This window comes from Mauremys reevesii, linkage group 7, assembly GCF_016161935.1.
Source record: "Mauremys reevesii isolate NIE-2019 linkage group 7, ASM1616193v1, whole genome shotgun sequence".
In the NCBI taxonomy this organism is placed as follows: Eukaryota; Metazoa; Chordata; order Testudines; family Geoemydidae; genus Mauremys; species Mauremys reevesii.
In genome coordinates, this window is record NC_052629.1 from 31,572,002 (window position 1) to 32,148,717 (window position 576,716).

At 42.4% G+C, this 576,716-nt stretch overlaps 5 protein-coding genes and 3 long non-coding RNA genes across 25 annotated transcripts; 3 read left to right on the forward strand and 5 right to left on the reverse strand.

Moving 5' to 3' along the window:
* Positions 1–1,249: 1,249 nt before the first annotated feature.
* On the forward strand, positions 1,250–313,342 carry PLCE1 (phospholipase C epsilon 1). Of its 9 annotated transcripts, XM_039546694.1 has the most exons (35): positions 1,753–1,941; positions 7,082–7,243; positions 42,378–43,962; positions 150,805–151,090; positions 186,738–187,054; positions 220,310–220,455; positions 223,222–223,480; positions 229,079–229,287; positions 234,869–235,544; positions 236,163–236,345; positions 237,134–237,251; positions 243,898–244,060; positions 257,905–258,027; positions 258,126–258,262; positions 259,132–259,370; positions 260,301–260,362; positions 260,457–260,622; positions 265,350–265,457; positions 266,207–266,323; positions 266,409–266,567; positions 268,000–268,129; positions 269,985–270,026; positions 271,252–271,376; positions 275,564–275,681; positions 279,718–279,849; positions 280,841–281,134; positions 282,604–282,767; positions 293,172–293,433; positions 294,191–294,309; positions 297,087–297,215; positions 299,700–299,909; positions 301,323–301,484; positions 301,706–301,921; positions 309,138–309,350; positions 310,676–313,342. In XM_039546694.1, the coding sequence occupies exons 3-34, from the start codon at positions 42,760–42,762 to the stop codon at positions 309,315–309,317; spliced, it is 6,954 nt and encodes a 2,317-aa protein (XP_039402628.1). In that variant the 5' UTR covers positions 1,753–1,941; positions 7,082–7,243; positions 42,378–42,759; the 3' UTR covers positions 309,318–309,350; positions 310,676–313,342. The 9 variants fall into 9 exon arrangements, with proteins under 9 accessions (XP_039402626.1, XP_039402628.1, XP_039402624.1 ...); XM_039546692.1 differs by lacking the exons at positions 1,753–1,941; positions 7,082–7,243 and adding an exon at positions 1,250–1,448; XM_039546690.1 differs by lacking the exon at positions 7,082–7,243.
* LOC120409152 lies at positions 203,159–209,304 on the reverse strand. The gene is made up of 2 exons (XR_005601158.1): positions 209,261–209,304; positions 203,159–203,463 (listed from the first exon to the last, which is right to left on the reverse strand). It is a non-coding gene; the product is annotated as an uncharacterized LOC120409152 (long non-coding RNA).
* Positions 297,576–339,169, reverse strand: NOC3L (NOC3 like DNA replication regulator). 3 transcript variants are annotated; one of them, XM_039546700.1, is made up of 22 exons: positions 339,161–339,169; positions 337,548–337,755; positions 336,245–336,362; positions 333,094–333,251; positions 332,925–332,984; positions 329,596–329,726; positions 329,159–329,320; positions 326,141–326,234; positions 325,628–325,803; positions 325,213–325,341; positions 324,304–324,435; positions 323,812–323,892; positions 322,782–322,882; positions 322,235–322,307; positions 322,074–322,137; positions 321,909–321,980; positions 320,519–320,700; positions 320,070–320,198; positions 318,498–318,595; positions 317,689–317,773; positions 316,612–316,743; positions 297,576–297,995 (listed from the first exon to the last, which is right to left on the reverse strand). In XM_039546700.1, the coding sequence occupies exons 1-21, from the start codon at positions 339,167–339,169 to the stop codon at positions 316,612–316,614; spliced, it is 2,394 nt and encodes a 797-aa protein (XP_039402634.1). In that variant the 3' UTR covers positions 297,576–297,995. The 3 variants fall into 3 exon arrangements, with proteins under 3 accessions (XP_039402634.1, XP_039402636.1, XP_039402633.1); XM_039546702.1 differs by lacking the exon at positions 297,576–297,995 and adding an exon at positions 313,366–313,991; XM_039546699.1 differs by lacking the exon at positions 297,576–297,995 and having other exon boundaries at positions 316,272–316,743.
* Positions 339,170–343,359: 4,190 nt separating this feature from the next.
* Positions 343,360–448,666, reverse strand: TBC1D12 (TBC1 domain family member 12). Of its 4 annotated transcripts, none has more exons than XM_039547909.1 (14): positions 448,584–448,666; positions 422,047–422,170; positions 402,328–402,384; positions 372,591–372,706; positions 369,745–369,827; positions 362,837–362,954; positions 362,338–362,444; positions 359,673–359,753; positions 356,575–356,669; positions 355,218–355,289; positions 354,106–354,234; positions 353,732–353,841; positions 351,814–352,072; positions 343,360–344,667 (listed from the first exon to the last, which is right to left on the reverse strand). In XM_039547909.1, the coding sequence occupies exons 1-14, from the start codon at positions 448,640–448,642 to the stop codon at positions 344,599–344,601; spliced, it is 1,479 nt and encodes a 492-aa protein (XP_039403843.1). In that variant the 5' UTR covers positions 448,643–448,666; the 3' UTR covers positions 343,360–344,598. The 4 variants fall into 4 exon arrangements, with proteins under 4 accessions (XP_039403843.1, XP_039403844.1, XP_039403841.1 ...); XM_039547910.1 differs by lacking the exon at positions 448,584–448,666 and adding an exon at positions 441,266–441,309; XM_039547907.1 differs by lacking the exon at positions 448,584–448,666 and adding an exon at positions 440,197–441,258.
* Positions 446,748–471,736, forward strand: LOC120409572. Of its 2 annotated transcripts, XR_005601346.1 has the most exons (5): positions 446,748–447,129; positions 462,620–462,771; positions 469,552–469,806; positions 470,503–470,680; positions 471,449–471,736. It is a non-coding gene; the product is annotated as an uncharacterized LOC120409572 (long non-coding RNA). The 2 variants fall into 2 exon arrangements; XR_005601347.1 differs by lacking the exon at positions 469,552–469,806.
* On the reverse strand, positions 461,469–479,686 carry LOC120409571. Of its 2 annotated transcripts, none has more exons than XR_005601345.1 (3): positions 479,582–479,686; positions 463,474–463,770; positions 461,469–461,766 (listed from the first exon to the last, which is right to left on the reverse strand). It is a non-coding gene; the product is annotated as an uncharacterized LOC120409571 (long non-coding RNA). The 2 variants fall into 2 exon arrangements; XR_005601344.1 differs by lacking the exon at positions 479,582–479,686 and adding an exon at positions 475,810–475,924.
* Positions 477,711–479,648, forward strand: FGFBP3 (fibroblast growth factor binding protein 3). Its single transcript, XM_039547911.1, has 2 exons — positions 477,711–477,806; positions 478,766–479,648. The coding sequence occupies exon 2, from the start codon at positions 478,871–478,873 to the stop codon at positions 479,636–479,638; it is 768 nt and encodes a 255-aa protein (XP_039403845.1). The 5' UTR covers positions 477,711–477,806; positions 478,766–478,870; the 3' UTR covers positions 479,639–479,648.
* Positions 479,687–506,042: 26,356 nt separating the features above from the next.
* TNKS2 (tankyrase 2) lies at positions 506,043–562,416 on the reverse strand. Of its 3 annotated transcripts, none has more exons than XM_039480878.1 (27): positions 562,011–562,416; positions 554,258–554,482; positions 553,319–553,414; positions 552,956–552,992; positions 552,129–552,204; positions 550,565–550,659; positions 547,846–547,912; positions 543,556–543,742; positions 542,663–542,784; positions 538,651–538,742; positions 538,487–538,565; positions 535,131–535,302; positions 534,396–534,475; positions 533,751–533,893; positions 531,197–531,362; positions 530,591–530,810; positions 526,077–526,186; positions 525,225–525,413; positions 524,127–524,379; positions 523,095–523,177; positions 522,228–522,348; positions 518,889–518,986; positions 517,539–517,613; positions 515,713–515,818; positions 510,833–511,019; positions 508,608–508,764; positions 506,043–508,294 (listed from the first exon to the last, which is right to left on the reverse strand). In XM_039480878.1, the coding sequence occupies exons 1-27, from the start codon at positions 562,210–562,212 to the stop codon at positions 508,232–508,234; spliced, it is 3,501 nt and encodes a 1,166-aa protein (XP_039336812.1). In that variant the 5' UTR covers positions 562,213–562,416; the 3' UTR covers positions 506,043–508,231. The 3 variants fall into 3 exon arrangements, with proteins under 3 accessions (XP_039336812.1, XP_039336811.1, XP_039336813.1); XM_039480877.1 differs by having other exon boundaries at positions 533,751–533,896; positions 562,011–562,415; XM_039480879.1 differs by lacking the exon at positions 525,225–525,413 and having other exon boundaries at positions 533,751–533,896.
* Positions 562,417–576,716: the final 14,300 nt, after the last annotated feature.

A 576,716-nucleotide genomic window follows, 5' to 3' on the forward strand; every position in this document is an offset into this window, starting at 1 on the left:
ACCAACCTATGCTTTCAGAAAATATATATCTTTCCTAGGTTTTACTTCACTAGACAGCTGTTTACTGGTTTTAAAAGTCTGTTATAACACGTCTCATAGTAGACTTATTACACTTTGATTCCCAACTATGCTACACTCAGTGTAGGTGCCCACACAATCATAGTGTCACCATTTTATAAAAAGCAACAAAGAGTCCTGTGGAATCTTATAGACTAACAGACATATTGGAGCATAAGCTTTTGTGGGTGAATACCCACTTCATCAGAGGAATGTCATTCATCTGACAAAGTGGGTATACACCCACGAAAGCTTATACTAACAGACGTATTGGAGCATATCTGACGAAGTGGGTATTCACCCATGAAAGCTTATGCTCCAATACATCTGTTAGTCTATAAGGTGCCATAGGATTCTTTGTTGCTTTTTACAGATACAGACTAACAAGGCTACCCCTCTAATACTTGTCATTTTATAATACTTGTCCTCTAAGCATGGTATAAAGAGACATAATATATTTTCTGAAGTAAAGTAGGTGTTTAATATACAATAGTAAATACCTAACCCTCACGTGTTAGATACTTTTCCCTTAGAAAACAGTGTGAATTCCTTATATTAGAAGGGAATGAAGTAAATTAAGTGTTTTACAACCCAAACACTGGGACATTATCTCCACCCACCAGTTATGAGAATTTGTATTCTTTATATAGAAAAGTCTCAAAATAAAATTGCATGTTGTCTACAGCCAACTTTTGCTTTTTTCAAAATTAGAATACTACTTTTAAAATTAAGTTCTAAAAAGATCAACTCTCTTTCTCCTTGTTTGACTCTGCACACAAAGACCAGAAAGTCTTGCATGCAAAGATGCACAGCTGAGTTAATTTAAATTGTATTTTTCCATAAAGTACTTGGAAAGTGTACAATATTTCCCCCTTTCACAGACTTTAGCTAAGTCTTTCTTCCCATAGATAATGGTTGGCAGCAGTGCACAGTGCAGAGGTTGTGTGCTGCACTTCTGAACAAAGTCCTGAATTGAGTCATTGTTTTCACTGAGATAGCCTGCATTTTTCGCTGGACAGAGAGCAGGGTGTAAAAAAGGCACCTTGTGTGCAACTGTTGGCAAGGCTTGGAAGTGAATTAAAATCTCCACAAGGTCTGGGCAGTACAGCTCTGCTCGGTATTGAGCTCTTTGGAAGCACAGTTAGCTCAGACATTCCAATGCAATGAGGCAGCAGGAGGGACACAACTCGACTCTACAGTCGAACGGGGGAAAAAAGCCAACTCTTTCACAGAGATTAGTCTCTAGACTGAACTTTCATTCACAACGTGTGAGACACACAATGGCTCTGGACCAGCTTCTGCTTTACAAAGATTTGGAGAAGGCTCCGTTATCCAGTGATCTTGAGTCACTGGGTATTACCACTTAAAACAGAACGAGTTGCCTGCCAGAGGTAAGCAAAACTAACAGGAAAGGCTGAAAACAAATCAACTGAAGATGCACAACAGAGGTGGTGTAGGAAATTTTTGTAACTCTCTCCTTTTGAGTTTGGTCTTTACCCAGGTCCTTTCCTCTTTCCAAGCTCCGGTGTCATTTGAGCTTTACAAACCAAATCAAATGTAAAAATAGCAGTTGAATGTATTTAGCAGTTTGGAAATCCCAGGCCCCAAATAGTTTGCTGTAGTGTCCTTGACACTCTAAGATCAACATCTTAATTGATTTCAGCACCGAAATTCTGAGCTTGAGCCTTTGAAGATGCACCATAATTCCAGAGCAGGCTGCAGCTCTAAAAGCGATGACAGGCACCACCGGGATACTGTCCTATTGCTTAAAAAGCAAATGCGTTACAGCTGGGAGGAGGTGAATGCAGAGGTGTTTCTAACAATGTAAACTCTCGCTCCGGGCACGTAGCACTACACACAATGGCGCAAACTCTTTGGATGGGGGTATGTATTTAATATTGCATGTAACCGTTTTAACCTGGATGGAAGGGCAATGTACCTAACGCCTCACAGCGGTACATATAACCGGGGAGACCGGTCTGTGTGGAAGGTTCAGTCTCATCTTGCCCTGTTGGTTCTGCGGGCGCCCCCCTCTTGTGCTGTTGGGTCGGTGCAAAAACCTTCTTCCCTGCAGCTTGTGGGAGGGGAGGATCAGGAGCCCGCTGGTGGAGGCACAGACATCCTGGCCCTGCACTGTGCCGGCGGGGGAGGCTGCGGACCCTTTGGCGTTGTGACGCGCTGCCCTGCACGGTGTGTGCCCCTGAGGCGATTCCTCTGGGGCTGGAGGCGGTGTAATGCAACCCCCCTGCGCGCTACAGGGGGCAGCGCCAGTTCCCGGGGCAGAGCGCGCAGGAGCAGGGGCAGCAGCACCCAGCGCTGGGCTGTTTGCCCTGGTGCTAAGGACCCAAGGTGCTTCCCTGCTCTGGCCCTACCACGCTCACCTCAGGGTGCCTGTGGCTGGGCAGGGGGGAGAGGGCTGGGCGCGTTTCCCCCCCCCCCCCCCCGGGAACCCGGCCGTACGCCTCCTCTCCCCCCCCCCCAGCCCCCGCGCTGAGCGAGCCCCCAGTTCTCCCGCTGCGCCTCCTTCCGCCCAGCTGGGCGTTGCGAGCCCGGCAGGCCACCTCCCCCTCGGTCAGCGCGCGCTCCTCCCGCCGGGCCGCTCAGCGGAGCCGTTGAGTTCGGGGGCTGCCCTGACCCGGAGCCTGCCCTGCGCAGCCCGCCGGGGCCAGAGCCCTCGGGGCTGCTGCAGTGACCCGCCGCCCGGCCTCGGCTGCGGCAGCAGGAGGAAGAGGCTGGGGAGACGCTGAAAGTTGCCGTCTCCTACTTATCCCCGGCAGCGGGTGAGGCGCTTCCACAGGCTCCTTGCCTGCGTTCGTGGGGCTCGGGTGGGTGGGTCTCCTGGCTGCCCGGAATCACTTCCAGAGGCTGTTTTGGGGGTTCGGGTGGTGAGAGAGCGTCCCCCTCCCCAGTCACCGAGATATGGGTCCATGGGGCCACACCTGCACTACGGCAGCCTCATGGACTTCAGGGGGGTTGTATTAGGTCTGACATCCTTGCATTGGCTACACTTGCACTCTCTTTGCTCCCCAAGAGTCCCCATATATCAGTTCTCCATTAGGCGTGTGAAGTTGATGATCCACAGTAACATGCAATTTCTATGTATTCGCATTGCAATATTTAGTTGTAAAATATCCTCTTTTCTCTGGAGAGGGTTTGAGGAAATGCAGAGAGTGTGTATTTTTTGGGTGCGGATTGTAACAAACTTGTTATAAATTACAACTGGGCATAAAGTCCTCACTATCTTCCCCCTGAAGTTCTCACTTTATAGCCTGGTTTATATCAGTAATAAGTTTCATGTTTCATATTTCATTGCTTTAAACATTCTGGCTAATCACATCTCAGTGGATTGTTCTAGGTGAGGTGCAGCATCTGATAAACTACAAAGTTTTAGGTTACTGGAGTGAAGTGGTCTCTCACCAGCATTTCGGTGATTTACGATAATAAGCATTCTCAGATGTTTATAAAAATTCGTTCTAAGATGAAACCTGGCAATCAAAGCAGCAAAGTGTATAAATATATTATTTTCCCCCACTGGTTCTGGCCTTGCCTTTGATATGTTTGAAAAAGTTTAGCTTTGTGAGTAACTTTGCATTCCTTACTAGTCCCATTGAAGTGTTTGCAGGATTGGGGCCAAACTGTGCAAGATTTGCTAGTCTCATTCCCCAGAGTGTACAGTATACCTGAGAACCAGCAGGGAACCCTAGAGAGGAGCTATAGGAGTATCAGCAGGCTGAGCTGATGCGTTCTCAGGGTAGTAGGATGATAACTGAAATGATACAGAAACTCATGAAAGGGTTGGCTGTGGTTCAAGGAGCAGACAAATGTTCAGACTGGTTCTTATTTTGGTGTGCGGTTTGCCCATCCCTAATTGTAATGCACATTTGCGAGGGAGTAGAATTAAAATTGGTATTTTATGTTTATATCAAGATTTTGTTGAATGAATAAAAACATAAATTTTATAAGTATTTCAGAAGTGGGGATGAAGTTTTGCCCCACTATAAACTTTTTTCCTCAACATCTGAGAATGATTAAAGAATTTAAATTCCAGAATTTATAATTACCTAATAATCATCTTAAATCAGAAGCCTTCCTTTTTATTTTTGAATCATCTTATGAGAAATAGAGCTAACTACAAACAGTATATGTATATTTCCAATTAGATGAAAACAGTGACAAGATGAGCAACACCTAGACAAACGGGAGGAAGAAAAAATAAACAAAATCAAACTACAAATAATTTTATCACAGGAAACTGATTATATTGTAGATCACCAATAGAAAGCTGTTGAGAGAAACAAACTGGACTGCGTAAGTCATGAGAAACTATGCCCAGTTTGCATAGAAATTAACAGGGGATTGCTAAATTCTTCCATTCTCCTCTTAGTCATCTGAGTAAAAGGAAACTTCTCATATTTTGCCATGTTAAGACATTGATCCAATACATTATTATGAGTTCATTTTCACTTTCCTGTGTGTTGAGACAGGTTTCTTTGTAGCTAGATTTGCTCTTAGAACCCTCCCCTTTTTGGGCCCAGTTCTACAAAGTGCCAGCTACCCTCAACTCTGTACACTTTTATGTGGTATGTGTTGGGCAATGTATTTTTGTTAAATTAAGCAAAATTTAATACTAAATACAGTTTAACCAATATATTTTCTATATTTTTGCATAATTTTGTTGATACATGAGAAAAGACAGAAAAAACTCTATCAGTAAAGTAAGGATAAGAAAAACAATAAATCATCAAATAAAGTATTTCTAATAGATGTATCCATTGAGAGTCATGGAAAGGGTTCAGAAAAGGGCTACAAGAATGATTTAACAGTTGGAAACACAGACTAGAAATAAGGCACAATTTTTTAACAGTGTGGGAAATTAACTATTGGAATAGTTTACTAAGGGTTGTGGTGGAGTCTCTATCACCAGTAATTTTAAAATCAGGATTGGATACGTTTCTAAAAGATATGCTCTAGTTCAACCATAGCTATTGGACCTGAAACAGGAATTAATTCAGGGAAGTCCGAGTCTAACTTCCTGCATAACACAGGACATAAGTCACAATGGTCCCTTCTGGTCTTAAAATCCATATATATATGAATAACTGCATTAAAATTCTAATTCTTGCTGAGCATTTTTCATTAATCAAAATAAAATATTTACTTTCTATTGATCTTTGAAATAATCTTCCAGTAGAAAAAGTATTTCCATGTTGGTTGCTTTTCATTTTGAAAGAATCTTATTAGGAACCAGGCTCTTCAGGCAGGAACTGTCTTTTTGTTCTGCTTTTGTACAGCATCTAGCATAATGAGGTTCTGGTCAATGAATAGGGCTCCTTGGCACTATACTAATACAACTAATTAATCATAATGTCTGCTATATTTTTATATACTCTTTTAAAAAATCCATAAATTAAACATAGTGCTTAATCATTTAACTCCAACATGAATAGAACTTATCCTCATAACTAGTCCCCTTGCAGTCATTTGGTATTAGTTGTGTGAATAAGGGATGTGGCATTAGGTCCACTGTCTTTAACTATGAAATATAATTAATTTTGTTTGTAAGAGATTGCACTTTTAATTGTTTTTTTATTATAAAAAAACAATTAGTATGCAAAAGCATGAGCCATGTTTGTCAGTGGTCAAATTCTGCCCTCAATTGTGTTTTTAATCCCCTTTAAATTAGCATTATTGTACATGAGTTCCTGAGGCCATAAGTGACTGAATACACAAATAAGAGCAGTACGATTTACATTGCATACTGCTTTGTTTGTCTTGGCAGACCTGTGTGGAGATCTGACTGTGGGTGGGGTTTCCAGAATCATGCTTCTGCCAAACGTGGATCATATTGCACTCTTGATTTCTGAGCAAAATTCCTATTTACTTTGAGAGTTGCATGTTGTAGAAGTGGGTCATTGTGTTAGCACTACCTATATATGGGTCTCTTTTCTTTCTTTAGTGACAGAATTCTGATCTCCCTTGAAGTAAGTGGAGTTTCTTCAGACTCACACCAGCGTGAGATCAAACTCTGGCCATTAATGGTCTGTTATGTTCCAACGCTCTAGCATTTGGGTGAATGACATAATTGAATGCAACTAGATACTAAATCAAACCATCCCCAGTATTCCTTCCTGAACTACCCTAACCAGTCATAAATAATCCACCATAGTCAAACAAATGCTTAACCTAAAAGGTGTCTTGTACTTGTTCCTGAAAACCTGTAAAGGTGACCTGTAACAGATTGCTCAGGGGACTGAGCTTCAAAACTAAACTTTGTCCTCCAGAATCATCCAGTTTCCAAGTCCCCAAGACTGCACACCTACCAACTATCAGCAACGGTGTCTCAGGTGATCTTAGCTGTTGTGGTGATTCATTGGGTCATAAGCGAGCTAGGCATCAAACCTCGGGGCATATATGAATATATCTCAAGGAAAATCTGTCTGCATCCAAATCTCCTATTCAGTCTAGGGAAGTTTTGGGTGTGCGAGAAATGCAGGATTGAGCCTTACATGAAGATTGGCATTCTGAAGGCTAGTGTTTCAGCTGTGACATTTTACTCACAGTAGTCTGCGGCACGCCTTACTAGACTAAATGGGTTCTGGGCTCTGGAATGTCTTTCGCTGTATATTGCAATCAACAGAAAAGTAATCTTAAGTAGTTTGGTAAGACAATTGCAATGGAGATCTTTTTTAAAAAAGGTAAAAATGATCCACTTAATTTTTCAATTGACCTGTAAAGTTTTTTAATAAATACTTAAAAAAGATATTGAAATGGTATTTAAATATTTAAAGGTATTCTGATGTACACTTACAGTTAACTTCTTTGTGTTTCTTTCTGTTAATTCTTAATAACATTTAAATCTGATTAAGCAGAAAGGTGAAAATGTTTGTGTACCAAAGTAAAGTTACATGAAAGGTATATGTGAAAGGTATTTTTAAATATTTATTTTGGGATAATATTTTAATTCTGTTAGTATGCACAAGTGCTGTATAACTTGCGTCTAATAATAGTATGTTTTGTTAAACAGATGACTCTCCAGTTGCATGTGACCTTGCCTAGTGTTGTAGGATTTTGCTGTCTGTTTTAGACAATGCTCTGATGTGGGACTTTTCCTCCCACAATATTTTTCTCCATCTGTGCTACAGTGTACAGCAAGAATGCCTCTGAAGTGAACTCTGGTATTTCTGAGGTTTGTGCTACAATACATCTTTATTCTAACATTTTTATAATGCATTCCTTTATTTCAAATACAAAACTCAGTTGTTGATTAAAATCAGCCACTTAGTTTGCCGATTTCCCCTCAAAGCAGTGCAGGTAGTTTCAAGCAGCATTAACACCTGATTGAATTTCCACTTGGAAATCAGTGGGGTGTGAGGGTATCATGCTGTGTAGAGTAACTGCTCTGTGGATCTACTTCATCTACAGTGCCCCCAAATTTGCATGAAGGAACAAGCTTGTGGAGCTCCAGTTGAGAAACTTCCATGGTGTCAGCTCTCACTCTTTAATTTCTCTGGCTTGATTCTGCTTGTTTTGGATCCTGCCTGCTTATGAAAATGAAGGGAAATTTTTTTTCATGTTTTTAATATCCAAACTAAAATGTTTTAAGAGCATATTTTGCTTCTTTGCTTTCTTTTGCTAGTTTTCAATTTTCTCATTTTTTCTCAGATATATTTATAACTAGATTAAGATAATGAATTGTTTAATTCATGTGAGTATATTAAGATAAATGTATTCGATAAGATGCTTCATTTAGTGGACAGTGATATTTTAATATTTGTACTTCTAAAACTGTTTAATATTTATACATTTTACTAATAAGGTTCATGTCTGAATTTTCAAATAAACTAGACACCTGCTGTATGTCTATATATCTCCCTTCTGCTCAAAATTATGTGGGTGGGAACTAACTAATACAAACATTCCCTGGCCCTGTAAAAGTTGCAGGTCCGTGTAATCTCATCTCTGTTAGTGTATGGAACCAAAAGAGGTGCAAGTGTAAGGTAAGCAATAAAAGCAGGGAATCTGCATGTATCCAAGACTCCAATTCTGCAGATTATTGGCCAGCTGAACCCCTCTGCATTTCCCTCTGGCTCTTGCCAGTCATACCTATTACTTGATCAGGCCAGTAGGTTCACAGGTTGCTCATCCAAGGTGGTTCTGTGACATCTTGGGTAGTAAAGGGTTAAAGAGCAAACAAGATTGTTTGAAGTCCTTTTTTTCCCCCCAGTGGTTCTTCCATAATTCTTGGAGCAAATACTGCTTAATGTGGCTCCTTCGGAATTCTGGGAGAGAATCTACTGTGTAGTGCAGCTTCCATCCAAGTCCGTCCCCCCCACCCCCAATGCAGTCTGTTGGTTGCACAGTTCTTTTGTAGTGGGGGAGTACCCTGCATAGCTACCTTCCCTCTGCATGTGGTCATGTCATATCAGTGTCTGTAGTCTTGCTTCCCTTCACATGAAGCAGCTGGAAGAGGAGGTGAAAATAGGAGCTTTAGAAACTATTGTGTATAATTTTTATTAAAATGTACATACAATGTAGAACCCCAATGAAGCCAACTAATCACATATTAAGGGAAAAGCTTTTGGATACACACAATTAATCCATAACATGAGTGGGAAATCTCTCAATTTCCTTGATGATGGTTGTACTCTCAGGCAAGGTTTCTGGCAGATGCTTATACCAGGATTGTTTTAGATTTAATGACCTCTCAAAATGTAGGTATTGTAATGGGTTTTGATTGGAGGTCTGTTTCACTTCTAGTTTCATGTAATAGTGTACTCTGCAATAATTAGGTGATGTCTAAACAAAAAATTCTACTGAAATCTTGTTGGCCATTCAGTACACATACAGCCTGGATCTAGAGAAACTTGATCTCTTTCTGGGATCTATGGTCTCACTTGTATAATAAAACCAGTATCTCAGGGCTATGGCTTTTAAAAGATATTTTCACTCTAATTAGTGTGTCTCATTTAAATATTCAAGGAAGGCTTATAGGGCCTTTTTTGTTGTATACATTTATAAAGCACCTGTCACCATATTAGTGTCTGTCACTGAACAATATGTATTTCAAGTTATACAACTCAGACTTAAGTATCTTGTTCCTTCTTTATTATTGCTATACAGCCTCACACTATACAATCAGTCATGTACATCTTGTTTTCTTAATAGTTTTTAAAAGGCAATTAATCATGTGTTAGTAAGTGAGACTTCATCATACCATATGAGTGTATGTGCTTACAAAATATAATTTCTAATATGTGGAAATAACGCTCATAAAATTAATTGTAGTGTTGGGTATAGCTCTTTTGTCTGGCAGAACATTTGGCAGAGTTCCAAAATTTGAATGCATTTCTGTATGCACTGGGTGGCAAAACATTTTTTCCAGTTCTTTCCTTCCACAGTCATCTATTCGCACTATGCAGATCTGGCTGTAGGAGGGATTTGCTAATATACATTGCTCAAAAACAAGGTCACTATGCAACCAATAACTAGTTCAGTATCTGATTCCTCTCTTGTGTTTTTGCTTTGGATTTTTCCCAGTTTCCCTCTTCTGCCCATAATGTCAAATCCTGTTTGTTACATAGAGGTTAGATTCTAAAAAAAGAGCAACTGATGTTGTTGTATTTTGTGGCACATATTGCCTGCTACAACAGAAAATCAGTTGTGTGATTGTACTTTCATTACCGTGTAGGGTGACTGAATGACCTTGAAAACCAGTAATGGCTCTGTTTTCAGGGCCTGTTTCAATGTCCCTGTCAGTACCACAAAAAGTCTTTTGTTCTAATTTTTGAACCCCTACAGACCAGTGAGCCACCTGAAGAAGCTGCCTATCCGCTGAGCTGGTGAAATCAACAAAAGGCTGGCTGAATACATATGCAAACCAAAGACTACTTATCCACCAGGCACATCGCATACTAACACCTTGCCCTTCCCCTCCATAAGGCCTCTTCATGAGCCAATGTCTTGCACAATCCTCAAGCTAGCCCTTCCCCAACATAAAGAAATCTATAGGGGGTTTGGGCAGGAGAGGGAAGGGGTGACTTTGCTCAGGAGATGAAGGAAGAATGAGCAAAAGTCTGTTCTGTCTTCCCCAGTTGCCAAAACCCATCCTATGTCCACATCCCTGACCCCAACTACAACAGACCCTGCATCTCCCCACTTTAAACATTAGAGCAATTCACTGCCATGCCAGCTATGTTACAAAAACACCATCCCACATTTTACTTAAGTAATTTGGGTCAGATGTTCAATTACAGATTGTATTACTAAATAGTTAACGGAAAGATGTATCCCTTTTACTCATTGCACGCTTTTAAAAACATTAGTTTCCATATGTACTATATTAATTCATTCATGCTGGGGGGCTACCTAAATTTTGCTATTTCACAATATTGATCTGAAGTAAATGTATAAACTTGTCTTTTAAATAGCATTAAACACAGGGTGAATTATAGCTGTCAAACTATCTAAATAGATATTTTCTATATCTGCTGCAAATTGTATTGACATTATCCAAGTACTATAACATTGGGTGGTGATGTTTGTAGTGTAATATTTTTTTCACAGTAGCAGAGACATGGTGCATATAAAAACTCAGCTTTCCATCCAGCTGGCTCTTGGTTCTACATCAGAACAGATTTCAGAGAGGATTCCATTAAAGGGTTGGATAACTTGTTCTCTGAGACAGATCTAACTGATTGTTAAATGAGAGTGCCCCTTTTTGTCCAAACCGTCCCTCCTTTGGTGCTTTGTCATCAGAATTTGATAGACATTAGGACCTGGAGTTTAAGACATATGGGAATATGGATGAACCCCAAGATGTATTATTTAATCATGTCAGCCCATGTGACAAATGAAGGTGGGGGGGACTCCCTTTTATGGACAACCAGCCAGCCAGTTAGCTACAAAATCCCTCTTCCTAGCTGTTCTCTACTTGCCTTACCTGTAAAGGGTTAAAAAGTCTGACTGCATACATAGATAAAGGGAAGTGAGTGGGCACCTGACCAAAAGAGCTAATGGAAAGGTTAGAACTCTTTAAAATTGAAACAAGACTCCCCTTTTGTCTGTCTGTAGTTGTTCTCTTGGAGAGCAGGGACAGAGCTGGAACTATGCTGTAAAAAGCTTTGTCAGGTATGAAAAATCATCAAATCATACCTAGAAACTACTTATTTAAAACCCCAGATATGTAAGTAGATCAGGAAATGTCTAGAAAAATGCAATTAGGTTTATCTCTTTTATTTTTGTATGGCATGTGGACTTCTCTGTGCTAACCTCCAAATGCTTTTTGTTTTGCTTGTAACCATTAAGCTGGACCTCAGGAAAACCATTCCTGAGGCCTAATTATTATATTTGCTCTTTTTAAATCTAGCAATAGCCTAAATTCCAGATGTATTTTCTTTCTTTTTGTTTTTAATAAAATTTACCTTTTTTTAAGAACAGGATTGTTTTGTTGTTGTTTTTGTCCTAAGAGGTTGTGCATATGTTGTTTAATTAGCTGGTGGCAACAGTTGTTTTCCTTTGTTTTCTTTCTCAGCTCTTCCACGGGGGGAAAGAGGAGAGATGAAAGGGCTTGAGGGTACACCACAGGGAGGAATTCACAAGTGCGCCTTCCTGGGCCCAAAGGGGTTTTTTTTGCACTTGGGTGGTGGTAGCATCTACCCATCCCAGGTTAGAGAGAAGTTGTAAGCTTGGGAGTTTAATACAAGCCTGGAGTGGCCAGTATTATTTTTAGAATCCTTGCGGGCTCCCACCTTCTGCACTCGAAGTGCCAGAATGGGGAATCAGCCTTGACAGCCCACAACTTTACTTACACCATCTGAGAGTAAAGTATGTACAGATTTCATGGCAGAATGCTAACACCACCTAAAATCCTGATTTGCCACATAGTGACTCTAGCTTGGGTATTTGTTAGTTAATGAATGTAAAATATTTGGTTACTTAGATTAAATTTGCTGTTGCTTATTTGTGGTTAAGTGTATTGATTTTTTTTAAATTGTTTTGGTTTTTTTCAGAGAGTGAACATTTTTATGGATCCTGAAATTATTTGCACTGACCTGGCAACATTTTTCTAGCAGTGGCAGTTCTATTGGACTTTAAAGGCACTTTAAAAAAATTTAAAAAAAAAATTAAATCACAAATATTTAAAAATTTAAACTATGTACATTTTAAAAATAGTACTTTCCCCTCTGTGGTTCCCTTTCCTGGCAAAACTGGAAGGCCCTTAGAGACTCAAGCTGCTGCTGTCTTAAGGACTTCCTTTTTCTGTGCTCGGAAGGAACTATAGTAGCCCAAGGAAGTTAGAGGAAAATATTGGGTTAAGGAAAAGATAAAATCTATTTACACTACTTCAGTAGGCTCTTGTGAGTCGTCTTGGGTATGGAATCAGGAACTGCTTAGATGTCCATAGCAGTGTAGGATGCAAATAGCTTTTTGTACTTTTCTGTGGGAAAGATTTAACATTTTAAAATGATTGTGAAAAATATTTTTTTTGCGAATTTAAACAATTTCCCTCATCATGGTACCTAAGAGCCCCAGTCATGGACCAGGGCCCTGTTGTGCTTGGTGTTATACAAACCTAGAACAAAAAGACAGTCTTTGCCCCAAAGAGCTCACAATCGAAGTATAAGGCTAGAGACAACAGATGGGGGAGTACAAGGAAGCAATGAGACAATATTGCCTAAAATAAATAGACAAGACAGAGAGAGAGGGGGAAGAAGTACAGCACACAAGCAGAGTGAACAATATGATGGCAGCAAATGTCTTGTTAGTTCCACATTTTATTTTGGAATGTGTGCAGCAGCGGCTCCAGGCACCAGCGGTCCAAGCGCATGCCTAGGGTGGCAAGCCGCAGGGGGCGGCTGTCCGGTTCCTGCGAGGGCGCCAGTCAGGCTGTCTTCGGTGGCTTGCCTGCGGGAGGTCCCTGGTCCCGCGGATTCGGCAGCAATTTGTCTTGATTAATGTATGACTCCCCCTCTCAACTTCAGTTCTAACATGTCATCAGGCAATTTCTTTTACAATGAAAACAGTGTTACTAGCCCTTCAGGGTTCAAAAGTCACTTGATATGCCATCCAACATCATTAGATGGGGTTAAAAATAATAATTTTGGGGTCTTTATCCTAAGGTTCCTGAATCTTTATAGGTTACCACAACTATGAACATATTTTAAAAAATAAGTTGAAATTCTCAGCAATGACATGACTCCAGGTGCTGGGGCTTTAAGAAAAAACACAAAATTTTGTAAAAGCAGCAAAGAGTCTTGTGGCATCTTATAGACTAACAGACGTTTTGGAGCATGAGCTTTCATGGGTGAATACCCACTTCGTTGGATGCATGTAGTCACCCACGAAAGCTCATGCTCCAAAACGTCTGTTAGTCTATAAGGTGCCACAAGACTCTTTGCTGCTTTTACAGATCCAGACTAACACGGCTACCCCTCTGATACTTGACAAAATTTTGTGAGACTGGCAATATGATGAGAGTTTTCAGGGTGTTGCCAACCTGGTTAGAGATGAACACTATATACCGTTTAAGAACTGGGATTCTGAACTTGAAGTTCATGTTCTGCATTGATTGTAATCCTGATAGTTCTCAAGACAGCAGCTACTAAAAACAAGTCTGAAATGAGGTGGGCAATTCCCAACTTTCCAATGGTTGTATAGCATTAGACTCCTGGATGGATTCAGTTTCAAAATGAGGTACATAATTTCTAGTTTTGGTAGTTGGTAGATAAGGGATATTAAAACAGCTTCTGGTCTCTCAGCTCAGTAGTGCCTTTTTTATCTTTTAAGCCAAATTATTCAGACTGAAAAAAATTGGTTTTCCAGAGGGAAAACCACAGTCTATGTAGGAATAATGTTTTAATTGATCCCCAGCACGCTATTAGGAGGTACTCGAGGGAGTGGTATTAACTGATATTGGGGGCCAGATTCTCCTTAGGGGAAAAAGGATAATGCTAGCTGGAAAAACCTTCTCTTTTTGAGTCCATTTAAAAAAAACAAAAAAACCTTTGCCTGAACAAGTGTCCCTTGTTTTGTTCATTTGTCCAAGTTCATTTAAAAACCAAGCTGAAGGAAACTAATTGAACTTGAGTTTTGAAGTATTGTCTGTGCAGAGACTTTCTTTTGACCAGGTTCCAAAAATCCTGAATACACCAGGAAAATGGAAGTCAAAGCCTTCAGTTGTTGGTACAGACTGAAATGTTCCAGTGACCATCTATTGTGAACCTTATAATGAAAATGAAATCTAATAAAATCTTTGCTTCCATCCTTATGCTCTATACATTTGCACAATCCTACTCTTTACCCTCCAGCCCTCATTCATACACACCCTTAAAAAGCTCATTTAGGTTATTGTCAGTTGTCCTCCTCATTTTCAAGCAAGCACCTTCATGCTTCCCCTCATGTTTGGGAGAAACTCCCTGTAAATATCCCTATAACTAACTCATTATCACCCTTCCTCTCCCTAAAACTCTCATTTGCTGTGACACCTACACATACCGAACAATGGTTAGGCTATCAGTGTACTGAGACCACATTCTATCCTGCTGACCAATATGTTCTCAATGTTTCCTTCTACTCCCTCATCTATATATAGCCATAGTCTCTTGTCTTTTACTTAGTTCCTGACCCAAAGAGCCAATCTGTCTTTTTTTTTTTTCCCCCTGTATTTCTACAGTGCCAAGCACAATGGGAGCCTGGTCTACAACTGGGTCTCCTAGGTGCTACGATAGTAATAATAATAATGTAGACTTGCAGCATTTCCTTGGAGGGCTCTGGGTTGAAAGACAAAATAATAGATTTTACTGCTCCATTAGCAATTACATCTGTTTTAAAGTTCTAAATACTCTTTATTTTGACATAACACTCCTCAATTAATGTTTATGTACAATGTAATACATTTCTAATGTAAACTAAGTTCTTTTTATCATAATATTTGTACTTTTATTGTTCAGTACCATTTGTCTGAGCAAACAAATAACTATTTGTTAAGGCTCATAACATTCAGTAAAGTTTTATTCTTCCCAGATTTGGAGAAGAAAATTGAAGTACAGAGAGGTTAAGGTGTCTTAAGTTGGGCACTCAAGAACTGAGAGACAGAGAATTAGAGGGCACTTCTAAAAGTATTGAGCCAAAATGCCTGCATACTGCACTGGACATCTATGGAATTTTCTTTGAAATTGGGGCCCAATTGACTTATCTAAAGTCACCCACTAAATCAGCAGCACCATGGGAATGGTCTCCTGACTACCAGTCTTGCATTCTAACCATCTGATAGTGCTCACTGCATTTAGTTAAGAAGACCTATGGCATTATATGATGTAAGGAGGAAACAACGGAATGGTCAAGTATATTCATCAACTCTGTATTTTATGATGAACACTTACTATTAGCTTTGCAGTCAATAGCATATGGCAAGTCACATCAGGATCATAAGCGAAGGATGACGGTTTCTGGCAAGGGGAGTTTGGGCTGGGATTCCCTGGACTGAGAAGTTACTTCCCTACCCTATTTATCAACTGTCATAAATCCTCTCTCATCCTCTTGCTAGTTTCTAAGAGTTAACTTTAAGGTCTTAATACTTATCCTCAGTTTTTTTTAAATAATAAAATGTAAGTATTTTAGTCATTTTAGCATCCTCATTAGTTTGGTTTTCCTTCCTTATTATGTAGTGTTCGTTACTTTTCCCCCTTTAGATTCCTCATACCCTTTGTGCACTGCATTGATACATTGTCTTCTTGTTTCTTTAACCATTATCCAACACTATTTAAGTTTACAATTCAATTTTATTCTTGCAACTTTTCAATGACACTATATGCCACTAATCGTGTTGCTTCACCCTTTTTTCATTTAATTTAGTTTTTTGGGTTTTTTTAGAAAATTAAAAGTCTTCCTTGTCACAATGGGTTACTTTTGTTGTTTCTTTTACGTTAAACTGCAATGGAGTCAGTTTCTTTTGTAGGTGGTATAGATTCCACTAATTTCAGAGGGATGGAGTGGAACAATAGAAGAGTAACTTCTTAACTGTAAATTTGTTCTGTGTGGCTCAGATCCATCTTTCTGGAGCCTATCCTAACTTCCTGAAGTCTGCTTGTCATTTTTGCCTTATAAAGGAAGGAAAGTTTTGTGTGTATATATAATAAGAATGAATGAGAGAGCGAAAGCTATAGGCAATATAATGGTTGGAAAAAACCTGAAATTGTTGTGGTCATCTTCCTAGCTGGATTGTACATGGATATCCAGCTATTCCTGAGGGTATATCTGATTAATTGTAGCAAGTGTCATTTTATAGATGAGTTATCTTTTCATTTAAATGACCATTCTTTAAATAATTACACACAAATTACATTAAACTAACGTTATTAATATTATAAAGACAAGCACTTAGAAGTTAGGGCATTTCAGAATGAAGGGTGCCTGTTCAATTTTAATTTTGCATGCTCTGCTGCCCACCACATATGTATTGTGGTACAGTCTCATTCATTGCTCACAGCGGATGATGCCCACTGCATGAGCAGCTATTCCATATTTTGTTTCCTCTTCAGTACTCAATGTGTGGCTCTCACTTATTTACTACACAAAATTCTATGCTAAAGACAGAATTATTAATTTTCTCATGGGCTTTTCTATGGCACTTATCACTTTAGAATCAGAGTGCTTCATGAACATTAATCAGTTAATCTTCACAATACCCTTGTGAGGTAAGGACATGCTGCTATTCTCATTTTATAAATAAGGAGCAGAGGCATAGAGAGAGTAAGGTCAAAAGTATCAACTAATTTAGAGTGCCTAATTTGAGATGACTAGAACTTGATTTTCAGAGTATTTAGCATTCTATAGCACTTTGTGTTCAATGCACAGCTCCTATTGACTTAAGTTGGAGCTGTGACCACTCAGCACTTCTGCAAATCAGACCCCCAGGGTCTCAAGTCAGGCACTCAGACCAGCTGTGAAAAGTTTGGCTTAAGTGACTTGCCTCTACCATAGAGTTCCTGTGTGATGCTGGTTAAGGATAGAATCCAATTTTCCAGGATGGTATTCAGCTGCCTTAACCATAAGACCATCATTTTTCTTGCTATAGTCTTCTGCCTCGTTCACACACGTTCCAGCTTCTGCAACAAATGAAGCAGGGGGCCTACAAACTACAATCTCCTTCATTACATAACTATGACTCCTCTCTAGGGCAGGTTAATCTGAATGATGCAGGGATGGGGTGGAAAAATTAGTATGTGATTATGTAATTAAAGACTATCTTAATCCATGCACGCAAAGGGGCTAAATTAAGGTTGCACAAGCAACCTTAACTCTGATATGTCTTAGGGTATGTCTACACTACAAGACTATTTCGAATCAACTTAAGTCAAATTTGTGGAATCGACCTTATGAAGTCGAATTTGTGTATCCACACTAAAAACACTAATTCGACTGTGTGAGTCCACAGTAATGGGGCCAGCGTCGAATTTGGAAGCGGTGCACTGTGGGAAGCTATCCCACAGTTCCCGCACTCCCCGCTGCCCATTGGAATTCTGGGATTTCCCCCAATGCATGCTGGGGGGAAAAATGTGTCGAGGGTGGTTTTGGGTAACTGTCATCATTGAACCATCAATCACGCCCTCCCTCCCTCCCCGAAAGCGCCTGCGGGCAATCTGTTCGTGCACTTTTCTGCTCAGTGACCGCGCGGGCGCCACAGCACTGCGAGCACGGAGCCCACGGCAGTTATGGCCGTTGTCAACTCCTCGCACTTTATCGTCCACCTCTTCCACAGTCAGCTGCTGAGAAATCGGGCTAATTTTCAATGGTGCTGCGAGCACTGGTGGACCATGGGGGACGTTTTACCAACATCAACGTCGGGTGGCCGGACAAGGTTCATGACGCGCGTGTTTTCAGGAAATCTCGTCTGTTTAGACGCCTGCAGGAAGGTAGTTTCTTCCCGGACCACAAAATAACTCTTGGGGATGTGCAGATGCCTATAGTGATCCTCGGGGACCCAGCCTACCCGCTAATGCTCTGGCTCGTGAAGCTCTGTGCAGGCGCCTTGCACAGTGACAAGCAACTCTTCAAGTACCAGCGAGCAGCGTGACCTGTGACTGTTCAGTTTCTTTACAGAGAAGCTGAACCTGCCCCTGTTTCTTTACCAAGTTACTGTTGACTAGCATCTGCAGTTACATACCCCGTCCACCCCGCTTCCCCCACTTCCAACACACGTTTAAAAATAAAACAGATGGTCCACTGTGACTTTACAAAGGTTTCTTTATTGATGACTTTGTGTTAAAGGGTTGAAACTGGCACGCAGACTGTGCTGGGTAGGGTGTGCGGTGATGTAAAGACCGCCTCTAAACTTGAGGAATGACAGGCTCCTGCTCCCAGAGCGGTCCGCAGTGCCGGACTGGTTGTTTCAACGGAGCCTGCCATCCCTCCTTTTTGGGACTCTGTGTCCGGGGGCTATGTGGCCTTGCGGCGGGGGAGGACGGATACAGATTCCTCTGCTACGTGGCTCTGTGGTCCAGGACAGGGACCGTTGCATGAGATCTGTAACCCCCCCTCCCCCGCTACAAAGTCACGTACCCCCCCACACACCCACACAGAAGCTGCAAACCACCTCCCATACCGACCAGGGTGCCTACTGACTGCACTGTGTGTGTGACCTGCTGCTGATCCTGCCCCCGTCTCTGTACCCTGCTAAAAGTGACTGTCCTATGCAATACCCTACCCCCTTCCCCACCCACCCCTTCAAACGCAGCGTTGTGTAAAAAAGCATGAGGGAAACAGTAATTAACAGCAAAGTATTTTTAATAATTAACCAGACAATCAGGGGATGAAACTGGGATTGGGGCTACGGTGAGTCAGGAAGGGAAGGAATTCTCAAAAATTAGGGTATGAGAGCTTTGGGTACTTGAGCACTCTGCTGGGGTGCAGTGACAGTTTTCACAGCCCCTGGCGCCACTCCTTCTGGTTACTTTGGGTGACGGGAGGTATGGGACTTTGTGGCGGGGGAGGGCGGTTGCAGATACACTGCGGGGGTGCTCTGTCCTCCTGGCTGTGGTCCTGCAGAACATCCACAAGGCACCGGAGCGTGTCCGTTTGCTCCCTCATTAGTCCAAGCAGCGTTTGAGTCACCTGCTTGTCTTCCTCACGCCACCTCTCCTCCCGTTCGCTGTGTGAGCGCTGCTGCTGAGAGAGGGTCTCCCTCCACTGGCTCTGCTGGTCCTCCTCGGCTCGGGAGCACCCCATAACTTCAGCGATCATCTCGTCCCATGTCTTTCTCTTTTGCCGCCTAATCTTTGCCAGCCTCTGTGAGGGGGATGCTGTGGCAGGTCTGGAGAAGTCGAAGCTGTGTGATGGGAAAGAGGGAGTGAATTCCTTGCAAAGATACATTTCTGCGAACAATGAACACAGTCTAGTCTGTGTCTGTGAACAACACCATGCACAGCACCTATCTCGTCCGCACTCCTGCAGCAGGCAATCCGGAAAGCATAAACTCTGCCCCTGTTCTACCCCATCGCAGTGTCCCCCGACCCTTGCACTTCTGGGTTGAGATCCCAGTGCCTGATGGTGCAAATTTCATTGTCGCGGGTGGTTCTGGGTAAATGTAGTCAGTCATTCCTTCCTCCGGGAAAGCAACGGCAGACAATCATTTCGAGCCCGTTTTCCCTGGATTGCCCTGGCATACGCCATAGCGTGGCAACCATGGAGCCTGTTTTGCCTTTTGTCACTGTCACCGTATGTGTACTAGATGCCGCGGACAGAGGCGATTCAGCAGCGCTACACAGCAGCATTCATTTGCTTTTGCATGACAGCAGAGATGGTTGTCAGCCATACTGCACCATCAACCACGCCAATGTAAATTGGCAAGGTGATGACGGGTAGCTGTCCTATTGCACTACACCTTCTGCTGCTGTCATAAGTGCCCCTGGCTGAGATCGGCCGGGGGCGCAAAAGACAAAACTGGGAATGACTCCCCGAGTCAATCCCTCCTGTATGGTATCTAAAAATAGAAACAGTCCCGCCTAGAATATGGGGCAACTGTACTAGGGTTTTAGTGTATCAGAGAACTACAGAGCACAGCCGCTCTGTGTCAGATCCCACAGGAATGACGAGCTGTGTGCCATTCACAGGGGGCGCCCCTGCAACAACCCTACCTCTTGCTTCCCTCCTCCTCCAGCCTTCCTGGGCTACCGTTGTAGTGTCCCCCCATTTGTATGCTGAAGTAATAAGGAATGCAGGAATAAGAAACAGTGACTTGTTAGGGAAATGAAATGAGGGTAAGGCAGCCTCCAGCTGCTATGATAGTCCAGGCATTACAGAATCTTTTCTTTACACATGAAGGGCGAGGGCTGATGGAGATCAGCCCCCTGTTGCTATGATGAAGACGGTTAGCAGGCCGTCTACTTATGGGCTGATGATGAGGACAGGTAGCAGTCCTATTGCACTACATCATCTACCGCAAGGCTGATGATGAGGACGGGTACCAGTCATTTTGCACCATCAGTCACCCATGAGGCGGGGGAGGGGGGGCGAGGATGCTACCGTAGCGTGCCGCAGCATCGCGTCTACCAGCAGCATTCAGTACACATAGGGTGACATTTACAAGAGTCAAGAGACGATTTCTTTCCCTTTTCCTTCTGGGGGTGGGGGGTGGCTGTACATTGACGAGCTATGCCCTGAACCACTGCGGACCCTGTGTTTGACCCTAGAAGCATTTGAAGCTCAGCCAAGAATGCAAATGATTTTCGGACACAGCGGGAACTGTGGGATAGCTTGCGTCCTCAGTCCCCCCCCTCCTTCCCTCCATGAGCGTCCATTTGATTCTTTGGCTTCCCGTTACGCTTGTCACGCAGCAGCGTGCTGACTCTCTGCTACGCCGTCTGTCTGCAGATTTTTTTAAAATACTTTGGACCAGGCGTAACATTACGGTAATTTTCCTAATTAGATGCAGGAGTCGCCAAGCGAGATCGCCCTGAGGAGGGTCACTGAAGGAGATAGAGAGTGCATGCTGCGTGAAAGCCAGCACAAACCAGGGGCCTATGCAGCCGTGCTCGGGGAGGCAATGCTCCCTGAGTACCTCATGAAAGCCTGGCACGGAAAGGTGTGCTACCACGGAGCACCCAATAAGGCAGCTCTCCCCAGGAACCTCCTGCGGAGGCTTTTCGATTACCTCTAGGAGAGCTTCGTGGAGATCTCCCAGGAGGATTTCTGATTTATCCCCATATATATAGAGAACCCCTTTTCACATACTTCAGATTCCTGTTATAGTAAGAATAAAAGTTTACATGTTTAAAGCACTTACCGAGTGATCCTTCCCCTGATTCAGGGTCCGGGTTAATGGCCGAAGAGGGTTGGTAGGGGCTCTCCGTGAGGGTGATGAAGAGATCCTGGCTGTCAGGGAAACCAGCGTTGTAAGCGCTGTCGCCTGCCTCGTCCTCCACAAACCCTTCCTCATCTTCCCCGTCCGCGAACATCGCCGAGGAACTGCCGTCGACACTGTCCCATCATCAGAGTCCATGGTCACTGGTGGGGCAGTGGTGGCAGGCTCCATAGCGTCCGTTTGCCGCTTTGATTTTTTGGTAGCCTTGTCTGGGGTCCTTGATTTTCACGCGGTGCTGCGTTGCATCCCGGCTGTATCCTCTGTCTCTCATGGCTTTGGAGACCTTCTCGTAGGTCTTTGCATTCCGTTTTTTGGAGCGCAGCTCCGAAAGCACAGACTCCTCGCCCCACACACCGATCAGATCCAAGAGTTCCCGGTCAGTCTATGCTGGGGCCCTCTTTCTATTCAGAGATTACATGAACTCCTCTGCTGGAGAGCTCTGCATTGCTGCCGGTGCTGCTGAGCTCGCCCCGATGTCCAACCAGGAAATGAGATTCTAACTGTCCAGACAGGAAAAGGAATTCAAATTTTCCCGGGACTTTTCCTGTGTGGCTGGTCAGAGCATCCGAGCTCGGACTGCTGTCCAGAGCGTCAACAGAGTGGTGCAGTGTGGGATAGCTCCCGGAGCTACTAAGTTCGATTTGCATCCACACCTAGCCTAATTCGACATAGCCATGTCGAATTTAGCGCTACTCCCCTGGTCGGGGTGGAGTACCGAATTCGAACTAAAGAGCCCTCTAGGTCGAATTAAATGGCTTCCTGGTGTGGACGGGTGCGCGGTTAATTCGAATTAACGCTGCTAAATTCGAATTAAGTCCTAGTGTAGACCAGGCCTTAGGTTTTGAGTGACTGACTTTGTTACCTTAATGTTTTTTAGTGTAGTTATGTTTGTGTGTAAAAATAAAAAGCTCCACAAATTCCATCATGTAGCATCATTTTGATACCCACATGGGTCATCTGTAGGGTTGGAACCTTTAGGTCCAGTGCATAGACCTCTCCTTTCTGAGCTAATGGAGTAGTGCTAGCAGTAGATTGTCATATTCTATGTGGACTGATAGTAGAGGAGAAGGACACACACTTTGCTACTGGGGTTCAGTGATAATGGGTGGCAGCAGGAGTCTGACACTCACGAATTTTGGGTCCCATATCATGCTCTGTATTTGAATGTACTCTGATAGGCCCAGACTCTTCTGCTTGTTTCACCAAAAATTGATCCCTTCTGCCCGAATCCTGTCTCTTACCCACCCCTGGCTCTTTGTACTTGTCTTAGTCTCCTTTCCTGCCTAGTCTCAGTCCCCACTCCTGAGGCTTTTTGACCAGCTAGTCCTCGTCTCCCCCTTTGGGCTTGATGTCCGAGTATAATAACCCTAGTTTCTCTCCCTCTCTGCACTCGGTTCTAGTCTCCCGACATTCCATCTAGCTCCTCTTCTGTGCCAGCTGCCCCAGCCTCTCCTTCCCCCACCTCCCTTGGCTTCCAGTCTCTTTTCTTCCTCCTCCCCCCAGCTTTCTGTCCCAGGCTTGTCCCCCAGCTTCCAGTCACAGTTTCTCTCACCCCACCTCCAGTCCTAGTCTCACTTGATTTCTTGTCCCAATCTACTCCTTTCCCTCCCTCTTAGGATGGCTTTTGTCCCATCTGCATTTGAATCATATTGCTTTCTCCTCCATGCTGTCTGGGCGCCAACCAGGGGACCACTGGAAGGACAAGTTCCCTGTTCTCATTTCTGATGCATGGCCTGGCCTGGAGCAGCCATTACAAGAAAAGTCTGGCTTTGTTGCTGTTGTCCTGGGCTGGAGCCTTCTGGTTCGCTCTATAGGGATGGTGCATCTAAAGTTTGGTCAGCACTAGGAGCTGAGAGAGGCTCAAGCATGCTCAGTGAAGGGCTCTCTGGAGATTTACTGCTAATATTGAAGAACTCTGATTGTCTTGTTTGGTACTCTTTCATATTTTTATTAATGACTTGGATGGTGCAGTAGAGAGTACACTTAAAATTTGCAGATGACACAGCTGGGAGGGATTGTAGGCACTTTGGACAACAGGATTAGAATTCAAAATGATTTTGATAGTTTAGAGAATTGGTCTGAAATCAACAAGGTGAAAATAAAGACAAATGCAAATGACTACACTTAGGAGGGAAAAATGAAATGCACAAATACAAAATTGGGAATAACTGGTTGGAAAACAATACTGCAGAAAAGGATCTGAACCTTATAATAGGTCATAGAATCATAGAATATCAGGGTTGGAAGGGACCTCAGGCGGTCATCTAGTCTAACCCCCTGTACAAAGCAGGACCAGTCCCCAGCTAAATCATCCCAGCCAGGGCTTCGTCAAACATGACCTTAAAAACCTCTAAGGAAGGAGATTCCACCACCTCCCTAAGTAGCCCATTCCAGTGCTTCACCACCCTCTTAGTGAAAAAGTTTTTTCCCAATATCCAACCTAAACCTTCCCTACTGCAACTTGAGACCATTACTCCTTGTTCTGTCATCTGGTACCACTGAGAACAGTCTAGATCCATCCTCTTTGGAACCCCCTTTCAGGTAGTTGAAAGCAGCTATCAATGCCCCCTTCCCCATTCTTCTGCAGACTAAACTGCAATACGCTGAAAGCGAACGAACGAGTGAGAGTGCCACTGTCAACCCCTCCGTGTTGTGGAACTCCCACTCTTCCCTCAGGATACCTCACAGGGCCAGCTCCAGGCACCAGCGCAGGAAGCACATGCCTGGGATGGCATTCTGGCCAATCTTAGGGCGGTGCTCCTCTGGCCTTCCTCCCTCCCACCTCCGGTGGTGCTCCTCCTGCCACGCCGCCCTTTTGCTCCAGTGGCACTCCTCCTGCCATGCCCCCCAATGGATCGTCTTGTGCACCCCACTTTGCACTAGAACAGGTTACCTAGGGCGGTTGTAGAATCCTTGTTTATTGGAGATCTTTAGGAATGGATTAAACAAAGATCTGTCAGGGGTAGTCTAGGTATGCTGAATCCTGCCTCATTGTGTTGGGGTGGGGGGCAAGAAATAGTCTAGATTTCTTCAGGTCCCTCCAGCCCTACATTTCTATGATTCTACAGCTCTCTACTGACCATGGATGAACTTCAATTTTTTAGAGGTTTATAACTTGGGTGGATTTTCTCTGGGATGTGAGAAGGGCTATCCCTGACACAAAGGCCAACCTCCTGCAAAATTTCAAGTCCCCACTCAAAAGCATGAGGGTGCTAAGGCTGTTCAGGTCTCAAGAATTTTTTCACACTGACAAAACAGTATATTTTTCTCTACCCTCATTCTTGGAAATAGCTGAACCGTTTTGGCTGAAAAGTTCCAAAAATTATTCACCCAAGACAGATACAGTCAATTTCAGTCTAAATAGTTGAAGTATGCCAAAGATATAAGCATCTGAATATAGGGTCATAGAATGGGAAGTGTCAGGCAACCTTAGTAATAGGTGGTGCTGCCAGCTCTGCCTATAATACTTTTGTAAACTGATAATTTTCACACATACTTAAAATATATCAGGATTTTGATTTTGATCTGTAAAAGTGACCTTGTGGTACTTTTGTGAAACGCTTTACATGGGCTAGTAAAGAAATACTGTAATTTACAAAACTTGTTTCACTGACATTTTTACCGCTTCTATTCATTCTTGTTTCCAATTAAGAAAATGATTGATCATTTCAGCCCAGCTGGTAAGGCATTGAGTATAAAATGCCATAGCATCATTCTCTCTACCCTTTTATAACTCTTTTGGTAGAAATGGGAGGTAATTATTAATAGAACATATAACAAATGTAGTTGCAAAATAAAAAATGACTAACATACAACAGGAATTTAATCCATTCTACTTCTGATGAAATAACATATGTAGATCATACTAGTACAAATTTAAGTATAGTCCTAGTTTCCCCTGCATACATACAACACACCATATACAGGTCTCATTTTGGAAAAATATTCCCAGCCTTCAAAATCTACTGCAGCAATGCTATTTGGATAGTGGAACAGATTCTACCTTTCCCAACCCCTTACTTCAAAACAAGATATTTGAAAGGGGACACTTCCCTCTCTGGAACTGTGTGGTGTGTGTCTGATTGTCCTATCTGATATCATCCCTTTTTTAATATACTCTTGGGTGCTGCCTACTCCTGCTAGCACTCACCTCCCTACAGATTTTTGTCTATTAATTTCTCTGCCATCTTCATTGTTCAAAGGTTAATACAACTGCATTCTTCCTATTCAGCTAAAATGACAAAATATCTTAAGTTCAAAGTTATTACATTTTAATATTAGATAAGTGCACAGGTAGCTTTTGCAACACATTATTTATTAATTAATACAACTTGCCCAAGTTAGATATACTATGAAGGCTAAAGTAGGAAAAAAAGAATCTTAAATTCTCTTGGGTAAATTCCTATTCACAGATCCAACAGTGAATGGTTCCTGTCTTGTCAAGGTAGCGGCTCTCCATTTTTATAGTTCTGCATTTTTATTTGTGAAGCAGTTAGCTCAATCATATTCCCCAGGACTGGGTTGTCTGTCAATTACTGCAGTCAGGCACACCTAATGAAGGTATTGTGCTACTTTGCCAAGTATAGGGTGGGGTTAATGGATGCAGCCATAACCTATTAACTGGAGAACTGAATGCAGTGAGGAATGCACTTATTAGATAGTCTCTCCCCCCCCCCCCCCCCCGCAAAATGGGTAGCAAGTAAATATTTCATGCTCTTTGTGGTTTAGCTGCTGCTGCAGTACTGAAATGCCTTTGGATAGGATCATTTTTAATACAGAATGCCACAAGAGCTGCAAGGGCAGAAGAGAAGTGCTCATAAGCGTCCAAAGATACCTAACAGCAGTGGTGGGCTGATAAGAGCCCTTGTGGTCCTCACAAAATCTGTGGCTAGCTGTTGATGCTGAACGGTGTATGAAGTTCAACCTATGTAATGGTCTTTTGATGCCATTCTCATTCAGTTCCTGGCTTCTTGTTTTCCTCTACCAATGCCTACATTGGGTTCAGGCAAGAAAACAGTAGAGGAATTCCATATCCGCCTGTTAGGTTCTTCCTTTCAAGAGCATGGATTAGGCAAAACTCAGCTTTTTTTCTTCTTCCTAGGAGCATAATAGAACTGTTAGATAAGTTGAGGTGTCCCCCTCAGGAATGGGAAGTTAATGGTGATGGGAGACTGCCATGATGTCAGCTGCCAAAGGGAATGGTTTTCTCCTTGCAACCATGGAAGAAAGAGGGGGGAAAAGATGATGATGATGATGAGCAAACTAAATGTAATTTTAAATAATTTTGGAAGGCCTTTTACACTTTGAGATTGTGTGGGTTTTTTTTGTTTTTGTTTTTAAAAAGCTCAGTATGACCTTCATTTTAAAATGTAAGATCATGGAGTAAAAGCTGTATACCCATGCTTTAAAGAGAAAGGGTGTCAACCCACTTAGACTTCTTTTAGAAGATGGTTGATTTTATGTTAAGCATATCAAAGTCCTGAGCAGATACACAGACACATGAACTATGTAGTCAAATTTAGAAACATCCTGCTCTGTTCTTCAGTAATTGATAGTCTCCTTCAATTAGGCTAACAAATAAAAACAAAATAAACCCTTAAGCAAAATGGGGAGTGCTGCAAAGGCATTCTTTTTTCTGTTTGAGTTCTGTTTATCTTCGATTGAAAGATATTATTGCACACTAAGAAATCTACTAAGAGACTCTTGGATTTTGTCAATATTTCTATAGCTCATGGATTCATTCAATCAATTTGAATTACATATGTTTATAATGTGAATTTACTTTAGAGTTTACAGTGATTCCCATGACAGTTGTACATGTTAAAGCCTTGTTTTTGTTTTCCATTTGATCAATTAAAGAATATTTGGTTAATCAACTCTTAAGTTAAACTAGAAAACACCTTGCAACACAACTAAAATATGCATTTTCATTTTTGCATAGTTTTGCTCCTTCAGTATTTTAGTTCTAGCAACAGTAGATCTCTCAGAGATGAATTCACTGCCTGAATGACTCAGATGTCAGGGTGGGCTTCCTCTCAGAGACTGATGTAATTGACAAGGTCTCCATAAACAAAAAGCGAGCATGGTTTTGGCTTGCTGACCAAATATTATTGGTGGTAATTTTAAGTGGTGCTGCTGTTAATACCACAGTTTTTGAAAACACTTTGAAATTTCATAACGGAAGTGTTATGTGACTGATTGTTTTAAATATGTTAAGGAATGCTTGAAGTTGCAGACATGCACATGCTCTTCAATTTTTGGGTTATTAATTTTCCTCTAGGCAAAAATTAGTTTGACCTCTTGTGGGTTTGTTTTTTTTTTTTTTATACAGGAATGATAAAATGCAGTCTGGATGGCAGATGTTCATAAAAGGGGAAGAAAACAGGTTTCAGAGAATGAATTGTTCCATTTAATGTAATTAAGTCAAGATCAGGTTACAAAAAAGATGTATTCTGAGAATGGTAGTGTAGTGGAACAGTTGATGTTAGCTTTTTCTATTCAGAAGCATTAATTTTTCATCATGTCTTTCCAAAGTACTAAAAATATGCTGGCATTGGTTGAGGAATAGCCTATGCAACGCCTTTTCTCAAAATTGAACAATAAATGTTGTTTGAAACATACCAGCTAAAGGCCCAATATCGGCAGTCTTACTCATGTTTATTAGTACTTGGCTGCTCAAGTAGTACTGTTTATTTTAACGGGACTTAACTTTTAGAGCAAGGTACTGCACAATGTGAATAACTGTTGCGGATTGGGCCCTGTATTATTTTGAACTATTATGTTGTGTATTCCTTTTATGCTTTCTGCTATACCATCAGATTATATTTGCTTTAGTAATTAGGGATTTTAGATCTGGGCATAAAGGGCCACTTCCTGTTAACAGAGACTCATTGTGTCTTTGGGTTTGTTTTATTTTGTGAGGGCCTCCTGCTTATTTTGCTGCCCCCTAAGAATTCAACTATCTTCCAAAGCATGCAGACTTTTCATTTCTGGTGCTGGCTTCCTTTGTGGTGCTGATTCTTTTGAGAAGAGATGTGTTTTGATGATAGAAAAAGAAATGGAATGGATGCAGTAGTCATGTCAGTTTTCCAATATTTACTCTTTGAATTTTGACAATTAGGATTCTAATTCACAATTCTTAATAGAAACACCATATTTTGGAGTGATAAACAATATCCAGCTTTTCCATGCACATAGACCCTTAGCTATAAAAATAGAAATCTCTGACATTTAAAAACCTCTGATAGTCTTTTATCACCACATCTAGCTAGATCTCCCAGAGCTATCCTTCCCTCCACTACATGATTTGAGAGTGATTGTTTCCTCTAATTTCCATTCTAAGTTCTTGAGTTTCTCTCTTGACCCATCCTTTGAATCATTTGCTCTCTGGAATTTCTGGTAAATCTCTGGTAAATGTGTTCATTTTCATTTAAGAGTTTGTGGTCTTGTATGCAGGACTTTCAGAACTATGATAGGTGAAAAAGCCTTCCATTATTTACTAGCATGCTTCATTCTTGGCTCATAAGTTTTCAGGTGTTGAACTGCCCAGAGTCTCAGGTGCTGTTCAGTTCCTTGACCTCTCATTTGACTTTAAGGCAAATGTTTCAGCAGACTCTTTGGAAATTAAATAACAGTAGCCTGTTAAGACCATGACTTTTAACTCTGCTGGATACAAAAGATCACAAACAATGGTAAAGTGTTTGACTAATGCTTTTTTGAACAACTGTCTCTTTTGTTGGCTAAATAAAAATGCAAGGCAATGAGGGAGGTCAGACATGACTTTCCCTTGGTGAATCTATGTTGACTGTTCCTGATCACCTTTCTCTCCTCCAGGTGCTTCAAAATGGATTCCTTGAGGACCTGCTCCATGATTTTTGCCGGGGACTGAAGTGAGGCTGACCGGTCTATAGTTCCCCGGGTTCTCTTTCTTTCTTTTTTTAAAATATGTCATGTAAGAGATGCCAGTAATAACTGGGGGGAAAACAGCATATCTTTTGGTAAACTTCTTTCTTCTGTGTAGCTCCTGCAGAAATGGGAGAGGCTTAATAGGATTCCATGACAAAAAAATGCCTGGTAGCCCAAAATCTTACCCAGTTTAAGGTGTTGGCTCCGTATGGGTTCACACAATTACTGTCTCTTACAGAAGGAGATTATCTCAAATTCAACTGCTGTTTTTTTACATTATGGTTAATAAAAGTTCAGATGAACATTCTCTGGTGTTTGGTGTGCTCTTTCAAATTAAATCCATCACAGAGTTAATGACAGCAGTTACAAAGTGTGTATTCATGTGTCCATTTTCTCTTCATAAGTAACAGATCAGTGTTGAGCTGTTGCAATTAAGGCCAACAGAAAGATTTATGACTGAAAGTTATGAATTCATAGCTGAGGGACAGACATCTGGTCTGACCTAATATTCCTTATACTTTCTACATTGCAACTGCCTTCACAGCATTTACAGTGGCTCAATAGCCATCAAGGCCTAATATGGCCTCATTAGCATGTACTATATAACCCTATCTTCTTCTAGGCTTTAAATTTAAAAAAAAAAAGTGTGTGAACTTAGGCTCAAAGTACGTCGGGCAAAAGATGCCAAGAAGTTGAACTTTAAGGGAACAGATATTGGAAGTAATAAAATTAAGAGAACACATTCGTAGAATCATAGAATATTAGGGTTGGAAGAGACCTCAGGAGGTCATCTAGTCCAACCCCCTGCTCAAAGCAGGACCAACACCAACTAAATCATCCCAGCCAGGGCTTTGGAGATTCCACCACCTCCCTAGGTAATCTATTCCAGTGCTTCAACACCCTCCTAGTGAAATAGTGTTTCCTAATATCCAACCAAGACCTTCCCCATGCAACCTGAGACCACTGCTTCTTGTTCTGTCATCTCCCACCATTGAGAACAGCCTAGCTCCATCCTCTTTGGAAAACCCCTTCAGGTAGTTGAAGGCTGCTATCAAATACCCCCTCACTCTTCTCTTCTGCAGACAAAATTCCCAGTTCCCTCAGCCTCTCCTCATAAGTCATGTGCCCTAATCATTTTCGTTGCCCTCTGCTGGACTCTCTCCAATTTGTCCACATCCCTTCTGTAGTGGGGGGACCAAAACTGGACACAATACTCCAGGTGTGGCCTCACCAGTGCCAAATAGAGGGGAATAATCACTTCCCTCAATCTGCTGGCAATGCTCCTACTAATACAGCCCAATATGCCGTTGACCTTGGCAACAAGGGCACACTGCTGACTCATATCCAGCTTCTCATCCACTGTAATCCCCAGGTCCTGTTCTGCAGAACTGCTGCTTAGCCAGTCAGTCCCCAGTCTATAGTGGTGCATGGGATTCTTCCTGCCTAAGCGCAGGACTCTGCACTTGTCCTTGTTGGACCTCATCAGATTTCTTTGGGCCCAATCCTCCAATTTGTCTAGGTCGCTTTGGATCCTATCCCTACCCTTCAGCGTATCTACCTCTCCCCCCAGCTTAGTGTCATCTGCGGACTTGCTGAGGGTGTAATTCATCCCATCATCCAGATCATTAATAAAGATGTTGAACAAAAACTGTGAAGGCAGTTGCAATGTAGAAAATATAAGGAATATTAGGTCAGACCAGATGTCTGTCTCTCAGCTATGAATTCATAACTTTCAGTCATAAATCTTTCTGTTGGCCTTAATTGCAACAGCTCAACACTGATCTGTTACTTAAGAAGAGAAAATGGACACATGAATACACACTTTGTAACTGCTGTCATTAACTCTGTGATGGATTTAATTTGAAAGAGCACACCAAACATCAGAGAACGTTCATCTGAACTTTTATTAACCATAATGTAAAAAACAAATGGAAGTAAACAGCAGTTGAATTTGAGATAATCTCCTTCTGTAAGAGACAGTAATTGTGTGAACCCATATGGAGCCAACACCTTAAACTGGGTAAGACTTTGGGCTACCAGGCATCTTTTTGTCATGTAAGAGATGCCAGTAATAACTGGGGGGAAAACAGCATATCTTTTGGTAAACTTCTTTCTTCTGTGTAGTTACTGCAGAAATGGGAGAGGCTTAACAGGATTCCATACAGTAGGCCAATAAGTGACCATTTCCAACCATCTACAACAGGTCAGTTAGGTTTCGGAGTTTTCTGGTTGGGAGCAGACAAAATGGATGAGTCAGGAATTCCATCCGGGCAAAGAAGAGATGATTCATCAGGTGATGTAGGGGGAAAATGCGGGAGATGAATAATAATAAATTCAGGCAATCTAAATCCATTCCTCATGCATCTATACAGTAGATGCCAAAAAAAAACACCCAACCAACTCAGGATTCATCCTCCATTCCAGGTAGTGTATTTGAAGCAACCAGGGGATCTTCAGAACTACAGAAACTCTGAATAAGCAATGGAAGCAATGGTACAACTACATGTCTGTCTTCAATGCTATTGTTGCTTTTCTCTATAAAATATTGAAAAGTGTAGATAGTAACTGTAGGTAGATATGTTCTTTTAGAAGTCTAGAGTATTTTTAGGAATTCATTTTGATCCTCAGAAAATAAGACTTGGGTGAGATAAAGCATAAGCACATTGCAGTCTATGAGTATGGAGATAATGATGCACTATAAAAAAGCATTAGGGTTTATGGTGTCATGTGTAGATCTGGGGTCAAAATTCAAATGCTCACTGCAAAGTTTGATGCAGTTGGAATGGAAGAAGGATCCATAAGCCTGCATTGCACAAGTTCATCTGTTACTACTCTGACTTTAGTTGCTACATTATGTTGGTGATTCCAGTGAAGCAAAGGGAGATCTCTAGATTCTGCAAAATCTTTGAACACTGTTGACGTTCCTGTTAGTCAAGATTGTAGTGGTGATTGGCAGGTTAAGTGTTTGGCAATGTAATTAGCACGTCCCATAAATCTTCAGACCCGGGCAGTTTCCCTAGCTATGATGAAATGACAGTGTCCAGTGAAAGGGAAGACCATCTACAATATATAATGCAATACAATTTTTTGTCATGGTTTCATTATGAAAAATCAGAGAAAATGTTCAGTATAACCCCTTTGAAGCTCTCTTCCTTTTTGGGTGGAGAGTCATCTGAAAAAAAAAATCAAGTGTCTCACTTAGCTGGACTTCTTGATATGAAGTTGGACTGGTTATCTTCACCAACTTAAATCCAAGGGAATTAACAGTACATCCAATGATCTTTACTCAGTTGTGGGAGAAGTTGGAATTTCACGACTGGATTTATTTACATAAAGTCAACACTGCCAGTTCTTTCAGCATCTGGGAAAAGGAGTGCAATAGTGAAAAATGTTTGGTCAGCCGTGAAACTGCTGTTGGCACGTGCATTTTCCTGGGTCTGTGATTCACAACAGCCATAGAGAATGGAGAGGGAGATTAGTAATCTTGGTGGATTTGACTGAGATGGCGGATGATAGAAGGACTTTGTTCATTTAATCAAACTAGATTGGGGTGGGCAAACTTTTTTTGGCCCGAGGGCCACATCAGAGTTGCGCAACTGTGTGGAGGGCTGGGTAGGGAAGGCTGTGCCTCCCCAAACAGCCTGGTCCCCGCCACCATCCACCCCCTCCCACTTCCCGCCCCCTGACTTCCCCCCTCAGAACCCCCAACCCATCCAACCTCCTTGCTCTTTGTCCCCTGACCACCTCCTCCCGGGACCCCCGCCCCCTATCCAATCCCCCTGTCCCATGACTGCCCTGACCCCTAATCAACACACCCGCCCCTGACAGCCCCCGGGACTCCTACCTCTATCCAACCGCCCTCTGCTCCTCATCCCCTGACCACCCTCCCGGGACCCCGCCCCTAACTGCCCCCCGGGATCCTACTCCCTTATCCAACCCCACCCCTTACTCCCTGTCCCCTGACTGCCCTCCTGACACCTATCCACATCCCCACTCCCTGACAGGCTCCCCGGGACTCCCATTCCAACCGTCCCTGTTCTCCATCCCCTGACCGCCCTCCTCTACCGGACCGCCTTGCCAACCAATACGTAAAGCGCAAGGGGTACTTTTCAGTGGTGCTGCAGGCACTGGTGGATCACAAGGGACGTTTCACCGACATCAATGTGGGATGGCTGGGAAAGGTGCATGATGCTTGCATCGCGTTCTCCTCCTCCTCTTCCTCATCTGCAAAATCCTCCTTCCTTTTGTGTGAGGTGTCCACAGACAAGGGTGGGGTAATGGTAGGGTCCCCCCGTACAATGTCATGCAGCTCATCATAGAAGCGGCATGTATGGGGCTCTGACCCGGAGCAACCATTTGCCTCCTTTGTCTTTTGGTAGGCTTGCCTGAGCTCCTTAACTTTCATGTGGCACTGTTGTGTGTCCCTGTTGTAGCTTCTCTTCACTATGCCCTGTGTAATCTTGGCATATATATTAGCATTTCTTCTTTTTGATCGGAGTTCGGCCTGCACAGATTCTTCTCCCCATACAGCAATCAGATCCAGTGTCTCCCTTTTGGTCCATGCTGGAGCTCATTTGCGATTCTGGGGGGACTGCATGGTCACCTGTGCTGCTGAGCTCGCCACACTGACCAAACAGGAAATGAAATTCAAAATTTCCCGGGGCTTTTCCTGTGTACCTGGCTAGTGCATCGGAGTTCAAAGTGCTGTCCAGAGCGGTCACATTGGAGCACTCTGGAATAGCTCCCAGAAGCCAATACCATTGAATTGCGTCTGTACTACCCCAAATTTGACCCAGCAAGGTCGATTTTTAGTGCTTCTCCTTTTGCCGAGGAGGAGTACAGAAGTCGATTTTAAGAGCCCTTTAGGTCGATGGAATGCGGTTGATTGTGTAGACGCATTCATTTTAAAATCAACGTAACGCAGCTAAATTCGACCTAACCCCGTAGTTTAGACCAGAGCTTAGGTTGGTAGGGGTGTAAACGCATTTTTACCTAGCTTCTTTTTATAACCTATTTCTAGGTTTTTTATTTATTTATTTATTTAAATATGAAGTTACTAAATAATAGTCAGTACTAGCTGGCACTTTAAATCTTAAAACACTGTACCAGTTATTAAGCTAAGTGAATATAGATGAAAAATGTCCTTTATTAAATTGGTTTCAGAGTCTTATGGTTTACAACCTAAAACATTTTGTGGATGTGAGTGCTGAAATGTTGCCATGTTATCTTTTAATTATTCACTTGTTTTGTTGGCTGACCTTTGAATCCAGGGTGATTCACCTTTTGGATCTAGTTTTCCACATTTTTACTTTTCTGTACTGATAGAGGGAATATATTTCATTTGAGGCTTAAATGATGTCAGAAAGGTACCAGTGTAGTTATTAGTGGATTTCTTTAGCTATTTAGTGGCTTTAGAAAATCTCCGTGTGAGGCTATAACCAAGGTGCAGGCTTTTGTAGGTTGTCCCATGTGCTTTTATATTCACAATTATTTATACATCATAATGTTTTGAGTGCTTTTTGGCAAAATAATATTAATTGGGATAATTTAAACATTGTTTGCATATTTGGGTGTGTGTGTGTGTGTGTGTGTGTGTGTGTATGTATGTGTGTGTATGTATATATATATATATATATATATATATATATATATATATATATATATATATATATATATATGTATAATATATATTTTTTTTTTTTAAGTTTTCTATACTCCCCAGATTTTGACTGCTCATGTGCAAGTATGCAGAAAGGGGGACTTCCCATGCCATCCTTATTTGCATATCTCTGCAGAGGTGATAACTAGCATCCTGGTGCTAGTTTTCCATAGGTGGAGGAATGCAAGCTATACTTTAAAAAAGGCAGTTGCTGCCTCATTGTGCTCTCCTAGTATCCCTGGAGACATTCTACCCACCTCTGTGTTCCTCAGACATATGCCCTTGGACAGCTGCAGTCTGTGAAGCACTCTCCCATGTGCCTGTGGCTTCAAAAGCTACATGTAATGCCCATGTTCCTGGGTGCGTCGTCAGCAGCAGGGATCAAACCTGGGGCCTATGGATCTTAATGCATGAGTCTCCAATGCTTGAGATAAAAAATCCCAGCTTTTAGCTAGGGTTGTAGCAGACTTGTCAATCTCTAGGCCTAGCAACTACCAGAGGGGGACAGAATGCCCAACTAAGTGAGCATGGATTAACTACAATATATAACCCTAGCCACAGAAAAGTTTACCATTGAAAATGCCCATAGGCTTCCAGAATGTTTCAAAATATTATTTTATTTTAGTAGCTTCTTACGCTGGTGCACAGGTACTATGTTAACATCAATGTTTTTACATGTTGAATGGTGTAAATTACCATTTACTGAATCAGTTTTCTGGTCTTGAGTGAATGCTGTAAAATTAAGTTGCATACCAATGTTGTAAGCTTTTTCTGCCTTAAATAAATTAGTTGCTTTGAAAGAATCAGTTACTGAAGCAATAAATACATTATTCTCAGTGACCATTCATAGCATTTTCTCTTTATTTCTGGTTTAGCAGCATTACAGGAAATATATTTATGAATATGATATAGTAAATTTACTTTTTTTAGGTTGGCTGGAATTTTCTTGTGCAGACAGGAAAGGTGAATTGGTAGTCTGAGGTTTATTGATAGATGAAAGAAATCCTCCAAAAATAGTACAGAATTTATGTATATATTTTGATCTCTACAACCTCATTCTTATATTAGAAGAGATCTAGTGCAGTACGGCACAGAAGTTGGAAGAATATAAACAAGGTATCTAGAGAAAGCAAAACTAAAAAGATGTTTTTTACCCCTATACTTTAAAATTGATTTTAAACACAGGGTGTTTAAAATAATAAACCAATCGTGTCCTCCACATTAAAAGCCACAGGAGGCCAAAATGTAAGTAGAAAAGTCTATTGACTTGAATCTGAGGGGTTTCAGCTGCATCATCCCTTAAAACGAGGGTTTGGCAGCTCATGAAGTTGGGACTGCAGATCCCCATGCCAGTGGCTCCTTGCCTGTGCCTGACCAGAAGCCACAGCAGTGGGAGGGTTGGATTTGAAGGCACAGGGTAGTAATCCATAGAGATTAATGCAGAAAGGTTCAGTGGAAACTTCTGTGGGCATTTTCCCAGAGTGTGATGTGGGAAAAGTTGCAAAGAAAAGTTTTCATGTCTGTTTAGGGTGATGGGTCAGGGTAGATAAAAATCAGTGATTTTAAAAAAAAAACAGATTTTTCTGTTTTTAAATTGGAATTTTTTAAATTAAATGGAATACAGTTTTTTTTAAAATAAACCTGTTTAAAATTAAATTTGAAAATATAACTACCTATGTTCAGGCCTAAATGCACCACTTATTAATATTTAAGTTAATTAAAAATACATGTTTGTTGCCAGGTTTTCAAGAACTTAAGTCACTGAACTGGTAGAAGTCACCAGATAGGCACCTTGCACTAGAGTTGTTTAAAGCACCTTTTGATAACAGTAACCTCTGTTGCATGTGGAGAGGAGAATATTTTTTTAAATTTCAGCTTAGTCAATTAGCTCCATTGAATGACTAGTTCATTCAGAGTTAAGAAAAAGATTAGGAGTTGAAAAAGGAAAGCTTGTTGTCCTCTTCTAATCTATGAATAAAAACTAGGTATGAGAGAATGAGACCACATAATTCTAAAATCTGGAAGGACATGGTGACCAGAAACAATCAGTTTGATTCACTAACTACAAGTCTTCCTTTGTTTAGTAAATCAGTTAGTTTTAAAAGCAAAACATTTTGATAAACCTTTTGGATTTTTTATTATGTATCTAGCACATTTAAGGTTGTTTAATTTTAAAAAAAAGATGTTATTTGTGCACAATTCACTATTTTCTAAGATTAAAAATATAAACATTAAGAATCTGAATAAATATAACATAAGCTATATAATAGCTGAAATAGATGTGTATAGCTATAGTGTATTCTCCTAGTTAGCAAAAAAAAGTGCCAAATTTAGTGTAAAGGCTTATATTTAGTTGCAAATCAACATGTTTTACCAACCATTGAGGTTCAACCTTCCTTTTGGTAAATAAGTAAATACCAAGGTAAAACAAGATTGAAACTGATTTATATCAGTTTCCCCCTTGCTGAATTAAATCATAATTAAAATAGTGTGGTTTAAATCAATCCACCTTGAGGGCAGAGGTGTGGCATGTAACATTATTGCTGAGGAACCCCCAACCCCTGGACAGAGTTTTGGGCATTGACGTGTGCTTTTTCTGATCCATTCATTCCCCAACTGGCTAAAATTGAGGGATGTGATCTAAGCAGAAGTAACTAGTTTTATTTAAAATATTTCATTTGGGGAAGATTCTCTCATGGTAAGCAGATTTTCAGAATTAAATGAAAGCTTGATTTTACTAAAATGCTGTAACCGCAGGTGGTAATTTTAAAAAAATGATTAGTTTTAATAGAGTTAGGTGACAAGAAACAGCTGTTTATTTTAGAATGCTTTTTTTTCCTTTTTTTTTTTTTTTTAATGCTTTATCCTCTTTGGACTGGCCTCTCTCGGTTCTGCTTCTATCTCTCTGGCCGTTCCTTAAACGTCTCTTTTTTTGTCCGGTCATCCTCTGTTCCGCTTGCCATAGTGATTCCACAGGAATCTATCCTTTGGCCCTTTTATTTTCTTTGTCATTTCCTTAGATCAGTGGTGCCCAGCCTTATTACACAGGAGGGATTCATAAACCTAAGCACAACCTTGTGTGGGCCAAAGAGATTTAAAGTCACCTGTATTGATTTATATTTTAAGTTCTGCTTGTTTGGTACATTTTTAGGTTGTGTCTAGGTACAGTATTGTCTTTTTACACACTTGTGTAAACTAAAATCATGTAAACACGACGAAAAAACTAATGAATCAGCTGTTAGTATATTGCATTGAAGCAGGCTGCCGGCCTTAGGAAATGCTCTGCTGGGTCATAGGTTGGGAAATGCTCTGGTGGGTCATAGGTTGAGCACCCCTGCTTTAGCTGATCTTATCTGCTCCACATGGCTTTAGTTAATATCTCTATGCTGATGACTCTTTAATTTGTTTGCTCCTGAGGTTTTTTTTTTTCATCCATTCATTTCCACATCTCAGCCTGTCATTCTGACATCTCCTGCTGGATTGCCATTCAAATTCAGCATTGTCAAAAGTTAACTCCTTAGTTTTCCTCACAAACCCTCCCAATTTTTTGTCATTTTGACAAAGACCAACAACCTCCCTGGCGCTCAAGCTTGTTGTTAATTATTTGTATTACACTATAATACCTAGGAGTCCAACTCCTGGTTTTAAAGGTGTTGGTTTTGTGGATGTTTATGTGGAGCTCCTTCTAAACATGAGGTCCAGCATGAGAGAGAGAGAAGTAAGGAGCTTGTTTGAAAATGTAATAAATGGGGATAGAGTCTGACTTCATGGGGTGATCACAGGTGAGAGTTGACATCGCAGTGGTGAATGAGAGATGATAGATAAGATGGCAATAACTTGGGAGGGGTTTAAAGTGAAGACCAATAGCTTATGTTTGATGTGATAGAAAAGGGGGATGCAAAGAGAGTGGAGATGTGGTCAGAGACTGGCTAGGAAATTGATCTTTGCAGCCACATTCTGCATTGATATGAGTATACAAGTTTGCATTTGTCAAGCCCTGAGAGAAGGATATTACAATAGTAGATATGTGAGATGAGTTTTCGCTATGTGGCTGGATAGGAAAGGACATATTTTAGAGATGTTTTGTGGAAGCAAGGAGGTTTGAGTTGATTCAGAACAGAGAGCATATGCTTGTCTAGCTAAGCATGGGAGGGTTGTATGATATATGTTGCACCAAGTAGAAACTGTGCAACTTGTGCTAGAGATCCTTACCTGGGTTTACTCCTGGTGTTGCCTCACCACAATAAGTATTTTATTGCTTAATATAGAACTTGTTCCAGGTGTTTAACTCTTTCCCTCCTTCCAGGGGAAAGGGTTGGGACTTGGGCAGAGGCAAGTGGCTGGTGACCCTGGGATCCCCTTCCTCAACTCAGGGAACTTCCCACCTCACACATTTTCTTTCAGCCCCTATTGCAAAAACTGTCATCCAGGCTCTCATAATTTCCCCTTTTGATACCTCCTCTTTGGCCTCCTTGATACTCACATTAACCCTTCCAATCTGTACAAAATGTACATACAGTAACTCCTCACTTAACGTTGTAGTTATGTTCCTGAAAAATGTGACTTTAAGTGGAACGATATTAACTGACTCCAATTTCCCCATAAGAATTAATGTAAATGAGGGGGTGGGGGTTAAGGTTCCAGAGCAGCTTCCCCTACTCTGCAAACACCAGGGACAGGGGGCTCAAGCCTCAGACTGCCCACTCCACCCTGCCCCCAAGCCCCCACCCTTGACCTGCCTCTTCTCCCCCCATCACCTCCTCCCCTTACTTCGCACGCTGCATCCTGGCCCCTCTCCCCTCCTGCCCCTCCCTTCTAAAGGCCACAAGCCAGCTGATTGCCACGTTCGGGAGGCAGGGGAGGGAGAAGGAACCTGCACGCCGAGTGCTCGCTACTCCCCCCTCCCTCCTGCCTGGGGCAATCAGCTGGCTTGTGGCATTCAGGAGACAGGGGAGGAAGGGGGAGCCTGCGTGCCAAGTCCTCGCTCCTCCCTCCTGCCTCCAAAATGCCACAAGCCAGCTAATTGCCGCGGCCAGGAGGGAGGAGGAGGGAGGGGGAAGACGCTGATCCGCGGGGTCTGCTGGTGGGTGGCAAGCGCTGGGGAGGGAGAGGGCATAGGGAGACTGCCAGCTGTGGAGAAAGCAGGCACCCAAACAACGTAAGAGTGGAGCATTGCACAACTTTAAATGAGTATGTTCCCTAATTGATCAGCAACGAAACAACGTTATGCGGGATGACTTTAAGTGAGGAGTTACTGTACTAAAATGCTTGTTCTGACTGTGACAGGTTGGACTCCCCCTCCTGTCTAGGATGACACCTGATGTACTGGGGTTTAACTGAGCCTCTCCTGCTCAACCAACCTGGGTTCCCCCTCCCTGCTTTCCTGAATTAGGCTCTCTGGCCTCTTGTAGTGTGCACACACAGAGATAGGGCCCCACCCCGCTGCAGACACAGACTGAAGTCAGCTCTGTGTGAGAGGGCTACCCCAGCACTCACGTGCCCACCCCTTTTGGGAGACAAACCCAAAATAATACTGTCTTGCACTGTATAGAAATATCTGTACAGTGCAAGCTCATAAAATGTTCCCTCTTCCTCAACATGAAGAGAGAGATGCACGACTTCTCCCCCCCCATTAGAAATTGCATAAACTGGGTTTAATAATAAACAAAACAAATTTTATGAACTATAAAAGGCAGTTTTTAAGTGGTTCAAGAGATAGCGAACAGAACAAAGCAGTTTACTAAGCAAATGAAACAAAACATGCAAACTAAGCTTGACACACTAGGTAGGTAGGATATAAATTAGAAAAATTTCACCCTGAATGATAAACAGGTTGGCAGATTCTTAAGATTGCCTTGGTTTTTCCAGGTTTTCATACACAGGCTACAGATCTTAGCCTGGGACTATCACTTCTGACAGTTCAGTCTTTGTTCCTCAGGTGTGTTGTTGTAGGGAGAGTGAGGACCCCCACATGTTGTCATTGTCCCTCTTTTATATCTCCCCCCCAACCCCCACTTACTGTTCTTCTACAAACTTAATGGAAAGCTTTTTTTGCTTTGACCTGGGTCAAACAGTTCCCATTGTGTAGAGCTATCTCTGAGAGGTTTCTATTGCACACTGTTCCTGGGGTAATCTTTATGCTTGTGTTCATTTCTTCAATAAGCCACTAACATTGTTTGGCCTCATCTAATGTAGCACATTTGAAACACAGAGACCTGGTCAATATTCCCAGCTTCAGATACAAAAATAATACATGCATACAAGTTGGATAAACACATTCAGTATATCATAACCTTTAATGATACCTTACACGAGTCATCTTGCATAAAGTACATCTCAGTTATGTCATGTCCATACTATAAGCATATTTACATAACGACTATGAAGCATAATGTCATACTGACCATGTCATGTTCCGTTAGCTCTCTTCTCTGGCTTTTCCTCCTTCATACCAAGTTCAATCCTCTGTCCTTGCCCTCAAGTCCCTGCACAACTGTCTTTTTACTTTTCTCTCACATCTCCTCTGCTGTACCGGTGGTAGCAGCCTTGACACAAGACACTTGACTAGAAGAAATGAGTTACCTCATAGTGGCAAGGTTTAAGGGCAATTAAGGATAGTCATGTAATCTTAAAAAAAAAAAAAACCTTGTTAAGGCATGACTATTCCATGTGTGTTGTAACTTCCCCCCTACTGTGTGTCTATCTCTTTAATTTTGATGAAAAGAATCAATTATTTTTCAAAGGACATCAATAATTGAACTTTTCTGAAAATATTTTACCAACTTTAGTGATAAGTAACCCCTAAAATAATTCTGAAAGATATCTCATAAAACCAAGTATTTTTCACTCTGTTTATATTATGCATGTTCAATTTCACAGTTTCACCCCATACAGTCAAATTTTCCTGTTCGGGTTTTTTTTTTTCATACAATAGTATGGAGAACATTTTTTAAAATAAGAAAATGTGGTTGTAAAACCGTAAATATTGATGGAGGGAGTTTAAGGGAATGTCTATACAGCAAAAAGGCCTGTGGCAGTGAGTCTTCAAGCCCGATCAACTGATTTGGGCTTGCAGGGCTCGTACTACAGGGCTGGAGCCCTGGTTCTGAAACCCAAGCCCAGACATCCACACTATTGTGTTTAGCCCTGCAACGTGAGCCCTGCAAGCCCAAGTTAGTTGACCTGGCTCTGAGAATTGCTGCTGCTCGTTGTGTAGATGTTCCCTAAGACAGATACTTCCTGAAACTATTTTCAACTTATTTTTTTTCAGTTCATTAGATCTCAAGTTGACTGTGTCCTCTTAACATTCTATGAACAGCTTTTACATACTATTTCTGGTTGTTGTTATGACTATGCATTTCATACCATGGAATTTAACACATTGTCTTTTTCTTGCAGGAAACTAATGAACATTGGATGTTATATGGTGAGATACATCTTTGTGATGGATTATATGTTCAAATATGCTCTTTTTCTACAAACTGTAGCAACAAACAGTACCCTGCATATGACAGAAATGCTGACAGTGGAAAGAAAATTGTCAACTGGCAATATCACATTTAAAAACTGCTTTAAGAAAATCTGTAGTTCACATCAGTAATCCACAGCTGGTAAAGCTTTGTAGTTCGTAATGCATATGCTTTTAAAAGTAATAAAGGATTCAATGTGTTTTTACACAGTGTGTCTACACTGATAATTTAACACTGAATTTTCGTACACTGAAATCATGGTATGATTATCAGTGAGGAAAAATAGAATATTATCTAAAAACTTTGTCAAAATGACCTCTGAGGAAATGGCAGCTTCTGTACTTGTGTCTGTGACACAGGGTAAAGTGATACCTGCTCAGTCAGCTGGAGATGAAAATAGTGAAAATGCTTTGGACACCAATGTTATAAAAAGACATATTGCTAATCAAGGAAGGCAGACTACACGTACTTTCTCGTACTTACACAGACTTAAAGAAGAACATCTTCAGGGCTCGCTGCCCAAAATTTTCTCTTTGGCAAATGGAGAAGAAATGACTGATAACAGGAGTAATGAAAACTTCTGGGAGAAAAACACATGCATCCCTGGTTCAGTGGAGTTTCTTAACATGAATTGCAACATTATAAAGAAAAAATGCAAGAGCAGTGTTCCGCATAACCAGTTACATAAATCATGTGATTTTTTAGCAGAAGAACACACATGCTTGGAAACTGGAATTTCTACTTCACAGGAAAGGACCATGTTTGCTGAAATTCAGTTGAAGATGGATAGACCTTCAGTAGAGATGAAGTCATTAAGAAACCAGTCAGTGGTAAATAAAAGTGGCACCGATGATGTTGATAATGTAGCAGTGTTTCACTTTCGCTATGCTAGTGAAAGAAATATATCAAAAGCTTTGTGCACACTACACAACAGCTTCATTTTGGGTGATTGTTTACAGCATGTAAATGTTGGTAATGATCGCACCAGCGATTCAACAGCCTGCACTTGTAAATTAATGGAATTGACAAATAATTGTGACAATAAAAATGGACAACAGTTGTGTGATAACTGTGACACTTTAAGGGACAAGTTTTTATGTGTGGAAAGAGCAGCACGAAAGGTTAGAGTGGCATGCCCAAGTCACAGCTTCTATGGTGGTAATTTTACTGGAAAAATGCCCTCGAAGCCTTTTCTGAGTCATTTTGAAGATTGCAGTGATAACTGTGAAGAAGGGATGGAGGAATTTTATAGAAACAAAAAGGAACGTTCCACTTTACTAATCAGACGTTTTTGTAAAAATGATAAGGAGGTTAAAAAATCAGTTTATACTGGAACCAGGGCAATTGTTAGGACTTTACCTTCAGGGCATATTGGAGATGTTGCTTGGGATTATGTGGAGCAGAGGAGAAACAAGAGTGACTTAAAGCATTGTAGGATTATCGCAAAACATGTAACTATTCAAGCCTTAAGTCAGGAATTAAATTCTGATCTTGTGAAATCCATAGGGTGTGAGGTAAGCTTTTAATATTTTTTTTCATGTAAACATGTACTGAACTGATGTTTTGATTTAACAAAATTATTACATAGTTTATTGGTTAAGCTCTTGAAGAGGGTGTCAAACTACATGATTTAACTAACACAACCTTGTAGATATGACATAATATAGCCACAACCACTATGCAAAAACAAGCTTTTATTATGAATAACATTTAAGATGCATTTTATGATTATGTCTGTTGATACCAACTAGCATAGCAATATGTTAATTAAGTCTTCCATTTTCTATGTTGAACACTCCTTTTTAGAAGGGTTTGTCTCATCCTTAAACTCATTTTGTCTAAAAATTGGCACAAGAGTTTCTAATCAGAGGTGGAATAAAAATAAATCATCCATTTTTATGGACTTTCTAAAAATGAAACAGAGACATTCTTAATGTTTCTAAATTAGATTTATTTTTATTTTTTTTATTTTATTTTTTTAAAATTTTCACACTAATACTATAATGTTCCATGATATGGATTGATATAGAACGATTGTAGTGAAAAAATATAGGTTGCAGTAATAAGTATTTAAAAAAAATACCTAGATATTTCATCTGAATTTCATGTTTGAACATTACTTCTGCACATATAAATAACTATATCTTTATAATGTATATTATGATAGTTGCATACTGTGTATTGATATATATGGTGTCTTAACTTATATTCTGTTGACTAAATATCATTCTAAGCCTTCATCCACAATTTATTATGAACTCTCAAAAAGTTGTAGAAATGATATGGCACTTCCAAAACAAATAATATTAATTGTGAAGCACTTTTACATCATGCTGTTCAGAGTTCTGCAGTTCCATCACTATAGAACTGGAAGCAGAAACTACACTTGGCAATGGAATTTATAAAAAGCTTTTTTCACAATATTGCTAACAAAATGCCATTTTAGAATGGAAGATTAAAGTTCTTTTCTTTGGCATCAGGTTCAGCCAGCATCTAATGTCAGTGTTGTTGGGTATTTGACTTCACTTTTGCCAACCATATGCTGCCATGACATTTAAAATAATTTAAAAGTCAGTTGTAATAAGTTTATATAAAATGAACTCTGATTTTATTAATCATAGCATTACTCTTTAGTCGTGTTGACATCTGTTATTTTCATAACACTAATATGTGTAAGTGATGTAGTATTTTGTGATTGGACAATCATCTCAAGAGTATAAATACTGATATCAAATCCATTCTCCATTTTTGAGGTGGTTCTTGATTTTACAGTTTGACTAGTCAGCTGTCATTTTAACATTCACTTTGGATACCTGTGATTCGGGCAGAATCTTAGTAAACAATATGTCCGAAGAACAGCAAGTGTATCTAGTTCTTGGAATGCAGCAACTAGTCACATATGGAGTAGTGGTGGAATCATTGCTACTCCAAAGGATATTGTTGCTATTGTCAGATCACAAGACTGACAAAAAGGCCATGTGACTGCCTGTTTAAAGAAAGAGTTTTAATTTCATCTTTAAAAAAAAAACCCTCTATTCATTTCCAGAAAAAGTGGAAGAAGTTTTCAAAGGCAACTACCTGGCATTTGTGACTTTGAAAATCTTCTTCAGTGTGTGTGAGTAATTCTCCTGTAGTAGTCCATATTACATTTAAATATTATTTATTCTCATTCATTATTCAGTTGTATTTTCCTGGTATAATTTACACTTCCTATATATTTTCATTTTACTTTTTTTCTAAATTATTTAAAGTGTTGAAGAAAAAATAAACTTGAAATACATCTATAGGGACTTCTAATTTTGTTTCACATATCATATGGGAGAGGGTGAGCACTTTCTTTTGGTCCCTGATTTAAGTACTTACGCATGTGAGTACTCCATAGGATTTAAGTGCTTTGCTGAATTGGGGGTGTGGAGCAAGCTGTTCCAATTCACTACTGTGTAGAGAAATTTTCCTCAATTTCCTGAAGAAGGTTTTTAAAGGAAAGCCAAAAATAAAATGAAATACCTAGAGTTTTTTACCTTGTTTGTCTCTGCCTGACTTTTTGTTGGATCTCCAAAGTTACTGATTTGTTACAGTTGAGTTGAGCAATATTCCTGTTATGCTTGTATCTTCTTTAATGAATTCTCCTATTCCTATGTTCATGAAGACTCTAAAAAGCAAATAAGATAAAGAAATCAAGAAAATGTATAAGTAGAACTTTCTACATAAGCTACTGCTTCTTTTTATGTTTGGCTCAAGTTATGAGAGAGAGAGAAAGAAAATGGTATTTCTCAAAGCATAATTATTTATGCAGTACCTGAATGCTTTGGTCAGTGAAATTGGAACAATTAAAACAAAACAGCTTCTCGTATCTCAGAGCTCTCTTGCTAATGTTTCTGATTGTTTTAGAAAAATATATTTGTTTTGGGTTTATTTCTTTATTTTTGGAAGGATAAATTTGAGATTAAAAATGTCAAAATTAATTCCTGATATTAGTGAATACAGCTCCACTGACTTGGAGTAAAATCTGCCTGCACAAGGTGTGAATTTGACCCAAAGTCCAATCTAACTAGGATAGAATACAACAAAACTGGAGTAGTGAATATGGAACCATGGAAGCACAATTTCTGTGACATAGTATTCCCCAGACCTTGGAACCTTGCAGAAGCTTCTCTACTAGAGTTATATGGTGTTGCTCCTCCCACAGTACTTAGTTAGTTTTGGCAAAACTGCTAACTTAGATATAGTCTCCTGTGCCTGGTGGCACATGAAGTGAACCATTTTTTGCACTGCTGCCTGTCTGGATCAAGATGTTTGACTCCATCTTAAGTTGTATTCATGGTGGTAGAATCCTTTTCAATCATCATATAATAGATCATTCTTTGTCCTTCATGCCGCCTTTTCCCTCCAGGTGGAATCCTATCTAAGACATACCTTGTGCTTCTGTCATAGGGTATCCTAATTACCTGACTAGATCGCCAGAACTGTGTCTGTATAATTTGAGTCCGCAGTCTGCTGACCCATGCAGCACAATACTTCCACATTGGTTACATAATCTCCTTGGTAAATTCCCAAGATTCTTTTCAATGCTGGTGGAATTCATTGAGCTTTCTCCTGTGTACATCCACTATCTGCCATGTTTCTGAGGCATACAGAAGTCCTGGGAGAACAATGTCATTTTACTGTATATATGTATCTTCTTCCAGATGTTTGACAAATGAGAAAATGATCCTTTGGCTTCACTGATTCTTGCCTTTGCTATTTTAGTGAGTTGGCCATGAACAGATATTGTACATACAAAGTGGAGGAAGTCATCAACTCTTCCACATTCTTCTTCATCAATCACATATGTGCCTGTATTGACAGCATTCTCTCCTGCCTCCATAGTCTTGGTCTTCTGTGTACTGACACACAATCCCACTGTAGTTGTTTCTGCTTTTATGCTCATAAAGAGTCTTTTTTCATTTTGTCCAAGTTGGTGTCTAGTATGACAATATCATCTGCAAAACCTAAGTCTGACAGTTTTTCTTGCCGAAACAATACCATTGTCGTTGGCAGCAGCTGTCACTCTACTCATCACAGTCTGTGACAGTGCAGAAGAGAAGTGGGGATAATTATGCAATAGCAATTTTTAAGCATTCCATGTCTACGCTTTCTGTCCAAATGCAGCCTGCAGACTAGCCATACAAGGCTTTTATCATATTCACATCTTTGCTGGAATTCCAGAGTGCCTCAGGATCTTCCAGCAGGCTTCTGTAGACACTATATTAAACACTTCCATAAAAATCAAGGAAGTTAAAAACCATCTTCTGCTGGTATTCTAGGTTTTTCTCAAGTCTTGTTGTGAAAATCTGGTCTGGATACGACCTACTGGATTGACATCCAGTCTGATCTTCCCGGAGTATTTAATCAACAGCAGTTTTCACCATATTCAAAATGATAATGCAAAACGCTTCACCAGGTACAGATAATGTTATCTCTCCAGTTATCACAAATAAGCTGGCTTGCCCCCCCCCCCACCTTGGGAATTTTGCAGATACACCTTTTGGCTTATCTTTAGGACAGGTCTAGGATTCCTAAACCATTCTATACAATCTGCAGGTGCAGTTAATCATCACTTCCTCTCTATCTTTTAATGTTTTGGAATCTATCTTATCATAGTCTGGTGTTTTACCTCTCTCTTCAATTGGTTTATGACTTTAGTTACTTCCTCAAAGGCAATTACTTTTAGTGATATAAGTTGTCTGCTATTTCTTCACATTTCTCTGTGTTAGTGTTCTGGCTGATTAAGGGCAGCTGGAAATGTTCCGTCTAATGGGTTCTCTACCTTTCCTTTGTGGTTAAAATTATACCATCTCAAGTCTTCACAAGGCCACAATGGTTTGAGAATTAAGTCAGTTTTACAGATACTAGTAAAACCTTTTTAGAATCCCCTCTCTCGTATGCCACCTCAGCTTCTCTTGCTTTATTTTCCATACATTCTCTCATCTCTTTTTTTTTTTGCTGATCTTTTAACTTTCTTGTCTTTTGTCTGCATATTTTTGTTGCGAAATAGCTCTTTTACTGCCGTTTCCTTCTTTAATACTGGTCTTCATCAAGCCTCCGTATATTTGGTTGGAGCCATTATTTTTTCTTAGGTCTTTGCATCCACACTTGCTTCTTTGAGAAACTGCCATTGTTTGGTTACATCATCCATCAGTGTTTTTAACTTTTCAAATCGATTTCTAAGTTGCGGTTTTAAATGTGCCTTCATTTCTGGATATACTAACTTTCTAATATCATAGATGCCATTTGCCTTGCATGGCCTTATTAGGATAATAACAATAAAACTAAATAAAGTTTCCTTTATTTAGTTTTATTGTTATTATCCTAATAAGAAGATGGTGGTTACTTCCAACATTAGCACTCTATACACTTTAGTGTCCTACAGTAGTGTTCTCCAGCTTCTTCTAATGGTAACACACTCAAGCTGTTTCTGGGAGAAGCCATCATTAGATTTCCATATCAATTTGCTTTTCCTTGCATGGAAATAATGTACCCACAATGCAAAGATTGCATGGACCATAGAATTTAACTAAATGTTCTCCATTGTCTATCTGCCCTGGCATGCCATGTCTGCCCATAATGTGTTCATATTCAGTATTATCATCACCAGCCTGTGTTATCCTCATCGGGATATTTAAAAACAATGTCATCTTTATTGGTCTGACTAAGGACATGCTGCAGTTTTTCATGGAAACTGTTTTTGACCTGTTCATCATTGTCACTTGTTAGCATATAACACTGAACAGCTGTGACTTTTCTGCATAGTTCATCACAAAGCAAGCAGTCAGTATTCTTGAGTTTACAGGTTCCCATTCCTTCAGTGTTTTAGCTTCCTTGCTGAATAATATATCTAAGCCTTCCCAGTGTTTTTTGTCATCCTGTCTTCCAGAATATAAAACATTCATGCCTTTCAATGATGATTTGCCTTGTCCAGTCCACCTCATCTCATTCAGTCCAAGTATACTCAAGCAAATATTTTCATTTCTCTGTAACTTAAGTCCTACCTGTGCTCCAAAGTGATCTAATATTCCAATATCCAATTCTTGTGTTAACCTTAGCTGTGAAGATACCTTGTTTCACTTTCAGAAATTCCTTGCAGCTTTGATTCTCCATCATCATAGTATTGGCTGGTTGGCCAGTACTATCTTGGCTTATATCCAGCAGACTGTGGTTCTCCATAGTTGATTTGTATTAGCAAGTTTGTGACAGACTCATCTTGTCTCTGGGCTGATTCCATAATAACAGAAAGTATTTTTGTGTGGTCAGGTTGTTAGCCTGACTCTCAACCCCCTACCAGAAAGATTGGTGGACTGCCTTTAGTCTGGCTTCTACCCTTCGACCCATCTGGCTTTGGTAACCCTACCAGGAGTTTTGCTTGAAGCAGCATTTAACATCTTCTGGAAACTTCATACTGTGCAGCTATGGAAGGACTCTGCTATTGGCAGCAGAATTCCTGCCTCCGCTTGGTACCCAAAGCCCCCCTCTCAAGGGGAATATTGAAGGAAAACTCCACAGCAATGATCTCGTGGAGTTCCTCTACCTCTCCTGCAGGTGTCTTTTTATAGGAGGGTACACTTGGCCCCCAATTTGGTATTTTATTGTGAAGAGATTTTAAAAAGTGCTATAATTCCGAGAAATCTCATTTCCCCACACCTTAAAACAGTATTTTATTTCACAAACCAATATATGCCTTAAAATAAAAATGTTTTTTCTTCTGAAGATTGTATCCATTTGACTTCATAAAAATATCTGAGATTCCTTGTAGTTAAGGATAGAGTGATTTTTACCTATTTAGAAATCAGAGATCAGTCTTCTCTACTAAAACTTCTCACCTGCTGGATGTTAGTACTTTTCCAATTTAAAATATGTAAAATTACCTCACTGTACCATACAGTGTTGCTCTGTGGTAAGGTTCGCTAATGTGATGCCCCCCGTCATAAATAGTGAAAGTATGCAGATGTCTGTACTTGTGTATGACTTGGTAGATGGGCCACATTCCAATGAGGGAATGAGTCTGAACCACATATTTACACAAATCTAGTGAGTGAATGTCAAGTTATGTATCTTTTCACTTAACAGACATTAGCTGAGATTAGATCACATTGTCAATTGCTCAATTAAGGAATGGATGTATTTTAAGTTTCTTGTAGGCATTTCTACCTTCAGTTATTAGAGTCCATCTGCTTTTACATGCACACTGTTTTCCCTGACCTTTCCACCACTGCCACTATCAGTGCATATAGTGCAAGATGTTGAACATTTTGGTTGTGCAGATTTAATTTTAATTTATGGTCACACATCTACAAATTCAAGAAAAGTATCAGCAGTACATAAAATTGTCATACAGAAGTAGTTTAAAAACAGACAAAAGAAGAAAATGTTCAGTAAAATTGCCAGAAGAATTATTGCAAAGTGAGTACCTTTTTTGCCCTAGGACTGAAGACCAGACACAGCAGTGATGTAAATCTGCAAATTTCACTGTTTCCCAACCTGTCACCTTCCACATGATGGTTTCTGGAATTTCCTTTACTTATCCTATTCTATAATTGACCTATTGCACATAATATTCATCAAGCATTCCTAGTATCTTTTTTTATAAAAATGTAGTAAAAAGTTGTTCTGTAATATTGCTCATGTTTTTTTATTATAGTGTCCTTAATAGATGTTTTCATATACCTGCAAATGAACTGTGTACTAGCCAAGTGTTTAATACATTTACTGAGTTTAAAAAAAAATTAAAATCAATCTTAGAGGGAAATGATAGCCAATAAATTAATCTGATTTTTTTTTCATACATTTTTCCCCTTGGTGCACTCTGAGTATGCATGTTTTGTTGGAACAATTGAGTGAACATTAGTACGGTCTTTTGAATAAGAAAATCAGAGCACGTGTCCACACCAGTGAGATTGCCTTGTCACGGTAGAATAGCTGTACCACTCAGCATAGTGCTGTCTGTGGTCTGTGGAACATGTGGGTACCATTGATTAAGTATCTCTTTGCATGATTGTTTCAGTGTTGGTTTGGAAAAGGCACTGGATTGTTGTCTTGCTAAAAATGTTCCTGTTTGCTTGGACTACTGTAGTGTTAATAAGGGATGTAAGAAGGTGAGTTGAGGCTTCAGATGTATAGATAAAATGGAAATTATTAATGTCTTTGTATAGTGTATGGCTGCTCTTTGTATATATTCCATATACAGGTCTGCTTGTCCAACAGATACCTACATATAAATAGGGGATATCAATGTTCAGTCACCACATATGTTTAGTTCTCCCTTTTTATTTAGTGCATAATCTCTGTAGTGATGAGTAAAATGGAAAGAGGCTCCATTCAGTTATAGTCTACCTATCACAGCATCTTGGATATGAAATATGAAGTCCTGTTGTTGTAGACCAGTGGTTTTCAGACTGCAGGTCGCGACTCAGTACTGGGTCACGGAATGTAAGGCACTGGGTTGCAGCCGCTCTGATCAGCACTGCCGACTGGGCCATTAAAAGTCCCATTGGGGGTGCTGGCTGGCTAAGGCAGGCTAGTTCCTACCTGTTCTGACACGGCGCTGCGCCTCAGAAGCAGCCAGCAGCAGGTCTGGCTCCAGCAGCAGGTCTGGGGCCCGGCCAATGGGAGCTGGGGGGACGGTGCCTGCGGGCGAGAGCCGCACAAAGCCGCTTGCGTGCCTCAGCCTATGAGCCAGACCTGCTGCTGGTCGCTTCCGGGTTGCAGCATGGTCCACAGAGTCAGGACAGGCAGGAAGCCTGCCTTAGCACTCCCATTGCACTGCTGACCGGGAGCTGCCTGAGGTAAGCCCATGCCCCTATCCCCTGCCCCAGCTCGGGGCTCCTTCCTGCAACCCAAACTCCTTCTCCCCCGCCCCACCCCAGAGCTTGCATCCCCAGCCCAGAGCCTTGAACCCTCCCGCACCCCTGCCCCAGCCCAGAGTCCCCTCCCACATACTGAACCCCTAATTCCTGGCCCCATCCCACAGCCCTCATCCCTGCACCCCAACCCTCTGCCCCAGCCCTGAGAACCTCCCACACCCCAAACCCCTCATCTCCAGCTCCATTGGGTCACAGGCATCAACAATTTTCTTCAACTGGGTTGCTGGAAAAAAAGGTTTGAAAATCACTGTTCTAGACAACACATTTCATAACTTTTGGATGGTGAAATATTGTCAATGAATTTTGTAAAATAAATAGTTCTCTTCCCACACATTTTCTGTGATGTTTGAGCCTACAAAATGCTGAGCCTACAAGATGCTTTGCATCCTAGCCCCAAGGCAGCAAAGTACATACAGCATTTACTGAACTTTTAAGTGCACAAGTACTCCAATTGACTTTCAAGTTAAGCATGGACTTACATGATTTGCTGGTTTGGGGACAGAATGCTCATCTCTTTTGGAGGAGCAATTCTTTAAACAACTAGGCACAATGCAGTTCCTGAACACAAAACCTAAAAGTTCCAAAGAGGAAAAGCTAGTGAAAACAGGACGCAAAAATGGCCATTGTAATACCAGCTTGTATGTAAAGGTCTTGCACCTAACTCTGAAGACAGCAAGAGAGGGACATTGATTCAGTATTGCCAACTCCAAGTGTTCAAAAATCCTGAATCAGGCCCCAGAAATCTTTAAATTGGTTTAAAGATGATGGGGCTTAAAAATAACCTCTTTTTTATTTTACTTTTACTTATTAAAAAAACCTTCAAGATACACTCTGTACAAGTCTTTAAGCTTTTCTTCACAGCCATGAGGGCCAAAAATTTTTTAAATGAAGCCTGAGATTCTCACATATCACATAACTCCAGGACATGGGGCTTTAAGAAATACATCAAATATTTGTGAGCGTTGGCAACATTGCCTGTGGTTATGCTTGGGAAAGGAGTTCTAAAGTTTTCTTGAATCAAGAAAACACTATCCCTGGCTTGATTCAAGAATAGCACTGTGATGGTGCTTAATTCCCATCACCTGTAAGGCAAGGGGGATGAGCTATGCTCTGCACCTAGGAATGTTTAACTGATTGTCTCCTGGCCAGAGGAGGAGGAGCTAGGTGGTATAAGGAGCAGAGAGAGCTCCCTTGGAAGTGGAAGACCCAGGAAAGAGAAGCTAGGTGGAAGAGTTCCCTTCCAGGGTAGAGGTTTGGAGGAAAGGCCAGTAGTTGTGATTGGTTTCTGAGTTTCAGGCGTTAACCTCTGAACCCCCTTAAACCACCTTCTTAAAAGACAAGGTCTGGCTGCGTCTTCACCCAGCTTTTTTGTCCGAAGTGGGGTCGCAATTTCACATCAGACAGGATATCTTTCTACCAGTCTTCTGCCCGAAACTGCACAAGTCAGAAGAGGAACAGCGTCTGCATTCTCTGGATGTAAGATGGGTCCTAGTCATTTATATTGACAGGACAAGACCCTTTCACAAATTGATGCAGTTTTTTTGTTGTGATAACGGATAGGATGAAGGGCATTCTGCTGTCAGCCCAGAGGATCTCCTCCTGGATCATGGACTGTATCTGAGCCTGCTACGAGCAAGCAGGGATCCCTCCACTGGCCATTGTAAAGGCTCATTCCACAAGAGCGTAGGCACCCTCAGCGGCCTTCCTGGCTCATATTCCTATGCAGGCCCATGACTTGGTCATTGGTGCATACGTTTGCATCGAACTACACCATCACCCAATAGGCCAGAGATGATGACAGCTTTGGCAGAGCTGTGTTGCAAGCCGCATGTCCGTGAACTTTGAGCCCACTTCCAGGGATGCTGCTTGTGAGACACCTAATATGGAATTGACATAAGCAAGCACTTGAAGAAAAAAGTTACCTGCCTTTCATAACTGTTTTCTCTGAGATATGTTGCTCGTGTCCATTCCATTACCCACTCTCCGTCCCTGCCCTCGGAGTTGGCGGCAAGAAGGAACTGAGAGGGTGCGAGGCCGGCAGCACCTCATACACTGGTGCATGAGCGTGGCACTCCAGAGTGCACCGGAGCCGGGCCTACAGATCCCATTGAGGGCGGGGGGGGGACAATCTGAGATCTTCAAGCACATGTCTTAAAACATAGGTTCATGAGCAAACATAATTTAACTGTTGGGGGGGCGAAGGGAAAGGAAGTAAAGCTCCAGCAGCAGCAACAACAGTGAAGCCAAAGGGACACAGAATGAGGTTTCCGCTTTGGCAAATGCTGTAAAAATTAAATTGAACTGGTTTAAATGAAACCCTATACTTCTATTTGCTTTGGTTAGGGTTATTCCATTTTTATGGCTTTGCTTTAGATGTAGAAACTGTATACTGTTAGCATGAAATAGTCAATGCTACCACTATCATATTTGATAGGTTTATCGATAAATTTATTTGCACTTATATGTGGTAGTAGCTTAATGGCCTTCTGCTTCAAAAAGATTTTGGGACAAATTTTTAACAAAAAGTTCTAGCTCTGAGCACATTCTGAGCCAATAGTGTGGGAGTCTTGGCAGGAGTAATAAAATATGCCTTCAGTTTTTCCAGCTTTTCCGTCCTTCCTTCTAGTGGTTATTTCTTAACTATAAAGAAGTACAGAGCTCTGTTTTAGAGAATGTCACCTCTCAATATATTAAAAAGTTCATCTTAGGTCTTCATAAATCAGATTTCTATGAATTATTTGTCAAACTTTTTAAAATTTAAAAACTTCACCTGCTTGTCAAAAGGACAGGATCTGATAAGCTATCCACTCTTTAATATTGGTGGATAAAATCTGCTCACGAGTCAAGAAAAAATTGGATATTGAAAACTGGAGTCACATATGTGAGTTTAGCAAGATCATAATATTTTGAATTTATCTAACACACTTAATTCCAAGGCATCTCAGAAGGCTGAAGAAATTATACACCCACAAGCCTACTGAAATATTTGGGGTAGATAGCAGTCAGTGGGCACAAAGCATACTGTTAGGAAATTTAAGGCAAGGACATGTAGGAAAATCCCTATTCTTAAAAAGTGCCATGCTATCATCAGTGTCATTACAGAAAAGAATGGAGGACACCTTGAAAACAGTCTTTCCTAACATTCCATGGTGCTCCATTTCTTTACCTGTGAAAGAGTGTATTTATCTTATTAGAATATGAACATGTGGCTCCAGAGAGTCTAGTTAATGCAAATATAGACCATTCTGTTTCACATTCATCCATGCACATCCATTCTCTTCAACAAGGTGGTACTCGGCATCAAGATATCAGGGTCACAGGCACAGCAGGCTCTCAGTGAGCACCTTCCAAATGGTTGTGCTTGTTGATTGGGCAAGGGAACCAACAGTCTGCTACTTGAGCCTTGCAGCAGTCATACGGTAGCTGCTTAGTGTATACAATGTCTGTAGCTGTGCTTTCCCTGCTCTCACTTCCAGTCCTAGCTCCAAGCCCTACTGCTCTAGCTCTAGCACCAGCCTGTACCTGCTCCATTCTGGTTTGACTCCTGGTTCTGACTCTGACTAAATCCCTGACTATGACTTCAGTTTACCCTTTGGCTTAGACTAGACTTTTGATTTCTGGTTCTGACCCCCTGGCTACATCTGACTATGATTCCTGCTTAGGCTTTGGCTTCTGACCTTTGGCTTAGCTCCTTAATCCTGAATCCGGCTTCAGCCTTGAACTAGTGCCTGATCCCTGGATCTTCACTTGCCATTACCTGAACTGTCACTTCAGCCACCAGGCAAGGTCCTGCTTCACCCACTAGGTAGGCCACCCATAACCCAACAACTTATACGAGCTCCAGGAGGACAGAACTGACATTGGACAAACAAGTAATAACAGCATAGTCCAGCAGTTAGGAACAATCAGGATTAATCACAGTAGTGGTGTGCAATACTGTATAAGAGATTAGGAAAGACAGAGTATTAACACAGAGTAAAGCTGAACACATGAATACAGCAGTCAGACACAATCATGATGACTCAGGATGGCATGGCAGCACAGAGCATTCATCAAGAATACCGGCGATAAGACAGGCCTGGAAATATAAAAATTCAGTCTGTGGGACTCATAGCTTATTGTTTTCTTAATCTGTATACACCTAATAACTTCACCAGCAACTTGTCTGATTTTAGAAGTCATTCTCTCTCTATACAAAACATTTACCATACAGTTGTTAAATTTTGCATAAAATATTGTGCAAGTAGTCAGTTTCATAATACACCTCTAACCCAATATAACGCGACCCGATATAACACGAATTCGGATATAACGTGGTAAAGCAGTACTTGGGGGGGGGGGGGGGCGGGGCTGCACGCTCCAGCGGATCAAAGCAAGTTTGATGTAACGCGGTAAGATTTTTTTTTTTTGGCTCCCCAGGACAGCGTTATATCAGGATAGAGGTGTATTTAAAAAGCACAACAGGACACGATTTTTAAAATTTAAGTCGAAAGTCAACATCTCTCATCTTTTTGATCCTCTCCTAATCCTGCAATTTTAGTAGTCACAGTCATTCTAGCATTAGTAGAAGGGTCTGGTTGGCTGGTACCTGATAAACCTATGTATGGATGATAGTCTCATTGTCATTCAAATTCACACAAATATTGATAAATCCACTAGATTCTTTTCCTCTATGGCAGAGGGAATGACTAATTGATTCAGAGTGATGACAGGATGTCCAACCCATAGTCATGTAGGTTATGATAGGTAATAAACACTTTAAGAAACTATTTTATATCTGTTAAAGATTTCCTTACTGTTTATGCTCAGTCTCCATCTTCACTTGCTCTGGATCTAATTGAGCAAACTGACTTTTTTCACAGCAGTAAGTTTTGAAGACCTTGCTTTATTTTTCAATGAGTGTGTTGATTGTTTATTGACAACTGAGGAAAAACCTAGTCTATTGGCCTCTATGCCAGGCCCTGGGGCTAGTCATTCTTGACATCTTTCATTCTGAAGCCTCTTTCATGCTTCCCCTCTTTGGTGTAAGAGAGAGGTAGGAGAACCCAGGCCTGCGTCTACTCTTCTCGGTTCCAGGCAAGTAATCCTGTATGAAATGGTCGGCAGCAATCTCTCCCAACCCCTTACAGTTTCCGTGGCATGCTTTCCTACCATGCCTCACCTGCAGACCATTCCTCAGAATCATACCCTGTGGTTGTCTTCTCCAGAAGATCTGGTTTCCCAGGCTGCTTCTTACCTGTCCGTTGCTTTAGACCTTTGCTTTTGGTGGTTCCTCAGCCACTGTTGCAACTGCTCAACTCTGTTATGAACAGGCCTTCTGAGCTACTTCCATATGACAGGAGCTCTCCCCCCAGCCTTCTTCCTGAAGCTGAGGATGTGGTTCAGATGATTAATAACTCACTCTTTCAGATAGCAGTCTCCCTAGCTCTCTCAATCATTCTTTATTCCCAAGATTGTTTCCTCTCTCCCAATTTTGACTAGGTCCTTGTATCTCAGGGCTGCCAAAATTTTAAAGGGTCCTGTCACGTGATGGTGGGCTGACCCCTAGCCACCACTATCCTTAATGGGACAGATCACCCCAGATGATTAATTAGTAAAACATTGTTGCATTACCAGTTGTATATAAGAGAATGTTCTTCAGTTGCATATATTCATTATTTCTTATTTTTATTTATTTGTTTTACCAGAGCACCTGGAAGCCCTGGTCAAGGACTAGGACCAAACTGTATGCATTGTACACAAACAGAACAAAAAGATGGTCCCTGCCGCAGAGAGCTTACAATCTGAGTTTATCAGTGAAATAATAATGGTGTCTCACTCCAGCACCTATATTTAACAGCTCTAGGTGATTTTGGAAATATTTAAAAACAAACCCCAAAGTACAAGGATAAAAATCCAAAAATATATAAAGACCTTCCCCCACAAACCAATCGAGACTAAAATAGTATTAGCCCAAATAAGGGTCATAATGTGAACCCCCTACAGCACAGTTCTCAACTTCTTGCCATTAATAAAAGCTTGAGAAAATAGATGAGTTTTGCAGCATATCCTAAACATATTGGTTCTATTGGATCTATTGGGATCCTGTAGTAGAAAATGTATCACCAGCCTTCTCTATTTTAAATCAAAAGATTTAGTTTGAGTGCCTCTGTTGGTTACAGTTGTTAGTGTCACAAAACAAAATATAGGCAATTATAGTTTTGATCTGTTGCACATATGTAGTGTGTTCATTACTCTATGTAACAACATTAAATATACATATGCTATGTAAGCAATTACTGTTGGTGTTGAAACCATAACTTTGAATTTCCTGGCTTTTATAGGTATACAGTTTCAATTTTAACATTTCAGTAAAAGTTTCTGCATATCATTATCTTTTTTTTTAAAGGAACAGGCAAACCAGTTGCACATTTACATAAACACATTCAGTATATTTGCTTCAATGTACACTTGAATATGGGCACAACTCCACATTCACTTGAAACTCATATTACATTAAAATAAACCCAGTTGTGTATTTCAGTAATCATGGATCCAGAAATGAAGTATTTCCATATGCAGATGTTCCATTTAGTAGGATCAGGCCCTCTATGTATGAATCTCTCCAGAACAGTATGTTTTTTTTAAAGTAAAAAGTGATGTACTGTGAATATGCAATATGAGACTTTCAAATCCAGTTTTTAAAAACTGAATATGTGAAGTCAGTATTTCTCATTGAGGCCTTGCTACATGCTGAGTTTGAACTGAGTACAGAACTGCTTTTGTTATGTGGTGGGAAGGGGATAATCCAACAACCTAACTTTTTTTTTTTTTTAAAAAGGTGAAGCTATTTTACTTGTTTAATTTGGATAACAAAAATTACCGGAAGAAAATCTTTTTAAAAATTCACTTTTAAACATGACTGTACTACCATATGGCAACAATGGTACTGTAAAACAGCAAATATTTACTCTTTCATAATTGATTTTTACAGAAGCACTAGAAAAAAAAATCAAGTACTGCTGGTAGGTAGATGGCATTCTGCAGCAATCTGTCACAATAATTAACCTTTAATGTATTTACTGTAAGGGTATCTTACAGTTTCATTCATATAAAAATACTGCATGTGTAAAACGACACACAATTTCCATATTTATTTCAAATTAAAAACAGTTACTTTGGTGGTAGGGCTGAAAACCATGATCAGTTTCCCTCTGTATCAATGCAGGACTCACCCGTGTGGTGCCTCCTGCTGGTTGTCTCTGGGAATTAGCTCATCCAGCCTCCGGCGCGCCCTCTGCAGGCCGGTGTCCCGCTGCCGCTTGGCCCCTGTGTCCCTCCCGGACCCGGTGCCCCGTTATCTGGGGTGCTGCCCCTTGGCAGTAACCCCTTTGTCTCCGGGTCTCCCCTTCCTGGGGAGCCCCCACCCACTATCCCCACCTTGCCTCAATATAAGGTTACTGTCAGTCATTGTCTAGCCCCCACGCCCTGGGGCAGACTGCAGTATCAGCCTGCTCATCACCGGCAAGGTTGGGTTTGGATCTGCTGCCTTTGCCTACCCTGGGCTGCCCTCTGCAACTCCCAGTACCCGTTGGCCTTCTGCTAGGCTGCAGCCTGGGGCTTTCCAGGCTGGAGCTCCCCAGCTCCTCTGCCTTTCCCCAGCCCTGCTTCGCTATACTCTCTCTAACATAGGGAGTATGTGCTGCATTTCTATTGTATAACTATTTAACACTTGAGTGCAAATAGTGTCACCCCAGTATTTAACTCAAAATCATTTAGAAAGAAAAACTAAGTTTAATATTGCACAAGATTAATACCTAAATGTAGCAATATGTGACTTTTCTTGGTCGTTAACTGTCCAGAATTATATCCTGGTTTATCAGCAGATTGGAGACAGAATTTAACAATATGATTGCTTCCCTTGAGCAAAGTAAATTAAGCTTTCATGTTTAGCAGGCCATTCTGGAGCCTTTCAGATTTACTTCAGTTTGTCCAGTGTATTTCTGATTCTGGTTTGGAAAGATTGTGAATCCAGCCATTGCAGGTGATTCCTTCATTTCTGAATTTTAAAAACATTTATTTCTCTCAGCACTTTTGCTGTAACCAGCTGTTTCCTGTTTTTTCTCTCCGAGGCCCAGCTGCAGTGGAGATAAAGGCAATGATGGTATGTTGCAGAATGAATATTGCTCACCTTTATAAAAGGATGGAAAGATGAAAGAACAAAAAAGATGGACTTGATACAAGTTAGCTTATGGAGAAATTCAGGAGACAATGCTGTCATTGTTGCACCTGTGAGGTCTTGGTACTGTTGTTCTCTTGGCTTTCACCCAGTGTTAGATGACAAGGCTACTTCTACTAAAATAGGATTTCTTCCCATGAGGTGAAATTCAACACTCATCACAAAACCTCAAGCAATGCATCTTTGTGTAGAGAATTCCACAGGGTTTGGGGGAACTGAATCCTCCAACCTCCAGAGATTTTTCAGGGCTACATCACAACACCTTGGTGTGCCCAAGATGAGGGGTTTTGGGTTGCCTGATCTGCAGAAGGGGGTCTTCAATGGGAGTACTCACAATGCATGAAGTTAAGCACGTGCATGAGTTTTTGCAGGATTGGGGCCTAAATTTGTATCCATTACCCTTCTTGGTCTGCCACTCAGTGGTCCCCTTCACAGTGACCTATTCAGCACCAAGGTGGAGCCCCCTTTGCAGTGCACAAGAAGCACTGTGATTTCCATCTGCTAGATATTCTGTCTCCATCACAAGAGTGAATTGGTGTGGAAACCTTGCATAAACCCTATTTTGTATATGAAATTCCTCAATAAAGGCTAAAGTCTTCACTGACCATTCCTTAGAACTCTTGACTCCCTAAAATAATTTCAAGAGAGGAAAATGAGTACATAGACACAAAACCTAAGAGATTATTGTGTGTTATTTCTATCATAAGTGCAGGCTGTGTATTGAGTGCTGCACAATGCACAAAAATAAAGACTCTTCCTACCATAAGTCGCTTATAGCTTAAAAGTTAGATGCAGAGAAAACAAGATACTGGGAAGTCTAGAATATCAGTTTACTATAAACATGTTGGCAAACTTCTTTGGATTTTGTAGATTTTGTTTGTTTGTTTGTTTTTTGGACCACCCGAGCTATATTTGAAGTTTGCAAACTCCAATTAGTTTTCAAACTTTTTATCCTTCACTTAACCAATTTTTTCTTAAGATGCTTCACTAATTAATATTTTTAAAAGTTCTTTACTAGCTTAAAGGAAGCCTCTATTTCCTATTAAGTAGTACTTTTAGTAGTTCTTTTCCCCCTTCAACCTCAAATGTGAGGCTACCACAAATGAGAGTCCCACCAATATGTATGATGTATTATATTTTTATTAGAATTTGCTCTCTTCCTTTCCATTCCTTTTAAGCAGAACCTAATATGAACTTGATAAGTGACTCCAGTAGTGTTAGTAGAATGTGTTTAGGGTTACGGGAGGCAATGTGGCCTACCGGATAGAGCACTGGACAGGGAGTCAGGAGACCTGAATTCTGCTCATGGCTCTGTCAGTGGACTGCTGGGTGACCTTGGCAAGTCACGTCAACAGCCTGTGCCTCAGTTTCCCCATCTATAAAGGGGGATCATGATACTGAACACCTTTGTAATGCTTTTTCAGATCTAATGATGAAAAGTGCTATAAAAGAGGTAGATATTACTATTATTAGCAGTGATCAGTTGAAAGGTACACTATTCTCAGAAACACAGTTTTAGACTGTGAAACTATTGTTTTCCAGGAACAAGCAGGTGTTTCGACTGAGTTTGAATATCCTTTTCATCATATTGAATAGCTACTGTATGTTACATTTTGTAGTGCTGTTTGGTTTTAGCTGTATACATTAGATGAAGACGCCGGTGTGCTTACGTCTACAATGATTTTATGTTTTCTTCCAGGTCATTGATAAAAATGTTAAATAGCATAGGGCCAAGAACTGATTCCTGTTGGACCCCACTAGAAACACATCTGCTGAATGATGGTTGTCCATTTACAATTATATTTTAAAACTATCATCTAGCTGTCTTCTAATCCATTTAATGTGCCATGTTAATTTTATATTCTAGTTTTTAATCCAAATGTTGTATGATACCATGTCAAATGCCTTACAAAGTCTAAGTATATTATTACATCAATGCTATAATCTTTATCAACCAAACTTGTAATCTCATCAAAAAGTTATTAGTTTGATGAGATCTATTTCCTGTAAACACATGTTGACTAGAATTAATTATATTTTCCCTCCTTTATTTCTTTATTAATCAAGTCCTGTATCAGCCACTCCATTATCTTGCCCAAGATTGATGTAAGACTGACATCTGTAATCACCTGGGTCATCCCATTTACCCTTTTTTCAATATTGGTACAACATTAATTTTCTTCCAGTCTTCAGAAACTTCACCAGTGTTCCAAGACTTATTAAAAATGAACATTAATGAGCCAGCAAGCTCCTCAGCCTGCTCTTTTAAAACTCTTGTATACACGTTATCTGGACTTGCTGATTTTAAAATGTTTAACTTTAGTAGCTGCTGTTTTTAATATTTTCCTGAGATACCAGTGGAAGTGTTATATGATTAAATCATTTGTGTCCGTCCCTCCCCCCTCCCCCCGCAATATAGAACAGAAATTTATGCAACACTTCTGCCTTTTCTGCATCATTATTGATAATTCTACCATTTCCATCCAGTAATGGACTAATACTGTTAGGGTTCTTTTTGTTCCTAACATATTTAAAAATCTCATTGTCCTTAGCTCTTCTGCCCATACATTTCTCCTTTGTCCCTTATATTTTTTTCTACAATTCCTAGCTTCTGATTTATATTCATTATTATCAACTTTCCCTTTCTTCCATTGGTGTTTATAGATAATAGCTGCCTTCACTTCCTCTATATACCAGGTCTTTAAAAAAACAAAACAAAAAACACTACGACCTTCCTTGATGGTGGGTTTTTGGGCATATAGTAAAGCATTCTTCCACAATTGTCATTCATGTTTTTTCTGATGAAATTCTTTTTCCCAGCTGATGTGGCTCATAATTGCTTTCAGCTTTGTGAAATTGGCCCTTTTAAAGCACCAAGTATATATATCACTGGTACGGACTTGATTTGCTTTGCATATTATAAATGTGATGGAGTCATGAACACTTGTACCTAAGCTACTGTAATATTTTTAGTCCTATGATCAGTTCCTCTTTTATCTGTCAACATAAGGTCTAATATAGAATTCCCTCATGTTTGATGCAACACTTTTCAGTTAAAAATTATTTATAATATTTTGAAATGTCAGAGATCTTTTAGGACAGGCAGCATGAAACCTCCAGCATATGTCACTCAAACGGAAGCCCCCCATAATCACACAGCTTTCCCCCTGCACATTACAGATAGGTGCATACAGAACTGGTCATCCTGTTCCCTAATATGGTTTTGGTGGTCTGTAGCAGATACTAACTGATACCCCATCTTATGCTTTATGTTGATCCATAAGCATTTAAGATGATTTTCTTCTAAAGTTATCAGTGACTAAGAAACAGATGCCATTTTTGACATTGTGCCACTCCCTCCCTCTTCCTAAATAGGTTATTACCATTGATTTTTAACAGTCCAGTTGTGTCAATGAGTGGTTCTCAACAACAGGTACGTGTACCTCTGGGGGTATGCAGAGGTCTTCCAGGGGATACATCAACTCATATTTGCCTAGTTTTACAATAGGCTATAGAAGAAGCATTAGCAACAATTTCATACAGATAATGACTTATTTATATTGCTCTATATACTATGTGCTGAAATGTAAGTACACTGTTTATATTTCAGTTGATTTATAATTATATGATAAAAATGAGCAAGTAAGCATTTTTCAATAATAGTGTGCTGACACTTTTGTAATTTTGTTTGATTCTGTAAGCATGTAGTTTTTAAGTGAGGTGAAACTTAGGGATATGCAAGACTAATCAGACTCCTGAAAGGGGTACAGTAGTCTGGAAAGATTGAGAGCCACTGGTGTGAATCATTTCACTAGGTTTTAGTAATACCAACTAGATTAGATTAAATTTATGTTAATAAATGAGCAATTCAAATTCTTGGTTTGTTACTCAGGGTCTGAGTATTGGTATATTAGGCAATTTAAATGTTTCAGTTCACTTCTAGAATCTTCTGCCTTCTGTCTTCCTTTGCTTGTGGGACAGGAAGGATCTCAGGGAAGATTGTTGCACACACTTCTTCTTCTTTATAATGCTTGAGTTCCCTGAAGTAATCTATTATCTAGACTGTAAGATATCTTGCAGTGCAGTGCCAATATGCATCATTACCAATAGTTCCTTGTCCATCAACTTAAGAAGTCTGTCCAGTCTTAGTGACATCCCGTGTCTTGGCTCTGAGAAGGGAGCACACCATGCTGTTGTCGTCCTGCCCCTTGCAGAATGTTCTTTCTGTTCTTCTAGTACTGAATCCTTAATGAGGCTAGTCTATTTTCATTGGATGGTTGGAGAACTTTTTTATAGGCAAGCTTGATTTTTCTTACAGGTTGGGCTGTGCTGCCATCCACAGGTGTGTCCTCCTGTTCCCTTGGACTAGCTGGATCTTGAGAGGCCTCTTCCAGTTTCCACATTGAGAACATGACATTAATTGGAAACTTCTAGCTGTGTAGAATTCCTCCTGGTCCTCTTCTCTGTGGTGGCCACAGCCTGCCCATCTTTGTATGTCTCTCTAGCCAATTAGATTGCTACTGTGACCTCTTGTATCTGGTGGTTATGAATTGCCAGGTGTCCTTTCTGACTTTCTCTGATTTGCTTGGTGACCAGCTGCTTTCTTCCTTGAACCTGAGTTACTGATGTTTCCCAGATCTGGTTGTCTAGGCGCTCCTCAGTTTCTCTGATTCTCCATAGCATCTCTACTTCAATTCAAGAATCTTTTCCTTTAGCACAGCCACCAACTTGCACTTCATGCATAGGAAGTCCCTTTTGGCTTCAGGTAGGAAAGAGAACATGGCACATCCGAAGCAAGTCACCACCACTATACACTTGCTGGCTTTCTTGAAATTGTATGTATAGCTAACCCTGGAAAGAGAGCTCTCTCACTCGCTCTCTCTGCCTTTGTTTGCAGCTCTCAAGTTTGCCTAGCTAGCAAGTGGTTTTTATTTTATAAAGCTCTGCCTCTCACCACAAGAGCGCGATTAACCACTCAGACTTCAAACAGTAGGGCTGATCAAAGTTCCAAGGGCCAGAGCCTTGCAGCCTTTAGTAAGCCCTTGGCTTCTTACTCAGGGGCCCACGTACCAGCTATGCAGCTACAACACAGAGAACACTCAAACAACCAAATGCACCACTCAGAGTTCTGCTACCTCCAAGCACAGAGTCCACAGCTGTGCCCGCTGAAATTGTTAGATACCTATGTTTGCGGCCATGTTCTGCCCTCCATTAAACTTATGCAATCTTATGGCATAAATAGGTTTCCCTGAAGGCAGAATCTTGCTTATTGTTTTTAATTGAATCAAAGTAGTTATTTACATATGCATGCTATAATTTGCACTGCTATGGAGCTCAGTTTTTTTTCACAGAAGAGCTCTAAAAAGTAACTAAATAGGATCCATCCCAAAAGTTATTCTTAACATGAAAATTTGAAAAGTTGTTCTGTCATCTTCTTTCATTTGGCTTGGATAAGTAGCAACATTTACCAATTTTTATCTAGATTTTATAGCCAGCACATTGTTGCAGCAGTGAGCTGGTGAATGTCCTTCAGGCCTCTGGGAAAAGAACGAAGGGGATGCTCAGATATGATGTGCTTCATTGTTTGTGCCTGGTGACCTCAGGTGACCATTTAAAGAGGGTTTTCCACATCTCCCATGAGATGTCCTGATGCGATTGAATCTGCACCAGTCTTTCTGACATAAGTCAAAACCCGGTGGTTCCTTGGCAGGATCAAGGATGAGCTGTTTGTTTTGAGCAGTCGAAATGCTCCATGTGGCTCTCCATTGAGCCTCAGCGTCGAAGTTGAATGTAAAGGTTTTGATGTGGTTCCATAGAGGGGTGTGGGATTTTAATCTTCTTTAGCAGGTTCTGCAGGTCATTGTGTAACGGGATCCTTGTGTTTGCATTGACATGGTTGAGACAGTGAGATGTCTGGGCAGCTTTTCTAATTTGTGAAGGCTGTATGTGTGATAGACTCCAGTTGACTGTTTCCCAGTCCTATCTTAGAGCATCCCTGATGCTATGCGCATGGCGTTTTTGAGCTGAGTATCAACAACATTAGTGTGACTGCTATGGGGCCACACTGGCACACAGTATTCAGTCACGGAATATCCCAAGGCAATTGTTGTGGTTTGTAGGGTATGTGGACTGGAGCCCCGTGATGTTCCGGCCAGTTTTCTGATAAGTGTGACATGAGACCTGACCTTGTTTTGTCTCTTAGTAATATAGGTTTTAAAGTTGTTGGGTTTTTTTAAGATTTTTTTTTTAATTGTTTGGCTTACCGTACAGGGTCCCATGCTTATTTTTCTGAGCTACCTATTTGAAGATTCCATGTCCAATGAGCCACCTCCTCTCAGGGGTAGAGGTGCCCTATATTTATGGGTGTAGGGGCGAGGGGAGGGTAGAAGATGGCAAGTACTCATGAAGGCCAAGGGTGGGGTGGCGAAGAGAGAGGTGCCCAGTACTCATGGAGGATAGGGCTGGTACGAGGGGTGCCTGGTATTTGTAGGGGGGGAGGGGTACCTAGTACCTATGGGAGGTGAGAGGTTACTCATAGGGTTGCCAACTTTCTAATAGCACACCTAGGCAGAGTGGATGTGTCTGTGCAAACAAAGTCAGCTCCTGAAGTCCTCTTCCCCAGCTCACCACTAGATGTCAGGGGAGAGCTCATTCAGACCCTGCTTACATATACAATGGCAGGGGATTTGTGTTCTAATGTTGAGTCCTGTATACTTCTTGTTTCCTCTAGATATTGTTTCTATTTGAAATTCTTCAGCTTTCTCACTTAAGTAATTGCAGGAAAGAAAGTCCAATATGGAAATTGATTCAGACTCGAAGCATTTTCTGATTGGAGATTGAATCGACATTTCCATTTTGTGGTGGGGTATTGCCACAGGAGATCTCACAATTTGTGTGTGACAAGTAAAATAAAATTAGAAAATTGGAAGATAACCAAATTACTGAAACTAATTTATATTTGCTGTGAAGCACACTAAATCTGTTCCTCTACCTTCTGGCCTTTCAAAACATGGAAGCTCACTTTAGTAATACGTCCATTAACAGATGTGGTTAGCTGTTGGCCTTCCATACTTATTCATTAGCGACATAAATAAGGATGGGGGGTATAAAAATAATTTTCTTTGATTTTTTTCCTACCTGGCTCAAGTTAAATCTCTGATCTGGTATGGGCCAGATGGCACTATAGATTGGTAATGGGCCACAGAACCTTGTAGATCACTGGTTCAAATCCTGGCCAGCTTGCTAATAAATGCAAGTTGCTGCCCTGTGAACAGCTGTTGATGCCATACCTGAAAAATGGTTAGAGGTTTCAGTCTACTTATGGACAGATACCAAAGCTCTGGTTGGCAGCCTCAGTAGAAAGGACAACAGTCAAAGAGGAATGGAACTTCAATGGCACTTTTATCAAGAGTTGATCCTTCAAGAACAGGAAGGAGATTGAAGAAGCTTGCACTTTGGGTAGTTGCTCATACTGTGACTGTTCTGCAATAAAAGTGGCCTGACCTCAAAGTTGACTAACCATAGCTTCCATTAATGTCTGTGGGAGACCTAAATGCCTAGCACTTCTGACAGGCCTCTTATAGTCAGGTGCCTAAATACAGATTTATGTGCCTAATTTTAGGCTTACAGATTTGAAAACTAGGACTTAACTTCCCTTGAAACGTTGCCCTAAAAAACCACATCATCTGTATGAGCAACAAAGAATCCTGTGGCACCTTATAGACTAACAGACGTTTTGCAGCATGAGCTTTCGTGGGTGAATACCCACTTCTTCGGATGCAAGCTACAGCTACCCCTCTGATACTTGACATCATCTGTATGAATAGACAAGCTTTTACCAGCTATCCACATTCGTATCCACTCAGGCATGATCTATATTAAGTTTTCTTGACATAGTTATATCGGTTCAGAGTGTGGAAAACACCACATCCCTAACTGACAGCTGTGCTGGCAAAAAGTCTGATGTAGACAGTTATGTCAGCAAAAATGCCTTTAACCAATGTAACTTATTTTGTTTGAGGAACTGTATGAGCTGTACCTAGCGAAAGAACTGCACCTGCATATCCACTCGAAGGGTTTGCCAGTAAGGCTGTAGTGATAACCACTTTTTAGTGCAGACAAGGCCTAAATTTCAAGTCTGCTTACAGGTTGTTATGTGGCTTCTACACTTAGGAGAGTTTTGTGGTCTTAGTTACACTGGCAAAACTTTCTACTATGGATGCGGTTATACTCGTATGCTTGTTCTGTCAACCAGGATAAGGCCTTGTCTATACTTAAAGGGGTTTATCGGTATCTATATCAATAAGACTCCATAGTGGACCCACAGCCCATCCTAACAAAAGAACTTTTTGCTAATACCAGTTTCATGCTTTTAACTGACATAGTTACGCCACTTAAGTGTAGACCAAGCCTAAGCTATTTTGGTATAAGCACAGTTATACCAGTATAATTGTGTGTAAACTAGAGCTTTTGCTGGTATAGATATGTTTTACGCCCCTAACCACTTTAGCTATGCCAGTAAAACTTTCAAATGTAGATGGCCTAAGTGTTAAAATACATGTATTTATTCTAAATCTTAATCACAGCATGTATCTCCATCTCATGCATTGTGTTAACACAGTATTGTAATAGCTAATCTGTCTGCAAATCTTGTAAATTACAAGAAGAAACAGGCAGCTATCTGAAATTAGGTAGCCCAAGCTTAAGTATATTTTTATTGAAACTGAGATGCATGTGCCATCTAGTGGATAAAGTTGTTAATGCAATTTTATTGCAAATTTTGCTGTAGTTAATGAATAATTAATACAGGGAAACCCTGCTATAACGCGCCCCACAATAACGCAAATTCGTATATAAGGCAATCATAAGGTGGCTCCGGCCATCCTAAGCAAAAAAAAAAAAATAGCAGCCAGAGTGCCGCCGAAGCGCAAAAAAGGAAAAAAGAGGCTGGAGCACCGCCGAAGGAAAAAACAAAAACAAAAAATGGAATGTGCCTTCCCCACTGCCTCTTCCCACCCCTACCCCCGCTTCTTCTTTTCGCGAGAAGAGCCATTCTCCTCCCCAGCTGCTCCTCGCTCTTCCTCTGCCCCTTGCACGTCTACCCTGCTCTCCCCAAGTGTTTCCATCTCCCGCTGCATGGCTGTGAGCCCCTGCTGCTGGAGCTGGACCCTTTCAGTTACTGTTATGGGCAGTTCGCAAATGCAAGTCCTTTTCTGCCCAAGAGAAATTGACCACCTTGAAACTGACCAGCTTGAAATGATAAACCTCCCTATACTGCGACCTCGCATTTATCGCGATCCAATTTTTTGGACCCCAATCATCGTGTTATAGTGGGGTTTCACTGTATTCACATTTTGGACAACTTGGGTTTCAATGTATCTGTTTTAGGTAGAACTTTGTTTATATTTTTGTAAAAAGATGTGAAAAGCATTCTGGAAAGGGTGTTCCCGTGTTTGTTCATAGGCAGAGGGTCAGGCCTCTGCTACCAGCTGTACTGTATATCCTGATGATATAATAACTTTGGAAATGAGTTCATTTTCCAGCTTCTGTTGTGATCTTTGACTTTTCTTACATATACAAACTTAACAATTCTATTATGCTGTGTAGTTTTGTGATACAAAACAGCAAATTACTATTGGAATTTATGAGAATTGCATGATATGCTCAACATGATACCAGAAGTTTAAATATAGTGATTCATTTAATAAATTCCTTAGCTTAACACTTTTTAAATATCAAGTTAGAAAAAATTAATTCTAACATTAATTGTTAACAGGACAGAATCGAACAGTGTAAATGCATAATGTCAAAGCATAAGGACTAACTACTGAATCACTTACACCTATAAGGTAGAACCTCAGTTTTGAACACTTCAGGAATGGAGGTTGTTTGTAACTCAGAAATGTTCATAACTCTGAACAAAATGTTATGATCTTTCAAAAGTTTACAAGTGAATGCTGACTTAATACAGCTTTGAAACTTCACTATGCAGATGAAAAATGTTGTTGTTGGTTTTTTTAATAGTTTATGTTTAACACTGTGCTACTCTGTATTTGCCTTTTGGGGGGGTCTCTGCTGCTGCCTGGTTGTATACTTCCGGTTCCAAAAGAGGGGAGTGGTTGACTAGTCAGTTTGTAACTCTGGGGTTCGTAACTCTGAGGTCCTACTGTAAATCACAGAAGTCACTAAGATATGTGGGTGTAGCTGAGCATAGAATTTGGCCTTACATTTCCTTTTTTCACATCTTTCAGGAAGGTGCACCATGCTGTTTATTCTATCATTGCAAAAAATGTTCTATTACTGTACACTGTAATATTGAGGTTCAGACTGGAACATAGGAACAGTCTTTGAATGGAATGCTGCAACTACAGTCAAACATGAACAGCAGGTTACATTTATCCTTTTCACCCTTTCATTTGTGTTTAGGCAGTGCATTAGAAGAGTGGTTTTTGACCTGTGCTTCGTGGAACCCTGGAGGTCTGCAGACTGTCTAAGATTTCCAAAGGGGGGGTCTGCACCTCCATTTGAAAATTTTTAGGGGTCCACAAATGAAAAAAGGTTGAAAACCACTGTATTAGAAACGGAAAGGATTTATTTAGAAGATATTACTACTCAGCTGCTTTTTAGAATTAGAGGATGCAGACACACAAGCAGTCCAGATATTATTAGTATATAAAATCAGAAAGCAAAGTGGCTGAATGGCTTTATCTGAGTAGCTGAATTGTGAATAATTAACTTCAAAGATACTTATAAATTGTTTCTAGAAGTAATTTGTCTAAAATTGAATTAGAAAATCAGTTTTCCCCACTGTCTCCTAGTCATACCATACAGTCTGTTGCTAGGGTTATCATTTTACTATGTGTGAAGCATTATGGTAATCAGGAGCGCCAGCAGACTTTTTGGCGCCATAGATGGTGGAAGGTCCTGCCCCCAAAATACCGCTGATGACCACGGCGGCTGAATGTTCAGCCGCCGCGGTCGCCACCCCCCAAATGTTAGCGCCCTAGGTGACCGCCTAGGTCGCCTAATGGGTTGCGCCGGCTCTGATGGTAATTCTTTGGTCTATGTGAAATGAGTTGATGGTGCCAGTTGAGTTATGGTGGACAGGTATTCACCTCATAACACCCATCACCACAATTGGCACTAGTTGTATTTGTTTGTTTTTGAGTTGTACTAATAAAAAAAACCAACACAGCCCAAAAGTCGGTGTGCCTTTGGCAATCTTTATATACAGGCAAGTCGCATCTTAGGCGCGTTTAACTGTGTGAATTCAGCTTTGCGCAGTCGGCACAAACAGGAAAAAAAGAAAAAGAAAAATAACAATATAAAAACTGCATCTGTAGTGCGGGCGATTCCGCCCGCCATTCAACTCAATGAGCGTTTCACTATTCACGGTTTTCGCTTTACGTGCTAACCGTGGAATGGAACCCCTACGTAAGATGAGACTTGCCTGTACTCAACAATACCTTTTAATAAATCTCTCTCAATACATGAGAGAGGCCAAGAATTGATTGGGCATAGACAATGAACTAGCCTATGACACATATAGTCCCAATTCCAGGAGGCACCCCTATTCAGGACAGTACTTAAGCATAGGCTGAATTGGGGCTACATTTAGATTTATAAGGTGCCAGTCAGAAGTGCTAAATGCATCTACATGCACATTTAGAATTTTAACTCTTTGATACAGGGACTGTATATGTTTTGCTAATTTTACTCATAGTATAGCACTGTGTATACATACAGTGCTATGTAAATAATAAATAGTTAACAAAGATGTAAACATTCTGGTAAGTCTATGGGGAAACTTCCACTAGTGCCGTCTATGATGCATCTGCACTGAGGACTTCAGTCTCCTGAGATGTCAACGTGGTCTGACTGATCATAGCAATACATCTGTGTAGATAACTAATATAATCCCCTATTTACAAAGGAGAATGTTGAGACACAGGGGTCAAATTCACCCTGGTAACTAACTTGTTGAACTCAGTGGTGTTACATCAGGGATGAATTTGGGCTAGAGTGCGAACCCCTTAATCAGACTGGTGAGCAGTTACTCATACAAGTAATTTAATTGAAATCAGTGGGATAACTCATGGGATAACTCAGTCTCTGTGTGATTTGCCCAGAGATGATTCAGTGTTACAAATGGAATAAAAACTTGAGATGCTTTGGCTCCTACCCCCTATGTTTGGTGAACTAGACCACAGTTTGTCTGAAAAAGAAAAGTCAATTTTATTTAAAAGTATAAGATCAATAATAACATAAAAAGTCAAGCAATATAATTGACTGAACACAATTTTGTGCTTCATAAGTATTCACAAAACAGACGCAGCACCGGCACCAGTAGTGCACCTACTTCCACTCACTGACCTGCCAATCCACTTCTTGGATTAGTGTGTAGTTTATCCTGATTGTCCTTGGCCTATGTGCTGAGACTGCCAAAACAGATGCCAGATGCAGTGCTGATTTTAATGATATGGCAATTTCCCCACTAAAATTACACAGGGACCACTATCTCATTTTACAGTGGTCATTAGACAGCGGTCAGGGGAAAATTTATTTAGTACTAAGCTAGATGTGTGAAAAGGTGACTGCCAACAAGTCTTTCAGCCATCCAGCCTTCTAAACTTGGGGTGTTTTTTTCTTCTAGTATTGGGAATTCGGATGAAGAAATTCAGGGGATGAATATCTCTTTTCTCAAATGATAAATATATCTTAATTATGTAAAGGTCAGAAATTATCATATTGTGATATAGTACTGTTAACATATTTTATCAAATTAAATTAGGTTTGTAGTTGTTACTTCAAAAGAAAAGATTTTGGATCTCGGTGTAACAGAGGCAAAAAAATCTTTCAGCTTATTTCTGAACTAAGCTGCTTTATGTACTTCATGCTTCAACTATTTCAAGATGGAATAGCACGTACGGGTTTTCTTTAACTATTTTGATGCCCTGTTCAAAAAAGTATCACTCAAGGGGTTCTATGCATATGATTCATGTGGTCCTGTATCTTTTTTAAATGAACACTGCTGCTTTAAAAGGACTTGGTCCTTTGGTGCACTATGCGACTTATTGAGCCCAAAATAGCTTCAATGGTTGTTTACCCTTGGAAGCTCAGAGCTTCAAAGGTCAAAACCATTGAGATGTATTGCCTATTCAGAAAAAGAGCTTCCCCTTCAGTAGTGGTCATTGACTATTGGTTCAGACATGATAGTCTGACACCTATTGCTGTCCTCTTCCCAGGCAAGGGTCAATAAGTCATTCAGGGTTGTAATACGGGGAGCAGGATTTTCCCAACATGACTAAATATTGGTCACTGAAAGGAAAAATATAAAGAGGGGTCCCGCATGAAGCAGGATGGGTTCCATAATGAGATCCAGGGAAATGAAATGGGCCACTGTAATTCTCAGACATTAACACACTCATGGAAAATAGTGTGATCAGGATTAATTAGAAGGCACTCATGTCAATGGACAGATGATAGATGGAACCCCCCCCCCCTCGCCCAACTTCCATTGGCGGACTGGAATAGAAGATTCTCCCTACCCTCACTCCCAGTTAAGGAGGTAAGGGGAGGGAGGCTGGTCCTTTTCAACCATAGGGAGCCATGCAGAAGAGTTAGTTCAGCCCTGTTTATTTATGTACAGGCTATTTGTGGCCTGTAAGTTAGTTACTTCACATCTAGAGCTGCAGCAAATCCCCCAGGCTGTAAAATCCAATGGGTTAAGAAGAGCAGATCTAGTAGAGGGAGTTTCATAGAGTAGAAGATGCACAGCTAATTTTTATGAGCCCCTTTCGCCTGCCTGTGCTTCTGTACAGAATGGTGAAGAGTTATTTGGTTTGTTGTGTGTGGTTTTTGTCTGTGTGTGTGTGGGGGAGTGGGGGTGGAGGTGAGCGGGGTGTATGTGTGTTGTTGATGCCCTTCTTTTACAAACCTGAAAAAACAGTCATTCCCTGGGTTGTTTGCCAGTTATTGAGCCAACATCTATGGCTGTCCATTGCTTACTTGGGGGAAGACTTTTTGCTGGATAGAACCCTATATCATGACTGTTATATTAATCTTAACTGAAAAGAAAGATTTACTGCATTCACATCGTTTTGTCATTAAAAATTTTGCCTGTTTTCATCTATATGAAATATATTGTATGAAAATGTTGCTAATGGCTAAACTGCAAAGATTATATTTTGCATAGTATGGAAAAGTCTTAATTAGTAGGATAATAAAAACACTGAGAGCTACATTACATTCGTACAAAGTTTTTTGTTTTTTTCACTATGCAATATTATGTATTTCAAGCAAGTTTAATTTTGGATGCAGTAGCCCTTAAAAAGACATAATCAAGTTCTGATGGGACCAATATCTAATATATTTAAAATTTTAAATTCTGAGAGACATTTTTGTCTTATTTTATACCCTGTTGGGTTTTTTTAATACAATGATTCTTCAAGCACTGACCAAGTCCTTCAAACCTAAACATGGCACTTATAGTTCTATATGTGAATAAATCACTGAATATGAGATATAATGGTGAATGGTATGACTTGAAAAACTTAAAGTATATAGTGAGATAGCTAGATATTCTGGGGTGATGGATCTACATCTTTATTATGAGTATCAAATTAATTTCCCCCAAAATGTAAAAATAGGCAACGACAATCGGGCTAAATAAGATCAAATAAAATCTGAGACTGCTACCCTCAGTGCACTTATTGGGATGAAATAAGGATCCTATATTTTGACCTTCAAGTAAATGATACTGTACAGTTCTTTCAATAAACGTAATTTGGCACTCACCCATTAGCTTCTCACATTGTTTGTTTATTTTTTTTCTTGTTTTACTTCTGTATGAATGATAGTGAGGACAAATGTGTTTTCTGCACTATTCTCAGGTCTATAGAAGTCATTTTCCTACCAGCAGATAGAAACAGAATAAAAGCTTAAATTTTAAGCACTTATTCTGTATTTGAACTTCTTGGACTTGGGCAAGGGAAACCATCTCAGAGCACCTCCAAGTTTGCAGTTCTTAAATAGTGGCAGTTATCTTAATGCCAGTCTGCTCAGAAGAACAGCAGTCAGATATACGTAAAGTCAAGATTTCTGCTTAAAAAGGAGACAACTTTGACACTCTGTGCCTTTGTGTTATGATCACAGTGTGCACTCAGCTGGGCTAAATTTGTTTTGTAATCGTGTGATCCTCACCATTGTAGGACTATAAAACATCCTCACAGACAACTGGCATGTTACAGTTTTCATATATTTTTGGAGGATTTACTTGAGTGAAAGAAAATCCTGCAGTCCAGTGGCAAATCCAGATCTGCCCGGTAGGTAGCTGCTTCTTCCCGGGTTTGTTTTTTCTCCAAAGAAGGTTAAAACTGAAATCATTACAGCTGCAGTTGTTGACCTGCATGATCCAATAACAAAATCCCAAAAGACCTGGGAAAGGAAAGAACTTCTGTAAACAATATTTTAGAAGATAAACATCATTCTAATTCTTTAAAATTAAATTTACCTTTGGTGATTTTAGGAAGAATGCTGGCACGCTAATCGCTCTGCTCTAAGATAGTCATAAGATATTAATAAAATACAAACTGTGAATAATGGAAACTGCGATTTCCTGGTTGTATTATGATACTCTTTATATAGTGTAAAACTATGGTTAATGATAATTCTTGTATAAATGTTATATAAAAACAATATTGTCCTGTTTGGAAACAAATCTCTCAGCTATGAGAAAATACACATTTGATATAATTTTTTACCCTATGAAGTGGTAGGTTCTCTAGAATATATATTATAGGTGAGATTGATTATTATTAAGGTTGCCTGACTCTCTTCCTATTAGCATTCCTGACATTTCCATCTGTTTTCAGTTGCTTATAACTTTGCTAGACTTCAGTTGTTTGGGCTGAAATTTTCCATGCTGGGTATCTGCTTCAGGCTGATTTTTTTTGGGCAGTGGGGGTGCACAGCCATTTCTGGGAATGAGGTTAGTGCACACGTTTACAGCCCACTATGCTGTCAACCAATAGGCCAGAGATGATGCGGCGGTTGGCAGAGCTGTCCTTCAATCAATTGCTCATACCCACCTCCGATGGTAAGCTTGGAAGTCACCTAATTGGAATGGACGTGAACAATCACTAGAAGAAGAAAAGATGGTTATTTACCTCTTGTAACTGTTGTTCTTCGAGTTGTGGTGTTCACATCCATTACAATACCCACCCCCCTTCCCCTCTGCTGGAGTCAATGGCAAGAAGAAACTGAAGGGGGGTACTATATACTCTGCCATAAGGGCGCCACTCTAGGGGGTTCCCCTGCCATCCTGATGGGAGCTGCTAAGAGAAAAAGTTTCCGACGTCTGTGCACGCGACATGCGCACACCTAATTGTAATGGACGTGAACAACACGTCTTGAAGAACAACAGTTATGAGAGGTAAGTAATGGTCTTGTCTCATGGTTAAGATAGCTGGATTCTGTCAGAGTTCATATGTGATGCTGGTAAAGACATTTGAACCAAACTTTTCACAGTTAAGAACATAAGAACATAAGAAAGGCCGTACCGGGTCAGACCAAAGGTCCATCTAGCCCAGTATCTGTCTACCGACAGTGGCCAATGCCAGGTGCCCCTGAGGGAGTGAACCTAACAGGCAATGATCAAATGATCTCTCTCCTGCCATCCATCTCCATCCTCTGACGAACAGAGGCTAGGGACACCATTCTTACCCATCCTGGCTAATAGCCATTTATGGACTTAGCCACCATGAATTTATCCAGTCCCCTTTTAAACATTGTTATAGTCCTAGCCTTCACAACCTCCTCAGGTAAGGAGTTCCACAAGTTGACTGTGCGCTGCGTGAAGAAGAACTTCCTTTTATTTGTTTTAAACCTGCTGCCTATTAATTTCATTTGGTGACCCCTAGTTCTTGTATTATGTGAATAAGTAAATAACTTTTCCTTATCCACTTTCTCAACATCACTCATGATTTTATATACCTCTATCATGTCCCCCCTTAGTCTTCTCTTTTCCAAACTGAAGAGTCCTAGCCTCTTTAATCTTTCCTCATATGGGACCTTCTCTAAACCCCTAATCATTTTAGTTGCTCTTTTCTGAACCTTTTCTAGTGCTAGAATATCTTTTTTGAGGTGAGGAGACCACATCTGTACACAGTATTCAAGATGCGGGCGTACCATGGATTTATATAAGGGCAATAATATATTCTCAGTCTTATTCTCTATCCCCTTTTTAATGATTCCTAACATCCTGTTTGCTTTTTTGACCGCCTCTGCACACTGCGTGGACATCTTCAGAGAACTATCCACGATAACTCCAAGATCTTTTTCCTGACTCGTTGTAGCTAAATTAGCCCCCATCATGTTGTATGTATAGTTGGGGTTATTTTTTCCAACGTGCATTACTTTACATTTATCCACATTAAATTTCATTTGCCATTTTGTTGCCCAATCACTTAGTTTTGTGATATCTTTTTGAAGTTCTTCACAATCTGCTTTGGTCTTAACTATCTTGAGTAGTTTAGTATCATCTGCAAACTTTGCCACCTCACTGTTTACCCCTTTCTCCAGATCATTTATGAATAAATTGAATAGGATTGGTCCTAGGACTGACCCTTGGGGAACACCACTAGTTACCCCTCTCCATTCTGAGAATTTACCATTAATTCCTACCCTTTGTTCCCTGTCCTTTAACCAGTTCTCAATCCATGAAAGGACCTTTCCTTTTATCCCATGACAGCTTAATTTACGTAAGAGCCTTTGGTGAGGGACCTTGTCAAAGGCTTTCTGGAAATCTAAGTACACTATGTCCACCGGATCCCCCTTGTCCACATGTTTGTTGACCCCTTCAAAGAACTCTAATAGATTAGTAAGACACGATTTCCCTTTACAGAAACCATGTTGACTATTGCTCAAGAGTTTATGTTTTTCTATGTGTCTGACAATTTTATTCTTTACTATTGTTTCAACTAATTTGCCCGGTACCGACGTTAGACTTACCGGTCTGTAATTGCCGGGATCACCCCTAGAGCCCTTTTTAAATATTAGTTCACACTAATTATGTGTTCATTTTCTGGGTGCTTGAATTGAGGCTGTTTGGTCTGATTTGCAGAAGAGCTGAGCACTCACAGCTGTAAGAGAAGTCAGTAGGAACTGTGTTTGAAAAAATTAAGTGCTGTATAATGCTATGTACTCTGAAAAAATCAGGTCCTGGTTGTCCGAAATTGGGCACCCAAAATTAGTGGATATGATTACCCTAATCTTTGAGTCTGTTCCCCATCTGTAAAATTGGGATATATCCATTCATCTTACAAGAGTGTTGTGAAAATTTGTTTGTGAAGCACTGTGTTATAATAATGAACACCATAGAGAAGTCCATGAGGAAATTAATAATTCCGTATTTAGAGCAGGGTTTAAATGATGGTGCTGTAAATAAGCTCTATGGCCATATATTGAACACAGAGAAGAAAATGAAAACAAAACATTGAATAGCCATTTATTAGTTGAACACCATCCATTTTGTGCACTGAGATAGGCAGGATCCTGGGGACAAAATTAGTACGGGATTTGTAATTAAAGACTATCAGAATGCATGCTTGTACTACATATGCACAAGCAATTTTAATTCTGGTAATTCCTAACTTTTGAATGCTTGACTTTGTTCTTTTAATATAGTTTTTTTGCATGTGTGTAATATATAGTATCTTGGGTCAAATATGTTTTTGCATGATACTACATACAATATATAGAAAAGCTTTATCAATGTGAACCATCAAATATACATCTCTACCCCAATATAATGCTGTCCTCGGGAGCCAAAAATCCCTACCACATTATAGGTGAAACCCTGTTATATTGGGGTAGCAGCGGCAGGGCTCCAGTGGTGATTTAAAGGGCCCGGGGCTCCCTGCAGCAGCCAGAGCCCCAGGCCCTTTAAATCACCGGCTGACCCCCACTGTTGCAGCCCCGGGGTAGCAGCGGCAGGGCTCCAGCAGTGATTTAAAGAACCCCGGGCTCTGGCCGCTGTGGGGAGCCCGGACCCTTTAAATTGCCGGCTGAGCCCCACTGCCGCAGCCCCCTAGTAGCAGCGGCAGGGCTCCAATGGTGATTTAAAGGGCCCTGGGCTCCCTGCAGCAGCCGGAGCCCTGGACCCTTTAACGCACCAGCTGAGCCCCACTGCCGCAGCCCCAGGGTTACCGCGTTATATGTGAACCCGTGTTATATTGGGTCGTGTTATATCGGGGTAGAGGTGTATTTATTTTACTTGTTCAATATATGAATGCATAGAAAAAGAACAGATAAATATGTTGTTCTTACACATCTCTGGAATTCAACTCAAATACTGAAATTTTAGAACAGAAACAAATCCGTTATTATACACACTTAGCCCGTCCTTCTCCAATCCTGGGGCAGTGCTGAACAGAGACAACTAACAGCCAGATTAGGTGGTAATGTTAATATGTTGACAACTGTAAAGAGGGATTAAACTTTCAAATTTATTTCCAGTTGTGATGGGCAGAATTTGAAAGCCAAGTCTCTACTCAGACGTTTTTTGAATGCCATGGAACATCTTTCCTGCTTGAGATTTTCCATATAATTCAGATTTATTGTGAACGATCTATTCTAGAAGTTTCCTCTCCAGGTTTTCATTATTTTAAGAGAAGTACAATTCGAAATTATATAGAAACAGAAGACATTGGGGCCAGTTTGTAGTACTGAGATAATTATTATATAGTAGGGCTGTCGATTACTCGCAGCTAACTCACACGATTAACTCAAAAATTAATCACGATTAATTACAGTTTTAATCGCACTGTTAAACAATAGACTACCAATTGAATATTTTTTGATGTTTTTCTACCTTTTCAAATATATTGATTTCTATTGCAACACAGAATACAAAGTGTACACGGTTCACTTTATATTATTTTTTATTTCAAATATTTGCACTGTAAAATAAACAAAAGAAATAGTATTTTTCAGTTCACCTCATACAAGTGAACCCTTTGCCAGTAGGCATGTGAGGGGCTCGTAGTGTCACACCATGACAATCAAAGAAGAGACAGTTTAGTGGTTAGAAAAGGGATTGGAAGTTATGTGATCTGGATTCTATGCCAGACTCTCTGCCATTTACTATTTCTGATTTTTGGAGTGTATTTTAACTTCTATATGCTTCACTTTTTCCACATTAGCAAAATAGAGATATTTACTAGCTTTTGGACCCAATTTCTCCTTTCCCTTGGCCCCCTCTGCAACTAAACACACCTAGTGGGAGGTAAGAGAAATAATTGGCAAACTTTAGAAATGATAGAATGGAGAAGAATAAATATAAAAATATTAGTGACAGATATTTTCTGCAAGGAATTAGGCCAGGGCTCTGGCCAGCCCAAGCCTTCATCTGGCCAGAAGCAGGCCTTTTGAAGGTGTGAACAAGGACGGCACACCAATACGTGAACTGGATCCAACCTGCTTTACCTTCTCATCCCAACTATCCCCTTTCTACCATGTGTGGGCCTGTATCACATTGGACTGATGGGTGCACTCCACGGTAGAAAGGGGATACTCACTTCAATTCTCAGCCCTCCCGCCCTTCCACCCCCACTTCCTGTTCCTCTTCAGGGACCCTTCTCACAAGCAACTCGTCATACAGGAGGTGCACTCGCTCCTGTTGCTGGGGGCAATACGTCATCCCTCTATCCTCCCTTGCCTGGATTCAGGAGGCAGGTACAGATGTTTCCGTACCTTGACGATTGGCTGATTAAGGGCCATCCAGGGCTCAAGTAGAGGCACAAGTAGACTTCATAAGACTGGCATTTGACGAACTAGGCCTTCTCCTGAATTTGGGGAAATCTATGCTGTCCCCAGTTCAGCAGATAGAATTTATAGGGGCGGTAGTGGACTTGACACCAGCCAGGGCATAGCTCCCACAAGTGAGGTTCTGGACCCTGGCCGATATCATTCGAAGTCTTAGGTAGTTCCCCACTACCACAGCAAGGAATTGCCTGAAACTCCTGGGACACATGGCTGCCCGTATCTACATGTGCAACACGCCAGGGTCAGACTCTGGCTGCTCCAATCATGGTTGGCCTCAGTGTATCGGCCAGCTCGGGACAGTTTGGACAGGGTCATAAGTCTTCCTCACCCGGTCCTTGACTCCCACCTGTGATGGCTCGACCTGCAGGTAGTGTGTGCAGGGGTCCCCTTCACTAGCCCTCAGCCATCCCTCTCACTAGTGACAGACGCGTAAGCCTTGGGCTGGGGAGTACATTTGGGAGACCGCAGGACACAAGGCCTCTGGTCTCAGGTGGAACTCGCTTTCCATATCATCGTCAGAGAGCTGAGAGTGGTCCACCTAGCATGCCAGACTTTCCAAGCCCACTTGGCAGGCAGATGCATATCAGTTATGACAGACAGCACCACAGCGATGTTTTATATCAACAAACGGGGATGCATGCTCCTCTCCCCTGTGCCAGGAAGCCCTCAGACTCTGGGATTTTTGTGTGGAGCATTCGGTACACCTGCAAGCATCGTACCTCCCTAGAGTACAGAACGAGTTGGGGGATCATCTTAGCAGGTCATTCTGCAGGGACAAGTGGTCCCTACACCCTGATGTTGCAAACTCCATATTCCAACGGTGGGGCTTTCCCCAAATAGACCTGTTCGCCACATGATGCAATAGGAAGTACCCGCAGTTTTACTCCTTCCGGAATCACAGCCCGGATTCCATCGTGGACACGTTCCTCCTCCTGTGAGGAGGCCATCTCCTATATGCATTCCTGCCCACCCCCCTCATTCACAAGGTGCTCCTCAAGATATGGAGGGAAGAAGCTTCAGTGGTATTGATAGCTCCAGCCTGGGCCTGCCAACACTGGTACGCATCTCTCCTGGAGATGTCCATGGAAGCCCCAATCACCTTGCTGCTCTTCCCAGACTTGATGACTCAGGATCTTGGCCATCTCCGGACCTTGAGTTGTTGCACCTCACGGCATGAAAACTCCACGACTGAACTCGAGGGAGCTCTCCTGCTCGGACCCAGTTTGCCAAGTCCTTCTTGGCAGCAGGAAACCCTTCACGAGGGCTACCTACCTGGCCAAATGGAAGAGATTTTCAATCTGGTTAGTGCAACACTGTACATCTCCGATGCTCATCTCCATACCACTTATATTAGACTACCTTCTCCATCTTAAGTAGCAGGGGCTGACCATGTCAATAAAGGTTCACTTGACCGCCATTTTGGCCTTCCATCCAGGCGCAGAGGGCCAGTCGGTCTTTGTCAACCCTATGGTCAGCTGTTTCCTGAAAGGTCTTGACAGACTATACCCACATGTCTGACAACCGGTCCCGGCCTGGGACCTTAATCTGGTCCTTTCCAAACTGGTGGGGCTGCCCTTCGAACCGCTGGCAACTTGCTCCCTGCTCTACCTCTCGTACAAGGTGGCGTTTCTGGTAGCGATAACTTCAGCCAGGAGGGTGTCTGAGCTCAAGGTCCTAACATCCGAGCCTCCATACACGGTGTTCTTTAAGGACAAAGTTTAGCTCAGGCCACACTCAGCTTACCTCCAGAAGGTTATCTCCCAATTTCTCATCAACCAGGACATGTTCTTCCCAGTGTTCTATCCTAAGCTGCTCCTAAGCAGCAGGAAGCAGAGGCTTCACTCACTGGACGTCCGCAGAGTGCTAGCCTTTTACATCAAAGAACAAAACCATTCCGGAAGTCCAATTAACTGTTTGTGGCCATGGCAAACAGGATGAAAGGTCTTCCAGTCTCCTCTCAATGAATTTCATCATGGATCACGTCCTGCATCTGAGAGTGCTACAGCCTGGCAGAGATGCCTGCATCTCCACTCACAGCACACTCCATCAGGGAGCAGCTCCTTCAGTAGCATTCCTGGTGCAGGTTCCCATCCAGGAAGTATGCAGAGCTGCGATGTAGTCCTCAATACATACTTTTATGTTGCATTATGCTATCACTCAGCAGGCTAGAGACGATGTGGCCTTTGGCAGAGCAGTGCTCCAGTCAATGGACATCTGAACTCGGACCTCGCCTCTAGAGCTTAGGTTGGAATTGACATGAATAAGCACTTGAAGAAGAAAAAACGGTTACCCACCATCTCATAACTGTTCTTCTAGATGTGTTCATGTCCATTCCAATACCCACCCACCTACCCCTCTGTCAGAGTAGCTGGCAACAAGGAACTGAGAGGGTGGCAGGGCTCTATATTGAGTGCCATGAAGATGCGACTCTAGGGGGTGCCCAGGCCAACCTGACGGATGCTGCTAGGGGAAAAAATCTTCTGGCTGCAATGCAAGTGCAAACCTGATTGGAATGGACATGAGCAACACATCTCTAAGAATAACTCTTATGAGAAGGTGAGTAACCGTTTTTTTATTGGTCCAAGCAGCAGATTAACCATCTGATGCATCATGCACTGAAGCAGGAGACCCCAAATCACAGAGATGCAAAAGCAGTCCTTCACTTTTTTCTGGTTATCAAGAAGTCCTTGGAATGGTGGAAAGAAGTGACCTCTCTTCCAAGAATTGGAATAACAGCAAATGCCAGCCTCAGGGGTTGAGGTGGAAGGAACAACCCTGCATGTCCATTAGACACCAATGAGAGTGGTCCCTCTGCATAAATCTGTTGGAACTTCATCCAGAGGCAGTCACGTTTTAGTCTTGAAAGAGCAAGTTCAGTCCAGAGCGGGGGTTGATATGAACTGACAGTACAGCAGTGATGTCCTGCATGAAGAAGCAGAGACGTATGAGGAGCACAGTGGAACACAATTTGCTAACCTTCAGAGTAGCTCATTTGGTTGGATCTCCCAGCACACAGGCAGACAGGCTGAGCTGCTGAAGACTCCATTGCAGTCCCTGATTTCAGAGGTCTTCTAGTAAATCTGCCCAAGCTGGGACATCTATTTGATCGAGTTGAGCAAATTCTGTATCTGGTTAAAATAGGCCTTCACATCAAGTGCTTTCTTCATCACTTGGACCGGTCCACTACTGTATTCTTATCTTCCCTTCCCTCTCAGCCATCAAGACCTCCACAAATCTAAGACAGATCAGGCAGAAATATCCAGTTATTTCTGGAAGAGCCACTGAGCTTGAGTTCAATATGTTTAGATTCAGGGCTCAGTGTGCCTTTGTTTTCCAGAAACGTTTCAGCTGAAGGTCTGCTGTAGGAGAGGAGATCCCTGAAAAGTCAGAGCTTAACCAGAAAAGTAATTAGCTCTCTCTCTAGGCCTTGGAAACCCTTTATGTCCATGATTTACAATCTTTACTTAGTATGGTAGTATCACTGGTATGCTATCGGGAGGTAAAGTCTGTAGCTGTCTAGAGACTTTCCAGGAAAAGCTGCAGAAAGAGAGGAAGCCTTCATGCCTTGAAAAGATAGGAGTCATATTTACAAGCAAGAAGGGATTTCTATTTAATTTCTATCCTGTAATATCAAGACTTGTGAGGGTGGTGAACAATCTGACAGCATCACCATGTAGCTGCTGTGTATAGAGTTAATCTGAAGAATCAGACTGTTTTCCTCCCTTTGAGCCCTCAGACATGGTCTTTCCTTTCTTGTTTTCCATTAAAGTAGCCTTTTGGATGGTTATTATCTCTGCCAGAAAAGTTGAAGAAATTCGCTGCTTTGCTTTTTTTATGATCCTTTTCTGATTTTGCATAAAGATTAGGTGGCCCTTAAGATATTGCTCCATTTTGTTCCCAAAGTTAATTTGGAATTTCAAAGGGAACAGACATTTAACTTCCCATCTTTCTGCGCCAACCCTTTCTTACCCAGAGAGGCCTTTTGGCACATTCTGAGTTGAGTTAAAATGACAAACAAGTTCACTGAAAGAAGAGTATGTTCATGTCCATAGAGACGCAATGATCCCGAATACAACTGATGAGGTCATTCCCAAACCAAACACAAAATTTCACAGGACTATGAACATTGTTTTGTCCTCCTTCTGCCCAAACTGAGTCCCCAAAGAGGAAAGGGAATTTCATTGTTTATATGCCAGAAGAGCAATTTAAATTGTGTTTGAACAAATCTGATAGACTTTTTGTTTTGTTGGGACTGCCAAGAACAGATTGGCTGCCTTGAAATCTTTCATTGCAAGGTGGTTCATACTGCACATTAAAGAAGCTTATAAGAATAAAGCAGTTTCTGTACTAGATGGTATCAGGGTTCATTCTACCAGGACAATGGTGTGGTCATAGGCATTTAGAATGAAGCTTTTATTACTGATCTCTGCAAGTCTGCACTATGGCGCTCACACCATACCTTCAGTTTAGATGCTTTAGTCTAAATTTCAAAGAATTCATGTTACTTCAACTGTTAATATACTGCATTATAATGATGTAGCATCTTGAAGAATACACAGTATCTTTCCTAAATTTACATCACATAAATCTGGGTAAAGTTTGAATTTTCTGAGGATATTCAACAAAATATGATACTTAATGTATGAGTTTAAATTAATTAAAAATAGGACCTTTTGAATTTATTTTTTTTCTTTCTCACTTTGTGCAAAGCTATTTTGCTAATAAATGGCTAGTTTGTATCCTTCCAATGTTCTATGTAGTTAAAACTCATTTAAAACCAATGTCAGATGCATAGTTGAAGAAATTGCAAGTAAGCACACTTATTAACTGTTGTATTCTAACTTTCATAGAATCATAGAATATCAGGGTTGGAAGGGACCTCAGGAGGTCATCTAGTCCAACCCCCTGCTCAAAGCAGGACCAATCCCAACTAAATCATCCCAGCCAGGGCTTTGTCAAGCCTGACCTTAAAAACCTCTAAGGAAGGAGATTCCACCACCTCCCTAGGTAACCCATTCCAGTTCTTCACCACCCTACTAGTGAAAAAGTTTTTCCTAATGTCCAACCTAAACCTCCCCCTCTGCAACTTGAGACCATTACTCCTTGTTCTGTCATCTTCTACCACTGAGAACAGTCTAGATCCATCCTCTTTGGAACCCCCTTTCAGGTAGTTGAAAGCAGCTATCAAATCCCCCCTCGTTCTTCTCTTCTGCAGGCTAAACAATCCCAGTTCCCTCAGCCTCTCCTAAGTCATGTGCTCCAGCCCTCTAATCATTTTTGTTGCCCTCCGCTGGACTCTCTCCAATTTATCCACATCCTTCTTGTAGCGTGGGGCCCAAAACTGGACACAGTACTCCAAATGAGGCCTCACCAGTGCTGAATAGAGGAGAATGATCACATCCCTCGATCTGCTGGAAAAGCCCCTACTTATACAACCCAAAATGCCATTAGCCTTCTTGGCAACAAGGACACACTGTTGACTCATATTCAGCTTTTTGTCCACTGTAACCCCTAGCTCCTTTTCTGCAGAACTGCTGCCCAGCCATTCGGTCCCTAGTCTGTAGCAGTGCATGGGATTCTTCCGTCCTAAGTGCAGGACTCTGCACGTGTCCTTGTTGAACCTCATCATATTTCTTTTGGCCCAATCCTCTAATTTGTCTAGGTCCCTCTGTATCCTATCCCTACCCTCCAGTGTATCAACCACTCCTCCCAGTTTAGTGTCATCTGCAAACTTGCTAAGGGTGCAGTCCACACCATCCTCCAGATCGTTAATGAAGATATTGAAAAAAACCGGCCCCAGCACCGACCCTTGGGGCACTCCCCTTGATACCGGATGCCAACTAGACATGGAGCCATTGATCACTACCCACTGAGCCCGATGATCTAGCCAGCTTTCTGTTCACCTTATAGTCCATTCATCCAGACCATACTTCTTTAACTTGCCGGCAAGAATGCTGTGGGAGACCGTATCAAAAGCTTTGTTAAAGTCAAGGAATAACACGTCCACTGCTTTCCCCTCATCCACAGAGCCAATTATTTCATCAAAGAAGGCAATTACGTTAGTCAGGCATGACTTGCCCTTGATGAATCCATGCTGACTGTTCTTGATCACTTTCCTCTCCTCTAAGTGCTTCAGAATTGATTCCTTGAGGACCTGCTCCATGATTTTTCCAGGGTCTGAGGTGAGGCTGATTGACCAGTATGTTCACCAGTTTCTTTATTCAAAATGGCTGCTGTTCCTTAATTTGCAATGGGATGGGAGGGAAGCTCCTCATGCCTTCAATAAAGATGGCCACCATTTCACTAAAGCCATCTGTGTGAAAGTGGGGCTTGCTCTTCTGATACCTATTTCTGTAATTTTGTGTCATTTTTGATCAATGTCTTGCAAGCCAGTTTTTCATGTATGGTACTGGGTTGAAAGAATGAATAGAAGGTCCAAGCAAGCTAATGAATACCAACAGTGCAAGCCAAAGTATTTTGGCATTGTTGCATAAGGGGGAGCAGATACTGTCGTTGTACTGAACCCTCTTTCTGTGTCAGCTGACATGGGATTCACTTCAATAGCAAAGACCAGAGGTTTGAGATCCCCCTGAACATCTTTGTCTTCACAGTTGATATAATCACAAAAGTGTTCTTTAACTGGTTCTAAACTCAGATGTAACTTTTTACATACTCCTTAGTAATGATGGCCAATGTTTCCCCATTGTTTTCAATAAAATGTAGTTACAGGCTATCCCCATAGAATATGGCTGCCATCTAAATGCTTGGCATGTGCAAGTGAGGGTGTCCTAGCCATGTCCTATTGTTTCCAATGGGACTGAAGCCACACTGCCAAAGGAGAGAACGCCACCCTCTGTGATTTGTGGTTACAAAACTGGACAGCCAATTGAGAAACTAATCAATGCTCTAAACCCCATCTTGGTTAGAGGGAGAGTAGCTCTGAGCTCCCATGCTGGGGTTTGTCCAGCCTCTTTCAAATATCTGTGTCTTAACAGATGCTCCTCCACTCTGAAGCAAGGCAGAGTGGTTTCACCACATGTCTGGGTCTCCTGGCCATGAATGCAGGCTCCATTGTACTTGAATTAGACATGGTAGAAACAGGCCAGTCATCCTCTCCCTCAGAAATAAGCTCCATGATCCTCCCTTCAACCTGCTGTCTGCTCTGTCCCTTTCTTCAGACATCATTAATTCCATCCTGATTCCCACACACTACATAGGAAATTGTATGTGTGTGTGAGAAAGGGAAGACGTGCTTTCCAACACTTCCATGCCCTTCCAATGCTCTTGTATACTTGCCATATTAGAAGTCTTGGAAATTCCACTGTAAATTCCACATTTAATTGAAGTTTTTTGAGCCGTTTATAATGACTGTTTCACAACAAATATAATGGACATTAGACTAGTTTAAAGCTATAAAAGGAAAGTTTCACTGAACAAAATATACAGCAACATTTACCAATGCAGCTGGGGTGTTTTTTTTCTGTCCACTTGTTATCAGAGAAGCATTACCTTATAGGCAGGTGGTATGGTGTAGAACAGGGGTTCTCAAACTGGGGGTCAGGAACCCCCCAGGGAGTCACAAGGTTCTTACATGGGGGGGTCACAAACTGTCAGCCTCCACCCCAAAACCCATTTTTCCTCCAGCATTTATAATGGTGTTAAATATGTAAAAAGTGTTTTTAATTTATAAGAAGGGGTCGCACTCAGAGGCTTGCTATGTGAAAGGGGTCACCAGTACAAAAGTTTGAGAACCACTGGTGTAGAGGAAGTAAAATAAAATCAATGATCAGAAAGAGAGAAATTATTTTTCTTAAAGAGCTTTTTTCTTAAAATACAGTTATTGTGTAACAGCTATTTTCCATTGATGTTTGTGAAATCAAGGACTTTATATCAGAAGGGGCAAAAATGGATCCAAATAGCTTGTACAGTAGAACCTCAGAATTACGAATGCCTCGGGAATGGAGGTTGTTTGTAACTCTGAAATGTTCTGTTTTTTTCCCCAAAAGTTTACAACTGAAAATTGACTTAGTACAGCTTTGAAACTTTACTATGCAGGAAAAAATGGTGCTTTTAACCTCTTATTTTAAATGAAACAAGCACAGAAAAAATTTCCTTACCTTGTCAAATCTTTTTTTAAACTTTCTCTTTATTTTTATATTAGTTTGAATTTAACACAGTACTTCATCGTATTTGCCTTTGTTGTTGTTGTTTTTGGGGGGTCTCTGCTGCTGCCTGATTGCATATTTCCGGTTCCAAATGAGGTGGGTGGTTAACCAGTCAGTTTGTAGCTCTGGTGTGTGTAACGCTGAAGTTCTACTGCACAAAAAAAACATGAACATCGTGTTATTTTTGTTTCTATTTTGGAATAGTGAGAGATTTTATAGTAATATAAATTGTAATGCAACATCCGCCTACTGTATTTTAAATGGCTATTAGCTACTGTATCACTGAAGTATCTGATGACACATCCCCACTGCTTGAAGGAGGAAAAAGTGATGTTGAATGGGTTGTAGAAAAGCACTGTTAAAGTTAGTTAAAATATCTGTATATATTCCTTTCTTCAACACACACTTTATTATCTTCATGTCATTATCTATAATGGATAAAACAAGGGTATATTATGCAAGCATTGAAATATAAAGAGAGGTTTAAGACTTATCTTCATATGGAGAGGGAGACTGAGAGAGAAAAGAATATTCTAACTATACTAACAAATTTGTTCTAAAGTAATAAAGCACACATACTTCTGTAGAATTTATTCTTTAATTTTTTCCTCTTGTTCATAGGTTGTCTGACATAGTGTCAGGAATAAATATTTTTCATTTGGTTAGTAAATAATGGACTGTTTACTTTGTTCTAAGTCTGAGTATTCCAAAGAGAAAAATATAAGTAATGCTTGATATGTGAATGCATTTGAACTGTACTTAAATTGCACAAAAATGCATAGTTCTATTCATCCTGTGCCATCCCTTTGCAAAAGACAAGGTGTACATTTGAGTAGTCTATGTAATAGATTTTTTTCAACAGCATTTCCTGACTGTAATGGGTCAGAATCTCTATAGAGCAGGGGTTCTCAAACTGGGGGTCGCGACCCCTCAGGGGGTTGTCCGATTATTACATGGCGGGGGGGGGGGGGGTCGTGAGCTGTCAGCCTCCACCCTAAACGCTGCTTTTCCTCCAGCATTTATAATGGTGTTAAATATATTTAAAAGTTTTTTTAATTTATAAGGGGGGCGGGTCGCACTCAGAGGCTTGCTATGTGAAAGGGGTCACTAGTACAAAAGTTTGAGAACCACTGTTTTAGAGCATTCAGAGAGATTTGTAAGGCCACATTGTTATTGATCAATATGTCTGTCAGTACTGAGAGTAGATTTACAAGCTTTCATGAATGTGACATTTGACACAAGTGCTGCAAGCTGTATTATTTTTGCAGATGAGATAAAATAAGAATGGGAACTGTATATGTAAACATAAAACATAATGCCTCCCTCCCTCAAAAAAAGTTCTGTTAATGCTCCTAACCTATTGCCAGTAACTGACATCTGTCTGTATATGTAGTCTGCAAAAAGGCTGAAGATTCAATGTTAGGATCTGTGAGCCTTGTTACCTGAAGAAAATACATTTCTCTAATCTTAAGCTTTGTAGAAGAATTCCCTCTGATTCTCAAAAACTTTCAGAATGTTCTCCCTAACAAATCTCTGAGAGGAATCAACATCCTGAGTGGAGAAAGAGAAGATGTATAGAGCTCTTGCTTTTTGTTCATCTGTGGAGGACATACGTGACTGACCTCAAGTGCCAAGTATTTTCTACCTAGCTACTTAAATATATTTTTTAACCTTTGAACAGGGAAACCGGTTTATTTGTTGAAAAAGATTAAAATCTTAATGCCACCATTGTATGTAAATTAGGTTTAAAGATTCTAGATCCCCCTAAATTTAATCCCTCTATTTACTGAAAAGCTCCTTAGTTGCAGAAAAAAAGAAAATCCTGTAAAGTGAACTTAGTTATGAATTGCTCTAATTGCAAAAGCATATCCATCCTCCTTGCTTTGTGTACCAGTTATTCTGACCTCTTTAAAATAAGTCTTTTATTTCAGTGACAAAACATCCCATTAAAGTTGATGGTTGGGCATTAAGACAGAGACTGAGTTCTATGTTTCTTCCTTTTATATTTAACTTTTAGTATAACTCCTTGTCAAGGTTCCTTCCCCACTCTGGACTTTAGAGTACAGATATGAGGACCTGCATGTGAACTCCTAACTGAATTACCAGCTTAGATCTGGTTTTGCTGCCACCACTCCCAAATACTAGCTCCCTTCCCTGGATAATCTTGAAAGACTTCTTCACCAAGTTCCTGGTGAACACCGATCCAACCCCTTGGATCTTAACACAAGGAGAATTTAACCATCCCCCCTCCTTTCCCCCACCAATTCCTGGTGAGTCCAGATCCAATCCCCTTGGATCTTAAAACAAGGAAAAATCAATCAGGTTCTTAAAAATAAGACTTTTAATTAAAGAAAGAAAGGTAAAAATCATCTCTGTAAAATTCGGATGGAAAATAACTTTACAGGGTAATCAGATTCATAGAGCCCAGAGGAACTCCCTCTAGCCTTAGGTTCAAAGTTACAGCAAACAGAGGTAAATCCTCTTAGCAAAAAGGAACATTTACAAGTTGAGAAAATAAAGATAAAACTAACACGCCTTGCCTGGCTGTTACTTACAAGTTTGAAATATAAGAGAGTGGTTTAGAAAGATTTGGAGAGCATGGATTGATGTCTGGTCCCTCTTAGTCCCAAGAGCGAACAACCCCAAAACAAAGAGCACACAAACAAAAGCCTTCCCCTCACCAAGATTTGAAAGTATCTTGTCCCCTTATTGGGCCTTTGGGTCAGGTGTCAGCCAGGTTACCTGAGCTTCTTAACCCTTTACAGGTAAAAGGATTTTGGTGTCTCTGGCCAGGAGGGATTTTATAGTATTGTACACAGGAGGGCTGTTCCCTTCCCTTTATAGTTATGACACTCCTTTATATGAAAGTGTAAATATTTTGCAAGATATAAACATTTATTTCAACCAAAACAACATATCTAAAGAGTATTATATCAAGTTTTTAGTGTTTTAGGTATGACTAAACAGAATTCATTCAAATCAGTATTTTCTACCAGGTGTAAGAAAGTGCTGTACTTTACATAAGAAGAATAATTTCACATCTTCTGAGGGGGCAATCAGTTTTGTATTTTACAGGCGCGTATGTCTCTTTTAGCAAAGCAATGGGTTCACAGAGATAGAGGATTAATAAATTATTCTAGTTTACTTGTAATGATAATGTTGCACTCTTCCTCTTAGAATTTTAGCTCACTTAGGAAAAAATAGCATGGCTTAGGCTTTTGTACTCTTAAACTGAAACAATGTCTTATCAGGAAAAGATTTCTGTATTTCCCAACTAACACACAGTTCATCGATCCTGTTCAGCTCCAATATATTTAACTCCTTCTGTTGAGACACTCTACTCACAAGAACTCTGAGTGTGAAATAGAAGAGGAAGAAATCATGGCAGAGTGAGGGCTTTAAAATGGTCAACTCTCCTCCCACTGACAGATGTTGCTGCTCCTGGATTTGGGCATTGGGCTGAGGTGGAAAGTGACTGTATTCTGGAATAGTCCTGGAAAGCATCATTCAAACCTATCTAGGTAATTTTTTGCTGTAAAGTTTGGTGTTCCTTATGCTATTTCTTAGGGAAAGTTTTTTTATCTTTTTTTAAAAACTGTCTCCCTTTTTACGGTAATTGCTAATATAATGAGCCGTGATTTTTCACCTTCTGAGAAAGATTAGATCCTGGGGTGTAAATGATTTCCATTACTCTGTAGCTATAACTTAATGCATTGAGCTTTTCTGGTGTTTCCCACTCCCTTTACTATGCTTTCAAGATAAGAAAGTATGTGTTATAAATATGACTTTTGACCATGTTGTCTCTCCCCACTATTGAGAGGACAAATCATGAATAAGGCTATGTTTTTTCATGGGTATTTTTAGTAAAAGTCATGGACAAGTCACTGGCAGTAAACAAAAATTCACAGTCCATGACCTGTCCATGACTTGTACTATATATCCCTAACTAAAACTTGGGCTGCGTGTGCCTGGGGGCGGAGGGCAGGTTGGCAGGGCAGGCAGGCTCCCTACCTAGCTCCACATAGCTCCCCTGAAGAGGCTGTCATGTTCCTGCAGTTCCTAGGGGGAAGGAAGGCCAGGGGGACTCTGTGTGCTGCCCCCACCATGAGCGTTGGCTCCGCAGTTCCCATTGGCCAGGAACCGCAGCCCGAGGTGGTGCCTACAGGCAGAAGCTGCAGGAACATGCTGGCCATTTCCAGGGAGCCCCCTCCCCCCGAGATAAGTGCCGCCCTTCACTCCAACTTCCTGCTCCAACCCTGAGCCCCCTCCCACACTAAAACTACTCGGGCTCGGGAAGCCCCAGATCTAGCCACACCGGTCGCTGCAGAAGTCATGGAGGTCGTGTAAAGTCACAAAATCCATGACCTCCATGCAAGACGTTCAGCCTTAATCATGAACAATGGTGCTTGCATCCATATACCTTTTTTCTGTACTGTTGCTTGTTATTCTGATAGCAGCCTGGTAGTTTGCGACTAGTAATGACTTATCAATCCTCAGCCTTTCTTCTATTTTTTGAAATATTTTATAATAATAATTAATGATGCCTAGGTTGAGGGACTGCCATGGATAACTGAATACTTATTTAAAAAAATAGCTTCAAACAATTTGGAACCATTAGAACCATGAGAATTTGAAAGTGGAAGGCAGCTTGGATGAAAGGGATCATGAAATTATAGAAAAAAAAATGGAGTCCTTCTGGCACCTTAGAGACTAACAAATGTATTTGGGCATAAGCTTTCGTGGTCTAAAACCCACTTTATCAGATGCATGGAGTGGAAAATACAGTAGAGAGGTATAAATACACAGCATATGAAAAGATGAGAGTTGCCTTACCAAGTGCAGGGGGGCAGTGCTAACGAGCCAACTCAATTAAGGTGGAAGTGGGCTATTCTCAACAGTTGATAAGAAGGGAGGAAAAATTACTTTTCTAAGTACTAATGAGTTCAGCGTAATCAAGGTGGCCCATTTCAAACAGTTGACAAGAAGGTATGAGTTTTTGTAGTGACCCATCCACTCCCAATCTTTATTCAGGCCTAATTTGATGGTGTCCAGTTTGCAAATTAATTCCATTTCTACAGTTTCTCATTGGAGTCTGTTTTTGAAGTTTTTTGTTGTTGAAGAATTGCAACTTTTAAAAAGAACAGGAGTACTTGTGGCACCTTAAAGACTAACAAATTTATTTTAGCATGAGCTTTCGTGAACTACAGCTCACTTCTTCGGATGCATAGAATGGAACACACAGACAGGAGATATTTATACATACAGAGAACATGAAAAGGTGGAAGTATGCATAACAACAGGAAAAGTCTAATCAATTGAGATGAGCTATCATCAGCAGGAGGAAAAAAAACTTTTTGAAGTGATAATTAAGATGGCCCATAGAAGGTGTGAGGAGAACTTAACATAGGGAAATAGATTCAATTAGTGTAATGACCCAACCATTCCCAGTCTCTGTTTAGGCCAGAGTTAATTGTATCTAATTTGCATATTAATTCCAGTTCAGCAGTTTCTCTTTGGAGTCTGTTTTTGAAGTTTTTTTGTTGCAAAATTGCCACCTTCAAGTCTGTCACTGAGTGGTTAGAGAGGTTGCAGTGTTCTCCCACTGGTTTTTGAATGTTATGATTCCTGATGTCAGATTTGTGTCCATTTATTCTTTTGCATAGAGACTGTCCGGTTTGGCCAATGTACATGGCAGAGGGGCATTGCTGGCACATGATGGCATATATCACGTTGGTAGATGTGCAGGTGTACGAGCCACTGATGGCGTGTCTGATGTGATTAGGTCCTATGATGGTGTCACTTGAATGGATATGTGGACAGAGCTGGCATCGGGCTTTGTTGCAAGGATAGGTTCCTGGGTTAGTGTTTATGTTGTACGGTGTGAGGTTGCTGGTGAGTATTTGCTTCAGGTTGGGAGGCTGTCTATAAGCGAGGACTGGCCTGTCTCCCAAGATCTGTGAGAGTGAGGGATCATCTTTAAGGATAGGTTGTAGATCTTTGATGATGCGCTGGAGAGGTTTTAGTTGGGGGCTGTAGGTGATGGCTAGTGGCGTTCTGTTATTTTCTTTTTTAGGCCTGTCCTGTAGTAGGTGGCTTCTGGGTACTCTTCTGGCTCTGTCAATCTGTTTTTTCACTTCAGCAGGTGGGTATTGTAGTTTTAAGAATGCTTGATAGAGATCTTGTAGATGTTTATCTCTGTCTGAGGGATTGGAGCAAATACGGTTGTATCTTAGAGCTTGGCTGTAGACAATAGATCGTGTGGTGTGTCCGGGATGGAAGCTGGAGGCATGTAAGTCAGTATAGCAGTCAGTGGGTTTCCGGTATAGGGTGGTATTTATGTGACCATCGTTTATTAGCACAGTAGTGTCTAGGAAATGGACCGCTTGTGTGGATTGGTCTAGGCTGAGGTTGATGGTGGGATGGAAATTGTTAAAATCACGGTGGAATTCCTCGAGGGCTTCTTTTCCATGAGTCCAGATGATGAAGATGTCATCAATGGAGCACAAGTAGAGTAGGGGCGTTAGGGAACGAGAGCTAAGGAAGCGTTGTTCTAAGTCAGCCATAAAGATGTTGGCATACTGAGGGGCCATGCGGGTACCCATAGCAGTGCCACTGACTTGAAGATATATATTGTCCCCAAATGTGAAATAATTGTGGGTGAGGACAAAGTCACAAAGTTCAGCCACCAGGTTAGCCGTGATATTATCGGGGATACTGTTCCTGATGGCTTGTAGTCCATCTTTGTGTGGAATGTTAGTGTAGAGGGCTTCCACATCCATAGTGGCCAGAATGGTGTTTTCTGGAAGATCACCGATGGATTGTAGTTTCCTCAGGAAGTCAGTGGTGTCTCAAAGATAGCTGGGAGTGCTGGTAGCATAGAGCCTGAGGAGAGAGTCCACATAGCCAGACAATCCTGCTGTTAAGGTGCCAATGCTTGAGATGATGGGGCGTCCAGGATTTCCAGGTTTATGGATCTTGGGTAGCAAATAGAATACACCTGGTCGGGGTTCTAGGCATGTGTCTGTACAGATCTGTTCCTGTGCTTCTGCATGGACTCCTCCTGAGGGTCGAAACAACAGACTGGACTTCTACATAGATTGCTTCCGTCACCGTGCACAGGCTGAAATTGTGGAAAAGCAACATCACTTGCCCCATAACCTAAGCCTTGCTGAACACAATGCCATCAACAGCCTCAAGAACAACTCTGACGACATAATCAAAAAGGCTGACAGGAGTTTTTTGAGCAGATGGTGTAGTTTCTTTTGGTAATCATCAGTGGGATCAGAGAGTAATGGCTTGTAGAATGTGGAGTTAGAGAGCTGCCTAGCAGCCTCTTGTTCATATTCCGACCTATTCATGATGACGACAGCACCTCCTTTGTCAGCCTTTTAAGTTTACGGATGATACCAAGATGGGAGGGGTTGCAAGTACTTTGGAGGATAGGATTAAAATTCAAAATGATCTGGACAAACTGGAGAAATGGTCTGAAGTAAATAGGATGAAATTCAATAAGGACAAATGCAAAATACTCCAAATGCAATATACTGAGAGGGGACATAAGTTTTCAAGTACATAAAAGGTTGTTACAAGGAGGAGGGAGAAGAATTGTTCATCTTAACCTCTGAAGGTAGGACAAGAAGCAATGGTCATAAATTGCAGCAAGGGGGTTTTAGATTGAACATTAGGAAAAACTTCCTGTCAGGGTGGTTAAGCACTGGAATAAATTGCCTAGAAAGGTTGTGGAATCTCCATCATTGGAGATTTTTAAGAGTAGGTTAGACAAACATCTGTCAGGAATGTCTAGACTTAGTCCTGCCATGAGAGCAGAGGTCTGGACTAGATGACCTCTCAAGGTCCCTTCCAGTCCTATGATTCTATTATTAAGTTTTGTGCACATAGCTAGGTAGCCTATGAATTTTGTCCATCTTTTTAGTCTAACCCTTGTCCTCCATATTTTGCTCTTTCATCCCATTATTTATTATTCTCACTTATTGCATGTTGTTTTAAATTAAATTTTGCTTTACATTTATCTTAATATACTGGTTAAACTTAACATGAACAAGGCAAGGCAGTCTTATTCTGGAATAAGAATGTCCACACATGTTGTTGTTCAGAAAAAGCTGTTCCTGAATAACTCCATGTGTAGAAAAGCCTTAGATTATTAACTCTTCAGGGAAGAGATTGTGTGTGTACAGTGTTTAATACAACGGGGCTGTGATATATTGGGCCTCTGAGTGCTATTGCAATACAAAAACTTAATAACAATATTGCCCTAACTGCTGATGTTAGGTTGATATATTTTTTCATCCATCATGCATGGAACACTACATCCTTACTTTGAATAGTAGCTAGCATGCTCTTTGTTACTGTGAGAACACTGCAACCTCTGCTGATATAGGATGGCTGTGCTTTGTAGACACTTTGTCAACCCATTTGCAAAAGTTTCTGTGGAGAATAGTGTGTGTCTGTGTCCCCATCAGAATAGATTAATTTAAATCACCTGTTGTTTTTTAGCATGATTGAAATCCATGGGAGGTAGTTAGGAGCCTAACTTGCTAAGGTGCTTTTGAAAATCCCACTAGGCATCTGTCTGCATCTTTATTTGCCCAAATATCTTTAAAAATCTGGCCCTCTGTCCTTCAAGTTTTTAGAACTGTAGTAGATCTCATGCTGTCCCAACTGGTTTTTAGTCATAGATTGGAAGAGGAAAAGAAGCTTTCCTGCTTTTTCAACTCCCAATCAGTTTCTCAACTTTGACTAAACTGGTCCAAACGAGGAAAATATTTTCTCTGCACCTGGTAGCTGAACTGAAACCAAAAGTAATAAAGGCAAAAGCTTTTCTGTGCAAGAGAAACTGAAAATACTTTCATTTGGAAAAATGCATCCATTCCATTGTGAACACTGAAAATAATATACCTATTTAATGCAGTACATGACATTGTAATGTATTTATAGAGCTTTAGTTGACCTCAAAAGTTGAAGAAGTTTTCCCCGTTTCTGTATATACTTAAAAAAGCAGCAACTTTTAGCTCATTGAAATTTGAGGAGGGTTCAATGATTATTTAAATGATTTTTAATAAATTCCAGGAAGTTTAGGCCTTAACATAGTTTCTAATTTTAATTTTGAGAAGGTTTATTTTTAAAAAGAATGTACTTAAATAAAAAAAAATCATTAACTTTCATTTACCATGGTCCTTGGGCAATCCTGGAGCTAGAATGTTGACACAACAGAGTTTAAGGTATTGGCTGTGATCTAACAAAATCCAAAGTGGCCTGGGTCCAGGCTGCCTGAGGTATTGGCTGTTCCCAGATCCCATTCTGCCAGACCACAGAGCTGGAGCCCACTTGTTATCTAAGGCCATTATTCCCTGTGAGGACTCTGAAACATGCTTCCTCCTGGGTCTGAAATAGTCCAAATTTGGTGACCTTCCGGGCGCACTACATAAACATATGTTTGATAGGGAGTTTGGAGGTATGCTTCCAGTAGTAGTGAAGGGGCAGAACTGAGTTTTTGTAGGTGGCTATCAAGGTTGCTGTTGAATTGATCATTTTAATGATGTTGAGATTTAATTGTACACCTCTACCTGGATATAACGCTGTCCTCGGGAGCCAAAAAATCTTACCATGTTATAGGTGAAACCGCATTATATCGAACTTGATTTGATCCACTGGAGTGCACAGCCCCACCCCCCCAGGAGCGCTGCTGTACCGCGTTGTATCCAAATTCGTGTTATATCGGGTGGCGTTATATCGGGGTAGAGGTGTATTGTTAAATGTTGTCTTAGGGTGCATGGAGTCTTGAGAGATGTCTTTGTAGTTATTGAAATAAAAATAAATACATAAATAAAAATGAAGACCAGATGTATTTTTGCACAGGGTGGGAGCAACTGACTTTTACATTAGTATGGTCAACATGCCAGGATACCATATGCTGCTTTTTGGTAGACCCATGTTTGATTAATATAGGTGACTGGTGCCTTCCTAATTTTCCCTGGTTTCCTGATTGCAGTATTTATGCCACTGGCTTCAGCGCTAACCTCAGATGGTTCTGAGCTTGTATCATATAGTTGTTATGCAATGAAAATTTGATGCCATGGAGCTCTGGCTGTGTGATATATTTCATTCCCTCTGAATTTCCTTATGGAGCTACCTTCCATTCACACCACTTTTTGGGGGTACAGTTTTTCCTGTGTTGCCTATCCTTCCTTGTCCTTTAAATCTGTTTGTTATAATAATAATAATTAATAATAATAAATATTTTTACTATTTATATACTGCTTTTACATGTTCCAAGTGCTATACACACATTTATTAATGAATCCTCACTACTCTTGTATTAGCAGCAAAGAGTCCTGTGGCACCTTATAGACTATAACAGAAGTTTTGGAGCATGAGCTTTCGTGGGTGAATACCCATTCGTCGGATGCATGTAGTGGAAATTTCCAGGGGCAGGTATATATATGCAAGCAAGAAGCAGGCTGGAGATAACGAGGTTAGTTCAATCAGGGAGGATGAGGCCCTCTTCTAGCAGTTGAGGTGTGAAAACCAAGGGAGGAGAAATTGGTTTTGTAGTTGGCAAGCCATTCACAGTCTTTGTTTAATCCTGAGCTGATGGTGTCAAATTTGCAGATGAACTGAAGCTCAGCAGTTTCTCTTTGAAGTCTGGTCCTGAAGTTTTTTTGCTGCAGGATGGCCACCTTAAGATCTGCTATTGTGCGGCCAGGGAGGTTGAAGTGTTCTCCTACAGGTTTTTGTATATTGCCATTCCTAATATCTGATTTGTGTCCATTTATCCTTTTCTGTAGAGACTGTCCAGTTTGGCCGATGTACATAGCAGAGGGGCATTGCTGGCATATGATGGCGTATATTTCATTGGCAGACTTGCAGGTGAATGAACCGGTGATGATGTGGCAGATCTGGTTAGGTCCTGTGATGGTGTTGCTGGTGTAGATATGTGGGCAGAGTTGGCATCGAGGTTTGTTGCATGGATTGGTTCCTGAGTTAGAGTTACTATGGTGCGGTGTGCAGTTGCTGGTGAGAATATGCTTCAGGTTGGCAGGTTGTCTGTGAGCGAGGACTGGCCTGCCACCAAGGCCTGTGAAAGTGTGGGATCATTGTCCAGGATGGGTTGTAGATCCCTGATGATGTGTTGGAGGGGTTTTAGCTGGGGACTGTATGTGATGGCCAGTGGAGTCCTATTGGTTTCTTTCTTGGGTTTGTCTTGCAGTAGGAGGCTTCTGGGTAAACGTCTGGCTCTGTTGAACTGTTTCCTTATTTCCTCATGTGGGTATTGTAGTTTTGAGAATGCTTGGTGGAGATTTTATAGGTGTTGGTCTCTGTCTGAGGGGTTAGAGCAGAATGCGGTTGTACCTCAGTGCTTGGCTGTAGACAATGGATCGTGTGGTGTGCCCGGGATGGAAGCTGGAGGCATGAAGGTAGGCATAGCGGTTGGTAGGTTTTCGGTATAGGGTGGTGTTAATGTGACCATCACTTATTTGCACCGTGGTGTCAAGGAAGTGGACCTCCCATGTAGATTGGTCCAGGCTGAGGTTGATAGTGGAGTGGAAGCTGTTGAAATCGTGGTGGAATTTTTCCAGAATCTCCTTCCCATGGGTCCAGATGATGAAGATGTCATCAATGTAGCGTAGGTAGAGAAGGGGCATGAGTGGACGAGAGCTGAGGAAGCGTTGTTCCAGGTCAGCCATAAAAATGTTGGCATATTGTGGGGCCATGCGAGTGCCCATAGCGGTGCCACTGATCTGGAGATATATATTGTCATCAAATTCGAAATAGTTGTGTGTGAGGATAAAGGCACAGACTCAGCAACCAGTTGTGCTGTGGCATCATCAGGGATACTGTTCCTGACAGCTTGTATTCCATCTGTGTGTGGGATGTTTGTGTAGAGAGCCTCCAAATCCGTGGTGGCTAGGATGGTGTTTTCTGGAAGGTCACCAATGCATTGTAGTTTTCTCAGGAAATCGGTGTCACGGAGATAGCTGGGAGTGCTGGTGGCATAGGGTCTGAGTAGAGAGTCCACATATCCGGATAGTCCTTCAGTGAGAGTGCCAATGCCCGAGATGATGGGGCGTCCAGGATTTCCGGGTTTGTGGATCTTGGGTAGTAGATAGAATAACCCTGGTCGGGGCTCTAAGGGTATGTTGATTTGTTCCGGTGTTGGTGTAGGGAGTGTCCTGAGTAGATGGTGCAGTTTCTTAGTGTATTCCTCAGTGGGATCTGAGGGAAGTGGCCTGTAGAATTTGGATTGGAGAGTTGTCTGGTGGCCTCCTTTTGGTAGTCAGACCTGTTCATACTCTTGTATTGAGTATGTAAATTGTTATCCTCTGTTTTAGAAATGGGGACACTGAGGCAAAGATGGAGTGACTTGCCCAAATCCTCACAGATCAGGGCAGAGCCTGGACTTGAGCTCAAAGATCTTAACTTGCAACTCTGTGCTCGTTTCTTCATATCTTGTTGAACATCACTTTCCTGTCCTGCTGTACGGGGAGGTGACCTGTGGTGCATATGTAAGTGGCCAGCTAGACAAATCAATGGGAAATTAAAGAACACCCTAATTCCCACACGTAACTCCTTTTCCAACAGCTTGGGAATGTTTGCTACCATGGCTGTAGAGAAATATTCATTCTCCTCTTTTTATTATATATTGAGGTTACCAACTGCTTATGTCTACATGCTTATGTCCTTACAGAACTTCCGGGTATACTGTAATTTATAGCATCATAAGAGTGGCTTTGAGTTACATATCCCAGATACGGCCCCTTTGTATCTCTTTTTTGTCTTCCTGGTTCAGGATACCAACAATTTTTTGTTTCCTTCAGACCACGCTTTCTAAAAAAAAAAAAAAAAAAAAAAAAAAAAAATCAGGGACACTTTTCCTTTTTATACACTCAGTGCTGTGATCAACCCATGTAAAAGCAGTTGCACTGATCTGGGAATGGTTCAGAATGCCTGCCTTCCTGGGCTGCTTTTTACTGTAACTGTGCTTAGTCACTTTTGATGTAGACAATTGGCTTTTTGCATACATGTCTCTACATTTTGTTAGTAAATGCACAACTGAAATAACTGCAGAGCCCAGGTTGCTCCTTTGAAGGTTAGTTGTAATGTGATCTTTCCCAGATGGTAAAGATTCTAGAACAGATTTTGCTATGCACTTCTTGGGAGAGACAACACAAAAGGCAAGGGGAGGGGCGAGGTGTACATTACCTTTTCACCCTCCGCATTCTGGGCTGCTATAAGGGGATGGTATGTTCCCCTGTGTAAACTGGAACAATCCCCCGGCCTACTTTCACTGATGATGGCCTTAACGGGGGTGCCTAAAGACTTTGCCTCAGCCCAGTCCCCTGCAGAGGTAAGCACTATATACTCCTACTTCTCCTCCTCCTATGCTAAGGACTGTAAGAGGCTGTTGCATAGGGCTTTTATGACAGCTCCTGCACTGGAGAAATTCTGCCTTGACCATTTGAGGGAACTCTAAGAACCCTATATGCCTCTAGAGTTCTGCATAGGGTTGCTCCTTCCCTTTTTAAATTGATAGGATTTTGAGAAATTGTTAGTGAAATATCCACATTGTCCCTAAACACTGCCCCCCTTTGGAGATCTGAAATACAATTATGGATGGTCAGTAGAAAAGGAGATCTGTAGCCTTTAGCAGTGCAGCCTACAATATCAAAGTGTGCTGGGAGACTGTGCACTTGCAGTAATAAACTGAAATCATGCTCTTGTGATATAGTTCTGATGGTAGAATTTGGTTCATAATTTGTACATGGTAATTCTGTAAATTTTCTTCAACAGTATAACTGTATTGTACAGTTTAACTGCATATCTAGAAGTGATGGTTCCGAATTTTGGAGAAGATCTGTTTTTTTAAGTTCAGAGTTACCAGTTTGCATTGTATCAGTTATTTCATATTCTGGACTTGTAAATAATTTCTAATTAAAATAAGCAAAAATAGTTCCAGTGCTAAATCTTTTTAAAAGATTTTATTTTGCAGGAATGCATGTGATACCATAAGTCTGAAATGGTGCTTTCAGATAAATTTAACATTACATCATTTAATTTGCAGAAATGTAAATATTAGCAAATATGTGAGCTCTAGTATGTTTCAGCAAAATGATATATTCCAGATTTTCTTTTTGTGTGTTTTAGTTTTTACAATGAATTAAACTGGACTATAGGAGAAATAGGTTTCACAGGAACTGAAGAAGTGAGGCAACACCATGTGAAATTCTGCAAAGGGATTAAGATTTGGCACTGTGCTTCGTTTCTCTGCAGGCTCTTAGGCATAGTCTCTGTAGACGAGAACAGACTGTCCTCTTGTGTAGCCGAATGCTGTTTGCTTGTTTTGGATGTTTGTTTTTTTCCAGTTTCCATACTATTGTGTTGTTTTTATTACAAGTTAGTATGATATGGATATGGATGCTGTGGAGCACAAGAGGAAAAGGTATGGTTTATGTAGTATTGAATATCAAAAAGTTTTTCTTATTTTATGAATTGCAGGAGGACCTTTCTTCTGTAGAAAGCAGAATGCAAGGTTGCAGCATATTATGTTCTTCTTTTGCATCTTGAATCAGTGCATTTTTCACTCTGACATGCTTCTATTTTTCAGTCACTGTTTTCTAATCTTTGCAGATATTAAAAAACTAATAATACTCTTATAATGTCTGCATTAATTCTTTTTATTTTAAGTTGTGCACACAGAATTGCCTGCAGGTTTCCTAGCTTGTTGCTGGTTAATTCATTTTAAAGGATCTTGCAATATTTTAGTATTTTAAAGTGATAAAACTCTAATGAAATTCTAACTGCTTGTATTATGTGGTTAGTAGAGTGTTTCATTCTCAGTATGCAAACATGGTGTAATTGGTCAACTTGCCTTGCTCTGACTCTTTTTTGTTTGTTTGTTTTGGTAAAGAAAATCCTTGCACTTAGCCACAGTTTGTAATGTGAGCATTAAAAAACCTCAACAGATACTTTACTGATATTTAGAACTGTAATGTTAATTAAGCAATATTATATGTACAGTTAGAGTTTGATAATAGAAGCATGGTATTCACTGGAAAATGTATAAAATCCATGAAGTGAATATGTGGAATGTACTTTTGTCTGTATTCAGTAAAAGCACATATAAAAAGTACAGGCACAAATTATGGGCCTGATCCTGCACTCACTGTGGTCAGTAGATGAGACTTTAGTAGGAACAGGATTGGGACCCATGCTGGGTCATTAAGTATTTCTTTGTGTATGCTAAAAACAGGTTTATGTTTAGATCTTCCAATGTATACATGTAAAATTAAAAATATAGTGACACTTAACTACCCACTAGTTAATCAAAGTTAAAGCATTATTTCCTTTTCACTGCTGTGTGTTGCTGTTAAACTCGTTGAATAAAACTTGAAAATTGTGTTATGTTCAGTATATTTGGCTAACCTCTTAAAGTAATGTATTTCAGGAATTTAAACTATGAACACTACTTTTGACTTGGCCTGGACAATTTGCTTTGGTTAATGAGGAATCATACTACCTATTGTTTTAAATAATGTGATAAAATTTTTAAAAGTGAAATAGATGGTGATGGCTGTTTCTCATTTTCATTTGTATAGCAATGGGGTTATGCTGCTCTACATGCTAGAGGCTTCTATTACCATTTAACTTTAGAGAGGTAGCTTACTAACTGTGCTAAAATCATGTAGGCTGCAGAAGTGCTGGAACTAGGGGTATGGGGTGCTATTGCACCCCCAGCCTAAAGTGATTTCCATTAAATACAGGATTTACAGTTTGGTTCAATCAATGACTCTCAGCAGCTCCACTATACAAATTGCTCCAGCACCCGGGTAGGCTCGGAATGCTATGATAAAACTTGGTGGCCTTGAGAATAGGGCTCAGATATTGACATGTTCCTTAGTGTAATTATGCAGTAAGAAAACCAAAGAGGCAATTAAATAACAACAAAACAACTTCACACTGGTATTTACATAAATAATGTTTATTATTATTATTTTGGTAGGGGCCAAAGGCATCAGGATCTAGGCCTCCTTGTGCTGTGGGTTGTATGAATGCACAGGAAGAGACAGTTTCTGCTGGAAAGAGCTAACAGTCTAAAAGTAATAAACACAAATGACTTATCCCATGGGATATATGGATACAATTCAATTATCATAATGATGATTGCCACACATTTGGTTAATTATGGTGTGTGTGTGTGTGTGTGTGTGTGTGTGTTTACTTGTTTGTTTTATTAAGGCCAGAAGTGAAGTAAAGAGGAATGACCTGGTCGGGCCATTAATATAAGCAATAGAGAAGGAAAGAAGAAGACAGACATTGAGGAAAGATTTCAGAGTAGCAGCTGTGTTATTCTGTATCCACAAAAGAACAGGGTACTTGTGACATCTTAGAGACTAACATATTTATTTGAGCATAAGCTTTTGTGGGCTACAGCCCACTTCATGGGATGCATGGAGTGGAAGATATATATATACACACAGAGAACATGAAAAAACAGGTGTTGCCATACCAACTGAAATGAGAGTAATCAATTAATGTGGCCTATTATCAGGAGGAGAATATATATATATTTATATATATAAAGTGTGTATATGTGTGTATATATATATGAGTGTGTATATGTATATCTATATCTATCTATATAGATATATCTTCCTACTGTATTTTCCACTGCATGCATCTGATGAAGTGGGTTTTAGCCCATGAAAGTTTATGCTCAAATAAATGTGTTAGTCTCTAAGATGCCACAAGTACTCCTGTTCTTATTGAGGAAAGATATAAAGGGAAGACATGAAAGTGAAGATGACAGGAGAGGGACTATGGGCTAAATCCAGAAAGGGGATTTAGGCCTAGCATTGCAATGCCTAATTTCAGGCACCCTGCTCTGTAGTAGAATCCACAGCCACAAATTAGGTGTCCAGGATCCCTATACAATTCATGGGAAGAGATGGGTGCCCAAGAATGAGATCTACAAAAGCCAGCACCCTGAGCAGAGAGCTCCCCAAGCTAGCCAGTAAGAAATGCTGAAGAGAGGGGTGTGGTCTAAGGCCTGCCACTCAAAGGGAATTAAGTGCCTAAATCCAGATGTGAGGAAGGTGTCTGCCTCCACTTGGGATTCACAGCGATGAACTCTGCCCTTTTTTACACACCCACGCACCAACCAGTAATGGTCGTGCCCTTTTACCCAACATCCAGTGGTTAGAGCACTCCCCCAGGATGTGGGAGATGCCAGGTTCTTTCTCTGGCCCAATGAATACACCTCTACCCAGATATAACACAACCCAATATAACACAAATTTGGATATAACACAGTAAAGCAGTGCTCCGGGTGGGTGGGGCTGTGCACTCTGGCAGATCAAAGCAAGTTCGATATAACACGGTTTCACCTATAACATAAGATTTTTTGGCTACCGAGGACAGCGTTATATCGGGGTACAGGTGTATTTAAGAATTTTATACAAAGTGGAACAGCTTCAGCAGAAGAGACTGAGCCCCACCACAGAATACCCCAGTAGCTAGGGCACTCACCTGGGTGGTGGAAGGCCTGGAAGTCCCTGCTCCTCTCAGGCAGAGTAGGGATTTGAACTTGGGTTCTCCTACGTGCTAAACAAGTGCTCTAACCACTGGGCTGTTGGGTAAGGGGATGGCTATGGCTTAAACTTTGCATCTTACATTTTGAAAAACTACAACTAATTTTCCATCTCTGTTTTATCTTAATTTGTCCCAGGTTATAGATGCCTTATATTTTAGAAGGCACTGTACTTGTCCAGTTTTCAGGTGAAGTTTTAAAAACGTGAACCACAGAGACTTGATTTCATAGCAGGTTGTAATATGGTGTTTCATCAAAGCATTGACCTTTGTTTTTTTCCATGAAAATTCATGTTCTTAGCTTAGAAGGTTTCTATATGTACATAAAACAGCTTGGTGTTTAATGACACTTGTATAATTGACTGAACATAGCATCTTTGTGTTCAGGGGGACTTGATTGTTCAGTATTCTATTTATAAAAGCAGCAAAGAGTCCTGTGGCACCTTATAGACTAACAGACGTTTTGGAGCGTGAGCATTCGTGGGTGAATACCCACTTCGTCGGATGCATGTAGTGGAAATTTCCAGGGGCAGGTATATATATGCAAGCCAGAAGCAGGCTAGAGATAATGAGGTTAGTTCAATCAGGGAGGATGAGACCCTCTTCTAGCAGCTGAGGTGTGAAAACCAAGGGAGGAGAAACTGGTTTTGTAGCTGGCAAGCCATTCACAGTCTTTGTTTAATCCTGAGCTGATGGTGTCAAATTTGCAGATGAACTGAAGCTCAGCAGTTTCTCTTTGAAGTCTGGTCCTGAAGTTTTTTTTGCTGCAGGATGGCCACCTTAAAATCTGCTATTATGTGGCCAGGGAGGTTGAAGTGTTCTCCTATAGGTTTTTGTATATTGCCATTCCTAATGTCTGATTTGTGTCCATTTATCCGTTTCTGTAGAGACTGTCCAGTCTATTTATGTAGCCAAGGACTGAAAAATACATGATTTTCTGTGAAGTCCATACAGCAGTAAGAAACACTGGAATCTATGGCACCTCTGTACAGTTAAGAGTAGGATATTCTAGTTTTTGTGGACATTAATGATGTGAACCTATAAAAGGGATTCCACACTAATTCTGCTAAGGTTTATATACCTCTCTCATCACAGTGTTATCTGAATGGATAAGGTTGTTTCAGCGTTCCTGTTAATTCTCAGGGTGATGCTACTGGAGCAGAATTAAGATTGGTTCTGTGATCTTAACAGTGTATTTTCATACTTCAGAGCATTTAGGGCTTTATAAAATGGAACTTTAACCTTGAATTTCCAGGCAACCATTTTGTGTTTTATTAAAATATATATATATATGTGTGTGTGTGTGTGTGTAATTTTGGCAATGATTTTCTGGCCTTTGGTAGGTGACAATACTTTCAACTCTAATTATAGAGTAAACAATTTTTAGCTTGTTTTTTTTGAAAATTGTCATATCATCCACTAGCATTTCTCCTCCCTGTTCTCCTGCAGACCTGGTGAGCTCCACAAAAGACAGTTCCTAAACTGTGTAGGAGGAGCGGAGGGGAAACTTTTACTTAAGTGGCATTTGGAAGCTTCACAGGCATGCAGCTCCTAATTCTTTACTTTTTCCTCAGTCTCTCCACAAAAAATTAAACAGGAGATTTATAAACATGCATCTATCTGATAACTGATTTTAATGGTTGCTTGAGCCATGCATACTTTATCATGTGCATGTAAACCGCTGTTAATATCTAAATAGTTATGTACCCTGCTCTCCCAAAACTAGTCAATGGCATATTCCTCACTAGAGTCAAGCTTTTAAAAATGTACCCTAAGGTTGATATGTGAAAGTTCAGATAGATCAGTTTGACTTATGGTGATGTCATAATGATGTTTATAATAGGAAGCTAGTTTTAACCTTAGTTTTGGGTAGGTTAGCATTTGTCCATAAAGTCATTCATGTATCACTCAATATGATATCTTTGCCATTTATAAAAATGGTTGCATTGGAACAGAAGTGTCCATGAATTTTGGTAAAAAAGTGCTTTGTATATATGAAGTTTCAGTTGAAACTAACACTAGAGCAAAATAAATCTCACGGATGCCTAAACTGTAGTCTTTGCGTCTGTAACAGTCCCCAGAGAATAAGGGAAGTTAATTTAAAGTATTTTTGTTCTTCTGGTCCTAAGCCAGAAATTCAGAAAATGAAGCCTCAAGTGACATTCAACTCCAGTGGAAAAAGACAAAAGAACATATATATTTATCCTTTTAATATCAGATTGGCTTTAGTAAAAGTTAAATATCACAATTTAAATATTTTAGGGGGGGTTTGCAAGAAAGGCACAGCTACTTTGACGATTCACTAAATGTTAGGTTGGTTATCTTGTATAGACTGGGGCACAGACAATAAAACTAATAAATATTAATTTGTTCTCCTCTCTATTCTGGATCTTGTAATTGCTTGCCGTAACTGAGGTAGAGCATGATGTAACATATGAACTGATCAATTTTCCCCAAACCTGACAGTAGTTACCATTGTCTCAGCAGAATTAAACACTGGACCTCCATGTCTTTCACTGCCAACCATTTCTGGAATTATAGCTTTATTTTGTATAAAGGGGTATTCATTATTCTCTTCTATTACTACTGATATAGATTCCTAACCTCTGTTTGATTTGAATGTCTTAATAGAAATATGGCCCTGCAGTCTGCAGTCCAAGTTATATGGTTCATTTTTGTATGTAGTACAGAAACATGATATGTGACAGTTGAATATGCCTCCTTCCGCCATTCCCCCAAATAATAGTTGTTTTCTTAAACCAAATGCAGGGCAAGTATGGCATGTGCTATTGGCTAAAAAGACCACGAATTCTTCTTCTTTGAGTAGATGCAAATGTAGGTAGGTAGCAGTACCGATGTCTGTGGCCTCTCCCCTAGCTATAGCTCCTCCTCCCAACCCCCTTCAGTTCCTTATTACCGCCTATTGGCGGGAGTTGGAGCTCAGTGTAGTTGTAGTCTCCCAACCTCGCATTGTTCTTTGAGTGACTGCTCATGTCAATTCCATTTAGGGGTGTGTGTGTGCAGCGTGCATGGTAGCTGGAAGGTTTTTCCCCTAGTAGTATCCGTTGGGTCAGTCCAGGTGCCCCCTGGGGTCGTGCTTTCATGGCACTGAATATAGGGCCCTGCTGACCCACTGCCGTTTCAGTTCCTTCTTACCACCTGTGATGGTTAGCTGGAACGCTGGTAGCTCTTGCTTTGCAAACTCAACTTCTCCAGTAGTTTGAACTTTTGCCCTGTAAATAGTTAGATTTAGTATAGTGCTAGGATAAGTTTCAATTGGAGGTAACCCCCCTCTTTTGCCCCCTTTCCTTCGTACTGAGGCATGCCTCAATCCCCAAGGTTTAAGCCCTGTGCAGCATATGGCAAGTCTGTGCCAAGAAGTGACCCACCCACATTTCCTGCTTGAAGTGTTTGGGGGAAAGCCATCAGAAAGAATGCTGCAAGATCTGCAGGGGATTTTGTCCGAGGACTCAAAGAGGGTTCAGCACCTCAAGGTCCTGCTAATGGAAGCTGCTCTACATCCCCACTTGGACCTCCGCTCAGCAGAGCTGACACTGAGCACCTCAGCATTGGTGCGCAGTGCATCAGCACTGACAAGGCATGAGTCGACGCCGAGGAAGGACTGTGCCAGAGACCCTCGGCACAAGCAGGGGTCCCCACATAGCGGTTCCACACAGAGCAGTGGGCAGCGCCGTTCTCAATCCCTGGTGCCGCACAAAAACAGGAGACCTGAAAGGGGCCGCTCCCCCATGCCCAGGCCTGTGCAGAAGGAGCACACCACCGTGAGACCCACATTGGGCCACAGGAGTTCGGCTCCACCGATTAGGGTCGCGTCAACTCCTGCCCCAGCATGGGAACAGTTGAGTCCGGGCCCCCAGCACTCCCCTCTCCAGGGGGAACGCAATTTCAAGTTGCTTTCCATGAATTCAAGGCCGTCAAAGACCTCATCGCCTTTATTGTGCTGCCTTTCCCTCCGAGGCGAGACAGGACACCAGTCTCAGTCTCAGTGGCAGCCGTGAGACCCTCGGTGCCGTCCAGAGGAAAACTGGCAATGCTACCATACTGGTTGACATCTCCTTGGCACTGGTCACCGGTGCAACCCACCAGTGGACCAATAGGGGAACCGCACCGGTCCCCGAGTTCCAGGCCCTGCTCCTCAGCATTGTGGGGCACTGCTGCTCTGTGGTCCTTGTATAGCGAGTCCTCAGAGTCGGAAGCGGAATCCCTACAGGTCCAGGAGGAGCAGGCGATTTTGTCCAACAGATGTAGGCAGCAGCAGACTCAGCCAGTGCTGTGTCCTGGTCAGTGGCAGGCCCTTGCCCAGTGCCCTTTCTCGACCCCCTGGGCGTTCCACCAGGATCAGAACCAGAGGTCCTACTCTAGGTTGGTGTTGATGGCCTCAGCTTCAAATGTGCCTCTGGAACCTCACCATAGGCAGGACCTAGTGTCTGCCATGCCAGCACTGGCACCACCAGCACCCATTGCAGTGGCACTGACATCAACCTCACCAGAAGACCAGGCATTGCATGATCCCCTCAGTGCTGAGGACTGGGAACAGGACCCACTCCCAGCTAGGGCTTCATCCTCACCTGATGAGGCGGTAGCAGGAACATCAATGGCCCCCATCCTGGAGGACAATAGGGTGCTCCAGCGGCTGCTGGGGCAGGTGGTGCAGAACCAGGACATCCAGGCAGAGGAGGTCGTTGAGATCACAGACCCTATGGTGGACATTCTCACTCCCTCTGGTCCCTCCTACGCTGCCTTGCCGCTCATCAGAACAATTCAAGATGCCACCAAGATGCTGTGGCAAACCCCTGCTTCTTTACCACCAATAGCGAAGAGGAATGAGCAGAAATATTTTGTTCCCTCTAAGGAACCTTTTCACACATCCCCCGCCGGACTCCCAAGTCGTAGCAGCGGCTAATGAATGAGAGCACCAAGGCTATCAGAGCCTCAGCACTCTTCGAGTGTTTACCAAGTGCATGGCAGTCATGGCTGCATTCCTACACAAGAGCCAGGTGCAGGTGTTTCCATACCTTGACTACTGGCTAATCGAGGGCTGCTCCAGGGCACAAATGGAGTCACAAATGAGCCTCATAAGGGCTACTTTTGATGGCCTGGACCTTCTACTGAATGTACAGAAGTCAACCCTATATCCCATTCAGCGGATAGAGTTTATAGGGGTAGTATTGGACTCTACACAGGCGAGGGTGTACCTCCCGGAGTCACATTTTCAGTTCATGTGCAACATTATACAAAGTCTCAGGCTGTTCCCTACTGCAACAGCAAGGAATTCTGGGACACATGGCTGCTTGTATCCATGTAGTACAGCATTCCAGACAGAGACTCCAGCCTCTTCAGGTGTGGCTGTCTTTGGTGTATTGGCTGATTTGGGATGGTCTAGACAAGATCATCATTCTTCCTCGTCCGATCCTTGACTCATTCCTGTGGTAGCTCAACCCGCAGGCAGTTCCTTTCACCAGACCATAGCCATCTCTCTTGCTGGTGATGGACACATCAGCATTGGGGTGGAGCGTGCACCTGAGAGATCTCAGGACTTCACATCATCAGAGAGCTGAGAGCGGATCGTCTGGCATGCCAGACATTCCAAGTTCATCTGGAAGGGAAATACGTATTGGTCATGATGGACAATACAATGGCAGTGTTTTATATAAACGGGGGAGGGAGTGCATGCTCCTCTTCCCTGTGCTAGGAAGCCCTCAGACTTTTGCATAGTTCACTCAATACACTTGGAAGCATCGTACCTCCCGGAGTACAGCATGAGTTGCTGGACTATCTCAGCAGGTACTTTCATGGCCACGAACGATCCCTTTGTCTGGATGTCGTGAATACCATCTTCCAACAGTGGGAGTTTCCTAGATCGACTTATTCACCATGTGTCACAACAGGAAGTGCCTGCAATTCTGCTCCATCCTGAATCACAGCCTGGGCTCCATTGTGGACACGGTCCTCCTTCCCTGGAAGGACACCTCCTGTACGTATTTCCTCCGATACCTCTCATTCACAAGGTGCTCCTCAAGGTCTGAAGGTATGAGGCCTCAGTGATATTGATAGCTCCAGCCTGACCTCGCCAGCACTGGTACTAATCCCTCCTGCAAATGTCCGTGGAAACCATGATCATCTTACCACTGCTTCTGGACATGACAACCCAAGATCACAGCCTCCTCCAGCACCTGAACATCGAATCGCTTCACCTCACGGTACGGAAGCTCCACGGCTAAACTGGATGGAGCTCATTTGTTCGGGCCCAGTCAGGGAAGTCCTCCTTAGCAATAGGAAACCCTCCATTAGGGCTACCTATCTGGCCAAATGGAAGAGAGTCACAGTTTGGTCTTTGCAATACCTCCCATCTCCAACACTTGTGTTCATACCTATCATATTGGACTACCTTCTCTACCTAAAACAGCAAGGGCTTTCCATGTCATCAATAAAGGTTCACTTGGTCACCATATCTGCCTTCCATCCAGGTGTGGAGGGCCGGTCAGTCTTTGCCAACCACATGGTTAGTCATTTCCTAAAAAGCCTTGATAGACTGTACCCTCATGGTTGACAGCCGGTCCCAGCCTGGGACCTTAATCTGGACCTTTCCAGACTAATGGGGCCATCTTTCAAACTGCTGGAGACATGTTCTCTGCTGTACCTCTCATATAAGATGGTGTTTCTGGTAGCAATAACGTCGGCCAGGAGGATGTCTGAGCTCAAGGCCCTATCGTCCAAGCCTCCTTACATAGTGTTCTATTAGGACAAAGTTCAGCTCAGACGGCATCCGGCTTTTCTCCCGAAGGTTGTCTCCCAGTGTCTCCCAGTTTCCCATGTTAACTAGGATATTTTTCTCCCAGTTTTCTACCGTAAGCCATACTCAAGAAGCAGGGAACAAAAACTTCACTCATTGGACATTTGCTGGGTGTTAGCGTTCTATATTGAACGAACAAAACCATTCCAGAAATCCATTCAGCTGTTTATCGCAGTAGCAGACAGAATGAAAGGGCTTCCAGTCTCCTTCCAAAGGATTTCTTTGTGGATCACATCATGTATCAGCACCAAAGAGTCCTGTGGCACCTTATAGACTAACAGACGTTTTGGAGCATGAGCTTTCGTGGGTGAATACCCACTTCGTCGGATGCAATGCAATGCATCCGACGAAGTGGGTATTCACCCACGAAAGCTCATGCTCCAAAATGTCTGTTAGTCTATAAGGTGCCACAGGACTCTTTGCTGCTTTTACAGATCCAGACTAACACAACTACCCCTTTGATCCTGTATCAGGGGTTGCTAGGATCTGGTGAAGGTACTGGCCCTTCTGCTGACAGCACTCTCCATGAGGAGGATTAGCAGCATTCCTGGCCCATGTTCTTATGCAAGAGATCTGCAGAGCTGCGACTTGGTCGTCTATACATAGTTTTACCTCACATTACACTATTACACATCAGGTTAGAGATGATGCAGCCTTTGATAGGGTGGTGCTTTAGTCTGCGAACCTTTGAGCTCTGACCCCATCTCCAAAACTTATGCTTGGTAATTACTTAATTGGAATTGACATGAGTAATAACTCGAAGAAAAAATGGTTACCTACCTTTTTGTAACTGTTCTTTGAGATGTGTTGTTCATGTCCATTCCAATACCTACCCACCTACACCCCTGTTGGAGCAATCCGGCAAGAAGGAACTGAAGTGGTGACAGGTCGGAAGGGCCGTATATTCAATGCAATGAAGGTGCGATCGCGCAGGGTGCCCGGACCGACCTGAAGGATATGGCTAGGGGAAAAATCTTCTGGCTGCTGTGCATGTGATGCATGCATACCTAATTGGAATGGACACGAGCAACACATTTCAAAGAACAGCAGTTATGAAAGGTGGGTAACTGTTTTTTCATCCTTCCTTAGCCTAGTTAGTTAGTTTAAAAAAAAAAAGAGGTTATAGAATATAGTGTTAGTGGTAGTTCTCCCCAGTCATGCCCTCACCGACGTTCAAGCATTGCCTTTTGTGTCCAGTGGCAATTCCCAAAAGTGATCCCCCACACACTGTGCTTCCTCTGTCTTGGCAAAGCCCACCTTGAATAGCATGGTTTGATCTGTAGATTACTCAGAAAGAGGATGCAGGTGATGTGGGACCTTTGCTTCAAGCAGCATTTGCTTGAACAGGCCATGCAGCCACACCCAGTATTGAGGCCCTCCTTAGGCTCAGAAAGTGCTGCCGCTTCTTGTACTGGGGCAGGTGCAGAAGCTGTTCTCTGTCATCGGCACCAAAGAAGAGGTCTCATAAGACCAATTGTGAGTGTTCCAGGTCATGGCGTGACTGTAAGAGGAGTGTGGACCAGCATGGGACTCGCTTCAGTGTGTGGGATGGCATGGGTACCTCCGATCCTTCCTCAGAACCAAGTAGGGAGGTCAGAAACCCTGTACTGTCAACTCTGGATCTGGACTCCAGGTGTCCATTGAGTTCAGTACTGACAGGGGCGAAGCTGGTACTGACTATGCTGCGACGTCAGCATACCAAGCTGCAGCAGACCTACTCTGCCTTTCAGTCCCATCTTCGCTATTGTCAAGACTGGCACCTTCAATAGCCTCTCAAATGGAATGTGCTGATGAATCCTCTGGCCCCTTGGCACCGCACTCAGTGCAGGGAACCTCAGTACTGTGACCCTCTTCGGCACTGACGCAATTAACACTACAGATGCTTCCATGGTGGCTGTCACCACCCTAGGTCAATGCAGTCAGGTGCTCCGGTACCACTGTTTGTGCTGGACTGACCTTGCCTACAGCACCAGTATATTTGGTACTGGCAATATCGGCTTCATAGGGAGCGCCGATAACATCCTTGTTCTGGGCAACAGGTGGGTGGGATTTCCCTTTGGCTTCCTCCGGAGTTGCTCCGCCTATGTCACTGAGGCCCAGGGCTCTTGTGGTTCAGAGTCAGGATCGTCATCCTCCCACTCCACATCACCTGAGGAGATCCAGTGGACCTGTAAGTCTGCAAGGGTTGGCATGTACCCTGAGGCTGGGATGGAGGCCCTGGCACCCAGCACCTACTGGCCACCAATGCCGTACCCATACGAGTGGGACCTGGGACTCAGTGGGAAGCTCTTGACTCTCAGAGCTCTCATTCTTCGTCCCAATCAAAGGTGAGATCCCATCTGGTTGATATTCGTTGCTGTGGATCAGCTGCAAGCCCAGGCACCCAGGGTTCCCCTTCCTGCAGAGCCTCCAGAGTTTCCTCATCTGGATACATTATCCTAGAAGTAAGACCCGGCTGTGGCTTAACTAAGGGCCTCATCCCTGGATGATGCAGTGCTGCCTGGTTTGTCTTCCCCTTCCATCCCAGAAGACTTTAAGGCATACCTTTCTCCAGGAGACTACGCATAATACATAAACTAGTGGACATTCTCCAGGACTCTGTCTCTAGGAGGGTGTCCCTACCAATTAATGATGCACTTCTTGAACCAACAAGAGCCATTTGGGGTACACCGGCCACAGGACCACCAGTGGCCAAGCGCCTGGCGAAGCGCTGTTTTCTGCCTGTGCAGGATATGAGGTGTTCTTGACTTTAGTAAGGCTTTTGATACTGTCTCACATGATCTTGTCATAAACAAACTAGGGAAATGCAACCTAAATGGAGCTACTATAAGGGGGGTGCAAAACTGGTTGAAAAACCATTCCCAGCATAGTTATCAGCGGTTCACAATCAAACTGGAAGGGCATAACAAGTGGGGTCCCACAAGGATCAGTTCTGTGTCTGATTCTGTTCAATATCTTCATCAGTGATTTAGATAATGGCATAGAGAGTACACTTATAAAGTTTGTGGATACCACCAAGCTGGGAAGGGTTGCAAGTACTTTGGTGGATAGGATTAAAATTCAAAATGATCTGGACAAACTGGAGAAATGGTCCGAAATAAATATGATGTAATTCAATAAGGACAAAGGAAAAGTGTTCCACTTAGGAAGGAACAATCAGTTGCACGCATGCAACATGGGAAATGACTGCTTAGGAAAGAGTACTGTGGGGAGGGACCTAGAGATCATAGTGGACCACAAGCTACGTATGAGTCAACAGTGTAACACTGTTCCCAAAAAAAAAGAAAGCAATCATCATTCTGGACTGTATTAGCAGGAGAATTACTTCTTGCATCTTGCTTACAATACTTCTGCTCTACTCTGTGGTGATTAGGCCTCCACTGGAGTATTGTGTCCTGTTCTGCGTGCCACATTTCAAGAAAGATTGGAGAAAGTCCAGCAAAGAGCAACAAAAATGATTAAAGGTCTCGAAAATATAACCTATGAGGGAAGATTGAAAAAAGTTGGATTTGTTTATTCTGGAAAAGAGAAGACTGAGTGGGGACATAAGAGTTCTTCTTCGAGTGCTTGTTCACGTCCATTCTACATTAGGTGTGCGCGCGCGCCACGTGCACGAGTGTCGGAAACTTTTCCCTTAGCGGTACCCGTCGGGCCGGTGGGGCCCCCACCTGAGCAGCGCCACTGCGCCGTGCATATATACCTCCTCTGGCCCAACCCCCTCCAGTTCCTTCTTACCGTCCGTGGAACAACCTCTTGCTCTCGTTCGAGAAGCAATCCCTTAGCTTTAGAGTACTTAGCTGCTATCAGTTTGTTAGCATTCTGTTGTTGTGGGCACTTGATAGATTAGGTGTTTGGAGGCTTCCAGCACCCGCCCCAGGCCGCGGGGCTTGCCGCAGGCCCATGAGTTTAAGGCTTGCGCCATGTGCCGCAAGCCTATGCCGGTTAGTGACCCTCACGACTCCTGTCTACGTTGCCTGGGGGAAGCACACCAAACAGAGAGGTGTAAGATTTGCAAGGCACTTAAGCCTAGAACAAAGAAAGCGAGAGACTTTCGCTTGAAGCAGTTGTTGATGGAGGCAGCGCTGCAGCCATTGGGCCCAGAGCGCCTGATGCCGGCTCCAGCCTCCTTGGTGCGGAGTGCCCCGGAGTCATCAAGAGACCTGGTGCCAGACAAGCACCGCAAGCTGCTGGCCCCAGAGAAAAGTAGGCCCCAGCACCATCCTCCCCGGCCAAACCAAAAGAAGGGTGTGGACGTTCCCCACAAAGGAGACCAGCGCCATCTAAGGGCCAGGACACCTAAGGGCCCGGAAAGAGTGGGATGAACATTGTACCGGCACCACAAATCCCTCTGAGTCCGGTCATAAGTGAACTCAGTGAGGACGACAGGCTCCAGGGAGAAATGGATCAGCCCTCCACGCCTGACATCTTTTGAGGTGGAAAAGGACCTCATTGGGTTGTCGGCGGTGAGCCCCCTCCCAATCAGGGAGAAGCCTCTAGCACCCAGGCCCACAGTGCCGTTGAGGGGAAAGCTGGCAATGGTGCGCAGTTCGAGGTCACCATCCCGGCATCACTCCCGGTGTTGGTCCCAGTCGAGCGTTGAGTCTGCGGACTCTCAGTTACCCCTGACGCAGAGGGAAACCTTGGTACCGGAGGCAAGTCAGCACATGGGGTTGATGCAAGGGACCCGACGGTCTCCGACACCCTCCAGAGACTGGCACCAGGAGAAGGTGAGCTGACCATTGCCGAAGGCTTCCGGAAGTCACCGGTCCCAGTCCAGGTCTCGGGAGCACCAATACCAGTCCCAGTCCTGATCGGCAAGAAGCTGCTTGTTGACCTCCTGCCAGCACAGATCGAGGGCAACGCCAGAATTGGGTGCTGGTACAGTCACCCGCACTGGGCACCGGACAGCAGAGAACACCTGGCTGGATGTCAACCCCAGTGGGGACAGCTGGAACAATGGCCCTTCTGGACCCCTTGGGCCTACCGCCCGCAGCGGCAAGGGGCTCCCTCCAGGGCCAGCTACTCGGTGCACCGGTACCAGTCCCCGCACTGATGCTCCTCCATGCGGGAAGCTATGGCGTCCAGACCGCCTGCACTGTCGCCGAGCGAGAGACAGGAGAAACTGGCACCGAGTCTGGTGCCGCTCCAGGGTCAGCTGTCCAGGCCCGAGCTGGAAGCCCCTCCTTTGGGGGAGGGGGACCAAGGGGAGCAGCAGGAGGAAGCGGAGCAGCTGCTGACCTCGTTATCCCCGGATGAAGCGGTGACAGGCACAGCGGTATCAGACCTCCACCAGTAGACCACAGAGCCCAACAAGAGCTACTGCGTAAGGTTGCTCATAACTTGGGGTTACAGGCCGAGGAGGCGGTGGTGCAGGAGGACCCCATGGTGGACATCCTGAGCCCAGAGGGTCCATCCAGAATAACACTTCTGCTTATTAAGACCATACAGTCGAACTATAAGACTATATGTTGACTCATCACACAGGAACGCAAGTACTTTGCCCCGTCAAAGGGGTAAGACTTCTTGTTTTGCCACCCAAGCCCATGTTCCCTGGTAGTCTCAGTGGTAAACGAGAAAAAGCCCCATGGCCAGCAGGCCCCGGCCCCTAAGGCCAAGGAAGCGAAGCGCCTGGACCTGTTTGGCAGGAAGGTGTATTCCTCAGGGAGCCTCCAGTTGAGGATTGCTAACCAACAGTTCATCGTCAACAGGCATAACGTCAACTCCTGAGTGGTAGTGGGGAAGTTTAAGGGCAGCCTTCCGCAGAGTTCCCAACAGGCATTTACGGTGCTGCTGGATGAAGGCAAGGCTGTAGCAAAGACCTCTCTCCAGGCATCCTTTGAGTGGTCACAGCGTGACAGTTCTGATGGACAACACAACCGCCATGTTTTACATAAATAAGCAGGGCAGAGCCTGTGCCTCGCCACTCTGCCACGAGGCTCTCCTCCTCTGGAACTTCTGCATAGCCCACGCCATTCACCTCGAGGCATCACATCTCCCAGGGGAAGAACTGGCGGACCACCTCAGCAAGTCGTACCGCATGCACAAGTGGACGCTCAGAGCGGACGTTGTGTATTGGCTCTTCCGCAAGTGGGGGTTTCCCTGGGTAGACCTGTTTGCTGCCAGGGGCAACACCCAGTGCCCGCAGTTCTGCTCCTTCCAGGGCCGCAGTCTGGGCTCAATAGCAGCATTCGCGATCCCATGGGGAGGGGAATTAAAATATGCCTTCCCCCCGCTTCCTCTGGTGCACAAGGTCCTGCTCAAGGTGCGCAGGAACGGGGCGGTGGTCATCCTCATCGCCCCGGCCTGGCCCTGCCAGCACTGATTCACCACGCTCCTGGAGCTATCGGTGGAAGCCCCAGTAACCCTGCCGCTACACTGGGACCTCATCACACAGGAAGGAGGGCAGCTTCTCCACCCCGATCTGCAGTCACTGCATCTGACAGCGTGGAAGCTCTGTGGCTGAACGCTTTGGAGGGCCAGTGCTCCCTCCCTGTGCAGCAGGTTCTACTTGGTAGTAGGAAGCCCTCTACCAGGGCAACATACCTTGCCAAGTGGAAAAGGTTCTCGGGCTGGTGTGGGCCCCAACTGGTCCAGCCATGCCAGGCTCCGGTGCTGACCATTCTAGAGTACCTACTGCACCTCAAGCGGCAGGGGCTGGCCCCATCCTCGATCAGGGTGCATCTGGCGGCCATCTCCGCCTTCCAACCGGGGTTTTCAGGGGGCTCGGTGTTCTCCCACTCAGTGGTGGGGCGGTTCCTTAAAGGACTGGACGATGTTCCCTTACTCATGCCCCCCAGCTCCCCCATGGAATTTCAACTTAGTCCTTTCTAAGCTCATGGAGCCCCGTTCGAGCCCCTTGCTACCTGCTCCCTACTCCACCTTTCCTGGAAGGTGGCATTCCTGGTGGCCATTACCTCAGCCAGAAGGATATCTGAGCTGAGGGCACTCGCCTCGGAGCTGCCATATACAGTATTTCATAAAGACAAGGTTCATCTCCGCCCACACCCCAAGTTCCTCCCAAAGGTGGTCTCACAATTCCATCTAGGCCAGGACATTTGTCTGCCAGTGTTTTTTCCCAAACCCCATGCGGACCCGAGTCACCGCAGTCTGTGCTCCCTGGATGTCCGCCGAGTGTTGGCATTCTACTTGGAGTGCACCAAGCCCTTCCGTAAATCCACGCAGCTGTTTGTGGCCATGACAGAAAGGATGAGAGGCCTCCCGGTGTCGGTGCAGCGAATCTCCTTCTGGGTTACAGACTGCATTCGGGCGTGTTATGACAGGTGTTCCGGTCACGGCCCACTCGACCAGGGCACAAGCAGCTTCAGCGGCTTTCCTGGCACAGGTCCTGGTCCAGGAGATCTGCAAAGCAGTCACCTGGTCATCGGACGCAGCGGTTGGCGTGACGATCCTCCGATCAATTGCTCCATGACTCCTGCCCTCCTCTGAAGGTAAGCTTGTAATTCACTTAATGTGGAATGGACGTGAACAAGCACTCGAAGAAGAAAAAACACTTACTTACCTTTTCGTAACTGTTGTTCTTCGAGATGTGTTGTTCACGTCCATTCCACCATCCGCCCTCCTACCCCTCTGTTAGAGTCACTGGCAAGAAGGAACTGGAGGGGGTCAGGCCAGCTGCGGTATATATGCATAGTGCAGTGGCACCACTCAGGCGGGGGCCCCGCTGGCCCGATGGGTACAGCTAAGGGAAAAGTTTCCAACGCTCGTGCACACGGCGCGCGCACACCTAATGTGGAATGGACTTGAACAACGCATCTCGAAGAACAACAGTTATGAAAAGGTAGGTAACCATTTTTTTTTCAAGTACGTAAAAGGTTGTTACAAGGAGGAGTGGGGAGAAAAATTGTTCTCTTTAACCTCGGAGGATAGGACAAGAAGCAATGGCTTTAATTGCAGAAAGGACAGTTTAGGTTGGACATTACCCTGACAGGAAGCTTTCTGAGTTAAGCACTGGAATAAATTGCTTAGGGAGGTTGTGGAATCTTGGTCATGGGAGATTTTTAAGAGCAAGTTAGACAAACATCTGTCAGTGATGGTCTAGATCAGCGTTTCTCAAACTGGGGTCTGCGAAAGTACTCCAAAGGGTCTGTGGGCCCTGCTGATCAACTCCTCCCACTCCCTCCCTCAACTCCTTCCCTATCGTTCCAGTGCCTCCTGCATGCTAAAAGTCCGGCGGCGCAATGGGGTTAAGGCAGGTCTACTTGCCCTTGCTCAGTGCTGCTCCTGGAAGTGGATGGAATGTCCCTGCGGCCCCTGGGAAGAGGAGGGGTAGCAGGTCTCCATGCGCTGCCCCTGCCCTGACTCCACAGCTCCCCTTGTCCGGGAAATGCAGCCAATAGGAGCTGTGGGGGCGGTACCCTGCCCCCTCCCCTAGGAGCCACTGCCAGAGGGATGTGCCAGTCACTTTCGGGAGCCTCCCAAGATAATTGCCACCCGGCTGGAGCCCACACCTTCTCCTGCACCCCTGCCCCAGCCCAGAGCCTGCACCCAAACTCCCTCCTGCACCCCAAACCCCAAACCCCTGCCCTAGCCTGATGAAGGTGAGTGGGGATGGGAGAGATCAAGCAACGGAGGGAGTGGGTATGGAGTGAGCTGGGAGCATGGCCTCAGAGAAGGGGTAAGGCAAGGGTGTGGCCTCAGAGGGGGTGGGGCTAGGGCTGAGTGGAGGAGCTTGTGGGTCCCTGAAAAATTTTAAATCAAAATGGGGGTCCTCGTGTTGCTAAAGTTTGAGAACTGCTGGTCTGGATAATACTTTAGGAGACAAGCCAACCAGCACTGGCTCAATCTTGCACGATACTGAGCACTCTGGCCTGAATTCAGCAAAGCACTGAAACTACTTGGAGTACTCACATGCTTAAAGTTAAGCTCATGCTTAAGTGGTTTGCTGGATTGGGGCCAGTGTGTCCAGTATCTTGCAAGATCACTGCAAGATTTTCCTGCCCTAATTGCTTGGACAGGAAAAAATTTTATATGATTCCAAACTGTGCTTTTCACACAGCCTTTGCCTTTTTCATCTTTGGATATTTTTCTGTTTTATTTCCTAATTTCCCATCCCTATAACAATTTCAATATGACTTTTCAGTAGCAAAAAGGATGAGCAAAGTGTTCTATTTATTTAGCTGCTGTAGTTGAGAATAGTAAAGAGTGCCCTGGAAAGGTCAGGTATGCAGTCAACTTTTGAAGATTAATAGATATTTGTATTGTCCAGTTTCTTAACACTTGAGATGTAGGGTTAGAACATTGTGGATCTTGGCAAATTTGACTCATAAATTCAGCCAACAGCTTCTATACATTTGTGTTGACCTTACAAGTTTTACAATGTATGCTGGAAACAAAATCAACGTAACAGTTTGGGTATGTCTACACTGCCCACGTTACAGTGTGGCCGTGCTGTGACATGGGCAGTGTAGTCACGCTTTATCGCTTGGGGAGAGCACTCCCGGCGATGATAAATAACCACCCTGAACAAGCCGTGCTCCCAGCAATAAAGTACTGTGTATACTGGTGCTTTTCAGTGCTAAAAATGGTGTCACTCAGGGGTGTGTTTTTTCACACACCCTGAACGACTAAAGTTTTAGTGCTGAAAGTGGCAGTGTAGAGACAACCTCACTTATGGCCTGATTTTCCAGCAGTGGCTGAGTACCTGTGGTTCCCATTTGAAGCCTATTGTTTAGCCACCTCTAAAATCAGGTCATTTTCATCTCAGGACTTATCTACACTATAGAGTTTTGTCAATGCAAGTTACCCTGACAGTCAAAAACTGGTATAATTACATCACTTGTGCATGTTCACACAGCTCTCCTGTTGGCAGAATGCATCTACGGTTGGTGCTCTAGCATTGACAGAGAGAGCAGTGAACTGTGGGTAGCTATCTGACTGGCTACTTGCCACATTCTGCAGCTAGGAGTTGGGGGAAGGCAGAACGGATCACAGTGCACCATTGGTGCAGGCTCAGTGTCCCATGATGCAGTATTTTCTGTCCTATAATGGGCTTCCGACTGTGTTTTGTGGCATTTTTCAATGGCCTGTTTACTGTGCACCCACCATCTCTGTCTGACAGGATGGATCATGCACTGCTCTCTACTTCTTGTGGTCATTGTTATGAGCACATTGTGGCTGGTCGTGCGGTATATCATGAGCACCCAATCTGAACAGGAATCACAAGTGCCTGACCTGCTGTGTGCTATGGAAAGAAACAACACCAGAGCAGCTGTACAGGGTGGACCGTCACTTGCGAGTTTGGGAAACAAGCACTGAGTGGTGAGATTGCATCATTATGCAGGTCTGGGATGATGTGCAGTGGCTGCAGAACTTTCAGATGCGGAAAGCCACCTTTCTGGAACTGTGTGTGGAGCTCGCCCAAGCATTCAACACAAGGATACCAAAATGAGAGCAGCCCTCTTGGTGGAGAAGCACATGGCGATCGCTATGTGGAATCGGCAACTCCAGACTGCTACCGGTCAGTCACAAATCAGTTTGGAGTCGGGAAGTTCACTGTTGGGGTTGCGTTAACGCAAGTGTGCAGGGCCATTAATCGCATCCTGCTATGAAAGACTTGGCTCTTGGCAACGTGTGTGAAATAGTGGATGGCTTTGTGGCAATGGTATTCCCTAACTGCAGTGGGGCGATAGATGGCACACGTATCCATAGACACTGATTTGTTTTTGCCGGTGGGTGCTTTTGAAGAGGTGTATGTGTTGGGAGGGGGATTTTGCCAGTGTTGGGAGGGAGATTATTTCATCATATTTATACACTTATTTCATATTCTACTTATTGAATGTGTCTATTATTGGTATCTTTACTATTTTAATAATGATTACATTGTTATGAACTACATCATTATGTTATAATGAATTACAATATATTAAAATCATTGCAATCACCTTCACTAGCATCTCAGTTTAAAGACATGTCTCACTGTAGCTTTCTGGATGAAATTGTCAGCAATCTGATTCACATCTAATTCCCTGGTATTGTCTTAATGCACGTTAAGGACAGCTACATTACTCAGTTGCATCTGTCCCATTGGTGACTGGAGCACCCACAGAGTAAGCGTCTATGCACATATCCCAATTTTGGCCCCAGACCATCTTGCGATGGAGTGTATCAGTAGATATGGGTACTTCTCTATTACAGGTGCTTGTGGATCACCATGGCCGTTTCATTGACATAAATGTGGGGTGATTCGGGAAGGTGCAAGATGCACACATCTCCAGGAACACTGTCCTGTACAAAAAGCTACAAGCAGGGACTTTCTATCCATACTAGAAGATTCCAGTGGGGGATGCTGAAATGCCCATAGTGTTCTTGGGAGACCTAGAATACCCCTCTCTCCCACGGCTTATGAAGCCTTACACAGGAAACCTGGACAGCAGAAAGGAGCCCTTCAACAATAGGATGAGCAGTTGCAGAATGACTGTAGAATGTCCCTTTGGCAGATTAAAAGCATGCTGGTGCTGTGGTATGGCAGGCTAGACCTAAATGAGGAAAATATTCCCATGGTCATCGAAGCCTGCTGTGTGCTCCATAATATTTGCGAAGCTAAGGGTGAAAAGTTTCCCTCAAGATGGAATGAGGAGGTAGATTGCCTGGTGGCTGATTTTGAGCAGCCAGATACCAGGGCTATTAGTGGAGTACAACAGGGCGGCTATTCGAATCAGGGAAGTTTTGAGGCATCATTTTGACAATGAGATCCATTAATGTGTCATTCTATAAAGCCCTTTGCCATGCTTTGTTAACTAGCTGCCTTGCATTTAAAGTTTGATTCCTGACCATTATTTGTACTCATAAAATGATCAAATTGCCACAGTTTAATTGCAGCAGAAACCATAGTGTGTAGGAGACAAATAAGGATTGATTATCTTTCAAAGAGTATGTTTTTATTAAATACCAACTAACAACATACACAAAAGGCTTGGTGGGAAGGGAATAACAATGAAGGGCAGTGTAGGCTCTTATAGCTATGTATAACTCCAGTTATCATTGTGGAAGCTGTCCAAAGGGGCAGGGGAAGTGAGACAGGCTGGGAAGTTGCAAGGAATGTGTGGGAGGAAGGGAGGCTGAGCATGCATGAATTCTGCTTGCAGCGTGATTAGGGACTTTAACATCTCCATTTGCTTCTCTATCACTTTTATCATTTGCTCGTGGCCTGTTAAAATTTGCTCCTGACTCTCCTTTCTGTCCTACCTGTCTATTTTATAATTTTCTTTTAAAGTCTATCTCCACACCCTGTGTTCTTGTTTTTTTGCCTCTGAGGATTGGAGCACCTCTCGAAACATGACCTCCTTGCTACTTCTTGGTCGCTTCCTTATCTGGTGGAGACGCTCCGCCAGTGAGTAGGGGGTTTCACTGAAGGCCACATCTGGAGAAGCATAAGAAACAATAAACAGAACTATGATTGTTAGTGCATGCACAGCGAAGGGTCTCTGGTTTTTTGTTTTTTTTAACAGGATCACTGCAGGCAACTAGGGACAATATTGTAAATTCTGCTACCATTTTGCACAGGTTGGAGTCATTGAAACTGATATCTCACTCCTTGAGGGTAAGCAAGGGTGCATCTGCTGCATGCATGTGGCTTGAGACCGGGTGCCTATGTTGCTCACCCGTGTGCCACTTTGGTCCCTGCACAAGTGATTGCTGATTGGTGTAGGAAAGTTTCATACATTTCAATTATCCCCATATTGACTGGGAACATTTCACTTCAGGACGAAATGCAGAGATAAAATTTCTCGATACTTTAAATGACTGCTTCATGGAGCAGCTGGTACGGGAACCCACAAGGGGAGAGGCAACTCTAGATTTAATCCTGAGTGGAGTGCAGGAGCTGGTCCAAGAGCTAACTATAGCAGGACCGCTTGGAAATAGTGACAATAATACAATAGCATTCAGCATCCCTGTGGTGGGAAGAACACCTCAACTGCCCAACCCTGTGGCATTTAATTTCAAAAGGGGGAACTACACAAAAATGAGGGGGTTAGTTAGACAAAAGTTAAAAGGTACAGTGACTAAAGTGAAATCCCTGCAAGTTGCATGGGCCCTTTTTAAAGACACCATAATAGAGGCCCAACTTTCAGTGTATACCCCAAATTAAGAAAAACAGTAAAAGAACTAAAAAAGAGCCACCGTGGCTTAACAACCATGTAAAAGAAGCAGTGAGAGATAAAAAGACTTCCTTTAAAAAGTGGAAGTCAAATCCTAGTGAGGCAAATAGAAAGGAGCACAAACACTGCCAACTTAAGTGCAAGAGTGTAATAAGAAAAGCCAAAGAGGAGTTTGAAGAACAGCTAGCCAAAAACTCCAAAGGTAATAACAAAATGTTTTTTAAGTACATCAGGAGCAGGAAGCCTGCTAAACAACCAGTGGGGCCCCTTGATGATCAAAATACAAAAGGAGCGCTTAAAGACGATAAAGTCATTGTGGAGAAACTAAATGGATTCTTTGCTTCAGTCTTCACGGCTGAGGATGTTAGGGAGATTCCCAAACCTGAGCTGGCTTTTGTAGGTGACAAATCTGAGGAACTGTCACAGATTGAAGTGTCACTAGAGGAGGTTTTGGAATTAATTGATAAACTCAACATTAACAAGTCACGGGACCAGATGGCATTCACCCAAGAGTTCTGAAAGAACTCAAATGTGAAGTTATGAACTATTAACTAAGGTTTGTAACCTGTCCTTTAAATCGGCTTCGGTACCCAATGACTGGAAGTTAGCTAATGTAACGCCAATATTTAAAAAGGGCTCTAGGGGTGATCCCGGCAATTACAGACCGGTAAGTCTAACGTCGGTACCGGGCAAATTAGTTGAAACAATAGTAAAGAATAAAATTGTCAGACACATAGAAAAACATAAACTCTTGAGCAATAGTCAACATGGTTTCTGTAAAGGGAAATCGTGTCTTACTAATCTATTAGAGTTCTTTGAAGGGGTCAAGAGACATGTGGACAAGGGGATCCGTGGACATAGTGTACTTAGATTTCCAGAAAGCCTTTGACAAGGTCCCTCACCAAAGGCTCTTACGTAAATTAAGCTGTCATGGGATAAAAGGAAAGGTCCTTTCATGGATTGAGAACTGGTTAAAGGACAGGGAACAAAGGGTAGGAATTAATGGTAAATTCTCAGAATGGAGAGAGGTAACTAGTGGTGTTCCCCAAGGGTCAGTCCTCGGACCAATCCTATTCAATTTATTCATAAATGATCTGGAGAAAGGGGTAAACAGTGAGGTGGCAAAGTTTGCAGATGATACTAAACTGCTCAAGATAGTTAAGACCAAAGCAGATTGTGAAGAACTTCAAAAAGATCTCACAAAACTAAGTGATTGGGCAACAAAATGGCAAATGAAATTTAATGTGGATAAATGTAAAGTAATGCACATTGGAAAAAATAACCCCAACTATACATACAACATGATGGGGGCTAATTTAGTTACAACGAGTCAGGAAAAAGATCTTGGCGTCATCGTGGATAGTTCTCTGAAGATGTCCACACAGTGTGCAGAGGCGGTCAAAAAAGCAAACAGGATGTTAGGAATCATTAAAAAGGGGATAGAGAATAAGACTGAGAATATATTATTGCCCTTATATAAATCCATGGTACGCCCACATCTCGAATACTGTGTACAGATGTGGTCTCCTCACCTCAAAAAAGATATTCTAGCACTAGAAAAGGTTCAGAAAAGGGCAACTAAAATGATTAGGGGTTTAGAGAGGGTCCCATACGAGGAAAGATTAAAGAGGCTAGGACTCTTCAGCTTGGAAAAGAGAAGACTAAGGGGGGACATGATAGAGGTATATAAAATCATGAGTGATGTTGAGAAAGTGGATAAGGAAAAGTTATTTACTTATTTCCATAATACAAGAACTAGGGGTCACCAAATGAAATTAATAGGCAGCAGGTTTAAAACAAATAAAAGGAAGTTCTTGTGGAACTCCTTACCTGAGGAGGTTGTGAAGGCTAGGACTATAACAATGTTTAAAAGGGGACTGGATAAATTCATGGTGGCTAAGTCCATAAATGGCTATTAGCCAGGATGGGTAAGAATGGTGTCCCTAGCCTCTGTTCGTCAGAGGATGGAGATGGATGGCAGGAGAGAGATCACTTGATCATTGCCTGTTAGGTTCACTCCCTCTAGGGCACCTGGCATTGGCCACTGTCGGTAGACAGATACTGCGCTAGATGGACCGTTGGTCTGACCCGGTACAGCCTTTCTTATGTTCTTATGTTCTTATACAATGGAGATGGATCAAAGCAGCTCTGCCAAGGAACCTTCGGCAGAGGATTGGCAAGTACATCCAGGAAAGTTTCCTAGAGATCTCTCTGGAGGATTCCCATGAAATCTCTGTGCGCGTTAACTCTCTGTTTCGATGCACTGCTTAGCTGCACAAGGGAATGTGAAGCACATGCAAACACAACTTGTCTTGTACATTTCTATCCCTTCACCCACTTCTAGAATAAGGCAGCTCTACCTTATATAACCGAACAACGACAACTTAAAAAGATCACTTACCAGAGCTCTCCTCTCCTGCATTACTGACCAGAGCAATCAGGATGGGCATTGTCGGATACCTCCTGGAGGCCATTTACAGTGACATAATCAAGCTCAGTGTCTACACTGACACTTTGTCGAAATAGCTTTACCACAAAAAGCTCTATGCCTCTTATCGAGGTGGTTTTATTTGGTCAGCAAAGCAGGGGAGTTTTGTCAGCCGAAGGAGGACAAAAGGAAGGAGTGGGAGAGGGATAGCTCAGTGGTTTGAGCATTGACCTGTTAAACCCAGGGTTGAGAGTTCAATCCTTGAGGGGGCCATTTGGGGATTGGTCCTGCTTTGAGCAGGGGGTTGGACTAGATGATCTCCTGAGGTCCCTTCCACCCCTAATAATCTATGATTCTACTGAAACATTTCATCCATCATTAGCTGTGTCAAAATTGTTGATGAAAGCTGACTTTTGTCAATAAACTCTGTAGTGTAGACAAGGCCTCAGTCACACAGTATGTGAGGTGTTATGGAGTCAATAGAATTAATCTAAAGTTGTTAGTGAAGCAGTTTTTATTATAAGCCTATTTTTGATTTCACATCTAACCTTCTGAAAAAAAGGTACTTCTTCTTTCCTGTCATTTTTTCATTCTTACTTTCAGTCAAACAGAGAAATTTTGGGGAACATTAGATGTTAGAAACATGCCATTTTGGTATTAAATGGACATGGTTGGTGAGAATGTGGGGCAAAGTTTGTGGAATCTTAATTAGAAATGTTCTCATTTCCAATTTTAAAATCAGTTTTTTGTAAAGATTTTTATCAATACATTTCTTTGTTGTCTTAAAAACTTAGCAGCATTCTTTTAATTTTTGGTATGAAATGGCAATTTTTTTTTGTAGTTTTCTGCTGGTTTTGGTCAGCAGTTCCTATAAAGTTTGATTTATTTGGGGGGAAAAAACAAGGAAAGGGAGGTAGGACATAACTTTACAAAGAATATTGTTAATACAACTATGCAGCACTACTGCCTCCAGCTGTGCTCTGATGAAAGAACTCTGGGGAAAATACATGTTCCTTCAAAAAAAATGTCGATTTTTGAGCAAATGGTAGTCTTTCTTCCAAGTCATTACTGAACGTGTTCTCCAAGAGGTGATGTTGAGATGCTATTTTTCTGGAAAAGACATAAAACCGAGATCTTGATTACATCTGGTCATCAGGGTCTCATGGCACTTCTTGAAAGTGTAAGGATTACAACGGTGTTGGCTTGGTCAACTTCTCATCTCAGTAATTACTTTCTTTGTCTAAATTCCCCCTGAAATTTGTTTCCTCTAGCCTTCACTTCCTGCTCCAAACTACTACCGGGGTATAGTGTTAGACAAATCATGTTCTATCCCAGAGGTGATGAGTTTAGTAGTGAGAGAAGCAATTCTTGGCTCTAAGAATTTGTAAATTGCTTCAAGATGAAATGTAAGATGCTATTGTTAAAACTAGAACTCATCAAAAATTTTCTGATTGAATTTTTTTTATTTGAAAAATGCTGTTTTGTTGAAAACAAACTTCCAATGGGAATATGTTGATTTTCATGATTTTTTTTTCTTTGGGGAGGGAAACGAAGCATTTAGATAAAGTCAAATAATTCTGTCTCAACATTTTTGGAATTGAATATTTTGATTTTTCATTTTGAAATTACTTTTTGTTTTGAAACATCTTTTATTTTCTATTATAATTTTTAAATGTCAGAACACAACATTTAGATTTTTATCAAAACATTTAATTTGGAAATTTTGTTGGAGATTTTGAAATTCTTTGTTTTAATTCCTACTTGGAATGAGACAAACTGCAAAATCATAGAATTTCCCACAAAATAGGAATGTGTGGTTCCCATGCAGCTCTGTTGTTAACCCTTGACAGAATTGTGTTTTGTGAAGTTTTCATGTTCTCAAAAATTATTTAAAATGATTTTTCAAGACATTTTCTAGGGAGAACTACAGTCTGAAGGATCCTGGTTATCTCCCATTCTTGCTTGGTTAAAAAAAATTGATAACAAATCAAGTCTATACATAATAGGAATGCCACACTAGTGCTGTGCATAGTATTTTACTATACAGAGATTGCCTGTTATAATTTCAGGATAGTGTCATATTATAGCAAGATAATATTGTTACCATTCAGCCAACCAAGTCTAATTTAAGCTCAGTCTATTATGTACATTTTGTCAAGACTATGTTGCACTTTGGGATATATGTCAAATAATCTACATTTCTGCAAAATTTCAAAGGAATAAACCTTCATGTTTTGGCCATAACAGTGAGCAAGAACCATATAGTAGTAAGAAACATATTTATGCATACTTTCAGTTTTACCCTTAGGTTTGGGTATGCTGTATCTTTATGACAACGATCAAGTTATAGAGAAAGTGTCCTATATTAGAATACAGAATTAATATTTGACTTATTCTTGTTTCAGAATGTTCTGGACTTTACACAATAAACAGCTGTTAGATATTTGGGAAAATAATTGCATTCCTTAAGGTCCTAAACTAAATACCTGAGATAAAAAGAAAATATAAAAAGAGAAACAGCTAAACCATTTTAATGAATATAGGGAGTCACATAGAAGTTTATAAAAAAGCAAAACAGATATTCTTGAGAGTGTCTGTATCCAATATTTGGAATACAGCAATGCTCAGGAAGTCATGTTTTGTTTTGGAGGAACATCAGTTGTATCACATAGCCCTAAGGGGGGGAGGGATAGCTCAGTGGTTTGAGCATTGGCCTGCTAAACCCAGGGTTGTGAGTTCACTCCTTGAGGAGGCCACTTAGGGATCTGGGGCAAAAATTGGTCCTGCTAGTGAAGGCAGGGGGCTGGACTCAATGACCTTTCAAGGTCCCTTCCAGTTCTAGGAGATTGGCATACCTCCAATTATTACCTTTACCTTTAAGAACTGCAACAGTATTTAAGCCACTGCATCTCTTAATCTGGAAACCTACAATAACCTATCTGGAACAAGTACAGAATCATCCTTATCTTATAATTGACTAAATAGAAAAACAAGATTTAAGAGAAAAATATGCAGTATTTTCAAATGAATTAAATGAATTTGTAATTATAGTAATGTTGGTTGTTGCTCTAAATAAGTTTTTATCCCAAAAGGTTATCAACATTCTGCCTTGCAAATGCCATTTTAAGTTTTTAGAAGCAAGGCTGTGTTGGGTTTTTTTTAGTAGTGATGTAATGATTGATTAGATATTTTATTAAGTCATCTTGTTTCCAGTTATTTCCCAAATACGGATTTATTTGTGAGATTATATAGATGGAATTCCTTGCTGAATTTAATCACATTTCCTAATATTAATTTTCATTTTTGTGTCAGAGACCAGTTGTCTTTTGGGAGCTTTTTGTATAATTTTGTATTAAAAGTTTTTCTATATTTTCTTTATTAACCACAAAGGATTCCACTCAGAGTTTAAAAAATACAAGACAAGACAAAACAAGAAATTCTTTAAAGCAGTAATACATATTTAAATTCATGGGCACCAAGGGTACAGTAACACGCGGAAGACAGACATCACTTGCAATCCTTTCCCTTTTGGGTATGTCATGTAAAAAAACCCAAAGGATTGAGGTATAATGCTTTTTTTTATTAATCCAGAGAAGTATTAATTATGGCACGCTCAATTTTATCCATCCATATATATGCTCATCACGGTGTTAGAGATAAGAATATCCTGCTCAGTACTCATTGCTGTAATCAACTCTGTGCTGAGTTCTGCACTGATGGTACAAGTAATCTGGGATAAATTCAGTGTTCCATAGTATAGCAGCACCCCTTGACTCATATGCTGCTCTCAATACTCATGGGAACTGTTAAATAGTGGTATGTGAGAGAGCTCAGTCTCAGGCAATAAAAAGCTTTGAAGACCCTGAATTTGATATTGAGATCATGTGGGAAGCCAAGATAGTTTGTAGAGCACTTTGGTAATGTGTTCTTGTCAAACATTGTTATTTAGTGCATAGACTGCCACATTTTATAAGTGCTGGAGCCTCTTCTAAACTCCACCAGAGAGGTCCTTTGGGGCCATCTGCCTGTCCCAAGTCAGGGTAAAGGAGGAGGGTTGGGCGTGGGGCTAGCAACTCCACCCTGTAAAAATCAGCTTGCTACAGAAACGCCAACAATAGAGTTAACAGAGACTTTTAGCCTAGAAAAAGAAGGGTCTTCAACTCGAAGATGCATGACGCTGGGTGGTGAAAGCCGTGAGGAAGCCACTAAGCCGATCACCCTTCTTACAACCAGGAGGATTACCATCGGCACATGGAACGTGAGGACCATGTACGAGTCAGGAAAGACGGCGCAGGTTGCAGCAGAGATGAGGAGCAACAACCTGACCCTACTAGGCATTAGCGAGACAAGATGGACGCAAGCTGGACAGAGACGACTGTTGACAGGAGAGCTGTTGCTGTATTCAGGACATGAAGAGAGCGACGCACCCCACACACAGGGAGTAGGCTTCATGATGTCCAAACAGGCACAGAGAGCACTGATTGGTTGGGAGGCACATGGTCCCAGGATCATCACAGCATCCTTCAGAACTAAAATGAAGAGGATTAAGATGAATGTTGTTCAGTGCTACGCTCCAACCAATGACAGTGAAGAGGAGGACAAAGACTACTTTTACAACAGACTCCAGAAAATATTAGAGACTCTCCCAGACAAAGACATTACCATCCTTATGGGAGACTTTAATGCCAAAATTGGACCTGATAACACAGGATACGAACAAGTCATGGGGACCCACGCTCTGGGAGAGATGAGTGAGAATGGAGAGAGATTTGTGGATCTGTGTGCACTTAACAACCTGGTCATAGGAGGCAGCATCTTTCCTCACAAGCAGATCCACAAGAGTACCTGGGTATCGCCAGCAGGCATGACAGAAAACCAGATCGACCATGTCTGCATTAGCAAGAAGTTCAGAAGATCCTTGCAGGACGTTAGAGTTAGAAGAGGAGCAGACGTGGCGTCCGACCATCACTTAGTGGTGGCCAGATTGAAGCTGAAGCTGAAGAAGAACTGGATAGACACGTCAGACAGAAGAGCGAAGTACAACGTCAACCTTCTGAAGGACCATAAGACCAAGGAAGATTTTGGATTGATGCTGAAGAATAAATTTTCAGTACTACAGGATCGGTCTGAGGAAGAGGAAGACAGTGTACTCAACAGATGGCAGAAAGTGAGAGACACACTTAGGTCAGCATGCCAGGAAGTGCTTGGAATTAAGAAACACCAGCAGAAAGAGTGGATCACAGCAGAGTCCTTGACAAAGATAGAAGACAGAAAGAAGAAGAAGGCAGCAGTCAACAACAGCAGGACTAGAGCAGCAAAGGCCAAAGCTCAAAAAGAGTATGCTGAAGCCCACAGAGCAGTGAAGAGGAATATTAGGAAGGATAAGAGAGATTATGTGGATGGACTGGCAGCAGAAGCAGAGCAGGCAGCATACAGTGGCAACATGAAACAGCTGTATGACACCATCAAGCGACTGTCTGGAAAGTTCAGCAAGCCAGAACGTCCCGTTAAAGACAAGCAGGGAAAGTCTATAACAGGAATAGAACTACAGATGAACAGATGGGCGGAGCACTTTGAGGAACTCCTGAACAGACCAGCACCACCAAATCCACCAGACATCGACCCAGCCAATGAGGACCTCCCAATCAATTGCGATAAACCAACCAGAGACGAGATCAGAAAAGCCATCACCATGATGAAGAACAGGAAGGCGGCTGGACCTGACGATATCCCAGCAGAGGCCCTGAAAGCAGACCTGGATGCTTCAGTGGAAATGCTGTACCCCCTCTTTGAGAAGATATGGGAAGAAGAAGTGATTCCGGCTGACTGGAAAGAGGGATATCTCATCAAAATCCCCAAGAAAGGAGACCTCAGCAACTGTGCCAACTATAGAGGAATCACACTCCTGTCGGTGCCAGGGAAGGTCTTCAACCGAGTCCTCTTAGAGAGAATGAAGGATGCCGTCGATCCACAGCTACGAGATGAACAGGCAGGTTTCCGGCAGAACAGATCATGCACGGACCAGATAGCAACGCTCCGCATCATAGTCGAGCAGTCTATGGAGTGGAACTCCTCGTTGTACATCAACTTTGTTGACTATGAGAAAGCATTCGATAGCGTAGATCGAGAGACCCTCTGGAAGCTCCTTCGGCACTATGGCATCCCAGCAAAGGTGGTCAACCTGATCAAGAATTCATACGACGGCATACACTGTAGAGTGATCCACGGAGGGCAGCTCACAAACAGCTTCCAGGTGCGAACCGGAGTCAGACAAGGATGCTTGTTGTCACCACTTCTCTTCTCGTCATCGATTGGATTATGAAGACATCCACTTACAAGCGTAGGAATGGAATCCAATGGTCATTGTGGACCCAGCTTGATGACCTGGACTTTGCCGACAACCTTGCACTCCTTTCGCACAGTAAACAGCAGATGCAAGAGAAGACCAACGTAGTGGCAGCCACGTCATCACAGGTTGGCCTCAACATCCACAAGGACAAGACCAAGATCCTTAGGATCAATTCCATCAGCAACGACCCAGTCACACTGAATGGAAGCCCCCTGGAAGAAGTGCAGTCCTTCACCTACCTAGGTAGCATCATCGACCAGCAGGGTGGCACAGACGCAGACATCAAAGTAAGGATTGGTAAGGCAAGAGCAGCCTTCTTACAGCTCAAGAACATCTGGAGCTCCAGAGAGCTGTCTTTGGCAATAAAGATTCGACTGTTCAACTCCAACGTGAAATCAGTCTTACTGTATGGAGCTGAAACCTGGAGGACAACCAAAACAACCACCAGGAAGATCCAGACCTTCATTAATAGCTGCCTCAGAAGGATTCTCCAGATCCGCTGGCCAGACACCATCAGTAACATCCACCTCTTGGAGAGGACCCATCAACTCCCAGCAGAGGAAGAAATTAGAAGGAGAAGGTGGGGCTGGATAGGACATACACTACGCAAGCAGCCAACCAACATCACCAGACAGGCACTGCAGTGGAACCCCCAAGGCAAGCGGAAAAGAGGCCGCCCAAGAAATACCTGGCGACGCGACCTTCAGGTTGATAGCAAAAAAATGGGCTATACCTGGAACCAGCTAGAGCGAATGGCCTAGGATAGAAGACTATGGAGATCTGTGGTTGGCGGCCCATACCCCGGTTGGGGTGACGGGCATGAATGAATGAATGTATGGAGCCTCTTCTAGCCCGTCATATTAATTTCCAATTACAGTAGTCAAGCCAAGATAGAGATCATGAATGGTGTTGGTTGGCTAAATTCACATCTGTCAGAATGGACCATAATTTGATAGTTAGCTAGATAGAAGAATGTGGTTTTGGTTGTTATTTGCATGTCCAATAGTAGTGAAGGGCATCTAGACCAGGGGTGGGCAAATATTTTGGCCCGAAGGCCACATCTGGGTATGGAAATTGTATGGCGGTTCATGAATGCTCATGATTGGGGGTTGGGATGTGGGAGGGGGTGAGGGCTCTAGGGTGGGGCCAGAAATGAGTTTAGGATGTGGGAGGTGGCTCTGGGGTGGGGCTAGGTGGTTGGGGGTGCAGGAGGGGGCTCTGGGCTGAGACCGAGGGATTTGGAGGGTGGAAGGTGCATCAGGGCTGGGGCAGGGGGTTGGGGCATGGGAGGGGGTCAGGGTGCAGCCTCTGGGCGGTGCTTACCTCAAGCAGCTTCTGGAAGCAGCGGCATGTTTCCCGCTCCGGCTCCTACATGGAGGCACGGCCAGGCGGCTCTGTGCACTGCCCCATCCGCAGGTGTTGCCCCTGCAGCTCCTGTGGTTCCCGGCCAATGGGAGCTGCGGGGGCGGTGCTTGGGGCGGGAGCAGCATGTGGAGTCCCCTGGCTGCCTCTGTGCATAGGAGCCGGAGCGGGGACATGCCACTGCTTCCGGGAGCCATGGCACACACAGAGCGGGGCAAGACCCTGACCCCACTCCCTAACTGGAGCATTGGAGTGAGACAAGCCCCGGACCCTGCTCCCCGGCGGGAACTCAAGAGCCGGATTAAAATGTCTGAAGGGCCAGATGCAGCCCCTGGGCCATAGTTTGCCCATCCCTGATTGAGACAGTGCAAGGACAGATGCCCTTCTCAGCTGAGCATGATATTTTGATGTTTAAACTGTTTTCCTTTTCCTACCAACATCCTTTCAATCTTCCATGGCATTACCTTCAGTCAGCTGTTCTTTTTGTGAGTGATGGTCTTGCTTAGGTACTAGTGTGACTGCAAAATGGTGCTGTATGCATTCAGTGTGAAGGAGGTATAAAGCTGGGTGTCATCTGTATATTTCTGATATTTACCGCCATCATGTCCTTTCTGTGCTCCTTTCTTTAAAGGGCCCTTTTTATAGGGAGGAGGGATAGCTCAGTGGTTTGAGCATTGGCTTGCTAAACCCAGGATTGTGAGTTCAATCCTTGAGGGGGCCATTTAGGGATCTGGGGGAAAAAAAACCTGTCAGGGACAGTACTTGGTCCTGCTAGTGAAGGAAGGGTCTGGACTCGACTCAATGACATTTCAAGGTCCCTTCCAGTTCTATGAGATAGGTAAATCTCCATACTGTTTATTGGAGGCAGTCCTCTGATTAAAATAAAAGGAAGCTGTATCTATACTCAATAACAAAGCAACACAAACCATATCTATGAGAATCATAGACACAGATTACATAAATAAAATGTATAAACACTTTTATAATGGTTCAGTCCTACAAATACACATGTTCATAAACCAATGAACCTATTCATATGAGTAAAGTTACGCATATTTATGTTTGCATGCTGAGATATAAACTCTTTTCAGTCCTCCAGCAATTGTAGGTATTTACTTGTGCCTTAAGTAACCTGAACCATTTAGACATTATTGTATTCAGAGCCCATACCTTTAAATTAGGTCTTTCTTGATCAAGGTAGTTTTATCACAGTTTGGACTTCTACAGAAGCTATGGAATAAAGGAGGTTTGGGTATCTGTGTATAGTTCACTGTTTGAGGTGAAAAAAAAAGTGAAGAACTAGATCACAAGTTTGTATGAGATGTCACCTGTAATTCTTGGCACATGTTCAAATGTTACAAAATAAATACGTGGTTCTTTGCAGATGGCATTACCAAGTTCTCAAGTAATACTTTGATGGCCCCTTACTAAATTCTTGTGTGTTAAGTGCGCATAGACTAGTCTGGTAAACAGAAATTTTGCTACAGTAAATTTAAATTTGTGAGCACTTATAAAACAGGTAAATTAGCCTTTTACGGGTAAAAATTAATTGGATTGCAGTTATTTGCAGTTGACTATAATTATGTACAGTGTCAATCTGTATTTTTTCAAAAGCTGTATTTTTTTTATTTGTACGTAAAGCAGAAGTTACATATTCAGTGCTTTAGCACATCAAAACAGACAGTGTTAGAAAATGTTATATGAAGCGCAGAGTCTTTGGAGACAGCAAGTGCCCTGAAGTCTACTTTATACAATAGGGATTAGCACCATTATTCTATATATATCTCTCCAACAAAACACTGTCGCCTATTTCTGTCAACAAACGGTTTCTTTGCTTTGGTAGCTGTAGGCAACAGAATATGCCTTTATAAATTGCATAACCCGATTTTTAAAGTATTTTGGGAAAGTAACTGCAGTTTTTAGAAATTGTAATTATTTTCATTAACTAAATATTTTTCAGAACAAGCTAGAAAGACTAACTATGCCTGCTCCTAAGGTATTCTAGAGACAGTCATTTATCAGTAAATGTGGTATACATAAATAAAGTGCTGTGCTGTACTGTAGTTACACCTGAAGTACTCCTAAATGTTTGTAAGTAACCAACATGAGACATTGTTCCAGTTTAAGCAGGACCAATATACAACAATTAGTGGGAAATTGACACTTCTTAAAATCTAAAATTTGACAAACCCTGAAGTTTATTAGATCTGATCTGAAAAGTTATAAGCATTCTAAATTCCCTTTTCCACCTTTCTCAGTTACTACAGATAATTTTCAAAGTGTTATTTCCAAGGCAATGGGAGAGTTGTATTGAAATTGTCAGTGGTGGATATGTGAAAAGAGATTGCAAAAAGTCAACAATATTAGGTCTTGAGATCTTTCTTAAGACTCTTCCCTGAAAATACAACATGTTGTATTCCCAACAATGCAGGAAGTTGCTGGGTGTGACGTGTATGCAGCATTAATCATTATATTATAGAAATGTAGGGCTGGAAGGGATTTTGAGAGATCATCTAGTGCAGCCCTCTGTGCTGGGGCAGGCCAACTACACCTAGACTATCCCTCACAGGTGTTTGTCCAACCTGTTCTTAAAACCTCCAGTGATGGAGATTCTACAACCTCCCTTGGAAAACTATTCCTGTGCTTAACTATCCTTATAGTTAGAATTTTTTCCCATGATATCTAATCTAAATCTCCCTTGCTGCAGGATTGTCTTACTTCTTTCCTACCTTCAGTGGCAAGGAGAACAATCAATCACCATCCTCTTTATAACAGACCTTAACATATTTGGAGACTATTATGTGGATCCCCTTCAGTCTTGTTTTCTAAAGACAAAAAAAAAGTCCAGGTTTTTTCGCCTTTCTTCATAGGACACGTTTTCTTTTATAATTTTTGTAGCTGTCCTCTGGACTTTCTCCAGTGTGTCATTGTGACATTGCACTCATATGATTTAATGAAAATATGCTAATGAGTGTGAATATAATGTAACTGGTATATGCTTCATGCAAAAGGTCTCTCGGAAGGTATCATTACAAAGCTTATAATCTACTGATTATGTTCATCCTGTTTGTATGAATGTATCATTCTTGTATCTGAAACTAGGAATATGAACTATAACTCTGAGGTCCTATTCTAGTTATGTAAAGTGTGGGCCATTAATGGTGGTTTAGAATCTTGATGGCTCCCATCAACTAGGACAACTGACTGTAGATGGCTCTGTTTACTTGCAAGCCTTCCTGTGAGTCGGGTGGGGAAGAATGAAGGCTTGGGCTCTCACAGGACAGGTGACCATGTCACCTGGTACTGGAATCCATCTTAAACCTGGTGCTTTTCCATTTATAAGGAGGGGTGGGGACCCAAAGAAACAAAAGATTCCCACCTTGTGCCAAAGCTATATAAGGGGGTGGAACAGAACAAAGGGGCTGCAGTCATGAGAAATCCCCTAGCTACCACCTGAGCTGGAACAAGGACTGTACCGTGGGAAGGATTGGGCCCAGACTAGAAAGGAGTCTAGGCTGTGAAAGAAGCTTATTGGAACATCTCTAAGGGTGAGATTTACCTGCATTTAGTTTCCTACTGTATTAGGCTTAGACTTGCGTGATTTTGTTTTATTTTGCTTGGTAATTTACTTTTATTTTACTTGGTAATTTTTCTTCTGTCTGTTATTACTTGGAACCACTTAAATCCTACTTTTTATATGTAATAAAATCACTTTTTGCTTATTAATTAACCCAGAGCAAGTAATTAATACTTGGGGGAGCAAACAGCTGTGCATATTTCTCTATCAGTGTTATAAAGGGCAAACAATTTATGAGTTTACCGTGTATAAGCTTTATACAGAGTAAAACAGATTTATTTGGGGTTTGGATCCCATTGGGACTCAGATGTCTGGTTGCTAGACACAGGAGTACTTCTTAAGCTGTTTTTAGTTAAGTCTGAAGTTTGTGGGGAATGTGGTTCAGACCTGGGTCTGTGTTTGTAGCAGGCTAGTGTGTCTTGCTCAACAAGACAGGGTACTGAAGTCCCAAGCTGGCAGGGAAACCAGCTCAAAGGTAGTCTCAGCACATCAGGTGGCAGTCCCAAGGGGGTCTCTGTGACCCAACCTGTCACACTCATGTGTTTCTTAAAGTGTGGCACCCAGAACTGGATACAGTACTCCAACTGAGGCCTCACCAGTGCCAAGCAGAGCAGAACAATTACCTTCCGTGTCTTACATACAACTCCCATGTTAATACATCCTGGAATTATATTAGCCTTTTTTGCAGTTTTGCATCACATTTTTGACTTGTATTCAACCTGTGATCTACTATAGCCGCCAGATCCTTTTCAGCATTATTATTGCCTAGCAAGTTATTCCCAGTTTTGTATTTGTGCATTTCATTTTTCCTTCCTAAGTGAAGTACTTTGCATGTGTCCTAACTGAATTTCATCTTGTTAATTTCAGACCAATTCTTCAATTTATTAAAGTCATTTTAAATTCTAATCTGGACCTACAAAGTGCTTGCAAGCCCACCCAACTTTGTGTAATTTACGAATTTTGTAAGCATATTCTCCACTCAGCTATCCAAGTCATTAATGAAAATATTGACCAGTATTGGACCCAAGACAGACCACTGTGTGACCCCACTAGATATGTCCTAGTTTGACAGCAAACCATTAATTATTTTTAAATATGTTCTTTCAATCAGTTATGTACCTACTTTACAGTAGTTTCAGCTAGACCACATTACTCTAGTTTGCTTGTGATAATGTGTTGTGGGACTTACTAAGTAAAAGCCTTACTAAAATCAAGATATATTGTGTCTACAGTTTTCCCCTATCCTTTGACATAGTTACTAGCCTAAAGAAGGAAATTAGGTTAGTTTGGCACGATTTCTTCTTGACAAATCCATGCTGGCTAATATAACCCTATTATCATCTAAGTCAGTGGTTCTTAGTCCTTGCAGCCCAGTCAGCATGCAGCTGCAGCCCATGTGACATCCTCCTACCCATACAGGTAGTATATATATTGTGTTGTGCAGCTATAACACACGGTGAGCTGCATATGCATCCCACAATGGTAAACAGGTTGAGAGTCACTGCTCTCGGTGCTTAGAAATTGATTGTTTAATAATTTGTTCCAGGTAACTTTCCAGGTATTGAAGTTAGGCTGACTGGTATATAATTCACCTTTTAAAGATTGGCACTATGTTTACCTTCTCCAGTCTTCTTGGACCACACCTGTTCTCTGTGAGTTCTCAAAGATAAATGCTAACAGTTCCAAAATTACTTCAAGCTAGTTTCTCAAGTACCCTAGGGTCAATTTCATCAGGTCCTGCCAACTTGAGTACATTTAACTTATCTGAATATTTTTAACCTGTTCTTCCCCTATTTTGGCTTGAGTTCCTTCCCTCTTATTGCTAGTATTAATTGTGATAGGTATCTTGTCACCGTTATCCTTTTTAGTGAAGACAGAAGCAAAATAGGCATTAAACACATCAGCTTCTTGACTTCATCTGTTATTAGCTCTCCTTCACCGTTATGTAGTGAACCTGCAGTTTCCTTCCATTTTCTCTTGCTCCTAATTTATTTATAGACCCTCTTCTTGTTACCTTTTATGTCCCTTGGTAAGTGTAACTCATTTTGTGCCTCAGCCTTTCTGATTTTGTCCCCGTCTGAATGTAATTAATTAATCATAACAAAATCCTAGACCTAGTGTAGGATCTAGAATTTTTACTATTAATTTCTCTTTATTTTAAATGGTATATATGTGGTATACCTGAATGGTTCTTGATTTACTGAGAGAAGAACATGCATCTTCAGAGCCAAGTCTTGAGAAAAACTGCCTATGCTTTGGAGAGGTTTCAGTATCTACTGATGTGTTTGCTCTGAGAGTTAAAGTTATATAATTTATAATTAGTAAATGCTAATAACACATTTTGCTTAAACCATCAATTAAAATAGACAAAATTAGACATGGTCACATTTAAAATCTATCTGTGAACTTGTGGTGTATATTCACAAAGTAATTACCTGTGCAACACCTATACCATTGGGAATTGAGCATATTATTATAGGCATTGCAGTTAGTGACACCTATAGTTACAATTGTATGGTGCTTTCCATTGTAAGATTATGGTTTTGGTTGCTTATAACTTTGGCATACTTAACACTTGACCTGAAATTTTCCAGGTTGGGTATGAGCCTCAAGTTTCTTGTTGGTTTGTTTTGTTCTTTTAATATTTTAGCTAAAAAAGTTTAGCTATTTCTGAGAACCAAGTTAGGGAAAATATATTGTTTTGTCCATGCTGGGAAAAAAGTGCATGCGTCTGAGAGAGCACACTCTCCTACAGAACCTTTCATTTTTCCTGAGTCTCAACTGTGGCTGTCTAGAAAATAACTGTGAAACCCACTTCCAAAGTGTGACTCTCCATCCTTTTCTAGTGGCAAGTGTACAGAGAAGATAACTCGTCTTCTGCTACCATCTACTCTTAGCTCAAGTGGTAGAGGACTGTGTTGGGGATCTTCAGATATGAGGCCTGATGATGACCTGTGGAGGGGGAGGGGGCCAGTATGATTCAACATGGTGAATTTTTTCTTTTCAATTTTTAACTTTTTTTTTTAAATTTGAGAAATAACATTTTTTTAAAAGACTACATTAAAGAAATATCAAGGTTGCAAAGTCAAACACTCAAAAGTTAGGAAACACCAGAGTTAAGGTACCCTTTGCAATCTTTATTTGGCCTCCTTGTGCGTACGAATTATGGGCAGTCTTCAATTACATGATTACACTATTTTTTCCACAGGATCCCTGCCTTATTCAGTGCACAGGCTGGACCTGGTTTGAGGTTAAATCACAGTTGGGTAGTGAAGAGGACTTCTCTTTAGGACCTCTGCTTCATTTGTTAAAGAAGCTAGAAAGTATGTGGTGAGTAAGGCAGGGAACTGCAGGAAAAGAAAGGGTGGTGTCATGGTTTAGGCAGTTGAATTTCACCCTGGAAAACTGGATTCTGTGCCTGCTTCTGCCACAGGATTTCTTTGTGATTTTGGGCAAAACACATTGTGACGGGTTCAGTCACAGAGATCCCCCCCAGTCACCTGATGTGCTGAAGTTACCTCTGAGCCAGTTTTCCCTGCCAGTTTGGGACTCCAAAACCCTACCTTGTTGTGACAGACACACTAGTTTGCTGAAACACAGACCCAGGTCTGGTCCACATCCCCAAAGCTGCAGATGATACATCTGAGGGAACAGAGCAGAAGGAGACTCCACTGATTGGAAGGCATGAGATGCACTGTCCTAAGGATGGGGGTTCCACGACCACCACTCCCAAGAGGAGGAGGAGGGTGGTGGTGGTCGGGGACTCTCTCCTCAAGGGGACTGAGTCATCTATCTGCCGCCCTGACCGGGAAAACCGAGAGGTGTGCTGCTTGCCAGGGGCTAGGATTCATGATGTGATGGAGAGACTGCCGAGACTCATCAAGCCCTCGGATCGCTACCCCTTCCTGCTTCTCCACGTGGGCACCAATGATACTGCCAAGAATGACCTTGATCGTATCACTGCAGACTACGTGGCTCTGGGAAGAAGGATAAAGGAGTTTGAGGCGCAAGTGGTGGTCTCGTCTATCCTCCCTGTGGCAGGAAAAGGCCAGGGTAGAGACCGTCGAATCGTGGAAATCAACGAATGGCTACGCAGATGGTGTCGGAGAGAAGGGTTTGGATTCTTTGACCATGGGATGGTCTTCCAAGAAGAAGGATTGCTAGGCAGAGACGGGCTCCACCTCACGAAGAGGACTTTAAACTAGGTTCACCGGGGGAAGGAGACCAAAGCCCCGAGGTAAGTGGGGAAGTGGGATATCGGGAGAAAGCACAAGTAGGTGAGTGCAAGAGGGGAGGGCTCCTGCCCCATACTGGGACACTGATAGAGAGATATGCACAGCTGTTTGCTCCCCCAGGTGTTAATCACTTACTCTGGGTTAATTAATAAACAAAAATGATTTTATTACATATAAAAAGTAGGATTTAAGTGGTTTTAGGTAATAACAGATGAAACAAAGTAAGTCACCAATCAAAATAAAGCAAAAACACACAAGTCTAAGCCTAATAGATTAAGAAATTGATTACAGGTAAAATCTCACCCTCAGAGATGTTCCAATAAGCTTCGTTCACAGACTAGACTCCTTCCTAGTCTGAGCCCAATCCTTTCCTCTGGTACAGTCCTTATTAGTTCCAGTGGACATCTTAGGTATTAAGCAGGGGCTTTCTCGTGACTGGCCCCCTTTGTTCTACTTTTATAGCTTTGGCACAAGGTGGGAATCTTTTGTCTCCGTGGGTCCCCACCCCTTCTTCTAAACCACCATTAATGAGTTATATTTCATATTTCTAGCTTCAGATACAAGAATGATATATGCACACAAATAGGATGAACACACTCAGTAGATTGTAAGCTTTGTAATGATACCTTACAAGAGACATTTTGCATAAAGCATATTCCAGTTACATCATATTCATAAGCATATTTCCATAAAGCATGTGGAGTGCAATGTCACACACACAAACCAACATTTTCACAGCTGGCCACAGTGTGTTCCTCATTTTCTGTATACCCAACTTGAGACACCTAGATTGTGCTTTCCAGAAGCTCGAAGCACTCACAGCGACAACTGAGGATAATAAAAGCTGTGCAATAAGCATATAAAGTGCTATAAAATGCTATGTACTCCAAAAACCCATGGATTCTCAAATTGGGTATTCAAAATTTCTTAATAGTGTTGACAAGTTTAGGTTCAATCTGTGTGTCAGTTCCCCAGGTGTAAAATGAGGATAATACCAGTACTACACTTCACAGGGATGTTTGAAGATAAATTCATTAATGTTTTTAAAGAACTAAGATATATGAGATCACTATAGGAAAAACCCTTGAGGAAAGTAATAGTTCTGTTTTCAGTGCAGGGCTTGGATGATATGCAGTAAATAATGCATGAGGCCAACATCAAATTATGAGGATTGAAATAATTACATATCTACAGTAACCATTCAGTGAGCACACTCCATTCCATGCACTAAATGAGGCAGAGGTCCTGTGGAAGAAATAGTATTTGATCTTGTAATTAAAGACTGTATCATCATGCATATATATAAGGGGGCTGGATTGAGGTGGCATGGGCAACATTCTGGCATTTCCTAACTTTTGTGAGCTTGACTTTGCAACCTTAACATTCTTTTCATAAGATTTTTTAAAAGTAATATGTATAGGCCTATATGGTATGGTATAGAATACAATGGAGGAGGAACTCCCTTTTCTCCTGAACAGCATGGAGAGAGAGAGAGATGTTTCCATGGGCTCAGTGTTCAGCATTTCTTGCTACACCATTTTGAAATGTGTGGCATACAATCACTCCGTTTTTCCCTGCAGTTGTTTACTGGAGGAAGTACCTCCTCTGAGAGCACCTTTTCTTCCTTGGTAAAAATTAGGGCTGTGTTCTTGCTTAGAGTTCATTCTTGCTTTCCTTGAACTAACTTGTTTCATGCCTATATAGTCCAACCTCCTGCTTTGAGCAGGGGGTGGGACTAGATGACCTCCTGAGGTCTCTTCTAATCCTAATCATCTATGATTCTATGGTTGTGTAGGATTCAGAAAACAGTTGTTTTCTAAAAAAATAAAATAAAATGCCACAATTAAAACCTTAATGCTTTACATAGAATGTTAGAAAAAGTTAAGAAACAAGCTGAAAAATAATATTAATTATGGAAAAGTGACACAGTGTCATGCCTTTATTTCAGTATACTATTACATTAATGCCACAATCAAATTCTCACTGGAGTTAAGAAATCTATATTTGTTATCTAGTAATAGGCTGTGTTTGATTCATCCTGTTGACATCAAATGCCTAAAGACCTCATTCATAGTTTTCTAATTTTAGAAAGCAAGAGCCCTTAAAGGTCAGTCAGGTTGCCTCAACATTGGATTATGAGTCACAGATGCTGCATTTCTAATAAAATTAAGAGCTTCAGAAGTGACTCACCTTGGAAAAGATTAAATCCATGGAGATCATTTGTGGTTTATATTCTGTATTAACAAGTCTGAGAGTTCTCTGTCCAGGAGTAATTGAATTGCATTACTAAATGTGATTTTAAATGATCAATTACATAATTTACTATTATATCACAGCCTAAATAAAATTGAAATTGCTTCCGCAAAGTTGTTGTACTGGTAATAAACAAATACTAAATTTAAGATTTAAAATATGTATTTTAATAAACATTGCGTTATATTTGAGTCCCAAATATTATGGCTCAAAATGAACTCCAATGTATTAATTTGGGGCCAGATTCTTCCGCACTAGCTCAAACAAAACATCAGTTGCTTTCAATGAATGTTTTGCCTGAATGAAAACTGCAGAATTGGTAGAAGGTATCAAAAATATCACCACATTAATTTATATCTTTTTATGCATCTGTTCAAATTATGTTTAGAGTTTTAAGCATGTTACAGCCATGCCTTTAACTATAGGTTGAATCTAGTAGTACTGTAGTAAAACTGTGTTCATATTGCTGTATGGTGGTAAAATAAATGAAAGTAAACCACTAATTGTTGCTGTTTATCTCCCACTGATATAATATAGAAAGGGCAAAATGGAGTGGGGTGGGCCAATGAAGTAAATTGAAGCCTAATGCACACATTTATAGATAGAATTTTTCTGTAATTTCAAGTTAAATTCTAATTTTAAATATGTGAGAGGAGGCATTAGGAGTAAAACACACTACCGAGGGGCAAGGGAAGGGCAGTTTGACCAAAAGCAAACCTAGAAAAAAACTGTTAAGCAAGTAGTACTGTTTGTGCTACCATCATATTACTGTGCATGTCTATAGCACCTTTCACTTGAAAATTACAAATAGCAGAGGGGTAGCTGTGTTAATTTGGATCTGTAAAAAGCAACAAAGAGTCCTGTGGCACCGTATAGACTAACAGATGTATTGGAGCATAAGCTTTCGTGGGCGAATACCCACTTCGTCAAAGCTTATGCTCCAATACATCTGTTAGTCTATAAGGTGCCACAGGACTTTTTGTTGCTTTTGAAAATTACAAAGTGCTTTATGAATTTATATTTATATATCATTATAATTATTATATATATGAAAGTTTAAAAGAACAAATAGAATTCAGCCCAATATATCTGAGAGAAGCAGCTATTTTGTCAATGATAACATAGTCAATGAATTAAAAAAAACCCAAACCCTAAATAGGAAGTGCTTGTGAATAAGGAAGGCAAAGTGGACAAGCATGAACTGATAGCCTACACCAAAACTTGCAGATAGTTAGAAGACTTTGGTGAGGAAAATCCAGGGACGAGGTCCTTGAACTGGGAAGATTGTCTCCAGTCTGATCAAAATGAAAGCTGGTGTTGGAGAACAAGGACAACTTGACTGAACTAACATTGCTCTGTTTAATTGTGATGGGACTAAATGTAGAGTGTTTTCAGTGAGGGATCCTTGACACTGGAATTTGCTTCTGTTGGTGTTCCAGAGTCTGGATTTGTTAACCTTCAGGTTGTGATGCAAGGCTCATCTGTTTTATATGTTTTCGGAGGGGTAATGAGTAATTGGCTGGTACAACTTTATAGTCTGAGCTGTGGTGATTTGGGAGAGTCCTTATTTTGGGACCTTTGACCCTATTTTATATTGCTTTTATAAAGATTGTACGTTTGCCCCGGGATGGGAAATTTTGTAGTATAAAGAAATACATAAGTTGGACTTTGGCCACAACACCATGGCTAACACTCCCAGGTCGAATATAAAAGGGATCTTTAATGGAACAAAGTGTCAGAGTTTTGCATCTTATCCGGAAGATGGTATCTCCAGGGCATTGGTTAAAGAAAAGTGCCTGAATCGCTAGCATCACTCTCTACCACTTAGGGTTTTTTGGTAGTCTCGTGTCTAAGCAATGAACCAGCCTTATACTGATTAGCTAGCAAGATCTGATGGAATCACAGTACGAAGTTATTGAAGGGCTGAACTAATGGTCTGAGTCCAGATATCACAGTACTATGCACCTTTACAAGGTGGTCTGGGCTCAGGACTCTCTCATCTGTTCAATTAGGGCTAAGAATATTATGGAGATCGTCTTTTGTAGGAGGAAGATTTGTTCATGGTACAATGACAGATAAGTGCTTACCCCTCCCATGGACTTTCATTAAAGTTAGGTGCATAACTACCATCTGTAACTTTGAAAATCTCCCTTCAAATGCACTTCCGTTCTGATTTCAGAATTCAGCAGAATTTGTCTCGTTGTCATACATAGTGTGTGAGGCAAAATCCATTGCGTTTATAAAAATATTCTAGTAACATTAGTACAACCTTGGATGCCGTATTTATAGACAAACGTTTGTGTTTGTACATTTTGTTGATACTTTCCCTCACAGTTCATCCTGAGTAGCCTATGTTCTGCTGCTCTGTATCTAGATTTCCCCTTTCTTTATAATATGTTCTCTTTGCTTTTATGTCACCATCTCTGGAAATACTGTAGCAGTGAACTTTGCTGTGAGGATGAAGAGAAAGGAAACCGAAGAGCTAATAAAATAATTTTAAAAATCAAAGCAAATACAGTCAGTCTCTCACCTAGTAAAATTTCTTCCTTAATCTACAGCATTAGTAAGATTAATTTATCAGTTTTAAAACTACTTGAATGTTAAATTCAGAAGTAATTATTTCAGGTAGAGTAGATTTATTGAGTGAAGTAAGAATAATGATTTAACTCCAAAGGTGTAAATTGCTTGCACTGATGTATATTTTCGGAACAGGCCATTGTAAGCTATCTCAGTATCCATACTGGTAACTATTTAGATGACCTTCTGCTACGTTAATTTTTGGTTCGCTAATTCACATTATTTAATTTCAAAAAGTAAACCTTTAAAACAGATTATTAACATTAATTGACAATTTAGCCATATAAGAATGTGAAAAATCAAGTGTTTCCTTGTATATTACATGAAAAAGATTTCTGGAAGCTTTTTGCATTGTTCATTATGCTCTTTTAAAGTAAACAAAAATTACTTGGTTGCTAAGCTATAGAATTAACTTAGTGTCTGAGCATGAGTATTGGAAAAAGATAACTAAATCAATATTAGGCAGAGAATCTAGGCATATGCTGGATGTAGGTAATGAGCATGACACCAGAACATTTTGAAAGACTGTTCTTATGGATTAAAAAAAATCCCTAAACCAAAAAAACCCTCTTAATGAAACTGTTTTTACTGCCATTGAAATCAATAGGACATTATTCATTACTCAAAAAATGTCTAGTCTTATAATAGTGTTAATAATCATTAATTTAAATGTTGGCTAAGTTTCTCTTCATGGCATATTTTAGTAATATGATGAATAGTAATGCCTGTTTGGATTGGGACACTCTAAAGTAGTAGTTTTTAAGCATCCTATTAGGAAACAGCCTTATTTAAATACAAGGTTCTAGCTAGTAGAGTGTTTGCTCTTTGAGCCCACTGAACTTTTGCAAAAAGTCATGCTGATGTTTTTTTGGGAGGTTCAATTTATTGTCCTCAGCAATTGAACTAACACTTCATGCTTTTATGTTCTTCACAGATCTACAATGCAGTGAAGGAGGAAGAGTTGGTGGAAGATACTTTTGAATATTGTCTCCATCTTCTGAGAGAGCTTCCAACGCTAAATGCAGATTGCAGATGCAAAAATGTCTCTTTTGTAAAACCATGTGTAGAAAGTGCTTGCTCTGAATACCGTGCCACTTTACAAAGGACATCACTCTCTAACTTTATCACTGGTGCTCTACTAGAAGCAACTACGTCACTGGGAGCAAGAAGTGGTCTTCTAAACATCTTTGGAGGGTCAACTGGAAGAACGATGCTTAAAGGTAATAAAGGAAAATTTTGTTGTTTTGAACCTTTACACAACTATATTAAGTACAGAAAATCTTTGTATTATAGAATGCTGCATTGTGTACTATACTTTATATTCCCCTCTGTGGAACTGGCAGAGATAGGTGAAAGCACTATACACTTGCAGAGGCTTTCCTGTTCAATTCAGTCTGTGACGAAGTGGCTATCTGTGTCAGTTTGGTGAGAAGGCAAAAATGCTTATAAACTGAAATATTCCATATTACAAAAGAAACATCAATATTTGTTTCTCTTTAGAAATGTTCCAGTCACCATCCCAATAATTAAAGTTTATGCCATAGTTGTCAAATATTTATATGTACTGTAATGTCAAATATTTAGATAAGAGCTTCTTTTATGAATTGAATGGACTCATTATTTTAGACAAGTCTGTACTAGATCTAATAATTTTTGTTTTCGTTATTATTTTACACAGTATTATGCTATAAGTGTATATGGTTCATTATTTACTGTTTTTTCTGTGCCCTCATCTCTGTTGTTTCCGAGAAAGGGAAGTGTTTTTCTCAGTTGGGGGATTGAAGCAATAGAAATTGTTACTTGCCCAGAGTCACTCAGGAGAGTCCGTGACAGAATCGGGAACAGAATCAAGATCTCTTTGAGTCCCAATCCAATTCCTTAACCAGAAGATATCATCCTCCTTCTCTTTACAGACAAATAATGCTATAGTTCCTGCTTAGAAGAGTTTACAATTCAAGGCCTCACTTCTGCAATCTGATCAGTGTGATTGGATCCTTGAGCCTGCATGAAATCCCATTAAAGTTAATGAGACTATGCATGAGTACGATTGTCTGCTCATGCAAATCAGATTATAAATTAAAGCCCTAAAATGGGTTGGGGGGATTAGAATAGGTGGTAAACAGTGTGTGGAATAGGGCTAGCGGAGTGTCAGCAATAAGAACTTGCAGTTTAGGTGACTATGCACAGGGTCTTGAGAGTTTCATTTATTATTATTATAATAAAAGAAGAGTGCTTATAAACCTTCCTTGAAGAAGTCTGTTTTGAGGAGGAACTTGTAGGGAGAAAAGGGAGAAGTTATAATGGGATAGAGACAGAAAGGAAGCCCCAGATATAAGCAGTCTCATGTAAGAAGGCATGAAGCTGAGTGCAAAAGAAGGAAAATAAAGCACTGATTAGTGAATGGATTGGAATGGGATAAGAGGAAGAGCTGGAGAATGTAAGTGTAATGATAGTACAACAGCAGCAGTGCCAGAAATAGGACTAGAAAATGTTCACAAAAACAGAATTATATACATTTATTTGAAAGTTTCTTGAAAAGTAGTTACCAGTGTTGTATACATCTAAATATGGAAACCTAGAATCATCTAGTTACTAGTTTGCAGTACCAAAAAATACATTTAAGTTTAAACATTTTTGTTCTGTAGTAGCTATCTAGATCTTGATAACTGCAGATATTGATCAAAATAGCATTATTTCGGGCAAAGATTGAAGGGAGTAGTTAATTGTTATGGAGCAGTACGTTCATTTTAGCGAAACATTCATTTTGTGTGCTTTATCTAGTTCAACAGGGAGTTATCTTTTGGGTTGTTTTTAGGGATTGCGAAGTGCTTTAGGATATGCTGTATAAAAGGCGGTAGGGAAGGATATATTGTATGGCACTGCATTGATAGTACTATATGTTGACAAATATTCGTATATAATAGAATAGCAGATAATGAGATACGAGTTAAAGCTCCTTTAAAAAGTTGTCACAGTTTTGGATATACGCTCAAGATACATTTCAGTCTCTGTCAAATGAATCAGAAACTTGTTTGTTACTGAAAGTTAGCAGGCCTTTTGTCAAAATGTTTATGTATAACATGGGAAAAATTCTGTTATCCATGTTTAAAACATGCTGTGGTGATTAAAAAATTTTGGAGCTTAATTTTAAACACGTATGTATTAGTACATTTAATGGAAAAATACATTAGCGATTTTATGTAGGAACTGTATTGTAACAGGGTCCAGGGAGGGCCGGGTGGCCTATTGGATGGAATGCGTGACTTCTGGTCCCTTGCTTCTCTGTTCGAGGTGCCTGAGTCTTTGGGGTAGTGGAACCTGGTCCCTTCCACTCCAGCTGGTCTTAGTCCATGGCCTGTACGAATCAACCCCTGAATTATGGATCTCCTGCGGGGAGTCTACGTCCACTGTCCTGTGCTCCTTCCTACTGCTGTCCCTTCAGTTTGGGGCATAACCCCTATTATCCAAGTTGCGGTGATGGCTTGTCTCTTGCAGTGCCCCCTTGTGCACCTTGGGTGGTATCCTGCTGTGGTCCCAGGTTCATTCTGGGTGGGGTATCCGTAAGTTTGGCAAGGTTGGAACCCAACAAGATATCTATGCTACAGTTACCAAGTTATCTCTTAAGCCAGGTGCTCCTAAGTCTCCTCCACAATCTCCTCTAGCCAGGGAGATGGTACTTATTTCCTGGTGACTGCCTTCACTGGCAGGCTAGTGATCCTTCCCCTCTGGTAGGGAGGCAGCTAGCTCCTGCCTCTTTGACAGTCAGCCTTGAATTGAGTCAGTTTCTCTTTTTCCTCCCCCTCCAGGCCAGACATTGGCTGCAGGTATGACAAGTCAGGGCTGACTGGACCCAAAGGCTCTCTTTAGCCCCTTCCATGTCGGAGAGCAGTTTCTCCACTTCATCACATATGCAAATGCTTTCTTAAGCATAAACTGATACCATTCATTCTTTGATGGGAGAACATGGATTGTCTAGGTAATTCTAAGTTTCTTCTATAATAATCATGAGAGCAGGAGTATTATAGAATCACAGGACTATATGAGACCTCGAGAGGTTTTCTACTCTAGTCCCCTGCATTCATGACAGGACTAAGTATTATCTAGACTATCTCTTACAGGTGTTTGTCTAACCTTCTCTTAAAAATCTCCAGTGATGGAGATTCTGCCTTCCTAAGCAATTTGTTCCTGTGCTTGACTGCCCTGATAATTAGGAAGTGTTTCCTAATGTCCAACCTAAACCACCCTTGCTGCAATTTAAGCATGTATCTTATTCTAAAATCACCATTTAAAAGTTGAATGGATCAAAACTGACTTTGATGGAGGGATGCATGTTTGTTTAATTCTCAAAATATTAACCATAAACAAGAAGGTTACTAGTTTTATACTACACCTCTACCTTGATACAACGCTGTCCTCGGGAGCCACCGCGTTATAGGTGAAACCGCATTATATTGAACTTGCTTAGATCCACCGGAGTGCGCAGCCCCGCCCCCCTGGAGCACTGCTTTACCACGTTATATCCAAATTCGTGTTATATTGGGTCGTGTTATATTGAGGTAGAGGTGTATTTATAAAGAGTTTGTTTATAGATACAGTGGAGACCTAAATGTACTACTGGTAAAATGTCATTATTAAACAAGCATCTATCACAAGAGAGTTGGCTTTATCTAGGGGATTTTGAGTGGTAACGTAGAATAGACCAGGAAGAGTTCCTGGCTGCTGGGAGGGAGAGCATGTTGGAATTCTTGCTCGTAGTCCTGCCCCTTTGTTGCCATAGTTCCTTGTGGTTCCCTTCCCTGACTTACATTTTTGGTGACAATTAGGGGGGGAGGGATAGCTCAGTGGTTTGAGCATTGGCCTGCTAAACCCAGGGTTGTGAGTTCAATCCTTGAGGAGGCCACTTAGGGATCTGGGGCAAAAATTGGTCCTGCTAGTGAAGGCAGGGGGCTGGACTTGATGACCTTTCAAGGTCCCTTCCAGTTCTAGGAGATTGGTATGTCTCCAATTATTACCTTTACCTAACATTTCATTTACGGCCATGATGTAAATACTGTTTTACTTCTGTCCTAGTGGTCACAGCAATGGCCACTTCTTATATTTTAGGTGTTACGTTTGACGTGCACTTGCAAGGAATGACTTTTCTGTCCTACCGAATATTAACCTTCCCATCTAGAAGTGGTAAGCAGTGAAAAAGACGAAACTGCAAGGAATATAGCAACTCACTCCATCTTACCTGTACCATGGCAGGGAGAGTTTAACCTGTAGTCAACATAACTTGTAGACAAGCCCTTACATTACAAAACTACAGAAGTTATTAAACTATCTACTCAAGTGGGATAAATACTTGCAAGCTTCTTTTTAACTATAACATGGGATAAATTTACCCCATATGGAACAAATTATTTACCCACACCAGAGCTCTTTCTTCAAGATGATGAAAAGTTTAATTTTTTTTAATTTTTACAATTTGTACACGTATGTTACCTTTTTATCAGTTATTAAAACAATTTATAATTCCTAACAGACTGAATCTTAAAATATGATTTCCAGTGAAAAGTGCAACTCGTTAACTATAGGGGTACAACTAGTGACTAACAGCCTGCTTGTTATGGACACTTGTTATTTGTTGTTCAGGAAAATACAATTAAGCATACAAATTATGCTTTATCTGTTTTATTTTTCCTTTTTCTACAGGTGCATATCACTCTGTCAGTAATACAGTGATACTACTTTACTAATATGCCAAGCCAAGCACCTGCTGCAACCCAAGATACATGAGACAGGGAATTTAATTCCTGACTCATTTAATCGTTGATAAATCCATAAAATAACTGAATAATACATAAATACTGTTTAATAACTTAAGAATCTGGAAATGTCAAATATTTTGGTGGTTTCAGCTGCTCTATTTTCCCCACTGTGATTCAGCAAGCCGTTGGTCAAAGTTTTACCTTAAGGCTTGCTATCTCTGTACATTGTATAGTATTTTACAATTTGAAAAATAAATGGAGCCAAATATAAAACGGGTAGCAAGACCCATGACTCAGGTGTCTCTGGTGGGAACATTTTGTGTCAGCTGTGATTCCAATAACTGATATTAACTCTTTATAACTCAAAGGAGTCTGATGTTTTGTCTAAACTAGTGAAAATGGCCATAGGTCTGATATTTTATTCACCCACAGACTCAGTGATGCAACTCTGGCAGTCTGGAATCTTGTGAAACATTATTGTTAAGGAGAGAGGTTCCCAGAGGGTAAGAGAATTCCCACAGTTGACCAGAAAGTACCGGATTAGTAATTTAACATTGACCCAGTTTAGATTTGATAACCATTCAGATGTAAACAGCAGGAATTTCAGGCTTACAACGCAGCCACTTCACAAATTCAAGTTTGACAAGAATTAAGAAATTAAAACTCTGAGGACTTGTGTGTTAATTATCACAATCAACTTTGCATAAGTGTGGATAGAAGTATGTTATTTTTCCTGACGTTTTTACCACCTCTTTATGGCCGATTCTCTTACTTGAACATTTTTTTAATAAACCCCAAATAATATTTTAATGTCATTTATAATTAGTCCTTAGTAAATTGATGGATGTAGTATTTGCTCACTACATACTACTTGTTTCTCAGGATTTTCTTTTTCATGAGTGCACGTAACATGAAAATTTGAGGAGGCTTATTGTAGATTTTATTTTGTTGCCCTTCAGTTTTACATTTCCATATGGACAAGATGGTGACACATACTGTTTGTGACTGGGCCAGATATTTAGAGGAATTTAGGTGTCTAAAGATGCAGTTAGGTACTCAATGCGACTTTCAGAGCACCTAAGTGCCTAACATCCATTGAAATCAATATGAGTTAGATGTGTAGGTGCTTTTGTTTCCCACCTATATTTACAGAGAAAGCTGTGTCAGAGTGGGATAATTAACCCCCAGGAAAGATCAGTGGCAGTAGCACCTTTGCGACCATTTCACAGGACTTCTGCTGGGCGAAATTACAGCTGGGGTTCTATAGGAGCCTGTCCCGATGGCAGCTGGTCAGGAGAGATGAATTAGCACGTCTCCTGGACGTAGGGTGACCAGATGTCCCGATTTTATAGGGACAGTCCTGATTTTTGGGTCTTTTTCTTATATAGGCTCCTATTACCCCCCACCCCCTGTCCCGATTTTTTACACTTGCTGTCTGGTCACCCTACCTGGGTGCTATTTTTCAGCCTGCACAGGGTGTTGCCAAGGCTCAGGCAGAGCAGGTGCTATATTTTTGTAGCTGAGTCCGCTGCTGCTTCAGGCACATTTTCTGTTGGTGGGGTCTGTGCCTTTGTTTCCACCAGCAAAAGGTAGCTTAACCCAGGACATGAATCTGGCCATATTAAGATTTCCTCTGTTGTTAGCTGTGAAATTAAGGATTTGCTGAGTATGAGTGTGTGGACCACGGCTAAGAGATCTATAGTGTGTGCAAATGCTGAAGTTAATTTTAAAATGAAAGTTTGTACATTTTATGAAGTTTAATTAGTCTGAAAAAAATAGAATTTTTAGTGCATGTATTTAATCCTTTAGAGTGTGTTTTTAATTGTTTATTATTTTAATAGCCTAAAAACTCATTTGAATGAGCCTTGTAAAAGTAATATCCATGGGAACATTTATAGTGTAGAGTAGAACTTGCTTGGTATGTTTATGTTAGCTTGTCAGTCAGAAGCAAAAAAAACCCCAAGGACCTCAAGACATTGAGTCATCACTAAAGATTCCCTTGAAGTTTTGTTTCCAGCAAACAAATGAGAAAGAAATCAACACTACATTTACAGTAAAATGCAATTTGATTTATCATCAGATAAAATATGTGGGATACTAATATGTGCTTTTGGTTAAATTCTAAGATATCCTATTCAGTTTTCTTATTAAAACAAAAGAAATTCTGAATTTTCTTTAGCCTTTCAAACAGACATTTGGTTTCAAAATATATCTAATGTTGTTTTACCAATTGTCCTGTGATCACTCAAAATGTTTTCTATGATGATCTATTTTCTATTGATAGAGAAATAATGAACAAAAATTCATATTTTTGTCAATTTTTCATTAACATAATTTTATCTCTCCTTTATCTCCATGATGAATTGAAACAACATCAAATTTACATGTTTCAGGTCTAAGAAAACAAAACATAGTGTTGTTATTGCCAGGCTTTATTTCCAGTTCCATACCAAAAAAGTAAAGTTTTTTCAAACAAAAAGTGTATGCAGCATATAACCAAATCATGCTTAACTGTAGTATTTGAGTTCTAGGTCTAACCAAATAGTTTTCTTGAGCTTCCAGGGGAAATTGAGAGAGGTTTCTCATGGTGGTTTTCCTTTCTTTAATCTTCTTTACCCTAGCTAACTTTATATACCTGATTTTCCATTTGTGTAGTTCTGCTGCTTCTAGCAATGGAAAAAGTTGGAGTGTAGACAAATCTCAGGTTAGGGTAAGATGAAACAGACATAAAAATGCCACTATAGCTATGACCAATGGACATAACCGGGGTGGCGCCATGGTGCCGGGCCCAGAGTCAGAAGGGGCCCCAGCCAGCCTGATCCCCCGACCGGCTGAGCCGGCCACGAAAGCTGCCCTCACCCCTGCTCTGCCCCACCTCTTCCCACCCCTGCTGCACCCCAGCCCTGCCCCCACTCCGTCCCTTCCCCCCCAGGAAGCTACGCATCCTGGGGGACTGCAGCAGGGGTTGGGTCTGCCCTGCACGCACCGAACAGCAGGAAGTGGAGCAATCCGGCCCCAACCCGCTCAGCTCTGCTGGCTCATGCTGGGGGGCAGTTTCCCCCCTGCCTCCCAAGCCTGGGGAGGAGATGGAGCAGTGGAGAAGGGGCATGGGATGGGGAAGAGAAGGGGATGGGGGAAGCAGGGACGGGGGGGGAAGCAGGAGCCCAGCATGCGGCATCCTCTTGGCAGAAGCTGGGGCTCCCCTGTTAAGCAGGCCCATCGAACCCTCACCCTGACAAGCCCCACCTCCCCTGCATCTGTACCACCCTGATGAGCCCCCCTGACATCCTCCCCACTGAGGCACAACCACCTGCATCTAGACCCCCACTGCTGAGCCCCAAACACCTTCACCTGGATCCCCTGCAGAGTCCCATTGCACCTGCATGTGGAACCCCCCAATGAGCTCCTGTGCATCCAGATCTCCCACTGAGCCACCCCCACCCAGATTGCCCCACAGAGAACTCTCTTACCCCCACCTGGATTCCCCACACACACACTAAGTCCCTCTGCACTTGGATCCTGCTGCCAGGCTGAGCCTGTTCACCCACGTTTGGTGCGCCTGGCACAGGGGGGCAGGGCTCCAGGGTGTTTCTGGGGCAGACCTGGCCCTTGCACTGTGTCAGGGTTGGGTGCAGCCTCACTGTCTAGTCCCTGTCCTGGGGTGGGGTGGGGTGGGGTGGGGGGAGGCTGCAGGGTAATCTCCCACATCTATGCAACCAGTGGCCTATGCTCCCCACTGCCATGTTGGAGCCTCCACATGTATTTATTGACAAATAAAATTTGCAGAATTTTAAAATATTGTGCACAGAATTTTTAATTTTTGGTGCAGAATCCCCTCAGAAATGTGGCATGCTGTGCAGCTGTGATGGTGGGACTGTGAGGAAGGTGGTTGGCAGTGGGGAGGTCTATGGGCGAGGGGTGCTGGGTGAGCAGTGTGGTGTGCTGGGTGCTATGCTGGGAGGCCAGCAGGGGAGATCTCTGGGAGAGGGATAGCTCAGTGGTTTGAGCATTGGCCTGCTAAACCCAGGGTTGTGAGTTCAATCCTTGAGGAGGCCACTTAAGGGTCTGGGGCAAAAATTGGTCCTGCTAGTGAAGGCAGGGGGCTGGACTCAATGACCTTTCAAGGTCCCTTCCAGTTCTAGGAGATTGGTATATCTCCAATTATTACCTTTTTTATTTAGGTGGGGGTGGGCATAGAGACCTGTCGTGGAGGCATCTGGGCGAGGGGCTCTGGTCATAAGAATGGGGCACTGGGCAGGGGGGAGTTGTGGTGTTGGCCTGCCCTCAAGGGGAAGGGCCATGCTGGCAGCACAGGGCTGGGCAGGCCAGTGTGTGTCTGGCATCGACAGGTTTGTAAACAGTGCCCTCCTGCTGGGCTGCGCAGAGCAGGGCTGCTCCCGCTGCGCTGTGCCTCATTGCCCCCAGCCTGCCCTTCACTCTGGAGACTGACCATCCTGCTCCCCTGCACCTTGCCCCATGGGGAGCCCACAAATATGTTTGGCACCGGGCCCACAAAAGTTAATCTGGCCCCGTCAATGGAGAATTATGATATCTGTGTAATTTGTTAATTTAGATGCAGTCCAAGAGGTGGCTATCTCTTTATAAGCCCCTCAATTAGTGTTTTTGTTTGTTTTGTTTTGTTTTTGTTTTTATAGCGAATCAGGCTTGCTGAAAGATTCAGAAAGATTTTTGTTTCCTCCCCACTTTTCCAAGCAATACAAATAACTGCCTTGGATCCTAGCTTTCTCTCTAGCTATTTCTCCCAATATCTAAGTTGATGCCATATCACTTTATTGGTAAAACTGGGATGGGATACATACTAGGTGTTTCAGGCAGGAAGTCTTGTAATTAAAAAAAACAACAACAACCCCATACCTACAGGTTTTGTAGTGCTTAGAATAAAATTTCCTAAAGCGAAACTAATTCAGTTTATTATTTTTACAGGATGACTGGTCCCTTTTAAGAGAGAATGCATTCAATTCCACTTGTGACTAATCAGCTGCCTGATAGAAGGCATTAAGTGTGAAAACCCAGGCAAGTTAAGACACAGAGGAAGCAGAGGCGAGAAGGGGAAGCAGGGAACTGGTGAGTTCCCTGGAGTGAGCTGTATGAGAGTTTCACTCTCCCTCCCCCTACAAAAAGCACAAGTTGGGAGCTGCTGGGGGGTCGGGGAAGAGCTGGCACAAAGAAAGAACAGAAGAGAGTTGGTGGGACAAGACCGACCAGAGCTGCAGAACCCTACCTAGCAGAAGGCTCTGAGTAAAGAGAAAGATCTGGCTCAGCCAGGAGCAGGCCAAACCCAAGAGAAGATGGTGATTCTGGAGGAATATGAAGGATAAGACTCAGGCAAAGGAGGTGTGGAGAATGGAACAGTGGGGTGCCTCCTCACAGAAGTCTTGAGGGAAGGGATGTAGCAGAAGACTTGTAAGGTGCTTGGAGAATGATCAGCATGATAGAGGCCCTGGAATAGGGACACAGGTATCATGGAACAAGGATTGTTGCCTCTTAGGTAGGTGAGCTGGAGGCAGGGTGAGCCTGGGATAGGGACAACAGAACTAATGAACACCTTTTTAACTAGTTTTACTTTGGGGTTTGTGAACTGTTTCACTTTAAAGGACCTGTGAATGATGCACTTATATTAATTAGGTGATGTTCAGAAACAGGGCTTACATGAGAGGGACATTATTTCTTTTCTGGGTGGGCGAGATGGCTGCTGCTCTGATCTGTGGCAAAAAAAAAAAAAAAAAAGGGTAACTCCAGTCAGCTCTGGGGACTGAAGAAGGAGTAGCTGAGGCAGGACTTGCATGTATTGCCGTTCTTTGCTGCTTGAGGGCTCTATGCCGGGGTGGGTCCTGTAACAATTACCTTTTGCCTACTTAAACAACACTGATAAAAATAAATTTCACTTGTGCACAGTGCTGTGGGTAAACAAACTTATTTCCTATATAAGACACATAAATACAAAAATCTAACATGATTAAAACCGATTTTGTTTATAATTGTGTTACCGAAATCAAAGGCTCATTTGAGTCCCAGTATTTCAACTTTTATCTGAGGAGGTGGGTAACCTGACCTTTCAGCAAGCGAGCCAAATGCATGTCTTCTTCATGGCTTACACAAAGCATGTCAGTTATGCATTTTGCCACAGTTTGTAGCTTTAAATGGAGCAGCTGCTGCCTGACAGTTAGTGTGGACAAGTGCTGGGTGCTATCTTTTTGTGGTATTGAAGTACCTGTTCTTCTGGCATTTTAGAAAGAAACTAAGATTCAATAAAAGATACTTTAGCTGGTAAGATTTACATTTTTATGGGCTGTAAAAGAAGGACTTAATGTCTTTATGAAGCAAGACGAGTTTTGTAGAGAGAGAAATAATGAGTTGTTTTTTAATCTAGTCAACTCATCAATGTCTGCTATTTAATAACACGGCTTTGAGGACACTTACACTGTTGCTAAGTGGAAAATAAAGCAGAGACACAATTTAAACAATGTTAAATACAAAGGCCTCTCAGACTTGTAAATATGTATTTTGTAGTTTAATCTATGTTTGAAATGAAAAGGAATCTTTCTGGGGTCTGTAGGTATAATTTGTGTTGATTTTCTTCTCATTGCAACTAATTTAGGTTGATTGGGGGGTGAAATATATGTGTGGGACATGCTTTTGTTTCTTACTTTATAATGGTAAGATTACATAAAACAGTTGAAATATTTATATTTGCTTCAATCAACTTTTGAAGAAAACTAAACAGGTGATTGTGTCTCATACAGTACAATCTCAGACTTACGAACACCTTAGGAATGGAGGTTGTTCGTAACTCTGAACAAAACGTTATGGTGGTTCTTTCAAAAGTTTACAAGTGAACAGTGACTCAATACAGCTTTGAAACTTTACTATGCAGATGAAAAATACTGCTTTTAAATATCTTAATGTAAATGAAACAAGCAAAGAAACAGTTTCCTTACCTTGTCAATTATTTTTTAAAAACTTTCCCTTTATTTTTTAGTAGTTTATGTTTAGCACAGTACTGTATTATATTTGCTCTCTTTTTTGTGTGGTCTCTGTTGCTGCCTGATTGTGTACTTCTGATTCCAAATGTGTGGTTGACTGGTCAGTTTGTAACTCTGTTATTGGTAGCTCTGAGGTTTTACTGTAGTTCATAAATAATACAGCTAAGATGTCATGATTTAGCAAAATTTTTGGAATGTGTGAATTAATTTCTGCTTTGGTTCTTATATGTGGCCAGGTTTCGATCTTTTGAAATTATACATATGATTTGCTGCAAATTTGTTCTTTGTAGCTGCAATAGTGTTGTCAATAATTTTCCCTTTTCCTGTGTAAAGTACCTGAGTTCATAATGTTACTAATTTCATATATAATTGTGGAGTAACTCTTCTCCTACATTATTAAAAGTGAAAATACTGGTACTTGTGTAATTTAAACACATTTAATAAGATTCTTTGAAACAGGAATCAGGGGTATATTTTATATGATAATGATTATGCTCCCCAAAATTGACTGTTAGTTAAAGGATATATCAAACAGGCACCATTCAAGGCGATAATATGCCATTGCAATAGGAAAATTATAGTTGCTATCAGTAGCTACATTTTCACTTTACAGTGTACAATATAAAAGCCCTGATTTGAGTCATGTCTGCATTAATAGCAACATAATAGGATCTACTAATAAAAATGTAATGTATTCCTGGGTTTGCGATTAAGGGATTCTGAGAATATGCCATGATTCAATTTTAAATTCCACATTGTTTTTTTTCAGCTTGCTTGCTTTCAGGAAGAGAAAGTATGTTGTTTTTATTGCCCACCACTTGATTGATTTTTTTCTGCACAACTCAGGAGGCACCCATCTTCCATTGCACAGATATAAAGTACACAATACCACTACTTGAATAACAAAAGCAATATTAACATTAATTACATGACAGAGCTGTGTTAGATTACAGATATTGTGCAAGGATCTGAGATGTGCAGTGTACAAACAGCATAATTTGATTCTAGATCTCTAACTCTGACAATATGAAAGTTTCAGTTATTTTAGAAGTTTAAATAAAAGTTGAGAAGAATACTTTAAGTTATCAAAAAGAAATTTAAAGTTACAAAGTTCAACTCAGCCCTCGGATACGTAGAAGTATCTTCCATTGACTTCAATAGTCTGATTTGGTATTATTATATTAGCTTTTTTTTTCTAAAATGAAGGAAGGTGTGAACACTTTCTGTTAATGCAAATTTTTATTAATAAATTATTGGATTATATTAACTACAGATTCTCTAATGTTTGTACACTATTTTCTGTGAAAAAAGTTGCATGTATAAAAATGAATTGTTCTAAATTTTAATAATTACAGAATAAATGAGCCATCAATGTGTTTTCTCACATCCAAATTGTGAATGTTGTGGTGTTCCACTTGTATAAATATCTACGCCTAAACATGGATTTTCAGTTCTTCTGTAATTATTTTAAGTGCTTCAGAAGTTTTTTAAAAATTAATTAGAAGAATATTGGGTGTTGCACAGTTTAAGGCTCAGTTCCAGTCTGAAACTACTGGATTTCTGTATACCTGATTTCATATGAATTGGAATGTAAAGATTTTAATACAGATTCTTTTTCTTTCTTTTCAAATTTAAGAAGTAGATCTGCTTCTGGAAGGGGTTTAGACCTGATGCTACTACAGTAGTTCTTCCCCCTTTCTTAATTTATTTTTTCTGTGGGACTACTGAGCGCAAAATAGCTGCTCTCTTACCTTCCACATTCATCCAAGAAAAAGGAAGGAATTTTTAAAATTGAGTTGCTTGTTAATTTGTATAGAATATTTGGGAGCGAGGACGCTGGAGGATATTGCAAACATTTGAGCACTAGCCACTTTCAATTAAATTCAGTGAGTAATCTATGTACATGCCCACGCATGCTCACAAATTCCAGTTTCAATGTGAAGAATCAAAGAAGTGAAAAATTGCTTTATTTTAGTTCATTCTGTCTTCTGTATAATCGGTCCTGTTACAGTACTTCTGTACATATCTCCTTCCCAAAATGGCATTAAGCAGTGGGGGGAAATTATAATAATGGAGGCAAGGAAGTTTGGAACTTGTGTGTGTTTGTGTGTGTGTGTTAGTATTACTTCTAGAGAAGACATGGTCTAAACTTATTCAGTGGTCTTTTACACAGAGATTTTGCATAATATTCTTTGTGAAACTTGAGTGGGTACCTAAGCAGGGCTGTCATATGGACAGATTTTTCAAAGGTTACTTAGATAACGTGTTCATGTAAATACTTTTTCTCCTAGTCATTTTTCAAAAGGAACAGAATTTGGCTTTGTGAGAGTCTGTAATTAATTTTACAACTTTACAACTAATGCACAAGAGTAGCATTGAACTACATGCTTTGTCATGTGAGCTGTTGCCCTGTAGAAGTTTTGTGGGGAGTTTCTGGCAGAGTATGGCTAGTGCTGTTCTCTGCAATCTCCTGCCCATTTATGGAGCTGGAATCCAAATAGAGAGACTTCTGCAAGTCAAAGCGAATTATAGAATCATAGAAATGTAGGCCTGAAAGGGACCTCAAAAAGTCATCAAGTTCAGCTCCCTGCTCTGAGCCAGGACCAAGTAAACCTAGACTGTTCCTGACAGATGTTTGTCCAGTGTGTTCTTAAAAACCTCCAGTGATGGAAATTCCACAGCCTCCCTTGGAAACCTAGTCCAGAACTTAATTATCCATACAGTTAGGAAGTTTTTCCTTAATATGTAACTTAAATCTCTCTTGATGCAGTTTAAGTCAATTACTTTGTGTCCAATCTTCAGTGGAATGGAGAGCAATCAATTATCAGTACTCCAGCTGGGACCTCACCAGTGCCAAGTAGAGCAGGACAATTACCTCTCATATCATACATACAACATGCCTGTTAATAAACCTCAGAATGATATTAGCCTTTTTTGCAGCTGCATTACACTGTTGACTCCTATTCAATTTTTGATCCACTGTAGCCCTCATCATTTCCAGCAGTACTACTGCCTAGTCAGTTATTCTCCATTTTGTAGTTGTGCATTTGATTTGTCCTTCCTAAGTGAAGTACTTTTTGTTGTATTTACTGAATTTTATTTTGCTGAATTCAGACCAATTTTCTAATTTGTCAAGGTCTTTTTGAATTTTAATCCTGTCCTCCAAAGTGCTTGCAACCCTTCCCCACTTGGTGTTATCCCAAAAATTTTAAATGTACTTTCCATTCAGTTGTCCAAATCATTAATGAAAATACTGACTAATACCAGACTTAGGACTGACCGCTGTAGCACCCCACTAGATAAAACCTCCCAGTCTGGCAGGGAACCATTGATAACTGCTCTTTGAGTATGGTCTTTCAAACAGTTTGCACCTACTGTGACGTTGCACTCCATATGATTTTATGAAAATATGCTAATGAGTGTGAATATAATGTAACTGGAATATGCTTCATGCAAAAGATCTCTTGTAAGGTATCATTACAAAGCTTATAATCTATTGAGTGTGGTCATCCAGTTTGTATAAATGTATCACTCTTGTATCTGAAACTAGAAATATGAACTATAACTCTGAGGTCCTATTGTAATTATGCAAAGTGTGGGCCACTAATGGTGGTTTGGAATCTTGATGGCTCCCATCAGCTAGTACAGTTGGTTGTAAATGGCTGTTTACTTGCAAGCCTTCCTGTGAGTCAGGCCATGAAGAATGAAGGCTTGAGGTCTCCCAGGACATGTGACCATGTCACCTGGTACTGGAATCCATCTTAAACGTGGTGTTTTTCCATGTATAAGGATGGATGGGGACGCAGAGAGACACAAGATTCCCATCTTGTGCCAAAGCTATATAAGGGGGTGGCACAGAACAAAGGGGCTGCAGTCATGAGAAATCCCCTAGCTACCACTTGAGCTGGAACAAGGAATGTATCAGGGAAAAGGATTGGACCTAGATTAGAAAGGAGTCTAGGCTGTGAAAGAAGCTTATTGGAACAGCTCTGAGGGTGAGATTTTATCTGTAATCAGTTTCTTAATGTATTAGGCTTAGACTTGTGTGTTTTGTTTTATTTTGCTTGGTAACTTACTTTGTAGAGACAGGAGCACTTGCTAAGCCATTTTCAGTTAAGTCTGCAGCTATGGGGACGTGGTTCAGAGCCTGGGTCTGTGTTGCAGCAGATTAGTATGTCTGGCTCAACAAGACAGGGTTCTGGAGTCCCAAGCTGGCAGGAGCTGAGGGATGTTGCCACTTCCGGGGAGGCGTGGAGTCGGGTATGGAGCCTGGCAGTCCCTCCAATCCCTCCACCCCAGCACCAGTAGGGGGCTCGGGTAGCCCCCCCAAGCACCCATGGCACCCTCTGAGCCACCTTGTCCCAATTTAGTCGGGGTATATAGTACGAGTCATGGACAGGTCACAGGCTGTGAATTTTTATTTACAGCCTGTGACCTGTCTATGACTTTTACTAAAAAATACCTGTGACTAAAACGTAGCCTTACTTCTAACTAAGGGTATGTCTACACTACCCGCCAGATTGGCGGGTAGCGATTGATCTATCAGGGATTGATTTATTGCGTGTAGTGTAGATGCGATGAATCGATCCCCGATCACTCTCCCGTCGACTGCTGAACTCCAGCAGCACGAGAGGCAGAAGCAAAGTCGACGGGGGAGCCGTGGCGCGCTGCGAGGATGCAAAGTAAGTAATTTTAATTTGATCTAAGATATGTCGACTTCAGCTACGCTATTCTCGTAGCTGAAGTTGCATATCTTAGATTGATCCCCCCTAATGTAGACCAGGACTAAGGCTACAATTAAATCACAGCGGTCGTGGAAGTCACGGAATCCATGACTTCCAGCAACTTCCGTGACTTCAGCCTGCAGTGGTCAGGAGCTGCAGGGTCCCCCGCAGCACCTCTGGTGGCTCCTGTAGCTCCTGGCCACTGCACCTGCCTCACATGCCCCCAGCCCTCTGCCCTGACTCTTGCACCCCCCACATCCCCACCCCCACCCTGAGCACCAAACGGGAGCTCCTGCGCACACACCCCACATTCCCACCTGCACCCCTTGCACCAAACGGGAGCTGCCCAGGTAAGTGCCCCACACCCAAACCTCCTGCCTCAACCCTGAGCCCCCTCCCTCATTCTAGCTCCTGGCCAGACCCTTCACCCCCAGCCCGTGCTCAGTGTACTCCCACCCTCAGCTCAGTGCAGAGAGAGGAAGAGAATGGGCCAGAACCAGGGAGAAGGTAGGTACCCACTGTATGTGGGCAGGACTGAGACCCCTGACCGGCAGCGGGCTGAGCAGGTCCAGCAGCCGGGATCCCAGCTGGCAGGAGCCGGCAGATGGAACCCCTGAGCGGCAGCGGGCTGAGCCTCTCAGCCCACTGCTGGTCTGAGGTCCCGGCCGCTGGTCCCGCACAGCCCACTGCCAGTCTGGGGTTCTGGCTGCCGGACCCTTGCCAGCCGGGGTCCCGGCCACAGACCCCGTTCAGCCCGCTGCCGGCCTAGATGAACAGAACCCCAGACCAGTAGTGGGCTGAATGGGCCGGTGGTGTAAGATCAACATTTTAATTTAATTTTAAATGAAGCTTCTTAAACATTTTGAAAACCTTGTTTATTTTACCAGACAACAATAGTTTAGTTATATAATATATAGACTTATAGAGAGAGACCTTCTAAAAAACATTAAAATGTATTACTGGCACGCGAAACCTTAAATTAAAGTGAATAAATGAAGACTCGGCACACCACTTCTGAAAGGTTGCCGACTCCTGCAACATACTTTGGCATAACTCCATTGAAGTCTAGTGGTTATACTGTACAGAAACCATGCACTTGACATGTTTTTTGTGTGTGTGTCTATATACTTCTGAGAAAGCATAACCTTAGCTACCATCATTGTTCAGTCACACTATTATCGGTATGCAGGTTTTACTGAATTATATTTGTGTGTCTTTGTATAAATTGAGCCCCTGCATCCTGTAATTGAGTCCCTGGCATCGCTTTGTGATTCCTGAGCGCTTGCTAAGAATAACAGGCCAGTAGCAATACTTTTTTAAAAGAAATATTGGCATGATATAATACTTATATAATTTAACAAACATGAGCTACTGTGATAGGAAGTTGTAAAATGATATGTTAATCTTTACGAAAATAACAGATTTCCGGTAGCTTCCTAGAGCTCCTTTCATCCCAGTCATATAGGAAAAATCACTTTGAGAAGGAAAGACTGCTATTATTATATTTATTTAGGATGTTGACTGCTAATTGATGTAACTAGATATTGGCATAAAATCCACCTATTAAAATTTACAACAAGCATGCTTTAAAATATTTTAAAACCAAGGAACTTGGCTGTTGCCTGAGAACAAATTCCCTTTCATTTGCAGTGTCACTATGTACTCGATAAATTTAGCTAGTGGTGGTGGTCAGTACCAAAATGTTGTTCTGGTATGCTGGAAACTTGGTTCAGGTTGCAATTCAGGAAGAACCCAGGGTCAGGGGTGACTAGGAGCCTCTCTGAGCTGTGCGGGAGAGTGGGCTCTGCCTCCCCTAACACACTGATCAGTGCACAAAAATGAAGATATTCCAGAAGTGTGGCCTGTTTTTTTCTGCATTGATTTCTTTGGGTCATGAATGCTATTTGGTATATATGTGAGCTACTCTCCAACTAGCTTAATCCACCCGTATTGGCAAATGCTCCTGTCCTGTCACTCACAGCTTTCCAGCTCACTTTGCATGGGTCTTCTGACTACTTGCATGGTGACATTGCAGAATACCTATTTATGTTTAAGGAAAAAGCAAAGTTAAAAAAAACCTTCTCTAAGTTGCAGGTATTTGCTGGTTTATTTTATAACCTTTCCATGACTTGAGAGCAGTCCCAGTGTTTAGTCCATGATTTGTAGAAGAAATAACAAAACCTGCTTCCATCTCCAGAGAAGTGATGTTCACCTCATCTCCATCTCCTTTTGCACTCTTTTCACCAGACCTCTCCTTCCCAGACTGTAACATTCCAAAATCATTGTATCAGTTGATAGAAAAAGTATTTTGAGCCACAATGTATTTTCACACTGATTACAAATATAGACATCTGTGAACACACATGGCTTAACTAAATGAGACTATTCAGGTGTAACTCTGAATCCCCTTTCTAGTAGCTGTTAAATGTGTCTGCATTAAGGGGCGGCTCTAGGCCCCAGCACACCAAGTGCATACTTGGGGCGGCATGCCGCGGGGGGCGCTCTGCCGGTCGCCGGGAGGGCGGCAGGCGGCTCCGGTGGACCTCCCGCAGGCATGCTCCACCGGAGCCGCGGGACCAGCGGACCCTCCGCAGGCACGTCTGCGGGAGGTCCACCGGAGCCGCGCGACCAGCGACCGCCAGAGCGCCCCCCGCGGCGTGCCACCGTGCTTGGGGCGGTGAAATTGCTAGAGCCGCCCCTGTCTGCATTGCTTCTAGCCTTGAAGATCCTTGGCAATTAGTTCAAGCTACTGAATATGGTTTCTGTGACTAAATATAAAATAAGTGTATAAATTACCTTCATTTCTTTTAATCTAAATCATATAAATTGTATCTGTGATTATCTTGGAATAAAGGAGGAAGATTCTGATATTAATATGTCTAAATTTAATTCTGTAGTTTTGTGCAGTCTATATATAACAGAAGCAAGATGATATTGCAAAGGCTGAAGCTGAAGTACCATGTTGTGTTGCTAAATGAGACTGCAGTCATTCCTCTAGTTTTAAGTTATCTGTAAGATGTGATTATCAAATCTAGATCTGCCACTTGTCTTTTTGATCACTCTCCAATGAATATTCTTTTAGCATGTAATAAAAATATTCATATGCCAATCTCTTTAATAGCAAATAATTTATTAATTAAGGCACCTGTGCCAAAAAGGCTTGTTGTTCTTCAGTTGAAAACCTCTGTTTCTTCACTGTTTTAAAAGCTAACAAATTATTTCTAATTCATCACTTTTCTCTTTTTTTTTCACCTTAATTTCACTGGCATCTTGTTAAACATGTGTCCTCAATTCATTTATTGAATCTTGTATGTGAGAGTCTTTTCATAATACTATAGTGCTGTGAAACATTTCCCCTCACCATAGTAAAATTGGAATGCCAGAGCAGAATTTTGCACTGCATCCTAAGAAATATTTCTTTTCAGCAGCATATAGTTAATTATTCATATGAACCAGGTATTAGTTTCTAAAATGTTTTATAATCCATTACGCTATATAGCAACACTTTAAGATTCTAAACTGTTGGAGATTACGTTCTTACTCTTGTACATTACCGGCATTCAGACTGAGTAGTAATTATATCAAACATCTCAGGCATAAATAATATAAAATCACTATCACAACTATTAAAAAAAAATCCTTCTGAGACTTGTTAGATGACACCCTAGTATACTGAGTTTAACATTCTTGTTGTGCTGTTTGAAAGCCATGCAGCTTTAAATCTATAACATCTCTTTTTGCTTTTTATTCTAATCTGAGACACAGAAATTCTTTATGCAACAAAATAAAATGTAGTTGATACTTCTAGAAATGTCTCTATTTTAACAATTGTCCTCATCACACAATAAATGGAGTGTCCAGTAAAGTCAGTAACTAAAAGCATACTAAAAGGAAACATGGACAGGAAAATGAATCCTGTCAGCCATTTATGAACAAGTCGGGGGAGCAGCAAGTTGTCTTTATATCAAACAGAGAAGAATGTAGAATACTGAACATAGTTCCTAGGCAGAACACACACTGCAATATAGAGAATGAAAACACATCATTCAATTTTATTTTCTCTAGATGGTTGTATCTCAGGTATGTTTTTTTCATAAATAGTTTTCTTCAGATGTATTTGTACAGAGGACAGATCCCAAAACAGATAGGTGGTGTCATTTTACACTACCCAGAGCATTGTAGGAAGCAGGATAGAATGATGCAGAGACGTCTGAGTTCATGAAACCTTTTTAAACTGCCTTAAACTCTTTTAAATTACTTCATTGTTGAGTTATAGGGCTCAAATCAGGAACATTTTATCAAGTGGTGTGTTTTTTACCAGATGCAGCTTGGACTGATGCATTCCCTGTTCCAATAATCAGCAAGAGGGAAAATTGAAATATCTCTTGCAGCAATTTTACCTTCTTTAGCTTATTTGCACGCTCCTGTAGTATCTTTCATCATTGAGGGGATTATGTTGATATTCAGACCCAAAAAGTGAGACCCAATATTCACCATCTGTGTCACCATTTCCCACTGAAATTCCAAGGATTTTAAACTTCTCAGATCTTACTTGATTCTCAAGTCATTTTATTAAATGTTTGTCCTTATTGTACTGGAGTCTTTTGAGTTCCTTCAGTCTCTATCACCCTCTTGTCTCTGTTTTTCACCATGTGCTTTAGATAAGCATTTGGGCCTTGAGTCTGCACCATTAAAGACCATTGGAGCTTTGCCATTGACTTCATTGGACACAGGATCAAACTTTTGGTTAACATCCTGAATGTTTTTTTCTGCCCAAAGAACTGTACTATAATGATCATTGTGTACCACAAGCCTGAAATACTTCCTGGAGTGCAGGAGTTGCTATTGTCTGCAGCTTCTGTCTTTCCCCCAGGACTCAGATTTGCTAGAGTTTCAGTCCCAGCCAAAATTCCATCACTTGCAAAACATCATAAGAGTTGGCAATACTGTATCCCCTCTGCTTCGTGTCTAAAAAACACCATCTCTGTCACGCAGGACTGTGGGCTCTGTGCTTGGGTTGTGGTGAGTACGTTGGGTGGTTGAATTCCTTGTAGTAGGAGAAGGTAGGTGGGGTGTTGCTGGACTTCTTTATCTTGCAGTACACACACACTAATTTTTTCATGTGCGCCCCACATTGGATGGCCATCTGCTTGACCCCCACCTCCGCCAGCCTCTTTGACATGTTTTCATACCAGTGCAGATTTTGGATGCTTCTCCTAAAATCATGCTCCTTACTGTACACTTGCACTAGAGGTTAACCAGCACCATGGTGCGCTCCTCTGGCCAGCTAGTAGCTGTAGCTGTTCAGCTGAGGTCAACTCAGTATTGCAAAATTAGAGCAGGCTTCATGGAATGAACTATTAAATGCCAACCGGGTGTATATAAAGTAACGGATACATCTGGTGTATAGGAGGCAAATGGTAAGTGAGTTGGTAAAAGGATGGGAACATATAGGCCTCAGAAGTTGTGGGATGGCACTGGAGGATTATCAAAACTTGAGCTCCACTACTTGGGTTTTAGTTGCATCCTCACTGCAAAGTATGTGGGTGTAAGGGTGCAGACTTACCCCTGTGGCGCCTCCTTCTGGTCTCTGTTGGGAATTAGCTTTCCAGGCGTCGGAGCGCCCTCTGCAGGCCAGTGATCCGCCTTACCGCTGGCCCTGTGTCCCTCCCAGGACCCTGGTGCCCCCCTTGGCAGTACTCCACTCTCTCTGGGTCTCCCCACCCAGGGGAACCCCCACCCACTATCCCCACGTCGCCTCAGTCGTGGCTACTGCCAGTCACTGTCTAGCCCCCATGCCCTGGGGCGGACTGCAGTCTATCAGCCAGTCATCACAGGCAACAAGAGGTTTGGCTGGCTGCCTTTATCCACCCTCAGGCTGCCCCTCTGCAACCCCAATACCTACCTGGATCTATGACCAGGCCCTGCAGCTTGGGGAGTTGTTGGCCTGGGGCCAGTGCCAGCTCCAGGCACCAGCCCAGCAAGCAGCTGCTTGGAACGGCCAATGGTGAGGGGTGGCACGTCTGGGTCTTCGGCGGCAATTTGGTGGCGGGTCCCTCACTCCCTCTCGGAGCGAAGGACCAGCTGCCAAATTGCCGCTGAAGACTGAAGCGGCGGTGGTAGAGATGCAGATCGCAATCGCAGCTTTTTTTTTTCTTTTTTCTTTTTCCTGCTTGTGGCGGCAAAAACCCTGGCGCCGGCCCTGCCTGGGGCTTCCCTGCCCCCAAGGCCTTTCCCCAACCCCTACCTCACTCTAGGTCCCTGGGTGAGTTCTATACTAACAATTATACTAACAATTAGGAAATGAACAAAGTACAAAACAGCTATGTAACAATTTACGACTATAAAATGGAAAGCATACAGAACTAGCAGCATGTAAATAAAAAATTTAATTTAAATTAAACTGATACAAATTTAAAAAAGATTATTTAAATTTTTTAAACTGATTTCTTTTAAATCATTACTTTTACCACCCTACCTACAATTGGGGCATAAAGTATATTGTATAAAATAAAGCTTTTTTATAACTATCAAACTTTTTATAACATTTGTTGAAAAGCATATCAACCACTAGGATGAGACTGAACATGCCAAATTTCAATCTGGAATTCTGATATCTGAATCATCAAACTGGCAAGGGATATTAAAAAAATTCCCCTATGGTATAGTATTGCACAATTGGTCCAGTACAGACATGTTATACCCTCTTCTGATCATTTTTGAAGAAAGCTTACCAAAGTGCAAAGACCATTGTTCATTTGCATTATAGCCATTTCTATAGCACCACTGAAAAATGTATTGATAGCCTCACAACTATAGTTATTAGGAGGCAGAATAATACTTTCCTTTGGTATAAATACAGGAATAGAGTCTTCATCTTGGTTTACTTCTAACACTGCTTGTAAATGTAAGGGAATAGATATTTTTCAGCTTGTGCATAGGTTATCTCTCATTAGAGTATTCATGCACACCTTTTATGGTCAAAACAGAATGCTTTCCCAGGCCCGTATGTGTTTTCTTTGTAAATCTGATGCACTTTGACCTATCCAAATCCTGATATCTGGGTCATTTTTGCAGTCAGTTTTAAGTCAGAATTAGTATAGGCAGGTTGTCTTACAAGTAATAAAGTTACTTTATTCTTATAGATCAAACCCTTTTTATGGACATTGGTCAAAAATATTGCAATAACTGATGTAAGGAAAAGAGCAGTGTTTCAAAGACTCTGATATTTAAAATGAAGCCATTGCCTATCCTTAAAATACACACTAATTTTTAAAATATATAATTTTTTGTGACTTGCTGTCATGGTTACTAGCACTCCATATTTTGCTTTCTGCTGACATCCAATATGCTGGTCAAAGCATAAGCCAATATTGTTTGGCCCACAACGAGAACCTAATTCAATAAAATATCAATTTGGTGGTTGCCCTTTGCAAGCTCCTCAAATCAGATTCTGTCTGAGAGCAAAGCATCATAAATGTACATCAGTATACATCTGCAGTGGTTTTGCTTGTGATGTGAGGTTCAGTAGATTAACATCATAAATACTGATCGCTTTACTTGTTCACTCTTCGCTTGTTTTGCTTTGTATTGTATTTAAATAAACTCTTGATCTGAAGGACATTGTAAATTTGCAAATTTGATCTAACTGTGAAGTATAGCAAATACACAATGTGTCAGATCAAAATTGCAGAACAATTTGAAGTGTTGAGAACAATGGTTGATCTAAGTGATATGAGATTTTTGTGTATCTAAATGTAATGTACTAAAGCACAGGTAACAGCCAACAACAATATTAAGAAGACTGCCACTGTGGAAGCAGTAGTTGTAATGGTACATAAATAGCATGAAGTTGCATTATATTGCTATTTATGAAAAAGTTACTGCCATTCTTGAGTGTGTTACGTATAGACGTGCAGTGTTTCCTGTGAAACTGTGGAGAGGATTACTAGAATCTCAGCTCTGTTGATTATCTGCACTTGATTTAAAGTTCAGGATCCATTGATTAAATTACTGCATATACTTGTTCATAAGCTGAATTTTTTGAGTAAAAAAAGGGAAGCACCGGGGAAGGGGGTCGGCTTATGAACGGGTATAGAGAGGCAGGGGCGGCTCTAAAAATTTGGCCGCCCCAAGCAATCATGCCCGGGAGGCGCCCCCGAGCCGCGGGAGCAGCGGAACTGCCGCGGGCATGACTGTGGAGGGTCCGCTGGTCGCGCGGCTCAGCTGGACCTCCTGCAGCTGCGGACGGCTCGCTGCTCCGGCGGCTCCGCTTGAGCTGCCGCAGTCATGCCTGCGGGAGGTCCAGCCGAGCCGCGGGACCAGCGAACCGTCCGCAGTCATGCCTGCGGCAGGTCCGGCCTCCGGTGGACCTCCCGCAGGCATAACTGCGGCAGGTCCACCGGCGCAGCCTGCCGCCCCCCTGGGAAAGGGCCGCCCCAGGCGGGTGCTTGCCCCGCTGGGCTCTAGAGCCGCCCCTGTAGAGAGGGAGAGGTGGGACACAGCCCCACCTCCAACAGAGGGAGCAAGGAGAGGCAGCAGAGCCAGAAGGGAAGAGGCGGGGCCAGAGTCTCTCTGCTTCTGGCCATGCTGCTCTCCCCCCAGCCTCCAAAGCAGCTGCAGCTCCAGGACTGGCAGGCTGCAGCCATGCCGCTCGGTCCCGCCACTTAGAGGAGGCTGTGGCTGCGCTGCTCAGCCCGCTGGAGCATGCTGCAGCCATGCTGCCCGGTCCAGCCCACAGGAATATGCTGTGTCTGCGCCGCCCGGTCTGGCCCGCCAGAGCAGGCTGCGGCCGTGCTGCCCAGCCTGCCAGAGCAGCTCCAGCCAGGTCAGAGACATCCTCCCCTGGCCCTCCACGGATAAGGTGGGAAGGGAAGGGAAGTGATGGGATGGGGAGAGTATGGGGGTCCTGGGCTAGGAGTGAGGTCATGTGGGGGGTAGTCACGGGTTACTCCCCTGACACCCAGCTTCACCCCCCCCAAAAAATGTCCCCACCAGTTGCTGTCCCGGCCCATCAGGGTAAGCAGCTGGCGTGCCAGGACACTTTGTTTACTTAGGTTTACCTCCGTGCCTGCGGACACTCAAGGTAAATAAACCATCTCGGCCCACCAGCAGCTTATCCTGGTGGCCCGGGAGCCAGAGTTTACTGACCCCTGAATTATAGGGTTGGCTTATGAACAAGTCATAAAAAAATTCCATTTTTACTTATCCATATTGGGGGGGGGGTCGGCTTATAAACAAACCGGCTTATGATTGAGTATATATGGTAATCCTTTTTCCTCTTACATTCCTTCCAAATGTAGATCCAGAAATCTCTCCTTTAGTCCAGGCCTGTAACCACTTGCCTCCGCCTTCTGTTTAGTAATTCTTAGATCATGTTCTACTACTATTTTATTAATCCAAATCTCATGTAATTATAAGTTTCGCTGGTCATACTTTCATATGCATTCTGGTGCTCACTTTATAGAGGTATCCCAAATCACTAGTTTTAGAAAAAGAAACCAGTGTGTCCCCAGGAGAGAGAATATTCTAAGCCTCTGAATCTTTGATTATTTTAGTAAAATGTAATTTTTGAAAGAAGGTGGGATCTATCCATTTCAGTTGTGAATGCAATGGAGTTTAGTCTGAACCTGCTGGTGGTGAAAGCTGTGGCAAACTTCCCATTGACTTCAGTGAGGGTAGGATCAGGCCCTTTGATATTTTTATCTACAAGAAGTTTTTTGTATACAAAATTGATTAACAGTGGATTCAAGTTCATTTTTAAAAAGAGTAAAATGTTTTAAATTATATGTAAAATGAACAGGAAAGTAACATAAGCTTATTGATTTGATTACTATGGTACTGGATGATTTAACACCCCAGAGACTGCAAAAAACACTTTCCTAGTTATGCCATTCTTTATTTGAAGACCATGTTTGTTTAGCAATTACAAGTTATGTATAAAACTTATTTTTCTGAATGCTTTCTGTATTTTTAGTATGTGTCATGAATAGTCTGGACAACATTCTTATAATATTCCTGTTAATGTACATTGTTAGGAAGCTGCTTTTCCCTGGCTCTTAACAAAACTAAGTATGGAGAAAATATTTCTCCCAGAAACAAAAACAACCTTGCAATAAAAAAAGACCCAGAGTGTAATCTAGCCCTGTTGAAGTCAATGGCAAAACTCCCATTGACTGCACTGGGGCCAGGATTTCACCACAGCTTGCTGATACCATTTCATTGTAACATAATGTTTGTTTTCCTGGATCTCTGGGCTGAAATTTAAAGCACATACAAATCTGAGTGAAATCTTTGGGTGTAGCTTGTTAAAATTATTTTTGTTATTGCATTCTTTTTACCGTGTCTATTGGGTGATGCTGGAGTAGATGGGGCATTAGTGTGAGATGCTGAGGATAGGTGTTTAGTCATTTTATCTGCTGTATGTGTTACCTTTTGATAACAGTTGAGAAACAGAGCTTTATGGATTTTATATCTTATCATTCAGAATAGCCCAATTTAGTGGAAGCAAAGTCTGTTATTAAAAAAGACAGCTGTTTGAGGATTTCAATGAGGAGATGCTATACTAAATGAAATAACTACTTTCATTACCAAATCTATTTGCAATTCACATGTTTTGTTTTAGACAGTTTGTCACAATCCAAAAATCTTTCACAAGCAGCCTTCTGGAGAGTGCACACTTTTTTTTTTTTTACACATTTCGTATTGTTTTTCTTCCCTTGCATTACTGTTTTTTAGTATATCTGAGGTACTATTTTGCTTAAAATAGATGTTGGTATATAAAACAACTAGACAATGAAGGCAAGACATTAACTGCATGTTCTCATTTATAAACTCATCAAACCCTGTTGAAAGGCAATTTTCATCTCGGCATGAGATTCACTGTTTCTAAGTTGTACTTCTTTTATTAGTACAGTTGCTTTACTGTGAGCATCCTGCTTCATTATGATTCTGCATTTCATCTTTTTTGAGGTATCAAATTTGAGTTCTTGAATTTGAGTTTGGACAATAAGGGCTCCACACTGCAGTCCTTACTTGGTTAAATTTCACGTTGGAAGCAGTGTGATTTTTGTCTGAATAAGAACAGCAAGTTTGAATACTAAAATGGTAACCAGGATTAATGCTGTTGACATCTGTGTGCCCAAAGTTTGGGCTATTTATTTTCTTTATATCTTTCTACAAATTGCATATATTTTAAAAAATATTTTTCAAAGTCAATCCTGAAACTTTATTCACAAAAAAAAGTTGATGCCAGCAGTCCTGAAGTTATATAACCAACCAAAGAATAACAAGTTTCTGTCTGTGAATTATAAAAGCAATTCCATAACTAAACAGACGTTAATTTCAAGTTTATAAAAATATAATATAGTAAACAGTGAGATAATTTATCTTATGTTTGGTAGACAGTAATCAAAGAGGTTCTATAGATACTGTCATTAGTACAATATGCAGGCATAGAATAGTGATACAAATGTTAAGAGATAGTTAACACAGGCATTCATTTGACTTCTTTTCCACATTTTCTTAAATTTTTGAAAAATACCTTGGCAGTGTCCTTTTAAGTAAATTCCCTAGTTTTCATATTTAGAAAATCCCAAATAAATTGCATGCAAGTACTTCAACCACAAAAATGATAGAGTCCAACAAGAGAAACAAGGTCAACTAAAACAGAGGCTTTCAGCACTTCACTGTGGTCTTTATATGGTGTTCTGTCCCTCCCTCCATCTCTCATGGTGTATTCCTTCTATGGAATTTTTCATATATACTGTATATGTACAAAATGTGTTGAAATTTAAAATGATAAGGTAATTAAGATTGTCTGCTTGTTGAGTTTCTGTGAAAATAGTCTGTTAGAAATACACTAGCTCTTTATAGATCAGTGCAGGCCTGCTTGCAGCATGGTTCAGAAAAGTCAGAGATGCACTGTTTCTAGGGTGAATTTTCTTTTTCGGTTAAGGACACTTTTCTGTGTTTGAGTCTCCAAGGGCAGACTTAACTATATTTCTCACATTCTTAACTAGATAATTCCTTTAGTAGGAAAGAAAAATAGTAGAAAGGTTTGTTCTTCAGGTATATGTCTCTATGGGTACTCCACCATAGGATGTGAATCCTCCAGTGTGCTCTCGATCGGAGAATGCAAGTAGTGTCAGTGGGCTCATGCCAGCGCATAGCAGAGCCTTGTGCATCCAAATGAGGGCATATACGGAGGCATGGACCCGCCACTACTCAGTTCGTTCTCAGTCACCTGCAGCTTAAGATGGAGCAACTGCATGCTTGCTGTTCTCAGCTTCCCATAGTTTCTGACATAGCAATTTTTTCTTAGTCTTTTTCTTCTACTTTGTTAGTTATTTTATTTCTTCTTTAGTTCTAGTTTTGATTGGAAGGGGGATTACCCTCCTCCCCTTCTTAGGACCCCTGTTTTTGGTCCTTTAGCACTCTGTGTTATGCCAAAGACCCTGGGGTTTAAGCCCTGCCAGACCTGACACAAGTCCTTTCCCCATAATGACAGGCATGTCTCTGCTGCCTCGGAATGCCCACCTCTGAGTGTAAGGTCTGTATGGGATTTGAAGGCAGGTCTCAAAAAGGCAGAGAGGCTGACTGAAGCTCCTTCTAATTGAGCATTCAGTAGCCCCAGCAATGGCTGCTCCTCCACCCCCCATACATCAGCCTTACCATTCCCAAGCTTCCCTAGTGGCAGCAGCCTCTTTGGAAGCTAGGACTTCTAAAAAGAAGATGCCTCTTTCTCCTTCCAGTTAGCCTAAGAAGAGGGGTAGTCACCCCATAAATGCCACTCTAAGGAGCCCTCATGTCCTTTAAGGGATACACCTGAAGCTCCATCTGATCCCAGAACCGAGCCACCGGTACCACACAAGAAGCAGTATGTGGACAACTTGTCTAGCAGGCATCAGCCTGCCTTGGTACCGACTGACAGGCACCAAGAGATGGATGGGTCTCCTTCACATGCCCCAGTACAGTATCTCCATTTCACCAGGCCTTTAAAGTTAGAGAAGCTGATACTGTGCTCACCATCTCAGCACTGCCAACTGTTGGTACCTACTCAATCTTTTCAATACCATAGCCCTCCATATTTCTTTCCTTGGAGGTCCTGGACTCTCCCCTGCTTCACTCCTCTACCAGGGCCCCTTCTTTGGTACCGCCTAGATGGATTGAACCTTGGTCATACCTCCAGCCTTCAGTATGGGTACTTATCTTTGAAGCTCCCCAAGGAACGATTCTTCTTCAGGTCTTGGTATATTGCTCTTTTTTTGTGCCTTACCACTGTACCCTGCTGAGCCAGTACTCTGAAGGAGCTCTTTTGGACCTCACCAGATGCCCTAGAGCTGGGGGCTATGACTATCCATGGGGACCCTTTCCCCAACTGCCTCCTCAGTGGGCTTACTGGAATCCCTGGGGCCATCTTGATGAACAATTTTATAGGGTTCCATATTGTATCATTCACTGGTACTGACTGACCAATCTTTGGTACCATAGGATCTCCATCCGGTACTGTATGATCTCCCTCTGGTACCTTATGCCTCCTCTGCATCTGGAGACACCCAGGTATAGCAGGACTGACAAATGGAGGGAAACTCACCCTATCAGCTAAATTCTTCTCATCCCCAGATGAGGGGGTAATGCCTCCATCACCTTCTTACATTGGTGACTTTCAGGCCTTTTAAGACTGCATGAAATGCCCGGTGGAATCCCTACAGATACTATTAGAGGAGGTCCAGGAGTCTCAACACTCCTTGGTGGACATTTTAAATATTCCCCCCTACCCCTTCAGGGAAAGATTGCCCTCCCAATAAATGAGGCTCTGTTATCGCCTGCCTGTACAGTCTGGCTGATACCTGCCACTATCCAGCCCACTTGTAAGTGGGCAAATAAAAAATACTATATTCCAACCAAAGGAATGGAACATTTCTTTCCCCACACTGCTGCCAATTCCTTGGTGGTGGACGCAGCTAATGAAAAGAATAGACAGGCCCATTCCAGATTTCTCCTTATGATAAGTAGACAAACTTTTAGACCTCTTGGATGGGAAAAGCTATTCCTTGACAATTCTCCAATTTTGCCTGGCAATCTGCCAAGCCCCGTTGGCAAAATATGACTTTATTACATATTCCAGGTTCACTCTTTTATTGAACATCTGCCACAGGACCAGAGGGAACAATTTTGGCCCCTCATTTTGGAGGGTTAAAACCTCCCTCCAAGCTCCCCTAGATACTGTGGACATAGCTAGTAGATACCTACCCATGGGTGTGGTTATGCGTAAAGCATCCTGGCTCCAGTCTTCCAGCCTCCTGAAAGAGGTGCAGAATACAGTTGAAGACCTTCTTTTTGAAGGACTCAGGCTCTTCAGCTCTGATTCGTTCTCCTTCCTCCATCTTCTGAAGGACTTGAGACTATCTTATGATCACTGGGAATTTATGTTCCTGCAACAAAAAGATATTTTAACAGGTGTCAAACATCACAGCGAACTAGGCCTTTTCAGTGCAACCTGCAACAAGGGTTTCCAGACCTTCAGATGTTCAGAGGAGATCTAGACCTCAGAAAAGGGGATCTCCCCTTTCTACAGCAATACCTCCCTCTAAGGGTATGTGTATACAGAAAAGAAAAACCCATGGGTGGCCCATGCCAGCTGACTCAGGCTTGCAGGGCTACAGCAGTGGGGCTGTTTCATTGCTTTGTAGACTTCCAGGCTCAGGCTGGAGCCTGGGCTCTGGGACACAGAAATGAAACAGCTCCACAGACTGAGTCAGCTGGCATGGGCCAGCTGCGGACTTTTCTTTGCTGAGTAGACATAGCCTAAGAAACAGTTCTGACATCTTGGTTGAAGACCTCAAGCATTCTACTTTCCTGGATCATGTGCTGAACGATTCCATCCATCCTCCCTTTGGAGATCAGCAATCTCATTTCCTCCCTGACTGGGAACAGACTATTTTGGACAGATGGATTTTGGAGGTGATTGATGTGGGATACTCCATATGATTCCACAGTATTTTCCACCCTGAGGAAACCTTCCTTTGAACTGATAGCTTCCTGTTCTCTCCTCCACCTCTACCTCAAGACTTGGTTCCTTATACATCACTTCAGCCAGACGAATGGGAGCGCTCACCTGCCAAATACCACCTTTTATAAAAACTGAGTTACACCTTGTCCCCATCCTCGCTTTCTCCCAAAGGTCTCTTCAGAATATCTCATTAATCAAGTGATTTGGCTGCCAGTGTTCTACCCAAAACCTCATGCCTCCAGAGTGGAGACCAGCCTACATATGCTAGATGTCAGAAGGGCCCTCGCCGTCTACCATGGCAGGACTAAGATCTTCTGTCCTGTCCTAGGCTCTTTGTATCATTTGCTGAGAGAATGAATAGTCAACTTATTTCCACTCAAGACTGTCAAAGTGGGTTTAGGGTTTCATCTGAACTTGCTATGAATCCAGTCGGATGCAGCTGCCTCAGAGTTATAGCACAGTCCACAAGATCTCAGTCCACATTTATGACTCCACTGAAGGACATTCTCATAACAGACATTTGTAGGAGTGCAAATTGGTCTTCCATCCATACATTTGCCAGGCATTATGCCATCTTAACAGCCTCCAGAGATACTACATTTGGTGTCTCAGTCCTCCAAACTGGACTTGCAAACTCTGCCCCCACCTTTTTGCTGAGTTACTGCTTGGGACTTTCCTATGGTGGAACACCCATAGGGCCATATACTTGAATAGATATTACTTACCTTACAGTGACTTGAGTTCTTTGAGATGTTTTTTCCCTATGGGTCCTATACCCACCTTCCTTCCTTCCTTGGCTGTGAAGGCTCTGCTTCATTTTTGAGAAGGAACTGAGTGGTGGCAGGACTGCACTTCCCTATATGCCCTGATTTGGAGACAATAATTGCTTTTGGTGCAGGCACAGGCCTGTGGACACTGCTTTTCATTCTCCAACTGAGAGTGCACGGGCATACGAGCATCCTATGTTGGAACACTCATAGGGACAAAACATCTCAAAGAACTCAAGTTCAGTGTAAAGTATGTAACCTCTCCTTCTCATGTCTATCAGCATAAGATTAGGATGACCAATGAGTCCTCTAAAGCTAGGAAGAAGTTATGACGCCGTGACCAGTAGTTAAAAAGATTCTCTCATACAACTAGTACCTTCACTCTTCAGAGGAATATTTTGGGTTAAATATTGAGACCTCTCTTCAACTAGTCAATATCATGAGCTGACAACTCCATGTGAGAGGTACGCCTGCATTTCCTGTATCTGTACCCACAACTCATTCTCAACTCCCCCCCCCCCTTTTTTTAACTTCAAATTAGTCTTTTCTACCAACATAACCAGCCCTTTTCTTCACACCCTGATCTCTGCCCACTTGAAAAAGGAGGATAATTAGCTCCTTTTTTCTTCTCTGTATAATATTGGTCACAATAACAATAATAATAATTAATAAATGACTGCACTTTACATGTTCAAAGTACTATCTAAACATTAACTAATCAATCCTTGCAACATCCCTCTGATGTAAAACTAACATGTATTTAATTTTAGCATGTTTATATCCTAAAAAGGCTGAATGCAATTAGTCTGGATAAGCATTTGAAAGCTTACTCTAACTGAATCTCAGAACCTTTCATAATTGTTCAGCACAATGGATAGATGAGATGATCCTGATGCAAAGAGTGAACAGGGTATGTTGTCCAGGCTTGCTGGAAGAAAGGTAGCAGTGCTTTACGGGTTGGGGTTGGGAGGGTAAGAGGAAGTCAGAAGCTGCATCAAAAAGAGAGGTGAGGGTCAGCATGGCAACACTGGCTCATACCCTGGGAATGTAAGTGGGAAGGGTTAAAACGGACATGCCAGGATGTTAGAAACCCTTTTTCCGTTCAGCCTGCAAAGCAGCGCCCAGCCTCCCTCCCCTGAAGGTTGTGAATAGCAGGTCTGGTTAGTACCTGCTGTGGGCATTTTGCTAGTTGCTCCTTTTTAGGGGGGCTGGGAAGGAATTTTTCCCTCACCACCATATTGGCCTAAGTCAGAGGTGGGCAAAATACGGCCCGTGGGACCGTCCTGCCCGGTCCCTGAGCTCCCGGCTGGGAAGGCTAGCCCCCGGCTCCTCCCCCACTGTCTCCCATACCCGCAGCCACGCTGCCGACTGGGCAGCACTCTGGATGGCAGAGCTGCACGCTCCTGCAGAACAGCGCAGCAGCATGTCTGGCTCTGGCTGGGCGGCGTGGCTACCAGACATGATGCTCTGAGTGGCATGATAAGGGGGCTGGGGCCAAGGGGCTCGATAAGAGGGGGGTTGGATAAGTGTGGAATGGGGGGTTGGGTAGGTGTGGGGTCCCTGGGGGCTTGTCAGGGGGTGTGGTCAGGGGACAGGGAGTGGGGGGTTGGATAGGCGTGGTAGTCCCAGGGGCCTGTCGGGGTGGGGGTGTGGATGGGGTCGAGGGGCAGTCAGGGAACTGGGAGCAGGGGGGTTGGATAGGGGGTGGGATCCTGGGGGAGCAGTTAGGGGCAGAGGGTCCTGGGAGGGGGTGGTTAGGGGACAAGGAGCGGGGCGGTGTTGGATGGGTCAGTGGTTCTTAGGGGGCTGTCAGGGGGCAGGAAGTGGGAGGGAGCGGATAGGGGGTGGGGGCCAGGCTGTTTGGGGAGGCACCGCCTTCGCTGCCTGGCCCTCCATACAGTTTTGCAACCCCAATGTGGCCCTTGCCAAAAGGTTTGACCACCCTTGGCCTAGGTGGAGGGTTTTTTTTCGTCTTCCCCACAATGGTTTCAGGGAGGGCTTATAATGGTGAGGAGGAAAAGGGGTTGGGCTATATGCCATAAATTATTTGGTAAGTGTGGGGCAGATGTCCAGTGCAGATATTTCATAGGGAAAGCATTCAGTGACCAGATAAATGGCTCAGTAAAGGACTTAAAAGAAGGTTTGGTTAAAGGAATGGAGCACGGGAGGGGGGGGAATGATGTTCAAGGCTCCTATGATTGGTATGGCAAGGAGCCAACCCCCCTTTCTTATAGTCCACCTTAACCCTCCTCTGGCGTGGGGGGGTTGGTAAGATCCAAGCCAGGGGTTGGCTGGGGGACCTGGATAGAAAATGAAGGGCGGCTGGCGGAAGCCCCCGGGTAGTTATTGAATGAACATGGAGTTGCCTGCACTGTACACTTTTATCTGCCTTTGTCCTAGACTTCTAATAATAAAGTTGCAGCCTGATTAAATCCATATCAAGTGTCTCCTGTCCTTCTTTCAGTATAGCCAGACAACCAAGGATGGGATGAGAAGGGGATGCTTTCTCAAAACTTAATGTTAACTAAAATCAGAAGTTCTGTAGTTTAAGACTTCCATAATTGTATACTTTGACATTTAATGACTTTTTGGCTACCTATATGTCGATGATGACTTTTGCTTAGATGAGTGCATATCGTTCATAATAAAGGAATGAATTGGGATCAGCCATTAACTTGATTGATTAGACAGCACAAGCAATACTTTCCATTTGTGTAAAATCAGAATTTGTTCCTCTGAAAAGATGTTAAAGTAAAAGATATGTCAAGAAACATCACTTTTTGTAAATTATAAAACTATTGTGAATCTCCTTTATAGTGAAAAGAACTTATGTTCAAATAAATTCGTTAGTCTCTAACGTGCCACAAGTACTCCTGTTCTTTTTGCGGATACAGACTAACACGGCGGCTACTCTGAAACCTGTCTTTATAGTGACAGATACAATATACACCCTTCCAAATATATGCATGTTTTCTTCAGAGGAAAGAAAGCTGTATGTTATCTTTGGACATTTTCTTATATGAAAAAGTACAGTGAATGCAAATGAATAACAACTTATAAGCAGTGTTAGTAGTAACAGGAAAAAGGGAGGAAAAATATTAATCACATTGGTATTGATTTATTGGTATACATTATTCATATTGCAGTGATGCCCAGAGGCCCCAATCAATGACCAGGGCCCCTTTGGGCTCGGTGCTGTACAGACAAGCAAAATAAAGGCAGTCCCTGCTCTATAGAACACCTTATTTATGATCATGACAAGATTTAACAGGTGAATGAAACAGACAGAGGAGAAGGGTTGTGGAACACAGTAACAATAAAAGGAGGCAAATTTTGCCTAAATCAATAGTCTCAGTGATCCCCAAAGTCCCAGGTCTCCACCTGCCTAATTAACTCTAGAAGGTAGTGTTTTGTAAATATATATGAGAAGAGTCACCACTAGAACAACTTACTAGGTTATTTAAATATAAAATATGAAATCCTGTGTTGTTGTTTAAGTAAATAAATAATGTACGAGAACAAAAAATGCAGTCTCAGTATGTTTTTGCACAATCAAGTGTAATAGATGAAGGAAAGAAGCTACATAATATTTTTTTTGTTTTGTTTTAGAACGTCAACCGTGCACATCTATGGCTGGTTCAAATGTGCTCCCCTCCAGTGTAGCTGGTATCAGTAAAGAGCTAGTAGAACTTCAGCACCTCATTCAGTTCCCAGAGGAGGTTGCTAGTATTCTGACTGAACAGGAACAGGATCTCTACCGAAAGATCTTGCCCATTGACTACCTCTGCTTCTTAACCAGGGATTTGGGTAATGCTGAATGTCAGAGCAAACTTCCATGCATTAAAGCTTCCATATCTGCGACTATTCTTTCTTCCCAAAATGGTGAACACAATGTTGTTGAAGATCTCGTGACAAGATTTAATGAGGTAAGACAAGATATTTTAATTACTTCATAAGTGGTTTGATACAATTTATGGGCCAGTTTTTTCCTTTTATCTAAGGGATACTCTGACAATTTTAAAAAATGAATGATGAAATTTTTAAAGCTGATCAGGGAGCCACACAACTATTAATGGGAGCTGTATGACTGACTGACTTAGTCAGCTTTGAAAATTTCAACCCAGGCTTTTCTCCCAAATTGGAAATGTAAACAAGAAAAAAAAATTAAATCAAGACTTGTTCTCCTGTAATGTGTTTATTTTGGCATTTTGGCATGTATTCTCAATCATATTATTACTCTGCTCAGAAGCTGGAGGGTATTTTTTTGTGGACAAAGAATGATCTTCTTAGTAGTCAGCATGGAAGGATTATGAACTAGGAGTTTTTGGACTCCATTAACTACTTGCATAATGATTTAACTGTAATCTGGAGAAAGTTAATCCCTTTGTGTGTCTTGGATATTATTATACAAGAAGTGTGACTTAGCTGGGTACTTTTCCATGAACCATATCTTGAGGTCCTTAGTATGTTTTTTTTCTCTCTTAGTTTTTAGTCAGGTAAACTCACATTGACTTTAATGGAAATTTGATCAAGGGAAAACTTAGTAAAGACCTCAGGATTCAGCTCCGGGAAAATATATTAAAATGGAATAGTTACTTTAAAAATGGAATGCAATATACAATGTTAAATCAATAGGACTGTCCTAAATTTATGAAAGCCAAAAATACAGTTTTATCTCAATCCTACCTTTTGCTCAGTCTGTTATGCCTAACCATAGGATATATTTTGTATTCTTAAATGAGATCCTAAAATTCAGTGAGAGCACAGAAATAAATGTGTAGATCAGGCCATGTATTTAACCCCTAATGAACAGTCTGGGTCCCAGGTAAATAAGAACTGAGAACTGACCTCTTCCAAAATATTTTTATTCCTAGCAGGTCACAAGATACAGGTACTTAAAATCCTGTAATTCTTTTGATTTTCCCTAATTCAGTTCTAAGATAAGAACATTTAGGGATAGAAAACTGTTAAATACTGTCTTGAGAATGCTACAGAAAGCTGTAGAATACAGCTTTTAAATTATGTAAATGACCTCTAGTTATAGCAGTTTCTGAAATATTCGTCCCAATTCTCCAGTATGTTGGGGTTGCTTTGTGTTTCTCGGTAGTGAGAAGAAGCCTTAAAGCCATCAGCTCCAACCTGTGGAGGATTCTTCCTGCCTAGGGTACCTATCTTATGGCCACCTGCATGAGGAATGTCGTTGGGAAGAAAGGAGAGTGGCCAGAGCTCTCTTGTGTCCTGGCAATCTGCAGCTGCCCAAGTGGCCCTCTGGGGCATTTTGTAGTTAACTGGTGCAAACTAGGAAAGCCTTTGTGTTGTTGTAACTTGCAGTTTGGGACAGGGGCTGGGTGAAATATTTTGGCCAAAACATTTTTCATTGAAAAAATATAGAACTCCAAAATGGTTTGCAAACTTGTGTTTATTTCCCTGAATTGTTCAGTTTGGGGGGAGTGAGGAAGACCTGAAAAAGGTTTTGATTTTTGAAAAGTTTTTGAAAAACATTTTGATTTTTTGTTTTGAAACATCTTTTTGTTTGCTTTAAATTTTCTTTTTTTTTTGTCCAACTTGAAACTAAATTTTTACATTTTTTTTCCCCAATTCATGGAATAGTCTGTAAAACTTAAATTTTGGGTTGACCCAAAACTAATATTTCCCCCCAATTTTTTTGAAAATTGCCAGACAACTGAAAAAAAAATCTGTTATTCGCACTGCTCTACGTGAGACCACAACAACCCCAGGATTGGGGAGGACACCACTGATTTAAAAGCAATGATGAGATTTTAAATTCTGATCTTGTGATTTGTCGAGGATGGCTAGGAGTATTTTATGTCCAGTGTGAAGCTGAAAATTAAAGCTATCCATTGACATTACTATATTTTCTAACCCTAGTGGGTTGTGATCTATCAGACTTTGCAACTGTCACTGTGCCTTCAACCTAACTGTACTCTTTTTTTTGGCACTACTCCAAGATTAATTCCTCAGAGCAGCCATTCTCAAACTGTGGGTTGTAACTCCATTTTAATGGGCTCACCAGGGCTGGCATTAGACTTGCTAGGGCCAAAGTTCCACCACCCAGGGCTGAAGCCAAAGCCCTGGCAGGGCTCAAGTTACAGGCTTCCCATCTGGGGCTGAATCCCTTGAGCTTTGGCTCCCCACCCAGGGAGGAGACTTGGATGGGGGTCCTCCTGGGGTCGTGTAGTAATTTTTGTTGCCGGAAAGGGGTCATGGTGCAATGAAGTTTGAGAACCCTTGCCTCAGACCATTGTAATTTTAACTTGTGGATATCTGGTACATATACTACTTAATCATTAATACAGTGTATTACTTCTAAGAGTTATTTGCAATAGATATTTTTAACTGAAAAAAAATTGTTTAAATGGAGTTGCTGTGTAATATTCGCTGCCCCTAATAAATCAGTATCTTAGCATCTGCTTTATTTTATAGCACTGTTGAATATATATCAGTGTCATATCCTACCAACAAGAGTGGACTTTCTAAATGGCTTTGTTTTCAAATGTGCAAGAAAATTCCTGCACAGAGAGTCATACTTTTGTTGGCAGAAGACAATGAGTGCTTGCTGATTTTCTGGCATTGCCCACAAGAATACTGGAGTATATTTATACTCTGGGAGCCAAAATGAATGTCAAAATGACAGGCTTTTGCTACATAATGGGAGAAGATTATTTCATATCATTTTCCTTCTTTTCAATAGAAATTATTGCATGCAAATTATCTTTCATGTAGTGATGTGCTTTGTGAATTTTTTTTTATAAATGTAACTGAAAAGTTATCCTATTTAGTAGTTGTTTCATGATAAAAAGGAAATTCAGCCAAATCTTAACACACTTAAAGGAGTTTTCACCGAATAAGGACTGCAGGATTGGTATTAAGTAACTTCTGCAAAAAATATGCCTGTTAGGCGTAATCATCTAGGGACAAATCCTGTTCCCATTGAAATAAATGTTATTACTATTATTTAATATTTATATTACAACGACACCCAGATGCCTCTTTCATGATCCAGGCCCCAAATTTCCATTGACTTCATGGTGCAGGAGCAAGCCGTAGAGAGTAGAAAGTGCAGTTGCTATTATGAAACTTTTGCTTACTGTATATATTTAAATGGCATCACTAGAGGATATAGACAACACAATAAGGTAATATTCTGGTAGCTTTTATTTGCTTTAATTTTCTTAAATCAGTCTAGTTACCACTTGTTCATGCTATGCACTTGAATTGCAATATTTGGGTTTAGAAGGGAGGAAAAGCATGTTAATAGCTTATAAGAGGCAATATAAGGGATATGAAAAGGGGAAAGAATCCATGATGTATGGTCAACACCTTATGGAATGGGAATGATTTATGAAGGGTGTTCTGGAGGAAGGGGCAGAGTCAGAAATTAGCTGTCTTATGCACCATGTATAATTTCTGTTTAATTTGTAGCACTTAAATGTATTGGATCTGCTTGTGTGTCAGTATACATTTATTTTTTGTCATTTGCTTTTGTTATGAGATGACAGCATGGAACTCTTGTCATATAGGCTTTTGAAAATGCAAGAAAAGGGTTAAAAAAAAAAGCTAAATTAAAAAATGTAGTGAATGGTCTGCCTCTCTATTACCATAACACATAAGGAGAAATGTGTTAGTTTTGCTCCTAGTCAGAAGAGATTTGAGGTAGAATGTATTTAATTCAATTGGAAGGAGCCATGCAGAGTGTCTGAGGCCTTTCCATAAAGAAAAGGTGATCAGCATAAAAATATGAGTGGTTAGGAGAGATCTTTGCGAGCAACAATATCATTCACAAGATGTGAACCACTTCTGATCGGACTAGAGCAGCATGTGGATTCCTGACTTCTGAGGGCAATTGTAGGGATAAATTAAATTATTCAGATTTTTTTCAGCAGTGTCTACAAAAGTGAGAACACTTGGGTATTGGTTTTCCAGGGATCATGAAATGGTGCGTTTTAATTCTGCACAGCATAGGGATTATGAATGAGGGGGAACCTGACGCTATTTCAATGCAGTTGGATCACGCACAGATATAATAAAAGATCTCGTGATGGTCAAATCTTAGAAAAAAGTTTATTATGAATATAATTGCTATAGTGTCATCATTTCCTTGTTGCTTCAGTAGGCTCACTTATATTCATGACTAAAACAAGTACCTCTACTGCAGGTAGAAGACACCTTTGTCTGTCAAAAATGGTTATTTAAGATAAGCATTTATTGTTGTGGGTTTTTTTCCCCAGTGATTTAGGGAAAACTTTTTGAGAAAATAGTAGCACTAAGATTAGAGAGAAACTACCTCTATCTATAACATTCTAATAAAAAGAAAATAGAATAATAAAAGCGCCTTCAATACAGACTTCAGTTGTGGCATAGAGGTGCTAGAGCAAGATAGCATAGATTGAAATTACTGGCCAGAACTTCACAAATAACAGAATGAATACATGACTAGCAAATTATTTTCTTGATGAGCTGAGCCTGGATAAGGGAAGCCTGCCTCTGTTTAAGGAAGCATGACCATTTGGGTACTGGAGGTATATGATTCAGGGAGTATATATCATTACCTTGGAGAGATTTCCTTGCCAGAGATTTGTAACCCACTGGTCAGCGTGCCTTACATGTCTCGCTCTGTGCCTGATCCACAGATGAGTCTGTTTACAGGCCACAGCTATAAAGAGCCTGCTTCCTTAGCTCAGGTTGCTTTCATATCTAGAAGTTCCCAGTTCAGTCCCTGGTGTCAGCCATGATGGCAGCTGTCCTAGTTTCATCCAATCACCTTTTTCAAAAATATGTGGGGAAAAAAGGCTAATGGTGAATAATCTGAGACATATAAAAAGAGTAACAGAACCACTCTCAGAAATGGCCAGGTACCCTGATCTGTATTCCACCTTTTTCACTGTACTCTTGAAGGTTGGGTAGTATGGACAGTTCTAGATCTAAAGGGCCTAACCAAATCCACAAGGAAATACAGGTTTCAAATATAATATACCTATCGTCTGGTAAACCTGCCGTTTCTCTCGGGAATTTACTATCTCTGATGGACCTTCCAGGTGAATATGCATGTAACAGTATGGCTCAATCTCATAAGATCTCTAGTGTTTTTGTAGCCTCCAACATTTTTTTCAGCTTTCTCATAAGATCAAATTCACTGGAGTTAATGTAGAAAGGAAAAGCAGTGGTGAACATTACTACTAGAGTACAGATTACTAATAATGCTAATATAGAAAGACAGGATATTACATTGAAGAAATAGTTGATAAAACTGACATTAAAATGTAAAAAGAAAAAAACAAAACCTTGTCGATATGGGGGCTAGATATGTACTGGACTTTAAAAAGAAAAAAAATCAAAATGTTGGAGAATGAGGGAAGGCAAAACATTTTAGGTTAATTTCCAGTGAGTGAAGACAATATGGATCTGTTCAGATTCTGTAGAAAAGCTTTCTGATCTTCTAGATCTCTAAGATTAAAATGATCCATTGTATACTCAGTGATGCTATAAAACTTCTGTGATGAGATATTGTAGTGCAGAGGAAAACAGAAGATTACAGTATGATAGTTATCCTGGCTGATAAAAGAGAAACAGGACTGAGAGAGAATAGTAGCTTAAGACATGGAGGTATTAAAATCCTCATTTTTCCAGAATTGACACAGAGCAGATGAAAAGGGAAGTTGCAGATCAAGCAGTCCTTGTGAAGGAGTAAAATCTGCTGTACTTGTAACCAGTGAGGTTGCAGGTCACATATGGAGAACAGACCCATCTGTTCTCGGACACCCTATCATCAGCTGTTTTGTTGCTGTAAATCTGATAAGAAGAGCAGATTGAAAACAAAGCAAGAAATTCCATCAAAGTCAGAAAAAAAGACAGGACCATAAAGCCATGATAAATGACATAGGGCTTGTCTATCTGAGGATTTTAAAGCGGATCAAACTAAGTTTAACTGGTTTGAAAATGGTCACATACACATGGCTCAATCACTGCATGCTGACTGCACATTTGCTCTAAACTCAGGAGACCTTTGGCCAAGCAGACTAGGGTTGCTGCAAATTGAATTAGTGCAGTCTGTTATTCTTGTGAACACAGTTGCTGTGCACCACTTGTGACATGCTTCCATCAGCTGTCCCATCATGCTTTGCAGATTAACCATTATTGACTTGTTCGTTCACATGTATGCCCTTCCCTGCTCTGGTATCAAGTTCCCAGGATGTCTCCTTCTTTCTTTAAAAGATGGTGGGGAGCCAGAATTTGCCCATTTGCTTCTGGATCCGAGTGTTTCAGCATTCTTGCAATACAACTGTATCTAGAGTGATAGCACTTTAGAAGCCTCATAACATGTCTTGCACAGCTGCTTGGAGCTGTGCTGAGATCCTGGATCTCGTTACCATCTGGGAACAAGCATCAGGATAGAAAGCTCTTGTGGCCAGCCACTGGAACGAAGACTTTTTTGTGGATATTGCCAAGCACATATCTGAAAGGAGCCATGACTGGGATGCTGACCAGTGCCCTATAAAGAGCACGCAGCTCAGAAGTACTGTACATTGAAATGAGCAACAAAATAATGCAATCGAGCAGAGAATGTGTGACCTGTCCATTGTATGATGAACTGGACAGGATTCTACACTATATGGAGCTTGCTGGCTGCACTCTTCCCTCCTTTTTCTTCCACTGAGGACAACTTACGAGGCCAACAGGAAGATGCTGGGGATAAGCTATCCCCTGAGAGGTAGGATCTTTTTTGGACTTAGGCCCCTGAGTTTGGCCAGCTGGAAAACCAGTTGCAGTCATGTCCTGCTGCAATGTGCCCTGAATCTTGCTCTGCATCAGCCTAGCCAAAATCAAGAGTCAGACAACCTAAAGGGGCTGTAGAGGGGATTACTATCTGGCTTGGCCTTGACATACCCTCATAGCCCTCCCCCCTCCCCAAATCACTTTGACATCATACAGGCACCACAAACACACAAACAAAACTGTATAGTTAAAGCAGCAACATAATTTTAACCCACCCACTCTCCCAACCTATTAAGGAACAGCAGCAAATACATATATACAGCAGAGAGAAATCCCAGGACACCCAGTGTCTCCTTACACACACAAATGCTATCATGGCCTGCCTGGAATATGAATAAGGACCTGTTTTTTTCCATGCTCCCACACCACACCCCTGCAGCTTTCAGATTGTCAAGGACAGGGCCTCTGTCTACTGATTGGAGGCTGGCCAACCTGAGATTGTGAAAAAGGAAGACATGGGACAAGACATTTGTAAAACTCATGGCAGAGTCCGAAAGGAAGATCGCACTGTCTGAAAGGTGGAGGCAGTACATGATGACCCAGAGGGAGAAATAAATGCAGTGGTCCAAGGCAGTGGTCAAGGAAAGCACCACCGAGGCCAAAGAGGCAAAAAAGGCTGGGAGATGCAGAGGCCACTCATGGATGCTGTTCTCAGATAGAACACTGTCCTACAAAACATGCTTCTTCAAGGCCAGCTTCTGCAAGGCCAGCAAGCCTTGCAGTCCCATAAATTGGAACCAAGCCATGTTTTTCAGCCCCTGGACATTACTGGTTACTCAGACCAGCAATAACTCCTCCCCACCATATCCACACAGCACTTGTTCCAGAGGCCATTCCCCTCCCAGGTCCATTATCTGCCCACTGAGAACACTGGCTCCTTGGGACTGGATACTTTTGAACTTTGCAATGCACCTGAAAATTTTGAGCCACAGCACTCAACTCCTGAACCACATGTAAAAGGAAGAGACAGGGGAAAGAGAGATATGTGCTTGTAACTTTAAGGATACCCCGAACCCCTCCAAATCTTATTTTTGCACTGTTTGCATTGTTGTACTTTCAGTTTAGTTTTCACTGTTTTATTTAAAGGTTCACTGTTTGTTGGTTACTCAGTAGACTATTTTGATAAATGTATTTTCAAATAAAAAGATAGTTATTTATCTAGTGTTCAATTAGAATTTTATTTTGGCTTTGTTACTGTTTCAAAAAAATGTATAAAATAAATGTCTATTATGACTCATCCATACATGTCACACACACAATCTTTTAAATAAAGTTAAAATAATACATATGGTTTTATGAAAATATATCGGCAACATCCCACTGCCACTACCAATAAATGATACTGCACTGCTAACAGTCTATCCCAACCCTCACCCCCACCCCGGATTAGCAGCTGGATTTACAGTTACACATGTTCAGGTATGAGACTCAAAATATGAATAGGCATCCCTGACAATATTTCCCTGGGTGTTAGTGTTCTCTGTGGGACATAATGCTGGCTGCTCAAACCATCAAGCAAGTCTCTTCACCTCAGCCTTCCACCCATCATTGAGGCTTTCCCCTTGTTCTCACAAGTGTTATGCATAACACAGCATGCTACTATAATGGTCAGGAAAAAATTTTCTGGTGCTTCCAAACGGTTCCATAAGCAATGCCTGGTGCCTTTCAAATGTCAAAATGCACACTTGACCACCATTCTGCAACTACTCAGGTGATAGTTAAAAAGTTCCTTCCATCTGACCAAGCAACCTGTGAATGGCTTCAGAGGATAAAACAAGGTCTCCTAGAACAGCTGGACCAACCTTAATACCATTAGTGTCCAAAGTGGTTATTGGGGCAAAGAGCACAATGGAGAAATACCCCTTTCTATTTATAAACTGTACTCTGGCACTGAGGGAAATGCTAGGGATATGGATTCCATCAACTGCCTGATACAGTTTGGGAATCCCATGAGTGCAAAGTCATCAATCATCTCCAGATTCCCCACCACTACGATGCTGAACCAATTGGCTATAGACCAGTAACATTCTAGGGTGGCCAGCTTCCAGGTGGGGGGAGGGATAGCTCAGTGGTTTGATCATTAGCCCTGCTAAACCCAGGGTTGTGAGTTCAATCCTTGAGGGAAACCACTTAGGGATCTGGGGCAAAAATCAGTACTTGGCCCTGCTAGTGAAGGCAGGGGGCTGGGCTTTATGACCTTTCAAGGTCCCTTCCAGTTCTAGGAGATTGGTCTATCTCCTATTATTATCCACTTCTCTGCAACCATGGGGCACTGTATGTTTTTATGCTGTCATTGAAGCTCCAGGGTCAGTTCCTTACAGATCTTTTAAAAAATAAATAAATAAGGGAGCCCTTCCCATTCTGAAATTCTCTCCCCTCTGCTGGTCATTCCCAGGTCTGCAGAATTAACCTCTCATCAATCCATGCTGGTTTGCTGGGCCCAGAAACTGTGCTGTGTAGCTGATCCAGGAATTAAGTCCTCTAGTTCCAATAGGTTGGCTTACTTGTCCTGGTGAAACAGCTTTGCAGTGTTCTCCTGCTGCTGATGCTGCCTGTGTTTGGGTATGTAAACTCTGTTGTGGGACAGAAGGGATTTAGGAGCAATTCTGGGCCCAGATGACTTTGCACCACCACACTTGCAGAGCCTGCCCCAGCTGAAGGAAGAGCTGAAAAGAAGGGAAGGAGACAGACAGCAGATGAGGAGAGACGTATCTTGGGAGCTCCTGTGTAACGGTACAGGAGGAGTTCTGGCAGTAGGGGAGAGGTCTGCAAGAAGCAGCTGTCGCAGGCTCTAGAAGAGGGATTAGCCTTTCCCTAGGAGAAGGGAACCCTTTACTTTAACTGCTGGTGGATCATTTGTAAGGCTTTTGACCACTCCTTGGACTGGGAAAATAATTGGTAGGAAGTGATCCAGGGAAGCAACTCAGGCACTCTGGAGTGGCTCTGATCACTGCCTCTAATAGGCACCTGGGTCAGAGCCTGATGGAGAGGGAGGGACCAGGCTCCCCTGCCAACCACCCTTTCATGAAGGGGGCACAACCTGCCACCTCACCCCCTGTGGAGATAAGGGCAGGGAGATAGAGACATTGTAAGCTTTGAGTCAAGGGTGCTCCACACACAGGTGCCCAGAGGTGGGCGGAAGACCCTTTGTTTTGTGGGGACATTGGACTATATACATTTTGTTGGACTCTGTGACCCCATAAAGGGGCAAACTCAATTGGTGACCTGGCCAGAGGGCCAAGTTGCTACCTACTGGAAGGTGGACTACCACAGTGTCTGAGTGATTGCTGGTAAGGGATGCCAGAGATTGGGGATGAGCTGAGACACAGTGACCTACCTGCTAGTCAGCACCAGTGAACAGCCTAGCCCTGTCACACTGCCATTGAATGTTCTCATGCACCTCACCATCTGCTTTGTGGATGCAGCAGGCAAAGTCTAATACAGAATGCTGTAATACAGCCCAAGCATTCGTGCTTGCCACCATTGTGGCGTGGTGCATTTCTGGTTCCATGGTGATAGGAATTTGGAAATTGCACTAACACGCTCAGAAAGGAAGCATGGTGCTGAGATAGCAGAAACATGGGATTGGGGGGGGAGGAAATACGAAACCTTCTGGCTTCCACTTTGCATCCTATACAACTCACAGTGAAAACAATACCAAGATGTATACTACTCAACTGAGAAACAAAGCACCATAGGTTACATCCCAAAAATGCTACTCCCTCAGTTCACAGTTCACAGCAAGCCACTTCCTTGTGTTCACACAATGCAAATTGGAAACAAAATGGGTGTCCATGCCATCGGTGCGACTTGTATACTGCAAATTACCAGGTATGCGTCAAATTGCTTTATATTAAACCCCAGGTATAGCCTCCTACTCGGGCCACGACTTTTATCGGCAATGAATGCTCTCTACCTTCCTGGTAGAAATGTGACTGAATTTGAAACTTTAATAAAAAGCTATGTGCCTTCTCCAATCCTGTAGTTGAGATGAGACTTAATACACAAAAACAAAGGAAAAAGTTACAGGAACCTGGGACTCAAAAATTTCCTTATATACTTGATATTGCTCCAAAGTGGGATTATTTTTTATTGTAGCAAATTGTATTCTCATTTATTGTTAAAACCCTATATTTTGTATGCCCTTTTCATTTCTTGTGATTCATGTATATGCAATTTAAAAAGTGTATTATCCTGCATTTCTAGAAGGATTGTAAAGGGGAAAAAAATAGTGATGCTTAATTTATTTTTCTGAGATTATTCATGCATGGCAGAAAAATTAGGGAGTAGGTTTACATAGAACAGAACTGTTTTTTTCTCTTTCCTCACCCAGTTGGCTGAGGTTTGTGACGATCTCAGCAAAGCAGAAAACATTTGCAGTCCTTTGAGTTTGGCTTGCAACTCAATTTGTTTTGTATATATACACTTGTATTTTTTCTAAGCACTTCATATTGTTTACCAGTAACTTTGTTCCTGTCACTTTTATAAATAATTTTTGGGGTGGAATGGTGCATGAAATGTTATGGACACATACAGGTTCAAATTTTCAACAAAGTCTGGCTTAATAAAAAAGTGTCAGCGTCCTACATTTGTTCCCAAATTCCTAGCCTCTTATGTCAGTTTGTTTCCAAGCTATGGGGAGAAAGGGGCCTTCTTTAAAAACAAAAGGAAAAAATTAACTATTTTTAGAAATTGTAAATATCCAAATTACAATTTAGATTTAATGGTTTAATATAAGATATTGACATTCCTTTCACAATATGACACAAAGTAAAGTCTTTCAGAAACCTTAAAAAAATGTGTCCTGGTATTGATAAACTTCTCTGACATAATTAATATATTAGAGTCTGAATGTCCTCACTTTGTACCAGTTTTACTTGATTATAAAATAATTTAATTCAGTAGTTACTCTTGATCTACACAAGTGTCAGAGGTAAATCAGGCTTTAAATGTGTAGAATGTTCTAAATAGTGTGTGTGTGTGTGTGTGTGTGTGTGTGTGTGTATAAACAATTCTATTAATAGATTTTAAAACTATAGTATAGCTTATGTCATGTGTATGCAGGTAACTAATGTGGTGCTTTCAGTATGATTTTAGTTCCTAAATGAAGGTTCCTAACCACACACATTCAGTAAGACCAACTGTGTAGAAACCCCATACTTTTTGAAAGTTTGATTAAAAAACTCAGTTGTGCTATCTCAGTCCTTCTGAGCACAACTTGTACCCCTCAGAGATTGTAGAACCAAGTTAAGCACAAGACTATGTGAGAGTGATGCACTGGATCAGGATAAAGACAGATATTCTTTCTGGTTATAAAAAATTACAAGTTGCTTGTGTAATTTGCAATATAGTAGTGGGATTAGAATTACAGTAAAACTTACTAGATGCTATACTGTTGTTGAATGTTGTTGGATCCTGTAAAAGTCTAGGGATAAGAAAAATCCAATAATAATTAATAGGGCTGTCAAGCTATTAAAAAAAAATCATGCTTGATCGTGTGATTTAAAAAAATTAGTCACGACTGATTATGCAATTAATTGCACTGTTAATAGAATACCATTTATTTAAATATTTTTGGATATTTTCTACATTTTCAAATATATTGATTACAGTCTGTATTCTGTTGTAATTGAATAGTGCTCACTTTGTTTATTTTTTATTACAAATATTTGTACTGCAAAAAACCCTGAGAGAAATAATATTTTTCAATTCACTTAATACGAGTACGGGAGTGCACTCCCTTTATCATGAAAGTGCAACGTACAAATATAGAATTATGTATAAAAATAACCACATTCAAAAATAAAACAATGTAAAATTTTAGAGTCCTTCTTTGGTACCTTTTGGTACCTTCTTTGCAAAAATCTGCAGTGAAAGTGTTCTTAAAATGAAAAACGTGAGCTTGGTCATCATCCAAGACTGTTATAACATGAAATATATGGCTGAATGTGGGTAAAACAAAGCAGGGGGACAGACACTTCTCCTCAAGGAGTTCAGTCACCAATTTAATCAACACATTTTTTTAACGAGCACCATCAGCATGGTAACGTCCTCTGGAATGGTGGCCGAAGCATGAAGGGGCATACAAATGTTTAGTATATCTGGCATGTAAGTACCTTGAAATGCTGGCTACAAAAGTACCATGCAAATGCCTGTTCTCACTTTCAGTTGACATTGTAAATAAGAAGAGGGGCAGTATTATCTCTTGTAAGTGTAAACAAACTTGTTTGTCTTAGCGACTGGCTGAACAAGAAATAGGACTGAATGGACTTATAGGCTCAGAAGTTTTACATTGTTTTGTTTGAGTGCAGTTATGTAACAAATTACATTTGTAAGTTGCACTTTCAGGACAAAGAGATTGCACTATGGTACTTGTATGAAGTGAATTGAAAAATACTATTTGTACAGTGCAAATGTTTGTAATAAAAATACACTTTGAATTCAATTACAACACAATATATATGAAAGTGTAGAAAAATATTTAATAAATTTCAATTGGTATTCTATTGTTTAACAGTGAGATTAAAACAGATTAATTTTTGAGTTAATTGCATGAGTTAACTGCAATTAATCAACAGACCTAATAATTAATAGTATAATCAGTTTGTAATGAGGTTAATGCCTGAAGTCCCCAATTAGGATTAGGTTCTCATTATACTGGATGACATACAATCATACAAGTGGACATGGTCCCTGACCCAGATAGTTGACAACCTCATCTGAAAAAGACAAGTGAATGTGGCAAACACTAGGAGGAAATGGGGAATAAAGGGAGGAGAAAAAGGGATCTAGTCTTAGTGCTCCAAAAGAATATAAAAGCAAAAACAAAACAAACAAACAAAATCCATCCTGCATTGAAATATGTTCTCCCATTGATGTGTTTTTATTTTACTTTCTTCTGGGGCAGTTATGGTGAATCATTTGAGGTCTTAGTTTCAGGTACAACATACAATATTTTACTATACATCAGCACATTTTTCAATCTGATGCAACTAAAAGTGCCGGGGGGGGGGGGGAAATCCCTGTATTTGTAACGTTTTCCTTTTGAAATTAATTGATGTTTGCATGATGTTTTCATAGTTAGTTTACATGGCTCAATGCCTGTTTTTCCTTGTGGTGTTCTGTTGCATGTGTACTTCATAGTAGTTTGTTTTATGTTTGCAAGTTTTCAAAGTGATGATCTGAGTGGTATGAGAATATGTACCCTGAGTAATTTAAGAGCTGAGAGTTTTGTTTGTGGGACCCTAATGATTTTCTGAAGTTCATCAAGTTCTTGGATGCCATGACTTTGTAATCTACTCGGGGTATGTCTACACTGCAGAAGCTGGTGTGATTTTCTGCTTGGATGGGCGTACTCATGCTAGTTTTAATCTAACTAGCACACTAAAAATAGCAGTGCACACATGTCCACATGGGCTTCAGAGCAGGCTGGAAATGCACATATGTACTGAGAAGCCAGTGGGTTGTACAGCCTCTCCACTGTGATAACAAAAGACCAGAGTCCGTTGGCAGTAATGCTGGTACAATTCCAGAGTATTTCTGGCATAACGGTCTAATCTGATGATGCCAAGATATATTGACTAGGGATTTATTGATTGTTAAATCTGTTAAGATTTTAATTCTGATCACAGTGAAAATAATAATTAAAGGAATGTATTGGAGAGCACCTTTCATTACAGATTAAGCACTGTACAACTGTATGTTTAACAATTATATCAAATATACAGTAGTTAAAAAGCAGTCCTTCAGATTTTCATAGTTCTCCAATGTGTGTGTGTTAATGTTCCCTTTCAGCTCTTACAGCTGGGTTACATTATTGATACCTTTGCCTTCAGTTGAATTAAATAAGCATGACACTTATATAGCTTGAAAACTTCATGAAAATGTATTAGCTGCTAGGTTAAATCTTTAGTTACGTCTCACCTACCATTTGATAGTCCTCCGTGCCAAAGAGCGAAGCATATTCATTCTATGTAAGGAGATCATATTTTAGATTAAAAAATATGGAGAGCACAGTGTGTGTGTGTGTCTCTCTCTCTCTCTCGTTACAGGCTGCAGCAACTCTGAGAATAATAAAACGGCAGCTGTCTCAACTCAGAGACTGAGGACCAGATTCTCAGCTGCTGTAAATGGGCATAGCTCCTTGACTTAATGGAACTACACTGATTAACACCTGCTGAGAGTCTGCCTAGAATTAGTAAAAATATAATATAGTGTAGGACCCAGAGAACAAAAGTATGATACAGTGGTATGTTCTATAGTTACAATTGATTCCAGGTTCCTATAATCACCCAGATTTCACCCATTTCTCAATTTTCCCCAAAATAGAACATTCCTAAAATTTTACATTATGTCTCATTCCAGGTTTTAATTTTTCTAGGAAACTTTGGGGGGAAAAATCATAAGAAGTTTTAAAGTTAGGCTGCCAAATTCTGTGTTATACTGTGACCCATTTTAGCCATCCTGGAAATGCAAAAAGGGCCATAAAGCCAGTGGATCCAGGTACTCTGACACATACACTGTCTGCTTGCAGTCCCCAGTGTATAGTGGAGGGAAGGCAGCATGGCCAAAGTGCCACTGAATTATAGCCATTCTCAGCAGCCAAAACAGTTTCTTGGAGCCACAGGTAACTTGAAACTGCCTTAAATTTTGTCAGGGGCTAGGTCCAGAATAGGGGAGAGACAAATTTATATCACACTGCTTCTAGGTATCTGCATCTAAGAATTTGAGAACAAAATTGAGGGTGTTGTGTACTGGATTTGGGAAGTGGCTTCCATCCCTGGCCGAAGACTGATAAAGTTCACACTTATGCCTTTTTTCCTTCAGTTAACTATCTCCTAAACCTTACATTCTCCCCCCATAATAATTTTATAATACACTTGTGACAAGTAAAAAAAATCCACTCTTTTTAGAAATCTATATTTTGATGACACCGCTGAATTCTTACCTAGTTTGCTGTGATAGTCAGTAATTCAGCATCACCATCTTAATAGCACATACTGAAACATGAATTTGGGTTATTCAGCTGAATATCCACCTCCAACAATAATCTACCAGTTTCTGGTCCTTTGGGAAATTACTTCTTCCTTCTGTCTGGAGGGAGGGGCAAGCAGAGACAGTGAAATATTTTTTGCTTCCTTTCTGTGAAGGCTAGGGGAAGGGATCAGATTAGGAAATGGAGAGATCTTTAGTAGCGAGGGAAGGGGAAAATAAAACAGGAAGCCATGGGGCAGGGATCTTCACTTTCTCTTTATGAACCTATGAGAGTGAACAGAGACGATCCATTAAGGGCAGATTGTGCAGGGGAGTCAGCAAAGGTGTACATATGGAAATCTTCACACCCCACCCCCACATTACAAAGAAAGGAGCTGGAGAGGGTTGTGGGGGAGAAGGGGAGAGAAAGAAAGTGCACAAGGACTGAGGAATCTTCAGTACTCTTCTTCCCAGGAAGATTTCTTCAGAGACATGCTTCTCTCCTTCTCACTCAGGGCAAAGTAGGAGCAATGAGCATTCATTCAGTGGATCTCTGTTTTCTTCTTCTCTTGGTCAGGAGAGAAAGAGAGAGAGAGAGAGGGGTGAAAATACCCTTATTCCGTGATGCACCCCACTCTTGTTCTCAATTGTGTATGGATACCTGTGGGGGGGGGCAAATTTAGAATTCTTCACCCACTGCATGCTTAAGTCAATAAAGAAAATGATTTAATGCATGATAATCTATTTTCAGTTATTTATCATTTATTTCTCAACCTAAACTTGTAATGTGTTCCATATTGTGGTGCAAGTAAAGTGTGACATCTTAAAAACAAAACTCAATTCAGGTAACCCAGAAACATTTACACTGAATGTAACTAAACTTACGGGAGGAGAGCAAGGATGAAAAGTTTCAGTATAAAAAAATGACTTTTTGAAAAATTAAAAATTCCTGAAAACAAGTGAGGCATGAAAGTATCTCCTGAACTATACCTCTTGTATGGCACTGCTTCTTTGATACTATAATCATGCATTAGGTTTGTCACTAATCTGGTTTCTAACAAAAGTCTAATTATTTGTCAAATTTAAATAACATAGTTTTAATGGCATAATGTTTCAGGTTCTCATTATCATTCAAAACAAAATTTAAAAATCAAGAGATACATGACCTAAAACTATTTAACGGGGGTTGCGCTCATCTCTTGCAAGCGCCCCCTGGCCGAGCGCATGTGCCTGCACTCTCTACCTGTTTGTGGTGGGTCTTCACGGACTCAGCCCTCTGGCTGAGTCACATACAGTCTGTCTGTGGCCTGGTCTACACTACGTGTTTATACCGAATTTAGCAGCGTTAAACTGATTTAACCCTGCACCCATCCACACAACGAAGCCCTTTATATCGATATAAAGGGCTCTTAAAACCGATTTCTGTACTCCTCCCCGACAAGGGGAGTAGCACTGAAATTGGTATTGCCATGTCGGATTAGGGTTAGTGTGGCCGCAATTCGACAGTATTGGCCTCCGGGCGGTATCCCACAGTGCACCATTGTGACCGCTCTGGAAAGCGATCTGAACTCGGATGCACTGGCCAGGTAGAGAGGAAAAGCCCCGCGAACTTTTGAATTTCATTTCCTGTTTGCCCAGCGTGGAGCTCTGATCAGCACGAGTGGCCATGTAGTCCCAAATCCAAAAAGAGCTCCAGCATGGACCGTACGGGAGATACTGGATCTGATCGCTGTGCGGGGAGACAGATCTGGAATGGAGCTCTGATAGAACAGAAGACGAAATGCCAAAGCATTTGAAAAAATCTCCAGGCTATGATAGACACAGGCCACAGCAGGGACTCAACACAGTGCTGTGAGACAAGCATAGTGGAAAGCCAAAGAATCAAATGGACGCTCATGGAGGGAGGGAGGAGGGACTGAGGACTCGAGCTATCCCACAGTTCCTGCAGTCTCCAAAAAGCATTTGCATTCTTGGCTGAGCTCCCAATGCCTGAAGGGTCAAAAACATTGTTGCCAGTGGTGCAGGGAATATGTTGTCAATTTACCCCCCCCCCCCAAAGAAAAGGGAAAAAAAATCATTTCTCACCTCTTTTCAATGTCACCGTATGTCTACTGGATGCTGCTGGTAGACAGGGTACTGCAGCGCTAAACAGCAGCATCCTCTTCCCCTCCCCTCCCCTCCCCGGTGGCAGACGGTACAGTACAATATGACTGATAGCCGTCCTCGTCATAGACTCATAGACTTTAAGGTCAGAAGGGACCATCATGATCATCTAGTCTGACCTCCTGCACAATGCAGGCCACAGAATCTCACCCATCCACTTCTATAACAAACCCCTAGCCTATGTCTGAGTTATTGAAGTCTCCAAATTGCGGTTTGAAGACCTCAAGCTGCAGAGAATCCTCCAGCAAGTGACCCGTGCCCCATGCTGCAGAGGAAGGCGAAAAACCTCCAGGGCCTCTGCCAATCTGCCCTAGAGGAAAATTCCTTCCCGACCCCAATGAGTGCTCCTGGCTGGCCTCGGTGAGGTCGGCCGGGGGCGCCTGGGCAAAAATGGGAATGACTCCCGGTCATTCCCTGCTTTAAGCTTTGTGTCCTGGAGATTCAGTCCTGGCAGATGGTGCAATAGGGCTGGTAACCGTCCTCATCATAGCAGCTGGAGGCTGAGCTCCTCTTCCCCCCCGCACCTTTCATGTCTAATGGAGATTCTGAACTATCATAGCAGCGGGAGGCTGTGCTCCTCTCCCCCCCACCTTTTAATGAGTAATGGAGATGTCCTGCCTAGACTATCATAGCAGCTGGAGGCTGCCTCCCCCTCATTTTATCTCACTAAAAAGTCAGTGTTTCTTATTCCTGCATTCTTTATTACTTCATCACACAAATGGGGGGATAACTGCCACGGTAGCCCAGGAGGGGTGTGGGAGGAGGGAAGCAACGGGTGGGGTTGTTGCAGGGGCACCCTCTAGAATGGCATGCAGCTCATCATTTCTGCGGGATATCTGGGGCTCTGACCCGGAGCGGCTGTGCTCTCTGGTTCTCTAGTGCACTTGCCCCATATTCTAGGCAGGACTGACTCTATTTTTAGACAAAACATAAAGAAGGGAATGACCTGGGAAGTCATTCCCATTTTTGTCCATGCGCCCCGGCCGACCTCATCGAAGCCAGCCAGGAGCACCCATGACAGCAGCAGACAGTACAATATGACTGGTAACCATCATCGCCAATTTCCAAAGCAGCAGACGGTGCAATAGGGCTGGTAACCGTCTCTGCTACCTTGCAAAGGCAAATGAATGCTGTTGTGTAGCACTGCAGTACCGCGTCTGTCAGCAGCATCCAGTACACATACGGTGACAGTGAAAAAAGGCTAAATGGGCTCCAGGGTTACCATGCTATGGCTTCTGCCAGGGCAATTCAGAGAAAAAGGGCGCGAAATGATTGTCTGTCGTTGCTTTCACGGAGGAAGGACTGAGTGACAACATTTACCCAGAATCACCTGCGAAACTGTTTTGGCTCCATCATGCATTGTGATCTCAACCCAGAATTCCAATGGGCGGGGGAGACTGCAGGAACTATGGGATAGCTATGGGATAGCTACCCACAGTGCAACGGAAATCGACACTAGCCTCGGTACATGGACGCACACCACCAAATGAATGTGCTTAGTGTGGCCACGTGCACTCAACTTTATACAATCTGTTTTTAAAAAACGGTTTCTGTAAAATCGGAATAATCCCATAGTGTAGACGTACCCTGTGATAAAAGCAAAGCAAACCCTTTCGGGGTACAAGTCCAACAGGGACCTCTCCCAGTGCCCTCTATAATATCTCTCCGTTTGTCCCTGCTTTGGAATAGAGCAGTGCCCCAGGGCCCCTTCCCTGGAGGCAATGTCTTCACCTTCTCAGGGCCTTTCTGGCCCCAGCTGGGCCACTACAGTTCACTCCCCCTTCTAGGGTACCTTAAAGTCCAGGCCCACCCTCTACTGCAAGTCCCAGCTCAGGGACCCTATAGATAGCAGCCATCCCTTTAAATAAACTGTATTGCTGCTATAATTCCCTGGGCCAGTTCCCCATGGCTCCCACACAGTCTTCACCCTTACCTCAGGGCCTTATCCTGATAGCATCCCAGTAGCCAACCCAGAGCACCACTCTCCACCAACTCTAGCAAGAAACTGAACTCACTCTGCCCCTGCAGCTCTTCTTATACTAGCGTGCTGGACCCTGATATCTGATTCCCACACAGCCACTCTAGGCAACTCAGAGGACCTCTCTACTGCCCTTTTCTGGGGCACGGTGTGGCCAGGCCACAAGGTCTCCATCAGGGGGCCTCAGGGCCTAGTCCACCCTGTCACACTATCATTTTACTGTAATAATGGAATGTAAATAAACATTGCTCCATCTTCAGTCAGCATTTTTTCACAATGCCGAAATGGGTTTGCATAATACTTTTTTAAAGATTATGTTGTACAAATATCAAACTGTTTTCAGTCCTTGTCCTAGTGTTTAATCAGGGAAGGGATATTGTTCGTAACTCTGAAATGTTCATAACAACCATAACATTTTTGTTCAGAGTTCTTTCAAAAGTTTACATCTGAACATTGACTTAATACAGCTTGGAAACTTCACTGTGCAGAAGAAAAATGCTGCTTTTAACCATCTTAATTTAAATGAAAAAAGGACAGAAACAGTTTCCTTAACTTGTCAAATCTTTTTAGCCCTCCCCACCCCCTTTTTTAAAGTAGTTTACATTTAACACAGTACTGAACTGTATTTACTCCTCCCCCCTGCTGCCTGATTGCATACTTCCGGTTCCAAATGAAGTGTGTGGTTGGCCAGTCAGTTCTTAACTCTGGTATTTGTAACTCTGAGGTTCAACTGTATATGTCACTGGAGTTGTATGAAACAGCCTAAGCATATTGGTGAATCTGGTCCATCACGTTTCTCTCAGCCGTATTTTGACTTCAGAGAGAAGTGATAAAATTGCAGTTGCTGGATATGAAGAATGACTTTAGGATTCATAGTACACAGAATGAAATCACTTTTCAAATAGTGGAATGAATTTTTTCTTCTTGTCACTATATACTGCATACTATCTTGATGATTCTTATTTTACATGCCTACAGTTTTAATGTGTAGCTCAGTTTTATATTAATAATTGAACAGATTTGTTGCATACAGGATTATAGACTGAGATATTTATCCTTTGCAAAATGCAAAAATTCACCTCTAGTCTCAGTTTGAGAGACTTAATTACTCTGTCACTATAAAAGTGTTTCCCACTCCAGTAAAATTACAATTAATTCAACTGCACTTAATTACAGAAGCATATGCACCATTTATTTTTGTATACTAGGTTGTAGAAGAGGCATGTGCTGTAATTTTATCCTGTGATAAACCTGTAAATTTGTTCATCCTTTCATTTACTAGCAACAGTATATATTATACCTCAGTTATACAAAACAGCACATATACTAATTTAATTTTTTTAAATACATTATTGCTCCATCTATTGTGTTGTAAAAGAGTTAAAAATTCTTCAATTAAAGAAAAAAAGAGCAGGGTAAATGTCTTCTGCAGCATATTACTCTTTGAAACATGCTCCACAAAGACACTGAACTGCTGAAGAAGTCTTGCAAACGTTTTAGGGGAGACAGAGTGTGGTTCAGTGGACAGGAAGATGGACTGGGAGTCAGGAAAAACAAGGTTTTATTCCCAGTATGACCTTAAGCAAGCCACTTCATCTCTCTGTATCTTCATCCATTTACAGTGCAAGCTCTTTGGGGCATGGACACTTACACTATATGAATTGCTTAGTGCAGTTCCTTGGGCCTCTAGATTTTACTCTAATACAAATATATAATTTCTTCAGGTGCCAAATGTACCCATATGTGGCAGTGTCACAGGGCAACAACTCACCCCTGCAGCACCTCTTGTCAGTCATCCTGGGAATTAGCTCTTCAACCCAGGAGCGCCCTCTGCAGGTCAGCATCCCACTTCCTGCTGGGTCCTAGGTCCCTCCTGGACCCCAGTGCCCCTTTCAGGCCAGGGTGCTGCCCCCTGCAGTACCCCACAGTCTCACTGGCTCCCCCCCCCTCCCGGGAACCCCCAACCCCTTATCCCCACCTAACCTCAGTCTTTGGCTACTGCCAGTCACCATCTAGCCCCCATTCACTGGGGCAGACTTCAGTCTAATTGCCGCTCATCATCAGCAAGGAGGGTTTGGACCTGCTGCCTCTGCCTACCTTTGGGCTACCCTCTACAACCTCAGTACCCTTCTTGGCCTTTAAGGAGGCCTGCAGCCTGGGGGGTTCCAGGCTGGAGCTCCCCAGCTCCTCTGGCCTTCCCCCAGCACTGTCCCACTGTACGTACCTTTGTCAGTTCCCAAGCAGCCAGGCCCTTCTCTCTCAAGAGCTAGAGGAAGAGTGTCTCTGAGCCACTGGCTCACAGCCCTTTTATAAGGGCTAGCTGAGGTCTGGTTGGGGCGTGGCCACAGCTGTGCCTGCTTCACCAAATCAGGCTGGGAGCTGTTTGCCCCCAGCCACAGCCCTCTCCTGGGCTGTTTTAAACCCCTCAGTGCAGGAGCTGGTGACCACCCCGCTTCTTATGACCCTTTGACCGCACGCCTGTCCCTGTTCTTTTATTAGTTGTCCCCCGCAATTAGTGGGTTTCTGAGGCCCTGTGGAACCTCCTTTAGGCTGGGGGGGGATCCGTTAGCATGGGGCGGGCTTTGCCCGCCCCGTTTCCCGGAAACCCAATAGATACAGGCAGGCAGCTGTATGTACTCTGCATTTCAGTTTTCTCACCAATGAATGGCTCTGACTCCATGAACTGTTGTCATAATTTTCATTGCTATTCAAACAAATCAGAGATGAAGTGTATTATTAGGAGATAGGTATTTGTGATATTCTTTTTAAATGTATGTTCACTCTGGCTATGAAATTGAATGAATTTATTCAAATTCATTGAATGGCATGGATTCACTGGCATGGATTTGAAAAATTGTAGTAGCCGTATAACTATATCATGCTTGTAATAGTTCAACATGATTAATATGCACATTTTTGGAGGATTCTTCTGATTTCATGGTCCTGCGAAATATTTCCTCTCTTCATGTGCCAGTACATTCACTTTCAGGCCAAAACAAACATGTATTTTACGGCTGTCTCTGTGTTAGGTTCATATGTTCTACCTTTTAATTCTTCATATAGCAAAAATCTTGTCATATGTCAAATGAGAGAAAAATAATTTGATCCAATAACTTCTTAATATTGGAGAAAAATTTGATATCCTTCTTGGAGGTGAGGGGGACATAGCCATTCAACTATATCAGGTACTTATAATGCCCACAGAATCAAAATGTCTGAGTGCCTCAAAGTCTTTTATGTATGTATCCTTACAACACCTGTGTGAGATAGGGAAATGTGAAATAATATCTGCTGTAGGTCAGTGAGCAGAATTACAAGAGAGGGGAAATGAAGTAATGCTCTCCCCAGCGGCAGTTTCAATTCCTTTTGTCTTTTATTGATTCACACAGGATTCCAAACAAAAAGCAAGGTAATCAAAATAAATAAAGTGCTAGTTCATAAACAACCATTTCTAGTGCTATTTATTTAATGGGAATTGGGCTTTTATGGTGATAGAATGTAGGTTGAAACACTGATTCCTAATGTACATTTGGAAGTCAAATTTATGAAAGTGATATTGCTCAATTTTCCTAGGTTCTCCCAGCCAAAACTATGGAATACAAAAAATTACGTTGAAAGAAAAATAAATCTCAAAAGCTAAAAAATGTGAAAAATCAGGTTGCTTTAATTTGTCCTCTTGTGTGTATACATTTAGATAGTTTAGTGTCACATAGGAAATCTATGGTAGAACCAGAAATAGCACCCAGCTCTTCTGGGTCCTAATGTGCCTTAAACACAAGGGAAAATTCTATTTATTCTGGAGCATTCTGCCTCATTCACACTGCATTCACACTATGCCACTGCCTAAGGCAGAGGTCCTGTGGAACAAACAGTATGTAATTAAAGATTGTATCAATCCAAGTAATGAGACATAACCTGAGAGCCCCTGAGAGGGTCCTTTTCCTGTGTTTGCTCAATCCTTTGTATTATATCAGTGAAGGCAGTTGGCAATCAGCTGTGCACCACTTGTTGGTAGCTAAAATTGGGGGCCTTTCCAGTGCAGGGTCCACATCATAAGGATATATAGATCTGCCCTTAAATCATCCATCCAAAAAATGCCTTTATGCAGTAGGTGGCGGTTGTCAGGAATGTAGGAGTTGTGTTATTAGTAGAACCATACATGAAAAATTGCCAGTTATATAGAGTTGTGGGTTTTGGCGGGAGGGAGAGGAGTGGTGGTAGTGGTGGTGGTGGTTGGGTGGAGGGGGGATTGTCTTGTTTTCTAACTAATAGAACACCATAATTTTTTCAGAAAGGTAACAAAGTCTCACTCGTAGCTCTGTTTAAAGTGTTTTCTTTGTGAATCTAGTTACAGGAGTTTTTCAAGCTATTTATTTACATATCTTTTAAAAAATAAAAATACAAAGGGAATTATGAAACTTGAGTAGAAATCACCAGGACAGTCCTGCAATTTCAGGTCTTGAAAATGGGCAGCTTTGTTCATTGTAAATAAGGATCTTCGGTTACCAAAGTATGTTCCATGATAGATTTATTACTGGCTTCACCTACATTTGTCTATACAACTGTTGCAGAAACTTTGGCTTAAAAAAGGTGAAACACTGAATGATTCTCATTGACTTCAAAAATTCACAGTATAGTTGTGGTCAAATGCTGACATAATTTTGCCTTTCTAAATAATATTAAACTTTAAAACTATTTGAAAAATAGCCATTTGTATAAGGAAAGCTACATCAGCAGTGTAACAACCTAATAAAAATATTTGAAAAAACAAGGAGATTTTAGTGTTAATTTAAAATCATCCAATAAATATATATATATATTGGTCAAAACCATAACATTTAAAATAAATGGAGAAAATACTAAAACAAGAGATAATCTTACAGTTACCACACAAACCTTTATTCAGTTTACAGCACAAACAATTAAAGTTTCAAAGAACCCCAAACCATATAGCTCTTTGTGAACTGCTATTATTTAGTTCATTGCTAAGCTACTATTTAAATTGCCAGGACAACTGACAAAGATCCTGTTGTGCTCAGAGTCAAATTTAAATAGGGCTCTTGTAACTCTGTGAAAAATTCCAGCTGAGGCTTTGTATTGTTTCCGGTATGGCTGAAATTTGGCACAAAGCTGTGATGCAAAGCCACGTGAAAATATTATGTATATCTTAACTAATTATCTATTTGGTTTCATTTTGTATAATTATAAGCTAATATTAAATTTGTGTGGAGAGATATTGAGAGGTCTATTACTTTCTACCCACCTGAATGAAAGGGCAGTGCTAATAATCAACTCAAGTGGCTTGTGTTTCAATTTATGACTTGCATGCATCTAACTGTCATTATTATAGTGATCCAGCAAACATACGTTTGCTCGTCCTTTTTCAACTAATCAGTGCAGTGAAAATCTAATGATAGCATTGGTATGGTGATTCCTGTTGTGGAGTGAAGGTGTATTATAATGAGGGTTATGTAAACAGAACTATGTGTGAGAGGAAATAAAATTGAGGAGATCATATGTAAGACATGCATACGGAGGGCCACGTGCCCTGAACCTAAAGCCGTGACTGACACAGGAACTTGGAGGAATAAGTCTCCGTGTTAGTTAGCTCTGAGTACCCTTGTTGAACCCTTAGAGCTTGATTCTGATCTTAAGCATGTGTATCATGAACAGTGGAATAACCTGTGCATGATTGAGGCCTATTACAAGTGCCACAGATTCTGCAGCCTCCAAAGAGACATTAGGCCAGTTATGTGCAGTTAACATACCTATCCTTTAAGATCTCCTAAATGGGGTGTATGCTTTGACCCAAATTAGGAGGGGCTAGCTCTATACACTTAGTTCACATATTTCTATCTAAAATACACATTTCAGGAGTGCATTTCATGAGCCTTACTGATTCCATACACATTTTAATTAATAATATATCTAAGCTGCCTCTGAGATGCAGTTAATGAATGGCTAGCTGTCAGGCTACATGTGATTTTATACACATTTCAGCTAATTCAGAGATTGAAAATTCAGCATGATGCATTCCCAGAAAAACCTAGGGCCAGATTTTTAAAGTTATTTAGGTGCTTAACTCACATTGCTTTCACACCAGAGACTGCAGTAAGGGGCTTTTGGGCCTAGTTCCCTTCCTCTGCTGCCACTTATATAACAGGGCCCCTTCTTCTCAGGGATCGGTTTGCTGTGCATATCCCAGGCTGAGGCCTCCATGGGAAAGATAGACCTACCTGGCCCATATGGATCCCAGGCAGTAGAGAGGGGTAGAACATCGGGAGCGCATCCTTGAGCCAGTACTTTCCTTGAGAGACCTAGAAGGGATCCATGTGGAGAAGGGGAGACACATAAACCCAGCTTCCATGAGGACAGGGGGATCACTAGCCACTTCAATATTTCCAGAGCAGTCTGTGAGCTCAAGTTCACTTGTGTGTCTGAAGCAGAATTATGGGGACAAACTCCCAAAAGGGAAATAAATAAATAGTAAAACCAGTGCTGCTTCCCCAGCTCACATTCATGGAGTGCAACAGGACAGATAATCCTTGATATTCAGTTCCCCATATCACCTTCACAGAGTGCAGCATGGGAAATAATCCTCAGCACTTGATTCCCCTCCTCAACTTCATGGAATGCAGCAGGGTATATTAATGCAGAAAAGACCTGGGCATAGACATATGCTGATTCCTTCAGGTGTGCATACACACACCTTACAAAAACAATTACAAGGATAATTCTTCCTCCTTTGGGGAGGAAGCCTGACAGTCCAAATTAGAGTTGGAGAATCAAATAGTAAAATATATATATTTTTAAAAAGTAGTATTCAAATCTCTTGCATGCATGTATATGGGGCTTTGGTTCTTAGGAACAGATGCTTGGACAAATCAGTTCCCAAGCTCTCTTAGTGATACAGTAGGAAGCTTTATGGGGAACTGAGGCTATTCACAGTAATCAGAAAAGTCAATTTATAATCCTGGCTCCCACCAGACACTACTGGAAGGAATACACATTATATGTCAAAGTGAAGTAGTCCCTAAAGTATAACAGGAGAAAATACCTCTTTGCAAGTAGTAGCTAGAACAAGTGCAGAGTCAGTAACTACCCTGTATTGTCTCAGAGCTATCTGCAGGTCTCCCAACAGCTCTGTCTGGAATTAGAGCCCTGATTTGTTTCAGGCTCTTTCAGTTTTGGAGCAAAAGACCTTTGATCAGATGAGGCTACTGGACATTGTCCAGCGGAGGTACCTTAAGGAACTGTGCAAGAAACAGGGAAATAGCTTTGTCTCATTCCCTGTCTCAGCAACCAATGGAGAGGCCATAGCACGAATGAAATCATCCATCATATACTTCAGACTGGAGTGTTACAATTCTCCCCCTCCCCCCCCAATCAGCTTTCTAGCCTCGGAGAATTAGGAAAAACAGAGCAGAGCCCTGTCTGAAACATCTAAATAAGTTCCTAACGGAGGCTTATCTTCAAAGCATTCCCATTTTACCATCCTCAGACAATGTTTATGTTTTGCAGATGGATGGCAGCCTTTTTCTTTTCCTAACTTTGATCATAACCATTTGATCTTTCATGACCTCCCAAGGTCTCTCTCTCCAGCATCATGGTAGCAATAACATTGACTTTAGGGAAGACGGAGATTCACTTATCTCTTCCAAGATGATTTTTCTGATTAGGGTTCTGTTCAGGGAGAAAGCTGAAGCAAATGTACAGAGTGATATGGTTCCTGGAGTATCAGGACAAATACATGGTGCCAGGGAAATGAATCATATGCCTGGGCTGTGGATGAATACTATCAGGTACCACCAGGTCTTCTCCCAGAAGAATGTTACTAGAAGATGAAGATGGCCATAATGGAAAATAAATGATGTCACAGAAACAAACATCCAATTTTTACTGGAACCCATTGGGAATTCTGATCTTATACACAGGTATGATTCAGTGATCCAGAATTCATATGATACCTATCTAATAATTCCAGGTATTCCCATCACCATATCTCATTCTTTGGCAATGATCTGTCTCTAATTTTACATTGTCTGCTCCCACAAATGGTGAATGCAGAAAATCAGATTTGGGTTTGTTTTGTTTTTTATTTTAAGGGATTTTCCCAATTCAGTTGAGGGATTGTGTACCAGAACGAAAGACCACAACATCCATGAGCTGGAACACAATGATTCATTGAGGTCTTGGAGCACTTTTCCTTCCATAGATAAGACTTATTCTAGTCATGGCAGTTAATGTGTCTAATAGGGTTTTCATAATAACTGGGAAGAACATAACCAGCCTCACCCTAGAGAGAGTGAGTCTTGGAGCAGAGTTACCTTTCTCTATATGTACTGCCTGACAAGACGGAGAAGAACACCAAGATATACATGGCAGAAGTCAGATTAGCAGTGTGGCTCCTTCACCTAGAAATATATCTCTCATCATAAATCAATTTGGAGGATTGGTGATTGACTTCTTTGCATATGGAAACATAAATAAGGTGCCCTGTGGTTTCTCTACATGTCAGGACCAAGAATGTGAAGCACTGACTGACCTTTCTCAAACCTGGGCAAGGTCTCTACTATATGATAAGAGCACAAGAACAAGTTACCCAGGTTATGCTCTGCAAGATAAAGAGACTATGGTTTTCAGGCCTGATTGGATCTTCAGATGTCTGTATCTCACAGAGGAGGTCTTATATAAAATAAAATAAAATAAAAAATACTCCATCTGGGACCAGAAAAATTTAAAATGAATACTTTGACGAAGTGATTCTTGTTCACATGGGTCCCAAAGGAGAAGTCAACAAATAGAAATTATTCTATGGGATGGTGCAAAATAACTAAATTACCATGTTAAATCAATGGAACATAGCCTTGAGTTCCTCCAGGAGGGCTTTATTGTGCATGTATAAGAGTGTCCAAGAAAAAAGGCCATGTCTGTGTAATATAATAATCTCAGCCTGTCCAAGAAAAGAAACTTTTCTACACATCCCAACATTATATGCTCCTTAGGGCATAAACTTTATTTCAATCTCACAAGGTCAAGTATGACCTTGGAACCTGATTTTGCTCCTTACAATACTACCCCAGATTGAACACCTGCAGGAGGTACCATTATACTTGCTGTGCATTGGGTATGCCTCCTAATGGCTATTATCGCCAATCAGATGAATTTTTATTTTAAGGCACTTCCTCTAATGAGACCCAATATCGTACCTTTAATTCAGACAGGAAGTTCTCTCAACTGTCATAGCATTCATTTCCTAAGTAAATTCAAGATACATTCCTCCTTCAGTTAAGCATCAAAGTCCTGTCTTTAGGAGTGCTGATAATCCTGTATTGAGATCTTCTAGACAGCCAAGTGGGCATCAGTACATAGGTTCACCAGATTCTGCACATTGGTCACCTACCTTAGTCATTGTCATTTCCTGTCTTTTGGCAGAAGTTTTCTCTGTGCCTTACTGTCTAGGAGAAGATGGAGGAGTCAACATTTAAAAGATGATCCTGCTTCTACCTTAGAATCACACTGCTATGAAAATCACATTGTAACAGATTTGTGGTCCTTTGTACAAAGAATAGGAAAATTTGTCCATGCTTACCTGAAAATTTCCTTTTTTCAAGTAATAAGGTCCACAGATCCAGGCCACCTTGGAAACAAATGGATCATTCAGAATAGAGATGGACATTGATATTAAAGGATTTCGATTTTTTGTCATTAGATAGAATGTATTATGCTCTGCAGTTGGAGAAATTGCTGTGCTTTTTCTCAAAGTATATTTAACATAATCTGTAATTTACGAAAGTAAATGTGAATTATCCTGGTCATGTGGAAGTTATCTCAGATGCAGGGAACTTCAGGAAGTGAGGCATTCCCCTGCTGCCAGTGACTAACAAGTTCTGGTTCTGCCCCCAAGATGTAAACAAACTGAAATATCCATTCTAACAGATCTGTGTGCCTTATTACTCAAAGGAAGGACATTTTCAGATAAGCAGAGACAGATTTTCCTATTCTTATTTGTTTGTTACATTGTGTTTTTAAACAGTTAATAAAAGAAGATAATTTAATGGATATTGCTTTTAAATAATCTGAATAAATATTGTGGCATATTATGGAAAGGACAGTGTGGCACGTATCTCTGTGAAATGAAAGACACGTTGCACTTCAATTTAGCAACTGAGGCGATCCAGATGCCATCTCACAGCCAAAATTCTAACTGGTCATATGCTTTACACTTTATTAAATTACTTATTACAGGATGTACCATGAAATGTTGTAACTCTAATTACATAATTTTGCAATACATATTAGGTACTATACAAAATTTGTAATTGCAACAGGAAATGAAATTGGAGTATTAATTTTGTACATTCTGCTTTGTGGTCAAACAAATGTTAGCTATACTGTTTGCAGTATTGCTCAAGCATTGTTTATTTCATGAAATGTCTTCATTACTGTTCCAGTCTGGTTAAAGAATAACTAGGATACTCATTTCGGACTGAACCGCTAGAAAGAGGCATATGTTAGACCAAAAAAATGGGCCTAATCCATAGCCCACTGAAGTCGATAGGAGCTTTTCCATTGACTTCAGTGAGCTTTGGATCAGGCCCTATGTGCATACATAAGTCTAATCTGTAAAGTCCATAAAGGTCTGGATTATGGGCCTAGACACCTATAAGATCTGCAGTACAGAAATATACTAGACAATAGTGATAACCAGTAGCAAACATCAGTATATATCAGCAGTTGTGCTGTTCATGTAGTACACAGAAATGCACATACTTTTATTAATTCAAATTTTTATTTTCTTTTTTCCCTGAAGAGGAAAACTGAGGCCTTAATCTTGTAGCATTTTTATAAATACATGCAATAGGTGAGAATCTCACCCCTTATTACTCTGGGTAAAAGGACACCAGTGGTGTAATTGGGTGCTAACAGTTTCAGATCCATCTGAGAGAGAAAATTCCTCATGCACAGGAATTGTGGAAGAAACCTGATGTTAGAGGCAAGCTGGGGATGGGGCTTGTGGCGGGAAGTGTTCCAAGAGCAGAGTAGCAGCACCTGGCACTGGAGAGATTCTGGGTTGTGCTGCTCCCCTTAGGCAGGCATGAAAAGGCTGTTGTAAATTAGACAGCCTTCAGGGGCTGTCTAAATTATGCAGCTCCTGGAGCAGCCCAGAATCAGGTGTGGCTTAAAACCGCCTCAACCCTCTCTCCATCTGTGAGTTCTATGCTGCACCTCTTGGAGGCACAGCATAGCATTTCACCCTCTGTGTACAGCCCTTTTTGAAAATATACTTACTTGAGCGTGTATTTATTTGAAATATAGAACTGTTTCTGCCTCTTGAGTAAATTATGGCTTCTTTACAACATGCATTAGCCTGCATCAGAGGGGTATAGATTCTTGTGCACACTAGTGTGTCATGCACTAACGTACCCATGTGGGACCCTGCTGGCACACACTAAAAGTTCCCTAGTGCGTGTTAATATAGTACTGTTTGAAATGGGACTCCATAAACATGCACCAGGGAACTTTTAGTGTGTGCCAGCAGGGGTCCACGTGGACTAGTTAGCGCGCAACATGCTAGTATGCATTGGAGTTCATACATCTCTGTTGTGGACTAATGCACCAGCAGTTTTAAAACACTGGCAATATATAGGAACATTTTTTGCACCTCATTGACTTACTTTCCCCTTATTAATTTATTTAAAGAAAGAAACTTAAATGTAAAAATACATTTAAATAATGCTGAAAATGTGACACAAGCCAATAACAAAGCTAGTTGGCTGGCTGGCTGGCTTTCTTTCTTTCGTTCTTTCACAGTTCAATTTAGGGCAAAGCCATAACTTTGCATTTCCTGAATTTTGCTGGTTTCTATCAACCATAATATTACTTACACAGTCTTTCATTAATAATATAGTATGTTAATACATTTCAACATTAAGAAAACAGTGGAACTTGACTTTCTTGCACTTGATTAAATGGGGCATCAGAAAGATTGAAAAGCAAGACAATAATCTTATTCTTAGTTCTTGCTTTTACTGTATTTGCTGTTCTCATGACCCAGAATGAGGAACAGAGAATACTGTGTCTGTATAGGCTCAGGAAAATGTAGTGATGTATATAACCCTATGTGTTTTCATAAATTGTTTTCAATTCAACGAATTTTCAGTTAATTTCACATGTTTGGTTTGTGTCTTTAAGTATATCAGTAGGACATTACATACAGATTTCTTCAGTTGGGGGAAGCTAGTGGTCTCAATTGTTATGTGACGCTCTCATCACTCTGGTAATAGCTGTAAACACATAAATCATTCAAGACCAAAAGAAGAATGGAACTCAGTGTCAGTGAACAGATCACATTTATTATTTTATGATTAAAAGTATTTCTACAGTGATAAAAATCAACCTCTAGGGAATCATACTGTAAAAAGAAACAGTTGGTTTAAATTAGGTTTCCATGTGAAATATATCTATTTTTTGTGGATGTTGTGGGAAAGTAAACTGAAAATTTTCAGAGTGGCAAATATCTATGCCTGATCAGATTTTAAATTTGAACAGAATCATATAGTTTGTTGATTTCTGAGGCTGGGATAAATTACCAAAAAGAACTTGACAATAAGGTCAAATTTGGAAAGTGGTATTTTCTGCTTCATTTCTCATATAACAAATAACTATAGCCACTAATTATTAAACGTATTTAGAGTATATTGCAGTGAACAAATTTGCACATCAAGAAAAAATATATACAAATACCATCAAAAAATATTCTCTAATTTATAAACTGCCGCTTCTGACCTGTTGCCCAAGTTGAATAAAATGGGTTATCTTATCTAAGTCTAAAATTTTCAAAGCCATGTAGGAGATTTGGGTGCCAGTTCCCATTGATTTTAATGGGAATTGGTCTTGCAAATCCTTTAGGCAGCTTTGAAAATCTTAGCCCTAGTCTACGACACAATGTCTGTTTTGTTCAGCATTTTGGGTTTAAAATAAATAACTTTTAAAAGCATTTTGAAGTTCAAATACTTTGCATATATGTGTGTGTGATATGTATTTATAATATAAATTATAATACGGTATTTATAACCTATGTGGTGAATGTTTTTGTGTGATTTTATTGTGTGTGAGTGTATATATATAATTTGATGAAATATCTTATTTCCCCCCCGATAGAGACAATTTAAGATTAATATATATTCATTCTATTGCATTAAATGTGTCTGAATGTTCCAAATAACATAGCCATGGCTGATTTCTTGTACTGTACATTTTGTTTTATTAGGTGAGCTCTTGGGTTACATGGTTGATCCTTACTGCCGGTTCTATGGAGGAGAAACGAGAAGTCTTCTCATATTTAGTACATGTGGCAAAATGCTGCTGGAACATGGGAAACTACAATGCCGTAATGGAATTCTTGGCAGGGCTTAGGTACTGCAACTCATTTTTACATAAGGAAGTTTCAGAGATAGAGATTAATCTACAGCTTCTATTAAGCACAACTCCCCTCTGAAGGACAATGTGTGGCATTGAATCAATCACTCTGTTGAGCAGTATTCTGTTGCTAAGTCACATCATTTCATCTTTTGAATTTCTCATAATTATTCTGGAAAAATTAAACATGGTGAAAGACAGACATTTCTCAGACTGCTCTGGAGACATCATCATCTATCCTGGTACATGCTAAATATGTTAAATTGAAAACATGGAGATACATTTTTCAAATAGATGATTTAAATGAGAAGAGAAGAGTGTAAAAGCAGTTCTGTTTTAACTATCTGTAACCCACTACAGCTACTATAGTCTTAGGGTTGGAGTTTCAATAACAAAGGTAGTGAAACTATAAATGTTAAAGTAATATTATTATAGGTCAAAAAAAATGTCAAATAAAGCTCCTTCCTTAGGTCAGTTCATTTTACCTACACTAACTGCTGCTGGGTTCTCAGAACAGTAGGTGATCTTACATACAGTATATAATGAATTATTTTGTAGTAGAAAGAGTTAAGTCTAAAGTTTCAGCCTCTTAACTCTGACTTTCCTTGTATTTTGTGTTTGCATAGCAAACCTTTAATGTGTTTTTACTGCAGCTTTTTGTGGTTTAATAAGCACACTCATTGCGCTGTTAGTTTACATTTTTAATATATGAAACACATTCAAAGCACTCACAAACACTAGAGGCCTTGTCCTGAAGAACATATCCATGGCCTCCCAGGCCATGTAAGTCTGAGAATGCTGTGAATTGTTGTTCTACGACAAGCCAGCCTATTCAAGGAGAAGTCAAAACTGTAATAAGAGTTTAATTATGCCTCTTGTGAGTGCACTGCATGAGGGAAGGGGAGGAAAGGAAGGGTACGGCCAGAGCTTTATGCAGTGGACAAGGAGATAGTGGGGGGTGAGATATCTTGTATTAGCTGTCCTGTAGCACTGCTGGTGTGCAAGGTGCGGAGGGTTGGAATTGCCAGGGATCTGCCCAAACATGCTCCGCTGGGAATGAGGAAATTTCTAGCAGTGTTAATGTATTCTCTCGTGCAGTCCTAAAACCATTTTTTGTTTGGATATAAACATTCCTTTGAGCATCTACAACACAAACATTGCCGCAACATGCTAGTGCATGAGAGCTAGAAAGTGAAACTAACTAGAAACAAAAGTGAAATTGTTTATTTTATAGTTTATTTTCATTGTCCAATCTAAGGGAAATGCAAAAAATGTAATAATCAACATTCATTATGTAAAATCAGTTTTGAAAATTACATCACTCTTGCTTATCTAAAGGATTACTAATAATACAGCATAGGAAATGTTATGTACAGATAGGTTTATCATGACATTGTTCCTTTCACTATCTCTGATTTTCTCCCACTACTCTTTATTTTTAAGGCAGTGAAACAAGATAAATGTAAAAGATTCCTCTTTTCCTTCCCAAGCTGTTGTGCCTAACTCTCTTATTTTCTGTTGAAAATCCCAGCTGTAACTCCAACAATATCTAGATCTCATTACTCAGCTTTGCATGTTCATTTTGGTGTTCAATTATTCAAAAGGAAAAAATTGCTCTGTTAGCCTGAGCTTTTCTAGGAATACCCAACTGAATTTGTCTCATTAACTTACAGGGGTCGGCAGCGTGTCCATACATGGACACAAGTGTCTGTGGTAAAAATGTTGAGGTCCGTGGGAGCGCTCACCTCAGGTAGCTCTCCGCAAGCAATTCCTTGTCCCTGTTGTTGCTGGCATAGGTGTGGCCAGACACCTGGTGGCTCTGCAGGCACACTGCCTCTGTTCCCTCTACCCAAGTGCTGACTCCATGGCTCCCAGCCTATTGGTCGGAAACCACAGTCAATGGGAGCTGCGGGGGGCGGTGCCTGCAGACTGAGGCAGTGTGCCTGCAGAGCTGCCTGGCTGCACGCGCCTCCACCAGCAACAGCAGGGATGGGGAGCTGCTTGCGGTGGGGTGGTGAGCCACCTGAGGTGAGCCTCCCTGCAAGCAGCTCCCCATCTTTGCTGTTGCTGCGGAGGCGCGGCCAGGCGGCTCTGCATGCTGCCTCTGTCCCCCCCAGCGCTGACTCTGCGGCTCCCAGCCCACTGGCCAATAGGAACTGCGTGGGCAGCACCTGCAGACAGGGCAGCATGCAGAGCCACATAGGAGCCGGAAGGGGGACATACCGCTGCTTCTGGGAGCTGTTTGAGGTAAGCGCTGCACGGAGCCTGCCCCACTCCCCTGGCCCAGCCCTGATTCCCCCTCCTGCCCTTTGAACACCTTGGTCCCAGCCAGGAGCACCCTCCTACACCCCAAACACCTCATCCCCAGAGCTAGTCCGGAGCCTGCACCCCCAGCTGGAGCCCTCACACCACCCCCTACACCCAACCCCTCCTCCAGCCCAGAGCCCCCTCTGGCACCCTGAGCCCCTCATTTCTGGCCCCACCCTGGAACCCACATCCCCAGCCCAAAGCCCATACCACTTCCCACACCCCAACCCTCTTCCTCAGCCTGGAGCCCCCTCTTGCCCCCCACCAATGTCTGTCACTAAGTCCAATAATTGTATCAAGTGTTCGTCGCGCAACATGGTGGTGCTGACCCCTGTTTCTGAATAATTCTAATGAAAGTAAGACTAATTTTTTTTAATAGAAGAGATCAACTTCTGGGGCTGAACTTTAATGTAAACTATGTTTTCTTACAAATGTTTTGTTGTCTATTTGCAATAGGTCTAGAAAAGTTTTAAAAATGTGGCAGTTCATGGATCAATCTGATATTGAAACCATGCGAAGTCTGAAGGATGCTATGGCACAACATGAATCGTCCTCTGAATATCGGAAAGTGGTAAATCGTGCTCTGAATATTCCAGGCTGTAAAGTAGTTCCTTTCTGTGGTGTATTTTTAAAGGAGCTTTGTGAAGTTCTAGATGGAGCAGCAAGCCTCATCAGACTTTGCCCGCAGTATAATTCCCAGGATGAAACATTAGAGGTAAATTATTATGAGATAGCATTGATGTTCTAAATGGTTACATGCCCATATCCTGTATACAGCGAAAATGGCTCCCTACCAAATTGTAGATGATAGTGAAATTATTATTTGACAGTTATTGAAGATGACAATTGATCGAACCCCCTCTGTTCAGTGCAGTTGATTAAACTTGTTGTGGCTTTCTCTAAACCAAAGGGTAATCCATGGTATCAAATCTCAATCCAGTTATGCAATAACAACTCATATTCATTTTTTAAAAATTAATTTAAAGTGGTTTGTTTACATATCGGAATGACAAATACATTGCAACTACAATTGCAATGAACAATGAATGTTTATGCCAAAGAACCTCATTCTGTAAGATGCTAAGCACTTCCTTTGAAGGACAGTGCTCTTAACTTCCACTTAAATCAATAGTAATAGAGGTAAATAAGAGTTCAGAACTTCAGTGTTTCAGACCCTTAATATATGAAAAGAAGCAATTCTTCGAGTATGTGTCAGTGTGGATCCTGAGGTAGGTGCTCAGGCATGCGAGCCTGGAATCTTTTGAATAGCAACATCCGGCAGGGCCGTGGATGCAGCCCTGTGCTACTTCGTGCTCTCGTGCAAAGACATAAAGGGTGGAGAGGCCCTGACCTTCTCTCAATTCCTTCTTAATGTCTGTGGCAGTGAGACAGATCTGGAATTTGTCTGACTTGCTTCTGGTTTCAGAACCCTTTTCCAGTGAAGAAACCCTTCTGCACTTCTCCTTTTAATTAGATCCTTCATCTTATACTTTTTTGTTGGGTATTCATGAAAAAAAGAAAGAGAGCAAGCAATTAGGACAGACATGGGGGAGACCCCCCCCCCCCCGTACAGCAGAGTGAGGTGCTTTGTGCTAATCTCTAGCTATGGCAGGCTCAAAACCCACTACGTTTAATGTGTGTCCTTCCTGTTATGGTTTCATGCATCTCATAGATGAACATAGCAAATTGATAGGTTCCAAGGCCAGAAGGGACCATTGTGATCATCTAGTTTGACCTCCTGTATAACACAGGCTATAGAACTTTATCAAAATAATTCCATTTGAAATAGAACAGATTTTTTTAAAAATCTAAATATAATTTTATAATTGCCAGTGATAGAGACTCTACCCTAACCTTTGATAGATTGTTCCAGTGGTTAATTACCCTCACTGTTAAAAATTATATGCCTCATTTCCAGTCTAAATTTGTCTAGCCTCAACTTCCAGTCTGTTCTGCCTTGGTGAAGGTTACATCACCAACAAATGTTCCATCTGCCACTCCTTTTCAACCCACACCTGGAAATCCCAAGACATGAGGCTCAAACATAAGGGGCCACCAAATGAAATTAATGGGCAGCAGTTTTAAAACAAATAAAAGGAAGTTCTTCTTCACACAGCTCACAATCAACTTGTGGAACTCCTTGCCTGAGAAGGTTGTGAAGGCTAGGACTATAACAGCATTTAAAAGAGAACTGAATGCATTCATGGAGGTTAAGTCCCTAGCCTCTGTTTGTCATAGGGTGGAGATGGATGGCAGGAGAGAGATCACTTGATCATTGCCTGTTGGGTTCACTCCCTCTGGGGCACCTGGCATTGGCTACTGTTGGTAGACAGGATACTGGGCTAGATGGACCTTTGGTCTGACCTATTACGGCCATTCTTATGTTCTTATGTATGGTCTTAACTGCCCCTCTTGGACCTATACGTGAAGATAGCTTCAGATTCAGGAGCACCAGATCCAAGGAGATTGTGTTCATTGATCACCCTGTCTATATCAGGCACCACATCTCTGGCTCCAGTAGGGAAAAGAAGCCAAAAAAAGAGTGCCAATACCATTGTCACCAGTGCTGACATCACCAACAGCAACTTTACCACTGACTGCATTGACATCGTCTTCAGGACAGAGAGACCTGGCACTGCCTTCTGAGATGGAGAGGCACTCCACCACCAACCACAAACACAGCAATCAACTGGTATCAAAGTCGGTTTCTGCAGAGAGAAACAAGGACTAGAGAGAAGCCCTTGAAATCCTCAGCATCGATAAGACATAGTGTCATGGCACCAGTGAGACCAAGAGACGAGATGGTTGCACTGGTACTGACACTGATACAGCGAACTGCTCCAGTACTGATCCTGGAACCAGAACCCTTCTTGGTATCAAGACATTCCTTCAAAAAGCCCCCCTCGTGACTCCTCTTGGTGCCAAAACAAGCCTAGACACCAATACTGATATTGGAACCAGGCCATTCCTTCTCCCTGACCTCAGGCAAGGAACCGTTGCCCAAGAGGAAAGGACAGTACCTGCAAGGGTACTCTGAAGGTATGTGGTACAGAGCCCCAGTGCAGGACTGGGAATGGATGGGACACCCACAGTTTAGCCAGGAGCAGTACAACTTGCTGTACCGGCTTTATTGAGGCCCTACCAACCCACAGGTCCCGTAGCAGGGCCTCTTCCCAGGGCTCAGAAAAGAGGAGATGATCTCGGTCACCATCAGCAATGCTTGCTTCAGCACCCTCGTCAGTACTGCATGGACCTTCCAAAGACATGGTGGAGTTAATAAGAGAGACACTCCAGCTGCCCTTCCTACCTAAAGAATTCTCCTCAGCCCTGGATGAATCAGCCATCATAGCCCCAACACTGGTGGTCAGTGACTTCCAGTCTTTCCTGGATGTGTTGCTGCCAAGGATAGCTGACACATTGGACATGGAAATGATGGTGTTCCGGGAAGACAATCATAAGTTATTTGACAACCTCAGCACCTCCATGCTCACAAGAATTGCCCACCCAGTCAATGAGGGCATTTTAGACCCAGTGAAGGGTTTGGGGCACATCTCTGCCTCACTCCCTTCTGTCTTGGAAGCAGCTGGAAAAACACTACCAAGTCCCACCCAGAAGTTTTGATTACTTTTATGTCCATCTGACGCTGAGGTTGCTCATTGTCACTGCAGTTCAGGAGAGGAGTAGATCCACCAACAGGACATTTGTGGAAGGAAAGCATCTCTCCAATTCTGCATTACAACCAATAGGGTGCTGTTCGCAAAATACAACTTTCTGATATGGGAGAGGGTGGCTTCCTTCCTGTCTCAGCTCCCACAGGTATATAGGGAAAAACTGAGACATGATCAAGAAGGGGCAGATGATAGCCAAGACAGCACTACAAGTGACAGTGGATGAATCCAATATAGCTGCTTAATTTATCTCCACAGCAGTCATAAGGCACCAAGTCTCCTGGGTTCAGGCATCTGGAGTATAAAGGGAAGTCCAGGCTACAACTGAGGACTTACCCTTTGAAGATATGCATTTAAATAGCCCATGAATGGAAGAGGCACTGCACTGTCTCAAGGATTCCAGACCAACACTCAGCTTTTTGGACATTTATAACTCAGTACCATACTGCAAACCCTTCCAGTACCAGCTATTTCAGAAACTGAGACTGTCATCTTTCTGTCATAGCTGCCAGCCTGAGTATTCATCCAGAAAGTGACCCCACTATTCATGGAGGCACCCCTCCTCCCCCTTCTGTGTTACAAATCTCTCTCTTTCTCTCCCCCCCCCCCCCCCCGAGGCAGCAGGTTTGATGAGATGATCGAGAACCATGCCAAAAACACTCCAGAGCTGACTTTCAGATATCTCTTCTCCACCTTTACTGGACACTTTCCTCCAACAGTGGAACTGCGGCCCTTTTTTACATCTTCCCACCAATCCTAGCAATTGCCAAAGTTAGACAAAATTGGATATGATTCATCTTGGTAGTTTACTCCCAAAATAGTTCTTGTTGGCAGCCTTTCTGCAACACCAACCTGACTTCCAGACCACCCACATCTATTGTACAAGATATATGTCAAGTACTCCATCTGAACCCAAAGTTGCTGATGCTGAAGGCTTGGATATTGGCTGGCTGAACATCATGGAAAAGCACTGCTCCTTGCATAATCGGGAGATCCTGGCATCAGGCAGGAAACTATCCATAAGGAAAACTTACTCTTCTAAATGGAAAAGGTTCTTGATGTGGGCAGCCCAACGTGGCCTGGACCCAATGTAGGTCCCAATACTGAAGATTCTGGTCTACTTGCTGCAATTAAAACATTCTGGGATTTTAGTTCAATTAAGATCCATCTGGTGGCAATTTCAGCATATCATCCACCAATTCAGTCTCTTTCAATCTTCTCTCATCTGTTGGTATCCAGATTCCTTAAGTGCCTTATACATGCTCACTCATTGGTTAGAGACCCTGAATGGGACTTCAGTGTTGTCCTTCACAGGCTTATACAGTCCCTCTTTGAGTCCCTTTCCAACATCTATCCAACATGCTCTCAAAAACAGTATTCCTGGTTGCCATCACTTCAACTAGAAGAGTCAGTGAGATCCATCAGCTCATAGCAGAACCTCTGTCTACCTGGTTTCATAGAGACAAAGTGGTCCTGAGACGTTATGCAAAACTTCTTCCCAAGGTGGTTTTAGAAATGCATTTGAATCAATCAGTGAACTAACGTGTTCTTCCCATAGCCACATTCCAGGCAAGAGGAGAAGAAACTCCATACCTTGGTTTATCCAGGGTTCTTTGAAATTATATTGACAGGATCAAATCTTTCAGATTGTCCCCACGATTATATGAGGCTATAGCTGGCCACTCTAAAGGGCAAACCATTTCATCCCTAAAATTTCAAAATGTATCACGCTGTGCAACCAGGTGGCTGATGATCCTCTCCCACTGACAGTTTAGGGACCATTCTACCAGAGCTCAAGTGGCATCCTCAGCATGGTTCTGCAATGTGCCAGTACCTGAAATCTGCCAGGCTGCTATGTGGAGCAACCTGCTCACATTTGTCAAGCATTATGCACTGGACTTTTGGGAGAGCTCCCATTTGTCTTCAACAGTTGCAGCTGATTCTCCTCATGTCCACCATCCTGAAGAGGCTACTACTTGACAGTCACCTACAGTGGTGGCTTACACATACCCAAAGAAGAAAAAAGTTACCCTACAGTAAAAGTGAATCCTCGAGATGATGTTAGTGTAGATCCCATGACCTGCCCTTTGCTCCATCCACAATTTGAGTCTTCATCTAACACAAACTTAAAATTGCAAGGGAACTGAGGGAGGGTCAGTTCTTGGACCCTTTATCCTCTTCCATGGGAGCACAAGAAGGCACAGGGCACATGCATGGCCCTAATAGACATTGCTATAAAAAAAAATCCAATCTCACACTCGTGTGGTACAGCCATATCTATAGTGGGATCAACGCTGACTACAACATCTTGAAAAATCACAGTCATTATAAGGTAAATAACTGTTCTTTCCATTTTTTTCCCTTTCAAATAATCCCTCAAGTGTAGAGATTGAAGCTGAGATTTTCAGAGTCTAAAGAAATTAATATTTATTTATTTATTTGTTTGTTTATATTATTGTAATGCCTAGAAGTCCTAGTAATAGACCAGAATTAGGTGTCCAACTCCCACTGAAAGTCAATGGTTGATCTGTGCCTCACACGCTAAGGCCCCTTTGAAAATCGCAAGTTAACCTCTATTTCTGTCAGTTTACTTAACTATGCACTATTCTAACTGTTCATTGAATTAACCATTTGGGCTTTTTTAGTTTGTTTCAGATTACAGTGGGCAAGATAATTTCTTGCAACGAGTAGGCCAAGATGGTTTAAATAATACAGAAAAAGAATCAACAGCAAACAGTATCTTTCAAACCATTCGGAGTTGTAACCGCAGTTTGGAATCTGAAGAAGTTGAAGACAATTTTAGTGAAGGAGGCAATTCAAGAAAAAACTCTTTGAAGGATAGAAACCGATACCAGTAGGTTTTACATTGTATAGGTTACTGTGCTATTTTTCTGTGCGTTTCAAGATTTTTCATGTTTAATTTACTGTTGTCTGAGTCTCAGTTATGGTAACAACATGAAACTTTAATATAAGTATCCTTGAATTTTGCCCCTTCCAATTTCAGCTGTTTTCCCAGAGTTATGCTTGATATCAGGATGTTCATATGCTTGGAATCTCTCAATAGTTTTATCTTCTTTTGTGATATAATTACTTCCAGGCAAATCCCTTTCATCTTGCCTAGAGAGCTTTAGAAACCCATAGTTACATTGTGATTTTGATCAGTTGTGCCAGGAATAGCACCATGGCATCTCTGTTATCAAAGCTCAGAACATTATATCCTGTGGGTTAGAACAGCATTCTGCCCTAGTTAATATAAAGGTTATTTATTATTGTTTGTAAGTCTGCTACTTTTTAAGGATATGTTCATTTGAGAGTCATAATTATCTCAGGAAGTATCTTTGAAAGCTATAAATACTTCGAATTTTCACACTGGATCAGTCCAGCTATTTAGCATAGGTGTTTCGTTAATTATGACACGTGAAAAAGCTTGGAGTTGAGCAACCTCAGATTCCCAGTTCCCACTTGTACAGCGAGAGGTCCAGTAGTAGATCAGTATCATACCAGTATACAGTACAGTATTGGTCACATGGGAATAGTGATAAGTCCAAAGCCTGCTAAATCATTTCATCTTCCAAAGTGTTGCTTTGTTTTTCTAGTTGTCTTTCTTATTGAATTTAAAGAGAAAAAAAATGTAAGGGGAATGAAATTGGTTTTATATATCTAGCTTCTAATTTGAGATCAGTGTCCCACAGTGCATTTCTAACTAACCACAGCTATTCAGCATAGAAACAGGAGAAAAATGCAGTTGGGTGAGATGATGGTTCTATGTCCATCACAGTCTTTCCCAAGGACAAGTGTAGTTCTGTTTTAAAGAGAGGAACTTTTGTTTTTACAAAGAGCTTTAGTCGAATCTAATAAATTTAAAATATCACAGTAGCAGATAGTTAACAGGAAGCATGCTCGCTACCTCTGTAGGGGTATTAGATAAAGTAGTCTGATCCACATGACAGATAGGAAAATACCCACATGTTTAGAGGTATCCAGACTGGTTGAGCCACCTATATATAAAGTCCAGTAAGTGAGCATCTGAGAAGGAACTACCAGCTTCCTGTGTTTATTTCATTTACATGCAATTGTAAATTTCATTTTAAAGAAATAATCTTTGTTTCCTGAAATAATGTTTTCTAATAGAATTATTAACATCTGGCCTTAGTTCCTTCTGAGCAGTGAAGCAGCAGCTGATGCCAAGAAAGGCTGTCCTACTTCACTGTCCATTTACGTCATCCCTTGATTGCGGAAGAGTGCTGTAGAAAACCCATAGTCTTTAGAATTTCTTACAACTTACACGCTTCCTTCCCGAAATTATTTTTCTTAACTAACATCTAACATTTTAAAACTAGTATTTAATTCACAGCTCAGATTTAAAAGAAACTTTTCACAGAAACAACATTTCACTTATTGAAGCAAAGTAAAGTGCTTTTAGTAATGTTAAAACAATATATGGGAAAGGAACTTCTCCTGTAAATGTTTAATCATTGCCTTGGAGCATATGTTCTATATCTATATACATATATGAAATTAAATGAATTCATCCTTCTTTGAGTAGCACCAGTCTGTCCCGTCTGCTTCCCTAAAGACTTCATCCCTCTGGAGCCAGGCCCTCCTGGCCGACAGCAGTCAGAGCTTGAAGTCTCCTTTCCCTTCCCACTGTCCTGTTTTCTCCTTCTTGTGCACACTGAGAACTCTGGGAGAGACAGGAGCTTGCAGCAGAGGAAAATGAGGCAATGCCATGTTGCTCTTTTTTCGTGTAGAGGCTGGAAAAGCAGATTTGTTTTAAAATATTGTGCACTGATGACAGCTTTTCCAGTGAGATGGGAGTAGTATTTTGCATGTAGTATGTGAGGTCATTAACTTATGCTCTTCTGTATATGTTAATATTTGGTTACTTAGTAAAGTTAAAAAGTATTTTAATTATAGTTATTTATTTAAACTAAAGACTGTTTAGTAGTAGAAATCTTGATTTTTGTAAGGGTGATATATGAAACTCTAATATTTTGGAGTCCTTGTGGCACCTTATAGACTAACAAATTTATTTGGGCATAAGCTTTCGTGGGCTAAAACCCACTTCATCAGATGCATGGAGTGAAAAATACAGTTAGCAGGATATATACTATAGCACATGAAACGATGGGAGTTGCCTTACTAAGTGGGGGGGGGTCAGTGCTAATGAGCCAATTTGATTAAGGTGGAAGTGGACTTTTCTCAACAGTTGACAAGAACGAGTGAATACCAAGGGAGGGAAAATTACTTTTGTAGTGCTAACGAGCCAATTCAATTAAGGTGGAAGTGGCTTATTCTCAACAGTTGTCAAGAAGGTGTGAGTGTCATCAGAGGGAAAATTACTTTTTGTAGTGACCCATGGGTAATTTTCCCTCTACTGATACTCACTCCTTCTTGTCAACTGTTGAGAATAGGCCACTTCCACCTTAATTGAATTGGCTTGTTAGCACTGACCCTCCACTTGATAAGGCAACTCCCATCATTTCATGTGCTATTGTATATATTCTGCTTACTGTATTTTTCACTCCATGCATCTGATGAAGTGGGTTTTAGCCCACGAAATCTTATGCCCAAATAAACTTGTTAGTCTCTAAGGTGCCACAAGGAGTCCTTATTGTTTTTTCTGATACAGACTAACACAGCTACCACTCTGAAACCTGTAATATTTTTATGTTTGGGGGAAATATCACATAATTTGCTTCAGTGTTATAATTCAAAATGAAAATGAAGATCTTCCATTAATTGATTTTTCCTGAATTAAATACAGAACTGAGGCCATGAGTCCACAAAAATAGATAATTTAGCTTGATCTAAAGAATATAAGGGGCATCTAACAAAGTAAGGGAATATGTTTATCAATTTTCCTACTCTTACTAGTTGATAGGATGTTTAGCACTCTGTGATCAGTGACTTGCCTATTCACCTGGAATTTCCTGACATGCCAAGTATATGTCAATGATTCATTTTTATTAGGGCTTCCTCTTTTCAGGGATAAAGCAAGTTGGGTAGAAAGACAGAAAAATGCCAAAGCAAGTACAATTACTTGTCATCTCCTTCATATCTCACTCCTATGACAGAGAGGATAGGGTTATTTTTCTAATTTAAAATGCTTATATATTTCAAATTATTTCAAACTTGTGACATTTAAATATTGTCAAAATCAAGGTATACCTGAGTAAATTGAGATAGAAGCTCCTCCTAATTTTCCTGTGGTTTAATGTTTTCATACACAACAGCATATAAGAGTGGGAATCTATAAAAGATGGGTGTCATTGGAGAAGAGGAAATTACATAATCTACTTGTAATTTGATGTCCTTGAAAGTGATATGTCTGTGAGAGTCACATTCACCTATCCACTCCAAAGGAAGAACTGGAATTTTATTTTGATTCATTAGAAATCTTAGAAATTCGTTAGAAATTTTGATTGTAGATGGAAAAGAACTGACTCACAGAAGCTTGGCTATAGTATATGTACTTTTTCAAGGTTTGTTAATCAACTAATTTACGCAGAAGTTCTAAATTTTGCCACATAATCCTTTTAATGATTGATCGCACTTTGGAGACACAAGCCATATTGTATATGTATGAATCAACACTTTTAAAGCACAGTAATTTCTCTTTAGAATAAGCATGAAAATCCACAGGATTTTTTTATATAGTGCATCCCTTGCTATTTCCTTCCTAAAACTACATTCTGTTCTAACATTTCCTTTTATCTGTTTCCTTCATTCCTAATGCATCTCAGTACAACACATGCAAAGAAAGCCTCTGAGTCAAACCGAGTTCTGTAAGTTTGTTCTCAGCACTTCCTAAGCTATATTGCTTGTGCTAGCTACTGCCAGAAATTAATTTTGCATTTTTGTGTGGTTGCTTCATATAAATCTGAATTTAAATCTGAATCCTTCTTGTGCTGTAAGATGTTGCTTAGGGCATGAGCAAGGCTCTGCCATTCCTGTCTATCCTGGGCCGCTCTTTGCAAGTCCTCTCTGTTGTTAAATGCTGTAAATATTTTCTAGGATATGTGTAGGGTTGGCTGCTTTTTTCAGTTTGAAAAAGTTATTCTTGTTTGGTCATAACAAATACTTTAATGTTTAGATATGTGGTGAGATGCATTGAAGTCAACAGCAATGTATACTAGCTGAGGATCTGGCGTATGATTGTTCTTTTTACATTCGGTACAGCAGTACATGTATGTTTTAATTTGGTAGAAGAAGCTCCTGTAGGGAGGAGATTTTGGATAAATGAATTCTGTTCTCATAAATCTAAATTAACGAATATAGTTTTTCTGCTTCATAGCAGCTGTTTCTAAGAACAGTAAAGGTATTCAATATATTTTGATTGGAAGCTACAAACATTGTGATTGATATGTTACTGATATAACATTTTACATGTTCAAAATAGAAATATTCACTAATTAATTCTCACAACACTCTTCTGAGCAAGGTATGTGTTGTTGTCGTCACTATTTTATAGATGATAACATTGAAGGTATGTCTATGCTATGAGCAAGGGGTGTGATTCCCACCTCATGTATGCATACTCATGCTAGCTCTCTTTGAGTTAGCACACTAAAAATAGTGATGTAGCCAGGGTGGCACATGTAGCGGCGAGTAGTGGCATGGGCTAGCCGTGCTGAGTCCAAACCCTCCTGAACCCTATGGTACTTGGAATGGCTTGCCCTCCACCTGTGCTACCCCAGCTACACTACTATTTTCAGTGTGCTAGCTTGATGGGAGCTAGTGTCAGTATTTCTGAGTGAGCTGGGAATCACACCTGTAGCTCCTAAATGTAGATATAGCCTAAGACAGAGAGAGTAAGTAACTTGCTCAAGGCCACAGAGTGAATCTCTGAAGAGTAGAAATATAACGCAGGAATTAGCCCTCAATCCACTAGGCTGTGCTGCCAATGTCCGCAAATGAGATTTGGACATATTGCAGCCAAAGCTATTGTATGGATTGGATTTAGAAACTGAAATCACTTTGGTTTTAGATCCCCTGTGAAAGTTGTTCATAATTAATAACTTTTTCAATGTGCATTTATATTTTTGTACATGTGATGTTTGGGGGGGAAACCTGAAAAAATGGTCATCATACATTTTTTCTCTGTCTCTAATACAGTGATACCAATCCTAATCAATCTGTTGATTAATTAGTTTGTCCAAAATTACAATAGTATATAGGTACAATCTATATACTATATAATGCAATATTGTCAAAGTCTTTAAGCATAGATGTCCTTGTACCTCTAAACAGTATGATGTTAATCTTCTGCTGAATTTAAACTATAGTAGAACAGGTTTTAAAGATAGTATTGTAGCTAAACATGCATAGAGTAAATGAAAACATGCATAGAGTAAATGTATATCAGATGTTCCACTATGTATACAGTATATATACAAATACTGGATAACTGTTGTATCCTACTTCACATACAGGTTTATAATTGGAGATCTCTCAGATTCAGAAAGTGACATATCTGAGCAGTCAAAAGAGTGGGACACAAATACAACTGAAGAGCAGCAAAAAGCATACAGTCATGGAATAGAACTCATTCCCTGGTATGTGTTATCAATCAGAGCTGATGTCCATCAGTTCATGCTACAAGGGGCAACTGTCATACATTATGACCAGGAGATGCATCTCTCAGCACGCTGTTTTCTTCAGCTTCAACCTGACAATAGTACTTTGACATGGATAAAACCCACCACAGCTTGCCCTGCAAATACTAAAGTAAAACTGGGTGCGCTAGGTAGCACTGCTGAGCTTGGTAAATTTCAGTTTCTTGGCAGTACTGGATTGAATGGACTGGTGGAAGGTTTCTTGGATTTGTTTTCAGCAAAGGCTGTGTACATGGGGCACCCTGGCATTGATATGCACACTGTGTGTGTTCAAAATAAACTGTGTAGTATGTCCCTTGAAGAGAATGGAGTAACACTACTATATGGACTTCAAACTACTGATAACAAGTTGCTGCACTTTGTGGCTCCAAAATATACTGCCAAAATGCTGTATGATGGATTGCTAGAATTAACAAAAGCTGTAAGAAAAATGAGGAAGTTCCCTGATCAGAGATTGCAGTGGCTACGGAAACAGTATGTCTGCCTTTATCAGGTAAGGTACACTGTAATCATCTAGTGTATAAATAAGTGAAAGTTTCCAAGATACCAACAATATACATATTCATATCTGTTTTAGGCAGGCTAAGGTTGAAGATACAAGACCTGATTCTCCACCATTACATTAATTTGACATCAGCATAACTCCACTGAAGTCAGCAGATTGATACAAGCGTGAAACTAGTGAATCTGGCCTTTGATATTGCATTTATTCAAAGGCTATTTGATACACTAAAATCAAGTATTAAACAGTTCTTTTGTAATAAGCAGATCTTAATATATCATAAAATAAAAAGTGAAACTGGTATGCTAATTGGGCCTTTGAAGTTAGTATTTGATCAAACAGGAAGCAATACCCAGAACTACACAGGAGCTCAAATCTTGAGCAGAGAAAGGTGGGATAAAAACACAAAACAAAAAGCAAAACATTTTGCCAATAATAACAACAAAACAAACAGCAATACTTTACCTATAAGTAAAACTTGCCTTGCTTTTGATGTTCAGTCTTTCACTGATTTATAGTGGGTATCTTCACTACTATTTCAGAAAATGTTTGAGTCTTTCTGCAGTACTGTACCTAGTCCTTTTTTTGTAATGATGAGAATTTTTGTAGGAGGATGGCAGGTTTGAAGGCCCAACTTTGGCTCAGGCTGTTGAACTGTTTGGAGGCAGACGCTGGAGTGCAAGGAACACGAGCACAGGGGCCCTGACCAGAAGCACTGAGAAACCCAGTGTGCAGAGAAACAACACTCTGGGAATAAGCACAGCCAAGAAAAAGAAGAAAGTACTCATGAGGGTAGACTATTTTGTTATTAATGTACTAATCCTGTGATCTAGCCAATTTAAGCTATTTATAATACAGTTTTTGTATTCTGAACCAGAGAAAAGATCAGTGTATAATAATACAGTTGTTATAACTTTGAAACTATGTTAATTGCAATGGCAGTTCTCTGGCTTATTATTTATTTAGGAGTGGCTTATTTTTCCTCACACCAAGGGAGGCCCAGGATTTTGGGGGACAGCATGTAGAACAATGGGGTGCAGACTGATTGAGACCTTTATATGGTACCTCCCTCTGAGCTATTCCAGTAATTGGAGATCAGCTGAGCACAGGAGTTGCCCAGGCCACATGTTCTTTTTCCTGGGCATACATCCTTTTCACAAGTGGCCAAGAGAGGGGTCATGTACGTACTGGTATGACGGCTCTACGCAACCCAAAGATTCCTTTAGTCGGGGATTCCTCAAGGGGCCAGATGCACCTGCTCTAGGACTGTTTTATGCCAATGAAATAGCACAAAGCCAACCAGAGCACTCCAGAAAAACAAGGCTATTGTCTCGTTCTGTGTGATGTCACACTGAGGTGACAGCCAAAGTTTCCACACTCCTTTGTGTAACTTTCATGAGGTTTAAATTACCTCTTTTCTATCTAGAGTGGTGGTGGCAACTATCAGCATTTACAGCAGTCTTCTTTAGTGTTTAATGTAGAATAGCTGATTCATGTCCAGTTTTGTCATTCACAAAAATAATATAGGATAAAACAAATAACATTTTAAAGATTATTATGACAATGTTCACTGTTTCCAGGGTGAAAGTGGAGATGCTACTGATGATGAGATGGCAACTCGTAAGACAAAAAGTTATAAGGAATATCGTAATAGAAGTGGTTCTGACCCTCAAGACATTGATGAACAAGAAGAATCAGGTAGATATAATAGGTCCAGGAGTTAGATCCCTTTTAATGTTTTGTTTTGAATAATTTTGACACAGCTAATGATGGATGAAATGTTTCAGTGGGCAAAAGTTTCAGTAGAATCATAGATTATTAGGGGTGGAAGGGACCTCAGGAGATCATCTAGTCCAACCCCCTGCTCAAAGCAGGACCAATCCCCAAATGGCCCCCTCAAGGATTGAACTCACAACCCTGGGTTTAGCAGGCCAATGCTCAAACCACTGAGCTATCCCTCCCCCCCGTAGGCTTTATTCTATACAAAAATAATAGTTATTTGTTTATTAATAGGAAGTTACAGCTCTGACACACATTTGTGGTGTGATAGTGTTGTCAGGATGGTATTTTCTGCAAATGCTGTAAGCTTTTTACATTAATTTGTACTGTTCTTTTTCAAATACTTGCTCATGTCAATTCCATTCTAGGTGTGTGTGTGCCCACACGTGCAGTTGTCAGAGATTTTTGCCTTAGTGGTATCCATAGGGGTTTGGCTGTGGCACCGTGTTCATGTGTCGGTATATTAGGTGCCATGGCCCTATGCCCTGTCAGTTCCTTCTTACCGGCTGTAGTGGCTAGTCAGAGCGCCTTTCCCTTGCCTAGCAAGGGTTAGCGGTTCTTTCTCCTTGGACTTCAAGCCTTAGAGCCTTGTAAATAGTTTGTTTACAGTAGTTAGTTAATAAGTAGTTGTTAAGTAGTATAGTTAGCGAGAGAGAGAGTCCCAGTGGGGACTTTGCTCCAGGCAGGGCATGCCCCGGTCTCTGGGTTTTAAGCCCTGCTCTGTCTGCAACAGGTGTATGCCTGTTAGTGACCTCCATAGCAGCTGTCCGAAGTGCTTGAGGAAATCATATGTGAAGGACAAGTGTCGCATCTGTAAGAACTTTCATCCCAGAACTCAGAAAGAGTGAGACATCCATTTGAGGGCCCTCCTCATATGATAGCCTCTCCGCCTGGCTTCTGAGCCTTCCTGGCTGGACTCTACTCCTAGCACTCCAGCCTTGGTGTGCCATACACACCCGGCACTGGGCTTTGCCTGGCACCACTCCCCATTGCTAGTGCCTAAGAAGAAGTCGAAGAAATGCAGCTCCTCATCATCAAGCAAGAATGGCCAAGGGGCATCGGGCAAAGGACCCAGTTTGGGCCGCCAGCCCATCCCAGAGCCATGTGGGGATGACTCCCTGTTGGGGCACCCTAGCCCCCCAAGGGATCTGCCACTGACTCCCAGGAGTGGTAGGGGACTCAAACTCATGGCGGGGCCGATGCCTTCCCAGGCTCTCCTGGAGCCTAGAGAGCAAAGGCCTTTATCAGCTCTACAGGCACTGTGTGCATCAAAGGACACGGCAAGGACTCTCTACAAGGGCAAGCCAGCCATAAAAACCCCGCAAAGGCCAAGCGAACGCTGCCAGTCTCCGGAGCTGGGACAACACTTTCTGTCTCCACGCTCCAGGTCTCTATCTTCTGCAGGACACCCTAGATTGCTGGCACTGCGATCGCGGTCTCCGCCCTCTCAACACAGGTTACCCAGAGAGAGGCATCAGTCACTATATCGCCGGCACCAATCATCCTCCCACCAGCTGTCTCCTCTGCACAGATCCCCGTCTCCTGGACGATGGAAAAGTCTGCAATGCGGTACTGATCCCCTTGCCCCCGGCACCAGTCCACCTACTCAAGACACCGGTCTCCTGCGGTAACAGTTAGCTATCAGACATAAGCTTTGACAGTCCCTCCATGGTCACTGGAAGGTGATTCCTCCAGCATGGAAAGGGAATTCAGTCCTTCACTGAGGCAACACCAGCATGACTGGGCACTTGACGTTGTGTCGATCTCTGCGACACCATCTTGGCAGCAAGGCCAGTGGCCAGCACAGTGACCCTACTGTAGTGTGTGGGGCATGCCTGTGATGCCAATGCCTCCTTTGCTCTATTTTTCATCTGCTGGCGCAGAGCAGCAACCAATACCACCAACCTCAGTGTACAAGGTGCACGCGGAGGCTGGGGTAGAGGACCAAGCGCTCACCCTGAAACCCTCTTCCTCTGTGGGGGATAATGTCCCGGGGTCTCCCCCGGCAACCCAGTTGTTCTTGTCCCCAGATGAGGTGGTGACAGAACTCTCTCATGCCACCCCACCAGATGATTTTAAAGAACACCAGGCCCTGCTTCGTAGGTGGCCACAAACTTGGGCTTGGAAGTGGAGGAGTAGGCCAAACAGGCGGACACTCTGTTTAATGTATTCTCAGCATTTACCCCCACTCATATCACACTACCAGTACATGATAGGGTCTTAAAAATAGCCAGAGCCCTCTGGCAAACTCCATCTTCCAGCCCTACCACCTCCAAGAAGGCCAAGAAAAAATATTTCGCCCCAGCCGAGGGTTTTGAATATTTGTATGCCCATCCACCTCCGGGCTCATTGGTCATCTCTGCAGCCAACGAGGAGGACAGATGGGGCAAACCAGTTCGACCCCTAGAAATAAGGAGGCCATGAGGCTGGACCTTTTTGGAAGGAAGGTTTATTCAATGGCCAGTCTTCAGTTCTGGGGGGCTAACCACGAGGCTTTCTTGGGGAAGTACAACTTTAACTTACGGAACTCCCTCTGTAAGTTCAAGGAATCCCTGCCCCAGAACTCAGCCCAGGAATTCGTGGCCCTGGTGGAGGAGGGTACGGCAGCGGCTAGGTGTTCCCTCCAAATGGCATGGGACGTGGCCAATTCGGCAGCTTGGGTGGTCATATTGGTGGTGTTCATGAGGCACAGCTCCTGGCTTCAGACCGCTGGGCTGTCCTCAGAAATGCAGACCTCGATTCAAGATCTTCCCTTTGATGGGAACAGTATTTTTGTGGAGCAGACCAATGTGAGGATACACAGTCTGAAGGACACTTGGGCCACCCTTCACTCGCTCAGTCTGCATATGTTGCAGTTGGCAAGGAAGCAGTTCCAGCCACCCCCGACACCAAGGCCTTGGCAGCCTCAACAAGGGCCTGCAAGGAGAAGGGATAGAGACACAAGTTTTAGTCATCACTGCCCTTCTTCCTCCTGCTCACCTGCACAACCCAGCCTGGCAAAGCATGATGGGGGCCAGAAGCTCTCATTTTGAGGGTGTGCTCGAGAGCCATGCCTCAGTCAACTCTCCAGATCCGCCTCGTTCTTTTCTCAACTGTCTTCATCCCTACCGTTTGGTCTGGTCATGGGTCACCTCAGACTGTTGGGTGCTAGAGATTATATCTCAGGGCTACACCCTGCAATTTCACCCCCCTAATCCTTCCCCATCCCTCTTCAAGGAACCTTCTCACAAGCAACTTCTCGTTCAAGAGGTCGAAAACCTCATACAACTGGTGGCGGTGGAAGAGGTCTCTCAGGAAATGAGATGAAAAGGGTTCTCCTGTTATTTCCTAATCCCAAAAGCAAAAGGGGGGCTGGGACCCATTCTGGACCTGCGGAGTCTCAACAAGTCTCTCAAGAAGTTGAAGTTTTGTATGGTCTCCCTGGCTTCCATCATCCCCTCCCTGGATCCGGGAGACTGGTACGCCACCCTTAATCTGAAGGACGCTTATTTCCATATCTCCATCTTCCAAGGTCATAGACGATTCCTCCATTTTATAGTGGGTGGATGCCATTTCCAGTTCATGGTGCTGCCCTTTGGTCTCTTGTCTGCCCCAAGGGTATTCACAAAATATATGACACCAGTGGCCGCTTACCTGAGGTGTTGAGGGCTTCAGGTCTACCTGTATCTCGACGATTGGCCATCAAGGACAAATCTCGGAAGCAGGTGCAGATGAGTCTCGATCTGGTACGTTCCACCTACCACGACCTGGGCCTGTTGATAAACTAAAAGAAATCGACCTCAAGGCCAGTGCAATGGATAGAGTTCATTGGGGCAGTTCTTGACTCCACACGAGCCAGAGCCTTCCTTTCGGAGGCGCGTTTTCAGGCCATGTTGGACCTGATCTCCCATGTGAAAAACTACCCACTACCCACTACCACTGCTCACACCTGCCTGCAGTTGTTAGGCCACATGGTTGCATGTATGTACACGGTCTGGCATGCCCGGCTCTGTATCCGCTCACTGCAAGCCTGGTTGGCGTTGGTCTACATCCCCAACAGGAATGATCTAGACCGGGTAGTCAGGGTGCCATTTCACATCCGGTCATCCCTGGATTGGTGGTTGAGCCCCGACTTGGTGTTGGAGGGAGTTCTCTTTGCGGCCCTGGCCCCATCACTGACCCTGATTTCCAGTGCCTCGGATCTGGGCTGGGAGAGCTCAGCATGCAAGGCCGCTGGTTGTGAGACAATCTGGCCCTCCACATAAATATCAGGGAGCTCAAAGCAGTTCCTCTGGCCTGCCAAGCTTTCCTGCCTCACCTGAAAGGCAAGGTGGTGCAGGTCCTGATGGACAATACCGCTGCAATGTATTACATCAACAGGCAGGGCGGAGTCAAGTCGTCGGCCCTTTGCCAATAAACTCTCTGCCTGTGGGACGACTTTGTGCAGCATGCCATCCATCTGGATAGTCGCACATTTGCCCAAGGCCAGGAACATGTTAGCAGATCGCCTCAGCAGGATCTTCTCATCTCACTACAAGTGATCACTCCATCCAGAGGTGGTATAATCTTCTAGAGGTGGGGGAATCCCCACGTGGACTTGTTCATGTCCCATCAGAACAAGAAATGCTGTGTGTTCTGCTCAAGCTGGGGAATGGACAGAGGCTCCCTGCCAGACACCTTTTTGCTCCCGTGGTTGGGGGCTCTGATGTATGCCTTCTCACCAGTGCTGTTAATCCACAGAGTCCTCATGAAGATCAAACAGGACAGGGTAAAGGTGATCCTGATAGCCCCTGTGTGGCCTCGACAGCACTGGTTCGGCACACTGCTGGACCTTTCAGTGGCAGCCCCACTGTAGCTGCCTCTCTGGCAAGACCTGCTGTCCCAGAACCATGGCAGTTGTTTGCAGCCAAACCTGGCAGCGCTGCACCTGACAGCATGGCTACTGCACGGTTAAATGCAGAAGAACGGGAAATCTTGGCCAGTGTCAAACTGGTCTTGTTGAGTAGCAGAAAGCCTTCCACCAGAGGGACCTACCTGGCCAAGTGGAAAAGGTTCATGTGCTGGACCTTGGACCACAGTATCCAGGCCGAGCAGGCCTCACTGCAGGCAATCCTGGACTATCTTCTGCACTTCAAGCTCCAGGGGCTGTGCCTTATCATCAATCAAAGTCCACTTGGCCGCTATTTTGGCCTTCTACCCTCTGCTCCAGGTCAGGTCAGGTCAGTCTTTGCTCATGGTATTATGGTCCGGTTTTTGAAAGGTCTGGAGCATCTCTACCTGCACATCCTCCCTGGGACCCGAATCTTGTGCTGTCACAGCTCATGGGTCCCCTTTCAAGCCTCTGGCTTCCTGCTCTACTTCTCTCCTGGAAGGTTTTGTTCCTGGTTGCGATACTGTCTGCCTGCAGGGTCTCTGAGATCAGGGTGCTTACTTCAGAGCTGCTGTATACAGTGTTCTACAAGGACAAGGTCCAGCTGCATCCAGCGTTCCTGCCCAAGGCAGTTTCACAGTTTCATACCAGCCAAGACATATACTTACCTGTCTTCTTTCCGAAGCCTCATAAATCAGAAGAGGAGCGCAAATTGCACATGCTGGATGTCAGGAGGGTGCTTGCCCTCTACATTGTCAGGACTCAGCCAGTTCACAAGTCAATGCAGTTATTCATTGTGGTGGCAGATAGATGAAAGATCGCCCAGTGTCTGCTCAGAGGACTTCATCCTGGATCACAGCCTGCATCCGTTACTGCTGCGAGGTGGCAAAAGTGCCTTCACTGGCGACTGTGACTGCCCACTCAACTAGGGTGCAGGCTTCATTGGTGACCTTCCTAGCTCAGGTGCCAATTCAAAATGTCTGCAGGGCTGCTACCTGGTCGTCTATCCACATGTTTACAACTCGTTATGCGCTTACTCAGCAAGCCCGAGATGATGCTGGCTTCGGTAGAGCAGTGTTGTAAGCTGCACAACCCTGAACTCTGAGCCCACCTCCATGGATACTGCTTGTGAGTCATCTAGAATGGAATCGACATGAGCAAGCACTTGAAGAAGAAAAAATGGTTACCTATCTTTCGTAACTGTTGTTCTTCAAGATGTGTTGCTCATGTCCATTCCATTACCCACCCTCCTACCCCTCTGTTGGAGTAGCCAGCAAAAAGGAATTGAGAAGGTGTAGGGCCAGCGGCGGCTAACATACTGATGCATGAGTGTGGCACTCGAGGGCGCCAGAGACGAACCTACCGATACCGCAAAGGCAAAAATCTCTGACGACTGCGCCCCTGGGTGCACACACACCTAGAATGGAATCGACATGAGCAACACATCTCAAAGAACAACAGTTACAAAAAGTAGGTAAAAGGGTTTTTTTCTGTGATTGCTTTTTCAATGAATTCTCAATAATAAATACTATAATTATTAATGTTATAGTGCTAACAAGACCTAATATTCATAAAATACTGTTCAAGATATGTTTTTGAGTAGTACAAAACAAATTTAGAAATTCTTTGGGGTTTCACTCAGTTTTATTCAGTGATAGTATGTGAATGTCGTGTAGAAATGATGCTAGTGATGCAAAATTTTGTTTTCTTTCATAGATCAGAATATCATGATTAATGCCTCTGCCTCTAACACTCTGCCATCTAGAAGAGCTCATTCTCTGACTGCATCTGGATCTCCTGTCTTAGCACCGGGGGCATCTGCACCAATCAGACCAGTCTCCTCTCCTGTAATGTCATCTTCAAGCAAGAATCAGGCTAGGTAGGGACAAAATCCGTAATTTTTAAAAATCTAATTATTAACAGTATAAATTATGACTGAAGTGCTGTCCTAGATATATATAAGTATGGAGCTTACCTTTTCCAGTTTTTGGATATTCCAGAGATCATCTGCACAGATTTTGGTCACAGATGCTCCATGTGTGTAACTGTCATTAACTGAAGTTGGCGCGCCGCGAACTTTTCCTGGCCAGCCGCCGGTTACTTGCGCGTGTTTCGGGGGGGCGCGCTCCTGGGTTCTTAGCAACAGTGCGCGCCGCAGCCGGCCGCAGTTAGGTCTCGTGCCGGCCTCTCAGGCCCCTTTGTGCCACTTCTTGTTTGCCGCCAACCGCTCCCAGCTTTAGTAGCTTGTTTGTACATAGTTAGTTTAGTTGTTAGTAAGGAAAAGTTTAGTTAGTTCTCAGCTGTGGTTAGTGTGGTAGTAGTTGTGTTTAGTTTTAGCTTTAGGCCTGTAGTTGTTGGGCCTATGCCATTGTGTTTGCCTGCAAGCCTCCCTGCACAGCGTGCTCCGATGCTGTTAGTAGATAGTAAGTGTCGTCCTGCTGTTCCCGTTGTGGAACCACAGAAGAGTGCGGCATGTTGCCCGCCAGCAACCCTTTCTTGCCAGCCTGTGCCAGGCGCACGCTCGCCTGCGGCTGCGAATGACACGCCCAGCCCGCAGGCGCCTCAGCCTGGCCGCGGCACGCTCCACCGAGCGGCACCACCCAGCGGCCACCAGGCGCACGCGAAAAAAGGAGCCAGACAGCGGCAGCCTTCAAAGAGCAGCAAGCTGGACTCCAGGCGCGCAGCAGACAGCCCGGGAGGCTCGATAAGCTGGCGACGCGCACCACAAGCGCGCGTGCGCGTCGCTCAGCCAGCTCTCCCCCAGCCCCGTCTGCCCCGGCCCGCGGCCACGACCGCCGCACCTTCCCGCGCTGGCAAAGGGCCCAGCCCGCCCCCGCCCGCCGGCTAGCGCCTGCCGCTCCGGCCGGCGCGAGGGCCCCGCTGAGACGCGCCCGGTCTCGCGGAGCTTTGACTCGCTGCCGGGCACCGCCGTCCAGCCCCGGGGCGGCCCGCCCGCCCGGGGGGGGGCGTCGCCGACCCGGTCGCCGCGCCCGGCACCCGGTGGACTCCGACAAGCGACGCGGATTCAGCCCGTCCGAGCACGAGCGGTGGCCTCGGTCACCTGGAGCCGTCGGTCGCGGTCGCGTCGGGCCGCCGGCCAGGCGGCCGCGGCCACGTCGCCGTGCCGATCGCGCGGTCGCGGTACCGCCGGGTCCTGTCCGAGTCCTCCGGTCGTCGGCACACCTGGTCGCTCCATCGCGCACCCTCGGCGCGTCGGCGAGCGCTCCGCACCGCCCGGGGCTCATCTCCGGCACCGCGGTCTCACGCAGGTCTCCGCAGCGGCCGGGTCCGCGCTCACTACCCGGGCGTCGCACTCCCGCACCGCGTGACGGGCCCATCAGGCCCGGCTCCCGCATCCCGGCGGGACGGCCCCAGCACCGCTGCCTCTCGCGCTCCACAGCGCGGCACGGTCGGGCCCACGGCACCGCCCTCGGGGCCCGGCTCGCGCATCCTCGCGCCGCTCCCGCGCGCTCCGTACGGACACCTGCCCTGGAGCCCGGCCCAGCCCTGGGGCTGTGGACCCGAGGGGCCTCGCCTGCCCCTGCCCCCAGCAGGGGCACGGCCCAGGCCACCCCGCGCCTGCTCCTCCGGCCGGCCCGGCCGCCCGCGAGGGCTCGGCCTGGCTGCGCGGCCAGGCGCCAGCCAGCCGTTCCACTCAGCCCATCGGGCCTGAGCGCCAGGGCGGCCCAGGCGGAGGGCCCCCTCCAGGGCGCGGCCGCCTCCTCCTCCGGCGGGCCTGATCCTGCAGCGCGGCCCTCCGCCTCCGCCACTGGGACGCGCGCCGGGAGCGCGCCAGCTGCGCGGGCCGCAGGCACGCTCGGCCTCCGACCTGGAGAGGAAAGTGAGGACCCTTCAGCAGATGTAGCGGCAGGCCGGCCAGGCGTGGGAGGAGCGTTCACGTCCCAGTCTGCGGACTTTTCAAAGAATGCCACGCGCCAGACCTCACTCACGTCCGTCCCTTGAGCGTCGGTCCTCACCGCCGCCACGCCCCCCACTCCGTCCCTCTGGTCTCTATGCTCACCCACTCCCGGACTCGGTTATTCCGACCCCGGGTTCGTTGGTGGTCGGACGCTCAGCAGATAGCCACTCGTCCCAGCCAAGGGCGCTGGGGCCAATGGACCTGCACGGCCTCGGACCTGCTAGAGTATAGGGTCCGGGCGGTCTGATGGTCTATCGCCATAGGGCGTCTCAAATAGATGCGGCAATAAGATGAGGTCGCGTCAGCCACGCCCCTGGCCCCTCCAATCCTGCCCGCCTCCTCAGTCAGTCTGCGCGCGGCCGGAGGTCCCGCGGAGATCATGACGCCCTCGCGCCTCTCCCGCCCTGCCGCCTCGGCCTCCAGATCTAGCCTCCGCCTTAGGACGCTGGGCGCTGCGGGCTGCTCGCCGCTGGCGACTCCGGCCTGACGATGCGCGGCCAGGGCTGTCCTGCGGCGCCCTCCCTTTGACGGCCAGAGGTTTTTCCGCCTGCCGCGGAGACAGAGCAACTCTGGCGGACGGCTGCTGCAATCCGTTCCCCGGCAGACTGCCCGGGCCGCGTATTGCACCGGCAGCCCCGCATGCACCCGCCGACCGCGCCGTCTATCACGCACGACAGCAGCCAGCGCCGTCCCGTCGTCCCGGCCGGCCACCCGGGGCGGCCACCCGGCAACGGCGAGCCGGCGGCCCGGCCGCCGGGCCCCGGCCCAGGGCCAGGCTGCCCGGGCCAGGGGCAGGCCCCCAACTCTGCTCTTTCCGGCAGGCTCCTTTTTTTTTCCCCGCCTTTTCCATTTTCCCACCTTCTTGGTCCCCATTTCCCCTTTCCAACTGGGTGCTTCGCTTCGTCCTTCGGGTTCAAGCCTGCAATTTGTTTCGCCCCCCCACCCACCAGTCCCCCTTTCCCCTCCCATTTTCCCCTCCTCTCTCACCCCCACCTCACCCACCCTCACAGACCCTCCCTCCAGCGTGGGTGCCCAAGAAGCCGTGCCTCACTGCAAGGCAGAGCATGCCCTCTCCCGACTTCTCGTCCCCCAAGCGAGGGAAAGCATCCCTATCTATTCTCATCATCCTGATCCAAGTCAGCTGGGGAGCTCAGCCCATTCATGCTCAAGCATGCCTTTCCCCATCCCACCTCCTCTCTCGCTGGGGACCATCATTCCCCTTCGACATCCTGGCGCCTACTGACCATGGTTCTATCCTGAAACGCGCCTACCTCCATGTTTCCACATCAAATCTATCCCCCAGTTGGCAACCAATGTTCCCCTCTGCCCGCCCGCCACAAGGTTGTTGGCCGTGTTGCCGAGGAGTTCCTCGGTGATGATCCTCGACATCGGTTCCAGGGCCTGTCTACCTCGCTCGACGTCCTCGCGCGGGACTCAGTCTCTCCTCCGGCGGTCACCGACAACCACCTGGCCCGAGCCTCGACACCCCTCCCGCCCATCCGGCATCGCCTCCACCCATGCCGTAGCGGCGCATCTGCGCCCCCATGTCACCGGCTCTGCCTCGCGCGCCGACCGCGCACCTCGCAGTCTTGGCTGCGCACGCGCCGTCGACCATCCAGTCTTGGCTCGCCGCGGCCACCATACCGATGCTCGAGCTCTGTGCCCTCTCGCGATCCGTCGAGTCCTCCCGTCGAGTCTCAGCCCCCGATCCACCCTCTCGCCCTCGGCATGGCCGCCACTCTCGCCCTCCCTCATCACCGCCCAGCTCAAGGCCTGACCGAGGTGCCTTGCCCGCCTGTGGTGAGCCCCTCACTCCCAAGCATGCGCTCCGCCTGATCGAGCTGGCCTGCCATCCACCGCATCCACCCTGCCTGAGCACCGTCTGGCAATGTTTGACTTCTGCACACACAACACCAGCAGCAATGTCAACAAGCAAGCAATCCCTCCTGGCTCCCCTCCCTGACTCTGGCGTGAGCGTGCTCCTCTGATCCTCTCCTCCTCAAGTCCTCCCTTCTCCTCTGGGACTTCTTCTTCTTTGATCATCTCAGCAGCCCGATCCTCTCAGCAGAGTCCTGTTCCTCTCCCGATGGTCCCTCCATCCCGTCCAGATGTCGTCCACCCAATCTTCCGCCGGTCGTCCCCAGGACCCACCCAAGTCCCAGTTCCCAGGTCGTGCCAGGAGTTTTTCGCCCTCTCAGTGGAGGCCTTCCGTTCAGCCCTGGACAGCCTCGGCCCCCTCGCCTCCTCCTCTTCTCGCCCGTGCACCTTCCCTCCGTTCCCCTCGTGTGCTCCCTCTCCTGAAGCCTCGGGGACAGAGCCATGAGTGCGCAGCACTGGTGCCGGGCCAGCACTGCAGCACTGGCCTGCCTTGCTGCTCCAGCCTCTCCCGCCCCCCCTCCCCCTCCAGCCCGCATCCGGACTCATCTACCCCCCCCTCTCCTGGCCATCCGAACTGCAGTCCCTCCATCTTACAGCTTGGTACCTGGTGGATTCCTCCTCGGCTGCACAGCTTGTGTTCTGCAGGAGTGCAGCAGTTCCTGGCAGGCTCACTAGCACTCCACCTACCGAGCTTACCTAGAGAAATGGAAATGTTCGCACGATCTTGAGGTCTCAGCGAAAGATCCGTCGGTCCATCCTGGGTGACCCATGGTACCCTACTAAGCTGGGTCTGGCGGTCTCCTCCTTGCTCCTCACCTGGCGACAGTGTCCGCCTTTCGTCTGGTCCGCCCGCCTTCCTGTCGTGGATCGAACCAGATCTCCTCCTTGGTCTCAAGTGGAAGGTTGGTCCACCGCTTGTACCTGATGGTACCCGCCCGCCCTGTGACCTCTGCTGACCCCCGGCCTTGGCTGCTGGTTGGGTCCTGGGATTTGGCCCTCCATTGAGCCCTCCCTGCTGCTCCCCCTGTGACCTCTTCCCCCCTGCCCTGCCCCTCTCGCTCTTGCATCAGTGGGGCGAGTTTCTGAGCTCTGCGGCTTTCACTTACCATACACTGCACACTGTCTTCTGGACAAGGCCTTCCCATGAGGACTTCCCTCAGCTATCCTTCCTCACACCTTTCCATATTCCTTCTCCAGCTCTCCATCTCATCTTTTTCTTCTCCTTCCCCCTGCTCTTCTTGGAAACGCAAGCCTGCCGACATCCCGCGGGCGCGGCGCTTCTACATCGGCGGACGAAGCCTCCCTTCAGCGTTCCCCGGAGTGCTTCGTCCGCGCTCGCCGTAGCGCTGTTAAGCGCGCCGCATGAAAGGGATTTCCTCTGAGCTCCTGCGTGTATACGGACCTGCTCTCCTGTTTCTGCGCTGCCGACCTGCGCTGGCTTCGCCGCCGCAGCTGGCGCGCGCGCACACACACTCTCGTCACGGCACGGCCGCGCCGCCCGCCTGGCCAATGATCCGGATCTGGTGACATCTGTCTGCGGCTACCTGGTCCCTTGCGCACCTCACCGCAGCCTCTCTGCAGCAGTTGGGTGCAGCGCAGCGAGGCTGCGCTCGCCTCCCTCACTCCGACTCCCGCCCGTCTCCTCTCACCCCCCCCCCCGCTAAGTGGAATGCGGAATCACCAGCATGGATGAGCGAAGAAGCACAAAGAAGAAGAAAAAACGGTTACCGTAGTACCGTCTGTTCTTCTTTTCTATCCTATCCATCCTTCCCCTCCCCTCCTTCCCACCCCCAGGCCGGCAAGAAGGAAAGAAGGGCGGGGCGGGCCGGCTGGGAGTATATAACACGCCATAGCGGCGCGCCGCCACGGGGGCGCCAGCCGGCGTGTTGCTTTAGTAAAAAAAAGTTCGATGATGCGACGCGCGGGGCACGCACTAACTGGAATGGATAGGAGCAACACATCTCGAAGAACAACAGTTACTACGGTGAGTAACCGTCTTATTTCAGCTGCGTAAACTGAGTTACATAGGTGCTTTGCACAAGTTAGTTCAACCTCAAGGAGCATAATCCTGCAGTAGAATTTCTGGTGGAAGTTGCCCTGTATTGCCAGGAAATAATAGGGATATTGTCTGGAACATTTCCTTTCCCACACACTTCCCTCCTCTTTTTACCTGCAGTACTTTTCAGTCCTATATTCAGTGCAGAAGCTCATGCTTTTGACTGTGCAGTGCCATGGTGTACTACCATGTGTTAATTCATTATTTTTATTTATGATTTATTTTATTACCCCATAGGTGTGCACGGCACTTAACAGACATACAAGATGACAAAGTCCCTGCCATGGGGACCTTCCAGTCTAAATGAGACAGATAACACAATGAATAGTGTGGGTAGGGACCATAAGGAAGGAGGGAAAGACAACAGTAAGCAGCATGAAAAGATCATTGCTGATATCTGTAGTGCAAAACTGGCTGTTTTTGCCTTGAAAGTCACTTTCTAAGGCTTGTTTGTTCTCTTTACATACAGTGTGCAGTTCTGCACTCCATCATGCAGGACCAATGGGTGTATATATCACAATAAGATTTATCTCTACTACATGGCTTTCATGTTATATTTTTCAAAAAGGCTATAACAAATTTAGTTCACAGTACATTGAAAAAGCATCACACGTTGATGCCACAGCAGTTGCTTCCCAATTTTGAAAATCTATGTTATGTTTAATTTCATTTGCCAAAATAATTGATGTTCCCTATATGTAGAGCACCTGGAACTTTGTAATATTTCAGTGTGCCATTAATTTGGCACAGGCAAAAAAAAATGTTGTTGACTGTATTGTAGCATTCCACAATTCCATACTCATTTTGGGTTAAATCCTGAGGACCCATAACTCCCGCTGACTGTAGTGAGAAGTATGGATACTCAAGTATGTGTTCAACACTTCTCAAGATTTTGGGTGAGATTCTGTGCTGGACCTCTAAAGGTATGTCTACACAGCAGTGTAAATCAATGATTAGCGAGACTCAAGTCAGCTGACCCATGCCAGGAAACCCTGGGCTTCAGCATCTACATTGCATTTTAACCCTAGGTTAAGAATTTCCTGACCCATGATTGAATCTAGGGTTCTGGCATCCACATTGCAGTGCACAGACCCAAGTCAAAGTAAACATATACCAAAGTGCTTACTGTCCCTGCCCCTGCATGTTGACACTCTAGCCCTAAGAACATGATGCATTGTGGGAAAACTCTACTGCCCACCCTGTTTCCTAACTGGCAGTACTATTGATGGGACTCAGATGCCCATAATGTGTGCACAAGTACATAAATTGCATAACTAGCTTCTTTGGTGGCTGTCTCAGTGGAATGACTGCAGTTTGAGACGGGTTTATACTACCATCTAATCTGATAGTTGGCTCTCCGCCTCTAGACTGAGTCACATTGGTGGGAAAATGCCCATGTGCACCTCTTATCAGGATAATTAAGACATCAATGTCCAGGGCTGTCAAACTATTAAAATGAAACTTTGCAATTTAATTTTTTTTAAATGAGATGTTCCATGATGGTGTTTTTGTCTGTTTTTTTTTAATTTATTTGTGTCTGTTTGTTTTGAAGTTTGACATAAAATGTAGGTTTCAGAGGAAAAAAACACACACACCCCAGCTGCCAGCTGCAGAGCAGTGAAGTGCATCCCCAGGGCTTGGGGTGCAGTGTGCTCCACCACCCCATCCAGATCCCTTATCTTTGTATAGGGTCAAATGCTGGAGTCCTGGTTTCAGTCCTTGCCCAGATATAAGTCTTATAGCCTTCAACAGATATATGAATAAGCAGGATTTGATCCTGTGTATTATCTATGGGGTTGAGAACCATTTCCAATAGCTCCCTCTCCTTGGCTAAAGAAAACCTTGCATTTCTCTGAATAGTATTCTTACTTTACTTTTTGCTGTCCAGTATTCTTATTACTTGGCAAAAGCGCTTGGAGGGAGGGTTGGTTGGGTTGAAGGGTTGATTCAAAATTATTAAACAGAAAATTAGCATGGAGATAAAAGCTGTTTTTTTTTTCCAAATAAAGTATCAAAGCCTCAGTGACCCAAGTGGATATGGAAAAGTCATGTAACTGAGTCACTCAGCCCCATTTCCTACTCTTCCTCCTATCTGCTTCATGAGTGCCAAAATCCTGGCTCTGTGTGGACATGGCAACTATATTTTAAACCTGAAAATTAATCCAGCTCAGAGCAGGATTAGGTGCCACTGAAACCAGATGTTACTACCCAGCTGGCAAAATGCCATCAACATCCTTTTAATTCCTTTTTCTCATTTAAGCTGGATTCCCTTTTTGCTTCAGTCAAAGACAGTATGTCCTGAGGATCCTTTAACCCTGCCCCTGCCACAATGAGGGAGGCAGGGATAAGGGATCCCTAGGAGACTGCAGAAAACTTTTGGGGCTGGCTCCCACTCACTGTCCTCCCAGTGCACACTTCCCATGTGCCCCTGCACACATAGCCCCAGTGTGGGCAGGAGGGCCCAGGAGCAAGGGTCAGAGACTAGAGCAGGCACCAAGTGGCTGCCTTGCAGGGAGGTGGAGCAGCAGACCCCCTACATCCCGGTGGCTGGAAGTCGCCTGCTGCCTGTCAGCTTTGCTTCCTGCTTCAGGCAAGCTCCGCACAGCAGCGAGGGGGAGCTGGAGCCACCGCTGCAGGAGGCTGCGGGGAAGTTTTGGGGCTGGCTCCCACTCACCACCCTGACAGCACATGCAGCTGAGGTGCCCCTGCACACACAGAACTAGGGGAGTGAGGCCAGAGAGCAGAGCTGGGACCAAACGGCTGCCCTGCAGGACGGGGGAATAGCTGGGGTGTCTGGGGTCATCCCTCCTCTGGCCATGCTGAGCAGGAATCTCTGCTGCTTCCCTTCCCTGCAGGGCAGCTGCTTGGTCCCCACTCCTCTGGCCCTTGCACCTGGGCCCCCCTGGGGCTGCAGTGCAGGGTCGCCCTGTGTGCACTGAAGGCAGCAAGTGAGAGCCAGCCCCAAAACTTTGCCGCAGTGAGGAGGAGCTGGAGCTGCCGCCGCTGCCACCATGTGAGGGCTGCAGGGAAGTTTTGGGGCTGGCTCCCACTTCCCGCCCTGACAGCGCACACAACCTGGGTGCCCCTGCACATGTAGCCCCAAGGAGGGTGGGGGGGGGCCCAGAAGCAAGGGCCAGAGAGCAGAGCGGAGACCAAGGAAATAGTAAGCCAGTTGTCTGACCAACTAAACTGGCATAGGATGAAAATGAGCATGACTAAGATTGTGGTCATCTGGGTGCCACAGGGAAACTGGACACAGAGATTAATGGAGTGAAACTAAACCAGACTGACCAGTTCAAGTACTTTGGTGTCTGAGTCATGGAAGATGGCAAGCTCAAACATGAGATACGGTTGAGACTGGGGAGTTCTGGAAGAATGTGGAATAACACCTCAGGGGCAGTGTATGATAAGCATATGCCGCTGAGACTGAAAGCACAACTAAACAGAACAATGGTGTATCCTAAAATGCTGCTTCGTGAGAAGCATTTGCAACAAAGAGATGGCAGGTTCAAAATGCCTACAAGCGTTTGAGATGAGATGTCTTCATGCCATAAGATGAATTGCATGAATAGAGAGATTCTGAAATGAAAGTATTGGGATGGAAGTCAAAGTTCATGATGGGGCTGACAAAATCCAGGAAGCACAACTTCACTGGTTTGGACACATGCAGAGGCTGAATGAAGGGGACCTGGTGGAAACAGCATGGCAGAAGAAGGTGATAGGAAACAGACCCTGAGGAAAACTGAGGAAGCGTAGATGGACTGCACCAAACATGGTAAGCAGATGAACTGTAGTACCACCTCAGAAGATGAAGGAGACTGATGCTGGCATGATGACCTGACCCCAGCTGATGGGATAAGAGGAAGATGAAGAAGAACTAATAATTTATACTGGATTATTTTTATTTTATTTCTCTATGTTCTAAGTTTCTGGCTCACAATATATGCCCTAGGGACAAAAGAGCACAGTCAGCCATAGTCCAAGCAGGTGCAGCTCCAATGAAATCAATGATGTTGTGCCTACCTACACATGGCCTATCACATGGCTATTTGCTATGTATCTGACTCAACACTCCACAGTTTTCCAGTTTACAGCTTTGAAACTATCTAGTCCATCATAGAATTGCAGATGTCCATAGGAACTGAGGGCACTCAGGACCTTGCAAGATCAAGCCCTAAAAGACTTTTGCTATCAGGGTATAAAATATATTTGCTCAGATTCCCCTAATTTACCCAAGATGAGTCAATGGGGGTTGCACAGGTGCAAGTGAAAGCAGAATTTGGCCTAATATGCCTCCAAAAAACCTACCCACCTGCTTTGGTTAGTAATTTTCATTTTGTTTGGCATTACTATGCCAAGTACATTAAGGCATGTAATGTGTTTATTAACATTTTTAATATCTCTCATAACATTTTTGCCAATGAAAATAACTGAGAATAACATAGAAAAAGTCTCCAGGCTCCAGAACATAGACTGAAATATGTAATCTAGAATGGAACATCAATGGCCATATTACTGTGTCATCTACATATAGCAGCTTCTCGCCTGTTTCGATTGGGATCTTCTTGCTGACATAGTCCAGCAATATGATAAACAACAGCAGACTTAGGGATGACCCCCTGGTGCAGTACGATTTTCACTTCAGAAAGACTTGTCATTCCAAAACATTTACATCACTTACATTACATTACATCATTTACATCACTGTTTTAGGTGATCTATATAGGGCATTCACCATAGTTATTAAATCCTCAGACACTCCATGTTTCTTCAGCCCTGGTGAGAACATCCTTTTATCCACTTTATTGTATGCTTTTTCTAAGTTTATAAAAGCCCAGAAGTTACCTAGTACAAGTTAATATTATTATTTATACTACCACACAAACTACAAGTAAAAACTTGTAATCTCATAATCTGGTTAGTTTGACAACCTATATTTTCCATAGCACATGTTGATTGACATTAATTATATTACTCTCTTTTAATTTTTATTCATCAAGACCAATACCAACCATTCAATAATTTTGCCCAGGATTGATGTCAAGGTGACAGGCCTATATTTACCCAGGTAACCCTGTTTACTCTCTTAAAATATTGGAACAGCATTAATTTTCTGCCAGTCCTCTGGAACTTCCCCGGTGTTCCAAGACTTATTGAAAATCATCAGTAACAGTTCAGAGAACTTCTTGGACAGCTCTTTTAAAACTCTTGGATTTAAGTTATCTGGACCAGCTGAGTTAAAAATATCTAACTTTAGTAGCTGCTGTTCAACATCCTCTTGAGTTGGAATGGAAAGTATTTCATCATCATCATCATCAAATATCTATACATCATGTACATTTTTCACAAATACAGAACAGAAATATTTATTGGACACCTCTGCCTTTTTTAACACTTTTGACCACAGATTTCTCCTTATGTCCTTTTGCATCCTTAATACAAATTAGAAGTTAGGAGAAAACTAATAAAGTGTTAGCAGCTTCTCCTTTTTTCCATTTGTTATATATTGGGGTGTTTTGTGAGTCTCTAAGGTGCCACAAATGCTCCTGTTCTTTTTGTGGATACAGACTAACACGGCTACTACTCTGAAACCTATTATTATTATTATTTTATTATATAGCTGTTTTCAAATCCCCTCTGAGCCAGGTTGTTTTTAACCAATGTAGCCGCCTTTCTCAATTGTTAGACTCTGGGTTTCAGGCATCTAGTAACATGTTCTTAAACAGTTCTCAATTGTCTTTCACATTTTTCTGTTTAAATTCTTTCTCACAGCCTATTTGGTTCATAATTGTTTTCAGCTTGTGAAATTGGCCTTTTTAAAGCACCAGGTGTATATATATTATTGGTTTTGATTCTGTTTGGACTTAATAAAAAGTAATCAAGTCACAATTATTTACACCTAAGCAACCACTTATTTTTAGTACTGTGAACATTCCTCAGGAGGTTCTGCTCTGCTTTCCGTTCCCTTAATCCATGTGGGTGAAGGAGGGAAGCCTGTGATACCTTGTTCTGTTGCGGTACCAAGGCCCAGACGTTTCACGAGCTTGATGCACCTTAAATCAGAACATGATAACGTTAGCTGACTACTGTAAGATTTGGCACCTGCAGCCAAGCGTCATAAAAACAGTCTCCAGTTTGTTCCATCTTCGTCACGCCAGTGCAACCCAAGAACTGAATGTTTATTTGAATGGTCAGAAGGAGAAGCATGAAATAGAACCGGTCTATCTAGGTGTGACCTTAGACCGCACACTGAGTTACCATGCCCACCTGAAGAAGACAGCAGCTAAAGTTAAGACGCTCAACAATCTTCTTAGCAAACTGGCAGGTTCATGGGGTGCTCGTGCTCCAACTTTGCAGACGTCAGCTCTTGCTACCTCATATTCGGTGGTGGAGTACTGAGCACCTGTTTGGAGTTGATCATCACACACCAAACTGGTGGATACACAGTTATATGCCACCATGTGTATCATCCCCGGCACCCTGTGTCCAAGTCCACTCCCATGGCTTCCAGTTCTGAGCAATATCGTTCCTCCTCAAATCAGACGAGAGGTTGCCACTGGCAAGTTACTGGAGAAAGTATGCGCCAACTCAAGCCTGCCACTGCACAATGACCTTTTTAAACCACCAGCTGCATGTTTGCCGTCAAGTCGCCCATTATGGTCACATCTGCCACGCCAGGATGTTAGGGCGGAAACACTCTGGTGAGAGGAATGGATATGTTATAATCCCCAACCAGTCTCTCATTGCCAACCCCACAATTTGCCCGCTTGGGTTTGACCCACCCTGTCGCCAGTGGTCCCTGTTGAACAGGTTCTGGACTGAGCAAGGACTCTTCACAGCTAACCAGTATCGCTGGGGCTTTTGTGACAGCCCCTTGTGCAGCTGCGTTGCAACACAGACGATGATGCACATTGTCGATGAATGCCTGCTGGCTAGGTTCAGCGGTGGCTTAGAAGAACTGCATCATGCCACTGAATATGCCATTGCTTGGCTAGATGACTATGCATACGCTAAATAAATTTGAGGAGGAGGGTGCCCCAAATGGTAATTCTTCCTTACAAGAGACCAGGCCTGAATGGAAAAATGGGGCAGCCATGTCTTAGTTTCTCTCTGTGCCACTGCTGATATTCCTGGCTGTTTCTTGGGAAGCCCAGGCTGCTTCTGGGGACTGGCTCCATTCCTGTTCCCTCCATTCCATGTGACCAGGGAAATACAGGACGGGGGGGCGGCTAAAGCCTGTGTCACCTGCTGGAATCGGCAGGCAGGGAGCCTTCTATTGGGCATCTCCCTGCCTCACCAATGCGCCTAGCTGTTGGAGATGTCCAAATGTGACACATTTATTTCCTGCATATAATCCAGAAAGAATAATTTATTTATTATGCTAGCATTATACCTTAAGGAATTCTGTAGGTTTCCAGCATGCTTCCCATTTTAATTGTCTTGCTGGTAAAATACTAAAAACAAACTTCCTGTGATCCTCATAAACGGCAGGACATATTTCTTTTAGGCTTCATGCTATAGCAATAGTAGGATTATTTTGTTAAGTGAAAAAAAATAAAACTTGTTGGTTTGTGCCTATTTAAATTAGATTCTTCCATGCATGGAAAGTTTTCAATAGAATTTCTTTATTTGCTTTGGCAAAGTTTGCAGTGGTCTTTAGGGGAACGAGTGGCCAGTATGAAATACAGAATCAAAGTACAAACTCTGATTGCATCCACTAAGAAGTATTGTTTTGTTTCCTTCTTTCAAATATTGATAATAAATATATTAAAGAAAACCTAGAATAGACCTTTAGTTCAATGCTGCCTAATATTTCACAATCCGTGGAAGTTATATATAAGAAAATAACAGCAATCTCATTTTATTTTAGTACTTGGAGCAGTAGTAGCTGGCATGGCCGAGTCAAAGGAGGATTGAAGGGGTTTCAGAACTTTATGGTTTCCGATAGTAATATGAGTTTTGTTGAGTTTGTAGAGCTCTTCAAGTCTTTCAGGTAAAATCTATTTGACTAATCACATTCATCACATCAAAGTTGATAAAAATCTATTTTAAGAAAAAAAGCACAAAGTGAATATTCTTCCTGTATCCTAGTGTTCGAAGCCGCAAGGATCTTAAAGACCTCTTTGATGTCTATGCTGTACCCTGCAATCGATCGGGTTCTGATTCTACTCCACTTTATACTAATCTGAAAATTGATGAGAACACCAGTGGACTCCAGCCTGATTTAGGTTTGTTAAATTTAATTTCAACAAGAAAATAACACTTTAGAAAGCTGAACTATTTTAATTATTGGCATTGTAAAAAAATCCTGCTGAAGTGGGGGGCAGAATCAGCTTACAATTGACAGTGAGTTAGAACCTTAACTAAAGGGTCACTACCACAGCTCCATAATAACAGTTCATCATATTCCATCCATACACAACTGGCTTAACTAATTTTAAGAAGCTTAACACATTCAGAAAGTTGTATTTCACATAAGATTTACCAAAAGTGAATTTTATATATATATACACACCTCTACCCTGATATAACGTTGTCCTCAGGAGCCAAAAAATCTTACCGTGTTATAGGTGAAACCACATTATATTGAACTTGTTTTGATCCACCGGAGCATGCAGCCCCGCCCCCTTGGAGCACTGCTTTACTGGGTTATATCCGAATTCATGTTATATCGGGTCGTGTTATATCGGGGTAGAGGTGTGTGTATATATATATGTGTGTGTATATATATATATGTATGTGTATATATATATGTATGTATATATATATATAGTGTGTGTGTATAAAATACATGTCTCAGAATGAAAACTTCATGTATGGTCAAGTCAGTAATAAAGAGCCAAATCCTGAAGAACTCACTCAACTCTCAATAAAGAAAGAGTTCCACTAATGTAAATAGGAATCTTGCCTAAGTCTTGGCTAAGAATTTTAGGAGTTGATCCATAGTTATTGAAAATTGATTTTTTTCCAGTGAATACAATTTTAATTCCTTTGAATAATTCAGTGTGGTATGAATAATAGAATAGTACTTGCTTAATTTATCTCCAGGTGATAAAATGAAACTCCTCAAATATTTATGTTCATATTTATGTTTTAGATTTATTGACCAGGAATGTGTCAGATCTGGGTTTGTTCATTAATAGTAGACAGCAACTATCAGAAAACCAGAGACAGATATCTGATGCCATTGCTGCTGCTAGCATTGTAACTAATGGTACTGGAGTAGAAAGCACATCACTGGGAATATTTGGAGTGGGCATCCAGCAACTCAATGACTTCTTAGTGAATTGCCAAGGTGAACACTGCACCTACGATGAAATCCTCAGTATTATCCAGGTCTGTAATATAAACATTTTGCAATGCATCTATTCATTCTATAGGGGTTTTTGTTTCCTCCATTTTTTTCCCCTGCATGTGTTCTTTCTCTGGCCAGTCTCCAGAACAGTACCTACTGTATCACCTATATGGAGATTGGATTTCCTCCTTTGGAACCACTGCCAATTCTGTTCCCTCAGTTTGCATGAAACTTCTCTAAACACAGTGTACCCAATTGTCCTATTCCATGAGATCAATGTTTCATTTCTATAATGTGTCTTACCTCCATTTAATATGGACAAAATTATCCAAGTTGAGTTTTGTATCCATTGTGTTATAAAAATTGAATGTCTAGCTACCATAATGTAAATTTTGAGTCCTTTTTATTTTTGTCTTATGTAATCCAAAACTAAGTCCGTACTCTACAGGGTTTAACAAAACTGTCAAAACATTTTGAACAGTTCAGATGTTAGGCAAGTATGTGCAATATACAGTACATTTACAGCAAGGTTAAAAAATCAGGCTGTCTAGGGGAACTTCAGAATGACGCTTCATTATTCTATATGCTTTTTATACAAGTTGATGTGTTGTTGAACACTGGTAAATAAATACAAATAGTTATTTCCTTTTAGATGATGTCACTGAGTATTATATATAAGAATAAGAACATGCATGATTTTAAATAATAATCTAGATGAACATTCTACATTTGTAAGCTCTGCAATATTATTAGTTTTATATATTTAGTGACTTTGCTAACTCCTGTAACTATTATCAATATAGTGAAGACACTTCTGAATGATATTCAGACTGCAGACAGTTTTCAAGTGCCAGCTCATTAGTTTGATGTACAAATTACACTATAAAAAATGAATTAAAGCCTTTTACCAAGGCATGTGATACATGTTTCTTTTTATAAAAATAATGTTATTCTCTTACTGTTTCTTACAGAAATTTGAACCCAGCGTCAATATGTGCCAGCAGGGGCTACTGTCATTTGAAGGATTTGCAAGGTAATTAGCCACATATGAAGTTAACATACATGTGATGTTATTTTTGTGCATTTTGCTAAATATTCATCACAGACTATTATTTCTGCACCTTTAGGTTTTTGATGGATAAAGACAATTTTGCCTCAAAAAATGACGAGTCACAAGAGAATATTGAAGAATTACAGCTACCGCTGTCATATTATTACATTGAGTCTTCACACAATACATACCTCACAGGCCATCAGCTTAAAGGAGAATCGTCAGTAGAGCTTTACAGCCAGGTATACAGAGTTAGATCATTGCATAGTTTTCAGCATGAACTTGTTTGTTTAACTAAGAAGTCACAGAAACATGGCCTTTTTGCTTTGAAAACCCAAATGTTCTGAGCCCCTGCTTGTAAAATGTAGGAAAACATGATGTGTGGGAAAGCTGCCTGTGTGCACAGTTGTGTTCAAATGCTTTTACTAAGGCAAAAAATGGGTTTAGTTTGAGATTCAGAGCATTTAGACACTAGTCATTCTGACCTAACTTACTAAAATTAGACTTTCCCACAGGAAAGACTGATCTAATATGTTAGTTTATTTAAATGTCAAAAACACCATTCAGATATTGTACATTGTACTGAAAAGACAAATTTCTAATGAAAACATCACTCCTGACATTATACTTCTAGGAATATTATACTATTTCTCTGACCCTGTGTCTAATTGGTGACGAACCTGGAAAGAATGATTTCTGTCTATGGGTTTTGGGTCTATATTTTTGATATGTGTGTTCAACAAATGTTACAGAAAACATCAAACTTCCTGTAATTGGGATTTTTATTACTCACCATGTTAAAGAGAAATCCATTCAAGTGTGACAGGCTCACAAAAGGTCCTCTGTGTACTTCAGCCCTTTGTTTATGTGTTTGGAGGTGGGGAGGTGGACTGTGTGTAAGAAAGCCATGAGTAAAGTGGCTGCATAGTGGTGCTGTGGAGTAGGTTTCTGTGACAGCCTCACACAGGATGGCGGTGTTGGGGGAGGTAGGATAGGGATCCATCATCCGTAACACCCAAAGTGATGTGAAAGAGCTGCAGGCACTCTTTCAGCAGCCCGTAAGCTAAAATAATGGTCCATAAGGTGAAATGGGAACACTATTGCAGCCCTGTTCTCCGGGGTGGGGTTAGGGTGCCCCCTCCACTGACATAACTAGAGTAATCATAATAGGATGAAATTTAATCGTGAAAAGTGCAAGATCATGCATTTAGGGATTAATAACAAGAATTTTGGTTATAAATTGGGGACACATCAGTTGGAAGTAACAGAGGAGGAGAAGGACCTCGGAGTATTGGTTGATCACAGGATGACTATGAGCCACCAATGTGATATGGCCATTATAAAAGCTAATGTGGTCTTGGGATGCATCAGGCGAGGTATTTCCAGTAAAGATAAGGAGGTGTTAGTACCATTATACAAGGCACTGGTGAGACCTCATCTGGAATATTGTGTGCAGTTCTGGTCTCCCATGTTTAAGAAGGATGAATTAAAACTGGAACAGGTGCAGAGAAGGGCTACTAGGATGATCCAAGGAATGGAAAACCTGTCTTATGAAAGGAAACTCAAAAAGCTTGGCTTGTTTAGCCTAACCAAAAGAAGGCTGAGGGGAGATATGATTGCTCTTTATAAATATATCAGAGGGATAAATATCAAGGAGGGAGAGGAATTATTTAAGCTTAGTACCAGTGTGGACACAAGAACAAATGGATATAAACTGGACACTAGGAAGTTTAGACTTGAAATTAGACGAAGGTTTCTAACCATTAGAGGAGTGAAGTTCTGGAACAGCCTTCCAAGGGAAGTAGTGGGGGCAAAAGACATATCTGGCTTCAAGACTAAGCTTGATAAGTTTATGGAGGGGATGGTATGGCAATTAATTCATCTTTGATTATTAGCAGGTAAATATGCCCAGTGGTCTGGGACACTAGATAGGGTGGGATCTGAGTTACTACAGAGAATTCTTTCCTGGGTGCTGGCTGGTGAGTCTTGCCCACATGCTCAGGATTTAACTGATCGCATATTTGGGGTTGGGAAGGAATTTTCCTCCAGGGCAGGTTGGCAGAGGCCCTGGAGGTTTTTCGCTTCTTCTGCAGCGTCGGGCCTGGGTCACTTGCTGGAGGATTTTCTGCACCTTGAGGTCTTTAAACCATGATTTGAGGACTTCAGTAACTCAGACATAGGTTAGGGGTTTGTTACAGGAGTGGGTGGGTGGGTGAGATTCTGTGGCCTGCATTGTGCAGGAGGTCAGACTAGATGATCATAATGGTCCCTTCTGACCTTACAGTCTATGAGTCTATAATGTACTTCCATTGTCTAAGGCTCTGAGCAGGATAAGTGAATTTCATCCTAATCAAATATGTACTTTACCTGAAGTTATACTGATTCCAGAAAGCTTTACTTCCAATAAAAAGTTGTAGCCCAGAAGGCTCTCTTGCAGTGGCCCTCCTCCATCCTGGAGAAAATATCTGTTTAGATACCCACTTGTTTCTGCAGGCAGAAAGATGTAAATATTTCTCTCCCAGTGTAAGCTCCTGGCCCTTTAAGGGACACTTTTTGCAACTGTGACAGGTTGTCTTGCCCTTATGGGCTTGAGAGTCTGGGGCTATCCAATCCTGATAAGAGGCAAACCTGGGTTGGATCAGGTGATCCTTTATAAAGGGCAGCAGATGGCTACAGTGAAGGGGGAAGCTCAGGGAACTGCAGAAAGAAATGAAGGCAGTCAGGCTTCTGCAGTGACGACCTTGATACCAGGGGGTTTGGAAGCCAGAGACATACAATTCCAGCAAAGTAGGGCCTGGAGTGGCCTGCTAAAGCAGGAAAAGCCTAGGCAAGAAGGCCTGGTCATAGGGTGAATTGGAGACTGCTGTGAGAGAGCAAGCTCCTGCAGAAAGACCTGGGACATGGGGTTTCGCTACTGAGGGTATGTCTACTGAGCAGAAAAAGACCCAGTCTTGGAACCCCCATCAACTGCAACTCAGTGAGGGGGAAGGGTCTCAGACCCTAGGCTCCCGCCCGAGCCCAAATGCCTACACTGCTATTTTTAGCCCCATAACATAAGGCCGAGTCAGTTAACCTGGGCTCTGAAACTTGCTGCTGTAGGGTTTTGTTTTGTTTTGTGTGTAGTTGTAGCCCAAGACTACAGGCAGGAAAAGCCTGGGAGTGACCTGACGAGGGTAAAAGTGATGCACTGTGTTTTCAGACTTTGAGTTTTATCTTGGAGATTTATTTATGTGAATAAACTCGAACCCCCTTAGAAGGGTGATGAATGGACAATAAAGCCCTGTGTAGAGTTTGTTTAAGAAGACTTTTGAGGGAGAAATTGTTAGCAGAGCATCACAGAGGTACCCTGGGGCTAGGGTTGCCAACTTTCTAATTTCAGAAAACCGAACACCCTCACCCCGCCCCTTCCCTGAGGCCCTACCCCCGCTCACTTCATCCCCCCTCCTCCAACGCTCACTCCCCCCACCCCCGCTCGCTTGCTTATTTTCACGAGGCTGGGGCAAGGGATTGGGATGTGGGAGGGGGTGAGGGCTCTAGGGTGGGGCTGGGTGAGGGGTTTGGGGTGTAGGAGGGGGCTCCAGACTGGGTCCAAGGGATTCAGAGTGTGCTCCGAGCTGTAGCAGGGGTTTGGGGCATGGGAGGAGGTTCAGGGTGTGGGCTCCGGGCAACTCTGCCTGGTGTGGTTTGCGGGAGCTCCAGCAGGTGCTTTTGTCAGGCGGCCCCTTAAATAGCAGATGCACCAGTGTTGCCTTGGCTTTTCCTGGATCTCAGAGGCTGTTCTGTTTGCCATGAATCCTGGACACATGGCTCGGCCAGCGCACCGAGGACAAAAGTTTTTCCTCTTTTCTGGAATGCGGGGCAGGGGAATGCTGCACCCCCAGCTTAGCCCAAATCACAGCAGCTCCAGGGAGAGCACTGCTGCAGGCCCCCTCCCTCTCTCCCCGCCGTGTGCAGTGACCCCCCCAGACTGGCTGTTGGCTGGGGCCTCCATGCCCAACTGCTGCCTGACCCTGCTGGGACCCATTCCCGGGGAGAGCAGCCCCAAGCTTCTGCACAGCCCATTCACCCCTGGGAGGAGACTTATCAGCTGACAGCCCCTTACCTGCTGGTCACATGGTCCCGAGACAAGCCCAGCGCAGCAGCCCCCGTGGAGTGGGCTACTGGGCCTGGGGCAGGCAGTGGCAGCTCACCCTGGCCCCCTTCCCTGCCGCCGGCTGCATGCAGGCCCTGGGGAGACGGGGCTGCTCCTCTCTCCGCTCCTGACAGCCAGGAAGCAGCAGGTCGGGCAGGGAGGGGGCTGAAGGTACTTCCTAAAGGCCACAATGCCCGCTCTGCAGGGAGCCCCTGGCCATCACGGTGGCTGCTGCCCAGGGTTAACCCTGCTGGTCTCAGCCTGCTGCCGGGTGCCTTTCCCAGCCCTTCCGCTGGGATCCGCCCTCTGCCCACTAGGGCTCGCACTGCCCAGGAGCTCCACAGAAAGAGCTACTGCAGGCCCCTTCCTCACCTGCTGCCGCTGTCTGGACTTTTAATGGCCCGGTTAGCAGTACTGACCGGAGCCACCAGGGTCCCTTTTCGACCTGGCATTCCGATCGAAAACTGGATGCCTGGCATCCTACCTGGGCACGAGGGGCCACATGGGAGGCAGCTGACCCCACTCAGCAACCAAATTCCCATTCTCTCTGCCTCCAGCAGCAATGCTGGTAGCTTCTGAAATTTCTTTCTATTTCTAATAGGAACCTTTCTTTTTAATTCTTGCTTTCTAATATTCTTCATTTTCCTGCTCTCTCTCTCTGTGTGGGATCCAATTGTTTGGGATAGTAGCTTCCATGGTTTCCTTTCACACCACAATAAAGTAGCTTTCATGGGCAGCAACTTCCTCCAGCTGCCATTTAGCACTGCACCCCCTTTTCTCTCTTTGTTTTTGTGCAGTTGCTGTTCACCTGGGATCTATTATTCATTTGTGTTACAGGTTCTCTTACAAGGCTGTAGGAGTGTGGAATTAGACTGCTGGGATGGTGATGATGGGATGCCTATCATTTATCATGGACATACACTCACTACTAAGATTCCTTTTAAGGTATATTGACAATTTCTTGCAGAAAATAGAAATTAATCAGGAAAGAAGTTTAATAACTTGTTCACTTGTATGAAGATACCAGTTTATGAAGCAACAATTATCCTTCTAGGAAAAAACAAGTCACTAAATGTTTGTGTACACTGCAATTAGACACCCGTGACTGGCCTGTGCCAGCTGATGTGGGCTTGTGGGGCTCATGCTAAAGGGGCTGTTTGCGGAGTAAACATTCAGGTTTGGGCTACAGCCTGAGCTCTGGGACCCTCCCACCTCGCAGGGTCCTAGTGCCTAGGCCCCAGCGTGTGGATATGTCTACATTGCACCTGGGAGCATTCTTCCCAACACGGGTAGACAGACACATGCTAGCATTGTTCAAGCTAGCACACTAGAAATAGAAGAGTAGCCGGGGGTAGCACGGGCAGCAGCTTGAGCTAGCCACCTGAGTACAAACATGCCTCAGGTACATAGTCAGATGACTAGGCCAAGCTGCGGCCCATGCAATCTCAGCTACACTGCTATTTTTACTGTGTGTTAGCTCAAGCAAAGCTAGCGTGTGTCTGTCTGCCCGTGCTGGAAAGCACAATCTCAGATGCAGTCCAGACAACCCTAATGGAATAGCAACAGACTATATAAAGTCATATTGTATTTTGAATCATGGAATCAATACTCGGAAATAATCAACTATAAATATTTTATGCTTTTCAAATTAGAGAATTCTAACTCTTGTAACATTTACATTTTGGTTCTTATAGGATGTAGTTGAAGCTATTGATCGCAGTGCCTTTATCACCTCTGATATGCCAATCATCATATCTATAGAGAACCACTGTTCATTGCCTCAGCAACGCAAGATGGCTGAAATTTTTAAGGTTAGTCATAGTGTATTATATTATTCAAAGTGCATGGCTGGGGATTTTGTTTTTCATGATATCTCACTTATTCTCAATATTTCAGAATGTATTTGGAGATAAGCTGGTAACTAAGTTTTTATTTGAGAGTGACTTCTCTGATGATCCAATGCTCCCTTCACCGGACCAACTGAGAAGAAAAGTGCTGCTGAAAAACAAAAAACTCAAAGCCCATCAAACTCCAGTGGATATTTTAAAACAAAAGGTAAATTATTTCCCTAACAAACATTCTGAGATTTAAGTTGTGGTTTAGAAAAAGCAATAGTAGTTAAAGTTTTGCCAATTTAACATGGACAACAGAACCAGTCTAATGGACATCATGGATTATATATCAACATAATATAAATATATAAAATAAAAATATAATTACAAAAATACTTGGTTTATTTTCATGGGGTTTTTTTGTTTTAATTATGATACGTAGTAAACACAATGTAGTATATTTGGTAAAAGTAATGTTTGCTATTAAATGTTTGCTCAGAAATGGGGAGAGGCCACCCCAAGGTTTTTTTGTGTGTGCATTTTGTTTTGTAATACTTTGTTGTCTTTTTGGATTTAGCAAAGTTCTGCTGTATTTTTACCATATTCAAGCCAGGTGTATTAAACAAATATTTTTTTTCGTTTGTTACCAATTGATTTTATTTCATGGCAGAATTTTACCGTTTTTATTATACTATATTTCCATATGATAGGCAGAAAATTTTCTGATATATGTGACATCTGGTGACATCTCTGCCATCTTTTAATTTTTGCGATGGATGAAATGCTCTTACAGAAGTTGGAATCTTCTCTTTACAAGGAAATCGAGTGCCATGTGGGCAACAACAATGCAAACTTCCTTTACATTACAGTCCCTTTTATTTTAATCTATACAGCTCAGCCCTTCCTTCATTTTTTTCCACAGGGACCGAACAGTAACTGTGTTCCAGTTACCAACGGCTTGGAATTAATGGCAAACATTCCATGTAGTGAAATGGATTATTTAGTGGGAACTGGACTTTTTCAAAAGTGTGATCTTATCTATAGATCCACAGTGACTCCCTTTTCACTTTGGGTAAATGTAAGCCCAGTAAATAATTCAAAAAGCTGGACAATTATATATATGATTCACAGTCAGATCTTCCTTGAAATTCTAGTTTATTAACAACTCCTGTAATGCAGGTATCAATGTTACATGGATTTTCAGAGGTTAGAGGAGGAGATTTAAACCCATTCATGGAATCATAGTTAACAGTAAATAAACTATTTTGGGAGATGGGAGGTATTTTGGGGCTTCTATACACAGGAAAGTTTCACCAGTTAACTACTATAGTTAAACCATTAACTCCCCGTAAGTTTTTTGGATTTTTTTGTTTTGTCTAAACTGCTTCCAAAGTGCCATAAACTAAACCATAAACTCTTATATTGGACTAACAATGGGCACCTGGGGATTTATACCTGTGTAACTACAGATGTTTAAATTCACTCTTCACTTTTTACTGGTATAACTTTCCCATGTAGACAAGCCTTTAGAATAGCTATTTTTCCTCCTATAAAAACAGGACACTGAACAGATACGTATGAATAAGAATATTATAAATAGAACATTTTTGCTGTTTCAATATGTGAGTGCTTTAAAAATTATTTTAATGCTGTAGGCTCACCAGCTGGCATACATGCAAGCCCAGGCCAGTAATGGTGGCAATGCTGGTAATCCCACCACTAATAATGAAGAGGAGGAGGATGAAGAGGATGAATATGACTACGACTATGAATCTCTCTCTGATGGTAAAGAAATATAGTTATTACCATACCATTACTTATGACTGACTTTAACTGTTTAAATTTGCTTCAGTTAGAATAGATCAAACAAGATGTAGTGAGACATTTGCATGAGAAAATTAGGTTGTTCCACATTTTATGTATTTGTTACTGTATAATCTAGTATCACTTATAATGAGTGATAACTTAGATTCATTCTAAATTACATCAAAATAATAGTGTATATAAATGAATTACAAAGAACTGTATTTTACATAAACCCTGTTTTCTTTGATGGTTTTAACACCTCAGAGTTCATGCAGTCTTCATATTAATTTCTTTTCCCTGAGTGCCGAAGAGTGGCCTGGCTTGTGCAAAGGTATAAGGAGGTAAGGGGGCATAAGGCATTCCCTTACCATCTTGCCATGTGCTTCATAGATAGCAGCACAGGAGGGGAAGCAAGCTTTGCAGAGCCACTACAACCCAGGGCCTACACAAACTGGCAGGGAGTGGGCAGATCCTTGGCTCCCTCTCCCAAGAGCTCCTGATAGCATAGATGCACCGGGGTGTCTGGTAGCCTACGTTGCACTGGGTATATAGGCCTGGCACAGTTTGCTCCCTCACTAGAGCAGTGGGGAAATTGTGAAGGAGATTTTGACTATGTTCTTCCTGGACTGCTCATGGGACAGGGCCACATCACAGAGGCACTTGTTCAGGTCAGATCTTATAGTTACAATGTAACCCTAAGTGTCCATATATGTTTGCAAGCATGCCATTGCTGCTGTTAGTAAGTTAAACTAGTGATTTTTGTGCTAAGATTTAAATCATGTTGCCAACATTCAAACAATTTTTTCAGGGACAGTATTCAGAACAGGTGCAGAACATCCTTCTGCTGAGCGCAGCATATACACTTGCAGTCTGGGGCCTGGACATGTTCCTGAAGTCATCCATGAAGTTACACTAGGAATGAATTGGCCCAAGACATTTAAAAGTGATGTTAGTTTCATAACTGATAACTGTCAGAAAATGTGTCATGTCAAGATACATCACAACTGGTAGCCAAATTCATACCACCCAGAGACATGGCAAAAGAATAAAACATTTCATTAATTAAAACTTAAGATCAAATAGTGCCTGATCTTTACACAGGTGACCAAGTTTATGAAAGGCACAAAGCTCAGCACTTCCTGTAGTGCCAGACTTGTGTTTAAGTGGCACAGCGCAACCTTTCACAAATGAAATTTATTTTGTTTTTCTGTTGGTGATGATGAAATTAACAAAATAAAATTTAATAAGGAGACTTAATGATTGCTGCTGATTTTTCTAAGATAAATATGAAAGTGGGTCAGATTTTGGTGCCTGCTCCACCGGCTTTGTGCTGTTTCAGCAGCACAAGATAGCTGGAAAGACTGCTTAATTGTCTACCTGAAGATTCTTCTACAGAGGGAGAATCTTCAGGTGGCATAGATGAAAATATGCTGTTCAAGTACAGATGTTTCTTACACATTGGCCAGGAAGAAATTACAAGTTGCCCACTGTAAGTTGTACTTGAAACATGTTCCATTAGGAGAAGGCTGGAAAAATCTGAAATCAACAAACAATTGTGCACAGTGCAGTACAAAAAGTAACCTGTGGCATGCTTTACTGCTTTAATAAAATGGTTACACTGTTTGGTTTAACTATTATAATATTTGGCAGAACTAATCTAAATAATAATCATCTGAAAACTTTAGAAGATTTCAGTTTTATTTTCCTTTAGCAATGCTGTAGTTTTGCATAATGCTCATAGTTTTAAAATTGACACTTAATTTTCATTTTTTTTCTGGCTGTATTTCTTAATTTCCTTTACTCTTATCCCCTTTCTGACTCTGTTTTCCTGTAGCTGATGTCCTTAATGCTTCTCCTGCTCCTAACAGCCAGGAAGGTAAAAGCCATTTGGTTGAGCATTTTAACTGCATGAATTTCAGCACTGTGTCTCCAACATGTTAAAAGTATGTAGTGTAAATATATGGTACCTCCTTTGTATTAATTGAAAATGCATTCAAATGGTGTCATTACACCTTATTTACTGGTCAGGTATCATTGAAAAGCTGCATATGAAACACTGGTTATTCATAACGATACTTTGGTCCAAAAAATATATATTTAATAAGCTACTGAGACATTTAGAAGGTTTTATTTATTTACACACATGCACACACACTGTGTAGAGAGCCAGAGTAAACAACAAATGTTTCCCATTGTGGCAGTTCTTCCATTCTTATAAATCATTCTGATTTGGGGGGGCCAATCAGGGTCAGTCTCTAGCACAGGGGTCGGCAATCTTTCAGAAGTGGTGTGCCGAGTCTTCATTTATTCACTCTAATTTAAGGTTTCACATGCCAGTAATACATTTTAATGTTTTTAGAAGGTCTCTTTCTATAAGTCTATAATATATAACTAAACTATCATTGTATGTAAAATAAATAAGGTTTTTAAAATGTTTAAGAAGTTTAATTTAAAATTAAATTAAAATGCCAGGACCCGGGCAGTGTGAGTGCCACTGAAAATCAGCTCGTGTGCCGCCTTTGGCACACGTGCCATAGGTTGCCTACTCCTGCTCTAGCACATACATGAGGCATTCTTTTTAATGGAGAAGAATGCCTCAAGCATATAGGAAGTGTGTGTATATGGAGTGGGGGCAGCATGAGAATCAAAGTCTGAAATGTGAAGATACTTTTTAAAATTACTGATTACTGACTAAACTATATTAACTGATAAACTTCTGCAATTCTTGAATATTCAAGAATAACACCTCTTAAATACTTTTGGTGACAAGCCTTTGTTTCTTGATTTGCCAAAGAGGACGTGGAAATATTTTAACTCATATTTATTAAATGATTTTCTGGTTTTAATATCTACTGAACAAAAAAGACAGTGTAGAAGGTTTCATAGAATAGCCATATGCTAACAAGAATCAATCCTTATTCTTAAAAAAGAATATTACCAATGAAGGAGAAATGCCTTAACCAGTAAATAAGTTATTTTTTGCCAGTTGCTTATTCAGACATGTAACTAGGTGCTTTATCCAAAACAACTTGTAGTTGAAATAAAATTTGCAGTTAATTCTTGGCCTGCATATTGTTTATTTAAAATCAATTAATTTCTAGATAACATTCTGGAAGACCGACCTGAAACTAAATCATCCAGTGATAAACTGCAATTTGAATATAATGAAGAAACTGCCAAGAGAATAAAGAAGACCGATTGCATTACTTATAACAATAAAGGAAAGGTAGTACTTTTTTTTCCTCTCCCCCAAACTTTTTGACATGGATCCAGCTTCAGAAGGATTTGATTTGCTCAGGTGACTGAACCAACACATGGCAAATGCACTTTAATATAGACGAATAGCTGGAAGCAGGGAACCATCCTCGGGAAGATAAGGTAAATGCAACAAGCATCCAGGTCAAGAAAAGGATTCAGAGGTTATTGTGGACATAACATTGTACTCATTAGACCAGTATGCAACAGCAATAAAAATAGGCAAAGAAGTTTGTAGGCTTTGAGCCAATGCCTAGTGAAGTCAATGGGAGTCTTTACACTGGCTTTAATGGGCATCGGATCAAGTCCCTAACCTTACTAGCAGAGAAAAATAGTATAAAACAAAAGAGTTGACTTTAACGGAAGGTTGTTGTTAAATTCCATCTGGATAATCTACACAGTCTTGGTTGGTTGTACTGTAGGTGGGAATATATTATTTATTAACTCATTAGCATGTGGTGGCAAAGTGACCTAATAAAGAACTCTAAAATATTAAAAAGATTGCTAAAGTTGATAAAAGGGAAGGGTTTCAAAAACATAATCTAAACAGCAGTGGGTGAGTTCTGTTCTCAGTGAGGCTGTCCCCTGCTACATCCCTGCCCACTGCAGGAGACAGCCATGCTGCGCCAGAGGCAGCGTGATGTCAGGAAGCATACTGTAACTCAGTCACAGTGGTTCCTTGGTCAGCTCCTGGCCAACACTTCTATTATGGATTGAGAGTAAATTCTTAGTCAGGCTCATATCTAGCAATGAAGTACAGTGTCCATTCACAATTATAGTATTTCACTCTTGTTTCAAATTCTGTTGATGCAGTTTAAGCTTCCCTGCCCTTGCTCTTTATAAAAGACTGGCCGTCTCACTATTAAAATTATACAAGTCTTGATTTTCTGTGATTATGCTCCATATGTGTAGTGCTATCACTGATGTTTGTGAAAGTAAGTTGAGTTTTTATATAAAAAGCAATTGTTGATAAATACCATATGGTATTGCAGAGTACTTAACTGGAGCTCATAAAGTTTATGCTTTATCTTCATGACTTTCGTAATTCCATGGAACACACACTGTTTATCAGATTTGAGGATTACTTTTTTCCCAAACCCAAGCAATTTACCAGATATTATCGTACTTCACTGTGAACTCATTTTTGACACACACTCCTCATGATATATGCAAAATGCTGGGCTCATCAGAACATTTTTCCAGGCTTGGGTGCACTGTATACTGACTCCATCTTTACTGTTTCCATTTAGTTCAATGAGAGTTCTGTGCACAGAACAAAGACAAAATATGGCCCACTGTCCACAATGCATTTAAGAAAACCAATACATTTATCACTATAATTATTTAAAACGATAGTTTTCATAGTAGAGTTTTTCCTGAAAGGTATGTCTTATATTGTTTTAAATGAAGATAATACACATTTATTTAGAACAGATCTGAGCAATCTTTTTTATTAAGGATCCAGGTTTATGTGAGTTTTGTGTTGTTAATCAGTAATAATTAGATCATAATGTACTTTATACATATCTTAATATTATGAGATACATAGAGAAATCCACACTTAGTATATTCCTGCAAGGTATTGAAAATCATGAATTTCTATGTGCATCTTTCTCTTTCAATCTAAAGTGAAAACACTACCAATTAATATCTTTTTTCAAAAATTGATTTTAAAAAATAAAGACTGGAAAACAAACCTGACAAAATTACCAAACTTCAAGTCAGTTAAAAATAAGTGCACCAGTATATTGGCTGCATATAAACTGGCTCAACATAAGAAATGTCAATTTCTGCATTAATTTGTCACATTAACAATCCAACTTCTACCATTTTGCTTGCTTATGTGACAATGCTCTTTGTAAAACAATGCCTCAGGTGATTAAAACTGACTCCCTTTACCTCAAAGCAACCCCGGGTGCTTACTAGAAGAAAAATGGTGCTGATGCATGTATATTTGCATTGTCTTCTTTTACAGGCAAAAATGAATTTTATTCATAAGATTGCATGTATTTTTTCTCACTATTTCAGCTGGTTCATCCCATTTTTAACAGCCCCTTTTGACCCATTTTCTTTTTGTGCAATTTTGCTAAAATCTCCAGATATCTCTCCTTGCATATTCACTGTCCTCAGCAGCTGTATTCTATCCTGCAGTTTCCCACTCTTCTTGTTTTCCATCAAGAGCATGTGAAAAAATATCTTCACTAGTTTTTCAAACAAACAAACAAACCAAAACAAAAATATATGAATTTGAAATAATTTTCACTCATTTAAAGATGACCTTCTATGGAATTTTCTTCCAGCTGTTGTACTGTCTTTCTCTCTGAGTTTTTTTCCAGTTGTGACAAAGTCTCAAAGCTGTTGGTTGCTGAGATTCAGATTGTAACAGATAGTGTAGGTCTCTCCTTACTGATTATCATACATTCAGCCATTGTTAATGTGAGCTATTCCCGTGCACGCAGGGAATCTCACCTACCCAGATTATTGCTGGAAGTTCAACTTGAACATCAACCTTCCCCTCTTCTCAACCATGCACATATTATGTGGTACAACTTTTTCAGTTAACTGGCAGAATTGTAATTTGCTTTTAGTAAAATTTACAAAAAGTAAAATAAGAAACTGGTTTTTAAAGTCATTTTGTCTTTATGAACAGAAAGTATCACACACCTCTGCTTTACACTGAGTGAAGCTCCCTATCTATGGATTAACATGTATAAAAAGGGGTTGAAAATAAAGTGTAGGCTGGAAAGCCTCCCTTCAGGGTCTTGACTGGTAGTTCCTTAATATATAAAGGAATAGTGTTACTCTTTGTGTCATGTTGAGCAGGGATTGCAAGGCTGCTGCAATCCACAAGTGTAATCAGAGGCTACATGGAGGCACAAGTAAGGTAAAGTACTAGTGGCCATATTTTCACGAGCTGAACGCTCATTTATTTAGTCACTTAAATAAATGACCAGATCAGGTGTTGCATTCTTTGAGATATCTGGTCTAGGTATGAACCCTCGAGCCCTCCATATGGTTGGTTTCCTGCTTTCAAGAGTGCAGGATAAAAAAATAGTGTGGAGAATGACATGAAGGGTATGAGTGGAGAATGAGCGTATTTGAGGAGACATGGGCTTAAGACATCATCGTCAGAATCATAGAAATGCAGTGCTGGAAGGGATCTTGAGAAATTATCAAGTCCAGCCCTCAGTGCTAAGATAGTTTCTCTAATCTTTTCTTAAAGACCTCCAGTGATGGAGACAATATAACCTCCACGCGAAGCCTATTCCAGATCTTAACTACCCTTATAGTTAGAAAGTTTTTCCTAATATCTAACCTAAATCTCCTTTGCTACATATTAATTATTCTTGGTCTACCTTCATTGGACATGAAGAACAATTGATCACAGTGATCTTTATAACATCCCTTAACATATTTGAAGACTGTTATCCGGTCCCCCTTCCGTTTTCTTTTCTCAAGACTATATATGCCCATTTTTTTAACCTTTCCTCATAGGTCAGGTTTTCTAAACCCTTTGTCATTTTTGTTGCTCTTCTCTGAACTCTCTCCAGTTGGTCCACATCTTTCCTGAAGTCTGGCACCCAGAATTGAACACAGTACTCCAGCTTAGGCTTCACCAGTGCCGAGTAGAGTGGGATAATTACCTCCCATGTCTTACATAGGATGCTGCTGTTAATACAACCCAGAATATTAGCCTTTTTTGCAAGTGCATCACAGTGACTCCTATTCAGTTTTTGATCCAGTGTAACTCCCACGCCCTTTTCAGCAGCACTAGCAGCTAGTCATTTATCCCCCATTTTGTAGTTGTGTATTTGGTACTTCCTTCCTAAGTGTAGTACTTTGCACTTGTCTTCACTGAATATCATCTTGTTGAATGCAAATGAGCTGCTGAGATCTCACTCCCGCTATTAGTCAGAAGTAACTTAGGGCCGGATTTGTAAAGTTATCTATGTATATTTTGAGTACTACTGTAATAAAAATTATACTAATATATGGTAGTGAATGGGAAAAAAAGATGCATGCATAAATCCATTACGTGAGGATATAGAACCATGTGTGCTGAATGTGATAAAACCACATCGAGAGTGTATGTGAGGTATGCTAGAATACTTTCATTTTCAAACCTTTTGTATATACATCACTCGAATTGTCACTTAGGTTTATGACATGGAACTGGGTGAAGAATTTTATCTTCCACAAAATAAGAAGGAAAGTAGACAAATAGCACCAGAGCTCTCAGATCTTGTCATCTATTGCCAAGCTGTGAAATTCCCTGGTAAGTATGCTTATTGCTTTATATTTTCTAAATATTTGGAACATTACAGTGATCTAATTGTAACTGCAGAATTCAAACTGTAATATGTGGGGAACATGCCTTTTTGTGGTTATGGATTCTGTATGATGACTGATGATTCTATGTGCTGCGTTTGTCATGGAGGAGGAAAGCACTCCAATCTTTAAACTGTAGTAAACTGGCAGGGGCAGCTCCAGGCACCAGCATTCCAAGCAGGTGCTTGGGGCGGCAATCTGCAAGGGGAGGCAGTCCGGGTGTGTTTTTGCCGCCCCAAGCAGCGTGCCGAATTGCCGCCGCGGACGGCGGGGGCAGTCCGTGTCCCTTTAGGGCGGCTCGCACGTTTCCACGGTGGCGGCAATTCGGCTAACACTTGAATACTGCCTGATGCAGTGTCCCGGTCAACAACCTGTACTCCCAATGAACAGAGAGTAACTATAGTTTTGGAGCAATAAGCTCTGATGACCTGGGGTCCCACAGTATACCGGTATTGGTTGCATCAAAGCCAAGTAGAGTGGTATTATAACTTCCCTACTTCTACTTGATATTCCCCTGTTTATACATCCTAAAACAAACATGTTTTCTTCCTTCTCATTGATAAAAATCTTAAACAGGATAGGGCCAAGAATTGATTCCTGTGGGACCTCACTGGAAATGTTATCAGTTGATGATTCCCCAATTACAATTCCATTTTGAGACCTATCAGTTAGTCAGTTTTTAATCCATTTAATGTGTGCCATGTTGAACTTGTATTGAACTAGTTTCTTAATCAAAATGTTCTGTGGTGCCAACTCAAATGCCTTACAGAAGTCTAAGTATATTACATCAGCACTGTTACCTTTATCAACCCAACTTGTAATCTCATCAAAAAAAGAGATCATGAGTTTGATAACAAATATTTTCCATAAGCCCATGTCGATTGGCACTTATTATAGTACCCTCCTCTAATTCATGAAACCATTTTATTTGTTCTGATTTGTTTATGGTGTGGAGAACAAGAATGTCTGTATTATGTCAAGGAATATTATGAATGTTACTTCATTTTACCTGCTCGTTTTACCTGTCTGACTACATGGAGTTGAATTAAAAAGGGTTGTTAGGAAAAGCCAGGAAACAATACCATGGTCACAGCTAAGCTTTGGATAAACAACTTCCAGGGGTAAATGGCAGAGCTACTAAATGAAGAAGATGCTCTTCCTACGTGCCACCCAAATGTTACGCTGCTGTTTTGCCAAGGCCAGAGTTTAAGATCAAAAGAATAATGCTCCACTGAAAAATCCCTGCCTAGAGAGAAAGGGAGAATGATTTGTTTGTAGACGCTAAGGGAAAGACTCTGCAAGAGAGACTGAGATAGGCAGAGCATGCAGCAAGGTTCTGTGGGATGTGTTGGAGGCAGCACAGTGGGAATAAGGAGAGTTGTTGCTTATTGATCCAATTCAAAGAGTGCCACTGTGGGAAGAGTGCAGCAGGTAGAGGCCCTGTCACTTGGAAAAGGTGTCTGAAGTAGACACTGGGGGACAGATCACAGATGCAGTTTTCTCCTGAGCCATCACATGTGGCTAGGGCTCAACTTACACTAGTGTTTTGCTTTGCCCTCAGATAATTTAGGTAACAGGTTAGTCTGTTTCCTCAGTGACTGTCTCCACAACAAGGTCTTGAAACATAAGACTTGATTGCGAAAAGTTTTCCTCCTTTGAGAATTTATTTAATCCTCCAATGTGGAAAGGACCCAACACCAGAAAAAATTAACTTACCCAGTGGGCCCAGTTCTAGGGTCCAGGTGACATCCATTTTGTACCAACTTTTATGCTCTTGGCCATGGACTGGGATGGCCCCAGGGGCAACTTAGAGCAGCTTTAGCACTGCTCTAGTTTGCTCCTGGCTACAGATGGTCACCAAAGGACCATTCGGGCCATCAGTGCTCTGGCCATGCCCTGTATGTCAGGGAAGCAGATGAAGAGGTGGCATAGGGCTGGCTATGCCGCTTCTACACCACCTGGAAATTAACCATGTAACAAGTAACCCCAGTTTACAGATACTTTGTGCTGCTGGAGCAGTGCAAATGAGCTATATCAAGGTACAGGATCTGGCCAAATATATGTTGAAAGGCCAGAAGTCTGCTATGAGTCATCAGTTGCTCCATCTTCTTCCTAAATAATCTGAAGTTTTATTTTGCAACTGATTATTATTCTAATATAGGTAGGTATGTTTAACACAGATAATTCTCCCAGTGATACTAGCCAATACACAAGATATTAGAGCTGAAGTACTTGTTATAGCACCTTAATTTTACAAAAATATTATCTTTATTTCCTGCATTGTGTCCCTTTGTTAATAGTGGGTAGAAACTAGAGATTTCCAGTTTGTGGGAAATTTTTGATATTTTGAAATCTCCTGCAAACTGGGCATCTTAAAAAAATTTATTAAAACACCAAAACATGGTGTTTCCTAAACAAGGAATGATCCCTGGGACTGCTGCAGCTGTTGAGTGAAACTGACATTCTTGTCAGTTTCATTGCTGCCCTGAACAGCCCTTGGAGTCCCATGGTCTGTGGCTCCTGGGGAGCCCCAACCTGAATTGTCCCAGGCCAGGGGACCCAGGACTTCTAGACTTTGGGGCCAGGTGGCTCCCCATGCAGCCCAATTCCCAAACAGGCAGCACAGGGAGCTGACTGGCCTGGAAATGTGAAAACACTGGGCACTTCCAGGATTTCCTGGCTCAAGCTGAGGTTCTCATGTTTCCCAGTCTCCCTGCTGGGGAGCTGGGAGCCAAACAGTGGAACTCGGGCTCCCAGCTCTGTCAGGAAGCCTGGAAGCCCTGGCATGGAGGGGCTACCCCAGAGTTGCGGACCTTGGAAGCCATGACGGCTCCACTGAAATCATGTGCTTAACTTCAATCAGTATGTGCAAAAGCGTTTGAAGGATTGAGACCTCACTGCTAAACTGCAATAGGTTGAGTTCAGTGGGGCAGAATCCAACTTCTACTAAGCTTCATATTAGTAGTTAAAATGTTAATTTGCAATGTAAATTCGGTATTTTCTTCTATTGTAACTTAAGTTTTCAATTTACATTTTTTGTGCAATTTTTTTTTCAATTTTTAATAAAAAAAATAAGAAAAATGTAAGTTACAAATATGTCATGGAGTTCCAGTGGCATTCTTCACATGGCTTTATGTGTTGAGCGGATGTCAGAAGAACTCCTTGATGTATTTTACTTTGTATTTCAGTTAGATCTGATCAAAACCCACTGAAATCAATGGAAAGGAATTTAAATTAGTGGAAGTGGAATCCACTGGTTTCAGTGAACTTTAGATCATGTCCTTAATGATTGTTTTGAATATATGTATATGGAATAATAATATTTATTATAGTGCTTTTCATCTGAGTATCTCAAAACAGTCACAATCATTAAGTGATTAAAAGATTTTCCACACTTACAAATATTTTCCATGGTTGAAATATGAGTTATAAATACTAGTTTTAATATAATATAAGATGGCCCGGAAAAGACTCATGGGTCAACTAGTATATTACCCTATGGTTCGTTGGGATTGTCCTTACAGCAAATGTAGTCATTTTTGCCAGGTTCTTTTGAACACATAGTGTCATTGCCTACAGTGTGTCAGTACCATAATATGCATACTTGTATGTTTTGATTTACCAGAAAAACTGGTTGGATATGTGATGGATAGCATTAGTTTTTGGGTCTGAGTTTATTGTGACTGTTCAGTGTAGAATTTGTTTTGAGAGTAATTGGGGCTATTCTGTAATATGAGACTTAAATCACTTCCTGCTCTCCAGCCAAAAATAAATCTCAGGCAACAGTTATGTCACAAAGATTTTTTTTTCCTGTGTTGATGATTGTAAATATAGTTAGACTCGGTTACTGGGAATAATATGCTAGTTGTCCTGTGTGCTACTTTAGTATTAGTGCCTCAAAGAATAACGTGGAAAATGATGGAAAATGTCATGCCCTCTTGGTCATGTTTTTTGGCTTATTTATTTTACTTTTATGGGAACAGGCCTGTCAACGCTAAACCCATCTGGCTCTAGCAGAGGAAAGGAAAGAAAAAGCAGGAAGTCCATTTTTGGCAACAATCCGGGCAGACTAAGCCCTGGGGAGCCAGCAACACTTGCCAAAGCATCTGGAAAAGGTAGTCAGGATCTTCTTTCACCAATCACATGGAATGACTCTGTAGTCCAACACATACACCAGATCAAGTCATTAAAGATCAAACAATTTACTGTGTGCATGCTGCTCTTGAATTTTGGAATCACTTTTCATTAACAGTGCAGCTATTACAATAACTTCTTTATAAAGAATCAACTGTAAAGTAATGGAATGTTAGTATAGGATTAACTTGCTGGAGGTATAAAGTCAGTCAGTTAAAAATTACTGATGAGAATGATTGATTCACAATTAAAATATTTGTATCTTATAGCTTGAACACGTAATTTAGGATTAAGTTTATATCTTAAAAGATATGTGAGGAGATTTTCACAGGTGCAAATGACAGTTAAAATTGCAGTTAGCTGTTCTTGTCTTGAAAAGCTTCGCCATAGTCTTTGGGCAAAATCCTGCACTTAGTCTTTGTCCAAACTTCAGTGGGGCTGCAAGGGATATAAATCAGAAGAGAATTTGGCCCTCCATCTTTTACTGCAGGCTGTATAGTTAAGTTTGAAAGTTACATAGTAGTCTTAAAGAAATTTCATATGCTTTCCATTTAAACAATCTCCGTATTCCAAGAAGTGTACTAGCAATATTATAAAGGTGTCCAGCAATGAATTAAGAGTCAAGACTCATTTCAAATTGTTAAGATATTCTCACACATTAAATACCACATTAAATATGTACTCATTTAATTCAAGGAAATGATATTCAAATGTTTATTTATGGAAATATCTATTAATACATGTCTGGTTACAGTATCAATTAGTATTTAACCATTATGTAGTCAGTCTCTCACTAATTGCTCTTACTGCATATGAAGAAAGAAACGTGATACCTATGTGAACAGTGTGGTTTCTAGAGATCATTTATTTTTACCCAACCCAAAATAACATAAATATACTTCACAGGAAAAAACTTATGCTTGACGTCTGAGGATCTGCAGCTATAATTTGAGATTAATGTTTATTTTCCAGGTCCTTTTGAGGGTGCCCGGCAAACCTGGGAAGAACTTTGTTCTCCTCCTTTCAACCCTACAACTTCTCTCAGTGCTATCATAAGGACACCTAAATGTTATCATATCTCTTCACTGAATGAGAATGCTGCCAAACGTCTGTGCAGACGGTATTCTCAGAAACTGATTGAGCATACCACCTGTCAGCTATTGAGAACATATCCTGCTGCCACACGCATTGATTCTTCAAACCCCCATCCCCTTATATTCTGGCTCCATGGAATACAGCTTGTGGCAGTTAACTATCAAACTGATGGTATGGATAGAATAATTCCTCTAGTAATATATATTTATGTACATTTTAAATATTATAAAATAAGTGCTTCCTTAATTATGAAACTGTATTTACCATAATATTCCTTTACCTTACCATCATCTGTATTTGTGGATTTATTAAACAGATGTTGGGTTATTTGGCAAAGATACTGTACTTGAAAAAGATTTAAACCAACTACAAAAAGAAAAAGATAAAGATATACAGTAAACTTCATTGTAGCAGATGTGAAGTTTCAAGTGAATATACACCTAGGTGGTAACTCATAAAGAATAGGGCCCAGATTGTTTCCATTAGCACAGCCTGCATAAAAAGTGTTGCATAAAGGAGCCACTCCAGAAATACCCTTGGGAGAAATTGTGACTCTTGTTCCCAGGGAGGTAATTTATATCAGCTCTTGAAAGGGTGCATCTTCCTTCCCAACACATGCCCGCCCAGCCAACCAACCTTCCTCACCCACTTGCTTGCCGCAGAGAACATCACACCTTGCACTGTACCCAGAAGGGAGACAAATGATTTGGGTAAAATTCCATGTGGCCGTTTGAGATGTGTCGAGGGGCTTTACCTGGCATTAGTCCCTGGTGCAACTATGTTAAGGCTAAAAGCAATCTGTGCCTAATTTGGTAGGTCTTTTGCCTCACTGATGACATGGAAGTGCCTAGAGCACTGCACCCACAGACACCATAATTGGCTGGAATCCAGCACTTTTCCACTGCCATAGCCATAACATTATTTATGATGTCAAGTATCGGAGGGGTAGCCGTGTTAGTCTGGATCTGTAAAAGCAGCGAAGAGTCCTGTGGCACCTTATAGACTAACAGACGTATTGGAGCATGAGCTTTCATGGGTGAATACCCACTTAGTCGGATGCATCCGACGAAGTGGGTATTCATCCACGAAAGCTCACGCTCCAATACGTCTGTTAGTCTATAAGGTGCCACAGGACTCTTTGCATCATTTATGATAACTCCTTAAGAATACAAAGGCACTGAATTCCCTTATCCTAGAATTGACTCCTCTGGAACAAAGTCTGGGTGCTGATGCAGTGATGGTTACCATCTTTGGGCTATATTCTATCCCTATTTATGCTCCCTTTTGGGTTTTCATAAAAAGTTGCTCCATTCAGCTGACTTCAAATTACACAATCCGTTTTTTTCATCCTAGATTTTGGGACAAATCTCAGGAAACTTGTTAGGTATTGTTCATGGGGGTGGCCAAGACCTAATTAGAACAAAAACTAGAAAATGGTTAAAACTAGAAATTCCTTATTTTTTAAAAGTATAAACTATTTGGGCAACTTGGATATGTAAGTTAAAGCTGTCCCCTGAAATTTAATATTAGTTTTATACTGTCAGTTCAATTTTAACAGTGATTTTTTTAAAAACCCACATTTTGCTGTCTTTCTATTGAATCTTCACTATTTTTCAGTTGTGACTGCTTTACTTTTGCAGATCTCCCTCTGCATCTTAATGCAGCGATGTTTGAGGCGAATGGTGGCTGTGGGTGTGTTTTGAAACCCCCTGTTCTATGGGACAAGAACTGTCCAATGTACCAGCAATTTTCTCCATTAGACCGAGATCCATATAATATAGAGCCAGCTATATATTCTTTAACAGTAAGTACATTTTAAGGGAACGCTAAATATTAAAAATATTAATATTAAAAGCTAAATATTCAAACTGAATGTCGTGTAACTTCAGTCCTAAAAGGATCCCATCACTTTACAATTGCACTTTTATATTATGTGACGGGGCGATGACTCACCGGCGCAGCACCTCCTGCTTGTTGTCCTGGGAATTAGCTCTTCCAGCCTGGAGCGCCCTCTGCAGGCCAGTGTCTCGCCTGCCGCTGGCCCCTGCATCCCTCACGGTGCCCCTCTACATGAGGATTCTGCCCACCGCAGTACCCCCTCACTGTGGGTCTGCCCTCCCAGGGGAACCCCCAACCTCCTATTCCCACCTTGCCTCAGTGGCTACTGCCAGTCACCATTTAGCTCCCGCTCACTGGGGCAGATGGCAGTCTGTAAAAAATTCATCATTGGCAAGGGGGGTTGGACCGGATGCCTCTGCCTATTACTGGGCTGCCCCTCTGCAGCCGTAGTGCCCTTTTGTGGGCCCTTAACTCGGCCTACAGCCTAGGGCTTTGCTAGGCTGGAGCTCCCCAGCTCCCTCTGCCCTTCCCCGGCACTGCTTCACCCTAGGGTACCCTCCTCAGCTTCCCAGGCAGCCAGGTCCTTCTCTCTCTGACAGCTAGAGAGAGAATGTCTCAGTCCTTCTGGCCCACCACCCTCTTATAAGGGCCAGCTGGGCCCTGATTGCACTGGCTACAGCTGTGGCTGCTTTCCCAATCTGCCCAGCTTTTCTCCAGCCACAGCCCTCTCCAGGGCTGCTTTAACCCCTTCAGGGCCGGAGCGGGGTAACCATCCTGCTATATATTCTATAATAATAATATAAGAATGGCCATATTGGGTCAGACCAAAGGTCCATATAGCCCAGTATCCTGTCTTCTGACAGTGGCCAATGCCAGGTGCCCCAGAGGGAATGAACAGAACAGGTAATCATCAAGTGATCCATCCCATCTCCCATTCCCAGCTTCTGGCAAACAGAAGCTGGGGACACCATCCCCAGGGGCGGCTCCGTGCTTGAGGCAGCAAAATGCCTAGAGCCGCCCCTGCCCATCCCTGCCCATCCTAACAAATAGCCATATATGGACCTATCCTCCATGAACTTACCTAGTTCTTTTTTGAACCCTGTTATAGTCTTGGCCTTCACAACATCCTCTGGCAAAGAGTTCCACAGACTTACTGGGCATTCTGTGAAAAAATACTTCCTTTTGTTTGTTTTAAACCTACAGCCTATTAATTTCATTTGGTCAGCCCAGTTCTTGTGTTATGAAAAGGAGTAAATAACACTTCCTTATTTACTTTCTCCGCACCAGTCATGATTTTATAGATGTCAATCATATCACCTCTTAGTCATCTCTTTTCCAAGCTGAAAAGTCCAGTTTTCTTATCTCTCCACATACAGCAGCCGTTCCATACCCCTAATAATTTTTGTTGCCCTTTTCTGAACCTTTTCCAATTCCAGTATATCTTTTTTGAGACGGGGCGACCACATCTGCACATATGGATTTATAAAGAGGCAATATGATATTTTCTATCTTATTATCAATCCCTTTCTTAATGATTCCCAACATTCTGTTTTCTGTTCTGACTGTGGCTGCACATTGAGTGGATGTTTTCAGAGAACTGTCCACAATGACTCCAAGATCTCTTTCTTGAGTGGTAACAGCTAATTTAGACCCAATCATTTTATATGTATAGTTGGGATTATGTTTTCCAATGTGCATTTCTTTGCATTTATCAACCTTGAATTTCATCTGCCATTTTGTTGCCCAGTCATGCAGTCGGGGGCAGCTCTAGCCATTTCGCCGCCCCAAGCACGGCGGCACGCCGCAGGGGGCGCTCTGCCGGTCGCCGGTCCCGCGGCTCCAGTGGACCTCCCACAGACGTGCCTGCGGAGGGTCCACTGGTCCCGCGGCTCCGGTGGACCTCCCGCAGGCGTGCCTACGGAATCTCCACCAGAGCCGCGGGACCAGCGGACCTTCCGCAGGGACGCCTGTGGGAGGTCCACCGGAGCCGCCTGCCGCCCTCTCGGCGACCGGCAGAGCGCCCCCCGCGGCATGCTGCCCCAAGCACGCGCTTGGCGTGCTGGGGCCTGGAGCCGCCCCTGCACGCAGCTTTGTGAGATCCTTTTGTGGCTCTTTGCAGTCTGCCTGGGACTTAACTATCCTGAGTAGTTTTGTATCATCTGCAAATTTTGCCACCTCACTGTTTACCCCCTTTTCCAGATCATTTATGAATGTGTTGAATAGGACTGGGCCCAGTACAGACCCCTGGGGGACACCGCTATTTACCTCTCTTCATTCTGAAAACGGACCATTTATTCCTTCCCTTTGTTTTCTATCCTTTAACTAGTTACCGATCCATGAGAGCATCTTCCCCCTTATCCCATGACAGCTTATCTGGGGACCTTGTCAAAGGCTTTCTGAAAATCTAAGTACACTATATCCACTGGATCCTCCTGGTCCACATGCTTGTTGAGCCCCTCAAAGAATTCTAGTAGATGGGTGAGGCATGATTTCCCTTTACAAAAACCGCGTTGATCTTTCCCCAGCAAATTATGTTAATCTATGTGTCTGATAAGTTTGTTCTTTACTATAGTTTCAAACAGTTTGCCCGGTACTGAAGTCAAGCTTACCAGCCTGTAATTGCTGGGATCACCTCTGGAGCCCTTTTTAAAAATTGGCATCACATTAGCTATCCTCCAGTCATTTGGTACAGAATAATGATTTGTAATAACTAAGATCAGTATAACTAAAAGAAGTTACTGGGGGGGACATTCTCTAGTTTATTTGTTTGTGCATTGACAGCACTGTGTTTATAGAGGCTTTTACTGTTTCCCCTTGTTGACGTGAGTGCTTACCCCTAGGGTACCTCTGCGTACCGAGACATGGCGATGCATGGGACTGCACCTCTCTGGTGGCCACCTTCTCGGCTCTGATTACCAGAGTCATCTCTGGACTCTCTCACTGGGTCTTCTGTGGCTCAGCCCTTCGCCCAAGTCACACAACAGTTCAGCTCCCCTTCTGAGATTCAGTCCCATTCCAGGGTTCAGACCTAGATACAGTACTACAGCTGAGGCCTCGCCAGTGCCCAGGAGAGTGGGATAATCACCTCCCATGTCTTATAGTCCTTATAACACACCCCAGAATATTAGCCTTTTTCATAATTGCATCACATTAGTGACTGCTATTCAGTTTGTGTTCCACTAAAACACCCAGATCCTTCAGTGCTATCTCCTAGCCAGTTATTCCCCATTTGGTGCTGTGCCATTGATTTTTCCTTCCTAAGTGAGATACTTTGTACTTGTCTTTACTGAATGTCATCTTGTTGAATTCAGACCAGCTCTCCAATTTCACTGTCTTTTTTAATTGTAATCTTGGCCTCCAAAGTGCTTCCAACCCTGTTTGGTGTCATTGCAAATTTTATAAGCATCCTCTTCACTCCATTAACCAAGTCATTAATGAAAATATTGAATAGTACCAGACCCAGGACTGACCCCTGGAGGACCCCGCTAGATACACCCTCTCAGTTTGACAGTGAACCATTGATAACTACTCTGAATACAGTCTTTCAACCAGCTGTGCACCCATCTTATAATAATTTCATCTAGACCACATTTCCCTAATTTGCTTATGAGACTGTCATGTGGGACTGTGTCAAAAGTCTTACTACAATCAAGATATATTCACTAGGCCAGTATTCCTGTCAAAGAAGGAAATGAGGTTGGTTTGGCATGCTTTCTTCTTGAGAAATCCATGCTGGCTATTCCATATAACCCTATTATCATCTAGATAATGCTTACAAATTGATTGTTTAATAATTTGTTACAGTATCTTTCCATGTACTGAAGTTAGGCTGACTGCACCATAAGTCTCTGGGTCCTCTATCTTCCCCTTTTCAAAGATAAGTACTGTGTTTGCCCTTTTCCAGTCCTCTGGGATCTCACTCATCTTCCATGAGTTTCTCAAAGATAATCACTAATGGTTCCAGGATTGCTGCAGCCAGGGCCGGCTTTAGGCCGATTCCCCCTAATTCCCGGGCCATGCACCTAAGAGGGCCCTGCAGCGTCCGGGAGAGGGGCCCCGCAAGGTAAGGCCCCGGAAGACAACTGCTGCCAAGGAAGGACCCTCTACCGAATTGCCGCTGCTATCTTCGGCAGCAGCTCAATCGCTGCCGCTGTCTTCGGCGGCATTTCGGCAGCAGCCGGCCCTGGCTGCAGCTAGTTCCTCAAGTACCCTAGGATGAATTTCTTCAGGCCTTGCCACCTTGAATACATCTAACTTATCGAAATATTCTTTAATGTGTTCTTCCCCCTTATTGTTAATATTGTGTTTAGTATCTGCTCACCACTGTTTTAGTGAAGACTGAACAAAACAGGCATTTAAGCCTTCAGCCTTCTTGATGTCATTCATTATTAGCTCTCCTTCCTTGCTAAGTAGAGGACATACACTTTCCTTAATCTTTCTCTTGCTCCTAATGTTTTGAAATAACCAGTACTTATTGCCCTTTATATCCCTTGCTAGATGTATCTTATTTTGTGCCTTAGCCTTTCTGATTTTATCCCTGCATGCTTGTGCTATTCTTTTGTACTCATCCTTAGCAATTTATACATTTTTCCACTTTTTGTAGAATTCATTTTTGATTTTCAGGTCATTGAAGAGCTCCTGAGGGAGCCATATTGTCCCTCTTACTAGTCTTCCTATCCTTTCCTTCACATAGGGGTAGTTTGCAGTTGTGCTTTTAATACTGTCTCCTTGAGAAATTGCCAGCTCTTCTGAACTCCTATAACCCTTAGATCAGTGGTTCTCAACCAGGGGTCCGAGGCCCCCTGGAGGGCCACAAGCAAGTTTCAGGGGGTCCTCCAAGCATGGCCAGTGTTAGACTCGTTAGGGCCCAAGGCAGAAAGCCAAAGCCCCACCATGCAGGACTGCAGCCCAGGGCGCTGAGCCCCACCACCTGGGGCTGAAGCCGAAGCCTGAGGAACTTAGCTTCACAGTGGAGCCCTGGGCACTTGCCCTGATTGCTACCCCTTAACACTGGCCCTGGGTTTTATATGCAGAAAAACAGTTGTTGTGGCACAGCTGGACTGTGCAGTTTTTATAGCATGTTGGGGGGGGGAGGCTTAGAAAGAAAAATTTTGAGTACTGCTCCTTAGATGAGTTCCCAGGGGACCTGGGACCTACCAGTTTTCTGAGTTTTAGTCTGCTTTTTTGAAATCCATTGTCCTTGTTCTGCTGCTTTCACTACTTCCTTAAATTTTGTGATTCTAATGAATCATTTCATGATCCCTTTCACCCAAGTTGCCTTCAACCTTCAGATTCCCATCCAGTTCCTCCCTTATCGGTCAGAATCAAGTCCAAAATGGCTGTCCTCCTGGTTACTGCCTCCATTTTCTGAAACAAAAAGTTGTCCTAATACAGTCCAAAAACTTATTTGAAATTTTGTGTTTTGACATATTACTTTTCCAACAAATGTCTGGGTAGTTAGCCCCACATTACTACTTGGTCTTGTGTTTTGGATATATCTGTTTGTTCCAGAAATGCCTCGTTCACCTCTGTGACGAGGTTCCCTCTCCACTCGTGGCACCTCCTGCTGGTCGCTCTGGGGATTAGCTCGTCTCATGCTGTGACCTCCTCAGTGGTCTCTCCACCCGTCATCTTCTCTGTATGCAGTCTCTCTCACTCTCAGTGCTGCCACTTCCGGTCTGTGGCTTGGCCCTCCGACCAGGTCACTAAGTCCCTCCCTTTCCAGGGAAATCACAGTTTTTCTGGACCAGCTGTCTGGCGGGCATCTCTTACACCCTGTACAACTACCCTGTAGCTGGTAAGGGAACCCAGGCCTACCCTCTACACTGGGTTCCAGCTCAGAGACCCTATAACATGCAGCCTGGGCCTGTACTGCCTTTGACCTTGTTGCTGTTTCCCTAGGTTTTTTCCTACCTAACTGGCTCCCCTCACCCTGGATTTGCCAGCTTCTCCACTCCCTCCTCTCAGGGAGTTGGTGCAGCCTGCCTTCCTCCAGCCTCAAATACTCTTGTCCCCCTTTCCAGGGAGTGACTGCCCTTCCCTAGCTGCAGCCCTCCTCTCTAGCCAGCTACCTGCCTTTCTACAGATCCCGTCCTGTTCCTGCCCAGATGAGCCCATTCCTCCTCCATTAGCTCCCTGTCTTGCAGCCTAATTAGTAGCTTGGGCCCATCTGGCCTCACCCAGCTCTTGCCAGGCTAATGTGGTTGCACGCCCAATCACAACCTCCTGATCTGGTGGTCTATAGTGGACCCTACCATGACATCGCCCCTATTTTTCCCCTTTTATCTTTACCCATAGATTTTCAAGTGGTTTATCTCTCACCTCCTTCTGGACCTCAGAACAAGTGGATATTTTTTTTATGTATATTGCAACACCTCCTCCCTATTTATCCTGACTGCCAGGCGAACAAACAATATCCCTCTATACCAATACTGAAGTCATGAGACTTATCCCACCAGGTCAATTAAATCAGAATTTAGCTTATATACTAATACTTCTAGTTCTTCCCATTTATTCCCCATACTCCTTGCATTTGTGTATAGAGATGTAAGATGTTGAGCAGATTCCCCTACTGATTTCTCTCTTGTTGCTCCTATGCCTTTACTGTAATTTTCTATGTCTCCCCCTCCCTGCTCCCCCACATCTAGCACTCTGCTGATCTGCCTAGACACCTGGCCCCTGGCTCCAGGGTCCCAACACATGGGTTGGCACTACTCCTCCATATACCAAGGCACAGGCAACTGAGCAACAAAATAGCAGATTAAATTCAGTGTTAAGAAATGCAAAATAATATACATTAGAAAACATAATCCAAACTATGCACAGAAAATGATGGGGTCTAAATTGATACCATTCAAGAAACAGATCTTTGGGTCATCGTGGATAGTTGTCTGACATCTGCTCAATGTGCAGTGGCAGTCAAAAAAGCTAACAATGTTAGAAACCATTAGGAAAGGGATAGATAATAAGACAAAAAATATCATAATGACAGTATAAAAATCCATGGTTTGCCGACACCTTGAATACTGCATGCAGTTCTGGTGGCGCCATCTCAAAAAAGATACATTAAAATTAGAGCTGCCAAGTGATTAAAAAAATTAATTGCGCAATTAATCACAATGTTAAACAATAATAGAATACCATTTATTTAATTATTTTGGGATGTTTTCTACATTTTCAAATATATTGATTTCAGTTACAACACAGAATACAAAGTGTACAGTATTCACTTTATATTTACTTTTTGATTACAAGTATTTGCACTGTAAAAAACAAAATAAATAGTATTTTTCAATTCACCTAATACAAGTACTGTAATGCAATCTCTTTATCATGAAAGTTGAACTTGAATTATGTACAAAAAAACTGCATTCAAAAATAAAACAATGTAACATTTTAGAGCCTGCAAGTCCACTCAGTCCTACTTCTTGTTCAGCCAGTTGCTCAGACAAACAAGTTTGTTTGCATTTGGACGAGATAATGCTGCCCACTTCTTGTTCACAGTGTCACCTGAAAGTGAGAACAGGCATTTTCCTGGCACTATTGTAGCCAGCATTGTAAGATATTTATGTGCCAGATGCTCTAAAGATTCACATGTCCCTTCATACTTCAACCACCATTCATGGGGACATGCGTGCATGCTGATGACGGGTTCTGCTCGATAACAGTCCAAAGCAGTGCAGACTGACGCATGCTCATTTCCATTAGCTGAATCAGATGCCACCAGCAGGTTGATTTTCTTTTTTGGTGGTTCGGGTTCTGTAGTTTCCACATCGGAGTGTTGCTCTTTTAAGACTTCTGAAAGCATGCTCCACATCTGTCCCTCTCAGATTTTGGAAGACACTTCAGATTCTTAAATCTTGGGTCGAGGGCTGTAGCTATCTTTAGAAATCTCACATTGATACCTTCTTTGTGTTTTGTAAAATCTGCAGTGAAAGTGTTCTTAAAATGAACAACATGTGCTAGGTCATCTCTATAACTGCTATAACATGAAATATATGGCAGAATGCAGGTAAAATAGAGCAGGGGAACATACAATTATCCCCCCAAGAAGTTCAGTTGCAAATTTAATTAACACTTTTTTTTTTTTAACGAGCATCATCAGCATGGAAACATGTCATGGAATAGTGGCCGAAGCATGAAGGGACATACGAATGTTTCACGTATCTGGCACATAAATACCTTGCAATGCCAGCTACAACAGTGCCATGCAAATATCTGTTCTCACTTTCTGGTGACATTACATTTACAGGAGATAATGCTGCCCTCTTCTTATTTGTAAACAAATTTGTTTGTCATAGGGCTGCGGGGGGGGATCGATCTAAGATACGCAAATCTTAGTTCGACTTACCTGGCCGTCCTCACGGCGGCGAGTCAACTGCCGCGGCTCCCCCGTTGATGCTGCTTACTCCTCCTGCCAAGGGGAAGCATGGGCATCGATTCGCGGATCGATTTATCGTGTCTAGACGAGATGCAATAAATCGATCCCCTATAGATCGATTACTACCCGCCGATTCTGCGGGTAGTATAGACGTACCCTTAGCGATTGGCTGAACAAAAAGTAGAACTGAGTGGACTTGTAGGCTCTGAAGTTTTGTCTGTGAGTGCAGTTCTGTAACAAAACAAAAAAAATCTACATTTGTAAATTTCACTTTCATGATAAAGAAATGATAAAGTACTTGTATGAGGTGAATTGGAAAATACTATTTCTTTTGTTTATCATTTTTACAGTGCAAATATTTGTAATAAAAATAATATACACTTTGATTTCAATTACAACACAGAATACAGTATATATGAAAATGTAGAAGAACATTCAAAATATTTAAAAAATTTCAATTGTAATTCTATTGTTTAACAGTGCGATTAAAACTGCGATTAAGCATGATTAATTTTTTTAGTTAATCACATGAGTAACTGTGATTAATAGACAGGCCAAATTAGAAAAAGTAGAGAAAGGCAACAAAAATTATTAGGGATATGGAACAGCTTCCATATGAGGAGAGATTAAAAAGAGTGAGACAGTTCAGTTGAGAAAAGAAATGATTAAGGGAGGATATGATAGAGGCTTATAAAATCATGAATGGTGTGGAGAAGGTGAATAATGGAAGTGCTTTACCCCTTTACATAACACAAGAACCAGGGATCATCCAATGAAATTAATAGGCAGCACGTTTAGAACAAACTAAGGGAAGTACTTCTTCACATTACACACAGTCAACCTGTGGAACTCATTGCCAGGAGATGTTGAGAAGGCCAAAAGTATAACTGGACTCAAAAAAGAATTAGATAAGTTCATGGTGGACAAGTCCATCAATGGCTGTTAGCCAGAATAGTCATGGATGCAACCCCATGCTCTGAGTGTCCCTAAACATCTGACTGCCAGAAGCTGGACCTGTTCATTCCCTCTGAAATATCTGGTACCACAGTAGCATTACCAGCCACAGTTAGAAGATAGGATACTGGGTAAGATGGACCATTGTTCTGACCCACTATTGCCATTCATGTGTTCTTATGTTCCAATAACTCCCCCATTTTCCTGTTCTGTCACAGGCCTTTATAGCCCCATGTGTAGCCTGCCTCCTTTTAATTGGTTCAGTTCAGCCTACCTACTCTGACACTGGGGAGCTGTGCCTGGTTTACTCACAGGGCCCAGCTTCTCTGTGACACCACCGTAGTGTCAGTTAGGAGGCCCTGATCCTGAAAACATTACACTGGGGCCACTCACTTGAATAATGTTACACATATGCTTAAGTATTTTCAGGGCTTCATTTCTCCCTTACTGAAAAGACTTTTATAAACATCAGTAGGAGTGCAGTGAAAAACCCTTAAATCTTTTTTAAAATAATATAATATAATGAGGACATATTATTTAAAGGATGTTCTGTCAGAAATTTGAATGTTTTTAAATTAGTCCCTTTGTGGAGATATTTGAGAAAATTTATATGAGATTAACAGGAATCAAATGTATCCTAATTCTGAGCATTTAGGGTCAAATTCTCTCATTTATCAGAGTAGCTCCATTGAAGTCAGTGGAGTTACTCTGATAACTGAGAGGAAAAATTGACCCTTATTATCTAGATTACAAGTACATTTTTTTATTAACCTTCAAATACTTTGAATTGTTACATTCATGATCTATGTTCTATTTTTCAAATGAAAGTTACACTAGCAATTGTACTTGTTTTAAGCTGCTCTGTTTCTGAAATTACTATCTTGGCAATTCAGAATACTGAATCAGGGTTGTAATTAGATCAGCATGTTAACAAATTGTTCTTTGGAGTATGATAAATTTTATTGAACTTGAAAATGCAACATAAAAAAAACCCTAGCCCACTAATTGGTTACTTTGTGTTCTCCTCTGCTTCAGATTGTGTCTGGACAAAATGTTTGTCCTAGCAACAGCACAGGAAGTCCATGCATTGAAGTTGATGTACTTGGGATGTCTTTGGATAGCTGCCATTTCCGCACAAAACCCATTCATCGCAATACTCTCAACCCCATGTGGAATGAACAGTTTCTCTACCGGGTTCACTTTGAGGATCTGGTCTTTCTTAGATTTGCAGTTGTTGAAAACAACAGCTCAGCTATAACTGCTCAAAGAATCATTCCACTAAAGGCTCTAAAAAGAGGTAAAATACAATTTGCACTAACTTTGTACATAGTGCCTAGATCCTGAATTATGACTGAGAGTGCTCAGCATCACTTAGTGGGATGTATTTAGTTCTGGGGCCATCTGTCTCAGATGTCAATTAGAGCATTTTCAGTGCCCGAGTTATGCTGTGCTGGCTACTCTTTGCCCCCAGAGACCATTCCAGGAACTTGTGATTACTAGGGCAGAAAGATGTACCACCTCTGCCCCCTTTTCCATGGCTATGCTCACTGCACCAATGGCTGGAAAAGATGGGGGACAGAGTCTAGGGGTGCTACAGTAACTGTCACCTAGGATTTCCTCTACACCAGGAAATCCTCAAGACGGGTGGTCAAGTTGGTCTCAGGGCTATCTTATGCCATTGTGGTAAAACAGAGCAGTCTTAACATACTGGATTACGTTCATTGTCCAAGATAAAAATAAATATTTTTATGCTGTTTAATACTTCTAATTTATGTTTTTGCTTTCATGAATGAATGTATTTTGTACACAAAAGAAGGAATTACTTCAGTGGGAGTTAAGGGTATTCAGTCTCCTGAGGTACTCAACACTTCATAGGATCATGCCCTTCCTGTTGCGCAAAAAGGAATTTAAATTCAAATCATTACAGTGCTTTAATAGTTCAGGCATAGCAAAATCTTAAATGCTCAAGTTTTCAACTTTATAAATCATGTATTCCACTTCAACATAATATGCTTGACACAATTTTTCTCTGCCCCAATGACATATTGTTTTAGGGTATAGACATCTCCAGCTACGAAACCAACACAATGAAGCCTTAGAAATCTCAAGCTTATTCATAAACAGTCGGAGGATGGAAGAAAATCCCTCTGGGAATGTTGTGCCTACTTCTTTGGTAATTTGCTTTATGTGAATGTCAAATATATTTGTCCATGTGTTCCAAATGACTAATAAACTGTTACAGTACTTCGGCGAGATGAGCTGGGTGAGATAATATCTTTTATTGGACCACCTTCCGTTGATGGAAGAGACAGAGACAAATTGTGTAGCTCGAAAGCTTGTCTCCATCAACGGAAGGTGGTCCAATAAAAGATATTATCTCACCCACCTTATTTTTCTCAGATCCTGGGATGAGCCGGCTACAAGACTGCATATTACAATACATAGACACTTAGGACCACTTTTTTAAACACTCGGAGCTTGTCTACACAGATATTTAGTTCTCGGCAAGCTGGAGTATGAATCTACCCCGCACTAGCCTGCCATGGACTAACTGTCCCTGTGGGTCCTGCGGACGTCCTTTAATGGTTAGTTAATGAGCTTTGATCCAGAGCATATTAATAAACTGGTCATGCGTGCCAGCAGGGTAGATTCACACTCCAGACTGCCATGAACTAAATGTTCATGTAGACAAGCCTTGAGTGTTGCAATGTTTAACTTCTAGTCACCCCACCACCCAATGAAATCCTTAGAACCAAGTTAAGTGCCATATATAATCCATAGGGAGAGTTAGCTGCCTACAGTGGGATTCACAAAAGCTGGCAAGCTGAGCAGAGAGCCACCTAAGCTTGTCATTAGGAAATGCTGAGGAGAGGGTGTGGCTTGGGCCCGACCCCTCATAGGTAGTTAAGTGCCAAACTCCAGGCTGGAGGGAGGTGCCTGTCTGCTCTCAGGATTCACAGCCACGAACCCTCTCCTGGACTTAGGGCTGAAGCACCTTTCTCACAAAAAACAAAAGGGGGGAGACTTTCCAGCCCCCCCCCCCCCCCCCCGTGGTTTGGGCCCTCACTTGGGATGTCTCAGACCTGAAAACATCTTCCACAGCCATGGTCAGTGCCCTAGCTATTGGGTATTCTGGAGGAGACACACATGCCAGCCAGCCCCAAAAACTCCTGAATTGGTTATCCCCAACTGTGTTTGTGTGCGGCCCAATCTGGTAGGCATACTCCAAGACAACCTGCTGGATCAGAGCCCACTGGGGAGACAGTAAATAGTAAATTTGCAAAAAAGCATTTTTGGGCCACTGAAACTATTCCCAAATTCAGGTAGAATTCAGCAAATAATTTCAGTCCAAAAATTGATTGTCTTTTAACCAATCAAAATGATTTGGTTTTAGCCTTTTGAAACACTGTTTTATATAGAAATTTAGCTATAGTTATTAAAACAATTAGATATCAATTACTCATTGAGCTCTAGTCAGGCTTTAGAGAGTTTTGTGCCTGTTCTAGGAAAGTTCGCCAGCAGAAACTCAGGCACCTACAGGGTTAAGTGGCAGCTGAACAGGGTGTTTGGAGATCTCCTGGCACCCAAATGTTGGACTTTGCCACCTAAAGTGGCAGTTGTTAGCTGTGCCAAGGTGATCCTGAAAAACACAGTAGGTGTCTATCTGCATCTTTAGGTGCCTAAATACCTTTGAAAATCTGGCCTTCAGGGCAGAGCTATAGATTTCTCCTTATGTTATATCTTTAAGTATCAATAATTTTAAGGCTATATACCATTAAATGCCAAAAAGTTTATCAGCTATATCAGTGATACTCAGACTTCAGTGGTTCAGGAGCCCAATTAGCGAGCAACATTACCCAAAAGAGCCACAGTAGTGTGAATTCATTTACTGTAGTATTATTCAGTTAAACAGGGGCAATATTTAGTTTTATAATATATATATATAATGCTCAGAGCAAATAAGTTAACTTTAATTGGCTAATAACATAGTAAAAGCATCTTGCTTGGTTACTAACTTAGATTGGTAAATAATTAAATCACACGGTGTTTTAATATCATGTGCTGAAAAGAGCTGCAGGAGACACATTAAAGAGCCACTTGTGGCTCAGGGGGCCTTAGTCTGAGTATCACTGAGCTAGAGCCCTTGGTCCGGTTGAGTCATACTCAGTGTTGGGCATAGGGGTGGTAGCAAAGTTGTCTGTCCAGTGTCTGTTTCCTTATATATGTATCATTAGCAGTTCAGTTGAGACCAAAAGTGTTGCAAGTCAGAGACAATTGCTTCTGTCTCTGACATGAGATGGCTCTTTGCAGTGTTAGTCCCGGAATATTAGAGAGACAAGGTGCATGAAAAAATGGGAAGGTGATAGAACTCTAATAGGAAAAGGGGCTTCACCAGGGGTATTATCTGTATAAAGCAGCTCAGTGTGCTGGACTTTTTATTTTAAAATGCATTATTAATCCCATTGCTGATGCCTAATGTATACAATATGTCAACCAAAACATATCTTCTGGCTATCTCATGTGCAACAGACCTCAGCAGAATAAAGGCTAATTAATAACCCCCCAAGAGGAAGTATGTTATATATACATACTCATGGATTTTAAGGCTAGAAGGGGCCATTGTAATCAACTTGTCTGACCTTATTCATAAACCACAAAACTTCACCCAGTAATTACTGCATTGAGCCTAATAATTTGTGGTTAACAGACATCCAGTAATGGAGAATTTAGCAGATAAGGTGCTCCAATAGTTAATTACTCTGACTGTTAAACATTTGTGCCTGATTTTGACTTTTTCTAACTTCAACTTCCAGCCATCAGATCTTGTTATGCCTCTGTCTGCTAGATTGAAGAGCGTGTAGGTACTTATGGATTGTCTATGCATTTTCTGTGAGACCTATAAATAATATGCCTATATATCTGAAAAAATATTAACTGTCGTTTGAACAGTTGTTTAGCACAGAAGAGAAGAGAACTTCAACGCTGTACAAGGTCACAATACATGGAATTCCAGGCCCTGAACCCTTTACTGTTTTTACTATAAGTGAAGGGACTACAGCAGCACAGCTTCTTCATCAAGTAAGTATGTCCACTTGCCCTATATAGGTCACAAGAATCCATAGTAATCAGCTATGTGCTGGGCAGTATCTGACCTTCCTACTTTTATTTGGAATCATTACATTTAATAAAATGGATGCGTTAACAAATATATTTTTTACCACTTTAAAGGGTAAAAGATTATTTTGTAAATCTTTTTGCTAAGGAATTAATTGAACAGCTAAGATATTAGTGAAGCTTTCCAAATCTTGGTCTTTAGGTAATTATTTTTAATATATGAAATGCAATTCAGTAACAAAAATATATAAAAAACTTAGTTTTCTTTTTGCAGTCCTGCAATTTGAATTAATCAATGACAAAAATAATTAGCTAAAATTACAGGAATCTACATTTTATTACAAGAAGGAGCTGTATATGGTTAATTATTTAATGATAAATCAAAGTCCACGTGCTATAAGGTTCTCATAACAAATCATTACTTCAGTATTTTATCATGTCCTACGTTTCTTTTTGGTTTTGTGTATATTCAATGGCACAGCTCCTCTAGTGGTTTTAATGACCATTGCAAAGTTCATTATAAGAATTCCTCATTGCCATACTACCTTGGGCTGTGAGTTAAACAAAGGGAGAGCTGGACCTGGTCAGTACTTAGAAGGAAAACAGGGTTCTTTGGCGACTGGTGATTCTGTAGTTGGTGCTCTTGAATCAGTGCTGAACCAAACCTGCAGCCTGGTGTAGGGTGTAGTTTGCTGTTGGAGATGCTGTCTTTCAGATGAAACGCAACACTGAGGTCAGGATCACCTGTAGTTATTAAATAACATGATGCTTTACCTACTATTAGAGGTGTTCTTGCTATTTTACTATTTGGTACCTACTTACATTTACAGTTTAATTTGGTTTTATAGAAGACATATATGTAATTTGGGGTCTTTGAAAAGTAATATTTTATTAATAAAAACATTTAAAATAACCAGAATTTTAGGAGTTTTAATATAAGCTTTTTCAAATCACCTTGACTTGATCTTAGCATACAGTTTGTGAACTATTTAAAAGACCAATGCCCTTGTTACTCTGGGTTGTTGTTGCACAAAGCTGCCTAAAGCTGGTCACTGTAGCAGAATCTTATTTCACAATATGAAAATGAAGGGTGATGACATTGCAGTGTTAGGACATGGCAGAATGACTCAAATCCCAGTCTAAGGGAAGAAAGTGCAGTGTCCTGAAACTGCCACAATACCTGTGCAACTATGTACCAACTGAATGCTGTCGTCAACATAAGACCAATTTTTCTGCACCTCTCTGATGATCATTATAATTAGGAATCAGCTAAAATGAGGAATAATACGAAGCTTTGTGCAAAATTCAGACTGAGCCATGGTCATAGTTTGAAAAGTTTTGGTTACACGTAACACTTTTCCACCATACTTCCAGAATCCAGCCAGGAGCAGAAAGGCCAAATACCACAAGACAGATGGTTCTTGAGATATTTCTGATCTAGCCAGAAAAAAATTAATGAGAATGTCCAATCTACCCTTCACATCCCTTCCTCACAGCATTTTCTGTCAGGGGGCACTGTAGACTAGCAACTGTGATTGGGCCAGTTTGAGATAATACTGTATACTGTGGATCACTTCTGAGCAACAGCTGAACATGAAGTTAAAGCTGGATAATGACCAAGGTTTTCTCTGGTGCTGAAGATCTGTTTGGACACCATATTACCTATCACTATTTTAATGTCTGTGCAAACAAAGATGAGAGAGCTTTTGATCAGTGGGTTAGGCTGGTTGCTCTTGCATGTACACTTTTCTGTTTAATTCTTTGAATATTCTAGAAATACAGAGTAAATGTTAAAGGGCTTAGTTCATGAGCAGAAAAACCTAAAACTGTTTAACTCAACAGAGGTTGCATCCGAAGAAAGCTTATGCTGAAACTCCTCCCTTGGTTTTCACACCTCAACTGCTAGAACAGGGCCTCATCCTCCCTGGTTGATCTAACCTCGTTATCTCTAGCTTGCTTCTTGCTTGCTTATATTTACCTGCCCCTGGAAATTTCCACTCTTGCATCCGACGAAGTGGGTATTCACCCACGAAAGCTCATGCTGCAAAACGTCTGTTAGTCTATAAGGTGCCACAGGATTCTTTGCTGAAATAAATTTGTTAGTCTCTAAGGTGCCACAAGTACTCCTGTTCTTCTTTCAACAGAGGTTGTTATTTCAGCAGTGGGAAAATACTGTATTGTCCTGGGTTTATGAATAAATTGATCAGCCAAACTGGACAGACATAAATTCAAATAGTATTGCCTTGTCTTGAATTGTTGAACTGTTTGGGTAATCTAAAGAGAACGGTATATTAGTTAGGAGTAGCAGATCAGAAATACTTGTCTACACCACCAGAATGAAATAATTGATCATAGCTTTTTGTAAACACATTCATTCATAGCTACTAAACATTCACCATTTATGTCTAGCATTCTAATAGTTGTTTATGTGTTGTGGTTCTGTCTCAGATTTTGGCTACCAGAAAAAGCACTGAATCACATGCTCCAGATTATTTTCTGATGGAGGAAAAATGTTTTATATCTAAAGAAAAGACTGAGTGCAGGAAACCACCATTCCAGAGGGTGATTGGCCCTGAGGAAGGGCTAGTACAGCTTTTGAACAGCTGGTTCCCAGAAGAAGGATATGTTGGAAGGATTATCTTTAAAACCCAAGAGGAAGTAAGTCTGTTCTGGAAAAACTGTCATTTACATACATAGCTAAAAATAATGATCACAAGAGGGACAATAAGAGCGTCACATTTGGTTTGCTAACTGGAAATTAATCTTATTGACACAGAGAGGACCGCTGAGCATTGTCAAGTTTTATGCACCTATCATTTAGTATACCTGTGCAAAGACAGACACACTTTCACACAGCCCTGGTGATCTCTGAAATGCATCATGGTTATTATTTAGTAGTTGTATAAATCAGAATCAGGCCATTATTGTACTGGGGACTGTACAAAAAAATCCAGTCCCTGCTCCCAAGGAGTTTAGATTTTTAATAGTGATTAGATATGAAAGAATGTCAAATATAAGGAATGAAAGGAGTAAGGTAGATGAGGGTCATAGCTGTCGGAACACTAGATTGTAATTATTAGCAAGAGTATACTATGGAGACAGCAAGGCTTTTTCTTATTTAATTACCTTTAGATAAAGAACCTCAGCAACTGAGAGGATGGGGAAGGTGTTGTCAGTAACAAAATGGGGGAAGAGGCAGGGTTCTAGAAGGAAGAGAAGTCAGTTTTAGCTGCTGTCAGTCAGGACATCCATGAGATGTCCTCAAATACAGGGACTCGGGTGCAGGGAGAAGAGTCAGAAGTAGAAAGGCATCTAATGAAATGACCTGGTTTTCAGGAGTGCTGAGACCTAAAACTCTGTTCAGCATTCAGTGGCAATTATTTAGTTTGAGTGAGAGAGTGATTGTATGTGTGTGTGTGTGTGTACATATCCATTTGTATATTTAGATAAACACATACACAAAATTTATCAGAGTTTATTTAACTCTTGGGATGTTTGAGAATGAAAAGTTCTGTCAGTGCAAATTTTATTTGATAAATTTGCAGAGAAATATTTTTTTATCCTTTTACTATTTCTACAGTTCTTCTGTTGCAGCTTGGTTTCATAAAATCTTTAGTGCACGTCTTTTTTCCTAGCCTCCAATCCAGTCTTATTTTGGTACATTTACTTCATCCTCCACAAAGCAAAAGGTTACCAGGTGTGCATTGCTTGGGGGAAACAAGTGTATGCTTATTCAGTTGAAAGTATTATTTTGAGTTTGAGTTTTGTGGGAGGAGCTAGGTACACTGAATTAATGCATGAACCCTTCACATTGGAAAACATAGGTCAAAATCCATCTTAAATTATAACTGAAAACTAGTGTGAAGGTTTAGTTTTAGTCTTCCTGGGACACTAGTCACCACCAAACACCTTTACAATTTGGCACGAATCCAGAGGTGGCAGTCTGTTCTAGACAGTGGAAGTACATTAACATTCCCATTAGGTGACATAAGACCCTTTTAAAAATCCAACCTTTAGGTCACTTTTCTCAACTAAATACATTTTTTGCTTTCTCTTTACATTTTTCTACAGAATTTGAATGGGAGAAACATTTTTCAAGAAGAGAAAGAAGACGCAAACATTAGTTCTGAAGACGATAGTTTCTTTGTTCAAGTGCATGATGTTTCCCCAGAGCAGCCTCGCACTGTCATCAAAGCTCCCCGCTTTAGCACAGCACAGGATGTCATACAACAGGTAGAAAGCCTTTCAGTTTTTTCCTGTTTCCACTCAGTAAGTTCCCTATTCATTTGCTAGAGGTGGGTTCATACAAGAAATGTTAACTGAGTTTTGTTCTCAGTTAATGGGACAGATCCTGAGCAAAGAAGCTCTTTGCTTCTGCCAATTTGGACTAAGCATCTACTCAGTAAACACAGTGGGGTATTATGTCTTTAATTTGCCTTTTTTTTTTTAAACAGACTCTTTGCAAAGCCAAGTATTCCTACAGCATTCTGAGTAATCCCAACCCAAATGACTATGTCCTCTTGGAGGAGGTGACGAAAGAGCTAGCGAACAAAAAGTCAACATCTAAGCCATCACAGAGAATTCTCTCTGATCAAGAGTGTGTGTTTCAGGCTCAGAGCAAGTGGAAGGGAGCAGGGAAGTTTATCCTTAAACTTAAAGAACAGGTTCACGTAAGTGATTGAAAACCCTTTTGTTGTTTTTAAAAATGGGGTTTGATCAAATATTTGGAATGGCAAATTAAAACATATTCCTTGACAAGAACATACATAAGACTGGCCATACTGGGTCAGACCAAAGGTCCATCTAGCCCAGTATCCTGTCTTCTGACAAGTATCAGAGGGGTAGCCGTGTTAGTCTGGTTCTGGAAGAAGTGGGTATTCACCCACGAAAGCTCATGCTGCAAAACATCTGTTAGTCTATAAGGTGCCACAGGATTCTTGTCTTCTGACAGTGGCCAGTGCCAGGTGCCCCAGAGGGAATGAACAGAACAGGTAATCATCAAGTGATCTGTCGCTCATTCCCAGCTTCTGGCAAACAGAGGCTAGGGACGCCATCTCTGCCCATCCTGGCTAATAGCCATTGATGGACCTATCCTCCATGAACTTACCTAGTTCTTTTTTGAACCCTGTTATAGTCTTGGCCTTCACAACATCCTCTGGCAAGGAGTTCCACAGGTTGACTGTGCGTTGTGTTAAAAAATACTTCCTTTTGTTTGTTTTAGCCTGCTGCCTATTAATTTCATTTGGTGGCCTCTAGTTCTTCTGTTATGAGAAGTAAATAACACTTCCTCATTTACTTTCTCCACACGAGTCATGATTTTATAGACATCAATCATACCCCTCCTTAGTCATCTCTTTTCCAAAGTCCCAGTCTTATTATGTCTCCACATATGGCAGCTGTTCCATACCCCTAATCATTTTTATTGCCCTTTTCTGAACCTTTTCCAAGTCCAATATCTCTTTTTGATATGGGGTGACCACATCTGCACACAATATTCAAGATGTGGGCGTACCATGGATTTATACAGAGGCAATATGATATTTTCTGTCTTACTATCGATCCCTTTCTTAATGATTCCCCACATTCTGTTCTCTTTTTTGACTGCCGCTGCACATTGAGTGGATGTTTACAGAGAACTGTCCATAATGACTCCAAGATCTTTCTTGAGTGGTAACAGCTAATTTAGACCCCATCATTTTATATATATACTTGGGATTATGTTTTCCAATGTGCATTTCTTTGCATTTATCAACCTTGAATTTAATCTGCCAGTTGTTGCCAAGTCACCCAGTTTTGTGAGATCTTTTTGTAGCTCTTTGCAGTCTGCCTGGGACTTTAGTTTTGTATCATCTGCAAATTTTACCCCCTTTTCCAGATCATTTAGTAATATGTTGAATAGGACTGGTCCCAGTACAGACCCCTGGGGGACACCACTATTTACCTCTCTCCATTCTGAAAACTGACCATTTATTCCCATCCTTTGTTTCCTATCTTTTAATCAGGTACCAATCCATGAGAGCACCTTCCCTCTTATCCCATGACTGCTTATTTTGCTTAAGAGCCTTTGGTGAGAGACCTTGTCAAAGGCTTTCTGAAAATCTAAATACACTATATTCACTGGATCCCCCTTGTTCACATGCTTGTTGACCCCCTCAAAGAATTCTAGCAGATTGGTGAGGCATGATTTCCCTTTACAAAAATCATGTTGACTATTCCCCAACAAATTATGTTCATCTATGTGTCTGACAATTTTGTTCTTTACTATAGTTTCAATCAGTTTGCCTGGTACTGGTCAGGCTTACCGGCCTGTAATTGCTGGGGTCACCTCTGGAGCGCCTTTTAAAAATTGGCATCACATTAGCTATCCTCCAGTCATTTGGTACAGAAGCTTATTTAAACAATAGGTTACAGATGACAGTTAGGCGTCCTGCAATTTCACATTTGAATTCCTTCAGAATGCCATCTGGTCCCAGTGACTTACTACTATTTAGTTTATCAATTTATTCCAAAACCTCCTCTAATGACACCTCAATGTGGGACAATTCGTCAGATTTGTCACCTAAAAAGAATGGCTCAGGTTTGGGAATCGCCCTCACAACCTCAACCATGAAGACCAACGCAAAGAATTCATTTCAATTGTCCACAATGCCCTTATCCTCCTTGATTGCTCTTTTAGCATCTAGATCATCCACTGGCCCCAGTGGTTGTTTAGCAGGCTTCCGGCTTCTGATGTACTTAAAAAAAATTTATTACGTTTTGAGTCTTTAGCTAGCTGTTCTTCAAATTCTTTTTTGGCCTTCCTAATTATATTTTTACACTTCATTTGCAAGAGTTTATGCTCCTTTCTATTTTCTTCATTAGGATTTAACTTCTACTTTTTAAAGGATGCCTTTTTGCCTCTCACTGCTTCTTTTACTTTGTTTTTTAGCCATGGTGGCTCTTTTTTTTGATTCTCTTACTATGTTTTTTAATTTGGGGTATACATTTAAAATCGAGCCTCTATTATGGCATCTTTAACGTTTCCATGCAGCTTGTAAGGATTTTACTTTTGGTGCTGTATCTTTTAATTTAACTAACCTCCTTTTTGTGTAGTTCCCCTTTCTGAAATTAAATGCTACAGTGTTGGGCTCCTGTGGTGTTTTCCCCACCACAGGGATGTTAAATTTAATTATATTATGGTCACTATTATCAAGCGGTCCAGCTATATTCACCTCCTGGACCTGATCCTGTGCTCCACTTAGGACTAAATCAAGAATTGCCTCTCTGACAAGGAGCCAGAGAGTGTTTTTTTAATTTTAAAATGAAAGTGGTAAGTTGATTCTACTTCATTTTTTTACCAAATGTGGTCAAAGAAGAAAAAAAAAACCCACAAACTCCAAACTGCCAGATCTCTGACAATTCTCAACTAGAGACAAGGTGGGTGAGAATGGATGCACTGCAAGAGTCAGAGGAACTTTTTAGGTTGGATGTAGCATAAAGCTTCCTTGCAACATAACTGTAAATTCCTTCTGTGCCATGCTTTCATAGCCAAGTGGAACTACACTCTTTTGTGCATATACTACTGCTGGTGAGCTAACCTCAGGTCTGATCCCGCTAGAGGCTGAGGGCTATAGCCACAAAGGCTTAGGCTCAGCGATGAAGTGTCTTGTCTTTAGGTGCCCTGCTGTCCAGTGGAATCCTCAGCCCAGAGTTAGGATGTTCTGACTCCCTATACAATGCACAGGGAGAGAGATATGCACCAAAAGGATGGAATTCACAAAGCCAGAAAACAGAGCAGGAAGCCGACAAACTAGCCACTAGGAAATGGCAAGAGGGACATGGCCTAATCCCTGCCCCTCAAAGGGGCTTAGGTACCTAACTCTGGGCTGGAAGAGGCCCCGAATTCTCAATGCACAGGCCATGAACCTTGTCCTGGAGTGAGATACCTAAACCAGGTCAACCCTTTCTCACACAAGTTGGAGACCACATCCTTATAGCCTACAACCCAGCAGTTAGAGCCAGTTCAAATCCCCACTCTGCCTGTGAACCCAGGTCTCCCCCTCTGAGGTGAGTGCCCTAACTACTGGGCTGTAGGGTATTTTGGATGAGAGTTTAAGCTGTTCCACTTTGCTCCAATGAATATTTTATATATGGACTGGAACCTGGGTCTCCTAGGAGACAGCCCAAATCACTGGGCTAGTGAGTCAAATTTCACTCTCTCGGGCCCAATGAATATTTTATACAAAGTTGAACAGCTACGTCAAGAGACCAACCCCAGAATACCCCAGGGGTTAGGGCACTCATCTTGGAGGTAGACCTTGGTTCAACTGCCTATTCCACATCCTGGTGAGTGCTCTAAATTGTTGAGATACCCCTGACTGCTCCCACCATTCATGTCATTGTTTTATTGACCATGCTGGGAAGTGAAAATGCACAAAACTTACAGGAGTTGACACAAGGTCAGTCACTAAAAGACAGCAGCAGAGAGCAAAATGCTATTTTCCCACTAATTTACTTCATCTAATGGACACCTGTTGTGGATTCCAGGTGCAGTCCACACCAGTGAGGGTTGCCACTACTTGTCCTGCAACTCTGGGTGCTTTACAATACTTTGCTGCTGTAGTAGACAGCCCTGGTACAGCAGCTCTGATCCCACGAGCCTGTCTACAGCCCCATGCAGGTTTCCACCTGCCTTGGTTACAACCAGCAAGGTGACCCCTGAAGCCTGGTCTACATACTGCAATCTGAACTGCGCAGTGGTCACCATTAAGAAGACAAAATTCAAAATCATTTTCATGGACTGGAGGACCAGTTCCTGCAGTCTCTGAAAGCATTTGCATTCTTGGCTGAGCTCCAAATGCTTCTGAGGAAAAAAATCCTGTCTTGACTCTTTTACATGTCACCCTATCTTTACTGAATACTGCAGATAGATGCGTGGTACAACCATTGTCATCATCAGCCTATTGGCACATGGGGAGCTCATAACTATATGCAGGATCTGACACAGAGCAGCTGCTGCTCTCTGGTTCTCTGATACAGTGGTTCTCTAGTACACTTGCCATATACTAGGCAGGACTGATTCTATTTTTAGCCATGCCATCTTATTTACCAATTATGGTATGGTAGATGGTACAAATATGCTGATAACCATCGCTGCTATCATGCAAAAGCAAACTATGGGATCTGAATTTCTCCAAAACCATGTGTTCTGCAATGTCCAGTCCATTCCTGGACAGTTCAGAGAAGTAATATGGTTCCTTTGTTCAAGACACACAAGCATACCACATTATTAACTTGCGTAAATACACCCCTCTAAACACCACACTAAGTTGGTTTACAGTAAAAAATAAAACAACCTCTGTTCTGTCAATAAATTTAAGTGATGTCAAGTAAAAGGAATAAAGTTAGAGTTGCAAGCAAATAAAAGTGAAAACACCCATCTAAAACTTAATCTAGCAAGGTACAGGCTTTGTTCAAGATGGTTCCTCTTACAATCTTCTTTCTTCTCAGCCATGGCTGACCTTTGCTCAGTCGGGACCTTCTAGAGAAGCACAAGGGGCTGGCTTTCCTTATCTTCCTGGATTGAAAGATCTTTGCCTAAGCAGGTTTCTTACCTATATTCAGTTTCCAGAGACTTCAACCACAGTTTGGCTGAAAAACCCATCTTTCTCAGCTTGCTAGAGCTCTGTTCCCTTGTGTCTGTCTCGTGGAGGATGCCAAAAATGGCTTCTTTCTTTGCTTATATCTTCCAAAGCTCAATAACTTAGTTTCAAGAGGCAGGATGACCTCTTGCTAGTCTTCCCTTCTCATGGGCGTCCCATCCTGCTGCATGTAAATGAACCTTCCATTCTTTTGATTCCATATAGCAGACAGGTAAGTAACTGCCTTTTCTCCTGTCTGGGAGGGAATCTGTTTCTCCCCGTTTGGCCACAGACTTTAAAATGTAATAATATTACGTAAGTATCCGTATTTCCTCAGATAGTGTTAATACATACATTTCACAATAATATTATTGTGTCACATTAGTTTTCTGCACACTTTTAGAATACAGTAATATTGTATACAATCAGTTGATTCATTTGCTTATCACTTGAGGTTCAGTCCCTGCCCTTCCTCCTCCTCCCCCCCCCCACCTTTATAGACCAGTAAACCATTGCAGTGTATTCTTCTGAAGGTTACCCCACAAACTAGTTTATTCTAGCTGTAAGGAAGGCAACATGAAGTCTGGTGGTGCAGGACACTACATTCTGTTTCTCCCCTCATTTGTTAGCTTAATAGCTTTGTTTACCTAATATGTAAAAAATGGACCTTCATTGTCTTCATCTGAAGATTGGGCTGGACAGAGAATCAAATACACCTAAGGCAGACCTATTTAACCAACCCCGCCCGACATGCTGGGTTTAAGCACACTTTAGTCATAATTCAAATACAAATACAGTCATAACTCTTAATACCCACCATGTACATACATCACAAGACTATTAACGATGAGTTAGTTTTCAAATGATACCTCAAAGGCATATTCTGTGCAACGATTATTACAGTAGTGTGTAGGGTGTGAATACAGGGGTGCTTAGTATCTCAACACCTGCCACTGTAAAACCTAACCTTTCATTTTTGGTTTTTTAACTGAAAAATTCTCAGGTTTTACAAAAGCTGTTAATCAGTTTTTAAGCTATTTTCACCCAAAGTTTGGACTGTTCAAGTACATGAAAATACTGATTTTCTGAAGAAAATCCACTATGTTACATCAGGTAAATGTGTTTGTTAATAATAAATTAGTCTAAGTAAGGCAACATAGTGGAAGTTACACACACATGAGCACACATGTACATGGGTGCTCAGCTCCTAAAACTGGAACTCTGCAGGCCCTGACCCAGGGGAGATGGTGCTTGGTAACCCAGGTTAGTGCTGACCACTCCCCTAAAGGGTGGGGGATCAGGGTACTGAATTGATTTCTCTCCTTCCAGAGTGGGAAGCTGAGTCAGACGTTATCTGACTTTTCTCTCTACACTGCCTTTTTCCCTCCTATCTCCTATTACCCAGAAAACTTTGAAGTTAATTTTTGCACCAATTTTTACATTTTTGTAATAAACACTCAGAAAATTTTAAACAAAATTAAAACCAAAAATAAAGGGTCTTGTTAAAACCCATCACTTACAGTAAGAAAAACCTTTCGGCCAGCAGCCTTGGCCCTACTTCCCGCCATACAGCTCCTGCTACAATACCTAGAAATCTTAACCTTTCCGGACCATCTGTCTTAGCTCTCCAATTCCAATTCCTGTAACTCTGCATCCCCATCTCCCTGCTGTATTACCATAGGCTAAGTACAATTTCAAATAATAGGTGTACAGATCCCTGTGAACTGCTGTCATTTTGCCGCCTTTATTCCCAGCCAGCGGAAAAGCAGCTTGCTGCTGTGGCTGGAGCTCTTGACACTTGTCAAGTAGCAGGGAGAAACTGCATATTAAATGCAGAATTGAACCACTTAATACTTCTACCCCTTGGCATTATAGCTATGGCAGGGGAGAATAGGGGTCCTTTTCCCAAAAAGAGATGTTGCTTCTTTAGCATTGCATTTATAGGAAGTACATTGTGAATACAGTTTATCTACTTATCTATACTGTATCGGTCATGACTATCTAGGCAGCAGACTTGCTAAGGCTTAAGGCCATGTTTAGCAGCATTCTAGTTCTGCAGTTTTAAAATAATTTTTGATGGGAGACACTCAGGACACTGCTTTTGTGAACCTGACAGGGAAGATTTGAAAAATGCTGCTATTTGCTCTCACATGAAATCCAAACCATATTTCAAACCTCAAAGTATCAGTGAGCTGACAATCTTGTAATTTAACTGTTTCTGATGTCTGTGGGGTTTTGGTTTTTTTTGTTTTTTTTTTTAAAACAGGCAGCACGGGATGATAAAAGAAGAGGCATTTCATTTGCCAGTGAACTTAAGAAATTAACCAAGTCAAGTAAACAGTATCGTGGTTTCACATCATCACCTTTGCAGAGCTCACCAGACAATACCCAGACTAAAGATGAAAAATCTGCAAGCAGTTGGACATTTAGTGACAATATGGAATAACATCCATAAATGCCAGCAGTATGTTCTATGCAGGTATGACATGTGCGCTCCTTGTTTCTAAATCAGACATACTCTCTGTTGATTTTTCAAGGTACAATTTATAAATTTTTTTCAAAAGTGTGCTTGGTAAACCATAGTGAAGTACAACAAGCAGCCAGAAGTTCATGAAAACTCGCTACACTTTTAGGTTATAACTGTGTACTGGCACAAACCTATACACAGGCAATCCTAAAGATAAATGCAAATCTAAATGCCATGAAAATTGCTAGGAACATAGGAGTTTTACTTTGCCTACTATGCCTGCATCATCCTAGGGTCCATCACAGCAGGTAACCTGACAATGGCCAGTCCTTTTAAAAGACTCTTAGGGCTTGGCTACACTTACAAATTTGCAGCGCTGCAGCAGGGTGTGAAAACACACCCTCTGCAGCGCTGCAAATTGCGGCGCTACAAAGCGCCAGTGTAGTCAAAGCCCCAGCGCTGGGAGCCGCGCTCCCAGCGCTGTCCGTTATTCCCCACAGGGAGGTGGAGTATGGACAGCGCTGGGAGAGCTTTCCCCCAGCGCTGGCGCTTTGACTACACTTAGCGCTTCAAAGCGCTGCTGCGGCAGCGCTACCACGGCAGCGCTTTGAAGTGCTAAGTGTAGCCACAGCCTTAGAATGTAACTTGGCTTCAACATACACTGTGACAGTGAGTTCCACAGGTAATACAGTGTGCTAACTGGTATTTCCACACAGGCTCTTAATTAAGATTTGCCGTCATTTTGTGTTATGGGACAGCTGAACTCTACTAAACATTAATTTATATGCATTTAATATTATTCAATTTAAAAAATATGATCTCTTACTCCTCTCTCCATACATAAACTGTTTTTAAATCTCTATGTAGAAATACCTGTGGCAGAGTGTGTAAGAATTTTATTGTCCCTTTCTGAATCTTTTAAATTTCTTCTAGCTTGCTTGAGCTAAAGTGACAAACCCCCATGCGGAATTCAAGGCGACAGTGTACCATTTATGTATATGACAGATGATAGTTCCAGACACATTACTATTAGCACTGGGCCTACTCTAACTCCAAAAAGATTTTTTCTGAGAGGTACCAGCTAGTTAAGATGAAAGAAAATCTTGCCCAAACAATCCTTAATAATCTGATAAATTTCTGTATTTCCTTTCCACTCATTCTCAATGATCAAGATACTATTTATATCTACTGTGTCACTTCATCAGAATTCAAGTAATAAGGCTGCCAATAATACTTTGTTACAAAATTCCTTAAAAATTTATTTCATGGTATGCAGGCACCTATTTATATTCTTGTATTTGAATTTAAATGCTATTGTCATCTCTTCCCCTTTCCAGGTGACTTTAAAGGCCCTAAAATGGCCAAGACAAAAAGCCACTCTGAGGCTGACAAAACCAGAGTGAGATAGAGGAAATATGACAATCTTTCTCCACATAGCCTTGCATTTACTTGATAACTGGAACCAACATCACAGATTCCTGATTTAAGATATCTTTCTGCATTCTCCATGAAGGAAACTGCGGAGGCCTAAACTATTCAGCACTAGCTTGGCCTATTCCAGACTGTGCTTCTTGGTGACAGATACAGATCTAGTAATGCTGAGTGGGATGTTACAGTTTCTAATGTTTGGAAAGACTCTTGCCAGCATTTGAAAGAGAGATTCCTTTCTTCCCAAATATCTTCACATCTGCAAAATCTGAAGAGGAAGATTAAGCAGATTTCTTAAATTGTACTTTGTAAACAGAAACATGTCTCTTAATAAACAAAAGATATAACTAAATGCTTTAAGGGAAGAGAATTAGAACTAGACTGTTCTGGGTATTGTATGAAAATAATGCACCTTTAATGGTTCCTGTTCAACACTGTTAGGTGATTGTAAAAAGATTTACATAGACTGTAACTTTCTTGGCATCACAGATTTAATTTTGGTGATAAACCATAAATAACTATGGTAAGCGTTTTGAGTATATCTGCGTTCACAAAATAATCATGTACAAACAGCTAACTACACCTAATTGATAGTGATATTTTGACAAGGAACAACATTTTCTTCATTCAAATTCTAGTTTTCCAGGCTTGTGTTTCAAGTAAGAATGATTATTTATTTTCATGTCCCAAAGTATGTGTCACTGTGTAATATATTTATCATACTGTACTTTTTAAAAACTGCAGCTTCATCTTTTTTGGTTTAGGGGGAAAATAGTAATTATTTTCTGTTGAAAAGAAACATTCAGAAAATAACTATTGGAAGCATGCAATTGCTTAACATTTCAATTGTGAAATCATAGTAAAATAATCTCAACATTAGTGCGTGTTAGAGAATGGAAAATATTATAGTCATCTAAATATTTTTTATAAATGAGAAAATAACTTCTGCCTATATCCAGAGTGTGTAAAGAACCTAGGCTACTCCATTTATTTTCCAATATAAACCGTGACATGTTTATGTAGAAGCACTGCTGTAAAGTTCTGTATATGTCTGAAATCATGATTTTTTTTAAAGAAGTTAGTTATAGCTGTATCATTTTCTTCAGTGTTAGTAAAAAGCAGTTCATACTGACTTATACAAAGTAAGGGCACAATTGAAACTGCCATCCTTCTGATGTCCATACACAAGAACCTTGTCTAAACTGTTCAGCACAAGCTTTGGCTACAGTTCAGACCCTATGACTGATGCAGGGATTGCTGTAGATGAATAAATCAAGAAATGGCAAATCAGTTAATTAAGTTGATAGGCCAGAAAGAGAAGCAAGGCTCCATTAAACAATCTGAAGTTGAATGAAATGTAGGGAGATGATTCAAGCAGTCTGATTAGCTAATATAAAAGGTATTAATTCTCTGTGCTGGAGGGTCTACATCCCCGGAATGTCCTCTAGCACAAAAAGCTGCTGTTTCTAAAGAGAATACAGAAAGAAGTTAGAAAGCAACTATCACCTTGTTGTGTGCAGGAAGTGCCCTCTTCAGGCTGATTCCAACATTAGAAAGAAAAAACAAACAAACTACACATTCAAAACTCCCTTACTGAGGCATATCCAGCAGTCATTCACTGAACCCACACACTTATTTTGAAATTCACCTGTCTTTATCCCATTTTAAAAATAGTAACCATACCAGCTATCTATTCTGAAGTCTGAGAAATTAGCAATATTTTCAAGCAGTGCCATGCCACTTGTCTAAACATGGTTTTTAGAGTTACACTGGAGAAGATTACATGGATATTTTGAAAAGTGAGTAGGCATGTAGCAGCCACTGACTTTACAGGACCCTAAGCTGCTTAGGCTCTTATGAAAATCCCACTAGTCACCTAGCTGCATCTTTTTTGAAAATGGGCCTTAGGCCTCTCAATTACTTCAGATTTCAGGACTGTTTATGGTGAACAAAAATAGCTGCTCGAAAGTCCCTATGCTGCTCTTCGATCTAGTCCTTCCATGTCTAATTCTAAAGTAACCAGTCCCACTGTGAGAGATGCAGGAAATTCAGTCTCCACGGCACATAATGAAGAACTGATATTAAGTGGTGTTTTATTACCCCTTCAAGCAATATTTGCATTGATAGTGTATAACTACTGTATATCTTTCATGTCCTTTGGCTAGCGCTTAGATGAAGGTCTGATCTCTTTTTTTAAAATGTTTTAGTGTGTGTGTATATATATATCTCCATCCCCTGCATTGGTTGTTAAATCCAGTTAGATGCATGAAAATATTTTTTTAATAAAAAATTTACCCTTCATTTGATAAATGGATTCTCCACCTATTTCCATTAGCACTGAAAGTATGATGGTTGGTTCCTGCCAAATTTGGGCACCAGTATCAGCACAGGTGTGGGAGAAGCTTTTGTAAATCTACTACAGATCCAGCAGCAGGAGAACTCTTGTGTAGGAATGCCACAAACATTGTAATTTCTCATTGCTACTAGACTTGAAAGAAAATTTAGATAAGGGCATCCTCAATTATAACACGTAAAGCAGGTAAAATCTGGCAGCCATTTAAAAAGCAACAGATTTGTGACTAACATACACTCACTGTGTTACTGCAGGATGTAGTTTATCCATGAGGACATTTTCTCTTATTTTAGCCTTGCCCAATTGTCATGAATACTTACCAGTCGCAGGACAACACCTACTTAAAAGCATAGCGGTAATGAGAAAACCTAGCATTTTGCATGTTCAGTTTAAAAAAAAATATCATTTTACAGAGGTGGGCATGGTAGAATTTTCCAAAACTGATTATATTGAATTAGGGTGTTTTTTTCATTAATGTACATCAATTTATTTAAGTTTTAAAGAACAGGGAAGATTAATCAACAACACATTACGTTCTGCATTAGTTAATTGCATTCATGTTGTTTTGGTCACAGACAAAAGTAGAGGAAGCACATAAGCTTTCCATTTTTATAAGCCTACAAATCCCCCAAAATGAAATTATATAGAGCTATTACTCTTGTGTTAAACTGCTTTAACTTATTTAAAACACCATAAACAGATTTAACATCAAGCTGTTTGGTTAATAGGAAAATTTGTCCTGTTTACCCATAGGTTTCCTTTCTTCAAGAATACAAGTCCACAGATATATATTAATGGGTTTGATGGATGGATAGCTGTGGTTCTGCCTCCTTGGCAGTTCAGGCTGAATGCCATCATATGGATCTGTGGACCTGGATGTGATAAGGAAACATTTTTATTACAAACTATTCATAGGAAATAATTTACCACAGCACAGTATATAATATAAACCTTCCCAAAACCTACAAATGATAGCAGGACTCACCATGGGCAGTCCACTTCCTGTTACCTGTTTTGTAAAGAAAACATTTTATTCTACACTTAACCCTTCCTACCTACGTCTGTATTTGTTTCTATGTATAGTGAATGCTGGTATCAGCGCTTGCATGGGATTGACATTGGAAGCCATAGGTCTTGGCTGTGTTGCACACTACTCAGTTTTCAGGAACTGGATTGATGTATTGGCTGGTGTTCTGTCAAGTTTTAAGATTAAAAAAAAACAAACCTAAAAGATATAAAAAGTACGATGTCACATTTTAAAAACATACATCACATTTGTTTTTAGTTTTATTATTACTAATATTACTTGGTGGAATGTCTCAATAACCATCTCCTGAAAATAACAATTAGCCTCTAGAGACCACTATCTAGTTATCAAGAATAAGATTTTAACGGAGAAGTATCTCAACATTAAGATCACATTCTCTTTAAACTCAGTTTGACTTTATAAAAGAGAACCTGTCAGTGGCATTTTACTTCAAAATTGAGTCTTCAGCTTCTGAATGCTAGTGATTTTGCTCTAGCTCTCAGAATGCAATTTAGCTTTAGCAGATGATTATTAATCACTTTGTTGTTGCTAGCCCATTAGATGTAAGGATGGTGGAGTGTTTTCTATTTGTGATAAACATTTCATAACTGCTGCAGTGCTACACAGCTGACAGAAGTAACAAACACAAAACAAAAAACAATACCAGTAAATATTTCTCTCTCAGACATATATTGGCTATTTCAAACTGATGTATTAGTTGTGCAATTGTCTTTATTCTGCTGCTTTAAAGTGTGTCAAAATGTTTTGTCAATGTTCTATCAGTATGTGCCAGTTTTTATAAATTTTACATAATTTAAAAACTATGTATTTTAAAACTGACTTTCCACCTGGACTACTTTTTCTCTGACTTGAAAAGTAAACTTATATTTGTATATGTTGGAAAAATAAATGGTTTGCGAAGTGGACCTTTAGTAGTTCTTTCCTGAACTGACAAAACTCTTGGCAATGGGGACACTTTCTAAAGTTTTCAAAACTTAAATCACATCTCTTTCCCCCACCCCCACCCCCGAGTCATTTAAGAACAGAAGTATTCAAATGCTATGGAGATGGGGGATCATATAAATTACTAAGAGACCCAGAAGACTATGTGGGATACTATTTGTACAACGCCACAAGCATTCTATAGGTCCTTTTTACAGTTCAGGTAATAAAAACATAGGTTTTTTAATATACTAATTTATAGGGACTCACCAGTACCTACTTCAAAAGTGAGATTTTTGTGCATTTATGTCTTACTTCTTAGGACTATTTAACCTATTTTGATTGAAAATTCATAGCATGGTGGTATTAAATTAGATATTTAAAACAAATTTCACAGTAATTATGGTAGCACCTAAAGGTCTGATCTGTTCTATAATAAAGGAAACATTTACTAAGTGTTGAAGGTTACCAGCCACATGAAAAAAGCCCCTGAGGGCAGGGACCATCCTTTGTTGTGTGTGTGTGCAGTGCCTAGCACAATGGGGTCCTGGTCCATTCCTAGGACTCCCGGGTGCTACGATAATACAAACCACCACCACCTTGCACAACTGAAGCCTCTCTGTTGCATAGCATACCACACACCAAATCAGTTCTACACAAAGTCATATGTAAAGTGAATGTTAGAACTCTCACTTTTAAATAATTTCATGCAATTTATCTGCAAAGCTGACATGAAAATGGCATTAAAATCACAACTTATGCTAAGCTAACCAACCAAAAGGCCAGGGACGAGTACTCATAAGAGAGAGACACAAAAAAAAGTTTATATCTTTACCCTGAATCTCTTTAATAGTGCTGGTTCACTGAAGATATTGCAGAATGTCTGATTCTGTGACATCCAAAATACCATGAATAACACTGGAATTCAGCATATTATGATGCCCAATTCTGAAATACCTTCAATGGACCAGTAAGCGCCAAGAGGATTTCACTGAAAGAAAGTCATTTAAAAGAGAGAGATGAATGGATAGGGCAAGTTAGACAAGAGAAACAGTTCAAGTTATTGCTCTTGGGATGCAGAGTTCCTAGATGTCTTAAAATAAGCATCAGAGAACGCAATCCTATGTGAATACTTCCTAAAATATGCATCCAGTTAGTTATAAACAAACATAAACCCAACGAGTCTCTTGCAAAATATATATTTATGTAAACAAAAATTATTGCAATAATCTACATATCAAGCAATACTGAAGTCACCTGCCTTCAGACTTTTATACTTCCAGAAGTTGCTTTTGTTACAGTTCAGTATGGTTCCTGTGAGAATGCAGCCTAATAGTTAACCAATAGGTTAACCGCAAAACACTGCTGTTACTTTGTGTGCATCGGCGATGGATCATACACTTTTATCTTTCCATAGAAGGACTTTATCTGAATTCCTTTAAAGATGACGGGCAACAATTTCTTACTGCTATTCCCCCCTCCCCTCCCCCAATTAAGAAGTCAATTATACTGGGTTGTAATACTTATGATAGGGATGATTCCTTTAAGTGTTTAGCAAAATCCAAGGGTCTGTGAACAGCAGCCTCATTGAGATGTGTCTGAATCAATTCCTTTAAATCTTCATTTAGAAATGAATCCCCTTGTAAAAATTTATCCTGGAAAGAATCAAAATGTTAGATATTTTACATCATTTATACAACTATCTAAATAAGGTCAACATAGGGGTTTCCATTAGTGTCTCAAAGTAGTAGTGATAATTTTACTACTTTATTTTTCCTTCCCTAGATCACCTTCTGAAGGTGAGGACAGCAAATGTTCACTGATCCCTATTCACGTAGCAGGGAGAGCTTGTCAGTCTGAGCAGGGGAGATCAGAGAAAGCACTTGCTTTCTAGACATGCTTTCTTCTTTGTAACTAAGCTAAGGGGAGCTTGCAACATCAACTATTTTCCTCTCCATTTTTAATAACTCTTACTTTTAAGAATACTACAGTGTGAAACACCCACCCACCTCTCAAAAAAAACTGTCCTCTAGCCTCTAAGGAGAGGCACAGAAGGCAAAAGGAGCCTAAATTTCCACTCATGGTTTCTGTCATAGGGCCCGGACAGAAGTGCTCTGTCCCACTGAAGTGTGTTGCAAAGGCCTATGGCAGGCAGACTCCAGAGGAGAAGCAACTGGGCCAGGGTATGGCAAAACTGAGATACTGTCAGAGTTTGTTAGAGAAGCAATAAGATTCTTAAGCAATAAACAAGACTCTAAATTAAATTTAAGAGACCTAAGTATCTTTAACATAAAAACTAGGTAGAGTTACTGATTTTTTTTTGTTAACTATATTCAAAGGCATTACATGCTAGGTATTCTCACTCAAGTACTAGACAGTTCTGCTTCCATCTGCCAGTCCCAGTGCTGCTCTGCCAGACATGCAGCTAATTTGATAACCCGGGGGAACAGGCAAGTTTACAAGCCATTTTCATAGGAGTCAGTTACTTATTTAATAAGGAAATTCTGTCCTGTCAGAGGGCTGCTGACATTAGTAGATTATCAGTAGGAGTTCTAGTATCTATTTGGGTGTTTAAGAAAGGATGTTGTAAGAGACAGTACCTTTTTTCTAGGTGTAACTGATGCTACAGGAGGATTAAAAGTCATTCCTTTCATATTATATGTCTCAAAAAGTTCTGTGCCAGATCTACAATACAAGATCAGTTTTACACAATTAAAAGACACAGTATGAAGTATATGTCCATAAAATGAGTCTCACTTCAGTACTCTAGGAACTCAAAGTAACCTGCTCCTCAAATCACTACTTCAGTCATGCAAGGGAAGAATACCTGGTAATACAGAATATCAACTGGAAAAGTGATAAGAATCAGAAATGTAGAGGTAGGACAAATAGACAAATTAAAAGCACGTAAAGAGGCTTTAAATTATTATATTGAGATTAACTACATAGCTGTGGCACAAACAAAAGATGGAAATGAGGGAGATTAGAGTCCAGCTCACAGAGACAATTGCGATGCATGCCTGACAAAGTTCCACACAGTCGTCTATCCTCACATACTCCAGAACCCTGCACCGCAATTGGTTTTCATTGAACTGTCACAGCCAGCAACGCTGCTCCTTATTAAAATCCCTAGGCTGCTACTGAGCAACACAACATGCTTTTGCTCCTCTGAGGGCAGAGTATGCTGCATTTGCAGGACCTTTATCCTCTGCATGGCCAGGAAACAAGCCCTTAGAGAAAGCAGCCAGCTTTTGGTGCTTATAAAAGAACAATCATACTTTTGTTCTTCAAAAGTAATTTTCTTGCAGCATATGGAAAATTACTCACTGGGGAATTTTATAACACAGAACAAACAGCTTCTACTTTGCCAATGAACTATTTTTCAAAACATATGCATCATATCTCCCACCTTCGGCTCAGATCTGGTCTGAGAGCTTCTGAACCTTCAGCTGGAGCTCCAGCAATAAGGTGATCTGCAAATTTCTGTACTGTCGGATGATAGTGTCTCTGAAAGAAAGAAGGGGATTGGTGAGGTATAAGACAGCATGTACTTAGGTACTTCACCAATAATAATAATAATAATACTGTATTTACACACTGCATAGAAAACTTTCAGCAAACTTCTTTTCTGTTTCAGGATGAGACTAAGGATTAGCCAGTGTTCTGAGGGTTACACATGCTATGTTACCAACTCATAAAACCAATCAAATAGTTTGGTTGCGGTGTCCATGACAGTTTCACTACAGTTAATCTTAACTCTTTTTCTTCCAGTAGATAGTTCTAGCCAGGGTTATAGACAAACATTTTCCATTATCTATTTGCAGAGATAGGCCTTAAATATAATTTCTGGAATGAGTAGGCTGCATTAAAAGCATACTGATAAAACATAAGGGCCATAAAGGTTTTCATTAGGCTAACAGCTCCACTGAAACAATTTATCAAACAAACAGGTTAATGTAAAGATTTCCCTTACTGCCATCTTTGTCCCTGCCTCAGATGGGTAGTTAATCTCAGTATAATAATTTAAAGCTACTTCACTTGTTTTTAATTTGTCTAGTTGGTCTAACACTCAACTCCGTATAATTTCTCTGTTTATCTGCAACTCAATAACTTTGCAATGCCACATCCCAATCAATTTCAAAATTAAAAGAAATGTTCTAGACACTGGTGGGCACAAACCTATTGATTCTGCTGCAAATTACAAGACAGGAAAAGATTAAATCACAGGAAAATCAGGCAGAGGAATCTCTCTGCCGCGCCCCCTGCTGCTGCCTATACATATCAAAGGCAGCACATTAACCTGCTGTGCGGGGAGCTTGGATTCTACCAGAAAGAAGAAAGCCTTTCAGGGAGGATTTTGAGAGGGGTGGGGAGGAGAGAATCCAAGACTGCAGGGAGTGGGGGAGTAGAGACCCAGAGAGAACTGAGGAGTGGGGGTGAAAAGTGGTGGTGACGAGGGAAGCAGGGACAAGGGGGAAAGGGAGATACTGGGTGGATTGGCAGGGAAGCAGGGATCCATAGTGAGGGAAGCATAGGAGACAGGGAAGGGAAAGTGGCACTGGAGGAAGGGGGAGAGGCAGGGACCTGGAATGGGGAGGAATGAAGGGACCATGTCGTGGGGAATGAGGGTGCGCACATGGTACATGGGGAGAGGGATATGGAACACATCCAGAGCCCATGGCCTGTGGCAGAGGGGTGGATGGGGGCACACAGAGCTCCTGTCATGAGGGAAGGGTTTGGGGGGGGGGAGGGGAGTTGCAGGGCCCTGAAACAGGGTGCCACACAGGGACTACCATCATAACAACCTGCCTGGAAATACTATTGTAACAAACGAAGTATTGAGTTAGCAGAAGTTAGACAAGGGTATGTCATTCATCTAGAAACCACAGTCTAGAGATTACAGCATTGAGCTGAGCTCTGTATTTAGTTAAGCATATAAACATTTAGCAAGCTCCCCAGAATTACCCAAATAGTAACTCACCCGTAGCGCATGTAATTCCCACAGAGCTGTGTTCTGAGCATTGCAACACTCTGGCTCATCCAGTTCTGGTAGATAAAGTCCACTACCTTGAGCCTCATTGTCTAGCAGGAGGTCTGTTTTTGGGAACGTCTATCACACCATCACATAGAAAAATTGATTATCTCACATTAAAAAGTTAAATGCATATAACATGGTAATACAAGTTTAAGAATGTAACCAAACATTCAGCACTATTTAGACTCAGCAGTACTTAAGGAAATCCTGCTTTCATGTTTAAAATATGTCAAAATATTCTGCAGTAAAATAAAACAATTTAAATACTACATAACAATTCATGGACTAGTAAATTCTGCAGCCCAGCGTCTCCCCCAATTGTAGGGGAGACTACTAGCAGAAAGGAAATAATCAAGTAAGAAATTTTCCATTCCAGCAAGTGATTAAGAACTTACTTGCATCAATATTCTGTTGGTTGCCAAGATCCCAACACTGGAATTTGGAAGGACATGGAGAGCAAGTGTGGAAAGTCGCTTTATGAAAGCAAGGGCTCGTTGCTGAGAAACCTGTTTCCTACGTTTGGTAAGCATTACATCCAGGCACTGAAGCACTATCACCATGTCATCATTTGTAGCACCTCAAAAAACAGAATATGTAAAAACTTATTTGAAGGCAACAAGAGACCTTCCACATGAGAAAGAAAATACTCTGTGAAGGAGGTTGTTTAGAAATTAGAGCCCTAGATCTATTTATTTATTTATTCATTCTACTATTATGTACTAAAGCATAAATAATAGTTCAACAAACAGTGGTTATTAACATGATAGACAAAAACACGCATCTACTTTTATAAAACTATTCCTGCTCTGAGCAGACTCAATATATCTTTGCTTCTTTTAACAATACATTTATTCAAACAAGGATGTTTAAACTCACAAAGATTCTTTTGGTCCTAATCATACTGATCATTCTATCAATTATTTATAGTTATAAAAGTGTACTCATCCAATGTTTTGACTGCATATACAATAAAAACAATGTATAACATATAGTTAATTCATGAGCTCCTCCTATACAAGTTAATGAAACCCATTTTAACTAAATGAATCCTTACTTTAATAGGCATCTTTTCATAAAATGTTAAAGCATATATTAAGAGCAATTAATGTTGAAAATACAAAACTTACAAAAGATCAATAGAGATTTCAATTGCCTTTGCAAAGAATCAAGTAATATGGAGTCAAAAGACAGATTTCTATGAGAGGTTAGATCGGGGATGGGCCATTGGAAGCCCAGGGGCAGCAGATCATTTTATTTGGCCCTCCACAGCCCAGCTCAGGGCAAGCAATCCAGCAATGCCAGGGTCAGGAAAGGGTGGGAGGGCCCCGCCTGCGTACATTCACGTCATTTGATGCTATAGCAAGAGTCAATGGACAGAAGCAGGAAGTCAGGCCCAGCCCAAGCTCCACAGGACAGTAGCTATTGCTGTGGGATGAGTGCGAGGCAGATGTGCTCTCCAACCCCTCCCCTAGATGGCAAGGTGTGACATTCCCCCGGTCACACCCATCGGCCCACCAGAAGGTTTTAGTGGATTCTGTGGCCCTATGCTATCTTAAAGTTACAGGTGCCTGGGTTAGATGCTGATTCAAAGTCACTCACTAGACCCTAATGAAATCTGACACTATTTGAAATTCGTATTAAGTAATGCCATAATATATACACTAACTTGAGAGAAGAACCAAGCAGTTAAAACAAAGGATGGCAAAGGCATCTTAAAATTAAGCATCATACAAATAAAATCAACAGTCTATGCATTCAGATGTTAAAATAAGACACTGAAGTTACCTGCATGTAGCCTAAATAGTGTCCTGTAAAGGTGACTGTAGAACTTCAAAGGGTCAATGTTAAGAACATCACCTATTTAAAAAATAATCCCAGATAAGTAGGTTTACTTCACTAACCTATCAGCTAAAATCAAATTATGACGTTTATATATTTTAGAGAACTTACCTTGGCCAGACAGAATATGAAAAGCAGTGAGAACGCAATGAAGGCTCTCCCGATAGCTTAGATCCTGGGAATTCAAAAGAATAGGTGATACACAATAGATAAAGCTTTATTTTCAAAAAATGTCTCAAGAAATTACCTCATTAGGAAAAAGCTCAACTTACCCCAGATGCAATGAGAGAATGTAGAACAACCAACAGGTCATCAAAAAATTCTACATTTATGAGATGGGCAAACCTAGAATCAGGGAGATTTTCATTTTTCTGTAACTATAGACAATTTTCTCTGCAGGTTCATTCAAAGCATTCTGTGACCTGCCAAAGACTACATCCTCTACTTCCATCAAATGCCATACTCTATATTTGCACAGCTTGATAATGCAATCCCTGGAGGCATATCTCAACTTTTCATTAACATTACTGCACAGAGCAAAGAATGACTTTCAATTTCTTTATTAACACACCAGAATAAATAATGCAGTCACCTAATGATTTCAAGGATTTTTGTGATGTAAATCCCATACTGACAATTAGATACTACAATGAAAGACATCAGAAATGCTCAAATATACAAACTGATGCATTTTGGTGTGCTTTATTCATCTATCCTTCATGCAGTTGAACTGCTCATACAAAAGATTCTAAAATGTCTTTTTACTGACTCATTTTTTTCTAAAATACATAGAAAATAATATTGACTCATAGCTCTTACTTTGCAAGACCTTCCAGTACTGCAGGCAAAAGAGGGGATTTCTGTACTTTCTTCAGTATTCTGAAGTAAGTTAAAAATACAATATTCAGAGTCTCTGTGTGCTGTGGGAAAAAGTACATAAAATCATATCAGTATGCAGAGAAAACAGGTATTGCTGATTCATTTAAACTAAACTCAAAGCTTTCCTTTTCCTCTTACTTTTTTGAATTTTGAACTCACTAGCCCCCAAAATCCTAATAATTACAAATACAGCTGTCCAAAAATTCCTATCACAGAGGATACAGTCACACACTACTGACTCAGCAAGTGGATTTTAGATTCTGTAGTAAACTAAAATTAATGGCAATATTTCTAAATTTGACCAACATAAATCAGGCTTTTAAATTCCACTTTGACACAACATCTCCTTCAAAGAAAGAATGGAGAAGACCTGCTTAAATATAAATAAAAGGAAATAAATGCCAACAAACTGATACTGAACAGTTGCACATATTTAAAGGGAAGCTGTTTTAAACAGGCACTGTCAGGTTGCCAGTGTGTCTGCCACCCTGGGGTAAGGACTACACAATTGAAACTGAAAACTGACATCATAATGAACATTGATAGGGCTTCTAGCAGCAGAATTTTTCTGACACATATAAAGGAACCCTATTACAGATTCAAGTAAGTCCAGTCTGCTGTAGACTGTAACCTAGTCAGTCAGTTTCAAATTACAGGTATCCTTTTCCTTTCTTTGTGCTCCACCTGTGTTTGTATAATTTCAGTGTCCTCAACATAGCTAGGTCAGTTAGTTGCAAAAAAATGAACCCTCCCCAGCTTCTACCTCATGACATACAAAAACCTTTCTGCCTGAGAAGAGGTCTTCCATGCCTTGTATCACTAGCCTCTCAGTGCACTATCATTACCTACTGAGCTAAAGTGACAAAGAAAAGACAACCAACTGGACCACAAAATAGACTTCAGACAACTAGTTTTAATTGCTTGCAAGAACACATGCAAAAGCAGAAAAAGAATTTCTCCAATTCCCTACCAGTTTCAGTTTTTTTTCTTTACTCTCTGAGGCTTCTGCTTCCAGGAGTTCTCGTTCCAACTTCTCTTCTGCTTTCTTCCACTGAAAATATATTAATTTTAAAGACATTAAATATTCTGGCAAATTAAAAAATGCCACTTCTCACTAAGCCTGGAGCCCCAGGGTCCACAGGTATCTGGAATAACTGTGTTCAGTGCTCTGCTGATCCTTTTTGAGTCCCCTGGTGGAATGAAGTTGTCTTAATGATGGCAGAAGGGTAACTGGAGGGTAACTAATTTTCTGAACATCCCCTTCCCACCAACTAATAAACAGAACTGAGTCATTATTAAAAGTTTTGCTAATTATTATAATAAATACCGGGAAAAGGACAGAATTACAAAGATCAAACATTCCTTGATGTGCCCCAAAATGCTCTATACACAGTGCTAATGCAACGCATTTACCAGTGCCAAAGGATAATGAAGGTAACAGAGGAGTCAATTTCAACTATACCTTTCTTTGCATCCTTGAAAGATTTTTCCTTTTCTCCTTAGAGGACATGAACTTTTTCTTTGCAGTAATGTCTTCTGTGTCTTTTTTTACTTCTACTTCTTTAATTCTTAGATGAAGGAATATTTTTAGCACCTAAAATTGAGAAAGAAACCATAACATATTTAGTGCCTGAAGTTTAACAAAGTCATGTGCAGCAAATTTACAACAGATTATCAACATCAGGAACTTCAAGACTGGGTGTGTCTGACTGAGCTTTTGCCATGCAATACTGGAGAATCTTACAGTTTTATATAGTTAATAAGAAAACATACACAATGCATTTTCATAAAATACTAATTTACAGCAATCTTCCTTTAACTATAAACTCTGGCTCCTGCAACATATTTAGTCACCTTAACCTATTGTCGTGGCTTAAATCCAGTGACTAGAACCCATAACCTGAGCATGCCTTAATTTGTTAGTCAATCAGACTACACCCCTTGTAGGCACAACTGCAAAACTATCCCCATGCAAAGGAAAGATAGGAAGTACAGTAAGAGTCCAATATGGCTTCATCAGAAGCTATTTAATTACCTGAAAATAAAAAAAGTAAACCTACAAAAAGAGGAAACATGAATAACCAAGGAATACAAAAGAGCAGCACAAGCATGAAGGGACCAAATCAGAAAAGCTCAGGCACAAAATTAGTTGCACCTAGCAAAAAGCAGTAAGAGGAAGTTCTTTAAATGCAGCAGGTTTGTCAATCAGACTACACCCCTTGTATCCTTTTTAAGGGAAGTCAAGAAGCCTTAAACTTGTTCTATGCTCAGGAAAAGTGAAGAAATACTCGATGGCTTTGCTAAGTATAGTCTTTCACTGTTTTTGCCATTGTCAAAAGAAAATTCTAAAGTACAAAAGAAAGAAACTTACCTCAGGTCTAACATCATAATTTCTGCTCTTTACAAGGCCAGAAATCACCTTAACGACACCCAGAGAAACAGAGCCCAGTTTGTCTTGTTTAAAGAGCTTCTTTACAGCTTCACAGCACATTTCAGAAATCTGTAAAGTTAATTGAAATGTTTATTCTCAGAAAATGATGTAAAAAAAAGAGACAAGTTCATGCCAATAGTTACTCGACTAAGTTTCTATGTCAAAATTTAAAATGGTGTGAATATCCACTTTCAATAAAAAAAGTCATCAAGTACAGAGAGAAAGCTTGTAAAACAAAGTGTTGAAAAGAGAGGCATGCTACGGTTGCTTTGTAATTAATGTTAAAAAATCAGAAATATTTTTCATATAAGAGAACACCTCTTAAAATCAAACAAATAATTAGAAAGATACCCACCAATTTTGATGTGTCATTCATGAGAGGTACAATCAGGACAATGATGTTATTGTGGAAATTGAAGTGAGGCAGCACCACAAGAAGCTCACACAGACACTTGACTGCAATCTCTGCCAGACCTTTATATGCTTTTAATGAGATCACGTTACTTTTCTTCAGCTTCCTTTGCTTCCAGTCTGAATAAAACATTATTTTTGTTATTATTATGCAAAACTTAGCTACTGCATTATTTCTGAGTATTTTTCTGGCGGCTTTCCTGATGTTTCAGTAAAACAAATCTTAAGTACAGCTTTCTATGAAATAACAATCAGAAAATGTTAGGTGTAGAAAGCAATATTCATTCCAAGGATAAACACTTATTATCCTGCAAACACTTATACAGGCGAGTAACTTTGTGCACATAACTAGGCCCTTTCAGTTCAACGGGACGATGCATGTGTAATTGATGGCAGGATCAGGACCTTGTATCTAGGAATGTACTTAACTAAGAAATGAGGGAAAGCCACACTATACCTTTAACTGTTTGTTCCAGATTTTCCAAATAAAACTTGTACTGGCTCACAAGGCCTTCTTCAAACTCTCTTAGTTTCTGAGTTTCTTTTCTAACCTGTAAACATAATACAGGTGAATTATTTTTAAAGACCTAAGTATTTCAGTTAACTAATACTTCCAATATAAGGTTTGGTGTTTGTTTTTTCCCCCTTGTTTTTGGGATTGGTTTTGTATTTTTTTTTTTTTTAATCCAATGAAGTTTAGTTTTTACAAGAGCTTTCCCAGGTATTATATACAGCTCTACCCCAATATAACGAGACCCGATATAACACGAATTCGGATACAACGCGGTAAAGCAGCGCCCCGGGAGGGCAGGGCTGCGCACTCCGGTGGATCAAAGCAAGTTCGATATAACACGGTTTCACCTATAACGCGGTAAGATTTTTTGGCTCCCGAGGACAGCGTTATATTGGGGTAGAGGTGTATTAAAATTAACTTTTCTGTACACGTTTTGGTGCTTGGAGACTTTTTTCTGCCCACTAGATCTATTTCACTAACAGGTATTTAAGAGGGATTTGGGAATAGGACTGCCTTTATGTAAAACAAGTTTAAAGCCAGAATCCTGAGTTGTGCCACCTCAATTGGTAAACACCTTCTAAACCAACATTTTACAAAATTCCAGGAGAATAAGGTATTCTGCTTTTATTTAGCAGAGAATGAAATGTACATGCAGAGATCTGATCCAATGTAAGGGACATACAGGAAAATTCATCTGAATTAACTAAAGTGTGAATTTGAAGTGGATCAGTAAAACTGCATTAAACCCTATGTGAACACTCTTATTCAACATTAAAGAGGCCTTAATTCGGTTTAGTTTAAATCACTTTCAAAATAAATTAAAATAAATCAAATTAAGGCCATTTTAATCCCAAATCAAAGCATCCACACAGGGATTTTAATGCAGTTTAATTCATTTCAAATTCACACCTTTAGTTAATTCAGATTAACTTTCCTGTAGGTCCCCATATATATACAAGCCCTAAAATACATGAATAATTGTATTCTTTATGATAGCATTTAATGGCTTTTCTTTTGGTTCAATTCCCTCGCCTGACACTGAGGACTGTTTTGTTCCTAGGTTACTGCTACTGAAAATTACCTATATATTACATACTCCTTAATGCAAAACCGTTTTGGTGACTCTGAATTTACAAGTGTTTAAAACTAAGTATAAAAAAATAAATCTATCGTACATTTTACAAATGATACTTGGATTTTCTCTCGTTTAATATTTTATTTCTTTCAATTTAACAACAACATTTTAAAGTAAAGCTGTAAATGCTTATTGCTAATTAAATAAAACTACATAAACAGCAGCAGCAGTTTGGGTGTGTGGGAGGGGGCTTGGGAGGGAGGAGCGTTTACCTCAGGGTGGGGGGCTCCCTGGTTCCCACTGGCATGGCCATGCAGCTCCTAGGCGGAGGAGGGGCGAGGGGACTCCATGCACTGCCCGTGCCCACACGCCCCACCCAGCCAATGGGAGCTGCACAGCCGGGGCTTATGGCATGAGCAGTACACAGAGCCCCCTGGCCCCTCCGCCACCTAGGAGGGGAGCCCCTACCAGCCCTGCCAACCTTCCCTCTACCAAGCACCAGCAGGGTCCTGGGCCACCTCCTCCGGCACCCCCAGATCACCCCCCAGAGCACCCGGGGCCCTCCGTCCAAGTTTTAGTTAGGGGTATATAGTAAAAGTCATGGACAGGTCACGGGCTGTGAATTTCATTACTTTTATTAAAAATACCTGAGACTAAAATGTAGCCTTAGCTATAATCTCATTAACACACAGGTGCCCAAACTGGGAGGGTGCAGGGCCGGGCCAGCTCCCATGAGGGGGACAGGGGTGCCACCCAGCCCTGCTCTGCCCTCCGCTCCAGCTCTGGCTCCCGGCTGTGGCTCCTCTCCTGGCTCCAGCCCCAGCCTCGGTCCCCAACCGTGGTTTCTGATCCTAGCCCCGGCCTCGGCTCCAGCCCCAGATCCACCCCCAGATGCAGCCCCAACCTTGCCCCTCTTACCCCTGTCTCCACCTCCTCACCCCTCCCTGCCCTGGAGCCGAGGCCCTGCTCCCAGCCTGGGTGCAAACAGGGGTAAAGAGGAGGCACAACCCTGAAAAGTTTGGGGACCACTCTCTGGGTATGTCTACACTGTAATGTAAACCCAGGATTAGCAAGACTTGACTCAGCTAACCAGTGTTAGGGAACCTTGGGCTTGAGCAGCTACACTGTATTTTAACTCAATGTTAAGACTTTCCTAGCCCATGCTCAAACCTATGGCTCTGGCGTCTACACTGCAGTGCGCAGACGTAAGTCAAAGTAACCATATCTCAGAGTCCCTAGTGCCCTCCCCCCGATTCCCCAATGTGGCTGCTCTAGCCTAGGACCTAGGTGCACTGTGCGAAAACTTTATTGCCTGCCCTGCACATTACAGGAAGTTTGAAGCAGCCTGCTTGGCAAAAGGCTTGATCAATTTGTTCTCCATTGCAACCCAGAAGGTTCTCAGATACTGCATTTGCTGATTGGTGATCAGAAGGTTAATGATGACCTGAGTTGCTGCCATTTACAAAAGGGGCCTCCATTTTCAATAAAGTGGATTGCAGATTGTTGGGACAGAGAGGAATAAGGAAGTTGTCCCACGGAATAGTGGGATACTTCCAGCTGACTCCCTGGAAATTAGTCACGCAGGGCTCCATCTACACTGTAAAGCAATAACGCAAACTCGGACCCTCCAGGGTACTAGGACCCTGGGTCCAAGCCCTGTGTTAGTGCAATTGAAGTATAGACACAAGGTGGTTAGGCTTGAGCTATGGCTCAAGCATGGGCTTATGCTGCAGTGTAAACATATCCCATAAGTACTTCATGTTAAAATAGGATTTGTTAAATTTGTTCAAAAACTAGATTTCTGTTAAACACCTGTTTTAACAGGCTGTCCCTGCTCTAAAAACAACAAATAATCCACCCTATTTTATTGAAACCCGCAGTTTCACCTTAGTATGTTTTTCTGCTTCAGTCAGAGGCCGAATTTTGTAAGAAGGAGTAATATCTTTGAATATTTCCATCAGAGAAACCATCACCAGCTTCCGAACAATCACAGCCACATTGGGGTCTTGTTCCATTAGCATGGCACGCAACTCTTTCAGCTTCTTTATCTGTTCAAGAAAACATGGTGCAGGATAAATAAAGGTTATATACCAAATAACACCAATGAATTCATGGAGAGTCTAATAACAAACACAGTCATGCAGATTTACTTTGTCTGCAGAACAACAACCATGGCGCCCCCCTTTGCTGTCCTGTCTCTGCTGATTTTGGGTTTTCCATGGGTGCATAACATGTTGCATACTTTGCCATTCCTTGATTACTTCAGGTTTTTGTAATTAATTGATTTACTGTACCACACACAAAAAAATCTAACACTACTCACGCTGTTTTCTGGGTCAGACAGAATGGCAGCTGCTAAGGCTGCAATGTGTATCTTCTTCTCCTGCAGCTTCCTCCTCCTTTGAATTAGCAGTTCATCTGAAGTGAGCACAGGCTGGGGTTCTTCACTAGATTCTAATACAATAAAGTTTAATAGTTAACTTTTCCCCATTAGTTCCCACTCTTTAACTGTATGTTAGAAACCACTTAAGTATCAAACTGTTACTTAGCAGATACAATATCATAACGTTAAGTTCAGCAGTACAGCACTCAAAAGCAGCCCAAGAGGTTTTTCAGGGCCAAGTGATGACTTATGCAAATTACAAGACCCACTTCACCTCTTCCAACCCAAAATAAACAAAGGAATAATGATGTCAAACTTGGTAGGTTAGGTCTGGGCTTGAGATACAATTTTTCTGTTAAATTTAAAGTGAATTGGACAAGGGGATTTTGAATTGCAATACCTTAAGAAACTGAAGTGTTAGCAAGACTAAATAAATAAAAAAGGACAGTGATAAAACATAGCTGTACAGACTCTCATCAACCTGAGCTCTCATGCACTGAACAAAAGACTAATTAATTAAATCAATTTTAAAAGTGATTAAGATTTTAATTAACAACAACCAAATGGCTTGTTGGCGCCAATGAACTTAAAATGGATGACAACAACTGGAGATCAGAACTTTCATTTAATTTTTTTTTTTTTAATTACCTCAAAGTGTAAACCCATCACTATGGTGGCTTCTCAATAGAAAAAGGAAACAGTTTCTAACAAAACTGAAGACAAGTTGTTTCTAAACTGAAGTTTTTAATAACAAAAAAGGTGTTTTCAACGGTAAAACCTCTAATGCTTTTTTTTGGGCAGAGTTTTGTAACCTGAAAACAGAGAGTAGGAGACATTAAAAATTAAGATTATTTGAGTCAGCTATTTTAATAGGAGCAAAAGGGGTGGTGCCTTCCTGCTCCCCCTCCCCCTAGTCCCACAAGCACACACCAGTGGACTTTTTAAGGTGCTCACTTTCAATGGATCCAAGGGCTTGCAAGGTGTGTGCGTATGTGTGTGTGTGTGTATATGGAGGGGAGATATGTAGGCTGAGGAAAGTATAGAGCTTGTGGGACTGAGAGAACGAGGTCATGAAGGTATCAGCAGAGAAAGCTGGGTGATCTGATGGTAGAGAAGTAAGAAACGGAAGAGTGAACAAAAGTGAAGAAGGGGAACAGCAGAACAGCGTACATTCCACACATCCTTGTAAACATTAAGAGTCTCAGCATTACCCCCTCTCCCGATCAGCTCCCGATCAGGCTAAACAGGCCCAATCAGTAGTTTTAGAATTTTAAAATGTTGTTGCCCTCTGAATCCTTGCAACTTTAGTAGGCTCATTGGGAGCCCACCCTAATTTCCACAAGGCTTACCAGGGTAGCCAGGGTCCCTCACAACCACCCACTAGGAGATCCAATTAGACTCAGCAGCATAAAGCATAAATAGTGTCACCAACCTCCCAACTCCATTTAGGTTTCTAGCCAGCCAACGAGTCAATTTTAGGTAGTCAGGTAGCACCCTGAGGCTGGTTGGAGGGATTGGGGTTGGGTTGGCCCGGCCCAGCCCAGACTTGCACTGTGGTAGGGGTTTGGGCCTCCTTCACCTGGAGGGCCCCACACAAGCCTCCTATCACTTGAGTGGAGGTGTTGGAAGGCAACTTCAAAATGAATTTTCTAATGTTCCCCAAGAGGCTGCTGCACTTAGGATTTCTATTTTTGTGCATCTCCAAACACTGTGGGCCCCAGGAGATCCACAGGAAGGGAAGGAGGAATGCTTCCTGGTGTGCTGCCCCCTACAATCCTCCGACTCTACCTACTTCTCCCTAGGAAGGGATACCCTTATAAGGTGTACAGGAAAGGGTATGTCATCAAGTGGGGTATAATTCTCAGCTGAAGAAGGCATATCTGTGTTAGTTCTAACCGAGCTGGCATGCTGAGTGCAGTTGTGGCATCACACGAGTGACAGGAGGGGCTCACTGCCTGAATACATGCCTGTCCAAGACACTATATAAGAACTTGGAATGGCTAGCCTCTCCCACCGCTCTGACTACACTCTATTTTTAGCATGCCAGCTCGATCCAAGCTAGCATGGGTATGTCTCCTCATGCCAGAAGTTTTAGTCCCAGGCTGATATGCATACATACTCTAAACTACAGGCAATGCAGAATTTTCAAAATGCCTTTAAAAACGTAAGATACCTCCAAAATGTGTGCATACAGTTTGTCAGTTTGTAAGACTCAATACTCCCCCAGCTGAGTTTCTAACTCTTGTAAAAAGGAGCAGAGTGCATGTCTGCTTTGAATTTGAAAGTGGTTTTCTCTATGTACACCGTGACAACATACAAACCCAATGAATAAACCAAATATTGGCAGTTTGACTGGAGAGAGAATTTGCAACAGAGTATTTTGATGTAAATTTATCACAACATTCATGCCACCCCAACCCGGTATGGGGGGCCAACCACCACATCTCAGAAGTCTTCTATCCTGGGCCATTTGCTCTAGCTGGTTCCAGGACATAATTCATACTATATCATTTCAACCACTTTACTTGCATTTCCTGATGACTGTTTAATTTACTCAAATGTGTGTTTTGGCTTTTGCTGCCCTGACTAAAACTGGCCAAGAAACTCATGATATCTGGTTCACAGGAAATTTTGATATTTTGAAATTTGGTTTTGTTCTGCTGTCAACAAATTGCCATGTTCCCAATGAGCTCTAGCCATGACTAAGACAGAGTTAGGGCTGTGCTTATCATTTGAGTGAGACTCTGTGGCTTATTGTGGAAGTGCAAATTAAATTCCAAGTTTTCTGGGTTTCTCACATTTGATTGTTCAAGCTAAAAAAAATTCTTGAAAGGTAATATATACTCAAAACACTGATACATGCTTCATTTTAAGATTTTTTTGTTTTGGAATAACCACCATGAACCAGGCAAGCAAGAGATTCCTGAACTAAGAATGAGGCTTCTTCCCTGACTGGTGAAAAAGGCACAACAGTTCCAAAGGGCTTAGCCTAAGCATCAATTCTGGAGACATCAACACATCAAAACGATATTAAATGAAGTAATTCTGAAGTCAGCAACAGAATTTTTTCCTGCAAGTCCTGGAATTCTAGCAGGTGAGCATGAAGCAAGACAGGATTCACTGCCAAACTGTGTGAGTAAAATGACGCTTGACTGAACTGAGCTGTCTGTTCCAAAACCACCTAAGCAGAACACATTCTGTGGTAAATGACTTTAATAAACAGAAAAAATCACTTTCAGTTGTCTAAGTGTAACAGGGTGTTTTATTACCTTCTACCACCTCCATTTCTTCTGTGTCTTCCTCCTCTTCATTCTCAGCAACACTGATGACTGCAAGAACAGAATATATATTACAAACCTAATACTCAGGTTTAAAAAAAATTAATAAAATATAATCTTGCTGGCTGCTGTTATGTTGAATCCAGCACCTGCTTCTTACCTGGCTTTTCCATTGTTTGTGGAATAATGCCACTTTTGTCTTTGATAGGAAGCAGGTGAATAAGTTCTTTTTCTGGCTCAGTCTGCATGCGCCTTGGCATTTTCTCATATCTGTCAATCACGCTTTCCTGTTTTCGTTTCTTAGCATGAACAGGTTCACTGTATAGTGTAAGACAGACTATTCAATTCATCAACAAATTAGATATTAACTGTAAATTCAAAGTACACTGTCAAAATTAAAATCCTACACCTAAAAAAAAAAAAGAGTCATGCAGTTCATCATGAACTAGAACATCTGAGTGAGTTTCAGTGTCAGTTTCAGTTGCTGCTCCAGTTATTCACTGTTCTATGAATAAAAATGAACAAAAAATCCACCCTCCCATTCACCTCCAATGTTTAGTAAACTCAGATATGAAATCACATGGCTTAGTTAACTTAGTAAAAGAATGCACTATAAAATTCATAAGCAAACACTTTATTTGAAAGTTACAAGTAAAAATAAGTCAGTCATGTTATTTTGTGAATGTCAGCATTTTTACACTGGCCCCCAAGCTGGTTTCTAAGGGCTGGTAACTGAAATCAGTTTAAAAAAACAAACAAAATCATTTAATAAGTGGTGCAACCCCTTAGCATTGACAAAAGTGTTTCTCTGTTTAGCTGCTAACAATCTAAAACAAAACAAACATTCTTAAGCCAATATAAATGGGCCCATTGGGGGGTATTCCAAGTTCAACTGCAAAAACTTGTGTGTAAGTAAGTCTTAATAGAGGAATGAAATGCCCATTAGAAGAACTGTGAAAACCTAATTAGCGGGGCTACTATCAGTCAAGATGCCTTGGGCCAAAGTAGTAGGCTGTGAAAAAGAGAGCAGTAGAAAGAGGCCTCACTGTCATACGATCTGCCATAGCAAACAGACCAGTGTCCTCGTTATAGTCTGATGTGCCATCTCCTTTTACAGGCTGTCATAAATTAGTTTGTTTTCATTCAGTTCCGATTCCTAACCTGTATACGTTTATATGTGACTACACAAATCTTTGTTTTGTAAATAATAGGTAACCATCATATGGTCCGGCAGGGGGATTAGGCATTGCAATGCCTAATTTTTAGGTACCTAGAAAATCAATGGAACAGCAGCAGGATTCCCAAAGCCTGAGATGGTGGCCTAGGGAATGAATGGGAAGAAACAGGTGCCTGAGAATGCAAACCACAAAAGCCAGCAAGCTAGGCGGGGAGCTGTCTAAACTAGCCAATGGGAGATGCCAACAAGAGGGGTATGTCCTCAGCCCTGCCCCTCTCACAGTTAGGCACCTAAATCAGGACTGCAGGGAGGTGCCTATATGTGTTTGCAATGCACAGCAAGGAACCCTTCTTCTGGAGTCAGGCAGTTTAGGCACCTAAGCTGTTTCTTGTGGGAAGTGCCTAACTCCATGCCTAACAATCAGAGGAGATGATGCCACTGTTACCTACCTTATAATTTTAGACTAGTGGTTAGAGCACTTTCCTGGGATGTGGGACACCTAGATTCAATTACCACCTCTGCCTGATGAGAAGGAAGAATTTGAAAAGGAGTCTCCCATCTCTTTGGAGAGTGTTCTATCCACTGGGCTATGGGATATTCTGATGTGGGGCTCCCTCACTCTCTGCTGTTGAAGCTGTTCCACTTTCAATAAATAATTAAAGAGTCATTAGAGCAGGGGGACTGGACCTTGCAACTCCCATCTCTCGGGCTAGAGAGTCTCTCACTCTTTTTCTCTGGCCCAAGTACTTTAATTAATCATTGGGCTAAAAACCTATAAGGGAGGCACAACCACAACCACCTCTGGCCAGATTTTGAATGGGGCCTGATCCAGTACATATGCTCAGAGCACTGAACTAAGCCCTGTAGTTAAAACAGGCACCATTCCCCCAGTTTATGGATCATGCTGAGGCTTAGGCAAGAGATGGACACCTGAGCACCAAGAGTGTGGCAGCAGCAGACATGCCCAGAAGCAGAACTTAGAACTTTTACAGCAAAAAACTTTAGGCACTGATGTAGGTGCCTACAGGGTTACATGGCAGTTGAGTGATGATTCTGTGGGTTGTAGTGGCTTTTACAACTGGAACTTAGGTGCCTAAAGTCTCTCTGTGGATCTTGGCCATAGTGGCTACAATGTAGATGTTTCTGTGAACTTTTCACAATTGATAGGAATAAAAAGCAGGAGAATATCGGATTTAAAATTGGAAAATGCTACATTCTGTGCTTTAGAAGACAACAAAAATTTGGCACAGTGGCTAATTTTCAAATGTTTATCTCGACAATTTAAAAATGTCTTTTTAAAATGAAAAGAAACTTCGTCAAACTAAAAGATCTATAGCTTGCACAATGTCATTCAATAAATACACACGTTTACAGTTTTCCATTTCAGCTGTTCGGTAACAAATCTGGAAACCAAGCTGTGTTTTAAAAATAAAATTGTATCTTAGCTAACAACTTGAAGACCAGCTACAGCATTTTACATAGCATGACAGAATGCAGGAGAGCTGTAACTCTGTACGTCAAAAATTATTTTTTAGTATGTTTCAGACACTGGTCTACATTACTGATTAATAGTTTATAAAACTTAAGAAAATCCATTTGAATTAGGATTAGCATAAATGCTGGAAGCAGAAAGTTACTTCCTCCTTTTTAAAAGTCAAAATTAATTCCAAATCAATATTCTTTTAAAAAAAGAAAGTCCTCTGAGCTGATACTTTCTATGTCAAATGAAGCAATTTTTTTATAACCCATGAAACAGCAAAGTTTAGTTTATACTGGAAATTAGAACAAACTATTAACTTCACAGCTCCCATGGTCATGGCATTTCCTACATGTGACCACTAGTAGGAGATTGGTTCCTTCTCAGTAGCTGCTATCACTGCATGTAGGAACCAAAAAACATCTTGAGTTTTGGGGATTCCATCTACCTCACACTAGGGAGCCGAGACAGGAGTGAAAATTGTGCAGACAAGGTATCTTAGGAGAAAGTAATTTCCCAGCATTAGAGGGTTGCTACAGTAGTGCTGATGAATGTGTTAATAGAAAACGTGTGACTAGAACAAGAAAAGTCTAAAATTGGAAGCATTATTAACCTCACTACAGCTGATGGACTGGAAGGGTACATCAGAATACTTACCTAGAAGAAAGGTCTCTTGTTACAAATGATGCTTTTTGAGCTAAATCTTCCATTAATTTCAGATCATCTTCATCCATCATATCCAGTGGAAGAGCTTCCTCTTCCTCCTCTCTTTCAGCTGTATCAGAGAACAATGGATAGACTTGTGAGCCACTGCACTTGTATGCAAACTTCAAAATACACCTTTCCTGTATTTGTCACTCTTCTCAGCTCCACACTCCAGCCCCAATCCTACAAACACACATGCTGAACTTTATTCCTGTGATTAGACCCATACACAATAGTAGAACTATTCCTATGAGTAAAGTCACTCACATCCATAAGTATTTGCAAAATCGGGGCCTTAAGTCTTCCTGGCTCCACAACCATTATCTAGATAATAAAAAAAGGACCTCATCAATCTCAGTAGGCCAAATAAACCTGACTTTGAAGAATAATCCCATCTAAAAGGATTTCATTTGGGGCAGTCACACCCAAATAATTCTTTCCTTCATATTTCTAGTGTTAGGAAGGTGGTTTTGTTCTCTTTTTGAAGAAAAAGAAGATAAAAGCTAGTACATGTGCATTCTGCATCATACCATGTGCAAGCTCCATCATCAAGGAATCTATATGAACATTTTTTACATGCTTAAGTGATATGTGGGCTTGTTTTAAAAAGATAGAATAGTTAGGAATTCAGGTTCAATACAGCTTTTGAATCTGAGTCTATAGGAATGTACAAACCTGACAGCCGGAAAAATAACAGGCTCAGGATCTAGTTTGGAATAGGAGACAAGAAAGTGAGCAGTGCAGTTACCAAACATAATACTGAACATAAATTGGTCCAGAGAGTAATCTATGCAAGCACTCTTGAGGATAAGAAAAGAAAATTCAGAGACATCAGGAATGAAAAAAAGTGATTGTGTGAATACTGAAGCATAAGTTTGTCTTTATTATGGGAAACTCTGATGTCATACTTTTCCTGCAGTTCATTTTGTAAAGCACTGTATACTGTTTACTCTTGCATAAAAAATAATCTAAGCATTATTACAATTTTCTCACCACACTCCATGCATGTAACCCTTTGATGCAGTGGCAAAGAACTGACTGATAATAATCTACAAAAAGGAAAATCAAGACTCAAGCATCTGTACATATTCACTAATGGCAGTATCAGAATAAAGAACAAATTTTTAACTATTGGGTTCCGTTCTAGTTTCACTAGATATAAATTACAATGTCATGCTTACCTCTCATCCCCCATCTATGCAAAATGGATCAGAAACCTTGCCAAATTCACTACCTGACACAAGCAAACACTCACCTGCATGTTTTTTCTTGTTTTCTTCCAATGGAACAGATGTTCTGGATGTAACATCTTTGACAGCTTGCCTAAGTTTTCTTTGCTCTTTTCGATATTTCTTAGCAATGCTCTGCTGCTTAAACTGTTTATTCTTTAACTTGTTGTCAAGTTTTACTTTACTAGTTTTCAGCAACTTGCGAAAGCTTGGAACTCGTTTTTTATTTTTTCTCTGAAACCAACAGAAAACGTCAGTTAACTGAAGATTCATGTTTATTTTTATAAAAAAAAAAAAAAGCACTAAATTTAAGTGAAAGATTTAAACCAGACGTGCTAATGCTCACTAACACCTGTGCTGGATAACATATCTTGTGAACAGATTTCTGTGCTTAGGTTTAAAGTATACCCAATTCCTAATTAGTGAAATTAATGTATTAAGTGGAATAACCTGGAAACAAACGGGCCAAAGATTTTACATAAACATTTCTGAACAATCCTAGTTGATATTCCTGTGATCTGTTCCTAGGATAAGCTGTACAGCAGGGATCGGCAACCTTTGGCACGCGGCTCGCCAGGGTAAGCATCCTGGCGGGCCGGGCCGGTTTGTTTACCTGCTGCGTCCCCAGGTTCGGCGGATCGCGGCTCTCACTGGCCACGGTTCACCGCTTCAGGCCAATGGGGCAGGAAGTGGCAGCCAGTAGGTCCCTCGGCCCGCACCGCTTCCCACCTCCCCCATTGGCCTGGGACGGCGAACCACAGCCAGTGGGAGCCGCGATCGCCGAACCTGCGGACACAGAAGGTAAACAAACCAGCCCAGCCCGCCAGGGGACTTAATCTAGCGAGCCGCATGCCAAAGGTTGCCGATCCCTGCTGTATAGCATGTAGCATGATGGAGACCTAGTTCATGACGAGGGCTCCCAAGAACCATGGGAGTACAATGTCCCTGTTCATTTTATTATCAGCAATCTTGGAAGCCAATTTCCATAAGATATCACGGATCTGCTTCTGAGATATCGGTAGGGGTGATGAAGTGAACATTTCAAAAGGTGCCGGGCTTGCTCCCAAAGAGGTATAAGGCAGAGGAGTAACTGGACAGCGCTGCCTCTTCACATCAGGGCTTTCACAGACCTCGCCCATCTCCTCACCCTTCCTCTTCAGCACCGGGCCTGAGGTGCTGCTGATGGGGACAAGGCGGCACAGAGACAGGGAGCTTTGGCTGGCATCAGTCTCTAGCCGACAGAGAACCCAGGAACCGTCTCTTTGCGCTCCACTCCCGGGCCCGCCTTGGAGAGGCTGCGCGGGCCTCAGCAGCCAGCCGGCGCGGGGCACAAGGCGCCTGTGTGCCTGCCCCAAAAGGACACCACAGGCCCCCACAGCTCATAGCCCTGGCCACACCGCCCCGCGACCCCACCCGGCCCGGCTCCCCGCGTCACAGCACTTTGTGCCCCCCGGCTCCGAGCCTCCCACAGCCACACTCCCCGCCCCGGCTCTCCCCCACTGGGCCCCGCTTCCCCCACGGTGCCGAGCCCTGACCCCAGCCTCCCCGCCCCACACACAGGGCCCCGTTTCCCGGCCCGGCTCTCCCCCTCACGGCCCGTCCCCCACTGCCCCGCAGAGCCCAACCCAGCGCCCCTCACCGGCTTCATTGCGGCGGCTCTAGGGGTCCCGGACACACGTGGCCGCTGCGCAGTCCCGGAAGCGCGGGGCGGGGCTGAGCGGCCTCACAGCGGCCTCTGGCGGCTGGAGACGAGCACGGTGAGCGCTCGGGGGGTGTTTGGCTGCGCGCCACCGAGCCCCGGCCGTGTACCCCGCCCCATCCCCAGCTCGGCCCCGCCCCCCGCCAGCCAGCTGGGGCGGCAGCAGCCGGCGTTAAAGGGCCCGGGGTCCCGCCTGCTCTCCGACACGTGAGGCAACAGCTGCAGGCGTAGCCCTTGAACTACTAGTCCTGACCCTGCGTGAGATGCTGTTTTGCTGAAAATGTGAAACCCACTCACGGGCTCGTGCGTCCGTGGAGTTATTCTTGGTTAGCTGCATGTGTGGAGACTACATGGACATGAGACTTAATCAGGAACAACTCCATATGGAGATAAGTCATTGGTGGGTTCCAGGGGCCCGGTTTTTGACCAGCCAGAAAAATATTTACTGGTACTAGAAAACCTGCCACCCTCACCCAGGGATGCTGAAACAGTTTTTATACTGGGGGTGCTTGAAGCCATTGAACTAAACTGTAAACCCTGTGTATAATGGAAACCACATCATGCCAGCACCCCTGCACCCTTCGTTCCAGCATCTATACCCTCACCCTACTAAGTCATGCCCTAAACCAAAATGACAAGGTGAAACAGAAAACAACATTCCTAACCAGTAACTATTTGGCAAGATTTGAAAGCACCCACTTCGTTCTGTACAGTAGCTAGATCACCTACTTATACTCCTGTTCACTTCACAAAGCATGAAACCAACTTCTTTTGAAAGCTGTTTCACATGAAATTTGAAACAAGTCATAGTAACCCAGTTGGGCAACCTTCAAACTTTCAAAACTGGCAGAAGTTAGAATGATCTGTCCCTAACGTAAAGCAAACAAACAGTTAGCTAAAGGCTATTTTGTTTGTTTTCCTACATGGGTTGTTTGGATGTCAATGAAAAGGTTTGTTACATTCCTGTGAAATTGTGTTGTCCTAGTTTATAAAACTAGCATTGCTGGTGCAAGACAGAGTACCATTCTTTAGCCTCCATTAAGTCTGACTCTTCTATCCCTCCACAATCCATATGCTTAACACCACAGCAACTAGGCTTCCTGTGAGGAAGGCCAAACCCTTTAGCTTCCCAGGACTGGTACAATATCATTCCCCATTACTGATGGCCTAGCTAACATAGGTTGGCACTTGATACCATGTACATGGTTCCTCTAATGAAGAAGAGCTGAGAGAAAGCCAACAGGACTTGGCTCTTCCAAACAGTTGGATGAATGCCTTTGCTGTCCCTAAGACAGAAGTGAACTGACAACTAATACCCTAAAGTCCTAAGATAAAGCAGCAGATATTGAAATCATTTATTATTCTATCCACACTCCACTGCACCACATCATGGGATTATTTGCATAACCGTCACAGGTATACTCTTATTGATATTTGGCAAATTAAGGACCAACATCTGGCAGAAGCAGAGAGAGTTTCCAGCTCATAATCCTTTTTGAAAATTAAGCTAAAAATTGAGGGTACTAACAAATTGTTACTACTACTTTACATGTTGATCACAAGAAGTCTGGACAGAATTTCAAGAGCTTATCCTTTGAATACATGTTTAGGGACATGAGGTTTTGACATCAGTAGAGGAAAATAGCAGCACATTTCGTCTATCACCAACTTACAATTGGAGACTGAGCACAGACTAGTCCCCACCCTCCTGTCTTCTAAAACACCAAAAAAAATTGTTATATGAAGCACTCTCGTATCCTCATTCTATAGTAAATACTTATGTGGTCCCATCAGCACCATATCTGAGCACCTAACAGTCTTTAATGCATTTGTCCTCACTACAGGTTCCCAAGTCCTAGGCAATTACCCTAGCCACTGGACCATCCTACTTTTTTCCCCTCTTTTTAAAAAATAATTCACAAGCATTGGTGACAGTTGTAACGCAGAACCATTTTTCTGTTTTGGATTTTCATTGAGCATAGTTATTAGTAGGTGCTTCATGAAAGCACCTCTGAGGATAGGACAAGAAGCAATGGGCTTAAATTGCAGCAAAGGAGGTTTAGGTTGGACATTAGGAAAAATTTCCTCTCAGGGTGGTAAAGCACTGGAATAAATTGCCTAGGGAGGTTGTGGAATCTCCATCACTGGAGATTTTTTAAAAGCAGGTTAGACAAACACCTGTCAGGAATGGTCTAGAATAGATAATACTTAGCCCTGCCATGAGTGCAGGGAACTGGACTAGATGACCTCTCAAGGTCCCTTCCAGTCCTATGATTCTATGAAAGCAATAGTAACCATTTCCAGCATGTGCTGGTTCTGGACCAATCCTTTCATTATACCCTTGATGATTAGACTGATCCTTTATTAGCATCTAACTTATTAGCTTTATTATTAACTTTATTTATTAATTTATTTATTATTAGCTTTATTTATTAACTTTATTAGCATCTGGTCACCCTACCTGAAGCACATATGATATTACTGCTCACAATTCAGGTGTCTCCTATACCCAAATTACTATCCAATTAATGTTAATCACTTTATTGCCTGAATTGTAATACTGTCCTCTTCTGATCTATTGACAGAGGAAAGGTCACCATCATACCTCTTCTGTCCAAATTTTCACTATTTCCCTGACGTAGAACAAGGTTTGGTGATGATAGCAGACTGATTTCCACCTCCTCCTCACACTATCAGAAAAGCAACCCCTTGTCAGAACAAATTCAACATGTGCCTTTGGATCAACAATGGAATAAGGCGTGACTCACTGAATACAAGTCAGTTTTTCCATCCTCTTGACTGTCCCTGGCAAGACAGCTAACATGTCCATCTATTATCAAGATAGCAAAATGCCCACCTTGACTCTGGCTCCATCAATGACCCAAGGACAGGACCACCAATGGAACACTTTCCTGGGGGCATTCTCCACATCCCCAGCCTCGCTCACCAGCAAACCAGCACACTCAGATCAATATCAACTCATTTGTATTACAAGTAGTACCCAAAAGGCCCCACTATTCTGGGCACTGTACATACATTAAATGGGATAGATCAGCAATGTTGCTGACTCTATCAGCAACGCAGTATATCAAGCTCATCAATAAATACATTATTTTAATTTTCCTCACTACAAGAAAATCCTTTAGGTACAACTCTATCAGAGTGAAGAGAAAAGTTTTGCAAGAAGTTTTTTAGGCAAGAGTTTTCTCCTGTATTAAATTAAATTAAAGTTGTATGAGAGGGGTAGCCGTGCTAGTCTGGATCTGTAAAAAGCGACAAAGAGCCTTGTGGCACCTTATAGACTAATAGAAGTATTGGAGCATAAGCTTTCATGGGTGAACACCCACTTCATCAGATGCATGTGGTGGAAATTTCCAGATACAAATTTCTTCATGAGGTTGATGGATTTCCACTCCATACGGCTAAATGCAGTGTGTCAAGGTGTCAAGGCGCTGCATTTAGCTGTATGGAGTGGAAATCCATCTGGAAATTTCCACCACATGCGTCTGATGAAGTGGGTATTCACCCATGAAAGCTTATGATCCAATACTTCTGTTAGTCTATAAGGTGCCACAGGACTCTTTGTTGCTAAATTAAAGAAGATGTCCCAAAAGGGAAAAGAGACTCAAGTACTTGTTCTGCTTATGAGTTTTATTTACACAGGATTGTTACTAGTGGTCTTAAATGAAGGCTAGATCCCTTCTATTTACAATTTTATATACATGTTTGTACTTGAAAAGTAAGAAAACTGTACAACAGAACTCAAAAATAAAATACAAATAAATTGGATCCAATTAAAGTAGTGATACACATAAGAAAAAATCTCAGACATTTTAACTTTAAATTGTATGTTATGAGTAGTATATTTAAATGTAGTTTTAAACCAGATAGCAACATAAAAAGTTTCACCACACTAATTCAAATGTTTAACCAGAACAAGTTATGCAGACTCTGCTTTTAACACTGGACAACTGAAAAAACCTCCCAAATTTAAAAATATGTAATGATAAATCTGACTTCATTTCCACACAGAGGGACCAATTACAAAATCACAGGTAAGCAATTTATTTACATTAAATACTATCAAAAATGGACTCAAAGAGCAAGTGTTAGCTACTTGCAGTATTATCCGTTTTCAATTTCTAATCCCTAAGTTCGAACGTTGTGTTTTACATATTTTAGAAACTAGGAAATATCTGCTTGTGTGACATGTACCATATGATCTTATTTCTCATACAATTAAAAGTATTGCCAAACAATATGCTTTTTGGATTTTTTAGTATTGCACACCATAAAAGAAAGTTTCAAAAACTATTCCGTCTGCATTTTTTTTCAGCATGTGTGTGTGGACTGAAATTTTTAGTATCAATGCTCCTGAAAACATACAGAGACTGTTGTCAGAAGATTGTTTTTAGTGTTTACCATCAAGCATAAGAGTGAACCATTTCTTTTATTAGTAATGGTTAAGCAAGATAAATTGTTGGTGGCAAATAACTGTTAAAAGGAAAATTAAGTGGATATTCCATGAAGTAAGCTGCACACCCAACACTTCAAAAAACAAATGATTGAAACCATCTGTTACCCATGCTAACTAGATTAAGAACTGTAGCAGCAGTATACCTACCCATGCTACCATTATACTTTAATTTGCAGTGTACAAACCCCTTTATAATACACTACAAATAATGGGCCTGATATTACCAGCATTTAAGTCAACTGGTCTTTTGCTGCCGATTTCATCTGTAGCAGGACTGGGCACAATATTTCCATGGCTCCTGAGTTAAATTTGCCTAAGCTGAAGAATGAAGCTACAATTTAAGTGAGCTAAATAAGACATACCCCCAACACTTCATAGTATCTGGTACAAACTAACCTAAACAAAACTCATTTGGTCCACAATATTTCTTATTGGTTAATTGTGGAGGTAATATTTGTACCAGAGTGTTTGGTTCAGATAGCAGTTCTTGGGCCTTATTTAATATTTAACATTTTCATCACTCTCCCAAAAAAGTGCCTTTGTGGTATTTGTAAAAAAAATGTATGCCTAAATTTTTGTAAGTACCAACAAAAGTTATTACAAATGTTTATTGCATTCAGCAGATTCTTTTTAAATATTAAATATGTATTACCCACTTCTCAGTTTCACAAGTTTTAGTATTTTGCTCTCTGTGAAAACAATTCTTCCCACAAAAAGCTACTTAATACTGGCAACAGGGTGAAGATTTCATCAATTTCTGCCACTGTATTCAGTCAAATACTGTCTCTCTTCATGTTTCTTAAGCTTTTCTCTATAGTGGTTTTCATGTAAAAATGATGTAATAATTCCTTTTTAATCAAGTGGTTTTCTACAATGTCAATAGACCTTTACATTATGGAGATTAGCTTTTCAGTGCTGGGCTATGGTTCTTGTCACCTTCTTTGTTGTCCTTCATTAGTGAGGCAAACACCTATAAATTGGTGTTAAAAAGGCAGGTTAAAATGACATGCAGGTTTAAAAAAATATTTTAATATTTAATTAACATTTATCATAACATAGGCTACCCTTATAAAGAGACCATAATACAGATGTTTTTCTCAACAAGGATTATTTACATTTATCATAAACCTGAGGATCCTTACATTTCCCCTAATGTCTAATCTTTAGGCCAAGTGTTATAACTGCCAACCCCCACAAGAAGAGTCTGACTGAAAGGGACTAGAAGTCAGATACCACTAATCCTTATTGACCACAATCAAGGCATTTCCCTTTCCCCTCCTAGGGAGTACTCCCACAGCTCCAGCTTCCTCCAGAAGCAAACAGCTGAGCTCAGACATTTGACATGGCAAAGCACTATCAAGTAGCCCAGCTCACATGACGACTTCACTTAATAAACAACCATATATATTTGGCTTATGGGTGAGTTTTTTTAGTTAAAAAAAAAAGGAAGCGCCAGTGAAGCAGGTCAGCTTATGAACAGGTATAGAGAGAGAGGTGGGGGACAGCCCCTCTCCCAAACAGAGGGAGCAAGGAGAGGCAGCACAGCCAGCAGAGCCAGAAAGGAAGAGGCAGGGCCAGAGCCTCTCCACTTCTGATCACGCTGCTCTCCCCCCAGCCTCTGAAGCAGCCACAGTTCCGGGGCTGGCAGGCTGCAGCTGTGCCACTCGGCCCCGCCCCCCAGAGCAGGCTGTGGCCGTGCCGCCCGGCCAACTGGAGCACACTACAGCCGTGCCACCTGGCCCAGCCCACCGGAACATGCGGCCGTGCCGCCCAGTCTGGCCCGCCAGAGCAGGCTGCGGCCACGCTGCCCAACCTGCAGGAGAAGCTCCAGCCAGGCCAGAGACATCCTCCCCTGGCCCTCCCCAGATAAGATGGGAAGGGATGGCATGGGGAGAATATGGGGGTCTCGGGCTGGGGGGTGGGGTCACAGGGATTATTCCCTTGACCTCCAGCTTCCGCCCCCACAAAAAAACATTTCCCCACCAGTTGCTGTCCTGGCCCGTCAGGGTAAGCAGCTGGCGCACCGGGACACTTTGTTTACCTCAAGGGTCCGCAAGCACAGAGGTAAACGTAAGTAAGCAAACCATCTTGGCCCACCAGCGGCTTATCCTGATGGCCCGCAAGCCAAAGTTTGCTGACCCCTGAATTATAGGGTCAGTTTATGAATGGGTCATACAAATTTTCCATTTTTACTTATCCATCGGGGGTGGGGGTGTCAGCTTATAAACGAACCGGCTTATGATGGTACCTGTCCTTCACTGCTCAAGGGCACTGTGCAAAAGGGCCTGATATAGCAAAAATGTGTTTGGCATCTCTTTCATCCCAACCATGGGTTTTGTACTCTTGTAGTCTGATATGGACTTCAGCAGCAACAATGCAAACATTTGCTGAATACTGGATTTTAAATATTTTTCCTACAATTTCTAAAGAAAAAAAATATTCTGGGCACATATAGAAAAACGTGACCAGCTCCTGAGCTGCTAATGCCCACAAGAGATTCAAATGCCACACCAATTCAAAGCTGTACTAAATAGACACAAGATATTTTGCTGAAAAAGTGCCCTGTAAAATTCACTTTAAATCCTATATCTTAGTCAATTTTCCAGTTAGGACATATTTCATATAATAAATAAATTTAATGTTTTACAGTAAATATTTGTTTTCTGGACTCATAACTCAACTATGGCATTTTCCCCTACTGTTTCTGCACTGGACTGGAAAGTTGGTCTTATACAGAGTCCTAAGGATGCCTGAACCTATTCATTTTAGGGCAACCATTTTATTATGGTTCTCTTCAAAGCTCCATGACCATGTAGCAGGCAAAAAACACAACTTCTCGTAACTCTTGTTCTTCAAGATGTGTTGTTCACGTCCATTCCAATTAGGTATGCCCACGCTACATGCATGGCAGTCAAAGTTTTTCCCTTAGCAGTATCCATTGCGTCAACTCAGGCGCACCCTGGGGTCGCACCTTTATGGCACTGGATATAGGACCCTGCCAACCCACCACCCCCCCAGTTCCTTTGTGCCGGCTGCTCTGACAGAAGGGTAGGAGGGTGGGAATTGGAATAGACATGAACACCACATCTCAAAGAACAACAGTTATGAGAAGGTAGATAGCCATTTTTTCTTCGAGTGCTTGTTCATGTCAGTTCCAATTAGGCGATTACTAAGTCCAAGTTTGGAGGCGGATCGGCGCTCAGAGGTTTGCTGACTGTCGCACCACTCTACCGAAGACTGCATCATCTCTGGCCTACTGGGTGATAGTGTAATGTGAGGTAAAAGTGTGTATTGATGACCACATTGCCACTCTGCATATTTCCTGGATTGGAACATGCTCCAGGAATGCAGCTGATGAAGCCTGCGCCCTCGTGGACCATGCTGTAAGCGGACGGGCAGGTACCTTGTAAGGTTGTAGCAGGCCCAGATGCAGGACATGATCCATGACGAAATCCCTTTCATTCCGTACACTATGACAAACACCTGAATGGATTCCAGAACGGTTTTGTTTGCTCAGTGTAAAAGGCTAATGCCTGTCGAACATGACATTTTTCCTCCCTGCTGTTGGAGTGCAGATTAGGGCAGAAAACTGGGAGAAAGATGTCCTGGTTGACGTGAAACCAGGAGACAACCTTAGGAAGTAAAGCTGGATGCAGACTGGACTGAACTTTGTCCTTATAGAACAGCGTAAGGGGGCTCTGATATTAAGGCTTTGAGCTCAGACCCTTCCTGGCTGACATGATTGCCACCAGAAACACCACCTTGTATCAGAGTACATGTTACCAGAGGTTCAGAAGATGGCCCCATTAGTCTGGAAAGGATCAGGTTGAGGTCCCATGCCTGTCAGATGTGCAGGTATAGCTGTCCAGGTCTTTCAGGAAAAGACCAACCATGGGGTTGGCAAAGACCGACCGACCACCTGCACCTAGATGGAAGGCAGAAATGGCAGCCAAGTGAACCTTTATTAATGACATGGACAACCCCTGCTGCTTGAAATGGAGAAGGTAGTCCAGTATGAGGGGTATGGACAACGTTGTGCTGACCAGATTGGAAATCTCCTCCACTTAGCCAGGTAGGTAGCCCTTGTGGAAGGTTTCCTACTGCCAAGGAGACTTGTCTGACCGGGTCCGAATAAGTGAGCTCCATTGGGTTCAGCCATGGAGCTTCCATACTGTGAGGTGCAACAATTCAAGGTTCAGGTGCTGGAGACAGCCGTGATCCTGAGTTATCAAGTCCAGGAAGAGCGGCAAGGTGATTGGGGCTTCCACGGACATTTCCAGAAGAGAGTCATGTACCAGTGCTGACAGGGCCAGGTTGGAGCTACCAATATCACTGAGGCCTCATCACTCTGAACTTTGAGGAGCACCTTGTGAACAAGAGAAATGGGAGGGAATGCATACAAGAGGTTTCCCTTCCAGGGAAAGAGAAAAGCGTCTGTGATAGAGCCCGGGCTGTGAATCAGAAAGGGGCAAAAATACTGGTACTTCCTGTTGCATCGTGTGGCAAACCAGTCTATCTGGGAAAACCCCCACTGTTGGAAGATAGAGACCACAAAATCCAGGCACAAGGATCACTTGTGGCTGTGGAACAACCTGCTGAGATAATCCGCCAATCTGTTCTGTACGCCAGGGAGGTACGATGCTTCCAGGTGTATTGAGTGAGCTACGCAGAAGTCACACAGTTTGAGGGCTTCCTGGCACCGGGGAGAGGAGCGTGCACCCCGTCTGTTTATATAAAATATCACTGTCATGTTGTCTGTCATAACCAATACACATTTCCCCTCCAGATGAACTCGGAAGGTCTGGCATGCTAGGCGGACCGCTCTCAACTCTCTAATGTTGATATGGAGGGAGAGCTCTGCCTGTGACCAGAGATCTTGGGTCCTGAGGTCTCCCAGGTGCGCCCTTCCTCCCACCCCAATGCAGACGTGCCCATCACCAGCAAAAGGGATGGTTGAGGTCTGGCGAACGGGACCCCCCTGGTCAGCACCCGCAGGTTGAGCCACCACAGGATGAGTTGAGGACCAGATGAGGTAAAGTGACTATCTTGTCCAGACCATCCCAAGCTAGCCATGCCTAAAGAGGCCAGAGTCTGAGTCTGGCATGCTGTACTACATAGGTGCAAGCGGCCACGTGTCCCAGAAGCTTCAGAAAATTCCTTGCTGTGGTGGTAGGAAACTGTCTGAGGTTTCAAATGATGTTGCCCAGGGCCTGGAACTTCCATTCCAGGAGGTATACCCTGGCCTGTGTGGAGTCTAGTACCGCCCCTATATACTCTATCCTCTGAACTGGGGACAGAGTTGACTTTTGCATATTGAGAAGCCTAGTTCGTCAAAAGTTGCTCTTATGAAGCCGACTTGTGCCTCCACTTGCGTCCTGGAGCGCCCCTTAATTAGCCAGTCATTGAGGTATGGAAAAACCTGTACTTGTCATCTGTGCAGGAACACAACCATGACTGCCATGCACTTGGTAAACACTCGAGGAACCACTGACAGGCCAAACAGGAGGACCGCAAACCAGTAGTGACTGTGGTTCACTATGAACCTGAGGTACATCTCCTGGGGGGATGGTGTGATCGCAATGTGAAAGTAAGTGTCCTTCAAATTGAGGGCAGCAAACCTGTCACCTGGATCCAATAAAGGGATAATGGAGGCCAAAAAACATGCAGCTCCTGAGGAACCTCTTCCACTGAGGGTTGCCTGAAGTGAGGCTTGGGCAACCAGCTTTCCTTCCTCCACTTGTGAGGAGAATTCTGCCCTGGAGTCCTCTAGCAACAACTCCATGAATTTGGAAGTTGTAATTGCCAGGTGGTTAGAGATCCAGAGTTGTAGCCCCCTCAGTGGCATACATTTTCCTCCCTTTTTTGGGAAGGGCCCTGGTAGCCTTGGTTCCCGCTCATTCGCCACAGCTGCCACTAGGGAGTCCGGCGGCAGGTGGGTATAGAGGTGCTCAAACTCTTTCCTCTTTGCTGTTGGTAGTAAATAGGCTGGAGTCTGCCACAAGGTCTTAGTAGTCTCTTGTCTGGTCCCTATCAGAGGCAGGGTAAAATGGGAGGGACCAGAAAGGGCAAGGATGTCCACCATCAGGTCAGAGGACTCGACCATCTCCTCAGCCTGGATGCCCTGCTGGAGCACCCTACTGTCCTCTAGGGCTGGGGCCGTTGATGTGCCCGCCACTGCCTTGTCAGGCGAGGAGGAGGACAAGACCCTAGGTGGGAGTGGGTCATGCTCGCTACCCTCGACATCGAGGGTATCTCACTATGTGGCCGGTGCTATCGGTGCCGCAGCGAGCATGGCCGACGTCCATGTCAGTACTGGAGGTATCAGTGCCAGCAGTACAGCGACCGTCTGGGAGGCTGAGGGCACATACGACGCCGACTTCACAGAAGCCGACCTAGAATAGGACCGGTGGCTCTGGCCCTGGCGGAAAGCCCAGGGGGTCCAAAAGAGTCACGGGGCTGCCAATGACCCAGCCATGGTCCCAGCTGCAGGTGGTGTCCTTGTCTGCAGGACCTTAAATTCCTGCTCCTTCTGGACCTGATGCGGTAGGACTCCGCTTCCCACTCAGAGGACTCTGTATAAGAGGACGATGCAGGAGTGGATCCCGTCAGTGCCGGAGAGCGGCGTCTAGGGCTAGGGGACCAACGCAGCTCCCATACCCATGTGCTCATCAACAACACCGGTCACCGGTGCCAAGGGGATGGCAACCAGGGCAGCATCAGCATCAGCACCAGTTTGCCCCCGGACGGCACCAGGGGCCTCACGGGTGCTGCTGAGACTGACACGGGCGTCCTGTCCCATCTCGGGGCAGGGGGGAGAGGGGAGGTGATGCCATGAGGGCAATCAGGTCTTCAGCCGGTTCAAATGCCTCCAGCGTGGATGGCACCTACAAGTCACGGCTCTCCCGAACCGGAGAGTGGAGGGGGTCTGGACTCAACTGGTCCTGGGGGAGGGGCAGGAATCAACATGACTCTCGATGCAGAGGCCGAGCTCATGTGGCCCAGCACAGGTCTCACAGTGGGCTCCTATAGCGCTGCTCTGGGCATGAGGGAGCATCCCCTCTCTGGTCTTCTCTTCTTGTGGGGGACTGGAGCAAGATAGGTGTCGCCCACTGCCCTGTGTGGAGCTCCTATGGGGCAACGCCTGCCGGTGCCAAGAGTCTTAACTAGAGTCCTTTCTCGGCGCAGACTCGTGTCCTGACTCTTGGCATCAGCCTCACCGAGTCAGGGTCCAAATGGGGGCACAAAGCAGCCTCTATCAGAAGTACCTTGAGGTGCTGCTCCCTCTCTTTTTGGGTGCTTGGGTGAAAACCCCTGCAGATCTTGCAGCACTCCTTGAGGTGGCCTTCCCCCAGACACTTCAGGCAAGAAATGTGAGGGGCACTTTTTGGCACATGCTTGTCACAATCTATGCAGGGTTTAAACCCCAAGGACTGAGGAATGCCCTGGTACTGGAAAAAAAAAAAGGGGAGGGGGAGAGTGCACCCCCAACTAAATCCTATCTAAATCTAAACTAATACAACTATACACTACAGACAAACTATTTACTCAAAGTCAAGAAACTAAGGGAGTTGCACTTATAGAGCGAGAGCCACGAGCATTCCGGCCAACCGTCACTGGTGATAAGAAGGAACTGAGGGGGTGGCAGGTTGGCAGAGTCCTATATCCAGTGCCATAAAGGTTCGACCCCAGGGGGCACCTGAGCCGATCCAACAGATACTGCTAGGGAAAAAACTTTCCGACTGCCATGAACACGGTTAACACACCCCTAATTGGAATTGACATGAACAAGTACTCAAAGAAGAACTTTCATTCTTGCACTTATTTTCCAATGAAGGAAGTAGTAAGCCATCGCCTCCATGAATGACACCAGATCGGCTCTTCAAATAGATAAGAAGGATGCACTTCACATGGAGAGAGCAATCCAAACATATGCTTTTGATACCGTTTTTTTTTTTTTTTTAAAATAAAGAAACACCACATACAACAGATTTCCAGCAGAAAGTAGGATCTATAATGGGGAAATTACCCTACATGTTTTGAAATTATACAGGCCACTGTCTATTTTGAGAAATGTATATTATTAATAACTTTTAGTCACATTATTATTTTCACTCACCTGGGCCCATTTTTTGTTACTATTCTGCACCTGAATAGCTGCAATGCAACTAAAAAGTTTTTCTGATGTGATGTCTTCAGGCAGTTTTGTTAAAAACTGTGCTATATGAATGAAGTCCATCTGTAGGAGGATATCTTCATATAATCGAAGGATTCCTAATCCTGTTCTAAACAAAAACTCTTCTCCGTCTCTACAAAAGACATCCCAGACTCGACAGGCCAGATCAAGTGGTAGTGACTTGCTGTAGAGTGTGAAGATCCTATAATGTATAAAAAGGTAACCGGTTAGTGCTATTGTTTTACTTCAGAAACATGATCGGATCCCATAGCCCTCCCTTCTCTAGGTTACTGAAAGCTATCAAATGACAAATTAGCACTGACATGTTCAAAAGCTAAACGTTTTCTAGTTTTATCCTTTGTCAAATAGCTGCAATCTTAAAAGCTAGCAGAGTTTTAGATGGTCCCCTAGAATTTAAATTCCCAATCTGAGATTGTCTGCTATTTCCTTCCCATGCTACAGGGAATACTTCATTTGAGAGCCTTCCTTTTTCCCTCCCCCCCAGAGCAATTCAAATATTCCCCACCCACCGCAGTTCAAATGTCTCCAAAGAGACAATGTGGAGTAGGGATATACAACACTCTCAACAGGGCTTTTTCCTTGACTTTTGTTTTGGTTTAGGCTTCAGTAGCATTTTTATCCAGTTGATTGGAAAAAGCTTGAGACATCATATGGACATGTTCAAAAACAAATTTTAGCAGTTCTGACAGGCAAATATGACATTCAAACTTTAGGTTGATTAGCAGTTTCTGAACAATTTTCATTTTTTAGGGACAGATCAACATTTTGTTATTCTGGGGAAACGATGGTATGAAATTTACTCAGGTGACATTGGCAACACATACAATTCATGACATACACTCAGGATCACTTCATTTCTAAATCCAGTCATTTCTGGGATGAAGCAAAACAGCTCTTCAATGCACACCACCTCACAAAACACTTCAGAGTCGTAAAAGGAGAATATTGGAATAAATTAAAACTTGGGGAAACTTGATTAGGGGAAAACAATGGGTTTTTTACATTTGTGTTTATATTGGTGGCAATCCAAAACTACTTTGAAGATGTGTGGATGTAGCAAATTTTAATTATTTTTTTGCCAATAAATTTTAATATATTTGATATAATAGCACTACCAATTAATATGTCTTGTAGTTACCAATCATGGATCAACTCAATTAAAAAGTGTTAAATGTATATATAAATATGTATTATGATACTTTGCTCACATTTTCAAAGAGTACTAACGGTTTTCCATTCTTCCTTTATTTTTTTCTCTCCTCATTTTTAGTGTATTCCTCCAATTTGAACATTAAGTACTTTTACATGTTTGTTACTCCTAAGTCTATACTTTCATTTTAATTCTTATTCTTTTATTCTGCCTCTACCTTAGTTTTCCCTTCAGACTCTCCTCTTACTCTTTTATTCAGTATCCCTTTACTGCTCCCTCTACCACTACAACTGGACCAAAATGTCACTCCCTTGAGCCTCCTCTTCCTGCCCAGGTTACAACTAAGCATCTCAACTATGTGGTATTGGAGCAAGGTCAAAAGGCCTACTAAATTCTTTGAATCTCGTTTTCTATATGAACGTATGTGTTATTTCTACTTCCAGTTCATAAATGTATATTGATGCTGGAATTATGTGCTCCTGTCAGGGCTGCCATGGGATATGCAGCTGTGCAAAGTAATTCTCCAGGAGTTTGAGAGACCCAGAAAGTTTGGAGGTAGTTTTAGTCCCACACAAACTCATGACCTATACTGTACTTCTGATGGGGGAAAAAATGATGCAAAATGGGGGGGGGGGGGGGGGGAAAACAAAAGCAGTTGCTAAATCAGGTTTGCTGTGGCCATTAACTTACCAGTCTATCAAGTATATGTCTGGAGTAAGACTATATGATTTGAAGTGAAGAAATAGTTTTGGGAGATTTTCTTCAAAGAATACTTCAAACGCTGCAAAATATTTCAGCATCTGTAGGGGGAAGTATCACAAAAATTGAAGATCTTCAAACCTTAAAACTCGTCCATAGTACAACAAATTCTGCTTTTTATTTCTCTCTAGAAATGTATGTCTTTAGATAATTAATCACACTAACTTGATTGTCTAATTCTAACCATCATTAGAAATTGTTTGCTATCCAAATGAATGAAGGATTAAAATGTTACTAATAATAAGAATACCTTCTGAATCAAAGAATAAAATCAAGGTCTAATACTTTACAATCAGTTAGCATACCATGCTGTGATCCACACGAAAAAAGGCCAGCTGGCATGGCTTGTTTAGGAGGTTTGCAAAGGCAATGAAAGCATCTGCCTCTTCCAGATTGAGAATGAGTACTGCGGCAATGAAGGACATCCCTTGTACCTTCAATAGGGAAGTGCAATTAGCACACACAGAATAAATAGCACAGTATCTTATATGTTTGTAAATGCAAATATTTATAATCTGCAATGTGTCATTAACCAGTTACAAAAAAATTTGAGATGTATACAAGATAACATGGTTAAGTAAAGGCAAAATATTAAATCAGTAATTACAAAATTCTTTACAACATGTAGCTAAAAACAGCGATAACATGGCTCCAAGAAAATCATATTTATTGTACAGAAGTAAGTTGGAGATGTTTGTCACTGAGGTTCCAGGAACATCTTGGGTGATCAAAGGTGCTCTGGGATCTGGAATGCCCCCTCTCTTTAGGGAAGGCAACAGGCTGGATACAGAGCTCATTAGCTCAGCAAAGACAGAGTTTGGTCCCAAATTCATTGTTCAGGTATGGAAAAACTGCTACAGGGAAATGAATCACATGGGAAAGGGTTCAGACACAGCCAACTACATTGGAACAGAGACAACACTCCAGTTACACAGTGAAGTCAACTGGAACATTTCCATTAGCCAATGCCATTTGTTCTCATGCCCCCAGCTCACACTCCCTAACTGCATATATAAATAGTTAGCTACATTTAAATTTTTACACCTCTGCTGCCTGGGAATCTAGGAGCAGAGAAGTCTAAGTGCCTATCCATTTCTCCCACTATTTCTACCTACTGACATGTTTCACCTCCATCTCATCTAGATGACAACAGTGTTTGGAAACTTTTAAAAAAAGAGCATTGTAACAGCAACAATCTACTTTCTTTACAGAACTTCCCTACCTGTAATAGGGACCATAACATCAAGTAGATTTTCAGAGAGATATGCATCATATGCTCATTAAGATGGGAACTACTTTTAAAACTGCTGGTAGCACAGCACAATAAAAGTACAGAGAACTAGAAGCTTTGATATACTGCAACTTAAATATCTGCACTATAAAAAAATATATATCTGTGCATAGAGCAAATACTTACATATCCCACATCAGGTCTGTAACACGTATATGCTCCTAACACACTATGCAAGAGATCATGATATGGACCTCCCTTGGGGAGAGAAAAAAAATGTGAATTCCAACTGGAACAGGTACAGAGAAGGGCTACTAGGTTTTCCATTCCTCGGATCATCCTATCTTATGAAAGGAGACTCAAAGAGCTTGGCTTGTTTAGCTTAACCAAAAGAAGCCTGGGGGGAGATATGATTGTTCTTTATCAATATATCAGAGGGATAAATATCGGGGTGGGAGGAGGAATTATTTAAGCTTAGTACCAGTGTGGACACAAGAACAAATGGATATAAACTGGACACTAGGAAGTTTAGACTTTAAATTAGATGAAGATTTCTAACCATTAGAGGAGTGAAGTTCTGGAACAGCCTTCCAAGGGGAGTAGTGGGGGAAAAGACAAATCTGGCTTCAAGACTAAGCTTGATAAGTTTATGGAGGGGATGGGATGATGGGATAGCCTAATTTTGGCAATTAATTCGTCTTTGATTATTAGCAGGTAAATATGCCCCATGGTCTGTGATGGGATGTTAGATGGGGTAGGATCTGAGTTACTACAGAGAATTCTTTCCTGGGTGCTGGCTGGTGAGTCTGGCCCACATGCTCAGGGTTTAACTGATTGCCGTATTTGGGGTTGGGAAGGAATTTTCCTTCAGGGCAGATTGGCAGAGGCCCTGGAGGTTTTTCGCCTTCCTCTGCAGCGTGGGGCACAGGTCACTTGATGGAGGGTTCTCTGCACCTTGAGGTCTTTAAACCACGATTTGAGGACTTTGATAACTCAGACATAGGTTAGGGGTTTGTTACAGGAGTGGGTGGGTGAGATTCTGTGGCCTGTGTTGTGCAGGAGGTCAGACTTAAGGTCAGAAGGGACCCTTATGATCATCTAGTCTATGAGTCTATGAATACTTTTGTAAAGCTTTCCTCTACCTAGGTAACTAAACCAATTAAATCAATTATTATTTTAAGACTCAAAGGTGAGCCCCTAAATTACTATGCTATTTGTTACCACTGAATCCCCAACTTCACCATACACATGAATTTTGCTTCAGGATCTACAATTATAAAAAGCAATTCTTAATATAGTGTTATTGTCAAGAATACCACCACTGCTACATTTAAAAACAAAACAACACAAACATATATGGTGTCTTGCGTTCAATGGCTATAAAATCTCATCTCAACTTTTCAGTTATTCTGAATAGACACACACAGTGCAAATATACTTCATTCAAGTGACACCACAAGCTCTTCAACTCTTGACATACAGTACATAATGTGAATTCACAAAGCTATGGCCTCTTCATGAAACAGATTTTAAAATCTCTCACCTTCTGAAAAATATAGAAGGACGGAAATGTGCGTGATATATCCAGCTTAATTAGTTCCAGGCTGGCCTCACGGTCAGCAACAGACACACCTGCATCTGCAAGTAAACAAAAAAAAGTCAGTTATGAAAATGGATAAAATACGCAGCTACTTCTATAGATATGTCTTTATGAGTCAATATGAAGTCACACATGCATATACAGAAAGAACTTCAGGAAATTGTCAATGTCTAAAACAGGAGAAAAAAAAGAATTAATTCTTGCTCTCTCTCTAAATGTACTTCCTCCACAAAGCCATACTGTAAGAGCTGCATACCTAGGAACATACTCAGAGAACTTTTTCGAAAGAGCGGCTACTTACAATAAAGAGCTTACAATAATTAGAGTTCTTTTAGATGCCTTTGTCCACATGGATCTCGCTGAAAGTGTATGTGCACCCTATGCATGCAAACCTAGACTATTTTAGCCTGCAATGTCTGTTGGAGGCTGAGCATGCCTCCTTGCACACCCTAACTTTCCCTCACCTCCAAGACAGGAACCCCTCTAAGGCATGCTACAGACATTGTAGAGTGCACCCTAACTGTAGAGGGATGGAAATGCTTATTCATAGTATACAAGATCTTAATACTATCCGTTCCATTAAAATCAGGCTCATGGAATACCCAATTGGTGCTGCAGGTAGAGGAAGCTCTTTGCCACCGGTCTCTCAGATCACTGCCTCACCTCTGTGTCCAGAAACTATACAAGTATCAGATCAGGGGGGAGAGAAGAGAAAAATCAGGCTTTTCTTGTTTCTCCAATTTCTCTCCAAAAAAACCCAGTAGGTTTCTGCCCACTGATACCTGGAACATCCCTGTTTGTTTTTTTTTAATTGAGCAGGTCAACAGAAGAAAATAAGATTCATTACAATAAGTTCTTGCTGCCTTGATCCCCTCCTGCTGCCCCTGGACCTCCCCACCACCCAATTTGCAACCTCCATGTTTTATTATGCCTCTTAACTGCCAACTTCTGTTGAAAATCAGTTCTAGGGTCATATGGCTAGAGTCTCACAACTCCTATAGTGAGGCTCTGGAAGCAATGTCATGAAGGAGAACCAGAGTTAACACCCACTTTACTAATCCAGAATTGTCACTCTAGTAATTCAAGAATTGCCAACTAACTTTTTCAATTGGTTGGCAGCAACCACTATGAACTGTTTAGCATCAAGATACCACATAGCAATCCGCTTAAAGACAGGTTTCGGGAGCTGCACTGCTGTGAAAACAGGAGTTTTGAAATCAATCAAGTAGAATGGAAAATATTAATTTCTGTAACTCACTCCAAGATGGCTCTTAACAGTTTTTTTTTTTGTTTTTGTTTTTTAATCTTACTGGACTACAAAAAAGTCACGTCATGAAATCTCATTTTCTCTTATTAAATGTGTATAAAATTCAGAGTAATAAAAACTTTTGGTTTCCATTAATAAATGCTCGTCAGTAAATAAATACTATAACAACAGCCAGTAGGCAGTAGCTGTACCTGTCAACATTTAAAAGCTAGAAAGTTATTTGAGGAGAAAAATAGAGAAAACTTGAAAATACATGAGATTAGAAAAGCTTCTGGAAAGATGTGAAAAAAGAAGAATATTTTGCTAAAAGAATTAAGGCCAATCTAAATACATAAAGTAAAATCTCTGGTATTTTCTGGACTCTCTACATAATCATCAACTAGCATCTTCCTGCTCTTGAAAATATGGGGGGAAGGGGGGGGGGGAAGAGACATACTTCAAGTCCATTTGGTTTGTACTTCCCTTGGAAATTTATAAGAAAAGCAACATAAATGCAATATGAATACGTTAAACCGGAGCTAGAGCCCCATTTTTCCTTTTTAAGGGTGTAAAAATAAGCAAATCAACATTCTGCTTGAAAGGTGATACTATAATAATAATAATAATTAAAATTAAAATCAAACTGGTGGTGGTAATACAGTGCAAAAGTAAAAAGGTTATTAAAGTCACTTAAACATGTACGCCAAAGATAATCAAGCTTAGTGTCATGCTCATATATACAAACATTTTTTAAAACAGTTTGTCTCAGATTAGTCACAGATGTGGACTGAGGAAAGCCTGAGTAATTTACTGGCAAAGAAGCTTTGGATGGTGTAAGCAGAAATGTGGACGAAAATATTTTTCACTTTCACATGATTGCTGTATTTTTGAGAGGCTGTGTTTTGAAAAAAACAAAGTGATTGTTATGGCAGTAAACATTTTATTAACCTCTACAAAAATAGTACCCCTACTTAAAAGTACAACAACAAAAAATAATTAAATGAAATGACATTTTAGAGGAAAAATCTCAGTAGTAGCAGCACAATAATTTAATACTTATGACAAAGATTTTTTCAACAATAAAAGTAAGCCATCCCCACAATATGCAACTGAAGAAATTGGAGACAAAACTGAAAAATGCAGAGGGATTTAAAATTACACAGATGCATGTATATAAACAAATGTTAATATCCCCATTTCATAGATCTGAGAGGGGCAAGAGGGTCTTGCAGTTAGGAACCAGACTGGGACGAAGACCTCAGGCAAATCACAATCTTTTCATCTCTGTTTTCCATCTGTAAAATGGTTGCCAATACTTTCCTGTTTCAGGGCTGTTCATTTATGTTTGTGAGGCATTTAGATACTAAGATAATGAGAACCACACAAGCAAGGCTAGGAAATGGCAGAGATTATACTAGAATTTAGGATCTTCTGGCTCTTTTTGTGCTTGATCTCCTAGACTTCTGGAAAGACATGATGTCACTGGTCCTGGATTTTCGAAGACTCAAAGGAAAAACATTCACTTAAAAATTAATTTTGACATTAAGAAACTGCTCCCACCAACAACATGTCTTTTTGCAGGCACCTCTCTTAGCATGGGGAGCGCTAGAGCGTATCCACTCTATGACCTGCTACAAGAAAAAAGCATCAAGGACAAACTGGACCTGAACGCACTGAAGGTTTTAATTCTCATCTGAATTGAGCCTCTGAGCTTTCAGACATTTGCCCATCTGTATGTCAAACCATACAAAAAGCCCTGCAAATCATGTTTGGTATTATCATTGTAAGAACACACCTTCTATATCATTCTCTGAATTTGTCTCACTGAAGCTTTTCCATCGTTCCTTGGCTCTGGATAAGAAGATTTCATAGAGTTCTGCAAAACAGAGCAAAACCATAGCCAACACACACAACCATAATGAAATATATTCAAAATAGAGCTCTTTAGCTCTGGTCTCAACTGCCCCTCCCCCACCCAATCTATGGTCTAGGATCTTAAAATGAGAAAATCCATTAGACGACGTTACTAAACATAAGAACGGCTGTACCGGGTCAGACCAAAGGTCCATCTAGCCCAGTATCTGTCTATCGACAGTGGCCAATGCCAGGTGCCCCAGAGGGAGTGAACCTAACAGGCAATGATCAAGTGATCACCCTCCTGCCATCCATCTCCACCCTCTGACAAACAAACAGAGGCTAGGGACACCATTCTTTACCCATCCTGGCTAACAGCCATTTATGGACTTCACCACCATGAATTTATCCAGTCCTCTTTTAAACACTGTTATAGTCCTAGCCTTCACAACCTCCTCAGGTAAGGAGTTCCACAAGTTGACTGTGCGCTGCGTGAAGAACTTCCTTTTATTTGTTTTAAACCTGCTGCCTAGTCATTTCATTTGGTGACCCCTAGTTCTTGTATTATGGGAATAAGTAAATAACCTTTCCTTATCCACTTTATTAACATCACTCATGATTTTATACACCTCTATCATATCCCCCCTTAGTCTCCTCTTTTCCAAGCTGAAGAGACCTAGCCTCTTTAATCTTTCCTCATATGGGACCCTCTCCAAACCCCTAATCATTTTAGTTGCCCTTTTCTGAACCTTTTCTAGAATATCTTTTTTGAGGTGAGGAGACCACATCTGCACACAGTATTCAAGATGTGGGCGTACCATGGATTTATAGAATAAAATTAAATCCAATAAAATTTCACTGCATTATACTTTTACACCTATAGAGTTCCAGAAATATCTACTATATAATGCTTTGTTCCGTGATGAACATTCAAATCACAAAAGAGGGTGTAGAAACAAATCCTTGTTTTAAATTACACATTTATTGAAACAAACCCACTTGTAAAAGCAGGCGAGTACTGTGTCCAGTTCTGGGAAAGATATGGATAAACTGGAGAGAGTCCAGAGGACAGCAACAAAAATGATAAAAGGTTTAGTAAACCTGACCTCTGAGGAAAGGTTTAAAAACTGAGCATGTTTAGTCTTGAGAAAAGACGACTGGGGGAGGGGGTCAATAAGTCTTCAAATATGTTAAAGGCTGTTATAACGAGGATGGTGATCAATTGTTCTCTGGTCCATGTCTTGTATAAGGCTCAAGAATTACTATCGCTTATGATTTTTAGAATGAAAAGCTCGTAAATTTACTTTGAAGTTTCCATTAAAATTTGATATTTATTATAAAGAACCTGAAAGTGCAACCAATCAAGGTTTGGCTGTACATTGCTTTTTACCCCTGTAGACATGTCTTGACCTACCCAAACTGCTCTTTTTACAGTGTCTGGAACTGGGAGATTTATTTTTTATTTGCAATTTAAAAAAACAAACAAAAACATTGAGCCATCACTCCTCTTTCCTAAGCATTGGCTTTGGCATGGTATACCAGAGCTTTTCCTCTATGTAGTGGTTTCAATAGAATTTAGAAGAGCTCTTCTACCTGTCTTTTAGCTATATAAAAAGAGTTTATTTACTGTGTTTTATTTGCTATTCACCAACAGTTCATGGCACTTGACCCATGAGAGCATTTTATTTTAAAAAACCACCACAGGCAGAGTACTCGTTAATAGTATGTACAATATATAAGGAATAGAATAGCACTTAGTTGGTCATTATGTTCTTGCAAACACTCAGGTATTTCATTCTGATAGCCTGGGTTAAATGCCTGATGCACTGAAATAGTTTTGAAGCAGGTCAATATTTAAAACTTGTCAATGCACAAAAATGTATAAAAATTGTGTGAATGAAGTTAGCACCAAGTTCTAAACATGTAACTCAGCCTTTTTATTCTTTTCTAAATGAGCTGGAGGTCATTAGAGCATATTATAATCACACTCAAGTATATATATTATTCAAGCATTATTCCCCCTGCCCCCGCCAAAAAAAAAAATCACAAATACCTAAATTCAGTTCTCAACTTAGATTTTTAATTACTCTAATCCACAAGTGAAAAAAAAATCTTTCCTTTATGTATCTTTGGGGGGAAATGTGTCTTTATACTCAAAAGGTCTGCTCCAGAATAAAAAATTGTGCAATTTTTATGTATTAGTTACATAGCAATGAAAAGAGGTGTTTAGAATGGAAACAAAGTCCTCATAGCTCACAAAGGACTGTGCTTATAAGGCTGTGAAATATTATTTCTATAATAAGTGAACACATCCTAAAAGGTGTCAGTGGTTTTCTTCAAACCAGACTTTTTCTTCATTTTAAAAACTGTATTAAAAACTCACTCTATTCATACCTTTTTAAAAGAAAAAGCCTCATATAAGCTGACAACCATTCAATGGCAAAGTGCAATATTTCTGATTTACCTGATCTGTAAAAGGGATCATCCCCCTTATCAGAGACAGCAAACAGAGGAAAGAAAGGAGAGGGGGGAAGAGAGATCGGTACTAGTTTGGATAAACAAAGTAAAGAATTTTGCATAAAAGGGTACGTATACATGACCCGCACCATGAGTAATATTTAATTCATTTCCTATAGCTAGACTCCAGACCTTCCCACGAACACTTGGGGGTAACCCCTGCCACCACAATTCTCGAACTCTTCTGGTAGTACGCCTATGGGAAAAAAGAAAAAAGAAAAAAAAAAAAGGAAATTTAGCAATTCCTGTTCCTGACCTCACTGAGAAGTTTAGCAGTAACATGACAAGCTACTACCCATGTCAAAATTCAAAGCTCTCTGCTTATGCTCTTGGACTGAAAAGGGTTAAGACCACAATGCCTAGCAGCCCACTGTAAGGGACATCTCATGTTGCTATAATAATTCCTCATCACATCTGAAGCACTAATGATGGGATATAAACCTTCTTTGGCTAGTAGGATCAGTCCAGCATATGGTCAAAAGTATGGTGGAAGACCATGAAGTGGGTGGTTCCTCTGTGTTCTAAGAGTGGGGGGAAAATAAACCACATTTGTATTAGACTTACATTAGGAAAAACGTGTTTACTCACATGCCTTCCCAGTTAGGTAATATTTCATTGATCCAAATCACCATAGCACTAGCAATATTCTCCTCTTGCTTGAATCGTTCTTTCATTATTCTTTTCCTTTTATGTGCTTCTTTAATTTCTGTTAAATAGACAACGTTTTAATGCATAATACTATAGGAGCACTGAGCTGGATAGTTAAATATTCTGATAGTTTTGACCTTTTCTAGAGACTAAGAGTTAGACATATGAAAAATATATTTGCATATGAACTGCTTTAGAGATTGAAAGCAGGGATTATCAAATTAGTTCTTTAAATAAACTCATTTCCCTAGAAGATAAGTCATGTACAAATACATAGGTCTTCTTACATGCCTTATTGTTGGCTTCAAATGTAGTCCTGCTTTGAAAAGTGACTATAAAAATAACAATGCAGTATTCCACATTTACTGTAGCTAAATGATTTCCATGTCAAATGTACTCAGTTTATCACAAATGTTTTTCTCCAAAACCAACCATGCAAATCAATCTTGGGGCCTGAGAGGGCTTCTACCCTTTCCATACATCACCCCCAAAAGGGTCAAATTGGGAAGCGGAGTGAGGGTTTAGATGCTCTTGTGACACAAAGCAATCCAGTCTTTCCACCATCTAATGCCATGTTTCTTCCTCCATTATAGTCTGTTTCCATGACAGCAGCATCTTTCTCAATGGTTTTCTTACATGTCATCTCTTGCCTTCCCCCTTTCCGTCTCCCCCCAGGTGGTATCCAACCCAGGGCTTGTCTAGGAATACAATTTTTTTATATCTGTACAACAGGTCTAAAACTACTACAACCTTCTCTCTCAAATCATTGTCTCTACAGTCTGCTGGCCAGTCCTTTGTGCCATACATCAGTGCTGGTTACTTTATCCCACCAGCAGACACCAAGTATTCTTCACAAGCATTTCTGATAGAATGGATTAAGTTTCCTGTTGTAGGTTTCTGGCATTTGCTAAGTTTCAGAAGCAGATAATGTGAGCGTCACAATGGCACCACAGAACTTGATCTTGGTTCTTGGGTGAATCTCGATGCTTTTCCGGACAGCTGCTAGCATCGAAAAAGGCTCCACTGTGCTTCCAAGATATACAAATTTATTAGCCATGCTGTATACTTCACTATCATATCTGCACCATCACTGCTAATGCCTTCAACGATCATGGCTTTCATTTTCTTCCAGATAATTCTTAATTCTACTTTGGTGGCCTCACATTTGTCATTGGTACTGGGGTCTTTTTCATAGCAGCAGCATCACGTCTCCAATAGAACACGTCATCTGCAAAGGTGAGATCCTGAAGTTTTCCTCTACTTCATATAATTGTTTCTTCCTTTCATGATGCTTTTCACATCACGTAATCACAATGCAGAAGAGGAAAAGTGATCAAATGCACCCCTGTTGTGCTCCAGTGATGATATCAAATCAGACAGACAGTCTCCCTAGTTGTCCTTACAGAGCATTTTGAACCTTCATACAGCACCTGGCCCATGTCACGATCTTTTTTAAGAAGCCCATATTGTCGCAACACCTTCCATAGCAACTCTCTATAAGTGCAGTCCAAAGTTCTGGTGAAATCTATAAAGTTCAAGATTAATCTTTTCCTGTAAGCAAGGCCTCCCTCAATCAATCATCTCAGGGTGAAGATGTAGTCTGTACACAATCTTTCTGGTCTAAAGCCTACTTGTCCAGGATGTAGTTTTTCATTTATGACCAGTTTCCTCCTCTCTCCCCCCACCCCACCCCAACAGTACACTACAGAACACTTTTCCGATACGGAAAGTAGCATTATTCCTCGCCAGATATTGCTTAGTGGGTTTTGGTTTTGTTTTGTTTTTTTTAATTTACAGATCACACCTTTCTTTCCTCCTCTGGGTAGGATTCTTTCCCTTAAGCTATATCACAAAGTTTATGTTTCTCCATGAACTACTACTACCTGCTCCCCAGCTTTACATATTTCAGCAGTGATCTTATCTTGACCTGGCACCTTGCCATTTTTAGCTTCTTAATTGCTTCATCTCTTTCTGCTTCTGAAATTTCTAGCATTGAGCTATTTAATTCTTCACATTCTTCACATCCATCAGTTGGCATTGTTGGCCCTGGCTGATTGAGTACTTCATTAAAATATTCTCACTATTGTGCCTTTTGTTCTACTTTCATTAAAAATCTTCCATCTTTTGCTTTTATGATACCACCACTGATGCTTCTTTGGCTTTATTTTTTGTCAAGCCATTCTCTCTTATCTTTCCAATACAACTTTTTATCTTTCTCTACATACCCCTGTTGCAGCATGCATTGTTGTTCCTGCTATCATATCACTCAGACTTGTCTCTTTTAAAAGAGGAACAGACAAAAACAGAAAGCTGAGAATCTGGAGCAAATGATGGCAGCTTAGAAGAGGTATAAGTAAAACATTCCACCATGTACCAGCCTAGTCCAAAAGTTCTAAAGGAAAAAAAAATTCCCTCAACTGCATGTGCATCCCACAATCTTTAATTTTGTAAATAACCGTATTTGTTTCATTATTCTCCACTGGAACCTAGAAAACAACTCTATTGATGAGATTATTTTGACTCTGCTGAGCTAATGAGAGGAAGAGCACAGTAATAGCTCATTTTTGTCACTGAAGTTAGTAGACGTGCCTCAATATGCACAAGGACAGATCAGTCCAGTAAGAAGGTACTATTTTTAGTCACTTTTCAAAGCAGACACTCCCTTCCAGCATGTGTATTGTGTGTGATTCCATATAAACAAATCAAATGGCTGCTCTTTAACACATTAACATTTTGCTTTCATTCTTGACTATGGACGAGGTCCCTTGGTACAAGTTAGCATATTTAAAAGACAAAAGTATTTTGCTTTTGTTTTGGGTTTGTTTGTTTATTTTAAGGTAATAGAATATAGTCTCTCTTTACAGGATATGAAAAAGGAGCAGAGGTAGAAACATTGTTACTGCCTGTTCAGCCATCATGCACATTGCCAATCAGCAATTCACAATCCCAAGAGAACTCTTTGTCCAACTGTATTCAGAAAGTAACTGACTGTTAGTCCACTGGCACCATAAATACTTCTGAAAGAATAGTGCCCAACATCTACCGCTGGCTTTCAAAATTTAAGAACTTTAGAGGTATGGGATTTCTCCTCAAGTCATATGAGTGGCAATCTATTTTTAGATTACTGCACAGTACTGTATAATTTGATGAAGTGTTTGGATTAAAATAATCTCAGACGAAAACTCCTGAAAATGGCCCGCTGAACGAACACACACATGTAAGCAAAAGCTCTCTTCTTACAGCAAAGTCTCTGATAAGCCAAGAAATCATCTGTTTTAGAAGATGTTAAACTTATCAGAAATGTAATTAATCTTCAGAGAAACCCCACAGGGTTTAAAAGTCATCTACTCAAAGATTATAGGTTATTACCAAATTTCCAAGTTAATTAAATAGAGCCAGTGGTTTGGACCAACAGAAATCTGATTAGAATTCATACAAACTAGAAGCACTCCTTTAGCATGGCTGAATACAAAATGTCTAGTAAAGTGAGTTCTAAACCATAAACACTGCCAAGAGCGTGTTTTTTACCTCTGTTATAGCTGTATGTCCTGAGTAGGGTGACCAGATGTCCTGTTTTCAAAAGGGACAGTCCCATTTTTGGACTTTTTCTTATATAGGCGCCTATTACCCCCCACTCTGTCCCTTTTTTCCCCCCCACAGTTGCTATCTGGTAACCCCAGTCCTGAACATCTGACTTTATAGTACTTTTACACACTGGAGGATTCCATCAATCCTACTGTAACTACAGTAAATTATAGCTAGAGCATTAGCAATAGTGAAGTTTAAAATGCAAACATCTGCATTTGAAACCCATTTTCAGTTATTTAGTTTTCTGAAACTTTCACCTATTGGGATTCAGTTTAACAGGCTGTCTGTCTGCCAGGAAGAGGAGTTCGGCTTTGCTTAAACCTTTTTTTCCAATTCAATTATTCTTGATTGTACAAAGATCAAAATTATTTTCCTATGATACAAGGAGAGGAGAATAATGGATCTTTCTTTAAAAAAAAAAAAAAAAAAGTTTAGCACTGAAATGGCTAATGGCAAAATACTGAAGTTTGGCCTTGCACTGAGGTGTAGTGTAGCACTGAAGGAAATAGTATTCTGATGAAAACTGATCTGGATTCAGCTGTGTTAAAACCATTGATAATTTGGCAAATTCAGTTGAAGTGTCACGGTTTGTTTTAACCACTTTTTACTGAAGCTATGGAGCACACTAGGCCACGTGCACTAGAACAGTATGCGTGAAACACTGCATTTTATAAAGCGTGCATCAGGCCATGCACAGTTAATAAAAACAAGATCTGCCGGAGTCCTCATCTCATGCAGTGTATCTTTTGCAAGAGGTACAGTGAATGGGGCAGAGTTCGGCAGTCCCTTGCCTTAACGACTGTGCATCTTTTGGATACGCAAGGTATGGAGATCTACCCTCTGTCTCCATACATCTTGTAGAGTAACACTTTGCAGGTCTTAATGAACATGAGAGGGGGGCTCCTTAATATAGGATAGGACAGGGCATCCTAATAGTGTCTAGCTTTTTTTTTTTTTTTTTAATTAAAAAGAAAAGTTCTAGGAAATTAAAAGCTACATTAAAAACTTACATGGTTAAGCACTGATAAGTCAGAACTGCCAAAGTTAAGTACACACAAGTTTAACTCGACCCCTTGTGTACACATTGTGAACACTAATATTTTACTTTGTACAGCCTTTTAAAGTACATTTTGTTTGGTACACAGGCTCTTATGTTAGTCAATGTGCATTTTCTATACAAATTACTCTTATTGATTGACACTCAATAGTACAAGATGCTACACTTGTATTTATGTTTGTAGGAAAAATATATAACCATATTTCACCACCTGAGAAATAGTAAGCTATCAAACTTAGGGCTTGATTCTGCAAACACTGCATTCACACAGAACTAGAAAGGAACTACTGGGACAGGACAGGGCCGCCCAGAGGATTCAGGGAGCCTGGAGTTCTCAGCGGCGGGGGGCCCCCGCTTCGGCAGTAATTCAGTGGCGGGGGGTCCTTCCACTCTGGGACCCGCTGCCGAATTACCACCAAAGACCCAGCTCTTTGGCAGCGGGTCCTGGGGCAGAAGGACCCCCCGCCGCCGAATTACCACCAAAGACCCAGTGTGAATGAAGGATCCCGCTCCAGGGGCCCCAAAAAACTCTCGTGGGGGGCCCTGTGGGCCCCAGGGCAAATTGCTGCCCTGGGACAGGAGCCCTGGGACAGGAGGTTTCACATAATTCTTACTGAGAGTTTTCAGTGCTACTGCAACAAAAGTTATATGTAGTAATAATTTTGGTTTATTGTGACCAGGCCTGCCAACCTGGGGTTGGGGGCAAAGAGGGCAATTGCCCAGACAGGCCACAGGGCTCCTAGATGCGCGCAGAGTGGTACCGGCGGCGGTGGCGAAGGCAGCCAGGTGGGCATGTGGAAGCCCTGGCCATGCCAGAAGAGCACGCCCAGCAGCAGCTTGCTGGGCACCAGCAATCGCAGGCGCAGCACCACACGCACGCACGCACTTCAGTGAATACCATTGTCACTTCACATATTTGTATCTTAAAAATAATATCTAGCAATATTCAGGATGGCATCTTTGGCTATGACGTTTTCAGGCAGTTCAGTGTATCATGATCAATAAGACTGGTCTCTGTCCAAAGATACAAAGCCCCACATTCAACACATGCATACAAATGACTTTTCCTCTCAAAAATCAGATAAAGTCCAATATTTGTGTTGTATGTTTTATGTCAACTTCCTCTTCCATAGTATATGTACTGTATGTGATCCATCATATCCCATAAAGAACTGAATTTCAGGTAGTTGAAGGCTGCTACCAAATCTCCCCTCATTTTTCTCTTCTGCAGATTAAATAAGCCCAGTTTCCTTAGCCTCTCCCCATAAATCATGTGCCCCAGCCCCTAATCATTTTTGTTGCCGTCTAATTTCATTCCATAATATATTTAATTTAAATACACAATTCAAAATAAATTCTACATCTTATGTTTAGACTCACAATTTGTTTAATATTGGTGCTGTAACTGGGAAAAAAAAGTTAACCATATCAAGCAATGCCACAACTTACATTTAGTGGGTTCTAATGTGTTATCAATAGGATAAAAAGTAGTGTTGTAAACCTCAGCCATCACTTTCTAGGGGGCCCACTGACTGTTCTGTCCTGGGGCCCGGAATTGCTGTCGACGGGCCTGATCGTGACAATTCCCATAGCTACCTATATGACTAATTTAAAGGCAGCTCAAAGGCTTTTAGATGCTATCTTGTGGTTTACATATTTAGAATAAAGTTTTGTTTACATGATCCACTGTTAACAGTAACATCAAAAATAAAAGGGGGGGATGCAAAAGTGAAGTCTTTGATATGCACATGGACAAGCTGGGGGTTTGCATGCACGTGATCTCTGAAGTTCCTTGGCATCCACAGGGGTTCATGTGCCCTTTTGAAGATCTGGCCCTAAGTAATAGCAATTGTGATGGTGGCACCGGGGTAGATGGAAAGATTTAAGCACCTAGTAAGTTTCCAGCTGATCATACTGCACAAAAAGTTAAATCAAGTTTCCACCTAAGCATTGGAGACTATATTCAACGTGAGAATCCATTTATTCACAACAGTGATGAAATTAAAAAGGCTACAAGTTGAGACTGGTGGTCTGGTTTAAACTGAGTGTGCCTGTGAGTTTTGAAGCACAACATGTATAGTATTAGCCCAGAAATGTAGTCTTTAATGTAAATACTGGCCTAAAAGCTAAAAATGTCCTCATTCTCTCATTTTTGCTATAGAAGATAGCTAACTATAACCATGGTAATACAGTTCTAACATACCTCGTTTTTTTGCCTCTGCCACCATTTCATCATATTCTTGTCTGTGACGTAAAGCCTCCTCTATGGATTTGGCAGGAAGATTTCTGAAAACAAGTCATTTCTGAATTCAATATATGGATGACATTCTGGACCATTTCAAGACAGACTGACTGGTTTCTCTCTCCTTTTTAAGGTGAATTTAGTGATTATATTACGTGTCTGAATATCAATAATGGAAAATGAAGTCCACTATGGTGAAACATTTGTATATAAATCTACCAGACAAGTATTTTTGCATATACTAGCTCTTATCATGCTCCTCACTGTTAGTAAAGAGACTAAGTGACTTGCTTAAGATGAAACAGACTATGGCAGAGACAGGAACAGAATCCAGATCTCCCGAGTGCCAATCCAATTCCATAATCATAAAATCATCCTTCTCAACCCAACTGTTGAAGAACAACCTCCAAGGTAGAGAAGCTCTATGTCATTCAATCACTGCTCTCTGCTAAAATTGATAATAAGTTTGCCAAACACTACCACTAGCAATGGCATTTGTGTGATGTACACAAAAATATAATCTTGTTCTTAGGGTATCACTACAATGCAATAATCCAGAACTTCCATTAAGACATAATGTTGTATATTACTGTAAAACTTGGTACTTCACTATGAAGTACAGGCTCTTCATAAGTCAACATATTTTAGGTCTTGCCAATAAGCTGTTTTTATCATCACATGTACAAGCAATACCTGTTAAAGCATATTGTGAAAAAGATGCATTCTGGCAGGCTATGAAAACATCTACTAGAATGGCCTTCATGAAGCTGCAGAACTAATTTCACTGAGGAATGCTTGAAAGTCAGGGATTCTTTTACTACAAAAAAACACTTTTGCCCAACTAGAACAAAGTTATTTTAACTTAGTGAAATCTCACAGTTTTCATGGAACCTTTATGGTCATACAAGAAGCCTTGTATGATGTTAAAACATTCATTCTACATTTCCTGTTCCATGGTTCAGTTTCATTAAGATGTATGAACCTTGAGGATTTTTATTCACACATTGAGAGAAAATACTAGTAGTTTACTGTCCCACACCACTGATTGAGCTTGCATACCTCTGGGAAAAAACTAAAATATTCTAATAAATGGTGGTAAAAATTTCCCAAAGAGATTGAATATGAAACTGCATAAATGCATATTAGAATTTTTTTCACTGATAATGAACGTTAAATCAGCCAAGTGATGGATTAACAGAGTCTTGATGATTTGAAACTCATAAGAAAATTCCTGCAACTCAAAGAATTCAGAACAAAAAAAAAAAGAAAAGAAATCAGAAGACTATATATTGCTCCCTTAACTATTATCTTCTCAAAATGTCTACTTCTTATTGTATTCAGTATTTCAAAGTTAGTGCTGGCTCAGTGGCTTGTATAATGTGGTGTCACATGGTAACAGCACAATAGTTTAGAAACAACCTCTGGTTTCCTAGTCTTTTGAAAATATTTAGGAATGATCTCAGCCTCCATAGAGGGAGGCAGAGGGTTCATCATATTTTAGCACATCCAAATGACAGACTATAACAATATTATAGTCTGAAGACAGCCTTAAGATAAATGCTGAGCAAGAGTAAATGTATTGGGTAAGACACTAGATATAAAGGTTAACATGGTATCTGCTTCAGGAAAGTGATAGTCTCCTTTTGCTGGGCAAGAAGCAGCATGGGTACCTCTCGATTCCTTTATTGCCAGTGATAATTAAAAACTCAGACTTCAAAGCTCTGAGTGGAGGATGGAGTGGGGAATTCAGTAACCAAACTGCTAATAGCTCAACCTCAATTTCATTTTGGCTACCCTTTATCAACAGAATAAATATAACTTTTAATGTGACTTTTTAATAGGATTTGCTATAATGAATAGAAAGATTAAACTTACACAGGCTCCAAAAATACAATCAACTCATGTATCTACAAATAAGCATTGATATGCAGGTATATATTAACAAGTAAAGATTGTTGACTGGGGATAGAACGCACTTACATGAAATATTAGTATTGCTTTTATACACTGTATCACCAACTTTTATACTTCATGCAACTGTATAAGACTTTAATATATTGAAACAGTGAAGGAGGGATATCTTATAGAAATTCTCTTAGTCTGTAAAGGTGGTGGAAAAGAAAATAAGTTGCATGAGGTGTTTTACCAGAAGCAAGTTCCAAGGTGCTTGCGGGCTAGAAAGTAGGTAGGAGCAAGCTCACCCTGCCATAGTCAGAACCCAACCTATTTAGGTGGTGAGCAATTATCTTGTATTTCCTGGCAACCGCATCTTTTCAACATATGCCAGAATTAAATTTTTTTATACCCAAAATTAGGCTCCCATGGTGACTGGTCTCAGATTATGCTCAGACAACCATTGGTGCTGACACCCTTTTGGTGGTCTAGCAAATTAAATATTTTAGGAACCAAGCAGTGGAGAAATGAGGTTTTAGGAGAGGTCCTTAAGAGAATCTCTTATAATAGAACTCTTCATTCTGCAGATTCCGAGAATCAGTGTCATAGGCAACTACATGACAGCACTACAGGATGAATATATAGGGCAAAATTCCAGCTCCATTGAAGTCAATGGAGCAAAACTCTCATTGATTTTAATGGAGGTCAGTATTTCACCATATTATTTAGTTAAGGTCTCAGATTGAGTAATTTATAAGGAAATTGTTCCAGTTTGACCAGTATAGTACTTGGAGAAAGAAAATTGTAAACAGGACATCAAAGTTATTTAACCTTTGCTAGGTCGGGAGGCAGGTGCACATGTATGTATACCATGTTATTATCTACTTCATGGCAGAATTCATTACTATACTTACGACGGTCGATCCTCCAAAATAAGAGCAGTAGTTGAAAGTGGTTCAAATTCAAAATTTTTACGTCTTGTTGCCTGGGGTGGAGGTTTACATGTTCTTCCTGTTCGTGCTTCATATTCCTAAGTAATGTTATTAAAAGAAAGTATTAAAAACCTCAACATTTCAAGCTTCCTTATAAATACGGGACATGTTTACAAAATGAATCAATGAGGAACTAACACATTCCAGCTTTAAATGATTTACATCAATCAGGAGATGCTGCTATTTCATGACCATTAGGGAGTGAAAACTAATGAGAAGGTTACATTTCACAAATCAATGCATCTGGTTACAATGGAGCAATGATTACATTCTAAATATAAATTAGTATTTGTGTGCAATTGACAAACTATAAAAACAAGTGTAAATGTGCTTTACAATGTTAATTGCAGTATAAAAATTCTATTGGAGCAGTAATATGTAGAATTACAAAAAGTACTAATTAAGAGGAGTCTTAGTTCCCTTCCTCATTTTTATTTTTCAAAATTTTCCTTTTTCCCCTTAATGGCTGCTGCTGTCTGTATTATGTTGCTCTTATTTCTGATTTCCACCTTTCCCCAACATCTTTTTGAATACCAGTGGAGGATGTGTTCTTGTTGTTCAAACTTAACTATACAACACATAGTAGTACTGTAAGCAAGGTCTTATTTTTATCATTCTATCTGTTATGGATGTATATGTTTTAATTTGTATCCTTATGAGTGAGAATGAAGTAAGTGACTTCCTAATTAGCCAATGTATATTTAAGGGAGGGAGGGAGGGAAGGAAGACATTTAAGATACCGCACTGCAACCTCAGATACCCACCCTTAATTGACTTCCAAGTTACCCCATGACTCATTCTTACATACACATTACAAGTCAAGATTTTTCCTATGTGAAATAATTCAGCTCAAACCCAAATGACATTTTTATCTTAAACATTATCTAACATTATCTTAAACTAAATGCTGGCTTCTCCTTTTTAATTCAGTTTCTTTCACATGCTGCAGTTTAACAAAAACAGACTATATAAAGGTAACTGTTTGTTTTTAAAGAGGAGAGTAGAAGGTTAAGTACATTGGAACCAACTGTTAAAATAGGCCTGTTCTCAAGATGGAGCCAAGAATCTTGTCCAAACTCATATGAATAAGTTTAAAAAAATAAGTTTATCCCTGTACATTTCAGCACTGTCCACTTTCAGAAGTAAAAAGAAGAAATGTTTTACACTGAATTTCCTGAAACAAAAAGAATCGGTTTCCTACAGAAATATATTAACCATCATAAATATTTTATTTAGAAATAAATAGCAAAAGGGTAAATGAAAAGCTGCTGATTAGGTAGCTGTTTCTGCCTGATCAAGTAGAGCAGTTTGTTCCAGAAATTGTTTCCACTTGAATTTCACACACACTGTGTAAGATTTTTGTTTACACCTTTTCACTACTAAGTATTTATATGCAGGAATAAAGGAGGTTATTGACTTGTCCTATATATTCCATTCATACAGGATTCAGAGGCATTTCTGCCGAAGCCGCGGGACCAGTGGACCTCCCGCAGGCATGTCGCCAAAGGCTGCCTGACTGCCACCCTCACATGCTGGTGCCCGGAGCCGTCCCTGAACCTAAGAGAGACATCTGTAATAATTTTTTTTCCAGTGAGGGAGACAGAAAAGGAACGTCCAAGCATACCTGGTGGGGATTCTTCCATCATAGCAAAGATTACATAACTATGGCAGGAACAGTAACTATGGCATTCTTACAGTGTTGATTTCAAGAATACACTGTTTGAAGCCACACCTGCAGGCTATGAAAATGGAGTCTGGCAAACCGCATTATGTAACTGCATAAAGCCATATGATGCAGGAGAGAAAAAACTCTGTGCTTGAAGATGGTCTATGGAGGTCATTCATTGCCAGCTTTGAAGGCGTGGGCAGAGAGGTGACAATGTTGCTCAAATGTGATACTGTGGTGAACCCCTGCGTGACAGAATTTAGGAACACTCTGATGAAGTCTAAGCCTACATTGGAGTGAGAACAGATTTTTCCTCGAGTTCACACTGACCACCCCTTCCCCTCTCTGGGGAAGGAAGATGTTGAAACACTGACAAAATTGACTTATAAGCTTCTTGACATATCTTGGCAATGAGAAGCCAGTCGCTGAGACAGGAAGACACTGTGCCTGATACAGGCAGAAAATACCTTGACCGAATGGGAGCACTCTGTACTAAAAGTGGGTTGGAGCCCATCATAAATCTAAGAAAACGTCTGAGTAGGGTTTGAATATCTACATGAAAGTATGCATCTACATCAAGAGCTGTAAACCACATCATCTTTTAAGGATGGGATTCTAGATGCCAGTGTAACCATGCAAAATTTGAGTTTGTGAATAAAATGGTTGAGATGGCAGAGATCGAGAATGGGTCTCCAGCTGCCCTTCTTCAGTACTAGGAAGCTGAGTAAAACCCCTTTCCCTGGTACTTAAGAGGTACCTGCTCTATTGTGCCTCAATGCAAGCAGGGGCGGCTCTAGACATTTCGCCGCCCCAAGCACAGCGGCATGCCGCAGGGGGCGCTCTGCCGCTTGCCGGTCCCGCGGCTCCGGTGGACCTCCCGCAGGCATGCCTACGGAGGGTCCGCTGGTCCCGCGGCTTTGGTGGAGCCGTGGGACCAGCGGACCCTCTGCAGGCATGCCGCCGAAGGCACCCTGCCTGCCGCCCTCGCGGCGCCGGCAGAGCGCCCCCCATGGCATGCTGCCCCAAGCACACACTTGGTGTGCTGGGGCCTGGAGCCGCCCCTGAATGCAAGAGGAATTCTACTTCTTGTTTGAGAATTTCCTTAGGAGAATGGCCCGTTAAAAAAGGGGTGAGGAAGGGGCAGGGAGGAAAACTCAATCATATAGCCAGAATGGATGATGTTTCATACTCTCTTGTCTTGCACTCTTTTCCACATCTAGAGTGCAACAACAAAAGATGTTTGGGAATGGGCAGGTGGTGGTCTTATTGGTTTGCAGCTTTTGTATTCCACTCAAAAGGACACTTAACTAGGGGTTGGGGCTGGGATGATGCTGCTGCTGCAAAAGGTGCAGGGAAAAGAGACTTCTGAACCCTTTCCCTCTTATGGAGTGGCTCATGAGGTCTCTGGTGGCCTAGGCTTGTATGACTGCCTACTGAATTTCCTCTTTGGGACAGGTATATATATATACTCCCAGAGTTCAGGATGGTCCTGGAGTCCTTCAGGGTATTTAAAGACTCATCTTTTTAACCAAAAGACAGAAGAGTGGTCCTGCCAACCATCTTGCCTTTTTTCTAGGAGAGCCTGAAACTGAGCTCTGTCCTGATGGGGAAGCATGTCTATGAAGTCTGAAAATTTGGAATAGTTCAGGTAATCATACTTAGCCATCAGTGCCTGGTAGTTGGCTATCCTGAACTGAAGACTGGTAAAGGAGGAAAAGCAAACAAAACACCTTCCTAATAGAGTTGCTTGCCTTCTTTGTCAACTGGAGTAGATATAAGGTGTTGCTATCTTCATCTCTCTGTGGCAGCCTGAACCACCTAAGAATTAGAAGGATGAGAAAAGAAAAATTCTACCCTTTGGCTGGGACAAAACATTCTTCTTCCCTCTTATGGATGAGGGGAGCAGCAGTGGCTGGGGGTATGCCAGACAGTTCTTGTTGGCTCCCTGATGGCTTCGTTAATAAGAAGCACTCTTCTTCTGGAACCAGAAGACTGAAGGAGGTCCAATAGCTTACGTTGAGTATCCTGAACTTCCTCAAGTGAAATCTGTAACTCCCCTGCAATTTGACATAACAGATCCTGGAACTTTGTATTGACATTGGGGGATATGGAGACATTAGAGCCACTGCTTCATCTAGAGAAGACGACTACAATCTTGTCAATATCAGAGGAACTGCTGGATCTGGCACATAATCTTCATCTTCAATGGGTTCAGGAGGAAGCTCTGGTTGACCTCTCATTAGGGAGGGGAGGTTGTTTAGACTCCCTAGAAGATTAAACCAAGCTTATGGGATGGTACAGGTCCCAAGGTCCCCAGTCTGGCCAGTAAGATCAGTCAAATGGAAGTTGCAGTGTCCCCATAACACGGAGTAACAAACACTGCAAGATGGATATTGAGGTACAAGTTGGTCCTAAATTGGTCCAGGTCCCTTGTCCAGAAAGATATGCCTCAGAGAACGAAACATTAGTTCATCGGATGATTACGGGTCTCCTGAGGAAGAAAAAGCTGATGATAGTACCAACAGTTCTGCTGGAGAAAAATCACAAGCAGAGAATGGAATGGGACTCCTCCCATCAGTTGCAGTCTCCTGGTGGAGTCAGGACCTCCTTCATGAGGGAAGGACCTGATCGAGGAGACTGAGAATTTGTGAAAGCAAAAATATCCTCATGTGGATAAGACTCAGCTCTCCCCACAGCGTAAGGGATCCTGTCTGCTCAAACGGATGGAGCCACAGTAGTTAGTGTGTGCCATAGTTGTGCAAGATGAAGTTGGTACAGTCGGTAGCTGAGGCTCTCAATGGTTGCTTCTAACTGGTACAGTCAGATCCCAGAGTTTGGCTGGATGGTACCAGAGGCACCGTTGTCAACAGACCACAATCCAGTACCAACAGAGCCCTGGATTTGTAGGCTCTCGTCATGCCCCTGAGATATTCTAAGTTCTCTTGGACTGAGCCTGAAGACATTAGGCAGGGCTGTATCAGATTTCTTCTAAGTGGATTTGGAAGCGGATTTATTCTCATGTTTATGAGAATACTCCCAGCCTTCCCAACAAGACACCAGTGAGGGATCTGTAGGGGTAGACTTCCTCACTCCTGAGTCAGACCTCATGGTAGGAGAGGTACTCCTTGCTGAGTCAGGCCTTTTATTGGAGTGGATCCCATCAGGTGCTCAAGGAGAAGTTTTTACCTTTCATGCGTACAACTGGGGAACAAGCAGCAGATACTGCACCCCACATTAATGCAGGCTTCCCCAAGGCAGTGCAGGCAGCGTTGATGGTCACTGCTGACTGAGAAGTAGTGCAGGCAAGAAACTCAATCTTGAAGCCTGGAGTCCTGAGCATAGTCTAGTACCTGCAGTGGGGTAGCTGACTATAAAAGTAAAACTAGAATTTTAGAGTTTTATCTGGTAAACACTTTTCACAAATATGTATTTATAGATAAACATAAGTTCTGGGCACTGGAGGTTCCAACCTGAGCCATATGGTGGTGAGAAGGAACTAGAGAGGCAGTCTGTCTGCCTCATCCTTTCTCTTCTCAGTTGGAGGCACAAGGAGAGCAAGGGATGCAGACCAACAGACACGGTTTTCAAAATTCTCCCGCTATAGGCACATGGAGTGCATGTATACCCACAGTGGAATGCACATAGGGACCAGTACTCATAGATTAAATATAATAGGCTTGATTCTTTAATTCCTTTATCTAGAACTCCAGACACCTTAAAGAATGCTCTACCCACACTTTACAGAATGATATTTTAGAATAGCCCAGTTAGATGGGTTTTAAAAATAAATAAAATAGTTTGAGATAAAGTTCTATGTTCACAGTCTTGACTACAAATTCTTGGATACAGATCTCTGTTATTATATTGTCTTTAAACTCATAGAAATAATAGATTAAAAGTCTGGACTTTGGCAGTTGACAACTTAAAAATGTATAAAACTAACCCAAAACATCAATGGAGCAAGAGTAATAAGTACTCTCCTCTGTTTGAAACAAATGGTCTGAGGTCTCAAAGACCCATATTCTAGAGAAAGGATGCAATTTTGTCCCTGGAGAAGGAAGCAAATAAATGGGTGCAAAGAGAAGCCCAGTGGGACTCCAATAGCTTAGATACTGTAGCAGGCATGTTGTTTGGCCAAATGGCCTTTTTCCAGTCCCTGAAGCATTCCAATTACTCACTTTCAGTAAGCAGTTCAATAAGTTCTTAAATGACACACTGGGAATTGAGGGGAGAGCCATTTTTCATGGATTCACTCAAAGGGGATCCAATCGTTGGCCTGAGTTGCATGATAAAAATAGTAGTGTACTCAACAAAAAGAAAAACAGATTAAGTCATCCTGCATCTCAGACAACAATTACATTCTTAGCTTTGATGTGTGTGATTAAAAGACAGAGGTACCTATTAAATTATATGAAACATTTTGGTTCCAAGGACCCTGTGTCTCTAGTTTTACCAAAACTATGTTTCCATACTCTTAAATACAGGAAAGATATAATGATTGAAAGAAAATTTGATAGTTTCCCTACTCCTAAAGTGGTCAACTAAAGCCAAAAATATTATAAACAATATTAACAATTGTTATAGTTAAAAGTCCCAAGCACACGATTTTCTTGAATGTGTGCTCCCTCCTTGTTTATGTTGATTATCAAAGAAGCCACCACCTTCAGGTTTCAGAAGGTAAGCTAAGGTGTTTTTTTTTTTGTTTGGGGGGGGGTTGGTTTTTTTGGGGGGGAGGGAGCAGGGCGGTATCTGAAATATCCTTGGTCAAGAAAGTTAGATTGCTTCCCTGAGGGGCATAAGGTGGCACCATCTTGTGTCCTATTTCAAAAGGCCTTAACTAAAGCATTAGTGAAACAGTCTGGTAGAAAAGACAGTGGTAAGGTCCCATCTGACCACAATACTAGACATGACTGAAAAAGAAAAAGGAGCATCAGAACTGCTTGCATACCTTTATGTTTAGGGTCCTGACAGAAGCCGTACCCCAGCTTCACTGACAGCTCAGACCTTAGAAGAGTTGAGCCCTGAAGAGGGTGTACAGTTTGGGTATTTCCTGATTCATTCTTGGTACACTCTCACCAAAAAATGGAAGTGTGCAATAATAATCAGTTGAGCAAAGCTAATTAAGAAGTGCAGCAAATCAAAAATCAGGAGGGGTGGCCCTTTCATCCCAAATTTTCTGGCATAATTCAACTGTTGCCACTCCCTATCACAAGAAACAAGCCTACAAAACCATGCAGAGAAACGTAAGAAAGATTCTTCAAAAGGACTTTTCCACAAACAGTAGCAATGGCTGAAGTTGGTTATCAGACTCCTAATCTTGTGGAAATAAGCACACTTCTAAGAATAGTCGTCAGCAGGAAATTTTAATTGTACAAACTCAGTAGGATACCACAAAGCATTAATAGAGAGATTCAAAACTGAGACCAGAAGAGTTTCCAAACTAAGATACTCTATTATAGTTGGAGCCGATTTCAGCCTTGAAAAAAGTTTTAACATAGTAGGCCTGGTCTACACTAGGCGTTTAAATCGGTTTTAGGAGCGTAAAACCGATTTAACGCCACAACCGTCCACACTAGGAGGCACCTTATATCGATTTTAATGGCTCTTTAAATCGGTTTCTGTACTCCTGCCCGACGAGAGGAGTAGCGCTAATATCGGTATTAACATATCGGAATAGGGTTAGTGTGGCCGCAATCGACGGTATTGGCCTCCGGGAGCTATCCCACAGTGCACCACTGACCGCTCTGGACAGCATTCTCAACTCGGATGCACTGGCCAGGTAGACAGGAAAAGCCCCGCGAACTTTTGAAATTCATTTCCTGCTTCGACAGCGTGGAGAGCTCATCATCACAGGTGACCACGCACAGCTCATCAGCACAGTTAACAATGCAGTCTCCTGAGAATCGAAAAAGAGCCCCAGCATGGACCGCTCGGGGGGTACTGGATCTGATCGCTATATGGGGAGAGGATTCAGTGCTAACAGAACTGCGTCCAAAAGACGAAATGAAAAAGTATTTGAAAGAATTTCTAAGGCTATGACTGCTAAAGGCCACAGCAGGGACTCCGTGCAGTGCAGAGTGAAAGTTAAGGAGCTCAGACAAGCCTACCAGAAAACCAAAGAAGCAAATGGAAGGTCCGGGGCAGGTCGAAAAACATGCCGCTTCTATGATGAGCTGCATGCAATTTTAGGGGGCTGCGCCACAAGTACCCCACCCCTGACCGTGGATTCCGAGGTGGGGGTTGTAATCTCTGCCATGTCTGAGGATTATGCAGACAGGGAAGATGAAGAGGAAGAAGAAGAGGAAGACCTCGCAGAGAGCACACAGCACTCCGTGACCCCCAGCAGCCAGGAGCTTTTATCACCCTGACGGAATGACCCTGCTCCCAGCCCTCACAAGCAACTATTCCAGAGAATGACGCCCTGGAAGGGAGCTCTGGTGAGTGTACCTTTGCAAATAGCAAACAGTGTTTTTTAAGCAAGCCTTTTTTAATGATGGATTTGCCCTGAGGACTTGGGATGCATTCGCAGACAGTATAGTTACTTAGAAAAGTTTGTTAACATGTCCGGGATTGAGAGGAAATCCTCCAGGGACATCTCGATGAAGCGCTCCTGTAGGTACTCCAGAAGCCTTTGCAGAAGGTTTCTGGGCAAGACATCCTTGTTCCGCCCACCATGGTAGGACACTTTACCATGCCATGCATGTAGCAAGTAATCAGGTATCATTGCGTGGCAAAGCATAGCGCGTATGGTCCCGGTGACTACTGGCATTCAAGAAGCATCCGCTCTTTATCTTGTTCTGTTATCCTCAGCAAAGTGATATCGTTCAGGATAACCTGGTTAAAAATCAGGAATTTAAGTAAGGGGGGTGGCCATTTTTCTACTGGGTTCGTGGAATGCAGCAGCTTAAAAACACTTTCCTGCACGTAGCGAGCGGGGAGGGGAGGTGAAATGCCGATGATCTTTTCTGTTTGGTCACCGGCGAGGCGATCTTCCCAAGCTACCGGACAAGCAGTGGGTGGGGCGAGGGGAAGGTTGTTGATTAGCAGGAGCTAGCGTGGTATTAGCCATGCGTTGGGAGGGGTAAATCACTGAGACAGTGGCTTACCATGGCCGCATGCAAGCTGAATCCTGATGCCTGGACCTGTGTCTGAGATCTGTAACCCCAGAGATGCAAGCAGTCACTATTAAGATGAAAATGCGACCTTGTAGGAAATCACATGTGCTATGTAAGGTGAATAGTGCTTTTCACTGTGAAAGAGTATAACCATTGTTCTGTAAAATGTATCTTTCTAAATATTTATCTCCCTCATGCAGCTGCAAATTTTTCAAGCGTCCCTCCTCCATCCCAAAGGCTAGCACAGATAAGGCGGAGGAAAAAGAAAACGCGAGATGAGATGTTCTCGGATATTATTGAAGTTACACACAATGAAAGAGCTCATCTGAATGAGTGGAAGGACGTGGTTTCAAATTACAGGAAAGAGGCCAGTGAACGTGAGGACAGGAGGGATGAACGTGAGGACAGGAGGGACAACCGAGATGAGAGGTGGCGGCAGGAAGACCGGCAGGAAAATCAGCGGTGGCGGCAGGAAGATCAGCGGTGGCGGGATGCAACTCTGGGGCTGCTGCGTGATCAAACTGACATGCTCCGGCGTCTTGTGGAGCTTCAGGAACGGCAGCAGGATCACAGAGTGCCGCTGCAGCCCCTGTATAACCACCCTCCCCCCTCACCATGTTCCTTAGCCTCCTCACCCAGACGTGTAAGAACGCGTGGGGGGAGGCTCCGTGCACCCGCCCACTCCACCCCCGTGGACAGCCCAACCAGAAGGATGCCGTTACTCTGAATTTTTTTTTAAATGGCCTTCTCCATCCCTCCTTTCCTCCTCCCAAAGCACACCCTTACTTCTCTCCCTCTTTTTATAATGAAAAAATAAAGAATTCATGCTTTTTAAATGAGAGTGACTTTATTTGCATAAGTAAGCTGTACTCGAAGGGGGAGGGGGAGTTGCTTACAGGGACTGAGTCAATCAAGGGGGTTGGGTGTTCATCAACAAACACAGCAGTCACACTGTACCCTGGCCATTGATGAAGCTCGTTTTCAAAGCTTCTCCGATGCGCACCGCTTCCTGGTGTGCTCTTCTAATCTCCCTCGTGTCTGGCTGCGCGTAATCAGCGGCCAGGTGATTTGCCTCAGCCTCCCACCCCGCCATAAAGGTCTCCCCCTTACTCTCACAGAGATTGTGGAGAATACAGCAAGCAGCAATAAAAGACGGTTACTCACCTGTAGTAACTGGTGTTCTTCGAGATGTGTTGCTCCTATCCATTCCATGTAGGTGTGCGCACGGCTCTTCGGAACATTTTTACCCTAGCAACTCCGGCTGGCGCCTGGAGTGGCGCCATGGCGCCCTTATATACCTCAGCCGGCCCGTCCGCTCCTCAGTTCCTTCTTGCCGGCTATTCCGACAGTGGGGAAGGAGGGCAGGTCTGGAATGGATAGGAGCAACACATCTCGAAGAACACCAGTTACTACAGGTGAGTAACCGTCTTTTCTTCTTCGAGTGATTGCTCCTATGCATTCCATGTAGGTGATTCCCAAGCCTTACCTAGGCGGTGGGGTCGGAAAGAGACGTGGCGGAGTGTAGTACCGCAGAGCCGAAGGCTGCGTCGTCGCGGGACTGCTGCACCAACGCATAATGGGAAGCGAAGGTGTGGACGGAAGACCAGGTGGCCGCTCGACAGATGTCCTGGATGGGAACGTGGGCCAGGAAGGCGGCTGACGAGGCGTGCGCCCTTGTCGAATGTGCGGTGAGTCGGCACGGGGGGACGCGAGCAAGTTCGTAGCACGCCCGTATGCAGGATGTCACCCAGGAAGAGATCCGTTGAGATGAAACAGGCTCGCCTTTCATGCGCTCCGCAATCGCGACAAAGAGCTGGGAGGAACGCCGGAAGGACTTAGTTCGGTCAATGTAAAAGGCGAGGGCCCTACGGACGTCGAGGGTGTGGAGCTGCTGCTCACGAGGTGAGGCGTGCGGCTTTGGAAAGAAGACCAGGAGGAAGATCTCCTGATTAAGATGAAAGGCCGACACCACCTTTGGGAGAAAGGCCGGATGTGGCCAAAGCTGCACTTTGTCCGCGTGGAAGACGGTATATGGGGGACCCGCCGTCAGGGCGCGGAGTTCGGAGACTCGTCTGGCGGATGTGATTGCCACGAGGAAGGCCGTCTTCCAGGTGAGATGGAGGAGGGAGCAGGAGGCCATGGGCTCGAAGGGCGGGCGCATCAGCTGGGTGAGAGCCAGGTTCAGATCCCACGTAGGAGCCGGCGGACGCACTTGCGGGTAGAGGCGGTCCAACCCCTTGAGGAAGCGGGCAACCATGGGGTTGGAAAACACGGAGCGACCATCTACAGCAGGCCGGAAGGCCGAAAGCGCCGCCGGGTGTACCCTCAGGGACGAGATCGCGAGACCTTGGCCTTTCAGGTACCAGAGGTAGTCGAGGACCGTCTGGATAGGGGTCGAGAAGGGGTTAAGACCTTGCTGATCGCACCAAAGGGCAAAGCGTTTCCACTTCGCCAGGTAGGTAGAGCGTGTGGACGGTTTTCTGCTTTCAAGCAGAACTTGCTGCACCGCGAACAGGTCCTCTCCGCCGGTCAACCACTCAGGAACCAGGCTGTAAGATGCAGCGACTGCAGGTTCGGGTGACAAAGCCTGCCGAGGTCCTGGGAGATGAGATCCGGCCATAGCGGTAGGGGAATGGGATCCCGGATCGAGAGCTCGAGGAGCAGGGTATACCAGTGCTGCCTCGGCCAGGCCGGAGCGACGAGTATGACGCGGGCCTTGTCCCTCCGTAGCTTGAGTAGTACTCGGTGGACTAGCGGAACGGCGGAAGGCGATAGAAGGGGACCCGTCCAGGGCATGAGGAACGCATCGGAGATGGAGTCCGGAGCCCGACCCTGGCACGAACAGAACCTGTGGCACTTCCTGTTGGTCCTGGAGGCAAACAGGTCTATTTGGGGAAATCCCCACCTTTGGAAGATGGTGTGGGCCACGTCGGGGCGAAGGGACCACTCGTGGGAAGCGAAGGACCTGCTCAGACGGTCAGCCAGCGTGTCCTGGTAGAAAGAACGCTTCGAGGCGAATCGAGTGGGTCACACACAGGTCCCATAGGAGCATCGCCTCCTTGCACAGCGGGGAGGATCGGGCCCCGCCCTGTTTGTTCAGATAGAACATGGCTGCCGTGTTGTCCGTGTATACCGCCACGCAGCGGTCCCGGAGGTGTGCAAGAAAGGCGAGACAAGCCAGGCGGATCGCTCTCAATTCCCTGACGTTGATGTGCAGGGAGAGCTCCTGGGCCGACCAGAGGCCCTGAGTGTGCAGGTCTCCCATGTGAGCCCCCCATCCAAGCGCCGAGGCGTCTGTGGTCAGGGTGACCGACGGGCGAGGGGGGCGAAACGGAACCCCGGCGCAGACCACCTCCTGATGCAGCCACCAGGTGAGCGTCTGGAGAGTGGGGTCTGAGACCGTGACCACCAGATCTAGAGGGTCGCGGTGGGGCCGGTACACCGAAGTCAGCCACATCTGGAACGGACGGAGCCTCAGCCTCGCGTTCGCGGTCACAAAGGTGCACGCAGCCATGTGGCCCAGCAGGCGAAGGCAGGACCGGGCCGTCGTGGAAGGGAAGGCTTGCAAGGTGCGAATGAGCGAGGCCATCGTCTCGTGTCGAGAACGAGGGAGGCAGGCCCTGGCGAGGGTGGAGTCGAGGACCGCTCCTATGAACTCCAATCGCTGTGTCGGCAGTAATTGGGACTTCTCGGCATTGACGAGGAGGCCGAGAGACCGGAACAGGTGCAGTATCTCTGACACCTGAGCTGTCACCAGCTCTTGAGAGCGCCCACGAATCAGCCAGTCGTCGAGATATGGGTACACGTGGATTCTGCGACGACGGAGAGCTGCGGCCACGACCGCCATGCACTTGGTGAACACCCTCGGGGCAGTGGAGAGGCCGAAGGGTAACACCGCAAACTGGTAGTGGGTCTCGTTGACCGTGAAGCGCAGGAAGCGTCTGTGGGGGGGGGTAAATCGCCACATGAAAGTAAGCATCCTTCATGTCGAGGGCGGCAAACCAGTCTCCCGGATCCAAGGAAGGGATAATGGACCCCAAGGTTACCATCCGAAACTTGAGCTTGCAGAGGTATCTGTTCAGCTCCCGGAGGTCTAAGATGGGACGAAGACCTCCTTTCACCTTGGGGATGAGGAAATATCTGGAGTAGAATCCCCTGCCCCGCCTGCAGGGAGGCACCTCCTCGATAGCACCCACGCTCAACAGAGCCTGCACCTCCTGTATGAGGACTTGCTCGTGAGAGAGGTCCCTGAAGAGGGACGGGGAAGGTGGGTGGGAGGTGGGGGCGAAAGAAACTGTAGGCGGTAGCCGTGCTGGATGGTGCTGAGGACCCAGCTGTCCGATGTTATAGCAGACCACGCCGGAAGGAAGCGGGCAAGGCGACTGGTAAACAAAAGGGATGGATCCTGGGGGGAGAGTGATGGGCCGTCCTCGGGCGTCCCGTCAAAAGGCCGGCTTTTGGGCTTGCGGAGCCTTGGACGAGTTCTGCGCCTGGTTGCGCCGCCCCCCTGATGGTCTACGGCGGAAGGGGGCCGTTCGGCGGTTGTTAAACGGCCGAGACCTGGCCTGGTTGAAGGGACGGTAGGGCTGTTGGCGGAATGAACGCCTCTGCGTGGCCGGCGTGTGCATACCCAGAGTTCGTATTGCAACCCTCCCATCCTTTAGGGACTGGATTCTGGCATCCGTTTTCTCAGAAAACAGCCCCTGCGTGTCAAACGGGAGGTCCTGGAGGGTGTACTGGACCTCAGGTGGGAGGGTGGAAGATTGTAGCCACGCACGCGCGCATCGTCACCCCGGATGCTACCGTTCGAGCCCCTGAGTCTGCTGCGTCTACGGCCGCTTTGATCAGTGTTCTGGAGGCTAACTTGCCCTCCTCCAGCAGCGCTGAGAATTCAGGGCGGGATTCCTGAGGGGTTAGCTCCGTGAACTTCGCAAGGCACCCCAAGATATTAAAAGTGTATCTGGATAAGAGGGCCATCTGGTTGGCGATACGGAGTTGGAGGCCTCCCGCCGAATAGATTTTATGCCCTAATAAGTCCATGCGCTGGCGCCCCGCCTTCGCGCAGCGGCAGGTTGACCGTGTCGCTCGCGGTCATTGACCGATTGGACCACCAGCGAGTCCGGGTGGGGTGGACGTACAAGTATTCGTAGCCCTGGGGCGGACGGAATACTTCTTTCGACGCCTCGCGCCGTGAGGGCAACGGAGCAGGGCGACTGCCAGATAGTGGCACTGTTCTTCTGAATGGTGCGAAAAACGGAGCGCCACTCTGACAGGGCGTCATCTCCCACAACGTCCGTAATCGGGTCCTCGACTTCTTGCACCTCCTCTATGGGCAAGTTAATGGCCTTTGCCACCCTTCGGAGAAGGTCCTGGTGTGCCCTGAGGTCAATGGGCGGGGGCCCTGATGGCGAGGCCCCCGCTACCGCCTCATCTGGAGAGGACGACGAGGAGTGGCCCGGCAGCACCTCCTCCTGTTGGTGCTCGCCCCCCTGGCGATCTGGCGGCAGCGAGTCCTGGCCCAAAGAAGGGCCGTGGGCGGCGGCTTGCGTCGGTGGGGACGGGGGGGCTCGACTGACGGTGGCCACCGGTACCGATGGTGCCGAGCCCGGCTGCCTGGGTGGCAGGGGAGGCCCCTGTTCATATTGCGCCCAGGGCACCCAATGTCCCCAATACTGGGGTCCATGATCCGGCGGAACGGAACCGGCTCTGAAATCCACCGCACTGCCTTGGGGTGAGGCTACAGAGGGTTCCCTGGAGGGCCAGGGTGGAGCCGTGGCGGTGCCTGGGCGGGCGTCCAGCGCCGGCGTGAGACGATGCTCCGGTGCCGAGGGTCGGTGCCGGGCGTCTCGGGGGTCCAGTGGCGAGCGGGACCTGTGCTGCGCGACGTGCCGGGAGCCGGATCTCCGGTGCCGGGAGCCAGATCTACGGCGTCGGGAGCTGGATCTCCGGTGCCGAGAAGGGGAGCGGCGGCGGCGGGAGCTCGACCGGCGACGTCGGGAGCTCGACCGGCGGTGCCGGGAACCGGACCTCGAGCGGGATCTACGGCGCCGAACGGCTGCGCGAGTCCCGGCGTCCGCGGTGCCTGGACGCGACCTGCTGCGGTGCCGGTGACTTCGTGACCGGGACCTGGAGCGCCGGACCGCCCCGCGATGGAGAGCGGTGCCGGGACTGCGACCGCTGCCGGGACGCGGAGCGGCGTCGCGATGGCGATTTCGGCGGGATGGGGAGCGGTGCCTCGGTGACCTTCTCCGGAGATAGACCGATCGAGACCGGATTCTGGAGCCGCGGTCGCCACGGTCGCCGGAGATGAGGGGCGCACCATCGCTGGCTTGCCGAGGACTTGAATGTCCGCACCGGTGGTGCCGGCTGATATGACGGGCCGCCGCCGATCAGCTCTCTTGCCGCGAACGCCCGGCGCCGACGGGATCCTCAGCTCCTCCTCGGTGGGCACCGGGAGCTGGGCGGAGCCGACTCGACGGCCAGGCGGCGCCGAGTCAACGGTGCGGTGCACTTAGCGCACTGCCTCAGCCTGCACCGCTTTCGCCGGAGGCGGCTGGGCTAACGGCTTCGCTGCTGTTTCGCGGGCCGTCTTGGCGCCTTGTGCTTCCTCCCGGGAGAGGGAGCGGTGCCGGTCTTGGTGCCGCTCGGTGCCGGAGCGGCTCGGTGCAGCCGGAGCGCTGCTCGTCGAGGCGGTTTTCGGTGCCGCTGGAGCTGGCGCCGGAGGTTGGAGCGCAGACTCCATCAGTAAGTGCTTCAGCCTAGAGTCTCTCTCTTTCCTCATACGAGGCTTAAAGGCTATGCAAATAGAGCACTTATCTGGCCGATGCGACTCTCCGAGGCAGCGGAGGCAAGAGTCGTATGGTCGCTAACCGGCATAGGCCGCTGGCAAGCCGCACAGGGCTTGAAACCCGGTGCTCCGGGCATAAGCCCGCACCGGGGCGGAAGAAGAGGGGTAAACCCTCTAATTCCGTAACTATTAACACTAAATATATATACAACTACAACAAGAACTCAACTAACTACTAATACTATCTACACTAGAACTATGGAGAAACACTAGGGTTGTGGAGGTAAGGGAGCACTCCACTGTTCCAACTGGCCGTCACGGGCGGGAAGAAGGAACTGAGGAGCGGACGGGCCGGCTGAGGTATACAAGGGGCGCCATGACGGCGCCACTCCAGGGGGCGCCAGCCGGCCCGCCGGAGTTGCTAGGATAAAAATGTTCCGGAGAGCCGTGCACGCGCAGCGCGCACACCTACATGGAATGCATAGGAGCAATCACTCGAAGAAGAACATAGGGGACATTGGTTTGGCTGAGGTCTGAGCGAGTCAGTAATGTGCGCCAGCGAGCCTTTAAACGGCCAAATGCACATTCCACCACCATTCTGCACTTGCTCAGCCTGTAATTGAACAGATCCTGACCACTGTCCAGGCTGCCTGTGTATGGCTTCATGAGCCATGGCATCAAGGGGTAGGCTGGGTCCCCCAGGATAACGACAGGCATTTCAACATCCCCAACTGTTATTTTCTGGTCTGGGAAGTAAGTCCCTTGCTGCAGCCGTTTAAACAGAGTAGTGCTTCTGAATACGCATGAACCCTCCTGGCCATCCCACGTGGATGTTTGTGAAACGTCCCTTGTGATCCACCAGTGCTTGCAGCACCATTGAAAAGTACCCCTTCCGGTTTACGTACTGGGTGCCCTGGTGCTGCGGTGCCAAGATAGGGATATGGGTTCCATCTATCGCCCCACAGTTAGGGAATCCCATTGCAGCAAAGCCATCCACTATGGCCTGCACGCTTTCCCAGAGTCACAACCTTTCGTAGCAGCAGCTTAGTGATTGCTTTGTCTACTTGCATCACAGCAGCCCCTACAGTAGTTTTTCAAACTAGAAATGGATTCCCGACGGACCGGTAGCTGTCTGGCGTTGCAAGCTTCCACAGGGCTATCGCCACTCTCTTCTATACTGTGAGGGCTGCTCTCATCTTGGTATTATGGCGTTTCAGGGCAGGGGCAAGTCACAAAGTTCCATGAAAGTGCCCCACGCATGCGAAAGTTTCGCAGCCACTGGGAATCGTCCCACACCTGCAACACAATGCGGTCCCACCAGTCAGTGCTTGTTTCCGGCCCAAAATTGGCGTTCAATGGATAGAATCTGCCCCATTACCATCAGGATCTCCAAAGCGCCGGGCCCGCGGTTTGAGATAATTCTGTGTCCACGTCCTCATCACTGTCATCGCCGCTGCCGTATCCGCCTCTTACTCGCCTCGGTTCAAGGTCCTGGTTCAGCATATACTGCACGAGAGTGAGCGAGGTGTTTAAAACATCCACGATTGCGGTATGGAGCTGAGCAGGGTCCATGCTTGCTGTGCTATGGCGCCTGCACGGTTCACCAAGCAAAAAGGGCGCGAAACGGTTGTCTGCCGCTGTCAGGGAGGGAGGGAGGGGTGAGGCTGTACCCAGAACCACCCGCGACAATGATTTTTGCCCCATCAGGCACTGGGATCTCAACCCGGAAATGCCAAGGGGCGGGGGAGGCTGCGGGAACTATGGGATAGCTACGGGATAGCTACCCACAGTGCAACGCTCCAGAAATCGACGCTAGCCTCGGACCATGGACGCACACCACCGATTTAATGTGTTTAGTGTGGCCGCGCGCACTCGATTTTATAAAATCTGTTTTACAAAACCGGTTTATGCAAATTCGGAATAGTCCCGTAGTGTAGACGTACCCGTAGTTTACTGTACCAGAACCTTCCTATGGAAGAAGATTCCTGCCTAAGAACCTTCATGTTTATGGAAAAATAAGATATTTTTTCCATGAGATCCAAGAAATTGTATTGAGCATGCATGAAACCCACTAGTTTATAACATTCTAGAAAATGTGGATATCAGTGATCATTTTCTCCATATACACTGTGTACTACTACAATTGTCAAAGATTCCCAATATTCTTAAATCTGTACCTAACATGCGATCTTTCACAAATTCACAGCTGTGCATTGAGAAAGTTTCTACTTAATATTAAGTAGAATGTGCAGTTATAAAATACTAGTTTGTGATTGGGTACATTTATGTATTATTTGTTATTTTGACAAAGAGGAAAAAAGTTACTGGAAATGGCAAATGTTTGAACAAATGTCAACCAAAACTTCAGATCCATAACTGGACTGAACTGTTAGATTTTTAGTGTGAACAGCTGTTAGATATTAACTTGTTGCTAGAACTACGTTCTGGAACTCATTCACCAGGATTTCAAGAGTTGATGCCTCTGTGCTTAAGCAACTAAACTGCAGGTAAATGTATTGCAAGCTTTAGGTCTGAACTGCAGGGTTTGATCCAGAATTATACAAGTCCAGGCGGGATTAACATCTTATATCCAACAATGGTAACAGTTTAAAAGTTTGTCTGCAAAATCCTTTATTATACAAAACACCAGCTGATACTTGGCAGGACAGTAAAAAGTAAGTTATAGTTACTTACCCAATAGTGACTGTATATCTTCAAGATAGGTGGTCCACAGTGATTTCACTGTTGGCGCAAACGTATACAGCAGATTCTTTTGAAAAGCTGTGCCCACTGGGGCCACAACTGCACCTTGCTCACCCTCTTGCTGCAGTTAGCAGGGAGGGATGGGGGGGGGGGGGGAAGAGGGGGAGAAATGAACAGGGCAGCTCAATTCCTTCACTCAGTACAAGGACTCCTATCAGTGGGGCCGGAGGAAGGGACGTGGAATCCGTGTGGACACCACATCTTTAAGAACTACAGTTATTTACCATACAGTAAGTTATTTGTTCTTCAAGTGACCATCCACACAGATTCCACTCTTGGTGATTAGCAAGCAGTCATCCTAATCCCAGAAGGAAGGGGAATGGAGGCCTACTTGAAGAATGATTGCAGAATGGCCCTACGGATGTTTCTGTAAGACAGGGGTGGGCAAACTACGGTCCATGGGCCGAATCTGGCCGCTCAGGGTTTTGGATCCAGCCCGCAGGATTGCCACCCCCACGCCGCTGCTCCCACACCACTCCAGGAAGCGGCCGGCACTATGTCCCTGCAGCCCTGGGGGGGTGGGCCCCCAAGGGCTGAGCACACTGCCCTTGCCTGTGGGTACCTCCCCCAACGCTCCCATTGGCCATGGTTCCCAGCCAATGGGAGCTTCGGGGGAGGTACCCACAGGCAAGGGCAGAGCGCAGAGCCCTCTACCCCCCTTCCCACAGGGGCTGCAGGGACGTGGTGCCAGCCGCTCCCCGGAGCGGCACAGGAGTGAAGGCACGGGTGGGTGCCGCTGTCACCCCAGAGCCGCTCCAGGTAAGCAGTGCCAGGCCAGAGCCCGCACCTCGAACCCCTCCTGCATCCCAACTCCCTGCCCTCAGCCTCCTACTGCACCCTGCACCCCAACCCCCTGCCAAGCCCCCCCGCACTCTGCACCCCTCCCTGCACCACTGCCCTGAGCCGCCTCCTACACTGTGCACCCCCTCCTGCACCTCAACCCCTTCTGAGCCCCCTCGTACACCCCTCTGCCCCAACCCCTTGCCCTGAGCCCCTTCCTGCACACCACACCCCCTCCCACACCCTGCACTCCCTCTCACACTCCAGTCCCCTGCCCCAGCCCTACATTCATGGCTTTGCAATTTCCCCACTCAGATGTGGCCCTCAGGCCAAAAAGTCTGCCCATCCCGGGTGTAGGATCTAGAAGTCTGCACCACGGAGTGGGGGAAAGTTGGAGGGGAAAATGCAAAAATATGGACTAATATGACCACACCAGAGGAAAGTGCTGGCCCTGCATACAAGAAGGCCAACTGAAACCAAATGAGCCATTGTGAAACAAAAGACAAAAAACTTCGCTGATTGCCACTCTCTCCACCTTCGCCCCACCCCGAAGAGGAGACAGGCATAGACAGCTGTACCATCAGTTTGAATTCTAGGGCAGGGGTTCTCAACCTTTTTCTTTCTGAGGCCCCGCTCAACATGCTATAAAGACTCCAGGGACCAGCAAGGGAGGTGAAAGACTCAGGGATCCAGGCTAGGGGTGGGCCCTTGGGCGTAAGCATACTTTGACTTCTATTTTGGGGGGGCAAGGGCCAGCTCCACATGGTAGGGTCCAGGGAGGCAGTGCCACCTCCACCCCGACCCACCTCAGCAGACCACCCAGCCTGACTAGGTTGTGAGGGTTGTGGGGGGGAAGGACTCAAGGTGTAGGGCGGGGAGTAGCTAGGGACTGTGTGCAGGCAGAGAGTAGCTCAGGATGCAGGCGGGGGGGAGTAGCTAGGGGGTGTGCGCCAGAAGGGCTTGCCTATGGTAATTACTCCCCCTGCTTAGGCAGCTCTTACCAGTTGCTTGAGCTGAGAAGCAGCCACAATCCCAAGCACCAGCAGCAGGAAATGGAACACGGCTGCCTGCTCCATGGCTTCCCGCCTCGACCTGGCCAAGGGGCAGGGGCTCGGGGGCAGGGCAGGAGGAAGTGGGGTGGGGGGTGGAGCTGCCCTGCCACTGCAGGAATGGAAGGCAACCAGCCTTCAGCCCCACAGCTTGCGGGGGGCACTGAGGCTCAGGCTCTCGGTTCCAGCCGCAGGGTCCCACAGCCCCCCTAAAAGGGCTTGAGGCCCCCCAAGGGGACGCAGACCGCCAGTTGAGAAACCACTGCTCTAGGGGAAGGGAATACAAATGTCTGACCAGAAGGAATTGTATAACTATGCTACTTGGAATTTGGAGAAATCACTAATTTCTAACCATAAGTAAGGGAACCCCAAGCTGCTTAGCTTGGGTTCACGTTAAAGGACAGAGATCTTGTAAATTACAGCAGCTTCTATTACTGTCTTAAGTTTCAAAAGGTAACATTTGTGAGAGAATGTTTATGGACTTTAACCACATAAAATAGCTTTTTTAGTTAATAAGTCTTGAGTTAGTTTATTACAGGATTGACTATAAGCATTGTCTTTGATGAGAGATCTAAAGTACAACTGACCTGCAGTAAGTGACTGGTCCTTTAGGACTGGGAGTAACCTGAATATTGTGATTTTTGGTGTAAGGAACCATCTATCACAAAAAGGCAGGCTTGCCTGCATGGCAATACTATCCCCTTAGGCACTGTGGTCTCCTGTGACTCCATGTTAGGGCTGTTATAGGTTGAGGAACTCACACTTGATACATGGTCGGTGAAATCTAATTCTAGAACACACGACCAGTTTGGTGTTTTTGCCCTGTTCTTTAACAGTCTCCACTAAGGTTGGCACTCACAGTTGACAGCCATTCTAGACACCTTGACAGCATAGTCACTTAAAAGATCATTAAGAGGGAAAAGCTCAGCCAGCACAGTCATCTACTGGCTGCATTTTGCACTATACCTGTGATCAACTCTCAGAACTCAAGTCTTTCTCATCCTAGGTCAAAGGAATTGAGTGTCATAGCACGAATTGATAGAATGGCAAACTCTGAGGGCTCTTAACAAAAGATAGATTTTTTTCCTCCTGCAGTATATTATAGTCTTCATGAAAAGGCACTTCACTAGAACTCAGTTTCTGTTCCTATTGCCGCAGACTTCTTGTGCAACCAGTGCACACTGGTTAATTTCTCCTTGCTTTCTGTTCCTCATCTACTTCCCCCCTACAAAGTAGTACTTCAGGGACAAGATTATTAATGCTTGAGGTGTTTAGATGCAACAGTGATTTGTGCCTTAGAAAACTCTGCAAATAAAAATTAAATATGTCCAGTTTCTTTCCGCTAAGTGCAGACTGGGTTAAAACTCATTTAACAGCAACGACATGGAGAACTGCAGCAAAGCTAACACACCCAGAAATTTTAAGTGCAGCACAGTAGACCGTCTAGTGGACAGCAAAGTTTCCCTTGATTAAATGTTGGTGGTCACGGGGTGCTGAACAGGCTTTAATGTTAAGTTTTAATAATTAACATTTGAATAGGTAAAATACTATTACAAATGATAGAATTTTTATTAAAGACGTGATGTACTAAGCCACTTTGAAGGACAAAAAGGATGTTATTTTCTTTCCTCTACTTAGTCTGTTGCAGAATTAAAAGTTCATTGTTTTAAAAAAAATTATACTTTTATCTTTTAAGAGCTGTGCCTTCTGCAGTTCGATGCGGCTGCCTGTACCAAGTCTGAATTAAGTGGGGAAGGTTGCCCATCTAGCCTCATTAAAAACAAAAAACAAAACAAAAAAACCCCTCATTGGTTATAGAAATTGAACCAGGCTTCCATTCCAGTACAAATGGCTGCTCAGTAGAGAACACTGCCAACTCCTCATGCTACATGAAAGTTCCTGTTGAAATCCAGTCTCTAGTTACATATTTAGGGCATATACTCCAGATGCCAATACAGAGACTCCCACATGAAGCTATCAAGCGAACACCAAATAGTGTCATGAAATGAAGGTGCCCAAAAGAAGCCTTAAGAATCACCCTTCGCAGCAAGGGCAGAACAGTCGATCAACACCAAAGAGCAGCAGGAAACAGCAGAGGAATGAAAGATACATTTCTGCCATGTGCGCCAACAGTGGTGAGGGATGGATGTAAGAATTTTTACTAATATTTGGGAGGAACAAAAGGCCATTATCTTCAGGGAGACTGTCAGAATTCTGACAAATCCTTAATAAAACTCCAAATAATTTCATCTCCAAAAATTTCACATCAACTCACGTATCCACCTAAATAAAAATGAAATATGATAAAATATAAAGTAGACAGGTGAACACCAGCAGAGAGTCTGAACAAGATGCTATTTCTCCTTTTATTCCACAAGATACAAGTTTACCTGACCCAGTGCTGCTAGCCCATTCACTGTTAGTAGCAGAAATATGGGAGAGTAGTTGTAAGAAAGAAAGCCTCTGAAGTGATAGGGACCCTGCCAAAGTCCCATCCCCCCCGGTACCTTTCCCCATGAATAAGAAAAGGTTGACTTAATAGCACAGTTTAAGAGAAAATTTTACAAAATAAACAAATGTTTGGTCTTCAGTAGTGCCAGAAAGCTTAGAGAACTTCTGCAAGTTCTCGGAAGACATTTATGAAACTGTGTAAGATCTCATCAGAATTTAAAGATTATTAATTCAATATTAAAATCCAAACTTAGGTCCATAATATTGGAAACTGACAGTCATCATGTTGCTAAAACAGCTAATTCACCAATTTTCATTGAAAACAGTGACATATCTTGTTGCCATAAAGTTTGTTCTAACTTGAGTCCAAGAAAAGCTGGCAGTAGTTTTACCGTAATACTAAGTTAGCCACTAAAATACTATTTTGTATTAATGATCTGAGTGACAGTGGACTAGAACTACAGTAACTCCTCACTTAACGAAACAATGTTAACCGGGATGACTTTATTAGGTTGCTGATCTATTAGAGAACATACTCGTTTAAAATCACGCAACGTTCCGTTATGAGGTTATTTGGCTCGCCCCGCTCCACCCGCCTGGCACTCCTGCTCAGGAGTGGGGTAGAGGGTTCGCCCCATTCCGCCCTCCTGGCATTCCAGCTGGGGAGTGGGGTCAGCTCGCAGGGGCTTATCCCACCCCGCCCACCTGGCATTCCAGCCAGGGAGTGGGCAAGCCCCCGACCCTGCTCCTCGGCAGGAGCGCCGGATGGGCAGAGTGGGGCAAGACCCCGTGCCCCAACCCCACTTTACCCTGCCTCAACCAAGCTTCACAATCATCGTTGGTGAGTTCAGTATTAGTTTAACATTATTTAAAACTTATACTGTATATGTACATAATGACTTTTGTCTAGCAAAAAACATTTCCCTGGAATCCAACACACACACACACACACACACACCATTTACATTAATTCTTATGGGGAAATTGGAGTCGCTTAACATTGTTTTGCTTAAAGTAGCATTTTTCAGGAACATAACTACAACGTTAAGCGAGGAGTTTCTGTATGTGGTCTAGCACTCCCACAGGTATGACATCAAAATTTAAACTGTTAGAATATAGTCTTTTACATTAAGGTTTATTTATTTATTTTAATAAAAGTCAGATTCATTTTATAATCACTATAATATGGTATCCCTGTGCTTAAACTTCAGGGGAAGGGTAGTTCCTAACTGTGTGGGGAAGTCAACTCTGAAACACGAGCGCGATTCCATCTGACAGATTACATCTTTAGATGTAGCCATAAGGCTGGGTCATAAGTGGTCATGACCTTTACCCTAGCATAACTCCCAGATAAGATTATAGCAGATCAAGTCACTTTCACTCCTTGTTCTAACTAAAGCAACAGAACAGCTCTACACAATCTAACAAGCTTGCTATGTAACAGTGAGCCTTTAAGGCACTTTTCTCTAGGTTCTCTCCTGTCATTTTGAACTAAATACCTCTGATTTTTATATCATTAGTCCTTTTCCAGGGGCACAGTGGGTACTGGCAAACTCACTCTATCTACTCCATGCTTTTATTAAAAGCAACAGATAGGGCTCTACACTAATTCATATAGGGTAGATAATTGTCTAAATGAGTTCACATAGTTCTTTTAGGGTCTTAATTTCACAAAAAGTTGTTAGGCTGATTGGAGACCCAATTGGAAAGGTAATTCCACACATCACAACAGTTTCAAAACTACAGTCACCAAAAGAATGACTAAGACAAGAAATAATTAAAAAAAAATAGAACTGTTTAGGAATATATTTTCCTATACGAGTTCTTTTTTTAAAAAACCATTACTTTGTATAATGCTCATTCCAGAGGAATAAGAGATTGGCATTTATATTAATGTAAAACTCTTATCTAACAGATATGTGAGCATGACTGAAATTGAAATGGAAGCCTATTCTCAAGCACTTAGAATGCTAACTATCTTTCAGATCATGTGAAGCTTTAAGAGATCCACTCTCACTGCTATCTTTATTTATCAACTTAAACCATATAAATGGATTCCACCCAGTTTTAACAAAACTGTACAGGCCTTACAAACTTACATCAAACTCTCGGGGCTGGTCTACACTGGGTGGGGGCAGGTGGGGTCGATGCAAGATACGCAACTTCAGCTACGAGAATAGCGTAGCTGAAGTCGACATATCTTATTTCGACTTGCCTCTCATCCTCACGGTGCAGGATCGACGGCCGCGGCTCCCCCGTTGACTCCGCTTCCACCTCTCGCCCTGGTGGAGTACCGGAGTCGATGGGGAGCGCAGCGGGGAATCGATTTATCGCATCTAGACGAGACACGATAAAGCGATCCCCGATAGATAGATCGCTACCCATCGATCCGGCGGGTAACTGGGACGTACCCTCAGTGTCAGTGCAGAGTTATGGGTGATAATGATATAAATAGCACCACGCAAAACAATTAAAGAAGGCTTAAATTTTATTTTAACATCAGTGATCTTCAAATGGCACACCATTTAGACTTCCAAAGATACTGCTCACTGAAAACTTTTCCAGCTTACCATACAAAGGGCACTGCTATACCTGTACAGATTTACAGTTTCATATTACAGAATATTTACTATATAACCAAGTTGAACAATTCTACCCAAGCAAATTAAGCCATTTAGAATGATATTAGGCTGCTGCACAGCTTAGAGGGAACTTAGGACCATTGTCATCTTCAAGTCTGACCTCTTGCATAACAGGCCAGAGAGCGTACAAATTATTCCTAGAATATATATCTTTTAGAAAAACATCAAACCTTGATTTAAAAAATGGCCAATGATGAAGAATCCACCACAACCCTTGGTAAGCTGATCCAATGATTAATTACCTTCATAGTTAAAAATTTACACTTTATTTCCAGTCTGAATTTGTCTAGCTTCAACTTCCTTATACTGAAACTTATAGATGTAATCAAGTCATTCCTTAATCTTGTCTTCATTAAGCTAGACAGATTGAGAGCCCTGAGTCTATCACTATAAGCTATGTTTTTTAAATCCTTTAATCATTCTCATGGCTTTTCTCTGAAGCATCTCCAATTTATCAATATCCCTCTCGAACTATGGGCACCAGAACTGGACACAGCATTGCAGCAGCGGTTACACCAGTGCCAAATACAGAGGTAAAATAATCTCTCAGCTGCTACTCAGGATTCCCATATTTATACATCCAAGGATTGCATTAGCCCTTTTGGCCACAGCATTGCACAGGGAGCTCAAGTTCAAATGATTATCCATTACTACTCCCTAATCTTTTTCATAGTCACTGCTTCTCCAGACAGAGTCCCGCTTCCTGTAACTATGGCCTATATTCTTTCTTCCTAGATCTGGTTCACTGAACCAGAAGATGTGTTGAGAAACACTGGCTCCCAGGTCAGAAGAACCAAGCATATGGCCAAAAGCTTGAGTACATTAAAGCTCAACTTCTACTTTTCTAGGGATCAAATGCCTTGAACTGCATGAACTCTAGGTAGGCTCCTCCCCAGCCCAGGAGACATGTATCTAAAGAGATGTGGGTAAGGACATGAGGAGGAAGAAGAGGTAGACACTATAAAATGAGGCTGGAGTTCCCATCAAGCCAGTGGAACAGAAGGGCTCTTCCCAAGAGAAGAGCAATTTCCATCTGACCACAAGGAAAGGACTGAAAGGGACACGCATGCTCTACTCCTGAGGGAATTCTGCATCAAAAAATTAAAAACTCTGTGCACATTTTAAAATCCTGCAAACTTGTGTTATTTTGACAAATAAAATATGCAGACTATAATCACATCATTTTCAATTATTTGCTGACAAGGTTTTTTTTAAACTAAATTACCAAAACAATTGAAAATGGTGTGATTATAGTGTTATTTTGACAAATAAAATATGCAGAAGTTTGCAGGATTTTAAAATTTTTGAATTTCTACCCCCAAAATTAAGAGTACCAGGGCATGTGGCGTAATCTGGGTACAGGCATCTTAGTAGAGGGTGCAGGGCGGACGGCGGCTCATTGGGAGGTTCTGGGTGCAGGGGGAATGGGACTCTGCAGAGGAGTTCAAGTGAAGGTGGGTTAGGGCTCAGCAGGGAGGGCTCAGCTGGAGTATGGGGTCAGGGTGCAGCTGGCTGCGACTCTGTGGGGTGAGGGTCCGAATGCAGGGGTCTGGGTACTGGAGGGCTCCTGATGCATGGGGCGAGGCTCAGTGGGGTGGGTTCTGGGTGCAGGAAGTTACAGGCAGTGGTGATGCAGGGGCGGGCCCAGATGCATGGGGGTTGGTTGGACAGGGGGAACAGCTCTCCCTACAGTGACCCCTTTTCCCCATGGCTGAGGAGCAACAGGGCCAGGAAGTGGGGGAGAGGTCACTGTAGGGGAAGCTGCTCCCCATGCACCCAACCCCATGCACGGGGACCCCTGCACCCAACCTCCCTCCGTCCTGCATACAGAACCCCCACACCTCACCTCCTGCACCCAGACAACATCCTCGCCCTCGGTCATCCGCCCCCTCCCCCGCCCCGTGGTACAGCGCTTCCTGCAGCCAGGGAAGGTTTAGGGAGTTGATCTGACCCAGCCCCCTCTCCTGCATGGATCAGCTGGGGAAGGGAGAACTCCGTCTCCCTCGACCTCCTTCCCCCCAGGACTAACATCCCTGGGCGGCCAGAGCAGCCCCAGACCTACACTCCGACCCCCTATCCAGTGACTTATCCCTCCCTGGCAGCGCAGGTGTGTTTGTTTGGGCAGCCAGGGAAGAGGTGAGTGAGCACTGATGCAGCTTCCCTTTCCTTCCCCACAGAAACCATTTTTCTGCAGGAAGCAAAGAGAATCTTCAAGGGGACATGTTTCTGCATGCGTGCAGTGGTGGAGAATTTCCCCAGTAGTAATGTACCATTGCCCATAGGAGCAAGTTCACATAGGCCACAAAGCCTCCCAAGATAGGCAAAGTCATGCTGACTGGGTGAAATACGTGGAAACACCTTAAGCCTGGGAGGATTAAAGTGTGAGAAATGTGTCGTGAGAAAGGAAAGCTTTGGCAACCCATGCACAAGGGATGTAATTCCTGGGAGAAAGACAGGTCAGAGAGACCTTCCCTTCGTTGATTAAGGACCTATCGTGGGCTTTGTAAATCAGAACCCTGTCATAAAGAAGTCAGTTTGGTGCAGATGAAGAGGTTTTTCAGATGAGATACACTTGTAATCACTATCACAGCACAAGCTTGTAAACAGAACTGACAAGATGAAGTCACTATGGATTAACTAGGCTCCAAAGAACAGGTACTATATTGCAAAGAAAAATCCCCAAGGGAAAAGTGAAGCTAATGCAAGTGGACCAACAGCCATGAAAACATGGAGGAATTCCCTGAAGTCCACTGAACAGCATGAATAGTAGATCTGGGAATCTCTATACAAAGTTTGTTTGTGGGACCATCTGAGACAGCAAAGATGTAGGAAGGGGTGAAAGTCCCCATGGTACATGTGTCAATCAGAAGATGAGTGTAGAAAACATTGAGATAATTCTTCTGGGAAAGATGACATGATGGCTCCCTTGCAAGGACTTCTGGAAACTGTGACCGAATGAGATAATCTGAGATCAAAAAGGACAAGTGGCAGCTGGGAAACCTGAAGAATGAGTAAAAACAACTGTTTATCACCAACTCCCTTATGTATGTATGTAAGGTGGCTCAACTGATATCCTATCAGTCCACCCGAAAAAGGCAGTAAAACCCAGAAGCATAAAGTGTGTCGGGGGAGGAAGAGAGATGGCAAGGCCTCTAGATCTGCAGCAATAAAGGCAGCATCAGAGGTTGCTTTACACAAGTGGATGGTGAGCCAGGCAGAATCTATAAAAGATTGTGCCTTGTGATGGTGTTTGAGGAGAAGGAACTTAAGGAAGATACTACATTCAGTTGTAGAGCAAAAGATACAAAGGCCCAAATGTGTGGTATCCCAAAGGTGAATGCCATACCTGCTTCAGTGGAATCCCGTGGAGAAACCATCAAGTCAGTGGGACAAAGTGGATTTTGACAGGGGCAAGTTAACATTGTCATTCATCCTAGGGATATAGAGAATATTATGTCTAGGTCTTGGAGAGATCACATATTAATTTGCCATGGGACAGGATCATGAGGCCTCTTGTCCACAAGGGGTTCTTGTGCTTTAATTATTGGGAGGGTCTCTTGAAGAAAGTCTCCTCAGGCTGAGCCTTTAGAATTTTTACCACCATGGCAAGACTGGAGAATGGACTCTTGCTCCATGTCAGGGGCAGTCTGGATCCTGATTCAAGCTGGTGTACTTTAGATCCTCATCAACCAAAACTGTGATCACAGGAGAGGAGCCTAGTTTGGAGAAACCCCACCAAAGCAGAGAAAATGCATGCAAAAATCAGAATAGAACCTAGGGCACTCATTTCTGTAAAATTGGTTTGAGAGAAGTCAGGGTGGGAAGGAAGATTCCCCCAGGAAGAATTTCTGCCCTTGCATGATTTGAGGGCTCCAAGTATCAAGGATTAAATCCCGGCAAAGCTTCTTAGGAGTTCAGATACCATTGGGTGTGACAGGCAGCCATTACATCAGGAACAGCTGGATCAAAGATGCTTGCAGCAAGCACACAAAAAAAAATTTATGCAATAAAAGACGACAGCCAGAGACTTTTATAGAAAGACCATAACTCTATTTTGCACCTTGCTTCCTGGTAGGTGAAACCAAACACATAGCAAAATACTGTAGTGTTGAAACTCTTCATTTGACCATAACCTACTATAAATCTTCTGCTATTTAAACCCAAATTAACTGGTACATTAGTAAAAACAACAGTGGTAATTTTATATCAATTCTTAAATTACATTAGTGAGGTCAATGAGTGTAACATTTACTTGTTGCTAATGGTATCTAATGACTGGATGATTTAGTGCCATAACTACTCATGCTACTATGAAAATGTGATGTTCATTCTACTTTAATGATTCCTAAACAATCCCATGCATGGCATAGAATGTGACTAGAAAAAAAATGTATTAAATTCCATACCCCTGTGTTTAACAGATTGAGAGTAGATACTGATGTAACACTGCCAGAACTGTCATCCTAATGAGAAAAACAGAAGTAAAGCCTTAGTAAAAAGTTGTAAAGTCAATCAAATATTGCAATATGCATGTTAAAACTCATTTTTGCACAACTTTCTGTATTCGTAAAGTAGTTTTTACTCTGAGGCAAGGATGCTCTCTCTCCTACCATGGGCTTGCCTTACCTTTCACAAATATACCAGGGTATAGCACATATGTGAAGTCTCACCTATACAAAATGTGAGTCTTTAATGTGTTGCAAAGGGGGTCATAGAGCTTTCATTCTGAGACAGGTCTTCCTTCTCTTTTCACACTCCTCCTTCACTCCAGCCCAATTTTTACATTTCTTCTTTTCTGGGACCAAAACCTCAAGTACTTCTTGTCAAGGTTCCTTCCCCACTCTGAACTTTAGGGTACAGATGTGGGGACCTGCATGGACACTTCTAAGCTTAATTACAAGCTTAGATCCGGTAACACTGCCACCAGCCAGAATTCCAGCGTCTGGCACACTCCCTGTCCCCCCAAAACTTTCCCCTCCCTGGATAGCATTGAGGCTTTTCCACCAAGTCCCTGGTGATACTGATCCAACCCCTTGCATCTTAACACAAGGAGAAATTAACCATTCCCCCTCCTTTCCCCCCCACCAACTCCTGGTGTGTCCAGACCCAATTCCCTGGAATCTTAAAACAAGAAAGAAAAAAAAATCAATCAGGTTCTTAAAAAGAAAACTTTTAATTAAAGAAAAAGAAAGGTAAAAATCATCTCTGTAAAATCAGGATGGAAAATATTTTACAGGGTAATCAGATTCTTATGACCCAGAGGAACCCCCCACCCCACCCCTCTAGCCTTAGGTTCAAAATTACAGAAACCAGAGGTAAAGTCCTCTCAGCAAAAAGGAACATTTACAAGTTGAGAAAACAAAAATAAGACTAACACGCCTTCCCTGGCTATTATTTACAAGTTTGAAACATGAGAGACTGATGCAGAAAGATTTGGAGAGCCTGGATTGATGTCTGGTCCCTCTTAGGGTATGGCTACACTTACAAATCTGCAGCGCTGGTAGTTGCAGCGCTGGTCGTCCAGCTGTGCAGGGCCAGCGCTGCAGTGTGGCCACATTTGCAGCGCTGTTGGGAGTGATGAATTATGGGCAGCTATCCCAGCATTCAAGTGGCAGCAACGTGCTTTTCAAAAGAGGGGGGTGTGGGGCAGTGTGACAGGGACCGGGGGGGGGGGGGGAAGAGAGAGAATGGATGTTTGGAACTGACACTGTGCAAAATCAGAAAAATTTTCCCACCCCCTTACTGTTAACTGCAAACAGCCTGCATCCAACATACTCTTTCCCCCCTCTGCCCCCTCCCCCTGTTTCTCTCAAGCAAAGCAAACACTCAACCCCTGTGAATGACTCCTTTTCTCGCTGCTGGTCAAGCAAAATGCAAACACTCAACCCCTGTGAATCACGCAGGGAGGAGGATCTCATTTGATTGTTCACAGATTGATCACAGCAAACAGGAGCTGATAAGCAGCTCCGGTAGTAAAGGAGCTCCGGAGGTTCACAACAAAACAAAGAGAGGCTGCATAACAAAACAAAGGGAGTAATTTAGTTAAAAGCATTCTGGGATACACCCTTATACCCTGGAGGCCAATAACAGCGCTGGTGTGTGGCCATACTTGATGACCAGCGCTGCAGCACCAGCGCTGCAATCCTTATTCCCCATGCTGAGTGAGGTGTACGGCCAGCGCTGCAGCCAGGGAGTTGCAGCGCTGGAAGTGCCCTGCAGGTGTGGCCACTTACTAATTGCAGCGCTGGAAAGCCTCCACCAGCGCTGCAACTCGCAAGTGTAGCCATACCCTTAGTTCCAAGAGCGAAAACTCCCAAAAACAAAGAGCACAAACAAAAGACTTCCCTCCACCAAGATTTGAAAGTATCTTGTCCCCTTATTGGTCCTCTGGTCAGGTGTCAGCCAGGTTTACTGAGCTTCTTAACCCTTTACAGGTAAAAGAGACATTAACCCTTAACTATCTGTTTATGACAACTTCATAGCGTAAACTCTGTGGCCAAGGGTGCAGATTATAATTGTGGAACAGACAAACACTCCCTCCACTACTGGAAGCTAGAGATATACATATCTGCTAAACTATTAGCCTCTCATGAAGCAGAAACACATGTACAATGTCACACCAATTTTGTGCCTCATTGTAAAAGACAGCATGGAGACAAAAGATTAAGAGATTGACAAAAATGACGACTAAGTAGTATTCAGGAGCTGAGCTAATTGGTGCCACTCTAAAGAGGTTTCTCTACTAGAAATGTTAGTAATTAACTGTAGCTAACAATTAAGCTAACTTAAGTTTGAAAAGACATATTAAAGCCTCCCTTATCACATTTCCCCCCCTTTTTGATACTATGGCATTAGACTGCCCATACATCAGAACAAGATCTACCTCTTTGAAATTAGCATCAGTAAAATCCATCATGTTCAAGAAAAGTACCTTTCACAAAGAACGAGCATGTCACCTGAATGACAGACTTAGGCTCTGATAGCCTATGATGAGGCTATGAATGAATTCAAATCCAAATCCAGATTGCTGGCAATGGGGTGGGAGTGGGAAATCAAACTCAGTTGTTACTTAACTGAGTAATACAAGTTTCAGTTACAAGTCTATCAAAACAAAACAGAGATATTAAGCAAAAAAAGCCAACCACAAATCTCTAAAAAGCTGACACTAAACAGATAGCAAAATAAGGGTAATTTCTATCCCAAAATACACCCATCTTCACAACATTTTTCACATAGAACATTTTACAGATACATTGTCAAATCCAAAAACTTAACTCTTCAGTCCTTGAACCTAAAAGTTAACTCCAGAATAAGTGCTCAATGATCAAGCTGATAGTTAACATACTGTAAACTCAGGGGTTTGCATTACTGTTTCTACTGCCCCCTTGAGAGATCTTTTAATAGATATTTATAGGAATTCAGGAATTGCCATACTAGGTCAGATCCAGTGTCCATCTACTCCGATACCTGATAATTCAGAGAAAGGAGCAAAAACCCTACAATAACCAGAGATTGACTAACAGCTCTGAAACAAGAGGTTTAATACTCTCCTTCCACAAAAAAAAAATTGCCATAAACTGTAACAGGATATTCTTTATATCCTTGTGTGTCCATATAAATATCCGATCCCTTTTCAAAATCTTAAATTCTTGACCTCAGTGACTTCCTGTGGCAGTGAGTACGACAGATAAAAAATTAGTCAAAGGAAATATTTTCACACATGTAATTAATTTCCCACCTTTTAATTTCACTAAATTACACATTTGTTCTCATGTGATGAGACGGAGAAAAGTACCGACCTACCTTTTGAATAAAAGTTGTATACCGTCCCCTCTTATTTGCTTAAGGTAAACAACTTAGCATTTTCAATCTCTTCGTATGAGAGGTTTTATCAGGGTCATAGAAAGTACCCTATTTACCAATCAGTTTGTATAAAAAAATTGCTTAAATTAATTTGTAACTGTATATACACACTCACTGTTACATACTACTTAATAGAACTCTTCCTTTAAAACTATTTCTCCCCAGAATATCTATAATTACCCATGTTTCAAAATGAGTCATCTGCCTGTGGCAAATCATCATCGCTCTAGACTGAGATAGACAATGAACTATCAGGCTGCTTCAGTAGATATGAAGGTACTTAGAATTACTGGTCATCCATCCCACGGTCACAAAACCATAGAAGAAGGTAGAAAGAACTCAGGCCTGGTCTACACTACACGTTTAAACTGAATTTAATAGCACCCGTCCACACAATGAGGCCCTTTATATCGATATAAAGGGCTCTTTAAACCGGTTTCTATACTCCTCCCCAACGAGAGGAGTAGCGCTGAAATTGGTATTGCCATGTCGGATTAGGGTTAGTGTGGCTGCAAATCGATGGTATTGGCCTCCGGGAGCTATCCCATAGTGCACCATTGTGACCGCTCTGGAAAGCCATCTCAACTCGGATGCACTGGCCAGGTAGACAGGAAAAGCCCCGCGAACTTTTGAATTTCATTTCCTGTTTGCCCAGCGTGGAGCTCTGATAAGCATGGGTGGCGATGCAGTCCCAAATCCAAAAAGAGCTCCAGCATGGACCGTACGGGAGATACTGGATCTGATCGCTGTATGGGGAGACAAATGTGTTGTATCAGAGCTCAGTTACAGAAGACGAAATGACAAAGCATTTGAAAAGATCTCCAGGCTATGATAGACAGAGGCCACAGCAGGGACTCAGCACAGTGCTGTGTGACAAGCGTAACGGAAAGCTAAAGAATCAAACGGTGCTCATGGAGGGAGGGAGGGGGTACTGAGGACTCCAGCTATCCCACAGTCCCCGCAGTCTCCGAAAAGTATTTGCATTCTTGGCTGGGCTCCAAGTGCCTGAAGGGTAAAAACCATTTTCCCAGGTGTTTCAGGGTGTATGTCGTCAATTTACACCCTTCCCTCCCCCCCAGAAAGAAAAGGGGAAAAAATCGTTTCTCGCCTTTTTTCAATGTCACCCTATGTCTACTGCATGCTGCTGGTAGACGGGGTGCTGGAGTGCTAAACAGCAGCATCCTCTCCTCTCTCCTCCTTACTTGCAGAGGGTACAGTGCAGAAGGACTGGTATCCGTCCTCGTCATCAGCCCGTGAGTGCTCCTGGCTGGCCTCGGTGAGGTCGGCCGGGGGCAGCTGGGTAAAGATAGGAATGACTCCTGGTCATTCCCAGCAGATGGTACAGAATGGCTGGTAACCGTCCTCATCATAGCAACTGGGGGCTGAGCTCTATCAGCCCCCCTCGTCATGTCTAAAGAAAAGATTCTGTACTGCCTGGACTATCATAGCAGCTGGAGGCTTCCTCCCCATCATTTTATCTCACTAAAAAGTCTGTTTCTTATACCTGCATTCTTTATTACTTCATCACACAAAAGGGGGGACACTGCCACGGTAGCCCAGGAGGGTTGGGGGGAAGAGGGAAGCAACGGGCGGGGTTGTTGCAGGGGCACCCCCTAGAATGGCATGCAGCTCATCATTTCTGCGGGATCTCTGGGGCTCTGACACGGAGCGGCTGTGCTCTCTGGTTCTCTAGTGCACTTGCCCCATATTCTAGGCTGAACTGACTATTTTTAGACAAAACATAGGAAGGGAATGACCCAGAGAGTCATTCCCATTTTTGCCTATGCACCCCCGGCCGACCTCACCGAGGCCAGCCAGGAGCACCTATGATAGCAGCAGACGGTACAGAATGACTGATAACCGTCATCTCATTGCCAATTTACAATGGCAGATGGTGCAATATGACTGGTAACCGTCTCTGCTATCTTGCAAAGGCAAATGAATGCTGCTGTGTAGCAGTGCAGTACCGCGTCTGTCAGCAGCATCCAGTACACATATGGTGACAGTGACAGAAGGCAAAACGGGCTCCATGATTGCCATGCTATGGTATCTGCCAGGGCAATCCAGGGAAAAAGGGCACAAAATGATTGTCTGCCGTTGCTTTCCTGGAGGAAGGATTGAGTGATGACATTTACCCAGAATCACCCGCGACACTGTTTTTGCATTGGGATCTCAACCCAGAATTCCAATGGTCAGGGGAGACTGCGGGAACTATGGGATAGCTACGTGATAGCTACCCACAGTGCAACGCTCCGGAAATCAACACTAGCCTCGGTACATGGACGCACACCGCCGAATTAATGTGCTTAGTGTGGCCATGTGCACTCGACTTTATACAATCTGTTTTACAAAACCGGTTTATGTAAAATCGGAATAATCCCATAGTGTAGACATACCCTCAGACAGAACAGAAGACCAAGGCCATCCATGTTGAAATCTTTGAACTAGCAGAACAAACAGCCATTAAAGCCTCCTACAAATGTTTTGGAGGATCTTCCTTTGCTGGATCTGCTATCTTTTGGAACCAAAACAGATCACAGTCCAGTGCACACTGTTGAAACTCTAGGATCTTAAAGAGTTCCAGACATGGAAGCTACTCTCAGTAGAAAATAAGAAAGGCTCTGTTTCAAAGAAAAATCAATTTCCTCCTGCCCTGCCCTTAAAAAAAAAAAAAAAAAAAATGCCCTGCAATGGCACAGACAAAGCACCCAGTCAGAAAACTGGATCCATAAAACTAGTTGGACTCCCCAAGATCTGATGAAATCTTAACTTTCTTGTGTTACCTACCTTAAGAGAAGCTGGACTGGGCAAACAACTACATTAAAAAGGTGATAAAGAATGAGCACAGAGACTCAACCTTTCCCTTAGAGTATTATTTCTTTAGAGTCTCAGAGATGGAGATTTTCTGTATATCACATTCTCAACAGTTGAAATCTACATATTTTATAGCAGTCAGCAAGAGGGATTATCCCCCCATCAACTTCAATACCTTTGTGGTAACGCTGATATGTCCAGTCAGATGTGAGGTATAAAGCCAAGGAGGTGAGATCAATGTCATTAATTACTCAAACCCAGTGGCTGACAGCACCTTTAGAATCAACACAGTTTGTGACCCTCAGAGCAGTGGTCTCCAAACTTTTTTGATCGTGCACCTCTATCAGTAAAAAAAATTTTGAAGTCGCACCCCCCAATATAGGTATATTTATTTATGTATAAATTATATACATGTACTACTATACTAATATATTACGTACATTATAAAACATACAAAAAATCTCATCCTTTTTTAATTTCTAAAGATGAAACAAAATATTTTAAATATTTTTAATTGTGTTTTATTAACAGTGCAAAAAACCTTTTTGCTCACAAAACAATTATTAATAATTTTTAGTGAGAGCAATGTGATTGAATATGCTTCATTATTTCTGAAAATCTTGGTTTAACACTTTGTGATACAGAGATTCAAAGGTCTGGATTAGGGTTAGGGTGTGGGAGGGGGCTCAGGGTGGGGTGCGGGGTCTAGGAGGGAGTTATGGTGCGGGAGGGCGCTCAGGATTGGGGTGCAGGAGGAGGTTCAGGGCTGGGGCAGGCAGGAGGTGCAGAGCACTTACCTGGGGCAGCTCCTGTTTGGTGCAGGGGGTGTGCAGGTGGCTCTGTGCAGTGCGGCACCGCCCCCATGGCCATGATTCAGAGAGTCACAATTCTAGGATCTCCCCCCCACCCCCCAGCAGGCAGGGCCACCCAGAATGAAGGGACTTTAGGGGCTGCAGCTCTAAAGCCCCTTTCAGAATGCGGCCCTGCGAGCACGGGCCAGAAGACTCAGGAGGAGCAGGGGCAACCGCACAGCCAGCGGCCAGAGAGAAGTGGCCGCTTCTCTCCAGCCGGCTTTGAAGGGGGAAAAGCACCGCTTCTCTCCGGCCGCTGGCTGTGCAGCTGCCCCTGCTCCTCCACAGGCCAGAGGACTCAGGGCCGCATTCCGAAAGGGGCTTTAGAGCTGCAGGCCAGGGCCCCAGGGCCCCCTTAGCCCAGGGCCCTGCAGTCCCTAAAGCCCCTGCATTCTGGGTGGCCCTGCCTACGGGAGGAGGTGGGGGGGAGGGGGCAGCGGCGGGCAACTTCCCTACTCGCTAGTTCCCTCCCTCCTCCGGCCGCCCTTCCCACCACACACACACCCCCAGCGGCGCTCCTCCTGCCATGCCCTCCAATGGATCGTCTTGCACACCCCACTTTGGAGACCACTGCCTTAGAGGGCTCTACTAGAGAAATGCACAAGGCACACATCTCAGGCAAACATCCAAACATTTGTCATGGGTGTCAGACACAGGAATCTTACTATCACAGGAATTAGACAACGTTTTCTAACTTTAGGCTCCTAAATTAATAAGTAGGAATCTAAAGAAGTGTTTTTGAGAAGTGTTGTGGGATGCTTGGGGTGTCTAACATGCCTATAAAAGCCTAGCACCAAGGTTTGAAAATGATGGCTGTACTTAAAACACAAAAAAACCCTAAAATGTTTGTCTGCCAAAACAATGTTGGGGAAGGGGGGGAGGTGACAGCAGGGAAAGGGGAGAAGAGACCCTCAGAAGAAAAATTCTTTTACAGGCAAAATGAATGAAGACAAAATAAAGTTTAAGATCTATAAACCCCCCTGAAAAATTACTAACAAAGTATTACAAAAGAATCCTAGTTTCACCCCATGCAAAGTGAGAGTTGAGGCTGCACAGCTGATACTAACTGGCAGAAAGTGGAGAACTGGGGGGGGGGGATGGGTGAGAAGGGGCACCAATGCCTTGGGCTTTAATTCCGATTTACCTTCTAAAGAGACAAGGTAGATGAGGTCACTAATATCCTGGGACTGACACAGCTACCGCTACACTACATAGTTAGTGTGACAGGTTCAGTCACAGAGACCCCCTTGGGACGGTCACCTGATGTGCTGAAGCTCCCTTTGGGCCAGTCTTCCCTGCCAGCTTGGGACTCCAGAACCCTGCTTTGTTGAGACAGGCACACTAGCCTGCTGCAGCACAGACCCAGGTCTGATCCATGCCCCCAAAGCTGCAGGCTTAACTGAAAACAGCTTAGCGGGTTACCTGCCTCCAGCACCCAGACACTCAGCTCCCAATGAGATCCAAACTCCAAATAAATCTGTTTTACTCTGTATAAAGCTTATAAGAGGGTAAACTAAAACTGTCCACCATCTATAACACAGAGAGAGAGGCACAGCTGTTTGCTCCCCCCAGGTATTAATCACTTACTCTGGGTTCATTAATAAACAAAAGTGATTTTAAAGTATAAAAAGTAGGATTTAAGTGGTTTCAAGTAATAACAGACAGAACAAAGTCAGTCACCAAGCAAAATAAAGTAAAAACACACAAGTCTAAGCCTAATACATTAAGAAACTGATTACAGGTATAATATCACCCTCAGAAATGTTCCAATAAGCTTCTTTCCCAGACTAAACTCCTTCCTAGTCTGGGCCCAATCCTCTCCCCGGTTCAGTCCTTGTTAGTTCCAGCAGATATCTTAGGTGGAAAGCAGGCGTGTTCTCATGACCGGCAGCCCTTTTGTCCTGTGCCACCTCCTGTTATAGCTTTGGCACAAGGCAAGAATCTTTTGTCTGAGTCCCCACCCCTCCTTCTAAATGGAAAAGTACCAGATTTAAGATGGATTCCAGTATCATGTGGCATGGTCACATGTCACTGTAAGACCTCATTCTTCATTACTCATGGGCTGGCCCATACACACACAGGAAGGCTTGCGGGTAAATAAACCATTTACAGCCAATTGGAGCCATCAAGATTCTAAACTACCATTAATGGCTCACACTTTGCATAATCACACTAGGACCTCAGAGTTATACATCATATTTCTATTTTCAGATACAAGAATGAAACATTCATACAACTAGGATGAAAAAAATTCAGTAGGTTATAATCTTTGTAATGATACCTTATGCCTCTGCATAAGACATATTCCAGTTACATGATACTCACATTCACAAACATATTTCCATAATACATAAGGAGTGCAACATCACAGTCTCTAGGCTGTCTGGGAACAAATGATACAGTTTTAACATTTTAGTTAAGGTGCACAACTCCACAAAGAGGGAATCTGAACCAGTACCCAAGGATTTTGTTGAATGGTTGCATGTGTTTGTTACCTTCTGATTCCACTGGAAAGACAATGAAGCTTCACTGTAGAAGTGGGAGTTACTGAAATCAACAACTAAATCTTAAACTGAAGGAGTTCCTAGTGAGAGACTGATGGGAGAAACGTAACATTTTAGTATCAATTGTCTAAACTGTATTCTTAAATTTATTCATCTACATTTGGGTTATTGCTGATTATGCACTATATGTATCTTATGATTTTAAAAACAATTTTGTATTTGTGGATAATCTAAGCACTATACCCAGATGTACAGACACTTTTCTTACCTTGTGTACTACATAAATTTTTAACATTAGCTTTAATAAAAAATTTAAAATCAGTTGTGTGTCCTGTTTGCAGGGAGCACATAATACCCATGCTCTATGGTCTGCCCTATGGTCCATCAAGAAACTTACTGATGTTTAAGATGTTAGTTTTCATCTATATAAATTCCTAAATAGCTAGGAGTCCTGCCTACCTTAGATAGAGATTGCTTCTCTTCCTGTGGGCTAGATCAGATGCTGAGGTCTTTAGCTAACAGCTCCCTTCTCTTAAACAGGAATGGTCTTACAGCAGAGTGTTTCTGGTGAGTAGTTGCAACACTAGAACTTACTCCCACTTCCCTTGGGCCTATCCGTAAAAGCCTGGATTTGTTGATTTTCAGGGCACACTGCAAAACTATTTTCCTCTGGGTTTTCTTAAGGAAGGAGGGGTGAGAGGTGTCAGGGGGCCTGAACTGAAGTCATGTATGGATTTAGAGGGGCGAGTTATTGTGGTGGGTTGAGAGGCTCAATGTACATGGATTCTGATCCAGCCTATTTTGTGTCTTATTTCTCTGTCACCGCCCCCCCCCAAACCTGTCCCTACTAAAGTTTGTGTGACCCTATCTTAGAGGGTTCTACTAGAGAAACACACAAGGCACACTTCTCAGGCAAACATTCAAACATTTGTTATGGGTGTCAGACACAGGAATCTTACTATCGACTTCAAATGGAGTTAAGACTTCATTAGAGTTCAGGTAGGCACTCCAGCACAGACAACTTTTGCCAACTGAAACCCTCTCACATTATGCTTTTGATTATGACCTCTAGTGTTCAATATCCATTTTCCAAGACCTAATGACAGTACTAACTTTTTCAGATATCAGTTGTAGGACAATGACAAAAATAGTCTACAAGTGCTATTTGGTGTTTGTCAGATTGGTTGCTTAATGCTAGCACCCTTGGTCATGTAGATGTGAGTGTAAATAATGGTTGCTGCTCTTTTCTGCACTGTTTTAGAACTGATTTCATATTCTGCTTTTTAGAGTGTGTCTGAGACTTAGAATTTAGAAAAAAAATCTGCTTTTTTTATTCTAAGGTTCCTAAAAAGGCTTTACCTGGCTAAAGGAGGAGATAATGCAAGCTACATTAGAATATGAAGATGTATATCTGTGAGAGACAGAAAGACATGAGAAAAATGAAAAAAAAGATACCATCTCTGTCTTGTAGCCCAAGCAGGGTTCAGGAATCACTTTAAGCTTTACTTTTATGGTAAAATGATTGTATTGGTCTTCAAAGAAATATTTTCATTAATAAAAAACAAGAACTGAATTTAGATGCCTCAATCAGCATTTCACTTGACTATGTCACTTACACCACAAAAACAGATATAAATATCTCACGTCTAATGAAGGTATTTTCAAAAAAGGGAAACAAATTAGTTTTATTTAATCTTAAACAGATCTGCCACTTTAATCAGTACCAATTGAAATACATTATATGCATCACGTGCTGCAAATGCATTTCAGCTTCAACCTTATTTCATGTAAAAACAATCAATTTATTTCAAAGTGTAAGACAATGATTTTTAAAGTGAGAAGGCAAGCATAGTTTCTAGTCAGGATTTCTGTTAATCCATATATTCCCCTATTTAAATTGACAATTACACTTCCTGTCACAGTACATCAGAATAAAAACCTTCAGTACACCAAATACATTTTTAGCACTTTTAATCCTAAAAGGTTGCTATTTTTCCCTTTATTAAACAGGGGCGGAAGGAAGCACAGCTGATGGGAGACATCCAGGGGAAAAAAAAAAATCACATCCTGCTTGTGAAGTTTAAAATCCAAAGAGAACTGAGACAGCCAAGAGCTGCAAGCTGAGAGAATTAGCCTGCCAAGAACTTTCAACCTTTGATCCATTTACAGCTGCAAAATCTAACCAGAAGTATGTGAGTATCTATAGCTGAATGAGCAGTAATCTTTTGGAAAAGATAATATGCAATTTGCTGCACGAAAATATAAATAAAATAAAATCAATAGACTTACTCTTGAAACTATTTCCTTGCAGTACTTTCTGCATGTCTATAGGTTAATTTTTCAAATCTCAGTAGTTCTCTGAAGACAGTACCCATTACAGAGTCACATTTCTGGGACTGGTGGCTTCAGGGAGTTCTCAGACCAAGTTTCCAGATTTTCTGGAGGACATTATTTGTGACAGCCTGCTAGTATCACCACCTATTCCATTTTTTGTGAAGGAATAGTTTGCACTAAAATCTAGTAGTTAGACCAGATGACTAGGAGTCCAACTCTTGAATGGAAATCCTGACTACCATTGACTTGCTTTGTGACCTTGAGCACATCCTCTGATGTGCCAAAGACCAGATGATGATCCTGTGCCTGTAACACAGGAAGGCTGACAGTGTGCACTAATCACCCTTACAAATTTCCTGAGACAACTACCTCAAAAAAAAAAAAAAGGGGGGGGGGGCAGGGGCGTGCAGGGTGATCTTGGGAAAACCTGGGTAGGTGGACAAGCCTATTTAATTGATATCACTTTCTCCATAGGTAGAAAAAGAAATACCTACCTACTGTACAAGCATAGCGTGAAGATAAATCTTCAGGTTCTGAACCCTTAGAGTGCTATGGTTATTTAAAGAGGCCTCAGTGTTAACTTAGTACAGCTGAACACAAAAAACACAAAAACCCAAAACACATTTGTTTTAGGCCCAAATGATAGTTGAAATATCAAAATGTCACAGAATAAGGAACTCCTTACAAATCAGAATTTTTTTTGTATCGACAAATCTCATTTCAACATTTTGAAAGTATCTGACATTCCCTGAAACAATGTTCTGTTTCAAGTAAGTTAAACATTAAACTGCATCTGCCTACAAGTGCCATGGTGCCTCATGGAAGCTGTAGTTTGGCTGCATCATTCCCTTATTCTTTCCTATGGGTTGGCCTCCCTGGCAGGACTATGCATCACTTGATGTACTGTAGTCTTGTTACTCCCATGATGTGGCTCAGTCAGAGGTGAGACAACAATGCAAGGTACAGAGCAGCCAAAAAGCCAAGACCACAGGAGAAAATGGGGACATGAAGCACTTGAACTACCATTCATTCCCATGAGATACTATGGTATAGAGACAGATACACCATGATGTTCAGCTAACTCAAAATTACGTGCTTCGGGTCAGTCAACATGCCACACACAAAAAATAATTCAGATTTGGATCCAACCAACCAAAAGCAAAATATTTCATTTGAATTTTTCCCCACAGAAAGTTTTGATTTTGTAGAAGATACATTAAAAATCATTTAGAGTGAAGATCCCCAACCAATTCCATTGAGTTGGATGGTTACCTCAATAACAAAGAGCAAACAAATGGCATACTCTAAATTATTCAGCAATATTGGAAGGATAAATTTAGATACATTTTACATGCCTTTAAAAGAAAAAAAAAAACTAATGACCCTTTTGAGAACACAAACTCGTTAATGATTTATTTTTGCTTAGCTGTCTCAATAATTACGATACCAGTTATTTGTTTTATATCTGGTATTGCCATTAAGTTCCACTTAGGGGATCACCACTTCACTAACCTCATTTGTGTTATTGGTCACTATAGGATTTTTTCTATTCAATGCAGTTTTGTACTCTTAAATCTTCTCTCTTTAGTAAGAGAAAGCTAGTGCTAATCCAGAGATCATCATCAAAAGTTCTTTTTCAGATCTGTAGTCTCCTTTAGCTAAATAGGTAGAGCTTTTCTCTAAGTTTCAAGCCCTCTGATCTCTAGAATAGAGAAATATGAAAGGAGAATCTCAGGTTTCATTTATGAATTAGTATATTTAATCTCTCTTGGCAAAAGTGGTTTTTGTTATGTAAACAGATAAACCAATTACTAGGATTGTGATTGGATTTTTCCTAAAGACCATACAATTCATTCATGTCTTACAAACCCCTCCCCATCCCCACTGTTTCTTTGGAATCCATGAAAGCCACATGAACTCAATTTTGGAGATGATTAGATTAGCACCCAGCTATGGGAGGCCATGGTTTTAAGGGCAGGTCAACACTTAAAATTCTGCAACAATGCAGCTGCATCGCTGTAGCACTTAAGTGAAGATGCTCCTACACCAATAGGAGAGCTTCTCCTGTCAGTGTAGTAACTCCACCTCCCCAAGAGGTGGTAGCTATGTCGACAGAAGCTCTCCTGTCAACATGGCACCGTCTACATTGGGGGTTAGGCTAGTATAACTACATCGCTGAAGGATGTGGATTTTTTGCACCCCTAAGTGATTTAGTTATACCGATATAGATCTGTAGTGATGACCTGGCCTTGGATTGGTAAGACTTCCTACCAACGACACAAAGACTGATGTAAGCATGCTCTCTCTGGTGGCCTGCCTCAGCCAAGACAACGCCACTGTTGAACACTTTGGGAAGGCATATTTAGTGAACTCTCATTGGACTTTTCAAACAAGTAGTAATACATGGCCAAAAGCATTTTGTGTAAGTGGTCCAAAGGTGTTCTCACAGGCATTGGCTTCCAACTTTCCCTGGGGGTGCTCAACTCCCTCTCAGCTCCAGGCCCCACACCCACTCCACCTCTTCTCCCAAGGCCCAACCCCTGCCCCACCTCTTCCTGCTCAGTTCCGCCCTCTCACCCCAGCGCACCCCGTCCCCATTCCCCCCCCTCCCTCTCAGCACCTCCTGCATGCCACAAAACAGCTGATCTATGGGGGGGGCGGAGGTGCTGGCAGGGATCTTACCTTAGAACTGGTTTGGAACTACTAATACATGTAACCAAACTAAGAACAGCAGCAAATAAAGAAGGGCTTTAGCACACAAACCTCACCTCAGAGTCCACACACTTCCGTATGTTCCCCCCGCAGTTCTCTACTTTGTGTTATCATTAAGTTTGACAGACTATTATTGTGGGCAACACAATTTAGACCAGGTACTAGAGGCGACATTTTAATTTATCTTTAGTAAAATGCACCTTCATCCATTAGAATCTTTGCTGGATTAACAAAGCGGACCAAAATTTTCCAAGAGACAGGACTGAGTTTTCACAGAAGCTGCTTGCTTAGAGGGAGTACCACCACTTCTGGAAAAAGGTTCCACTATCCATGTGGATTTTCAAGGCACATACTGAGGAAATGGCTCAAGTTTGGAATCTCAGGTCCAGTTCTGACTCCCATAATTCAGATCAGCCAAATGTGTTCTCATCTTGTAAAGTCTCATGCTGTGGCTGGAATGCTGACAGTGCACTCGAACAATAATCTGAAGCCATTAAAACACTGAAGATAGATGGTTGTGTTGTCTTATCTAAGATATTACCTAAATACTATACAATATCTACATATACAGAAAAGAGGATGCATTCATCAATTTAAAGTTACATTCAAAATGAGACTTCTATAAGTAACAAAAATTAAGCAGATATTCACTGGGGGCGGGATGGGGGGGGGGGGTTTAGAAGAAGGAAGTAAATTTGCTGATCTGATGGACTACGATTTGTCCCAAGAGCAAGTTCCTTCACTTCAAGGAAAGAGGAACTGATGACTGGAAACTGTCTAGTACACCACCTCTATTCCGAAGATAGACCGACCAGAAACCTCTGGATTCTTAGCATACAGTATTTATTGGAGGCCGAGAGCCAAGAATGTTAATCAGCAGATACTTTTAGAGAACACTTTTCACAATTAAGGAAGCCACCATTAACATTCAAATTAAAAGGAAAAACTACATTTGAAGATGCACATCTTTTAACATAAAACTTTTATTGTTTAATCTAAGGAAGTGACATCTTAAAATAGAGTTTGGTTTATCATTTATCCCAGCAAGTCCTGATTAAACACTGTTGCGATTTCAGCACAAGTGACTTTTTTTTTTGCAGCCTTGCTTGCTCCTTCCCGAGCCATATTTTTCAGCCCACAGCAAAACACTACAGGATTCTATGACTGGTATTTCCCATCTAGGAGTTCTTCAAGCTCCAGAAAAACCTTCCCATTTTTCACTTCGCTGCTTCACAAAGGGCTCCTACTGCAGAAAATCTTTTAAAAAGGGGAAAGGATGACAGAACATAGCTCCCTCCAGAGCTTGTCAAGCCTGTCAATTGCAACTGTTAGCAGAGGAAAAAAAGAGGGAAGCCAGAGAGAAAAAGTCACAGAAAGGGGGGGGGGGGAGCTCTTCCCTCAGGTCTGGACTACACCTAGAAATTAGCTATATCATTACTTATAGCAACCTAGCTATATCATTCAGGGCTGTGAAAAATTTCACATCAAATGCAATGCAGTTATGGCAACCAAACCCCGACTGTACAAGCAGCTAAGTCAATAGAAGAATTCTTCCACTGACCTAACTACTACCTCTCAGAGAGGTGGATTACTTGCATTAATGAGAAAACCCCATCCATGAACGTGGGAAGTATCTACATTACAGCAACACAGCTGCAGAGCCTTAGCTGTGCGCTTGTAGCATAAAGAAGGCCTCTGGTTATTGCCTCCACCAGCACAAGAAAAAGGAACTCAAATTCACTAGTTTGGCACACCATACTGCCTTTGAACTGCAGGGACACACTCATGTGTCTAGTATTTTCGAACATTAATATTGTATTACTACTGATTATTCACTTTAATAAAGCAGTGGCATTATTATGTACTAGCAGAGGAATAGTACGCTAAAAACATACAGTGATGAACATAAGACAATAAGGCATTATAATTGATAGAAGCAGCACAATTGATCACCTTTGAATTAATCTTTTGGTCATCTCTCCCTAGAACCCAAATGCCTTCAGAAAACACAAGCTTCTGGACTTAGACCAAAAAGAGATATAGGAATGGATTTTATTTCTACCAAGATATCCACTGAGGAGGTCAAACTAAAAGTCTGCCTGTAGGAAAGCCACAAGATTTCTTTTTAGAGACTCTTACAATTTTTAATGAATGAGTGAATTAAATGAGGAATCTGTAGTTGCCTTTTTTTAATATGGAAGTCTTGTATACAAAGAAAAATTATTTATCTTGCATAATCCTGGAGTTGAATAAAACTGTTTTTATTCAATTAACTGGAGCATCAAAGAATCAAAAACGTTTAATAAAAATCTCATTAACTCTCCACCCAGTCTGAAGTAAGAATTCCAGGGAATATATAGAAGTTCTAATGTGATTATTCACCCATGTAAAACAAACAGCATAGTTTAACTGAGGGCAGTGTCTGTTTGGTAACTAAACTTTTTCAAGGAGACTAAAATGAAGTTATATTCAGGACTAGAAGGGAAAATGCAAACAAAAATATTTTATAAATCACAGTGTATGACTGGGTCACCAAAAAACAGCAACTAAAATGACAAATTAAATTTGTCAAGTAGAGGTGTGGCTGTGACAAAAGGAAAAAAATGTTAAAGAAGGATGGGACATAAAACTTTAAAAAAAAAAAAAAGGTTATTTCTGGTTTTACTACAAAAAAAAAAAACTACCTTTACATGTATAAAGCTAGGATACCAGTCATTTATAATTAAAAACAAACAGATTCCACATTTCCATGCATTTATTCTATGCAGAACTGTATTTTATAAACTGTGCTTGAGTGAGTTATACCCTTTTATAAAAGGTAATAGGCAGGGGCCTACTTCAGAAAAATTAAAGGTGGGGCAGGTAAAGTTGTGTTGGCATATAAAACATTATACACCTCTACCCCAATATAACGCGGCCCTCAGAGACAAAAAAAAAAAATCTCACCGTGTTATAGGTGAGACAGCATTATATCAAACTTGCTTTGGCCCCCCCCCGCACAGTTCCTTGTTCCCTGTCCGCCCCCTCCAGAGACCCCTATCCCTAATCGCCCCCAGGATCCCACCCCCTACCCAACCCCCGTCTCCTGACTGCTCCAACCCCTATCCACCCCTCCCTGCCCCCTGACAGGCACTCACCGGCAGCGGAGGGAAGCAGAGCAGCCTAGCCCTAGTCCGCTCCACCCTGCCAGCTCCCAGCCATTGCACTCCACTTCCCACCGTCAGAGAGTGCGGAGAGGTTGGGGAAAGGATGCCCCCCCGCACTCACCTGCGGTGGGAAATGGAGTGACGCAGCCCCAGCCTGCTCCGCTTTCCTTGCCCCAGCCCCAGCTGTGTCACTGGGGGGCAGCTGGGGAAAGGTCCTGGGGAATGGCTGGCTGCCTTGCTCCGCTTCCCACCGCTGGTGAGTGTGGGGAGGTTGGGGGAAAAGACGCCCTCCGCACTCACCAGCGGTGGGAAGCGGAGCAAGGCAGCCCCAGCCCACTCCACTCTGCCACGTCCCAGCTGCGGCACTCTGCTTCCTGCTGCAGGTGAGTGCGGGGAGGTTGGAGAAAGGACGCCCCCTGTACTCACCTGCAACGTGAAGCAGAGCGGTGCGGCTGGGAGCTGGCAGAGTGGAGCGGGCTGGGGCCGGGCTGCTCCGCTTCCACCGCTGCTAGAAAGTTGTCTTTATTGATACTGAAATCTAAGGAACTTACAAGTACAGACTGGGAGTTGGGGGGAGGGGGCAAACATCACGCTAGAGGTGAGAGGATAGAAGAGAAAGACACTGACAAAAGAAACACTCTTACAGAATGTTCTCTCAATATTTGATTCAGCCAAGAACATACAAATACATTGACTGGGAGATTAATTTTTTTACCTTAATTTTTCTCAGCTTGATTCTTCCAAGCTGGTACACTAGCTGCCAAATGCACATCACAAGCCAACAGAATCCATGTCCCAGAGAGATATTTTTACCCCTCAAGGAGGACAATTTTCTCATTGCCTCCCTTAGTGGGATTTCCACTGAGGATCAGCAGCTTTAAAAATCTCAATTGGGGCTTCAAAGAAACAGTACATCACCTGACCAGCCTGGTCACACCCCTTCACATACACCCCAAAAAAGGTAACACTAGCGCTGTACTGGCCAGTTCTGCTTTGCCAGTGTCTCGTCTCTTGCCACAGAATTTCCAGATGCTTTGACCACTACAGACTCCTCTCTGGGCAGACTTTTCACATTGAGTACCCTGAACCCCACAAGAAGCCAACTTCACCTAGGACTGAATCTAACCGATCTGTGCATTATCTGTAGACAATGAGCGTGTAGCCACACTAGGGGGAAAAAAACTAACATTTGTTTTTAATAATGTGTTCACTAACAGTTAAGATTCTAGTAACAAGGCAGTTTGTGGGTTCCCACAGGTGTTAACGGGTTGAGGTAAACCACTAGGGTATTTGTAAAACCACAAACGGTCTTTTCCACATTAGGATTTTACCATATATTAGCTAACATGATAAAATAAAACCCACACCTTTTCTCCTCATGAAGACCAGGCCTGAGTGGACATTCTAACCTGATTTGGAGTTGTATACCATGTTTTGTCTTAATATATCCAGTCACCAAGCTCTCTCCCACAATCTTATAATACAAATTAAATTTGCTTACAAGTCATTCAGAATGTGAGGAAAGTTTGTAACTACTGAAAGACCATTATTTTTAAATCAGAATATATTTTAGTACTGTTAAAACAACTGGATGCATATGAATTGTTTTCATACATTTTTTCTACTGCTCTCCGAAGTATGGAAGACAACTTTGTTTGTTGAATTAAGTTCCACTGAGTGAGCTGAGGTATCCATTCTCTGCTTGGAAAGTTACTTGAGAAACAAGGAAAAACGTAACTAGTTTTCTTTCAATAAAAGGCAAAACTAAAAAAGGTTCTTCTGACTGTCAAGCTGGGTGCCATGATGGGGACATCAACTAAAAATCCAACTCATTCTTAAAAGAACCAAAAGAAGAAATTACTGAAGTTTCATACCTAAAACTATGTGAGATGGTTACTCACCTGCTGAATTATTTTGGAATCTTTCTGAAAGTTTTCTCTAGGAGGGACTTTTCCAAATAACTTCCAGCCAGGAGCACTGTGGAGACCAGGTTTGAGTTCCTTTGTCCTTTTGGTGAAAAAGTTTCTGGGGGGGGGGGGGGGGACAGAGCAGGAGGGGGAAAAAAAGAAAATACTTTTAAATTACAGGCATCTTACAATACTAAAGTTTGCTCTGCTGAACATTAAGTCTCTGCAAAGATGTATTGGGCTAAAACAAAACCTAAAATTGAGACAAATACTTGTTTGTATACTACCTTTATTTTCTCTTGTTCTTTAAAAAAAATGTAACTAATGTATAAAATAAGAATTGTCACGTGCAATTGAAATAAATGTCCAATTGTTTTCAATAATTATTTTTGAGATGATACACCGCTGGATAGTTTTCTTTTTAATGTTTAGTGTTTTACAGTTGTAAAACAGGAATAAATGGCTATAGCATTAAATATCAGAGCATCTGCAGGATATTGGAAGACTCACCTATTTTCTAGGCGTTCAGAATATTGTGCATCTAGCTTATGACTTTGCGGTGATAGTATGTTTAAAAAAAATAATATTTAAATCATTGAGCCAAGGATGGTGAATTTAAGTCTTTTTGGTAAATAAATGAGCTGGATAGTGATTTAAAAAAAGTTTTCCTTGTCCAAAATACTAGAGACATTGGTACTATAATATACATCATTCCACTGATTAACAATAAACCCAGGACAACATTTCTAAAAAGATATGTTGTGATATAGAACATCACATACCAAAAAGTTTTAATTTCAGAATATTTGTGGTGGAGCTTGTCTCCGAGTATTAGGGTGACCAGATGTCCTGATTTTATAGGGACTGCCCCAATTTTTGGGGCTCTCTCTTATATAGGCACCTATTACCCCCCACCCCATGTCCCGATTTTTCACACTTGCTATCTGGTCACCCTACCAAAGTATTAAATTTCAGCCTGTAACAACTCAGCGCTCTCATGTATGGGGGAATATAGCTTGTTCAGGATGGGCAGGCAGGGTAAAAAGGGAGGTGGTCCTGCATTATACATCAAGAATATACACTTGTTCTGAGATCCACAAGGAGGTGATTGGCAGACCAGCTGAATATCTATGGGTAAAGATAAAGAGTCGGGGGTGGGGCGGGGGAACAGGAGTGATGTCATGGTAAGGTCTTCTATAGCCCACCGTATCAAGAAGAAGAGGTGGATGAGGCATTTCTAGAACAAATAAAAGATACATCCAAAACACCAGACCTAGAAGTAATGTGGGACTAACTACCCAGACATCTGCTGGAAAACTAATGTGGAAAAACACAAAATTTCTAATAAGTTTTTTGGAATGTATAAGGGACAACTTTTTATTTCTGAAAGTGGAGACAGTCATTTTCAACTAGTTTCTACCTAAGAGGGAGAAATTGGTAAGGAAACTGAAGGCAACTTGGGTGATCATAAAATGGAAGGAGTGTAAGCAACAGAATAAAGACAATGGGTTTCAAAAAAAGCAGACAAACTCAGAACTGATAGGGATAAGGTCCCATGGAAGGGCAATCTAAAGGAAAAAAGGTGTTCAGCAGACCTGGCAGTTTCTTAAGGAGGCAATATTTAAGGCACAACAACTGCAGGCAATCCCAATATGAAGGAAAGATCAGAAGAATAGTAAGAGCCCAACTACGGCTCCATCAGGAGCTCTTTAATGACCTGAATATCAAAAAGGAAGCCTACAAGAAAGAAACAGACAAATTGCTAAGGAGGAGTACAAAAAAGACAAAAATAAAAAAAAGTAGCCTCATATTACTAAATAAGATACAAAATATAGATGTGCAGTGATATCCAATATAATTAATGTTACAAAGCAGTTCCGATTTCAGCACCCATTTTCACATTCCGATTTTCTGAAACATACACAATTGTTAAGCTAGGAATGTGAATCTCTCCGTAGATAAATTTCTTTTGGAAAAAAATCTCTGCAATTAGAGAGTATATGTGCTACGGGGAAACTTGTACATTCTTCTCCCATTGTGATTTATTCCAACTTCTTTCTAGCAATCATCCATAAATAAATGAATAAAATAAATCAGGGCTACACACAGCTCAGATTGGGAAATTAAAAAATAAAGCTGTGACTGGAAAAAACCTCACTCACTTATCATATGCCCAATAAGCACATCCTAGGTACTACTGTAATACAAATGAATGATGTTTGAAGTTTTTCAGTAGAGCACAGTGAAACCAATTCACTGATGTCTCTACACCAGTGTTTCCCAAACTTGGGACGCCGCTTGTTTAGGGAAAGCCCCTGGCGGGCTGGGACGGTTTGTTTACCTGCCGCGTCCACAGGTCCGGCCAATCGCGGCTCCCACTAGCTGTGGTTCACTGCTCCAGGCCAATGGGGGCTGCTGGAAGCAGCAGCCAGTATGTCCCTCAGCTCCCATTGGCCTGAAGAAGCGAACCATGGCCAGTGGGAGCCGCGATCGGCCAGACCTGTGGACGTGGCAGGTAAACAAACCGGCCTGGCCCGCCAGGGGCTTTCCCTAAACAAGCGGCGTCCCGAGTTTGGGAAACACTGCTCTACACGCTTGTCTTGCCTGATCAAGGGATTGTGAAGTGGCAAGTACTCCCACTAGAATTTGCACAAACAGAAACGGTAGAGGTTTCATTGAAACATAGCAAATATTAAGACCACCAAAATCTGCACAGGCTTAGCATCAGGAACAGAAAAGAAATTCATGTTTGAAAAGAATAGCCAAGCCAATCCTGTAATTTTAGAAGGTCTCCGTGTTTGTGACAGTCTTCATTAAATTGTAAAAATTAGAAAAAAGTTTCCAGAATTTCCATTGTGAAGTTAATGCCAGCATAATGTAGACTGCCAAAAAAAATGTCTTTAAGCAAAAGTGTCATCAGCAACACTCCTTGCTTCACTCAAAGTTACCTCACTATGATGTGAGCTGCCCAGGGTAGTAGAGACTCACACATTTAACACAGTTTAAAAAAAAAAAAGGCAATAAAACACAAAAATGAAACAGCATTGTTAATGCAACACTAAGTCAGCACAATCAACATAGTTTAGGGCCTATCTACACTGCCCCACAGTTTAGACTGCCGGGGCATATATAGTGGTGTGCACCGAACTGCTGCAATTTAAAAATTTTACATCATGATTTAAATTAAGTCAAATTTACTTATTAGTTGTTTGCTTTCTTCCCATTTTATAATCTTAAATTGGGAAAGTGGACATTTTGTACTGGTTTCTTTACTTACTTTCCCAATAGTTAGAATTTCAAATTTTAGAGACTTTTCTAAGAGACTTCATACTTGAAATGCTCATCTGCTGAAACAGTTGTAAAGACCTTCATTAACATCATTTCTGTGGGAACACCACAAAATTCAAACACAAAACTAGTAAGTAAATAACCTAAACTATATTTGCAACCAACACCAATTTCCAGTATGTTGAACTTCAATTCTGTTTTTGTGACTTGTGGCTTTGGTTGAGCTATATTCCATTATGGTCTGCGGCTTGAGATCAATGGCACCTGTATTCACATCACTTGGGAGCAAAAATAGTCAATGAAGAAATTCACAACAACTTTTAGCGTATTTAAAGTCTAAAAATTTTGCTATTAACAATGAAGCAATTTTGAACAAAAAAATATTTGTGTTATAAAAAGAAAAGTTTGGCTAAAATTGTATTTTTATTATTTATGCTCCTAACACTTTGTGCATGAGTAACTTTACTCAGATGAATGGTCCTATTTACTCTCATTCATAATTACGTACCTGCATATGTGTATGAAGGAACAGGACCTTAATTGTCACATATTCGGTTTTTGCTAATAGCAGCTTTGTAAATTCCAATAAGATATCCTACTAGTAGCAGCATTTTAAAAAGGCAATTATAATTTAGTTCATTATATGTTTCAATTAGGGCTGCCAAGAGATTAAAAAAATTAATCACGATTAATTGCACTGAAACAATACAATACCATTTATTTAAGTATTTTTGGATGTTTTCTACATTTTCAAATATATTGATTTAAATTACAATACAGAATACAAAGTGTACAATGCTCACTTTATATTTGTTTTATTACAAATATTTGCACTGTAAAAAATGAGAAAAATAGTATTTTGCAATTCACCTAAGTACTGTAGTACAGTCTCTATCATGAAAGTTGAACTTACAAATGTAGAATTATGTATAAAAATTACTGCAATCAAAATCAACAATATAAAACTTTAGAGCCTACAAGTTCACTTTGTCCTATTTCTTGTTCAGCCAATCGCTAAGACAAAACAGGTTTGTTTACATTTATGGGAGATAATGCTGCCCACTTCTTATTTACAAAGTCACCAGAAAGTGAGAACAGACGTTCACATAGGACTTTTGTAGCCAGCATTGCAAGGTATTTACGTGCCAGTTATGCTAAACTATTTTGTTTTTTAGTTCAGTTAGGTTACATACAAATGTATTTTTTTCTTCTAAATTTCACGATAAAGAGATTTCACTACAGTACTTGTATGAGGTGAATTGAAAAATACTATTTCTTTTATCATTTTTACAGCAGAAATATTTGTAATAAAAAATATAAACTAAGCACTGTACACTTCGTATTTTGTACTGTAATTGAAATCAATATAGTAGAAAACCATCCATAAATATTTAATAAATTTCAGTTGGTATTCTTTTGTTTAACAGTGCGATAAAAATAATTGTGATTTAAAAAATTAATGATTAATCGTAGTTTTAGAGTTAATCGTGAGTTAACTGTGATTAATCAACAGCCCTAATTTTAATCTAAAGCATCAAGTTTTGAAACAAGTTTTAGAAAGCTTCAACTTGGTTTACATCAATGATTTAAAGAAAATTATTTGAATCATGATCATTTAGGTTGCTCCACTTCTAAAGTGTGTGCCTTGGATCTTAAATGAGGAAGTTCTCATGGTTCATTTTAAAAATAAGCTTGTAAAGTTCCTAACTGACTGAGCCATAGAATCATAGAACTTAAGATCAGAAGGGACCATTATGATCATCTAGTCTGACCTCCCGCAAAATGCAGGCCACAAAAGCTGACCCACCCACTCCTGAAATAATTCTCTCCCTTGACTCAGCTGTTTAAATCAGGATTTGGGGACTTCAAGACTTCAAGTAGCAGATAGTCCTCCAGCAAGCGACCCCTGACCCATGCTGCGGAGGAAGGCGAAAAACCTCCAGGGCCACTGCCAATCTACCCTGGAGGAAAATTCCTTCCCGACCCCAAATATGGCGATCAGCTGAACCCCGAGCATGCGGGCAAGACTCTCCAGCCACACGGGAAAAAGACTTTCAATATCCCAACATTGACCCTCAGTACTAATTACCAGTGGCGGCACGTTATTGACCTATTGACTAAATCACGTTATCCTATCAAACCATTCCCTCCATAAACTTATCAAGCTTAATCTTAAAGCCAGAGAGGTCCTTCGCCCCCACTGTTTCCCTCGGTAGGCTGTTCCAGAATTTCACTCCCCTGATGGTTAGAAACCTTCGTCTAATTTCAAGCCTAAACTTCCCGACTGCCAATTTATATCCATTTGTTCTCATGTCCACATTAGTACTGAGCTGAAATAATTCCTCTCCCTCCCTGGTATTTATCCCTCTGATATATTTAAAAAGAGCAATCATATCTCCTCTCAACCTTCTTTTGGTTCTGCACTGAAGGAAATCACATTAGCATGGTATAGCTTTCTGCATGTTCAGAGTCATTTTAAAATTAAAATAAAACTTTGAAATGGATCACTGCTTTGCAGTGCTGCTCTAGCTATACTTATTTTTAATGCATCTATGTGTTCAACACAACAAGAATCACTACAAGAGCAGTCAATTTTCCTTATCTGAACAACTATGGACCACTAATTTTTCATGCTTACACACAAAAAGTTAATACATTATATGTGACAGAAATTCAACTGCAGTTAAGATTAGAGCAATCCTCATCTTGTAAGTACCATAACTCAAACAGATGAGGATACTATCTAATTATACCATTTTGTATTTTTATATCCATTGTATTTTGTGTTTGTATATTATTTTGTAAAATGCATGAACTGTATATTTTTACTAGCAAAAACTGTGTCTCAAACGTACAAGATAAAAATACAACTTGAGTCAGATAAGGAACCATTTATCAAGACTAAAGCATGCCCTGTTTTATGCAGATTTATGTTCTTGCCTAGCTTGCAGTAGTCAGTCATTCACAAACTCAGTTGCCAATGTTTCCAGGACATGCAGAGTCAGACTGTGGCTTAAGGGATAGGAGTTTCCCCTAATAACATACTACTTCCAGGCAAAGTAAGTTCCAAGTTTTGAATCATTTGGGTCCTTAAGTTACATTTTCAAAATGAAAAAGCAGCAAAGAGTCTTGTGGCACCTTATAGACTAACAGACGTCGGATGCATCACCCACGAAAGCCCATGCTCCAAAACGTCTGTTAGTCTATAAGGTGCCACAAGACTCTTTGCTGCTTTTACAGATCCAGACTAACATGGCTACCCCTCAGATACTTGATTTTCAAAATGAAGTAGAGTACACTTCAACTGTGTCTTCCATGTAACACACACACACACACACACACACACACTTACTTCCACCCCCACCCACCCAACAAGACAACTTCAGATCATGCAGGCCTGCAATTTCGCTCTCATTTTCCTTCATGTCCTCAAGACTTTTAGAGCCCAATACAAAGAGTTAATTTATTATTGGGAGCAACATAGCAGTTTAAAATGAAAAAAAAAATACAGCATGTTAAGAACAAATTCTATTACTTTGTGTGTGAGACAACAAGGATGTATTAGGATAATGGGATATAGGAAAAAATAGAGTAAAAGTAAAAGCAACAATTTATAAGTATACCAAATGTAACAACACAATCTATAAATAATGAATCACTAAAAAGAAATAAGATCTTCCAGATAAGCATTCACTAGCCTTCCAGGTTGATAAAGGATTCAATGTCTTAAAAAAAAATTTTTTTAAAGTTATGAATCAATTTTGTAAGCATTCACACAGTGGCAGAAGGTGTGTCCTTGGATTGTATTTTGTGCAGAAATCAATCTTGGGATCAGGGATCGGAATGTCATTGCCTGTCAAGTATTGCAGATCTGCATGATGTGGCATAATCCAAGAGTTAATTTTGTTGCTTATACATGTTCAACCCCATATACTTTCTCAAATTACTAATTATGCGCAGGATCAAAGAGTGCATGAGGGGATATATTAATATATCCAGTTCTGGGCACCATACCTTAAGAAAGATCTGGCTAAATTGGAGGGAGTCCAGAGAAGAGCAACAAAAATGATTTCTAAAAGATTTAGAAAACCTGACCTATGAGGAATGGTTAAAAAACTGGGCATGTTTAGTCTTGAGAAAAGATGAGTAAGTGGTGAGAGGGGAGATCATGTTCTCCATGTCCACTGATGGTAGGACAAGAAATACTCAGCTTAGTCTGAAGCAAGGGAGATTTAGTTTAGAGGTTAGGAAAAGGTTTCTAATTATATGGGCAGTTAAACTCTGGAATAGGCTTTCAAGAAAAGGCTGTGGAATTCCCATCATTGCAGTTTTTTTCAGAACAGGCTGAAGAAACACCTGTCAGGTATTATCTAGGTTTACTTGGTCCTGCCTCAGAACAGGGGCAGGACTAGATTACTTCCCGAGGTCCCTTCCAGCCCTACTTTTCTAGGATTCTGTAACTCTATGCAGATTCTGTGCACTGAAGTCTCATACACAAAGGGACAAGCATTGGGAATTACATAATTGTGTATTTTACTAGCCTAAATATACTTTAAATCTAGGAATAAGTAACTGACTTCAATTTTTATAATAATAGCCATTAAAAAAGTTATACAGTCAACACTGACCTACGTGTAACATACTAAGATAAGACATTTGAAAAATCAGTGTGCTTTAAGACCAACGCAGAACATGATGTCCAATCCATGTTTATTTTCACTGGACTCAATGTAATCAGAAAACTTTACAAAAGGTAAGTTTCTGGTTCATGATTTAGTTACTAGCTTTAATTTTAAAAACAGAAAACAGAATAAGGAAAGTCTTATTCTTTGTATTACCAAACTAGTAGAGCTGTGGTTCATAACAAGATGCTTAACACAGAAGGGAAGGGGGGGAGGGGGGGGGGAAAGGCTAAGCACAATAATGATTTCCAAAGGTCTTAACATATTTTAAGTAGAAAAGTTAAGATATACAAACTGGAAGAATGACTAATAGAGATGTATACAGCATATTTCCAAATATTTTTTGCTACTCAGTTTGCAAAGTGAGACTTCATCTCTGTGTACTCAGACATTTCCCATCACTATACAGAAACAAGATTTTAAATTTAGACCTATCAGAACAAAGCTATTCCAGCCTTGCCCACATTAATACAATTCAACACTTATTTCCCAAACCACCACGTTCTCCATCAAAGGAATCCAGTGTATTATAAAATTGCTCAGAAAAGGAGGTACTACTTGAAATGGGCATGTAGAAAGAAAACTGGGAATTGCCATCTTTCCAGTTGTTTCTTGAAAGGCTGTCAAATCTTATAGTTTCAGAGATTACAGATAACCAGAAGAGAAAGCTATAACAGAATACATTCCATACAGACAGCTAAATTTACATTACAGATGCAAGAGTCAGGAAATGACAGATAAGGTTTAATCATATTTCCAGAGAATCCCTGCCTCGGTCAATCAACAGGTTGGTGCAATCAATGAGGCAGCCACAATTTACTTCTTATTGTCAATACAGAATGAATGGACCTGCGCCTTATCCATTACACACAGTTAAACCTGTAGACTGAAGGCCTAAATTTGCTCTTTGGCAATTCTGAGTAAATCCATTGTCTTCCTTACACTAATCCAGGGGTCGGCAACTTCAGAAGTAGCGTGCCGAGTCTTCATTAATTCACTCTAATTTAAGGTTTCGTGTGCCAGAAATACATTTTAACGTTTTTAGAAGGTCACTTTCTATAAGTCTATAATATATAACTAAACTATTGTTGTATGTAAAGTAAATAAGGTTTTTAAAATGTTTAAGCAGCTTCATTTAAAATTAAATTAAAATGCAGAGTGCCCTGGACCGGTGGCTAGGAACCGGCCAGTGTGAGTGCTACTGAAAATCAGCTTGTGTGCCATAGGTTCCTACCCCTGCACTAATCTAACTAAATAATCACGTTATTTACATATGACCCCCTTCATAATTAAGTGCACAGATGGAATGGTGTGCAGTGCATTACGAAAGGTTTCACTATGTACCCTATCTTGCATGTGTGCTCCTCATTCTGGAGCACAGTAGATTATTTTGGGCTTACTTGGGTTTTTAACTATCACAGTAAATTTACTACATTTCATTACATGCCTTTGGTTTGCTTGTGGTACTTCATTCAACCAGTGCAGCTAGCTATGCAAGTAGCTATTTAATTACACCTCTAACCCGATATAACGCACCCGATAGAACATGTTTGCATACAACACGGTAAAGCTCTGACATGCTGCTCTGAGCAGCGTGTTAAGGGTGTCGGGCCAGGCTTTGATAAGGTGTAGAGGGTGTCATGGGCAGTCAGGGGCTCCCCCCCCCCCCAGGGTCTGGGGGGCAGGAGCTGTGGAAGAGCACTTTTGGGGGCCCTGCAGTCCCAGAGTGGCCCGGGGGATTAGCAGGGGGGCTGGGAGCAGCCCACTCTGCTTCGCCCGCCGCTGCTGGTGAGTGCCTGTCAGGGGAGGGTGGATATGGGAGGTAGGGATCCCCCGCACTCTGGAGCAGTCAGGGAACAAGGAACGGGGGGAGCAAAGCAAGTTTGATATAACGCAGTGAGAGTTTTTGTCTCCCGAGGACCATATCGGGTACAGGTGGAAAACAAGCTTGGTTTTCTCCACATTTGAAGTGTTTCACTTTGCTGCCTTAAAGACAGACTGCAAAAAAGTATTTCTTTTAAAGGAGTTTGTGCCCTTTTTTCTTCTTCTTCTTCATGATATATAAAGATGACCTGACCATCCTGCCGGTCTTCTCTTCCTCTCCACAATTTTTCTTGAGGTTCCTAATATTTTTCAGGTCAGAAACATGCATGTATGGTCTTCCTGGTTTTGCTGAATAACTTTATGGGGGGTAGGGGGGGATGAGTCTCTCAGATTTTTATTATGAAACCACACCTTAATTAACAGATGATGAGTTGAAGATTCATCACCCAAGTCCTCCTCTTTGGAAAATTCTCATTGAACATCAGCATTAGAAACAGATGTTAATGTATACCAAAACCTAAAATTTATTTTCCCTTTCAACTGGTCAGCTCTCATTTCTTGAAACATCAGTTTCACTTGTTCTCTTGCTCATTTTTTAGGATGTACAAGACCTGTATTTCTAATGTGAAACAGAAATTGCAAAATTCTTAAATACTGAAGTCGTCTTTATACATCACAAAACAACAAGAAGCCAAACAATTTTTCCCCTCCCCTTTCAGGTCAAGTTTAAGTTACAGAAGATTTTGTATAGAATTCCTTAAATTGGTTGGTGTTTTTTGTTGTTCCTCCCGCCTCCCTCCCCCAAGAAATAAAAAAACCAAAAATGCCATCAACAGAACAGCATGTCTTGCATATGATGTGCACGTAATGCTTGGATCTTACTGAATGAAGCAATATTTAGTAAGACAACCAACCAGTTAAGCAAAGCCTCAGCTGCTGTCAGACTTGCCTGGAACCTAGATGAACTGGTAGGGGAAGAGTTGACTGGTGGTAGAATGAGTCTCAGATGTCACTGAAGGATGCACAGTGTCAGGCCCTGCCTCCTGAGAGTCAGGCCTACTAGTCGGAGTAGAGGGCAAAGCCTGAGATAGGGTCGTGACTGAGCAGAAGATAGCACTGGAACCTACTGAGGATAAGAACCAAAATCAGAGTCTATAGACAAGCCAAAACAGTACTGTACCTGGAGGTCAAAGCCAGGTGGTTAGAGTCCAAGGGGGTCAGGAAGTGGAGGCAAGCTGGAGCAAGGTCAGAGTAAGGCAAGGACAAGACTAGAACAGGGCTCAGGCAAGGCTGGGGCAGAAACAAGATCAGGAACAGGCTGGGAGTTTAGAGTCTGATCTGCTGCATTGCAATGTGAGGGTTCCTGGCCAGCAGTGCTGTTGTATTGGGGAAATACCTGAGCCTGGGGGTCATCTGACCCAGGCTCCACTGAGAGTTAAGCTGCTGTCACATGCCTGAAGACTGATACCATTCACAAAGAGCCCGCAGTGTAAATTAGTGCAGCTGGATTGTTGCAGAATGCCTGAGTGGTGACTCACAACAGGTCTGTTGGAGAAGCACCTCTTGAGTTTCAGCACCTAACAGCCCCTGTTGGCAGGTCAGCTGAGCTAGCAGCCCTGGTTTGGCTGCAGGTTTGCCTCAGATAGAAGCATTGTGATATTGCACTTGGACGACTAATTGAACCAAAATGGCTGTAGCACTCAAGTTGCTAGTCTACATCAGACTGAAGTCATGAAAACTGAACCAGTTATGACCTGCTCAGGGCTTGTCAACACACTGTATTAGTGTACACCAGCTGGGGTGTAATTTCTAGTGCATACCAGCATGTTGCACTTCAACTGCCCATATGGGCTCAGCAGGCATGCACTAACTTCCTTTCTGTGCTGTTATGGAATTTTTTGTGAATGCTAGCAGGGTTCACATGGGCAGTGAGCAACACATGTAAAGCACACTGGAATTTATACCACAGCTAATGCACACTAACACTGTGTAGATAAACCCTCAAGGTTACTACAGTTGTAACACTTAGAACTAATGAAAAGTATTACAAGCACCTATGGGTAGATAGTGTTTTATCAGTTTGAACCAAGCTCTTAGTGACAAGTATGCCTGGTACAGACGAGCCTTACAAGTACAACAGATTCCAATACTCCATCAACAAACTGGTAACCTTAAACTCAACCATGCATACCAAGGAACATTAGGGTTAAAAACACTATGAATTTAATAAATACAGAAAAGAAAAATAAATCAAATATCCTCACCATTCACACATGTACAACAGAGTTCTGGCTATAGACAAACATGGAGATACTATACAGCAACTGCATAACTATGTTAATGTTTAATGATTTGACAGAAACACCTGGTGATCAGATGGGAAGAAAACATACTTGAAATGGGCACTATTAAATTCAAAATACTAACAGAGAACACATCACCAAAAGCAAAGTAAAAAAAAACCCTAAAAAGTAAAGAAACTTAGATTTTTAGAAGTAGTTTCTCAATTTATTACAGGTTGGTTTTTCTTCTTTGAGCTACAAAGTGGCTGCAGTAAATGTATTAATGCAATTCTAGTAACTTGTTCACATAAGTCTGTTAGAACTAGATAGAAGGTCTCAGAAGGGCCAAGAAATAATGGCAGAATAAGTTGTTGTTCTGCGTCTACTGTACATTACATGTGCCAAAAAAAGCCTTCAAATTATTTTTGATTGCAACTTTAAAATATGCATGCTTTTTGGCTTGTTTACACAATTTTAGCCAAGCTATACTGTAGGGCGGTAAACGTTATTTGAAGTTAACTACAATGATTACTGCAACAAAATTTGAGTCCAGCAGCTTTTTACCTTGATTCTCCAGGCAATTTGAATTCAGGCAAATTATTTATAATTTAAGTGGACAGGATGGTATGAAAGTGGCTTTGTTGTTCATAAATCAATATCTGATATGCAGAGAAACGTACGAGCAACTGTGACATTAAAAATTTCTAAACAGACAGCTGAAGCTGCAAAGGAACTAGAATGAGCAGAAGCCAAAAAAATAAGCATAATTAACAAACTAGCAGTAGTGTTTAGATCAGCTACATATAGAAGATCATTTTTCTGACCTCTTTTCAGTTCCCCATCTGCTTATTAAGATCAACAGTAGGAGCAAGATGTGATGATAATCAGCTTTTGAGGTAGAGCCTGCTGCTTGAGCCAGAGGAACATGTTTACAATGAGGTAAAAGACACGTGGGCTTAGGTAACTTTTCCACTAGTGATCCCCTTCTCTGCCCTGTGTCCCCACCCAAATTAGCCTGGCACTATCTGCTACCCCCTCTAGGAAACACTACTTTAAAAGTTTTTTCTTTGAAAGTACAACAATGATTCCCCTGGACTGTTTTATTCCAGTAATAATATACCTACAACGTGTCTTGTTCTATTTTTATGTAACTGTTTATTAAAAACTAAACTGTTCAGTTTACACTAGCAAGGACAACTCTTCACTAAGGTGAATTTGGGGAACAAGAAACTGAACCATGTTCCATTAGATTTTATTTCCACAAAATTAACATTAAACATGTTATTCAAAATAGCAACAATGTAAACATTGAGGGAAAAAATGAAAAGATGCAGGACAAAAAACATTTCACAGTTCTTAAGCTGTAAACTTGAGAATAAAATGGTAATCAAGTATCTTACCAACAATTGTCAGGTGGCTATAAAGTGAGGTAGTAAAAATGTTATTGGGAAAGCAATAATAGCTATGTGCATAACAAATCATGTTCTTGCATATATATATTATATAACTGTAAAACTTTTAAAAACTTCTATACCCGAGAAAAGCCATCACAAAGACAATGGTTCCCAACCTTCTTGCGGGAGCCCTGGTACAGTTACTGCTGCCTGATCTCCATCTGTTTCCTTCTCTTGCCCTTTTACAGTTCATTCTTTGACTTGGGGGGGGGGGGGGGGGGGGAGAGGCAGAGAAAAGGGGGGAAACCAGAAGCATTATTTGTTTTCATTCCTCTTCAGTTTTCCTTACTCTCTGGGAGGCTTCATGCTGCTAGAGCAGGAGGTTCCACTAGCATTGCTCAAAAATGATCTGAGCAATGAGACAAGACACACACTTGTGGCCTGAGACAGCAGCCTACTAGCCCATCTACAGTATGGGAACTCTACCAGCATACCTACAGTGCCATAGCTATGCCGGCATAACTAACAGCGTAGACACAGCCTACGCTAACGGAAGGGGTTTTCCTATTGCTGTAGGAACACCACTTCCCCAAGTGATGGTAGCTAGGTTGACAGAAACATTCTTCTATCAACCTAGCTACAACTTGGGGGTCAGAAAACTATAGCCTCTCAGGGCAGATTCTTCACCTTCGGGTTCACTATGTCAACCTAAATGTAAAGCATAGACCAGGACTCAGACTATAATTATGTACCACAAGAGCTACTGCCAGATTTATGTACATTAAGGCTCAGTCTACACTTAAATTTAAAAAGACATAACTGTGTCACCAAGGGGTAGGAAAAATCCACACCAAGCACTGCAGTTATGCCAACTCAACTCCCAGTGCAGATGCAACTAGGTCAACATAAGAGAGTGTTTCCATTGACCTAACTACCATTGCTTGGGGAGGTGGTGTTCCTACAGCAGTGGAAACGCTCCTTCTGTCACTGTATGCTGCAACTACACTACAGGATTATACAGATGTAACTACATAGCAGCACAGTGCCTGTTGAGTAGACAAGGTCTAAGAGAAGGCACGTAGCTTTCAAGAAGCTTTGGCCATAGCATCAGACACACACATTTAAGGTGGAGGCAGGTGGTTCTGGGGACATGCAATTTTCCCTGCCTCACTGATCATCAGCCCTAACAAACCCCTCAATTACTATGGCTGTCCTACAGGAGGACTACACTGCATGTTGGGGGGAAAATGGAAAGAAAGATGGTGAAAACTTATTTTCAAGAAAAAAATTAGCACTATATCAAATAGATCTGACAGTACTTGGCAGAGATTGGGACTCTGGTTTCAAGACTAACAATGATCACATCAAATTTCTCCCACATATGGGCATTAGGTTTGATATTTAAGGTTTCAGTTTAAGTTAATATTGTGACAGTCTAGGTTCTGACTATTGAAAGTAAGGAAGTGATTCTGTGATTAAGCACAAAGTTCTGTTCAGCTGTAACTTACAAACAGAAAGTAATCACACTTACAAGGCAGTTTGAGTTCTAGCATGCCTTCCTTATTGAATGTTTACCAAAAAGCCTGAAGGAAACACTTATTTCTGGCCTATTAGTCTAGTCAGCTGCCTCTTTTGCATTTAAATGCCTTCTACCAAAAAAACAAAAAACAAAAGGCAGCTATGTTTTAGACTCATTTTAAATAAAACAGAGGACGGCATAAAGTAAGAAAATGAAAAAGTCAGAGTTTTAACACAAAACTACAGGGGAAGAACAGAGAAGTGATTCTCCCTTCTATAAAAAGCACCTTCAGTGGAAATCAAGGCATGCATAACTGGGATTGTTTGCAAGTACGCAACTTAAAGGTTTGGTACCAGCTTCATTTATGACTTTGTGCTCATTGTAATACAATGATCTATTCAGAAGATTCACAAGAGATCCCATTGTCACTATTGAGGATTCACTCATAGGGCAACTTTAACAGTCCCAGACCTGTTCCTCTTAAAACAAAAACTATCAAATTCCACAATATTTAAATGCTTTAAAAAGGAGGGGGGGTGGCAGCAGGGAAGGGTTTCTAGCCCTTAAAGTTGCAAAGATAAACCTACAACACACAAAAGGAGCATATGGGCTTGTCTTACACAGAGCAGCAAGGGGTCTGATTTCTAAAAACACATTAACTGGTCTAGGCAGACCCTGCTGGTGCAAGTTAAAAGGTCCCTAATGTGCTTTAACATAGTGGTGTTTGAGCACTAAGTTAAAGCACACTAGGAAACCTGATGCTGTGTGGTAAGGTCTGACCAGACCAGTTAGTACACTTTAGAAATCACTCCACTGCCTTTAGTAGGGTTTCTCCAAACTGCAGCAAAATGGAAACTTAGGTCTATACTAGAAAAGGGTTGCCAGTATAGCTATACCAGCAAACTCTCCTAGAGTAGATGCAGCTTGTATCAGGAAAAGAATGTTTTTGCCAGTATAGTACACAGGTTACCCAAGTAAAATAAGCTGTAATGTCAAAAACACTTAAGCCAGTATATAACTGCATCTACATCAGGATGGTTTGCCAGAAAAGAAGCATTGGGAGGAATAAAAGTCATCTTCCCCATGCCAAACATTAGTATACTGGCGAAAGTTTGTAGCACAGACCTGGATTTAGCCTTGTCAGTCTTCACTGATTCCCAGAAGACTACTCAGTGTTACTCGGCTACTACTTTGGAAAGCAATAAACAACAAGAACTGGAGTTATTAATTTGGCGTACTCAAAAAATGAGGCAGGAGAGCATAGAGTACCGGAAACAAAAAGATGACACAAAAGCAAAGAAGAGACAGAGCAGAAGCACCACACACTCCCATTGCAGTACACAGGAAACTGGTAGACACCTCCCTCAATCCATCCTTGAAGCAGTCAGGAGGCTCTTTAGAAATGACGACAAACTCCAAATTTATTAGGCAGTTACTAGCTTGAGGATAACTCCAAAGCAGAATCCAGGGATAGCATCCAGGAGGAATCCAAGCACCTTCCCCTTCCCCAGCAGCTGCAGTAAGGGAAAGTCTGCTTCTCACTTGGGCATTGTCTCTGCAGAATGAAACTCATCTTTCATATCAATCTTCGGCTAGTGGGTTTACTCTATCTGATTTCTTGTAAGATTTCCAAACCTTGTGCGTGAGAAGATTGTATTAGTTAACTGGATGTGAGATATTGTATATACTTATACCTGAGACTGATTTTGGAGGAAAAAAAGATAAAGGGGGCGGGGAGAGGGAGGAAGAGAATTAAGACAATACAGGGAAGGAGAACAACATAGAGAAGAGTGAGAGTGTAGGTAAATACCCATGATCTATCACAGGATAGGCTGTGTCCATTGAGGCACATTAACCCTGCATTATACAGGAGAGACCCCAGAATTAAACAGCTCTGCCTTTCAAAGGTCTTTCCTTCAAATTTACTCAAAACAGGCTTAGAATTGAAGCTAGTCGGTGGCTTGTACAATTTTCCATGCTCTGCTTACGAATGAAAAGCTGCTGTTTCTTTATCACATTTTCAATTAAGTCCCATAGCTTTCTGATTGAAAGTTACTGAGGAGCAGAAAACTATGATGATAGTCATAGTATTTTCACAGCAATTCTCAAACCCAGAAAAGTTTATTTTATTCCAAAATATTCTCCAGAGACCTGTGGCTATTAAGTTAACATGGATCACACTACTGCTGTAACTACCTTGACATGTGATGCAGTCTTCAGTTTTGAAGTCAACAAACTCATGGTCTGGAGTTCCAAAACTGTCTTAAAGGGCACAGCTATACTTACAGCATTGCATCGACTGCTGTAGCGCTTAGTGAAGACACTACTTATGTTAAAGAGAGAGCTTCTCCAATCCATGTAGGTACTCCACCTCCCCCAGAGGCAGTAGCTATGTCCACCAGGTCAGTGTAACTATGTTGCCAGGGGGTCTGGATTTTCCACATCCCACAGCAAGGTACTTTTAACTGACATGTTTGTAGTGTACAGGAGGAACCAGCGTTCGTAGATTCCCTCCCAAATGCACAGCCAGCCTCTCTCTGGCTGGCAGGAATAGTAGATACTGAAGTTCTGCACACAATTCTACCATTGCTAGTAACAGTGCTAATGTTATCAGTAGAGCAGCTGTGTTAGTCTGGATCTGTAAAAAACGACAGAGTCCTGTGGCACCTTATAGACTAACAGAAGTATTGGAGCATGAGCTTTCATGGGTGAATGCGTTTGACAAAGTGGGTATTTACCCATGAAAGCTTATGCTCCAATACTTCTATTACTCTATAAGGTGCCACAGGACTCTTCCTAACGTTATGTTACTGAAAATGGCTCTTGAGATTTAAATAGTCTTTATGCTTAAAAGCTGAGTGAGTGAGTGAGTGAGTGGGTGGGTGGGGTGGGGGGGTCAGGTCACAGTTCCCAGTACTAGTTTCAGGAAGCCTTGGTGAAATAGGTAGGACAGCACAGCATCAGGTCACCTTGGGAGGATCTCTGCACGGACTAACGATATTTTTTAAGTTTATTCCACCCAACATCGACTCACTGCTGTCCCTGTTCTCCCAGGCACCGGGGCAGTGTCCTTTCCTTCCCCCTCCCCAACTAGGAAGGTCAGTATCGCTCCCGTCCCGGTAACACGGGCAGGGGGAGAGGGGGGGAAATCTCACCTTGTAATGAAGTCGGCGATGCCGCTGCTGCTGCCAGGGATAGCGATTCTCTTGGTTTTGTCCGTCGGGTCCTGGGGAGGGGCCGGGGCGGTGGCCGGTGTCCCCCCATGGGGCAGGTGCTCCGGGGCGCTTCGCCGGCGGCTCACTTCGTAGGTGTTGCGGGAATTCAGGTTAATGTCTGTGAAGCCCAGAGGCGCCGGGCAAAGGGCTCCCGACGCAGCAGCCCCGTCGCTGCGGTCCCGGGGAGTCCGGACGCCGGCGGCGGCTTCTGACGGGCTTTCAGTCCCAGCTCCGCTACCAACCGCCGCGCCCCCCTCCGGATCGGGCCCCAAGCAACAACTTCTCAGCGGCTCTTCGAGGGCGGCCCCCGCCGGCGAGCTCGCCCGGCCCGCGCCGCCCCCCGGCTCCGGCTGGGGATCGGGGAGGAAGTGAGGGAAGCCCCCATTGGGCAGTCTCGCGTCTTCCTCCTCCTCCTCCTCGGGCCCCGGCTCGGTCCGCACGGCCCAAGCAGGCGGCTCCTCCGGCGGCAGCAGGAAGCCGGCGTCCCCGTTGGTCATTCTCCCGTGGGGGCCCAGGACACAGGCGGCCCCGTTGGGGGGTCTCTCCGGGCAGCACTTGCAGCCCAGCCCCGCAGGCGCGGTGGGGCCGACCTTCCCGGCCAGGTACCGCTGCAGCAGCAGCTCCTCCTGCCCCGAGCCGCCGCTCAGGCTCCGGCTCCGGCTCCCATCCCGCTCCCCGTCCTCCTCCGCCTCCTCCTCCTCCTCCTGCCGGCCCGCGGGAAACAAGGCTGCGCCGCCCTGAGCTCCGGCATCGTCCGGCCCCACCATTTGCCGCCCCGCAGCCCCCGGGATGCCAGTGGCGCAGCTGGGGGCGCACGAGCCCCCCCGGCGCAGCGGACCGAGGGGGGGGGGCGGGCGCGCGCTACTCTTCACACCGCGAGCCGCAGCTACCGCTAGCTCCGCTCACCGCATCGGACGGTGGCCTGGGGCAGCCCGGCTCACGCAAGCGCACAACAGCGGCAGCCCCCAGCCAAAGGCGGTTCCACCATAGAGAAGCAGCGTAGACCTACCCGGTCAACCCTGGAATATCCGGTATCATAGAGATGCCACCTAGATAGGATCCTCCCCCTAGGAGGGGAATCTCGGATTTCCTTTACCATGCAAAACCTCCTTACGCTCAGTTCCCGTTACCGTATTCTACCTAACACTCCCTCATTCAAATGAGAAAAGACCGTTTCCATGACGATATTAATCAAAACCCAGCCTCTCCCAGTTACCATAGTCCATCTGAAACCACCTCCTATAAAATCGGATCCCAGTAGCCACAGGTGTAATTACTAATGGGTAACAGCAGCATCACCCAAAGGCATGAGCTAGACTACAGACTTCATTGGTGTCGGACTGAACCATTTAGTTCCAATATGCTGATGCCCCTTCATTTTATACTATACAAGTAGAAAGGTGGACAGGTAGAAGCTGGTGAGAAGGGGGTATGGTGTAGTTCAGTGGTCCCCAACGTGGTGCCCACGGGTGCCATAGTGCCCGCCGGGGCATTTGTGTGCGCCCACCTCATGCCCAGCAGGGGAGAGAAGCCGCGACCCGGCACCTGATGGGGACAGAGAACTCAGGCTGCGAGCACGGTGTTCTCTGTTCCCAGCAGGTGCGGGGCCCACCTAATGCCCAGCAGGGGAGACAAGCTGCGGCCCCATGCCTGCCAGGGACAGAGAACTCCGGGGCTGCAGGCTGTGGGCGCCAGTGTTCTCGGACCCTGGCAGGTGCGGGGCCTTGGCGTAAGCCAGAGAAAAGCCGCAGCGCCGCACCTGCCGGGGACAGATAACTCCGGGGCTGCAGGCTAGGCGCCTGTGTTCTCTGTCCTCACAGCTTCTGTCTGGATTCATATATTATATTAAATGATGATTTTTGTATTATTTAATGTACAAATACAAAATAAGCCTTAAAAAATTGTTGGCGCCCGCCACACTCTTCTGAAAACATGAATGTGCTACTGGCCACAAAAAGGTTGGGGAACACTGGTGTACTTAATATCTAGTGCAGTCTAGGACTCAGGCTTGCTCAGTTAAAGCTAATGATAACATTACCTCCTGCACAAGACAGGCCCTGGGGCAGCTTCATCAGGGCCACCCAGAGGATTCAGGGGGCCTCGGGTCTTCAGTGGCCGGGGGCCCCCTCCGCCGAATTGCTGCCAAAGACCCGGAGCGGAAGAAGCTCTGGGGGCCCGGGCCCCGCGAGAGCTTTCCAGGGCCCCCGGAGTGAATGAAGGACCCCACTCCAGGGGCCCCGAAAAACTCTTGTGGGGGCCTGGGGCAAATTGCCCCACTTGCCCTCCCCCTCTGGGCAGCCCGGAGCTTCATACTTGTGAAGTGGTGCAATAAACTCAGAAATTTCATCTAAACACACACAGCTCAGGAGCCTAATCTTGGTTCCCAGGCAGCAACCACATTAGATGTGACCACCTCTTTTTGACTCCTTCTAAATCAATGGCGTCCAACCTTTTCAGCCCCTTTATTGCAAAGAGGGGAAGAGATGACAATATTTAGGGGAAGGTTCTTCTCCCTTTGCACCATATGGATGGCACAGAGGGAGCAGAAACCACAGTAAATCCCATGCTGAGGATTTCCCTAATGTGGAAAGAGACATCAATGGTCTTTAGCGTCAGCACAGCGAGCTCCTATGTCCCCTCTCTGAACAGTCACCACACAGTGCAGTGCTACTATTCCCCAATGCTTTCTAGTCCCTTGTGGGATCACAGTCAATCACTGCAAGTTAGAGCAGCCCTCTGGCTGCCATATCCCACACTGGGGCTGAGAATTAGGTAGGTATAACTGGCTGTTGGTTCTCACCTTATCTTTTCCCCACCCCCTTCCTGATCTGATCAGGTTGATGGGGGGCAGGGACAGACAGAGAAAAAGAGGGGAAACCATTCTTCGCTAGGTGCTTCCCCCTAAGCCTAAGCAGAGCCAGTGGAACATGTATCCAGCCCTCCTTGGAGAGAGCCAGATTAAGATAAGTTGAGGCCTCTGAGATACTACAAGATGAGCCCTTCCCCCAAATATCTGTGCCCCCATATGGTTTCCTCATAACCACCCGATGTGGCAGAATGCCCAACATGCTGCAGGAACAGCAGCAGCAGTACTGGATCCCTTTCTCACTCTATGAATAGCTGCTAAAGGGATGGAGCCACCAGGGGCAGCTCTAGGAATTCCGCCACCCCAAGCAGGGCGGCACGCCGCGGGGCGCGCTCTGGCAGTCACCGGTCCCGCGGCTCCGGGGGACCTCTTGCATACATGCCTGCGGAGGGTGCGCTGGTCCCGCGGCTCCGGTGGAGCATCCTGCGGGAGGTCCACCCGAGCCGCGGGACCAGCGAACCCTCCGCAGTCATGCCTGCGGTAGGTCCACCAGAGCCGCGGGACCAGCACACCATCCGCAGTCATGCCTGCGGGAGGTCCGCTGGTCCCGCGGCTCCGGTGGACCTCCCGCAGGCATGACTGCAGAAGGTCCGCCGGAGCCGCCTGCCGCCCTGCTGGCAAAATGCCGCCCCAAGCGCGAGCTTGGCGCGCTGGGGTCTGGAGCTGGCCCTGGGAGCCACTGAAGCAGCGGGGGTGCCCCTTCCCACTTCTTACTCCAGAATCTGAGGTGTTTTTGCCTGTAGGGGTAGGCCAACCCTTCTGTGCTGTGACAGAGTCCTCTGTTGGGATGGTGTTGGCAGGGCTCCCCAGAGCAGTTGGGGTCTTATTAAGAAGAGATTGGAATGAATGGGGTACACTTCTCAAGGCTGTCTACAGACTGAGTTTACATCTCTACACCAATCATGCGTGGTTCACATTTCCAAGTTTTTCTTCCCAGCCATGAGGGCTGGAAACTTACCAATTTTCTTTCCCTTTATCTTCTGTTTTTAAATTAAAGTGGAGAGTCTGATATAATTACATGAGTCTGACCCCAAGAACCTATGATTAGGTTTATATAGTGCATACACCTTAAGGGAGCCCTATCCCTCAGCTTTCTGTAGTCTGGCAGGGAAGCAGTGGATTCTCCATCGCAAACAATTTTAAAATCACAGGGCACAGCTCAGAAAACAAATTTTCAATTTACCATCCATGACACAGTTTCTTAACTGTTGCCCTTGAGGGCCATTGTTTAGAGTCTCAAAGCCCCAGGCTTGACACCACTTTTCTAATCCAACTGACTGCTTTCAGTTGCTTATCGGGGACTCCTATACGCCTTTTTCATAATACAAGAGCTAAGGGACATTCCGTGATAATGAAAAAGCAGCATATTTAAAAGTTATGAGGGCTACTTTTTTTAGAACATTACATAACTAACTTATGAGATCAAGTATCAGAGGGGTAGCCATGTTAGTCTGTATCCACAAAAACAACAAGGAGTCTGGTGGCACCTTAAAGACTAACAGATTTATTTGGGCATAAGCTTTCCCCCAGGGTTTTTTACCCACAAAAGCTTATGCCCAAATAAATCTGTTAGTCTTTAAAGTGCCACCAGTCTCCTCGTAACTTATGAGACTCATTTTGCTAGCTCAGTAGGTATACAGGAGCAGGATCCTAATGGGAGACATAAGCCAAGGTCATGTTCAGATTGTCCTATATACTTTAATGGAGGTTCCTTAACATGCCAAACTGTTCAGAAAACAGCTACAGAAAACAGTTTGGGTGTCCAACATGAGCCTGATTTTCAGAGCACTTGCAATTTCTACTGACTTCAGCTGAAGCCTTAACTCCCATCACACAGACAGACAGACAGACAGACACACACACACACTCCAATGATGCAATTTCCACATAAAAATTATTAACCTTAGATCAACTACATAGATCACATTACAGAAAAAACATTTTAAAGCCACTATTTGCAATAGGACACCATATCCCCCACACACCAATAGAAAACCAAACATAGAACGTGTAATGTACTTTATTAGAGACACATCAGCTTTGTATCAGTCATCAAAAACACATGATGCCATAACCAATAAACATGGACAAAGGTGAACAAGGATGCCTGTTAGTAGTTGAGTTTGAGGGTAAAGATATGTGGGCTGAGGTTGGTAGAAAGGAGATAGTTGAGGTAAGAACAGAAACTGCTGAATATAGTGCAGGGGTGTTGAATGATTTAGTTACTAACTTTTTATGTTTCACTTTGGGTCTAGCAACCTTAACTTGCAGGTGATGAGTTTTTTGTAGGGAAATCTACAATAAGCAAATGTTAAGTTCTGATATTAAGTAGAGACTAAAATAGGGTAAAAAGGGAGGAGGAAAAAGCATAATGGTAAAAAACGGTGAAAAGTAAAAAAGGTGGATTTTGAGGAGAAAGTTGAAGAAGGAAGTAAGGATGCTTGGCATACAAGAAAGAGAGAGAGATTCTAGATGAAAGGAGAAGCTTGGAAAGTGTCATGAAGATGAGCAACATGAGCAGACAAAGGATGAGACAATGTGAGAAGAGCAGGCAAGAAGATGGGGAGCTACAGAAAATGAAGCGTGGACAGGAGCAGAGCTGTGCAGGAACTACAATGTTGTACAGACAGAGAGGTCTAGTGTAGGGGCATGACATGGAGGTGACAGAGTTGTCAACAGAAGTGGAGAAAGGAAGCAGGGAGAAAGTTGTGGAGGACAGATATGTTCAATTTCTGCCATGTTTTTCTTTAAGGAAGCAGCAGAACACCCATATCAGAAAGACATAGAAAAGTCGTGAACATAGTCAAGGGTGGAAAAGTAGAATTAAGTCTCATTAGAGCATAAAGCTTATAATAGACTCATCCAAGAGTTAGTGTAGAGAAGAAAAAAAAAAGTAAAAGAATGAAAACCCAGCCCCTGGGAACATCAGCAAAAAGGGATAGGGATAGGGAAGAAGGAAAGGATTTAAAAAAAAAAAAAACAGTGTTAAAGGAGTCATCAGCAACAACAGAAAAAGAAAGAAAAGCTACAAAAGTCAAAAAAAAAGAGAGAGGGACTCATGAAGTTCGTAAGCACTAGAACAGTGGTTCCCAAACCTTAATAACCTGTGAACCCCTTTCACCTAAACGTCGTCTCGTGAACCCCCCTACTAAAAATGAATATTTCCAGGGATTTTCTAATTTACCTGAGTATAAATTATAAAGCAGTGATCTTGGAAATATAAAATTTGTTTTTATGACATGCTTATTACACTATTATTAATCATTACAGTATTTTTATTACATTATGAATGTAAGCAGAGTCAGAATGAGCGCTACCCTTACATCTGGTGGTGAGCTGTGGAAAAGGACATCAGCGTCTGATCTCATTTGCATGGGCACACCCATCCTGCCTAATATAATGGCCTGCCTGCCCAAATGGTCACTTTGTCTGCTGTGGGATCCCCAGTCTCTTTGTTATTAGGGCAGGAGTAATAAAGTGTTGTTATCCTGGTTATGTGAATCAAGGACAGTAGAACCGTACTTGGCATTTTATGATGGAGGGATTCGCCCTCAGCCTTGCAGCACTCACTAGGCAAGGGGCATGGGTTCCAAAGCCCAGTGAACTGAGAGAGGAGGGGGACAGGTATGTGTACCTGGTAGTGTAGACTGAGAGCCACCACTTTCACCCCATCTTCTTTCCAGTGTGCAATAAGAGAGCCAATTCTATTCCATTAGAAGTCTTGTGACATACCATAGAACTGAAATCACTGATACCTAAGCATTAGACCTACTTTGGGCTAGTGGTGCACCTGCACTGAGGCTCCCCCCTCCTACTAGCTGAAGTCACTAAGTGCTGTGTTAAGTAGGAGGGGAGCCTGAAGACAAGTTGGTGGAGCGGACGGAGCCAGGTGGCTGGCGGAGAGCAGAGTGGAGCAGCCAGCAGGACAGCTGGCTGAGAAGTGAAGACTGTAGCAGAACCCCATGGAGAGGCATGGCACTTGGCCATCAACCTGAGCAACGGAGCATGTAAGATGCCCCTCATACCTCCCCTTCCCCCTTCCACCCAGGCTGGGAGGTAAACTCTGCAGATGAACTTCTGAACTCTGGTCAGAAACTGTGGGTGGGGTGACTGTTGGGTTGCTGAACCCTGAGGGGAAAAGGACATTGCCAAACTAACTTGGGGGTGGGTCTTTTGCTCATGGTTTGTGTTATGAATCCTGTTTGTGGTGTTTCCCCAAGATAATGCTGCATTGTTTCCCTCCTTTATTAAAAGGCTTTTGCTACACTCAGACTCCATGCTTGTGAGAGGGGAAGTATTGCCTCATAGAGGTGCCCAGGGGGTGGTATGTAATTGCCCCAGGTCACTGGTTTTGCATTATTAAAACGGAACCCCCGGACACTGAACCCGGCCCTTGTTGCTGCCAACTCTGACAGGCAGAAGGGTTACGTGAAAATGGCAACACTCTTCCTAGATTTCACTTTCGTAGCTTGTATCTCTTTGAATAAGCCTGTTATAAGACAAGGCTCCTATGTTTCATCAAGGAGTATCAGATGTGAAATAGCATAAAGGTAGTTAAGAACCGAACTCAAAGAGTTCCTCCTACACAAGCATTCAGGTCTTGAGCAGTCCAGGCAAAAATCATGTTACAACAAAGCTTAAACTTGTTCATAATTTTAAAAACAATACTAGCTGCCTATCTAATTTTAAAAAACACAAAAAATAGCCACCTCCCTTTTGATTTATTAGAAGGAGTCTTGAAGTTTAACTCTCCTCAGTGCGATAGATATGCTTGCTTTGATCTCCTTAGCTCTTGGAAGCTGCTGGCCCCATGCTGCCCAGGGACAGCTCTGTCCACCATTAGGGAATTTCCCCCCTGATAACACCTTGTAACATTTCACAAACCCCAGTTTGGGAACCATTGCACTAGAGAGATGAAGGAGAATGAGCGCAGAGAACAGATCATAGATATGGAAAGGAAGATTACTTTTGTGATCTTCTGAGTGGGCAGTTTCACAGGAAAGAAGAGGGCAGAAGTTCAAGAGAAGACATCAGAGCAAAAGGACTAACCACATGAGTAAGGTCTGCAGGATCAAGCAAAGACTTTGAGTGGAAGCAATACTCCCATGACAATGTCTATGGGCACTAATTAAATAAAGCAGCAAAATAAAGAAATAAGGAAAGCTGTATGTGTGGGGAGCAGCACGGTCTAAAAGATGGATCATATTTGGTAGTTAGTACTTACAGGCAATATCATTTGCTTTTAAGAGAAAGTTATTTTTCTTTCCCCCTTTAATGCTGAAACAGGACTGCTTAGCAAGTCTTGTCCAGCAATAACTTTCTTGCTGCTTCCTTTCTTGGGACTTTAAGCCACACTATTTTTCATTAGCGAATTTTGTAAGTTATTATCCTCCCTTAAGTATAACAGAGTCCTGTAATAGAAGAAACTGTTAAAAGAGTGAAATAATGTTGCTAAACTTACCTTTCAAAAGGGGAAATATCTAATTCTCTTGGAAACTCCTGGCTAGAGGAGTCCTCCATTTAATGACTCCCTCCTCAAAGTTTCCTTTAATCTGTGGTGTGGCAGAACAACCTGGCTTTATAGGCAGTCAGCTGGAGCATGCTCAGTACAAGGGAGGAAGCCTCAACTGCATAAAAGCGTTTTCCCCTTAATTTTAATCCTTTCTTCTATTAATGGGAGTTTTGAAGAGAAATAGTTTTATCTGGGAATACTTACAGGGATCTCTTTCTCTCTCTCTTTTTAAATAGAATGTTGTGTTCTCTGATTGTTTACTTTCTTGAGCTGCAAATCATTGCTAGAGCTTCAGGGTCAGAAAATCTGTTGGGGCTAGTTTTAATAACTGTTTATTATCTTGGTTTTATTTTTCTCTTTCTCTATCCTCAGTTTACAGATACAGTGCTTCATGTATGATTTCAGACATGTATTTTTTACCACCTCTCTTGAATATAGATCGTAGCATCTGGGTAAGACCAGGAATTTGGAGCTTTTGGGTTTTCCGGCTAGACCAGTCACTCTCTGGCCCCAATTCTAGGGATTCCCACAGCCTGGCCTGTAAACCAGCAGAGCCAGCATACAGGAACTGGAAAGCTAACAGATCTCCCCATGGAGGAACACCCCAAGTGTAAGAGGGATATCTATGGTGGCACAGGGCAGAATGGCCCTATGCTACAACCCTTGCAGTCCCTTTCAGTGAAGGGGCATGGGTGGGAGGAGGGTCTATCATGGTTTATGAGTTAATTGGACTGTTAGGTTTGCGTCCCACAAGCTGTGCCATAAATAATGTTATTTTTAACAGTCTCAGACTTAGCTTTATCAATAACCTCTTATGATGACTTTTGTACTTTATTAACCTAAGCATGCAAGAAATTCAAAGTGAAACCAATTTGTTTTCTTAATACTTTTCTTAGCAATGAAGAACTAACGATGTTACAGTCAAAGAATTCCCAGCTTGAATTAATTTCCCCAACCAAAGTCATATACCGTCTCACAACTGAATGACATTTGTACTGTGAGGTCATCTTATTATAGTGCCATCCCAGAAGTTTTCAGATTTCTGGTGTCTAGAAGGGGCTGGCTTTATGGAGAAGCAGTGCTCTTAAAGAGATGTTATACAGCAAGAGCAAGCTCCTGGCACCTATGTGACCATCCCAGCAGAATTAGCTAAACTGGTACTACACCTTAACATTGTGTGGCAACATGAGTTTGTAAACACAATTACATCAACACCTTTAGGTTGAATTTAGGGTTAAACAACATTTGTACCAATGCATTTTGAGCAGGGGAGATCTTTGCAATTTTCATCCATTTGACTCAAACTGTTCCACCAAATGTATTTGCTGGAGACATTCAATATCTAATATTTTTTAAATAAACAAACAACCCTATACTAGACCTGATCTTTCACTGAGTTCCCAAAGCAGGAGTCAGCTATGTGGGAATATCAGATCATTAGGTTCTGCATTTTAGCAATGAGAGCTTGCTTCCAAAGCCCAAGATAAGAAATTACATTTTTTCTCCAAATGTCTCCTCTGTGAAATATGAGGCAATGGTGAGGTGTGTGAACACCCTTCAGCAAAGAGTCACTGAAGTGAAGAAAGTTTATTAAGTAACTTTTAGACCTCATGCCATGCCATACTATTCTTATCCTGGCATAGTTTCTCTGAAAGCACTCTCATGTGATTCTGCTCTCTGAGTCAACAAGACAGATGCAGGAGATGAGTAGCACCTTGGACAAGACAATTTTGCCTTATAACTTAATTTTTCCTTTTACCAGGATATTATCACCTCCACCAAGTGTGTTTATTTGGCATGGCTGACAGCTTCTTCAGGAAATAGATGACTCTTTAATCTAGCAGTGAAAGGCATAACGAGATTAAAATAGTTAGAAGCAGAAGATAGACGAATTGACTAGAAATAAAGCGGAATAGTGAGGGTGGAATAGTTTACCACTGGAATAGTTTACCACGGAACATGGTAGATTCTCCATCTCTTGAATTCTTTAAATCAAGATTGATCGTCTGTTTGAGTTATAGCACATATTTTAGGAAGACAGTCTGAGCTTGATGTGGAAGTTACCAAGTGAGGCTCTATGCCTTGCATTATGCAGGTGACCAGATTATATTATAATAGTCCCTTCTCACCTTGAAATCTGTCAATCTATATGAAACCATGCCACAGCCTTCTTCAGGACTGCTAGCAATCTTTTTTCATCCAGACTCATCAGCTGCTAGAGGCAGTGTCAGAGCACATATGATTTCTTCCCCTCCCATCATTTTCAAGGACAAGATTTTAGACACACAACATGACCTGAACCACATTTATAATACACCTCTTGACTGTATAATGTTTAGAGGTCTTAAATTCCTGAAGGGATTTCAGAACAATTTCAAAATTCATTCATTCCTTGCATTAGTGGGATGAAATCCAACTAATCATAGTTTGGATCCTTGAAGGATGTTTCCTTTCTGGAACTTCTGGAGGTACTATGTTCTACATTAATGAGTAGTCCTTGTGAGGGCATCCTATTCTCATAGCTTTGAAAAAGTATTGGCAAATCATCTGTTGAAGTCTTACTTAATTTGACTGCAATCATAATTACAGGTATAAATGGGTGTTTAAACTGCTGATGACAATCAAAGTCCCAAGGAAAATGGCACAAGTGCTGGCTTTCATACTCTTAGTACTTGCAAGCACTTCAGACTAAGTGTAACACGCACTACCATGAATTGGCAGGACTACTTGCAGTAGTAAGCACTACATCTGATCATAAGTGCTTGCAAGATTGGATTCTTTATCTATACTTACTGCTTCTTTGAGAGCTATGATCTGGGTTATGTCACTGCTACCTCATTAGACTCAGGCAAATATATTACTACTGTAATATAAGCTTTTCAGAACACTCCACTAAATACAGCTTTGTCTAACAAATGTAAGTGTTTCATTTCTGAATACCTCTGAAACTTTGAATATCTTTACATGACTTATTTAGTCTCACATACAATAAGGATTGCTGGAGAGCTGCTTTCATATATTTAAACCATTCAAATGTGGTCCTCAATAAATTTGTTGAGCTTTTGGTTTATTAAAAAAGCAATCCTTTCCCAAGGACAGAAACAAATATGATATTTTGTATATGATGCCAAATGTCTTTGTAACTTGGTTATCTACATTAACCATGGTTAAATAGGTTTATTCAAAAGTATAACAATTTTCAAACAAAAAGCAAGAAAATTATCTTGATTGTTCAAGATGAAAAATATTTAGGGGAGATATAACAACTGACAATCATATTCAAAGTTTAAGCTTTCACTTCACAAGAAACAAGTAGTAGTATTTCAAGTCACTTAACAATATTCAAAAGGTTAAGATTTTATATAAATACTCAGCTGTTTCATAATATAACAATCATATAATAAATTCCTGCTTTCAAAAAAAACCCTGTTTCTCTTTTTTATCTGTAACAAACCATGTAAAAAACAGTAATTTGCACGTATATAACACGTTTCATAGAGGATGTTAAAATACTTTAGAAAAGTAATAAGTAATATGATCCCTATTTTATAGGTGTGAAACTGAGGCACTGAAGTTTAAACGAGTTGCCTAAGGTCACAAAGTTCAACACTGACAGCTAAAAATGGAATCCAGGTTTCCTGACTTTAGTTCCATATGGGGCGGGCAAACTTTTTGGCCTGAGGGCCGCGTCAGGTTTCAGAAATTGTATGGAGGGCCAGTTAGGGGAGGCTGTGCCTCCTCAAACAGCCAGGCATGGCTCAGCCCCCACCCCCTATCTGACCCCCCCCTGCTTCTTTCCCCCTGATGCGCTCCCCCCCACCCCACAGGATCCCTGCCCCATCTACTCCTCCTGCTTTCTGTCCCCTGACCAGCCCCGGACTCCGTGCCCCTAACTTCCCCCCACTGCCCCAGCCAACCAACCTCTCTCCTTCCTGACTACCCCATCCACCCCCCTTCTTCCTGTCCCCTGACTGCCCTCTGAACCCCCACCCCTGATTGCCCCATCCAATCTCTCCTCTCCTTGCTGATGCCCCCCTCACCCCCGGGACCCCTGCTCCATCCACCCACCCTGCTCCCTGACTGCCCCTGGAACCCCTACCCCTGACTGCCCCACACCACCGGATCCAACCCTTCCTCTCCTTCCTGACTGCCCCCTCACTCCCAGACCCCTGCCCCATCCAACCACCCCTTCTCCCTGACCACCCCCGAAACCCCCAACCCCATTCACCCCCTGTTCCCCGCCCTCTGACCGCCCCAACTGCTATCCACACCCCTGGCTCCTGACCACCCCCCAAACTCCCCTGCCCTCTATCCAATCCTCACTGCTCCCTGCCCCCTTACCACGCTGCCTGGAGCACCGGTGGCTGGCAGCGCTACAGTCGCACCGCCCGGCTGGAGCCAGCCACGCATCGCGCAGCACAGAGCACTGGGTCAGCACAGAACTACCCCAGGAGCTCGCAGCCCCGCTGCCCAGAGCATTGCACCCATGGCACAGTGAGCTCAGGCTGCGGAGAAGGGAGGACAGCGTGGGAGGGGCAGAGGGCTAGCCTCCCAGCCCAGGAGCTCAGGGGCCAGGCAGAACAGTCCCACGGGCCATAGTTTGCCCACCTCTGTTCTGTATTCTAACTGCTACACAGTGTAATCAGATAGTCTTCAAACTTGTGCACTCCTTTAAAAGCCTTTAACAGGCTTTTTAAAATAAAAAACTACCCTCCGTGAGATCTCTTTTAAAATCTTGTAATGGTGAAATTTGGTTACCAAGCTCCCATAGATAAAACTCAATGCAAGTGGAATGAACGTAGGAGTGTCTCTTGTACAAGAGTCTTTTTGCAGTCTTTTTGATCCTCTGCACAATTTTCAGCTACAGAGCATATCCCACTGCACAGACTGAAACAAGTTTATCCTGTCACACAAGATTGTCTAAGCTAATCTCAATGTCACCCTTTTTTGTTTACAGTTTATCTAGGAACACTTTATCCTATACTGGATCTTACTATGTTATTCAGGATCTGTCTGGCTTTATAATATGAAACTGAATTATAAACCTGTGATAACTGAAACATAAAAGTTAATTCCAGATTGAAACTTTGGTACAGAAAACATCAGACAGGAATGGACATTTTGTAAAAAGAATTATACAAAATCTATTTCAGTGGTTGGTAAGTCTTAGCTTAAATTTAAAAATTCCCAACAATAAATCAAGTGTACTTTTGTGTGATCCACTCCTGATGCAATACTAATGCACTTCCTCATCGTTCCAGTGACTCCCCCACTAAATTCACTGTTTCTAAGCTCCAAACAAAGGCCATATCTTAAAGCTGCAGCCATGTTTCTAAAAGAAATGACAAAATAGCATTTCAGAAAGGATACCCAAGTTCTAAAAGAAGCTGATGTGAAATTACTAGAATGCCCGTTCTATCCATTTGTCACAGTACCTGAAGTTCTCATTTCATGAGAGGTAAAACAACACTGATTTTTAACTGCTGGTGTTCTATTTTAAAAAAAATCTAATTTCCCCCCCTCTCTCTGTATTCCATTCCACCTATCAGAAGGCTGCTTGAGACTCCATTGGTGCCACGAACATTTGAGGCAAAGTCACGGGTGCAAACAGGGGCGGTTCCAGGCCCCAGCATGCCAAGCGCGTGCTTCGGGCGGCAAGCCGCAGGGGGTGCTCTGCCGGCACCACAAGGGCAGCAGGCAGGTTGCCTCCGGTGGTTTGCCTGCAGAGGGTCCGCTGGTCCCACGAGACCAGTGGACCCTCCGCAGGCAAACCGCCAGAGGCAGCCTGCCTGCCATGCTTGGGGCGGCAAAATCCCTAGAGTCGCCCCTGGGTGCAAGGAACAGAAGCAGGGGTTGCTTGCATGTATGCGCTATTACCAGAGCAAGCCACATTGGAAACAGAGGGAGGAAGGAAAGCCCATCATTTTACCTGTAGCAGCAGAAGCAAACTTATAGAAAAAGGAAGGGTGGATCTAGGGAAGCTTTCCTCATGCCAAATTGAATCTCTCCTCTACCCCACCCCCAAGTCTGCTGCTCCCAGATGTGGGGGAGAGGGGTCATCCAATGTTGAGACATGCTGATTTAACCCTTAGAATCTTAATGATTATGTCCCAGATAGTGTGTGTATCTCCAGTTTCCTTCCTCAACTCAGCTGCTCAAAGACACCTTTCCTAGCCTTTTCTTTGCACCCCCTGAAGCTCCAAAACCACCCTCTTATCTTACATTCTTCATGAGCTGGCTTCAGAGTATAGCTGTGGGGCCTCTTCCTTTTCTTCCCCAATTCCGGCCCCTGCCATTTCTATGAGCCACCTATCTCCTATTGCTTCTATCTTGGCAGAGCTGCATGGCACAAGATTCATCAGCAGGGCAAGGCTCCCAGGCAGGCAGAGAAGTTCCTGGCCTTGGAAAGGTGGGATTGGCTCTCCATAGCAGTCCTGGTCTGGCCTCTCCTCTACCTGCTTGCAAATTACCGCACTCTCTGAAAACTCACCCAAAATACCTGGAAACTAGCCAGTCCTGATGTTTTAAAATAAAGACATAGATTTTAATGCACAATGTTTGTTGTCCTTGTATAATGTTACGTGGGAAGGTGTTAATGACTGCTGTCAATCACAGACCTGGTTAAAGTCAATTGGTATAGTAAACACCCTTCTATCAGACTAAATTAAAGAGCAATTAAATGCCTGTTGTGTAGCAATAGATGAAACAATAGATGCTACTTCCCAAAGCACTGGCCTGCATGGAAAGGCCTGAGCAGAAGCTAAACCATGTGTGCAGAGGACTGATTGAAAATTCAGGGGGTTGGGTATTGGTTGGGTGTAACTGTGTATGTGTAAAGCAGAAAGCAACAAGAAAGCCAGGAGAAAGCGAGAGAAGTAGCAGAAAGTTTGCCCCAAGAGAGAGCAGAGACAGAGCTTCTTGGGGCACAGGACACGCTCCAGAGACAGGCTTTGAAATTATGATCAAAGAATCTGCCTGTTTGTTCTTATTGTGTTCAGGGAACACACCTTTCTGTACATTCTTTGTAAATAAACAGGATTGCACCAAAGAAATACCTGACTCTCATGATCAATTTCTTCTCCTAATGGAAACAACCCAGCAAGGGCTGGAATACTAGCTAACTGCTCAGGCCAAAAAGTAACAATAACTGACATACACATTGATTAGTTATGCAGTTTTGCAAGGTTTCGATTCCAAGTGCAGTCTCCTCACTTATGTGATTAGAATAAGGAATAGTTTGTTTCTTATTCCCCAAATCAATATGTATGAATAGCAATAGCTGAGCAGCCACAAAACCTCATATATTCCATTTTATATGGAATGATCCTGTGTATTTGGCACTTTACGTGAGAGGCTTTGGCTCCCCTGACATTCTATTTTGGCAAGAACATCTTCATAAACCAACCATAATGGTTTGTACTTATGCTTTCCAACCAAGGATCTCATCACAGTCAACAACCAACAACCAAAAAAAGCATCACCACCTGAAGTCTTGCCCATTTGTGCTTAGAACATTCCCCACAGTGTTTTAGTCCCAGAATTAAATGTAAGTGCTGGGACTAAACATACTACATACCTGTACTAAGATAATTTAGCCTCTGATTCCTTATTAGTCCATCCTAATGCCTCCTAAAAAGCATCACTGACAACTTAGGTTTTATTGCTTTGAACTAAAAATTATGTGCCCAGCTAAGGATCATACAAGGTTATCCAGTCAGAGAGGGTATAACATCGAAGAAGCATTATGCCTACAGAAGCTAGGAGCAGGTATAACCTCAAGGAGTGCTGAGGGAGCATGCTTATTACTGGCTGCTGGACGACTCCTGACCACTGAATAGTTTCAGTGTTTACTTTCTGATACACTGTAGGGGCAGGGTTATATTCTTGAGCAATAATAGCCCCTCAGGGACTGGCATACTTCTACCAGCTCCAGCCAACCTCCCCTCTTGGGCTCTCGTAGTGCAAGCAGCCCAATTATGGATGCCTCCTGTGTATTATTTTCTCCCCCTGTGTCAGAGCAGGCATAACTGGATCTATTGTGTAATTAAAAAAATAAAATTACTCAGTGCAAACTGTATTCAAACGATCTTGAGTCTGAAAACAAATCAATACAAGCAAAAGAATTTCAGAGGCTTTATTCCTCTCCAAATTGTAAGCCTCACAGAGTGCCGTCCTAATGACTTGATTGACTGCTGTTGTTTCTAATGTTGCTCGTGAATGAATTTGCTTTATTTTTTGTCAGCCCTTAACTCTTTTAAAATGCAGTTTATGTTGAGTGAATTAACAGACTGCATAATACTAAAGCTCTGTATATGATTGCACTGTATTTAATGTAGCTTGTGCATTACTTTCAAGCTCTGCAAATCAAAGGTTCAAATAATAGGACTGATAATTTCTTTAGTACAAGCCACAATCCTTCTAATATTTTATGTTTTGCAAATGTATTTTATCATACTCAGAATAACAAGCCTTGCATGCTTCTAATAGATATTCCTCAGACACTAGTTTAAATGATCTAACACAGAAAGAATGTGCATGTTTTGTAGAAAGTTGAAGTGATTTAGATGGCTCAGTGAATATCACCTAATAATCAGTTATTTAGTCCATAAGTTTCACACCAATTCAGAAAGAAAATAAAGCTTCACTATCCCCATTTTACAAATAGTGAAATGTAGGCAGAGAGATTAATTAATTTACCAAGGTTACACGAAGATCAGAAGCAAAACTGTGATTAGAACCCCAAGTTCCTGATTTTCAGCCTCATTATTTAGCTATAGACTCATGCTGCACCTTCACTATCACGGTTAATAGTAAAGTTACCACTGTAGCTAATAACTCCAGTACCCTGGCTATACTACAAGAGAGAAATTCTTTGCTCTGCCTCCAAACTTGAAATTGGAGCCGCACCGATAGATCCATGTGGCCATGGAGATCAGATTGAGGGACTGGGCCTGTATGATCTCTCTCTCCTTTCCCTCTTGGGAAATCCTCGTTTTTTCCTTCCTGTATTTTTATGTGCATGCAGTACTGCTTTGGTAGCTAAGGAGTATGCCTAATAAGCCAGATTCAGTCTCTTGATTCCCAGTTTACTGTTTTAACAACTTTTCACATACAATGCAGATTTTCTTGAAATGATTTCATCTCAATTTTTTAAGTTCATGTAGAACGTATCTGTTACATGACTGAAAGACTAGACAATGAGAATGTTACCAGAATCCCCTGTCTGTTCTAGGGCAAAATTCTTCTCTTACCTATGCATGTTTAAGTCAATGGGAGTTATGTCTCATCTATCTCCTCTGAAAAATGTAGTTAATACTAGTTTGCATGTACTTCATCCACTGCTTTTTAATCTGCAGATCTCACAGTGCTTTGCAAAAGCAGACAAACACTATTATCCCTGCTTTCAGTTGGCCTAATTAAGATCCAGATCCCACAGTGAGCTTTATTTGGGCAGAACCCTGCATCCACATGGAACTCCACTGAAGTTAATGGGGCTGTATGCAGGCCTGGACACCCTGATCCTGCAATGAGCTAAATCAGGGATTGGCAACTTTTGACACACGGCCCATCAGAGAAATCCACTGGCCGGCCGGGACAGTTTGTTTACAACTGGTCCACAGGTTTGGCCGATCGCAGCTCCCACTGGCCGTGGTTCGGCATTCCAGGCCAATGGGGGCTGTGGGAAGCGAGGCAGGCCGCAGGATCTTGGAATCATTGTGGATAGTTCTCTGCAAACATCCACTCAGTGTGCAGTGGCAGTCAAAAAAGCGAACAGAATGTTGGGAATCATTAAGAAAGGGATAGATAAGACAGAAAATATGTTGCCTCTATATAAATTCCATGTTACGCCCACATCTTGAATACTGCATGCAGATGTGGTCACCCCATCTCATAACACAAGAACTAGGGGTCACCAAATGAAATTATAGTAAAAGCTTTTTTTAATCCGGCATGTTGGGGGAACGGGGGGTGCCAGTAAATGAAAAATGCCAGTTAGCTAAGGAGAGAGTTTGGGTGCGGGAAGGAGTGTGGGGCTGGGGTTGGGGCACGGGAGGAGGGAAGGGTGTGGGGCATAGGCTCTGGAAGGGAGTTTGGGTGTGGTGGGGGCTCTGGGCAGAGGGTTGGAGCATGGGAGGGACTTTGGGGTGCTGGATCTGGGCGGTGCCCACCTTGGGCGGCTCCTTGCAAGTGGTGACCTGTCCCTGCTGCTCCTAGGCAGAGGTGCAGCAGATGGCTCTGCACGCTGCCCCAGCCCTGCCCTGAGCACTGGCTCCGCACTCCCTCCTGCACTCCTTATGGCCTTTCTTCCGCTTAGGAGCAGCAGGGACATGTCGCCCCTTCCAGGGAGCCATGCAGAGCCAAGTAGGGAGCCTGCCGGCCCCGCACCAACCAGACTATAAACTAGACTTTCTGTGAAGATTAGAAATGCTGTTTTTTAGAGCTTTCCGGTTGGTACAGAGCCAGATAACACAGGCAGCAGGTTTAAAACAAACAAAAGGAAGTATTTTTCCACACAACACACATTCAGTCTGTGGAACTCTTTGCCAGAGGATGTTGTGAAGGCCAAGACTATAACAGGGTTCAAAAAAGAAGTAGGTAAATTCATGGAGAACTGATTTGTTAAAAAAGCCAAATTGTCCTTTTAAATATATTGATAACACTATTTATAGAACCTTAACACCAATCAATTAATCTTTTTGTCTTGAGAAAAGGAGATTTCAATGAAATGAGGCGGCTAGCCAAAAAAAACACTAAAGTCAAAAGTAAAAAAATATAATCCTTACATTTGGAATTGGTGTTACTTAAGAAAACAAATGATAGTGTCTCAGATGCCATTTGTACCTTTGAAAAACAGGGAAGCAGTAAGACAAGAAGTAAACCAGTATGTTAAATGGCAATATTCAAACGAAACAAAGATCCTCATCCTCCAGAATTTTTAAATCTAATCCTAGTGAACCCAGTTAGAAGATGGGGCAGAGGAGTTCACACCTTTTCAGCCATTGTTCCAGATGGTCAGCAGATTCTGGAAGACAATAATCTGCTGATTTTTGTTCAGTCTACACTAGAAGGATTTCTTTGTAACCATGAGGTGGTTTTTTTTTTTTAAGTTAAAATTCTGCAGAAGCTGAATGTGTCAGGAAGGCCACATAAATACATCAAGTGGGCCAGATCTGGTCTGGGCATTTGACAATGCTGGTTTAGCGCTATGATCTAGTCTTTAATCTATCTGCATCTCAGTCTTCCTATCTGAAAGATCGGGACCATTTTCACAGGGGTAATGAGGATGGATTACTTAGCATTTCCATAGCACTTTTAAACTGCAAAATATTTACACAAGTATAATGTAAACAACAAAAATGGTTCAGGTTTTGTTTTGTTTTTAAATCGAAGAAACAAATTGAGCATTTTCTGTTTTGCACTGTGTTTAAGAAGTGAAGTGAAGAAACTTCTACTTAGACAGGAAAGCACTGGTCTGTTTTAACTAATTTCTTTTATACATAGTTCAGTTGGGGGAATCTCTGGGCTCTCCTTGTAAATAATCTCTTGGCCCACATATCTGGAAAAAATAAGAATACTTGAGGTATAACAGATGACAGTTTGGAAAACAATAAAACAGAAACCAGATGGGACAATAATATTTTGTGCATGGATTCTTTGTTAGTGCTTCTCGCCTCCCCAGCACTGCCAGTGTGAAGTGTTCCAAATACAGTAGGAACATGCTGAAAGTTGTTGGAATCTGTTCCTCTGAATACACTGGGTAGAGAATACTGGGACACATTGAAGGCAAGGTTATACTGCATAGCTGTGGGGTTGAAGAGACTTTACTTGCATGGAGGATATTTATAAAATTAAACAATCTGAATCTTCTCTTTTTTTCAAAATGTATTTTCACTGTAGTGTAGTTTGTCTCATTTGAAGGGTATTTGAGGGAGTGGCTATTTGTTTCTTCCCAACCAGGCCCCCGATCCTGCATTCCTTGTGCACTGGGACTCCTACTGTAGTCACTTGGAATTTAGGGTGTGCAAGAAATGCATTATGAGGCCTTGGAAGGAAAGCAAACAAGGATGGCAGAGGCATGACTAGTTCCCTATTACTATATTTTACATTGTAGTGGCGCCCAACAAGTGAGAGGCGTTGTTTTAGCACAGAGGAGATGCAGCCCCAAATTGATGACAATCTAAAAAGAGAGACAGATGAAGGAGAAAGAAAGTGGAACAACTTACAAGCAGAGTATTTACAGGTCACTAATTTTTGGACAGGTGCTCTATGGTTCCCTACGCTTACAGAAAATAAAGAATCACTGTTAAAGTAATTGCTTGCAAAAGTGAAGTTTAGCTAAACACTACCTAACTAGGTCCACATTTGGGTCATATTGGAAACTATCTTTTTGCAAACTGAATGGACAGGGAAGCTCTTATTTTATTCATTGAATGATACAAGACAAACCGAAGTTTGAAACTCCACTTTTTGATTCCTGTTTCCCAATTAGATTGTAGTGAAAAAAACATCAAGGAAACACACACTATCTTTTCTATATGGTGCTTATGCATGTTGCAGCTGTACATATTGAAAGATAATGTTATGTTTTCTCTGATTTTGTACAAAAAAAGAAAGTCAATCAAACTCCCTCCAGAACTCTGGTGTATTTGCAAATTATGGATGCTCTTGCACGAAATAGTCATCCTAGACTGTGAGCTTCTGGGGCAGGACTGTCTTTGCTTGTACACTGGCTAATATAATAGGCCACTAATCCCTGTTTAGACTCCTGCGTTGCAGCCACAATACAAACAATAAATGAAATACAACATTCTATTGCCAGCACAGTCACCTTCCTTTGGGGAAAACATACAGGTTTTATTCTGCTATACATGCATCTTTCACAATTGTAGTTTAGGGGAAAAAAATTGTCCTTTACTCTCAGTAGTGTACATCCCAGGAGACAGGTGTCTGTCTACATGATAAAAAAAACCAACCTTAGAGCCATCATCTTGTTAGCAGTCTCAGCAGATAAGCTAGGACTAAATAGTCTGGATGATTGTACCTTCTCATCTCTCTCCTGGTAAGGTTCGAGGTACATCACTGGGATGATATACAGGAAGCTTGTAGCACTGTTGTTCATGATGTGCCTGTTCTGTGTATAAGTAGATGATTTCACCATGATGAGTAACTATGACATCATTCTTAAAACATTTGATGAACATTTCATTACAAAAGGAGTAATAATTCTCATATGTGCATGCTTTTACCAAAGGGTACAAAGGCCCAGAGTAAGCATGTTAATCTTTATATGAAAAAACAAAGTATGGTGACATTAGGAAGAAGAATACATAAGACTTTCTAATAGATGAGATTTTTAAAAAGGAATTTTCAGGAAAAAAATATAAACTTAGAAAAGTTACTGAGTTTACTGTGGAGCAGGAAATACAAGGGACATGGCAATATGAGTTTTTGAACATGCAAGTCACCCAGAAAGCAATAGTGGAATTATGGTGGAAGAAAAAAGGAAAAGGAAGCACTATTAAAATCTCTTAAAAGCACAGTTTCCTGAGCACAGCATAGCAGGCATGGCATGGGAGAACACAAGATGGAGGAGTCTGCTCAGCCAATGACAAGATGTTCAGGAAACATGTTAGAATAAAGGAACATGTCCATCAAAGCAAATAAATCAGGGAGATTCCTATTTCCTGGGACCTCTGTCCAAAGACAGCATTCATTATCAGGTTGGGCTGTTAATCTCAATATTAGCATACTGCTAAATTTAAACAGATTCATGAGCAGTGACGACTGATTTGTAAAGACTTTTAAGGAGGGGAGTCCGAGAGCAGCCCAGGAAAGTCATTTAACCCATGTGAGCTGTGCTGAGCATTTTCTTTAGCTGCTATTTGATGTACTTTCCATTCCTTAGCAAGGAAGCATATGTTCATCTACAAATAATCCCTGGTGTTATAAAACTATTTCTAACTGTCATCTGTCTTTGCCAACAGTTGCTGAAAGGAGGCCAGAAGGAGAATAGCGCTTCATGAAAGTGGCTTCCCAGTGCTATAGCAGGGCTAAACAACTCTTTTGTTTGCATTCAGAAGATCATTTCCTCTGGCACAACAAGACACAAAACTTTTAAAGACTTCAAACTAAAAATGTGGGTATTACAAGGGAGCTTTGGGGCCTGATCTTGCTAGGTGCCAGGCACTCTCAGTGCCCGCTGACATCAATGGGAGTTGAGGGTGCTGGGGACTTTGCAGGATGAAGCCATAGAGGCCCACTTCTGGCCTTTCCTCTGAGAGGGTTGTAGCTCCCTCTGCAGTGCAAGAGTGTGTTTTTACTCTGCAGGAGGGGCAGGCTGGGGAATCTTTAGACTCCTGCCTCTGTACTGTGCACAGCTGCCGAGCACCCAGCCTGGCTTGCCTCATAATGCACAAAATAGCTAATCAGGTAAGTCAATGTAACAGGGGGCTTGGAGGGTCAGGCAGTGTAGGGATTGGCACGCCTGATGTCCAGCCCTTGTTTCCCTGATCAACATGCCTCAGTCTTTCAGAAAGCAGAGGTAAGGGGACCCATGCCCTCCCACTCCACAGGGCCCTGTATGAGTCGACCCCTGAACAGGGGGAACTCCAAGAAGGAAGTCCAAAAGCCACTGCCCTGGGCTAATTCCTACCAGAGTCCCTTCAGTTTGAGGGGTGGCCCCTAGTGTCCAGTTTGCTGGGGCAGCTTGTCTCCCATGGCACCCTCCAATGGATCTGGGGAGTGCCCTGCTGCAGTCCCAGGCTCCTTCGGGCAGGGCAACCATGAGTTTGGTGAAGCCAAACCGCACAATGTCTCTGGGCTGCAGTCACCCAGTTACCTCAATTTCTGGAAGTTCTGAGGTCTCCTCCACAGTCTCCCTTGGCTGAGAGACAGAACGAGCTCCCTGGTGGCTGTCTTGTCTAGCAGGCTAGTGGTCCTTCTTTCAAGTAGCACCGTAGCTAGCTCCTGCCTCTTCACCAGTTAGCCTTGAACTGGCTCTCTCCTTTTCTCCCCGCTCCAGGCCTGGCATTGGCTGCAGGTATGATGGGCAGGGCTAGCTGGGCCCAAAGGCTCTCCTTAACCCCTACCGTGCTGGCAGGCAGCTTCTCTGCTTCATCACAGTCAGTGTATTTCCCTGAAAGACAAGCATTTATTTAAGTCTGACCCCGTTCTCTTATACAAGGAGTATGTTTTGGGGGGGGATGGGGAGGGAGATAAGAATGTGCTAATTTAAGAAATGGTCAGGTCATTATGAAGCAATGCATGATGCTTAAAATGTTATGTGTATATATTACATATTTAAAAACAATTACCTAGGCTTCTGAATCATCTGAGTTCTTAACACTGCCTGCTTGTCTGCATGCTTAGGACTGGAAATTGCAGCTACCTTATGTTTTGAAGCATGGCTGCACTTGCGGTCATTAACAGTAATTCTTAAAGACTAAAATAATGGGAACTAGATATTATTCCCAGTGATTTCAGGAGAAACATTCATAAAAATAAGATTTGCCCAACTAGGTGTCCAAGATCAACATTTTTATATGTGTCCGTGGTCCAAACAAACCCAAGTTTGTTACATGTTACAATTGTGCAATAGCCACCACATGGATGAAATTGCCTATAAACTGAAGATAGCTTTCTAGCCCATGGAGTAAGAACTAGCTAGAATAATACTCATTACAAATATAAAGCCTATATTGTGTTAGTATCAGAAAAGATTGCGCTAGAGCTCTGATCTGAGTTTTTCTAAAGTAGAAAAGTTGCACAAATAGGGAAGGCAACTTTATGTAGTTGTTAAAGTTGAAGCTTGGGAGACCTGATTTCTGTTCTCACCTCTTCAAATGACTGTGACCTTACACAAGTCACCTAACCTCAAAATGTTCAGTGAAATTCACAAGTCAACAACCGAGATGCTATTCACACTAGGTTGAACAAAAGCAGAAAATATCACATATGCTCTACAGCAGGGGTGGGCAAACTTTTTGGCCTGAAGGCCACATATGAGTGGGGAAAATGCACGCAGAGCCATGAATGTAGGGCTGGAGCAAGGGGTTGGGGTGCAGGAGGGAGTGTGGGGTGTGGAGGGGGTGGGGTGTGCAGGAAGGGGCTCAGGGCAAGGAGTTGGGGCAGAGGAGGGGTGCGGGGTGTATGAGGGGGCTCAGGGCAGGGGATTGGGGTGCAGGGAGGGGTGCACAGTGCAGGAGGGGATTCAGGGCAGGGGGTTGGGGTGCAGGAGGGGGTTGGGTGCAGGCAGGGGGCTCAGGGCAGGGAGTTGGGGTGAGGGGGTGCAGGATGGGTTCAAGGTATGGGCTGCAGGATGGGTTCAGGGTACAGGCTGCAGCCCAGCAACGCTTACCTGGAGTGGCTCTGGGGTGGCAGTGGCGCGCACCAGAGCCGCGCCGCTCAGGGAAGCAACCAGCACTATGTCCCTGCGACCCCTGGGGGGAGGGGAGGCAGAGGGCTGAGAGCTCTGCCCTTGCCTGTGGGTACCTCCCCTGAAGCTCCCATTGTCTGCAGTTTCCTGTTCCTGGCCAATGGGAGCTTCGGGGGAGGGACCCACAGGCAAGGCCAGCACACTCAGCCCTCTGCCCCCCCTCCCCCAGGGCTGCAGGGACATGGTGTCAGCCTCTTCCCAGAGTGGCGCAGGGCTGCAGTGCCACAGGGGGCAATCCCGTGGGCCGCATCCGGCCCATGGGCCGTAGTTTGCCTACCCCTGCTCTACGGGCAAGTCTCTTCAGCAGAGTTCAGATATACTCTTAGACATATTGGTACAGGCACAATAGAACATATGCATAAGACCCAAGCTCCCAGTGTCATGTGATGAAGTCAGAATCAAACTTTCCTTAAAAATGACTAACTATGGACTTGTCTACACAGGTATACTCAGGAAAATTAATCCAAATGAAATCCATTAATGAAAACTGTGGATATTTAAACCACATTAAACCATGCGTGGATGCTTTTATTCAGAATTGAAGTCGCCTTAATTCAGTTTAGGTCAATTCAAGACATTAACTCATTTTGTAAATTAAGCTAAACCAAATTTAAGTCACTTTAATTCTGAATCAGCATGTCCACATAAGAGTTACAGTGATTTAATTATCTACTATAAAAGTTAAGTCAGATTAATTTTCCTGAGTGGCCCCATGTATACAAGCCCCATTATAGAGCTGTTATGGTTGGAAACGAAAGCTTGAAAATGTGACCCAAATGTAAGTTATGCTGTGATGTCTTCCTGAATCTGCAGAAAAAAGAACAGCAGCCATTAAATCCCAGGATAAACCATCTGGTCTTGCACTCACCACCAGGATAGGCCTGGCTCCTATTGCTCTGGGAGGCAGCAGGACTGGGTTATTAGGAAGTATGGATGCCCCACTGGACTCTGTGGGATGGCTCTGACTTGATGAGGCTCAGATGCACCACAGGACTCTGCTCCTCTCCTTGGCTCCACAGGTCAGACTGGGTGGTGAGACAAAGTGGCGATCCTTTCCCAAACACCATCCGCCAAAATGAGTTGCCACTCAGTGGATTGAGAAGGTCCCATGATCGCCTTTATCCTTTCTTACATGCTTTGACAGTAGTGAAATAGTCAGCAATGTAGACATGCCAAAGGTTTTTAACTAGCAATTGCATTAATAACCCATTGAAATGAATGGGACAGTTCACTCCTCTTGGTACTTGTTTCACACTCTCTGCAGATGCAGGCAAGCACTTCATCCATTTAGATTGGGTCATGTCAAGATTTTCCCCCTTACTATAAATTCTCTTTTTAGAAAAAAAAAGTGTAGATTCTGGAGAACAAGATGGCAGCTCATTACAAGATATACCACATTACAAGTCACCCGTATTTGAGTCTTGCTTTAACTGCAGGCACAGTGAACAAATTCAGTGTTTTAAGCCATGTCTGCACTACAGGCATTACTGAAGCACAGCTACTGCACTGAATGGGCTTAATTATCATGGACTTAAAGAAAGGGACATGTGGTAATAAAATCTGATGATGATACCGGTCAAAAGAAGAGAGTTAATATAAGAGACTAGGAGAACACAATGCAGCAGGACTTGGATAGAAAAATATTCTTGATAGATATGGAGTACCGAAATGTTTTGTTGTATGCACAAGCAGCAGTTATTTCAGCTCAGATTCATCTCTACTGCATGCCTGTGCAATTTACTTTCAGGTATGAAACTTGTGTCTGGTTTTTAGTGCTTGACACTAGATGTCTCTCTTGTGCTGAGATACAGTGCTCTTTCGGAAGCAACTGGTGAGCAACCAGCATTTCCAAAGACAGAAAATTGGCCTTGTGGTGCCACATCACATTCTGAACTGTAGGGTTTTGGAACAATACTGCACACGACAATATATTGGCCAACAACATTACAATTTAGAATACGGTTACTACGGTGTTTTGGATCACTACTGTAGAGTACATCTGTATTTTTAAATTGAGGTACAATTTGTTATTACTTGGTATTATGGTAATCGCTCAAGCCCCTAAGACCAGGGCCCCAGTGTGCTACGCACTGTACAGATATAGTTAAGAGAAAGTCTCTGCTCTGAGGGAACTTTTGGGCTGCAAATATGTTACAACCAATGTTTGTTTGTTCATTTTTGAGGTGGGGTTTTGTAGAGAGGAGGTTAGCTAAAGAGAGAGACAAAGGAAAGGAGAGGGGGACATTGAAGGGAGGGGTAAAAGGGAAAAGGAGAAGAGGATGGAAGATGGGGGCTATGGAGGGCAGGCTGAGGGAGGCTGAAATAAAGCAACGACTAGGAAGGGGGTGGGAAGGAGTTGGTGCAAACAGCCAAGCAGCAGAGGGGAAAGAATGTCCAGAGTAAAAGCCAAACACAGCCCTCAGGCACTGATGACATAATCAGCATCCAAAGTACCTCCCACTCTGCTGTAGCTGCATGTCTCTGCTCCTGCCATCTTCGTTTCTGGGGGACCCTTCCCATCAATTTCTTTCTTCCAGGAGCTCGCAGGACTGCGGGGGGAAGTGCAGCTGCATGGGCCATGCTGCACAGTTATAGGTCCATGGGTCCTAACCAGGAACAAGCAGCCGTATAGTTTTGCAACTGTAGTGAGAGGGGACACGTCTCCCTCCCTGACAGATGGGGAGAGAACTGCAACTGCCCCCAGGTGGGCAGAACCAGGATACCCGTGGCTGCCCTGTTGGAAGCAGAAGTGGGACAGGAACTGGAACTATAAAAGGCAGGCCCTCCAACTCAGCGGGAGGAGTGCTGCTAGAGGAGCAGGATGTCTCCCCCTGGCTGCTGGAGCTTGGAGCCGACGGAGGCCACTACAGCGCCAGAGACCCAGAGGAAAAGACAGTTACCTTTTCCGTAACTGGTGTTCTTCGAGATGTGTTGCTCATGTCTATTCCACAATAGATGTACGTGCTCGTCACGTGCACCGGAAGTTTTTCCCCTAGCAGTACCTGTAGGGGGGAGCGCCCCCTCCGCGACAACCTGGAGTGACGCCTCCATGGCGCAGTATAAGAGGCGCTGCACGCTCCCCCCACCCTCAGTTCCTTCTTGCCAGACAACTCCGACAGAGGGGAAGGAGGGTGGGATGTGGAATAGACATGAGCAACACCAGTTACGGAAAAGGTAACGGTCTTTTCTTCTTCTTCGAGGGATTGCTCGTATGTATTCAACAATAGGTGATTCCAAGCTATATCTGTTGGAAGTGGGTAGGAGTTCACAAGTTCCCGGGATGGAGAACAGCTCTGCCAAACCCAGCATCATCCCTGGTCTGGGGGATGATTGCACAGTGTGAGGTGAACATGTGAACCAAAGACCATGTGGCAGCCCTACAAATATCCTGAATGGGGACGTGGGCCATGAAGGCAGCCGACAAGGCCTGCGCTCGAGTCGAGTGTGCCCTCACAATGGGCGGCGAGGGAACACCCGCCAATTCATAACAGGAACGGATGCATGAAGTGATCCAATTGGACAGCCTCTGAGAGAAATTGGCTGGCCCTTCAAGCGCTTAGCTGAAGCAACGAACAGTTGCGAGGACTTTCTAAACGGCTTAGTCCGCTCGAGGTAGAAAGCCAGAGCCTGCCACATATCGAGCGTGTGGAGATGGCGCTCCTCACTGGACAAGTGAGGCTTGGGGCAGAGGACCGGTAGAAAAATGTCCTGACCCACATGGTAGGCAGAGACCACCTTCGGGAGGAACGTGGGGTGTGGGCGGAGCTGGACCTTGTCCTTATGAAAGACGGCTCAGAGGTCAGGGCCCTGAGCTCCGAGACTCACCTGGCTGACATGCTTGCAACCAGGAAGCCCACCTTCCACGAGAGGTGAGACCAGGAGCACATGGCCAGTGGTTCAAACGGGGGCCCCATGAGATGAGCCAACACCAGGTTTAGGTCCCACTGTGGGACTGGGGATCTAGAATATGGAAAAAGACGGTCCAAACCCTTAGGGAACCGGCCAGTCATAGCATGGGAAAATACCATGTGACCGTGCACCAGCAGATGGAAGTCTGATATGGCTGCCAGGTGCACCCTGACTGATGAGGGCCCTGGGTCTTCAGGTGGAGGAGGTAATCAAGGATAAGCTGGGTCACTGGGGAGATACCCTGGTCCGCCGCCCACCTAGAAAATTGGGACCACTTCACCAAATAAGCAAGGCGAGTGGAGGGCTGTCTATTTTTGAGGAGGACATGCTGAACCTGGTCCAAGCACGTCTGTTCCTCTCCACCTAACCACTGAGCAGCCATGCCATGAGATGAAGAGCCCCTGGGTTGGGGTGGAGGCGGCAGCCCTGGTCCTGAGAGAGCAGGTCCGGGCAGAGCGTTAACAGCCATGGCGGAGCTACCGCCAGGCCCATGAGGGTCTCGTATCAATGCTGCCTGGGCCATGCCAAGGCAATGAGGAGGACCTGGGCCTTGTCCAACTTTATCTTCTCCAGGACCCTGCTGATTGGGAGAACTGGGGAAAGGCATAGAGAAGCCGGCCTGACCAGGACAGGAGAAAGGCATCGGAGATAGCGTGCCTCCCCAGGCCTCCCCTGGAGCAGAACTGGGGGCATCGCCGGTTCTGCTGAGTCGCGAATAGGTCCACCTGGGGAGTTTCCCACCTTTGGAAGAGCTGGTGGGCCACTTCCAGGTGGAGGAACCACTTGTGTTGCGAGGAAAAGTCCCTGCTCAAGCGTTCCGGGCGCCAGGTAGGTGGAAGGCCTTCAGGTGAATGTCATGGGCTATACATAAGTCCCACATCCTGAGGGCAGAGGATCAGGCCCCACCTTGACTGTTGATATAGAACATCGAGGCTGTGTTGTCCATGAGGACCCTGACTACCTTGCCCTCTAGGTGGGAGCGGAAGGCCAAATACACCAGCCGCACCCCCCGGGGCTCCTTGACATTTATATGTAGGGTCAGGTCTTGAGCTGACTACAGACTTTGGGTCTGAAAGTTCCCCACGTGGGCCCTCCAACCCAGGTCCGACGCTTTGGACACCAGCTCCAACAACGGAGCCTTGTCCCTGAACGGGACCCCTTGGAGCATGGTGTTTGGGGCAGACCACCACCGTAGGGAGGCGATCACAGAGTCTGGCACAGTGAGGACCTTGTCCATCCTGTCCGTGGCCTGGGAGAACTTTGAGGCCAGCCAGAGGTGGAGGGGCCTCATCCTGAGTTTGGCATGACAGACCACATATATGCACGCTGACATGTGACCCAAGAATTGCAGGCAAACCCTTGCTGTTGTCACCAGGAACCATGTGACTGAGCCTATGAGACCTTTCAGGGTCTCGAATCTGTCTGGCAGGAGAGAGACCCTGGCCGATTCTGCGTCAGGAGTGCCCTGATAAACTCTGTGTGCTGGACCAGGACTAACGTGGACTTGGTGGTGTTTACCAACAGGTCCAAGCCGGTGCACGTGGACAGGAGGAGCGCCACGTGATCCCTCACCCGTGACTGGGAGGTGCCCCTGACAAGCCAGTCCAGATAGGGGAATAACTGGACACCGCCATCTGAGATAGGCCGCTACCACCGACACCCTGGGGGCAGTGGACAGACCAAATGGAAGGACCTTGAATTGGTAATGATTCTGTCCCACCATGAAAGAGAAGAAGTGTCTGTGCCCCTCAAATATGTGGATGTGGAAGTACGGGTCCTGTAAATCGAGGACAGCGTATCAGTCCCCGGGATCCAGGGAGGGGATGATGGAGGCCAGGGAGACCATGCGGAACTTGAGCTTCACCATGTACTGGTTCAGGCCTCGCAGGTCCAGGATGGGCCTGAGCCCCCCTCTGGCCTTTGGAATAAGGAAATAATGGGAGTAGTACCCCTTGCCCATTAACTCCTCGGGCACCGCCTCTATCACCCCTAGGCCAAGGAGCTGCCCCACCTCCTGCTCGAGCAGAGCTTTGTGCGAGGGGGTCCCCTCAAGAAGAACGGGGGCGGGGGTGGTTGGATAGGAAGGAAGTAAACTGGAGGGTGTAACCCCGGGAAATGGTGTTGAGGACCCATCGGTCTGAGGCTAGCCACAACCACTCCAGGAGGAAAGCACAGAACTGGTTGGAAAAGGGAAGCTTTATTGGGGGTGGATCCCCAATGGGGACTGGCGGGGTGCCCCTGAGCATCCCATCAAAAACGTCTTTTCCTCAGACTGCCTCTTAGGGTGTCTCTTATAGTCCTGCTGCTTCTTATGGGTGGCCTCGTACTTCGGGAGGGAGGCCTGGGTGGGAGTCTGCTGCGGCTTGAATTTAGGTTTTGCCAGAGCTGGAACATAGAGGCCCAGAGTCTGGAGGATCGTGCGGGAGTCTTTCATGCCATGCAGCCTTGTATCTGCTTCCTCCGCAAACAGAGCTTTCCCATCAAACGGGAGATCCTGGATGGAAGACTGCGCTTCGCTGGACAGCCCGGAGAGTAGGAGTCATGATGCCCATCTCATGGACACCGCAGAGGCCACTGATCGTGCGGCCGTGTCCGCAGAATCCGAAGCTGCCTGCAGGGACGCCCTAGCAGCCGCTGTGCCTTCCTCCACTAGCGCTTTAAACTCCTTCCTATTGTGCTCATGGAGGGAGTCCTCAAACTTAGGCAGGGAGCCCCACAGATTGAATTTGTACCAGCCCAGGAGAGCCTGATGGTTCGCCACCCGTAACTGGAAGCTTGAAGATGAATAAATTTTCCTTCCGAAAGAGATCAGTCTCCGAGAGTCTTTGTTCTTTGCAGTCAGGGCTGGCTGATCCTGCCATTCCCTATGGTTGACCGACTCGACCACTGAGGAGTTGGGCGCCGGGTGGATATACAAGTACTTGTGCCCTTTAGTGGGTACAAAGGACTTACGTTCCACCTTTTTAGAGATGGGGGCCAACAAGGTTGGCCGGCCTGGCCCATCGAGGGATAGCTACGGATGGAGACCGGTCTGGCGTAAGATCCGCTGCTGTCCCTGGACCAGGAGGAGCGGTGATGCTGGGATCTATGACAGCCATGGGACCACAATCTCGATGTGGAGGACTGGTACCGACGGTAATAGCTGCTCCACGAGCGGCCGCGATGGGCGGACCCACGATGGCGAGACGCCAGCGATCAATGCCTGTGGCTGCAATGTCTTGGTGGAGACTTGGAGCGGGAGGCCAAGCAGGAACTGCATTGACGGTCATGTAGGAGGCCTGGGGCCCGGTGGGGATCAAGGACTGCCCCATATGTCCCAGATTTCCCTCGTGCTGCTGCGAGGAGGGAGTCTTTTGGCCCTCTTGCTGTGCCCTGTGTGTGGGGAGTGGTGCCAATTGGTCGATGGTACTGGTGGGTCACTGCGTACCGATGCCGGGTACCAGTTCGGAGTGGCATGCCGGGGTTGGGGTCAGTGACGACTCCATCAGGATGGCCCGGAGCCTAATGTCCCTTTCTCTTTTGGTCCGAGGCTTAAACGACTTGCAAATCTTCCACCTTTCACTGATATGGGTTTCTCCCAAGCAGCACAAACAGTGTGTGTGCGGGTTGCTCCTTGGCACAGAATGCCTGCAAGAGCCGCATGACTTAAACCCCGGGTCACGAGGCATGCCCTGGCCCAGGCTCACTGACTAACTAAACTAACCAAACAGCTAACTAACTACAGGTACTAATGTTGAACCAACGAACAGTTCTGGGGACAAGCTACAGCAAAGCTGGAGCAGAGCAATTCCAATGCACCTTCACTGGCGGCAAGTAGGAACTGAGGGTGGGGGGAGTGCGCAGCTCCCCTTATACCGTGCCAGGCAGGCGCCACTCCAGGGGTCACGGGGGGCGCTCCCCCCTACAGGTACTGCTCGGGGAAAAACTTCCGGCACCGGTGCACGTGGTGAGCATGCACACCTACTGTGGAATACACATGAGCAATCACTCGAAGAACTGCCAGAGCTGCCAGATACCAAGAACTCAGAGGTGCTGTTGGGGCTCCCTCTAGCCGTTTACCCCCAGCGAGATGGACGACAACCCGGAACCCAAGTACCCCCAGATCGGGAGTGTAGAAAGGAGCACAGGGAAGCCAAATAGGCTTTGACTGTGTTACTGACTAGAAAACGGCCAGTGTGTTGTGGCCAGATTTCCCTGCTGACCCAGTGGTGGACCACTCCACTACTGTTAGGGCCTTGGGCTGGGATGCAGTGGAGGGGGTGGGCCTGCATCCCCTCTGCCACCTCACTGTTAGGGGTGGCAGCCTGTCAGCTATTCCCCCGTGAAGGGAGTCACTTTAGGAGCATTGCAGCAAGAGGGCGGGGTCTCCCTCCCTGATGGCCAGGGAGAGAACTGCAACTGCCTTACAGCAACTATTTAAAAAGTATGAAACTACAGGTAGTGGGTGATTAGCTGCCTGTGATTTTAGTAAAATGTCTGCAGCCATGCAGCTTCAAGCGAATCTCAAACTAAGAAGCACTGGAACAGGTCAGAACTGAGATTGGAGATCTCCAGGTGCTGTAGGAAGTGGCCTAAATGCAGGTTGTATTTTTCCCACTGAGCTAGAACTGGGATAATCCAACAACAAATATTTGTGCATACCACTTATTTGAATCAGCAGGTGGTTTCACCCTGTTTATTTGCAAACATTTGGATGAATGTTCCCAAGCACAGCCCTCAAGTATTGTTCCCAATTATGTCCATGGAAAGAAAATCATCATGAATGCTAGTACAAATTTCTTACAAGTATCGACCCAAAAAAGCAATCATGGTACTTGGAAAATAATTGTTTTATTACAAAAATAAGATTAATTCAAGAGTTACAAATAGAGAACAAACATAAAAGCCACAACCAGAATCTGACTAGACTGGCACTACACTTGCTCTCCACGTAACTCATATCACTAAACTCATTTCCTATTTTTCCCTCACACTCATTGGCATTCATGTGGTATGGCACATAACTGCTAAGTCCCCTCAATTGGGATTAATTTTAAGTCATCTCAGTCCTGCAGTGAAAGATTTTACTGTATATTTTAGTGATTTTTGCAATTCTATTTTATTTTTGTAGTAATATATTAGCACAAAGGGCTCAATGGCATATAGTAAATTACCGTGTAAATTACCGTATATACTTGTTCATTAGCCCGTTTGTTTATAAGCCGCCCCTCCACCCCAAGATGGTTAGGTAAAAATAGCAAAAGCTGTATGATCCTTTCATAAGCCGACCTTATATTTCAGGGGTTGGCAAACTTTGGCTCCCGGACGTCAAGGTAAGCCACTGGCGGGTCGGGACGTTTTGTTTACTTGGAGTGTCTGCAGGTACAGAGCCCCTCAGCTCCCTGTGGCCGCGGTTCGCTGTTCCTAGCCAATGGGAGCTTCAGAAAGTGGTGCGCATGCCTGCAGACGCTCTGGGTAAACAAAACGGCAATGTATTAGATATTCAATTCAATGATTCCATAGAGTTTAAAATCATCAGATTTTGATGTAGACCTGTTTATAAGCCACCCCCCACTTTTTGATGCGCCACTTTTTAACCAAAACTATTCGGCTTATGAACGAGTATATACCGTAAATTCAAATTGCCATCGCTTGGGAGTGTTATAAAAAGGCAAAAAACAAGCTGAGCAAGCATCTTCACTCTATGTGGGTCTTAACAAAAATTTCATGAAGAATTTATGGCTGTTGCGTAACTCAGCCACCTATTTCCTGAGCTGGATGAGCAGAAGGCATATGATACTGTCTCTGCACAAATTGCACTGGTTCTCTACTTACTACTAGATCCAAGTCAATTTCAGGTACTCATCTACTAAGCCCTCAATGGAATAGGACCCAGATATCTCAAAGATTGCCTCTCTTTTTAATACTGATGATCATTTAGTGGATTTGGACTAACAGAACCCAGGTTTGAACTCAAGGGAGTTTGCAGATGAGCCTTCTCAACAGCTGGCCTAAAGCCAAGGAGAACTCCCAAAAGATATCAATGAGGTTCTATACCACTGACAACTTCAAAAAATGCTGTGCTATTCTATTTTATGCACTTGTTGTTCAGTGTCAACAATAATGTGCTTCACAGAAAAACAAGATCAAGTCCCAGCTCTTCAAAACATTCACTAACCAACTGAAGTAGAAGAAAATGTGGGAGCACACTCCACAACAGAAGCCAATGATTAACCAAAGAGCAGAATGCAAAATTGCCTGTCACTTCTAACCTAATCATACTGATTTTCTGTAACTCATGTACAGCACCTTGATATCATAACAACAAGCTCTTTGGATATGCTTACAGATCTAATACATTTTTGTACAGAATTTATAATATAGATGTGAATGTGAGACTCCTTTAATTCATACTATAGCTATTTGTAAATCAGGCAAAAACACTAGTTCAGACCATACCTTGCTTGCATATCTGGAATTCTAATAGGACTTCCAGCTGAAGTTAACCAGAGTTTTGAATACACAAAAAATACAGGAACAGGACCATAAATTATATTTTCAGTCATGGCAGCTATTGATAACTGTTCTAGAAGTATTAGTACTAATACAGAAGAAAATACTAGCTGGAAGAACAGGTATTAGATTATTATTTATGTAAGTACTTTGGGGAAGGAGCTGTCTTTTTGTTCTGTTTGTACAGTTCCAGCACCATGGGGGACAGGTCCATTACTGGGGCTCTTAAGTGCTACCACAATTCTCACTCTCACACACACCCACACACCCACCATGTAGGCAGCCTTTCCCTCCAACCCTAGAAACCCTTTTGATGATTATACAGCACACTCACTGTACCTTTGCCAAGTATCTTTACTATTATTATTTCTTGCCTTAAGTTCCAGGTACAATGCAGTATGGTTACAGAGATCCTTTCCTGAGCCCTGGCTCAGTCTTTTATACAGCTTGGTTTTTTCCTGCAACCTATCCAGCTAGTGAGCTAATTAGCTCATTATACTCCCTACAGGTGCAACTGATCGCCTCTAAGGGTACATCTACAGAGGGATAAAAGACCTACAGCCCCAGCTGGGCCAGGTCAGCTGACTCAGACTCATGGGTCTTGGGCTGAATGGCTAAAAATTGCAGTGTAGCTGTTTGGGCTCAGGCAGGACCCTTCATCTTTACAGGGTCCTGCCTGAACCCAAATGTCTACACAGCAATTTTTAACCCTGAGTTTTTCACCCCATGAGCTGACCTGGGCTAATCAGTTTTGTTTTGATCCCTATGTAGATGCACTCTGACCAGGGGCGGCTCACGCTGCCGCGCTGGCCGCGGCAGCGCGCGCGCGCGCCGCCCCCCCCAGTCGCTCCCGCAGCTCCGGTCCCCCGCCTCCGGGGCGCATCGGGGGAGGGCTGCTTGGAGAGCCGGGCGCGCCGCCGGGCGGGGAGCGACGAGAGGCGAAGGGACGACGGACCCGCCGCGGCCATGGCTGGGCGCAGGTCCTCGCTCCCTGGGCTCCCCGGACCTGCCGCGGCGCGGCGCGAGCTCAGAACCGAGCCCAAACGCTCCCCCCATGCCGCCGCCTGCCGGGCGCTTGGCCCGCTGGTGCCTAGAGCCGCCCCTGACTCTGACCTTCCAAACTCAATCACGCTACTTAATGCCTTCCTACTCTAACAACATCCAGTGTCCTGTGTGTTCTAAGTGACCAGGGTGCTGGCTCCCAAAATGGGCTCTGTTTATAACTGCTCACAGCACCCTGTCACAGTCCAAAATTAAAGAAGAAATCGCAAAAGCACATATAGGAAAAACATTCTGAGATATCTTGTCACATACTATTTTATTCTGAGAAAATTTACATTTCACCAGTCAAATGTATAAGTTTCAAAAAGTACCTAAAGTCTTGAGAATAGAGAAATTGTTGGTAATGTATATTCTAGTAGCCCTTCTGCTCCCTCAGACATACATGGAGGACTGAGAGGAATGGGGTTGCTCTTGCTTCTAGAAACGGTAGAGTTTTTTTTTTCCCAAATGTGATTGTCTGGTTGGAGATTGATTTGTTATATAGATCCAGGCTGGCTTAGACTGGCATTGTCATTACAGTTGTTTTGCACAGGATAGGTATTTTATATTCTATCCCAGTGCTTAAACCTTGAGGGGCAGACACTTTCAGTCAAATTAAATAAATGAGTGTTTATAAAATATATGAGTTTAATTAAAATGGGCAAGATTCACCCTGATGTAGATAGAGCGCAATAATCATTGTACCAGAATAACTCCCTATGTGGACACTCTTATTCTGGAATAGAAGTGCCTTCTTCAGATTTAGCTTAATCCACTTTCAAAGTCCACTTTAAGTCACCAAATTCTTATTCTAAAATAGGAGTGTCCACATGAGAAATTATTCCAGAGTAATTATTCTGAAATAGCTATATCAGTCAATTTCCAAGTGTAAACAAGCCCTAAGAATATTTTCTATAACATTATTTTGCAGTTTCCTCAAACCAAATAAAACAAGAGTCAATAACCCACTACCATACCAAACAAGTGAATAACATTTGATTAATTAAACACACTGCCTTATAAACCATGCAGCATATAGGTTTATAATTGAGTGGAATAGTTTAAACATCATGTCAAAGAAGTTCTGTTTTAAAGATGCCCTCTCTCTCTCTCTCTCTGGGTGGTTGTATGTGTATGTTTGCATGCACCAGGCTGGGGAGGGGCATAGCCTGGGGTAGCCACTCCTGTGCTATTGATAATAGATTCATGCTCCATACACCCTTCTAACAGAGACTAATCCTACATGCAGACTCACACACTTTTCTAATAGACTACTCCACCTCACACAGTGCACGGTAAGTTTAACCAAAGAAGGAAAACAGGATCTGATCTTGTGAGGAATAGTTTTGTTTTGAGATGGGTTTGTTAGTGAATTCTGGCCGCACATTATCTTTGATGCTAGAATTAGAAAGAGATTTGTTCTCAAGTCATGTTGCTAGTGGCCTTGTATCCATATTTACAAACATCTTTCTGTTTGTTAAGGCTTTGGCACTGAACTAATTTAGAGAATTTATTTTGCACTGGGTGATACAGCAAAGAGAAGTTTAGAATGCAGTGAAGAGGTTGTTAACTTGCTTTAGCTATGTAAGGAAAAAGAGAGATCATATGTAAGGAAAACAATATTGTAGAGAAAAATCTTTGTCTACCATTGATGGTGTTCTAAGAACCAATCTGCATAGCATAATATGTCAAAGCAAAAACAAAGCAGAGTTTGGTTATTGCAAATGATGGCATTATCTATCTTCAGTATATCGATTTCAAGTTTGTGTAATAAAACCAAAAGTGAATACCTCAGGAACAGAAACAGTTTATAGTAAAACCACCCATCTGTGGAGAGTGCTGAGATGTGGTGCCTTCTGTGATTAAAGGTGCCGATTTCTGAATGACCCTTTCTGACAAAGAGCAGCACATCCCTTGGTCTTATATTTGCTTAGGATTTAGGGAGCACTAATGAATTAATGTTTGCAGGGAGATATGAAGTAAACAGCTATATTCATGACAAGTATTAATGTCTATTATTACTGAAGGCGCTGTCTCAGCAACCTTTCAGATACGCTTAATAAAGGCGTTATAAATGCTTCATAAATAATAACAATGACCAAACAACTAGTTATGATTGATCTAGTGGGACATGCCCAATGCTGATGCGCGTGTGCTTGATGAGAGATGCATATTAATAACAATTAGCCATGCCTGTGGCTGTGTCGCTATGCTGCATGCTCCTGCTAAGTGTGCGCCCTGTCTGTCTCTCTAGGGCTCGGGGGATGCCGAGAGCCCCTCGCTCCTTCGCCGGGACTCTCCATCCCTGCTGCACTTGCATGACAAAAGGCAGCCGCAGCAGCTCCACTGACCTAATGAGATGAGGGTCTCCCGAGCCCTTCCACTGAGCCTCCTGCTCCTGGGCTGCCTGGGGGGCGCCGCCAGCGGGCAGCCCCGAGGGGCTGGTGAGAAAGCGGAGCGCCCCGCGCCCTGGGCGCAAGCCGGGCAGTTCTCTACCCGGGAGCAGCATGTGTGCAGCTGGCAGCTGGTCCGAGGGGAGGAGGCCACCGAGCTGCAGCTGAGTTGCCAGGCGCCTGGAGAGGGCGGCAGCGAGGGGCTCCGGTGCGCGTACCGGGGCCAGCCGGAGCGCTGCGCCGCCTACAGCGCCAAGAGCCGCCAGTACTGGAAGCAGATCCTGGGCAAGCTGCGCCGGAAGCGCCGCCCCTGCCAGGACAGCAGCCCGCTCAAAGCCCGGCTCTGCAGCAACAAGAACGGGCCGCCCGAGGCCCAGCTGCGCTTAGCACCCGCCAGCCCCAGCCCTGCAGCGCCCGGGGCCGCCGGGGACCCCGCCAGAGGCAACGCCAAGGGCCGGGGCAGTGTCCAGGAAGCGCCTACGCTGCAGCAGCCCGGGGCCCCCGGCGCCAAGGCGATGAGCAGCGGGGCACACGCTGGTGCCCCGGAGAAGCGGGGCAAGGCGGGCAAGAGGAAAGGGGGAGCCGGCTTCCCGGTGCCCCCCGAGCGGCGGCCGCCCACGGCTGGGGGGAACCCGGAGCCGCCCACGGAGCTGAGCGAGGACCTGGCCGAGACCTACTGTGCGGAGCAGTGGCACTCGCTCTGCAGCTTCTTCGTCAACTTCTGGAACGGCTGAGGCGCGCTGAGGGCACGGGGCGGCGGCGGCGGGGGGCGAGGAAGGAGGGAGACGGGCGGGGAGGGGGGAAGGGTCGGGCCCAGGCGGGTGGGTGGGGCGGAGCTGGGGGTAGGAGCGTGCAGCCGTGGGACACCCGGGTGGGGGGAGGGGTATAACTTACTCATTGGTACTAACCCTGCAGCCGCTGCTAAGCCCGGGGCAGGGCGGGAGCTGTGGCCAGGCCTTTGCACGGGGGGTTATTGGCTAACACGACTGACCAGTCCTTCCTTCCACACTAAACAAGCACCGGGCGCGTGTAGTCTGCGCTGCTGTTTCAGAGATTTCTGCTCTGGGGGTGACATGCGCCCCATGGCCTACGCTCCGTAGTTAAACCCCTAGATTTTCTGTATTGTGACTCGCGTTTACTCGCTGGGAAAGGGCTTTCCCTTGTTCACCAGGACCAAACGTGCCAGTGAGTTGTATGGCAGATGATGATGGGTGCAACATTAATAAAGATGCAACTCTTTTACAGCCGTGTGTGTGTGATCTCTGACTTGTCCCAGCCTGCTTGTGATTGTGATGCCACAACTGAGCCGGGCAGGGCCAACTGAGGAGTTGAGGAAGCAGTGCCTTACATTAACTGACTGTTAACATGATTCCTTGAAGGTGGATAAGGGCCACGAGCTCTTGAAAGACTTTCCGAGGTGGCAGGACGCCTACACAGCACTGGGGCAACAGTGAAATTATACCCCTTTGAGAATATTGTGCAAACCTTTCATCCTACTGAAGCTAGCCATTCATACAAGACTTAGTTTCTTTTCTAGTCTATTGTGAAAAGCTCCAGCTAAACAACAGTCAATATTTATGTGGCTATAGAGGCTGTCACTATAAGCTATTGCTTTCCCTGTTCCTTGTGTCCTACATTGTGGAGTGCTGAGAAACACTTACTGAAAGGGACCTACTTTCTCTAGGTGCCCTGGGAATATGCTCTCTTTTCCTCCACCCATGCAAATGAAACATTTTTCAATTAATATGCATTAAAATACACTCCTCTGAGTCACAATTTAGGTACTTTTCCCTTAGCTTATTATTTAACTCTCTTTGGCTGGTATTCTTTCAAAGGTGACACCCCCCACTCCCTTCACACTCACCTTTTCATAGCACTTCTGCAGCACCATTTGCATCAGTTTTCAGAAAATAAATTGAAACAGTTGTCTCCATTGACCCAGTTCACATCTGTTTTTCCTCAGGAAAGTGTCAGTTATTACACTTCACTTACTTATGGCCTCACCTCACTTATATTTAGTCTCATATTCATGTGTGATTGTGTGGCTGCCATGGGGCCCAGTCATGGAAACCCTCAACCATGTAACTAGCTTTTCCTCAGTACCTTAATGGGACTGCTGGCAAGAAAAAAGAAAGAGAGAGGGGTTGTCGAATCAGGTCCATATACTGGTTATGCTGATTTTTGTAAATATAAATCTAGGGCCCAAGCCTGCAGCTGCTTATGCACATGAATGGTCTCACTGACTTGAACTCAAAGGGACTTGCATCTGTACAGTTACTCATATACATAAGTGTTTACAGGTGTGGTGTTAACTGCCTCTCTTCTCATTTCAAAAGGTGCGGCAATTTTATTTTTTTTAATCAAAGACCTGTACTTATAATGGCAAAGTGTGATGTTCTGGCTTGAATAGGATAATCAAAAAGAAGAGCAATGTAAACAAACTGTTGATCTTATTATAGAAACCATCAAAGGAAAACCAGAATTGCTACATACAGAATGGAGAAGTTCTATGAAAGTGAACAGGAATTTCACATACAATTGCTGGAAGAATATGGCTCTTGGTTTTTAAAAGCTACGACATGCTGCTGAAAAAAAATCCAACCTTTTTCAGATAGTGTACTATGTAAATTAAGAGACAAAAACCAGCTGGCTGAGGTTCTTATTTATATATTTTAACTGATGGATGTTTTCAGTGCAGATATAAAGCCTGAAAGACAGCTGATGTCTTCCCCAAATAACTAGTTTCTACATTCCCTAAAGATGAAAACAATCTTGGAAATGACCCACCTTAAAATAGACCTTGACAGTTTCAAAAATTGTATAATAAAATACTAAAAAATACACTAAACAAAAAGCCCTTGAAGGGTTTGCTCCTTTCTTGCCTAAACCTCTTTGTGATATCAGTAGGAACAAGAATGTAGAGTGGGGTCCTATTTTGGGGGTAGGGGAAGATGTATGGGCCCAATCGTGTTTCAATTAAGTCAGTGGCAAGATTGTGATTGACTTCAAACAGTTGCTGTTATTTCTAACAGGTGAGAAAAGGATTCCTAAAAGTGAACTCAGTTTGGAGATTTGAGTCTCAGTTTTTAAATCAATGGGAGTTTTGTAGTTAACACAAAGGAACATTTAAATGGAGAGGAAAATGCTTTTCTCACATCAATAATGCATTATCCAGTCTTTACAACTGGAACTATTTAAGTAGTTTATTAATTTTATTGGCTGGGCTTGATATTTTAGAGATAAACAAGTCAGTCATTTAGGTCCTGGTCCTCCAATCACATTGATGTGGGAAAATTCACGAGCCTCACTGATGTCCTTGTGTCTCCATATGGGGGACTCCTCAGCATGAAGCAGTTTCAGGATCATAGTCCTAAACCCTGCTTTGACTCGCTCTCTGCACTTATAAGCAGTTCAGTACATGCCCAATGCCACAAGCTTCTTTGAGACTTCTTTATACACTTGATCATTTCTGGCACTCTTTCTGATTTGCTCACCTCACACCAGAGATTTACCAGAATTCAGCTGCGTTCCTCTGGCCTGGTAGCAGCATGGTTGGTGTGGGGCTCCTGTGTACTATGGGCCATAGCTAACATGAGAGACTACTAGATGTATTTCCAGGTATGCAGTCTGCATGGAAAGGAGAAACACTAAGCAGCTGCATTTGAACTATATTTGGACCAACCGGGGTTACTTCTGTTTCCTGGGAATCAAGTGGGAAGTTTTGGGGTCAAAGGACAAACATAGGGCCAGGCAATTTTGGGATTACATTGGTGGAATCTCCAGATGTGAGTCTGGGTACTCAGGCTTGAGCTGCATCCACACTGCAAAATGACAGGGTTTGGACCCAAATCCCATTAAGACTCAGATGCTATCTCCCTGAGGTGGGTCCTAGGACTTAGGTCTGAGGGTTTGCTGAGCCAGGTCAGAAAGGAGTGTGCATAGATAACAGGGAAGTTTGGTCTCAAACCTGAGTCTGCAGCCAGGTTTACAATGCAGTATAGACAAACACATAGGGAAAGAGACAAGAGTGTCTTTGTGGACAGCATAATCAAAGCCTCTGCTCATTGTGCATCAGTGGTCATTAAGAATACAGAATGGAATAGAAATTATTGAAATTATTACAATGCTTTTACATAAATGAATAATACTGTATGCTCTTATCTGGAATACTGCATTCAATGTGGAGCATGTTATCTGAAAAGAGACATAGCACAAATAGAAAGGATTCCAAGATGGGATACAAGAATAGTTAGATGCATAGAGCGAGACAGTTATGAAGTGAAATTGTAAAAATGGAATTGGTCAGTTTAGAGGAGAAACTATTAAGAGGCACATGACAGAATGATATAAAATAATAAATGGAACAGAAAAGGTAAAGTTATGGGAGGGTAAAAAGGAGCACCTAATACAAGAATAAGGGGATGGCAGATGAAATTGAAAAGCAAACAGTTTAAAACTGATGAAAGAAAATACTTGAAATAAATAGCATGTGGAACTCAATGCCACAAAATACTTAAGGCCAAAAGTTTAGCAGGATTAAAAAAGAATTGGGCGTTATTTGGATAATGAGAACATTCAGTTACTGTATATGGGGTAATTTATTGTGTCTTAATATAAATCCTTATACTTTCAGGCCATAATCAATGACAAGTGGACAGGGCTCAGTAAACAACTTTCCTTAATGGGCAGGTTAATCCATAATTGTCCCCTGTGTAGTTTCTTGCACCTTCCTTCAAAGCATCTGATACTGGTTACTGTCAGTCAGCATAATGGACTATATGGACCACTGGTTTGATCTGGGATGGAGATTCTTATGTTGAAAGTAGTGGGGAAAAAATCCTTGTGTGTTCTTGAAACAGTACCCCAGAGTGCAGCAATTAGACCATCCCACAGTATAGAAGATAACTTAGAATACAAGATTAAATATAGCTGAGCAACAGAACATTAAACTGTATTTGGCATGCAATGCTATAAGTTGTAAACATCTCTAATGTTTTCACTGGTGAGCTAAACCAGAATTTGAACACTGATTTCCAGCCTAGTGAAATATAGTTGCTCTGAAGCCTCCATTAAAATCAGGATGGGGGGAGGGAGATATATGAAGGGAGTGTACTATATGGAATATTCATTCCTTAAGGGGTCTCCACAGGAGCTAACTGTGGATCCAGATAAAAGATGGTTCAACAGAATGGCTGAACCTCCACCGAATAGGTTTCAAAGATAAAAGATTTAGGCTCCTTAATATTCTGTTGAATACAGTCCTCAATTTGTGCACTTCCTTCCCAAGTCAGACCGCACAGAAATTAAAGAATTTACTAACTGAAAACATGTACCAAAATGTGTAGACTACTTCTTTTTACAAGTCTACTTAAATAACATTTTCTAACAGGCCTATTTTTTCTCTGCCAAACAGACAGTTCAGTTTTTGCAGGCCAAAAAAAGGCAGAGGCAGCTTTAAAGAGGAGGTATTTTTGGTTCCAAGGAGTGATTTACATCTGCACACAATGAACTTTGAAAATTTTCCAGAAATGAAAGTGTATAAATCACTCTAGATAAGGACATGAGGAGGGATTGCAAGATTTCCTTAATATTCCTTTTGTCGCAGGATAAAAAAGACTTGAAATAGAAACAGAAGAGATTCTAAAAGATTAAAATGCTTCTGAAAAGTAGAGGTTACTTACCTTGAATAGCAACAGTTCTTTGAGATGTGTCCCCCTGTGGCTGCTCCATGTCAGTGTGTGCACACCTGTGCACTCCGGATCAGAGAGTTTTCATCAGCAGTGACTGTGGGTCTGCAACTGTGCCCTAGGCACCCTCAAGCTCTGCTACAAGGGCATATGGGGGGGGGCGGACTCACCACCAACACTCCAGTTCCTTCTCAACTATGAAAGTCCAGTAAGAGACTCCAAGGCAGAGGGGAAGGAGGTTAGGTTGTGGATCACCTACAGGGAAACACATCTCGAAGAACTCCAGTTACCGTACAAGGTGAGTAAATGCTCCTTCTTTGAGTAGTGTTGCTAGGGTGCTCCCCAACAGGAGACTCCTGAGCAGTACCTCCATGATGGAGGAGAGTGCTGATGAGGTGGATTCAGCTCTGGAAGAAGTCACAAGAGCATAGTGCTGGAACAACGAGTGTAACGAAGACCTCATGGCTGCTCTGCAGATGTCTGGGATAGGTATGTTTCTCAGCAGGGCAACAGAGGTAGCTTGACACCTGGTGGAGTAAGCAATAACTCTCAGAGAGGGAAAACCCCTGAGGCTTTGTAACAGGTTAAGATGCATCCGGCAGCCCATTTGGACCATCTTTGAGTGGGAACTGCCTGTCCTTTAATTCATTCTGCAATTGAGATAAAAAATCTGAGTGAAGCCCTAAAGGACCTTGTCCTGTCTAGGTAAAATGCAAGAGCTCTTCTTATATGCAGTGTATAAAGGCTCATTTCTTCTTTTGAAGAACCCTCTAACATACAAAAATGAACTGTAGAAATTAAATTATTTATTTAATTGTGGGTAGGCAGTGGGTTATTTTTGCTACACAGTTTAAGAAGCCACAGTTGCAATCATTTTATCAGATATAGAATTTTATTACATTGTTGTGTGCATACAAATATTTTAAATAATTTACTAGCTAAATTTATGAGTAATTCGCTGGACACTGGCACCCTGAATATTCTTGGGGGCTACAAAGTTTATTGCGATGTCACATACGAAAGAAACTCACATTCCTAAGGCCACCATATGTTGTTAATAATAACTTGGCAAAATTTGTTTCACTGGACTTTCCCCATCTCCCATCCCTATTACATCTTCCTCCTTCAGAGTTTGAGAAACTTGCCCAAAGCTTCATATCTAACATTGTCTTTTGCTTAAACTAGGCTCACTTCATTCCAATACATTTCAAGATATGTATCTGGATGGAAACAAAGCATTGAAAGGGCATCATGTTTTGATATCTTAATAGGGAAGGACAGAAGATGATGCTTTAAGAAATTAGAACTTCTGTGTCAGTGCAAGATTATATTGCTAGGGACAAGATTCTGTGGAAGTCAACTGGGGGGGAAAAAACTTGATATGGCTAAACTACAGAAAGTTTCCCCAAGAAACTTCAGTGGCCATGAAATGTAAAACAATGTAAATGACTGCTGGAAGCTGTTGCTAGGCAACTAGTGCTCCACATAAATGGTGAAGCAGTTCCAGACCAGCTTGTAGTTTGACAGTTGGAAACAGAGCTGGCTGGTCACATGACAAAGTTTGGGCTGCAGACCCCAAATCTTTGATCAGTAGGTTCTTTTGTTTTTGTGTACAAAGACCACAATGGGAATTATTCTTTCCTAGCTCCTGCGCTGGGTACTTAGGCATTTAAATTGCCTAACATCAGAAAAAGGGGGAGGGAAGTGTTGGGGAGGGATGCCTGGGCAAGATGCCACTCTTTATTTGTTGAACAATCTAAAAATGTAGTTCCTATTAAGTGTCTCAGAAACTAAATGTTTACTGAATTGCCATGATGCTTCCTGTGTGTCTTCTTCATTCTGTTCACTGTCAAGTCTGCCTGGGAGATTTGTTTAAGGTTGCCAGAAGAGATCAAATTCTGACTTCATCTACCACATTGTTCATATTCACTGGCACTAAAATGTTGTGGATCCATTCTTAGTGAAAAGAACCGGTGTAACGAAGTCTAGTGAGCAATCCCTAGACTGCTTGGAAGCACTCTGCCTGAGAGGGTCACCTAAGTGTTATGCCTGAATACTCCCTTCAACCTACATTGAAGAGTTTGAATGAAAAACTCACATTAAAATAATGTCACTGACTCCTTAATTGTTAATTACAACTAACAGAATAGTAGAGCTATGCATTATTATGAAAGAGCAAAAGCCATAGGTCAGCCAAATCTCCTCCATATGAAATTGCAGCAATTTCAATCAATACATCTTATACAGTATGTGCCCACTGTTATGTGTAGATTGCTTCAATACATTACGGGTCCTGTCCTATATGTGAACTACTCACAACTTTTATATAAAATAGAAAATACTGATATCTATAAAAACAAGCTCTTTCCAGGACCCTATTCTGCAACTCCCACTGAAACATTTCAGCTGTTCACACACTCTCATTTTGAAACTGAAATCTGTTTGTGCAGAGGGTTAACCTGTACTTAACATCGGGAGTTGTGCTCAGTTTCTGACCTCCACCTTTAGGTCTCAGTTCCATCATTGTGAAAATCTTTATGTATAACCTTAAAGTTCTAGCATTCAGCAAAACGCTTAAGCATGTGTTTAAGTCCCATTGGCTTAAAGTTAAAATTAAATATGCATTTAAATACTTGGTTGAACTGGGGCCTTAATTGGGACAGCAAAGTTCTTTAATTTTCACAGATCTCTGTGAGAAACTGGTTTGAGGAAAGGGAAATCAGATCCATATTTCTCATTAACAGATCTATGTTTAGCTTGCATTGGCTTGAATGAGTTTTTTCTCCTGCAATATGACTCCATTTGTCCTGATGGAATCCTTAGTAATTTCCTCATCAGACCTAACCTAGCTCAGCGCATAAACTTCTTACCAGTACTTACCTAGGGAGAAGATTCTACAGCAGGGGTAGGCAACCTATGGCACGGGGGCTGAAGCGGCACGTGAGCTGATTTTCAGTGGCACTCACACTGCCCGGGCCCGAGTCACTGGCTCAGGGGGCTTTGCATTTTAATTTAACTTTAAATTAAGCTTCTTAAACATTTTAAAACCCTTATTTACTTTACATACAACTATAGTTTAATTATATATTATAGACTTATAGAAAGAGACCTTCTGAAAACGTTAAAATGTATTACCGGCACACGAAACCTTAAATTAGAGTGAATAAATGAAGACTCGGCACAGCACTTCTGAAAGGTTGCCGACCCCTGTTCTACAGTAATATGGTTCAACTGGTGGTCAGTGTCTTCTTGTATGCACATCCAAGCTGAACATCATTCTACAGCCTGGAAAGTGTGTCTGCATGTGGGATACTGAGAGACTAAGGAAGGCTGTGGAGAACAGAGGTTAGTTGTCAGGATTTTGAAAACAGATATAAACTGTGGTTTTAATTGTTTTCCAGCGGCACGGGGGGAGATGAGAGCTTGTTTTGAATTTCAGTCTCATCATTACCTTTACAAATCCATTTGTACACTTACTCCTTGGGACAAGTGAGGAGCCAGAGTCTTGTCAAATGATCTCTATTCAGATAGATCCCTATTGGCTATATCCCTATACAATACTACATATGTAAATTATTTCACATCTGATTAGTGGTAATTAATGTTTTCTGCATGGGTCCAAGATCCAACTGTTTGAGTGGGTATCCTCAAAAATTTTAACTTTTTTTCATATATCTGCATTGTGGAACAGAGTGCCAGAATCAAGCCCTTAACAAACAGAACAAGACAGGGGCACAGGACAGCAACAATTTAAATGAAAGCAAGTTGGATAACTGAACCTTAAGTCTTTAGTGACTTCTCATTAAATAACCCTAAAATAATATTGCCCTACCTTGCACCATGAGCCTTTTACTGAAATTCATAGTAAAATCAAACAATACAACAGACATTTCAGCAGCAGACTTTCCAATTTTCACTACCACCTTAAAAAAGTTACTCCGCTAATAATTTGGATTTAAGGATTTCATGCTCAATCTATAAACATAATTACATTTGGGAAGCTTTTAAACAGAAGGTATTATAGAGTTTAGATTAATTCTCCCAGTGTTTCATTAAGGGAGGGGATCTATCAAGTACAATCACGTAGAAAATATTATACAGCTTTAGAAATAATTGAGGCTTGTAGGGCTTAACATGGTTTGGTATGTGCCTTGCTTTGTTAGATTTGTACAGTCTCTGTTACCCTCAGTGTAAGGAAAATATTTTGTTCTATTTATTTCAAGCATTCAGAAGGTTAATGATGCATGTGCCTTGGAAGGGGGAAAAGGGCGTGAGAGGGAAGGCTGCACCATCCTTAACTCAGCCCACATTCCAGCTTTCTGAATAGAAGAAATGGCCTGATCGCTATGGTGTGATTTTTACTCATCAAAATGCAGCCTTCCCACAGAACAGGTCCCTCCCTCCTTCTCCTGGAACACCACGTGCCTCGCAGTCACATTACATTCCACTTGACTCAAACACAGTCTTGAATGATTACAAAGAGAAACACTGAAAATTCTCATGGTCTTAGAAAATTAAGAAAATGCACAAATACAGCAAAAATAACTTCAGCTTCATAACAACAAGGACAAGGTTACACCCTGTAATCTGGAAGCATTCTTTATTAACCCTTATAATCTGAAACTGTATATAGTTTATGCTTGATATTAATGTATACCTTATGAAGGGGACTTTGCCTGATGCTGGCTTGCTGTACTGATCTTGCTGTTAGAAAGACAGTATTGGCTTCACTTTAGCAGAAGTATATTTCAATTGGCTGTAGTGAAAAACATATGTAACACTGCAAGGCTATTAAATTCATACAATGCGCCTTTTTGAGGGGCATAATTCATGTACATAATATTTGTATTATATACAAACCATAATGAACATTTAAACGTTACTTTTAGAATTTTGTTAGATCACCGATACATGTTCTATGATTAAATCTCAGATAAAATCGAGAACCTTTTAAAATAAAACTCTTCAGGATTAAACCTGATCTTAATTTCAGATTTCTATTTTGGCTATATTTTCTATTTAATATTTCTCAAATCAGAAGACATTTAATGAAATAATTATGAACACAGAATTAAATAACTTTTTGTAATATATAAATATTAACACACACACACATTATATTGAATTTATCAAAGGAAACAAGTAAAAGAATATTTGGGTCTATAAAAAAGATCCAAATCTTAAAGTGCCACATTTTACTTAAGATTTATGCAGAATAGTTGTTAATTTACTAGAAAACTCTTAAAGGGTTTGATCCTGCAAATCATACTCAAATAAATATTCCTTATTCATAGGAGTATCACAGTGAACTCAATAGGTTTACTTACATGAGTAAGGATTGGGCCACCAAAGTGTCTGAAGAATATGAGGTCTGAATTAAAGAGATCACAGAATCATGCACAGTTATGCTTTTCTAGTAGCATTTACTGTGTATGACATTCAGCTTTGGAACTACAATTATATTAAATACATCAAAATCAAACCTCAGCTAATCTAGAGAAACTTTGGAAAGGGAGATCCAATGCAGGAGTTTTTCCAAAGCGCTTTTTTTTTTTTTTTTTATAAAGAATTATAAAACTATAGTACACTTCTCGAAAGACCCACCTTGAACAGCATAATGATTTGCAATGAAGCAGGCAAGATCTAAAAGAAATGTACATAGTCTGCAATCAGTGTGCATATTTTATATTTTTCTTTTCAGAGCAAAACCTTTCAAAATTATACATTTATCATTACTATTCTGTTGACAGGAAAAGATTAAAAAGAAGGCAACACAGTGGAATATCATTTCATGTTAGTAGAGACAAGATGTTAAGGATCTAGAAGTAATCTTTTGTCTCTACCCAAGGACAAACAGTATTAAATTTATATGCATGCTTCTGTCCTGACAGCAAAGGACTTCCACACAACTCTTACTGAGGGTTAATAGCTCTTTGAGATTCTACTCTCTAATGTACCTTGGCATGAAATGGTCTCTCCTGATTCATCTCCCCTTTTAATAGTAGCTCCAAGACTACAAGCACTTTTTTTTTTTAAAGTTCTTTTATCCCCAGCTGAAGCAATCTGCATTTTCATTGGATCTGAGACCACATAGCGTGAACATTTTTTTCCTTTTCAGTTCTATTCTCCAGCAGCCCTCAGCAGACAGTTAGGCAATCTGAAGAACCTATTGAATATAGGGCACGATGTCATGCCACCCATAGAGGGGCCAATGAGGACTCTCCTTTGGACCATCACAAGGAGAAATGTACATATTGACTGTATTTTAACAGCTTCTAGGAGCATTGTAAACCTCTGTGAGTTCACTGTAAATAGTAAGGGAACCTTAAGGGCTTTATTCCATTGGGTTTTTGTTATTTTTTAAATTTATCTTTGCTAAGTCTTCATGGTGCAGGAGTCACACAGTAACATTAAATATCAGCAAACATCTCTCTCTGCACTTCAGAAGATTTGTTTGGTTCCTATCAATACAAGATAAAAGCCCAAATCCTCGTGTCTGTCTTTGGAGTGGACAGTGCAACTCAGGAGGGCCTGGTTGTGAAGGGAGCCCTAAGGCCCAGGCCAGCTATGTGCCATGCTGGTCTGCAGGAGCAGTCCAAGGCTGATCGTACTTACACTGGCTGCCAACATTCTAAAGGTATGTCTACACTGCAGTTAAACACCCATGGCTGGCCTGAATCCAGGCTCCAGCCTGAAGCTGAACATCTACACTGCAATTTTACACCCCAGACCTACAAGCCTGAGTCAGGTGACGCAGGCCAGCCATGGGTGTTTAACTGCAGTGTAGACATACTTTTAGGGCAGAGGTCCCCAAACTGTGGGGTGAGCTCCCCTGGGGGGGTGCAGAGAAACATTCAAGGGGTGCGACTGGGGCCCAGGTCAGCCCACATGGGGGGCAGAGAGAGAGCGCCACCCAGCTCCGCTCTGGCCTCGGCCCCAGCTATTGGCCCTGGCTGCCGGCCCCACGGCTGCCGGCCCCATGCCCATACCCAGCTATGGCCCCAGCCTTGACCCCCTTATCCCTGTCCATGTCCCCGCTCTTTGCGGGCATGAGGTAAAAAGGGGGGTATGAGGTAAAAAGTTTGGGGACCACTGCTTTAGGAGTTAAGACAACCAAAAATCACCAGGGCACAGAGAAACCTATGCTTCTATGCCAACCTTGAGCTGGGCTTAGGGAGCCAGAGAGGGTTTTTTTAAGAGCGGTTACATCAGCTCTACACCACCAGGGGATCCCCCCATCCTTGCTTTGCGCCACCGGTTCAATACCAAGTAGCCCTAAAGCAGGGGAGGATCTGGGCTAAAGAATGTTCTAGCTTCTTCTTCTTGAAGTAGATGTTGGCATAACAGCTAAAATACTAACACATGGGAGTTACGGCTATAATATATGTCCATTACATAAAAGCAGTCAGGTGGTCATCGTCCTCATAAATATTGATTTGGAATTTGTTTGCAAGTTCAAGCACTGCTAGGGTTGCCAACCCTCCCAGATTGGCCAGGAGTCTACCAGAATCAGCCTCAATCTCCCAGTGACTATTAAAAGCAATCCGGTCGGCAACACAGCAGGGCTAAGGCAGGCTCCCGGAAGTGGCTGGCATATCCGGCTCCTAGGCACAGGGGCGTCCAGGGGGTCTCTGTGCACTACCCCCGCACCCCACCCATTGGGGACCACTGCCAATGGGAGCTGCGGGGGGCAGTGCCTGCAGACAGAGGCAGCACACGGAGCCACCTGGCCGCCCGAGTCTAGGGGCCACTCCATAATAACAAGCCAAACAATTATTAGAAATCCTAACACCTCTGAACTCTGAAGATGTTCAAAATCTCTTCTACTTCAGATATTTCTAACACACCTCTCACCACCCCATCTAATTTCTGAAATTGTGGCCCAAACCCAGACATTAGTTTTTCAATTAAGGCGTCTCAGTAGAATGAAAACCCCAACTCCTCTGTGTAATGAAAACCTCAAATCGAAAAGCCCAAAATACTGACAGTTACTTTAAAAGCACTTACAAATAGTAACTTGTGTGTATAGATTGCTATTCTTTCTAGTGGATTAACGTGTGCACCCTTACCAATATTCCCCATTGATTTCCCCCCAAATTGAAAGCCTGAAACCTTGGCAAGCCCCTTTCTCTGCTGCAGCCACACACTCTTCATGATGCATCTTTCTCTCTCTATGAGCTTGTAATTGCTCACTAAGTGATTTATGAGGAGTGAGATGTGTCACAATAAGTGTCATGGGACCACCACTCACTTTGCGTTGCCTGGATCACCTGCTTATTTGGAATGGAGCCTCCTCTTGGCTATGATGAGGCTATGAACAAGTAGGCCTTTGGGGAGACTAGTCATGCAAAGCTTAACTCATTTTATAAGGAACTTGTGTTTTTTTTGTTTTTTTGGAAAACTGCTTCTACCCCATCAGATGGATACAACTTATGTATTTTTAACACACTATAGTAGCAAACAGCCTTTGAGAAGTAACCATGCCTAAACAACTTATTAAGAATCTCTTACCTGCAGTAAAGCTTCTTCTAAGATATCAAGCCTTCATTGGGAACATGGAGAGATAACCTTGTTGCTGCAGCTATAGACCTCAGACTTCTGATGAGGAGGGTTCCTTTGCTTTTATATTGGAACTGAAAAGAGATTGGCTGAAAAGAGAGGGAAGGCTCCACCTAAGTTCCACTCCTAATGGAGGTGAGGCTACAAAAATGGGCCAGAGGGGACTGGAAGGAGAATGTGAGCAAACTTACCATGTATGGATTACTAGGGGAGAATATCTAATCAATGTTTTTCAGTTCTAAGGTACTTAACTCTAAGAAAATGTTGTATATATCTTTATCGGCAGGTTTTAAACTTTGTTGTTTAACACTTTCCTTTTCACTCATGCTAGAACATCACTATTACCACAGGCTTGTTCTGTTCTATATGTAGGTATTGCAAACTCATTAGACTATCAATGTTGAAGTACATCACAGGGTATGTCTGCACTGCAAGCACACAGTGTGACTGTAGCTTGTGCAGTCATACCCAAGCTAGCTTTTGGGGAAGTGCTGTGTACTTTTTGAGGGTGGGGGGCATTTTTCTTTAGACTTCTTGAAGTGGTGAAATTAAACTTTTTGAAAACTGGTAATTACTTGAAATATCATTTTTATGTGATGTAGAGAGATACTTTGCATTTAATCGGCTCCCCCCTCCATTCTTGGGGGAAAAAGTTAATTTAAACTGTCAGCAGCTGTCCCTTCCCAACTCTAGTAAGAATGGTTAATCCAGTTTTACATTAAACCTTTCTGGAGCATGCAGCCTTTGAAGAGCATCCATCCCTGCATGAGGATAGAGTTTACTAACTCTAACTAGTGCTCTCTATTTACATTAATATTTTAATTAGAAAATGTCAGACTAAAAATCAATATTTCTACTTGAATATTAGGGGAGCTGGGATCTCTGTAAGAATGCAAGGAATAACTGAGAACAGTCGGATGTACAGAGAGGGGGGGAAATACAGAAATCATTATTAAAATGAGCCATGAAGAGACAATACTAATGTGGTAAGTCAGGGCAATATGCAAATAACTGCATGTCCCAGAAACTCTAATCCTATCAAGAATGCCTAGGATGTTAATTTGACCATCTTTCACAGCTCATAAATCTATCCACTGCAAAGCCAAGCTGCCAGATGCCATCAAGTAGCACTTCTTTCAGGCTAGCGGCTTCAGCATAGATGCCTGGATCATGCCTCAGTAAAGACTAATAAAGAGCTTTGTATGTGTGGACTTGAGAGCAGCTTCTCACATTTTGCTACAATAGAGCAAAACAGTGGGAAATGTGAATGACTGATTGTCAGAACTGGTGGTCTCTCTTGTGCGGTCTTCGCCATACTGAGCTATAGATTTCAAACTGTTAATATGCAGATGAATCTATCTTGCTTCCTAACAATTAATAGTATAAACTACTGGAGGATTAGTTTATTTAATCCTCAACTATAAATACAAATTTAGCATAGTTCTTTTTATGTTAAGCAGACAATCCTTTTATATTTAAAACTCAAATATATACCAAACTGTTTCTGTTTTGGTGTGATTTAATTATTTTATTTCATTCAGTGTTTAGACTGGAAATTATCCTGTTTTAAAGCAGAGTAATTTACATTTTCCTCTGAAACATGCATCACTTCTACCATTCACAGTGTCATTTTAAACTCTGTGTCTAGCAGTCTAGGCTTTTGAGTTTGAACCAGAAAACATCCATTTTTGAGATCTGCGCCTTTAAAGCATGCTTTTACAGAGTGGCTTTTAAAGAACCCAATTAAAGAGGGTGAAGTGACACAAAGGTTGTTCGCACCAGGCTTTCACCTTTGCATAACGGGGTTCAAATCTGACTTTGATCTACAGTGAAAGGAGTTTTTGAACAGTTCCCACTGGACATTTGTTCACACCACAAAACCACCACACAGAACTACCACCAAAGTGGTGGTAGTTCACAGGAAGAAACCAAGCCAAAGGGCAGTGTTTGATATTGAAATAGACCTGGCCCTAGAAGAATCATAGGAAAAAACAGTTACTCACCTTTCATAATTATTGTTCTTCGAGATGTGTTGCTCATGTCCATTCCATTGTAGGTGTGTGCTCTCGCTACATGCACCAGTGCTGGCGCTGGTACCCTCTGGAGTGGTGTGCATATGCGCTGGTATAAAGGGAGCCGCCAACCCCCTCCCTCCCTCAGTTTCTTCTTGTTGGAACTCCTTCTGAGGGGAAGGAGGGTGGGTAATGGAATGGACATGAGCAACACATCTTGAAGAACAACAGTTACAAAAGGTGAGTAACCTTTTTTTCTTCTTCGAGTGCTTGCTCATGTCCAGTCCATTGTAGGTGACTCCCAAGCAGTACCTCTGGAGGCGGGTAGGAGTTCAAGGATGTGTCAATTGAAACACAGCTCTGCCAAATCCAGCATCAACCCTGGCTTGCTGGGTAATGGCTTAATGCGTTGTGAAGGTGTGTATTGATGACCATGTCACAGCTCTGCAGATGTCCTGGATGGACATAAGCCAGGAAAGCGGCCGACGACGCCTGAGCTCTTGTGGAGTGAGCAGTTACTATTGGTGGAGGCGTCACCCTGCACCAATTCGTAGCAAGTATGGATGCAGGTAGTGATCCAGGACGAGATCCTTTGGGACAGACCTCCTGCAGGCATGACTGCGGCAGGTCCACCGCCCAGCCTGCCGCCCCTGGGAATGCTTTGGGATGACACTGGGAGGTCCTTCATTCTGTCAGCCACCACAGAAGAGTTGAATCGATCTGTGGAAAGGCGTAGTACATTCCAGGTAGAAAGCAAGGGCATGCCTGATGTTTAGGGTGTGCCGATGTCTATCTTTGTTAGATGCGGCTTTGGACAGAACACTGGGACGAAGATGTCCTGGTTGACATGGAACTGCAACACCTCCTTAGGCAGGATGGGGACGGAGCTGGACCTAATCCTTGTAGAACACCCGGTATGGGGGCTCCGATGTAAGAACTTTAATCTTGGAGACTCCCCTCACCTAGAGGGAGCAAGAAGCTTGAAAGAAGGACCAGCGAGCCTGGAAAACACTAGATTGAGATCTCATTGGGGAACCGGATCCCAAATCAGAAGGGAAAGCCTCTTGAGGCCCTTGAGGAACCTGACTGTCAACTTATGTGAGAATACTGATCTTCCCTGGATGTGCAGATGAAAGGCTGATATTGCTGCCAAGTGCACCTTGATCAATGAAAAGGCAAGGCCTTGGAGCTTTAAATGCAGGAGGTAGTCCAGGATGGATTGTAAAGAGGCACTCAAGTGATTTTGTAAAGAGGCTCTGAAGCGAAGAAGCAGCAGCACTTCCACTTTGTGAGGCAGGTAGCTCTAGTGGAGGATTTTCTGCTTTCCAAAAGAACCTGCTGGACCTGAGTTGAGCAAGCCTGCTCCTCGGGGCTCAGCCACACAGCATCCACCCTGTGAGGTAGAGAGAGGGGCAAGGTTCAGGTTCAGCAACCGCCCGTGATCCTGAGATAGCAAGTCCAGATGGCTGGGAAGAGTCCATGGGGCTGCCACTACCAAGTCCATGAGAGTGCCAAACAATTGCTGGTGAGGCCAGGCTGGGGTGATCATAATGACTCATGCCTTGTCCTTCTTGATCTTGAAAAGGACCCTGCTGATCAGCAGGATTGGCAGAAAGGCATATATGAGATCCTCTGACCGTGACAAAAGAAAGGTATCCGACAGTGAGCCGCTGTTGAGGTCTTGTAGCGAGCAGAATTGATGGCGTTTTCTGTTCTGTCTGGTGGTGAACCGGTCCACTTGGGGAGCTCCCCACCTTTCGAAGAACATCCAGGCAACCTCCAAGTGGAAGGACCACTTGTGGTGATAGAAGAAGGACCTGCTGAGGCAATCCGCCAGCATATTCCGAACCCTAGGGAGGTGGGAGGTTTCTAGGTGGATAGCATACTGGATGCAGAAGCCCCAGACGGAAAGAGCTTCCTCTCACAGGACTGACGACTGGGTTCCCCCTTGTCTGTTGATATAGAACATAGAGGCCATGTTGTCTGTCAGTACATGCACCACCCAACCAGATAGATGGGGAAGGAACACCTCGCAGGCCAGGCGGATGGCCCTGAGCCCTCTGACATTTATGTGATGCGACAGCTCCTCCTGCGACCATAGTCCTTGAGTTTGAGGGCACTAAGGTGCGCTCCCCAGTCGAGGTCAGACGCATCTGACACCAGGGACACTGTGGGCCGTGGAACTGCAAACGGAACCCCTTCCATCACCGGATTTGGATTGTACTGCCATTGGAGGGAGATGAGTACCGGGGATGGGACCATGAGGAGCCTGTCCAACGGGTGCCTTACTGGAGAATAGACTGATGACAACCATATTTGAAGGGGCCTCAGATGCAGCCTTGTGTGCTGGACTACATAGGTGCATGCAGCCATGTACCCTAGGAGTCAGACAGACCTGAGCTGTGGTGACTTGGGCAATCAGATCTGACATTGCTCTGAATCTGGCTTGTGGTAATTATGCTCTGGCTTGGGTAGAGTCGAGGACTGCTCCGATGAACTCTGTCCTCTGAACAGTGACCAATGGTCATTTATCAATAGGCCCAGGGCATGACAAGTGACTCAGCACCTCGATACTGCACTGCACCTGCCCTTTGGAGCAACCCTTGATGAACCAGTCATCCAGATAGGGATAGATCGGACACACACACCCTGACGCAAGCTGCGACTACTGCCATGCACTTCGTAAACACTCTTGGCGCTGTCACTAGGATGAATGGGAGCACTGTAAACTGATAATGTGTCTGACAGACCAAAAACCATACAAATCTCTTGTGGCCAGGAAATATTAAGATGTGAAAGTAAGCGTCTTTTAGGTTGAGGGCTGCATACCAGTCTCCGGGAAGGGGATGATGGAGGCCAGGGAGACCATATGGAACTTCAACTTCTGGAGATATTTGTTGAGGTCTCGCATGTCTAGGATGGGGTGTAGGCTCCCTTTGGAATGAGAAAGTAACAGCAGTAAAAATCTTTCCCTCTTGGTTCTACAGGAACTTCCTCCACGGCCCCCAGCCGCAGGAGGGCTTGTACCTCCTGGCAAGCAATTGCTTGTGAGAAGGGTCCTTGAAGAGAGGTGGGAAGGGGAGGATAGAACAAAATTGGAGGGTATACCCTGCTGCCACCGTATTGAGGACCCAGCAGTCCATAGTTATGGCGGTCCAAGCAGGAAGGTAAGACAACAGATGGGAAAATAAGAGGCGAGACAGATCCTGGTTGCGGGTTGGGAGGGTCAAGCATCCCTTCAAAATAACTGCCTGTTCTTAGGAGGGGTGCAGCTTTAGCCCGAATGAGCCCCTGCTGCTGACAGCTGACCTTGGCGGTGCCTATAAACCCCTGTTCTTTTTGCGGTATGGTTCTGCTCTGGCCTGGTTCATGAACCTCTGAGCATGTTGAGGCTTAAATCGCTTCCTAGCGTGGGCCAAGGGTTCAGCGAGCAAAGAGTGGCCCTAGAGTCTTTCAGGCCATGTAATCTGCTGTCCATTTGTTCAGCAAACAAGGCCGAGCCTTCGAATGGGAGGCCCTGGATCAATTGTTGGTCTTCTGCCGAGAGGCCAGACAACTTCAGCCACGATGCCTATCTCTTTGACACTGCCAATGCCATGGCTCTGGCTGTGGAATCTGCCACGTCTGAGGCGGCCTGCAGGGAGACCCTTGCAATCGCTGTACCCTCATCCAGCATGGCATTGAATTGCTTAACGTCCTGTGGGAGCAAATCAGCAAACTTGGCTGTGGATTGTCATACATTAAAATGACAACTGCTGAGCAGGGCCTGGTAGTTTGCTATGCAAAGCTGTAGGCTGGCTGTAAAATAAATTTTCCTGCTGTACAGATTGAGTTGCTTGACGTCTTTATTCCTGGGGGTCGAGCTGGGTTGACCGTGCCCGTCATGCTCACTGGCCACTGTGACTACCAGTGACCTGGGGGAGGAGTCTGTATACAGGTACTCAAACGCTTTTGCAGGGACGTAGTACTTACGCTCTGCCCTTTGGGACATAGTTGGCAAGGATAACAGGGTCTGCCACAGGGCCTTTACGATTTTGACCACCCCATCGTGGACTGGTAGGGCCACCTTTGCTGGCACTACTGCAGCCAGCATGTCAAACAGGAAGTCCTCTGGTTTGGACATTTCCTCGGCCTTTAATCCCAAATTTGCTGGGACCCATCTATGCAGCTCCTGGTGGGCTTTGACATCATCCTGGGGCATTGCCTGCGAGGGGCCTGCTACTGCCTCATCAGGCGATGAGGAGGCGGCGGCCAGCCCAGGGGGAAGGGTGGGTTGTGCATCCCCCCTGCCTGGGTAGCCACATGTCCTGGAGGGGGTGGTTCCTGGACCCCTTGGCCTGACCCAACCTCCGGGACCAGGGCAGGGCTAGACACTAATGCTGAAGGTCCTTCCAACACCCCCAAGACTAATTAAAGAGTCTGAGGTCCTCCAGCTTGGGAACACGCCCGTGGGTTATACCCCTACCGGGTCCATGGCCATTGACCTTGTGGCCACGCACTTGCAGACTGACCCACTGGCTGCGCAGGTGGTGGTAGGTTTTTGGGGGCCAGCAACTCCTCGCTCTCGGAGGAATAATCTTCCTCTAGTGACTACGTCGGAACCACCACAGGGTAGGCTTCCCCACTGTATCTAGTGGCCTCACACCTGCCATTCGGGGAGCGGTACTGGGAACCCACGTATCCGTCGATCAGTGACGTTGTGCATAGACCCGCTAATAATCTGGGGAGTGATGTGACCTGCTTTGAGCATAGTGTGCCAGTTCCGATGACTGGGAGCATGAGGACCATCCCTCACGCTGTGGTGATTGGCGACGGGGCTCCAATGATGAGGTTCTGGTGACCGGTGTCACGGGTCCGGCAAGGCTCCGAGGAGCGGTGCCAGGACTCCTGAGTGCCAAGGGGGCTCTGGTGAGCAGCGCTTGGGCACTAAGGAGTGATCTACGGGGCTCAGAGGACTGATGGCGTGCCTCTGTGGCTCAGTACCGTGGGTCTGGTGACTGGTGTCGGGATTCCCAAGGATCAGTGCCTGGACTTCAGCGATCCGTGTTGGGAACTCGCCACCTGCTTGCAGGTGTGTGCTCTGGGATGCGGCTCCAAAGGTTGTTGGCATGGCTCTGGGGGGTGGGATGAAACTAGGGTATGTTGCCTCAGGGATGGCTTGTGCTGGGGTACCACTGAAGGCTTTCCTCTTGAAACTAGTGGGAGGGAGGGGTCAGTGGGCCGCTCTTCCGGAGTAGGTGGCACCCGAGGGAAAAAATATCTCTTGCTGCTTGCAAGGCTTCCGGGATGGATTGTACCGTGAGGTACTGCATGCCTCTAGCACTCTCAGGAGTGGGAGGCAGCTTGTGCGGCGGAGTAAGTTCCATCAGTGAAGCTGTCGCCTGGCTGGGTTCCAGGGACGGTGAGATAGCCTGAGTCAGTCTGGATTCCACCTGAGCCTTGTCCTTATGGGTGTCCACGGAGTGCCCCCTTTCCCCATTTTTTTATGTCTTTTGGCTGGTACCTAAGATGAAAGGGCAGCCCGTGGGAGAAAATATAGAGCTTCTTCCATTGCACTTCATACTTCAGCTGCATCCAACTGGTTTGCACAGGCAGCCCTAACTTGGGCCTAAACCATGTTTGAAAATCTTATTAACAAGGTTTTTAAATCTACCATGTGAAAAAATTCTTCTTTGTCTCTACGGCATCATCCAGCTATGCTGGAGGAAAATTAAGAATTACTTAACCTGTGATTGAGGTTAAGGAAAATTAGTCCTTCCTTTCCTCGAGCCACCAAGTGAGGGACTTCAGACAGTCTTAAAGAGCAAGCAACTCTTTTGCCATTTCACCTTTTCCTCTTCAAACAGATTTTGAAGAAGAGAAGGGTTGATGGAATCAAGTCAAGAATACAAAATCAATGAATGATTCCAAGATAATCCAGAGCCAGGTCTCCTCAGGGGGAATAGAAGAACGATGCATTTTTCTTTGTGATAGTTTCCTTCCTCTGCCCAAAAGGTAATGGAAGTGATTTTGTTAGGCTATGGTATCAAATTCTAGAGAACCGCTCATCCTAGATATTTTTCCAACACAATTTCTTCGAATTCTTTTAAATAACTTATTTCCTACTTACTAGCAATTAGAGCCATAGAATGTATACCTAAAGTGGAGCAATGATAAATCTATTTTACATTCTTCCCAATCTCCAAATGCTCAGCTGGAAATTCTGGATCGAAAACATTGGAACAAATCTGGCAAGAGGATAAAATTCCCAGTAGAGATTCTGCCATCTATGTTAGCAGTAATTTCCAAGAGGGTCTTATTATCTATAGATGTCAGGGAAGCCTGCCTCCTGCGGTGTCACGGAAATTCTTCTTGCTTGCTTGCTCATGTCCATTCCATTCTAGGTGTGTGTGCTCACCATATGCAACAGTGCCAGAAGAGGTTCTTCAGTGGTTTCCGTAGAGGACTAGCTCTGGCGACCTCTAGAGTGGTCCGCATATGGCCCAATATAAAGGGCACTGCCAGCCCCCTCTCCCTTCCTCAGTTCCTTCTTACTGCCAGTAGGACTGTGCTGAAACTCTCCCCTTGCTCTAGCAAGCAGTTCCCATTCAGTGGTTCTTTGAACTTGTTCTTTGTAAATAGTTGGATACAGCTAAATTATGAAGTGCAGTGGAAGAAGCTCCATACTTTCTCCCACGGGCTGTCCTTTCATCTTGCTTCACTCAGGAAAAGTGCCATCCCCAAGGTAAGATGGCTGTGCTTAAGGTGGATGCTGTACTGCTTCCTTGAGCCATTATTCAGGGAGGCACTACTGCAGGCATCTCAGGCAAATTGGCAGAATCTCCTTTAGTGCTAGGAATTGTGTAAAACTTCTGCACCTGACTGGAAAGACTTCCATATTTATTAGGCTATTTCCATTCTTATTTGATGAGATATTTTTGGTAGTTTCACTTCCTTTCACATCATGACTGTCCTGCGACTGGTGAAACCTCATCAGATTTGATATCAAGAGAAATTATTCTGAGTAGCATTACCAATTCAAAGTGATCTGCTTAGATACTTGTTTCTTCCATGGTCTCAATTTGGGATCTGAGAGCTCTTCATCCTCAGAAGAGAAAGATTAAATCCATATTAGATCTTCAGAAATCACCTCTGGTAAGGGAGGTAAACAAGTATTTTTAAGTAACAATTTTCTTGAGCTTTTGTAGTTTGGATCTGCTGTCTTTGGTCTTTCCTTCTTATGAAGGAGAGATCTAGATGCCAAAGGGTGTGAAGGAAGTGGGCTCTCTCCCACTTCCTCTTCTGTTCGGTCCTGGACAAAGCAGTGGAGAACCTAAGCTTTGCCCAGGACACTCAATTCTGGGGATCCTTTCTGAGAGGATTAACAATCCTTTGGAGGGGCTCATATGTCATGGTAGGAGGGATGGACTGAGTTCAAGGAGGACATTACTCTTTTGAAGGGAATAATTCCAGAGAGATGGGGAGTGAAGTTCATCTCCTCCTGGAATAGGGTTCAATCTCTTTCTCAGCAGGGAGTAGAGAGGGAGGATGGAGCATTGTAAGGATAAGAATGTCTCCTTTGGCTAACATATACTCATGGGATGGAATCTCAGAAGGTACCATTTTGTTAAAATGAACAGGAAAGCAAAAAGACCAAGGAACTGGTCCAAACACTGGTGGTTGTAACAGGCTCGCTGAGGTCATTAATTGTGGTAGAAGGACCAGAAAGAAAGAGATGAGGGCTTAAATGGAGATGTCTTCCCCTGAAGTGGATCCAGGCACTACTACTGTAGGATCAGTGCTGTTTAACTCAGTCAGGTTCCCCAGAGATAGCTACAACAATGGTGGAGAAACTGCTGTCTGGGCCCAACACAGTCCTTGAGGGGGAAGAGAGCAACCAGAGGTGAGAGGTGAGAGGAACAGGATCACCCTCCTATTGGAGCACCCTCCTATGTTAGTCAGGAGGAACAAAAAAAACAAAAAAACACACTCGGGCAAGAAACTACTGGTGAAAGGCATTTAGCGTACTACTTAATTTTAAAGTGCCATCTTGACCCTGAGTGAGGGACAGCTGCCAGCTGCAGACCAAACCTGTTAGGTAACACTGAAAGGTAACACTGAAACTAAATATTCCACTACATCAAGCAAAACACCAAGGATGGGGAAGAAAAACAACAAAACAGGTTTATAAACTAGAGCATATGATCTGTGAATTTGCCCGAGGCAGGCCCTTTCCTTGACTAACAGGTCTGGTCCTGTCTCATAGCTAAGGCCCTACCAAATTCATGGTCCATTTTGGTCAATTTCATGGTTATAAGATTTTAAAAAAAGTTAATTTCATGATTTCAGCTATTTACATGTGAAATTTCAGTGTTGTAATTGTAGGGATCCTGACCTAAAAAGGGTTTGTTTTTTTTTTCGGGGGGAGGGGAGGGGTTGTCAGGTTATTGTAAGGGGGGTTGTGGTACTGCTACTCTTACTGCTGCTGGGAGCGGTGCTGCCCTCAGAACCAGGCAGCTGGAGAGCAGTGGCTGCTGGCCAGGAGCCCAGCGCTGAAGGCAGACACACCACTAGCAGCAGCGCAGAAGTAAGGATGGCATGGTATTGCCACCCTAACGTCTGTGCTGCTGCTGGTGGGGCACTGCCTTCAGACATGGGCACCTGGCCAATAGTTACCGCTCTCTGGCTACCCAGCTCTGAAGGCAATGCCGAAGTACAGCTGGCAATACTGTGACTCTCCTGCAACTCCCTTTGGGTCAGGACCCCCAATTTGAGAAACTCTGATCTCCTAATGAAATCTGTGTAGTATAGTAGTACACAAGACCAGATTTCACAGGGGGAGACCAGATTTCATGGTCTGTGACACGTTTTACATGGCTGTGAATTTGGTAGGGCCCTACTCATAGCTGATAGAAGTAGAGACAACCCATTGTATGAAGCGATAAACCTGCAGATGTTGGAGAACAGTATTTCAGCATTAGTAGTTGGGAGTTTTCCCCCTAGAATGAGACAGTGCACTTGGCTGAGAAGTCTATTGGACTGTTCCAATTAACAGCTTAAAAAATACCCTAATTTTATAATACTAGAACACTTAAATGAAGGATTCCAATTCCTCCTTTTAATTTAGTTTTCTATATATAGCAACATCTAGAGCCAAACAAGCTTGGGTTAAAAAAAATACAGGACCACCATGCTAAAGGTGATGAGCAAGTGAGCTCAAGGCAGCCCACTGCTTGACCAAAACTCAGTAAGCTGAAGGTGTTGAACTTCACAAAACTCTGCACCACGAAATGAGACTAGTGAGTTAGACATATTGAGCCACTGACTGTGCAATAAATAGTCTTGTCTTGACAGTCATACAAGCAAGCTAGAGACACTGCATTAATAGTGTCAAGGAAGAGGACTGATATCAGCCCCAGCAGCTACTGGAACTATAAACGTAACCTCAAAAGGGCCTACGTCTGACACTGGCTCAACATCTTTAGCTTGCAGAGAGACAGTGAGAATATCCAGGCAAGTTAGAGCTAGTGACCTGACAGAGGACTTATCCTTGATATCAACTCAGCAAGCAACTGCTGTTGATAGAGGGGCTGCCGGTCCACCCTGGTTCCAAGCCCCCACCAGTTAGCTGCAACAGGCTGCTCTTCCTGCAAGCAGTGGACAAGGCAGGCGGCTGCCAAACGACGTCAGAAGGGAGCATTGCACAACTTTAAATGAGCATGTTCCCTAATTGATCAGCAACATAACGAAACAACGTTAACCGGGACGACGAAGTGAGGAGTTACTTTATTTAAAAAATAATGTTATATGTAAACAGAGTCACAGGTTAGAGTTGTTTTATATCGGGGTAGACAACCTATGGCACGGGTGCCGAAGGTGGCAAGTGAGCTGATTTTCAGTGGCACTCACACTGCCTGGGTCCTGGCCACCAGTCTGGGCGGCTCTGCATTTTAATTTAATTTTAAATGAAGCTTCTTAAACATTTTAAAAGCCTTATTTACTTTACATACAACAATAGTTTAGTTATATATTATAGACTTATAGAAAGAGACATTCTAAAAATGTTAAAATGTATTACTGGCACGCGAAACCTTCAATTAGAGTGAATAAATTAAGATTCGGCACACCACCTCTGAAAGGTTGCCGATCCCTGTTTTATATATTTATTAAATACCTAGACATGTTAGGTGCTTTTGAAAATCTCACCTTAGTTTTTCAAGAGCACAAGTCCCAATGAAAGTCAATGGAACTCGTGCTCTTATGTCGCTTTTGAAAATTCCACATTACAGTCTTAGTACTAAGATTTACATTCCTGCCCTCTAGTGGCCATAACTGTTCACCACCACCTGATAAGAATAGGCTGGCTCTGTGTTTGGAAAGCACCTACCACATTCGTGTCTGCTACTGGAATAAAAATATATTTTCAGTGTTACACTAACTGATCCAAGCAATGCTCTCTGCCTTTACTCATTTAGATAAAATGTGCTCTGAAACACCTGTACAGTAAAGGATAGGCAATTGTTTTGAATTCCTGGATTTGAAGATTATTATACGTTTTACCAAACTGCCTCAAACCATCAGGCAGATTATTCCTTTTCAACCTTGACCATTTTTTCAACCAGCCGATAGTGTTTTAAGTGCAGAACTCTAAACGTAAAATCTTAGTTTAATTCTTCTCTCTTTGTACCAAAAGATGTTAAGTAGAATTTTTTCTTCAATACCAAGCTGCAAATTACTCCAATACTCCACTCTTTTCATCTGTTAAGAACTTTTCCATATTCTGAACTAAATTATGTTCTACTGTAATCAGTTTATTGTAATGATAATCTGCATTCTTGTACTCAGAAAGGTTGATCAATTTACTTACATTATGCCTGTAATTACTACCATGCTACCAAAAAAACAGTGAATTTAAATTTATTTAGTGTTAAATGGGTATGGAATGTGGTACAGTACATGTAAGACACTTCAAGATGAGTAAAGCAGACCTAATTGCACAAGAGAGAAAAATTTCACCTCAAAAGTCAAGACTATCAAACCATTACAATTTCCACCTTCAGAATGCAAAGTATATCATGCAAAAACTAAACCAGACAAACACAACATTGTGGTGCCACTTAAATGCTACCTTACCACAATATTTTACAAGACATTAAGAATTCATTCATAGAGAATGAAATATTTTAGCAATGAAACTAAAATATTAATGTTTTAATCATATTTACCAGATTTTGCATGACCACCAGTTCCAGCATTACACTAAACCAAGGAGTGGGCAACATCCTGGGAAAAAATACCTTAAATTAAAGCACCTTTTATTCACTGTCAATATTGCTTTCTGCAAGAGTTAGCTTTTATGATCTTATTTATTACTTAGATTCCTCACATAATTTTGTACTTTTCAGTACACTTATTCATGTACAGAATAATTACATTATCACCATATCAGCAAGACGATTTAGTAGTCTTGACTAATTATTACATTTAAAACCATGTTACGTCATATGACCTGCAAACAAATTAACTTATGGGGCAGAGACCTAGATGTAGAAATATAACCAATTAAAATATGCTCTTATTTAGTTTAAAATTAAACCCATGGTATCAACTATATTTTGTCTGCATTATATTTACATTTACATTTTTAAATATGTAGGTAAAAATTGCAGATAGAGTAAAAATATAGAATGCAGATGAACTATGGTGGGGTGAACAAGAGGGCAGTGCATTCATTTATCTGTAATGTTCCTTGATCAGGTGGTTTATCTCCTTTCCTCCCTTATCCCCCAAGAGATAGTCATGGGGCAACTGTAGCCAATAGCTGCATAGCTCTTTCTGCTCATGCACGAGTGTTTTATCTATCCAACTAATGCAACAGACTAAGATCCTACAATCCTATCAATTTCATTCAGCACAAAGCACTGCAGCAGCAAACTTCTATTACTGCTGAAGCTACCAGCCTGAGCATAAACAAGGAAGAAGCATAAACAGAAAGAGACAGGGATGGCCTAAAGATGTCCACCCCATAATGTTTATATTCTGTGCGCACCCACAAGTTACATGGACTAACCATGATGTGCCAGAAAATAAATCAATTTATTCACTCTCACTAGACATTATGTATTCAACTTCCTTGTGTTAATTTAAAGTGTTAGGGACTTATCTAGAAAGAAAGATCTCCTTGAAGTAAAGTTTCCACCTACATTCAAGGAAAATCATTTATTAGCCATAATTCACAAGATCTAATAGCCTTGAAATAAGACTACTGATTAACTACAGATCTAGTCCAATACAAATTCTAGAAGACAATTTCATGACCATGAAATGTGAAATTCGGGTAAACAGGCGGCAAAATACTTCAATAATCAAATGGAGTGTCCTACTTTCATAGGCCATGAATCTCTGGAATGCATATTTTGTAAATAAAACCACAGGAGTATCTTTTGAATAACTGTTCAAGCATTGTATAATTCTAAACTGGTTAATTAAAATCAAATTTATTCTCCCCCTTCCCAAAAGACAAACCCTGGAATCAAAATCTTCTCCTGTTTATCGTGTATGATGAAACATAGATGAACAATGCAACATTTGGAAAAAAATACTTTTTACAAGGTTGCAGTTCTAAAACACATATATTACAAAGCAATGTAAATAAATATCATGCTAGTACAAAAGCTCTTATTTACAGTTTTACAAATGAAATTGTATTCAGTGTAAATGCAGTGTTTTAAAGAACACAGTATAAGTAAAATGAATTCCTGTGTGGAATATTATAGTTTCTGCTAGATTTCAATGTAGTATTATATAAAAAGCATAGTTCAAATTAATTTATGCTTATAATTTAGTACAGACAAACCCAGTTTACCTGGAATGGTATCTGTTAAAGTGCTGAAAAAGAGGAAGTTTTTGAAATTTTAGAAAACATACTGTACATTATTAAAGCTTTATCAAGTCAAAATGTTAGATTTTTTCACATTTTCTACCACAATGCCTGTGGATAAAACATTTTCATCAATTCAGTGTAATTTAGATGATGTTAGGTATTGATATCTTCATGTTCAAATCTGTTAATTTCCAAAAGCAATCTGCCTCAAGCTTCCATGGCGGCTTCAGGTTTCATAATCTGGTAAGTAATCAAATATTCTGGATAAGCCTGAAAGGCAAATGATTCAGTAAGGTTAATTTTCATAGCAAATTCAGAACACACATTTTACAGGATTTCTTGCCATCTGAGCAAAAGGTGGAATATGTATGTCATGGAGACGGGAGAGCAAAATTTCTGCCAGAAGTTTTCAGTAAATAAGGACCTGTGATTCTCAACTTTAAAAGCTTAGGTTTTATTTATATGCACTGAAAGACAAACCCCAATAAATCCAGAGAAGAGACTCAGTGTCAATGGCATACCAGTGAAAAATGGCTTCTTAAAATTAAGTATATTTTGACAAGAAAACAAAAAAACCCATTACCTGTTCTCCTCTGTATATGACGTACTCTGCTAAAGCTAGTCCATTTACACTAGGTCGACCAGTAACTGAATGATGTCCTGGAGGAGAATGAGCCATTTTCATTGCACTGAACTGCAGGAAAGACTTGCCCAATGTTACACGGCAAAACAGCAACTGCCTATAGTAAAGAAAAACTTTTACAACCAAAAATGTTTGGAAAGTAGGAAAAACATTTCTTGGTCATTCAAAAGCTCTATTCACAGAGAGAACTGTAACTTTAAACCACTAGTCATTTTTCATATTCCACAAATTCTGAAGTTTTATCCATAATGTTATGTTCCCCTTTTTCAGTCCTGGTTCCTTTCCCCAACCTCCAGAGATTTTTCTAACTCCGTACAATGCAAGTTATATTAATCGTTTGTGGAAATAGAATGATTAATAGTGAACTCAAAGACTGTCACCTCAGTTCTTTATTTTTTGGCAAAGTATACGTCACTCAGACAAACAGATGAAGTCTACATAAAAGTATGTAGTAGTTCCTAACACTAAAATTTGTGTATCTGTCTCAGAGAAGGAAGCCAAATTCAAAATATTACCAGGGCCAACTACAAACAGGTTGACTAGAAACCCTAGCTCAAATTAGACCCACCACGTAGCGGAATTTGTCAGTATATTAGATGTGGTTGCTTTTTTTGTTTTATAAAAAGAGATACAAGGACACATTTCCTTATGTATCTCCAATTGTTATCTAAATACTTGGATAAAAAATGTAATTATGCTTTACCACTGAAGTTCGTATGCTTGATTTCAACATCCTTGGACATTTGCTTTCTGTGGCACAACCAGCAACAGTACAGACTGTAAAAAGAGGAACCACCAGTGTTCCCACATACTTCTGGAAGGGATGGTCAGGAGACCTACAGCTAAGTTGGGAAGAGGGTGTGTGCAACAGAGAGGACCAAAGAATAGGAAGACTGAATTTCCTGTTTCCTCCCCAAAGGAAGGTGGCTCCTGTGGCAGCGCAGCTCTTAATACACTCTAAACAAAAATGCATTTGCTGACCAGTTGACAAATGGGCCAGTCAAGGTGGCAGTTCATATAGCTCGAATGACATTTCTCTGTGTTCTGTCCAGGAAACAGCAACTGTCCAAGCGGAGTAAGTCCAGGAAAGGAGTCTCAGCAGCTTTGTAGGTCAACTAAATACTGAAGCCAGTTTGTTGGGCTGTGCTCATTCAAGACACTTCTTGCCCCTTTTCAAACCTTTCACATAGAGCAAGTAGTAAGTCCCTCTTATCTGATTTGTTGACGGGAATCCTGAGTCCTCCTCAAATCTAAACAGTGCCATACCTTTCTCTTCTTTAGTTGGGGCTATCAAAGAAGCTTGGAGAGTCTTGCCTTGCTTCAAATGAAAAGGAGCACAAGTCTTAGGAAGGAAACTGAAGCAAGCCCCAACTACCACTTTGGAAGCCAGTGGGACAATGGTAAGACAAGGCTGCAATTTCATCACCATTTCTGGTTGAAGTGACAGCCAACGGGAACACTGTACAGTGAGAAAGCTTAAGTCTGCTGAGCTGAGAGGTTTCAAAAGGAGGTGCTAAGTTTCTAAAGCATGAGATTTAAGTTCCACGGGGAAACCAGAGACACACAAGAAACCCAGAAACTCGTGGGAAGGGAAGTTCTACAAATCTACCTTGCGCTTCCTCAGAACAGTAAGGATCAAGGTCTGAACCTACAAGGTGGGGTCAAACATTACTGAACTCATCTTGAAAGAAATACAGGATGATCATAATCTCGACGCATCTAGTGGACACGTCCCCTGCCATGAACCACATAAATATGCAAGTACTATGCTCTTCTAGAAGTCTCCTTGTTTGTGTCCGGCAGAAAAATTATTATTGATCAATTTTTACTGTATCTTTCATACTTTTAAAAATCTCTAGCAAATCCTCTCTCTTCATTTCCAGGCTACACAATTATGGGATCTGAAAGGAGGTGAGTCTTACAGTGTCTTTAACTATTTCCATTGCCCCTCCCTGGCTCTTAAGTTTGCACTACAGCTTTAAAAGGTGGCAACCAAAACTCATACAGTGGTACTATCTGTTTTAACTGTTAGTTCATAGGGAGACATCTCTACTGAGCTATAGTCTTTCTTCAAAGACTCTGCTGGGGACTTGACTGCCTCTAACACAGGCTGCACTTGAAAATTCAGATTTCTTGGTATGAATGATTCAAGTATTGTAACTTACCTGTGGCAAACATAACAAGATCTATCTTTGTGAACTGGGCATCCAGTGCCACCTCCAATTCCATATACATACTGATTGCTTTTGGAAGAGTTTTCAGCAAAATATATACCAGCTCCAAACATTCCACCTATGTATGCATGTCTCTCATCAAAACCTTTATGAATGATTGCATTCACAAACGGGGAACCTAGAAGTAAATTAATAAGGAAAAACATTTAAATTAATCACCTACAGTTTTTACGTAATCATTAATTATTAAATCTTTTCAAGAGCCTATTGATCGTTATATCCTCCCTGCCAAAAAACCCTAAGATTTACCAGTAAAGTTACCTTTTGTTTAAATAGATACATTTTCAACAAGTCAGAGCAACTATGTGATGCAGTATCAGTCTGCCACAGCAAACACTTAATATCCACTGTATTACAGCAGTATGCACTGTTACATTCACAAAATATTAGACATCTAGGGACAATTCCTGACCTGTCTTTACAGGGAAAGCTGCATAGGTACTGGACACCCTTTCTGTAGAGCTTAGGTCTACAAGTCTCCCTGGAGGACAACCCAAGTGTGAATTATGGTGCAGCACTTTGGTGCACACTGCTATTCACACTAGGAGAGTGCACCAAAGTGCTGCAACATAACGCTACCATATGGATACTATGGGCACAAATTAAAAGGATCCTCGTTCACATTAATGTAGACTACTCGGGGGACTTACAGTGCAGCAGGTGTGCACTGCTTTTCACACCCCTGTAGTCTAGCCTGCATGGCAACGTAGAGAAGCTCACAAATTCTGTTTCTTTCCAACACTGAGGATGCACTAGAGCTGCAGAGCTTCCTTCAACCCTAAGGCTGTAGTAGCTGCACAGCAGCTTTGCTCGCATTCAACAACTGAGGGTAAGGAGAAGGATTCTTAAAAGTACACCTCTACCCCGATATAACACGAATTTGGATATAATGCAGTAAAGCAGTGACTGGAGTGGGGGGGGGGGGGAAAGGGGAGCGTGCTGCGCTCTCCGGCGGATCAAAGCAAGTTCAATATAACGTGGTTTCATCTATAACATAGTAAGATTTTTTTGGCTCCCGAGGACAGCGTTATATCGGGATAGAGGTGTATAGAAATGTAGGGCTGGTAGGGACCTTGAGAAGTCATCCAGTCTAGCCCCTTGTGCTGAGGCAGGACCAAATTAACCTTGACCGTCTCTGATAGGTGTTTGTCCAACTTGTTCTTAAAAAACACCAATAATAGGGATTCCTCAACCTCTCTTGGAAGCTTATTCCAGAATTTATCTGTCCTTATAGTTAGAAAGTTTTTCCTAATATCTAACCTAAATCTCCCTTGCGGCAGATTAAGCCCAATACTTCTTGTCCTACCTTTAGTGGACATGGAGAACTGATCACCATACTCTTTCTAACAGCCCTTAACCTATCTGAAGACATCTCAGGTCCCTTCTCAACTTCTTTTCTCAAGACTAAACATACCAAAGTTTTTTAACCTTTCCTCACAGGTCAGGTTTTCTAAACCTTTTATCATTTCTGTTACTCTACTCTGGATTTATTTGGCCACAACTTTTCTGAAGTGTGGCACCCAGTACTCCATTTGAGGCCTTACTAGTGCCAAGTAGAGTGGTATAATTATGTTTCATGCCTTACATATAAAACACACCTTTTAATACATCTCAGACTGATATTAGCCCTTTTTGAGACTATATCATATCGTTGACTCTTATTTCATTTTGTGATTCAGTATAACCTCCTGATGCTTTTCAGCAATACTACCACCTCACCAGTCATTCCCATTTTGTCGTCGTGCATTTGACTTTTCCTTGCTAAGTGAAGTATTTTCCACTTGTCTTTATTGAATTTCACCTTGTTGATTTCAGACGAAATCTCTAATTTGTCAAGGTAGTTTCGAATTCTAATCCTATCCTCCAAAGTGCTTGCAACCCCTCCTAACTTGGTATAATCCAAAAATTTCACAAGCATACCCTCTACCCAGTCAACCAAGTCACTGAAAATACTTAACAGTACTGGACACAGCACTGGCCCTTGTGGGATGCCACTAGATACGGCTTCCCAGTTTGGCAACGAACCATCAATAACTACTCTGAGTACTGTCTTTCAGCCAGTTGTGCACCCACCTACTTGTAATTTCATCTAGACCACATTTCCTTAGTTTGCTTATGAGATCGTCATGTGGAACTGTGTCAAAACCCTTACTAAAAATCAAGATATATCATGTTTACTGCTTCTCCCCATCCACTACGCCAGTAACTCTGTCAAGAAAAGAAATTAGATTGGTTTGGCACGCTTTTCTTCTTGACAAATTCATACTCACTATTCCTTATCACCCTATTATCCTCTAGTGCTTACAAACTGATTGTTTAATAATTTGTTCCAGTACCTTCCCAAGTATTGAGGTTAGACTGACAAGTCTGATTCCCCAAGTCCTCTTTGTCCCACTTTTAAAGATAGGTACTAGTACGTATGCCCTTCTCCAGTCCTCTGGAGTTCTCCATGAATTCTCAAAGATAATTGCTAAATCATTCCAAGACTGCTTCAGCTAGTTCCTTCAGTACCCTAGGATGAATTTTATCAGGTCCCGCTGACTTGAATACATCTATTTCAGAGGTTCAGGAACAATTTGAACTAAACTGTAAACCCTGTATATGATGGAAACCACTTCAAGTCAGGGACTGCAGCAGTGTTCCCTATGACCTGATTTATGTAAATATTCTTTAACCACTTCTGCCTCTGCAAAGCAATGTTTAGTTATTTGAGCTGGATATTGATTATAAAATTTAATATTAAGTTACCCATTCAAATTGGAAGGTGCTCTACATTGCAGCACTTATCTCTAGAGAGACCTGACATATTCAGTTTCACAAAGATGCACCTTTTTACTAAAAAGGTTTTTAAAATTACATGTAAATATAAAGGTAGTTATAGGTTTATTAGGACTGTTTTGTTCAGAGAGGAGATGAACAAGAGAGGACATGACAGAATTGAGACTTATGTAAAATAAAAATGTTATACTGAAAGTAAATAAAAAACTCTTATTTATCTTGCGTAATAAAAGAACAAGGAGACGTGAAATAGAAATACATAATGAAAAATAATAACCTTTTTTTTAAATACACAAACTCATTATTAACTTGTGGAACCATCACAAGATATCACTGAGGTTAAGAGGTTAGCAGGATTAAAAAAGGGGAACATGTATGTAAACATCCATTATCACTTCAGATAGATACAGAATTTGCAAGGGATATAAGTGCTCATGCTTCAGCACATAATCCAACCACTATCTGACCAGGTTAGGAAGAACTTCCCCTACAGATGAGTTATACCATTAAAGGGTTGCCTGCACCTTCCTCTGGGCTGATACTGGCCATTTTCAGAGACAGAACAGCAAATCACTGGTCTGATCTGGTATGATAATTTCTATGTTATTATTATGCCCATCCAAAGCCTGTATGAAAGAAAAACTAAAGTTACACTGTTAAGCACTCAGCTGGGAAATGACAACATTGCATCAGCAGCAGCTGACCCCTTTGTATGTAAGCAAGACCATGATCTTTAATTACAAGATCACATATTATTTGTCAGCTATGTCACATTTTTCTACATGGTTTAGATATACATGGTTGGAATCTTATATGTGTATGCCAGAATTCATTAAAAGATTTTATATGACAAATACACAAACTATTCTTACACAACACACTACAGATGAAGTATAACAGGAGTGATAGCAAAGGTTTGTTGGCATATATAAATCATAAGTCTGTCACCAAGGTAGTGTTGTAGTTTCTTTCTGATCCCAAGTTATAGTTAAGGCAGACTGTGCTACTAGTTGGGGGAAAATTGCAAACTACATGGCTACAGACAGTTATCTTCTCTGAGGAATTTAATTATGTAAAAAAAAATCTGTCAAAAATATGGAAGACCATTATGATTATAAAAATAGTGTAAGTTTACAAGAATGAAAGTATCTAAGATACCATACAAACATGTATATCTGTGGTTATAGAAGAAAATGTTAAATTGTATTAAAGAAAGTTTGCAATCATGTAACTATCATAATGCATATCCACGAGGGGCAGAATTAAGGTTGGACATGCAATCTTAATTCACATGCTGAATTTTGATTAGTCTGAACTAATTTTTTCCAAATAAAAAAAAAAAATCCAAGATGCTTACAACGGACACCACTGGACCACCTTATCCCACCAAATTCTAAGCTCTGTAGTAAGGAGTGGTGCAGATTTTACTTCAGTGAATGTGCAGCTGAGTTTCTTACTATGCAGCTAACTTAGCCATTTAGTGAGTCACTGTGCATATGCAGGGGACAATTTTCAATAGGTTATAACTGTCGAATCAAAACAATTTCATTGGAGCTCAAGAAGACACTTTTGAACAAGGGCTAACATGCCAAATGTAAAATCCATCTTGGTCAGAGTTGGTAAAACAAATTGTAAAAAAGCTTCCTCACTCCTACCCCCTTCAAACTGAATCTGCTGACCTGTTTTTCTATTTTTGATCAAACTAAACAACCCCCCCACCCAAATCCATACTTTTCTTTGGGCAAAGACAGGGCAGGAAAATTTAAGCAAAAAAAGCAAAGGGTTCAAAATTATAAGGCAACTGAAAATGGGAATTAGAATAAATATAGCTATAGTTGTCATCTCTGTGATAAAGCCTGTTACCAATATTGCATGTTATCAAAATTATGAAAAACTTAACTCTGATTTACATTTTTATTTCCAGTTGTTAATTATATAGCATATTTACCTAAATTTTTGGCACCAACAAAAATATTCCCACCAAGATTAACAGCACTGATAATGGAAGAAAATGTAAATTTCAAAGTTCTTACCATGAAACAGCATCCTTTCATTAGCATGGTTATGATTTTCTTCAGAAACTTCTTTCCTCCTGTGAGTGTATCTTTCCCAGAGTTTTTTGTTACACACTTTTTGAATCTGAAATAATTAAATATCAGAATTCAAATTCTATTTTGAAGACAAGATCTTCCAATTTTTTGCTTTCTCATTTGACAAACATTTTGGGTATATCACAATAGATCCACTCCAAAACTGGGAACATTTAGTCAAATTTCTAGAGAAGAAATGAGATTATCTCCCTCAGAGTCTAAGGAATTCAATTCAATTCTTCTTCTAGCATGATATAGTGAGTAAAATCATCATCACCATAAACCTAAGTTAACCAAGCCATTCTGTTCTAAACCACTGTTCAGTGATTTCTCTAAAGTTCTTAGACTGACATTTATCAGGCTTAGTCACAACTTAAGACTTTTTTAGACTCCAACCCCCAATCCATCCAAACTTTGATAAAATAATTTTCTCCCTCCATTCAAAGAACTGCTAACCCCCTTTTTTAGATTTCTTTACTGGCTTCCTCACTTTCCATATTAATTCAAGCTGCTTATCACCACCTTGAAGACCCTGCACCACCACTCCATCTCTGTTCTCAGTCTCATTCTAAATCCTGCCCCTCAAGTCCTGGTGGATAAAAAAGGATCATTTTTTCAAAACAAATCTGATTTTTAAAATTTAAATTAAATACATTTCTCTTTTTAAAAATAGATTTAAAATTAAATTTTAAATAATTACAACCTATATTAAGGCCCTACCTTACTATAAATAATTACAACTATTTAAATAAATAAAAAAGTAATATGATGCATCAGTGAGCCCTCCTCAAATCTTAATGAGTTAAAGGATGATGCTTTTTAAATTATATATAGAAACAGGGGAAAACATCTTTAGATTTTGAGTTCAACTGAAGTTTTCTAAATATATCATAATGCCCATGTTCTGCATTACATAGCTATATTATTTTCAGTCATTACAAGGGCTGAATTGCCCCTAGAAACTGTAGATAGGAAATGACTATCCCATATATGAGAGATGCTAGGCTGCAGGCAGGAGAGAAGCAGATCTACTAATTCTAAAATCCTGCAGGACAAGGGATCAGATTTTAACCACCTAAAAATGCAGATAGGCACCTTGTGGGATTTTCTAAAACACTTAAGCAGATTAGGTGCCTAATACCCACTGATTTCCACACCAATGATTTCAATAGGAGTCAGGCACCTAATCTTCACAGTCACTTCTAAAAATTCCAAGGTGCCTATTTGCATCTTTAACTGCCAAAATCCTTTTGAAAATCTGATGCATGGTGACTAGAAATAATCTGCCAATTCACTAACTACAGTTAGTACTTCCTTTGTTTAATAACTTTATTTTTAGAAGCAAAACATGTTTTAATAAGCTTACTTTTTTATCTTATGTATCCAGCACATTTAAAGGTAGCTTTATTTAACTAATAAATGGCGTTTTTATGCATTTTAATAGATTTCCAATTTCCATCCAAATGCAGCTTGACAGATGTCTCAAATATAAAATTATCTTCTAGTAAATAAGAAATGATCATTTTCTAACATAATAAAATATAAAAATTAAGAATCAGAACAAACGTACATTGAGCTATATAACTGCTTAAATAAATGTGTAGACAGAGTGTATTCTCCTGGTTAGCAAAAGGAAGCATCAAAATTAATGTAAAGTCTATATTTAGCAGCAAATCTACATATTTTAATAGTCATACCAACCAATGAAAATGAACCGAAGGGTTGAGCGCATAGCTATCATTTAAGAACTACAAAAATGTGAATGGTACCTTCAGAAAATTGTATTTGTTGAACACTCCACCAGCATGCCCACCATCTCTGTGCTCTCGGACTGTACTCTGCATCTGAAGAATAAGAGTTTTAAGGCTGTACATTTTGGACAAATATTCCAATATTCTTTGTAATAATCAAAACAGTTGATTCTATTCTTAAAAACAGAAGACATATATTAGCTAAAAATTAGCACTGGATCCTCATCACAACAGGTTTTGTGATTTTTCTACAAAAGTTCAAAGATTCTGAATACTTTGTGGAACATGCAGTGCTAGTTCTTAATTTACACTCTTTAACTGATCACATCTACTTAGAATCACATGCTGTGCAATTATTCAAATACTGGGCAGAAAGTAGAGAAAGAATTGATTAGAAACTGGGTCTAGTATATGTAGAGAAATGACTGTAGTGAAGATTTCCATGCTGCAGAAATAATTTTACTTCAGATGGAGACCTCTCAAGTATGTTACTAGAAGGAATGACATTAAGAGAGACAAAGAGTCTTGTCACTTACACTTTGGGCTGGAGTAGTAATTTCTAGCTCAAGACAACACAAATGTGGTAGATTTGATTGAGTGAATGCACTAAAAACAGACATGCAACCACAGCAGTAAGAGCAATGGAAGGGGCTAGCTGCCTGAGTACGTACCTAGTGCCTTGGATTGATACACAGCCTGCTGCGGAGGCTACACTTACATTTTTAATATGCCAGTTCAATTAAAGATAGTGCTGGTATGTCTCCTCAAGCTGGAAATTATACCTCCAGCTTGAAGTGTAGACATACAGTAGAAAACCTCAGAGATATGAACACCAGAGTCATCTGACCATCTGTCAGAGGTCAACTGAACACCATGTGAAACTGGAAGTAACCAATCAGGCAGCAGCAGAGACAAAAAAAAAATTAAAAATAAAAGCAAATACTGTAGTGTGCCTGTACTGCATCTTAAAGGTAGACACATCTGGGCTGCCTGTCCCCACCCCTAGCCCTAACTTCACCCCAACACGCAGGGGGAGCCTGGAACCTGGCCTGGAGTGTAAACTGCTGGAGTCAGAGCTGCATTTTGTTCAGAGTTATGAACATTTCAGAGTTATGGACAATCTCCATTCCCGAGGTGTCCATGACTCTGAGGTTCTATTGTATGCTAAGCTGTGGACATGTCAAGCATGGATTATAACAGTGGGACAGCACTGACAAAGGAAAAATGGAATAAGTGTCTTGATGCAAGCTTTAATCCATTACGTTTAGTAGTATTTGAGTCTTATATTAATAGTCTACTGGAACTCATGCGTCTACCCATAAGTGACAATGCTAAAAAGAATTTGAGATGCTAGGCAGCAAAACATACCTCCTCTTCCACTGACTGAAATTCCTTATCATCAGGAGAGAGATCTATAAGAATTGTTCCACTACCAGAAGTATTCAAAGTGAGGTATGAGTTAAGACCTATAAATACAATGAACGCACATATTTCAGACACAGAGAACAAAAATTAAAAACACAGGCATAGCGCAATTTCCCAGGAATGAAAAGGTGGAAGATGCCATATAGAGACAAAGGTAAAGAAAAGGGGAACATTTGTGATTTTAAAGTTATATTAACTTTCAGTTTAAGTCTCACTTAAGTAGTTTAAAGTTTTAGTTTTTTAAAACATATTTTGATTTGCCTTTGTAATTCTGCTTCTCTGAAGGTATCATGCAGGATACTCATTTCTTGGCCTCAGCTTCCTAGCTAAACAGAGGCAGAATCTAATGGTAGTAGTGGTGGCCAGGGCCATAAGCCAACTTCCCTCATCCCCACAAGTGATTGTGAACCACCTGAGACCTCTGCCATCCCTGAAACATTTCAGTCAGTCAGTTCCTACCTGAGTTCCAAGTAAAGGATCCCTAAAGTAATAGGCCTGTCACCTAACATTTTACAGAAAAATCATGCTTCAGAAGAAGAAAAATTTAAAGCACAGGTATCTGTGACCTAAATAGAGCCCATCCAAACTCAGGGGGGTGGGGTGGGGGGAAAGAGAGAGAGAGAGAGAGAGAATGTGTGTCTTCTGCAAGACTTCTTTTCCCATCTACCAATAAGATTTCTCACATTGAGCATTAGAGCACCTGCTCAAATACATCGGGCAAGTGTCACTCTTCTCTCTCTGAAGTCATACCATAAGACAGAGGGTCCTTAAAATGGGATAGAATGAGGTGTACCTTTGTCAGGGCCCTTATTACTATAAGAATTAGTATCTAGACATATCAGAGCACCTCTGAAGTAGTTAAGACAGCCCTTGCTAATGTGGCCTATTCTGGCTGTCACAAGCAGTTCCTTCTTCCTCAGACCTCCCATTTCTCCTTTGAGAAGGGGACCTGATCCATCATTCTCTAGGAAGAAAGTACGTAGAAAGATTTAGAAATACTGACGCAATGGTCTCTTCTGAATTGCATGTGCCCAATTCGTATGCTTTGGAAACTACAAATACTGATGTGGGCATGAGAGCATCTTCTGGCTCTAGCATATCCTTGTGGCCCACAAACATCCTGAGCCATAAGGATGATGTATTTCTGGTGGGGCCGCCACAGAATCCAGTTATCTATGGGGTCAGGATGAGACAACGTAGTTCAGCATGAAATCTAAGGACTGAAACAATGGTTGCAACCAGACTCTGTGTACAGAAGGCACCAAAACCTGCTGGTGATGAGATCAGGGCTTCACACACAGAAGAGAGCTGACTGTTGAAGCATAACTCTGACCTCTGCACAAGAATTCTTTGACTGTGCTGAGATCTACTTTGGGTTTTTTACAGTATTTACTACCTTCGTCTGCAAGTGTTTCTGGCTCAGATTATGCTGCAGAGCAATAAGAGAACTTTAAGGCAGTCTCCAAACCCAGGAAGCCAAAGTCTGATGCTGGCTATCCTCAGGAACCTCTCTGTTGAAAGCTCCAAATACACCAACAAACAACTGCAGCTTGATATGGAGGCCAACACCAATTCTGATAACGCCAAGAATTCTGAATGAGTTGGCAAATAACTGGCAATCATTTATAGGATTTAAGAACTCTGGGCATCCCAGCAATGCTTTCTGCCAGGAGCCCATGATGTTTGAACAGTCAGCAAACACTTGACTAGGGGTTTCCCTCTGGAACCCTCTGCTGGGAGCCTATGCTCATTGATCTGTGGCTGGAACCTAGCAAATTATATAAAAGTGTCTGGAGGCAAGACACTTTGACTTAACAAGAAAAGCATCACAATGAAGCTCCAAAAGAAAGTTCTAGTTAACCCTGAAACAATGGGTCCACTGTATCCAGGGAAGGGTGCAAATGCACTAAAGCACCAGAACACTGAGGCAAAGCACAGAGACCTGAGGAAAGCTCCACAGCTTGAGTATTAAGTCAAATGAGGCGAGGCAAAGCTCTGAAATATTCAGGTAAGGAGTTGAACATCTAGAGATGACAATGCTAAGGCCTTTCAAGGCAAAAGAGCTGAAAATCTCTAAAGAACCTGCGCAAACTGCAAGACCAGGGCTCTAGGGACCACTCAATGTTCTTTGGTTAGAGTGTTTGACTGCAAATTCAAAGATAACAGATGAGACCCAATTGGAAAGCAAGGACACTGTATAAAATGATACTTGCAGCAGTGAAAAACTACACTGGAAACAGGAACAGACTGGCAGCTGAAGAGATAGCTCCCACCTAGAACACCTTCACTGATGGCAATTAAGAAGCAACTGACTATTCAAGGGACAGCTACTGAAGCTCCAGGGAGATACTTGAACATGATGAAGTGGTTGTTTTGTGGCCCTGATTACTACTGCTGCTCTTAAGGGCCAAAAAAACCTTTAGAGTGTGGGGAGTTCTGCCTGTTTTATACTAGAGTTCAGATTTGGGAGTGAGAATCCACAGATGGTGTCTAGAGAAAAAAATCCAACCAATTCTAACTAATATTATTCCATTTCTATGAAATGTAGTGAGACAATAGTAGCCAATGTTTCAATATAACAGAATCAATACAGTGTGCTCTTTATTTTTTTCTTCAGCTGTAGTCCAACAAAACATGTTATTCCTATGATTGTGCTGTCATCAACAATGCGGCAAAGAGGTTTTTATCATAAAACTCAGTGCAAGTTGAAGTTGTTAAACAAAGCAGCTATGCTAATTTCAGCTCCACTGGAAAGATACCAACTATTTTTTTTTAAAAAGAAAAATATTTAAAAACATCAATTATCCTTTTGGGAAAAAGGACACAGCCCGTGTCACTCAGTAAAAAATAATTCACTTTTCAATCTGTATTGTGATAGCACATAAGAACCCCAGTCACTGACCAGAACCCCACTGTGTAGGTACAAATAGAACAAAGAAATAGTCCCTGTCCCAAAACACTTACAATCAAAGTTCTCTAACTCTACAATACAACTAATGAAAGTAAACGTGGACAATGACCATGATAAAGCAGTCAAATATTAAAGGCAACTGAATGCTGGTGTTCATGATAATTTATACCACTAGTGGAAGCTTCTCACACAAGCTTCAAGTTGAAAGACAGAGTATATTGCCAGTAAGCACAATTTTACATTTTGTTGTATAAAGAACTGCATTATCAGCTCTTTCTAATAAGAGATGATTTGGAACAAAACTGGTAAAGTTTATAAAAATGAACTCTATATTAAAGCAGTGCCACTCCAGTAATTTGATAAAAATATACCTTGCTGTCCAGAGATCAGTCTCTCAACTCCTTTAATGATTTTATGCCTATGTCCATAAGCATTGATCCCAATTTCCTTTAACTCTTTGTGGCCCATTTCAACCAATACATCCAGTGTTATCTAGAGCAAAGCACAATATAATTTGTTTAGATTGCTGTATACATTTTAATAAAAATTTCATGACAAATATTTCATTAGAAAGGATCAATAATAACCTCAGAAATAAAATTTATGACAATTTAGTTAGGTTATAAAACAGAGTGGTGTACAGATATGCCAGCCTCTGGAGACCTGTATATTATGCAGCAGAAGAAAAATTAGGGAAGTTTTAAAACAAGCCGTAGTTATAAAGGAAGCCATAAAACAAGTGAAGATATTTTATAAAGTATATTAAATTAAAATTAGATTAATGGTAACAAGAGTCACATTCTGAATGTTTTAATGTAACAGTTCATCCTTGGCTTTGTGTCTATTGTCTTCCCTAGCATGAAATTTTGCTTTTGAACAACATAAAACATGCTACAAGTCATAGCAGAATTGCTGTCATCTTCCCCATTTTTTTGTTCATCATTTTGCATGACCCTACCTAAAAAATAGGCCAGTGGTACTGCAAGAGTCACTTCCCTGACTGGGGAATTTCACTTTCAGGATATATTACCAAGCTAACAGAATAGTCTACACCTTCATAATTACTACACATAATTTCATGATATTCACTTCCTATTGACTTCATCACCTGTGCTAAGATAACAGAAACAGGAACTTAACCTGTTGGTCTTAAATTGCAAGTACTATCCTTCCTCCCACTTCAAAAAGGAACCCACTGGTAGAGTTTTCTAACCCAATATTTGTATACAGCTACTCACTTGCTCTCTCTCAAATACGTCAATCAGATGTTCAAGTCCAAGATTTCTCACAAACTGATTTATGCTAAAATCTATACCTGGAACTGAATATAAAGAAGAATATATAAGATATTTTCACATTCATATTATCTAAAACACAGTATAATCCATACTTACACTTCTGCAATAAGGGGAAATACAAGAATTTTTAAGTATCAGAGGGGTAGCCGTGTTAGTCTGGATCTGTAAAAGCAGCAGAGTCCTGTGGCACCTTATAGACTAACAGACGTATTGGAGCATGAGCTTTCATGGGTGAATACCCACTTCCTCGGATGTATGTGATGAAGTGGGTATTCACCCACGAAAGCTCATGCTCCAATACGTCTGTTAGTCTATAAGGTGCCACAGGACTCTTTGCTGCTTTTAAAGACTTTTTAAGAGAGTTGGTAACATTAAGAAAAATATTTAAGTTATGAATAAGACACAATTATATATTACTGTTTCTGGTGGCACCTAGAACACATTAGGTTCTTTATAAAAATAGAAATACATGGTCCTGGCCTCCAAAACAAGTAAGTGTTGAGCTACTAATACTGCATATTTAAGCAATGAACAGAAGTTAAAGCAACCTTGTTCATAAATTATCAGTCTTGCAAATCTTTTAGAACCTGTGATACCATTTCATTGTGTATAAGACCATTCCAATAAGTATTTATTTGATTTCTATTTAAAACCTGATTTATCAGTAAGAGTCTATCTGGAAAAAATGCCTGAAGACCCCTGCCCAAGAGTTAAAATTTTTGTTCTTTTGGCTATCTGCTCCTTATCAAGCCACAGTTGGAAACAGAGATAACAGAAGGCGAAGGTGGTTAATGCATAAATTGAAAATTCTAGTAAGAGCTGAAGAGTACCCACAAAAATCACTAAATTAGATAAAAATACTGAAAAAGAAAATTATTTTTCAACAAAATCATGCTTTAAACAACTTTATTTATATAAACTGCTCAAGAGTCATTAATTCACATTTACAATTAGAACAAAAATATGCCTCACCTTCCTTTTTCTCTAAAACAATTGCTCCCTCTGCACCATTTGTACCAACAACTGAAGGGAGTTCAGAAAAGCTACCAGATAAGTTGTCAAGGCTACTGGCAGCAGACAGATTGGATGGGCTGGATGGAACGGAAGACAGGGAATCAGCCGTAGGTCCGGTGGTTTGAGATACATTTATAACCTGAGGTTTATAACAAGATGGCAACGCAGAAGGAGGCATAGCAGCTGTCAACAGTGCATTAACATCATCTGCCTAAATATCAAAAGATAGTTTATTAAAATGGAGGAAGCCTTCCATGCAAAGTTATTTTCTGGAATAAAGGTAATTAAATACTTGAGAAAATTAAGCCCAAAGCCATAGTGAACAAATATGTAAGTATAATGCAAACATTTCAACCAATTAAAAAGCAATTTCATTTAAACAAGATTTAAACAAAACATAACTTAAACAATGTTTTTTAAAAAAACATGTTCTAAATTAAAAGTGCAATACATGTATTTTTTGATATTTGTAACTTTTTTCCAGATAAACACAAGGTCAAACAAAACTCATTACTAATTTACTTTAGAAACAAGAAATCCCAATTTGAAGCAAGATGATCCATTCAGCATTACTCTGAAAATGTGAAGCTTTTGATTGTATTATAATACTCTAAAACAAAACCTTAAACAGCCTGATTAAGTTGTATAAAATTAGAAGGTTTTAATAAAGTTAGACTAAATTTCACCTCTAACGCAGGTTTTTGAAGTCAAATATATTAGCCAGTAAAATAGGTAGATCAAGTACCCAAAGTAAAATTAAAAATAGATAAATGTCAATTCTGGAAGAAATCAATGTTTGTTTTCTTTCTCCACCAGGCAGTCAGAAGTACTTTGCAGCAATCTTGCGCAAGAGAACAGAGAAAAGATCTATCTGGGTGTACTGGGGCTTGCATAACCAAACATGCATAAACACCCAAGAAATTGTAAATTATAAATTATGCACTAACTCCAAATTTGTACTTTTATTCAAAGTGTCTAAGAGCATCTTATATAAACCAGGCAAGCAACCACTAGCTGCAGCTAAGCACAAATTTCTCAAAAGATCCCATCACTTACGGTGACCAGGTCTAATGGTGTTTGTCCTTCCTGGTTTTTCAGAGTAGGATCAGCTCCATGTGCCAATAACAAGGCACAAAGCTGTGTCCTTCCTTTCTGGGCTGCTTCATGCAAAGGTGTGAAAGCCCATTTGTCCGTAGCATTCACACACGCATTATACTTTATAAGTAAAGCTGCTACATCTACGTGCTGGAAAATAAAATATCCTGTTACATTCCAGATGGTAGTTTAATAATTCTGAGAGTTTCGGTATATTAATCAACTCTTTTTGTAACTTCATTCTGGATTTTCCTAGAATTGATCAAAAATAAACACTAACAAAACAGAAGAGATTATTCTGAACTATAATGTACCTGTGTATAATTAAGTCATTTTCTTTCATAAAACAGAAACAGACCAAACCAGAATCCCAAATACAAACTCCTTTGAATTTAAGGAGAGCTTATTTCCTGCTCTGGGTTCACAGATGTCTGAAATCTCACAAGATCACCCACAGAACCGTAAGTGAAATCTTTACTAGTGAAATTCTACTAGTATGCACACGTGAAAAGCAGTTTTACAGGACATCTTTTAGGCTGCTTGTTTTTACGATAGTTTTTGAATGACATTTCTCAACATAATTCCCAACAGTGATTTTACAAATTTAAAATCTTCACTTCTGCAACAGTCAGTTGAATTTGTTCTGCAGTTATAATTTTTAAGTAATTCCAAATAAGGTGATATTATAACACAATGACAAAAGCTTTTTAGAGATTGTCAGGCTACACAATTAATGCCAATAAAAGCATCATAGCACAACTTTTTACAGAAGTTTCAATTTGTTCCAAAAGATAGTAAGTTAGAGATTCTTACCCCATAAGATGCAGCATTATGTAGAGAAATCAACCCTCCTTTATCCTGTGCATTCACATCAGCTCCATGCTGTAACAGGTACTCTGCAACCTCCAAATTGTTGTAACCAGCTAACAGGCAGTTAAGGAAGGAAGAGAAAAACTGTCACCAGAATAATTATTATGATTAAATAAAAAAAAAATTTGTAAATCACATCTGAGAGAAAAAAGTCTGCAAATAAATAGCCAAACTGTGCTATGCTGTGTGAAACCATTTACTACAGCTATGGAACAAATTAATCCCGTGTATTCAATTCCACAATAAATGTCACCTAGTCAATTTGCAAAGAGAACTCCAGTGCTATATGTTTTTTTTAATATTTCAAATGTTTAAGCAAGCACATACTCCGATTCAACATCTTTACTTGAAAATAAAGGTGTTAACTATCTGCACCTAGACATTTGGCGTTGAGTGTTAAGATTTTCCAAAATAAAAATTAATGGATTTCAAATCAGCATTGATTTTGGAAAATCTAAATTCTCCATTTACCAAGAGTTATATTTTTAATGGAGTGAGCAATTAAATAGAAAACTTCAGGTAAGCATTGTCATTCTGATGGACAAGAAAATTCTGTTCCACTCCTCTGATAAAAACAGCCCACTTTCATGCCACCCATCTCTGTCTCTGTTCTCCAGCAAGTTTTCTTCCACCTTCCTTCACCTCTTCTACTGAATCCCACCGAGCTGTCAACCCCTTGCAATCTGTTCTGCTGGCCCCACATTAGCAAAGTCACTGTATTGACAGGGTATCAACTACATGTCGTCTCCCCTTGCTGGTGCCTGGTTTTAAGGAGAAATTGGGGAGGCAAGGCAAGCAGGAAGGGTACTTGTCAATAAGGACATTCCTCATTACAGGTGAGAATCCTGATTTGGTGTGTCTCACTAAAAACTCACTAGATTTGACAAGATCAGGTTAACAGTTCAGGTTACTACAGATAACATACCTGACACCAAACCAAAAAAGCAAGATAAAGAAAAGTTAAGCCACCTAACAGAATATACCTTCTATTCCTTTGCAACAGACGGTTAAGCAACATACTTTTTTACACCTTGCTTTTGTGTTGCATATAGCAAACAATTATCTAATAAAATTTGTACATTTACTTCCCAGTTTTTAAAAAAAGGGAATGTTTAAGCATTAGCTGTAACATCCCCATGCAAATCCACACAAGCCCTGCTTTTCTCTTCACCCCTTTGTCCCTTGGAATGGCAGCCTGTAACAGTCTTGGGCCAATGAACTTGTCACAGGAGATCCTCCTGAGATAAACCATGAGACATTTACAGGACGCAGAGTCTAGCACAGTAAGAAAGCTTGGGGCTCAGCTCGCCAGGAGTTTGCCTGCCAGTTCTGCTTCATCCTGTAGAGTCTAGGGGCTGCGACATTAAGAAGAGGACAAATGGAGATTGCTGTGTAGGGGTTTGAGGGAGGGTAACAGAAACTATACTGTCAAATACAAGCATTCAAAAATAATGAGACTGGCTTAAGTATAATACAATTTAGAAACAAATCATATTTTTGTTTGCCTACTGATTTTTGAGCCTTTAGATGTAAGTCACCACCCCTAAATTGGGTATGATCATTTCGGATTCAAAGGTCAATTTTAAAGGGACAGAAGTGCCAACCTCTCCTTTGCCTGCTTGGAGAAGACTCCACTTATCCAGCTGCCACTCGGTCCTTCTCCCCATCACTATCCTGCTTCTCCCTCCTGGTCTTCCCTGTCCCACTCACATTGTTCCCCCATGCTACCTACGTCTCATGTCTTCCATCTGCTTCCTTAATATTTGCTCTCCCTATCTCCCCAGTTTACTGTTCCTCATATTCTGCTTCCTGCCTCTATTTCCTTATACTTCTCCCAACTTGCCCTTTCTTGTCTTCTCCGTCTTCCCTCCCATATTCACCTGCTCCTCACAGTGCTCTCCTTTGCTTCTTTGGCAGAACAGAGAGCCACCATCTTCACTGAGGGAAGCTAGATTTCACTATCTTTGCAAAGAGCAGCCTAAATTTCTTCATGAATAGGCTGTATAGAAATGGTGACTATCTTAACTGATGGCAACCTATTGGCTCAATTCCAATGAAAATAATACAAAACACCTACCCAGCCAGTGTTAGTTCCAGTCCCACCCTAGGGCAGAAATGTGGAAAAGGTTTCAAGGCATGTTGCTGCCATGAGGAGAGGAGGAATTTTGAGTAAGGAGATAAATAGGGATGAGTGGCAGGGAGGAGAGACGGGCTGGGGGACTCAGGTGAAGGGTTGGGAGTTACATGAGATGGGAGGGTAGGGACACTGGGAAGGGGGACATGGAGATGAGTGGTAAGGAGACAGGAAGAGGAGCAAGGGCACCTGCCAGCCCCACATTCTCGCTTCTCAATGTGTGCACCATAATCTGGAAGGGCTATTTCTCCTTGGAGGTCTGTGTCTCTCTCCTTACCTGCGCATGTGTGCCAGAAATGGGGAGACCACTGCCCAAACGTGGGGGTCTGGCCTCCCCTCATGTGAGCTGGGATAAGGGGGTGGGGCTTATCTTTTTGGTAGTGTCTGAGTCCTTTTACCTACCACCTTTCATGTGATCTCGGGGCACCAGCCCCCCTTGGGTGTCAGAATTTCTCTCTACCTGCCTCATGTAAGCTGGGATCTGGGGGACCTCGTCGGGATGGGGAGTACGGGGGAGCGGGAGGTGTCAAAGACTTCTCCCTGCAAGCATCTGGGTGAGAAGCTGAGAACAGGCATACCAGGAGTATGCATCAAGAACACACTGTATATCAAAGGCTCTCCAACACTGGGGGTCAGGGAAGGGAGAAATGGGAACAGCCAAGGACATTAATGGAGCAGTTCATACATCTCAGAGTTATTGTTACACTTTATTCATCTCCATAAGATGTTCTCATTCAGTTGAGATCATCACATTGAGATGAATAGGCCACTTCACACCTCTCAGAGTCTCCTAGGCTTTCAGGATTATCCTGTCACAGAAGTATATTTCCTCTCTAATGAATCTAACCAAGGGCTTGTCTACACTACCAAGTTTAGTTATGTTAAAACTTATGTCGACACCCAAAAATCAACAAAACAAAAAATCGCCAAAGGGTGTTCACACTTGCTCCTTCTGTCGACAGATCATATCCACATTGGGGACACCATCATTGACAGGGTGAGCAATGCACCGTGGGTATACATCCCATAGTGCAGTGTTGCGGGAAGGAAGAGCTGATCGCTGCATATCTTGGGATTCTCTCCAAATTCTCCCACAGCCCCCTCAGCTGCCAAGAGCAGCATCACGAGTAGTTATGTGAGCTCTCCATTTTGAGGAATGGCAAAGCAGCACAGCAGTCTGTCCTCCTCCCTCTGCAGCAGCAGAACAGGAGCATTCCAGTTACTTGCTCTGTTTGTTTACCAAATGGAGCAGTACGCAGATACTTCCTGGAACTTTGAAAGGGGAGGGGTGCATGCCTGCAGGGCAGCAGAGATCAAAACACTGAGCAGAGCAATCAGGGCAGGCATTGTGGGATACTGGCGAAAGCCAGTTCTGTCAACAAAACAAACAGCAATGTCTACAATGGCTCTTCGTCAACGATAAAGGGAGGGGAAAAGACAAAAGTCTCTCAGGTGGGTGGAAGTTTTTTGTCGCCAAAACTGGGCGTTTTTCATGACAAAAATCCCATTGTAGTGTGTACGCTCTTGCTGTTTTGTCACCAAAAGGCAGTTTTTGGCAACAAAACTTGGTAGTGTAGACAAAGCCCAAGTCAACTAAGGGCATGTCTACACTAAAAACTTAAGTCAACCTATGTTAGGTCAATTTATGGCCACCACATTAATTGTGGTGGCTCATGTCCACACTACACCTCACCAGTAGCGCTTCCACCGACCAAAGAGGGGCAGTGTGGGGGGGCTGAAAGTCTGGGAGCCCAGCTGCTCCCCACCCCAAGGATCTCAGCTCCCTGCTGTGAGCCTGGCTACCCCCAATCCCCGCTGGGAGCAAGGCAGTTACCTCGCGCTCCTAGTTGGGGAGCTCTGCACCCAGAGCTCAGGCAGCTGCAGTGCTTGGGGCAGCCAGGCTCCCAGCAAGAAGCCAGGACCCTGAGGTCAGCTGGGCTCTAGCTGGAGCCCCCGCACCTGCCCCAGGGTGACAGCCCGAGCTGTGAGCAGCTTTCCTGTTAATTTCATGGCTCCAGCATGGAGCCATGCAATTGCCAACAGCCAATGTGAGTCACCCACATGGACTCACCCAATGTGATTTTGGCCAACAGCCAATTTGAGTCACCCAATGTCTACATGGACACTGCATCACTCTAACTACACCAACATAAGCCCGTCACCTCTCACGGAGGTGGAGTTACGATGTTGGTGTAGTGGGGCACTTACATTGGTGGCAGCAAGGTTGTAGTGTGTACACTGACATAATTAGGGTGACCTAAGCTGCCATACGTCGACCTAAGTATGGACTAGGGCTAATTGTTTAGTATTTAACAGCGCTAACCTGCTAAATGTAGTGGTGTTGAATGTCTTCCTTGTGTGTCACGACAATTTACATTGTCCGGTGAACAAAGCTTCTTTACTCGGGCCAAACAACCCTTCTTGGCAGCATCTAGCAAAGCTGCATCTCCTCTAAGTAGGTCTTGAATATCAGTATCACCATCTTTAACAAGATCCAAGGCAGTATTTCCATCTCTGTTCTTCTTTGTGGAGTCAGCACCATGCTGCAGCATATAAAAAGCCCAGAAGAAATTAAGTACTCATCTCACTTTAGCAATTGTCAAAAATGGAAATAATCAGAATAAGTATTTCTAGCTCTTAGATAGCTTATATACCCCATTGGTAATTTATTTCCATTCACATTCAACTTGTGTAGAGAAAAGCTATCATGTATTCAAAAGAATAAAAGTCCACACATTGCGAGAGGAAGGACAGTGTACCCATAAAACTTATTTCTTAATTTAAAAATACAGATGTTTAATAACCATTGATTGGAAACCTGACCTGAATAAAATCCAATTTCTCACAGAAGCCCTGCCCCGTACTTCGGATTAAACATGACATACTTATTTCCAACAATTAACCTCCTCTCTATCAATCTGTAGAGTACCTGTAATAGAAGTTTGCAGATCTCATATTTTCCTTTTGCTGCAGCTTCATGTAAGGGAGTGAACTTCCACAAATCAGCTACATTTACAACTGCACCATGTTTAACAAGCAGTTCTGCTACTTCATAGTGACCATAGGAACAAGCATTGTGCAAAGGGACGAGACCTCTGAAAATAAGATTAAACAAGCTTCTCTGAATACATGCTACACTTTAGGGTTACATCATTCTGTCAAAAACAGCTCTAACTTTATTACACCATGAATATTCTACCACTTTTCTAAAAACAATCAATTTTTTTGAACCTTTGAAGAGAAATCAAGCCATTAAAATATAAAAATAGGTAGTTACCTATATATTTAGAGATGCTGTAAGACTAATATTTAATTTTGCCATTGTGTACAGGTATCCCTTGTGAATGCATGTTTGCCTTTCAATGGCTTTAAATCTTTAAAAATCCAATGCTAAAAAATGCTCATTACTTCTTTTGTCAACTAAAGTGGCCTTAATTTTATCAATGAGGATAACTGTGAACAGATGAACATAAGGCCATACTACGTCAGACCAACGGTCCATCCAACTCAGTACCTTTCTTCCGACAGTGGCCAATGCCAGGTGCTTCAGAGGGAACGAACAGAACAGATCAGGGATCAGCAACCTTTCAGAGGAGGTGTGCCGAGTCTTAATTTATTCACTCTAATTTAAGGTTTCGCGTGCCAGTAATACATTTTAACATTTTTAGAAGGTCTCTTTCTAGAAGTCTATAATATATAACTAAACTATTGTTGTATGTAAAGTAAATAAGGCTTTTAAAATGTTTAAGAAGCTTCGTTTAAAATTAAATTAAAATGCAGAGCTCCCCCCGCCCGGTGGCCAGGATCCAGGCAGTGAGTGCCACTGAAAATCAGCTCGTGTGCCATAGGTTGCCTACCCCTGGAACAGATAGTCATCAAGTGATCCATCCCCTGTTGCCCATTCCCAGCTTCTGGCAAACAGAGGACAGGGACACTTCAGAGCGTGGTTTTGCATCCCTGCCCATCCTGGCTAATAGCCATTGATGTAACTATCCTCCATGAACTTTCTAGTTCTTTTTTGAATCTTGCTATAGTCTTGGCCTTCACAACATCCTCTGGCAAAGAGTTCCACAGGCTGATTTGTGTGTTGTGTAAAGAAATACTTCCTTTTGTTTGTTTTAAACCTGCTGCCTATTAATTTCATTTGCTGACCCCTAGTTCATGTGTTACGAGAAGAGTAAATAACACTTCCTTATTTACTTTCTCCACACCCGTCATGATTTTATAGGCCTCTATCATATCACTCCCCAGTCGTCTCTTTTCCAAGCTGAAAAGTCCCCATCTTATTATTCTGTCTCATATGGAAGCTGTTCCATATCCCTAATAATTTTTGTTGCCCTTTTCTGCACCTTTTCCAATTCCAATTTTTTTTTAAGATGGGACGACCAGATCAGCATGCAGTATTCAAGATGTGGGTGTACCATGGATTTATATAGAGACAAATCATTAGGAAAGGGATAGCCTTTGACTGCCATAGCACACAGAGTGGATGTTTTCAGACAACTATCCACAATGACTCCAAGATGTTTCTTGAGTGGTAACAGCTAATTTAAACCCCATCATTTTATATGTATAGTTGGGATGATGTTTTCCAACATGCATTACTTTGCATCAACACTGAATTTCATCTGCCATTTTATTGCCCAGTCACACAATATTGTGAGATCACTTTGTAAGTCTTTGCAGTCTGCCTGGGACTTAACTATCCTGAGTAGTTTTGTATCATCTGCAAATTTTGTCACCTCACTGTTTACCCCTTTTCCCAGATCATTTATGAATATGTTGAACAGTACTGGTCCCAGTACTGATCCCTGGTGGACGCCACTATTTACATCTCTCCATTCTGAAAACTGACCATTTAGTCCTACCCTTTGTTTCCTATCTTTTAAACAGTTACTGACCCAGGGGAGGACCTTCTCTTTTATTCCATAACAGTTTACTTTGCTTAAGAGCCTTAGGTGAGGGCCGTGCCAAAGGCTTTCTGAAAATCTAACTCACTGGCTCACCTTTGTCCACATGCTTGTTGACCCCCCCATCAAAGAATTCTAGTAGATTGGTAAGGCATGATTTTCCTTTACAAAAACCATGCTGAGTCTTCCCCAACAAATCGTGTTCATCTACATGTCTGATAATTCTGTTCTTTACTATAGCTTTACTATAGTGTGATACTTATGCTGATGTTTAAAATGCATATTCTGTACCATATAGACACATCACTATTTCTCACTTGTGTGTTTTGACTGGCCTAAAGTACATGATTCAGGTCCTGTAGACTATATGGTGGGTATATTTTAAAGTCCACACTAGAGTGAGTGAGAATTTCTTATAGCGTTATATAAGAAGGATTTTCCAAAGAAATATAAAGTATCTGAAGTAAGACAGAACACAAATCAGTCAGCAAAATGCAAGGACTCATAACTACCACAAAACACAGACAACATCTTTCAAGTACTTGTATAATAAGTACTGGGAAGAGTACTCACCCTTTATCTTTTGCATGAACATCAGCACCATGCTGAAGAAGATACTCAACCACAGACACCCTGTTATATCCTGCTGCAAAGTGAAGTGGTGTGGACTGACGCCCTTCAATATCTCTGCAGTTCACACTCTGAACTGTACATAACTTCTGTGAAACAGACAAAATATACATTACTATACATATAACAAAAAAACAAGCATGTAGACACTGGTCATAAAATATTGTTCTGCATATCTGATTTGAAAAATTACTTCTATTTACCAAAACCAGAAGATTTAATAATACTCATTATAATCTGTACATGACATTTAATTTGTCAATGAGTTTTTACATAAAGGCTTTACTTTTCAGAGATCCTGTATCTCTGACAGAGCGAAGAGAATCACCTATTTCCCTCTCTTTAAACCTGTAACTATTGTCAGAACTATTTCTTTTCAATGAAGAACTGAATGGGACTCCAGAAAAATGGTCAATATTACTCTTTAAAATCTGACCAGGGGATTTTTGCGCAGTACGAGGGGAATCGGGACCAGGATCATGAGTCTACAGCACTCAGACTGAGAAAGGCTCTCCCTCTTTTTAAGCAACATAAATATAGTTTGACAAAATATGCATGCTAGTAAATATTAAAACTGCATAGTCTTACTTTTACAGTATCCACATCTCCTGCCTTTGCAGCTTCCAGCAACTGTCGATCTGCATCTGAATTACCTAATGGGATGCCTTCTACAAAAGAAAATAGGGCTATAAAGAAAGCAATTGTTTGTATTTTTAGAGTTTATTTAACTGAAGGAACATTTAAGATCAGACTAGTATATAATACATCAAGGGCTGCTCTTAAGTAAGTCAGGACATTCTAGTCAATGTATGTCTTTTCATATAATCCCCAAAATTTAACTTGTGGTTATACCCTCGAATTCACAGGTTTCCAAAATTATGTTAATTTGCCCCTTGCATTGTCCTCAACTTTGGAATATTGCAGAACCAGTCAAACTTCCCTATTCAGTCTTTGAATTTCAATTATCCTTAAAAAGCTTATATGTTTAGCTTATAAATTTATTATTCATGGCTTTTTTTCACTGAAAAAAACCCTCCAAGCTATGTATATACTCTCTTACCTCTGGTCACAAAGGTAAAACAAAAATAGCTAATACTGATCCTCACTTTTAGCCTAAGAGATTTCTTTTCAGTGTTTCTCCAAACTGATTGGAAGTGTCAGGCCTACTAAATATACTGAGAAGCAGTTAGCAGATGACACAAACATATAACATTTTTTTTGCTTGAGCTCAGTGCTATTCCTTAATGGCTGATGATACAGCAAATGAAACAAAATATGACACCATTTTTTAAATGGACTTTTTTCCTAAAACAAACATAGTACCTTGTAGTAATTGTTGCACATTTTCAGTCCCCATTTGTAAAGCTGTAAAACCCTGCAGTGACACAATTGAGGGATCACATCCAGAGCTCAACAACAATCTGCATGTCTGCAGATGGCCAGAATGTGCAGCTCTATGCAGAGAAGTCTGACCAAGATTGTCCAATGCATTAACCTAAAGAGAACACAGAATCTTAAGAATGTAGTTTGACAGGATTTAAGAACATCAAGGATCTTATTTTCACCAATGACCAGGTAGAAGTTTACAATGAGCAATTATGACAACAGATCTGACCCCTGGACCTGTAAAAAAAAAAAAAGTTTGTAACTCATTTCCATGCAAAGGTACAGGGCTGGCCTTACCATGAGGTGAACTGAGGCGGCCACCTCAGGTGCCAGACTAGGGGCGTGGGGGGGTGTTGCAGGGCTCCAGCAGCAGGGCTCCGGGGACGATTTAAAGGGTCCGGGGTGGTATCAGCAGCTGGAGCTCTGGGCCCTTTAAATCACCGCCCAAGCCCCTGGCTGCTGCTGCTACCCCGGGGCTCTGACAGTGCAGCTCGGGTGGCAATTTAAAGGGCTCAGAGCTCCCACTGCCTCAACCCTCCGGGGCCCTTTAAATCACCACCCGAGCCCCGCTGCTGGAACCCTGGGGTAGCGGAGCCCCAAGCCCTTTAAAGCTCCACCAGAGGCCGGGGCCCCCTCCAATAGTGATTTAAAGTGGCTGGGGCTCCGCTGTGGTAGCAGCAGCTGGAGCCCAGAGCCCTTTAAATCACCCCCCGGGGCTCCCAGCCTCTACAGCTGGTAGCTCCAGGGGTGATTTAAAGAGCCCAGGGCTCCCAACTGCTGCTACCACAGCCCCAGCCCCTTTAAATCCTGATTTAAAGTGCCTGGGGCTTTAAAGGCCCTGCCTCTTCCAGTAGAGGCCACGCCCCCTCCTAAGGACTCTGGAGTGCCGGTAAGTCCTTTAAGTTACTTTCACCCCTGCTGACATGGGTCAGCTGACTCTAGTCCCACTAACCCATGGCTTACGTTCTGTATAGACATACCCTTAGCTTCAACATGGAGTTTAAAGAGCCAGTACCAGGGAGGAGTCTGGAGCTCTGCTTCAACCAACATCATGAAAGGGAAGGAAAACAGGCTTCCCTTTCATATCAGCCAAAGTAGACCAGACAATCTCAAGATACAAAAGGCACACATTCCCTGAATGACTACCCTGTCCACCATAAAGGGGGACCCACTCTTCACCTGTTTGCCCTATAGCTAGAGGCCTCAATGAGACACACCACTGCCGGGTACGGGAGCCACCCAGAGAGTGCTCTGTGAAGTGCTAGGGAGGAATAAACATGGTGGGTTGAGAGTTATTAGGGAAGACGGCTTAGCAATTCCCATTCCACATGGCAAATAGTTCATTTAATTGACAATGGTAACGCTAAGAATTAAAAAAGGAACACAAAATCTAGCCTGCTCTTGAACATGGCATCTAGGTTAGAAGAGGATGCATTTTTCTTTGAAGTTCAGCATTTAACAACTCTTGGCAAGTACCACAGCTTCAAAAGGAAAATCTTACTGCTTTATTAATACAAGTTCAGTAAGGCTGAAGGTATGTTAGACCACTAAAATATGGCCTAGAATGCATTAGAAATGACTTGAAAAAGGAAACTGAAAATTCTCAACTGCAGTAATACATTCCTATTACTCTGCATACAGGGAAATATTCAGTACGTTACTGAAGTTTAAGGAATTTAACAGCATATTGGGCTGCATTAGTAGGAGCATTGCCAGCAGATTGAGGGAAGTGATTATTCTCCTCTATTTGGCACTGGGGAGGCCACATCTGGAGTACTGCGTCCCATTTTGGGTCCCCCACTACAGAAAGGATGTGGACAAATTGGAGAGTACAGCACAAGTCAACAAAAATGATTACGGGGCTGGGCCACATGACTTATGAGGAGACGCTGAGGGGACTGGGCTTATTTAGTCTGCAGAAGAGAAGAGTGAGGGGGATTTGATAGCAGCCTTCAACTACCTGAAGGGGGGTTCCAAAGAGGATGGAGCTAGGCTGTTCACAGTGGTGGAAGATGATGGAACAAGGAGCAATGGTCTTCAGTTGCAGTGGGGGAGGTCTAGGTTGGATATTAGGGAAAACTATTTCACTAGGAGGGTGGTGAAGCACTGGAATGGCTTACCAAGGGAGGTGGTGGAATCTCCATCCTTAAGAGGTCTTTAAGGCCTAGCTTGACAAAGCCCTAGCTGGGATGATTTAGTTGGGGTTGGTCCTGCTTTGAGCAGGGGGTTGGACTAGATGACCTCCTGAGGTCCCTTCCAACCCTGAGATTCTAAGATTCTGTAAATTTTGAAAGTTTGTTCCACTTTTAAACTACTTTTATTGAGGAAACAAAGCCAATTTCAAAGACATTTGTGACAAATAATTAACAATGACAGTTAAACCTACTCCTTGTGAGAGTTACAGCCAGAGCTTGAGGCGGGAGGAGCCTGGGTCTCATTTATGATCTTATATATTATCCCCACCCTCAGGTCACTGTTTAACGACTAAATAAGATGTACAGAACAGCTTTGTCTACATCAGCTAATATTGGCCATTCTGATTTGAGAACCTCTGGATTTTTCTAATAACTAATTAAGAAATTCAGTAACTCAACCCTACAACAAGTAGCTTTCTATTCTTCTCTAGACTTCTCTCTGCTTCTCTCAATAGCCATGTCAGAAGTCCTACAGCAGTCAGCCTGTAATCAAGTTCCAAAAATCAGAATCCTAGAGTCTTTATTTTAGCTGTCTTGTTCAATGTGATTACAATAAGTGGGACAGCCTATTTTCATACTTTCTCTATGTGAAAACTTGACCAAAATGCAGTGCATTATAGCAGCTGTACAACATCTTGACTTGATCTTAATTTTATTGCCCGTGACACCATTTAAATTTTTCTCCATTTTATCTTTTCAAATTTAAGCCCCAGATCTTCTACATACTATTCTTCTAACTAGTTTATTTGACACCCCCTCTTTTTGTTGTGTTTTTGTAAAACACCTTCACAATTCTATTGCTTGTAATTAAGCACCAAATACATCTTTTTTCCATACTTAGTGATAGCAGTAGTAATTAGTAAAACTACGGGGTTTTGTGTCTTTTAAAACTTTACAAATGTATGAAGTCTATATACATAATTTTATACAACTGTGTGCATCATCTCTCTGTCTTGCATATGTAAACATGCATACTTACAAAAACTAATTCTATGCACAATGCTGAATTTACAACAGCAGTCTCTCTGTCAACTTTGTGCTACAATGTTACATCTTATAGATAATTCTAGCCAAAGAAATACAGGAAGTAATTCATACCTTAGCTTCATGCTTCACAACAACTTCAACGACATCATTATGAGCTTTTTCTGATGCCACATGGAGAGGTGTCAAGAAGCTTTATTAAAAAATAAATATTACAATTAAGTTGTATGCTATAAAATTATCCTGAACAATGAATAGCATCCATCAGTAGCACTCACTCTTTTGTCTTTTCATTGATGTTGGCTCCTTTTCTCAGAAGTAATTCACAGACTTGCTTTCTCTTGGGATACGGAGATGCAGCAGCACAGTGCTAAGTATTTCAAAATCGCAGCATTAATAATGCTCGTTATATACAGCATTTTATTAGTTGCTAATGAACGGCAAACTAAAGCAAGATCCTGTGTCAGGAATTGCTAGAACAGACCCATGCAGAGTCCTATTAATTTCAATGGGACCTACATGTGGGTTTGTACCATGATTTTCCAACACAGCATTTAACTAAATTTCTAACACTAAGTTGTAGATTCTAAGGCCAGAAGGGACTATCTATTCTGACTTCCAGTATAATACAATAATGTTGGGGAAATTAATGAACACAGAACCAGTAAATTGAAAAACAGGTAGATAACATGTTCTACATTTCCTCTGTTAGCTTAATACAACTGCAGTTAGACAAACTGGCAACAAGATATAGGTGAGAAGAGAAAATATCTTAAGGGTAGAGTCCTCTCTCACCAGTGGAAAACATGTGATACTGCAAATCTACTGTTGATACATGAGTTCGGGAGAAACACTTTTAAAGTGGGAGACATTATCCTGTAACAATGTCCTATTACAATGCCATGATTTCTGTCCAACTAAATGGCTGATGAAGACTGTCACTGTACATTGGGGATGTTGCTGCAAAAATAGAACTATTATTATACAGTTGTCCTTTTATGCTTAGATTAGCTTGCAGAACAGTCCTACTGATTACTTCAACCACAGAGCAGACTTCAGTACTTTTAAGCTTACATAGTATCTTACTCCTGAGGGATTTAATAATTAATATATTAATAACTAGAGGCATAGGTTCTAGAAATGGCACATAAACACATGAAAGGTATATGAGCACTTAAATTAAACTGATCTCAAAGTGCTTTAAAACAGGGAGGTTAGGCCCAGATTTTTAACAGTATTCAGGTGTTACTGTGTTCAGAGGTGTAACACCTAATTGATCTATGAGCCTAATTCTCATCTTCAAAAGAGATTTAGGAGCCAAAAACCAATTGACAGCCAAAGAGATTTTGGCTCTTAAGTGACTAAATCCCTTTTGAAGGCAGCAAAGAGTCCTGTGGCACCTTATAGACTAACAGAAGTACTGGAGCATGAGCTTTCGTGGGTGAATACCCACTTTGTCACACGCATGTAGTGGCCACTACATGCATCCGACGAAGTGGGTATTCACCCACGAAAGCTCATGCTCCAGTACTTCTGTTAGTCTATAAGGTACCACAGGACTCTTTGCTGCTTTTACAGATCCAGACTAACACGGCTACCCCTCTGATACCTAAATTCCTTTTGAACATGAGACTTAGGTGCTGCAATGCTGAGCGCAGCAATGTCTAAATATCTGGGCCTTAGTCTCAATATTAATGGTAAAGCAAATATCTCCATTTTACAGATGAGGAAATAGGCAAAGAGTGATTAAGTGACTTGCTTAATGTCACATGGGCATCTGGACCAGAGGTAATAGAACAAAGATTTCTGGACTTCTCACCCTACATCTTACCTTTAGCCCACCTGTACAATTAACCACAAGCTGGTCTGTCTCCTTCTTAATAGATCCAGAATAGAAAATTACAACTACCAACGGGGGTTGAGGTGTGTGGTCTATAGCTATCAACGAGCTATGTTTGTATGTCTGATTGATAACCCATAAAAAGGATACCAAGGTTGATACCAAGCCAAAGAAAAACAAACTAAAAATTCTAATATTAGTGTATGGGAGAAGATTCTCAGTATAGCTCACTTAACTGAGGCGAACAAAGTTTGGTATAACAGTACCTAGGACTTCGAGAATCTTGAGGTCTATGTTAATTACAGAGATGGATCAATAATTTTTATGTATTGGATGAAATCCTGGCCCCAGTGAAGTCAATGTGTGTTTTGCCTTCAATTGAGCCAGGATTTTACCCATTTATTCAGTACCGTAAGAGCAGTTTTAGGTTTGGAGGTTGAACTTATAGAACTACTCAAATAGCTAGCAACAAAATGTATTTAATTATTATTTATATAACTATATTAGGAAATCTAGTTTCAGGCTCTTAATATTTACATAGTTTTACTGGACTAAATTCATCCCTGGAATAAGAAAAAGGCAAGGGAGTTACATTGGCTGACTCTGGACCACGTAATCCAGTATTTCTGGAAAAAAAAAAACTCTTCAGGAACTGTAACTAGGTCAATACCTGGGGCCCTACTAAATTTCAAATTTCATGGTCATACCATTTTAAAAATCATGAATTTCTTGATTTCAGATATTTATAGCTGAAATTTCATAATGTTGTACTTGTAAGAGTCCCCACAAAAAGGAGCTGTGGGGGGGGTCACAAGGCTATTGTGGGGGTTTGAGTTACTGCTACTCTTACTTCTTCTGGCAGCAGCACTGCCTTCAGAGCTGGGCGGCCAGAACGTGATGGCTGCTGGCCAGGAGCCCAGCTCTGAAGGCACAGCCACTGCCAGCAGCAGTGCAGAAGTAAGGATGGCATGGTACCGTATTGCCACCCTTACTTCTAAGCTGCTGCCTGCAGAGCTAGGCCCTAGGTCAGTAGCCACACTCTCCGGCCACCCATCTGTGAAGGCAGCAGTGCAGAAGTAAGGGTGGCATCGTATGATCAATCCCTGATTGATCTAACCTCGTTATCTCTAGCTTGCTTCTTGCTTGCTTATATATACACCTGCCCCTGGAAATTTCCACTGCTTGCATCCGAAGAAGTGGGTATTCACCCACAAAAGCTCATGCTGCAAAACGTCTGTTAGTCTATAAGGTGCCACAGGATTCTTTGCTGCTTCTACAGAACCAGACTAACACGGCTACCCCTCTGATACTTAATATCGTATGGTACTGCTGGCGGGGCGCTACGTTCAGAGCTGGGTGCCAGGCCAACAGCCGCCGCTCTCCAGCCACCCAGCGCTAAAGGCAGTGCAGAAGGGTGGCAATACCACGACCCCCCCTAAAATAAACTTGTGACACCCCCCAACCAGGATCTCTTTGAGAAACATTCATCTCCGCCGTGAAATCTGTATAGTATAGGGTAAAAGCACACAAAAGACCAGATTTCATGGTCCATGATGCATTTTTCATGGCCGTGAATTTTGTACCATGGGCTATATAAAGGATATTACACAATACCATTTTCTGTTCTCTTTCCTCCTCTCTCTTTCCTTTTATTTTGTTTGCCATTTCCTCTCTATCTCCCTCAACATATAATAACTATCAGAATAAAGTAATCAAGAGCAAGAGAGTGGGAATCAAGCATAGGTTTGTAATGATCAAGCCACACAAATCTGACTTATTTTAACAATTACTAAAATTACTAGATGAAGGCGCCAAACACTTTTCATATGGATTGAAAACTGTCTGGATTCTAAGCAAAAAAAATTAGGATAAATGGCTGTGTCAGGAATAGAGGCAGAGAGAAAGCTGCCTACTGCAGTGCTGCAGCAGTTGGCATTAGACTGAGCTTGTCTTTATTCTTTCAATTCACTGATGAAACATGCATATGAAATTACACTGAAAAGTGAAACAAACACCTACAAGGATAGAACTACAAAAGCCATTAGAAGAGATTAGAAATAGGAGCAGACAGTAAGTGTGGTTCAACCTGAAAAAAATGTAAGCTAATATATGTAGAAGAAAACTTAGAAACTCAAGTATTCAGTGGATTGAGAAAGATGAAAAACAGTGGTAGAGACGACCTAGAGAAAATAGACAAATTGGGTATAACCTTTCACTGATATGGCAGCAGAGAACTATCCAGTAAGACTTGACAGGAATGTGAAAAGTTAAATTACAAAGGATACTCTAGATGTGTTATCTTAATAATTTATTATACACTAGAGTTGACTTGCCAGTCTTTATCAAAGTCAGGTTCTCAGAAATTGGAATTTGTCTGTTTTAAAACATTGCCCAACATATTTAGTTTAGTCATCACACATCTTAAATCACTAATACATCTGAAATATTACCAGTGCTGTTTCATGAGTTTGAGGATGCTTGAAATTCACTGTTTCCAAAGAAAGATATTTTTTGATGCGAGCTACATCTGATTCTCTGGCCGCCTGTAGCAAGGAGTGACCTTTGAATTCATCTAGAAAAGAAAGATTATATTCTTTATAGGTCTGGAAAGTATTAAAGGGATTGTTTGCTTCTAGTAGGGAAATGCTCCTTTCAGTGCATGGGAGAGAACTTAGAAAGCCATTTCTAGTAATTTACTGTAAACGGGCTCATTATATGGATGTAGCCCAGCACTCCAGAAAATTACTACTTTGTCCATGCACAGGCTGAGCATGAGGATTCCTTAGCTATGCCAGACAGAACTCATGTCTCAATTCTCCACGTCAGAAGTTTAGAGAAAGTGATAGCATTTAATCTCCAGAACAAATGTATTCAGAGTTCTAAGTAGTTATGATGGGGTTTTTGTTGTTGTTGCTGTTGTTCAAATGATCTTTGCTGAAGAGAAAAATGGTGTTGCTGTGAATACATTTTTGGAAAGATCATAGAGAGAAGTGGGGAAGCAGCAGGAAGAAAACAGGATTCCAGGAAAGAAAAATCTACACAAGCCATTACAGCTACAAGACTGTTGAATAGTAACTAAAATCAGTTTTTAAATCTAGGTTCAAAAGGTCCTGTTAGTTGTATATATTTGAGACTATTTCATGTTTTAGGATAATATAATCTTCAGGCAGGCATTACACAATTGTTTGCAAAATGTAAACACTTTCTCCCAAACTTGATATCACTGTGATACTGTTTATGAAACTTAGGGCACATATTACAAAGAAAAACAACTGATCAAAATTAGAGATGAGCTATGAAATGCCAACTATCCTATTCAGTTTCACATTCACTTTATACTCACATGCCAATCGTTCTTTTAATTGAGGTGTTGGGGCTAAATCAATGGTGCTTTTATTGTGACAGTTCAACAGTGTTGGATCAGCACCATAACTTAGCAAGAGAGAACACACTTCCACCCTGTTCTTAGAAGCTGCTTCATGCAGAGGAGTGAACTGCCACAGATCCATAGCATTCACACATGCTCCATGCTGGGAAAGTTACAAAAACAAAGCAGACTATTAAAGAAAAATTGCAATAATTAATTGCAACTAAGCAGACAGCAAGATAAATATATAACTACAGTTTATAACACACAGTTTCCAAGATATTTTTCCAGAAATATCTATTGTAAGTCCTTATACAGCCCCCATTACCATACCATCAGAGTGCCTCATAATCTGTAATGAATTTATCCTTACAACACACTTATGAGGTAGGGCACTATTACTATCCCCATTTTATAGATAGGGAAGTGAGATAGAAAGAAACTAAAGGCCTAGTCTACTGTAGAAAATTAGGTCAGCACAATGACATCACTAAGGGGTGTGAAAAATCCAAACCTGAGTGGCACAATTAGGAGGAGCTAAGTCTCAGTGCAGACAGCACTTGGTCGACTGAAGAATTCCAAGCCTTGGGGAGGTGAATTACTTATGACAACAGAACCCCTCCAGTTGGCATAGGTAGCGTCTACACCAGGTGTCGGCAAACTTCAGCACGTGCCCCATTAGAGTAATTCGCTGGCGGGCTGTGAGATGTGTTTAGGTTGACTGTCTGTAGGCACAGTCCCCCCCAGCTCCCAGTGGCTGGGAACGGCGAACCTATCTGAGTAGGAGCTGCAGGGGGCCGTGCCTGCGGATGGTCAACCTAAACACGTCTCACGGCCTGCCAGCGGATTACCCAGATGGGCCGCATGCCGAAGGTTGCCGACCCCTGCTCTACACTGAAGCGCTGCAGTGGCGGAACTGTGCCGCTGTAGCATTTTAAGTGTAGACAAGCCCTAAGTGATGTGCCCAAGGTCACAAAGAAAGCCAGTATCGGAGCAGGAAATTGAGCCTACATCTCACAAACTCTAGGCTAGCTCTCTAGCCACTGGATCATCCTTCCTCTCACTGTGAACACGACTATATTATCATCCTTCCATCATTATTCTCTACATAACTGAATGGTTCTTTAGCCTAAGTAAGAGCTACCATTTGCCAAGAGGAAGTTGACAGTTTTTGACAAAATGATAAATCAGTCTGTGAACGCAAGAAAATGTTTAGAAACTCAGTTGCTTCAAGGCAACTTCTATTTACTCTAAGGGTACGTCTAGACTACCCGCCGTATCGGCAGGTAGCGATCGATTTCTCGGGGATTGATATATCGCGTCTCATTTAGACGCGATATATCAATCCCCGAAAGTGCTCCCGTCGACTCCAGAACTCCACCAGCGCGAACGGTGGTAGTGGAGTCGACAGGGGGAGCCGTGGACGTCGATCCCGTGCCATGAGGACGAGAGGTAAATCGATCTAAGATACTTTGACTTCAGCTACGCTATTCATGTAGCTAAAGTTGCGTATCTTAGATCGATCCCCCCCCAGAGTAGACCAGCCCAAAGAGTCATGTTTTTTAAAAATTAACATTTTTTGTTACATAACAAAAAGTTTATTGCAACACTTTATACAGTAGAACCTCAGTTACAAACGCCTTGAGAATGGAGGTTGTTTGTAACTCTGAAATATTTGTAACTTTGAATAAAACAATATGGTTGTTCTTTCAAAAGTTTACAATTGAACACTGACTTCATAAAGCTTTGAAACTTTACTATGAAGAAGAAAAATGCTACTTTCCCTTTATTATTTTTAGTAGTTTACATTTAAAACAGTACTATACTGTATTTGCTTTTTTTTAGTCTCTACTGCTGCCTGATTGCGTAGTTTCAGTTCCAAATTAGGTGTGTGGTTGACTGGTCAGTTCATAACTCTGGTGTTTGTAACTCTGAGGTTCTATTGTATTATATAAGCATTATTACCACCATCTAGTATGACCCTAACTATTGGTTTGGTTCTTTAAAGGTTTGTACACCCAGATATAAGCATCCATGTTAAGTCTCACAGTACAACACACTTGATACACCAAATGGTGTATGCCGGAAAAGGTGTGGAAACCTATATCTTTTCCTAGTGGTCTAGTTACGTTCTTAAAGAAGGCAAGAACGATCTTCTATAATGTAACCACAGGTGCACACCTGCTTAAGTGTATTTTAAACTACTGAATGCAGTTTAAATGTTTCAGTTTACAATTTAGCAGCAGATGATAAGCCTAACAACAAGAATAAGATAATCCATTTAAACCACTTCAAGTTTTGTCAAGGCTGATTATTTCCTGGGGGAAAATGGTGTAGGACAGAGCACTGGTAAATACTATCTTAAACCTAATTTAAACTCAGAAAAATAACTGCATCAGTGTCCAGCAAGTTTCAGCAAGCACAAAACAAATCTTTTCAAACTTTGGATACATCCATTCAAAATTGAGGAATAGGCTCCATCTATCCACTACATCAAAGTTGGTCTTCTGATACAGAATGCAGCATGGTCAAATGGACCTGGATTGGTAGTCTGCAATTCTGCATGCTTCTGATTGCTTAATGTTTCAAGCCTACAGCTCAGCATTAATGTCATTTCATATAATCAAATGTTTTCAATGTTTATATAACATTGAAAACTGAAATATGAATCATGACATGTATAGATTCCTTGAGAAAATAGCAAACCAAAATGCAGACATCTCGATGTTCAGTATTATAATTACATTACACCTACTGCAATTTTGTTTTTCATTTGTACAACCCTACCTTATTAACCGCAACTTGAATATGTAGCTAAAACTAAGTACAATTATGAAGCAGTTTTTAAAACAGAAAATGTCTTAAATTGGGACTAATTAATTTTTCCAGGGGTGGATACAACCACAGTTTTACTGGTAAAAACCACCTCTGGGAAATACCATGCCACCCCTGATATTTTGAATCACTGATGCAATGAAAGTATATTGCAATGAAAGTAAATACACTTATCTCCTAGTTTGGACGGGGGAGAGTGATTTGTGAGCAATGACACAGGGTCAGAGTGAAGGTGGTACTGTTCATTTCCACATGAAGACTGATAATTAATGTAGAACCCCTGAAAAAAAGTTAAATATTTGCAATCTCAACTACAACTTGAATTTTTTCATGGACCCTTCATGCTCTGCTTTCTCCTGGAAGAGAGGGGGTTTGTGTATGCATGCGCAGAAGTGTCTTGCCAGCACTTCTAGAACGTCGTTCTCTCATTTTACTGAAGAAACTGGAAGTGCCTACAAACATTCAATATAGGGTAAAAAAGAGGATGGCAGGGAGGGAAAGTGTGTTTGTAAGGATAAAATTTCCATGCAAGCAGATAATACACACAGGGCAGTAAGGATTCTGTAGTTAGGCCCTAACTCTGCACCACTGAAATGGAGACCAAAAGGATGTTTTTAATAACCCTGCAAACTAATCAGTGGCTGAAGTGAGGGGAAAAAGTTCAAAATGTCAGAACTGTTGCAGATATTGAGCCATCTCTCAACATTGTAGTTCACTAAATTTTTATATTCTCTAGATACAATAAAATTTGTAAAGATTGCTAATTGTTTAAATGTTATGTCTGGAGTATATACAGAATATATATACACAAGTAGTTAAGGTTATTCTTTTTTCCTATGCAATTTTTCTTTTTTCTTCCCTTTATCTCCATCTGATTGATAGTTACTTTAACAAATCTAGTTTTAGGCTCTGAGGGAATATTTTCGAGACTCAGAGACTATTATAAACAATAAATATTTACATTAAGTCAAATATTTTTGCAAGTGAACTGACAATGTAATTTCATTTATTAGTAATACTTGTGTCTGAGACGGATGAACTTCACTCTTTTCAAGACCCAATTCTGCAAATTTTTGCATGCACACTGTTGTGTCAATGCAGAGCCCCAGTGGCTTTAATGGGACTCCACAGATATGCACTGTTGTGCCTGCATGCAAACAGTTGCACGATTGGTGCCTCAATTTGTACAAGGCTGGAACAAGGCTTACAAATCATCTCTTTAGATGACAATTTTTTAAAAAGCTTTGCTAAATCTTAGTTTACATCTAGAATGCTAGAACTACATTAATCTTACAAGCCATCATGACACCTCCGTAACTTGAAAGCGAAATTATTTTAAATACAAGAAGATAAGTGACACTCACAAACCAGGAAAAATTCACAATAGAAGAATCTACCCAGTTTGAAAGAGGAATGAAATTAAATACCAACCTTTACTAGAAGTTCTGTTACTTCATAATGACCATAGGAACAGGCATTGTGAAGTGGCACCAAATCTCTAAGCAGTTGGGGGGAGGGAGAACATGATTATATATGCTTGGATTAGAAGTATGTAAACTCAGTAAATTACAAATAAAAATATGTAGCATTCAAACAATTCTAAAAATTTAAAAACCCAGCTATCCCACTGAAAAGAGATGGGGAAAACAGATATGAGAAAATAACCTCCAAAATTATTGAAATCAATGTCTGCTTAACATAAGCACAATAAATTGCACAATGAATTCCATAATCACATGGAAATTGCATTGTATTTGTTGTAAGTGACTTGGTTCCAGAGATTTTATTAAATTAAACAGTAATTACACTAAGTGGAAAGCACGGTATTGGGAGAAGTTATTTCAAGGAAGACAGTAATTTTTCCTTTAGCCCTAAAAAGTTTTGTTGTGCAATCTCTTTTCTTTAGCATTCTAAAGAAGTCTGAGTGGTTTAGTGGTTGATATCACTGAGCAAGATTCTGTACTATACATCTAAGAACATGGCACAGACCTGGCCTCCACAGGGAGGGAAAACTAAGGTGTTTAAGCCACCTCTGCTCCCTCCTGATCCTATGCTGTTCTGGTGGCTGGCTAGTGTAATTTAGACAGCCAGGGAGACTCAATCTCATTGCAAGGGTAGCAAGGGAGGACTGACAAAGGTTTCAAGTTTACAAGGGCCTTGCAACCCTTTGATCAGGCATCTGTTCCATGCACCCTGAAGTGATATGTTGGGATTAAAGACTTAATAAGATTCTATTTTTTATAATTTCAGCCTATTTATTCACAATTTTAAAAAAAGGTTTCTAGAGATTAAATATTTTCTGTAAATTTGTATGAACTTACCATGTTTCAATTAGCATTTCTATACTTAGCAATAACAAAAGTCCCTTATATGCTAAGTGAATGCTTACAAATATATTACTCCCGTGGGAATTCTGTGCCACTGCGTCTGGGCAGAATTCATGGCCCCCGCAGATTTCTTTGCTTCTGTGCAGAAAAATGACTCTCTGACAGAGAAGCAAGGGGAAGCTGCAAGAGCAGTCACGCACCACTCCCTAGCAGTACAGGTACAACGTTTCAGGCACCCGGACCACTGGTAGAGAGGTAAATCACTGCGGGGCTGGGGATCAGCTGCTAGTCCTGGCTGGGCTGGAGGCAGGAAAGGACAGGACTTCCTCTTCCCCTGCAAGGAGTGGCTGGGGCTGTGTCAGACTAACCCCCAGAAACCTTCCCCATCTGTAGGAAGCCCAGCATCCTCCCCTGCTTCCTGCCCCCATCACTCCTCAGCTGTGCCGCTCCCTCATCCACCCAACTCCTGTGCATCTGGACCTCCCATACCCAGACACGCCTGCCAAGCCTTACCTGGTACATCCAGAAACCCCTCTAGCCCTCCATACCTGAACCCCACCCCACTGAACCTCAATCCCTGCATCTGGAGTCCCCTGCACCCAGACCCCCTGCCTCTGGACCCCCATCCCTGCACCCAGACCACCCCCCAACTGAGCTCTCTGCACTCAAACTCCCACCCTGATGTCCCCTCTTTATCACCCTGAGCCCCCACATCCAGACCCCCATGCCACTGACCAACAACTAGCTGCACTCAGACCCCCACCCCACCAAGCCCCACTCCACCAGCACCCAGACCCCCCTTGATAAGATCCCCACACCTAGACCCCTCCACTGAACCCCAACAACCTTCACCTGGAAGCCCCTGCAGAGTCCCATTGCCCTTGCACCTGGAACCGCCCCCCAGCCTCTGTGCATCCAGATCCCGCCCCCCATCGACCTCCACTGAGCTGCCTGCACACAGATTGTCCCACAGAGAATCCTCTCACCCCACACCTGGATCCCCCCACACTTGGATCCTGCCTGGTTGAGCCGACCTGCCGCACACCTGGTGCGCCTGGCGCTGAGGGGCATGGCCCTAGGGTATTTCTCGGGCAGGTCCAGGCCTTGTGCTTTGTCAGGGTTCAGTGCAACCTCACCGCTCAGTCCATGTTCTGGGGGTGGGGAGGCTGCAGGGTGATTTTCCACCTTTGTGCAGCCAGTGGCTTGTGCTCCCCACTGCCATGCTGGAGTCTCTACATTTATTTACTGACAAATAAAACTTGCAGAATTTTAAAATATTATGTGTAGAATTTTTTATTTTTTGGTGCACAATGCCCTCAGGAGTAATATATTATCCAAATTCAGTGTTTGGGAAACAAAAACGATGTTTATTCTTTTGATTATAACCTTTTAAAATGAGAAATCATGGGAATCCGATCAGAAAACTATTCTTAAAGTGAAAGGGGGTCTTCAAAGGAAAATGAAAGCTGAACCAACCACAGATGTGTAATGAATTTTGATAGGTATGGTATGAAAGCATTTTTTAAAAATGTAAGCCTTTTAAACTCTTTTGGACATATAAAGGTTGACAGTTCATCTCTTAGAATGAATATATTTTATGGATGATTTGGTATTAGTTTTATTGCTTTGCAGGTTTCTCATAAGGTTGTGACCAAAAATTAGAAGGTCACAATTATAAAGTTAGAGATGGTACATCTGCTTCAACTTTGAGTTTTCTGGCATTTGATCCAGGTCAAGTTTTGTTTTTTTTAACATTAGAATTCTTTATTACATGTGAAAGTGCATTATTGATACATCCTAAACACAAGTGAAAGAAAACTCACCCTTTATCCTTGGCATGTACATCAGCTCCATGCTGTAGTAACAGCTGCACAATCTTAACCCGGTTATACCCAGCTGCTAAGTGTAATGGAGTTGACTGGAAAGATAGAATGAATTTAGAATGAATCAAAATTATAAGTTAATAATTGAACTAATCAAGCATTGTGAAATGTGAAAGGAATACAACTAATAAAGTTATCTGAGTCCTCAAAATATTTGTACCATCAGGAGAGAATGTTTGAAGAGTTATTTAAACAATATTTGTGCACAGGACATTTTTTCCTTTCCTGCTCACTTTTTTTTTTTTCCTGTGATCTAGTTACCATCAATACATATTGCAAGGTTTTACTCACCACTAATACAATCACGCAAACGACAACCACTGTGACAGATTTTTGGGCTCTGCAGTCAGCTCCCACTTCCTCCCAGTTTAGTCCTTCCACAGATATGCCAAAGCCCTCCCCCTGAGGCTCCCGCTGTGACTTGGCTGTTACCAGCATATATTGCTAGATTATGAAGAGTTCTCTTTCCCAAGTAACAAGTTAAGTTTAGAAATAAGCCACAATGATGGCTAACTGTGCTGGAGAGAAGAGTGTGATTACATGCAGAACAAACAAAAAAACTTCACCTTATCCTCCACCTGAACTCCCAAGGCAGATGACTGCTCTATGATCTGTCCAGTCAAGAGGCATGAGAGTTTTTAGAGAGGAGTACCCAGCAAAAGGCCTGAAGCAATAGGATTTGCACAGCAATCTTATCTTCTTCATTCAGGAAGTGGATAGGTTCATCAACTTGAGGGGTTTGCACAGTTGGACGAAATTCATGCTCCACGAGGAGGGGGAAGTAGTAGTACTGATGCTCAGACAATTAAAAGTTTTGGAGTGCTTCAGATATCCAACTGCAGTGTATAACATGTAAGAAACTATCTTGGGGAAAACTTAGAAACTTAAGGGAATGAACCCATGCAAATATCTAATGAGACAGGGCCATAGACAGCGACTTGAACCTTCAGGAAAGCTATGGGCTCAAACTGAAGAAATTTCAAAAAATTTTGGATGGGAATTTTGGCATTTTTAGCCAAGATACCCTTACTCTGCCAGCAATAAGTCCAGACCCTGTAAATGTAGCGTTAACTCTACTGTAAAAAGAGGTAATGTCAGAGCCAGTGCCAAGTCTTGGGGAGACAGGATGGAGGTAGTGCAAAAGAAGAGTGTGGATACAACTCTTCAACTCACTTGGCAACTATTAAGATCAAAGAAGGAAGGCTTTTGTTGTAACTTTGACATCAGCACAGCTGCAAAAAAAGTCAGTCAGCATAAGAAAGTTGTTCTGCCACTACTCTTTGATGCAGATGATAAATGCAAAAAGTAGTGGATATAGTTCTTTTTAAGCAAAGAAGAAAAATATCTGACAGTTGCCACATAGGTACATTCTGTCTTCACACACAATTTTGTAAGTACAAGTTGAATCTGACATACCAAAAATCTGACTCAAACGGCAGTTTTAAATATAAATGTTAACATTTCAAAACAAAATGTCTTTAAATGTGGCTTTGAGCTAAAATACCTTTCTGCCATCACTTGCATGACAGTTGACATTTAATGGTGTCAGAAGAGCCATCATCTTTTCTTCATTACCACCCCTAGAAAAAAAAGATAGTTTAAACACACACAGGACATTTTAGCCAATTGATACTGAATATAAAAACAACTTTAGTTGCTTTCAGTATTTACAGTGCGGCACAAATAGCAGAACCAACAAAACAGCTATCTGGAATGTTTCAAATTTACTAAAAACAACTTCTACAAAGGATTTCAAATTATACAATATGAACATTGACATATTACAAGCCAGTAGCTACTGTGCATCACATCTTCTCTAACATTAACTGGCTATTTTCATCAACACCGCTCAACAAAGAACCCCATGGTTCTTCATTGTAAGTAGAACCTATGACAGGGTATACCAGACCCTCTGAGGCCCCCTGCTGGAGGCTCCTCCAAGCTGCCTAGAGTGGCTGTGTGGGACACGGCCAATCAGGGCCCACCAGCCTAAGTATAAGAACAGTTCCATGGGGCAGAGGGCGTTTAGCTCCTTTCTAGAGCTGTAGGAGTGTGGTGGTTGATGGAGTGACAGAACCCCAGATAGGGCAGTGCTGTCAGAAGCTGGGGAGAGTGAGAAGGAGCCCTGAGTTAGCTGCTGGGGCTCCATTAGGACAAGGTCCTGAGGTAAGGGTGCCATAATTGTTTTATTAATTTAACCCAAAAATGACTGTCCAAGGCCTTGTATGTACTCAGAAAGCAATCTTAAAGTTAATTTGTATGTGTTATTAAAAAGTGGGTTATTCTGAAAATATTGCCATATGCAAATTATTTTCTACATTTAATACATACCTGGCACTTTCTAAGAGTTCATCCTTCTTGTAATCACCTGAAAGTGAAGAGAAAATGATTTCCTTACCTATCAAAAACATACAATTCATGGATAAAAGTTTTTATAAATCTAAAATTTTCTGCTTATCCTCTTCTTTCAGTATTTAGAGAGCAAAGTCTCCAGCTATTTCCCCTCTTTAAAACAATTAGTACTTTGTGCTCTTGAAATTCTGATAGGTTCTGTCATTTATACTTGGGGTCTGACCACAAATAAATAGAAATTAAACTAATATTTAAGAAAAATCCGGAACAGCATATTACTTTTGAAATAGGAGCAATGGTAGCCATAATCTATCAGTTACAGATTTAAAAAACAGCACTTACCTGTCAGCACTGCTTTTGCAGATGGGTCTGCTAAATCCAAAGCTGTCCTTCCATCTGTATTACGGATGGCTGGTTCAGCACCATGCTGCAGCAGTACTATAAAGTAGCACATGTGAAACAACTCTGATAGAAACTAGGCTTTTGAAATATGGCTTGTCATCCCACCAAGCCCATCAACAGAATAGCCCAGTTGGGGAGTCTCTTGATTCCCTGGCCCAAACTTTACATACGTTGAGGCCAATTATGTCATAACTAATATCCCTGACATGTCAGACATGCTCTTATGCCAAGGTAAACTTATCAAAACTGCCTCTGGCAAATTGGACAAGACAACCGGAAGATGATGGCTCAGACACATATTTCACTACTTGATCACTTTAATACTCCTCACAGCTTTCATAACTACCTAGTTAAAACATAAATTCAATTTAATCTGTTGGTTTGGGTGAAGACTGATGTCTTTGACTAATTTAGTGGGGGTACAGGGAACAAAAGACCACAACTAAGTCATTATGTTAAAAAATGTTTCTGTTGCTTCCATGTGTTATGAGGAGCAGCAGCAGGGCAGGATAGATGAGTCTAAGACAGACTGTGCGAAGAGAGAAAGACCACTTAGTAGTCAAAATACTACTTATAAAATAAATCAAATTCACATGACTATTTTTCCCCTCCCCCACCATGTAGTTCTCTCCACCTAAGAGAGAACCATATAAGGTAGCAGGGGGATTTTTGCATTTTTGTAACTTATAGATATGAGTCAACAGATTTTTATGTCAAGTTTCAGTTCACAGTAAATTTTTCATTTTTGAGAGTGTGCACCTGACAAACTAGAATTTAGTGACGGGCAGTGCTTGATTTAAAAAAAAAAATGAAGAATTGAGCATTGCAGGGTTTTAATTCACACAGAAGTCAGTTGAGAGGGAAATCTGATAAAGTTACCTATGCAGACATCAATCTTGCCCTTAATGGCAGCTTCATGAAGAGGAGTATAGTTCCAATTATCCCGAGCATTAGGATCTGCACCATGATGCAAAAGAAGACTGACAACTTCAGCGTGACCGAAAGAGCAGGCATTATGAAGAGGAATGAGGCCACCATCATCTCGTGCATGGACATTGGCACCACTCTGAAGCAAATATTCAACTACTTCCTTCCGACCAAAACCTAAAACAAAAAGATGACTCTGTATAAACCACTAGGCATTAAGAGAATCAGGCCAAGATTAAAATTAGAAAAACAAGACACTTAAAGAGGGAAACTACTATAGAAGAAACCACAACTGAGTTCTCTGCTACAGCAATACTTTTATTGAAACCAATGTATTAAAAACCCTACATGTAATGCTAAAAAGTATACTGATACTATACCCAAGTATATAGTGTAACTACAGCTGTCTTGGTTAGAAATGCTAGGATAAACCATTGTGACCTGAAAATATAAGATAACATTAGTGCAGGACATTGACAAGCATAGGGAGGAAAGATGGTTGAGTGCCTAAGCACCCATGGCACTTAGGAAAACTAGGTTCAGTTCTCTGCTCCAGACTTCCTCTGTGAGCTTGGGCAAGTCACTAAGAGCTTGTACGTGTACACACACAAGTCCCTGCTTCCTCCACCAGCAAAAACCCCTCTCTAAGGCTCTCATTTTTGGTAGAGCCCAGGCTAAAGACCATGATCTCCATGCAGCAAGCTAGCTAAGCTGCTACCTCTGAGAGGTGCAAGCAGCATCAGGAGGAAGCAGAATGATTTCCTCTGTGTGCAGCACAAACAGTCTGGGTGCCCTGATTTTCCAGTGATTCATGCTTTTCTGGTGTTTCAATTTACATACACACTATGGAGCTGCATAGTAGACCTTGCTTCACTTGGCCAACGAATAAGAAGAACATTCATAGTCCCCAGAGATAATCAGAAATATATAAAGAATATATATTTCATTAGGGTTGGGCCTTTGACTGGTCAAGTAGTAACTAGTCAATTGACCAGTCAAACATTGCCAAATGATGTAAAAAATGGTCACATATTTTAAAGCACTAATTTAATGGAACAGTAACAACAGTAACAGAAAAGAATAAAAATGTCTGGTCTCCAGTAGGCATAGCCTTAGACCAGTGGTCTCCAATCTTTTTATGCACAAGATCACTTTTTGAATTTAAGTGCAAATCAGGATCTACCCTGTCCCTTCCCTGAGGCCCTGCCCTGCTCACTCCATTCCCCCCCTCCTGCGTTGCTTGCTCTCCACCACCCTCACTCACTTTTACCAGGCTGGGGCAGGGGGTTAGGGTGCAGGAGGGGGTTCGGGGTGCTGGCTCTGGGAGGGGGTCGGGGTACAGGAGGTGTGCAGGCTCCTGCCAGGCAGCACTTACCTTGGGCAGCGGGGCAAAGGCAGATTCCCTACCACGCCGCTCCTGGAAGCGGCCAGCATGCCACTGCAGCCCCTGGGAGCCAGGGAGGCACCTGGCTCCGCATGCTGCCCCTCTCTGCAAGCACCACCTCTGCAGCTCCCATTGGCTGTGTTCCCCATTCCTGGCCAATGGGAGCTGCAGAGGCAGTGCTTACAGGCAGGAGCAGCACGCGGAGATGCCTGCCCTGCCCCTCCTCCCCCAGGGCGTCAGAGGCATGCTGGCTGCTTCCAGGAGCAGCGCAGGGCCAGAGCAGGCAGGGAGCCTGCCTTAGCCCCGTTGCACCATCAGACTTTTAGTGGCCAGAGATTGCGATCGACTGGCAGAGGCTCCAGGATTGACCAGTCGATCATGATCTACAGGTTGGTGACCACCTTAGATGCATATTTATGCCTAATTACAAAAAAAGTTACTTTATTGAGTTATTTTAACTCAGGAAAAAATGCAAAAACAATCAAATGAAGATCAAAAAAAATTAGAGAATAATTACTACTTTTTAGCAATTAGATGTGCGTGTTAGTCCAGGCTCAACGGTTACAAAAGAAATATGAAATTAAAAATAAAACTATAAAAGGAGTCATTTTTAAATGCACTTATGCTAGGCAGGTAGCAGGCCAATTCCTCGAACATCTTGCTTTCATCATCTGCTTCATCTATATCTGTCATCAAACACAGCAGTATTGCCTTCTTTGACTGATAAATACTGAGTCAATTCTTCATCTGCCATTTTCCTCTCTAATCTTAAACTGTGATACATGCTCACTAGCTTCCCACTGGAGGTCTTCAGTCTATTTCTGGTTTTTAAAAGGATTACTTCTTAAACCTATACTAAAAGAATTTTTGCCACTGAAGCTAGAGTGCAAGGAGGACACAACCCTTTCCACTATGATGATGGAGCTAACTGTTTTGATTCAACTGCTGGGATTGTACTCCACCTTGTTTTAGGACCGAACTGGATACTTCTTGCTTTATAATTTGCTACCTCCATCTGAACTGTTTATATATCCTTTGAAATTTGCAACAACCACTATGAGATGATGAGATTAAAAGATCCAGTTAGCTTAAAGTCTGTGAAGCAAAAATGTCCTTGTAGTCCAGTCACTAGTGGGGGGAAACAGATGGCCACACTGCAATATGGGATATGCAACTATGTTAAAAATAGTGATAATGGAAGGATGAGTTTTCTGTAAGGAAACTTAAGACCTCAACAACAGCAGCTTCCTTCAAAAAATATGTATGTTGGATAGAGGCTAGATTTTCATAGTAGAGTACCCATTATTAAGTTTCATAGGAAAAAATGTTGAAAACTAGATTGTGTATAAACATTAAACAAACAAAAATGTGTTATGAATATGCTGGCGCTTAGCCTATTTTTAACATGTACTTACACTTTCTTGGTTTGGAAGCAAACTGGGTTCTGTATTCTAATTCACTGATCAAATTTTGCTGCAGCAAAAACTTGGGTTTTGGGTTGTTTTTTGTGTTTAAAGATATAGAAAATAGGTCGCTTGAAGAGCCAATGTCTCATTTCTCTAGTCAGTGTTTTTTCAGAGCAGAGAAAAATAACCAGCCACAAGCTTTTATTTCTTACCATCTCTTGGGGGGGGGGGGGGGGGAGAGAGACAGACAACATATTCAAGTCTGTAAAGGTTAACATTACATAAGGAAGATCCTGATTGAAAGCAAGTAGATTTCTTACCAATTTAAAGTTTTCATTATTTCCCCATTCATTGGCTCAAAACAATCTGAATGTCTCCCACTTATAAAATAAGTGTAGTTTAATTCTGAAATTGTACATGGGGACAAATAGCCTATAAAGTAATTTATCATAGTGACTTTGCACATCTACAATTTGAGGAAGTTCACCACTTTTATATTCAGTGATCCCTAATACAACGATATATATCTGATCAAAAATGAAGTGTGAACAGATTTTTAAATAAACACTTAGGCTTTACATTCCAATTAAGTTACTGGAAAGCAAAAAATGTAGCCAATTTAACAAAGTACTGCAAAATTCTACTTACCTGCTCATATAGGGCAAGTAATATTTTAAAGTAAAATATCAATATTTGTCCATCACAGAGTGGACAAGCAAATTATGCATAGGCTGGCAAGTGACAATTATGCAAGCCTGGTTTAATATCATCTTGTACTAACACAAGCCTAAATTTATATAAAGCAGTTTTGTAATGTTGTTAGTCCAATGCTCGCTACATCTTAAGTATTTCTCTAATTGAAAATGCACCAGCACTACAAATCTTGTCCATTTATATTAAGTTTTGACAGCTCTCTCTTTTCAAGAAGCTAGGATGACTTAGGGCACTTGTTCATGCATATCCTACTCATAAAACGAAACCTTACAGGATGTGACTGTTGCCTATGAAGGTCTTTGGGGCACTTCAGAATCACCTTTATCGGTAAAGAGGTACAAGTTTGTGTTTCTGGAGAAACCAAAAACCCTAGTGAGCAGAGTAGACTGATTTTTAAATGAGGATTTAAATCAAGTGGAAAACCTCAAATTAAATCAACTTTCCCATTTGTACTTCCTTTATTTTCTAAAGAGAGGTGCATTCTCATTGCTGATATAACCATTAAAGCAAGGATTCTCAAACTGGGGGTCACAAAGTAATGGGGTGGGGTTGGGGTGGAGCTGTCAGCCTCCACTCCAAACCCCACCTTACCTCCAGCATTTATAATGGTGTTAAATATATTTTAAAGTGTTTTTAATTTATAAGGGGGGGAGGGTCGCACTCAGAGGCTTGCTATGTGAAAGGGGTCACCAGAACCACCGCATTAAAGCATGCTGATTTCAACTAAATAAAGCTTTTATACCAGATTAAGTACATCTTTCTGCTGCCTAGAAGGGGTACACATCTATATATTTATTCAAGCAATTATACAGCTACTGATGACAGCTGAGGATCTTCCTCTGTCTACTTCTGTGATAGGTCTTATTTAGACTTTTACTTGACTTACTTCCTGGACTTTCCTCAGGATTTGAAACGGATTTATATCCGTATTCTCTGGCATCTCACTAATTCTAACAGTAATTATCTATAGTCACTAGGAGAGGCTCTTGAGTCCTCTCTTGGCATTGGGTTAATTTCCCTGCTAGGCAATAAATTAATACAAATAACTAGGAGCTGTAGTCACAGACCAGGACCCCACTGTTCTAGCTGCTGTACAAACACAGAGAGACACAATCCCTGCTCCAAAGAGTTTACAAACTAAATATATCTGTTCCTCATGTCTTCTGTTTAAAAACAAATAAACAAAAAACTTGAATGTTTGGCATTTTCTGGTTGTCATGCTCCATGACAAAAACGGTTACCTGCCTGATCGTCCTAGGCCCGGTCTACACCTAGAACTTAGGCTGACGTTGGAACATCGCTCAGGGGAGAGAAAAATTCACACTCCTGAGACACACCACATCCTCCTAGACAAGTGGATTAGCTACAGTGACAGAAAAACCCTTTCATCAACTTAATGAATCTCTACACTAGGGCCTTAGCTGTGCTTCTGTAGCATAGACATAGCCTTACACATGCCCCTAACTTTTGCTAATTGGACTTGATTACATGCCTGCTTTGTTGCGCAGAGAGTGACACTCTTGACTTAAGCTTCAATACAACTTAACTGCCATAGGTTCATCTTGTGTGTGCAATGGAGTTAAGAAACATCAAGATTAATCTCCACCAAGATCCCCAGATTGTTTCCAGAAAGCAGCACATGTGTTCTCTGAGAGCAGCCTGTCCTCTCAACCCTTTTCAGTTGGTAAAGTAAGTCTAAAGTAAGTCTTTTAGACCAGGAGGAAGAATGGAAATTCTTTATTTAAGGAATGGGAGAGAAGTAGACCTTGTCTAACAGGCTGCATTTTTTAAAGTCTAAGCCAGAGTGACAATACAAGTTAAAAAGGAACACAAGTTCCCTGGTATTGTGGCATCTCTGTTGCAAAGCAAAGACCTTCAGAATAAGTACACTTCTCCAGAACTGAACTAAACCAAACAAAAAAGGTTGTCTAGCACATGCATTAATACAAAGGTGTGCACACCCAGCCTCATTAACAAGAGGCTTTGCTGTGCAAAACTACAGCAGAGCCTTTGTTACCACTTCCTGGTAGGTTACGTCTATCTTCAGTAGTCTGGTAATCCTCCAGAGACAGAAGACGGAAAGGGAAAGAGCAGCCCTTATTATTCACACCCGGAATAATGGAACAAAAAAACCCAAAACACGAGTTTTCTACCAATCACATTACTCTTTTTCATTTACCATGGTTACGTTCACAGTGGAAAAGTTCCATCCAATGGAAGACTATAAGTAGATCTTCTCAAGAGAGACTAACAGGTAGGTCTCTCTACCAGAAAGATCCTGCGGTCTTGGGAGGGAAGACATCAGTAACAGCCTCTTAATCCTCCTTTTTCAGGAACCAAAGGGAGGAATATGGAACCCTCCCAACATCTCTGCTACCTAGTGGCATACACCACCTATCTGTTTCTACTGCGAATTTAATAACTGTGTGATTTATTTTAAGGCTATTCAGAGCCTTGAAAGTTCCACTGGACAAAACTAAGCAGGGTTATTCTTATCTAGGCACTTAAATTTTACACGATCTGAAGAGAAACGTCTATGTGTGTGTGTCTCCGTCCCTTCAGTAATTAGATTATCCTCTATTTCCCAAGCCTGTAGTAGAAATAGCTTGACTGGCTAACAAAGAATTTGAGTTTAAGAATCAACTGTAGGTGTGCTGTATGTAAAGATCTTATTGAAAGAAATGAGTTTGGTACTTAGGTTTTGAAAGCATTAGGAGTTCCATAATCTATTAAAGTTGTCTCATGTGTTCATAAGCTTTCCTTTAATGTTAAACTATTTCACAGTTTCAGTGGAACACAGCTATCCTGCAAGAGGCTTTCAGGTAATTAGGGCCAACCCCATGAAGGCCTTTGAATATGAAAAGACACCCACTCAGTGGGACTCTATTCAGAGTGGAGCAGCAAGGCTACATGTTCATAATGACTTATGTTTGGCAAATAATGGGCTGCTGATTTTGTACCATTTATCCCTAGAAATTAGTTGCAATAGACAAGCCTAACGCATCCACATAAGTGTGTGGAAAGCTACAGCCAGGTCTGTGCCTGAAGCGATAGAACAATCTCCTGACCAGCTGCAATGACTGCTTAGATTCAGTTCTACAGGATGCAGTAATGTTCATTTACAAGTGACAACAAACAAAAAAAGTGCATAAAGTTTGGGACTTACAAAAGGGACCTGTCAGACAATGTAAGAAATTCTAATACAGGGCAGTTTTAAAATCAACATGAGATAAGCTGTCTAATTCTTAACTCTCAGTCTAAATACTTAAATAGTAGCCGTGTTAGTCTGTATCTGCAAATTTCCCCATGTTAAGTATCCTCACACCTTCTTGTCAACTGTCTGGAATGGGCTATCTTGATTGTCACTACAAAAGTTTTTTTTCCTCCTGCTGATAATAGCTAATTTTAATTAATTACCCTCTTAGAGTTGGTATGGTAACTTCCACCTTTGGGGGGGGGGGGGGTGTTCTTACTATATGTTCCATTCTATGCATGTGATGAAATGGGCTGTAGCCCAAGAAAGCTTATGCTCAAATAAATGTTAGTCTCTAAGGTGCCACAAGTACTCCTGTTCTTACTGTAGTACATAGAGTATCTCCTAACATTTCTGTAGAGCAGAAAGCATTAGTACTCCAATTTTACATGAGGGGAACCAACGCAGCTTCTGAGATTCAAAGGACTTGTCAAACAAAGTTTGGGAAACGCAGCCAAGACCTGAACTCAGATCACCTGAGTCCTGGTCCAGCACCTTAGCGAGAAGGCCATAGCACCCAGTCAGCGGCCACCGTCTTCCGTTCAATTGGGCAGGTCCCATCCTCTATGGCGACTGGGACTAACTCTCAGCGTCACCAATGGGTGTTTGGCGCCCAGCAGCTGGGCGGATCGCCAAGCTGGCGTATGTCCCACTGACCGGGGGTGGGTAAACCCCCCCAACGCCCGTCACTGAGGCACAGACACGGCCCCTCTCGTGGCGATGCGCTGTGCAGAGCCAGGAGCCCCCAGCGCCGGCAGCTAGCGGAGCGCCGCCACACGAAGCAATCAGGGGGCTCCGACAGGGCCAGGCTGCCGGGGTCGCGCGTTGGGCAGCCCCCAGGCAGCCCCGCGCCCGGGCCAGGTGCGTGGCACAGCCGGCAGCGGCTCGCTCCCACACAGGCCCGGGCGGGAGGCGACGGCCCCGCCAGAGCAGACGCGCGCGCGGTACCTGCGGCGAAGTGCAGGGGGCTGGACTTCCTGCCCGCCGTGTCCCTGCCGTTCACGTTCTCGAGCCGCACCAGCCGCTTAACCCGCTCCACGTCCCCGTTCCTGCAGGCCTCGAACAGCTCCCGGGCCGGCTCCGCCGCGGGCCCGCAGCCCGGCGCCTCCGCCAAGGGGGCCGCCCCGCCCGCGCCCCGCCGCCCGGCCATGGCGCTCCCCTGCCCAGCAGCCGCGTTCCGGGGGCCCGTCACGGGCCGCCCCCCGCCATGGCCCCGACTCCCGACACGCCTCGCCACAGGAGGAAGCGAGCCCGGGGCAGCCCTGGCCAGACTCCCTCCCCCCGGTTCCAGCGGCCGGAGCCAGACACGCTGCGCGTGCGTGCGTGCTTCCACCTTGGGGGAGGGGCTGGGTGTGCGGCACACAGAGCATGCGCAGAAAGGACAGCCGCCACGAGGCTAAACACAGAGCGTGAGTGCTGCTGTTTGCGCGTGCGCGAGGCGAGACTCACACAGCGCGCGCGCACTGCGCGGAGACTCGGAGTCGGCAGTGATACAGGCAGGGGGCGGGGCCCATTGAGTGTGAGAGCCCAGTGGTGAGGCGGGGGAGCCTCTCGGCGCACTAGTGCAGCGGGTGGCGGGGGCCTTTGCTTCTGACGGTGCCGTGGCTGAGGACAAGGCAGTCTGCATGCGGCGCGTATCTGCTGCTCCAAGGCAGACTGGAGCTTCCCCGAGCCCGGGGTGTGGATCGGGGGTTGCATGCTCTGGAGCGCTCCTGTTGGTGTAATAAAACCATCTCCAGGGGAGGGGGTAGCTATGTCTCTGGGCAGAGCTCTCCCCCGGACATAGCACCGTCCACACCAACGTACCTCACTCGAGGGGGGGCTTATTCACACCCCTGAGCGACAGAAGTGGTTGTGTACAAGCCCTGAGATGAGTAAAGCGTGGGTCAGGAGTCTAGTTACATTTTACTGTCTAAATCACTACATCATCTTTCCTTTTAAATCTTACAGGGCCCCTAGTGATTCTGTACACAGAGCACCAAGGCATATGTTAGATGAGGTTAAGGCAGCCCAGGTATATATATATTTAGGTGGATGCTGCCCATAGTTTTCTGGTAGGTCCAAAGAGACCATATGCATAAAAGTAATCACAATACAAACTGACTTTTAAATGACTCGGCAAAATGAGCCTTTAATCAGAGAGAACTGGATGTGTGTGCAGTCAGGTAAGAAGTGAAGTCAAAGTCAGGGGCTTGGGGCTTGTATACTACCATCTCTCTCTAAGGCAGTGATTCTCAAACTTTTGTACTGGTGACCCCTTTCACATAGCAAGCCTCTGAGTGCGAACCCCCTTCTAAATTAACATTTTTTATCTATTTAACATTATAAATGCTGGAGGCAAAGTGGGGTTTGAGGTGGAGGCTGACAGCTCGCGACCCCCCCCACGAGGGATCCCGACCCACAGTTTGAGAACTCCTTAAGGGCATGGCTACACTTGCAGATGTAGAGCGCTGGGAGTTAAACAAGCCCTCGGAGACCGCAGCAGGGAAAGTGCTGCCCTGTGTTCACACTGTCAGCTGAAAGTGCAGTGGCGTGGCCACATGAGCAGCTCTTGCAACGCCACAGAGAGCAGTGCATTGTGGTAGCTATCCCAGTGTGCAAGTGACTGCAGCATGCTTTTCAAATGGGGGGGTGGAGTGTGAAAGGGAGGGTGTTGTGTGTATGTGGAGGGAGAGACAGTGTATTTTGGGGGGGAAGAGAGTGTGTCAGCAGGCTGTCTTGTAAGTTCAGACAGCAGCAGGGGGAAGCCCTGACATTAGCCTTCGGCCTGGTCTACACTAAGAAGGGGGGGTCGAACTAGGGTACGCAAATTCAGCTACGTGAATAGCGTAGCTGAATTCGAAGTACCCTAGTTCGACCTACTCACCCGTCCAGACGCGGCGGGGTCGAACTCCGCGGCTCCCCCGTCGACTCCGCCACCGCCGTTTGCAGTGGTGGAGTACCAGAGTCGACTGCAGCGCTTCCGGAGTTCAAACTATCGCGTCTAGATCAGACGCGATAGTTCGAACTCCGAGAAGTCGAACTCACCGCGTCGACCCGGAAGGTAAGTGTAAACCTACCCTTCCTTGCACTGCCTCTCTCTCACACACACCCACCCACCCCCTACCTACCTGCCTCTGCAGCAGAAGCATTCCACAGTAATGGTTTGCTTTGTCCTGGAGCAGATAAGAATGGTGGCTGTCAGAAACTGAGCTTTGAAAGGGGATATCCGCATGCCTGCAGCCAAGTTCAAAACAATGACCAGAGTGGCCACTTGACTTTAGGGGATTATGGGACATTTCCAGAGGCCAATCACAGCGCAGTAATGCAACATGTCATCCACACTGACACCCCAGCATTTCAGCCAGGGTGCAGCAAGCGCTTTGCTTCTCATGGAGGTGGATTTCCAGGAGTGCTCCAGCTACACAGTCCAGGCTAAGTGCCTTGCCAGTGTGGACACCTCAGGAGTTAGGGTGCCTGGGGCTGATTTAATGTGCTCCAACTTGCAAGTGTAGCCAAGGCCTAAGGCAGCAACTGAGTCTAGACTTGTCTCCACTGCTTGCTTGGAGTTTATAGCTTGGTAAAACGAAAGTGCCTTCACTGTTTACCCTTGAATAGCTCACGTGCATTAGTGACAAGCCCTCTGTGGGCAGGTCAGTCCACCAGTCTATCACTCACTGAGCTCCTTCTAAACAACTGTGAGCTGCTCATATTCCCACCTTCAGGAATGAGGCTTTGCTTTCCTGAAGAATAAGCTTTATTAAACCAAACTCTGACCTTTGTTGAAATTTAAACAGGAGTTTCAGGCCAGATTTTCACATGCACAGTCTGCAGTCCCCCATTCTCCTGGAATTTGTGGGCAAAAAAGCATCAGAAGAGTAATTTAAAAAATCAGGTCTGTTTTTGGAGGACCTATATCTTTTGTCAAATTACCCTGATTTGACATCAGATATTATATGCCTATGTTTGAGGTGGCCTACCAGTTTCCATGGCAATCTTCCTAGGCATGTGGATTTCACAGCATTTTATAAAGGTGGCTCTTACATAGAAAGTTTGCTGCAGTCTTACTTATGAGGCAGGCGGTCTCACAACAAATTTTTTGGTGTCCTCACAGTGCGGTGCTGTGGCCACTCTGACAGTCTTTCCTAAAGAACTTAATTAACTTTAGGAAAAACAAATAAATATGCCCATATACATGTCCAAATCATTGTAATTTATTTATGTAGGGGTTTTGTTGTTGTTGTTTTTTCAGACTCAATAATAAAAATAATGTACAGGTGTCTCTATTCTTTACTGGACCTAAACAGAATAGAAACATAAATAAGGTGCTTTGCATGGTTTGCTTTTTTGGTTGCTTTTTTTTTAAGACTTGCTAGCTAGTAAGTCTGCTACTATGAAAAGTTATATTTGTATATTTGTTAATATCACTTTTCACAGCAGACTCACTCATCCCCGGCAAGCTGGGGGACAAACCCTGGATGTGGAGGTTGGTACAGCAGCAGGAGGGTCAGGGCTAATGGGTGACTGGATTGGGGGGGTGGAGGAGGCAGTGCGGGTCAGGGCGATGCAGGTGGGGTGAGTCCAGGGCTGTAGCCTGGAGTCCTGCTGCATGGCTGGGGGCTGGAGGAGACAGCAGGGGCCAGGGAAAATGTGGGATGGGGGGCGAGACCAGAGCCAGAAGCCCGGCAGCTGGCAGATGGAGCTTGCTGCTGCATGGCTAGAACCTGCTGCTCACCACCCCAGGGCTGAAGCCCATAGCCCAAGCCCAAGGGTGCTGGAACAATTTGTGTAGTGGGGGTTCTGAGAGCCATTGAACCAAACTTTAAACCCTAGATATAATGGAAACCACTTCAAGCCAAGGGGTGCAGCAGCACCGCTAGTTCCAACACCTATGCACAAGCCCCACCGTCCCCAGGAAGGTGGGGAACTCACACTGGTCACCTGCACCTACAGTGTTTGTGGTTCCAGAAGGGGCAGGGACCAACCCCTGCTGGTGATCCCGGGGGAGGGGCCTCTACTTTGCCCCCCCTCCAATCACCACCCAGGAGGCTGTGGCCGCAAGAAAAGCCCCTGGTGGCCGCATTTGAGAAATGCTGAATAGGTCAGCTAAGAGCTCTCTTTAATTTAGGCACCTATGTAGCCTGATTTTTAAAAGTGGGAAGCACCCAGCAGCTCCCACTGAAGTCTAGAGAGAGAGACTTCAATGTGGGATATTTATCTCCCCCACAAAGCCATAAGATGACATTTAAAACCAGAGATATATTTCTCAGAAGCATACAGTTTATACTGCACTGTATTTCTTTTCCTGACGGAAGGGATTCTGAAACATTAACAAAATAAATTAGAAGTCTGGTATGGTTTTAAAATACATTATGCCTTTGAGGATCTAAAGTAAAAACCATTTCAACAAGCCCACATCATTATACTAAACAAAACCCACTTTGTCTGGCTCCATGCTCCAGGAGGGCTCTGTGGCAGCCAGAGCATGGAACTGACCTATAGCTCACAGGTCGCTGTGGACTTGCAGGGCTTGAATTGGAGAGGGGGGGAAAAAGGTTAACATTCTTTTGTGCTAAGAGGTTGATTCTTCAAAGTGCTAAGCATTCCAGCAAGGTGTTGAACATCACCAGCTCCCGCTGAGGTCAGTGACAGCTGAAGGTGGATCAGTCCCTTAATATCTCCCTCAATCTTGCTGTTGGGGGGCATTATACCACATCAGAATACCTTCAGTTTATTTATTAGTATATTTTATGTGAAGGTCACCTTTAAAGTTCAGTAATTTTCCCCAGTATATTGTACGCCAGCTGAAATTCAGAAAAAATAGAGCCACATTTCTGCTCACCATTTATTAGTTACATCACAAACTATAAAATAGCAACTAATACAAATAGGGTGACCAGATGTCCCGATTTTACAGGGACAGTCCCGATTTTTGGGTCTTTTCAGTGATTTCTGTACACCCCCCTTGAATTTCCCCAACCCCTCCCTTCCCCCCCCCAGTTTTGCGAACTAGTTACATGCCAAACCTGGTGTCTGAACTTTGCGACTTTGGGTATGGCTACACTGGCGATTTGCAGCACTGGAAAGCCTCCATCAGCGCTGCAATTAGTAAGTGGCCACACCTGCAGGGCACTTCCAGCGCTGCAACTCCCTGGCTGCAGCGCTGGCCGTACACCTCACTCAGCATGGGGAATAAGGATTCCAGCGCTGGTGCTGCAGCGCTGGTCATCAAGTGTGGCCACACACCAGCGCTGTGATTGGCCTCCAGGGTATAAGGATGTATCCCAGAATGCTTTTATAAATTACTCTCTTTGTTTTGTTATGCAGCCTCTCTTTGTTTTGTTATGAACGAGCTCCGCAAGGAGCTCCGTTGCCACTGCTGCTTATCTAAAAAACAAACAGAGCTCCTGTTTGCTGTGATCATCTGTACCTGGCTGTAAACAATCAAATGAGAGGCAGTCAGGGAGTGAATGAAACAGCGGGGAGTCGTGTTGGCTGCAGGCTGTTTGCAATTAAGAGTTAAGACTAAGGGGTCGGAAACATGTTCTGATTTTTCAAGGCAGGAAGCTAAACACACAGTGTTGGCTCCAAAAATCCCCTCTCTCTCTCCCCCCGCTCTCTGTCACACTAGACCCCACTCCACTCCCCTCTTTTGAAAAGCACGTTGTGGCCACTTGAATGCTGGGATAGCTGCCCATAATGCAACACTCCCAACAGCGCTGCAAATGCTGCAAATGTGGCCACACACCAGCGCTGGTAGCTGTGAGTGTGGCCACACACCAGCGCTGGCCCTGCACAGCTGGATGACCAGCGCTGCAAACTACCAGCGCTGCAAACCGTAAGTGTAGCCATACCCTTTGTCCTCACCCACAACTATTTCACATTTGGGGACAATATATACCTTCAAGTCAGCGGCACTGCTATGGGTACCCGCATGGCCCATAGTATGCCAACATCTTTATGTCTGACTTAGAACAACACTTCCTTAGCTCTCATTCCCCTAATGCCCCTACTCTACACTGATGACATCTTCATCATCTGGACCCATGGAGAAGAAGCCCTTGAAGAATTCCACCATGATTTCAACCATTTCCATCCCACCATCGACCTCAGCCTAGACCAATCCACACAAGCGGTCCTGTCATAGGTTTGTTCCCCACTTTGAACTGTAGCGTCCAAAAGGTGGGGACCTGCATGTACCCTTCTAAGCCTAAATTCTAGCTTAGATCTGATAGCGCTGCCACCAGCCAGAAAGATAGTGTTTTGGTACACTTTCCATTCCTCCCAAACCTTCCCTGGGGAACCCAAGACCCAAACCCCTTGGGTCTTAACACAAAGGGAAATAAACCATTCCCCCACCTGTCCCCCTCCCAGACTTTCCCTCCCTTGGTTGCCTTGAGAGGCTCCACACTGATTCAAACTCCTTGAATCTAAAACAAAGAGGGATTCACCTTCCCCCTCCTCTTTTCCCCCCACCTATCCCTGGTGAGTCAGACTAATCCCCTGGGGTCTCAAACAAGGGAAAAAATCAATCAGGTTCTTAAAAAGAAAAGCTTTTAATTAAAGAAAGAAAAGTAAAAACGATCTCTGTAAAATCAGGATGGAAATGCTTACAGGGTATACAGCTTATAAAACTAAAGGGACTCCCTCCCCCCTAGCATAAGTACAAGTACAGCAACAGAGATAAAATATCCTTCCAGCAAATACACATTTGCAAATACAGAAAACAAACAAAAGACTAATCCGCCTTTTTAATTAATACTCACTATATTGAATAGAAGAGACTATTTTAGGAAGCTTGGAGAGCCTGGATGTACGTCTGGCCCCTCTTAGATCCAAGAGAGAACAACCCCCAAAACAAAGAACCCAAACAAAGACTTCCCTCCACCAAGATTTGAAAGTATCTTGTCCCTTTATTGGTCCTCTGGTCAGGTGTCAGCCAGGTTCACTGAGCTTGTTAACCCTTTACAGGTAAAAGAGAAATTAACCCTTAACTATCTGTTTATGACAGGTCCATTTCCTTGACACTACTGTGTTAATAAGCAATGGTCACATAAACACCACCCTATACCAGAAACGTACTGACCAATATACTTACCTACATGCCTCCAGCTTCCATGCAGGACACACCACACGATCCACTCCCTTCAGCCAAGCTCTAAGGTACGACCGCATTTGCTCCAATCCCTCAGACAGAGACAAAAACCTACAAGATCTCTATCAAGCATTCTTAAAACTACAATATCCACCTGCTGAAGTGAAAAAAACAGATTGACAGAGCCAGAAGAGTACCCAGAAGCCACCTACTACAAGACAGGCCCAACAAAGAAAATAACAGAACACCACTAGCCGTTACCTTCATCCCCCAACTAAAACCTCTCAAGCGCATCATCAAAGATCTATAACCTATCCTGAAAGATGATCCCTCACTCTCCCAGATCTTGGGAGACAGACCTGTCCTCGCTTACAGACAGCACCCCCAACCTGAAGCAAATACTCACCAGCAACCATACACCACAGAACAAAAACACTAACCCAGGAACCCCTCCTTGCAAGAAAGTCCAATGCCAACTCTGTCCACATATCTATTCAAGTGACACCATAATAGGACCTAACCACATCAGCCACGTCATCAGGGGCTCGTTCACCTGCACATCTAGCAATGAGATATATGCCATCATGTGCCAGCAATGCCCCTCTGCCATGTACATTGGCCAAACCAGACAGTCTCTACACAAAAGAATAAATGGACACAAATCTGACATCAGGAATCATAACATTCAAAAACCAGTAGGAGAACACTTCAACCTCTCTGGCCATTCAGTAACAGATTTAAAGGTGGCAATTTTGCAACAGAAAAGCTTCAAAAACAGACTCCAATGAGAAACTGCTGAACTTGAATTAATATGCAAACTAGATACAATCAATTTAGGCTTAAATAGAGACTGGGAATGGCTGAGCCATTACACACATTGAATCTATTTCCCCATGTTAAGTATCCTCACACCTTCTTGTCAAACTGTCTTAAATGTGTCATCTTGATTATCACTACAAAAGTTTTTTTTCTCCTTCTGATAATAGCTCATCTTAATTAATTAACCTCTTAGAGTTGATTGGGCAACTCCCACCTTTTCATGTTCTCTGTACGTAAATATATCTCCTCACTATATGTTCCATTCTATGCATCTGATGAAGTGGGCTGTAGCCCACAAAAGCTTATGCTCAAATAAATTTGTTAGTCTCTAAGGTGCCACAAGTACTCCTGTTCTTTTTGCGGCTACAGACTAACACGGCTGCTACTCTGAAACCTACTAGTTCTTGTGTTGTGTGAAGGAGTAAATAACACTTCCTTATTCACTTTCTTCACACCAGTCAAGATTTTATAGACTATCATATCCTCCCTTAGTCGTCTCTTTTCTAAGCTGAAAATTCCCAGTCATTTTAATTTCTCCTCCTGTTTCATACCCCTAATCATTTTAGTTGCTCATCTTTGTATCTTTTCCATTTCCAATATATCTCTTTTGGGATGGGGTGACCAGATCTGCACATAGTATTCAAGGTGTGTACACATACCATGGATTTATATAGAGGCAATATGATATTTTCTGTCTTATTATCTATCCCTTTCTTAATGATTCCCAAAATTCTGTTTGCTTTTTTGACTGCCACTGCACATTGAGTAGATGTTTTCAGAGAACTATCCACAATGACTCCAAGATCTCTTTCTTGAGTGGTAACAGCTAATTCAGACTCCTTCATTTTGTATGTATAATTGAGATTGTTTTCCAATGTGCATTACTTTGCATTTATCAACATAGAATTTCATCTGCCATTTTGTTGCCCAGTCACCCAGTTTTGTGAGATCACTTTGTAACTCTTCGCAGTCTGCCTGGGACTTAACTATCTTGAATAGTTTTGTATCATCTGAAAATTTTGCCACCTCACTGTTTACCCATTTTTCCAGATCATTTATGAGTATGTTGAATAGTAATGGTCCCAGTACCGACCCCTCAGGGATACCACTATTTATCTCTCTACTTTCTGAAAACTTATCATTTATTCCTACCCTTTGTTTCCCATATTTTAACCAGTTACTGATCCATGAGAGGACTTCCCTCTTATCCCATGATGGCTTACTTTTCAAAAGTCAATTTAAATTAAATACATTTTTTAAAAATTATATTGTTATGTGTTTTGGTGTAACTTGCATTATCCTTATGTTAAATTTGCATTATCCTAACAAAATATTTTCTTTATTCATATCTCTTTTATATATCTCATTGGCCCTGACACCCCCCATGTAAATTCGAACACCACCCCCTAATTTCAATTCCTGAAGAAACTACTGAGTCTTTTTCTTCTATAGTCTCCTATTTCTCCCCATCCACTGTCCCGATTTTTCATACTTGCTGTCTGGTCACCTTAAATACACACTGTAGCATATTAGTAAGTAAAGTTAGTGGCTTGAGATGGACTCAGAAAATACAGACACATCTTTAAAGTGTCTATAGATTTTTTTCTAAAAATATTTTTGGTTTGTCACTAGAGGGCAGAAAAATACAAGATGAAAACTGCATGTGCAAGCCTGATTTATAAAAGGGAAAACAATGCATTTCTTATTTCCTTGTGAAAATAAAGGTTGTGCATGTGGGAATTCATGTGCAGGGACATCTTCAATGCCAATCTGCATGGTAGTCAATTAGCTTTAGAACAGGAGTACTTTAGCTTTAGGGTTTTCAACTATTATTCCTTTTAATTCCCAATGAATTTCCTGAATCTTTCCAATTGGTCCGCATAATGACTTCTAGTGCTGGTAGAAGCAGTGACTAATGTTGCCATTAAAAGTCTCGAAGTGTCAACCAGTATTTTTCATTTCAAATGAATAATTATTAAAATGCACTTGCTTTAGACTTTCCCATGGCAAGACTCAGAAAAACAACTCTATTAATTGGCAAAAAGAACGAGGAGTACTTGTGGCACCTTAGAGACTAACAAATTCATTTGGCCTAAAAGCAACACCCATTTTTTCATGTCTTTTGTGTATTTATATCTTCCTACTGTATTTTCCACTACATGCATCCAATTAAGTGGATTTTAGCCCATGAAAGCCTATGCTCAAATAAATTTGTTAGTCTCTAAGGTGCCACAAGTACTCCTGTTCTTTTTGCTGATACAGACTAACACGGCTACCACTCTGAAATCTATTAAGTGGTACTCAAGATCTGGACATTGTGAAATGTGCTTTCCAGTCAAAAATTCAAAGTTAACATTTCTGACTATTGTGCTGGAGCAGAGCATGGAGAATCTAGCCCATAAAATAAACAAAAGTACTTGTAAGGAAAACTAAGGTGGTAGATTTTTAGTTAATAACTATTTATTATAAAACAGAATCATTGACAGTCTGAGTTATTTTTCCCCATAAATTGAGAGAGGCTGACTATCAATAAGAGATTAGGGCAGTACAGATTGTGTGTTACCGTGAGTGTACAAAAATAGATATTTTTAAACCTTCAGGGTTTTTTTAATCATATCATTTGATCCATCAAAGAAGGATAATCTCACACAGACAGCCAGTTGTTCCATTTTTCTTAATTCCTACCAACCACTTTTATCTAGTTGGTATTTGTTCTTTATTTGCTATCTTTGTGTGACCAGCAGATGAGGGTATAGTGGAACAACATTAGAACAAGAGGCTGTGGAATAATGAAGAAATGATGGAATCTTTAGAGCTCAGAGACCTGACAGACAGAGTTAAGCACTAAGAGCGAGCACAAGAAAGTTTGGATCAGTTGTATATGAAGGTGGTCATTCCAGAAGGGATATAGTTGTGAGATGTAGAGAAGCTGTGGTGACAGGAAAGTCAATCGTTAGAATATTGACAGCTATGTATGCGGTGACCATGAAAACCATTAAGTGACTTAACTCTCAGGTATACAGGTGAGAGATTACATGATACATCTAGACAAAGGTGGGAGGAGCTGGTGGCCATGATACTAATGACATAGAAAGGCAAAAGACTGGTCATGAAAGCTAAATTGAGCTAACTAAAAAAAAAGCTTTAGGTCCAGGGCCTCTGTGATAGCTTTCTCTGAAATTATTCCAGTTCCACATACAGGGTCAAATAAAAGCTTTAGGGATTTGAAATATGGGGGTAAAGAGAAAGGTATTTTTTAGGCACTGCAGAACTTTCTGGAGAAGGAAGAGCTACTGGTACAGAAAATTGGCAAGAGTTTGGAGAATTATCCAAACTATTCACTGGCAGAAAGCCAAGACTTGCTGAGGATTGCTTAAAAGTCAAGCAAAGAAATCTGCTAGAAATTTAGTGATATAACAGAACTCTGTACCCACTACTGAATACAATAGGAGGAGGGACAGATTGAGATCAAAGACCTACATTCCTGAAGAGTAAAAGGGTGCCAGTGCCCAAGTTAAAGAAAAGGTGTTAAATAAAAATAAGCCCAAGCCAAAAATAAAGGGCCAGAGTCTTGGCTGAGAGCTGCTTGGCACAGAGGTCATTTACAGCTCCTGGATTCTTTGGCCCATGCCACAGGACAGTTTAGAACAGCGTGTGCGACTGAAAATAGCTAGAGCACAGCAGTACTCTGTCCCTGCCCCTTCGTGTCCTTGCATTTCCCCTAAACTGGAACCAGGACAGGGAAGAAAGGTGGCATTGAAGCTATGCCCGCTTCCGGCCAGCGATGCAGGCTCTACGTTGACTACCAACAAAACTCTCAGCTGGTCAGATTCAGGGGTGGCTCTAGCCATTTTGCCGCTCCAAGCACGGTGGCACGCCACAGGGGGGCGCTCTGCCGGTCGCCGGTCCCGCAGCTCCGGTGGACCTCCCACAGATGTGCCTGCGGAGGGTCCGCTGGTCCCGCGGCTCAGGTGGACCTCCCGCAGGCGTGCCTGCGGATGCTCCACCGGAGCCTCGGGACCAGTGGACCCTCCGCAGGGACGCCTGCGGGAGGTCCACTGGAGCCGCCTGCCGCCCTCCCGGCGACCGGCAGAGCGCCCCCCGTGGCATGCCGCCCCAAGCACGCGCTTGGCGTGCTGGGGCCTGGAGCTGCCCCGGTCAGATTTCATCACTTTTGTGCCTTCAGCAGGGATCAGAATGAAAAAAAAAAGAGATCAGAATGAAAAAAAGGGAACCTGGCCGCAAAATTGTAGATATTGATAAACCGGTGCAAGAAGACTGAAAGGAAAACCAGGCAAACTAGAATGCCTACAGTGGAAAAGAAGCATGACATAAGAAGCATTTCTGAAACACATAGGAATGAAAAAAAAAATCAGTTGGGTACCTGGCTTATAAATTATACAGACCAGATCACAGAGATGTAAGAGTAGTGCTATGCTTAAAGGATTCCATGGAATCTAGTGAGAGAAAAAGTCTGAGGAGAGATGACTATAGAGAGAATCTGAATGGATTCATATCAAGTTATATGAGTACAAATATTTTAGAAGAATTTTACTATTAACCTCCTGAGCAGGAAAGGGACACTGAGTACCCAGTGTCAAGGAAGATCACAGAGGCAACTATTGTCTAATAAAAAGAGTAGTAATATGTAACTTCATTTACCCATGCATAAACTGGCTAAGTGTCAATTTGAGACAAAGTTTAGAAAGGCAATTTCTCAATAATTTAAATGATGTCTTTTTGGAACAGCAAGTTCTACATCACACGAGGGAGATGGTTCTTGATTTAATTCAAAGTAACACACAAGAGTTGGCTAAAGAAGTAACTATAGTGTTGGTACCAAATAATAGTGACCAAATATAATGAAGTTCAATATCCTTGGGAGGGGGAACCAGACCCAAAATTAGCACTGGACACTAAACTTTAGAAAGGCTGATCTTGATAAAAAGGGAAAAAAGAAGAAATAAAGGATGCTAGTCAAAAAAAGCCCTAAAATCAAAAGCAAAAACATGCTAAAATCCTTACACTCAACATGTTGGAGGCTATATTTAAGCACACATAAGTAGAGCTGTGCAAATAACTGATTTTTCAGTTTGCTGGCAGTTCTGAAATATATATAAAAAAGGTTTGGGTTGAACAAAATGTTTTGTTTGAACTGAAACTAAACGTTTTCATTTTGGGCATTATTAACCATTAGTAACAAAAGCAAAGGAAATACAGGGCTAGATTAATAAATTGAAGGAGGAAGTTGTGGCCCCTTACAACCAGTAGCCTAGTGGTTAGGGTGCTTATCTGGCATGTGTAAAACACAGGTTTGAATACTTGCTTTGGAGCAGATACTTGAATCCAGGTCTTTCCCAGCCCCCAGGCGAGTGCACTATGCCCCAGGCTATTGGCTATTGTGGGGCAATGTCTCTTAGCATATATCTATACTGCAACTGGGAGTGTGCTTCCCAGACACATGCTAAAAGTAGCTCTGTGGCCATGATGGCTCAAGCTAGTCATCTGAGTACAAACCCCTCTGACCTTGGGAGGCCAGGGTCAAACTGTTGTTTTTAGCATGTTAGCTTGAGCAGAGCTATTGTGTCTCTGGCCTTGTCTACACTAGCAAGTTTTGTAGCCAAAAACTTTTGGCAACAAAACAGCAAGAGCGTACACACTACAATGGGACTTTTGTCATGAAAAACAACCAGTTTTGGCAACAAAAAACTTCCATCCCTACAATAGACTTTTGTCTTTTCCCCTCCCATTATTTCTGACAAAGAGCCAGCGTAGACATTGCTGATTGTTTTGTCAACAGAACTGGCTTCCACCAGTATCCCACAATGCCTGCCTTGATTGCTCTGCTCAGTGTTTTGATCTCTGCTGCCCTGCAGGCATGCACCCCTCCCCTCCGGGAAGTATCTGTGTGCTGCTCCAGGTAGGGAACAAACAAAGGTCAAATCATTGGAATGCTCCTGTTCTGCCCAGCACTAGGAACACAGCAGCAGGCAGACTGCTCCTGCAGGGGGAGGGGGACAGACTGCTGTGCTGCTTTGCCATTCCTCAGCATGGAGCGCTCACAGAGTTACTCATGTTGCTGCTCTCAGCAGCTGAGGGGGCTGTGGGAGAATTTGGAGAGAATCCCAAGATGCGCAGCGATCAGCTCTTCCTTCCCACAACACTGTACTGTGGGATGTATACCCACGGTGCATTGCTCACCCTGTCAATGATGGTGTCCCCAATGTGGACATGATCTATCAACAGAGGGAGCAAGAGTGAACACCCTTTGGCGATTTTTGTTTTGTCGACTTCTGGGTGCTGGCAAAAGTGGTCGAACTGAGGGCTGCTGTGAAGCTCTGAGGCGAGCAAATCTGCCAGAAAGCACAGAACCCACCAAGACAGAGGAGGAACTTTGTCACAGTATGCATACCCCAAAACAAAAAGAAAGCAAGAAGCAAGGTTCAAGAGATTACTGGAATCAAACAGGAATCCTTCAGAACATGGACATCCAGCATCTCTGAAGCCAATAGAAATCTATAAAGATAGAAAACAAAGAGTCAGAATAAATGGTCAATTTTCAACACTGAGAAAGGTTACCAGTGGGGTTAATATGCTAGTGTTGTTAAGTGTTAGTATTGTTTAATATATTTATGAGTTATTTGGAAAAGGGGATGAGCAGGTGTCCAATTTGCAGATGACTCAAAATTATTTAGGTTGTTCAAATAGGCTAGAAAATAATACTGAAAATATTATCGTGCCATTGCACAAACAAAGGGTGC

Bases quoted from the DNA above. Each gene is read 5' to 3' on its own strand.
- PLCE1 (XM_039546692.1), top strand. From the start codon at position 42,760: ATGACCTCTGAGGAAATGGCAGCTTCTGTACTTGTGTCTGTGACACAG. The intron at 43,963-150,804 runs GTAAGCTTTTAA...TGTTCTTCACAG, and splicing joins TGAAATCCATAGGGTGTGAG to ATCTACAATGCAGTGAAGGA. The intron at 279,850-280,840 runs GTAGTCAGGATC...TTTATTTTCCAG, and splicing joins TGCCAAAGCATCTGGAAAAG to GTCCTTTTGAGGGTGCCCGG.
- NOC3L (XM_039546700.1), bottom strand. The intron at 320,701-321,908 runs GTAACTTCAGTG...CTGTTTTTTGAG, and splicing joins ACTATTTAGGCTACATGCAG to GTGCTACAAATGATGACATG. The intron at 320,199-320,518 runs GTAAGTTCTTAA...ATGGTGTGATAG, and splicing joins CCAACAGAATATTGATGCAA to ACGTTCCCAAAAACAGACCT.
- TBC1D12 (XM_039547907.1), bottom strand. From the start codon at position 441,023: ATGGTGGGGCCGGACGATGCCGGAGCTCAGGGCGGCGCAGCCTTGTTT. The intron at 354,235-355,217 runs GTAAGTATTTGC...TCCCTATTGAAG, and splicing joins ACAGACCTGATGTGGGATAT to GTACAAGGGATGTCCTTCAT. The intron at 344,668-351,813 runs GTGAGTGAAAAT...ACCAATTTATAG, and splicing joins GTAACAAAAAATGGGCCCAG to GTGTTTGCCTCACTAATGAA.
- FGFBP3 (XM_039547911.1), top strand. From the start codon at position 478,871: ATGAGGGTCTCCCGAGCCCTTCCACTGAGCCTCCTGCTCCTGGGCTGC.
- TNKS2 (XM_039480877.1), bottom strand. From the start codon at position 562,212: ATGGCCGGGCGGCGGGGCGCGGGCGGGGCGGCCCCCTTGGCGGAGGCG. The intron at 543,743-547,845 runs GTTGGTATTTAA...TAACTTTCCCAG, and splicing joins TAACAGAACTTCTAGTAAAG to CATGGAGCATGTGTGAATGC. The intron at 538,743-542,662 runs GTAATATTTCAG...TGAAATACTTAG, and splicing joins AAACTCATGAAACAGCACTG to CACTGTGCTGCTGCATCTCC.